Source organism: Tenrec ecaudatus, chromosome 3, assembly GCF_050624435.1.
Source record: "Tenrec ecaudatus isolate mTenEca1 chromosome 3, mTenEca1.hap1, whole genome shotgun sequence".
NCBI lineage: Eukaryota > Metazoa > Chordata > Mammalia > Afrosoricida > Tenrecidae > Tenrec > Tenrec ecaudatus.
The window spans coordinates 23,363,999-23,797,167 of record NC_134532.1 but is presented as its reverse complement, the minus strand read 5'-3'; the positions used below and the strand labels follow the sequence as shown (position 1 = coordinate 23,797,167).

At 42.2% G+C, this 433,169-nt stretch overlaps 3 protein-coding genes and 2 non-coding genes across 6 annotated transcripts; 2 read left to right on the top strand and 3 right to left on the bottom strand.

Moving 5' to 3' along the window:
* Positions 1-166,640: 166,640 nt before the first annotated feature.
* Positions 166,641-166,747, bottom strand: LOC142443987 (U6 spliceosomal RNA). Its single transcript, XR_012783684.1, has one exon. It is a non-coding gene; the product is annotated as a U6 spliceosomal RNA (small nuclear RNA).
* An 8,879-nt stretch (positions 166,748-175,626) lies between these two features.
* On the bottom strand, positions 175,627-421,140 carry LOC142443180 (uncharacterized). Its single transcript, XM_075544709.1, has 5 exons — positions 421,027-421,140; positions 404,585-404,641; positions 378,494-379,694; positions 176,505-177,101; positions 175,627-175,673 (listed from the first exon to the last, which is right to left on the bottom strand). Exons 1-5 carry the CDS (start codon positions 421,138-421,140, stop codon positions 175,627-175,629), a joined length of 2,016 nt encoding a protein of 671 aa, XP_075400824.1.
* LOC142442563 (DET1- and DDB1-associated protein 1-like) lies at positions 192,248-192,640 on the bottom strand. The gene is made up of 2 exons (XM_075543656.1): positions 192,536-192,640; positions 192,248-192,463 (listed from the first exon to the last, which is right to left on the bottom strand). The coding sequence occupies exons 1-2, from the start codon at positions 192,638-192,640 to the stop codon at positions 192,248-192,250; spliced, it is 321 nt and encodes a 106-aa protein (XP_075399771.1).
* Positions 327,279-341,598, top strand: LOC142442562 (uncharacterized). 2 transcript variants are annotated; one of them, XM_075543655.1, is made up of 3 exons: positions 327,279-327,467; positions 330,981-331,107; positions 335,092-337,924. In XM_075543655.1, exons 1-3 carry the CDS (start codon positions 327,453-327,455, stop codon positions 337,146-337,148), a joined length of 2,199 nt encoding a protein of 732 aa, XP_075399770.1. In that variant the 5' UTR covers positions 327,279-327,452; the 3' UTR covers positions 337,149-337,924. The 2 variants fall into 2 exon arrangements, 1 of the variants encoding a protein (XP_075399770.1); XR_012783435.1 differs by lacking the exons at positions 327,279-327,467; positions 335,092-337,924 and adding an exon at positions 341,160-341,598 and having other exon boundaries at positions 330,978-331,107.
* Positions 416,178-416,368, top strand: LOC142443898 (U2 spliceosomal RNA). The gene has a single exon (XR_012783624.1). It is a non-coding gene; the product is annotated as a U2 spliceosomal RNA (small nuclear RNA).
* Positions 421,141-433,169: the final 12,029 nt, after the last annotated feature.

The window sequence follows — 433,169 nt, the reverse complement described above, 5'->3', positions numbered from 1 at the left end:
TGCTACCCTACTACTGAACTTATAAACATATGCATATAAATCTATTGCCCCCATAAACATAAATATATTTACATATGTACATGTCTGTATTTAGGCTTCTCTGTATGCACTTTGCCTCCTACTCCTTTCCTCTATTTCCTTTCGCTTTCCTCCCGACCCATTACCATGTTTGGCCTTCATTCTGGATTCAGTAGTTCCTTTCAGTTACCTTGTTCTTGGTCACTCCCTTCCAGTCCTCCCCTCCCCTCCCTCCTCTGGTTTAGAACCATTCGCTGTTCCCTTGTTTCTGTGTTGGGCGACACCTCCTCCCTTTCCCGACCTCCCACGCTCTCATGTCCCTCCAGGACCGTTGGTCCTGTTGTTTTCTTCTCTCATTATTTGTCCAGCCTATCTTGTCTAGGTGGACCTGCTGACATAGTAATATGTGCATACAAATGGATATGACTTTGACTGTACCCAAGTGGCCCATAAGAACATGGCTTTGACAGAAGCAACATCGACACGCTGATAAGCAGAAAAGCCACTAACATACAAAATTTACAAGGTAAAAAACAAAACAAATTAAAAAAGACTAAGCAAAAAGATAGCAAATATTAAAAGAAAAATTGCTAGTAGTTCAAGGTCCTTTCGTTGGCCTGTAGACCATCCTTTATACTCCCTCGGGCTCCCTGTGCTCTGCTTCCTCCGCTGCTCCATTGCACGCCCCCAGTGTTTGCCTCAGTGTGGCGGGGTCAGCTCAGTCGCCCATCCCCCATTGTGTCTCAGGTGCTGTCCCATGTAGGGCCATGTGTTGGTGCAGGATGTCGTATCTCGTAGTGTGGTCAGCTGAATGGTCCTCTCTGTATGACGGGCCCTTCTAGCTGGTCTATCGACTTTGGGCTTGGTGGACCCAGGTGTACTCCACTACGTCCTTTCTCCTTCTTTTGTTTCAGGTTCCTTCTGGATGTGGTGTGGTGGGTCAGTCCTTTCCCACTCCAGACGATCTATTTTTGTTTTCTGTGGTATTCCCTTCGAGTGTGGGGGTCGGCCTAATTCTGGTTTGGGCCGGCTTGTCGTCCAGCCTCTTTGTGTAGACCTCTGTACTTTGCGTTGCCCTCCTTGTTTGGTGTGTCGTGTTGGGGTCCGTATGCATGTTCCAGATCTGTGGGGACACAACCGATACTCTCCCCGGGTGGGTTAGTACCCTGCCCCCCCCCATCCCATCCATTCAGATTCTCCCCCCGCCGGTTCTCCCTCTCTCTACCCCACTACTCCTTTATGCTGGGCTCTCATGTACCTCCCTAGGTGTGGCCTGTCCTCCCTCCAACTATCTATGCTTCCTCCCGTTTATTGTGGGATGGATGTTTATTCTTCTATTTCTGTCATGCTGATTGTACTTACCTCAGGGGACTCATGTTGTACCTGTCCCTTTGGGTCTGGCTTACCTCGCTTAACATAATTCCTTCCAGCTCTTCCCATGAAATAACGTGTTTCATGTGCTCATCGGTGCTTTTCAGTGCTGCATAATACTCCATTGTGTGTATGTGCAAAAGTTTGCTAATCCACTCGTCTATCGATGGAAACTTAGACTGTTTCCAAGTCTTTGCTATTGTGAATTGTGCCGCAATAAACATTGGAGCGCATATGACTGGTCTTGTTTTATTTGCTGCTTCAACCGGGTATATGCCCAGTAGAGGGATGGCTGGGTCGTAAGGTAGATCAATTTCCATTTTCTTTAGGTATCGCCAGATTGCTTTCCACAGTGTCTGTACAAATCTGCACGACCACCAGCAGTGAAGGAGGGTTCCTACTTCACCACAGCCCCTCCAACATTTGTTGCTCTCTGATTTACTGATCTGGGCTAGCCTCAGGGGTTTTAGGTGGTATCTCATGGTTGTTTTGATTTGCATTTCTCTTATGGCAAGGGACTTCGAGCACTTTCTCATATATTTATTGGCCATATTGATCTCCTCTCTAGTGAAATTTCTTCTCATTTCTTTTGCCCACTTCCTTAGGGGGTTAACTGTTTTCCTCTTTTTGCAGGTCATGATGGTGTTGTAGATTTTAGTAATGAGCCCTTTGTCTGACGTGTCATTACTAAAAATCTTCTCCCAGTCTGTGGGTTGCCTTGTCACCCTCTTGGCAAAGTCTTTCGAGGTGCACAGGTGTTTTATTCTTATTAGATCCCATTTGTCGATTTCCAGATCACCTGTGTGTGTCCCCTTCCCTGTTGCAGTGACCTATGTGGTCCCTGGGCCAGTGCTCTGAGATTAGTCCCGATTCCCTCCTTAATGGTCTTGATGGTTTGGGGTTTGACTTCTAGATCTGTGATCCACCTTGAGTGTATTCTTGTGCATGGAGTGAGGTAGACGTCTTGTTTCAACTTTCTACATGTGGATATCCATTGTTTCCAGCACCACTTATTAAAGAGGGCACCTGCTTCCCACTTGATGTTTTTGGGACCCTTGTCGAAGATTAGTTGTCTATATGCTGATGATTTTACTCCTGGGCTTTCTATTCTTTTCCACTGGTCTGAGTGTCTATCATTGTGCCAGTACCATGCTGTTTTGACCACTGTAGCTGTGTAGTAGGCATTAAAATCAGGTAGGGCGAGTCCTCCAATTGTGTCCTTCTTCTTGAGGAGTTCTCTGCTAATTCTGGGTTTCTTCCCTCTCCATATGAAGTTGGTGGTCAGTTTTTCCAATTCTTTGAAGAAGGTTGATGGTAATTGGATTGGTATAGCATTGAACTTATAGAGTGCTTTAGGAAGAACTGTCATCTTTACTATGTTCAGCCTACCTAACCATGAGCAGGGGAGGGTCATCCATTTGTGAAGGTCACTTTTGGATTCCTGTAATAGGGTTTTATAATTATGCTTATAAAGGTCTTTAGTATTTTTTGTTAAATATATTCCTAGGTATTTCAGTTTGTTCTTGGCTACTGTGAAGGGTACTTCCCTCTTAATCGCCTCTTCCCTGGCCCTGTCCGATGTGTATAGAAACCCTACCGACTTCTGTTTATTGATCTTGTATCCTGCTACTCTTCCGTATTCCTCTGTTGCTGTAAGTATTCCAACTGTGGAGTTTTGGGGGTCTTCAATGTATAGGATCATGTCATCTGCAAATAACGATAGTTTCACCTCCTCCTCTCCCAACTGGATCCCTTTGATGTCCTTCCGCTGTCTTATGTTGTTAGCCAGAACCTCCAAAACGATATTGAATAGAAGAGGGGACAGGGGGCATCCTTGTCTTGTACCCTTTTTCAGTGGTATTGTTCTTGTCTTTTCTCCATTGACTATGATGTTGGCTGTTGGTCTTTCATAGACAGCTTGTATGAGCTTGAGGAACTTACCTTCCAATCCTATCTTCATGAGTGTTTTGATTAGGAATGGATGCTGGATGTTGTCAAATGCTTTTTCTGCATCTATGGATAGTATCATATGGTTTTTATCCTTTTTCTTCTCGATGTGGTGTATGATATTGATGGATTTTCGGATGTTAAACCATCCCTGAATCGCTGGGATTAATCTTACTTGGTCGTGGTGAATGATATGTTTGATGTTCCTTTGTATTCTATTGGCCAATATTTTGTTAAGGATTTTTGCATCTATGTTCATTAGAGATATTGGTCTATAATTCTCTACACCTGTGGGGTCTTTTCCCTGTTTGGGTATCAAAGTAATGCTGGCTTCGTAAAATGAGTTTGGGAGCTTACCGTTCTTTTCTATGTTATGAAATACTTTGTGGAGGATCGCTGTCAGCTCTTCCCTGAATGTTTGGTAAAATTCTGCTGTGTAGCCATCTGGCCCTGGGGCCTTTTTCCTTGGTAGGTTTTTGATGACACTCTCTATTTCTTCCTTCGCTATGTGTTTGTTGAGGTTCTTGATCTCTGTCTCAGATAATCTAGGGATAGATTGTTTTTCTAAATATTTATCCATGTCTTCCATGTTTCTGAATTCATTAGAATACAAACCTTCATAGTACTTTGTGATTATCCTTTTTATCTCATTGGGGTCTGTTGTTATTGCCCCCGATTCATCCCTCATCCTGGCTATTGATGATTGCTCCCTTCTATCTTTGGTAAGCTTTGCCAGGGGAGTGTCAATTTTATTAATTCGTTCATAAAACCAGCTTCTAGTTGCGTTAATCCTTTGCATTGTTCTTTTGTCTTCCCACTGGTTTAACTCCGCCCTGATTTTTATTATTTCTTTTCTCTTGCTATTGGAGGGGTAGTTCTGTTGACTCTGTTCTAGTTGTTGGAGGTTTTGTGTTAAAATATCTGTCATACGCCTTTCTTCTTTTTTCATGTATGCATTCAGTGATATCAAGCTACCTCTGATAACTGCCTTTGCAGTGTCCCATAAGTTTTGATATGTTGTATGCTCGTTCTCATTAGTTTCTAGAAACTTCCTGATATCCTCTCTGATCTGGACCTTAACCCATTCATGTCGCAGGAGATCATTGTTTATTCTCCAATTGGTGGCCCTTGCTTTTCTGGGTGCCCTCCTATTAATCTCCAGCTTTATGGCATGGTGGTCTGAGAAAGACGTCTGGATAATATCTATGTGTTTGAATTTACTCAGGCTGGCCTTGTGTCCCAGCATGTGATCTATTCTTGAGAAAGATCCGTGTGGATTGGAGAAGAATGTGAAACCTTTTGCTTTTGGATGAAAGGCTCTATAGATGTCTATCAGGCCCTGTTGCCTAATTACATTGTTTAGCTCTCTGGCCTCTTTGCTGAGCTTCTTTCCCTGTGACCTGTCTTTCTCTGATAGTGGAGTGTTGAAGTCCCCCACTATTATTGTTGTTTCCGTGATTTCTTCTGTCATTTTTTTAATAGTTTGTTTGACGAAATTTGCCGCGCCATTATTAGGTGCGTAAATATTCAGTATGCTAAGTGCTTCCTGGTTTACCGAGCCTTTGAGCATTATGTTATGTCCCTCTTTGTCTCTTTTTATGTTTTGGATCTTGAGATCCATTTTGTCGGAGATTAAGATAGCCACTCCTGCCTTCTTGGAGTTACCATTTGCTTGGTAAACTTTCTGCCAGCCCTTTATTCTCAGCATATGCTTGTCTGCTCATTTAAGGTGTGTCACTTGCAGGCAGCAGATTGATGGGTTATGTTTTCTAATCCAATCCTCCAGCCTCTTTCTTTTAACATATGAATTGAGCCCATTTGTATTCAGAGTGATTATTACAATCTCTGGCTTCATGGTTGCTATATTCTGTTTTGTGTTTTGGGTCTTTGCCTATCTTCCTTCATATCAGTGTACTGCGTTTGAGTGGAGGGTTTCTATCCTGTCCTCTTTTCCATCTGAGAGCGTGTTGTCCTGGTACGTGTTGCTGGCATGTTGGCTTCTAGATGAAGATGGGCTATATGGTGGTCTCCTGGTGGTTCTAGTTGGAGCTTGATCTTCTGGCCATAGTGAGTCAGCCAGTATGTTCTGCAGGGTCGGGTGACTTGCAGTATATTTTTGAGTTCTTCCTTGTCCTGGAAGACCCTTATCTTACCCTCTATCTTAATGGATAACTTGGCAGGGTATAGGATTCTGGGGGAGGCATTTTTATCTTTCAGTTTTTGGAAGATGTTGCTCCATTCTCTCCTCCTCTTCATGGTTTCTGTTGATAAGTCTGAGCATATTCTTACCTGCGCTCCTTTGTATGTGACTGTCTTCCTTTCTCTTGATGCTCGTAAAATTTTCTCTTTTTCCTCTAAATTGGATAATTTTACAATTATATGTCTTGGCGTGTTCTTCTTGGTGTTTAGCTTAGCCGGCTTCCTCTCTGCTTCCTGTATGAGAGTCGGATTTTCCTTTGTTAGGTTGGGGAAATTTTCTTCCAGAAATTCCTTTGCTATCTTGTCAGTCGATTTGTGTGTTATGTTGTGTTCCGGTAGACCGATTATTCGAATATTATTCCTCTTCATAGCATCTGTCATTGATCTCAGGCTGTCTTCTGTTTCTTTAATTTTCCTATCTGATTGTTTTTCTCGCTTGCTTCGTTTGGTTTGAGCGTCCTCGAGTTCACTGATACGGTTCTCAGCCTCCTCAAGCCTAGATATAGCTTCTGTGACCTTTTGTGTGGCCTCTGCTACCTCCTCTGTTAGTTTCTGCAGTTCCTTTTGGTGGATAGTATTCATCCCCTCTATTGTGCATTTCATCCCCTCTATTGTTGCATCCTTATTTTGGTTTGCTTCTCTAAGCTCCTGTATTACTGCAAGCAGAGTTCTGAAGATTTCCTTTTGTGGCGGATCTATATCTGTTTCTTCTATGAGTGACGTTAGGTCTGTTAAAGTGCCTGGTTTCTCTGAATTTTTTGTTGGGAGTGATGTGGTCTGTTGATTTTTCCTTGATCCTTTCATAGGCCCCATGCTTCTGGGAGACAGGAGTAACCTTATTGTGTGGAGGCTCAGGCCACTGTGCCATCTCCTGGGATGGCTGGGGCGGGCTGCGGCAGGCTTAGGGCTGGCACTGGGGACCCCACAGGGCCCCCAGGTGGTGAGAGCTGGCTGGAGCTCATGACGGCTCCTCAGGGAGTGCAAAGCCGAGTCCCAGGCTCCACTGCAGGTGGAATGTTTGATCTGCCCGGGCTGTGAGCGGGCGCAGGGAGGCCCCTCAGACAGCTGCGCAGACAGCTGCGCGACACTGCAGGGAACAATGGTGTTCGCTCTCCGCCCTGCTCTGAGCTCAGAACCCCGCGGACCTTAGTGGCTTGGCGCGAAACCGCAGGGGGTAATGGCGCCGGCAAAGGACGCTTGGCGCGAAACCGTAGGGGGCAACGGCGCCCTTCCTCCTCTCAGGCTCAGAGTCGCCGCCGCCGGGGTCCCCGCAGCACCCTGGGGAGGGCACCTACTCTTGTGCCTTGCGCAGGGAGGGGCCCTTGGTGGGCAGACTCAGCTGCGCAGGCCGCGGCGCTCCGCGGAAGCTCAGGGTCCGGGACAGGCGCGGGTTGGGCTATGGCTCCCGTCAGCGGGAAGTGCTCAGCGCAGGGTCCCGGCCAGGAATGGAGCTGGCGCTAGGCTGCCAGGGGCGGGCGGGGGCGGGCGGGGGTGGGTGGCCGGCGCACGGAGGGCAGGTGGAGAGGTCCGCGGCAGCAGTGCGGGTGGATGGTCCCCCGTGGGGGTCGCCAGACAACCCGCGGGTCCGCTCCCCGGAGCTTGGATGAATGGAGGGAGGGACGCGGGCCCAAGGGCAGATCGTTGCCCTGCGGGGAGAGGGGAACCGCGGGAGAGTAAACCTTCTCTCCCAGTGGGGATCTGCAAGTGGGCCGCTGGTGCAGGGGAGCATGACCTGCTGCGCCTGTCTAGGCAGGGCAGGCAAGCGGCTCCTGGCTGGGGTCCAGTTTGGGGATGGAGCCTAGGCCAGTCGCCAGTGAGCTCACGGCAGCTTAGTGACCAGAGATGTCCCACGACTCCGGTCCTCTTTCACCTAGACCCCTGCTCAGGACAAATACGTGGGGTGGGACTGGGGTGCTGTCCCTGGGGCATATTTCACTCACCAGACTCTTACTATTCAGCTACCTGGTCGCCAATCCCGCTTTGTTTGGAGGAGCTCTCAGAGTATGCGGGTGTCCATGTCGGCCATCTTCCCGGACTCCCATTTATAGGTATAATATTAAGGTGGCGGAAGGACCTTGGGCCTCTACTCAAGCACTCCCTCAAAGCATGAATACTTTCGTTTATTAAATTGGTACTCTATGATGCTCACTCTCCCGACACAACTGCTGAAGCCAAAGTAGGTGAACAAGTAAATGTGGTGACGAAAACTGATGGTGCCCGGCTATCAAAAGAGAAAGTGACTGGGGTCTTAAAGGCTTGAAGACAAACAAGCGGCCATCTAGCTCAGAAGTAACAAAGCCCACATGGAAGAACACACCAGCCTGAGTGAGCGAGTGATCCCAAAGGGATCAATTATCAGGCATCAGAGACTGTAATTCTTTACAGGCTCAGATAGCACTGTCTTTCACCCTTGGGACAGCAGGCTGTTGGGAACTGTAGACCTCGGGGTACACAGCCCACATGTTAACCACTCTGCCACGAGGGCTACTGTTGGTCTTATGATATTGTAAATCATTCCAGGAGTATATGACCCCATATCTGCCCTGGGTATTGGCTGGTAAATTCAAAGCACTGACCTTGTGATTAATAACCCAATACCTAATCAACTCTGCCTTGACTGTGTATTAAAAGCCCAATACCTAATGAAAAGAGCTCCATCTCTCTATAGTACAGTAACCATTACTGCATCCCAAACCAGATGTGTTTAGATTATTGATCTCTGGAGAAGATTCCAGCACATTTCCTTAGTTATTAAGTGTGTTTATGAAGGAAGCATCATTAACTGTTTTTTTTTCATTCAAAATTAACTTTCTTATAGATTAGGCGGGTCGACTTTCATATCTTTTGTTACATATCCCATCAGTCATAGGATAAGGCTCTCTTATTCTGTTGTGTCTGGGCAAGGTCCTTGTCTGCTTGCAATGTCTGTGGGCTTAATCTGCCCCAGACAGCACCGTAGATGTATGCTTCAGCATTACCTTGAATCTGGGAGGTTCACTGCATAGAGACTGCTAGTCCACAGAGCTCTGATCCAGGTCTCCTTTCTTTCTGTAATCAGATCAGAGATGAAATGTTCTGGAGCCACACCTCAGGAAAATCCCCTTACATCTAGGTCAGAAAAGATTATGAAGCCATAAAGGATTTGCTATCATAGCCTGAATCCTTTTACCACGGAATGTGATCATACATGATCCCATCCCAACTGATCCATTCTCTGAGGCCACATTATACCAGAAATGTAAAATAAACTAAAACCTAGTAATATGGTGTCCATTCTCCCTCACAGCCAACCTATGAACAGATTAGAACCGTTCCCTAGAACTAGTGCTGTCAATCATATGCTCCCAAACTTAGTGGCCCTTTTGCATGCCCCCTAGCAGGAAAATGGAAAAATTACCCACATCCTTGCTGACTATTGAAAACGTTTTTACTATAGCCCATAATCCAGAATAAAGTATTACAAAAAATCTCACTGCCCCTTGTCGGAGCATACTAATAGTGACTATTTAGGACAGGGTAGAACTGCCCTTGAGTTTCTAAGTTTGTAATTCCTTATGGGAACCACATATTTCTCCCATAAAATACACGTGCACCATTCCATTTCCCCTCAAGGGGCAGTATCAGGTCCTTCAGTAAACACTGCACTATGCCTTTGTAGGAGCAGACTTTTTATCTTTCTCAATTAGAGACCTACTCAATTTGAAGCTGTCAACTCTGGATTAATAGACAAACTCTGCCCACTACTCGACCAGACTTCAAAATTGACACAATTACAAAACTTTCACACCACTGAGAATTATGATCCCAGCAAGTTGATACAGTTAATGTATCTCTGTAAATCAGTAAGATATTAAAACACACCGAGGACCCAGAAAAGGTATTGAGATGTGAAAGAGATAGAGGGTGAAAATACATCCGAATCTGCTTGCCCTGTTTATATTGAATAGAGCAATAAATCCATATCTTCAAAATCCAATATAGAACACACTCAATTCACGCAAAAACAGACTTGCATATCTTATGTTACTTATGCTCATTATTCAAGAAATAAATACAACATATATAATGCTTTCACATGCAAAAAATGTCTATTCCAATTTTGGTGGGTAGAAAGATAAAGTTTTAGGTGACTGGCTGTAAGGGATGGCATTATCTGTTTGCTGTCAATGAGACAAGGTCCTTGTCTCTATTGCACATTTAGAGTCTTAGTTTTCATCTTCCTGGTCCCTAAAGAAATGTGTCAAGTCCAAGATATTTCCAGAGAATCTGAGACATCTCAGAGAAACCATCTGGCCCAAATAATGAGAATGCCGTTTGAGGTTGAGCAGATTTCAGCTGAAATCCACCACCACTTCTAGGACATACCCAATTTTTTCAGATATACACATCAGTGGGAGGTTAGGAAACAATAAATTTCAGCTACCTACAACACAGGAGCCATGTGGTTTAGAACAAACTCTGGATGGCCTTGGGAAGAATGGGCATTAGAGAACACTCCATTGCACCCAAGAGGAACCTGTCCGTGGATCAAGAGGCTGCTGTGCAAACAGAACAAGGGAATACAGAATGGTTTAAAATCAGGAAAGTATGTTACAAGAATTTTTTAAAATAATTTTATTGGCAGTTCTTACAGCTTAAAGATAATCCATACATACATCCATTGTGTCAAGCACATTTGTGTATATGTTGCCATCTTCATTTTCAAAATATTTTCTTTCTACTGGAACCCTTGGTATCAGCTTCTCATTTCTCCTTTCCCCGCCCTCCTTCTCTCATGAAACCTTGATTATTTATAAATTATTACTTTTTGCATGACTTGCACCAACCGCTGTCTCCCTTCACCCACTTTTCTGTTGGTCCTCCCCCTGGGAGAGGTTTACATGTACATCACTGTGATCGCTTTCCCCTTTCTACTCCCACCTTCCCCTTCCCCTCCTGGTATAGCTACCATCATTATGGGTCCTAAGGGGTTATCTGTCCTGGATCCCTGTGTTTCGAGCTCTTATCTGTATCGTGTACATGCTTTTGTCTAGCTGGATTTGTAAGGTAGAATTGGGGTCCTGATAATGGGGAGGAGGAGAAGAAGCACTGAATAACTAGAGGAAAGTAGTATGTTTCATTGGTGCTATATTTCACCCTGACTGGCTCATCTCTTACTTGTGACCCTTCTGTGAGGGGGTGTCCAATTGTCTACAGATGGCCTTGGGTTTCACAGTGATATGTTTTTTTTTCTGGGTCTTTGATGCCTGATAGTTGATTCCATTGACACAACATGATCACACAGGCTGGTGTGCTCCTTCCATGTGGGCTTTGTTGCTTCTCAGCTAAATGGACACTTTTAAAATTTTCAAGCCTTCCTGACCCTAGATGCTATATCTTTTGATATCTGGGCAGCATCTGCTTTCTTCATCACATTTTTTAATGTGCCCATTTTGCCTTCAGTGATTGAGTCAGGAAGGTGAGCACCAAAGAATGGCAAGTTATTAGAACAAACTATTTTTGCATTGAGGGAGTACTTGAATAGATCTATTTACTGATCATTATATATAAATACATACCTCTATTTAGACCTCTCTACGTGTCCTTTACCTCATAGTTCTTTTCCCTATTTCCTTTTACTTTCCTCTTGTCCCACTATCATTTTCAACCTTCATTTGGTTTTCAGTAATTCCTCTTGGATACATTGCACTTGATCAAACGCCATCAGGCCTCCTGCGCCTTCCTCACCATCAAGTTTACATCACTTGTTGCTCTCCTATCCTGCTTTTGTTGGCTCCCCCTTTCTTTCCCCTGCCTCCCCATCTCCTGTGTCCCTTCCGGAACCATCAGTCCTGTTGTTTTCTCCTCAGGATTGTTTACCCCGCCTACCTTATCTACAAAGACATGCAAGAACAATATTAAGTACAAAAAGAAAACAACAAAAGAAACCAACAGCAAAAAAGAAAAGTCTATAAACAGTTCCCGGTTTGTTTGTTGACTTTTATGAGTGTTTGCCAGTTGAGTCTCATGGGATGTTACACCCTGGCTCCAAAGTCAATTTTTTGGATTCCTCAGGGACTTCATTGCTTTACTCCCCTTTTTGTTCTGTCGAACACCCTTAGTGTTTCTGCCCGGTATGGTGTGGTCAGATTGGAGACAGTGCTCACACCGTGTCTTCGGTGTTATGCCCTGTAGCGCTATGGGTCAGTGATGGAAATCGTGCCTCGTGCTGAGGCCAGCCCTATGGTCCTCTCTGTGCATTGGCTGCTCCAAGTAGGAATATCATCCTTGGGCTTGGTGGACCAAGGGTGTGTTCTACTCTCTCTTTCACTCATAGTTTGCTCCCATGTGCTCTGTTCAGAAGTGCCCCTCTCCCAGAGCTGTAGCTTCAGTGTTGTCCTTTGTAGTCCATTTTCTTTCAGTGCTCTCCATCAGTCACCCTGGGAACCATCAGACTGATGATTCTTCAGGCAGGGGGGCTGGACATGTAGCTGGGATTGGGGCTTCCCCTGAAGACCTCTCTATTGGATTGCTGCATCATGTTGGTATGTTGAATTCATGTCTTGGCACACCAGGTTGAGGTCTGGTCCCTCTCTCTCACTCCTGTGGAGATTTAAACAATACCCTCCCCATGGATGTATTAGTGTCCTGTTCCCCTACTACCCATGCCTCCCCCACTTTTCTTGCTTTCCCCCTCCTTTTTCATTGACTGTCATATGTATCCCTGGATTGGGTCTGGCCCCTGCCATACTAACCCGGACTTCACCCCAGGAATGTATGCATATAGTAACTTTCCCCCTATATCTCTTTTGCCTTTTAAGCTTACTTAAGTGGACTTATGGTTTACTTCTCCTTTTACCCTATGCTTATTTCACTTCACATAATTTCCTCCAATTTTTCCCATGCGGCAATGTGCTTCATGCATTCATCACTGCTTTTCAGGGACGTGTAGTACTCCAGTGTATGCATGCACCACAGTTTTTAAATCCATTCATCTGTTGATGGAATTTTGGGTTGTTTCCAACTTCTTGCGATTGTGAACTACGCCATGATGAGCATTGGGGCACAGATATCTGACTGTGGTTCATTTATTGCCTCTTCTGAGGATATGCCAAATAGGGGAATTGCTAGGTCCTATGGTAGCTTGATTTCCATCTCTTTTACACTTCACCAAATCTAATTCCATAATGGCTGTACATACATACAAGTCCACCAGCAATGGACCAATGTTCATATCTCACCACAGCCACTCCAATACTTGTTACTCTCTGATTTTGTGAATTGATAGAATTCTGGCTATCTTTGAGGGTGTTAGGTGGTATCTCACAGTTGTTCTAATTGGTATTTCTCTGATGGCTAATGATCAGGAACATTTTCTCATATTTACTGGGTATTCAGATTTCTGCCCTTGTGAAATTTCTGTTCAGGTTCTTTGCCCATCTCCTCAGTGGGTAATTAGGTGTTTGTTTGTTTTTTTTAAGCTAGCAGAGTGTTATATATTTTAATAAGGCATTTGTCTGATGTGTCATTACTAAAGATGTTTTCCCAGTCTGTCAGCACTCTCATTACTCTCTTGCTGAATTCATTAGATGTACACAGGCATTTTATCTTCGGTATACCCCTCTTGCCAATTAGTGACTCAACTGTATTTGTGTCCTTACCTATATCCAATAGCCTAGATATTCCCTGCACCAAAGTTCTCAGGTTGGTCGCAATTCCCTCATTGATTGTCATAATAGTTTGGGCTTTTACCACAAGGTCCATGATCCACCTTGAGTTTAATCTTGTGCGTAGAGTGAGATAAGGGTCTTGATTCATTTTTCTGCAGATAGATATCCATTCTTTCAAGCACCACTTGTTGAAGAGGGCATCTGCTTCTAATTTGATATCTTTTGGTCCTTGTCAAAGATCAGTTGTCTGTATGCTGATGATTTTATTTCTCGGGTTTTAGTTCCTTTCCAATGTGTGTTAGGGTCTCATCCAGCAAGACCCTCACGCGGTGACTTGGAGAGGCAACGAACCTGGATGGCAAAAAGACACAGAGACGTGGGGCAAGACAAGTGCTGATCAAGCCCCTTTATTTTGCCAAAACTCTGGGTATATATTCACAACAGAGAAGGTAGTGGGAGGCACATATTCCAATGAAGCACACTGTGTAACAACCGCACACTGTACAACAACTAATCAGCCACATGTTCCCAAAAAGGTACAAAGGGTGCGCAACAGTACTCAAAGACGTCCATGGTGACGTCCCCATGCAAATCAAGGCTTACCGGGTGAACTTATCATGATCTCCCTAATATGGTATATCTGCAGTTCAATGGGTGCTCAGTACTTTGACTAATGGCAACAAGGTCAGTTATCGCAATTGCTCATGCGACTGAGCACGTAGTTTGGAATGTGGAGGCGAAGTTGGGCAGGAAACAAAGCCTTGCTGTTAGAAAGCGGCCAAGTTTCTGCTGCGTGTCTGAGGCCAGGGTCTCAATGGCTATCGGCACCCAACAAATGTGATAGGATTTTATCCTCTCCCCATACGTATTAAATGTATATTCTGACCAAATGATCTGAGATACTGGAATTTTTTTGAAGGAAAATGTGGCATCAGGTTTGGGAAAAAATCATATTAACAACCTTCCATATGCAAGTGACAAAACCTTGCTTGATTGAAGATTGGCTTGAAACATTTGCTGATAAAGGTCAAATACTGCAGCCTTCAGCATGGACTACAACTCATTATAAAGAAGACCAAATTCCTCATAAGTGGACTAATAAGTAATATAATCTGAAATCAATAATATATTGGTATTGTCAATAATTTCATCTGGCTGGCATGCACAATAAGTGCTCATGGAAGTGAGACATACTAGTGTTAGCCACTGACATGCCATCTTTTGACTGCTGGATGACCTGCTCCGTCCTCCTCTCATCTGGGAAAGTCCCGCTAGAGAATAATTTTGGAATGCACTCATGTTCTCCGGGTCAGAACGTTGTAATTAATAATATTTTTGCTTTTAATGTTGTAACCAGTAGATTCCTATTTTTATGTTATTAAACAAAATGTTATAATCCATGCTATACTGTGTAATGCTCACTAGCTTTAAAGAATAATAACATTAATATTGCTTTCTGCTTCTGTCCATGCTTGCATAAGTCCTAGACAAATGATAAATGAGTTTTTGCCTTTATAGATGGACTGAAATGTCTACTCGGGACTCCAATCAAAGAATCGCTTTTAAATTCTAGCAGTCCGGTTATAACCGAATAAAGCCTCTTTTAAATTATCGTAACATTATAGTGGCTGTCATTCATTTCAAACCACAACAGAAGCAAAAGTCAAGAAATCAAGTGAACCATTGGATTGGATGACTCTGCTGCATAAGACTTCTTGAAAGTGTTGAATAAAAGGATGTTACCTTGAGGATCCTAAGGTACACCTGCCAGAGATTTGTTATTTTCTGTTTCTTGTTTACCCCCTCAAACTCTTTTATTAGGACATAATCCAGACACATCATTCAATAGTTGTCATGTCATGTGACTAACAAAATCAGCTTCAAGCATTTTCTTCCTTCTTTTATTTGATATCAACTCCCCACTAGCTCCCAGATCCCATGTTGTGCCTTCCAGGACCCCTAATGTAGTTATAGTTTCTACAGAGTCACCCACCCTGGGTTCTATATAGCAAAACTACATAGAAAAATATATAAAAGAGTCAAGATGGCTGCTAACTATAACAACAAGGACAAACTGCAATTCAAAAAGCAAAAACAGAAAGTATAGAAAAACAAGATTAAGATCAAAGAGTACTGAAAGGGAGAGCAAATGATGTTTTTAATTATTCAAGTCAGAGTTTTTATTTCAATCTACTATTATCATCTCTGACTGATAGCCAGGTTATTCCTATCCCTTAATTATGGTCAGACAGAAATCACAGAGACTTATTGCATGTATAAATCCTGCAAATGTGTTTTGGTCTTTGACTGTCATCCATAGCCCTCTTAAAATCAGTGTTTAAAACTTGGTAGGGCGTGGTCAAGGGTAGTGCAACCAAGAGGAATTACTGAAACCCAAATGAAGACTGAGCATGATAGTCGGACAAGAGGAAAGTCAAAGGAAATAGAGGAAAGAGCTAGGAGGCAAAGGGCATTTATAGAGGTCTAAATAAAGGCATGTAAATATTTATATATACATTTATATATGATAATGGGGAAATACATCTCTGTGCATATATTTATAGGTTTAGTACTAAGGTAGCAGATGGACATTGGGTCTCCACTCAAATACTCCCTCAATGCAAGAATATTTTGTTCTATTAAACTAACATTCAATGAAACTCACCCTCTTGACACAATCACTGAACACAAAGCGGGTGAATAAGTGAATGTGATGAAGAAAGCTGATGGTGCACAGCTATCAAAAGATACAGTGCCTGGGGTCTTAAAGGCTTGAAGGTAAACAAGCAGCCATCTAGCTCAGAAGCAACAAAGCCCACATAGAAGAAGCACACCAGTCTGCGTGATCATGAGGTGCCGAATGGATCAGTTATCAGGCATCAAAGAATAAAAAATCATATCATTCTGTGCTCACCTCCATGATATGATCGCTGAAGACAAATTGGTGCATAATCATATGTGGTGAAGAAAACTGATGGTGCCTGGCGATCAAAAGATATAGTGTCTGGGGTCTTAAAGCTTGAAGGTAAACAAGCAGCCATCTAGCTCAGAAGCAACAAACCCCACATAGAAGAAGCACACCAACCTGTGTGATCATGAGGTGTTGAAGGGATCAGTTATCAGGCATTATCAGAACAAAAAAAATCATATCACTGTGAATGCCGGGGGGAGGGGAGGAGTGCAGACTGGAGACCCAAAGCCCATTTGTAGGCCACTGGACAACCCCTTACATTGTCTCAGGGAGGAGATGAGCCAGACAGGATGTCGTGCAGCAACAATGGAGCATAGTTCCTAAGTGATCCCCAGACCCCCATACACACTATCATGATCCCAATTCTACCTTACAAATCTGGCTAGAACAGAGGGTGTACACTGGTACAAATAGGAACTGGAAACACAGGGAATCCAGGGAAGATTATTCCCATCAGGACCAGTGGTGTGAGTGGTGATACCGAGAGGGTGGAGGCAGGGTGGTTTGGGAAGGGGGAACCAATTATAAGGATCTACATATAACCTCCTCCTATGGGGACAGACAACAGAAACGTGCGTGAAGACAGACGTTGGACCGTGCAAAATATGACAAAATAGTGATTTCTAAATTATCAAGGGGTCATGAGGGAGTGGTGAGGGAGGGGATAAATAAGGGACTGATGCCAGGGGCTTAGGTGAAGAGTTAATGTTTTGAGAATAATGAGGGCAATGAATGTAGAAATTGCTTTACACAATTGATGCACGTGTGGATTTTGATAAGAGTTGTATGAGCCCCTAATAAAATGATTTTATAAAGAGGCACAGACAATGGTTATTAGAAAAAAAAATTTGAGCTCTGATACCATTCTCTCCTGCAGAATTGGATGTTACTATTGACAATCCTTGGATCAAATATGTTGGTGTTATTCTTCCATGTGGGCTTAGTTGATGGTACACCTAGATCACTGCTTATTTGAAAACAAGACTTAAGATTCCAGACACTATTCTTTCTGATAGATACCATTTAATTTCTTCACCACACTTTGCTGTAGCAACTACATCTTCTGTATTTCCTTCAAAAGGGAATTTTGTAAGAATTAACTGTTCTTAGAATGTAGCTAGGGTTAAGTATGAGCTCCACATCCATCCCTTACTCTGTTTATTCTATTCACCTCTGGTTCACCATAGAGACATCTTGTTATTTTATGGCAGAGAACTTTATCAATCATCTCTTTGAAGCATAAGGTAATTTTGTTTATAGTGTCATTGATTCAGCCCAGGATAATATATTTAAAACACAATTAAGAAAGTGTAATTGAAGAAATGTACAGCCTTAGTATTTTCAATTGCCTTTGAAAAGTAAATGTGAAAGTTGAACATTCTTCAGTGCATACAAAGGAAGACTGAAGAAGAATCAACGTATTAGAATATAGTAAAGGCAAAAGAACATTAAAAGTACCATGGACTGCCAAAAGTTAAAACAAATGTGCCATTGAAGAAACATGGCTACAGTGCTCCTTAAAGGCAAAGATGGCGGTATTTTGCTTTTGTACTTTGGACATGTTATCAGGAGAGACCAGTCCCTAAAGAAAGACATCACATTGGGGAAATTAGGGCAAGTGAATGATAAAGAAATCTCCTCAATGAGATGGACTGATGCAGGAGCTGCAAAAAATGGGCTCAAACATGAGAACATTGTCAGAATGGCAAAGGACTGAGTCATGTCCCTTTTTGTTAGACACAGGTTTGCTATGAGCTAGAACGGACTCAGTGACACCTATGAAAAATCAACTACATTTGTGACAAATTATTGGTTTACAACATAAGCTCTTCCCTGTTGGACCATTATATAAGTGTCAGAGTATATTCATAATCTATAGCAGAAATTAAACACTCATCTTTGTGTTCTTTAATGACTTACATCTACCACACGGGACTAAGAAGACCTCTCTAGGACTTCCAATGCTCTAACTTTTAAAGGGAGGTGAGTTTTATCTTTCTCTGCTAGAGAGATCACATATTCAAACCTATCAGTTGATTGGTGGGGCTTGATGATGTCATCCACTCCTGGAAAGATGGCCAGTCCAAAGAGGTATTTGGAAGTCCTACGTGGGACTTATATTCTTTTTCATAAGTTTGAAGAGGCACAGAGGGTATAAGCTTGAACTCTGGAAAATGAGCTACACAGATAAATATCCACAATGACTGAACCAGATTTCATATATGAGCATCTGGGTGATAAAGTCATTTCTTAACCAATTGCTTAATTCACTCTCACCCTCCAACACATTCCTCACAATTTTTTATATTCTTTGAATCACAGTGGGTAAGGTGTGATGACTGAAACTTTGTGTAACATGGCTGAGTCAGGATTCTAAGGCATTGGTTCATGATGATGGAATCCGCCTGGTTGATAAGAGTTCATAGAATGCCATCTCTTTCATGATGAGACCTACTGTGAGCAGCCAATGAGGAGGAAGATAGCTTCCTTGTGGGTGTGCTTTTATCATTTAAAATGATTCTCTGAATGGTCTTTAGCTTTGTTCTGGACCTGGACACTTCATCTGATCTGAAGGTTTGGGGACTTGAGACAAAATCCTGCAATTATTCTTGTGTTTCTGGAAGTTGTCGGTCTCAAGTTGCTTGAGAAAGAAGTCTGCCATCTTACCTCCCATCTTGCATTCATCAGCCACTGGATATACTTGATCTAGGATAAGAGTCAAGACAGGAATCTGAGCCTTGTCAGCCTCTGCAACTGTGAGCTGAAATATGGAGTAACATGAAAACTGTCTACATTAGTGGGTCTCACCCTGTGGATTGCCACCCCTTTGGGGGTAGAATGACACATTCACAGGAGTCGTCTGATTCATAACAGTAGTAAAATTATAGTTATAATGTACCAATGGAAATAATTGTACGGTTGGAGGAACTGTATTAAATGGTCATGGTATTAAGAAGATTGAGAACCACTGCTCTAAATGGTCCTGAGAAGCTAAGTTTGGAGGGGCCAAGAAGTTGAAGGCCTGGGTCCTTAAACTTGGCTCTCCTTGAGGCCATTGTGAATTGAGGTCACTCTATTTTGCATTATGAACATATGGATATACTTGCTCTACTCATTATAAACAGAGTAACCAGATTAGGGTGTCCTGTTTACCCTCAATCTCTTTAACACCTCAATACCTATTCAGGGACTTGGTGTGTCTTACTATCTTTTCTTTGTGTAATTCTTCATTATGTGTATCAACTTGCTGGGGTTGAGGTTATCTGTAGTGTGGCAGGCATGTAAGTATGTCAGTTTTGGAGCTGTGCTCCAGTGTGGGCTTATTCCTCCATTTATCATGAGCTGGAGGCTTCAAAACCACCAGCTTCTGCAATTCAGAGAAATAACAGTTGGCTCCCCTAGAGACATAGAGCAGTGTTTCCCAAGGTACATGGTACTGCCCACTGAAGCAAAATGGAAATGTCCATTCAGTGTAAAAGTGATACCAATGTTTTTTAGAGGGGAGAAAGATGGGGCTTACTACTCCCATTAAGGATTGCAGTCTTGGATGATTACATAAGACTGGCTAGGTCTGTTGTGGGATACACAATTTCTCTCTGGCTCCATACACTTGAAGAGGTCCTGGAACCCACAATGGTTGGCCAGCTGAAGATGGAGCCCGAAATGGGCAAGGGGAAGGCCATTTTCTGAAACTACACTTGTGGCCTGATGCTGGACCTCGTCTTTGCCAGCTACAGACTCATGCACACACACGAGGCGGTGGACTTCATCAGAGGGAAGCACGCCCACTTCGGAACCTGCTCCTCCAAGGAGATGACAGTCCTGGAGGCCATAGACCTGCTGGACCAGCTGGTGGATGAGTCGGACCCGGATGTGGACGTCCCTACCTCCTCCCATGCCTTCCAGCCTGTGGAGGGCATCCGGAGGGCACATCCCCACAAGGACTGGTTGTACCTGGTGGGGATGCTGCATAACCTGGGGAAGGTGCTGCCCCTGGCCAGGGAGCCCCAGTGGGCCGTAGTTAGAAACAACTATCCTGTGGGCTGCTGGCCCCAGGCCTCTGTGGTCTTCTGCGACTCAACTTTCCAAGACAATCCAGGCCTCAGCGATCCTCTATACAGCTCTGAGCTTGGGATGTACCAGCCTCACTGCAGCCTGGGGAATGTCCTCATGTCCTGGGGCCATGATGAGTATATGTACCAAGTGATGAAGTTCAACAAATTTCCTCTAGTTCCACTCCTTCTATGCGTGGCACACCGGTGGTGACTACCGGCAGTTGTGTAGCCCTGAACATGCCGCCCCGGGTTCAGGAGTTCAACAAGTTTGAACTCTACATCAAATGCCCAGACCTGCCTGATGTGGACATACTGCACCCCTATTACCAGGGGCTCATTGGCAAGTACTTCCCCAGAGTCCTCAGTTGGTGACCATCCTGCATGCCCAAGACAACCTTGTGATCATGGAGACAGGCCTGACCCACCCCACTTCCTTGATAGACCCCACCCACCTGACTGTGCTCAGGTTTGCATCAATAAAGACCTTAAAGTGTCAAAAAAAAGTACAATCTTGGAAACCCATAAGGGCAGTATACTCTGTCCTACATGGTTGCCATTCATCAGCATTGACAGTGACAATAAGCTATTTTTATACATCATTGGGGACTATAGGCTTTATTACAAAAGTTTTCAATTACCAGCAAGGGTGTAAGTTTTCTGTTTTTCTAAGAAGGGGCCTCAATCTAGGGACAAGAAGTGAAGAAACCAATGATATATAACGTTGATTAACTTCGAGAGCAGTTAAAATTTGCTCTACAGGATGGCAATGAGGGGAATAGGACTAAATGAAATGGGGCTTGATTTACTTCATTTTAAATGACACAATGTGGCATCCTTGAATGGATCTAGTATGATGGGTCTCTTTCAACAGTCAAGAGTGCCTGTATTTCTGGAGATCTTCATGAATCTTGGCATCCAAGTTTCACTGGGTCTAGAAGATTCCAAGGGCAGGGACCTTGGTTTCCAAGAACATGCTTTGCTCCTGCCTGTTATTATATGAGGGTACTAGAATCCTATCTGTCTGCTGGCCTCTATTCTCATATTGTGTAGAAGAGAGAAATTAAGCTAGCAAGGTGGATTGGGGTAAAGCTGTTGATGTCAGATGCATCCTGTAATCTTGGCCTCCAAATGGCCACATTATCATACCAAAGATAACTTCATCCTCATGAACCTAATCCAAAACAATCCCATATGCATCACAAACATGAATGTCTTAAAAATGACAGAAACACAGAAGCAGAGGTTATGAGTTAGGAAACATGGTAAAGAAGAAATGACATTAGCTACCTATGTGTGTGATGATTGCATCCCAAGGTCCATTAGGATGGCTGTGAGCAAAATGTACAGTCAGAAATATGGTGGTTGCTTATTGAATCAAATAATCAGATGGCTTACTACGCAGGATAGACGAATACAAGAGGAATGACTGTTCACTCATCAAATGGAAATGTTGAGAACTATATTGAACCACAATGCTCCCTGTGATGGAATATCTGTGCAAATACAAGAAAATCTTGCCAATGCAGTGAAGAGTCAAATTTACCCACCAATCACTAATGAAGAAATTAAAGAATTCTTCCAACCACTTCAGTATGAAATTGACCTACCATGCAGTCAAGTAGCATAGATAATTATTGGTAAGTGGAATGAGAGATTAGGAAACAGAGGAAAGAAAAGCAGTTGGAAAACATGGTCCTTCTGATAGAAATTTGGAAATCACATATACCTTTGTAAAAACCACAAATGGCTGCTATACATATAGACTTATACCAATGTAATTCACTGAAGTAAAATCAAGTACGTCTGTGGAAAATGTTTTAGAGTACAAAAGATACCCCAGTCCCAAATATAAATTAAGGACTACATTTACTCAGCCATAAGGACAAAAAGATGACACAAAACCACAGATACATAATGTAGATGAGGAATGCTATTAGCACAAAGTCATAAGAGCATTAAATATTCACAGTCAGGTTGTTACATCACTAAGACACAGAATACAGGAAACTTTCAAATTCATGAGTAACTGAAAGTTCATTAATCACAATAGAATGGGGGATTATAGAAGCCCAAAGAGGAGCAAAATGTCAACACATGCTTAGAAGATTAGCCCTTCCAAACAAGGCAGTCTGGGAAAGATGGCTAGGTTACAACTTTTGTGTATACAACCTCGAGTACTGTACTATCCGTCAAGGACACACACTCAATCCGCTAAGGGACTGCTCTATAATGCCTTGACTGTATAGAGGGTAGAGGTAATACACTCTCTAATGTACTCTACCTGAGGGCAAGATTATTTACTTCATTGTGACATCATCTCAAGGAATTCATTGATGTGAGTTTGTTTTTTGGTTGTTGACTTTGTATGTTATGTATACCCTGACCAAAGTGAAATTATAAAATGTAAGGCCAAACATAATAGAGATTTTGGAGGAGCTTGTTATCTTCAGTCAAAATCAAGCTGGGACCATGAAGCTGAAGACACGAGTCAAAGACATGAGAGCACAAATATAACCTTTGGTACATCACACATGAATATCAAGACCATCTCGCGTACAGATATGATTAATTGAACGCGAACAACAGGAAACTGGATCAGCTGTAAAATGTCATCAATAGCATTATGTATGAAGAAAGCAACATCATTCCCAAGACAGAAAAGAAAGAATGATCGAGGCGAACATCAAGGAGACTGATACCTACCACTGGTAGAAATGTAGGTAAAGCAAACGGAAGAAATGATGAAGGAAGAGCTGAACAGAATATTTTAAAGAGCAACTTAAGAAGACATTGAAGTATTGAACTGAAACACGTTACTCATGGGGAAAACCATCAAAGTTATCATAGTGAGAACAAGGAGAATTTCATTCAGTATATGTGGTAGAGAAAAGAGAGGTGGGAATAGGCGCACCCCAAATAATCTAAAGAAAAATATTGGCAGAGCCATTTATAAACTGAATTGTTTGTGGCTTTCTTTCACCAGAGAACCTAAACATATAGTCATTTCTGCAAAGCTCTTTATTAATAGCTCTGTAATCAAGAGTGGATATTTTCATCCATCTGGTCAGAATTGAGGACAGGGGACTAAGCTCGCTCTCTTTAAATGTCTACAGGGGAACTCCCTTAAGTCTACCCTCCTTAAAATCTCTTCTTTTGGGGGTTGAGATGAAAGGGTTGGGGACTAAGCCTTAAACTTGCTCTTCAGACATGCGACTTTTGGCAGAAGTGTTGTGGCATCAAATAAATGATGAACACTATAATGCCTTGATAATTTAGAAGAGACTATTTGGTTATCACTGGACTGCTAGAATCTAAAAGTGACTCTTTGATTGCAGTTCTAAGTGGATATTTCAGTCAATCTTTAAAGGCAAAAGCTCATTTATCATTTGTTTAGGGCTTAAGCCAGCATGGACAAAAGCAGAAAGTAAAACTAATGTTATTCTTCTTTAAAATGAGTGAGTCCTACGGGTTACAGGATTGATGATAACATCCTGGTTAATAAAATAAAAATAGCAATATCCTGGTTACAACATCAAATTCAACAATATTATTAGTTACAATTTCCTGATCTCCAGAACATAAGAGTCCATTTTAAAATCAAACACTGGTGAGACTTTCTGAGATGGGAGGGTGAAGGATGAAGATCATTCATTCAAAAAGATGGCGTGATTGTGACTAGTGATAGCCTGTCTCAGAAGAACAGATAATAATTTTAAAATGTTTAAAATTCTGTTGTGAAATAATTCTTTATTGTGACTTATGTGTGGATTTTGTTTGGGCCGAGTCCGAACCAAGGCAGCCACCTGTACCAGCTTCTCGAGAAGACAAATGACCTGGCTGAAATGGAAAGCATCTGCCTCCAGCAGTTCAAAAAGCTTACCTCCTGGGGCAGAACACAGCCTCTTCTCCCCAGTGTTCCAGGAAGCAAGTTTTCTGAGAACAAGATTATTTACTCACAGACCCCATCCTGGCTCAAATCCTGCAGCTACAGCACTAAAACCTCCCTTCCCCTTATCAACGCATATGTCCTTGGCTTGGACCCTATTTAAGTCCCACTGCCTCACTACCAGGTGCTATTTCCCTGACCTAATATGTTTGGTCTCAGAACCTTCCCAGGGGCTCAAGATGCCCCCATCCCTTTCTCTGCTCTCCCTTCCCTCCTGGGAGTTCTTTCCATGCCTCAATAAAATCTTTCTCAACTTCACATTCCTGGCTAAATTCTATCTCTGTTCTGCACCTCTGTTAAACCTCTAATATTTATTCATCAGTTTCATATTCAGTAATTTAAGTTATTTTCCAAATCGGCAATTGCTTGTAACTATCCATAGCCTATAACCCCTCCTGAGATATTAATGTGCTACCATTAGCAGGAACGCAGGATGCTAAGGCAAGGGACTTCAAGGGAGTCAGCAAACACATGAGCAGCTGCATGCATGTATAAGTGTTCTTTCACAGAAATTATCATCGGGGTCCTTTTGGCTGGTTCATTGTAATGTTCCTCAAAGAAAGCAGATAAGGTAGGCCATACGTACATTTTATTTTCAACCAATTATTATTTTTTTTGCCAAAGCTGACATTTCATGTGGAATGATTGTATCTTCTCAGACAATTCGAAGCATGTTACATTTGGTCCTTGCAGGGATCAATTGAACTCATTCATGATGACAAACACATCAACCAAGTAAGCTATATCTGCAGTTCACTTTTATCACTGAAAGGTGCTTCGAACTACGGTCTTGCTATCTGATTGAGAAACACTTTGAGTTCATCATGAAGCTCAAAAACACGTTTTAAAACTCCTCCTCTTGACTACCATCTCACTTCAGTGGGAAATAACAGACCATAACTCGGCATATCTAACTTGTTACACAGTTGGGAAAACAGTCGACTGTTTAAAGTGCTTGTCATTACAAAATTGACAGAAATTATGACGCTTTTCATCACTTCTTGTAACTCTTGTGGCAGCATCTTCATTGCTAATATTTGCCAATGAATCATACAGTGAGTCCTGATGAATTCTGGTGACTCATTCAGTACCAAACGTTGAAATCCAGATTGACATACTAGCATAACTGGAGCCCCATCTGTGAAAACACCACAAACCTTTCCCCAAGAGATCGTATGTTCTTTCAGAAACGAACCAAATGTATCAAATACTTCAAGTGCAGCAGTTGTCATTTCAAGAGGTTTACAAAAAAGAAACGCATCTTTAAAGTTGTCATTCATACACCTCACGTAAAAGAGTAACTTTGAACAGTTTGCAAGGTCTGTAGATTCATCAAGCTGGATACTAAATATTGGAATTGGAGCAGATTTAATTTCTTGGATTATCTGATCAAGAATATCAGCAGACATGTCAGCTATTCTCTGGGGACATTGTCATTAGGTGAGGAAATTTGTAACAAATTCATTTCCGATCAGAACCCAACAATAACTTTGGCCGCTGGCAACAATAAATTCTCAGCAATGGTGTGAGGTTTCATAGCTCTGGCGATTCTGAGTGCCACCAAATATGAAGATTCAACGGCTGCTACTTTTTCTTTGTGGTACTTGCTACCAATATCAAGTCTGGCTTTCTTGAGTCCATCAGCTTTGCTTATAAAATAGTTGGTATCCTTGCTGGCAAAGCTCCAATGCTTGTTATCAAAAAGGCATTTTAGTTTGTTTGGCTTCATGGATTTGGCTGATAGGACTTCACAACAAATACCATATTGCGGTTTCTCAATTCCTGCTGCAATGATTGAGGTAAAAACATACTGCAAAAAATTCCTACTGTATTTTCTTAATGTTCTTTTCTACATGATCCATTGTCATGTAATGGTTTGCTAGCGAAAATAATGTATAACAATAGTTTTAATAATACAAAAGATGATAGATGGCATAGTTCAGTCAATACAGTTCATTAAAGTTTCCTATGATTACGATTCTGTGTTGTTTTCTTTACATACCTGTTACCATCACAAGGGGGCAGTATTCACATCAACCACAGCTGAATATAAAAAGACCGATCAGCATCTAGATTAAGTTCCCATGGTACATATGTATATATATTTGTAGTTGTTGGTGATTTTACATTTACCCAGTAATTATAATTCATGAAATGTTGTTTTACCTTCCATACTGCTGCTTTCAACACAGGCGATGCTTTTAACAGAGTAGCTGCTTTCAACACAGCAGCTGCTTTCTACAGAGTAACTGCTCTCTGCACAGTAGCTGCTCTCTATACATGTATGACTGATCCATATAAGTACATTATGGTGCCAAAACTGTCATATACACCTGTATTTGTACATGATGTATGTAATAGGGTTGGCAAGATGATGTAATCACGCCGGGTACTGGTATGTGGGTGTATCTGCATGTGGGCAGTCCTGCCTGGAGACAGAGGAGCTGTCTCTTGGTTCCTAAGAACATTGGAAATATGTGTTTTCCAATGGTCTTAGACCACAACTGTGAAAGTGTCGTTTGATCCCCAAATAGGTCGTGACCCACAGGTTGAGAACCACAGCTCTAGCATTATATAGGCTTCCTATTATTTATCACAGATGTAGACCAGAAATACATTCATGAATGTGAATTATATCTACAACCAAGTGCCCTATGGAGTTGAAAGCTGAAGCCATCTCCCCTGAGGAAGCATTAAGCAAGGACAGTACCATCTAGGTTGCTCCTAAACCACTGATAACAGAGTGCACTCATGAAGGAGTAACTGTGGGGTTTCATTCTCCTATTGACAGTCACCTTAGGTAAGATAACATATGGGGATGGAGAGACTACTGTGGCAGCTCCAGAGCCCTCACCTTCTGGTTTACTTCCTCACAGGTGTGCATGTGCCTTCTGGTTTACTTCGTCACTGGTGTGCATGCCCAGATGCAGTTAGTGCAGTCTGGGCGTAGGGGGGAAGTTTGGAGATTGGCAAAGTTATCCTGTAAGACTTCTGGAAACACCTTCGCCAGCTACAGTATGAATAGAAATTGACAAGCTCCCATAAAAGAACGCCTTCCGTGGATGGGATGGATCAACACCTACACTGGGGAGTCAATATATGTCCAGGGCTTTACACAGGGCTATGTCTTCTCCTTGAATGCCTATGTCAGCACAGATCATCTATAGATTATCAGCCTGAAGCGTAAGGACACTGCCACCTATTCCTGTGTGAGACACACGCTGTGAAACCCACATCCTGAGAGCGTCAGGAAACCTGGGGATATGGCAGCTGTGCTCACTGAGGCAGTGACTTCGAATATTTCGCTGACTCCTTTATTTACCAGTAATGCACTTAGAAATCACAGACAAAGAAAATTACTTCCTGAGATTGGCCTTACTTTCCTGTGACATTAAATCACCCCTCAAGAGAGGAGTATAAAAGTACCTTGGTATGTAGCCTTTGTTCATATCCCTGTGTAAACACTGCCATTGCAGCACTAAGAACAATGCAGACTCTGTGAAGGGCTGATTCAACATCCCCAGAGACAATGACAAGAACACAGGTCATCTGCAAATGGAAGGTTAGAAAATAGAAGACAAGACCCTCTGTTACTCTGTGAGAACTTGAGAGGAAGTCAGTATGATCCCAGACACAAACTCCCTGCTGGGAGAGAGCTGGGCAACAGGGGGCGCTCAGGACCCACAGATCACAGGACACACTCAGGGGCAGGTGCAGAGGGACCGTTTCAGGGCTGGTTTCCTGTTGTGGTCTGGGGATGCTTCTCCATCTCGCTGTTTCCCCCAAGGGATTTCGCTATTTTTATGACATAGGAATACAATATAAGAAATATGTAAAATCAAACCTATTGCATGTGGGATGTATAATAATGGAATTGAGATCTCAACAGCAGAAAGTGGGGAGGGAGGAGCAAATTAAAATATTTTTTATTCGTATTATACATTACTTATTGATATGCTAAACTTGGCGGCAATTGCATTGTTCAAGTAATGTTTGATAATAGTTGTATTGATTGGATTTCCTTGAAGGCAGATATAATCCTTTCAAAGACTGTACTGTGTTTCGTGATGGGTTTAGTAAGATGCTTTCTGACAATGAATGCCATGCCATTCTCTTGACTGTGCTGTTCCGGCATAGTAAATCCTATGATTTTATGATTCACATTGGCCAATACCAGTCATTCCATTTATGCTCACTAATGCCTAGAATACCAATCAATATCATGCATCTCATTTATTTTTGACCACTTCCAAATTCCCTAAATTTGTAGTATGCAAATTCCAAGTTCTGGTCCTTAGAAGACTTTCTCAGTTGTTTCTCTCTACCTCGAGTCATGCTCCATCAGTAAATGAAGATGCTGAGGGCTCCACTCGCAGAGGATTTACCCAAATCATGTCCTCATGGCCATCTCCACTCCAAGAAATCAGCCTCTCTTCGGTCACATTTTAGGGCCCTCGAACTTGAGTAGTTTAAAAAATTTCCTACTTTCTTTGCTTAGGCTGTCAGTATTCAACAATGCTTCAAAGGTTTGAATAAGATTTTAGCAGCTTCTTCCTCTGAAGAGGGGAGAGGGGTCCTGTATTGTCTGTTCTTAGTCTGGAAGCTTTGTTGAAATCTGCTCCTTTTGGGTGACCCTGCTGGCATTACATATAACACTGACGTATATTCCAGCATGCCAGCAAAGCACAGGCCACCACAGTATGATGAGCTACCAGACAGGTGGAGAGAATATAACATTATTTCTTCAGAATATATAAAATAAGTTCTAGCTAATATTTTAAATACAATAAATAAGTAACAGCATAATGCAACCAAATAGTGGAGTATTTCAATTCACCATTTTCAATTATGGACTTAACATTGAAATAGACAGCCATAGTCTCAGGACTTCCACAAGTCTACCCAACCAGGAAGCCTAGTCTTTTTATTTTTCTTTTCTTTGTGTGTGTGTGTGTGTCCACTTTTTTATCCCGCTCTACCCCAAGACCTTCTAATGCTGTCTTTTCCAAACAAGTGAGTACTAATAGCAAGGAATCATCTATTTCTTCTGGTCTTAGAATTCAGGAGCTTCATATCCACGATTCATTACAGCATTGGATGAATGGTTTCCATGTGTCTTCAATGATCATCACTCTGGAAAGGGAGAGACAATTAGCTGCACCTCATGTGGTTTAAAGTCCCCAGTCACTACACTCAAAAACCAGATGTAGGACATTGTCTTCGTGGGCTGTTATGGCAGCGGTTCTTTGTGTTTCCTGAACTTCAAAGCCTCCTCAGAGAGAGAAAAGTTAACACACTGATGATTTTATTTAGTTTAGATCAGAGCATTTCAGAGAAACATTTAGGGACTAATTATGAAACTGGTGAAGGTGAAATATTCTCTTTATTGGATTTTTAACTTTTTTTCTGAACGGAGCTACAATGTCAGGGAGGCGGTAACAAGGGCCACGTTGACCATGAGTATTCAGAGTGATACACTCATCTTTGGCTTTAATCTGCACAGATTTGTCTGACACTCCGAGTAAAGCTGACATTCCCTGAGATTTTCCTCTCCTCAGGCAGCAGGAAGCGCAGGGCAGACCTGGGCGCTAGGACACACCTGAGAGTCTGTCAAAAGGTGACATTTGGGAGATCAGATTCTTCAAAGTCTTCACTAAGGAGACAGAGGTAATTTCTATCCTGGACATAATTCCCACAGACAATAAGGAGGGACTGTCTGCGAGGGCCCCAGGCTACTTGAGCTGCAGATTCACAATGGGTTTGAAACCATTACTCCCCGGGTGTGCACTGACAGTGGAGAGCCACCGTTCAAAACTCTCTGTGGGTGGCTGCCAGTGTGTGTGTGTGCATGTGCGTGTGTGTGTGTTGTGTTGTGTGTGTGTTGTGTGATGTTAGTAGGATCAGGTTCTGTCCTTCCTAGACGTGCCAAGACCCGCACCTCCCCTGCCTTGGGTTTCCAGGGTTATAAGGCTGGAGGAGTCTGACATGGAGGGCAGGGCAGAAATATGCAAAGTGGAAGACATCCATTTTAGACCCACAGGCTACCTCCACAGGGGAAGCCCCCTCATCACCCAGCTGGGGGCCACCGTGTGATTGCTTTCCATTTTTCTTGAAAGATGGGGTCTTTCACCCTAGATCACCTCACTGCTCTTCTGCCAGGTCAGGATCGCCACAGGGTTTGAATGGAGGGGTGGTAGGTGGTGGTGGTGGTGGTGGTGGTGGTGTGTGTGTGTAATTTCTGATCTCTGAATCCTATCTCCACAGGTGTCTGTGCTCAGGTGCAGCTGGTGCAGTCTGGGGCAGAGGTGAAGAGACCCTGGGAGTCTTTGAGAATCTCCTGTAAGATATATGAGTACAGCTTTACTGGAAGTTGGATCCACTGGATTAGGCAGCCACCTGGAAAGGGCTTGGAATGGATAGGAATGATTTATCCTAATAACGCTGACACCAGGTACAACCCATCTTTCCAAGGAAAAGTTACCATCTCCACAGACAACTCCATCAGCACCATGTCCCTGCAGTGGGGCAGCCTGAAGGACTCAAAACGGCCATGTATTACTGTGCTAGACACACAGTGAGAGAACCCCCTTCCTGAGAGGGGCAGAAATCCTCAGCCTGATGTAGCTGCAGAGCAGGAGTCTCAGAGCATCTCTCAGTCCAGCACCAGAGGACACAGTGTCTGCTGTCTCCTAAAGCGTGAGAACATGAACACAGGCCACTGACACGACAGGGAGACATCTTCCCACGTGGGGCACTGATGCCTCTTACTTGATTTGGTTTCTCTGGAGCAGCCCACTCTGACTTCTGAATAACAGCAGGGCTATAGAGCAGATGAGGTCAGATTTCTTCATAAAATTCTGTGTTCAGCCCTTGCTGCCCTTGAAGAATGAGCGGGTGCGTTGTCGTAATAGGAAAATCCTCAGGTCAAATTTCCTGGCCTTTTTCTTACGAAAGACATTCCCAATATTGCTAGAAAATTTCCCCAATAAGTAGCCATGATATCCGTGTATATTCATTTGCTTCCTTTCTTACTTGACTCACCTGCCTGCATTCAACTTGATTTGGGAAACAGCTTTGTAGAAATCTCCAGGTGGAACCCTGGTGCTTCGACATGAGCAAAGTGCTCATGGGTCCCAACCTTTCACTGGTGAGTTACACTCATGAAAATGCTTGGTATAGTTTCCTGGGTAAAAGTGGCCTTACTAGGAGGAGACTCCGGAGCCTGCTCAGCCAGGGCGACTCAGTTCAGAAATGTCTATCTCCTTCCTTCCCATCTTTCTCCTGAAGGTGCTGGTTGTACCATGTGGTCAGTGTCAGAGAGAGGATAATTGGAATCGGATAAGGCAGCACCCAAGGAGAGCCCATGGTGTATGGAGATCTCCTACTATTGGTTAATGAGGTAGTGACCTTGACTCTTCCAAAAAGCAGTTCTCCCTACCTCTGACCTCTGAGGGCACTGAGGACACATTCGTGTGTTACAGTGCAGGTGGACACAGACAGAGAAGTCAGGGTGGCCCTCACATACACTATCCTGCAGGACAGCCTGGGTGCTGGGACCAGCAGGGGGTGCTCAGCACTAACAGCACAGCTCCAGGAGCAGGAGCAGGAGCAGGAGCAGGAGCAGGAGCAGGTGCAAGGCTGTGCTCAGATGCAGCTTTCTGCTTTGACGTCAGTTGCTTTTGTTCCCAAAGCTCTCAAAGGTTCTGAGGGATCGCTATTTACAACCGCAGGAAGTGTACTAGTGTCTCCTAAATTGTAACAAGAAACTCTCACCGCCATCCAGTTGATTGCGACCCAAAGTGATCTTCTCAGACAGGCTTGAACTACTCCTGTAAAAGGTATTTGCATGGTAGTGGTCGTTCTTACGAAATTCTGTCGTGTGATCTGCAGGGTTTTTTTTCTTAGTTTCAACTTAATTTCTTGAAAATATAGAAAATGTGATGTTCACCATATGAATAAACCGGCAGTTGGATTCCCTGGCCCTTTGTGACACTGCAGTTTTCTGAAATGAGGGAGTCATTCTCTGGCCTGACAGACTCTTGATAGATTTTCATGAAGATAATGTGGTCTTTTTCTTTTCTTAGCATACACATAGATTGTTGGGATATATTTCTTCTATTGGCTACATTGATGGGCATTTCTCAACATAGTGTGATAACTTTTATATTTATCGTACATTTTGCCATGAATGTTGTTTTTTTTTAACTCAGAAGATAACATAAGTATTTTTATTTCTTAATTTATTTTGCAATGTTCAATATAGAATGGACAATTCTGTTTTCCACAGAAAGTGAACACACTTTCTCTTAACAAACACCTTCATAATTACTTGTGTGCTAGTCACACCACTCCTTATCTGTTGAAATCTATAACACCATTACTTTTGCTTGAGAATAAATATAAATGTAAGACAAGTGTATAGTGCACAAAAAAGCTGAAAATAATGAAGTCATTTTTAGGAAAGTCACAGAAAGCATGCTCATCCGTTATTCCTGCTTGTAGCTCAGATGTGAGGTTAAAACTTCTCAGCCCCGATTAGGAGGGTGATGGGGTTGAGAAGGGAAAACAGTTGCTTACAATCAAAAAATACTTACATGTTAATAAAATATTTTTTTAAAAATTTGGGGTTTCCCCTATATTTGCAGGTTATAAAATAGAAATCCCTGTGACTCAAATTTTAAAATCATGTAGGCTATTTGAAAGGTGAGACATTACCACCCTTCACCTGGTCCCTGTGCACACAAAAATTGACCAGCTGTGTCCACACAGATTACAGTCCAGAGAACCATCTGCGTCCAGTTCTAGTCAGTAGTAAAGAGTGACCTTGAGTCAAAATGGTCTCCACACACACAAAAACAATGTGTCACCATCTATATTAAGGTTAACGTTTCCTCCAATTTTGGAAGTAAAGTTAACTATGACAATGGCAACTACCTAATAAGAAGTGTTCTGAATTAATATTGGCGTTGACTTCATTCACACATTACACAGAATGGACTATATGCCAAACAAGTAATTCACAACGTAGGTCTAGAGAGACTGACCTAGGTGTGCCTGGAGGAGTTGGGTCCAGGAGCAAGGAACTTCCCAGCCATGCTCAAGTAGGATGCAGTCTGGATTCTCCCTAAATGATATTACTCTCATGCCTCTTTTCAGATGCTCAGTATTCTGAATTCTAGTCTTAGTCAACTGTTTTGGATAATGACAAATTTGCTCTTTATGATACTGCTTATGTATCATAAGTAATCTTCATTTTGTCTTTAAAACTTGACAGATTGTACTCAGGCATCTCCCTTCAGGTATTTCTTTCATTATATTTTGAAATAAACGAATTGTTCTTTAGGTTTGCTTTATTCACTGCTGCACTGACTTACTTTCTATTAGAATGCGAGCATCTCTTTAGTCTTCTCACTGTTTGCAGACCAGTGTGCTCTGCAGAGCGTTTAGTCCCACGGTCTCCTCTTTGATGATGAAGGAAACTTTCATACATCACTCCATCCAGAACAACGTGTCCTGTACACTTCAGCTGGACAATCTATAGCAATGTGTTAAAAATGTTGATTGCTTGTGTGACTGAAAAAATACTAAATTCAGTTTTCAATATAAAATGACACATGAAAACCTTCAAAAAGTTAAATTAAATTTGAGATGCCACAATGCTACACAGACTAAAAACTAACTGCGCAGAAAGGACATGATCAAATGGGATTGATGTATTCAGATAAATGAGAATTTCATCTTATTTACTCTTTCTGTGAGGTAGAAACATTTACTACCCTTGGTCTCAGAGCTAAGACTTGTGAGGATTTATGCTAACCTGGCAAGAGTTGCACCATATTAATGTTTGCTATTTTTTTTCCTCCTCAGAGGGGCAGATTCTTCCCTTTCTAAATCATAATCCACACTTGTTATGCTGGGAATTTGCATGGTGTTGAAGTGAGAAAACAGGGAGTTTTCTGTGTGATCTTCTGATTGAGTCTGAACATCTTATAGGACCTGGGTGGTGGGGCTCTGACCTTCTCGCCTGTGCTGTAGTTTATATATTCCCTGGTCCATGTTCCTTTCCTTATCAGCAGGATCCACATGCTTTAACTTTGGACTGTTTTTCCCTGTTGACTATGCCTCTCACTCCCCGCCCCCACTTAGTGTCATGGGTAAGATGTGAGATATGGATTTGTGTTTGATAGGGGAAATATTTCACCTCCAGTTATGAAAAGTTAATAAAAAGGACCTTCCTGTGGTGAGAAATCTTTCAGCTTGAGAATGGTCTTCCTCTCCAGGGCCAGAAACAAGAGGACTTGTTTTGAATGTTCACTCAAAAATCTGGAGGGGTTTTACAGTTAATGCCCATAGAACATGGGGCTCCAATAATGGCCGGTCCCAGTGGTTTCTCACAATCTCAGTAATCAATACTCAGCCTCTAGAAATTGATCACATTTTAATCTACATATATATTTTTCAAATACACGGTTTCAGTTGTTTCTGATCGAGGTAAGCAGATTTCTGCTGTGCCTCTCTGAATGTCCCTCTCTCTAGATTTTGGGTGGCATTTTGATATGTCCGTCCATGTCAGTTCTCTGATGCGTGCATGCAGGGACTCCCAGCACCAGTGCATCCAGGTCTCACATTGCAGAATAAGGAGCTTCATGCCTGACTCAGAGGAGGATGAGACAGGCCAAGACAGAGAGCGCAGGGATCCACAGTGGAAATGGAGTTGCAGGGGTTCACAGAGGACACAAAATGGTTACATAGGCACAGAGTTGTGGTAATCTTCATGTAAATAGATGTTATAGGGGGATGTGTGCAAAGGATGCCTCATGGCCCAACATCAAGAAAACCTGATCTATATTTTATCACCCCTCTGCTCTGTAACCAGATTCTTCTTGCTGAAACCGGAGAAACCAATGTCCTGGCCTTTTAAATGAAGAACATTCAAAGGTTAGTGTGTTCTCACGAGCCCTAAGCTCTTGGATAGTTATAGGACCATTCATAAAAGGAAGTATTTTTTATGAACATGTGTGCTCTACTCTTGATATTTTCCCAAATTGGCAGTGATATATCCTGATCTTATGGTTTCTCTCTCTCAATCTTTCTCTCTCTCTCTCTCTCTCTCTCTCTCTCTCTCTCTCTCCCTCTCTCTCTCTTTCTCTCCCTCTCTCTTTTACAGCACTGATATTATTTTTAATTTAAGTCTACAACTTTGGTTAATCCTGTTAACATCACTTTAATATATATTGTAAACTAATTGAATTTATGTATGGACTACGATTAGACTTATGGTGATAAAGATAATATTTTCCTATATTTTAAATATTGTATTCCTTTGATTTGGATGTTTTTTAAGCGTTTACAGACTTTTATATTATAAAATTGGTTGCTTTTCAATTTTTTTTCACTGTGCTTTGTGGACTGGTTTTTATGTGAGTAGTAGAAATTAGCAAAATTTATGCCTTTAAAGTGATATTTTTGTTTCAATTCTTTTAAATGAGTAAGTTTAGGTGGCTATTTATGAAAACACACTCATTAGTGTAAGAGGGAGAATGATACAGTAACATGAGTAAGACAACCCCCCACCCCTCAGTAAATCACTAAACCTCATCACAACCAAGAGGAATGGTCCCGGTGCAGTTACATAATTTCATGTTAACTTGATAAATAAACATAGGGGTGGAGTCTAGCCTGTCAGCCAGGTCATGGTCTGAAGATGCTTGCTTATGGGTGTGACCTTCTCATGAGGCTTCAGGAATTTCCTCTCTTTCTCCTGGGAGGCAGGCCACACACTCTCTCTGCTTCACCTTCCTGTTGAGGAGACACACTTAGAGAGCTGGCAGAACCACAGGGAGACTTGCACCAGGCCTGAGATACTTCAGTACTACTGGATCCACAAGACTTTTCACCAACATGCCTGTGAGCGTCCTACATTTGGCATCTTTGCTGCGTAAGTCTGAAAAGAAATTTATGGACTAGGATCAAATCTATGGGCTAATATGGATTTGATCTGGACTGCACTGGGATGTTTTCTCAATATACAATTGCTCTTTGATATGAAGCTCTTTCTTACACACATATGAGTGTCAGGATTTGTTTCTCTAGTCAACCCAGACTAACACAGCCCCCTTGAATGGTCAAAATTACTTCTTGAATAGTTGATTCTGTCACACCTCACCTATGAAGTCAGTGAAATTATAAGAGTCATGTGTAAGTGGGTACATCTGTACCAGCCATGACTAGCTGTCAGTTCACTTGGTGAGATGCACCTACCATTAGGCATCAGGAGTCCAGAATACACTTGAGATCTGCAGCTGCTCTGTCCTCCGTGTGATTAGAGCAGTGCTTCTCCACCTTTCATTCCATTCCTCATGTCGTGGTGACCCCCCCACCCAACCATAAAATGATTTTCGTTGCTACTGCATAGCTGTAATTTTGCTAGTTATGAATCAGGTGACCCCTGTGAAAGGGTCGTTTGGCCCCCAAAGGGGGCGCAACCCACAGATTGAGAACCCCTGCTCTAGAGTTATCTGGGCTTCCTATTATTTATTCCTAATGTAGAGCAGAACTACGTTCATGAATGTGATACTCATGCACACATAAATGTCTTAGAGAGTTGAAAGCTGAAGCCATCACCCCTCATTCAGCAATAAGCAAGGACATTGCCATATAGGTTGCACCTGACCCACTGACAACAAAGTGCACTCATCAAGGGGTGACTATGCGGCTTCATTTTCCTATTGGCAGCCGCCCTGGGTAAGATCAGACATGGGGCTGGAGAGAACACTGTGGCAGCCCCAGAGCCCTCACCTTCTGGTTTACTTCCTCACAGGTGTGCATGGCCAGATGCAGTTAGTGCAGGCTGAGGCCGAGGTGCAGAAGCCAGGAGAGTAGGTGAAGGTGTCCTGCAGGACTTCCAGATACACCTTCTCCAGCTATGGTACGAATCAGGTGTGACGAGCACCAGGAAAAAGCCTTTAGTGGATGGGCTGGATCAACACCCATGCTGGGAAGTCAACATATGTCCAGGGCTTCACACAGGGCTATGTCTTCTTGGATGGCTCAGTCAGCACAGCTTAGCTACAGATTGGCAGCCTGAAGTCCGAGGACACCGCATTGATTTCTGTGTGCGACACACGCTGTGAAAACTCACATCCTGATACTGTCAGAAAACCTGGGGGGTGGGTGAAAGCTGTGCTCAGAATATTGACCTGAATCCTTATTTACCGGTTTTGCACTTAGTGATGAGAAACCAAGACAATAACTTCCAGTGAAATGAACAAAACTTTCCTGTGAAATGAAATCATCCCCTCAAGAGGGGAGGATAAAATTACCTTGGTATGTAGTCTTTGTGTGTAAGTACTTCCATCATCATCTGCAGAGACAGTGACAAGAACACATTTATCCACAAACGGACAGTTACAAAATAGAAGACATGGCTGTCTATTACTCTGTGAGAAAGAGAGTGAGAGGAAGTCAATGTGATCCCCAACACAAAACTCCCTGCTGGGAAAGAGTTAAGCTGCAGGGGCGCTCAGGTTCCACAGATCACAGGATACGCCCTGAAGCAGGTGCAGATGGACAGTTTCAGGACTGGTTCCGGTTGGGGTCTGGGGATACTTCTCCATGTCACTGTTTTCCCCAAGGAATTTCTCTAATTGTATGGCTCCTGGTCTACCATTGATATCTATGAAGCAAAAAGTTGTAACAGGAGAAACTATTGCCCCATGCAAAGAACCAGTGTTTGATGAACCTTAGGAAATCAGGGATACATTTCCAAACTCATCGAGGGCACCTGGAGGCACTTGATGGTGAAAACAGTGAAGCACTGGAATACTAGTTGAAAGCTAGAAAACTGTTCTGTTGACCTGCTTCGGAAACAGCAGACTCGCTGTAGAGATCTCATTGTTTTACTCCAACTAGCACACTCTTGGCGTTACTGGCGGGAGTCAATAATGTCTAGTTAAGGGTCTGTAAGAGGTCAGAAAAGACTGACATTCACATCTGACCCTCTTCCCTTGAACACAGATGGGTCGTTGCTGGAGTCAACTATGACCTGGCATCCCTTTTTATCCTAGTCGGTTTTCTTTCTAGTTCAGCTGTGTTATCTCGTTTACATTTGTTACACACTTTATGGTTCATGCTCTCAATGTAGACACACTCAAATTATCAAGACATCTGTACACATACACACACACACACACACAAATATTGTATGCTACTCTGGGTTGTTCCAGTTCAAACAGCACGGTATATTGTTTGTTTGTTTCAGTTTGTACTATTGTTGTTAGATGCCATCAAGTGGCGTCTGTGCATCAGAACAATGTACTGCCTGGACCTGGGCCATCTTCACCATCTGTGTTTGAGTCTGTTGTGGCAGCTACTGTGTCAATCCATCCCACTGGGGGCCTTATATTTCTTCACCACCGTATAGTTCACTAGTCATATGACATTCTCCAAGGACTGTTCGCTCTTGATCACATGTCCAAAGTACCGTATATACTTGAGTACCAGCCAAGCTTTACAGCACATTTTCAATGCAGTTTTTGTGGTAAAATTAGGTGCATCCATGAATATTCGGGTCGGATTATACTCGAGTATATACATGGTACATTGGATGATGTCCTGCCATGTTCACCTCTACAGAGAATTCTGGCTGCACTAGTTCCAACACCAGTATGATTGTTTTTTCTAGGAATCTACTAGGTATTAAGTATTCATCACCATAATCATAATTCAAAGGTATCAAATATTTTCAGTTTTAATAATTTAAGGACAAGCAAAGACTTTTGCAGGTGTATATCATTTAAAATACTATGGCTGTGTCAGGTGCACATTATTCCTAAAAGTGACATCTTTATAATTTACACTGTAAAGATATCTTTTACAGTAGATTTACCAAATGCAATGTGCTTTCTAATTAAATTCCTTGTGGGCCACAGTAAAATCAAATCTTGAAGGACTTCATGGTTTGCTATCTAGTGGCTGCATGAGTACACATATAAGTCACTGGAAATTCTAGTGTGGGAGGTGTTCTTTACCCCATTTGTTTTATTCATTCAATCATTTACTTATATGAAAGGCCTCGGAAATATTGATTTTTACACTTTACATTATAAATAAAAACTATGTTGTGTTTTGTTATTCGTTAAAGTTGTCCAACATTTTGTTGTATTGAGAACATTTGATTCCATTTCTCATTTGGCGTTTTCATTTATATAGTTTTCAATTATATTGTACACGTGCAATGATTTCATATTTTGAGCCTTATAGCCATAGAAAAGGAATTTGTAAGGCAGAGAGCATGGTGCTGTGTGCACTTATGTTGGCTTTAGGTTTACAGTCTTTGGTCACCTTAGAGTTATGTATGTTAGCATGGTGTGCCTGCCAACTTCAGAGAGTTGTCTCATACATTTTTAATAATATCATTTTTAATTTGATTTCTATTGTAAGATCCCTAAGCTTTTATTTTTATTTTTCCAAAGCTAAGGCTGACTCATTATGTTGTGAAATTTTCAGTGCTTTTATGAATCAAAATGTCATATTTATGCCATGGTGGTAACAAGTAGAAAGATTTTGGTACTGCAAAAAAGTGCCTATGCCTCCCCGATTGAACACCATATTTCCTAATTACTGACAGTCACTGATCGGTTTGTCATACCTGTATAGGATTCTCTTTTTAACAATTTTATTTCAAAGCCACATGATAAATTCTGTTTTTTAAGGTCTACTTCAAGTTAAGATTTATCTAAACATTTTCATGGGTTGAAAGCTCTTTAAAATAACATTATTTGTATTTATTGTATCACAGACTATTTATTTATATGCTGAAGGCCACGCTGGTCATTTCAAGCTGGGTTCACTGTGTGTAGAGCTGCTATAAATCATTAGTGCATGGTTTCAGGGGGACATGTATTTTCAACTCATCGAGGCAACCACCTGGGAGCATGTTTCAGGATAAAATGGTAACGCAATGAGAGGCTTTGTAAGAAACTGTCTGATTGTCTCTCAAAGTAGCTGAACCACTTTACATTTCAGCAATTGAGTCACGAGAATCCCTTGTCCTGTGCTCACTTGCGAGAAAATGACTTTGTAAGGTTTGGAGATGGAAAACATTTTATTTATTAGGTCAGTAAAATCATCTCCTTGTTTCATTTTGAATTTTCCAAAATGAAATTATTTGAATTTGAGTAATATTCCCATGTATTTATTTTTAGTTAAATTCTTCTTGGTTTGCATATTAGATCAGATATTCTGGATATTTTATTTTTATTTTAAAAACGTATTTACATAAGAATAATTTGCCATATTAAATTAAAGTTAATTGACACAGATTCTGCAAACCTTTACCAAGTATGTTGCATGCTTTTCATTCTCTTTTAAGCGACTTTTTTTGCCACAGTTAGAATTTTTTAAATTTTGATCTACCCTCGTGATCAATCTTTTATTATGTGTCCATGTTCTCATTGTGATGTATCTAAAAAAAACCTCTCATTACCAAGTGTAAACTCATTCATATTTTCTAATTTTATAGTCTTATTTACATTTTGGTCAGTGGTCCATATTAATTTATTAGTATTATTGCTATTGTTATTATAGATGCTGTGAGGTATGTGCAGGACCTCATATTGTTGTTGGACTGGAAAGGGTGTGTGGCAGGCTGTCATAAGCAGAGACCAGGTTGATTTGAGACATTCTAGGTTTATTCCTGCTAGGGCTTACAGAGGGAAACGCCCAGTGGACTGCTTCACATATCCAGTGAGAATCAAACAAGTTATAGACACCAAACTTCCTTTCAGGTTGCAGTGGGGATTAGTTTACACGTTTACAGTCATCAGAGGATAAACAGAGCAAAGTTCACAGAAAGACTTTACATTTCCCCAAGGGATTACGACAGCATCAATTTCTATCTTCATTGCTCCAAGGACTGTCACACCATTACCCCCTAAGGTTTCAGTCTCCTTGCTCCTCTAAATGGTCATGCTTCCCCTTCCTGAATTAGGAATATCTGGAATAATGAACAGGCTTTAACTAAGTTTAAAAGGAATTTAATGGAGGGGAAGGAGCTGTTATGTTCTTGATCCCATTTAACAAACTAAATCTCAACCAATTATGATACATTTTCACTGTTGATTAACAACATGCTACCACTTCCCCTTTCCTATATCAAGAGGGATTTAATTGGTCCAACTGTTCCATTCAGGAGAAAATGTGGAAGAGTGCGTATGCTCATTGTGCCTCATTTTGTACCCAAACCATTATATCACAATTGCATTGAGTTCAGTGTGTATTTAGTGATAATAATGTCAACTCAGGTATTCTGTCATGACCTTACTAAGAAATTAATCCTGCTTTTAAAACACAGAACCTGTAATTCATTTTCTGATAAAGTGATATTATGCCTTTTATTATTCACCTCGATGTCATTTTAATGCTCTCCCTGGTAATTAACATATCTAAAGTGCACAAGTGAATTTGTATAGCTCAATAAATTTTAGCTCTGTATACGCATAAGCTTTCTACTCCTATGAAGAGTTACAGTCTTGGAAACTCACAGGGGTAGTTCCACCTTTTCCCATTGTGTCACTATGAGACAAAATTGACTCGATGACAGAGAGTTATTATTTTTTGTAAGCATGTATACAGTTCAGCACACACGGTCCCCATGCGAGTTTGACCACTCTCCACAACCTTACCCCATCCTGATTATCTTCATCTGATAATGGTATTAATCAAGCTCAGGGTGGAGTTACCTCACCTTACCACCTGTGGCAATGACCAGGTCACAGCCCATGGGTGGATGATCTACATGAGCACCCCTAGCTGGCCACACCAGGGGATCCCTCTTCTTACTTGTGAACTTTTGAGCAGAAGGAAGAACATTAACAAGGGTAGAAAATCTAATTAACCCAGAATTCTATTGAAGTTGAAGATGTTTGCTAATTTTCAAACACAACCTGTGAGTGGAAATCAGAGTGAGCCCAACACAAAGTTCCCATGCAGACAGGGAAAGTCTGGAGGGTGTTTAGGATGCTTGAAGTATAGGAACCCACCTAATCGAGGGTGCAGATGCAAGATCACTATTATTGTTCATTGATACAGGGTTATTCTCACATAGCAAGGATTAACATAGAGCAGTGATTCCATTCCTATTTATTCCTTGAGTTTTCATAATTTGTATCCAATGATACTGCATTCCATTTTATTAATTAAGATACCGTGCTTTCTCAAGCAAAACAATATTCTGGTTGTTAGTTTTCATTAAATCGGTTGTGAATAATAGTCTCTCTGTGCAATACACTGAAACAGCGGTTTGTCCAGCACCATCCTCATAGTCTTTCCCATGTGTGAGAGCATTGTTGTAATCACAGTCAATCCATCTTGATGGCCCCGTCCTTTCCCAATATTAGTGCCTCCTGATAATGTATCCAAAGTTTGTGTGACAAACATGTCATCTTAACTTCCAATGAGAATTCTGGATGTGCTGCTTCTGAGACAGACTTTTTTTTTAAGCAATTTATTGGGGCTCATACAATTCTTATCACAATTCATACATATACATACATCAATTGTACAAAGCACATCTGTACAGACTTTGCCCTAATCATTTTTTTCTCTTTTCTTTTTTTACATTTTATTAGGGACTCATACAACTCTTATCACCATCCATACATATACATACATCAATTGTATAAAGCACATCCATACATTCCCTGCCCCAATCATTCTCAAGGCATTTGCTCTCCACTTAAGCCCCTTGCATCAGGTCCTCTTTTTTTTCCCCTCCCTCACCTTTCCCCCCTCCCTCATGTGCCCTTGGTAATTTAAACATCATTATTTTGTCATATCTTGCCCTATCCGGAGTCTCCCTTCCCCGCTTCTCTGCTGTCCCTCTCCCAGGGAAGAGGTCACATGTGGATCCTTGTAATCAGTTCCCCCTTTCCAACTCACTCACCCTCCACTCTCCCAGCATCGTCCCTCACACCCTTGGTCCTGAAGGTATCATCCACCCTGGATTCCCTGTACCTCCAGCCCTCATATGTACCAGTGTACAGCCTCTGTCCTATCCAGCCCTGCAAGGTAGAATTCGGATCATGGTAGTTGGGGGGAGGAAGCATCCAGGATCTGGGGGAAAGCTGTGTTCTTCATCGGTACTACATCACACCCTAATTAACCCATCTCCTCTCCTAAACCCCTCTATTAGGGGATTTCCAGTGGCTGTCACTTGCGCCTTGGGTCTCCACTCTGCACTTTCCCCTTCATTTAATATGGTATATATATACATATATACATATACATATATATACACATACATACACACACTTATATCTTTTTTTTTTTTTTGCATGATGCCTTATACCTGGTCCCTTGGCACCTCGTGATCGCACTGGCCGGTGTGCTTCTTCCATGTGGGCTTATTTGCTTCTGAGCTAGATGGCCGCTTGTTCACCTTCAAGCCTTTAAGACCCCAGACACTATCTCTTGATAGCCGGGCACCATCAGCTTTCTTCACCACATTTGCTTATGCACCCATTTGTCTTCAGCGATCCTATCATGGAGGTGTGCAGTCAATGGTATGATTTTTTGTTCTTTGATGCCTGATAACTGATCCCTTCGGGACCACTCGATCACACAGGCTGGTGTGTTCTTCCATGTGGACTTTGTTGCTTCTGAGCTAGATGGCCGCTTGTTTATCTTCAAGCCTTTAAGACCCCAGTCACTATCTCTTTTGATAGCCGGGCACCATCAGCTTTCTTCACCACATTTACTTGTTCACCCACTTTGACCCCAGCCGTTGTGTCGGGAGAGTGAGCATCATAGAGTTTCAATTTAATAAAAGAAGGTATTCATGCATTGAGGGAGTGTTTGAGTAGAGGCCCAAGGTCCTTCCGCCACCTTAATACTTGACCTGTAAATATAGACACATAGATCTATTTCCCCATCCTCCTATATATATTTGCATGTACATGTCTTTGTCTAGACCTCCATGAATGCCCTTTGACTCCTAGCTCTTTCCCCCATCTCCCTTGACTTTCCTCCTGCCCTACTACCATGCTTCGTCGCCACCTGGGCTAGAGTATACCTCTTCTCTAAGTAACCTTACCCTTGATCATTTCCCACCAGGCCTGCTACTCCCCCTTCTCTACCATTTGGGGTCCCATGTTTTTCCCTTGTCCCTGGGTTTGTTAACACCACTTCCTTAACCCCCCTACCCCCCCACCCCAAGTCCCCCCGGAACTGTCGGTCCCGTTGTTTTTCCTCCAGATAGTTCATCCAGCCTGTCCTATTCAGACAGACCTGTGGAGACACGAACATGCACGAAAACAAGACAGAGGAAAACAAAGCAACAGTATGCAACCAGACAACAAAACAACAAAAACAAACCACTGACAAAGAACAGAACAAAACAGTTCACAAGAGAAAAGCTTGTAGTTAGTTCAGGGATCGTTTGCTGGCCCTTAGGAGCGTTTTCCAGTCCAGTCTGTTGGAGCACCACGCCCTGGCCCCAAAGTCCACTTTCAGCATTCACTGGGGACGTTGCCACTCCATTCCCTTGCTGTTCCGCTGCACTCCCCCAGTGATTTGCCTCGGTGTGGTGGGATCGGGTCAGGTGCAATTCCCACACTGTGTCTCCGGTGCTGTCCCCTGTATCGCCCTTAGTCACTGATTGGCATCATTTCTCATAGTGGGGCCAGCCATGTTGTTCTCTCTGTGGACTGGCTGCTCTACTCAGGAACATCCTCATCACGGCCTGGTGGGCCAGGCTGTGCTCCACTCTCTCCTCCTGTCCCTTCATCTTCTCCCGTGTGCTCTGATCAGGTATGTTCATCTCCCGGAGCTGCAGAGTCAATGTCATCCTTTGGAACAAATTCTTTTCGGGGGAGGGGCAGGAATCCACTTAATTTATGGTGCTGGGGCCAGCCTCCCAGACCTCTCCACTGGTTCCCTACTCCACGCCGGGATATTGCATTCACACCTTGCGACACTGGGTTGAAGTCTGGTCCCACTTTCCCTGTGGAGATATAAACAATACTCTCCCCTTTGGTGGATTAATGCCCCGTGACCCCACTACCCTTTTCTTCCTTATATTCATCCTTTTGTTTTCCTTTTCCCACCTCCTCCACCATTGTCTACCATGTACATCCCTGGTTTTGGTCTGGTTTCTTCCATACTACACAGTCTTTACCCCTGAGACAGGCTTTTTTTAAATGATAGAAAATGAACTCTGATCATATGAGAAGCCTGCTTTGTAAAAAGAGGGACACACCTTACTCCTTCCCCCACTCTATTCAGGAATATATTATTTAACATGCTCATTGTTGTATGAATCTTACCGATGATGACACTTTTGAAGACATTGGAGTCTATGGTATTCTGTTTAGCATGCTAATCCAGAGACCAGAAATCTGGGTTTATTTACACGTTTAGCCCCTTTGCATGCCTGGGAATACTTAACAGCCTGACTTTAGGCGAACACAAGGGGGTGATGATTCTGCTAGCATATACATAGAACTTATATTCAGTTCGTTTAAATAATAAATTTAAAAACCATGAAAGGAAGGTCTTAAAATGCCCCAATACTCTCAATATATCTTCAATTCTTTTTTTCATTCATCTACATTCCTTGTATGAATATACTGTATTATACTGTGCCAGAACTTTGTATGAATTTTTGTAAGTATAAGTTTTCCAAGACGTTGTCTCCTGGGTATTGTGTGTGTTGCAGTTTTTGTTTTATTGTTAGGTGCTGTTCATTCAGGTCCAACTCATAGCACTGGTTGTGTGTGTGTGTGTGTGTGTGTGTGTGTGTAGGGGGTTCTTACTCACTTTACTGTATCCTCCTCACTATTACTTTTTACAGAATGAATGGGTTTTCATTAATAGTCAGGTATATCTTCCACAAGCTTACATTTTCTTATTCATTTAAAACAATTTAAACAAAAATGTAATTTTAGCAGACATACATTTTGCTCATTTCCTCTCCTCGCATAAAAACCAGCCCACAAAACAAAAAGTAAGAAAAATTGAAAAAAATTAAAAATATGTAAACTCTTCAAAAACCATACAAAGTCAAGCAATACAATCTTTAAAATATAAGAAAATATTATATTTATCACATTATTTGATATTATTTCTCAAATGCATTAAATTAGTTTGCAAGATATATTAAAGATGCATTAACAAGATTAACAATTGTAAGTTGTAATTTCAAAATATAATATCACTGCTGTAAAAAAAAGAAAGCTCATAAATCAGGATAGATCACTACAAACTCAGAATAATTTCAATTGTATAGTACACATTTTCAAAGAAAATACTTCCTTTCATAAATGGTCCTAAAATAACTCAAGTGATTAAGGCTCCTGAGAAGCAACTAACCTTTGGATGTTTTTCATTTAAAGGCCAGGACAATGGTTTCTCAGTTTTCAGCTAGAAGAATTTAGGTACAAAGCAAAAGTGTTGATATACGGTAGGTCACAGTCTCTTGATGCTGGGCCATGAGGCACCCCTATAATATCCATTCACATGGAGATTACCTCAACTCTCTCCAATGTACCCACCCTGAGCCCTCTCTGGACTCCTACCACTCCAGTTCCACTTAGGACCCCTGCTCTGTCTCTCTTGACCTGTCTCCTCCTCTGAGTCAGGCTCCTGTTCCTTATTCTGCAATGTGAGCCATGGTGCACTGATGCTGAGAGTCATGGCATGCACCAAACAGAGAGCTGGAGTGAATTAGCATATAGAAATGCCATCCAAAATCTAAAAACCGGTACATTAAGAGAGACACAGCAGTGTTCTTATCTGATCAGAAGCCACTGAACCCCTGCATTTGACCAAATACATGAATTAAAATGTGATAGATTTCTAGAGACCGAGTATTGATTCCCATGGTAGTGGGAAACTACTGGGACCACTCATTACTGGGGTCCCACAGTCTATGGGCTTTGACTTTAAACCCCTCCGGGTTCTCAAGGGAACATTCAAAACAAGCCCTCGTACTTCTGCCCCTGAAGAGGAGGACCGTTCTCAATTCAAAATGAGCCCCAATAAAAATATTTATTAATAAAAAACACTTAAAAAATTTCTCACCAGAGGAAGGTCAATTTCATTGACTTTTCATAGCTGCAGGTGAAACCTTTCCCCTATCATCCACACACCTCATTTCCTATCTATGACACCTAAGGGGGTGGGGGCCATAGTCAGCAGGTATAAAAATTTCAAGGGTAAAAATGGAGATACTGCAATAAAGGAACAGAACACGAACAGGGGGAAATATAAACTACAGCACAGGCCTGAAGTTCAGAGCCCCACTACCCAAGATTCAGGCTCAATCAGAAGTTCACACAGAACACTCCTGCACTCACTTCATCACCGTCCAGGTTCCCAGCATAATGACCGTGGGTTACAATAGAGAACGGCAGCAATCTGCTCCTCTGAGGAGAAAAAACGAACGAGATACTGCAAACATTCCTACTGTCTCACTCCTGCCAGATTTGCAAAGATCTTCACAACACTTAGCTCTTAGGACAAAGGTGATACATGTTTCTACCTTGAGGAAATAGTAATATCAAATTTTCATTTTCTGAATATGTCAATCTCACTTGGACATTGATTTTCCGTGTAGTTATTACTTAATCTTTATCAAATTGTGACACCCCACATTAACGCATTAGCCTTTTTTTTAATTTGAGGGCTCTTATAGCTCTTATCGCAATCGATCCATACATACACCCATTGTGTCAAACACATCTGTACATCTGATCTTATCATTTTTATCAAAACATTTTCTTTCTACTTGAGGCCCCGACATCAGCTCCTCATTTCCCCCCTCTCCCTCCCCTATGAACGCTTGACAATTTATCAGTTATCCTTTTGTTTATGTCTTACACCAACCGCTGTCTCATTTCACCCACTTTTCTGCTGTCCTGGGAGAGGGGCCAAATGTTGATCATTGTGTTCCCCTCACTCCCCACCCCCGACCCTAACGCTCCTAGTATTGCTGCTCCCCTTATTGGTACTGAGAGGTTTAACTGCTCTGGATTCCTGTGTGTGAGCTCTTATCTGTACCAGTATACATGTTCTGTTCTGGTCAGATTTTTAAGATAGAATTGGGGTCATCAAAGTGGGGGGTGAGGGGAGGGAGGAAGCTTTAAAGAACCAGAGGAAGGTGTTTTTCTCCATCGGTGTTATATTGCACGTTAACCTTATTGAAGGTTTCCAAATTTTATTTTACGTTGAAAAATGGACTAAGTATTATTTTCAGTCTATCAACCAATCAATATATTTTAGCAAATTGCTGTAGATTTTCCAACAGAAGTGTGCAGGATACTTAGTTCTGGAAATGAAGTGCTGTATGAAACAGTCATTCTTCATAGAAGAGGAGACCGTGAGACAAAATGCTCTGCAGAACACATTGAAATCTGCAAACAAAGAATGAGAAGCCTAAGTCAAATGCAGCAGTGAATAAAACAAATAAAAATAGAAATTAATCAATTTAAAAAACATTAAGAAAGTAATTCCTGAAGCCAGATGCCCAGTAAACTTTGTTAAGTTTTAAAGAAAAAATGAAAATTATTTATGTTATATAAGTAGTATCAGAGATAGCAAACTTATCATTATACAAAATGGTTGACTAAGACTAGAATTCAGAATACAGAGCAGCAGGAAGGAGACATGTGGGTGATATATTTAGGGAAAATCCAGACCACATCACACTTGAGAGTGATTGTGAATTGTCCTTCCTCCAAGGCCCAACTCCTCCAGGCACATGTAGACATCATTGTGAATAACTTATATTCAGTTAATAGTACGGACTGGAACTGCCCCCATAGGGCTCCCTAGACTGTGATCTTTGTGGACCCAGATTGTTAGTTTTTTGTTTTTGCACAGGGATAAACTGGTGGGTGGTAACTGCTCCCTTTTCAGATAGCATCCATGGTCTTAAACATGTGGCCCCAGGGATTGCTGTGTCATGGACTAGCAATCCCTGGGGGAAAAGAAAGTTACAAAAATAATTGACATATGTGAGGATTAACATGTTAATAAATATATTATACATAGTATCATAAAATATGGCATAGAAAAAGATGGCATATTAAAACATGATGTAGGAAATTATATGGAGACCAGAATGATGGGGGGGATAGAACAAACCCTGATGATAACATTAAATATGATTAAACAAAATACAGACTAAAACAAACTAATGAAGATAAGGTACCAAATTAAGATACATATTGAGAAATTCAGTTGCCATAACCCAATGGTACCAAGTGAATTGCATCTCATAGGACAGAGTAGAACTGCTCCTTGGGGTTTCAGACACTGTAAATTTTGGGGGGAGCAAGCAGCCTCATCTTTCTCCTTTGGAGTGAATAGTGGTTTCAAACTTCTGACCTTCCACTTAGTATCCATCATGCCACCAGGAATAGTGAATTTATATCTAGTGTTTATTTGTACATATTATTTATTATTTATTTATTACACTTTCTTTTCCTAATTGTTTGATAGTAATACAATTGCACCTTAATTTGGTAATATATATATTAAATAATATATATAAATCATTTTATTGGGGACTCATAGAATGCTTTTCACAATCCATACATGCATACATTGTGTCAAGAACATATGTACATTTGTTGCCATCATCATTCTCAAAGCATTTGTCTTGTACTCGAGCCCTTAATATCTGCTGCTCATTTTCTCCCTCTCTCCCCAATTCCCCATACCTCATGAACCCTTCATCATTAATAAATTATCATTATTTTGTCATATGTTACACTGTCCGATGTCTCCCCCCGCCTTCTTCTCTTCTATCCATCCCCCAGAGAGGAGGCTATACATAGATTCTTGTAATCAGTTCCCCCTTTCTACCCCACATTCTCTCCACCCTCCAGGTATAGTCACTCTCACCACTGGTCCTGAAGGAGTCATCTGTTCTGGATTCCCTGTGTTTCCAGTTGCTATCTGTACCTATATACATCCTCTGGTCTAGCCAGATTTGTAAGGTAAAATTGGGATCATGATAGTGGGGGTGGAGGGGAGGAAGCATTTAAGAACTAGAGGAAAGTTTTATATGTTTCATCATTGCTACCCTGCACCCTGACTGGCTCATCTCCTCCCCACCACCCTTCAGTAGGGACGATATATTTATTGAATTAAAATTGTAAAATGATCTTAACACTTTATGAATTTAGAATAGGGGTACTATATTATTGTTTTAGGTAATTGCATTTGGCTGAAAAAAGTAATTTCAATTTCCTTCACCTCACTTCAGCAGATGTTGTTAGTTGCCTTTGATTCAGTTCTTACTCATAACAATGCCATAGACAAAAGAACCGAAAGAAAAATGGCTCAGTCCTGAACCATCCTTGCACTTACTTCTATGTTTAAGACCATTTTGCCCACCACGCTATCTGAGTATCTAATTGAGCATATTCCTTTTTCTTGCTAACACTCTACCAAACAGGATGTACTTCTCCAGAAACTGGCTCCTGATAACATGTTCAAAATATGTGAAGAGATTTATCATTCTCTATTCCACAGAACACTAGAGATACAAGCCTTGTGGTGCAATTGTTTATTTTAGAATCAAAGTTGTCCTTCCAATGAGTGTGCCCTTCATTGTGACCCAATGAATGATTTCAGAAATGAGCCCTCCAACCAGAGTTGAGTCATTCCAGTTTATGTGTTCCCAGAGTCAGGGCTCTCTCTATGCCTGGAACCCTGTTTCTGCATCAAGGGAGACAATGAATAGAAACATCACTGGGGACATGTCACAAGTTAACCCCTGTAGTCTCCACATTATTTTCTCAGACCTAGAGAACATCAGTCCATTGCTACCTATAATGCCTAGGGAGCATTTCCAGAGAGACACCTCCTGAGAGACCAGACGCTGAGCTGTAATAGATCAATGGCCACTGGACATTTAAAGTCATACATTTAACTCCTGAATCTGTACATGCCTGTATTGCATTGTTAATATATTTTGCATAACAGATAATATTAGAATAATAATCTCTTTCTGATGAAGGAAAATGGGTCATATGGGATGATACTGAAGGGTCAGAGTCACTTTTAATATTTGAACTGCAAACAGAGAATGCTAGTTCTCAAGCTTGAAGAGAAGAGCCCATATTGAGAAAGAAAAACAAAAAGAAAAGAAAACTGACCCTGGGGGTGCTGAGAGCTAAGAGGGGAAGCCCTAATTTTAATAAGAAATCCTCCCTGTGATCCATCTCTGTCTGTCTAGGGTTGGGTGTCTGTACTTGGTGGGTCCTGCGCGCCCCTTGCTGCCCAGCGTCTCCCCTGCAGGGGAGGTTTGTGTCTGAGCTCAAACTGATTTCCCCTCACTGTGCTCCTTGCACAGTAATACATGGCTGTGTCCTCAGCAGTCACGGAGCTCAGCTGCAGGGAGAACTGATTCTTCGATGTGTCTCTGGTGATGGAGAGTCGGCTTTGGAAGGACGGGTTATACCTTGTATCACCATCATACCATATACATCCCATCCACTGCAGTCCCTTTCCTGGGGTCTGGCAGATCCAACTCCAGCAGAAATTAGTGGTGATGGAATAACCAGAAACAGTGCAGGTGAGGGACAGCTTCTGGGAGGGCTTCACCAGTCCTGGACCCGACTCTTGAAACTGCACCTGGGAAAGAATCCCTGCAAACAAAACAGATGGTTCCTGTCAGTCACTTGAAGTCACAACCATCTCCATAGACTCAGGTTAAATATCTAATACTCCAACCTTGGGGAACCGTCACCAGGCACAGGAGAACACACAAAAATAGCATCTTTAGACCACAGTTCTGCTTTCCCAAGGGACCCACAGCCCTGTCTGAAGAGAACTAATAGCTTTCCCAGATCACGGGTGAATTTTACCTTAGTTTCTAAAGACTAATTAGCATATCAGGGAGTCCTATCTTTATAAACAGAGAATGATAGAGACCAGACTCCCTTCTAACTTCTGATCTCATTGTATGGTAACTCTTTGAACTCATGGTCATATTAGTCTATAACGAGGGAACACTTTGCCTAAGATGTGTGTGTGGGAAAGATCAAAGAAAAGCCAAGGATTTCTGAGCTCAGTGTTCTCTCCCTCCAGCCCCTCATTGCCCCTGCTCTTCCTTGGCCTCCTGTATGCCTGTGCCACAGCGCACAGGATTGAGTTTGGGGAAAGCATCAGGTGCACACCAGAGTATCTTCACTACCCCGCACTCTCCAAAACGCCCTTTCTTCTTCACACATTAGCACCAGTAACTGAGCCATGGTGAATGCAGAGACTGGACAAGAGAGCCTGAGAGATGCCCTAGTCGGCCTCAAGTCTCTCCCAGACTCCACTGGTTGCACTTTGCCCTGGCAAACTGTCAACATAAAGATATCCTGGCCAGGAAACTATGACACATATCCATTGTTTATCTATACATCGCACATATCCATTGTTTATACCCGCTCACTGAGTGGGCAGAGCTGGGCATCCCATGGCTGTGCCTTCTATCCTAGAGTGGAATGGTTAGGCGAGGCTGGTTTTCAACAGCAGAGTAATGTGCTTCCGTGTGTCCATGTAGTTTAAAGATATCGAGGGGCATATATGAGTGTCTTGTGAGAAGTAGGTGAGGATTATAATACCTTCAAAATATACTTTATTTCTTATTATACAAGTTTACTCTACTGGTGAAACCCAATCAAGACAACGAGGAACAGATGAAACCATAAGGATTTTTATTAGAATATAACCCCTCTCATCCACAACATATAAATACCTAAGTGTACAAGCTAATGATACCCATACAAGAAGTCATGGTCACACGTGGTGAACTACTGTTTCAGGGGGAAACAGATGAGGGTTAAAAATATAATGAGAGAGAGGAGAAGCTATGTCCCTGGGAGAGTGAGATATTTCACCTGGGTTTATGATTTCCCTGAGGAAGACTAAAGTTGCTTGTAAGGCCATACCCCAGAAATAGGTTCAAAATGCCTGTTTAAGAAGGATGAGCAGTCAGATTAAATTAATCACTCCTCCCTTAACAAAGCCCCACCCCAAAACCAAACAATGATCAAATATAATGACCCCTGCAATACACCTGAGAGTGCTGAAACATAAGGGGATTTATTTTTTGAGGGGTGGGGTGGGGATGAAGTCTGGAGAGTCCAAAGCCAAGAGCAGCAAAGAGAGAATGTCAAAACTGCTATCCGTGGAACTGAACTGCAAATATTATTCCCTCCTGTTATCTTGGCATTACCATTGAAATCCTTGGACCATGCTCTGAAGCCCAAAGCTTTGGCAGAGCAGTCATCTGTGCTTCCCACACAAGGTTGTTTCAGCTCTAAGGTCAAGGGAATAGGTCAGTTCTTTTAATGATGCATTGCAGGATACTATTACATTGGGGTAATCCTGCGTTGTTGCTGAGTGTCAAGACCTAACCGGTCTTTTGCATTACCTGCTAAGTGACAAATTGTACACATTGTCCAAATTATCTTGGGTGTGGTCTCCAATAAGAAAATGTTACTTCTTTTAAGATGTGCAAGTGAGGAAGTGATAAACAGTACATAGGATATCGTACTAAATGATTTCATAATTTCAGAACGGGTGTCAGGCTCTGTCTGTGTTTTAGCTGATAGTGGTGTCACAAAATACATGCCCTTTTGAAATTGAATACTTTCACTCAGTATAAGGTTCTCTAGGTCTATCTATGTCATGACAAGTCTGTTAAACTGGGTATTTTAGAGAAACAAATCCACAGAAACTCATGTATAAGAGAGAGTTTTATGTAAAGGGTAAGATCACATCAAGAAAACATCCCAATCCAGAGCTGTCCAAGCCCACGAGTCCAACATTAAACCCATATGTCTGACACTAATCCACAAAGTCCTCCTTCATCTTACAAAACACACACTATGACATCAACTGCAGGAGGAAAGCCAAATCAGTGAATGTGTAAGCATTTCAGCGCTGTCAGGGGTCTCCACACAGCTGCTCCAGCACCCAGGGCTGCATCGGAGTAGGTTCATATGGCTTCTTCTCAGGGATGTCTTGCAGGAATTGAGCCTTGCCAGCTGAAGCAAGGAACTGACTAAGGCAGATGCACCCTGCTCCGACCATCACAAAGCAACAGACCCAAAAACTAGAAAGTCAAGGCTGGCTGAGCCATTTATCCCTCCACCCTTCAATTAACCCCACATGTGTTTATCAGCCAGGTTGGCACATTAAACAAACTACCTCAACAATCTTTGTGGTTTCTCCAGTGTTTTTAGACATATATATCATACACATAAATGAATGTCCTAGAAGGATTTGATGAGAATTATATTTGGGAATGATTTTTTGTTATGTGATCATGATACGTAGAACATATTCATGTTCATATTATTTCATATGCCATAGTTATTTATATATAAATCACTTAAGACAGTATGTATGTTCAATTTCTTAGCTTATGTCACTCAAATTATATAATTTATGTGATAATAGACCCATAAATTTATAGCTATCCAGCATGAATGTATTTTAATGCTCAACATCTTAGAGCATGAACATGTGTATCCCACAATTTATTTGTCATATTCATCTGTTTTGGGACATTTAGGTTGTTTCTAGTTTCAAGTTGAAAACAAAAAGGGAGGGGGGAGAATCATTTACATTCTTATTTTCACAAATCACCATAACAAACATGGTCATTGTGTAAACTTTTCTTAAACACAATTATAAACTTAAAACATTTAAAAAACAACAAATATTGAATTTTAAGAGAGAGAGCTGCTATTATGAAGGAAAAAGAGAAAATTCTTGCCTTTGCTGGAGAAGATGTCTTGGATGATTACTTAAGTTGTTCAGGTTAGCCTGAAACATTTAATAAATAGTTCAAAGTTTCTTGTGTTAAAGTGAATAGGATCTCCCAGGAGCACAGACTTAAGAAAATAGGCGCTTTATTGCAGAACATTCCCTGAAGATGTAGACCAGGGGTGATCACACTTTTTCAGCCTGCAAGCTACTTATAAAATGATCAAGTCAAAATAATCTACCAACTACAAAAAATGCAAAAGATATATTTATTTTTATTTACTTATTTATTACATTTATTCATAAATGCATTGAGATTTCTTTATATGTACAATGCATATTTATGAACTTTGCATAACTTCATGAGTCCATATTGCACAACAAAACACAATTAACTATATGCATTATTACCTGAGTTTACTCTGATGACTTACACTGAATGGAATGAGCCCAGGGATGCATAGTCCGGACAGTAGCTGCTGACAGTCAGCCTAAAGCACACTTCCAAATTATCATCAGTTATGGTGGATTGGTACTTGGACTTAATGATCTTTATGTGGGAAAAGGCTGACTCGTATAAATAAGTAGAGTTGAATAACACAGTCAAGGGGGTAGCATATTTTCTCATGTTTGGGTACTTCCCCTCTGTGAGTACGTTCCAGAACTGTTCGTGCGCTCTGGACTTCAGCTGAATATCGGCTTGTAGTGTCAAAATCTCCCATTCCATATGAAAGTGATACATTTTTGTCTTCTTACTTGGTTCAGCTACCCCAACTATTTTAATACCCTTTCTTACGTTTAAGAGAAAAAAATAAACAAGTTCTAAAAATTGGCGATCACTTAGCTTGCCCATTTTGCTGCACTTAGTGCAGTTGTTTACACATGCGTTTGACACCTAGTATTGCATCTGATTCCCTACGCTGTGTATCAATTAAGTGATGGGATTGATGATAGGTTTATGCGTACATTTTTAAATGCTATGTCATCTACCCGTACTCCATTGCGATCAACTAGAAGATCGCGATTGATGTATTGAGAACCCCTGATGAAGATAATAAACAATAAACAATTTCCTTCTATTCCCTTGGTAGTGGCTACGGTAGAAGGAGGGTAGTCACTGACCCAAATGACCTCAGACCTACCCCTCCTGACGTAAGCAGAAGAAAAATGACTGCAAGGCCCAGTATAAAGTCATTAAAAATTAATATCTAACAGGACAAGTCTAAGATTTTGTGAAAACCACCTCTCTTTGCTTTTTTGCTTATTTTAGGCATGAAGTCTTCAATCTGAAGAGAAAGAACATTAAAAATTTGTAGCTGAAGGTACTTGTGAAAACCTTTGCAGCAAAGGGGATGAACAACTTGGATGGAAACGTGCTCTGTCCCATGGGAAAGGGCAGGCAGAGCTTCTAGACTAATAGACATTGTGCAGGAGGAAAGGAACAGTTAGAAAGCCATATCTCAGCGCCAGGTTCAGGATGCGTCCCTGGGAATGAGGCTTGGTCAAAACACCAAAGGAATGCCCATGGCCCAATACCTGCCACAATGACCCTCATCAAAAAAAAAAAAAAAAAATAGCACTAGGGTGCATCCGGGAAGTGAAAATCAACATTCTCTTTAGGGAGAGAGCAAATGAAGACAAATCCAAATGAACTTTAAAATGAGTTTTTATAGAGAAATCTGAGATCTTTAGTATTTTAAATAAAAATCAATTTTAACTGTGATGTGTTTTGCTTATAGCTTACTAAAAATGGATCCCTGACTATATTTTCACAAATCTTAACCATAAAAGTCTAGCAGGACCTCAAGAAAACCTTATACATAATACAATGTGCTGATATGTGCAGTCATATTGAACATGCCCAGTTATCCACAAAAATTATGGGTAATACAACACAGTAAGAAATGGGTTGTAACTGATACAAAATCAATATGAGATTGACACTTGTCACAGAGACTGATACCATAAGGTCAAATATGAAACAAACTAAAGTGTGATAGGATAAAAATCTACAGGAAAATGTCAATAAATGTGTTATAAATAGTATCATAAACAAGGTCACAAAGATGATCTAATGAAAAGAAAAACATAAAGTGGGTGTTTATCTTGGTGGGACAGTTATAATAGAAAAATAAAGAACACTTCTAAAAAATCCTGTAAACTATGTTTAAGGAAAACAAAGAATACACTGAAGAGAACATAATGGAGCAGAGTGCAGCTCAGACCCCTTTCTTCACCTGGAGTTCAGAGTCACACTGCCTTCTCCCCGCCTCCTTTCACAATGATGCATGGCAATGGCCTGTGCAGCAATGGAGCTCAGTGTTAACTATATTTAACTACTAAAGCGGTCACTGGGGATGTTTACTCAGGACATCAGAGTAGGAGTGTAATATGTGTTCTCATGACTTCGTAGTATACAGACCCACTGCTGGTTTAAGAGAATCGAGAGACAGAAAGGTGAGGCACAGTGTCTGAGTTCTACAAGACCTTTATCAACCCCTGCAAACTGCACGTGGAGACAGTGAGGCAGGTTCTCAGATAAAACATTATCAAAATTTCACGTTTAATCCCTGAGTTGCTCACCTCTGAGGACTACCCCCAAGAAGAGGAAGAAACTGACATACTCTGGGAATGATGCCCATGATTCCCAGGTGTATTATCCAGAGTGAGTAAGACCTAAATTTAAATAAATACTTTTTGGGACACTGATTGATGATGAGGACACTGGATGTGAGTGGTGCTTTTGTAATACAGTTAAAAAGGGGTTAATCTTGGATGAGAATATTGACTGTCTTCTCTGAAAACACAATCCTGTCCATGACTTCTCCATTCATCAAGACCGAGGTGCAGTTTTCCCAGGCCACATAAAGCGATGAGGAAGATGGTTGAGGAGGTAGACATGGCTTAGGATGTAGAACGACTTCACAAATAAAGGCAGTGATCATGTACTTTCATGGATTTATATATTTATAAGATTCTCACAACAATCCAAGGACATTTAAAATGTCAGACATGCATTTTCTCTTCTGCGTTATATTATGGTGACATTGCATATTCAAAAGTTTGAAGATCAGCTAAATCTAGCAATCTCACTGAATTCAGCCAAAAGTGACTCCAATTCAATGTTTGTTGTAAATTTGAATGGATTTTGTGAGTCAGTAAAAAGGAAGAACTTTTCTTCAACAGCTGTACTGCTATGTCTACTCAAGAGTCATTCCAGTGTGGAAAGAGTATATGTCACACCAAAGCAATTTACCTTTGACACAGAGAGATATTTCTCATCTAGACAGTTGTCAATAATAATGTCATTCACACCCAATCTTAAACCTTATACTGAAATATCTGAAATTCCTCCCCTAAGGTTGTGTGTCCCTAGATACTGGAAATGTTCCCAAGATCGTACAATAAATTAGTAGCAAACCACCAGAAGAAGGTTGGGGTCATCATGACAAATAATCAGGTAAACAGGACAAATTTGGACCCCTAGATTAAATCAGTGGCATAACACCCTATGGGATTGTGAAGGTCAAGATACAACATCTGACATGAATAACTGAATTATCCCATTTGGTCCTAGAGATCTCACTGAATCCTGAATTCCCACAGATAAGTGTGTGTCTGTCTTGTCAATCATGGGCTACCGTTTCTGCAGCATAGACAGATACAACCATGGTCACCATGGTTAAATAAAGCAACAACAGCAAAAAAAAAAAAAAAACAACAACAAAACCAACATCTGTGTCATTTGAAGAAACAATTCAATAAAAAACAGATTGACTGCTTACAAACCTTGAGCCAACAGTAAAAAACTTAATAGTTACGTTTACCCAGCCCTCATTTCCCCCGAGTCTGATTGGGAAGTATTTATCTGAGCGTCATGAGAACTCTGATGCAAGGATACCTGGAAGAATTACCACTTGTCCTTAAGGCACAGTCTGTTGCTGTAACACAGACGATATTCTCCTGTTACAATATAACTTTTGTATTCACAGATATCAAGAGCAGGCTCAGAATAGTTTTCTAAATTAGGGAGAGATTCCTTAGGAAACATATTTAGAAGCATCCTCAGATCATCAAAGGAAACCAGCCTTGAAACTCCAGCTGCACCTGCTCCTGGGGCTGAGTCCTGTGCTCTGTGGGCTTGAGCGCCCTCTGGAGACCAGTCTCCTCTCTGCAGGAAAGGTTTGTGTACAGTAATACACAGCTGTGTCCTCAGGTTTCAGGCAGTTCACTTGAAGATAGAGTCTGTTGTTGGCGTTGTCTTTAGAAATGGTAAATCAGCCCTTTACTGAGCCTGTGTAGTATGCATCATTATCAGGAGTAATAGTTGAGACCCACTACAGGCCCTTCCCTGGAGCCTGGCAGGCCCAGATCATCCAGTAGCCACTGACAGTGAATCCAGAGGCTGTACAGGAGAGTCTCAGAGATCCTCAGGCTTTCTCAGATCACCCCCAGACTCCACCAGCTGCACCTCACACTGGACACCTGCAAACATAGAGGCACCGTGATTAGATGACACATATACAAACACTTGCACTCACAATTATACCCACACACAGGAGGAACTGCAATGATTACCATGTAAAAGGGACAAAATGGAAGCCAAGGTTGTTGCAAATTTCATGATGTGTCCTGTGTACTAACTCCTGAGAACAAATGGACACAGCAGACACCCCAGAGACTGGGACTTTCCTCTGAGATCTCCCACATCATGGGCTGTGGCCAGTTTATCAGCAGGCAGAGAGGTTCATTTGCATGTCCCCTGATACTTAGAAGCAGGTAAGTAGAGAACATGGGCAAGAGTTCTCCCTCAGACTCAGAGAAACACAAGCACTGTCAAAGGAAAACCGAGCTCTTAAACAGGTTATTGTCAAGCATTGCTTTAATTGTTATATACTATCAATATTTTAATGGAGTTTTTAATTTATATACTTATATTATATACACAACAATCTTTGTCATATGAGAGCTCACAGTGCATCCTCTCTCATTCCCTTGAAGATGTAAATACATATGGTGATAGTAGACGACTGTTACCTGTTTCTTATGTGGAGCCATTGTTAGAGTTTGTTGTTGTTTTCCAAGGAATTTCCATATTTCAGGGATATTTTTAAACAGTGTGCATGAAGCTGATCAGAAAACTTGCCCAGAAACCCTGTGGAATGGTGCCTCCTACGGGGTTTCTGTTTGGGGGGATTCTGGTCCTCCTTCTTTGTCATGATCAGGAAACCTGGATATTCACCACCTGATTAAATCTTCAAAAACAATCAATCTTATTTATTTTCTTTTTTAAAAGATAAATTTGTAGTTGTTTAAAATATTCTAAATATTTATAACCTACTCTTCACACTCTTCAAGTGTGTCTCTTTAAGTTCTTTTTAAATATACATTAATCATTTTATTCGGGCCTCTTACAACTCTTTTTTTTTTTTTTTGCTTTACATCCTTTATTCTTTTTTTTTGAGTTTTATTTTATTTTATTTTTTTTTAATTTTAACAATTTATTGGGGCTCATACAGTTCTTTTCACAGTTCATATATATATACATACATCAATTGTATAAAGCACATCTGTACAGTCTTTGCCCTAATCATTTTTTTCTCTTTTCTTCTTTTACATTTTATTAGGGACTCATACAACTCTTACCACAATCCATACATATACATACATCAATTGTGTAAAGCACATCCATACATTCCCTGCCCCAATCATTCTCAAGGCATTTGCTCTCCACTTAAGCCCCTTGCATCAGGTCCTCTTTTTTTTCCCCTCCTCCCTCCCCCTTCCCCCCTCCCTCATATGCCCTTGGTAATTTATACATCGTTGTTTTGTCATATCTTGCCCTATCCGGAGTCTCCCTTCCCCCCTTCTCTGCTGTCCCTCTCCCAGGGAAGAGGTCACATGTGGATCCTTGTAATCAGTTCCCCCTTTCCAACCCACTCACCCTCCACTCTCCCAGCATCGTCCCTCACACCCTTGGTCCTGAAGGTATCATCCACCCTGGATTCCCTGTACCTCCAACCCTCATATGCACCAGTGTACAGCCTCTGTCCTATCCAGCCCTGCAAGGTAGAATTCAGATCATGGTAGTTGGGGGGAGCAAGCATCCAGGATCCGGGGGAAAGCTGTGTTCTTCATCGATACTACCTCACACCCTAATTAACCCATCTCCTCTCCTAAACCCCTCTATGAGGGGATCTCCATTGGTCGACACTTGGGCCTTGGGTCTCCACTCTGCACTTCCCCCTTCATTTAATATGATATATATATACATATATATACATACATATATACATATACACATACATACACACACTTATATCTTTTTTTTTTTTTGCATGATGCCTTATACCTGGTCCCTTGGGCACCTCGTGATCGCACTGGCCGGTGTGCTTCTTCCATGTGGGCTTATTTGCTTCAGAGCTAGATGGCCGCTTGTTCACCTTCAAGCCTTTAAGACCCCAGACACTATCTCTTTTGATAGCCGGGCACCATCAGCTTTCTTCACCACATTTGCTTATGCACCCATTTGTCTTCAGCGATCCTATCATGGAGGTCTGCAGTCAATGATATGATTTTTTGTTCTTTGATGCCTGGTAACTGATCCCTTTGGGACCACTCGCTCACTCAGGCTGGTGTGTTCTTCCATGTGGACTTTGTTGCTTCTGAGCTAGATGGCCGCTTGTTTATCTTCAAGCCTTTAAGACCCCAGTCACTATCTCTTTTGATAGCCGGGCACCATCAGCTTTCTTCACCACATTTACTTGTTCACACACTTTGGCTCCAGCCGTTGTGTCGGGAGAGTGAGCATCATAGAGTTCCAATTTAATAAAAGAAGGTATTCATGCATTGAAGGAGTGTTTGAGTAGAGGCCCAAGGTCCTTCCGCCAACTTAATACTTGACCTATAAATACTTGACCTATAAAATACTTGACCTATAATACTTGTACTTGTCTTTGTCTAGACCTCCATGAATGCCCTTTGACTCCTAGCTCTTTCCTCCATCTCCCTTGACTTTCCTCCTGCCCTACTACCATGCTTCATCGCCACCTGGGCTAGAGTATACCTCTTCTCTGAGCAACCTTACCCTTGATCATTTCCCAGCAGGCCTGCCACTCCCACTTCTCTACCATTTGGGGTCCCATGATTTTCCCTTGTCCCTGGGTTTGTTAACACCACTTCCTTACCCCCCCTACCCCCCCACCCCAAGTCCCCCCAAAACTGTCGGTCCCGTTGTTTTTCCTCCAGATAGTTCATCCAGCCTGTCCTATTCAGACAGACCTGTGGAGTCACTAACATGCACGAAACTAGACAGAGGAAAACAAAGCAACAGTATACAACCAGACAACTCTTATAACAATCCACACATCAATTGTATCAAGCACATTTATATATATGTTGCCATCATCATTTTCAAAAAATTTCTTTCTACAGAAGCCCTTGTTATCAGCTTTTTTAACCATACCTCCTCCAACCTCCCATCCCTATGACCACTTGATAAATTATAAATTATTATTTTCATCTCCTACAATGTCCGCTGTCTCCCTTCACCCACATTTCTGTTTGTGTGTGTGTGTGTGTTATGCAGCAAGCATTGTGATAAGTTCCCCTTTCTCTTCTTTCTCCCCCTACATACCCTCTACCCTTTTGGTATCCCTACTTCGATTATTGTTCCTGAAGGGTTTATCTGTCCTGGATTCTGTGTGTCGAGAGCTCTTATCTGTACCAGTGTACATGCTCCTATCTAAGCAGGATCTGTAAGGTAGAACTAGGGTCATGATAGTGGAGGGGAGGAAGCATTAAAGAACGAGAGGAGTGTTGTATATTTCATTGGTGCTATACTGCACCCTGACTGACTCGTCCCATCCTGTGACCCTTCTCTGAGGGGAGGTCCAATTTTCTACGGATGGGCTTTGGCTCTTCACTCCAACCCCCTCTTGTTTTCATCGGTATGATTGTTTGCGGGTCTTTTGGTGTCTGATATTTGATGCTGTCACCACTTCATAATCACACATGCTTGTGTGCTTCTTCCATGTGGGCCTTGTTTCTTCCCTGTTAGATAGCCACTTGTTTAATTTCAAGCCCTTATGACCCCAGATGCTATATCTTGTAATAGTCACACACCATCAGCTTTCTTCACCACATTAGCTTATGCATCCATTTTGTTTTCAGCGATTGAGTCAGGAAGGTGAGAATCGTAGAATGCCAGGTTATTGGAACAAAGTGTTCTTGCATTGAGAAAGGACTTGAGTAAAGAGCCAATATCTGTCTGCTACCTTAGTACTTAACATATAAATATATGTTGCATATAAATAAATGAATAGACCTATATCCCTATCATTATGTATTAATACATTTATATATCTACCTGCCTATATTTAACCTTTATAATTGTCTTTGACCTCCTATTTCTTTCCTCTACTTCCTTATACTTTACTCCTATCCCACTATCATGCTCAATCTTTACCTGGTTCTCAGTAACTCCTCTTTGGTACATTGCACTTGATCAAACCCCACCAGGCATTCTACACCATCAGTGCCATCAATTTTTTAGATTTCTATTGTTCCCTTGATTTTGGTTTGTTGACTCCTAACCACCCCCCTTTTCGCCCCTACCTCTCCCCTTCCCCCAGGAACTGTCAGTCCCATTGTTTTCTCCTCGGGGTTGTTTGTCTTGCTTATCATATATAGGTAGACAGGAAGTTATGGTTACACGTGGTTAACTACTGCAGCTGAGGGGGAAAGAGATGAGGTTTAAAAATATAAAGAGAGGAAGAGAGAAGCCATATCTTAGAAGAGGGTCAGACATTTCTCGCGGGTCCATGATTTCCTCTTAGGGAGAAACATGGATGCTTTTAAGGCCACACCCCAGAAATAGGTTCAAAATGTCCCCTTAAGAAGGATGCAAAGCCCCATTTCATAACAAACAATAATCAAATTATCATAATCCCTGGATATCACCTGAGAGTGCTCAAAAGTCAGGGGACGGGTTTTTGGGTTTGTGTCTTGAGGGATGTGGGGGAGGTGGTAGAGTGTAGTCCAATGCCAAGAAACTCAAAGAGAGAACTTCAACACTGATAGTCACAGAATTGAACCTCTAATACCATCTCTCCATTGATCTTCGCTTTATCATTTGGAATCCCTGGATCATACTGTGATGAACATGACTTTGGTGTAGTAGTCATCTGTGCCTCCCCTACCAGGGTGTTTCAGCTTTAAGTTAAACAAACTAGTTCAGTTCCTTTAATAATAGCATTGTAGGGGAGTCTATTAAGTTGGGGTAACCTGGAGATGCTGCCAAGTGACAGGAGTTATTTAGTCTTTTCTATTTCCTGCTAAGTGACAAAATGTCCCCATCTGAGGTATATCTCTTTTAAGATGTACAACTGAGCAAGTAATAACCAGTACATTAGCACTAACAAGTCATGTCACAACATTGCCTGTGGTTTCATAATAAATGACTACATAGTCTGAGAACAGCTGTCAGCATATGCCTTTTTGTCTTTGCTGATAGTGATGTCCTACAATATTTGCCCTTTGGAGATTGACTGCTTCACTCAGCATAATGTTTCTAGGTCTATGTCATAATGAGCTTTTTGGTTTCTCCAGTGTTTTTAGATATGTGTAGCATACGCATAGTGAATATCCTAGAAAGACTTGTTGGGAATAATATATGAGAATGATTTCTTGGTATGTGATCATTATATGCAGAACACAGTCCTCTTCATATATTTCATATATCATAAATTCTTTATTATTTAAATGATTTCAGACAGTATGTATGCTCATTTGCTTAGCTTAGGTCACTTAACTAATTTTATTTTTGTGAGGATAGACCCATAAGTTAATATCTAACCAGCATGAATTTATTTTAACGTTCAACATCTTAGAACATGTATACCACAATTTATTTATCTGTTTTTGGATATTCAGAGTGTTATTCTTTTTTAAAAAATTCAGGGTGTTTTATAATGAAACTACTATTCAGATTGAAAAACAAAAAGAGAGAAGAGGAAAGGGCATTCACATTCTTATATTTAATTCACAATAACAAACATGGCCATTCTATAAAATTTTCTTCAAACAATGGTAAACTTAGTAGCATTAAAAACAACAACAACAAACATCATATTCTGAGAAAGAGAATTGCCATTAAGAAGGAAAAAGACCATGGTCTTAACTTTGATTGACATTTAAACTTTATAAAAGTTAGCCTGAAACATTTAATAAATAGTTTGAACTTTCTTGTGTTAAAGAGAATAGGATTTCCCAGGAGCACCGACTTAAAATAATACTTGTTTTATAGCAGAGCATTCCCTTAAGATGCCGATAAAAAAACTAGATTTCCTTCTCTTCCTTGAGTGGCTAGGGTAGGATGAGAGTCATCAGTGCTCAAATGCAAACCGACCTCCCTCTCCTGACTCAAAATGACAAAAAGACTAGGCATAAATTAATCAAAATCTACATATAACAGAACAAGTCTGACATCGTGTCCAGAACCAATGCTCTTTGCTTTGTTTAGGCATACAATCTTCAATTTGAAGAGGAAGAACATAAAACGTTGTAGCTGAAGATACTGTAGAAAACTTCTGTAGCAAGGGAATGAATAACCTGGAAGAAAGGGTGCTCTGTTCCACAGGAAAGGGCAGGCAGAGCTTCTAGTCCAGTACCTTTTCAGATTCCAGTTCAGGATGCCTGCCTCACAAAGAGGCTCAGTCAAAAGACCAGAGAAATGCCCCATGGCCCAAACCCTCCCACAATGTAACCATCATCCAGTAAAAATAACATCAAGTGCATCAGGGAAGTTAAAATCAATATTTAGCTCAAGGGAAGACACACCCAAACATAATTTTTTTAAAAGATGTTTTATAGAGGAATCTGATACCTTTTGGATTTTTAATAAACACTAATTTTATCTGTGATGGAGATTGCATACAGTTAAAATCAAATGGAGCCCTGACTATATATTTATTCACCAATATTGAAAATATGTCTAATGGGAGCCAGGTCATAATCAGTTCATAAATGAAAGCATCATACTTAACATAAGGAAAACAAAGAATACACAGATGAGAACATAATGGAAGATACTGCAGATGAGATTGCTTATTTTTACTGGATTTCTGGAATCACACTGCTTTCTCCCCACCTCCTTTCACAGTGATACGTAGTAAAACAGCCTATGCAGCAATGGAGCTCAGCGTTCAATGAACTTGACTATGAAAGGGGTTAATGGGGATGTGCACTCAGGACATCAGAGTAAGAGCGTAGTCTGTGCTCTCACCACGCCATAGCACACCGACCCACTGCTGATTTAAGAGACTCTAGACACAAAAGAGGTGAAGCACAACATCTGTGGGTTTTACAAGCCTGGTTCAAGTCCTGCAGCTGCACCTGGAGACAGTGAGTCAGGTGCACAAATAAAGCACCCACAAACCTTCATGTTTCAATACCTGAGCTTCTCACCTCTGAGAGCTTTCCCCAAGAAGAGGAAGAACCGAAATCTTCTTGGGAACAAGGTCCATGATTCTGAGGTGTATTATCCAGAGTGATTGAACCCTACATTAAACAATGCATAATGAGACTCTATCTGATGGGCAACGTGGAAATTAGCATGTGAGTGGTCCCTTTGTAATAAAGTTAAAACGGGGTTCATCTGGGATGAGAATGTTGGCTGTTTCTTCAGAGAACTCAGTCATTTCCATGACTTCTCCATTCACCAGGACCAGTGTTTCCAGGCTACAGAAAGGGATGAGGCAGATGAGATGGTTGAGAGGTAGATGTGGCTTAGGATGGAGAATGACTAGGAATACAGGCAGCGATTCTCTCCTTATATATTTATAAGACACTCGTAACATATCCAAGAACATTTAAATGGTCACATATACATTTTCTCTTCTGCATTAGATTACAGTAACATTATTAAATATAAAAAGTTTGAAGGTCAGCTAACTCTAGCAATCTCAGTGAATTCAGTCCAAAGTGGCTCCCATTCAATGTGTGCTGTAAATAGGAATGGTTTTTGTGAGTCACTAAAAAGGAAGAGCTTTTCTTCAACAACTACACCCCGATGTCTTCTCAGGGTCATTCTACTGTGGAAAGAGTACATGTCATGCTAGAGCAATTCACCTAGAGCATAGCTACTGAAGGCGAATCCAGAGGCAGCACAGGAGAGTCTCAGGGACCCCCCAGGCTTGGACACGTGCAAACACAGAGGCACCGTGATTAGACAGACACATGTACAAACAAATGCACTCACAATTATACACACATACACAGTAAGGTCTACATTAATATGCCAACGTTGGTGCAAAATTCATTATGTGTCCTGTGGACTAGCTCCTGGGCACAAAATGGAAATAGCAGAGACTCCAGAGACTGGGACTGTCCTCTAAGAGCTCCTAGGTCAGGGGCTATGGCCAGTTTATCTGCAGGAAAAGAGCTGCATTTGCATGTCCCCTGATGTTTAGAAGCAGATGAGTACAGAATATGGGCAAGAGTTCTCCCTCAGACTCAGACAAACACGAGCACTCTCAAAGTAAAACAGAGCTCTTAAACAAGTTATTTAATTGTTGTGTATTACCAGTTTTTTAAAAGTGGTTTTTAATTTATAAACTTTATATTGTATATGCAAATAACTTTGTGGTATGAGAGCTCATAATGAATCCTCTCTCTCTTAAAAAAAATCATTTTATTGGGAGCTAGTAAAACTCTTATCACAATCCATACATCAATCCATGTCAAGCATATTTGTACATTTTCTCTCTGCTTAGTCCTTGGTGTCTGCTTCTCATTTTTTACCTCCCTAACCCACCCTCCCTCTTTCATGAACCCTTGATCATTTATAAATTATTATTATTATTTTGTCATCTCTTACACTGATCAATGCCTCCCTTCACCCACTTTTCTGTTGTACATCACTCCTGGGAGGGCGTTAGAGATAGATCATTGTTATTGGTTCTCCCATCTTCCCCTTCCCCTCCTGGTATTGCTACTCTCAATATTGATCCTAAGGGGTTTATCTGTCCTGGAGTTCCAGTGTTTCCAGCTCAAATCTGGTCTAGCCGGATTTGTAAGGTAGAATTGGGGGTCTTAATCATGGGATGGAGGAGGAAGCATTAAAGAACTAAAGGAAATTTGTATCTTTCATTGGTACATACTGAACCCTGACTTACTCATCTCCTCCCCACGACCCTCTGTCAGGGGATGTCCAGTTGCCTACAAATGGGCTTTGGATCTCCAACCCGCACTCCCCCTCATTCACAATGTTATGATTCTTCTGTTCTTTGATGCCAGACACCTGATCCCTTCAACACCTCATCATCACAAAGGCTGGTATGCTACTTCCATGTGGGCTTTGTTGCTTCTGAGCTAGATGGCCACTTGTGTATCTTCAACCATTTAAGACCCGAGAAGTTGTATCTTTTGATGGCCAGGCACTATCAGCTTTCTTCATCACATTTTCTTGTGCACTCTCTATGTCTTCGGTGATCATGTTGGGAAGGTAAGCATCATGGAATGCCAGGTTAATAGAACAAATTGTTCTTGTGTTGAGGGAGTACTTGAGTAGAGGGCTCAATGTCCATCAGCTACTTTAATACTAAACCCATAAATGTTTGTATATAGATCTATCACCCCATCCTCATATATAAATGTTTACATATGTACATGCCTGTATTTCCACCTCTATAAATGCCTTTTGCCTCCTAGTTTTTTCCTCTATTTCCTTTTAATTTCCTCTTCTCTCAATATCATGCTCAGTATTCATTTGGGTTTCAATAATTCCTCTCAGCTACATTGCCCTTGATAAAGCCCTGCTAGTGCCCTCCTTGCCACTGATTTTAGATTACTTCTTTTCCCCTTCTCCCTTGATTTGTTAACACTCACTTTCTCCACTGCCTACCCCTCTCCCATTTCCCCTTGAAACCATCAGTCCTGTTTTTTTTCTCCTCCAGATTGTTTATCCCTCCAATCTTGTCTAGATAGACATGCAGAGATAATAATATAATGCATCCTCTCTTGTCCCTTTAAAACTGTGGATACACATAATGATAGTGGACAGCATTATTGTTTGTTTCTTGTGTGGGGACAAGACCAAGGTGGGTTTTTTTGTCTAAAGAATTTTCACATTTAGTAATATTTTGCAACTTTATAGAGGGGAGAAGGGAGACTCCGGATAGGGCAAGATATGACAAAATAACAATCTGTGGATTATCAAGGGCTCATGAGGGAGGTGAGAGCGGGGAGGGAGGGGAAAAAAAAGAGGACCTGATGCGGAGGGCTTAAGTGGAGAGCAAATGCTTTGAGAGTGATTAGGGAAAAGAATGTACGGATGTGCTTTATACAATTGATGTATGTATATGTATGGTTTGTGATAAGAGTTGTATGAGCCCCCCATAAAATGTGTTTTAAAAAAAAGAAAATGATTAGAGCAAGGAATGTACAGATGTGCTTTATACAATTGATGTATGTATATGTATGGATTGTGATGAAAGTTGTATGAGCCCCTAATACAATGTTAAAAAAAAATGTATAGAAAACACATGGAATGGTGTCTACTCTCTGGTTTCTGATCTGGGAGATTCGGGCCTTTCTTGCTTTGTCATGATCAGGAAAAATGGATATTTATCAGTTGAGTTCATCTTCTAAAAGGCCAGTTTTTATAATTACCTTACTAATAGTGTTCCTTCTATTTCATTTATATGATCATATATATATATATATATATATATATATATATATATATATATATATAGTTAAGCACCCACTCTCTGCCCTGCTATCCTGTGATATGGCACACTCATCCTTCTCTAATTCCATTAGATGGAACTGAGGTCGTTAGTTTCAGAGTTTCATTTCTACATTACACAGGTGTTTGTTGCTACAAGTATTCCACTAGGTTCTCTTCAGTGGAATCCAACAGTTTGTTCTATTGTGGCTTCATTTTTATTCAGTTCAATACAGCCATTCAGGATATAAAAATTGTTAAATACATACCATAGCTATAAATGACACAAAATGAATTTTACAAGCGTGACTTTCATTTTGGCCATTTTACATGGTTATAATTGTAGACCCTGATGTGTGTGTGTGTGTATAATTGTGAGTGTATTTCTTTTTATGTGTGTCATGTAATCACGGTATCTCTCTTTGCAGGTGTCCAGTGTGAGGTGCAGGTGGTGGAGTCTAGGGGAGATCTTAGGAAGCCTGAGGGGGGAGGGTCTCTGAGACTCTCTTGTCTCTGAATTCACTATCAGTAGCTATGAAATGAACTGGGTCCACCAGATGCCGTGGGTCACATACATTAGTAGTGCTGGTGGTAGCACATACTACACAAACTCTGTAAATGGCCAATTCACCATCTCCAGAGACAATGCCAAGAACACGCTGTATCTGCAGATGAACAGCCTGAAAGCTGACGACACAGCCATGTATTACTGTGCAAGAGACACAGTGAGTTGAAGTCAGTGAGAGCCCAGACACAAACCTCCCCTTCCAGGAGGAGACTGGTCTCCAGGGCACACAATGTACAGAATCAGACCCAGAGGCAGGTGCAGACAGTTTCAGTTTGGGGATATTGCTCATCTCACAGTGAACTAGGGAATCTCTCTTTTTTTTCTTCATGATTATGTACCCACCCCTGATATCTCATAATTCAAAAGTTTTAATGTAAAAGTAGGAAATATTCTCACATGCCCAAAAAAAGCATCTGTCCTTTATGGAGGGGCGAAGACCATGCCAGGTCTCCCCAGCACCAGAGATCTGATAATGCTCAAGAATAGATTTTTCCAATGAGACTCAGGGCAAATGAAGTCCCTAGAAATGGATAATTGGGAAGTATACACTCATATCTGAAAGGATGGCAGTTTGAACCCACCCAGTCATGCCTTAGGATGCAGGACCCACGATCTGTTTCTTGTTGTCATTAGGTGTCATCAAATTGTCTCCAGCCCATAGTGATCCCATTCACAACTGAAACAAACACTGCCATCGTCACAATTATTCCCATGTCAGAGCCCATTGATGGAGGCATGTGTCAATCAAGCACATCAAGAGCCTTCCTCTTTTTGCCAGTGCTCAATTTTATTCAACACGATGACTTTTTCCAGGGTCTTGTCTCTGCTGACAATATGTCCAGCGTTTGTAAGACAGAGTCTTGCCATCCTTGCCTCTGTGGAGCACTCTGACTATACTTCTTTCAATACAGATCTGTTTTGTCTTTTAAGTAGCCCATGGAACTTACAATATTCTTCTCCAGCACCACAATTGAAATGCATTGATTCATTTTCATTCTTCCTTATTCAGTGTCCAATTTTCACATGCACATGATGCAATGGAGAATATCATTGTTTGGGTCAGGAACACATTAGTCCTCAAGGGAACATCCTTGCTCTTCAATACTTGAGGTCTTGTACAGCAGAATGCAATACATGTCTTGATCTCTTGACTGTTGCTTCCCTGAGCATTGGTTTTGGATCTGAGACAATTTCAACCTTCTCTCCATTTATCATGATGTTTCTTATTGCATCAGTTGTGAACATTTTGGTCTTCCATACATTGAGTTGTAATCCATACTGAAAGCTGAAATCCTTGATCTTCATCAGCAAATGTTTGAATTCCTCACTTTCATCAGGTAAATTTGTGTCATCTGTATACCGCAGGTTATTAATTCGCCTTTCTCCAATTCCAAGGCCCACACTTCTTCATATTAGCCAGCTTCTCTGATGATTTGCTAAGCATAGAGTTTGAACAAGTATGGTGAGAAGATACAACCCTGACATACCCCTTCCCTCACTGTATGCCATGCAGTATCTCCTTGTTCTATTCATACAGCTGCCTCTAGATCCATGTGAAAGTCCTCATGAGCACAGTGAAATGCTCTGAAATTCTCATTCTTCTCAAGGTTATCCGCAGTTTATTATGGTACACTCAGTCAAATTCCTTGACATAGTCAATGAAACATAAGCAAACATCTTTCAAGTATTCTCTGCTTCAAACCAAGATCCATCTGGCATCAGCAATGGTGTCCCTTGTTCCAAATCCTCTTTTGAATCCAGCATGAACGTCTGGCAGTTCTCTGTCAGTACACTGCTGCAACTGGTGTTATTTGATCTTAAGCAAAGTTTTCCTTGTGTATGATATCAATGATATCATTCTATAGTTTGAGCATTCTGTTGGATCCCCTTTCTTTGGAATGGGCACAAAAATGTATCTCTTCCAGTGTGCTGGCCAAAAAGTTGTCTTCGACATTTCCTTGCATAGTTGAGTGGGTGCTTCCAGTGGTTCTTCTGAGACATTTTGATGGGGATTCCGCCAAGACCCGGAGCCTTGTTTTTGGTTAATGCGTGCAGTGCAGTTTCAGCTTCTTCCTCCAGCGTCATTGGTTCCAGCTCATATGCTACCTCCTGAATGGTGGAATATAGACTAGTTATAGTTGGTATAGTGACTCTGTATTCTTTCCCCCTTTCTTTTGATGCTGCATGCATCATTCATTCATTCATTAATGCAAGAATCATGATCTGCTTCGGAAAGGTTAATCGCAAGGATTGACACAGAGTGCAATTCCTTCAATATGATACTCTCTGGGATCCAGTTTAAAACCAAGAGTGTGGGTCCTTCAAGGGCAGTAACATCTAATAGCAGGATGAGGTTGACTTCTCACCCTTTGATTCACATAAGAGTGTATGAGTCAAGTTTAGGTGCCTAAACACTGGATGTTCAATATGTGATGAAGCAATAAGCCTAGGCATGGCTTCAAATTTGAGCCAGACTAACACAGGTGTTTCTTGTAAATCTTGGTTGCCACAGAAAATTTTATTTGGGTCCAGAAGATGATTATACAATTAATTCAAGTCAGGATAGTCTCTGGAAAATTAATACATTGTGTTACTTCCATTTGTCCCAGTGTATATCTTTTCATACTGGAGCTTAGTGGAGTAACCCAAATCCTCAAGATTTCACTGGGAATAGGGACAGGGCAATATTTTATTTGTTTATTTGGTATGATCTCAGCCACACTGTCAGTATTCAGGGACATATAACCATCATTGTTGAATGCTTAGATGATTTTTCAGTATAACCAGCCTCCTGGCTCAGCCCCTAAAATCAACCACTGCCATGGAGCTGATGTTGACTCATGGTGTCTCTATAGAGCAGAGTTGAAACGCCCTTTGGTTTTCCCAGGATTTATATCTTCATAGGAGCAGACAACCACCATAGCTTCTTCCAACTCCCGGTGCAGAGCGTTCATTTCTGCAGTGATCTTACCTCTTCTGACATCATTCAGAAAGGACTCTACTGCCCCAATTTGTTAATTTCCCTTCATGCACTCTTACCCTTTTTACCTCTGTCTGAACAAAATCCATTGAAAAATACCCAAGAAGTCAGGACAATAGTATTAATTTCACAAAATCCATTTGATGAAAATTGTAACTAAATTGTGTATATAAGTTGTCATCATGTGTGTGCCTAGGAGAGTTTATGTTCCTCACATTTTCCTTCAAGGAAAGAGTCTGAAGGTCAAGGATGCTGCTGTAGAAATCCCACTGTGTGGAGAGAAAAAGTAGGAACAGGAGTGAACAGCTATCCCCAAAATTTATTAATGGCAACTTTCTAAATAATTCAATTGCTTTCTAGTATATTAATACTTTATACTCCACGGTACATGTTAAATATCTACAATAAACATGTATAATAAAGCGTATTAGGTGAAGTGATATTTTTCCATGTTAGTGACTCACTCAAAGTCATTCAGCTATACAGCAGACTTGAATTGGACCTAGTTTTAAGTGCAATGTGATTTATAGATTTCAATGATCCTCAAACTATGGAATTCAATGTAGTTTCTGGATTTAAATATCCTCAAATTTTGGAATATATATTCAGTGTACCGTGAGATAACAGAAACATGGAAATGACAGATGTTTTATAAGCTGGAAATCCCTGGGAGTTGAGCATCATGGAACTTATTCCTAACACTATCCTGCCCCTTGGATTTTTCTACCTCTTTGAGCAATTCTTTTAGTACCAAACTTGGCCTAGATGAAGAGGACTCCAGTCTTGGCGAATGGAAAACACAGGTGGAGGATTGTGTTCTCCTGAGGGTACAGTCAACATTCAACACACAGAGGAGCCTCTTCTCACCTCTATTACAAAGGTGCCACAGACACTCACATCTCCACTTACTTCATCAGGTGAAACCTCATGATACATTTATATTTATGCTCTTTATAAGTTGGTGTGATATTTATGGCAATGTTGGACATGTAATGTGTTTTTGTCATTTTGTTCTTGGTGGCAGCACACAGATGCAAGTAGCTCAGGGATTCAGACACAAAGTTCTGGAAATGTCTCACCCTACCCAATGGTTCACTGGATTCTCCCTTGTCCTGAGGTCTCCTGTCCCAGCTGCAGATGCAGGAGTTGACCCAGATTTGATGTGATAGGTAGGTTTATTGTGCCAACCAGGCCAATAGGAACATGTGGGAGTAATAAGATTACATTTTGCTGGGAGGGAAAAGAGATAAATGTCTTAGCACCCCCCACCCTTCTCTCTTGCTTTCTGGTGATTGGACCAGCGTGCAGCTGCTTTAGGTAGTTCTCTGCCTAGCTAAAGGCAGAGAGCTCCACTACTGTTGGGGCAGCAACTTGTGGATCATGTCGCTAGAACTTGCTGTTCCTTCAAGACCTGCTTCTCCATGCTGCTGGTGTACACATCGCTTGATCATGAGGCTGTCAGATCCTGTTGTCTTCCATCGCTTGAGTTCACTATCCCATCTGGGCCTGAGCTGCTGACTAAACTACTGAGCTGCTAACTGTTGATGACATCACTCCACCCAATCTCCCATCTCTGCTGCTGTTTGCTGCTTGTGGCCTGACTACCTGCATTGCTTTAGGGAAGACTCGGTTGTCTGCTTCATTGACCCAGCAGCCCTCATGAGCTGAAGGACTTCCAGTATATTAACTTCCACAGAAGTGAGTTGAACTGAGCCCTCTATACTGCTGTGTGGACTAATTAGTTGTTGTGTTCCTTCGTGCTCGATCATCATTATCTATCTATCTATCTATCTATCTATCTATCTATCTATCTATCTATCTATCTATCTAATCCTAAGTGTCCTGGTTTTGTTTCTCTAGAGAACCCTTTTAACACATCTGGTGAGATTCACAGACCTTGTCCTTCACTTGTGAATTTTTTTTCACTTGTGAATTCTTTAGCGGCTCTTCAATCAGCTTTCCTGTGAGGTGGAATTTTCCAGGCTCCATTAAAGAGATGCAAAGTTGTCATTACAATATGGAGGGGTGTAATTATAATCCCACCCTGATGAGTTGAGTACAGGCCACCAGAGACCCCTTCAACAGTCATGTTTATTTAAAGCTGAGTTCTGTTACTGTTGGTGACATGCCCATGTATTTCAATAGATGCATTTGAATTGTAGTGCTAGAGAAGAATATTGTAATTACCATGCATTGCTAAAAGGTCAAACAGACCTGTATTAGCAGAAGTCCAGATTTCTTCTTAGAAGGAGACAAGACTTTGTCTTACATATTCTGGACATATTGTCAGGAGTGACAAGGTCCTGGAGAAGAAATCATGTTCAAGAAAGTTGTGGGGTGGTGAAAAAGAAGAAGGCTCTCAAAGAGGCTAATTGACCCAGGGGCTCCATCAATGGGCTCAGGCATAGGAATAATTGTGAGGATGGCACGGGACTGTGCACTGTTTGGTGCAGTTGTGCATATGATCTCAATGTGCCTGAGGCAATTTGATGGCAGCCAACAGCAACAAGAAGCAGATCATGAGTCCTGCATGCTAAGGCATCACTGGGTGGGTTCAAACCACCACCCATTCAGACATGAGTGCACACTTCACAATTATCCCTTTCTTGGGACTTCATTTGCATGAGTCTTAATGTAAAATCTGCTCTTGAGCTTCATCAGAAATTTGATGCTTGGGATGCCTGGCAGGGTCTTTTTCCCTGCATAAGGGACAGATGCTTTTTCTGCATGTGAAAATGTTCCCTACTTTTACAATACTATTTTTGAATTATGAAATAGCAGGGATGGATACTTAATCATGAAATAAAAATAGGAGAGATTCCATGGGGGAACTGTGAGATGAAGCAGAGTCGCCAAACTGAGACCATCTGCACCTGTCCCAGCGTCTGTTCCTGCGCTCTGTGGGTCCCAAGCTTCTCCTGGAGACCAGTCTCCTCCCTGCAGGGGAAGGCTGTGTCTGGGCTCTCACTGATGTTCCCTCACTGTGTCACTTGCACAGTAATACATGGCAGCTTCCTCAGCTTTTAGGCTGTTCATCTGAAGACACAGTGTGTTCTTGGACTTGTCTCTGGAGATGGTGAATCAACCCTTCACAGAGTCTGTGTAGCTTGTCTCATTACCACCATAGTTATGTCTGCACCCACTGCAGGCCCTTCCCTGGAGCCTGGCGGGATTCAGTTCATGTAACAGTCACTGAAGGTGAATCCAGAGGCTGCAGAGGAGTCTCAGAGACCCCTAGGCCTTCTCAGATCGCCCCCAGGCTCCACCAGCTTTACCTCACCCTGGACCCCTGAAAACACAGAGGCTGCATGATTACACAACACACATACAAATACACTCACGATTACACACACACACACACACACACACACACACACAGAGTAAGGTCAACTACCATGTAGAATGGCCAAAATGAAAGCCAAGGTTGGTGCAAAGTTCATGATGTGTCCTGTGGACTAGCTCCTGGGCATGAAATGGAAACAGCAGATACCGCAGAGACTGGGACTGTCCTCTGATATCTCTCACATCAGGGGTTGTGGCCGGTTTATCAGCAGGCAGAGAGCTACATTTGCATGTCCCCTGATGTTTAGAAACAGATGAGTAGAGACCATGGGACAGAGTTTTCCCTCAGTCTGACAGAAACACAAGCACCCTCAAAGGCAAACAAGCATTGTTTATCAAACATTTCTTTGTTACATATTATCAATTCTTTCAAAAAGTTGTTTTCAATTTATAAACTTTATATTACATACAAAACAACTTTTATGAGAGCTCACAATGCATCCTCTCTCCTTCCCTCTTAAGAGGTGAATACACATGATGATAGTGGATGACTCTTTACCTGTTTCTTGTGTGCAAACATTACTGGCTTTCTTTCCTACCAAGAAATTTCCCAAGTCCAATGATATTTTAAAACCGTGGGCATGAAGTTCTTCATAAAACATGTCCAGCAAAGCTGAAGAGCAGTGTCTCCTCTGGTTTCTGATCTGGTGGATTCCAGTTCTCCTTCTTTTGTCAGATCAGGAAAATTGGATGTTTATCACTTGTCCTCATCTTCTCAAAGAGTCAGCTTTAGTTTAATTGGCTCACTAATTGTGTTCCTTCTATTTCAATTATTTGAGCATTTATATTTATTCATTCCTGCCTGCCCTACTGCCCTGCTAACCTATGCTATGGCTTAATCACCTTTTTCTGGTTCCATTAGGTGAAAACTGAGGTTATTAGTTTCAGAACTTTATTTCTACATGATACAGATGTTTGTTGCTAGAAATAGCCCACAAAATGCTATTCAGTTAAATCCAACACTTTTTTCCGTGTGGTTTCATTTTCATTCAGTCCTATACACCCATCCAAGATATAAAATGCTTAAACACATGTCTTAGCTATCAATTATACAAATAACATTCATATATGAAAAGGTTATACATGTACACAATTTAGTGTATGAATAGAATATACAAATTAGTGAATATTATAATATCTATGGGGTATTGCAACTATTTTGGAGGGAACAGAAACCCTAGACATTAACAGGATGGTCCTGTGCCTCCCCATTGCTATGGCCCCAGAAGTAATGTCCCTGTGTTCTCTAAAACCCATGTGATCCCGATAGAACACTGTCATTATGGCAGGGACATTGTGTTTGTGATGGCACTGAGTCCTCTCACTGTTCCTCTCACACAGTAATGGACAGCTATGCCCTCAGGGTTATTGTGCTCAGCTGCAGCAAGAACTGCTTGGCGGATGTTCTTCTGGAGCTTGAGCATCAGTTCCTTAGGAATGGGTGGGGTTTCTTCTACTAGAATATATTGCTCACAACTACTCTAACCTCTTCTTCAGGTTTTGGCAGTTCTAGCTCTGGCAATATAGAGTCCTCAGAGACAGAGTGAAGCCTAGGGATAGGATCTATGAAGGGTTCATCACTCCTGGACCCAAATCTTGGACAACTGGGAACAGGAAAAATAATCACTGATGACAAGTAATGGAACTCTAATTATGTCAAACTATTTTTGGAATCGTGACATGACTAGTGAGAAGTACCCACTAGCCAGAAGACTCTCCACAGGAATTTCATGACTTATGTACAAGGTCTGTGGATCCTACAGAACCCTGGCCATGATGTAACATTTTCACTAATTTGAAATTTCACGTGGAAATGAATGAGGTGCTCTGCATATTAGGAGCCTGCGAAATAAAATAGAGATGTTCATAGTTTTCTCAGAAGCTGAAAATGAATTATGACCCCGTCATCTTCTTTGGGATAAGACCAAAGTGAAACTAGTTGCCATTGAGTTGATCCTGACTGATAGTGACTCTAGAAGACAGAGTATAATTTTATGTTGAAAAAACACTCAGCAAAAAGAAATGTGTGGCGTGTTACCAACACGACTCTTGCTGAGAAACAAAGACAGGAGCTGCATGAAAGGGAACGGGGACCGATCTCCTTGGAGCAAACAAGGACTGAGCTGGAAGATTCCCCAAGGGAAGCTCCTGAACAAAATAATGGACCATGTTAACACTTTTAGACAACTATTCCAATAAATTGGCATACCAAAGTATAGGATGATGAATGTTTAACACATTTCATAGGGATGGTCATGATTACAAATTAGAGTGAAGTTGCAATTCTTAACAAGATAAGGCTCATTATAGTTCTTGGTTCCAAATGTTGTCTTATTTGGTCTGGTGACTTATCTATGGTGACTTTTGGTTCTTTGAACAAAGTTATTCTGTTCTACATGATCTGTGACCGGAAGTTGGGGATGTCTTTTGTGGACATGTTAGCCTGTACAGGTTAGTCAAAACTGATACTCATGTGGTCTAATGGGATATTTTTCTGAGGAAAGGGCTCAACAGAGGCAGGGTCTCAGGAAGGAAAATGCAGAATAAGTAGAGGCAATAAATGAGGTATTACAACATCCTGTGGCAACATCCCATATCCAAGGGGAAGTTGGACAAGCTGTGGGATCTGCATTATGACACAGAGTTAAGCAGGTTGGGAAATGGGCTCAAACAGAATGCTCAGTGTTCACAGTTGTTCTTATTCTGTTGTCAGATTCTATCTATTTATTATACTTACAACAAATAGAATCTTGCCACAAAAGATAATTTACTGAAGGCATAAAGATAACGTTTCCCAGAGATGGTAAGTCTATTGTTATTTATTGTTTGTTTTTTCTATCTGTCTTTTTTTAAGGAATTTGGAAGTGATTGGTAGACATCATTTCTCAAGAAATGTATATAGTATTTCATTTTTCTGCTCCTCCTTCCAAAGACCAAACTGAAATTTGAGTTAATAATCAAAGAGTTTATTGATGAACAAGCATTTCTGGAATGGACAATAATAATTGTAAGGATGCACAGAGTACTGCAGTGAAGAAGATTTTCAGATATAAATTCAAAAAGATCTTGGAACATACAAGAAAATTCCACTTAATTGATCTTTATTACTTTTGTCTCAAATAGACAAGGCAATATCGAATTCACTTTGTAAAGACTGAGTAATTTAAAAGTGTCTTATTTGTTTGTTTTTAAATATTGGGGGTGAGAATGAATGCTATTCCTCACAGCTGTTGTGAGAGCAACTGGGAAGAAGGAAGGAGGATGCCTGGAGGTTTCCTGAGCTTTGCTGATTTTAAAATTCAGTTCAAAATAAAGAGCAATCATATACAACTAAAAAAAGTTGGAATCTGGCCTGCATCTTTTGTAGACACCCATTCTTGTGTGAAGAGAGCTCTTTTGTCCTCTTCACGGGGGAAAAAATAAGGTGGGGGTGGGGGCGAGACACAAAATCATGACTGTTGAAAGATTAGTAAACACAGTGTCAGTTCTGACTTCAGGAGGAAGAGAAGGACCAAGATTATGATAAGGACAGCAATGACATTTTAAAACCTTACAAGATTGAATCACAGCCCACTGTTTTCCAGGTGTGGTTCACAAAATATTAGCCTAATACTCCAATACTTGTCAAAGGCAATCCAGGATACGTAAGCTCCTGAGAAAGTGCTAAAATGAGTATGTCTCTTCTCTCCTATACAGAAGAGACTTACCAAAACTCTTCAGAATTCCTTTACATTACCTTTTTTGACATTGCAGGTAAGTGGTCAGAAATAAGCAATTGAGGCTGACAGTATGTGAGATTCAAACTGAATTTGGTGGTCTCATTATGCTCATTTGAATGAAGGTACTAGTAAAGGGTGCTGCTAGGACTATGGATTGCCAGAAGAACAAACCAATCTGCCTTGACAAAAGTACAGCCAGATGCTCTTTGGGTTCAAGGATGGCAAGACTTTGTCTCATGTACCTTGAACATGTTACCAGGAGATAGAATCCCTGGAAAAGGACAACATGGGTGGAAAAGTTGTACAGCAACTCAAAGAGGAAAACGCTCAAGATGATGAATGGACACATTGGCTACAACAATAGGCTCAGACTTAGCCACAATGTTCAGGATGATGCAGGACTTGGCAGTGTTTCAATCTGTGAGCATAAGGTCACTGATTCAGACCTGACAGGAGAGCAGTGTTAGTCTGGGTAGATTAGAGAAACAAATCCACAGAAACGCATATGTATATGAGAGAATTTTATGTGAGAAATAAGTGTACATTAAGAAACCTTCCCAACCCAGGCCAGTCCAAGCCCATAAATCTGACATTAGCCCATATATCCAACACAGATCTACAAAGTCCTCCTCAAACTCACAAAGCACATGCAATAATGCCGAATGCAGGAAGAAAGCCAAATCAGTGAGTGTTTAAGCATCTCAGAGCTGGCAGGAGTCTCCACGCTGTTCTCCAGACCCAGGTTTGCATCTTGGCAGGTCCATGTGGCTTCTCCTCAGGGATGTCTCCCAGGAAGTGAGCTTTGCTAGCTGAGGCAAAGAACTAGCTAAGGCAGCCGCACACTGGTCAGACCATCAGAGAACAAGAAACCAGAGAATAAGAAAGTTGAGGCTCGCCAAGCCATTTCTCTCTCTGTCCTTTATTTAATCCCATGTATTTATTGGCCAGGTTAGCACAATAAACCTTAACTATCACAGCAACTAACAACAACTTGTGCAACCTCAGCCTTACACAAACGTAGGCCTCAGAATTCAATCCCTAAGTTAAACTCAATTTAATAGCAGTTTATTATAAGTTAATGCAAGAATTCAAAGTACAAGTTTCTTAATTTGCTGCCCGCAGTGTGTACTCCTGATGCTGCAACACATCACAGGAACTCACTGGGGCTTCATGTACTTTCCTTTTCTCATTTCAAATGTGAAAAATTGTTCAGAGTCCACAGGGTGTTGATGCACCAGTGCTATTCCTTCTTTGAAATAAAAACTTAAGCCTGCTTTTATTTGAAGGACAGAAGTTGTTAACTTTTTTAGCTGGGGTGTGGATAGACCCCTACGAACAAGAAGAAAACCCTGAAAACAAAAACTCCATTTCAAGTTGTCTTGCTAAAGAGCATCATCATCCTTAAGCACTGTCTATAAACACCCCGGCCATGTTGCTCAGGGAGAGAGATTTTGATGAACAATGTCATCCTGAGTTCTACTATTAAATAAATATTTGTTCTCTGTTTTGTTAACTGTTTTAGATGGGGAAAGGCTGTCCAACTCACCTTGACTGCATAATCTTATTTAAATAGATAAGGCAGATTGTGGAGCGCTTTTGTTTGTGTGTTTGTTTCACACATACTCCCATAGGCTCCCAACCAGTAAATCCTTAAAAGAGCAGGAAGCCTCTTTATCCAAAGAAATGACTGGTTGATGTGGACTGTCAACCCTGTAGTTAGAAACATATATGTAAACCACTAAACAAACAGAATGCAGGAAATAAACTACAGTTTAATTGTGGGCAATGCATGCTGTATATGTAAATTTAAACATGTCTCATATCCTTTGGCTTGGTTCATTGGGCAACATGTGGAATTTACAGGGTTACACAGGAATAACATGTTTGGGGCGTTGAGTGTGGAAATACCCCTTTTAAAGATTTTCTCTATGACTGACCTATTGGCCACTCACATCACACACTGTGAGCCTCGCCCTGCTTTTCCAGTGGCCGCCTCACCACCATGCTGATGGTAAACAAGCCAGGAAACCACCTTCCTGGCTGTGTCCTAGCTTGCCTGCCCTCAGGAGGGCCAGTGAGGCTTGGGGAATAACATCCCAGGGGGACAGGTGTACTCAATGGGATCAGGTAAGGTGTTTCCTTGGTCATATAACCTATTAAAAATACTTTTACCACAGAACTCTGATCACTAGGACTCTGGGAACAGTGCAGTTGTAGGTCTGCAGACAGACAGACATAAGTAGAAGAAACAGAGAAAACATAAATAAATGGAGACGTAGAATTATGGACACTCTATGTCTTTAGCTGTGCTGGGGTACAATGAGACACATCCTTGTGTTCAAAACTTCATCATACATTTGGAATACTGGTTATTCACACCATGACAGGGAGGTTTGGGGGAAATAGGGAGCTAAAAATGAGTACAATAATGGAGAAAGTGTGTATGATATGTGAATTATATGTCAATAAAACAGTTAAAACACAAAGTAAAAGCTCAAGCTATTACCTCTCCTCCATGCATAGATGCATAGTCTTTTGTAGGTGCATCAGTCAGATTCCAACTCACGGTAGAGCCATGTGGCAGGGCAAAGCTGCCCCACAGGATTTCTCAGGCTATTGTCTCTGCAGGAATGAATGGCCAGGTCTTTCTTCCACAGCACTGCTTTCAGTTAGCTGCTGAGAACTGCCTCATGTAGTGCCATCAGGGCGTCCTCCACACATACTCTGGCTTCCCATGATCTACTTCCCACGTTATAACTAGAGCATTCATTTGAAAGAGAAAACCATTTTGTGTCAAAGCCTTCCCTCTCCATGTCAGAATCAAAGCTCCAGTCACAATGATCTCTTAAATTCCCTGAAAATTGCCAGGCTCTCGCCTACCGCATAATCATCCTGAATAGCCTTGGTGGCAGAGTAGCTATGTGTTGTGCTGATAAGTATAGGTCAGCAATTCAAAATCATCAGCTGTTCCTCAGGAGAAAGACGAGGCTTTCTAATCCAGTGAATAGTCACAGTCCCAGAAACCCACGGGGGAAGTTCTATCCTGTCCTAAAGGGTTGCTATGAGTCAGCCTTGAGTCCAGGGCAGTGAGTTTGTTTGAGTTTTGTTCTCATTTGTCTCCTAACTGGAGTCCTTGGATGGAACAGTTAATGCCCGTGACTGATCAAGAGATTGACAGTTTAAATTCACAAGCAACAACACCCTGAAGAAAGTCCTCGCATCGTACTTCAAAAATATAATGACCATTGAAAACCCCAAGAAGGGTATCTTTCCTCTGACACACGTGGATCACTGAGATTTGGAATCCCCTGGACGGGAACTGATTGTTTGACTTTGGGCTAACTAGCTGCTACTTAAGGAACCCTGATGGTGTAGTGTGTTATGTATTGGGCTGATAAACACAAGGTCACCAGTTCAATGCCACCAGCTTCTCTGTGGGATAACAATGAGACTATCTTTTGACAAAAAGAATTTCATAAGTTCCCAAACTCATTTGGCTAACGAGCCCTTAACAGAAAAATAATAATCACTCAGTACTTCTCTGGCAATGGAAAACTTCTGTAGGGTAGCCCATAACCTGGGATAAAGTGTAGGTATCTGCTGTTGCAACCTCCCTGCATTATTCCAGTGATCCCAACCTCCACCTCAGGGGAGTGCTTTTACTCACTTTGGGGAACACTGACTTGCAGGCTCCAGAAACACCAGGAGACACTTCTGTCTTAGAGGGTCCCGATAGTCATAATTGATTTGTTGATTGTGGTGTGGTTTTAACTCCCACTCTTGCAGGTCTCAGCGGCAAGGTTGGTTCATCTGGAGTCACACTGAGGATTAAATCTCAGCCTTGGTACTTATTGACTGTGTAAGTCTGGGCAAGTTCACCGAAGAGTCCTTACTGTTATGATTAAAAGATTCTGTCCCTTTCAAGTTTTCCTAACATGTGGCCAGTTCCCACATATGCTTCATTCTTCTTGTGCAATCCTGTCTTAGGAAAAACATATAGGTTTTGTCTTATTTTATTGATAGTTGTTATAAAAAAAGAATCCCTTCCTGGTGTCCACAATGTATTACCTCACATAAAAATTACTTCTGAAAAATTTCTAGTTGGCATGTGAGATAAAGTTTATTGTGCCAACCTGGCTGACACAAGTGGGGTTAATTGAAGCACGGAGGGATAAATGGCTCGGTGAGCCTCACCATTCTAATTCTTGGGTTTCTTGCTTTCTGATGGATAGACCAGGATGCAGTTGCCTTAGCCAGTTCCCTTCTTCAACTGGCAATTCTCATTCCTGAAAGACATTCCTGAGGAGAAGCCACATGGACCTACCCTGATGCAGCCCTGGGTGCTGGAGAAACCATGTGGAGACCCCTGCCAGCGCTGAGATGCTTACATGCTCACTGATTCCGCTTTCCTCCTGCAGTCAGTGTTATTGGGTGTTTTGTCAGATGGAGGAGGGCTTTATGGATTGGTGTCAGACGTTATGGGCTAATGTTGGACTTATTGGCTTGGGCAGCACTGGGTTGGAATGTTTTCTTGATGTGCCTTTACCTTCTATATAAAACTCTCTTATACATGTTTCTGTGGATTTGTTTATCCAATGTACCCAGACTGACAATTAGATTGTAGTTGTTTATTTTTAATGGAATAATGTCCTGTAGTCTGAAATTGCAGTGCTAAGTGTGTCATTGTGTCCTGAGACACAGTCTTTAAAACATGGGAACACAGGTACAATGTTTCAGTCTTGCCTCTGTGAGAGCTATCTCCAGGAATTGTAACAGAAGTCTTGTGTTTCCTGGATGTCTAACAAATAAGAAGATGAATGATCTTGGTCTCTATTCAAATATAGAGAAATGATCCAACAAAGGTAATTTTGGCAAAGAAGGAGCTTATGAAACACTTTTTTGTGTGTGGGTGGGTCAGGGGGAGTCTGGAAATGAGACCATTTAGCTACCATAGTGGGCTTCTGAGGGAGGTAATGCTGTCTCCTGTTTGAATATTTGGGTGCATGTGATATGTTCTCTTTGCTTTTGGTGAATATTGGGGTTGAGAGGACTGACTCATATTGGAGTGGTTCTCAAGCCTGGCTACACAGCATAATCACTTATAACGGAGCTTTAAAAAAAACCAGTGGATCATACCACAGTCCAAATCAATTAAACCTCTGAGGTGAGAGCTAGCTGATTCCTGAAAGCAGCTCATATGAAGAAGAACTAGGTTGTCCACTTGTGGAGAATTAGTCACTGCAACCTCACGAAGAGCAACAGAACTCTGTCATATATAGTGCCAAAAATAAGACCTCAGTTCAGAACTCAACTCACTGCCAGCGAGCCAATGTCAACTCTTACCGACCCTATAGGACAGGATAGAAATGTTCCTCTGTGTTTCCCAGACTGTAACTCTTTAAGGTAGTAGAAAGCCCTGTCTTTCTCCCAAGAAACATTGGTGGTTTTGAAATGCTAATTAATAGTTCATAGACCAATGCATAACTACTACACCACCAGGGCTCTTTCTCAGGATAGAAGGCACTCAAAATATGGTCAGGGAAGAGCTGCCAGCTCAAAGCAGAGTTGATCATAATGACGTGGATGGAATAAGTCCTTTGAGACCTTCATTTGCTGATAGAGGATGTCTCAATATGATAGAGGATGTCTCAATATGAGAAGAAACAGTGACAATTATCTAATCATTGAAACTCAGAATTTTGAAGTACTAATATAGAAAAACTAGAAGTCATAAAATATTCCATGGAGCCCATAAAGATCAATACGCTAGGTATTAGTGAGCTGAAACTGACTGATATCTGCCATTTTGAATCAGACAGTCAAACAGTTTGCTGTGCTGGGAATGACACATGCAAGAGGAATCACATTCATCGTCCTAAAGAACGTTTCAAGATCTACTTGAAGTACAACGCTATTGTGATCAAATACTATCTATCTGCATACAAGAAAATCCAGTCAATACGGTTATTTAAACTGATGCACCAACCACTACAGCTGATGAAGAAACTGATGAATGTTACCATTGTCTTCAGTCTGAAATTGATCAAACACAATATGAATACATGGATAATTATTGGCAATTGAAATTCAAAAGTTGGAAACAAAGGGGAAGGAACAATAATTGGAAAATATGGTTTTGGTGATAGAAATAAATCTGGAGATCACATGTTAGAATTTTACAAGGCTAACAACTTCATAGAAAATACCTGAGTGGGCATACACAGGAATCAAATTGACTACATCTGTGGGAAGAGAAGATGGAGAAGCTCAATGTCATTAGCTAAAATCAGTCCGGGAGTCAACTGTGGAACATGCCATCAATTTCTCGTAGCTAAATTCAGATTCAAGCTGAAGAAAATTAAAACAAGCCCACAGGAGCCAAATACAACCTTGAGTCTATCTCATCTGAATATTAAGATGTGAGGAGCAGATTTGACTCACTAAGCACTAAGGACAGGACACCTGATGGGCCGTGGGATATCACCAAAAATATGAAGAAAGCAAAAGATCATTGAAGAAACAGGAAAGAAAGGATCAAACTGGATGTCAGAAGAGACTCTGAAACGTGCTTTCAATCATGGAGTAGCTAAGGCACTTCATATGCAATGAAGCTAGAGCTGAACAGAAACTTTCAGAAAGCATCTCGCGAAGTATTATAATGAAATGTGCAAATACCTACAGTGAGAAAACCAAAATGGAAGAACATGTTCACAATATCTTAAATTAACTGAAGAAAAAGAAATCCAAGCTTTAGGGGGCTATATTGAAATATTCTTTGGGGAAAACATAATCAAACAGGAAGCATGAAGTGAAGATGGAAAGAATATACATTATTCTACCAAGAAGAACTAGTTTGGCATTCCACCATTTCAAGAGGAAGGATATAAACAAGAACCAATAGTACTAATGGAAGATATTCAAGCTGCACTGACGGAATTAGCCCAAACCAGTTGCCAAGCGTTGACTGAATTCAATAAAAAAGTTTCAACAAATTGATGAAGCACTAGAAGCATCAGTGGAAAGATGTTTTGGGGTTCTGGGACCCTGCTGGAATAATGCTCTGAGGGATCCATGACCCCGCCTGAATGATGCTATTTGGGGTTCGGACCAAACCAGAATGATGCTCTAGGAGTCCAGGACTGGCTAGAAAAATTTTCAAGTGTATCTGAGACCTCTCCAGAAAGTTGCTCTCCTACCAGAGAGATGCTCTGGGGGATTGAACCCCTCTGAAACCATCATCCACTAAGTGCATGCTTCTATGGTGGTGCTGAAAAGCCCCTTCTCTCAATCATACTTCTTGCGGTATTCCCGCTCCACAAGACTCCATCCGCCCACTCTCAACACAGACTGTTGCTGACAAAAATTAAAAACAATTATTTTTGATAGGCATTGTGTTTGGCCCTACAGAATCTTTATAATAAAAGACTTACTTGAAGCACAAACTCTACCGAGCAAGACAAACTATTTAGACTGTAATTAATGTCAAGTTTCTAAATAATGTACTATAGTGGAGCAGAGGAGTGAACTTTGCATAAGATGTGAGAAGGCTAAACATTTAAACTGAGACCTGAGCAAAAAATGTACAAAGCTGATGTTTTCATGATTCGGTAGACTGATTATTATCCAGAGGCAATATTCTACAACTCATATACAGATTCAACCTAATTCCTCTCAAGGTATGTTTTTCCAGAAAATGATAAGCTGATTCTAAAATTTCTATGGAGATGTGAGTTTTAGTATAGCCAAAATAATCCTGAGAAAGAATAAAATATAGTTGGAGAATGTGTATTGCCTGATATGAAAACTTACTAAAAAGCTACAGTATTTAAGACAGTGTAGTAGTGACATAAAGGTAGACATATTGATGGAATATAATTGAGAGTCTAAATATTCAACCTCATATAACCATAGCTAATTGATTCAAAAAGAGTACACAGAGAAGTCACTGTGATTTCAGCAAATGCTGTCGAAAACAACTAGATACAGGAAAAAAAATGGGTTTTGTCTCCCACCTTGCACCATATGCAAACACTAAATCAAAATAGATTTAAGACCTAAATGTAAGAGCCAAATCTATAAAACCCTTAATAGAAAACATATACATAAATGTTTGTGACCCTGGATTAGGGAATGGCTTCTTAAGATATCTTGAATTTTAAGCAATTAAGACATCTTAAATATAAGTAGCCCAAGTTCAACATAAGTTGAACTTCATCAAAATTAAACTTCATCAAAATTAAAGTCTCTTATAATTGGAAAGACACCATCAAGAATTTGCAAAAGGCAACCTACATCAGTAACTATTCATGAGATACCTAATAATCTTGTATTCAGAATATATAAAGAAATGTTATGTCAACAATTAAAACTCAACAAATTAAAAATTAGTCAAGAAGTTAGTCACTACTCTAAAGATATAAGTATGTTAAACATAAACTATATAACTCTATTATAGAATTAGTCTAAAATTTCTATAAATTGTTTGAAACTGAAAAAATATTAAAACGAGTCAAAAAGAGCTAAAACAATATTTGAGGCTATCCAATCTGAATTTAGGTAACATTTAAAGAAGAGACTTAATGGAATGAACACTAATAACCTGGGGGGGTGATATTAAGAACATCGTATGTGAAGGAAGCAAAAGGTCATTAAAGACAGAAAAGCAAAAAAAAAAATCAAAGTGGATATCCGAGAGACAGTGACATTGCTCATTATTTAGAGTAGCTAAGGCAAATGGAAGAAATGATGGAGTTAAAGAGCTGAACAGCTAATCTCAAAGGGCAGCTCAGGAAGACAAAGTATTAAAGAATTTATCATTATTTCACCTTATATGCTACCAAGTCCTGCCAGCCACCTCCACCCTCATCTGCCCCAACCCAAAATGGCCCTGATATCTCCCATAAGCCCCCACTACAATCCCTATGCCATAGCCACATTCTTGATCTATCCGAACAACCTCCCCAGAGCTCTCCCTGCATCCACACCTGCACCCTTTCTCCAAGTACCTGCACCAGGCTCCACGCTGAAGCCCCAGTGATATACCTCATGCTGCCATGACCATGTCACTGCTCTGCTCAACTCCCTCCAAAGGTTCCCTGCCTTCATCAGGAAGCTGGATGAGTTCTGGGAGGCCGGTTAGCACCAGGGCCTGGCTGACCTGTGCCCAGCTCCTTCTCCTTGTCCTTTCAAATGCCTGTGTCCCTGAGGCATTTGAAAGGGAGGACAGGCCCCAGCAATTTTCCTTGCCCTTCATCCTCAGCTGTAAGTGTCCCATGGCCTCATTTCCACTCGGTCCAGCATCATTAGGATATGTGTGCATGCCCTCTGCAGGAGAGATCACATCAGCAGCCACTCACAGCATGCCAAACCTGCACTCAGTCGCTTAACCCACAAACATCTGGTCCATGTTAGAGACGAAACACTAGGGGCTCTGTGAGGCTCAAAGACTTTCCCAAGGAAATCAGCTAATGAGTAGAAGCACTAAAATTTGATCTCAATTCTGACTGTAGGGCCTATCAGCCTACACAAACATGCTGGAGGGCTTTGGTCTCTACACAGGAGCTGGATCTAGAAAGGACAGTGTGAACCTTCACGGAATGAACAAGAGCAGGTCTCTGCACAGTAATCCCCCTCCACACTCAGGCAGGGACTGGAACAGAACTTCCCCCAAGTGAGATGTCAAAGTTTACTGGTGGTTAACAGGGTCAGTATGCAGAAAGTGGGGGGTGGGGCGGTGGAGGGTAGAGGTGTTGGAAAAACTACAAGTATCATGGAATGTTAGCTTTCAAACAGATTTTTATAATTGCTGTCAATAAGACTTAAACCTGTAAGTAACTGAACAGGCAAAAGTTGTGAGATAGATACAAAGAGGTTTCAAAAAGTTTGTGGGAAACTTCCATTACTTTCAGATTTGTTTTGTGTTTTTTTCTTGCTTCTGGTTCCTTTGATGGTCTGCTCTTGCACCTGCATGACCAGGTCCAGGGCCTTCTTGAAAGCTGGAATGGCATGGTCCACTGGGGTGAGTGGTGTCCCCCAGGTCCCATACTCACTCAAGGCACAGCTGTCAACACCTGTAGTTGGTCAGGAGCCAGCAGAACCCCCGCCCACTCCCCAGCTCCGAAACCCCATACCACCTTGCAACCAGCCCCACCTTGCAGGTAATTGAGAAGCATGTCTACAGTGGGTTCTGCTTTGTTCTCAATTGTCTCCAGGTTGTAGTCTGGCTGCTTGGCCATCTCGGGAGAGCTTAAGTCAGGTTGGCCCTTGCTGCAACACAGAGGAAAAAGACCCGTACAGTTCATTAACCGCCAGTCAATGTAGCAAGTTATTCCTGGGGTCCTGGCTCAGGTAAAGAATGCAAATGCCTGCATAAGATGCCCACATCCTGCCTCCTGATCCTCATCCAGGAAGTTCGCAAGCTTTAGCTATATCACAAAGCTGAGTGTCAGCTTTATTTCTTGACCCAGGATGCTACCAAATCCTGCCAGCCACCCCCTTCTATCATCTGCCCCCAATGCAAAATAGCCCCGGTATTTCCCATCAGCCCCCACTACAATCCCTTATGTCACAGACACACCTTCTTTCTGAACTATTCCAACCTCTGGCCCGCTCTCCCTGTAGCTACACATGCACCCTTTCTCCAAGTACCTGCACCAGGCTCCACACTGAAGCCCCACTGATTCACCTCACGTTGCCATGGCCATGTCACTGTTCTGCTCAACTCCCTCCAAAGGTTCCCTGCCCTCATCAAGAAGTAGGATGAGTTCTGGGAGGCTAGTTAGCACCAGGACCTGGCTGGCCTGTGCCCAGCTCCTTCTCCTTGTCCTTTCAAATGCCTGTGTCCCTGAGGCATTTGAAAGGGAGGACAGGCCCCAGCAATGTTCCTGGATTTTCATCCTCAGCTGTAAGTGTCCCATGGCCTCATTTCCACTCAGTCCAGCATCATTAGGATATGTGTGCATGCCTCTGCAGCACGGATCACATCAGCAGCCACTCACAGCATGCCAGACCTGCACTCAGTCGCTTAACCCACAAACATCTAGCCCACTTTAGAGACGAAACACTAGGGGCTCAGTGAGGCTCAAAGACTTTCCCAAGGAAATCAGCTAATGAATAGAAGCACTAGAATTTGATCTCAATTCTGACTGTAGGGCCTATCAGCCTACACAGGCATGCTAGAGTGCTTTGGTCTCTTCACAGGAGCTGGGATCTAGAAAGTACACTGTGAACCTTCACAGAATGAACAAGGGCTGGTCTCTGCAAATGAATCACCCTCCAAACTCAGGTAGGGACTGGAACAGAACTTCCCCCTGGCCAGGGGACTATAGGAAGTCCCATGTGGCATGGGGATGAGCTTTCCTAGAACCGCTAGTTTGGGAGGTGGAGAATTAAGACTACAGTAGAGACCAGGTGTCTTGGTGTCTGGTGGGTTGCATGCTGGGCTTCTAACCACAAAGCCATCAGCTGGAAACCACTGGCTGGAAAAAGATGAGGCTTTCTATTCCTGTGAGGAGTTACAGTCTGGGAAACCCCCACGGGCAGTTCTATGCTGCCCATAGGGTTGCTGGGTCAGAATCTCTGGCAGTGAGTTTTCAGAGAAGTATGCCCTCTTGTCATGCCAGCACATGTTCAAAGAATGATGTGGAACACCAGGCCAGCCCCTCAGTCCCTCACTGGCAGAGCCACACCCCACCTGGATGATCTCCTTGACCAACTGTACAGCCTCCTTCAACTCCCGGATCTGGCTCATGGCTTCGTTAAAGCTGTAACTTTTCCTAAATTCAAAACCAAAAAGAACCCCCCATACCAAGCAACACACTCAGTAAATTTTCATTAGAATAGGGATAAAATGACTCCATGTGGGAATACACAGTTAAAATGGAGTCGGCATAAGTCTAAACATCGGACAAGCTACTTCTTCAGAAGCAACAGAAACAGAAATTTTCCTTTGGGCAACAAGCAGGAGCAGCTGCCACAGTCCCCCACATTAACAAATTTGCAGAAATATGGATCCAGTTCAAATCCTGGATGTTTTTTACTGGCTACTTTCTCTGCATGAAAAGCAATTCATTATTGATGGCAATTTTCTCCTGTCCCTCTTCAAGAAACCTTCCCTCCAGTTGTCTGTCCTCCACTAAGAAGCTTTCCTCCAGCTTCTTTCTACTGTTAAGCACAAACAGGGCTTTGTAAAAATTAAAGAAATAACATGCTAAATTTTTGAAGAGTGTATATGGGGCTGGGGGATCTTCTGTACTTGAGGGGTCTTGCCCTTCTTTGGAGACTTATACGCTTTCCCAAAGAAAGACTGGCCCTCTCTTTGGCTGAGTTCTTACTCACTGAACGCCATCTTTGTACAGCTGGGCCCCTCCCTTTCTCCTTTCACTTGCCACCTGCCAGACTGTTAACTGATAGCCACCAACCTGGGTCAACTCCCTTGAGGTCCCAGTCCTGGACTTACCCCAGCAACCTGGGAATGCCAATCATGTCTCAATGCGCGGTGGGTGCGCTGGAATATCACTTCAACACCCTCAAGGCTGAGCGTGCTCCCTGCAGCAGCCCTACTGGCTGTCAAGAAAGAGCCAGGGAATTTCCGGACCGGGTTCACCCCTCCCCCTCCCCTTCCCCGCTCCCTAAGAAGATACCGCACAGGTGACAAGACTGGGCAAACCTCCGGAGGAAGCCCTAACGTTTTGTGCTCCAGCTGCAGCCACTCGCGTCCTGAATAGCAGTCACTTCTTCGTGGGGAGAGACACCACAGACGCGGGGCTCACCTGTGAACGGAAGACATTCTAGGAGTCTCAGGGAGGAGGCACCGCTGTGTGAAAGGAAACAGTGGAGTGGGGGAGACAAGCAAAGTTTCCGCAATGAATCTGGAACCCCGACGCCCAAAGCCCCAGTCGGAATCCCCCTTTCTCCAACAGGGATTCTCCCCACGAACCCCAACCAATCCCCAAATGGGGGATGGAACCAGCCCCTGGGACACCCTCCCACATTTCACCAAGAGAGGGGCGCTGACGGAGCAGGGGAGGGGGAAGAAGGACGCTTGCACCCCAGCCAGGCTGCTGTGTGCACCAGGGTCACCCCAAACTGGTCACCACACGACCCCTCACGTGGGCGCGCGGGCTACACAGTGCTCAGGCTGCTGGCACTTCTCTGGCACCACGCCCCAGGCACATCAAGTAGGAACCGCGGTATGAACCTCACTTCCGGCTAGGACACCGCCACTTCCATCCCGTCTCAGCGTGACCCGGAATGGGAGGAGAATAGTAATGGGTGTGATCCGGAAATACGTAAGTGAAAAAAACAGACAGGAATTAAGGCTTCATTAAACTGCATAGACATTCAGGGAAAAAAAATCTTACTTCATATGGCAGAGATTAATATGACATCATTCCCACCAATATTATTTGAAAGTTTGTTCTTCATTACACTGACTGTAGAGGAAGGGATTGCGATGAATTTGAAATAATAAATGTGTAGGTCTTAGTGGGGAAAAAAATCGCAAACACCCAGATTCTTATCCTGACAAACAATTAGATTATTATCGGATGTATGATCAAAGTCACATAGCTCATAGACAGCACTGACTGAGCTAAAGACACCAACTTCCCTATGTTACACTGCATATCCGCATGGTAAAAGGTATGCTCAGGGCCACATAAAAGATAAAGCAATATTCTTCTACCATAGCAACACAATTTTAATGTTATACAAAACAAACTGAATATTTTATTTTTTTTCTTTTTAACATTGTATTAGGGATTCATACAACTCTTATCACAATCCATATATTCATCAATTTTGTAAAGCACATCTATACATTCTTTGCCTTCATCATTTTTAAACCATTTGCTCTCCACTTAAGCCCTTTGCATCAGGTCTTTTTTTTCCCCTTCCTCTCCGCTCCCCCCTCCCTCATGAGCCTTGATAATTGATAAATTATTATTTTGTCATATCTTGCCCTGTCCGTCGTCTCCCTTAACGCCCTTTTCTGTTGTCCAAACTGAATATTTTCTTCATCTCTTGGATATTGAAGTACACTTTAACTTCCCTGTGGTGCTTATGCATGTCTGAGACTGAGAAAATAAATCACTACATCACCTGTCTAGTTTTGGACTGTTGTTTATAAGGACACTACCTGCTATGGTAAAGATGAAACAGTATGTTCTATAAAATGGAAAAAAAAACAAAAGCCTAAGATCTTTTACTGTGCTATCTATGGTTCTGTGAGTCTAGAATTCACATGACAGGTCTGACTTTATTGTTCATTTAAATGTATGTTCTTATTCATATACGTAAAACCTTAGTGTGTTTGTGTATTTGAAAACTGAAGGTAAATACAATAGTAACATCACATTAAAACTGGTGCTTGGTAAAGTAGAGGGGCAGCAAACAAGAAGAAAACTTTTTAGAGTGACAAAGGCTGAAACAATGGGTTCAAATATACGAACAATTATGAAAATGGTATAAGACAGGTCAGTATTTCTTCCTGTGGTACACAGGGTCACTATGATTTAGAACTCACTTAATGACACCAAACAATAACAACTTCCATTGTACACTGGCTCTGAGGACAATAAGTACTGAAATTTTAGACCATTTTTTAAAAATAAGCATTAATGTAATAATCATTCAGAACAGTTCTTGAAAACATATAATCATGGTTTTAAAATATATAACTGCAAGATGAATCAAGAGTCAAGGACAATATGGAACAACTGTAGATTTGCATGAGAACTTTATTTTATTATTTTAATGCATGAGAAACTTTAATACACAATTTTACAACTGCAGAGAATGTGGGGTAAAAGCATTTAAAAATACACTCTACAACGGGATATATTATACAGGTGTTTTAACAACACAGTAACAAATATGATGATTTCATGACTCTAATTAATTGAGGGGAATGATTACATCATACACCCTAACAGTTTATGTACAGATTTGTAGAAATGGGATGGATTGAGTTAGAGAGCGCCTATCCCTGCCTTTGAGTTCATATTTCACCTTGACTGAGTGGGATTATCACCAGGGATGCAAGGATGTTTCAACATTAGAAAAAATATTAATGTAACCGACTACATAAACAGGAGAAAAATAAGAACCCGCTGATCATGTTAATAGATGCAGAAAAGATATATGACAATATCCAACACCCATTCCTGATAAAAACACTCAATAATATGGAAACGGAAGGGAGAGACCTCAACACAACAAATGTATTAAAAGAAACACTGTTGGTGAAGGACAATTAGATGACTGGAACTTGCTGGAAATAAGACACACACACACAGAGAAAAGTTTCATCAAAAGAGTAATACAGAACCCACAGATTGGGAGGAATACCTCTTTAGCAATGAGGAGATGGAGACAGAGGGGGAGGGGAAGAGGAGGAGCAGAAGAAAACTGTGGCATTTTCAGGAACCTCTAATCTAGATGCTCACCTGAGCATGCACCAGGGAACAGGAGGCTGGAGTCTGGGTGGTCTAGCATAGGGAGCAGAGCCTGAAATCAGGGTCTGAGGATGAAGTTTTGTGAAGGATCTTTCCGTTGTGGCTCTTGAGTCCACAAGGCTTAGGCCTCTTCTTTGACTTGCATGATTGGAGGAGTTCATGAGAAAGTCACATGGTGCCAGGAGAGGCATGGTCAAGTGAAACAGATGGCATCAGGTGCTGTCAGGTATGTCTCTGTCGTCCATACAATGGAAGTGTCACCTGGGGATATTCCCAGTTGGGATGCCTGCTCTCTACCCACCACTTTCTGTCAGCTTGTCTTTCTGTCATGGCTTGTGTGTTGTTGTGTTTCAAATGCAGGCAGGGTCACCCAAAATGAACAGGTTTCAGCAGGGCTTCCAGACTATGAAACTAAGAATGAATCAGTTGCCACTCCAGGTGCTGAACCTCACCTCTCGGCCCCTCCCTCCTCATCGATTCCAGGTCAAACCCCTTAGCACAGACTCCACCCCACCCCTACCTAGGTGGTGTAATTTCCTGTTGAACCTACTTCCTCTGCCTGAGAAGGTTCCGAGTGAGCTTCCCACAAGGGTAGGTGAGTCTTATGTTTCTATGTGGATCCCATGTGCGGAGTCCCCTGCAGGGTGACGTCCCCAGCTGTGTCTTGGTTCCTGAGGATATTACAACTCACGCACCCTGTCTGCCCCCGTTCCAGGACGCCATGATTTCCTGGGATTCCATTTAAATTCTTTCTGAGCTGGGTACAGGCGTCAGTGCATTCGCTCATGGGAATACTCTGCCGCCTTTATCCAGCCCAGAACCCCTTATGCACCCTCACCCCTTAAGCCAGAAAGGGTGGGGGAGGGGTTCTTGCCTGGGGCCTGTCCCTTCTGAGTCAGGTGTCAGGCATGAGAGCATGCGGATCCCAGAGAAGCCTTTACCGAAAGGAGAGGCCAGCCTGGCAGTCATCAGGCCACCCCACTGATGACTGCGGTCTGTATTAGAGCTTAACTTCCCAGCACCTTGCTTTGCAAAAGGGTGCCATAGCAGTCACAGCCCCAAACCCCTGCACAGTTTAAGTCCTCGCATAGAGTCAACCTCCACTGAGTGCTTTCTGCCCAGGAACCAAAGCTGTAGGTAATCTGGCCCTCAGGCAGAGGGCTTTGAAGAGTGGATTACTTTAACCTCTCCAGGCAGCCCAGGGAGGGGCAGGCTATCTTGGAGATTTACCTGCATGTGTGTCCCTGATGGAGGTCACAAACCTGGAGACAGTACAGCGGTCTCCTAGACAGGAGCCACGTGCTATCAACCTTTCCCTGACTGCATTGGTCAGGAGGCCCTGGACCCATCTTGTAAACCCCCTATCTAAGGATGGAAGTGTCTGTCATCATTATGTATTCATTGGCCACCAATCCTGCTTTTGTGGCAGTTTCCTTTGCCCTGCCCCACTCCCACAACCTCTTTAATTCACATCTCAATTGTGAACCTGGGAAGCCATTTCCACCTCCTCTTGGTGGCTTCCCTCATCCAGATACATGATTTGTGTTTTCTGCCCATCAGAAACTAGCTTGTGCTGTACCTTTCCATGTGGAGTGTGAAGAGCACCTCAGTTCAGAGATTGGTTGTGTTAATGGTCATCTATCTTTATCACTGCGTTCTTCCACCCGTGCCACCACCCCCCACCTTCTCATCCCTCATGACTCGTAGAGCATTGCTGGCCGAGATTTAATGTCCACTCATTTTGTTAATAGGGAATTTTGGTTTCCTTTATCATCTTTTTGATTTGCAGAATCCAGCAAATATTTTATTTGTTTTCAGGTCCTTTTGTGTATCAATCTGGAGAAAGAATAGCTTTCTTCAACTGTAAAGAGTTTCAGTTTTGAAAATCCAGTGGGCAGTTCTACACTACCCTATAAGGTTACTATGAGTCAGAATTGACTGGATGGCAGTGAGTTTTGGTTTTGTGCATTAATATTATCTTTTAGTGACACATGCCTTCAAGGTAAGCACTTTTTTTGGTTGTTTTGGGTTATTTTCACAGTGACAGAGTATTTAAAGTGTTCTAGTGGATACAGACAATGTTTCATAGAACCCAATTCTAATTATGTAAATTCATTTAATCCTTTTGATTGATTACATTTGTTAACTGTTTCTTCTTCAATTTGATTTGATTTTGTAAGAACTGTGTCCTATTAAGGTTAGCTCCTCATTTAAAAAATCACAATTAACCTGATGCAAGGGGGTTAAGTGGAGAGCAAATGCTTTGAGAATGATTGGGGCAGGGAATGTATGGATGTGCTTTATACAATTGATGTATGTATATGTATGGATTGTGATAAGAGTTGTATGAGTCCCTAATAAAATGTAAAAACAAGAAAAGAGGAGAAAAAAATGATTAGGGCAAAGACTGTACAGATGTGCTTTATACAATTGATGTATGTATATGTATGAACTGTGATAAGAGTTGTATGAGCCCCAATAAATTGTAAAAAAAAATCACAATTATTCCTAATACAAGGTAACATTCAGATATATAATTCTTATATACAGTAAGATATCATCTTATTTAAAATAAAGTTACCATTTTCTATCTCCCACTGCATGGGAATACTTAATTGTTCTAACCTTTTATCCAAATATTCTTGATAAAAGGCTTGTTTTATTCGCTGCTTTATTGTTCTCAGGTGCACTCTGGTGCACTCTGTTTGTGATGTCATAGGACCTTAAACTCTTCCTTGTGGTTTCTAGGCTATAATTAACGTGACCAGATTGCCACATCGTGGGACACATCTGCTTACATTTCGTGGAGCTGCCATACATTAACTGTAGCAGTAGGATTTCTTCACTAACTAATTTAGATATGCCAAAATCTCAGTAGGCTTACATGTTTTTCATTATGGACACATTTATTCTTAATGAAAATTGTTTTTGTGTTTCTGATTTAGTCATATTTTCAACATAAAACCAATGTGTGTCCATAGACATAGATATGCTTTCATCATGTTTAGTTTTCCCTTTGGTTAGGTGTCATGTCATGTTAATTCCATCTCATGGAAACTTCATATGTTATAGAGCAGAACAGTTCCATAGTGTTTCTGGGGTATCATTTATGGAAACAGATCTCCGGTTCTGTCTTCCACAGTTATGCAAGCTGAATTTAACCCAACAGCCCTCAATGGAACATTCTAGTTCAAGCTGTTTTTGCCACCTACAAACCTTCATTATCTTTAACCCCAAAAAGCAAACTCACTGCCACAAAGTCAATTCTCACTCATAGTGTTCCTAGGTAGGTGTCTGAGATTCAAAATCTACACAGGAACCACCAGCCTCGTTTTCTTTTACAGATCTGCAGGTGGAGTTGAACTGCCAGCCTTGAGGGTACAAATGAAGCCAGATTTTTCTTTTTTTCCCCATAGAAATTAACCAGGCCAAACAGATGCCATCAAACCCACACTAACTCCTGTAGACTCCATGTGTGTCATTGTACAGGGATGTTGCAGAGGGCTTTCAGTGACTGGTTTCTCAAAGTGCATCACCCAGGCTTTCTTCCCAGAGACTCTGAGTAGACAGAAACTTCCAATCTCTCCATGAACACCTATCCCTGGTAACAATTATAATGCTCAGGCACATCAAAAACTAAGCCAGGCACACATGCGTGCATGTGCACACATGTCAGAACCTATGTACCCTGGCATTCTCTCAAAGAAGGAAAACTCAAAAGTATACAGTGAGGTTGCTCTCCAACACTCACAACAAGCCTAATAAGATTTACTGATCCAATACAACGTATCTATTGATCTCTTGACTGGTGATAGAATGACTATTACCATTCTGGTTTTGTTGTTGTTGTTGGATTTTTTGCATGAGCTAACAGTTTTCTGGAAGGAGTTAGAACTTTGTCAAGCTTAGATTAAGAATGTTTCTCACTGAGGGGTCTGGAAGGCAACCTTTCTCTGCAACCAACCAAAATAAGACCCCTGAGTTGAAGCCTCTTCTTAAGATTTGGTCGTATGGTGACCCTTATATTTAAATTATGCTTGATGACTGGGCATTAAACAAATTTTGTTTTTCTCTAGTAGCCTTACTTGCTGATTAGTTTAAGAGGAGCACTGATCTGGCCCACACAGAAGAGAAGGTAATGGAGCAGAGTGCAGCTCAGACCCCTTTCTTCACCTGGCGTTTTGGAGTCACGCTGCCTTCTCCCAGCCTCCTTTCACAGTGATGCCTGGCAATGGCCTGCACAGGAATGGAGCTCAGCCTTCAATTAAATTGACTATGAAAGGGGTCACTTGGGTCATGTACTCAAGACATCAGCGGAGGAGAATAGTCTGTTCTCTCACTACTCCATAGCATACCGACCTACAGCTGATTATAGAGAATCTAGAGACAGAAGAGGTGAAGCACAACATCTGTGAGTTTTACAAACCTAGCTCAAGCCCTGCAGCTGCACCTGGAGACAGTGAGCCAAGTGTGCAGGTAAAGCACTCCCAAACCTTCAGGTTTCAATTCCTGAGCTTCTCACCTCGAGAGCTGCCCCCCCCCCAAGAAGAATAAGCCGAAATATTCTTGTGAAAAAAGGTCCAGATTCTCAGGTGTATTATCCAGAGTGAGTCAGTCCTGCATTAAACAATGTATGATGAGACTCTATCTGATGGACTATGTGCAGATTAGCATGTGAGTGGTCCCTTTGTAATAAAGTGAAAAAGGGCTTCATCTGGGATGACAATGTTGGCTGTTTCCTCATGGACAGAACTCTCTCCTGTCCATGACTTCTCCATTCACCAGGACCAGAGTTTCCAGGCCACAGAAAGTGATGAGTAGTATGGCTGAGGAGGTACCTGTGGCTGTAGGATTGAGAATGACTAGGAATAAAGGCTGTGTTCCTCTGTTGTCAGTGGCTTATATATTTATAAGCCACTCATAACAAATCCAAGGACATTTAAATGCTCAGATACTCATTTTCTTTTCTGCATTAGATTATGGTAACACTATTAGATACTCAGAAGTTTGAAGATCAGCTAACTCTAGTAATCTCAGTGAATTCAGCCCAAGGTGGCTCCAATTAAATGTGTGCTGTTAATAGGAATGGCTTTTGTAAGTCACCAAAAAGGAAGAACTTTTCTTCAACAACTACACTCCTATGTCTTTTCAGAGTCATTCTAGTGTGGAAAGAGTACATGTCACCCTAAAGCAGAAGTAGGGTAAGTTGACTAAAAGGACAAATGTGAACCCTCTGCGTGAAACCAGAAATAGTGGGCTGACATTCTGTGGGACTGGGCAGGTGAGCTCTCTGAACCCAGAATTTTCACAGATAAGTTCTTATCTGTCTTGACCCTCCTGGGCTAAACGTTCTGGAGGACAGACAGAAAATACTAGTATCCACAGAATGAAATTAGTGAATTTATTTATTTGCAGATGGGTTTCCAGAAAATACCAAAAAAATAAAATACTGGGCCACCATTGTTAGGAAAACCAATCAAATTAAACCAAACAGTGTAATTGAAGAAACAACCAAATAAAAATAGGCTGACCGCCTAGATTTTTATTAAATGGTTGTCAGAATACCTCAGTAAGTATGAGGGAAGAATATACTGTTACATTTTCAGCCAGTAGTCAAACACCTATTGTTTATAGCTCCCTTTGCCCCAGATCCCAGTTGACTGTGAGTCTGACTCGGAAGTACTTATCTGAGAGACATGAGAACTCTGATGCAGAGACCCCTGGCAGAGTCATTTCCTCTCCTTAAGGTAAACAGGCTGATTGTTGCTATAGAACAGAATATATTTTCCTGTTACAATATAACTTTTGAATTCACAGATAAAAGGTCTAGGCATGGTTTATTTTTCTTTTTTCATTAGAGAGGGATTCTTTAGGGAAACAGATTTAGAAGAATCCACAAATCCCCACAGGAAACCAGACTTGAAGCTCCAGCTGCACCTGCTCCTGAGTCTAAGTCCTGTGCTCTGTGGGTCCTGAGCGCCCCCTAGAGACCATTCTCCTCCCTGACTGGGAGGTTTGTGTCTTGGCTCTCACTGACTTCCCCTTGCTGTGTGTCTTGCACCGTAGTACATGGCCGTGTCCTTGGCTTTCACACTGTCCATTTAAGATGGAGCATGTTCTTGACGTTGTCTCTGGAGATGGTGAATCTCCCCTTTACGGAGTCTGTATAGTATGCACTACCACCAGTATTAATACCTGAGACCCACTGCAGGCCCTTCCCTGGAGCCAGATCATTTCATAGCTACTGAAGGTGAATCCAGAAGCTCAATAGGTGAGTCTGAGACACCTGCCCCCCCCCGGGGCTTTCCCAGATCACCCCAGACTCCAACAGCTGCACCTCATACTTGACACCTACAAACCCAGAGACCCATGATCTGTTGTCACACACATACATACTAAGGAACTCACAATTACACACATACACAGCGGGTCTACAATGATTACCATGTAAAATGGTCAAAATGAAAGCCAAGATTGGTACAAAATTCATTATGTGTCCTGTGTACTAGCTCCTGGGCACAAAATAGAAACAGCAGAGACCCCAGAGACAGGGACTGTACTCTGAGATCTCCCACATCAGGGGCTGTGGCCAGTTTCTCAGCAGGCAGAGAGCTGCATGTGCATGTCCTCTGATATTTAGAAGCAGATGAGAAGAGAATATGGGCAAGAGTTATCTCTCAGTCTCAGAGAAGTACAAGCACTCTCAAGGGAAAACAAAGCTTTTAAACAGGTTGTTTATCAAGCATTCCTTTAGTTGTTGTATATTATCAATATTTTTAAAACATTTTATTGGGGGCTCATACAACTCTTATCACAATACATACAAATACATACATCAATTGTATAAAGCACATCAGTACATCCTTTGCCCTAATCATTCTCAAAGCATTTGCTCTCCACTTAAGCCCTTTGCATCAGGTCCTCTTTTTCCCACCTTTCTGCCCGCTCCTCCCTCCTTCATGAGCCCTTGATAATTTATAGATTATTATTTTGTGCCCTTCTCTTTCTAAGGAGCATTCTGGTTGTACTTTTTCCAAGTCTAACTGTCCTTTCAGAAGTCCAGGTCTAATGCCCTCCTCTTCCCTGAGACGGGTCTTCATTAATTGAGAAATCTAGAGCTTTAAGCTGAAGATCAGAGAAACTGTTGGTCCACAGTGAGCATAGAGAAAATAAAATGTGATTTCATAGAAACCCTGACTGATAGTGGACATTTATTCTACCCTATTTTCACATTTCTCAGCACATTCTCTGGGGAGTTCACTCCTCTTTCCTTATCCTAACATCTCACTAAACATCAGTTGGGACTGAACATGTGGTAGTTTTGAGACTCAAAATGGACAAAGGACAAGAATAGGTACTTCACTAAAGAATACATTCAGTTGCCAACAAACGCATACCAAAATATGGTAAGTCACATTACTCATTGGTGCTGTTCTTCTTAGATGACGTCCATTTGGATTTCGCTTATTTTGACAATACAGAACACGTCCTGATCTATGGCATTCCCCCAACCATTCTGTTTGAACCTGTTCTTATAGAGATCATGTGAATCAATACGGTGGAGGGTTGTTTGTTTCCTTGTTACCTGAATCCCTGTTTCAGAAATCCTAGCAAGAAAGCAAAACATGCTTCTCCAGGGACTGGCCCTCCTGATTACATATGCAAAGTATATGGCAGGCCATCTCCCCATTCTGGCTTCTAAAGAGCATTCTGGCTATACTTCCTTCAAGACAGACAGGTCATTGTCATTCTCACAAGCATGGAATGTTACTCATACTTTTTACTCATTTATTTTTTCTAGTATTGTTTAGATTCTTGTTTCCCAGCTCTCCTGTGGGCTTTATGAGGCCATTGAAAATACCACATGCCCCTGAGTTCTCAAACAGATTTATTTTCTTTTTTAAAAAAAATTTTCCCCGACTATATATCCTTTGTGTCCTTTTATCCTCCATTCTCTTCAAAGGTGTTCATCAATATAAATGGTTCCATTTAAAAGTGTCCCACAGAATTCTTATATTGGGGTTCTTAAAAATAGATGTTTCTTTTAACTTAGTGTTGAGAGATTTGTCTAAGTTCATTGATTCAGGTTTCCATTGTTTCAATTTTACAACTTTTATCTTTCAGACTTATTTATTTCAACTATCTTAGTGTTCTCTTTTGGATTTGTTTAATTATTCCTAAATTTTATTGGTTTTGTTAGATATTTAAAAAAAATTTTTCTCCTATCGCCATTTTTTGTTTTTATGTAGCTTTTTTGGGGAAACAGTCCTATAATTGTTTAAAAGAGCTGACCATCATTCTTCTGAACTCCCTCATGAGGAGCTCTAATTTGGAAAATTGCCCATGTCTGTGACTGTCTCCTTTGCTGGTCATATGTAAATGACCTTGATAGTATTCCATTTCCACTAGTTGTAGTTATGAAAAGTTCAAATGTTGTAGCTGTTGCATGTTCAAAATTATTTAGAGAAAGGATTGATAACAAGCTAAAGATGGTCCCTAACCCCCTTCAGAGCCCCAGTCTCAGGTTGGCTTCTGTAGTTGCCGGAGGTGGAAGTGAATGACACAAATGGTGCCTTCTACAAAATTGTCTTCAAAGAAGGAAGAAAAGAACTTCCGAGACATTCAAACTGCCCACCTAGTATCCATCTCTGTCCCAGTGGAGGGACTGGAGCTTTTATCTTCACCCCAGATGAATGTCACAGCAAGGCCCCAGGTCAATGGAAAGCTTCCCTCTAAAACAGGTAACTACTGTGTGGCTTACCCATTAACAAACTCCAGGGCTATCTTGGAAGCAGTACAGCCAGAATGCTCCTTCGAGACGAGGTTGGCGAGACTTCATGTCCCGTATGTTGGATATGTTGTCAGAAGAGACCAGTCCTTCAAGAAGGACATCATTCCTGTTATAGGAGAAGGGCAGTAAAAAATAAGACCCTTAACAAGATGGATTGACATCGAGGCTGCAACTGTGGAATCAAATATAAGAACAATTAAGAGGATGACACACAAGCAGGCAGCATTTCTTCAGTTGTACATAGAATCTTTGTGAGTGGAAACAGACTGAATGGCCCCAAACAACAGCAACAGAGATGCAGGGATGTAACAAATCAAGCCTTTCTCATGCTATGTTCAGCCAGGTTTGCCCTCTTCCTGAGGGGACTCTCTCTCAGAGAACAGGAGAGGAAGTGGTTCCACTGTCCGTCACAGTGGGTGTGAATGGAGGACAGAGCTCACCTCTATCTTTCAGTCCTGGGAAAAGAGTTCTGGGTGAGGGAGTGTACAGCATGGAATTTTGTTGGACCACCCGGAAATTGTCACTTTCTTGGGCTACTTGAACAAGCTTGCTCCCTCCAACATGTCTGAGATTCAAAACAGAGTTTTTATTCTTCTCTATTTTTTATAGTTTGATTGTTTGTTTGTTTCTTTTTGCAGGGGGTGTTGTTTGTTTGTTGTGAGATCTTTACTTTGAATAGGTGGTTACTAAGTATCTGGCTGTGTTTTCCTAGAAGAATTTTCAACTCTTTCAAGGAATCAATTTTAGCATGTATGCTCAGTGCAATCTGTGGCGTGATTTCTCATTTGTTTCTTAAATGGATGCTAATCATGCATGACAGTAATATGGCATCATCGAAAATTTCAATAGTTTCTCTGTGCAGCATGCTATGCTGAGAACATAATCTAAGAAGTTGTCCTGAACATGGAAGAACACGGAAATAAGATTGGGGCAAGTCTTATTAACACCCTGTAGTACACAGATAACATAATACCACATGCCATCAGGTAGTATGACTTGAAATACTTACTGATTCAGACCAGTGACTGGTGTCTTAACTACAGATTACAGCTCAATGAAAGAAAACCAAAATCCTCACTATGAGCCCAATAAAAATTGCCATGAAAAATGGAGATAAGATTGAGTTGTTAAGGATTTCATCTCACTTGGATCTCCAATCACTATTCACAGAAGCCAGACACGTGATGCATTTCCCTGGGCAAATCTGTTGCCCACGTCCTCTTTAAACATTTATAAAGCAGCATCTATTTGAGGACTAATATGTACCAGGACCAAGCATTCAAGTAAGACTTTATGTCCCTTATTTGAGCATGTCATTAAGAGCACCACAACCCGGAGAATGGTCCTGTGCTTGGTAAAGTAGACTGTCAATGACAAAGAGAGAGTCTTTCCAGGAGATGGATTGTCACAAAGGCTGCAACGATGAGTCCAAACGGAGGAATGATTGTGAGCAGAGTGCACTTCTGGGCAGTATTTCATCCTGTTGTACACGGGATCTCTGGGAGTTGAAGCCAACTCAACGGTACCTAACAATTCAATATATTCAATATTATTTAGGTCATTCTAGGTTACATAAATGTACACTTGTGAGTGTTCGCTGGAATGGAAACATTGAACCTCCATCTGATGGCTTGGAGAAAATGGTAATTTTTTCCTGCATTAATATTTTTATAATGAGATTGGTGGCACAGTGGTTATGTGTTGGCCTGAGATCTGCATGCCAGTGTCCACTCCAAAGAAGAAAGACAGGGCTTTCTACTCCCAGAAGCAGTTAGAATCTCAGAAACCCACAGGGGCATCACTATAAATTGTCATCAACTGGATGGTAGTGAGTCTGGGTTTTGTTTTTGTTTTTTTTTATATTTCTAACCTTGACAACAAACAGTACTAGTCAGTACCCTGAATTGTAAACTGAGATTTCATCGATACCTATTACTTTGAAGTCTGCCTTTGGAGAAATGGTGAAACAGAGAAAACCCATTCCACTGAAAAGAAGGCAGGTTCAGATTCATGAAGGTTCCCTAGAGTCTGTGCTTGGTGGTCCCTAGAGAGGTGCTGACAAGGTGGGGAAACCACAGTTTCTGAGAGGAAAACATTACTGATTGTCTCTTTCATATCTGCTGAACCCATGGCCTGATGTACTAAGGTTTGTGTCTGGGCTCACACTGACTTCCCTTCACTGTGTATCTAGCACAATAATATATGGCTGTGTCCTTAGGATTCACAGAGCTCAGTTTTAAATAAACTTGACTCTTGCATGTGTCCCTGGTGACAGTGACTCGGGACTGGAGAGCTGGATTATAGTATGTGCTTCCACTACTCCATATTCCACCAACCAACTCCAGTCCCTTTCCTGGAGCCTGGCGGATCCAGTGCACACCATAGCTGGTTAAAGAGAATCTAGAGACGGCACAGGTAAGAGACAAGGTCTGTTAGGGCTTCACCAATCCAGGGCCTGACTCTTGCAACTGCACCTGGGCCAGGACACCTGGGGATAAAGAGAAACACAGTGAGTCATGTGCTCAGATGCTGCATCCCCAGACTTCATGTATGAATCGATCCCTGAAGCACTCACCTCCCGGAGTCACCACCAGAAAGAGGAAAACCCACACACAATTCATGTTCACGTGGATAAGATTTGTGTCACACAGAATATGCTCTCCAGGGTGAGAAGTAATATGAATTTAAGTACATGCATGCTGTGGTTTCGTGTGACTGGTATTTACATGTGGGAGGTGCACTTATATGTAAAGTGGAAAGGGCTGAATGGAGCCTGTACCTCTGGATCTCAGGCTAGAAAAGTGATGCTGGTGGAGTCCTTGGGAGAACACAGTTCTCTCTCTGAGGTCTTCACTCTACCTATCATATGAACATCTGTGCAGACTTTATGTTCAATGTAACTTTACGTATATTCCCATCTACTGAAATCAAAGACAATCCCTATGCTCACCATGTTTCAGGCAGTAGAGCTACCATAGTGGTCAGCACAGCAGTTCTAGCTGACCAGACACTGAAGTTCTTACCCAGGCTCCTGTCCTCACTTCTTTCTTCACTTGGTCCAGAGCTGGTGGGTTCTTAGCATCCCTGCAGCTCGGCTTTCTCGCTGAGCTTAGTTTTATGTCTCGACTCCCCCTGACTCTCACTGTGCAAATCTTTGGGGGAAGAGAGTGCTATAAGTTGCAAACATTCTGATTTGATTATAGTAGAAGGAAGTATAGACTGTCGATATTGATATTGAGATATATACCACAATAAAATACTGATTAAGAAAGAAGGAAATCTGCCTGAAAGACAGTGAAGGTATTGAACAGAGCTTATGCTTCATTCTTTCCACAGGAAAAGTAAACATAGGTAAAGCAGCCTTGAAGCAAGAAATTTAAAGTTATTTATTACATGCTAAGGAGGATAGTGGCAAACCAGAATTCTTCTTTCTGAACTTCTGTTATGTGTGTCAGAGGAAAATTTGCAGATGTTGATAATTGTTGAACACATTGATAATCGAATACCACTGAATTATACATGAGAAGAGTGTTGAAAATATTATTTTGTGGCATATGTATTTACCTTGAGTAAAATTAGTTAAAACATGACAGGTTTTTTTTTCTTCACACATAATCAGAAATGACAAATGTCTTGCTGGTACAAAGACATTTCCAAAAAACTAGCTAAACTATTGAACTGGAAAAGAGATTATTATATGAGCCAGAAATTTGAGTTTACAAAAAATTTTAGCAATATAATAGTCTTTATTTAATATTTAATTACTTTATTTTTCCTCCAAAACCATTTTATTTGGATATAATACAGATATCATATCATTCCACAGTTCAAACCAATTGACAGTATTGTATAACTGCTACCACAATCAGCTTGGAAACATCCTTTTCCTTCTTGAGCTCCTTGCTATCAGCTCCCTTTGACCCCACCTCCACCCACTGCTGTACACCCCAGAAGCCCTTATTCTACTTGCTCTCTCTATATGCCCATCAATTCCGAGTTTCATCTCCTGTAAAACAGAACAAAACATTAAAAAATTCAAGTACGTTTCCCCCGATGACAAAATACATGTGAGATAACCCAATAGGGATAGGAAATTGAGGAAACAGGTGGTCCATGTGCAGTCTTTGGCCCCTCTCTGGGGTCCATGGCAGACCCAGATGGGCTTAGGACCAAATGTGTCAGTCGGCTACTGGGATGTGATGACCTCGCTGCCTGATGGCCTCTCCCAGGGCTTCTGGATCCAAACACACCCTTTGGCGGGGTTTCCTACAACTCACCCTATGCCTTTTCTGAACACATGTTAACCTTCCCCCAAACGGATTGCTATGCCTATTACATCAAATGTACAAAACAACAACACGAAAACCAACTCCCTGTCTTCCCGTTGATTTCAGCTCATAGCACAACCCTCTTTATCTTTGCTGTTGAGGAGGGAACACTGTTCTTCCACTGCAGCACCAACAAGGGATGCCTGCACTGGCCGCAGAGTGAAACCTCTGTCTGTGGGGACTGGTACCCACTCCTGATGATGAGACAGCTCTGTCTCTTCCCTGTGTGAGCAAAGTGCTGTTGCATCCAATGCCTGTGTGCAAGCTGTGCTTTTACTGGTGACCTCAGTCATTGGTTTAAGAGAAATAGGCTGCTATGGTTCCTGTACAGTATACAAGAAGGGGAGTAATACATTGCAAACGAGAATAAGTTAATTTTTATTGATCTACATTTTAATTAAAGCGCAACCAGTAAAAATATACTTAAAAGGAAAACTATTAATATGTTAATAAAGATAGTATAAATAGTATCATGAATGATGTCACAAAAAAAGATGGCACAATCAAAATAAAACACCAAGTAGGAAATTCTACGGAGATGGATATGGGGAAAATAGAGCAATTCCTGACAAAGTATTAAATATGTATAAACAAAATTCAGAAAACACAGAGGAGAAAGAAATGGAGATAAGCAACCCAAATAAGATACTAATTGAGAAACTCCTAGCCATAACCCACTGGCACCAAGTGAATAAGTGAATGCAGACTCATAGTGACCCTCCAGAGCAGAGCAGAGCTGCTCCTCAGTGATTCAGACACTGTACACGTTCTTACAATTGGAAATTTGGTCGATTTTATTATGAAATATGTATAGATAAAATTATATCGATATTAGACTTTAATGTGGAACATTATTTTTATAAAGTAATTAAAAATCATTTTATGGGGGCTCATACAACTTTTATCACAATCCATGCATACATCAATTGTGTAAAGCACATTTGTACATTCATTGCCCTCATCATTCTCAAAACATTTGCTCTCCACTTAAGCCCCTGGCATCAGTTGCTGATTTTTTCCCCTCCCTCCCCACTGACCCCTCCCTCATGAATCCTTGGTAATGTATAAATTATTATTTTGTCATATCTTGCCCTGTCCGACGTCTTCTTTCACCCACTTTTTGTTGTCTGTCCCCGAAGGAGGAGGTCACATGTGGATCCTTGTAATCGCTTCCCCCTTTCCAACTCACCTTCCCTCTACCCTCCCAGTAACACCACTCACATCACTGGTCCTGAAGGGATCATCACCCTGGATACTGTGTTTCCAGTTCCTAACTGTACCAGTGTACATCTTCTGGTCTAGCTAGATTTGCATGGCAGAATTGGCATCATGATAGTTGCGGGGGGAGCGGGGCGTGGAGGAAGCATTTAGGAACTAGAGGAAAGTTGTATTTTTCATCATTGCTACATCGCACCCTGACTGGCTATGTCAGAGATGTTGTTCGGAGCTTTTCAGGTAGTTTTACTAATAATGACCCTGTGTACAACAGAACAAATACACAAACTGCTGTGGTAGTTACATTATCGTTTATCATTGAGGATTAAGAGTGTAGGGGTGGAGTCTAGCCTGTGAACCAGATCATAGCCAATGAGGCCTCTGTATGGGCATAGTCTTCTCCTGAGTATTCTGGGAAATCCGGGATTTTCCTCCTTAAAGGCGGTAGACACCTCTCTCTCTCTCTCTCTCTCTCTCTCTCTCTCTCTCTCTCTCTCTCTCTCTCTCTCTCTCTCTCTCTCTCTCTCTCTGCCTCTATCTGCTCATTTCCTGCGAGACATCCCTGAAATGAAGCCACAGGGACCTACCCTGATGCAGCCCTGGGAGTTGGAGAAGCCACGTGGAAACACTGCCAGCACTGAGATCCTTACAACACCACTGGATCCAAAGACTTTCTGCCCACTGGCCTGTAATCTCCTGCATTCGGTGTCATTGCAAGTGTTTCTTGAATCTGAAGAGGACTTTATAGATTGGTATCAGACATATGGGCTAATATTGGATTAATGGGCTTGGATTGGACTGGGTTGGGATACTTTCTTAATGTACAATTACCCTTTAGATAAAACTCTCTCTTATACACATATGCATGTTTATGACTTTGTTTCTCTAGTCTAACCGGGTAAATACAACTGCCATGTCTTGAATCATCCTCACTTCCTCCCGAGTGTGAGAACACTCTTGCAGCCACTCCGTCTGTGCATCTGCCTGAGCGTTTTCCTCTGTTTTGCTGACATTCTGCCAAACAGAATGTCCTTCTCTAGGACCTGGTTCCCCTCATCACAGGTTCAAAATATGTGAGAAATCTCACTGTTCTCAGTTCTAAAGAGCATTCTGAGATATTAGTCTGCAACTTCCTCTTCTGGTGACACATTTGCTATATTTTAAAAATCAAAATTTTCATTCCAATGAGTGCTCCCTTCATTGTGACCCCAATGAATGATCTTACTAATGACCCCGCCCACACAGGGGTCTCTCTATGCCTGGAACACTTGTTTCTGCATACAGGGAGACATTGGGTAGCAAGTATCAGGAGTAAAGCAGAGAGACCAGACCTTGGGCTGTAATAGAGCAATGAGCTCAGGGCACTTAAAATCATGCATTGCACTCACGATCTGTAAATGCCTGTATGTCAATCTCAACAGTTTTGAGAAACGGACAGGGTGAGAATGCCTGTGATAATCTGTTTCTGAAGAAGAAAAATGGGCCATGTAGGATGATAATGAAGGGTCAGAGTCACTTTTAATATTTGTAATGCAAACAGAGAATGCTAGTTCCTACTTTCAAGACTGAAGTGAGGAGAAAATTTCAAGGAAAAACAAACAAAAAACTGCCCAATACTAAGAGCTAAGAGAGGAAGCCCCAATTCCAACAGGAAATCCTCCCTGTCATCCATCTGTGCCTGTCTAGGGTTGGGTCTCTGTGTTCAGTGGCTCCTGTGCGCCCCCTGCTGCCCAGTGTCTTCCCTGCAGGGGAGGTTTGTGTCTGGGCTCACACTGACTTCCCCTCACTGTGTATCTCTTGCACAGTAATACACGGCCGTGTCCTCAGCAGTCATGGAGCTCAGCTGCACGGAGAACTGATTCTTCGCTGTGTCTCTGATGATGGAGAGTCGGCTTTGGAAGGACGGGTTATGATGTGTACCACCCCCATTATTTATGCATCCCATCCACTGCAGCCCTTTCCCTGAGGGCTGGCGGATCCAGTGCCAGTAGTAACCACTGCTTGTGATGGAGAAACCAGAGACAGTGCAGGTGAGGGACAGCTTCTGGGAGGGCTTCACCAGTCCTGGACCTGACTCCTGAAGCTGCACCTGGGACAGGACCCCTGAAAACAAAAACATGGTCCTAGTCAGTCACTTGTATTCACAACCATCCCCACAGGACCAGGTCAGATATCTGAATCTCTCACCTTGGGAAACTGTCACCAGGCACAGGAGAACACACAGCAATAGCATCTATAGACCACAGCTCTGCTTTACCAAGAGAGCCACAGCCCTGTCAGAAGAGAACTGATAGTTTTCCCAGCACAAGGGTGAAATTGTAACCTAGTGGCTGAAGAATAATTTGCATGTGAGGGAGCCCTGTCCTTATAAACAGAACGTGACAGAGTTCAGATCACTTCTTTCTGAGTCCATTGTAATGGAACTGTTTGAACTCATGCATGTTTCTCTTAAAAGAAATGTGGTAGAAAGCCCAGTGTTCTCTTCTTTCAGCCCCTCATTTCCCCTGTCTTGCCTTGGGCTTCTATATGTCCTGTGCCCCAGAGAGTAAACAGGATATAGTTTGTTGAAACTATCAATTGCATCCCATGGTATCTTCAAACCTCACACACTCCAATACCCATTTTTTTCTGTACACCTTGACACCTCTTAATCAACCTCCTCATAGTCCTTATTAGTTTTCCTTGTGTGGAAACAACATCTTTTTTTAAAATAACATCTTTTAGAAGCATTAATACCAGATTAGTCACAAGGAGTTGGGGTTGTTAAGGTCCCAAAGGTCCAACTCTTCCCTGAAGCTATTCATTTCCAATTTCCACACACTCCACCCATGAGGATATCCCCTCATGTTTCTGGGTTCTGTGAATCACTGCAATGTCCAACAGAAATTCATGGAAGTTTGAGGTCATGAATCAAGTAGTGGTGGATTCTACTCCATACAAATTTGGAAAGTCAGTAAAGGGTAAATCAGACGCTGGGTCCAAAGGACACGCTCCACTCCTAGGTTTACATTTTATTTATGCAATATGACCTGAAACCTCTGGCAGAATGTTTCCAGTCAGCATTGTCCCCTATTAATCTTATGCAGCCAGCATTTTTCCTACTTTGGCCCACGTTTTCATCAACCCCACCGCTCTTACGAGCAATACATACACTACCTCCCAGAGCCTGATGACTGAGGCCAATCTCATGGTAAGAAAAGTGATTCAAGTGTCATACTTGCTCAAGGAAGAACATGCCACCTAGAAAATTAGGGCTCTAGTCAAGACAGTATTTTAATTCTGTAGCCTCTAAAAAATGCAAGATTCCGAATAGAGACACAAACACCCTTTGTTTGCTGGAATATCCTAAATGGTGCAAAATCAGCCGCGTCATGATTTCAAGTATAAATATTCCGTAGAGCAGTGGATGGAAAATAATCGTTTAAGAAAAGAACCAAAATAAAAACGAGAGCCAAGAACAGTGTTTTAGCTCTTGAGCCAAAAGACATTTTCTTAAGACCCAGCAGACACTCTCCATTAAATTTAGGTCCATCCATGCAACTGATCCTCAACATTTAGACAATAAGCATAAACACTCTTTTAAACGTCCCTTACTCAGGGGTCTCTGGTTCAATTGAAATGTGAGCATTTCCAACCAAAGACAGCCTCTCTCTTTGTGCTCTGGGCTCAGTTCCAATACAACTGCTCATGGATATCACTTAAATTTATCCCCTAAACTCAAGAATTGTTTAATTTTGGAAAAACTGTTCACATTATTAACTATAGAAGCTGTGACACTATCTCTAAACATGCCATTTTAAAGCTCAATCCCCATTCAGTTTCCTTCCTCCTAACAAAGTTTAAAACATTTTCTCCAGAATTACGGTTGACACCCCTCATTTCCTGGTGAATTGGAATCTATATATTTCCAAATTAATATATATTTTTACAATGGGGAAATCCAAGCACAAAGTGTTGATCACCTGGAGTTCTTTGGACCAGAATTTGCTTAAGGGGATAAACAATTGCTTTAAAATGAAGACGCATCAAATTCACTAAAATCCAGTCGTTCAAGCAAAGGACATTCTAGCATTTTTCATTTGGAGATCATTGAGTAAGTTATCTTTTCATATGCATGCTCAAAGAGCATCACTTGATCATGTTCATTTCACCAAGCCCCATCTCACCATCTACTCTTGGTGCTTGTCTGGCCGACTTAAGCTTGAGACCTTGATGTAGCTGCATACGAGTTCAGGTCACCTCCATCTCTGAGTATGACTGCCATGATCATCTCATAACTTCATAGCTGCCATTGCTAGGGGTCTCCTTAAGTGTCAACTTCATGACATTACCCATCAGCACATCACTTTCCTAACAGGTTTGGTACACATGTTCTCAATGAGCTCCTGAGTGCTCCCTGCACTCTGAAGAAGCAACACACTGAGCTCTTCTAGACTCAGATTCCTGGGTTTGTTTCACAGTCCTCCAGCTCCTGGAGTGAAGCTTGGTCGGTCACTTAATCAAGGTGCACTGCGGCGTCTCTCAAAGGTCTGAAAGGTGGAAATGATAGAACCTACGGCTCCAAGGAAAATGCAATCATATTTGCTCCAGTTGTCTATGGTTGTACACGGAATAGACATACAACACTGCAGCTTAAAATTACAAGAATTTTGTTGTTGTTTTGTTTGTTGCTTGGCTTCCCCTTTTATTCTTTTGTTGCACACATGTATGATTTCTGAAGGTCACTCTCATCTGTATTGTCTTCTTTGTGTGTAGTTCCTTTGCTATGCTTGATTGTGTTCGCACACCCTGCAATGGGGCACATGCAGTCCCTTCTTTCTTATAGCTCTGCAATTTACATTAGGTCCTTAATCATTTTGTGTTCGTTTTTGTACATGATCTGAGGTTTGGTTGTCTTTCATCTTCTGAGGGTGGTGATCCAATTGTGCCAGCACCATTGTTGAAGAGAATGTCACTCTCCCTTATAAATTCCCTTATGAAGATCAGTTGCTTGTATGTGGATGGATTATTTATCAGTTTTCTATTCTGTTCCATTGGTCAACAGACCTGTCATTGTATAAGTGCCAGACTGTTTTGAGTGCTATGGCTGTAATAATTTTACAGTTGGTTTGTGTGAGGCCCCCTACCTTGTTCTTATTTTGGGGGTCTCTTGCTTATTCTGGGACTCTCCGTATGAAGTCAGTAATTGTTTTTTCCCCATTTGTTTAAAGGATTTAGTTGGTACTGCGAGTGGAATAGAATTGTATTTGAATATATCATTGGGTAGTATTGGCATTTTCATGGAATTGAGCATCCTTGCCCATGAACATGGCATAATGAGAATGTGAACACATTTGCATTGGGAAGCATAAACATTCCTCAATCATGTCATCTTGATAACCAAGAGAGACAGAAAATTGATAAATAAAGACATGAAGATATTTCAGACCAGTACTGAGTCTGGCCTGCACACTTCCTACTGAAGGTGATAGGCATATGGGAGCCACATTTTGTTTTGATGTGGTTTGTTCCCTAACAAACTCCCTGCATATCTCTAAACTGGAACTCAACTCTCCCCGCTTCTGTGGAGGGTTAGTCTAATTACTATTTGTGATCACTGCAGGCTGCCCTGTAGGGTGATTGCCACACTTCTTGGGTAGTGTGTTAGTCTGGGTTGACCAGAGAAACAAATCCAGAAACAAATCCATTATATGTGTGTAAGAGATAACTTCACATTAAAGAGCAATTGTACATTATAAAACATGATATCCCAGTCTAGATCAAGTCCATAAGTCTGATATTACCCCACGTGTCAGCACTAGTCCATAAATTCCTCTTTAGACCTACGCAGCCATGCAATGATGCTGAATACAGGAAGATTACATACCAGTGGGTGTAAAGGCTTGTGTATCCAGTGGTGGTGGCAGCCTCTCAGCACTGGCCTGGGTCTCCATGTGGCTTTTCCAGTTCTAGGTCTCTGGCTCCATCAGCAAAGCTCCGTATGTCATGTCAGCAGGAAAACGAAGCAGAGATCATGTGTCTGGCCTCCAGCGAGATATTTATCTCCATGGGACCTCCAAATGAGGTCATCAAGCTTCGACCTGATTGACAGGTTAAACTTGACCCCTTAACCCTTAATAGTGTCAAGTTGACACGAGATTATGTAACTACCAGGTAGGTTGTACTATCTCTGTTATTGGGGAGTTAAGGTTTCTAGAGCATCCGATTGTAGCTCTCTTGACTTGTTCTGAAAGTCAAGTCTAATTGTGCTTATATCAGCCTCATGCTGGTCTTGTAGACCTATGTCCCTGAATCTCAGCAGCTCCAACATGCAAACTAGCTCCTGGAATGGGGAAATTAGGTCTAGAGATTTGGGACTCTCACCCAGCCAGCTAGTGTAGAGGGTTGATATCAATGGGGAGTCTATCAGCAAATGTTGCTGATCTTTTATTCAATTTGTGTCTGCTTAACTTCATGCTGATAATCTTGCATTCTGGAAATATAAGATATCCCTCTCCAGGTTCTTTTCCACTGGTCTTGGTGGAGTCCCTCCCATGTGAGCTACTCGGTCGCCATATTGCTCTGCCTCTGAGATATAGGCAATATATATATACACATACACATATATGTATGTTTACACAATACACACACAAATGTAGACAAAATATGCTTCTCCACAATCTTACACATTTTTACTGAACAAAAAATTAATATGTAAAGCTGTTTTTCTAAACTTTCCCCCAAAGAATTCTATCCTCCTTGATTGACAGTATGTCAGAATGAAAGTTCCACAAGCCTCAAGGATGTTCTCTGACTTATGGGAACATGCAGAAATATGCAGGGAAGGTCAGCTCTTTAGTGGTGATGGTGTAAGGTTTGTCAACAAAATCCTCTATGGACAACCTTTCCTACTCTTAAAGAATGAGCTGCTGGGTAGTCATGATAGATATGGAAAAAATGATCCTTTGTCAACTTTCTACAATGTTTTCTCACTAATGTCATGTTTCATTTTCTTTAAAGTTATCCATAATAATATTCTTTGATTTTCTATGTCCTATGAGAAGTTCACTCCAGACCTGCCCGTTAGAATCCACAAATTTCTGTCATATTCTTTTTTTTTAACAATTTATTAGGGGCTCATACAACTCTTATCACAGTCCAGACATATACATACATCAGTTGTATAAAGCACATCTGTACGTTCTTTGCCCTAATCATTTTCTTTTTTTTTCTCCTCTTTTAGTTTTTTACATTTTATTAGGGCCTCATACAACTCTTATCACAATCCATACATATACATACATCAATTGTATAAAGCACATCCATACATTCCCTGCCCCAATCATTCTCAAGGCATTTGCTCTCCACCTAAGCCCCTTGCATCAGATCCTCTATATTTTTCCCCTCCCTCCCCTCTCCCTCATCCCTCATGTGCCCTTGGTAATTTATACATCGTTATTTTGTCATATCTTGCCCCATCCAGAGTCTCCCTTCCCCCCCTTCTCTGCCGTCCCTCTCCCAGGGAAGAGATCACAAGCGAACCCCTGCAATCATTTCCCCCTTTCAAACCCACTCACCCTCCACTCTCCCAGCACCGCCCCTCACACCCCTGGTCCTGAAGGTATCATCCACCCTGGATTCCCTGTGCCTCCAGCCCTCATATGTACCACGGTAGAGCCTCTGCCCTATCCAGCCCTGCAAGGTAGAATTCGGATCATGGTAGTTGGGGGAAGGAAGCTTCCAGGATCTGGGGGAAAGCTGTGTTCTTCATCGGTACTACCTCGTACCTTAATTAACCCATCTCTTCTCCTAAACCGCTCTATGAGGGGATCTCCATTGGCCGACACTTGGGCCTTGGGTCTCCACTCTGCACTCCCCCCTTCATTCAATAGGGTATACACACACACACACACACACACACACACACACACATACACATATATACACACATATATATATAGATACATACACACACATATATCTTATTTTTTTTGCATGATGCCTTATACCTGGTCCCTTGGCACCTCGTGATCGCACTGACCGGTGTGCTTCTTCCATGTGGGCCTTTTTGCTTCTGAGCTAGATGGCCGCTTGTTCACCTTCAAGCCTTTAAGACCGCAGACACTATCTCTTTTGATAGCCGGGCACCATCAGCTTTCTTCACCACATTTGCTTATGCACCCATTTGTCTTCAGCGATCCTATCATGGAGGTGTGCAGTCAATTATATGATTTTTTGATCTTTGATGCCTGGTAACTGATCCCTTCGGGACCACTCGATCACACAGGCTGGTGTGTTCTTCCATGTGGACTTTGCTGCTTCTGAGCCAGATGGCCGCCTGTTTATCTTCAAGCCTTTAAGACCCCAGTCACTATCTCTTTTGATAGCCGGGCACCATCAGCTTTCTTCACCACATTTACTTGTTCGCCCACTTTGGCTCCAGCCGTTGTGTCGGGAGAGTGAGCATCATAGAGTTTCAATTTAATAAAAGAAGGTATTCATGCATTGAGGTAGTGTTTGAGTAGAGGCCCAAGGTCCTTCCGCCACCTTAATACTTGACCTATAAATATAGACACATAAATATATTTCCCCATCCTCCTATATATATTTGCATGTACATGTCTTTGTCTAGACCTCCATAAGTGCCCTTTGACTCCTAGCTCTTTCCTCCATCTCCCTTGACTTTCCTCCTGCCCTACTACCATGCTTCGTCACCACCTGGGCTAGAGTATACCTCTTCTCTAAGCAACCTTACCCTTGATCATTTCCCACCAGGCCTGCCACTCCCCCTTCTCTACCATTTGGTGTCCCATGTTTTTCCCTTGTCCCTGGGTTTGTTAACACCACTTCCTTGCCCCCCCCCTGCGCCCCCACCCCAAGTCCCCCCGGAACCGTCGGCCCCGTTGTTTTTCCTCCAGAGAGTTCATCCAGCCTGTCCTATTCAGACAGACCTGTGGAGACACTAACATGCACGAAAACAAGACAGAGGAAAACAAAGCAACAGTATGCAACCAGACAACAAAACAACAAAAACAAACCACTGACAAAGAACAGAACAAAACTGTTCACAAGAGAAAAGCTTGTAGTTAGTTCAGCGATCATTTGCTGGCCCTTAGGAGCGTTTTCCATTTCAGCCTGTTGGGGCACCATGCCCTGGCCCCAAAGTCCACTTTCAGCATTCCCTGGGGACCTTGCCACTCCATTCCCTTGCTGTTCCACTGCACTCCCCAGTGATTTGCCTCGGTGTGGTGGGATCAGGTCAGGTGCAATTCCCACACTGTGTCTCCGGTGCTGTCCCCTGTATCGCCCTTAGTCACTGATTGGCATCATTTCTCATAGTGGGGCCAGCCATGTTGTTCTCTCTGTGGACTGGCTGCTCTACTCACGAACATCATCCTCACGGCCTGGTGGGCCAGGCTGTGCTCCACTCTCTCCTCCTGCCCCTTCATCTTCTCCCGTGTGCTCTGATCAGATATGTTCATCTTCCGGAGCTGCAGTGTCCTTTGGAACAAATTCTTTTCAGGGGAGGGGCAGGAATCCACTTAATTTATGGTTCTGTGGCCAGCCTCCTAGACCTCTCCACTGGTTCCCTACTCCACGCCGGAATATTGCATTCACACCTTGCGGCACTGGGTTGAAGTCTGGTCCCACTTTCCCTGTGGAGATATAAACAACACCCTCCCCTTGGGTGGATTAGTGCCCCATGCCCCTACTACCTTTTTCTTCCTTATATTCATCTTTTGTTTTCTTTCTCCCTCCCTCCTGCACCATTATCTACCATGTACATCCCTGGTTTTGGTCTGGTCTCTTCCATACTACACAGTCTTCACCCCTAAAATATTTGTATACCGTAGCTTTTTCCCCCTATGCCACTTTTGCTTTTTTTAAAATTTTTTAATTCTTACCTCAGTGGGCTCACGTTGTACTTGTCCTTTTGTGCCTCAAATACCTCGCTTAGCATGATTTCCTCAAGTTCTTCCCATGCCGCTATGTGCCTCATACGTTCATCACTGCTTTTTAGTGATACGTAGTACTCCATTGTATGTATATACCACAGTTATTTAATCCAATCGTCAGTTGATGGAAATTTGCGTTGCTTCCAACTCCTTGCAATTGTGAACTGTGCCGCAATGAACATTGGAGCACAGATGTCTGGTCTTGGTTTGTTTCTTGCCTCTTCTGGGTATATGCCCAGTAGGGAGATTGCTGAGTCATATGGTAACTCTATTTCCATCTATTTTAAGTATCGCCAGATTGATTTCCATAGTGGCTGTACGTACTTACAGTCCCACCAGCAGTGGATGAGAGTTCCTGTCTCCCCAGAGTCCCTCCAACACTTGTTGCTTTCTGAATTTTTGAATTTGACTACTTTTGAGGGTTTCAGGTGGTACCTCATTGTTGTTATAATTTGCATTTCTCGTATGGCTAAAGATCGGGAACATTTTCTCATATGTTTGTTGGCCGTTCGGATTTCTGTCCCTATAAAATTTCTGTTCAAGTCCTTTGCCCACCGTTCAAGTGGGCTATTGGTTTTTTTCTTTTTGGAAGCTAGCAGAGTATTGTACATTTTAATAATAAGGCCTTTGTCTGATGTGTCATTGCTAAAGATGTTTTCCCAGTCTGTGGACTCTTTTATTACTCTCTTGGTGAATTCTTTAGATGTACACAAGTGTTTTATCTTCAGTATATCCCATTTGTCAATTTGTGCCTCCTCTGTGTTTGTGTCCTTCCTTATTTCTGATAGCCTGTGTATTCCCTGCAGCAAAGTTCTCAAGTTGGTCCCAATTCCCTCATTGATGGCCCTAATAGTTTGGGGTTTAACTTCAAGGTCTGTGATCCACCTTGAGTTTATTCTTGTGCATGGAGTGAGATAAGGGTCTTGCTTCATTTTTCTGCATGTTGATATCCATTTTTTTCTAGCACCACTTGTTCAAGAGGTCATCTGCTTCCCATTTGATATTTTGGGGGCCCTTGTCAAAGATCAGCTGTGTGTATGCTGATGCTTTTATTTCTGGGTTTTCAGTTCTTTTCCATTGGTCTGAGTATCTGTATCTGTCATTGTACCAATACCATGCAGTTTTGAGAACTGTGGCTGCATAGTATGTGCCAGTCAGGTAAAGCAAGCCCTCCCATGGTGTCCTTCTTCTTGAGGAGTTCTCTGCTAATTCTGGGCTTCTTCCCTCTCCATATGAAGTTGGTAATCAGTTTTTCCATTTCTTTGAAGAAAGATGACGGTAATTGTATCGGGATAGCATTAAACTTATATAATGCTTTTGGCAGAACTGACATCTTAACTATATTAAGTCTCCCAATCCAAGAGCATGGAATATTCTTCCATTTGTTGAGGTCGCTCTTGGTTTCTTGTAATAGTGTTCTATAGTTTTCCCTATATAGATCTTTTGTTTTTTCAGTCAGGTGTATCCCTAGATATTTCCATTTGTGTTTGGCTATTGTGAAGGGTACCACCTTTTTTTATCTCTTCTTCTGTGGTCTTATCTGATGTGTATAACAGTCCGATGGACTTCTGTTTGCTGATTTTGTATCCTGCCACTCTGCCAAACTCCTCTATTGCTTCCAGTACTCCCCCTGTGGAACTTTTGGGATTTTTCATATATAAAATCATATCATCTGCAAATAACGATAGTTTCACCTCTTCCTTCCCCAGACGAATACCTTTGATGTCACTTCTTTGCCTTATGCTGTTAGCTAAAACCTCCAGCACGATATTAAATAGGAGTGGGGACAAGGGGCATCCTTGTCTGGTCCCCTTTTTCAGTGGGATTGTGTTAGTCTTTTCTCCATTGACTACGACTTTGGCTGTTGGTTTTGCATATATCGCTTGTATTGTTTTGAGGAACTTTCCTTCCATTCCTATCTTCGCTAGTGTCTTAAACAGGAATTGGTGTTGGATGTTGTCGAATGCTTTTTCTGCGTCTATTGATATTATCATGTGATTCTTATACTTTTTCATGTCAATGTGATGAATAATACTAATGGTCTTTCGTATGTTGAACCATCCCTGCATTCCTGGTATGAATCCCACTTGGTCATGGTGAATTATTTGTTTTATATACTTTGTATTCTGTTGGCTAGTATTTTGTTAAGGATTTTTGTATCGATGTTCATTAGGGATATTGGTCTGTAGTTCTCGATTCTTGTGGGATCCTTGCCCGGTTTGGGTATCAGAGTTATACTAGCTTCATAGAAGGAGTTTGGGAGTTTGCCATCTTTTTCTATGTTCTGGAAAAGTTTGTGTAGGATTGGTATTAGTTCTTCCCTGAATGCTTAGTAGAATTCTCCAGTGTATCCATCTGGTCCAGGGGAATTTTTTGTTGATAATCCCTTGATAACCTTTTCTATTTCTTCTATTGCTATGGGCTTGTGAGATTCTAGATGTCCACCGAGGAGAGTCTAGGGAGGGATTGTTTTACCAGGAATTTGTCCATGTCTTCCAAATTGTTGAATTCATTGGAGTACAATCCTTCATAGTATTGTGTAACTATCCTTTTTATTTCATTAGGGTCTGTTGTAATGACCCCTCTTTCATCCCTTATTCTTGCTTTTGAGATTTGTTCCCTCCTTTCTTTGGTTAGGTTTGCCAATGGTCTATCGATCATGTTTATCCTTTCAAAGAACCAACTTTTAGCGATATTAATTTTTTCCATAGTTTTTTTATTTTCCCTCTCCTGAATCTCAGCCCTAATTTTTATTATTTCTTTTCTTTTGCTATTAGTAGGGTTGTCCTGCTGACTTTGCTCTAGTTTTTGTAAATTTTGTGTCTGCGTCTCCGTCATGAGTCTCTCTTCCTTTCTTAGATGTGCTTGTATTGCTATGAACCTTCCTCTGATGACTGCCTTTGTTGTGTCCCATAAGTTTTGGTACGTCGTTTGCTCATTTTCGTTGGTTTCTAGAAATTTCCTGATTTCTTCTCTCATCTGCACCAGTATGCACTACTTTTGCAATAGAGAGTTATTCATCCTCCAATTATTTGCTCTTATTTTCTTTGTCTTCCTTTTGTTGATTTCCAGTCTTATGGCACAGTGGTCAGACAGAGAGGTCTGTATTATTTCAATGTGCTTAAATTTATGTAGATTTGGAGTATCCTGGAGATTGGGAAGCTGGCCGACAGGGACACCGGCATACTCTGAGAGCTCCTCCAAACAAAGCGGGATTGGCGACCAGGTAGCTGAATAGTAAGAGTCTGGTGAGTGAAAGATCCCCCTGGGACAGCACCCCAGTCCTACCCCACGTATTTGTCCTGAGCAGGGGTCTAGGTGAAAGAGGACCGGACTAGTGGGACATCTCTGGCCACTAAGCTGCCGTGAGCTCACTGGCGACCGGCTTAGGCTCCATCCCCAAACTGGACGCCAGCCCAGAGCCGCTTGCCTTCCCTGCCTAGACAGGCGCAGCAGGTCACACTCCCCTACTCCAGCGGCCCACTCGCAGATCCCCACTGGGAGAGAAGCTTTCCTCTCCCGCAGTTCCCCTCTCCCCGCAGGGCAGCGATCTGCCCTCAGGCCCACATCCCTCCCTCCATTCATCCAAGCTCAGGGGAGCGGACCCGCGGGTTGTCTGGCGACCCCCACGGGGGACCATCCACCCGCACCGCTGCCTCGGACCTCTCCACCTGCCCTCCGTGCACCGGCCTCCCACCCCCGCCCGCCCCCGCCAGCCCCTGGCAGCCTAGCGCCAGCTCCACTCCTGGCGGGGACCCTGCGCTGAGCACTTCCCGCCAACAGGAGCCATAGCCCAACCGGCGCCTGTCCCCGACCCTGAGCTTCCGCGGAGCGCCGCGCCCCGCGCTGCTGAGTCTGCCCACCAAGGGCCCCTCCCTGCGCAAGGCACAAGAGTAGGTGCCCTCCCCAGGGTGCTGTGGGGACCCTGCTGGCGGAGACTCTGAGCCTGAGCGGAGGAAGGGTGCCATTGCCCCCTACGGTTTCACGCCAAGCCTCCTTTGCCGGCGCCATTACCCCCTGCAGTTTCGCGCCAAGCCACTATGGTCCGCGGTGTTCTGAGCTCAGAGCAGGGCGGAGAGCGAACACCATTGTTCCCTGCAGTGTCGCGCCGCTGTCTGCGCAGCTGTCCGAGGGGCCACCCCGCGCCCGCTAACAGCCCGGGCAGATCACACATTCCACCTGTAGTGGAGCCTGGGACTCGGCTTTGCAGTCCCTGAGGAGCCTTCAGTGAGCTCCAGCCAGCTCTCACCACCTGGGGCCCTGTTGGGTCCCCAGTGCCAGCCCTAAGCCTGCCGCAGCCCGCCCCAGCCACCCCAGGAGACGGCACAGTGGCCTGAGCCTCCACAGAATAAGGTTACTCCTGTCTCCCAGAAGCATGGGGCCTATTAAAGGATCGAGGAAAAACCAACAAACCACATCACTCCCAACAAAAAAATCAGAGAAACGAGGCACTTTAACAGACCTAACGTCACTCATAGAAGAAACAGATATAGATCAGCCACAAAAGGAAATCTTCAGAACTCTGCTTGCAGTAATACAGGAGCTAAAAGAAGCAAACCAAAATAAGGATGCAACGATAGAGGGGATGAAATGCACAATAGAGGGGATGAAGTCCACAATAGAGGGGATGAATACTATCCACCAAAAGGAACTGCAGAAACTAACAGAGGAGGTAGCAGATGCCACACAAAAGGTCACAGAAGCTACATCTAGGCTTGAGGAGGCTGAGAACCGTATCAGTGAACTCGAGGACGCTCAAACCAAACGAAGCAAGCGAGAAAAACAATCAGATAGGAAAATTAAAGAAACAGAAGACAGCCTGAGATCAATGACAGATGCTATGAAGAGGAATAATATTCGAATAATCGGTCTACCGGAACACAACATAACACACAAATCGACCGCCAAGATAGCAAAGGAATTCCTGGAAGAAAATTTCCCCAACCTAACAAAGGAGAATCTGACTCTCATACAGGAAGCAGAGAGGACGCCGGCTAAGCTAAACACCAAGAAGAACACGTCAAGGCATATAATTGTAAAATTATCCAACTTAGAGGAAAAAGAGAAAATTCTACGAGCATCAAGAGAAAGGAAGACAGTCACATACAAAGGAGCGCAGGTAAGAATATGCTCAGACTTATCAGCTGAAACCATGAAGAGGAGGAGAGAATGGAGCAACATCTTCCAAAAACTGAAAGATAAAAATGCCTCCCCAGAATCCTATACCCTGCCAAGTTATCCATTAAGATAGAGGGTAAGATAAGGGTCTTCCAGGACAAGGAAGAACTTAAAAAATATACTGCAAGTCACCCGACTCTACAGAACATACTGGCTGACTCACTATGGCCAGAAGATCAAGCTCCAACTAGAACCACCAGGAGACCACCATATAGCCCATCTCCATCTAGAAGCCAACATGCCAGCAACACGTAGCAGGACAACACGGTCTCAGATGGAAAAGAGGCAGGATAGAAACCCTCCACTCAAACGCAGTACACTGCTATGAAGGAAAATAGCCAAAGACCCAAAACACAAAACAGAATATGGCAACCATGAAGCCAGAGATTGTAATAATCACTCTGAATACAAATGGGCTCAATTCATATGTTAAAAGAAAGAGGCTGGAGGATTGGATTAGAAAACATAACCCATCAATCTGCTGCCTGCAAGAGACACACCTTAAGCGAGCAGACAAGCATATGCTGAGAATAAAGGGCTGGCAGAAAGTTTACCAAGCAAATGGTAACTCCAAGAAGGCAGGAGTGGCTATCTTAATCTCCGACAAAATGGATCTCAAGATCCAAAACATAAAAAGAGACAAAGAGGGACATTACATAATGCTCAAAGGCTCAGTAAACCAGGAAGCAATAAGCATACTGAATATTTACGCACCTAATAATGGTGCGGCAAATTTCATCAAACGAACTATTAAAAAAATGACAGAAGAAATCACGGAAACAACAATAATAGTGGGGGACTTCAACACTCCACTATCAGAGAAAGACAGGTCACAGGGAAAGAAGCTCAGCAAAGAGGCCAGAGAGCTAAACAATGTAATTAGGCAACAGGGCCTCATAGGCATTTATAGAGCCTTTCATCCAAAAGCAAAAGGTTTCACATTCTTCTCCAATCCACACGGATCTTTCTCAAGAATAGATCACATGCTGGGGCACAAGGCCAGCCTGAGTAAATTCAAACACATAGATATTATCCAGACGTCTTTCTCAGACCACCTTGCCATAAATCTGGAGAGTAATAGGAGGGCACCCAGAAAAGCAAGGGCCACCAATTGGAGAATAAACAACGATCTCCTGCGACATGAATGGGTTAAGGTCCAGATCAGAGAGGATATCAGGAAATTTCTAGAAACTAATGAGAACGAGCATACAACATATCAAAACTTATGGGACACTGCAAAGGCAGTTATCAGAGGTAGCTTGATATCACTGAATGCATACATGAAAAAAGAAGAAAGGCGTATGACAGATATGTTAACACAAAACCTCCAACAACTAGAACAGAGTCAACAGAACTACCCCTCCAAGAGCAAGAGAAAAGAAATAATAAAAATCAGGGCGGAGTTAAACCAGTGGGAAGACAAAAGAACAATGCAAAGGATTAACGCAACTAGAAGCTGGTTTTATGAACGAATTAATAAAATTGACACTCCCCTGGCAAAGCTTACCAAAGATAGAAAGGAGCAATCATCAATAGCCAGTATGAGGGATGAATCGGGGGCAATAACAACAGACACCAATGAGATAAAAAGGATAATCACAAAGTACTATGAAGGTTTGTATTCTAATGAATTCAGAAACCTGGAAGACATGGATAAATATTTAGAAAAACAATCTCTCCCTAGATTATCTGAGACAGAGATCAAGAACCTCAACAAACCCATAGCGAAGGAAGAAATAGAGAGTGTCATCAAAAACCTACCAAGGAAAAAGGCCCCAGGGCCAGATGGCTACACAGCAGAATTTTACCAAACATTCAGGGAAGAGCTGACACCGATCCTCCACAAAGTATTCCATAACATAGAAAAGAACGGCAAGCTCCCAAACTCATTTTACGAAGCCAGCATTACTTTGATACCCAAACAGGGAAAAGACCCCACAGGTGTAGAGAATTATAGACCAATATCTCTAATGAACATAGATGCAAAAATCCTTAACAAAATATTGGCCAATAGAATACAAAGGAACATCAAACATATCATTCACCACGACAAAGTAGGATTCATCCCAGCGATGCAGGGGTGATTTAACATCCGAAAATCCATCAATATCATACACCACATCGAGAAGAAAAAGGATAAAAACCATATGATGATATCCATAGATGCAGAAAAAGCATTTGACAACATCCAGCACCCATTCCTAATCAAAACACTCATGAAGATAGGATTGGAAGGTAAGTTCCTCAAGCTCATACAAGCTATCTATGAAAGACCAACTGCCAACATCATAGTCAATGGAGAAAAGACAAGAACAATACCACTGAAAAAGGGTACAAGACAAGGATGCCCCCTGTCCCCTCTTCTATTCAATATCATTTTGGAGGTTCTGGCAACAACATAAGACAGCGGAAGGATATCAAAGGGATCCAGTTGGGAGAGGAGGAGGTGAAACTATCGTTATTTGCAGATGACATGATCCTATACATTGAAGACCCCCAAAACTCCACAGTTGGAATACTTACAGCAATAGAGGAATACGGAAGAGTAGCAGGATACAAGATCAATAAACAGAAGTCGGTAGGGTTTCTATACACATCGGACAGGGCCATGGAAGAGGCGATTAAGAGGGAAGTACCCTTCACAGTAGCCAAGAACAAACTGAAATACCTAGGAATATATTTAACAAAAAATACTAAAGACCTTTATAAGCATAATTATAAAACCCTATTACAGGAAACCAAAAGTGACCTTCACAAATGGATGACCCTCCCCTGCTCATGGTTAGGTAGGCTGAACATAGTAAAGATGACAGTTCTTCCTAAAGCACTCTATAAGTTCAATGCTATACCAATCCAATTACCATCAACCTTCTTCAAAGAATTGGAAAAACTGACCACCAACTTCATATGGAGAGGGAAGAAACCCAGAATTAGCAGAGAACTCCTCAAGAAGAAGGACACAATTGGAGGACTCGCCCTACCTGATTTTAATGCCTACTACACAGCTACAGTGGTCAAAACAGCATGGTACTGGCACAATGATAGACACTCAGACCAGTGGAAAAGAATAGAAAGCCCAGGAGTAAAATCATCAGCATATAGACAACTGATCTTCGACAAGGGTCCCAAAAACGTCAAGTGGGAAGCAGATGCCCTCTTTAATAAGTGGTGCTGGAAACAATGGATATCCACATGTAGAAAGTTGAAACAAGACGTCTACCTCACCCCATGCACAAGAATACACTCAAGGTGGATCACAGATCTAGAAGTTAAACCCCAAACCATCAGGACCATTAAGGAGGGAATTGGGACTAATCTCAGAGCACTGGCCCAGGGAGCACATAGGCTCACTGCAACAGGGAAGGGGACACACACAGGTGATCTGGAAATCGACAAATGGGATCTAATAAGAATAAAACACCTGTGCACCTCGAAAGACTTTGCCAAGAGGGTGACAAGGCAACCCACAGACTGGGAGAAGATTTTTAGTAATGACACGTCAGACAAAGGGCTCATTACTAAAATCTACAACACCATCATGACCTGCAATAAGAGGAAAACAGTTAACCCCCTAAGGAAGTGGGCAAAAGAAATGAGAAGAACTTTCACTAGAGAGGAGATCCATAAGGCCAATAAATATATGAGAAAGTGCTCGAAGTCCCTTGCCATAAGAGAAATGCAAATCAAAACAACCATGAGATACCACCTGACAACCCTGAGGCTAGCCCAGATCAGTAAATCAGAGAGCAACAAGTGTTGGAGGGGCTGTGGTGAAGTAGGAACCCTCCTCCACTGCTGGTGGTCGTGCAGATTTGTACAGACACTGTGGAAAGCAATCTGGCGATACCTAAAGAAAATGGAAATTGATCTACCTTACGACCCAGCCATCCCTCTACTGGGCATATACCCGGTTGAAGCAGCAAATAAAACACGACCAGTCATATGCGCTCCAATATTTATTGCGGCACAATTCACAATAGCAAAGACTTGGAAACAGCCTAAGTTTCCATCGATAGACGAGTGGATTAGCAAACTTTGGCATATACACACAATGGAGTATTATGCAGCACTGAAAAGCACCGATGAGCACATGAAACACGTTATTTCATGGGAAGAGCTGGAAGGAATTATGTTAAGCGAGGTAAGCCAGACCCAAAAGGACAGGTACAACATGAGTCCCCTGAGGTAAGTACAGTCAGCATGACAGAAATGGGGCATTAATCCACCCAAGGGGAGGGAATGGTTTATATCTCCACAGAGAAAGTGGGACCAGACTTCAACCCAGTGTCGCAAGGTGTGAATGCAATATCCCGGCGTGGAGGAGGGAACCAGTGGAGAGGTCTGGGAGGCTGGCCCCAGCACCATAAATTAAGTGGATTCTTGCCCCTCCCCCGAAAAGAATTTGTTCCAAAGGACGACATTGACTCTGCAGCTATGGGAGATGGACATATTTTATCAGAGCACACGGGAGCAGATGAAGGGGCAGGAGAAGAGAGTGGAGCACAGCATGGCCCACCAGGCCGTGAGGATGATGTTCCTGAGTAGAGCAGCCAGTCCACAGAGAGAACAACATGGCTGGCCCTACTATGAAACATGATGCCCCTCAGTGACTAAGGGCGATACAGGGGACAGCACCGGAGACACAGTGTGGGAATTGCACCTGACCTGATCCCACCACACCGAGGCAAATCACTGGGGGAGTGCAGAGGAACAGCAAGGGAATGGAGTGGCAAGGTCCCCAGGGAATGCTGAAAGTGGACTTTGGGGCCAGGGCATGGTGCCCCAACAGACTGGACTGGAAAACGCTCCTAAGGGCCAGCAAACGATCCCTGAACGAACTACAAGCTTTTCTCTTGTGAACTGTTTTGTTCTGTTCTTTTTCAGTGGCTTGTTTTGGTTGTTTTGTTGTCTGGTTGTATACTGTTGCTTTGTTTTCCTCTGTCTTGTTTTCGTGCATGTTAGTGACTCCACAGGTCTGTCTGAATAGGACAGGCTGGATGAACTATCTGGATGAAAAAAACGGGACCGACAGTGCCGGGGGGGCTTGGGGTGGGGGGTAGGGGGGGTAAGGAAGTGGTGTTAAGAAACCCAGGGACAAGGGAAAAACATGGGACCCCAAATGGTAGAGAAGGGGGAGTGGCAGGCCTGGTGGGAAGTGATCAAGGGTAAGGTTGCTTAGAGAAGAGGTATACACTAGCCCAGGTGGCGACGAAGCATGGTAGTAGGGCAGGAGGAAAGTCAAGGGAGATGGGGGAAAGAGCTAGGAGTCAAAGGGCATTCATGGAGGTCTAGACAAAGACATGTACATGCAAATATATATAGGGGGATGGGGAAATAGATCTATGTGTCTATATTTATTTGTCAAGTATTAAGGTGGCGGAAGGACCTTGGGCCTCTACTCAAACACTCCCGCAATGCATGAATACCTTCTTTTATTAAATTGGAACTCTATGATGCTCACTCTCCCGACACAACGGCTGGAGCCAAAGTGGGTGAACAAGTAAATGTGGTGAAGAAAGCTGATGGTGCCCGGCTATCAAAAGAGATAGTGACTGGGGTCTTAAAGGCTTGAAGATAAACAAGCGGCCATCTAGCTCAGAAGCAACAAAGTCCACATCGAAGAACACACCAGCCTGTGTGATCGAGTGGTCCCGAAGGGATCAGTTACCAGGCATCAAAGAACAAAAAATCATATCATTGACTGCACACCTCCATGATAGGATTGCTGAAGACAAATGGGTGCATAAGCAAATGTGGTGAAGAAAGCTGATGGTGCCCGGCTATCAAAAGAGATAGTGTCTGCGGTCTTAAAGGCTTGAAGGTGAACAAGCGGCCATCTAGCTCAGAAGCAAATAAGCCCACATGGAAGAAGCACACCGGCCAGTGCGATCACGAGGTGCCCAAGGGACCAGATATAAGGCATGATGCAAAAAAAAAAAAGGATATAAATGTGTGTATGTATGTGTATATATGTGTATATGTATATATGTATGTGTATATGTGTATATGTATATATGTATGTTTATATATGTATATATATATCATATTAAATAAAGGGGGAAGTGCAGAGTGGAGACCCAAGGCCCAAGTGTCGGCCAATGGAGATCCCCTCATAGAGGGGTTTAGGAGAGGAGATGGGTTAATTAGGGTGTGAGGTAGTATCGATGAAGAACACAGCTTTCCCCCAGATCCTGGATGCTTCCTCCCCCCAACTACCATGATCCGAATTCTACCTTGCAGGGCTGGATAGGACAGAGGCTGTACACTGGTACATATGAGGGCTGGAGGTACAGGGAATCCAGGGTGGATGATACCTTCAGGACCAAGGGTGTGAGGGATGATGCTGGGAGAATGGAGGGTGAGTGGGTTGGAAAGGGGGAACTGATTACAAGGATCCACATGTGACCTCTTCCCTGGGAGAGGGACATCAGAGAAGGGGGGAAGGGAGACTCCGGATAGGGCAAGATATGACAAAATAATGAGGTATAAATTACCAAGGGCATATGAGGGAGGGGGGAATGGGGAGGGAGGGGGGAAAAAAAGAGGACCTGATGCAAGGGGCTTAAGTGGAGAGCAAATGCCTTGAGAATGATTGGGGCAGGGAATGTATGGATGTGCTTTATACAATTGATGTATGTATATGTATGGATTGTGGTAAGAGTGTTTGAGTCCCTAATAAAATGTAAAAGAAGAAAAGAGAAAAAAATGATTAGGGCAAAGACTGTACAAATGTGCTTTATACAATTGATGTATGTATATGGATGACCTGTGAAAAGAATTGTATCAGCCCCAATAAATTGTTAAAATAAAAAAATTTTTAAAAAATTATGTAGATTTGCCTTATGCCCCAGCATGTGGTCTATCTTTGAATATGTGCCATGGGGACTTGAATAGAATGTGAAATTTTTTATATTTGGATGAAAAGCTCTGTAAATATATATTAAGTCAAATTGTTTAATTGTGGAGATTAGCTCCCTAGTCTCCTTGTAGAGTTTCTTTCCCTGTGATCTATCTCAGTGAGTGGTGTGTTGAAATCGCCCACTATAGTTGTCGAGTCTGTGATTTCTTTCTTAATCTTTTGGAGTGTTTGGTTGACGTATTGAGCTGGTGTCTCATTCGGGGAATATATGTTTACAATGCTTAGTGGTTCATTGTCTATCATTCCCTTGAGCATAATATAGTGTCCTGCCTTATCTCTTTATTGGTTTGCACTTTGAGGTCAATTTTATCCGAGATAAGGATTGCAACCCCTGCTTTTTTTGTATTGCTGTTTGCTTGGTGGGTCCTTCTCCAGCCTTTGATTCTCAGCCTATTTTTGTCTATAACCTTGAGATGTGTCTCCTGTAGGCAGCAAATTGATGTGTTGTGTTTTCTAAGCCATTCTGCTAGCCTCAGTCTTTTAATGCCTGAGTTCAGGCCATTGATATTCAGGGTTATTATCTCCATGTGCGGACTCTGTGATGCCATTTTATACCTTTTGTGTTGGGAGTTTTCCTACTTTCCTTTCTCATTAGTGTGTGTTTTGTGTGTGTATCATTCTTGACTTCTTTCCATCCTTAAGCCATTGCTATGTTGGGATCTGTTTTCTCTTTGTTGTGCTCTGAGTGAGGTTGTTCTATGTGTTGGTCTCTTATTTGTGCTTGGTGAGTATTGTTCTTCTGCCCATACTGAGTCGGCAAGGATTTTTTGTAAGGCTCGGTTTGTTGTAACGTATTTTTTGAGTTTTTCCTTGTCTGGGAAGACTTTTACTTCTCCATCGATCTTGATCAATAATTTGGCTGGGTAGATTATTCTTGGATTTGCGTTGTTTTCTTTCAATTTTTGGAATATGTTACTCCACTCTCTCCTTTTTTTCATAGTTTCTGCTGATGGGTCTGAGCATATCCTTATGTGGGAACCTTTATATGTGATTGCTTGCTTTTCCCTAGCTGCTCTCATGATTTTCTCCTTTTCCTCAAAATTGGATAGTTTAACTATTATGTGCCTTGTTGATTTCTTCTTGGGGTCCCATCGTGCGGGTGTTCTTTCAGCCTCCTGGATGTTTGCTGGTTTTCATTCATTAGGCTGGGGAAGTTTTCCTCCAAGAATTCTCTCGCTGTTGTTGCAGATGACTTCTTTGTTGTGTCTTCCTCCGGTAGGCCAATAATTCTAATGTTGTTCCGCTTCATAGCATCAGACATAGCTCTTAGGTTTTCTTCGGCTTCTCTGATGCTCTTATTAGATTTTTGTTCACGTTTATTAAAGTCTGCTTGGCTGTCCTCCACGCCACTGATGCGGTTCTCTGATTCCTCCAATCGATTCTCAAGGAACATGATTCTGCTATTGTTTTTCGTTATCTGCTCCTTAAGCTCCTGTATTTCCCTTTGGTGTATGTCTTTTATCTCCTCTGTCGTTTCATCCTTTTCTGTATTGTTTCCCTCATATCCTGCATGGCTCCAAGCAGCATTCTGAGAGTTTCTTTGTATGGCATCTCAATGTCTGCTTCTTCTATGTATGTTGCTATATTCAGGACATCTTCTGCCTTTGTCTTTTGTTTCTCCTGTTTTTTCGTTGAGGTCATTGGGGGTGATGGCTGTTTGCGTTGAGTTGTTTTTGAGGGATCAGGTACCATTTTCTAGTCTCTCTCTGGAAGACTTATAGGAATGCTTCTTCGATCTGCCTACAGCTGATTTTGCTATGGGATTAATCTACCACTTTATCTTCCTGTGGCTTCCCTATCAGGGGAGTGCCCCAGATGGCAGGTCGACTGCCTGCCCCAGTGTTGCAGAGGCTGGGTTAAAGTTCTCGCTATTGGTTTGAATATTGATAAGTGTTGGCTGAGCTGCCTCATGTTCCCAGGTACACAGGCAGGAACTCCCTGGTGAGAAGTCTGAGGAGTATCCCCTGGAGAGCAAGCAGGCATTACCCTAGCCTTGGGCTATCTATGCAAGGTGGAGCTCACCTAGATGGGTGTGACCCAGGTGCAAATGCCCTAGGGCAATGGGTGTGCCCCGTAAGTCTGCAATGGAGTGTGAGAGAACAGGGCAGGAACAAGGGGGGGGGGGGAGAAAAATCAAAAAGTGAGACTAGACTGTTCAGGGGTACAGGGAAGTGAGGGAAGCAAAAGAAACTATGTAGCTGAGTCCCACTCCCTGCCTGTGGACCTGCAAGGGCTTACTCCCTGCCCCAAGCCCCAGCGGTAGTCTGCAGCTGAGCCCCAAGAAGGGTCACAAGAAAGCTGCTGAGCAGCCCCAGAGAAGTGGGGGGACAGAGCAGAGATGTTAACATACGCCGCAGTGTAGCTGAAGCTTGATCCCTGCCTATGGAGCTGGGGGGGGTTGGATCTAGTCCCTGCTCAGACCACGCGGCGCGGCTGCGGCTGTGCCTTGAAAAAGCCCCTTTGCAGCCCTCCAAGGCTGTGTGGGAATATAGAGCAGAGAGGCAAACAGAAGCAAAAATGTAGCTGAACCCCGATCCCTGCCAGTGGAGCCGCAAGCGTCCTGCCCCTGCCTTGAGGCAGGTAGGGGAAAACTGTGGTTGTGCTGAGACCAAGCCCTGCTACAGGCTCCAAATGGTCCCGGCTTGGGCAGATCCGGCAGCTGGGCTAGGGTCGAGCCCCAGCCGGCTTTCACTGAGGTAAGCCAAAAGCCCCCAGCCCCTCAAGACCCCGTGGATCTGTGCCTACTTATCTTTATGATGCACCTCCTGCTATCCAGTGGCATTGAATTTCACTCTGAGCAACTCTCCTGGGCTGGATTCTGCGAAGTCTGGTGTGTGTCACTCCGTCGCCATCTTCCCGGAAGTCCCTCTGTCATATTCTTAATTGACCTTTATGCCTTGAATATCAACCTAAATGATTCCCTCAGAAGTAACTGTGTTCATTGTATCTTTCTCTCTGGACCATAGTGATATATCCAAAAATTATCAATAATTAAGTTTCATTACATAAAGATGGCCTCATCAACTTCAATTTTTTATTAGCCTTATTTTTTATTTTTTGTTAATAAATCATTTTATTGGGGCTCATGAAACTCTTATCATAATCCGTCCATACATCAATTGAGTAAAGCACCCTTATACATTCATTGCCCTCATTATTTTCAAAATTTGCCTTCCACTTGGGTTCCTGGAATCAGTTCATTTTCCTTTTTTCCCTCCCCCTCAATTTTCTTTTAAAAACAGTTGTGTAATATCAAATTTTTTGAACTCTTTGATCTGTGTGCACTGCTTTCTGGCACCAATCAAGAAACCAAAATTATCACATAAATTTAAAATGTGAACCATGTGAGATTCCAACTTCACTAGTTAACTCCACAATGGCAACTCAACAGTCTCTCCCCCCAGTCGTTCAGGTAAGCCACTTTCTTCATTTATACAAGTTGACTTGTTTCCCTTTGACTCATGTGTGAAGTTTCCACTATATTCCTTATAACACTTGATCCATTTTTAAACTGTCTCATGTGCAGAAGACAGAATTTCTGTTGACGTAGTTTCTTTCTTTCTTTCTTTCTTTCTTTCTTTCTTTCTTTCTTTCTTTCTTTCTTTCTTTCTTTCTTTCATGACTTCCACACAACCAGATGTCTTTTAAGTCACCCTAATGAAACCAAGTTCAGTGCATTACGGAGAAAATGTGGCCACAGTCATCCACTGATAAGAGAGGCATAAACACATGAATACAGGATTTATTTTACTAACTCTTATATAAACAATAGCTCGTCTTGGCTAGGCTAACATATGTATGAATGTGTGGATAAATACAACTGTGAATTTATTAATAACATATCTACATATTTATAAAATGTTAAGGGTTCTACTTTGATTTGGTGAAGATTGTCATAAGTATACTTTTCATAAGTTGTAATTTATTCTGCAAATGCACATTTGTATTTATGTGGTAAGTTTTAAAACTTTATCGTACAGTTTTTTAATCTTTGCATAATTGATATTTTGGATTATATAATTATTTGTGATTTAAAAATAAGAATCTCTGGATTCTACCTACTACTTCCAGCAGAACTTCCCTAGGTTTGACAAATTGAGAGAAATTTCAAAACTGCAAGGTGTCTCTGGGAGAACAGATTTCCTCTGAAATGTGTGATTGTTAATATCAATGTGTATAACATTACCCAGGTTATTCAAAAGAAGATAATGCAGTAATGTAGATTGATGAGTATTCCCAGAGATGAGAAGATTGATGATATATGTGAAGGTAGGGCAAATATTTAGATTTTTTATTGTTAAAAGATCATTTTATTGGGGGCTTTTACAACTGTTATTATAATCCATACATCAATTGTATTAGGCATATTTGTACATATATCATTCTTTTCTAGACATTTACTTTCTATAGAGCCCTTGTTATCAGCTCCTCTTTTTCATCTCCATTACACCCTCATCCCAGATGTAGTTTAAACATGGTAAATGTTAGAAACAATTCCACATTGTTTCTAAACTTAGCCATTAATAATGCTTTTTAGTTCCCTGAACTGCAAACCAAAGTCTCACCAAAATATATTGCTTTGAAATATTTTCTGGGATGATCAGTGGAAGACACACAAAATCCATCGCCATGAAAAAGTAATGTTCCCTATCATAAAGCTTCCCTAGAGTTATTGTGCTTGGGAGTCCCTAGAGAGGGGGTGACAAGGTGTGGAAACCACAGCTTCTGAGAAGAATTCCACACCTAACTGCTTTCCAAGGCATCTGCTGAGAAGATAGGGCACTAAGCTAAGTGTGTACTGTGGAGCCCAACACACCAGCACCCTGGTGGGTACTACAGGGCAGTTTGTGTCTGAGCTCACACTGTTTTCCCATCACTGTGCCTGTCTCTTGCACTGCAATCCACTGATGTGTCTTCATAATTTACAGAACTCAGCTTTAAATACACTTGGCTTTTGGGGGTATCCCTGGTAATGCTGACTTGGGACTGGAGAGTGGGAGCCTCGTTTGTGCTCTCCCCCACTCCATATCATATCAACCCACATCAGCTCCTTTTCTTGAGTCTGGCGGACCCAGTGCACATGATTGCTGGTTGAAGAGAATCCAGAGAATGTGCAGGTGAGGGAAAGGGTATGCGAGGGCTTCACCAGTCCCGGATCTGACTCCTGCAGTTGCTCCTGGGACAAGACCCCTGGATTCAGGGAGAATCAACTGAACCATCTGTTCGAGGTGGCATCCCGGAATTCACAGGGAACCCCTGAAGAATGCACCTGTGGGAGTTGCCGCCAGAAAAAGGAAAACCAACACGTTTCATGTCCCTGTTCATGAGGTCCCTGATGCCCAGGAACTGTTCTCCAGGATGAGGAGGACCCGAGTTTAAGTTCACATGTGCAGTGTTCTCATGTGGCTGCCTAAGAGGGGTTTGCATGGGGGAGATGCATTTGCATGTAAAGGTTGAATAGGTGAAGGAATGTCCTTGGCTCAGAGACTCACATTGAGGGGAGAATGATGCTGATTGGACCATTGGGAGAAAACACTTCTCAGTTCTTCAATTCAACTAGCCCAGGTTTACCTTTATCCACATCGGGACATATTCAGGCATCCGGATTTAGTTATGGATCCAGGAAGGCTCTAGGAATAGAGTAAATGAACTTAGACTCCAAGGTGTGGATGGATATGTAGATAGGTAGCTTCAAAAATAAAAGATAGATTGGTGAACAAACCTGCAGATAAATAATTTTTTTGTTAGATATGTGGAGATAATAAATAGATATAAAGAAAGATCTCTCACTGATCGATGTGGTGCTGTCGCGCTCTCCCGAATCGGACCTAAGCCGCGCCAGACGAGGGACGGACATTCATGGCGAATGGGACCGCTCCTCTCACTCTGTCCGCGGGCCCCTCGCCTCTTCCCGCCATTCGCTTGTCGGTGCGTGGGGGAGGCAGGGGTGCGGAATCCGGCTTGCCATCGCACGTGTGCTTTTTAAAGAAATCGTTATTCATCTATCTAGATTTGTCTTGCTTTTGCACGCTAGCTGCTTCTGCATCTGTGTCTGTGTCAATCTGTATTTTGGCTGGTGTGATATGTGTCTGCAGTGAATAAACCGAGCATTCGAAAACGTCAAAAAAAAAAAAAAAAAAAGAATGACAGATAATGATAAATGGAGAAGTAGAACAGTAAACATCAAACAGTCACCAACTCTCCGGGGTTCTCTGAATGGTCACATTTTTAATCATCACAAATATCCATTCACTCTTGTTGAAAATATTAAATATTCCCAAGTATTAATGGAGGAATTAAATGGTCCATGAACATTGACTGATGATGAAAATGGAATCAAGGTGATATTTGTCATACACCTTGAAACATTCATTAACTTGGGCAAATAGTCTGCATCAAAAATATCTTTGGAGTGAAGTGCATTTAAGTGTTATTGTGCAGGGAAATATCTCCATGCCAACATAAATCAGATTTTATTGTCCTCTGCCTCTGTGTCTGTCTGTCTCTCTGCCCTAAGTTTACCTCTCTGCCTAGAAAATATTCCCTTTCCCCTGAAATTGAATTTTTTCAGCATCTGTAGATCATGACCTTGAAGGAGAACTTTGGGAAGCAGAAACCATCAGGACTGCAAACAAAGATAATACATGGTCCTCAGTTCACACCTATGTTGGCAGAGTAACCAGGACTTCATACATTGATCTCTGATTATTATCACCTGCCCTGCAGGGTTAGGATTCACTAGCCCTCATAATCCCTGTTAGCTTAGCAGCCTGACATCCACCTGCCCCTATACTGTTCAAGGTTAGCAGTTTGAAACCACCAGCCACTACATGAAAGAAAGACTGGGATTTATATTCTCCTAAAGAGTTACATTCCCTGAAGCTCACAGAAGCAGATCTACCTGTCCTGTAGGGATGCTGTCAGTCAGAATTGTCTTGATGACAGTGAGGCTTTGTTTTATTTCATTTTGTTTATCACATAAGACATCAGCCTGTCACTTAATCCAAGGATTTGGTACTTGTGAGCCCTCATTTATCATGTGAGCTATTTTTTATATCAATCTCTCTCTATATATATACATCTACTTCACCAGGTTTATTCCTGTGAGTAATCCAGATAAGTATGTTCATGTGTGCGCATATGTGTGTGTTGTTGAGAACATTTTCAATTCAGCTAACCTAACAGAGACTTATAGAATATTTCACTGCTTTGTAATATCACCAAACAAAATTTATATCTATTTTTATTTCAGTTTTCATTGTCTATCAACTATGTCTAAAGTAATTTAGTGGAATGATATCCTAGGTGAATGTCTATATATACCCCAAGTACTTGAAAATGATTTAAATCCAACTAAATCTTCAATTAGAAGTAAATGCCATTATTTTCTAACACAAAATTTTACACAAACTCATATTTACTTCAAGGCTTTTTATTTTCCAATTATATGGTACTGAAGTTTAATATCATTTCAAGTGGTCTCATTGATGTGAAGTTTAAGCACTTGCTTGTTGGAAAAATGTTCACCTTTCTAATCCACCAAGATACTTTGCTTAGAAATATCTGGCATTCTGTTCAACTGAGGCAGGGTGTTGTACACTACCAGATGGTGTTTTGATGAGTGGAATATCAACTCAAGTACACCTACCAACAACCATGGTATCAGTGGCTTATTCATAATTATCAAAATACCAACCTATTTCTCTTCAGTATTATATTTTTTGAGATTTCATGATTAAAATAGTTATGAAACTTATTTCCTATTTCAGAAAACGGCAAAATAAGTGCTCACAATTTTTTAAAAATATCTTTTTTTCATGAAAAAGAAGAACAAAAATAAGCCAGAATCTTTTCATGGACAGAATTCAGGTTACAACATTGAAGAATGTTTTTTGCCATTGAAACTGTAAATATATTAACCAAGAGTCCTACATTGTTTTAGGAGAGACTTATAGTGACTCTTCATGAAAGAGAGCTGCCCCGTATGGTTTTCTAGTGTGTGATCCTGAGGCGAGCAGACCATCAGATCTTTTCCCAACTGAGATACCAAGTGGCTTTGCATTGCCTAACTCTTGGTTAGTGTGTTAATCTGGGTAGACTAGAGAAACAAATTCATGCACTCTCACATGTGTATAAGAGAGAGTGTTATATCAAAGAGTAATTTTACATTAAGGACACATCCCTGCCCAGTCTAGATCAAGTTCATAAGCCCGATATTAGCCCATATGTCCAATACCAATCTATAAAGGCCTCTTCAGACTCATGAAACACGTGCAATGATGCCAAATGCAGGAAGAGCACAGGCCAGTGGGTGGGAAGTCTTGTGGATCTAATGGTGTTGTAAGCATCTCAGCGCTGGCAGATGTCTCCACGTGGCCCCTCCAGTTCCCAGGGCACGGGATCCATCAGTGCAGTGCTATGTGTCTTGTCAGTAGAGCAACTCTCCATGAGTAAGCAGAGAGAGAGTGTCTCCCGCCTCCAAGCAGGAAACACAGGAATTCCCAGAACCCTCAGGGGAAGGCCCTGTCCACACAGAGGCTTTATTTTCCATATCTTGATTGGAAAGCTAGACTCCAGGCCTACACTCTTGATCCTCAAATTGGCACCAGATTATGCAGCTAGCACAGTTAGCAGTTGAGGACTTACCTGTTCTGCCACTAAGGCTCTCTGTTCCAAATTCACCTATGAAGGAATGCAAGGTAGGAAGTATATTAAGTTCCATGGATAACTTTGAGACTGAAGAAAGGAACTCTGTTTCTTTCGACCTTTGTCCCAGTTTTAATTCTTTGGTAGAAACCCTGCCCTCTGTCAACACTCATACAATAATAAATTAATTAATTAATTACAAAATGCCTCTATATTCCCCTGAACTCTCAGTCCACAGAGTTCTTCTGAACATATATGTATTTTTCTCCAGATGTCCTAGACCCTTCACTCTGGACGCACTATGTTTCTCATGCCAGAGATACAACCCATTGCCCTTTATGCCATAGAAAGTTAATGATGTGCATACCTAGGTCCTTTTGATTCTAATTTCTATCCTATCATCTCCTTAAGAAACCAAAGACAATCTGCTCTCAGCTCAACTTTTGATAACCAATCTTCAACGGCTAAGCATCACAGATCCCAGACAATCAAGGTTCACAGAAAGCAACACAAAAGACAGAAAGGAGAGTGGGAATGGGGGTGGGGGGTGATCTCTGCATTAAAGTGGAAACCATACATTCTTAGAGAAATATTGGCCTTTTCTTTCAAAATGGTTCTAGAATTATCCTAGTGCTTACAGGATCATACGCATCCACTACTGTTTGAATGTCCTCTCCATATATAGTGAGAGATACTGATCTCTCAGATTTCAGCAGAAGAAATGGGATGTGGGGTATGCAGGTTGGTGATAACATGGTAGGTATGAAACATGCTGAAGCAGAAGCATCAGGAAGCACCATATCTATGTATTTGTTCACACCTTCATTACACCCAACTCTTGGTGTGTCTTTATCGTGTGGCCTGTTTTGTATTCTCCTGATGCAAATACCTGCTCACAGCTATATATTATTGAGTCCTGAGTGGTTTGTGACAACAATCTTGTCCAGGCAAATAATAACTTGCCTTACTTCTCAAGCAAGTGGGACATTTAGTGGTGTTCCCATGCTCCTCCATTTCTCCCCATCCCACAGTCTTCCTCCGGGAACTCTTGCAGTGAAATCCTGTCCTGGGCTGTCTAACCTCTGAATATGGAGATGCTCTAGAATCTAGAGTCTAGATTCTGTGACGCTCTAGTTCTTGACTTCAGCCCACACTAAGTCTTTACAATTTTGCTAGACGTTTTGCCTGTGAAGGTGCATCCTCCTCTCATAGTGGTCAAACAACAGCTGAATACTATAGTGCTGACATGAAAGGAAGCACTGGAGGAAGATGGTAAGGGGGTCTCATGGCATTTTCACTCATTAAAGTGTTTGGTATACTTATAATCAGGCATCTTATTGTTTCAGTCATGGGTATCATTTTTATTGGACTCAGGGTGACCCATCAGAGTACCCAGGTTCTGAAAAGTTTCAATGATTAAATAGTTGGAAATATTAGCCCCATAGGATTGTGGAACAGTGGTCACTCCAGGGCTGGGCTTCTGTAGTTCTCACCCCTGAGGACATGGGAGACAGTGGTTCCTCTCCTGGTGCATCTGAGAGGCACCTGCTGGAATGGCTCTGGGAGCTCTGCTCTGCAGCTGTGGCTGTCAAGGGTTTTTGGCGCCTCAAGATGTGGTTTCCATCGCTCTGTCCCTCACACAGTAATCCATGGCCATAGCTCAGACCTTCATGCTGTTCCACTGCTGAGGTGTTGTCCGTGGACAAGACATGGCCTTGATATGTGGATCTATAGTGTGTTCTTAAATGTTCAGGATCAATCATCCCATCCCACTGCAGCTCAATCCAGATGATATAATAGCTACTGGAAAATTCATATTCAGATGCTTTACCTGAGATCTTCAAAGCCTCCCCCCACAGTCCCCCAAGACCTCTTCACCTCTAGCTCAGGCTGCAGCAGATGGACCTGGGTTAAGACGCCAGTGGAGACATGAGTGAGATGTTAGAGGCTCCCTCCACTCCAGCTCTTTTGTGATCCCAGACAAAGAGCTACCCCTGACCTGGGAACACAGAGACTAGGAGGGAGAGACAGAGACCGTCTTTCAAGAGAACAGAAAAGACAGCACTCAGGATACCAGAAGGGCACTGTAGGAGACTCTTCTAAGGAAGGGAGTGTGGTTGTAGATGACACATCTCAGATTTGGCATAGTACAGCCTGACATCCAGGTGGAACTCCAAGGCTTGTAACCCAGATATCATTCAGAGCTTGTTTTCAGCTTATGGAGAAGGGCAAAAGAAGGTCTCCATTAACACACACACACACACACACACACACACACACACTGGTATAAGCACTGCAGCAATAGAAAATGCAGAGCAGTGCCTTTCCCAATTGAGTGCATCTCTCAGCTTCCTCTGGCGATGAGAAGGGGAACATCTGTGTGGGGCTGCTCCTGAGGGCCATGGGAAAGAAGGAGAAGGGATTCTCCAACTTCTCTGGGTCACCTTTCATGTGCTTTGGTTAGAATAATTCAGTGTTTCCTTGGAGATGGCGTCAAGGCCTGTGGGTTACAGAAGTTCCTCCCCCAAAATGCTGAGTGGATCATTGCTGTATCGACTAAAAATTAAATAATTTGCAACAAGATAGCAGGCATTTATTTTATTCACATCTTGCCTGTGGCCCTGGGACACTATTCATGTAGAAGAAAAGGTAATCTTTGGTCTAAATTTTATTTTATCTTTCCTAATTCTATTATCTGTTTCAGCAAATTGTAAAAGCACTGGAATTACTCAGTCTCATGTGCAAGGATATTTGGAAGACAGCTATTTGGCCAACTGACTGGACAATATTTGTGCCCATTGCAAGGGAGTTGATCCCATAAAATGGTCAAACTATAGAATGCTATCACTGATATTTCAAGCAAGTAAGACATTCCTTAAGACCATCCAACAAAGTTTCCAGCAGCATATTGACAGGGAACTGCCAGTAGTTCAGACCAGAGCCAAGAGGATGTGGAAAAAGACATAGCATTCCTGATATCAGATGGATCATGGCTCAAAGCAGAGAATAAGATAAAGAAGTTTATGTGTGTTTCATTGACAATGCAAAGACATTCAACTGTGTGGATCATAATAAACTGTGGATACCCTTGACAATGAGGAGAATTCCAGAATATATCATTGTGCTCATGTATCAACCAGGTAATATGTTGTGGTTTAAATTCAGGATGGGTGGACTCACTCACTCACACACTCACTCACTCAGTCTTTCACTCACTCTCTCATTCACTAAGTCACTCATTCACCCTCTCACTCTCACACTCACTCACTAACTCACTCTCATTCACTCATTCACTCACTCACTCACTAACTCTCTCACTCACTCTCACTCTCTCTCACTAACTCACTCTCTCATTCACCCTCTAGCTCACTCACTCTCAAGAAAAATAAAGCATAGTGATGATTCATGAAAACAATATGTAATTTTAGAGTGTGAAATATTTATTTCTAATTAGAAATAAATGGAATTTTGTCTTGAGGCATGGGTAACAGTTTTGATATAACAACAATAAACTACATGGCTATATTTTATGACACTTTGCACAAAAAGCCAACGTCTTGGTTCCTAAGACCATCAGAAATATGTGTTCAACCCCCAAAGGAGTCAGGACCCACAGGTTGAGAATGACTGACATACATGCTGACCTCCTAGAAGCCCACCCCCACCCTCATTTGCTTCTCTCCAAGATCACTGTAATTAAAATGAAAGCCTGTCATCCTCAAGGAGGGCCACAGCCCAGAGAGCAGCCAGCCAGTGGCTGAGCAGGCTGCTTCCCAGGCCCTACTCAGAATAATGCCTTCATTCATGACCACAGCGATCTTATTCAGGGCCGTGATGAACTGAATGGAGAGAAGGAAAAAAATTCAGAACGGGTGTATGTCAAGGTTGTATCTCTTGACTGCACATGTTCAGTCTGTGTGCTGAGCAAGTGATCACAGTAGTTAGAGTAGATGAGGAGGAATGTGGCACCAAGTTCGGAGAAAAGCTTATTAACAACCTCTGATATCCAGATGATACAACCTTCCTTGATGAAAGTGAGCAATTGAGACACCTGGATCATGGATTCTGGCCTTCAGTTTGGATTCAAACTCAATGTAAAGAAGAAAACAATCCTCATAATTGGACCAAAAGCTTACATCATGATAGATGAAGAAAAAGTTGATGTCATATATTTTGTCTTGCTTGTATCCACAACCAAATGCTCATGGGAGCAGCAATCAATAAATCAATAAAACGTATTGCATTAGGTAAATCTGCAGCACTGAAGGGTAAGGTTGCTGCTTTGAGGACAAAAATATGCCTGACCAAAGCCATGGTTTTCTCCATTGTCTCATATGCATATGAAAGTTGGACATTGACTAAGGAAGACCAATAAAGAATCGATGCATTTGAATTATTGTACTGAAGAAAAATATTCAAAGTACCATGGAGTACTATGAAAAAAATATTCAATGGACCATGGATTGCTAAAAGGACAAACCAGTCTGTGTTGGAAAAATGCAGTCAGAATGCTCCTTAGAGGCATGGACGACAATACTTTGTCTTAGATACTTTGGACACATTGCCAGGAGAAACTAATCCCTGAGAAGGACATCATGTTTGGTAAAGTGGAAGGGCATCAAAAAGAGGAAGGCCCTCACTGAGATGGATTGACACAGGCTGTAACAACAGACGCAAACATAGAATGTGAAGGTGGTCAAGGACCAGGCAATGCTTTGTTTTGATATATAGAGGCCACTCAATAGCACCTATTAACATTAAACCAAGAGTTTAAACTAAAAGGAACTTCCTTTATCTTGTAGTTTGCATCTTGAAGCACTCAGACTAGCATGCACTTTTTTTTACAAATGTCTTAATAATATGAATATTTTGCATCATCAATTATGAACCCCATAGCAACCATGAATTAGATGACATTGCTGAACCAGGAGGAAGGAAATAAATGAAAAAACAGTAGGAGGAAAGGAGATGCCAGGTCATAGTTATCTCTGACAGGGACACTTAGGAGATAAAAGAGTCAGATGTGAACGTCATTTTCCACTGACATGTTACTGACGCTGAACCAGTTGCTGTGGACTCCCACCAGAAACCCTGATGGTGTGCTAATTGAGGAAAACTAACGGGATCACTACACTGCCTCTGATATCTTGGAAACAACTCAACAGAACTGTTTCTATCTTTCAGCTACTAGTCTAGTGCTTAACTGTTTTCTTAACCCAGGGACTTGAGATGCCCTGAAGGAGGTTGGAAAAGTCTCCCCGGGTTTCCCTGGGGTTCCTCAAACAATGATCAAGGAAATCTCTGGCAACATTTCCCAGGATGTGAGACAGGCTCCTTTCTCTGCATGCAACAGTACTTTCTCCTGTTCTTTTGACTTTTGACTTCAGAGATATCAGCAGCAGACAAACTGTCACAACAATCGGAGATTCCCTGAGGGAAACTGTGAGATGGAGAAGAATCACTAGGGCACAACAGGAAACCAGTCTGGAAACTATTCCTCTGCACCTGCTCCTGGGTCTGTATCCTATGATTGGTGGGTCCTGGGCGCCCCCTGTAGTCCAGCTCCATCCGGGCAGGGAAGATTTATGTCGGGGACACATGATTTCCTCTCAGGATCTTTCTCACAGAGAAATAGATGGCTTTGTCTTGGAGTTCCAGGCTGTCCATGTGCAGATACAGCGTGTTCTTGGCATTGTGTCTGGAAATGAGGAATCTGCCCTCCATGGAGTCTGCATAGTGTGTATACCATGATAGATGTATTTATACAAGAGAGTTGAGAAAAGGTTACATACTGATGTGTTTTCCTCCTCCCCTTTTTGGGTCACTGGCTTCATTCCACAGGAAATTAAAGTATTTTCCTTTGTTTCTCATGTCTAAGTGCATAACCAGTAAATAAAGAAAGGATTCAGTTGCTATTCTGGGTCACTGCCTCAGTGCAGCACAGCCCCCATCTCCCCAGGTTTTGTGACACTCTCAGGATGTGGACTTCACACTGTGTCTCTTGCACAGTAATAGGTGGCAGTGTCCTCAGACTTCAGGCTGCTCATCTGTAGATACGCTGTGCTGACTGAGGTATCCAAGGAGAAGACATAGCCTTGTGTGAAGCCCTGGGGATATGTTGGTTTCCCAGAGTTAGTGTTGATCCAGCCCATCCACAGAAGGCCTTTTCCTTGCACCTGCCGCACCCAATGAATCCTAAAGCTAGTGAAGGGCTATCCAGAAGTCCTGCAGGACACCTTGCCAGACTCTTCTGGTTTCTTCACCTCGGCTCCAGACTGCACCAGCTGGATCTGGGCATTTGCACCTGTGAAGAAGTGAAACAGAAGATGAGTGCTCTGGAGCTACCGTAGCATCCTCCCCATCCCAGGATCTTGCTAGTTACCTAGGGCAACTGCCAGTGGGAAAAGGAAACTCCATAGCCACTCCATGACGAGTGGACTTTGGTCTTGATGGTTTATGTGTAACCTATATGGCAATGTCCTCGATGAGTGGTGTCTATGGGGAGATGATGTCAGCTTTTAACTCTATAATGCACTTGTATTTGCATATAAGATGAGTCCTGGAATGCCCAGTTCCTGTTCTCCATCAGGTATAAGTAGCACGTTACTGGTGAAGAGTATTGAACACGGCATGGATTGCTAGAAGAACAAACAGATATGTTTTAGAAAGACAACCACACTCATACTTAAAAGCAACATGTTTCCTCTGTACTTTGAACATGATACCATAAGGGACCACTCCCTGGAGATGAGCATCATGACAGGAGGGATGTGAAGAGTCAACCCCTATTATTTTATGATGGAACTGTACCATTTCAGAAGAATCTTAGTTAAGAGAATTGTATAGTTTGTTGAGATATAACTTGACCAGAAATATTCCATTGCTGTGACCAATTTCCCCTAACAAAAACAACCACCACAAAGACAGCTTTTACTATGCTGCTGGTATTGTTTCAGATTAAATCTACCAAAAGTCAAATTATTGAAAATATATTTTAAAAATCTGTTTTATCCACATTTGTGCTTATGATCCGTGTTCATATCGAGATTTGGGGCAGTGTAAACTTTGATCACAATTATCTTTTATGTTGTATGCTTCCATCGCCGTATACGATCATTTCTGGTTAAAGACTGGGTCTTCAGACCACACCTCTATATTTCTTTTACAAATAGTGCGGTTTCATTGTTCTCATTTATATTCTTAGCCCATTTTGAATTGTTCTTGTTTATGCTGTTGCATAGTCTGAAACATGGATCCTGATATATTTTTTTGCATGTGAATGTCAAATGCTTCCACAACCACTTATTGAAGAAACCCTTCATTGGATGAATTTATCACCCTTTTAGAAAATCAGTTTACATTAGATGTATATGTGTATTTTTGTACCTTTATTTTTATTACATTGGTCGCTATGGAATCTCCAAGTAAAGCAAATGAATAAGTACTGCACTGCTAACCAAACAGTTATTGATTCAAACTCTCCCAGCAGTGACATGGAAGTCAGGCTTAGCAAATTAATCCCCAAGGATCTTAAAGGTCTCAGTCTTTAAAACATAAAAAACATTTAAAAAATCAGTTCTACTATGCACACAATGAGTCACAGTGAGTCAGGATCATCTCCATGGAAACTAAATCTACACCTGGTTGTTTTTGTTTGTTTTATAAAAATTACTATGAGCATATAAAAACCGTGGAGGTACTTGTGGTTAGGACATTGGATGTCTATAATCCAGCAACTGGGGAAAACTTAAATCATTTATCCCATGGAGGTTTACATTCCAGAAAACAGTATATCAGATTCCTAGGAGTTGGGATGCATTCGATCATAGAAGATTTATGACTTCATAGTATGACTTGAGTCATGAAGCATATCCCCTCCCATTTTGTGGACTTAGTTTAACAGCCCATAACTGAAATATGTCACATGAAGTGCAAGTTTCCTTTTTCACAAAAATGTAACCAGTGAATTAATTAAAGTCGGCAAACAATTTGTCCTGTCCGTGTCTGGGAGGCTGGCCCCAGCACCATAAATTAAGTGGATTCCTGTCCTTCCCCGAAAAGAATTTGTTCCAAAGGACATTGACTCTGCAGCTCCGGGAGATGAACATATCTGATCAGAGCACATGGGAGAAGATGAAGGGGCAGGAGGAGAAAGTGGAGCACAGCCTGGCCCACCAGGCCATGATGATGATGTTCCTGAGTAGAGCAGCCAGTCCACAGAGAGAACAACATGGCTGGCCCCACTATGAGAAATGATGCCAATCAGTGACTAAGGGCGATACAGGGAACAGCACTGGAGACAGAGTGTGGGAATTGCACCTGACCTGATCCCACCACACCGAGGCAAATCACTGGGGGAGTGCAGAGGAACAGCAAGGGAATGGAGTGGCAAGGTCCCCAGGGGATGCTGAAAGTGGACTTTGGAGCCAGGGCATGGTGCCCCAACAGACTGGACTGGAAAACGCTCCTAAGGGACAGCAAACGATCCCTGAACTAACTACAAGCTTCTGTCTTGTGAACTGTTTTGCTCTGTTCTTTGTCAGTGGTTTGTTTTTGGTGTTTTGTTGTCTGGTTGTATACTGTTGCTTTGTTTTCCTCTGTCTTGTTTTCGTGCATGTTAGTGTCTCCACAGGTCTGTCTGAATAGGACAGGCTGGATGAACTATCTGGAGGAAAAACAACGGGACCGACAGTTCCGGGGGGACTTGGGGTGGGGGGGAAACGGGGGGTAAGGAAGGGGTGTTAACAAACCCAGGGACAAGGAAAAAACATGGGACCCCAAATGGTAGAGAAGGGGGAGTGGCAGGCCTGGTGGGAAGTGATCAAGGGTAAGGTTGCTTAGAGAAGAGGTATACACTAGCCCAGGTGGCGACGAAGCATGGTAGTAGGGCAGGAGGAAAGTCAAGGGAGATGGGGGAAAGAGCTAGGAGTCAAAGGGCATTCATGGAGGTCTAGACAAAGACATGTACATGCAAATATATATAGGGGGATGGGGAAATAGATCTATGTGTCTATATTTATAGGTCAAGTATTAAGGTGGCGGAAGGACCTTGGGCCTCTACTCAAACACTCCCTCAATGCATGAATACCTTCTTTTATTAAATTGGAACTCTATGATGCTCACTCTCCCGACACAACGGCTGGAGCCAAAGTGGGTGAACAAGTAAATGTGGTGAAGAAAGCTGATGGTGCCCGGCTATCAAAAGAGATAGTGACTGGGGTCTTAAAGGCTTGAAGATAAACGGGCGGCCATCTGGCTCAGAAGCAGCAAAGTCCACATGGAAGAACACACCAGCCTGTGTGATCGAGTGGTCCCGAAGGGATCAGTTACCAGGCATCAAAAACAAAAAATCATATCATTGACTGCACACCTCCATGATAGGATCGCTGAAGACAAATGGGTGCATAAGCAAATGTGGTGAAGAAAGCTGATGGTGCCCGGCTATCAAAAGAGAAAGTGTCTGGGGTCTTAAATGCTTTGGGGTGAATGGGCGGCCATCTAGGTCAGAGGCAAAAAGGCCCACATGGAAGAAGCACACCGGCCAGTGCGATCACGACAAGGGACCAGGTATAAGGCATCATGCAAAAAAAAACAACGATATAAGTGTGTGTATGTATGTGTATATATGTGTATATGTATATGTATATATATACCATATTAAATGAAGGGGAAGTACAGAGTGGAGACCCAAGGCCCAAGTGTCGGCCAATGGAGATCCCCTCATAGAGGGGTTTAGGAGAGGAGATGGGTTAATTAGGGTGTGAGGTAGTACCGATGAAGAACACAGCTTTCCCCCAGATCCTGGATACTTGCTCCCCCCAACTACCATGATCTGAATTCTACCTTGCAGGCCTGGATAGGACAGAGGCTGTACACTGGTACATATGAGGGTTGGAGGTACAGGGAATCCAGGGTGGATGATACCTTCAGGACCAAGGGTGTGAGGGACGATGCTGGGAGAGTGGAGGGTGAGTGGGTTGGAAAGGGGGAACTGATTACAAGGATCCACATGTGACCTCTTCCCTGGGAGAGGGACAGCAGAGAAGGGGGGAAGGGAGACTCCGGATAGGGCAAGATATGACAAAATACCGATGTATAAATTACCAAGGGCACATGAGGGGAGGGGGAAAGGGGAGGGAGGGGAAAAAAAGAGGACCTGATGCAAGGGGCTTAAGTGGAGAGCAAATGCCTTGAGAATGATTGGGGCAGGGAATGTATGGATGTGCTTTATACAATTTTTGTATGTATAAGTATGGATTGTGATAAGAGTTGTAGGAGTCCCTAATAAAATGTAAAAAAAAGAAAAGAGGAGAAAAAAATGATTAGGGCAAAGACTGTACAGATGTGCTTTATACAATTGATGTATGTATATGTATGAACTGTGATAAGAGTTTTATGAGCCCCAATAAATTGTTAAAAAAATTTTTTTATTTCTTCTTTAGAATGAGGACGGTAAATAGACTGCACCATGGCAGAAGGGGGAAAACCTGCCTTTCAGGTGGCCCTCTTGTAATGCTGTGAGACAGAATGTTTTCTCCCTTTAATATACAACTTTTGAATTCACAGATATCAGGAATAGGCACAGAATTAATTTTAAAAATAGAGAAAGATTCCCTAGGGAAGCTGTGGATGTAGAAGAATCACTGATTACAAAAGGAAGCCAGCCCTGAAGCACTCAGCACCTGCTCCTGATGTTAATCCTGTGCTCTGTGTGTCCTGCGCGCCCCCTGCTGCCCAATCTCTCCCCTGCAGGGAAGGTTTGTGTCTGGGCTCATACTAACTTCCCCTCCCTCTACTCCTTGCACAGTAATACATGGCCGTGTCTGCAACAGTCATCATGGAGCTCAGCTGCAAGAACTGATTCTTTGTTGTGTCTCTAGTGATGGATAATCGACTTTGGAAGGACAGGATATCTTTTGCATTACCATCAGAGCATTTGAGTCCCACACACCACGTTCCCTTTACCAGCGTCTGGAGGATTTAAGACCATCAGTAACCACTGGTGGTGGAGTAACAAGGGACAGGGCCATTAGGGAGAGCTTTGGGAGGGTTGCACCGGTCCTGGACCTGATTCCTGTAGCTGCACCTCAGACAAGACACCTTGACACAGAGAGAGTTGGCCTTTCTGTCACTATCATCCCCTATAGACCTGGCCTGATATTGAGAGCTTCACTTTGTGGGAACTGTCAGCAGGCACAGGAGAACATCCAGCAATATCATATTTAGACAACTTTATTTGAAGAGAACTGAATGCCTTCACAGCTGGACAGGAGAATTCCACCCTAGGCCTTGAAGCATAATGTGCAATGTGGGGGAACCCTGGACTTATCAATGGAGAAGGACTGATTTCAGGCTCCACTCTTTGTTCTATGGCCACCATGAGGTAATTTTTATTTCAGTCTGTAATGAGAGAGAATTGTTATTAAGATGTGTATGGTAAAGGTCAAAGGAAAACCAACTATTCCTAAGTCCAGGGTTCTTACCATCCTGCCCCCTACGGCTCTTCTCTTGCCTTGGACTCCAATATATCTTGTGCATTTCTGAGTGAACAGGATCTAGTTCTTGAAAGGATCAGGGGATCTTCATTACCTCATACTTTCCCAAACCCATATTCTTTCCTGACACTCGGGGATCTCTTAATCTACTTACTCCAAGTTCTTGGGGGGAATTTTTTGGATCGTGAGCATCACAAACCAACACCATTCCAACAAAAATAAACATAAATACGACACCCAGTTCCTGTTTATGTTAGTCTGGATAGACTAGAGAAACAAATCCACAGAAACCCATATGTACATATACATATATGAGAGTTTTATATAAAGGGTAAGTGTTCATTAAGAACGCATGTCAACCCAGGGCTGTCCAAACCCATAAGTCTGAAACTAGTCCATATTTGACACTGATCAACAAAGTCCTACTCAATCTCACAAAACACACGCAATGATGCCGACTTCAGGAGGAAAGCTGAATCAGTGAGCGTGTAAACAGCTCAGCGCTCGCAGGGGTCTCCACACGGCTGATCCAGCATCCATGGCTGCATCCGGGTAGGTCCATGTGGCTTCTCCTCAGGGATGTCTTGCAGGAAGTGAGCCTTTCCAGCTAAAGCAAGGAACTAGCTAAGGCAGTTGCACCCTGGTCCAACCATAAGAGAGCAAGAGACCTGAGCACAAGAAAGCCAAGGCTCACTGAGCCATTTATCTCTCCGTCCTTCAATTAAGCTCACATATGTTTATGGGCCAGGTTGGTGCAATAAACGTTAAGTATCGCACTGATCTACATCCAGTCTCAGCTTTGTTAAATAAATTAAAGTGAACTACATATGTATCTCACCAGACAAAGCAAGGTCTTAAGTCTATAACCTTTCAGCTATCTCTGAGAAGGGACTATTGGTTTACTCGAGAGCACCCAATATAACACTATTCCAGTCGTATTGATTCTTAAATTGGCCAGGTCTGCCAGAGCAGTGAGCAAGAAGTCAACATTTACCAGAAGGGGCAGAGTAGGAATAAGGGCCAAAACCTGTAAGTCAGATCTTCAATGGAAAGACACCTGCTGAAGACTGAACAGAGACTCTGGATTCAAATGTTGGCCTGTGCTTCCTACAGGCAACAGGGCCTCAGCATTTGGAGAATGACCATGGACACTTTTAAATGCCCTTTACCCAAGTGACGCTGGTACATCTGAAATGTCAGCATCCTCAAATTCAGTCTCTCCATTTATGCTCTGGACACAGCACTCTAATTGCTGCTTACCCAAACTCACAGATTAAGCTTTATGGAAAATTGTTCATATTATTGACAATTAAGAAGTAGTAACTCAAAACAAGCCTTTTAAAGCTAATTTCCAAGTGTTTCCCTTTTCATTTCTCTTTTTAATACCCTAGGTCTCAAAAATGGTCCAGAGTTAGAGTTGGTCTCCCTCACTCATTTTCTGCTTGGCTATAACCACTGTATTATATCACAACTAACCAAATTTAAGCCAAATTCATCTGGACTTCTCTGAGCCAGATGCTGTTGAGGGGAATAAGTAACTGCTTTGACAGAAAGAGCCATGGATTTTTATCAATACCCAGATATTTAAACACAGTCATGTTTGTGTGTGTCATTGAGAAATTGCGGGATTGGTTCCTTTTTACACACAGGCTGGAATGGCATCACTTGATACTGGTCTTTTCAACAAAGTGCCATCTTATGCCATCTGCTGGGGGTTGTCTGACCAACTTAAACACCAGACTGTGTGTATCTGCCAACTAGTCCAGGTCACCTTCATCTCTAAATGTGATGATCATGATTGTCTCAGATAAGTTCATGACAGGGATCATGAAATCTGAAGTGTAAATCTAATGACAGTATCCCTCTGAATTGAATGCTCTTATTAAGCATGCTACAAATACTCTTTTCCCCACTAATTACAGTTAATTTATTTACTTATTTTAGTGGGGGCTAATACAACTCTTAAAGCAACCCATATAGCCATCCATTGTTTCAATCACATTTGTACATATGTTGCCATCATCATTCTCAGAACATTTGCTTTCTGCTTGAGCCCTTGGTATCAGCTCCTCATTTTATTCTCCTCCCTCTCTGCTACTCCCTCCCTCATGAACCTTTACTAATTTTTAAATTATAATTATTTAGTCATATCTTATACTGTCCAATGTCTCTCTTCACCTAATTAGTGCTGTCAGTCTCCAGGGAGGAGGTTACATGTAGATCCTTGTAATCCTTTCCATACCACCTTCCCTCCACCCTCCCAGTATCGCCAATCTCAACACTGATCCTGAAGGGATCATCTGTCCTGGATTCCCTGTGTTTCTAATTCCTATCTGTACCAGTGTATATCCTCTTGTCTAGTCAGATTTGTAAGGTAGAATTGGAATCATGATAGTGGGGATGGGGGTTGGGGAAATGAAGCATTTAGGAACTAGAGGAAAGTTGTATGTTTCATCGTTGCTACACTATGCCCTGACTGGCTCATCTCCCTGTGACCCTTCCATAAGGGGATATCCAATTGCCTGCAGATAGGCTTTTGGTCTCTACTCCTCACTCCCCCTCATTCATAATGATATGATTTTTTGTTCTGATGATGCCTGCTACCTAATCTCTTCGACACCTAGTGATAACACAGGCTGGTGTGCTTCTTGCTTGTTGGCTTTGTTACTTTTGAGTTAGATTGCAGCTTGTTTACTTTCAAGCCTTTAAGAGCCTAGATGCTGTACCTTGTGATAGATGGGCACCATCATCTTTCTTCACCACTTTTGCTTATGCACCCATTTGTCTTCAGCAATCATACTGGGAAGGCAAGCACCCAGTGGTATGATTTTTTTGTTCTTTGATGTCTGATATCTGATCCCTTCACACAGGCTGGGGTGCTTCTTACATGTGGACTTTGTGCTTCTGAGCCTGATGGCTGATTGTTTACCTTCAAGTCGTTAAGATCCTGGATGCTATATCTTTTGATAGCCGTGCTCCATCAGCTTTCTTCACCACATTTGCTTATTCACCTGCTTAGTCTTCAGTCATCAAGTTAAGAAGTTGAGCATCACAGAATGCCAGTTTAACAGAACATAGTATTCGTTCATTGAGGAAGTACTTGAGTGGAGGCCCAATGTCCATCTGCTACTATTAAGTAAACCTATAAATATATGCACATAGATCGATTTCCCCATCCTCATATATAAATATATTTACATACATGTATGCCTTTATTTAGACCTCTACAAATGCCCTTTGACTCCTAGCTCTTTCCTCTATTTTCTTTGACTTTCCTCCTGTCCCACTATCATGCTCACCCTTCATTTGGGTTTCAGTAATTCCTCTCAGTCACATTACCCTTAATCGTGCCCTAACAGGCCTCTGACACCCTCCTCACCACCAATTTGGATCACTATGTTGTTCCCTTGACCCTGGATTTGTTAACCCCACTACTTTTCCCCCCACCTCCTCCTCTTCCATGTCTCCCTGGAACTGTCTGTCCCATTGTTTTCTCCTCCAAATTGTTCATCCAGCCTATCTTATTTAGACAGACCTGTGGAGATAATAACATGCACAAAAACAAGACAGAGCCAAACAAAGCAATACAAGAAAGCAAAACAACAACAATAAAAAGCCAATGACAAAACAACAACAAGGGAAAACCTGTGTTTGTTGGCCTTTAGGAGTGCTTTCTGGTTGATTCTGATGGGGTGCCAAGCGCTGGCCCCAAAGTCTGTTTTTGGTATTCTCTGGGCACTCTGTTGCTCCGTTCCCCTTGCTGTTCTGTTGCACACCCTTAGTGTTTTGCCTCCATGTAGTGGGATCAGATCAGGTGAAATTCCCACTCTGTGTCTCCAGTGTGGCCCCTGTAGGGCTATGAGTCAGTGCGGGATGTCGTGTCTCATAGTGGGGCCAGACATATGGTCTTCTCTATGGATTGGTTGCTCTGAGCGGGAATATCGTCCTCCAGGCCTAGTGGGCCAGGATGTACTCCACTATCTATCTTCCTCCCCCTTCATTTGCTCCTGTGTTCTCTGCAGGGAAATGTCCTTCTCCCTGAGCTGCAGCTTCAGTGCTGTCCACTGAAATAAATTCTTCTGGGGGCTGCAAATATTCTTAATAAGCTGTAAAGTTTTTCCTGGACTATGGAAATCAACACCTTGAGCTTTACACTCAATGCATGGGTTTCATTTCCACTGTCCCAAGCCACAGGGTGATATTTGGTCAGTCAATTATCCAGTTGCCCTTATTACTTTCCCATTTGGAATTTGTAGAGTAATATGGGCCCAATGAAAGGGCAGTCATATTTATTCCACTTTTTTTCGTGGCTGTCCTATTATTTTTAATTTTAAAAATTTATTAGGGGCTCATACAATTCTTATCACAGTTCATACATATACATACATCAATTGTATAAAGCACATCTGTACAGTCTTTGCCCTAATCTTTTTTTCTCTTTTCTTTTTTTACATTTTATTAGGGACTCATACAACTCTTATCACCATCCATACATATACATACATCAATTGTATAAAGCACATCCATACATTCCCTGCCCCAATCATTCTCAAGGCATTTGCTCTCCACTTAAGCCCCTTGCATCAGGTCCTCTTTTTTTCCCCTCCCTCTCCTTTCCCCCCTCCCTCATGTGCCCTTGGTAATTTATACCTCGTTATTTTGTCATATCTTGCCCTATCCGGAGTCTCCCTTCCCCCCTTCTCTGCTGTCCCTCTCCCAGGGAAGAGGTCACATGTGGATCCTTGTAATCAGTTCCCCCTTTCCAACCCACTCACCCTCCACTCTCCCAGCATCATCCCTCACACCCTTGGTCCTGAAGGTATCATCCACCCTGGATTCCCTGTACCTCCAGTCCTCATATCTACCAGTGTACAGCCACTGTCCTATCCAGGCCTGCAAGGTAGAATTCAGATCATGGTAGTTGGGGGGAGCAAGTATCCAGGATCTGGGGGAAAGCTGTGTTCTTCATCGGTACTACCTCGCACCCTAATTAACCCATCTCCACTCTTAAACCCCTCTATGAGTGGATCTCCATTGGCCGACACTTGGGCCTTGGGTCTCCACTCTGCACTTCCCCCTTCATTTAATATGGTATATATATACATATACACATATATACACATACATACACACACTTATATCGTTGTTTTTTTTTTTTTGCATGATGCCTTATACCTGGTCCCTTGTCGTGATCGCACTGGCCGATGTGCTTCTGCCATGTGGGCTTTTTTGCTTCTGAGCTTGATGGCCGCTTGTTCACCTTCAAGCCTTTAAGAAACCCAGACACTATCTCTTTTGATAGCCGGGCACCATCAGGTTTCTTCACCACATTTGCTTATGCACCCATTTGTCTTCAGCGATCCTATCATGGAGGTGTGCAGTCAATGATATGATTTTTTTGTTCTTTGATGCCTGGTAACTGATCCCTTCGGGACCACTCAATCACACAGGCTGGTGTGTTCTTCCATGTGGACTTTGTTGCTTCTGAGCTAGATGGCCGCTTGTTTATCTTCAAGCCTTTAAGACCCCAGTCACTATCTCTTTTGATAGCCGGGCACCATCAGCTTTCTTCACCACATTTACTTGTTCACCCACTTTGGCTCCAGCCATTGTGTCGGGAGAGTGAGCATCATAGAGTTCCAATTTAATAAAAGAAGGTATTCATGCATTGAGGGAGTGTTTGAGTAGAGGCCCAAGGTCCTTCCGCCACCTTAATACTTGACCTATAAATATAGACACATAGATCTATTTCCCCATCCCCCTATATATATTTGCATGTACATGTCTTTGTCTAGACCTCCATGAATGCCCTTTGACTCCTAGCTCTTTCCTCCATCTCCCTTGACTTTCCTCCTGCCCTGCTACCATGCTTCATCGCCACCTGTGCTAGAGTATACCTCTTCTCTAAGCAACATTACCCTTGATCATATCCCACCAGGCCTGCCACTCCCCCTTCTCTACCATTTGGGGTCCCATGTTTTATCCTTGTCCCTGGGTTTGTTAACACCACTTCCTTACCCCCCCTACCCCCCCACCCCAAGTCCCCCAGGAACTGTCGGTCCCGTTGTTTTTCCTCCAGATAGTTCATCCAGCCTGTCCTATTCAGACAGACCTGTGGAGTCACTAACATGCACGAAAACTAGACAGAGGAACACAAAACAACAGTATACAACCAGACAACAAAACAACCAAAACAAGCCACTGAAAAAGAACAGAACAAAACTGTTCACAAGAGAAAAGCTTGTAGTTAGTTCAGGGATCGTTTGCTGGCCCTTAGGAGCGTTTTCCAGTCCAGTCTGTTGGGGCACCACGCCCTGGCCCCAAAGTCCACTTTCAGCATTCCCTGGGGACCTTGCCACTCCATTCCCTTGCTGTTCCTCTGCACTCCCCCAGTGATTTGCCTCGGTGTGGTGGGATCAGGTCAGGTGCAATTCCCACACTGTGTCTCCGGTGCTGTCCCCTGTATCGCCCTTAGTCACTGAGGGGCATCATGTCTCATAGTAGGGCCAGCCATGTTGTTCTCTCTGTGGACTGGCTGCTCTACTCAGGAACATCATCATCATGGCCTGGTGGGCCAGGCTGTGCTCCACTCTCTCCTCCTGCCCCTTCGTCTGCTCCCGTGTGCTCTGATCAGATATGTCCATCTCCCGGAGCTGCAGAGTCAATGTTGTCCTTTGGAACAAATTCATTTCGGAGGAGGGGCAGGAATCCACTTAATTTATGATGCTGGGGCCAGCCTCCCAGACCTCTCCACTTGTTCCCTCCTCCATGCTGGGATATTGCATTCACACCTTGCGACACTGGGTTGAAGTCTGGTCCCACTTTCCCTGTGGAGATATAAACAAAACCCTCCCCTTGGGTGGATTAATGCCCCATGACCCCACTACCCTTTTCTTCCTTATATTCATCCTTTTGTTTTCCTTTCTCCACCTCCTCCACCATTGTCTACCATGTACATCCCTGGTTTTGGTCTGGTCTCTTCCATACTACACCGTCTTCACCCCTAACATGTTTGTACACAGTAGCTTTTTTCCCTATGCCACTTTTGCTTTTTAAAAAAAATTTTTTTAATTCTTACCTCAGCGGACTCATGTTGTACTTGTCCTTTTGTGCCTGACTTACTTCGCTTAGCATGATTTCCTCCAGTTCTTCCCATGCTGCTATGTGCCTCATACGTTCATCACTGCTTTTTAGTGATGCATAGTATTCCATTGTATGTATATACCACAGTTTTTTAATCCAATCGTCAGTTGATGGAAATTTGGGTTGCTTCCAACTCCTTGCAATTGTGAACTGTGCCGCAATGAACATTGGAGCACAGATGTCTGGTCTTGGTTTGTTTCTTGCCTCTTCTGGGTATATGCCCAGTAGGGGGATTGCTGGGTCATATGGTAACTCTATTTCCATCTGTCCATCTGTTTTAGGTATCGCCAGATTGATTTCCATAGTGGCTGTACGTACTTACAGTCCCACCAGCAGTGGATGAGAGTTCCTGTCTCCCCACAGCCCCTCCAACACTTGTTGCTTTCTGATTTTTTGAATTGGGCTACCTTTGAGGGTGTCAGGTGGTACCTCATTGTTGTTTTAATTTGCATTTCTCTTATGGCTAAAGATTGGGAACATTTTCTCATTTGTTTGTTGGCCGTTCGGATTTCTGCCACTGTGAAACTTCTGTTCAAGTCCTTTGCCCACTTTTCAAGTTGGCTATTGGTTTTTTTCTTTTTGGAAGCTAGCAGAGTATTGTAGATTTTAGTAATAAGGCCTTTGTCTGATGTGTCATTGCTAAAGATGTTTTCCCAGTCTGTGGACTCTCTTATTACTCTCTTGGTGAATTCTTTAGATGTACACAAGTGTTTTATCTTCAGTATATCCCATTTGTCGATTTGTGCCTCCTCTGTGTTTGTGTCTTTCCCTATTTCTGATAGCCTGTGTATTCCCTGCGCCAAAGTTCTCAAGTTGGTCCCAATTCCCTCATTGATGGCCCTAATAGTTTGGGGTTTAACTTCAATGTCTGTGATCCACTTTGAGTTTATTCTTGTGCATGGAGTGAGATAAGGGTCCTACTTCATTTTTCTGCATGTGGATATCCATTTATTCCAGCACCACTTGTTAAAGAGGGCATCTGCTTCCCATTTGATATTTTTGGGGCTTTATTCCACTTTTCTACTACTGTAGAGAAATCATGCATAATTCTTCATAGCTTAAAATTAGAACTACTTGGTTATTTCATGACTGTGACTTAAGACATTACGTGAAGAAGAAGGTCTGTTTCTTCCCTGTCCACATGCAGTTTCTCCTTGAGAATCTAATGGGTGAGTGAAGATGGTACTCTCATACATTCACCTCTCTTGCTACTTGAGGCTGTAGGATGAGAGCTATGCCATAGCTAAAGCCAAATTCTTGTTCCATCACTCCTGGACCACCACATTTTCTCCTGAGTGTTCTCCCAATGTAGCTGCTGTGCACCTCGAGAAAGCCAAGGAACAAACTGAAAGTTAGTTTAAAATATATATATATATAGTTTAAATGATATATATTTCATTTAAACTATACTACATGCACAAATTTCAGAGTTTAAATAGTTTCTCAAATTGGCCTCCCTGTTCTCTGACGTGCCAACCTGCAATAGAAGCTGATGAACTATTGAGAAATGCCACGTACCAGAAGATTTCCAAAGAATTAGACTAAGTGTGTGCCTGCGTATATAAACTCTCTAGATATTTATAACCTACATACAATGATAGAACTATTGACATAAGGGTAGAGATTAGTTGTTGAACTATGTGACCTAAATTCACCATCTTGGGCTGTGAATATGGGAGTCATAAGCAGAGAGTTTTATCTCCGCAGGTGTATAAATTCTATAAAAAATTGGGGACCCTATTCCTTGAAAACAAAAGTAAACCAAACAAATTATCTTCATCTTTACTTCTATGGAAATTCTAAGGAGTACAAAACAGATTTGTTAGTTCTTTAAAGCTATGGTGTATTCAGTAATCTTTGCCTATACCATAATTCAAATATACATTAAGTTTTCATTGGTCTCTTAAAAGTCATTGTCAAGATTTCTTATCCCTGATAGGTGATAGAGAATGACATTACTGGGGAAAGCCATAACGTAGTCCCAACCATGACATTAAAATATTCAAAGAGGTTTTTTTTAGAAATTTATTTTACCTTGTAGTAATTACTGACTGCTTCTTGTATTGATATTGATTGTGGATTTAGGTGAAATGAATTCCTTGACTGAAGTAGTTTCTTAGTTTTTGATATTTTTATTGACCCACTTCAGCGGATTAAAGGTTTTATCATGAAATATAAACCACCCTGAAGGCTGTAATCATTGGTATCCATCAGTGAGTGCTAAATATCTCTTCACTTTCAGTCAGCATATTAGTGTCATCTGTGTGTCATAGTCATTGGACTTCTAATGGAAAAACTGTCTATTTTAATTAACCAAGTATTTCTGCTCTCTTCCATAAAGATTTATAGTCACAAAACCTTATACAGCATGGCTGTGTGTCAGAATAGACTTAATGACATTGAGTTATGGGCTGTATGAAAGACACTTCTAAGAAACATAAAGCAAAAATAATGAAAAGGGTATATTTGTAGAAAACTACTGAGATAATGACTTTATATACAAAATATGAACCAAGTTCTTAAAACTCAGTAAATAAAAGTGACAGGAAACTAATTATTTTTAGGTACTATTTTTAATATTGAAGCTATTTGGTTGCTGTGATAATTACCTATCATTTATAATCTTTGTAATGTTCTTGATTCCCCTAATCTCTAACAGTATGGTGCACACTTGTTTTTCTCTGTTAAGGCATAAGGGTAGATAGATGATATATTGACAGATTGACAGAGAGATTGCTTATGTTAGGCCTGGTTGTCTAGAGAATTCAAACCAGTCACTCAAATATGTGTAAGAAATAGCTTTATATGAAGAAGTAATTACATATTGACAAAAACATCCCAGCCCAGTCCAACTCAAGTCCATGAGCCCGATACTATGCCAGAGTTCCTATTTAGACTCATGCACCCACATGCAATGATGCCGAATGCAGGAATATCACATGATGGTAGGTGCAAACTTTTGGGGATCTAATGTCTCTACAGCATAATGATGAAGACACAGAGTTGGGGGTGGCGTGGCATTCCAATGTTGCTCCTTCTGAGAGACCCATGCCCACAAGGAGGTACCATCAGTCTGTGACCTCAGTGACAGGCTAGATTTCATCACATTATATATTTTCAATCTCACATGAAATTATGTAACTACCATACTGATAGTGATAGATAGATGATAGATGATGATAGAGAGATAGATATGACAAATATTTATAGGGATACGTATTTTAACAGTTTTATTAGTACTGCATCCACATGTCATACAATTCAATAATTCAATCATGTCAAGAAGAATTGTGAACTTATCACCACTTTCAATTTTAGAACATTTTCTTTTTCCTTGTACTCATTATTATTCATGAAATTAATTTTTGTAAGTGTAGCAAAAATATACACAAGAAAACACTCTCCAATTACACAATTTCTATATGTAAAATTCAGTGCCATTAATTAAAACATTTCATGTTGTACAAAGATTACTGATATCCTTTTCCAAATTAATCCACAACCATTAACATAAACTCAATGATCCCTAAGCAACAGTGCTTTCTCCTTCAACCATGATAATCATTGGTCAAGTTTGGTTTCTTTCTGCTTGTTTGTTTTAGTAGCAATATTTTTCATACAGTATTCAAATATCACACACTTCTATGTAGAGTTAAATTGCTTTTAAAATGAGTTGCATAGACATCATCACAATCATTTCTAGTGCTTCTTCCCCCCTCCTGCACTTACTGTATGCTCCCCCAATTCCTTCATTGTCCCTGCCTCCCCTTCACACATCCCCAGTAAACCATTGCATTGTCTCTATGCATCTACTTCTGTGCTTCACAATCTGGGAAACCCAACAGAAACCAAAACAAATAGGCAAGAAGAAAATAATACGAATATAAAGATAAAAATAAAGATTAAGAAAGAAAATACCACCAACAATATCTTAAAGGCAAAAAAAAAATCTTAACAGCCAGAGAAGAAATTACTGTAGTGGAAAAAATGAGAAATATTTGAACCTAGAGCAAATTCATGTTGAGTCAAAAGAGGTGACCTGAACAAGTATCATATTATACTATGGTTTGATTTACCATAATCACAATTACAATGATCTCTGGCTGATAGCAAAGCTGTTCTAGACCCTTTCCTGTGTTTAAAGGGGATATGCCAGAGGATTACTCTCACTAGATGGTTTGCAGATGGATTTGGGGTCCCCACTGTCCTACATACTTCTCTATAAATTTTTTGTTTTGTTTTTCATAATTTAAGCTTTGCTGTTTTTCTCTTCATCATATTTTGATTTTGTAATGATCTGTGCATCACACATGCGCTTCTTCCATGTGGACTTAGTTGACATCTCACTTAGATTGATGATCGTTTGAATACAGATAGACCACCTGCTCTGACTTCCCTGCAAGATGCCACTGATCTTCCAGGCAAGACGCTGTTAGAGGACCTGGTCTGACCTGCTCTGATCCTCTTTGCAAGATGTCACTGATCTTCCCTGCAAGATGCTGATATAAGATCAACTCTGATCTTCCTTTCAAAATACTGATAGATGACCTGCTCTGATCTTCCTTGCGAGATGCTGATAGACAATGTCTACCACCCTGGACCAGTGATATTGACTCTTGTGCGGACTGTTCATTTGCTTGATTCTAAGCCCTCACCCTCACTGCTGGCCTCAACCCAGACACAGGGCCACTGGTGGCTGCCAAGTTGGGTAGACAAGCAGTGATTGGGGACTTTGTCATTTTCCTCACGGCCAGTGGGAGGTTGACAAGCAGCCTTATCAGGCACCATTAGCTTTCTTCCTCAAGGTAACATCTTTCCAGTTCTGTAAAGAGGTATTGTTAAAGAAAAAAAAAAGAGGTGTTCTCCTGATACATCCAATGCAATGTAGCTGTTGATCTCTTGACTGTTACTATAACCATTTGGGGTGTTATTTTTGGGGGGCAGGGTTCATAAATTAACCTTTTCTGGAAGGAGTTAAAATTACTCAAACTTAGATTAAGAATGTTGATCAAGGTAGGATTCAGATCATGACAGTGGGGGCAGGGAGAGGAAGCATTTAGGAACTAGAGGAAAGTTGTATTTTTCATCGTTGCTACATCGCACCCTGCCTGGCTCATCTCCTCCCCAAGACTCTTCTGTAAGGGGATGTCCAGTGGCCTACAAAAGGGCTTGCAAGTCTACCTAGACCATGTAGGAAACTGCATATCCCCACACTGGATTAAACCATGTACGACCTTTATGAATTTACTCTCATTTTCCTGCCATACAAACTGCCCTGAGATTTTACTGCCCTTTGTTCCTTTCCCACCAGAGTGTGGCTGCCTTGAACCTTGCTAGGATTGGTGCTCTTTCAGTAGCAGCTGCTATGTTCATTGGTCAATACATGACTGGTGGCATCTCCCACCAGGCGTAAGGTATTCTTCATTAGCATACTTATCTGTTTGATCAGTTGCCCGCCAGTTCTTCCTTATTTAGAGATGCATGAGTATTGGCTACCTCAGCTGTACCTTATTTTACTTGTGATGTAATGGTGCCAGCCCTTCGCTGGCTATTTAAACCTCTGCTCTCAGCTCAATAAATGAGGCTTGATCAGATTCCTGTCTTGCCTCCATCTCTCCGCGCCCTTGCCCATCTTCATTCCCAGTCCCTCTTTCAGGTACCCATGTTGTTGATGTCCCGCGGGACAGGACAAGACCAGAGGATGTACACTGGTACAGGTGGGAACTGGAAACACTGGGAATACAGTGTGGATGATCATCTCAGGACCAGTGGTATGATTGGCAATACTGGGAGGGCCCAGGGAGGGTGGGGTGGAAAGGGCGAACCAATTTCAAGGGTCTACATGTGACCTCTTCCCTCGGGGACAGACAACAGAAAAGTGGGTGAAGGGAGATATGGGACAGAGGAAGATATGACAAAATAATAGTTTGAAAATTATCAAGAGTTCATGAGGGAGCGGGGAGTGGGGAGAAGGGTAAAAATGAGGACCTGATGCCAGGGGCTTGGGTGGAGAGCAATTTTTTTGAGAATGATGAGGGCAATGAATGTACAAATGTGCCTTACACAGTGGATGTATGTACAGATTGTGATAAGAATTTTATGAGCCCCTAATAAAATTATTTTTTAAAAAATGTTGATCAAGTAGGTCCAACCTTGTTCTTTAACCAGCCTGCTTCAGAGCTCTGCGATTGAAACCTGGACTTAAGACTTAGGGGATTGGTGAGCCTTATAGTCCAGATATTTATGATGAGTGTGCATGCCAGAGTCAAAAATAAATTGTGCATTTTTCTAGTAGGCTAACTTGCATGCTAGTTTTATAGGGGCACAAACACACACCCCTGTCAAGTAACTGCCACTTCACAACTCCCTAAGACAATCACTAGGGGTTGAAAAGGGCAATGCCAATGACATCAAACTAGGATATCCGACTAGCCACTTCAGGCTAATGTCTCCCTACTTTATCACAGTTTAGCCTCTTCCCGTCACATTCATTTTGTGTTCCTACCCCAGCAGGCTCCTGGTGGATCAAGTTTCACAAGTGCATGCCAAGATACTAGCTTTCTATCTCTCCCTAGAAGTTCAAACCTATGGGTGAAATGGGGGTGTTATAGTCCGATAATTAGGGAAAAGGGTTACTAAAAATTAAATGTGAAGGGGAAGACATTGTTGCTAGAAAGGTACACAGGTACACAATGCACCAAAAGCATTTATCACACCTCATAATTCTGTAAATTTTTTAAGTAAATTGTAAATGTTTTTATAGCAATGAAACTAGCATAAGAATATTGTAGCATAAAATGTAAAAAAAGAAAAGAGGAGAAAAAATGATTAGGGCAAAGACTGTACAGATGTGCTTTATACAATTGATGTATGTATATGTATGAACTGTGATAAGAATTGTATGAGCCCCTAAGAAATTGTTAAAATTAACAAAAAAAAAAAAAGAATATTGTAGCAAAGAGTTTATTGACTTGGCTTGAAAACATACATTCTTCCTGAAAATTCACCTATTTTGATAACGAATTATGGTGCGCGGGTTCCTCTTCGAAGTCAACCATTCAAAACCTAGGTCAACACTTAACTTAAGCATTGAACTCTCAAGTCTATACAGTAATCCAGGATCATATTTGCCTTTCAGGAACACCTGGAATCCATTCATCCTCTGAGACTAGGAAATACCTGTTTCTATTACACGAAGAAGAGAACCTGACAAAGAGAAGAATGGACTTTATTAATCTAGATTGAGCTCTGTCTTTATTTTATTTTATTTAAATATGGAACGCTTCACGAATTTGTGTGTCATCCTTGCTCAGGGGCCATGCTAATCTTCTCTGTATCATTCCAATTTTAGTATATGTGCTGCCGAAGCGAGCATGAGCTCTGTCTTTAAAACAAATACCTAATCTTCAGCTCAGGGCGCGGGGTGGTCACTCCTAACGGCAAGAAGTGCAAGCCAACACCCTGACATACCTAAGTGATCACTCCTCTTTTGTTTAAGGTTCCAGAAGATTGGCAACACATAACAAAATACAGTCCAGTCTAGGGAGCTAGAAACCTGGGACTGCTGTCTTGTACACTTAAGCATCACAAGGATTTGAACTTCTGAATGGTTGTGAACCAAATCCATTCACCTACCTCCAAATTTCCTGGTGTCTCTGCTGGTTATTTAGAGAGTGCATTGATTTTTATTCCTGAAGCTGGACTACAAAATGGTGAGTACGACAGAAACCTAGGGCATTTGCATTATACAGAGATAAGTCAGATAGGAATCACTGGGAACCTGAGGTTAGATTATAAGGTAAAAGTGTGATGGGCGGGGGACAAGGGATGGAGCTTTCTGAAGCAGTCTATTGCTATCAAGTGCATATGTGGTTCCAAGCACAGGATAACTGTGATGGTCTTCCTTATGTGCCTTGAGGCTTGTTATATAAGGTATCAGCATCCCAGTTTGGACCTTGGTTTTTGAAATGTGCAATAAACTTCCTGAATAGAGTCCGATATAAAGGTCTACCAGAGGACATGAATTCTTAGCTCATCCAGAGTCACCATTGCTTCTTCAGTACACTTTTCTTTATTCCGTCAGGCAGTGACATATTTTCTTTAGATTTTTTTTTTTTGGTTGGTTTTTGTGACCTTTGAGTCTTTTTTTTTTTTTTAATTAGGGAACCCAAGTGGAAGGTGAATTATGAGAGTGACGAGTGCAACGAATGTATAAGAGTGCTTTGCTCATTTGATGTATGCACAGATTGTGATAAGAGCCTTATGAGCCCCAATAAAAAGATTTTTAAAAAAAGAAAGAAAATGATTAGGGCAAAGAATGTACGGATGTGCTTTATACAATTGATGTATGTATATGTATATGTATGGATTGTGATAAGAGTTGTATGAGCCTCTTTAGATTTTTAAAGATGGGAGATTTGGCTCTTACACTGTTGGACGTATCCTCTGACAGCTTCATCAAAAGAATGAGTCTGATTGAAATGTGTCCAGTTGGTCAATAAATTGGAATTCTTATTCCTTATATTTATTTATGTTGATAAAAAGCCCTGCAGAAACATTCCTCACTGGTAATGTCCCTTTGTACAACAGATGAAATCCTTCCTAGGCTTGCAGTTATCTTTACCTTGCCTTTCATAATTACCATAATTATTGTGCTATTATTAAAAACACAGCCACTGAAGGTGGTTTACATCTCTTGAAGTTTTAAAAAAAACAACAATTGTTTCTCTTTCTTCAGAGGATCCCATTCATAACATGTCCCATGTATTGAGGATGATACGTCATCATCTTTGCTTTTTAATAGCATTTGTCCTGTACTTCTTACAAGAGACCAAAAACAAAAGGTACAAACTCACTGCCATAGAAAGGATTCCAACACAGAGTAGCTTTAAAGTTGTGGGTAGAACTTCCCCGGAGGTTTCTTGCACTATAACTATGTATGGACATATAAACTTTGTCTTCCTTCAGGGAAATGACTGATACTTTCAAAGTACTGACCCACCAGTTAGCTCACGGTACTACCATTGTTCCATTATCCATGACAGGTTTGTGATAAGAATTGTACAAGCCCCCTATAAAATGATTTTTTTAAAACCTGTCCTTTAATTTCCAATGAGAATTCTGGATGTCCTGCTTCTGCAACAGGTCTCTTTGAAGATATTATTATTACTTATTTTAAGAAGGAAACCACTAACTTCACTTTCTATCTCTTCATTCAGGAACATATCACTTAGCATGCTCATTGTTTTTTATATCCATCTTTACATACAGCTTTGTGGTACTTTTGAAGACATCACCGAAGACCACATTTTATTTAGTCTCTTAATCCAGAGACCACAAATCTGGGATGATTTCCAAGCTCAGCCCCTTCAAATACCTTGTGAATAACTGCCAGCCTGCCTTTAGGAGAACACAAGTAGGTGATGTTCCTGGTAGTATATACACTGAGCTTGTATTCAGTTAGTGTAACTACTAAAATGCAGAACCATGAAAGGGAGGTCATCATGTGCTTCAATATTCTCAATCTCTCTTCAATTCTTATTTGTCTCATTCATATGCAATCCTTGTATGAATATCCTGTGTGAGAACTTTGTATGAATTTATGTAACCATAAGTTTTCCAGCATATAAGTATCAATAGATATTGGTTTCAGCATATTTGTTAGTCTATGTAGACTAGAGAAACAAATTCATAGACACTCGTGTATAAGAAAAAACTTTATATACAAGAGCAATTGGGTATTAAGAAAACATCCCAGCCCAATCCAGATCAAGTCCATAAGCCCAATATTAGCCCAGATGTGCAATGCTAGTCCATAAATTCCTTGTTACACTCACACAACCAAGTAATGATGGATGCAGGAAGATAACAGGCCAATGGGTGAAACATCTTGTGAATCCAGTGGCAGTAGGAGCGCCTCAGCGCTGGCAGGGGTCTCCACATGGCTCCTACAACTCCCAGGACTCTGGCTCCATCAGCCTTTCTCCATGTGGTGTGTCAAATGCGATGTCTAGCAAGGGCGGGGGAGGTCCCACCCCCAGTGAGCTATTTGTCTCCTTAGCGCCTCCAAAGAGATCATCAAGCTGCTTCCTGATTGACAGGCTAACCTCCACTCCTTTCACTCTTAACTATGTACATTTTATTTTTTGGGGGGGATTAGGTCAGTTCATTCATTTCCAACTCAACAACACTATACACAAAAGAACAAACCAACGTACAATATTGAGTCATCTTCATTATGGTTCATAACTCTGAGCCCATTATTGAAGCTATTGTCATTCCGTCTCCTCATGGGCTTTACTCTATTTGACTGCCCTCTAATTTGCCAAGTATGATACCCTTTTCCAAGTACTGGGCTCTCTTGATATTATGTTCAAAAAATGTGAGATGAAGTACCATCATCCTGGTTTCTAAGGAACATTCTGGATATACTACTTCAAGAAAGATTTGTTTGTTCCTTTGGCCAAACCAAAACAACTAGCATTAAGTCAGTGCTGACTCATAGCGACTGCCCTGTGGGTTTCCAAGACTAACAGTTTACAGGAATAGAAAGTCCAGTCTTTCTCCTGCAGAGCATCAGTTAACCTTTACTCTGCGATCCACATGGTTGTCTCCTTTGAGAGTCCATGGTAATTCCAGTATTCCTCAATAGCACCTCAGTTCATAGGAAATGATTCTTCACTCTTCTTTATTCAATGCTCAACTTTCACAAGCACATGAAGCAATTGAAAATACCATCACATGAGTTAAACTTGGTATGAAGACATATGGCAGTAAATTTGAATTAAGTAAAGATACCCAATTTAGCATTATTTTTGGTGATTTGGATGTTGTCTGATCACACCACAACATTCCATTGTTTAAATATAGACTAACGTAGGTGTCATGAATCAGAAGAGATATGGCCCTGGTGTGTGGTGGATATTTTCATTAGCTATCTATTTACATAGTCATTTATCCTCCTTTCTGTCTGGCTGTTTGTTTCTTTCTCTCTGTTGATATCTGTCTCTACCTATCACTGGGAATAAAAATGGTCTCAGTCTGTGGCTGCATATAGCTCCCAGAACAGAATACACTCTTGTGTGGATTCAGAGAACTCTGCAGCAGATAAAGTGAATACTTCAGAAGAAATCTGGGTTACCCTAAAGGCGCTGCTAGCAGCATTCTTTGAGTGGGAGGAGCAGACCCAGGGGCCTCACTTTATCCTGTTCACCTTGATGTACAAATGCACTTCCAACATGCAAATACCTCTTTGGCACCCACGTGAAGCTACAGCATGCGTATACTTAAATTCAAAATCCTCGTTACTCTGGAGAGCATTTTGAGGTGTCCTAAATCTTATCCACATAAACAAGAAGCATGTGTGGGTTTTTTCTGGTGGCAACTCTGGGAGATGAGTGCTTCAGGGATTCCTACATGAAGTCTGGGGATGCAACATCTGAGCACATGACTCTGTTTCTGTTCATCCCCAGGTGTCCTGGCTCAGGTGTAGCTACAAGAGTCAGGCCCTGGACGGGTGAAGCTCTCACAGACCTTGTCTCTCACCTGTGCTGTCTCTGGATTCTCTTTACCTGTTATGTGCACTGGATTGTCAGTCTCCAGGAAAGGGCCTGGCGTGAGTTGAGGTAATAACATGATGGGAAAATATACTACAATCCATCTCTCCAGTCATGAGTCAGCATCAACAAAGGGCATTTCCAAGAGCCAAGTTATTTAAAACTGAGCTCTGTGAATCCTGAGAACACAGCATGTATTGCTGTGCTAGAGACACAGTGATGGGAAGTCAGTGTGAGCCCAGACACAAACCCCCCTGCAACAGGCCATGGTTCCAGGACATGCACGAGAGAGGAGTCAGGGATGCTTTCCTCTCAGAAGCTGCGGTTTCCCCCACCCTTTCAGCACATCTCTAGGGATTGTCATGTATATACTCTGGGGAATCTTCATGTACCTGAAAGTGCCTTCTTTTCATTGGGATGGGCTTTGTCTATCTTTGAAAATGTATATAACAGAGTTCACACTTATATGTCCTGATATGTCTGCAATTGACTGTACTAACTAGAATTATTTGTTGTCAAAGCCAGAGACATTCCAAAACACCAAACACCACCACAGAGTCTATGCCAACTCACAGTGATGCCATTGTGAGTTTCTGAGACTATACCTGTTTACAGGAGTAAAAAGCCCTCTCTTCCATGGAACATCTGGTTATTTTAAACTGTTTACGTGCAGATCTCTGCCCAAAGCATAACCACTTTACTCAAGAGGGATCCTTAAAGAAACCTTAATGCAGGAAAAATCTCTCTTATGGGTCCCAAATTTTCTTTAAGCAATCAGATATATTCATACATGCTTACACATGTATATTCATATAATAATTTTAACTTACATTGACCTGGATTACATTGCATGTGTTGATATTATTAGGTACGCTTGAGTTGGCTTCAACTCAGAGATCCTATGTAGAACAGATGAAATGCTACCCAGGCGTGCCCTATCCTAACAATCATTCCTCTGTTTGGACTGATCATTGCAGCCTTCTCATTGAAAGTCTCTCATTTTCATTGACATTTTACTTTACCAAGCACAAGACCATTCTTCGGGGACTAGTTCCTCATGATGACATGACCAAATAAGTGCAATGAAGTCTTACTCGAATGCTCCAAGAAATATTCAAGATGTTGGACAACAGAAAAATGGGTGGGGAGGCATTGGACATTGTAAGATATGACAAAATAATAATGTAATAAATTATCAAGGGTTCATGATGGAAGGGGGAGCGGTGATGGAGTGGAAAAATCAGGAGCTGATAATAAGAGCTCAAATAGAAAGCAAATCTTTTGAGGATGGCAACACATGTACAAATGTGCTTCAGACAATGTATGTATGTATGGATTGTGATAAGAGTTGTACGAGCCTCCAATAAAAAGATTTAAAAAAAAAAGAAATATTCAAGATGTGTTTATGTGAAAACAGACTTGCTTGTCCTTCAGACCACCCATGATATATTTAATGGTATTCCCTAACACCATAACCCAAATGCATCAATTCTTCTTTGATATTTCTTACAGGGTTTGGGCCATTATGGGAGTCACTCTTAGTTTTCACAACTGCGGCAGCTGTTTCTGGCACTACAGATAGTGTCTGAGGTGCTTCTAAAATCATACAATGCATAAGGCAGCACCACGCAATAAACACTCGGGAGCAGAAAATACCAATAGTGCTGACATTGAAGAAATCTATGTAATGCCTAAACATGGGCAACAAGAAGATAAACATTCATCTACAGAAATAAAGGTTGATGCATGTAAGTTATACTTAGGTGAACCTGGACCACAAAATTATGTGGCACAATGATTAAATGCTCAACTTTTAGCCAAAAGGGTGGCAGTTCAATTTGTAAAAATTGATTCAATTTGATTCAGTTTGTTAAAGACATGATTACTTTTCCCCATGAGTATTATGGAAAAGAAAATCCTTTTCAGCCAGTTCTTCTCTTTCATGGAGCATCTAACAACCATCCTGCACCCAAACAACCTTAAAATTCTATAAATGTTGACATTTTCAACCACCAATTAGCCAAGACACAGTGAGCTTCAACATATGGGCAATGATCAAGACAGTGTATTCTGTTACAAATTTCCCTTTGTTAGGTGGGTTTCCCACATAAAACATCTCCCCTTTCCCCCGGCATTGTTATACAACCTGAGAAGAATCTTGTGTGCTTTGATTTGTTTTGATGTTGTTAATGCCAAAGTCCATTCCAATTCTAAGTGATTCAATGTGCAACAGAACAAAATAATGCCTCCTGAGCCCATTGTTACACCACCATGTCAATCCATCTCATGATGTAGCTTCTTCATTGATCCCCTACTTTATCATGAGGATGTCTTTCTCAAGGGACTGGGATCTTGATAACGTTGCATGAAACAAAGTCTCACTGTCCTTGATTCTAAGGAACCCTGGCTGCATTTCACTCAAACATATTTCTTTTATTGAAAGGTTGTCCCACGGTATTTTCATCATTATTTTTCAAAACCATAAGTCAAAGGTCATTATTTTTATGGCCTTCCTTATTAATATTCATATAATAATATTAAAAAGTATGACTTGGCTTCTATAAGTGACATTTAGGAAACCCTGTAATATGGGCTTGTTGGTGCAGAGATATAAAGGGCTATGGTGGTGCTGTGGGATAAGATTTGGTTGCTCACCACAAGGTCAGGGATTCATACCAGTCAACGGTTCCCCGAGTAAGATGATGTTTATTCCTGTAAATAACTACAGTCAGAGAAAGCCTAATGAGCAGTTCTCATCAGTCTTCTAAGGTTCCAATGACTCAGAAGAGATGCAATCACAGTGGGTTTGCTTTTGGAGGAAGAGCTTGTTTGTTTTCTAGCTCGGTTGCTTGCTTTATTGGTTTTCCCTCAGTGCAGAAGAATGTTTGGTGTGTTCATAGCTCTCAGATCCCACAAAGAATAAATTAGTGCATGAATTAGTGGATGCATATGTTCAAACCATAATGCTGCACTGGAACTCATAATTTTCTAATTGCAAATAATGGAATCTAAGGAGCTTACTAATTCAAGGCATGCCTGTGGGTCACATCACTCCCATCTCTGTCATCCAACTTGTTTCAACAACCAGCTCTGGAGACACTTTCTTGTGGAGCTTACTAATTCAAGGCATACTTGTGGGTCACATCACTCTGTGATCCAACTTAATCCACTCTGTGATTCAACTTGTTTCAACAACCAGCTCTGGAGAGACTTTGTTGTGGAGCTGTGGTGCCTGTGCATTAGCACACTATTCATAGTCCCCACCTCTTATATCAGCCAGGATCACTCCTCGGCAAATCCCTGTTGTGGTTTCTTACTTAATGACACCATCACCGCCCTGCAATCGGGATTCCAGAGCCTTCTGAGTCAGGGAGCCAATGATACAGAAATATCTGCCTCCCTTCTCTTCCTCCCACTGATGGTGGTGGGTCCCCCATCAGATCAGTGACAGGGAGATGCAGTGGGTCACAGCAGATTCAAAGGCCCATGGGTCCTTTAATGCTTGTTCCAACCTTGTTTATCCTGGGTCTATTTGATTGTTTTTTAAACTTGATGAGTAATTTCCATGTCCTTAAAGAAAGATGCTGGCATCTTGTTCAGAATTGCATTGTAATTATAGATCACTTAGAGCAGTGGTTCTCAACCTGCCTAATGCCGTGAACCTTTAACACAGTTTATGTTGTCTTTCTTGCTACTTCATGACTGTAATTTTGCTACTGTTATGAATCGGGAGAACCCTGTGAAAGGGTCGTTCAAACCTCAAATGGGTTGTGACCCACAAGTTGAGAACCATTGTTGTAGACCATATTAGCCTAAATAATTTTATTTCATAATTTTAATTTAAATGAAAATCAATAACTTTTTATATAGCTTTCCCTTTCTTTATCTCATGAGCTTCAAGAGACACTCGGGGATCAGTCCAAAAAAGAGAAATCCAAGTTTTAGGTCAAGGCCCTGGCCCTCAACCCTGTATGTATTCCTAGCTTACAGCAAGGACAGCATGCCAGACTTAAGGCAAAGCCATCTTGGAAGAAAGGCTCCATTCATCTGTTGAGCTTTTCAATCACGACTAGATAAGATCTGGAAGGGGATCTTCTCCTCCATGCTATCTCTTAGTCATACAGTCAGAAAAACAAAATAAAACAATACCAAAGTATTTAGAATTTTAACCTACAACTTGAACTACATTGGTTAAAATCCTAATGTAATTTACTGACACGCTGAGAGAAACGAAAGAGGGTATATGCAAAGTCACTATATTGCCAGAGCTTTCCTTCTGCATGAGATCACTGGTATGTGGTGCCATATGACTTCCTATGGAGTTTCCCATCTTGACTGAATTTAAGGCTTGTCAATTTTGTGTGTTTATGTCAAGAAAATTTAGAAACACAGGTAAAAGTTTGTTAAACTTTGTTACATTACAGCTACATGGTAACTGTCCTACATGAAATCATTGATGAGGCATGAACTCTTCATTTTTTTATGATTTGAAACATTACAGAGTAAATTGGTTTTCAATTCAACAATTCATACATTGACTGTGTTCCCTGAGATATATCAGCCTTCTTCCCACTTCCGCCCTCTCTTAGTTTTTATATTATTCATCCTTCTTTCCTGTTCCTTCTTATTCCACAGTTTTTATCCATAAGCAACTGCTGTTCTTTTGATTTTGTACAGTTCATCTTCCAGGAAGTGTATGTTATTCTTGGATGTTATTCTTCCCCTCCAAGCCTGTATATTGTTCGGCTGAAAGATGAAGCGGAGGAGTGAGTGCAGGTCCAAGAGCGAATGGCCACTAAAGTCCATAATCTGCGGATTCCAGATCTCCTTCAGACCAGTAAGCCTGATATATTTTATCATTCTGATTTTGTTCCACTTTCTTCTCCCACTCGATTCAGGGACCCTCTTTTGTGATCCCTTTCAGAGTAATTAGTAGTGGAAGCTGAAGACCATCTAGTCCTTCTGGTTTCAGGGTTGTGGAGGCTGAGGTTTGTGGTGGTCCATTCATCCTCTGGATTAATTGTTCCCATACATCAAAGAGCATGCAGGTGGGGAAGGTTCAAGTGGAATCAGGGTGGGCATTCTACTGCTTGGTATAGCTGTGATCCGGAAACACCAGGTTCAGGTCTCTTGCCACTGAAAGCTGGAAGAGCAATGAGGTACCCATGTACCCTGTAGAAGTCTGGAAGATCCTCTCCCCACAAAGGTGGGTCATGTCAGCAGTGCCGTACATGGGTCCCCATAAGTCACAATTGTCTGTTCCTATGCTTGGCCCAGACCAAACTCTAACACCTCTTCCTTGGTTTTGAAAATTTTGTTACACTAACTCCAATGAAAGATTTTCTTGTGGGGAATTTTTTCCTGTTTAACGAACTCAGATTTCCACATATAAGATTTTCCACATTTAATTCATGCAAAGGGTTTTTGTCCTTTGTGAAATCTCTGATGTGCTGTACGGCATCACATCTGGCTGAAAGTTTTAACACACTCATCACATACATAGGGTTTTTCTCTTGTGAATTTGTAGATGAGTTTTGAGGTTTCCTTTATGAATGAAGCATTTGCCACATTCACTACATATATGGGGTTTATCGCCCATATGAGTTCGCTGATGAACAGTAAGAGAAGTCTTCTGGATAAAGCCTTTGCCACATTCACCACATACATGGAGTTTCTCTCCAGTATGAGTTCGCTGGTGAACAGTGAGAGCAGTCTTCTTCAAAAAGGCTTTGCCACAGTCACCACATACATGGGGTTTCTCTCCAGTATGAGTTCCCTGATGCACAGTAAAGTTACTCTTGCTGATAAAAGTTTTCCCACAGTCACCACATACGTAGGGTTTCTCTCCAGTATGAGTTCGCTGATGAACAGTGAAAGCATTCTTCCAGATAAAGGCTTTTCCACATTCACCACATACATGGGGTTTCTCTCCAGTATGAGTTCGCTGATGCACAGTAAGGTTACTCTTGTTGAAAAAAGTTTTCCCACAGTCACCACATACATAGGGTTTCTCTCCAGTATGAATTCGCTGATGAGCAGTGAGATCATCCTTCCTGAGAAAGGCTTTTCCACATTGACCACATACATGGGATTTCTCTCCAGTATGAATTCGCTGATGAGCAGTGAGATAATTCTTCCTGGTGAAGCCTTTCCCACATTCACTGCATACAAAGGACAATCCTGTCACATGAGGTTCCTGATGTCCCTTGAGGTATGATACACTGTGAAAACTTTTCCCACATTGCAAGGATTTCCCTAGCTTTTGTCCTTCATGACTTCTTTGATAATGTGCATTGAGTTTGAACGCTTTCTTGAATTTTTGCCCACATTGACTGCATTCATAGTTTTTATCTAATATATCAATAATCTGCTGCTCATAGAGCACAGAGTCTTCAATGAAGGTTATCCCACTTTTATCGCCTGTGTTTGGTTTCTCAATTTCATCAGACTCCTGATGCTGAATGCATTGTGACTTCATGAGCCTGGGTGGTTCACACTCAGGGAATTTCATTTCAGTACAAAACTGCTCTTGTTCAATGTGGAGAAAAGTTTTCTCATCTTCACTGAGCACACCTGACTTGTGTATTTTGTTGCTTCTGTTCTGATTTGATTCCAGAATGATTAAATCTAATTTTCTGATTTTTTCACGTAAGCCAAACATCTCATAATTTTCCTTTGGAAGAAAATTGTGTTTGTGCTGAGAAACAATACTTTCCAAAGTATTACATTGATAGCACCGTTCCTTTCTGTCCATGCATCTTTCACATTGCAAGTGATCAAGCAAATGATCATTATCTTTCTGGATTTCTATAAAAGGAAAGAACATTGACTCTTTTCAACATCTTTACAATGGACATCTTAAAAGTATGCATTGAAACAAAGTTGATCTTTGGTGATATCCCTGTTATATGAATATAAATAAAACACTATGATTAATGTTTATTGCCCACTGGAAGAAATACAATTTTATAACAATCCAAATGATAAAAAGTTATTGTAGAAATAAGGTTGGATATGAAAGTGATGAATTAACATGGATTTGGCATTTGCTTAAAGAGGTACTCGAAAATGTTCAACAAACATAACACAAGAAAGACACGGAGATCAGTAGACTGCAGGGGTGCTAAGGCTTGATAATTCAAGTTGGTAGAGGTCAGATATATTCACTCCATCAATCTTTACTAAAAGACAACTGAGTACTACATAAAGTTGGGAATGTGAAATATGCAGAATGTTCAATTTGGGAGAAAACAATTTTCACAGGTGTAAGTGAAAGGTATTATGGTACAGAAACATTCTTTATGTTTATGGAGTCTGTATTCTCACTTACAGCACTCATCTTTCAGTGTTATCTTGTGGTGGCTTGCATGTATCTGTGATGCCAGAAGCACTGCCATGCAGTATTTCAAATACAAGCAGGATCACCCATGGTGTGCAGGGATTAGTGGAATCTCCAGAAATAGGGGCTGGGAGGAAGACTTGGTGATTTATCTACTTCTGGAACATGAACCCTTCAGATTTAATGGCAATGGGATAACACTGAAGAAGTACTAAATCCTCAAATTACAGTCAACGGTAATGATGTGGATGGAGGGGAGCTCTGGGGACCCTCAGTGGTTGACATGTCATGACAAAAAATGAGAAAAGAAATAGCTACAAACATCCTCTACTAATTGGAAGTTGGAATATATGAAATTGTATCAAGAAAAAAATTTCAAGTTGTCAAAACAAAATGCAGTGTTTGAAAATTGATAATGTATGAGTTATTCTACTAAATAGACTGGAGTTGGCTATTTTTAATCAGATAATCAAATGGTTTATAAGGCTGAGGCTGACAAATTAAAGAAGACTGGCATCATATTCATCATCAAAAAGTACATTGCAAGATCGTCCCTGAAGTACCATTCCATCAGTGGACGCTTAATACTCATATGCCTGCAAGTAAGACTAGCTACTAAAATTGTTATTACATTTGTGCACCAACTGTTTAAGCAAACATAAAGCATGGGATCCATCCCCACAGTCTAAAGGGCTCGTAGGAGTAGCATGTGCAATTAAGGAAGATAAAGCAGACAGCAAAACAGGGTAGAGAGGCTTCATCTCCGGTGATGGACTAAGATAGCGAGGTCATTTAACAGTGAGTTCATATAGGAAGCAAGTGTGCACGCCTCCAAAAGGCACAGGCACAACAGAACGGACAAGTGGAAATGTGGGCATATGTTGAACTCTTTTAAAACACTTCTTGATAAGTATCTGGCTGTGGGAAACTGAAGACCAAGAAGGGAGTGGATGCAGACCGATTCTTTATTCTCAGAATTAAAGAAGATTGCAAGGCCCGATATCTGGTTGGAGGGAGGCATTCACATAAGTTAGAGAAGAGTCCCAGTTATGTTCTCCTAATTAAAAATCATCCTCACAATATCCTCTCATTATCATGCTTCCTTAATGATGCCTCATACAAGCATCATTACTATCTGCCACCAGCTTTAACTACAAGAACAGAAATGTTGTTTTTATTCTCCCTGATCAGAGGCCTGTTTCTCCCCTTCACCTGCCCTCAGCCTCAGTACTGGTCTTAAGCTGCTCACCCAAATTAGTTCAGGGACCTGCAGGGTAAAGATACTGCCTACCTTATTATATAGGTAGATGTCTGTAGGTGTAGGGGTGTGTGTGTGTGTGTGTGTGCAGGAGGTGGCTGCATGCCCTGAGACTCTATAAATTGATGAAATAATACAAAGCCTTTCTATATCTACGCTTCAATTACACAACCATCCCTTAGAACCCATCCAGAGGGCATTTAAGAGACAAATGAATAGTTGATTCCTTGAGTGATAGCGACAAGGGGAATCTGATTGCTTTTAAAACTAGGCATCTTTTAGCTGAGTAGCAAGAAGAAAGGCGCCTGTAGGTGCTGTATACTAGCATCTTACTGGAGGGCAGTTATAGTGAAAACTCTATCTGGAGATTGTGCATTATCAGCTCTAGCTTTATCCTTGGGGCTGTGGAGGTTTTCTTCTAACATTAGTACTGGTTGTCCAAGCCCTGTGGTCAGGAGTATAGAGATAAGGCTGCTTACACTTTGATCCAGATTCTGTTTTCCACAATAAATAAATTGAGCGTGGGGGAAAGAGGGGATAAAGCGGAGCTAATATCTAAGAATTTAAGAAGAAAATGTTTTGAAACTGTGGTAGCAATTGTACAGCACTGTTGGATGTGACTAAACTGTGGAATGTTGTGATGTCTTTAAGAACTCCCAGTAAAATTTAAATATATATACATATATAAATGTATATGTATATATAGAAAATGTCACATAACTTTTGTAGGCTGACATTGATCAACCATACCATCAAGTACACTGACGATTGTAAAATTTGGAACAGTATTAGTAATTGGAAAATGTGGCCTTACTGACAGAAATGACACATAAGTTTACTGATAAAATTTTGAGACCAATGATGAATTCACAGCAAATTCCTTATTAAACAACAGAAATGGAAACTGATGAAGAAATGATGATGAATATGACACCAGTATTTTGGATTTGTCAATCAATATCAGCCTTATAAACCACTTGATTATCTAATTAAAAATAGCCAATACCAGTCTATTAAAGTTTAATAAGCCATATACCATCAATATTTAAATATTCCATTTTGTTTTGACAACTTGCAATTGTTCTTGATAATACTTCATATATCCCGTCTTCCAATTATTAGAGGATATATGCAGCGATTTTTTTCTCATTTTCAGTCATGACCTGTTAACCACTTAAGGTCCCCAAAGCTCTCCTCCATCCACATCATTACTGTTGATTGTACTTTGAGGATTTAGTACTTGTTCAGTGTTATTTCATTGCCATTAAACCTGAGGGGTTCATGTTCCAGAAGTAGATCACCAGGTCTTCCTCCCAGTCCCTATTTCTGGAGATTCCACTAAGATCTGTGCACCATGGATGGTCCTGCTTGTATTTGAAACACTGGGTGGCAGTGCTTCTGGCATCACAGCCACCTGCACGCCCCCACAGGACAGCACTGTAAGAGGATTGCTGTGAGCTAGAATACAGGCTCCACAAACATAAAGAATATGTAGTTGTACCATAGTACCTTTCATATATACCTGTAAAAATTGTTTTCTCCCAAGTAGAACATTCTGCATTTTTCACATTCCCAGCTTTATCTAGTACTTAGTTGTCTTTCAGTAAAGATTGATGGAATGAATACATCTGTCATCTACCAACTGAAATTAGCAAGCCTTACCACTACTTTGGCCTATTGGTCTAAATGTCTTGTTTGTATTACATTTGTTGTATACTTTCATGGCCTTATTTTTTTTCAGTTTTTTTTCTTTTATTTATTTTAACAATTTATTGGGGCTGATACAATTCTTTTCACAGTTCATACATATACATACATCAATTGTATAAAGCACATCTGTACAGTCTTTGCTCTAATCATTTTTTTCTCTTTTCTTCTTTTACATTTTATTGGGGGCTCATACAACTCTTACCACAATACATACATATACATACATCAATTGTAAAAAGCACATCCATACATTCCCTGCCCCAATCATTCTCAAGGCATTTGCTCTCCACTTAAGCCCCTTAAGCATCAGGTCCTCTTTTTTTTTCCCCCCTTCCTCCCCACTCCCCCCTCCCTCATATGCCCTTGGTAATTTATACATCGTTATTTTGTCATATCTTGCCCTATCCGGAGTCTCCCTTCCCCCCTTCTCTGCTGTCCCTCTCCCAGGGAAGAGGTCACATGTAGATCCTTGTAATCAGTTCCCGCTTTCCAACCCACTCACCCTCCACTCTCCCAGCATCGTCCCTCACACCCTTGGTCCTGAAGGTATCATCCACCCTGGATTCCCTGTACCTCCAACCCTCATATGTACCAATGTACAGCCTCTGTCCTATCCAGGCCTGCAAGGTAGAATTCGGATCATGGTAGTTGGGGGAGGAAGCATCCAGGATCTGGGGGAAAGCTGTGTTCTTCATCGATACTACCTCACATCCTAATTAACCCATCTCCTCTCCTAAACCCCTCTATGAGGGGATCTCCATTGGCCGACACTTTTGCCTTGGGTCTCCACTCTGCACTTCCCCCTTCATTTAATATGATATATATACATATATACACATACATATATACATATACACATATATACACATACATAAACACACTTATATCTTTTTTTTGCATGATGCCTTATACCTGGTCCCTTGGGCACCTCGTGATCGCACTGGCCGGTGTGCTTCTTCCATGTGGACTTATTTGCTTCTGAGCTAGATGGCCGCTTGTTCACCTTCAAGCCTTTAAGACCGCAGACACTATCTCTTTTGATAGCCGGGCACCATCAGCTTTCTTCACCACATTTGCTTATGCACCTATTTGTCTTCAGCGATCCTATCATGGAGGTGTGCAGTCAATGATATGATTTTTTGTTCTTTGATGCCTGGTAACTGATCCCTTCGGGACCACTCTATCACATAGGCTGGTGTGTTCTTCCATGTGGACTTTGTTGCTTCTGAGCTAGATGGCCGCTTGTTTATCTTCAAGCCTTTAAGACCCCAGTCACTATCTCTTTTGATAGCCGGGCACCATCAGCTTTCTTCACCACATTTACTTGTTCACCCACTTTGGCTCCAGCCATTGTGTCGGGAGAGTGAGCATCATAGAGTTCCAATTTAATAAAAGAAGGTATTCATGCATTGAGGGAGTGTTTGAGTAGAGGCCCAAGGTCCTTCCGCCACCTTAATACTTGACCTATAAATATAGACACATAGATCTATTTCCCCATCCTCCTATATATATTTGCATGTACATGTCTTTGTCTAGACCTCCATGAATGCCCTTGGACTCCTAGCTCTTTCCTCCATCTCCCTTGACTTTCCTCCTGCCCTACTACCATGCTTCATCGCCACCTGGGCTAGAGTATACCTCTTCTCTAAGCAACCTTACCCTTGATCATTTCCCACCAGTCCTGCCACTCCCCCTTCTCTACCATTTGGGGTCCCATGTTTTTCCCTTCTCCCTGGGTTTGTTAACACCACTTCCTTACCCCCCGTACCCCCCCACCCCAATCATGGCCTTATTTTTAAAAATACCAAATCTGTGTTCATTCATTAATTTCATATCCAACCTTGTTTCTATAATAACTGTTTTTATCATTTGGATTGCTTACATGATTGTATTTCTTCCAGTGGACAATAAACTTTAAGCATAGTGTTTTATTTATATTCATATAAGAGGGTTGCCACTAAAGATTTACCTTGTATCAATGCTTATTTTAAGAGGTCGATTATAAATCAAGATGATGGAAAGATTCATTGTTCTCTTTTTTTATAGAACTCCAGAAAGATGGTGATCATATGCTCGAATACTTGCAACATGAAAGATATGGGAACAGAAAGGAACAGTGCTATAAATGTAATACAATGGAAAGTATGGTTTCTCAGCACAAAACTAATTTTCCTCTCAAGGAAAATTATGAGATGTTTGGCTTACATGAAGAAATTGTCGAATCAGATTTAATCATTCTGGAATTAAATCAGAACAGGAGCAACAAAGTACAGAAGTCAGCTGTGCTCAGTGGAGATGAGAAAACTTTTCTCCATGTTGAACAGGAGCAATTTTATAGTGAAATGAGATTCTCTGAGTGTGAACAATCCAGGCTCATGAAGTCCCAGTGGATTCAGCATCAGGAATCGTATGAAATTGGCAAACCACACCCAGGTGATAAACGTGGGACGGCCTTCATTGAAGAGTCTTTGCTCTATGAGCACCAGATCATTGATACACTAGATAAGACCTACAGTTGCAGATATTGTGGGCAAAATTTCAATAAAATGTTCAAACTTAATGAACATTATCAGAAAGCTCACGAACTACAAAAGCTATATAAATGCTTAGATTGTGGCAAATGTTATCACAGTAAATCATACCTCAAAAAACATCAGAAAACTCATGCGGCACAGACTCTCTGTGTGTGCAATGAATGTGGGAAAGGCTTCACCAGGAAGAGTCTTCTCACTGTTCATCAGCGAATTCATACTGGGGAGAAACCCCATGTATGTGGTGAATGTGGCAAAGGCTTTATCACGAAGACTACTCTCACTGTTCATCAGTGAACTCATACTGGGGAGAAACTCCATGTATGTGGTGAATGTGGCAAAGGCTTCATTCAGAAAAACCATCTCAAAATGCATCTACGAACTCATACAGGAGAGAAACCCTATGTATGTCGTGAGTGTGGTAAAGCTTTCAGCTGGAAGAAATCCCTTCTAGGACATCAGGCATTTCACACAGGAGAAAAACCCCATGTATATGGTGAATGTGGAAAAGCTTTTATCTGGAAGAATGATCTCACTGATCATCAGCGAACTCATACTGGAGAGAAACCCCATGTATGTGGTGAATGTGGAAAAGCTTTTATTGGGAAGAAGAACCTCACTGATCATCGGCGAACTCATACTGGAAAGAGACCTCATCTATGTGGTGAATGTGGCAAAGCCTTTCTCAGGAAGGCTGCTCTCACTGTTCATCAGCTAATTCATACTGGAGAGAAACCTCATGTATGTAGTGAATGTGGCAAAAGCTTCATTCAGAAAGGAGATCTCAAAACTCATCTATGAATTCACACAGGAACCAAAACCCATGTATGTGGTGAATGTGGAAAAGACTTTCTTAGGAAGAATAAGCCCATTGTTCACCAGGAAACTTATCCTGGAGAGAGAGAAATCCCATGTATGTAGTGAATGTGGCAAAGGCTTCATTCAAAAAGCACATCTCAAAACTCATCTATGAATTCAAACCGGAGAAAAACCTTTCATGTGGTGAATGTGATGCCTTAGTAGGTACATCAGAGATTTCACCAAGGAAAGAAGCCCTTTCCATGAATTATTTGTGGGAAATCTTATATGTGGAAGTTAGGTCTTGTTAAACATGAGAAAAATTCACAAGAAAACCTTTCATTGGAGTTAGTGTGACAAAGCTTTCAAAACAAAGGTAGAGGTTAGGTGGTAGAGTTTGGCCTGGGCCAAGCATGGGAACAGACAATTGTGACTTAGCATATCAAGACCCATGTTCTGCATTGCTGTCTCTCTACTGACATGGCTCACTGTTTCAGAGAGAGGGCCTTCCAGACATCCACAGGGTGCATGGGTATCTCATTGTTCTTCTCTTTCAAAGAGCTGAACCTGGTGTTTCTGGATCAGAGGTGTACCAACTAGTAGAGTATCCACACAGATGACAGTTTTGCGTGCACCACCTGCATGCTCTTTGTTATCCAGCCCCACCCACCAGAGACAGCACAGAAGTACAGTAAAAGAAGAAGAAAGAAAATAGAAGATGTATGGGAACAATTAGTCCAGAGGGTGAATTGACCACAGCGACTCTCATCCTCCACAACCCTGAGACCAGAAAAACTAGATGGATCACAAAAGGGTTCTAAGTCGAGTGGGAGACGAAAGTGGAACAAAACACAAAATCATAAAATAGTTCAGGCTTACTGGTCTGATGGAGACTTGGGATCCGCAAACTATGGGCTTTAGTGACTCTTCACTCCGGGACCTGTACTCACTCCTCTGCTTCAGCTTTCAGCCAAACAATATACTGACTTGGAGGGGAAGGATAACATCTGAGAATAACATACATTCCCTAGAATAATCAACTCTGCACAGCCAAATGGACAGCATTTGCTTAGGGATCAAACTCTTAAAAGCAAGAAGGAACAGGAAAGAAGGATGAAGAGTATAAAAACATAAGGAGGGTGGAAGTGGGAAGAAGGCTGGTATATCTTGGGAATACAATCAATGTATGAATTGTTGAATGGAAAACCATTTTACTCTGTAATGTTTTAAATCATAAAAAGTTAAAAACAAACAAAAACGAAGAGCTCATGTCTCATCAACTATTTCATGTAGGATAGTTACCATGTAGCTGTAATGAATGTGGATAGCAAACTTTTACTTGTGTTTCTAAGTTTTCTTTATATAAAGACACAAAATTGAAAAGTGTTAAGTTCAGTTAAGATGGGAAACTCCACAGGGAGCCATGTGACATCACATACCTGTGATCTCTTGCAGAAGGAGAGATCTGGTCATGTAGTTACTTTGCAAATACTCTTTTGGTTTCTCTCAATGTATCAGTAAACTGCATTAGGATTTTAACCGATGTAGTTCTGATTGGCCTTTGTCTCGAAAGGATTCATCTGCCAAAAGAGGATTTGTAAAGCAGAAAAACCATATGAATACAGGGAATGTGGCAGTGTATATGCATTTAGTGACTGGAAGTGTCTCCAGCATCCAATTACATTTTCTTTGATGTTCCTCAAAGTCCATAAGATAAACTCTGATGCACTAATTGGACAGAAGGGTTGAACAAAATGTCTGCCACATTGTATGACTGCAAATGTAAATCCTGCAGGAAATCATGAATACAGAGACTAGGAAAGCCTGATAGACATCCTGTTTGCTTACGTACATTGATATCAAGACCAATATCTGATTTTACATTTGCTCTCACTCTTGACCCATGTTAACTACGTTAACTGGAGAAATACTGTGACCATAGAGCAGGAATGTGAATGTTCTCATTCTCACGCAGAATTCTTTGGAAGGTGGATAATCACAGATGCAGTTAAGTTAAAATATAACCCTTTATCCTTTGAGTTCCTCTTTGACCCATTTAAAATCTATTGTAGTTTTTAATATTCCTCTTGGATTGAGCTTTATCTCTTTTACTTTCTTGTTGTTTTTTTAAAATATATTTCTCTCTATGAATTCCATGATAACTAATTGCTGGATCATATGGGATTTCAAGTTCTGATTGTTTGTAGTGCCTCATTGTGTTCCACAGTGGCTGTATGTGTTTATAAGTCCACCAGTAGTATATATGAATCCCAATCCCTCCAGATCCTCTCCACCATTTGATTTCCTTCTTTGGTTTGGGCTGGCATTGTAGGGGTTAAGCGCGATCTCATTGTGGTTTGAATTTGCATCTTCCTAAAGGCTAGTGATCGCGAACATTTTTTGTTTGTTATTCACAGGTATTTCATTTTTGGTGAACTGTCCGTTCATATATTTTTCCCATTTTTTCATTGGGTCTCTTGTTATTTTCTTGTTGAGATGATATAGAGTTCTGTATATATATGTTTTTAAAGGATTTTTTTTATTTTATTTTTTAAAATCATTCTATTGAGGCTCATACAACACGTAACACAATCCACGCATTCATCCAACTATCATGACCCCAGTTCTACCTTGCAAGTCCTGATGGACTGGAGGATGTATAATGGTACAGATGGGAACCGGAAACACGCAGGGAATACAGAGTTCTGTATACTTTTGCAATTAGCCCTTTGTCTGATGTGTCATTGGTTAAAAAAAAAAAATTCCCAATCCGTGGGCTCTTATTTCATTTTCTTGTTATTTAAAATCATTTTATTGGGGACTTGGACAACTCATCACAGTCCATATACACATCTATTTTGTCAAATATATTTGTACATTTGTTGCCCTCATTCATTCTCAAAACATTTGCTTTCTACTTAAGCCCTTGGTATCTGGGCCTCGTACACCCCTCCTTCCCCACTCCCCCTCCCTCATGAACCCTGGGTAATTTATAAGTTATTAATATTTTATTTTATCCTACAATGCCCCATGTCTCCCTTGACCCACTTTTCTGTTGTCCACCCCCCAGAGAGGAGGTTATTTGCATATCCTTGTAATCGGTACCCCCTTTGTATCCCACCTTCCCTCCACCCCCCAGTATCACCACACTCAGCACTGGCCCTGAAGAGTTCATTTGTCCTGGATACCCTGTGTTCCCAGTTCCTATCTGCATCAGTGTACATCCTCTGGTTTAGCCAGGTTTGTAAGTTAGAACTGGGATCATGATAGTGCTTAGGGGTTGGGGTGGGGGGTGGTGGCGGGGGAGAAGGAAACATTTAAGAATTAGAAGAAAGTTGTGTGTTTCTTTGATGCTACACTCTACCCTAATGGCTTATCTCCTCCCCGTGACCCCTCTGCACAGGGATGTCCAGTTGCCTACAGATGGGCCTTGGGTCCACACTCCCCCTCATTCACAATAATAGGATTTTTTTTGTTCTTTGGTGCTTGATATCTGATCCCTTAAACACCACTTGATCACACAGGCTGGTGTGCTTCTTCCATGTAGGCTTTGTTGCTTCTGGGCTAGATGGTCACTTGTTTACCTTCAAGCCTTTAAGACCCCAGATGCTGTATCTTGATAGCTGGGCATCATCAGCTTTCTTCACTACACTTGCTTGTGCACACATTTGTCTTCCACACTTGTGTCGTGCAAATGAGAATCACAGTAATAGAACACAGTGTTTTTATGTTGAGGGAATACTTGAGTGGAGGCCCAATGTCCATCTGCTACCTTAATATTAAAACTATAAATATATGCACATGGATCTCTTTCTCCATCATCATATATAAATATATTGACATATATACATGCCTGTGTTTAGGTCTCTATAAATGCCCTTTGCCTCCTTGTTCTTTCTTCTGTTTGCTTTGCTCTTGTCCCACTATCATGCTCAGCCTTCATTTTGGTTTCAGTAATTCCTCTCGGTTCCATTGCCCTTGATCACACCCTCCCAGGCTTCCTACAGCCTCTGTTGCCACTGATTTTGAATCACTCATTCCCTTGTCCCTGGGTTGGTTAACACCACTTCCTTTCCCCACCTTACCATCTCCCATGTCCTCCCAGAACCATCAGTCCTGTTTTCTTCTCCACATTGTTTATCCAGCCTATCTTATCTTGATAGACCTGCAGAGATAATATGCACATAAAAACAGGACAGCGCCAAACAAAGCAATATAGAACAACAGCAGTAACAAAAAAACCAATGACACAAAGAATCAAAAACCATTAAAAAAAAGGAAAGTCTGTAAATGGTCTAAGGTCTGTTTGTTGACCTTTAGGAGTGTTTTCCTGTCAGGTCTGATGGGGTGCCACGCCCTGGCCTCAAAGTGTATTCTTTTTATACCCCCTTGGGATAAGTTTGCTCTGTACACCCTTAGTGTTTTGCTTTGGTGGGGTCAGCTCAAGCACAAATCCTACCCTGTGTCTTCAGTGTTGTCCCATGTAGGGCTATGGGTCCGCACGGGTGTCATGTTTCAGGATGGAGCAGGTCATAAGGTCCTCTCTGTGCAATGGCTCCTCTGAGCAGGGCTATTATCCTCAGGGCTTGGTGGTCCAGGTTGTGCTCCACTCCCTCCCCCATCATTTGCTTCTGCTTCCTTCTGAGCATGGCAGGGTAGTTTATTTCCCCCATCAAAATGTCTATTCATTCTCTGTGGCACACCCTTCCAGGGTGGGGGTCAGGGTGGTTCTGGTTGGGGCAAACCCTATACAACAGTCTTTTTATGGATTTCCCCACCTGTTACATTGCCCCCCTGGTTGGGCGCATCATCTTGGGTTCCGTATGCACATTACGATTCGGTGGGGACACAACCAATACTCTCCCTTCGGGTGGGTTAGTGCCCTGTTCCGCCCATGTCATCATCTCACTTTCTCCCCACCTACATTCTCCTGCCTCCTTTCCCCTTCTTTATGTTGGACTCACATGTACCTTCCTGGGTTTTGTCTGATCTCCCAACTACCTATAATCCCACCCATGTATTGAGAGATAAGTGTCTATTCTATTCCTGCAGTGCTGATTGTACTTACCTCAGGGGCCTCATACCTGTCTTTTTGAGATTGACTTACCTCACTTAACATGATTCCTTCAAACTCTTCCCATGAAATGCCGTGTTTCATGTGATTGTCTGTGCTTTTCAGTGCTGTATCATACTCCATAGTTTGTGCCAGAGTTTACTAATCCCCTCGTCTATCAATGGAAACTTAGGCTGTTTCTATGTCTTTGCGATTGTGAATTGTGCCACAATAAACATTGGAGTGCAGATGACTGGTCGTGTTTTCTTTGTTACCTCCTCTGGGTATATGCCCAGTAGAGGGATGACTGGGTCATAAAGTTGATCAATTTCCATTTTCTTTAAGTATCTCCAGATTGCTTTTCACAGTGGCTGTACATATCTACATGACCACCAGCAATGGAAGAGGGTTCCTGTTTCTCCACAACCCCACCAACACTTGTTGCTCTCAGATTTTGGCTAGGCTTGGGAGTGTCAGGTGCTATCTCATGGTTTTAATTTGCATTTCTCTTACGGCTAATGAATGGGAACACTCTCATATGATTGTTGGCCCTTATGGATTTCTTCCCTAGTGAAAGTTCTTTTCAGTTATTTTGCCCACTTCCATAGGGGGTTAACTGTTTTCCTCTTTTTTCAGGTCATGAAGGTGTTGTAGATTTTAGTAATGAGCTCTTTATCCTATATGTTTTTACTAAATTCCTCTCCCAGTCTGTGGGTTGTTTTGTCACCCTCTTTGTGAAGTCTTTTAAGGAACACAGGGTTTTATTTTTATTAAATCCCATTTGTCAATTTCCAGTTCACCTGTGTGTGTGCCCTTCCCTATTGCAGTGAGCCTAAGCATTCCCAGGGCCAATGATCTTAGGTTTGCCCCGATTCCCTCTTTGATGGTCCTGATGGTTTGGTGTTTTTCTTCTAGGTCCATGATCTACCTTGAGTTTAGTCTTGTGCAGGAGGTGAGGTAAACGTCTTGTTTCGTTTTTCTACATGTGGATGTCTATTTTTTCCAGCATCACTTGTTAAAGAGGCATACACTTCCCACTTGCTGGTTTTGGGACCCTTGTCGAAGATCAATTTTATATATGCTGATGGTTTTATTCCTGGGCTTTTTATTCTTTTCGACTGGTCTGAGTAGCTGCCATTGTACCAGTTCCATGCTGTTTTGACCACTGTAGCTGTGTAATACATATTAAAATCAGGTAAGGTGAGTCCTCTAACTTTGTCCTTCTTGAGGAGTTCTCTACTAATTCTGGGCTTCTTCCCTTTCCATATGAACATAGTGATTGGTTTTTCCAATTCATTGAAGAAGGTTGTTGGTATTTGAATCAAAATAATATTGAGCTTGTAAAGTGCCTTGGGTAAGATTGTCTCTTTACTATGTTGAGCCTTCCAATCCATGAGCTTGGGATGTTCTTCTATTTGTGGAGGTCGCTTTTGGTTTCCTGTAGTGGTATTTTGTAATTTTCCATGTATAGTTCTTTAGGATATTTTGTTACATATAATCCTAGGTATTTCAGTTTGTTCTTGGCTATTGTGAAGGGTACTGCCTTCCTGATTTCCTCTTCCATGGCCCTGTCTGGCGTGTATAGCAATTCTACCAACTTCTCTTTGTCGATCTTGTATCCTGCCACTTTTCCATATTCTTCTATTGCTGCAAGTACTCCCATTGTGGGACTTTTGGGGTTTCAATACAGGATCATGTCATTTGTAAATAGCGGTGGTTTCACCTCCTCTTCTCACATTTGGATCCCTTCTGCTGTCTTATGTTGTTAGCTAGAACCTCCAGTACGATATTGAATAGAAGTGGGGACAAGGAACATCCTCGTCTTGTACCATTTTTCAGTGGGATTGTTTTTGTCTTTTCTCCATTAACTATGATATTAGCTTTTAGCTTTTCTTAGACAGCTTGTATCAGCTTGAGGAATTTATCTTCCATTTCTATCTTCGTGAGTGTCTTAATTAGGAATGGGTGTTGGATGTTGTCAAATGCTTTTTCTGCATCTATGGATATTATATGGTTTTTTTACCTTGTTTTTCTTGATGTGGTATATAATATTGATGGTTTTTCACATGTTAAACCATCCCTGCATCCCTGGGATGAATCTTACCTGTTTGTGGTAGATGATATGTTTATATACTTTTGTATTCTATTGGCCAATATTTTGTTAAGGATTTTTCCATCTATGTTCATTTGAGATATTGGTCTGTAATTCTCTATACCTGTGGGGTCTTTGCCCTGTTTAGGTATCAAAGTTATGCTGGCTTCGTAGAATAAGTTTGGGAGTTTGTCATTCTTTTCTATGCTTTGGAATACTTTATGGGGGATCAGAGTCAACTCTTAGTGGAATTCTTGGTAAAATTCTGTTGTGAAGCCATCTGGCCCAGAGAATTTTTTTTGTTGGTAGCTTCTTTTTTTTTTTTTTTTTTTACAGGGTTTGAAGTCCTCTTTAACCATTGGTGGGAACACTTTACAGCATAAGTAAAAACTCGAGTAAAATAAATACATCAGCTCCTAGGAGAGTGGACGCAGTGTGGATGGCGTGGGGTGGGCTGGCAGGTGGGGCGGGTGCAGATGCACGATGCAGAGCAGACACGACAGGAGACTTGGGGGAGGGCAGTGAGAGTCTTAAGTGTCCTAGTGCATGTCCTGGCTGTCGGTCCAGGCAATCTTGCAGGGGGGAGCTGAGCTCTCGCCCTCCAGGTCCACTTGCTCCTGATCTCGCTCCTTGGCTGCGTTCTTTTTGTCCCATTGCTGGTGCAGGTAGCGCAGGAGGATATTGGTTTTCTCAGTCACAATGATTTGTTCAGATGGGTACTCCCGAGTGGGCAGGTAGACTGAGGGGCGTCTGTTCTATGGGAGACCAAGAAGAGTCGGATAAGAAGCTGGGTCCCCACACTCTGAACACAAGGTAGGCAGCCCAACATGCTCTCCGGAGAGGCTGAGCGAGGCTTTGCACTCAGAGTCAGCATGGAATCGGCTAAAATTGCTTTTGTTGTAGAATGGAAATCCTTTCAGAAAATGGGCCATCTTCTGTAGCCGCTGTTGCTGCTTCTGCCGCCTCCTCTGCTGCTGCCGCCACCACCGCAGGTGCCACCACAGCCGCCTTCTCAGCCGCCGCCTCGCAGTAACTCGTTGGTAGCTTCTTGATGACCCTTTCTGTTTCTCTTGCTATGGGTTTGTTGAGGTTCTTGGCCTCTGTCTGAGATAATCTAGGGCAGGACTCTTTTTCCAAGTAGCTATCCATGTCTTCCACATTTCTGAATTCATTAGAATACAGATCTTCATAGTACTTTGTGATTGTCCTTTTAATCTCATTGGGGTCTATTGTAATTAATCCTGTTTCATCCCTCATCCTGGCTATTGATGTTTGCTCCTTTCTGTCCTTTGTCCGATTCGCCAGTGGTCTGTCAATTCTGTGATCCTTTCATAGAATCAGCTTTTAGCTGCATTTATTTTTTACATTGTTCTCTTCTCTTCCCACTGGTTTAACTCTTCCCTGATTTTTATTATTTCTTTTCTTTTGCTATTGGAGGGGTTGTCCTGCTGACTCTTAGTTGCTGGAGGTTTGGTGATAACATGCCTGTCATAAGTCTCTCTTCTTTTTGTCATATATATGTGGAATGATATCAATCTACCTCTGATAACTGCCTTCATAGAATCCCATAGGTTTTTATATTCTTGTTCTCATACGTTTCTAGAAACTTCCTAATATCCTCTCTTATCTGGGCCTGTACCCATTCATGTCGCAGTAGATTGTTTTTCATCCTCCAATTGATTGCCCTTGCTTTTCTGGACGTCCTTTTATTAATCTCCAGCTTTATATCATGGTGACATGAGAAAGATGTCTAAATAATATCTATGTTTGAATTTACTCAAGATTTACTTGTGTCCCAGCATATGGTCTATTCTTGAAAATGATCCATGTGGGCTTGAGAAGAATCTTTTCTTTCTTTCTTTTTTTTGGCGTTTGGATGGAAAACTCTATAAATGTCTATCAGGCCCAGTTGCGTAATTACATTTTTTTTGGCCTAATTGCATTGTTTAGGTCTATAGCCTCTTTGCTGAGCTTCTTTCCCAGTAATCGGTCTTTCTCTGATAGCGGAGTATTAAAGTCAACTACTATGATTATTGAATCCGTGATTTAGTTTTTCATCTTTTTAGTAGTTTCTTTAAAGCAATTTGCCACTCCACTGTTGGGCGCATAGATATTCAATATGCTAACTCGTTCTTGGTTTAGCATTGTGTGGTGTCCCTTCTTGTCTCTTTTAATGGTTTGAACCTGGAGGTCCATGTTGTCTGAGATTAAGATTGCCACCCCTGCTTTTTTTAAAGTGCCATTATCCTGGTATACATTCCGCGAGCCCTTTGTTCTTAGTTTATTTTTGTCTGTGCACTTAAGATGTGTCTGTTGCAGGCAATAGATTTGATAGATTATGTTCTTTGAGCCAGTTCTCCAGTCTTTTTCTTTTAATGTATGAATCGAGTCCATTGGTTTTCAGAGTTATTATCACAATCTGTGGATTCATTGTTGTCATACCCTGTCTTGTGTTTTGAATTTTCTCCTATCTCCCTTCATATTAGTGTGCTGTGTTTGTGTGGGGAGTTTCTAACTTGTCTTCTTTTTCTCTGAAGTCCTGTTGTCTTGGCAATTGTTCCTGGCACATTGGCTTCTGGGTAGAGATGGGCTATATGGTGGTCTCCTGCTTGTTCTTGGTGGAGGTTGATCCTTTGGCCACAGTGAGTCAGTCAGTATCTTCCACAAGGTTGAGTGCCTTGCAGCATATTCTTTCCTTGTCCTGGAAGACCCTTATCTCCCTTTATATCGAATGGATAATTTGACCATGTGGGGAGAGGGGAACTGCAGGAAAGGGAAGTACAGAAACCTCAGCCAGTTTGGCAATCAGGAGGGCTTGAGGATAGTACACATCTTTCAGTGGATAAGCAGGGAAGGGTTGGGACTCAACTTTCCCTTTCAGAAAGCAGTTTATGGAAGCTAAGATAAGCGTTAATCTTCTTAACTTTGTGAAGTAGGGTGGAATGGAGTATGGGACAAAGGGCACATTCTTAGAACAGGAGGATATTGACATTTGGGTAGTAATACAATGTGAAGGGACAAAACTGGGTGTGGAGAAGAAAGAGGTTACATACTTTAGTGATGAAAGAGACCTGGACAGCATTTTCAAAATTCTAAAACAGGGGCACATGAGTCAAGCTTCAGAGAAGTTCTTAAGCACTGCACGCTCACCAAATGGCTGGTGATTCACCCAGAAGGCCTAGGAAGTCAGGCTTAGTGAATTAGTTCTCAAAGGTCTCAGCCTTTAAAATAGAAATGCATTTCTGCCCTGGGCACAATGGGACACCGTGAATCAAAATCACCCCCATGGATACTAAAACAGTACTAGATTTGTTTTGTTTAATTGCTATGAGCATATAGAAACCCTGGGTGCATGGTGGGTGGGGCATTGACTACCTGAAATCCAGCTTCTTGGAAGAATGATTAAAGGGTCTGCCGCCAAATAATTTACAATCCAGACCCTACAATGCTCCTATGAGTTAGAATTGACTCAGTGACTGCGCTTATGGCCTAAATTGTATGATTTGAGTGAAAGAGAATGCTTCCTCCCATTTTGTGGAGCTGATTAACAGCCCCAAACTGAAAATATTTCACAGGAAATGAAATGTTGTTTTTCCCCCCACAAAACTTTAACCACTGAGTGAAAACAAACAACAAAAAAGGGACAGCAAACAAATTGTCAAAGTCATTCCCTCTGTCCTGGGTTTCTGGCTTTTTCAGGACGTGATTTTTCACTGTTTCTTCCATAGTCATAGGAGGCAGTGTCCTCATACTATAGTCTGATACTCTGAAGATATGATGTGTTTACTGAAATGACCATGGAGGAGACAGTTCCTTCTGAAAGTCCTCAAGGAGGTGCATTGATACAGCGACAGCAACACTAGCCTCTAATATAGCAGATATTGTTTTCATTATGCTGTATAATTGTGAGGTGACTGGTAGTCAGTTTTGATTCACTGTGAACCTATATACAATAGTTATAAATGATGCTTGGAGTTAGATTTGGTCAGTCATACTCAAGGTGTACTAACCCCCCAATATTCTTAAATGTGGAATGATGGTAGAAAATATGATCCCAAGGAAAATACAATCCAATTTGCTGGTGTTGTGTTCTGTTAATCGGTAAACAAGAATAAAAATGTGCAGGTTAAAATTCTAACTACTTTGTTATTTTTTTGTGTGTTTCCCTGACTCTATGACTAAGAGATGGCATGGAGAAGATCCCACTCCAAATCTTATCTAGTGTCCGATTGAAAAGCTCAACAGATAAATGGAGGCTTTTCTTCCAAGATGGCTTTGTCTTAAGTCTGGCATGCTGTCTTGGCTGTAAGCTAGGAATGCATACAGGGCTGAGGGCCTGGACCTCATTCTAGAACCTGGATCTCTCCTTTGGACTGAGAATCCTTCCATCTTGGTTCCTGAGTGTCTCCTGAAAGTCATGAGATAAAGTGAAAGTTATATTAAAAATTGTTGATTTTCATTGATATTTAAATAAAAATTACAAAATAAAAAATTTTAGATTATTATGGTCTACAACAGTGGTTCTCAACCTGTGGGTCTCGACCCCTTTGGGCATTGAATTACCCTTTCACAGGGGTCACTTGATTCATAACAGTAGCAAAATTTCAGTTAGGAAGTAACAATGAAAATAATTTCATGGTTGGTTGTGTCACCCCAACATCAGGAACCGTATTAAAGGGTTGGAGAATTAGCACAGTGGACAACCACTGGTCTGCAAGATCTGATACCTTATAAATACTTTGGGGCACTATACAATCAATACCACAAGGGAAACTATAGACAAGAGTTTTAATGGAGAAAAACACCTGTCTTTGCTTCAAGCACTGGAGCACACTACTCCAGGACTCCCAAATGTGTCCTCAGAAGCCCATCACCTCTTCTGTCCAGACTCACAGTGGCTGAGGATGGCAGCAGGACTTCTGCAAACTAGCTTTGGAGACCCACCTGACAACTGTGATGAGCAGTTGTGACTTGAGGATACAATTGTGCTATTGCTGGTCTATCCAGGACTCAGCAAATTTTAGGGAAATGTTCACCATCCTATATCCTCTCCTCCCAATACCAGTTATTGGGGACAGATTTGCATCAGGGCTGACAGATCCTTCAGCTTTGCCTTGTTCCCGCTGCATGATGTGCCTCCATGTGTGGCCTTCTGCTCTTTGGAAATAGAAGAACATTTACTTATATTACAATGAAATCTTTCAAATTCACTGTTTGATAAAAACTCACACTTCCCGGAAAGTCCTCAAGGAAAATAGTAAGATAGTGTGGAAGCCCCAGTCACTGACAGAAAGCCAGCTTTTAACTCCTCTCTGATCTGTCTGCTGGAACTGAGGCCTGGGGCTGGGAGTCCTGAGCACACACTGAAGCCCACTATCTCCCTGTAGGAAGGTGTGCATATTGAATGATTCCCTTTACTGTGTCTGTTCCTATGATCCAAGGCTGTGTCCTTAAGTTTGAGCCTGACGATTTGAATATGGGGAATGTTCTTGCCATTGTCTCTGGGGACTGCAATTCAGCCATTCATGGAGTGTATGTAGGATTTAGTACTAACATTAATACCAGTAACTGAGAGGAACTGCAGGCCCTTCCTTGGCACTGGACGATGTAGTCCATGCCATACTTGCTGGTGCTGAATGCAGAGGCAGGTCAAGAGAGTCTGAGATAGGCCTTCTTCTGCCTCAAGCCTTCCCCAGACTCTATCAGCTGCACCTTTCCCTGGACATCTGCAAACAAAGACATTCTTCCCAGGAAACTGTAATACATATCCATTGTTTATCTCTCTTTTCATCATCATCTTTTCCTTCTTAAAATTGTAACTGGGAAATCTCAGGCCATCCAACTTCACTGTGACTTGTGTATAATCATACCTCTTTAGTGAATGGGGAGACCTGGGCAGCCCATGGCTGTGACCTCTCCTAGAGTTGAAGGGTTGGCCTAGGTTGGTTTTCATCATCTAAGTAATACATCCTCTTGTCTATCCATGTTATAAGAGAGATAATTGAGGGCCAGATATGACTATTCTGAAGGAAGTAGTAGGCAATTATAATATTTGGAAATATATAAAATTTCCTATTATACAAGCTTACTGGTGAAACCTCATAGAGACTAGGAGAAACATGGGAAACCATAAGGATTTTTACCAGACTATAACCCCTCTCATCCATAAGAAATAAATGCCTATGTGTACAAGCAAATGACACCAAAACAGGAAGTTGTGGTCACATGTGGTAAACTACTGCAGTTGGTGGTGGGGTGGGCAGTGGAGCCTGAGATTAGGGATAAAAAAATAGAAGCTATATCCTAGAAGAGGGTCAGACATGTTTCCTGGGTCCATGATTGCCCCTGAGGGAGAAACATGGATGCTTATAAGACCACACCTCAGAAATAGGTTCAAAATTCCCCCTTAAGAAGAATGCAAAAAAAAGAAGGATGCAAAATCAGAAGATTAGATTAATTATCCCACCCTCAAGCAAAGCTCCATTACATAACAAACATTAATCAAATATAATAACTCCTGGATTTCACCTGAGAACTCCGCAATGTCAGGTGAAGGATTTTTGGTTCTTTTATTTTGAGGGATGTGTGTGTGTGTGTGGGGGGGGGGTACGGGAGAGTCCAAAGTCAAGAACTTCAACATGGATACTCACAGAATTGAACCTCTAATACCATTCTGTCTGATGCTCTTGACTTTACCATTTGAAATCCTTGGGTCATACTCTGAAGTCTGTGACTTTGGGATAGCAGTCACCTACGCCTCCCATACCAAGGAGTTTCAGCTTTAAGTTAAATGGAATAGTTCCATTCCTTTAATAATTGTAGGAGACTATTAAGTAGGGGTAATGCTGAGATGCTTCTGGGTGGCTGAAGCTATTTGGTCTTTCACATTTCCTGTTAAGTGACAAAACGTTCCCATTCAAGTTGGAGTCTCAACTAAAGAAGTATTATTTCTTTAAAGATGTACAACTGAGCAAGTAATAAACAATATATTAGCATTAATAAGCCATGTCACAACAATGCCTCGGGTTTCATAGTAAATAATTACATAATCTGAACAGGTTTCAGGCTCTTCTTTATGTTTTTGCTGATAGTGATATAATATACTATTTGCCCTTTTGAGATTGACTAATTGCACTCAGCATAAGGTTCTGTAGGTCTATATCATGATGATTTTAGACATGTATAGCGCACACATAAAAGAATGTCTTAGAAAGATTTGATGGAAATTATTTCTTGTTATGTGATCATGATACACAGATCACAGCCCTGTCCATATATTTCATATACCATAAGGTATTTATTATACAAATGATTTCAGACCATATTTATGCCCATTTACTTAGCTTAGTTCACTTATTTTTTTATGTGGGCATAAACCCATAAGCTTTTATCTAGCCAGCATAAATTGATTTTAATGCTCAACATCTTAGAACATGAACACATATATACAAACACTTTATCTATTTTTATAAAGAAAGCTATTATTCAGGTTAAAAAACAAAAATAGAGGAGAAAAAAGGCATTCATATTCTTAACATCATGAATCACAATAACAAACATGGCCATTCTGTAAACTTTTCTCCGAAACAATTGTAAACATAGTAACATTAAAAACAGCAACAACAAACATCATATTCTGAGAGAGGGAGAGTTTCCATTAGGAAGAAAAAAGACCAAGGTCTTAATTTCATTGGAGTAGAAGCCTTGGATGACATTTAAACTTTGTAAAGGTTAGCCTGAAACATTTAATAAATAGTTTGACGTTTCTTGTGCTAAAGTGAATAGGATCTCCCAGGATTATAGACTTAAGATAATACTTGTTTATAGCAGAACATTCTTTCAAGATGTAGATAATAAATAGAGATTTCCTTCTCTTCCCTGGATGTGGCTAGAGTAGTCACTGCTCAAATGCAGCCTCTCCTAACTCTAAGCAGAACAAAAGAATTGAAAGTCTAGATATAAATTCATAAAATCCCATACCCACCTGATACAAGCCAGAACAAGTCTGAAATTATGATCAGAACCACCTCTCTCGCTTTGTTTAAGCATGAAGTCTTCAATCTGGAGAATAACATAAAATGTTTAGCTGAAAGTGCTGGTGAAAACCTTCTGCAGCAAGGGAATGAACAACTTGGAAGAAAAGGTACTTTGTCCCATACATAAGGACAGGCATAGCTGCTAGCCCAGTACCTTTTGAGGAGGAAAGGAACCATTAGAAAGCCATAGCTCAGATCCAGGTTCAGGATGCCTGCCTAAGAATGAGCTTCAGTCGAAAGACAAGAGAAATGCCGCTTGGTCCAAACCCTGCCACAAACATGACCACCATCAAGTAAATGTAACAAGAAAGTGCATCGGGAAAGTTAAAATCTAGTTTCTCTCTAGGGAGAGTGCAAGTGAAGACAAAACCAAACTTCAAATTAAAAAATGAAATTTTATAGAGGAATCTGATACCTTTGATATTTTTAGTGAAAACTAATTTTAACTCTGATGGACATTGCATGTAGTTAATTATAAATGGAACATTGCCTATATTTTCACAAATCTTGACAATTAAGGTCTAGCAGGAGTTAGGTTATAATCAGTTTGCAAGGGAAAACATCATACATAACACAATATTCTGATATGTACTGTCTTTGAACGTTCCCCTCTATCCATAAAAAGTAATGGAAAATACAAAAGAATAAGAAAAGGGTCATAATTGATACAACGTCAACATGTTATTCACACTTGGCACAGAGATGGGTACTATAAAGTAAAATATGAATCTCTAAATCTGGTGATTATGTTAAAAATCTAAATATGTTATAATTTTCTTAAATCTAAATTTAAGGAAATGTCATTAAATGTGTTATAAATAGTATGATAAATAAGGTCACAAAGAAGATGCTCTAATAAAAGAAAACATTCCCTGCCCCAATCATTCTCAAGGCATTTGCTCTCCACTTAAGCCCCTTGCATTAGGTCCTCTTTTTTTCCTCCCTCCCCTTTCCCCCCTCCCTCATGCGCCTTTGGTAATTTATACATCGTTATTTTGTCATATCTTGCCCTATCCGGAGTCTCCCTTCCCCCCTTCTCTGCTGTCCCTCTCCCAGGGAAGAGGTCACATGTGGATCCTTGTAATCAGTTCCCCCTTTCCAACCCACTCACCCTCCACTCTCCCAGCATCGTCCCTCACACCCTTGGTCCTGAAGGTATCATCCACCCTGGATTCCCTGTACCTCCAGCCCTCATATGTACCAGTGTACAGCCTCTGTTCTATCCAGCCCTGCAAGGTAGAATTCGGATCATGGTAGTTGGGGCGAGGAAGCATCCAGGATCTGGGGGAAAGCTGTGTTCTTCATCGGTACTACCTCGTACCCTAATTAACCCATCTACTCTCCTAAACCCCTCTATGAGGGGATCCCCATTGGCCGACACTTAGGCCTTGGGTCTCCACTCTGCACTTCCCCCTTCATTTAATATGGTATATATATACATACATACATATACATATATACATATACACATACATACACACACTTATATCTTTTTTTTGTTGCATGATGCCTTATACCTGGTCCCTTGGCACCTCGTGATCGCACTGGCCGGTGTGCTTCTTCCATGTGGACTTATTTGCTTCTGAGCTAGATGACCGCTTGTTCACCTTCAAGCCTTTAAGACCCCAGACACTGTCTCTTTTGATAGCCGGGCACCATCAGCTTTCTTCACCACATTTGCTTATGCACCCATTTGTCTTCAGCGATCCTATCATGGAGGTGTGCAGTCAATGATATGATTTTTTGTTCTTTGATGCCTGGTAACTGATCCCTTCGGGACCACTCGATCACACAGGCTGGTGTGTTCTTCCATGTGGACTTTGTTGCTTCTGAGCTAGATGGCCGCTTGTTTATCTTCAAGCCTTTAAGACCCCAGTCACTATCTCTTTTGATAGCCGGGCACCATCAGCTTTCTTCACCACATTTACTTGTTCACCCACTTTGGCTCCAGCCGTTGTGTCGGGAGAGTGAGCATCATAGAGTTCCAATTTACTAAAAGAAGGTATTCATGCATTGAGGGAGTGTTTGAGTAGAGGCCCAAGGTCTAGGAAGACATTTCTTATCCACAAAGTCATCAATAATGTTATTTACACCTGAGCTCACATTTTATACCAAATCTTTACTGAAATATCTGACATTCCTCACCTAAGGTTGTGTGTCACTAGATAGTGGGAAAGTTACTGATATCATACAACAAATTAGTAACAAACTCACCAGAATTGGGGTTTTAACAGGAGAAATGTGGATCCTCTGTGTGAAACCAAAACAGTGTGCTGATAGTCTGTGGGACTGTGAAAGTTAAGATACAACATCTGACATTAAGAACTGAATAATCCCTTTTGACCCTAGAGATCTCCCTGTATCCTGAATTTTCACAAATAAGTTAGTGTGTTTCTGGACCACCATGGGCTACAGGTTCTGTAGGACAGACCGATACAGATACAAGATATTAGCACACAGATAATAAAATACAATTGGTGAGTTTATGTATTTTTAGATGGGATTCCAGAACACACACACACACACACATGCGTGCAAGTAATAAACCACCACAGTTAGGGAAAAACAGCAAACGCAAAAATCAGCAATAAGAACAAAAATTGTTTCATTTGAAGAAATAACTCAATATAAAATAAACCGACTGCCTAGCTTTTAACTAAATCATTAGCTAGATGATTGCCAGTTACATCACAAATTGTGAGGGAAAAACATACTGTTAGATTTTCAGACAATAGTCAAGCACTTAAGAGATACCTTTACCCAGGCACCATTTTTCCTGGAGTCTGATTGGCCAGCATTTTTTCAGCGTCATGAGAACTCTGATGCAGGGACCCCTGGCAGAGTCATTTCTTCTCCATAGTAGGACAGAATATATTATTCTGATACAATATAGCTTTTGAATTTACAGATATCAGGAGTAGACACAGAAGTAATATTTTTAAATTAGAGAAAGATTTAGAAGAATCCATATATAACCACAGGAAACCAACCCTGAAGCTCCTGCTGCACCTGCTTCTGGATCTGAGTCCTGTGCTCTGTGGGTCCTGAGCGTCCCCTGGAGACCAGTCTCCTCCCACCAGAGGAGGTTTGTGTCTGGGCTCTCACTGACTTCCCTCACAGTGTCTCTTGCACAGTAATACGTGGCCATGTCCTCGGGTTTCAGAATGTCCATTTGGAGATTGAGTGTTGTGGTAGTCACCTAATCTTGTGTCAATTTAAGGATTAAGAATGTAGGGTTGGAGTCTAGGCTGTCAATCTGGAGATAACCAATGAGACTTCTATGGGCATGGCCTTACCCTGAGAATTCTGGGAAATCTGGTACTTCCTCCTTCAGATGGAAGACACTCTCTCTGCCACTCCCTGGGAGACATTGCAGAAGACAAGCCACATGGACGCAATCAGACCTTGGAATCTGGAGAGGCTATAGAGAGACCCCTGTCAGCACTGAGATGCTTACCAGGCCACTGGTCCCAAAGACTTTCTACCCACTGACTTGTGACCGTCCTGCATTTGGCTTCATTGCATGAATTAGTACCCAGGGTGGGTGTTGGGTCAATGTATTCTGAGAGTCCCCTGCTGACAGCATCCCATCACATACAGGAGAGGTGTTTCCTGGGCTTACACTGTCTTCCAACTTCTGTGGGTCGCACATCAACATTTTCTCTGGCCCTAAGCATTCAGACTATTGTCAGGAGTGTTACCTGGAGTTGTCTCTGCAGGTTTCCTGCCATGGGCAGTAGAGCTACCATAGTGGTCAGCACAGCAGTTCTAGCTGACCAGGCACTGCAGTCCTTATCCAGGCTCCTGTCCTCACTTCTTTCTTCACTTGGTCCAGCGCTGATGGGTCCTTAGCATGCCTGCAGGTCAGCTTTCTCCCTGAGGTTCGTTTTATGTTTGACCTCACACTGACTCTCCCTCACTGTGAACAGCTTTGGATGTAGAGAGTGCTACAAGTTTCAAGCACTATGAATTGGTTCCAGTGTCAGGAACTGTGATCTATAGATATATATATATATATATATATACACATACTGAGATTGAAAGATATGCCACAATAAAATACTGATTTTCAAAAATCTGGCTGAAAGACAATCGGGCATTGAACAGAGTTTAGACTGCTTTCTTTCCAGAGGAAGGGGAAAAGTACTTAAATCAGAATTCTATTCAAAAAAATTGAAACAAGAAATCGATAGAGTAATTTATTCCATGGTAAAGTGTGGAAGGGTTAAGTCGGAGTTCTTTCATCAATTTCTGTTAAGTGTGACAGGAAATTAACAGATGTTGTTAATCGTTGAAACAATGATAAATCTCATGCCACTGAATTATGCATGAAAAGAATGTTGAAAATATTTTTGAATATATATGTACCATGAGAAAAACAAATTTAAAATAAATGACAGATATATTTGTTCACACATAGAAACTGATGGGAATCTTGTGGGTACAACAACATTTCAAAATGCACTTTAAAATATTGAAAAGGGGCTTTTGATATAAGTCAGAACCTTGAAATATGAAAAGTATTATCAATGGAATAAGTAAAGTCTATATTCAATATATTATTTGTTTCAGTGCACTAAAATCACTCTTAAAACACGAGCACTAGCCATACATTATTGTATAATTGTAGCACATGAAAAAGTGAAGAGATTCACCAAAGGACAAGGGATGGGAAAGTAAAATTGGAAACTGAGGAAGCAGGTAGTCTAAGTTCTGCACTGTTTTTATCAGAGTTTATAAGAGACCCAGATGTTTTTAGGCCCAGATGTGGGAGCCTGGCTTCTTCAACGTGAGGACCTTGCAGGTTGGCTACTTTTCCCAGGGCTTCTGGACACAAAACCATCCTTTAGCAGCTGGTGACCTACAACACACTCTGCTTCTGCTGAACACACGCTAACATTCCCCAAACAGATTGTCATGCACATTACATGGAATATACAAAACAACAACAAAACTGACTCACTTCCTTCCAGGAGATTTCAGTTCATAGAACAGCCCTGTTTCCTTACGTTTGCTGGTGAGGAGAGTACAGTGTTCCTCAACTGCAGTGCAAAGAAGGGATGTGTGCAAACCACCATCCCTGCCCTGTTCCCAGAGTGAAACCGCTGACTGTGGGGACGGTGCCCACTCCTGATGATGAGCTGGCTCTGTCTCTCCTCCGTGTGAGCAAACTGCTGCTGCATCCAATGCCTGTGTGTAAGCTTTGCTTTTGCTGGTGACCTCAGACACTGGTTTAACGGAAATATGCTGTTGGGATGACCTTACACTACAAAAGAAGGGAAAAATACAACTGGAAGGAATAATAAGTTTATTTTCATAAATCTATTAAATTGAAACATAAACAGTAAATATATGTATATGAAATGAACTGAAATGAAAACCATTAACATGTTAATAAGGATATTATAAATAATATAATAAATTATTCCACAGAATATATGGCATTGTTAAAATGAAAACACCAAATAGGAAATTCTATGGAGACCAGGTTTATAGAAAAAATAGAGCAGTTCCTGATAATAATATTAAAAATGATAAAGCAAAACACAGACTATGCAGAAAACAAACGAATGGAGGTAACAACCAAAATAAGATATATTAAGAAATGTGATAGTCATAATCCACAAAAGCCAAATGAATTCTGAGTCATAGTAATCCTGTGTAACAAAGTATAACTGCTCCTAAGAGTTTGAGACACTGTAAATCTTTTTTAATAAAAAATTAACAAATTTTATTATGAAATATATTTAAGATAATATTATTTAATATTAGATCTCTTTTTCATGTGCAACATTATTTCATAAAAAGTATTTTTAATATTCAAAATTAAAAAATATTTTAAAACATTTGGTCAAGAACTAAGATCCTTTAACATTTTTCCAACATTTTATTAGGACCTAGCCCATTCATCATACCATTCTGTAGTTCATTCATATCAAACAGTTTTGTACAATTGCTACCACAATCAACTTCAAAACACTGCCTTCTTTCTTGAACTCCTTTATATCAACTTCCCTTTACTCCCCACTACCTTGCCATAGCCCCTAGGAGCCCTTATTCTAGTAATTGCCTCCGGAGATTCACCCATCCTGGGTTTCACAAATTGAAAAACAGAAAGAGACATAACAAGGAGTAAAAAAAATGCTACCAACAATGACAAAATGAAACAGAAACCCCTATATAAAAAAGCACAACACAGAAAATATTAAAAACCAGATAAGCACAAAGTGTATCAAAAGGGAGATCAAATGATAAGTTTTAACCATTCAAGTCAGATTTATCATTTTATTCTTCTATGGATGTTTCTCCAATACTCTGTTCACCAGGTTATTTCCATTCCTCAATTACGGTTAGAGGGAAATCACAGGAGGCTTATTCCCTGTGTAGCTCCTGTAAGGGAGTTTTGAGCTTCCACTGTCATCTGCAGCCTTCTGCACACCAGAATCTCACAATTGAAGCTCTGATACTTCCCTCTCCATGGATTTGATTGTATAATTTGCAGTTCTTGTAAATCTTTTTAGAGCCTCAACTTTCTTCCTTGGACTGGCTAGTGGTTTTCAACTGCTAACCTAGCCATTAGCATTCCAAATGTAAAATCCACTACACTACCAGGGAAAGTGGATATGTACATGATCTTTATTTGTATATATCATTTATTACTTACTTATTACATTTTCTCCCCTGATTTTTAATAACCATATAATTGTAAATTAATTAGGAATTATATATTTATTGAATTTTAAATGTTAAAATTTTAACCGTTTCTGAATTGTAAAAAATAGCATAATATATATTTCTTTCGTAATTACACCTGGTTGACCAAAATTAAACTCAATTTTCTGCACCTCACTTCATCAGACATGTTGTTAAGTGCTTTTGAGTCGGTTTTGCTCATAATGGCTCTGTGTACTATAGAACAAATACATAAACTTGCAAGTTTGAACCATCCCCTCTTGATCCGAACTTTGAGACCTCTTTGGCAGCCACTCTGGGTGCGCATCTGATTCAGGGTATTTCTCTATCTTGCTGACACTCTACACAGAGTGGTCCTCCTGAACACATGTGCAAAATGTGCGTGAAATCCTCCCTGTTCTCAATTCTAAAGAGCATTCTGAGCTATTACTCTGTGATTTCGTCCACTTGGAACACAATTGCTGTTTTTTGGAATCAAAGCTGTCCTTCAACTGTGAGTTCCCGTCATCGTGACTCCGGTGAATGACCTGACTAATGACTCCACCGACCAGGCAGGTCATTCAATTCATCTGTCCCAGTGTCAGGGACCCTTCTGCGCCTGGAACCCTTGTTTCTGCATCAAGGGCCAATGGGCAGCAAGCATCACTAAGGACATATCACAAGTTTAGGCCCCAGAGACACCGAAATTATTTTCTCAGAGAAGAATAGTCAATCACAAACCACAGTGCAGAGGGAGCGATGCAGAGAGACACCCTGTAAGACACCTGACCCTGGGCTGTAATAGAGCAATGAGCTCAGGACTGTTAAAACCATGCATTACACGCATGAATCTGTACCTGCCTGTATTTCGTTGTCAACAGATTTTGAGTGACAGAATGAGAATGCCGTGATAATGTGTCTCTCAAGAAGGAAACAGGTCAGATAGGATGATCATGAAGGGTAAGAATCTCTTTAATATTGTTCTGCAAACAGAGAATGATAGTCCCTCCTTTAAAGTCTGCAGCTAGGAGAAAATTTAGAGGAAGAAGAAGAAGAAGAAAAACTGTCCCTGGGGCGACAGACAGGAAAGGAAGCCTTAATTCCAACAGGAAAAACAGGAAATCCTCCCTGTCATCCATCTCTGCCTGTCTAGGGCTGTGTGTCTGTGCTTAGTGGGTCCTGCGCGCCCCCTGCTGCCCAATGTGTTCCCTGCAGGGGAGGTTTATGTCTGGGCTCACACTGACTTCCCCTGACTGTGCTCCTTGCACAGTAATACATGGCCGTGTCCTCAGCAGTCACGGAGCTCAGCTGCAGGGAGAACTGATTCTTCGATGTGTCTCTGGTGATGGAGAGTCGGCTTTGGAAGGACGGGTTATAATATGTACCACCATTGGAATATATCCGTCCCATCCACTTCAGCCCCTTCCCCGAGGTCTGACGGATCCTGCTCCAGTAGTAACCACTGCTGGTGATGGAGAAACCAGAGACAGTGCAGGTGAGGGACAGCTTCTGGGAGGGTTTCACCAGTCCTGGACCCGACTCCTCAAGCTGCACCTGGGACAGGACGCCTGTAAATGAAAATAATTGCTCTCTTTTAGTCATTTGCAGTCACAATCATCCCCATAGATTCCCCATTGATATCTCAGACCCTCACCTTGGGGAACTGTCACCAGGCACAGGAGAATCCATAGCAATAGCATCTTTAGACCGCAGCTGTGCTTTCCCAAGAGACCCACAGCCCTATCAAAAGAGAACTGATAGTCTTCAGTGCTCAGGGGGGGATTTTAACCTAATGCCTGGTGATTGATTTGCATATCAGGGAGCCCTGTCCTTATAAAAAGAGAATGATGGTGAACAAACTCCCATTTTCCTCAGACCCAATTGAAGGTAACTCTGTTTGAATCTTATGCATGTTAGTCTATAATTAGAGATCATTTGGCCTAAGAGGTGTGTGGGAAAAGTCAAAGGAAAGCCCAGGATTTCTGAGCTCACTGTTTCTCCTTCCAGCCCCTCATAGCCCCTGGCCTGCCTTGAACTCCTATAGGTCCTGTGCCCCAGAGAGTAGACAAGATATAGTGTGTTGAAAGCATCAGGTGGACACCAGAGTATCTTCATTACCTCACATTCTGCCAACACCTTTTCTTCTTTACATCCTAGCAGTTTCTTTTCAACCTCCCCAATGTCTTCGGGGGTTTTCTTTGGTCCACTGTCATCACCAACTCCAGCAGTCCTACAAATTACACAGACACCACCTCCCAGTTCCTGATAGCTGAGGTCAATCTTGATATAAATAAAGAGATTCCAGGGTCCATGGAGTCAGTGAGGAGGTTTCCAACTTGAGAATTGGGCTCTATGAAAGAAAAGTTTCAACTCTGTGACTAAAAAGTCTGGGTTTTACTTTAACTCTGGGTTAAAATAAGATCCATCTAGGCAACCAGTCCTCAAAAGTTAGTGGACCCCACAGACACTGTTTTCAATGTCCCTTTCTCAGGGGACTCTGGTGCATCTAAAATGTGAGCATTGCCAACCCAATTCAACCTCTTCACTTTTAACCTGGGTCCAGACTTCTGATAACTGCTCCAGGATCTAAACCTCGAATTGATTCTCTAGATTATAAGATTCACTCATTTTATAACCTGTTATAAAATTGACTCGGGAAGCAGTAGCACTCTTTGTAAACACGCAGTGAAAACACTTGAATCCCATTCAGAGTCCTTCCTCATTTCTCTCCCTCAAAGAAAAATTTATTGCCCCCTAGATTAGGGTTGACCACACTCATTTTTTTCTGATTTGTTATAATATTTTTAATTTATACATAGATATATATATTTAAGCAGCATGAAAATTCAAGAATAAGGTTGCGACCCAGAATTTGCAGAGGGGACTCAGTCACCGCTTTCCAACAAAGAATCATAGGTTTCACCAAAATCCAAGGATACAATCACAGGACACTCACATTGATCACTTAGAGATCATTGAGCTAGTTTCATTCTCCAATGCAGACTGATATGGTATCACTTAATCATGGTCATTTCAGCCAACTCCACACTCACAGCCTCTGTTGCTACTTGTTAGCTGAGCAGTGTAAGTTTCACACTCTGACGTAGCTGCACACGAGTCTAAGTCACCGTCCTGTCTGAATGTGACTGCCATGGTCATTTCATGACGGTGGTTTGTCTGGGACTTATTCTGTGCCATTTGATGGCATTATCCCTTTGTATATAACGTCCCTATCAGGTCTACTAAACTTATCCTGAATGAATTCATGAGTACTCGCTGAACTGTGAAGGACCAACATTTTGAACTCTAAACTCAGTTGAACTGGAATTGTTTTCCAGTGTCCCAACCATGGGATGAGATTTGTCAGTCATTTAATCAAGGTGAATTAAGTACCTCAATATTCTAAATGTGGAAATGATAGAAAATATTGCTCCAGGGAAAAACCAATCCAATTTGCTCAAGTTGTGCTATGTTAATTGGTAAACAAGAATAAAACATTGTTGGTTAAAATTATATCTAGTTTATTACTGTTTGCTTTCTTTTTAAATTTCTGACTCTATGACTAAAAGATGGCATAGAGAAGAAGGTCCCATTCCAGATCTTATCTATTGCCCGACTGAAAATCTCACCAGATGGATGAAGTCTCTTCTTCCAACATGGCTTTGTCTTAAGTCTGACTAGCTTCCCTGGCTTAAACTAGGAATGCATACAGGACTGAGGGCCAGGACCTTGTTCTAGAACCTGGAGCTCTCTTTTGGATGGAACTTCCTCACAACATGGTGCCTGAGTGTCTCCTGAAAATCAATAAAGTTAAAGTTGCATTGAATTTTATTGATTTTCATTTCTATTTAAATTAAAATTAGGAAATAAAGTTATTTAAATGAACATACTATATAAAACCTGACCTATTATAAATACTTTGGTGGGCTATACCATCAACACCACAAGGGAAACCGTACAGAAGAGTTTTACTCAAGAGAAAGCATCTATCCTTGCTTCAAACACAGGAGCACACTACTCCAGGAGCCCCAAATGTGTCCTCTGAAGCCCATCCCCTCTTCTGTCCTGACTCTCAGTCAGTGGCTGAGGATGGCAGCAGGACTTAGGCTGGTTAGTTTTTAGACGCACATGACAACTGTGATGAACAATTGTGGCTTGAGGATAACAATATGCTTTTGCTGGTCTACCCTAGACTGAGTAAATTTTAGACAAATCTTAACCATCTGTATCCTCTCCTCCCACTACCAGTATACCAGTTACTTGGGACAGGTTTGCATCAGGGCTGACAGGTTCTTCAGCTTTGCCTTGTTCCCGCTGCATGATGTGCCTTCATGTGTGGCCTTCTTCTCTTTTGGAAAGTAAAGGACATTTCCTCATGTTACAATGACATATTTCAAATTCAATGTTTGATACAAGCCCACACTTGCAAAGAAGTCCTGAAGGGAAATGGTAAGATAGAGAGGAAGCCCCAGACACTGCAGGAAGCCAGCTTTTAACTCCTCTCTGCTCTGTCTGCTGGAACTGAGCCCTGGGGCTGAGGGTCCTGAGAACTCACTGAAGTCCAGTCTCTCCCTGTAGGGAGGTTTGCATACAGATGCTTAATGATGCCCTTTCCTGCATCTTTGTTACTCTGATCCAAGGGTGTATGCTTAACTTTGAGCCTGACCATTTGAATATGGGGAATGTACTTGTCATTGTCTCTGGGGACTGCAGTTCAGCCATGCATCCAGTGTATGTAGGATTTAGTACCAGCATTAGTACCAGAAACTGAGAAGTAATGCAAGCCCTTCCCTGGCACTGGATGATGCAATTCATGTTGGAATTGTTGGTGTTGACTTCAGAGACAGGTCAACAGAGTCTGAGCGAGGCCCTTATCTGCCTCAAGTCTCTCCCAGGTTCTACCAGCTGCACTTTGCCCTGGACATCTGTAAACACAAAGACATCCTCCCCAGGAAACCATCCACATATCCATTGTTTATTTCTCTTGTTCATCATATTCTTTTCATTTCTAAAATTGAAACTAGAGAATCTGGCCAGCAAACTCCACTGTTAGTTGAGTATAATCATAGCTGTTTGGTGAATGAAGAGACCTGGGCAACCCATGGCTATGACCTCTCTCCTAGAGTTGAGGGTTGGCCTAGGCTGGTTTTCATCAGCAGAGTACTGCACCCTCTTGTGTATCCATCTATTAGAATGATAACTGAGGGGCAGATATTCTGTGGTGAGGAAAGTAGTGGGCATTTATAATATTTGGAAATATAAATGATTTCCTATTATACAAGTTTACTGGTGAAACCTCATAGAGACTAAGAGGAACATGGGGAACCATAAGGATTTTATCAGAATATAATCCCTCTCATCCATAAGATAGATGCCTAAGTATACAAGCAAATGACGCCAAAACAGGATGTTATGGTCACAGGTGGTAGACTACTGCAGCTGGGGGTGGGTGGTGGAGTACAGGGAGACAGAGAGAGACAGAAGGAGAAATAGAGAAAGAGAGAGACAGAGACAGAAGGAGAAAAAGAGAGATGGAGAGAGAGAGGGAGAGAGAAAAAGAGAGACAGAGACAGAAGGAGAAATAGAGAGAGGGAGAGAGAAAGAGAGAGACAGAGACAGAAGGAGAAATAGAAAGAGGGAGAGAGAGGGGGGGGGGGTCAGCCATTTTTCCTGGGTCCATGATTGCCCCTGAGGACATGCTTGCAAGACCACACCTCAGAAATAGGTTCAAAACGCCCCCCTTAAGAAGGATGCCAGTTCCCCCTCAGAGCAGCTAATCCACACAGAAGACCTTATGGCTGGCCCCCCTATGATATACGACATTCCTCACTGACCCAGAGACCTACAGGGGACAACACTGGAGACACAGTGTGGAAATTCCACCCGATCTGATCCCACCACACTGAGGCTAAACACTAAGGGAATTCAACAGAACAGTAAGGGGAACAGAGCAACAAAGTCCCCAGGGAATACCAACTATAGACTTCGGGGACAGGGCTTGGCGCCCCATCAGACTCATCCAGAAAACACTCCTAAAGGCCAACAAACAGTCCTTGAAGTAAGTAAAAGTTTTTCTTTCTTGTAGTTGTGTTTTTTTTTTGTCATTGGCTTGTTGTTGTTTTGTTTTGTTGCTTGCTTTTGCTCTGTCTTGTTTTTGTGCATGTTATTATCTCCGCAGGTCTGTCTAAATAAGATAGGCTGGATAAACAATCTGGAGGAAAAAAACAATGGGACCGACAGATCTGGGGGACATGGGAGAGGAGGAGGTGGGGGGAAAGGTAGGAGTGTTAACAAACTCAGAGACAAGGGAACAACAAGTGATCCAAATTGGTGGTGAGGAGGGTGTAGGGGCCCTGGGGGTGGGGGGCGGGGGGCACAATCAAGGATAATGTAACCAAGAGGAATTACTGAAACCCAAATGAAGAACGAGCATGACACTGGAACAAGAAGAAAGTCAAAAGAAAAAAAGGAAAGAGCTAGGAGGCAAAGGGCATTTATAGAAGTCTAAATAAAGGCATGTACATATGTAAATATATTTATATATGAGGATGGGGAAATGGATCTATGTGCATATATTTATAGGTTTAGTATTAAGGTAGCAGATGGACATTGGGTCTCCATTCAAGTAGTCCCTCAATGGAAGAATACTTTGTTCTATTAAACTGGCATTCTATGATGCTCACCTTCCCAACACAATCACTGAAGACAAAGCTGGTGAATAAGCAAATGTAGTGAAGAAAGCTGATGGTGCCCGGCTATTGAAAGATATAGCATTTATGGTCTTAAAGGCTTGAAAGTAAACAAGTGGCCATCTAGCTCGAAAGCAACAAAGACCATGTGGGAGAAGAACACTAGCCTGTGCAATCAGAGGTTTTGAAGGGATCAGTTAACAGGTTTCAAAGAAAAAAAACCCAACATATCAATGTGTGCCAACCTACCTGCTAGGATCACTGAAGACGAATGGGTGCATAAGGAAATGTGGTGAAGAAAGTTGATGGTGCCCAGTTATCAAAAGATATAGAGTCTGAGGTCTTAAATTCTTAAAGGTAAACAAGTGGCCATCTATCTCAGAAGCAGCAAATCCCACATGGAAGAAGCGCACACCAGCCTGTGTGATCATGAGGTGTCGAAGGGATCAGTTATCAGGCATCATAAGAACAAAAAAAAACATATCATTGTGAATGAGGGGGTGTTCAGAGCGGAGACCCAAAGCCCATCTCTGGTAATTGGACATCCCCTTACAGAAGGGTTGCAGGGAGGACACAAGCCAGTCAGGGTGCAGTGTAGCAAAGATGAAACATACAACTTTCCTCTACTTCCTAAATGCTTCTTCCCCCCACCACTATCATGATCCCAATTCTACCTTACAAATCTGGCTAGACCAGAGGATGTACACTGGTACAGATAGGAACTGAAACACAGGGGATCCAAGGCGGATGATCCCTTTAGGACCAGTAGTGAGAGTGGCAATACCGGGAGGGTGGAGAGAGGGTGTGGTGGAAAGGGGGAACTGATTACAAGGATATACATATAACCTCCTCCCTGGGGGACGACAACCCAAAAGTGGGTGAAGGGAGACGTTGGACAGTGTAATAATAATAATTTATAATTTATCAAGGGTTTATGAGGGAGTGGGGAGCGGTGAGGGAGGGGGAAAATGAGGAGCTGATGCCAAGGGCTTAAGTGGAGAGCAAATGTTTTAAGAATTTTGAGGGCAATGAATGTACAATTGTGCTTTAGATAATTGATATATGTATGGATTGTGATAAAAGTTGCAGGAGCCCCTAAAAATGATTTTTAAAAAGATGGAAAAAAAAGAGTTGTATGAGCCCCTAATAAAGTGATTTAAAAACAAACAAGCAAAAAAACACACTCGTACAAGGAAAGATACAACATGTTACCAAAAGGGCTCTTGCTAAGAAAAAGACAGGGGCTGCATGAAAGTGAAAGGGGTCTGCTTTCCTTGTATCAAGCAAGGACTGAGCCAGAAGATTCCCCAAGGAAAGCTTCTGAAAAATAATGATGAGTCAAGTTTACAGTTTTAGACAAGTATACCAATAAGTAAATGTGCAGCATATGGATATGAAACATTTCACAGGGATTAGCATGCGTCTGGATTAGGATAGGGCTATAATTCTTGACAAGTTATGGCTCCTTGTACTTCTTGATTCCACACATCTACTTATTTAGTCTGGTGATATATCTATGGTGGCTTTTGATTCCTTGACGAAGTCCTTTTGTTCCATGTGACCTGTGACTTGAAGGTTGGGGATGTCTTTTGTGGACATGTTTGCCTGGCCAGATTTAGTCAAAACTGATACTCATTCGGTATAATGGAATATTTTTCTGGTACAAAATCACTTAACAGAAACAGGTTATCAGAAAGGAAAATGCGGAAGTATTATGGACAATAAATGAGGCACTACAACATCTGTAGTGACATCTCATATCCAAGGGGAATTTCCTTGGACAGGATGTGGAATTTACATTGTGACACAACATTAAGCAGGTTTGGCAATAATCTCAAACAGATTGTCCAATGCTCATAATTGTTCTTATACTGTAGTCAGAGTCACCTTAGCTACTATGTTATATTTACAACAAATACAACCTTGCCACAGAAGATATCAAAGATAACTTTTTCCCAGAAATGGTCAATTTATTCTCCTTTATTGTTTGTTTTCTTTCTGACTGTCTTTTTTAAAAGGAATTTAGAAGTAATTGGTTGACGTCAGTGGTCAAGAAATATACATATGATTTCCTTTTCTGTTCCTCCTTCTAAAGACCAAATTAGAGCTTCAGTGAAAAATTAAAGAGTTTACTGAAGGGGAAATAAAACAATGCAGAAATGGACAATAATAATTGAAATGATTCACAAAGAATATTTTGAGAGTTTAAATGCAGAAGGATCATGGAAATTAAAAGAAAATTCCAGTCCCTTGATCTTTAATATATTTGGCTGAAGCAGCCAAGGCAATATCAAGGCCACTATAAAAGACTCAGTCATGTAACATTTTTAGAATGTGTTTTGCTTTGACTTTAGCTATTGGGAGAGAGAGTGAATGATTTTCCTTGCTGTTTGTTGTGAGAGGAGCTGGGAGGAAGGAGGGTGCTTAGAGTCTTCATGAAGTATGCTGACTTTTACGAGTCAGTAAAATAAAGAGTAGAATTTGAACATACATACATACATACATACAACACATACATACATACATATTCATCATATTATTGGAGGCTCATACAACTCTTCTCAAAATCCATACAACCATCCATTGTGTTGAGCGCATTTGTACATTTGTTACCATGATCATTCTCAACATATTTTCTTTCTACTGAAGCCCTTGGTATCAGCTCCTCATTCTTCCCCACCCTCCTTGCTCTCCCCTCCCTCATGAACCCTTGATAATTCATAAATTATTATTATTTTGTCATATCTTATACTGTCTGACATCTCCCTTCACCCATTTTTCAGTTGTCCATCCCCAGGGAGGAGGTTATATGTAGATCCTTGTAATCAGTTCCCCCTTTCCACCACACCCTCCCTCAACCCTCCCGGTATTGCCACTTTCAGCAATTATCCTGAAGCAATCATCTGTCCTGGATTCCCTGTGTTTCTAGTTCCTATCTGTACCAGTGTACATCCTCTGGTCTAGCCAGATTTGTAAGGTAGCATTGGTATCATGATACTGGGGGAGGGGAGGAAGCATTTAGGAACTAGTGGAAAGTTGTATGTTTTATCATTGCTACACTGTACCCTGACTGGCTCGTCTCCTCCCAGAGACCCTTCTATAAGGGCATGTCCAGTCACCAAGATGGGTCTTGGGTCCCCAATCTGCATTCCCCTCATTCAAAATGATTTGATATTTTGTTCTTTGATGCCTGATACCTGATCCCTTTGACACCTCCTGATCCCACAGGCTGGTGTGCGTCTTCCATGTGGGCTTTGTTGCTTCTTAGCCAGATGACTGCCTGTTTACCTTCAAGCCTTTAAGACCCCAAACATTATATCTTTTGTTAGCCAGGCACCATCATCTTTCTTCACCAATTTTGCTTATGCATCCATTTGTCTTCAGTGATAGTATCACGAAGGTGAGCACATAATGGTATGATTTTTTGTTCTTTGATGTCTGACACTTTATCCCTTCAACATCTGATGATCACACAGGCTGGTGTGTTTCTTTATTTTGGACTTTGTTGCTTCTGAGCTAGATAGCTGCTTCTTTATCTTCAAGCCTTTAAGACCCGAAATGCTATAGCTTTTGTTACCCAGGCACCATCAGCTTTCTTCACCACATTTGCTTACATACCCATTTGCCTTCAGTGATCGTATCAGGAAGGTGTGCAACAATAATAAGATTTTTTGTTGTTGTTCTTTGATGCCTGACAACTTATCCCTTCGGCACCTCACTATCACACAAGCTGGTGTGCTACTTCCATGTGGGCTTTGTTGCTTCTGAGCTAAACAGTCGCTTGTTTACCTTCAAGTCTTTAAGGCCCTAAAAGTTTTATTTTTTGAAAGCCATTAACTTTTTTCTCCACATTTGTTTATGCACCTGCGTTGTCTTCAGCAACCGTTCGGGAAGGTGAGCATCATGGAATGCCAGTTTAACAGAACAAAGTATTCTTGCATTGAGAGTGTATTTGAGTGGAGACCCAATGTCCATCTGCTACCTTAATACTAAACCTATAAATATATATAGATAGATCTATTTCCCCATCATCCTATATAAATATATTTATTTATGTGTATGCCTTTATTTAGACCCCTATATATGTCCTTTGCCTCCTATTTCTTTCTTCTATTTCCTTTTACTTTCCTCTTGTCCCACTATCATACTCAGCCTTCATTTGGGTTTCAGTAATTCCTATAGGTTTTACATTACCCGTGATCAAACCCTACCTAGCCTTCTACACCCTCCTCACCACCAATTTTGATCACTTGTTGTTCCCTTGAAAAAAATTTATTCTTAAATATTCTCTACTTGTGATATAAATTTGCACTAACTTTTAGTTAGCATTTGTACGAAAATTCACTTTCTGAGAAATAGTCACACTTCTCGAATTAAATGTCAAGTTAAAAACAAAATAAATTTGTTTTACCTTCATCATAATACTAGCAATTTAGAAAGTCATTCATTTTCAGACTGCAGAGGATGGAAAGTTGCTAATAGACACCATGCTGTGCAGTGAATAACATACAATGACTCTGGTGACAGCAGGAACCCAGTGGGACTGCCTGATCACCCCACACACTCAGCCTCTGGACTCACACATTTTCCACTATCAACTGGGGATAAGCCTGCCCCTTTCATATCACTTATTTTGTGGACTATATTTGTATTTTCCTTTGTGGAAAGTTGTATGTTTCATCATTGCTGCCCTGCAACCTGACCGACTCATCTCCTCCCCGCTACCATTCAGTAAGGGAATGTCCAGTTCCCTACAGATAGGCTTTGGCTCTCCAATTCTGCACTCATCCTCATTTAAAATGATATGATTTTTTTGTTCTTTGATGCCTGGTACCTGATCCTTTCAACAGCTCGTGGTCACGCGGGATGGTGTGCTTCTTCCATGTTGGCTTTGTGCTTCTGAGCTCGATGGCTTCTTATTTATCTTCAAACCTTTAAGAGCCCAGATGCTTTATATTTTGATAGCTGGGCATCGTCAGCTTTCTTCACCACATTTGCATATGCACACATTTGTCTTAAGTGATCGTGTCTGGAAGGTGAGCAGCATGGAATGCCAATTTAGTAGAACAATGTGCTCTTGCATTGAGTAAGTACTTGAGTGGAGGTTCAATGTCCATCTGCTACCTTAAAGGTTATACTATACCTATAAATATATGCACATAGATCTATTTCCCCATCATCATATAAAAATATATTTACACATGTACATGCCTGTATGTAGATCTTTAAGAATACCCCTTGCCTCCTAGTTCTTTCCTCTATTTCCTTTTCCTTTCCTCTTGTCCCACTATCATGCTCAGCCTTCATTCGGGTTTCAGTAATTTCTCTTGGTTACATTCCCCTTACCAGGCCTCTCACACCCTCCTTGCTACTAATTTTGGATCACTTGTTGCTCCCTTGTCCCTGGGTTGGTCAACACTACCTTCTTACCCCCAACCTACCCCTCTCCTATGTCCCCTCAGAAACATAGGTCCCATTGTTTTCTCCTCCAGACTGTTCATCCAGCCTATCTTTTCTAGTTAGATCTGCAGAAATAATAATAATATGCACCCAAAAAACAAGGCAAGACAAAGCGACAAAAGAGAACACAATGATGACAACAAAAAAAGAAAACCAATGACTCCTAAAAGAGTAAATTAATTTTAAAAAGAAATAGAAAAATTTTTAAAGAAAGAAAAACCTGTAAATAGATCAAGGTCTGGTTTTTGACCTGTAGGCGTTTCCTGCAACCAAGTCCAATGGGGCGCCACGCTCTGGCCCCAAGCCTATCCTTTGCACCCCTTGGGAGCTCCCTGCTCTGCTCCCTGCATTGCTCTGTCGCATGCCTTTAGTATTTGGCTTCGGTGTCATGGGGTCAGTCCGGGCCAATCTCAACACTGAGTCTCCAGTGTTGTTCCCCATAGGTCCATGGATCCATGAGGGACGTCGTGTCTCATACTGGGGCCAGCTATATGGTTCACTCTGTGCATTGGCTGTTCAGAGCAGGGGTATTGTCCTCCAGGCCTGGTGTGCCAGGTTGTGCTCCACTCTCCCTTCCTCCCCTTTCATTTGCTCCCGTGTGCTCTGATCAGACATGTCCCTCTCCCCTAGTTGCAGCTTTAGTGCCATCCTCTAAAGTAATTTCTTCTGGGAAGGAGAGGCAGTTGTCCATGTAGCTGGTATTGGGACGGAGCCCTCAGGCCCCTTCACTGGCCCCCCAGTCCATGCCATCAGGGTGCATTCGCATCCCAGAACACTGAATTTGAGTCTGGTCCCTCTTTCCCTGTGGAAACAGAAACAATATTCTCCCCTGGGTGGCGCTGTGCCCTATTGCCCCGCCACACATCTCTTTTTTTCCCCCTTTCCTCACCACCCCTCCTTTTCAGTTTACTACCTTATGTACCCTTGGATGTGAAGACCAGCCACTTCTATGCAAATACCTTTTACAGAGGTATTTCGAGCCTGTCCTATAAGGTCACTTTGGGTAGAAAGTCAACTTGATATCAGCGAGAGGTTCTTGTTACAATTTAGGAGACATTAGTACACTTCTGCAATTGTAAATAGGGTTTCCCCTGGATCTCTTTGTGAACTGTGGGAACAAAACCAACTCAAGACACAGCAGAAAGCCTCACCTGTGCTCAGCAATGTACCTGCTCCTGCATCCTGGGCTCATTTGTCTTGAACTTCCCTTGCTGGTCAGAATGCCACATGCAGTCCATCCCCAGAGCTGTCCTGTGAGGGCCACACTGACTCCCCTGTCTGTGTCCACCTGCAATGTAATACACAGATATGTCCTTGGTGCTCACAGAGGTCATGGGTAGTTAGAACTGTTTCTTGGCAGGGTCAAGGTCAGCACTGCAGTGACGACAAGTAGGAGATCCCTGTACACAATGGCCTCTTTCTGGGTGCTGCCTGAATCTAATCAATCCAAAATATTCTCCCTGACTCTGACCGCATGGTAGGTCCAGCATCTTCAGGAGAAAGAGGAGCAGGAAGGAGGTAAACATTTCTGAACCAAGTACATCCTGGCTCAGCAGGCTCAAGTCTCCTCCTGGGGGGGGGGTCATTTTTAACCAGGAAACTACACCAAGTATGTCCCTATGAGTGTAACTGACTGGTGTAAGGTCTGGGATCCATGAGCAGTTTGCTAATGCCACAGCACCACCGCTCCACCAGGAGAGTTTCCTAAAGCTGTCTCCAAATCAATTTGAATGCAGGCAGATGAATCAAGTTAGAAGGCAAACAAATGAACACACGATTGTGATTGTGATTGTGGCTCCTTATCAGGAAGAAGTTCTAATAATACTGAGAATGGCATTCGTGAGAAAAAGGCCAGGAAATTTGAGCTGAGGTTTTTCTGTCCTATAAGACAATGCACCTGCTCATTCTTCCAGGGCAGCAAGGGCTGAACTCTGAGAATGTCATTATAAAACCATACTTCATATGCTCTACAACACTGCTGTTATTCAGCTGTCACAGACTGGGCTACTCCAGGGGAGTCAAATCCATAAAAGGCATAAGTGACCTGACGTGGGGAGATGCTTCCCTGTCATATCAGTGACCGGTGACATGATCTCATGTTCTCACTCTCTAGGAGACAGCAACAGCTTTTCTCTCTGCTCAGCCTCTGCATTGCCTCAGAGACTCCTGTGCTGCAGCTGCATCAGGCTGAGGATTTCTGCCCCTCTCAGGAAGGGGTTTCTCTCACTGTGTGTCTTGCACAGTAATACATGGCTGTGTCTGAGTCCTTCAGGGTGCTCCACTGCAGGGACATGGTGCTGATGGAGTTGTCTGTGGAGATGGTGACTTTTCCTAGGAAGGATGGGTTGTATGTGGTTTCAGAGTCTCTAGGATAAATACTTCCTGTCCATTCCATGCCTTTTTACAGGTGTCTGCCTAATCCAGTGCAAATAGTAGCTAGTAAAGCTGTACCCAGATGTCTTATGGGAGGTCCTCAAAGATTCTCCAAGTCTCTTCACCTCTGCCCCAGACTGCACCAGCTGCACCTGAGCACACACACCTGTGGAGATAGGATTCAGAGATCAGAGATTCCCTCTACACACACACACACACACACACACACACACACACACACACACACACACATCTCCATTCATCTCAAACCCTGTGGCAAACCTGACGTGGGAGAAAAGAAATGAGGAGATCTAGGATAGCAGACTCCATCTTGCAAGGAGGATGGAGTGTAATCACACTGAGGATCCCACCTGGGTAAGGAGAGTGCTTCCGTGTGGAGGTAGCCTGTGGGTCTAAAATGGAAGTCACCCACTTTGCATATTTCTGCCCTGCCCTATATGTCACACTCCTCCAACTTTATAACCCTGGAAAGCCAAGGCAGGGGGAGATGCGGGTCTTGGGACTGCTGGGAGGGACAGAACCTGATCCTAATAACATCACACAACACACACACACACACACAGGCATTGGCACCTTAACCCCGGACAGTATTGAACTGTGGCTCTCCACTCAGTGCATCTCTCAGTCCACACTCAGGGGAGAGTGGTTTGACACCTGGTGTGAGGCTGCAGCCCGAGGAGCCTGGGCCCTCACATACAGTCCCTCCTTACTGTCTGTGGGGAATTATGTCCAGGATAGAACATACCTCTCTCTCCTTCGTGAAGACTTTGAAGAATCCCATCAACCTAGTGGTCCCTTCTCAGTAGACTCTCAGGTGTGTCCTAGCACCCAGGTCTCCCCTGTGCTTCCTGCTGCCTGAGGAGAGGAAACAAATCTCAGAGACTGTCAGCTTTTCTCGGAGTGTCAGACAAATCCGTGCAGATTAAAGCCAAAGATGAGTGTGTCACTCTGAATACTCATGGTCAACCTGGCCCTTGTCACCATCTCTCTGACAGTGGAGCTCTGTTCACAAGAGAAGTTAAAAGTCCAACATGGGGAACATTTCACCTTCATCAGTTTCATAATCTGCCTAAACATTTCTCTGATCTACTCTGATCTGAACTAAAGAAAACCATCAGTGGGTTAACTTTTCTCTCTCTGAGGAGGAGGCCTTGGGATTCAGAGGACACCAAGACCCGCTGACATAACTGCCCAAAAAGACAATGTCCTACATCTGGGTTTTGAGGGTAGTGACTGGGGACTTTAAAACACATGATGTGCAGCTAAATGTCTCTCTCTTTCCAGAGTGGTGATCATTGTAGACACGTGGAAACCATTCGTCCCATGCTGTAATAAATCATGGATAGAGTCTCCTGAACTCTAAGACCAGAAGAAATAAATGGTGCCTTGCTATCAGTGCCTACTTTTTTGGATAAGGTAGCATTAGAAGGTCTTGGGTACAATGAGACAAAAAGTGAAACAATACACATGCGCGCGCGCATACACACACGCACACAAAAGAAAAGAAAAATAAAAAGCCTAGGCTTACTGGTTGGGTAGACCTGTGCAAGTCCTGAGACTATGGCTGTCAGCATTCCTTCAGGTGTGGGACTGAACTCACCCCTTCAAATAATCCAGTCAAATAATTGGCAAGCCTACCAGGGAGCAATAGTCCTGAGGAGATACAATTACCTTAGAATAATCAAACTTCTGTGATTAAAAGGACAACATTTATCCAAGGGAAAATTAAGAATGTTTGGAAAGAAAAGGTAATTGTAACAGGAGTTAGTGTGTATTACAGTCAATGAAATGAAACAAGAGTGTATGAATAGTTGAATGAGCATTAATCTTCTCGGTAAATTTTCACGCAATCCACAAGAAAGAGTAAAGATAAAAATAGAAAATAATATTAAAATGTTTCCCTTCAGCTCTCCTCTGATGGGGAGAGAGCACCTCAGGTTGTGGTTTGTGCACTCGGGATCTCCCAAGAAAAGAACAAGGACCCAGAGAAGATGTCCTAATTCGATGCTTAGTTCTCCTCCCTCTGTTCTCTGGAGTTGACGGTTATGCTAAAGACATCTAAATCTCAATGCTCAGGGACAGGAAGAGGACTAAAAACCTTGACCCAGGGGAAAATGGAATAGAGGAGCCCCAAATGCTGCTAAGAAACCTGTATCTTGCTCCCCATGCACTGAGTCTTGAATCTGGATGATGTGCCTGTTTTTCCTGAGACCCTGTGCAATACATCCTACTCTGCCCTTCTTGGTGCTTGCAATCTGGTCTCACATAGCTTTCCTGACATGCTTTTATCAGCATCACCACACGCATCAAATAAGTGATATGGTCCTGTTGTGGGGACCCAGTTACTTGCTATAATCTCTTAAAGAGTGAGTCATTGTTTTATAACATCCTTACTCCTTATGACACACCTCACAGAGTAGTCTGTGCATTTAGTCTTCAATTTATCTCAGGATAGACAAGAGTGTTCTCTGAACACCATCTGCCTGGACTCAGCCCAAATCCCTGAACCTGAATGCACAATGACACTGGTGTCTGTTGAATGAGTTTCTCTTTCTCTATGTCATCCATCTATACATATTTCTACCTCTGCTATCTATCTATCTATCTATCTATCTATCTATCTATCTATCTATCTATCTATCTATCTATCATAAATCCATTAATTGGTCTATCAATCTGCTGAACTATCTATTTCGCTGTCAATTTTCTCTATATAGCCTGTCTATATCTTGTATCTCTCATATATCTGTACTTCTATTTTCTATCTATGTTTGTTTCTATTCATTTCATGTTTACCTTTATTTCTGAAATAAAGCCCTGCTTAACGGGAGCACTATGTTTTGTTTTTGGTTCCATATGCTATGTATTGGTCATTGATTCTAGTTTGCTAGACCCATTTGTTTGTTTGTTTACTTATTAAATTCTTGATGTCCTCATGGCTTTTTATTTAAATGTTAAGACCATAATTGAAAATATTGAATTGAATCACTCCACTATTTGGTGGAGTTCTGCTGTTACTTATTTATTGCATTTAAAATATTAGCCAAAATTTGTGTGATATATTTTGAAGAAATAATGTTATATTCTCACCACCTGTCTGTTCGTTCATCATACTGTGGTGGCTTGTGTGTTGCTGTGATGCTGGAAGATATGTCACTGTTATATCAAATGCCAGCAGGGTCACCCAAAGTGAACAGATTTCATCAAAGCTTCCAGTCTAAGACTAGACAATGCAGAAGGACCCCACTACCTTCTTCAGTGAAAGAAGCATTGAAAATCGTATGCATAACTTTGAAGCATTGTTGAATACTGACAGCCTAAGGAAAGGAATTAGGAAATTGTTGAAGCTACTGCCAGAGGATGGGGTCCTCAGGTTTGAGGGCACTCAAAATGTCACTGAAGAGGAGCTGGTTTCTTGGAGAGGAGTCGGCCATGAAGACGTAATTTAGGTAAAGGCTCTGGGAGCGGAGCAGTCAGGATATTCATTTGCTGACGGGGCATGTCTCAAGGTAAAGAGAAAGAGCTGCAAAAGTCTTCTAATGATCAAAACTTATCATTTGCATACTACAAATTTAGGAAAATTGGAAGGGGCCAAGGATGAAATGGGATGCTTGAAGTTTGCTTGTTATCCTAGCCATTAGTGAGCTTAAATGTACTTAAATGGTATTGCAAGTTGATCAGGAAATCATAAGATTTACTATGACGGGAAAAACACAATGAAGAGAAGGGGATGGCATTGTCAGAAAGGATCTTGCTAAACCCACCATGAAATACAGTACTGTCTGTGATAAGATCATATCTGCCTTCAAAGAAATCCAACCCTTCAGGACTAGGGGTGTGAGGGGCGATGCTGGGAGAGTGGAGGGTCAGTGGGTTGAAAAGGGGGAACTGATTACAAGGATCCTTATGTGACCTCCTCCCTGGGAGATGGACGACAGAGAAGAGGGGGGGGGGCGGAGGGAGACTCCGGATAGGGCAAGATATGACAAAATAACAATCTGTGGATTATCAAGGGCTCATGAGGGAGGGGGGAGCGGCAAGGGAGGGGAAAAAAAGAGGACCTGATGCAGAGGGCTTAAATGGAGAGCAAATGCTTTGAGAGTGATTAGGGTAAAGAATGTACGGGTGTGCTTTGTACAATTGATGTATGTATATGTATGGATTGTGATAAGAGTTGTATGAGCCCCTAATAAAATGTTTTTTTTTTAAAGAGGAAATCCAACCAATACAACTATTATCAAACAGTACTTGAAAAATGCATTTTCTGTAAACTTTAACATAAAAATAAGTGAGGCATAACACTAATAAATAAAATTTATATTTTATGTGCTCCTTCCTCCCCACTTTCTACTGTTGAGTTTTCAATTCCATTATAATACATCCTACATGCAATAGGTCTGATTTTACATATTTCTTATACATTGATCTTGCATTCCTTTGTCATAAAAATAGATAAATTCATTGGAGGAAACAGTGTAATGGAGAAGCATCCCCAGACCACAACAAGAATCCATCCCTGAAACCGTGCATCAACATCTGCCCCTGGGGTGTGTCCTGTGATCTGTGGAATCTGAGTGCCCCCTGCAGCACAGGTCTCTCCCAGCAGGGAGTCTGTGTCTGGGATCACACTGACTCCCTCTCCCTCTTTTCTCACAGAGCACTACATGGCCTTGCCTTCCTTTTTCTAAGTTTCTATTTACCAATCAACTGTGTTTTTGTCATTGTGTCTGGAGGTGGTAAATCGAACCTTCATGGAGTCTGCATAGTTCTCAGTACGGAGATGGAAGTATTTACACAGAGAGCTAAGGAAAGGCTACATACCAAGGTATTTCTTATCCTCCCCCCTCGAGGGGCTGATTTAATTTCACAGTATTTTAATGCTAATTTCACAGGAAGTAATGTTCTGTGTTTCTCATCTCTAAAGTCATAACTGGGAAATAAAGAGAAGATTCAACTGAATATTCTGAGTCACTGCCTCAGCGAGTATAGCTGCCCTGCCCTCAGGTGTTCTGACGCTCTCGGGATGTGGATTTCTACAGCGTGTGTCTCACACAGGAAGAGGTGGCAGTGTCCTCGGAGTTCAGGCTGCCAATCTGTAGATAAGCTGTGCTGAATGACGCATCCCAGGAGATGTCTTCCTGCCTTGTGTGAAGCCCTGGGCATATGGTGACTTCCCAGCGTGGTTGTTGATCCAACCCATCCACTAACGGCCTCTTCCTGGTGCTTGTCAGACCCAATCCGTACTGTAGCTGGAGAAGGTGTATCTGGAAGTCCTGCAGGACACCTTCACCTACTCTCCTGGCTTCTGCACCTCGGCCTCAGACTGCACTAACTGCATCTGGGCATGCACACCTGTGAGGAACTAAACCAGAAGGTGAGGGCTCTGGAGCTGCCAGTCTTCTCTCCAGCCCCATGTCTTATCTTACCGAGGGCGGCTGCCAATAGGAAAATAACGCTCCACAGTCACTCCTTGATGGGTGTACTTTGGTGTCAGAGGTTTAGGTGCAACCTATGCAGCAATGTCCTTGCTTAATATTGTATCAAAGAGATGGCTTCAGCTTTTAACTCTATAGGGCACTTGTACATACAATTAATTCACATTCACGAATGCATTTCTGGTCTACATCAGGTATAAATAAGAGGAAACTTGGAGAACTTGACAGAGTCACACACCAGGATAGCTCCGCTGCTCATCTCAAATGTGGTCTGAAATCCTGATGGCTAGTGGGGGGTGTTTCTCATGATCTCATGATGTGGTTTGACAGCTTTTCATGACTTATACTCAACCCCTATAATTTCACTGACTTCATAGATGAGAGCTGACAAAATCAGCTTCTCATGGACTAATACTGACCAATCAAGAAGGCCATTCCTCTGTGTCTGTGCTGAGGTATAGTGATTTTTCACTGATTCACTGGGGTGGGTGTGGGGTAAGTCTTACTCATTTTACTATATTATCCTCAATATTACTATATTTGTAATGAGTGTGTTTTCATAAATAGTCATCTGTATCTTCCATGAACTTTTATTTTTTCTTGTTTAAAATAATGTATACCAAAATGTTATTTTAATAGGCATAAAGTTTTCTTATTTCCTCTCCTCACATAAAAACCAGCCCACAAAATATTGTATAAGAAAATTGAAAAGCAAACAATTAAATAATATAAAATATGTAAAGTGTTCAGAAAACATACAAAGCCAAGCAATACAATCTTTAAAATATAAGGAAATATTGCTCTGTCACCATAAGTCTGATAGAATCCCCCAAATAAATTTAATAATTTTGCAAGATTTATTAAAGGTACATTAACAAAATTAACATAAGTTGTACATTTTAATTTAAAAATGATATCAGTGTGGTGAAAAAGATTAGCAAGAGCCCATAAGATTAGGACATATCTCTACAAACTCACATATTTTTCTAGTGTACAGTACCTATTTTATGGGGGAAAAAAAACCTTCCTTGCCTGAATGGTCCTAAAACAATTCAAGTGCTTAGGGCTCGAGGAAACTCAGTAACCATTGGATGCTCTTCAATTCAAGGGCAGGGGACTGGTTTCTCAGTTTTCAGCTCGAAGAACCGAGGGATAAAGCATAAGGGTTGATCAAATGTAGATCAGTTTCCTGATGCTGGGAGATGAAACACCCTATACTATCTGTCTACTCGTTCCTCTATAATGTATAGTCGTGTGGAGATGACCACAACTCTCTGCCCACGTACAAGCTCTAGGCCCTCTTTGGACACCTGCCACTCCATTTCCACTCTGGACCCCTGCTCTGTCTCTCTTCAGCTGTTTCCTCCTCTCCTGAGTCAGGCACCTGCTCCTTATTCTGCAACATGAGCCGTGGGTGCACTGATGCTGGGCGTCCTGGCATGCACCATCAGAGAACTGAAATGAATTGACATATCAAATGCCATCTGAAATCTAGAGGAGGTCTATTCAGATGGGAACAGCTGTGTTCTGCTTACCTGAATCAGAAGCTACCAAACACATGTAATTGAAAAAAAGAAATCAAAATACAGCAAAAATGTAAATTAAAAATTTATAAATTTCTAGAGACTGAGTACTGTTTACTGTGACAGGGAAAAACTGGGGCCAGTCATTAGTGGAACCCTGCATTTTGTGGGCTTTGACTATAAAACCCCGCCAGATTTTCGCATGAACATTCAAAATAAGCCATGTTTCAGACACTGGAGGGGGAGACTTTTATCAACTCAAAAGATTATTCACCAGAGAAAAGTCAATTCCATTGACATTTCATAGCTGGAGGTGAAATATTTCCCCTATCAACCACATACCCCATATCCTACCCATGAGACCTAACTGGGAGGGTATAGTGAATAGGTATTAAATATTCAAAGATAAAGAAAGGATATACTGAAATGAGGAGAAGGAACATGGACAGGCCAAACTGTAAACTACAACACAGGCATGAAGGTCAGAGCCTTACTGCCCAGGTACTATAAAAAAAATCAGCCTCAATCAGAAGAACACACAGAAAACTCCCTGTTCTCCCACTTCATCACCATGTAGATTCCCAGCATCACAATCCTGCATTACAATTAAGAATGGGAAGAATCTGCTCCTCTGAGGAGAAAAAAACAAAACAAAGCAAATGACATATAGCAAACATTACTATGGTCTAACTCTTGCCAGATTTGCATGAATCCCCACAAAACTTAATTCTGAAAACAGGGTGAAAAATGTTTCTATCTCAAAGAAACACGAAATACTAAGATAAATTTTCATTTATCTGAATACACCCATCTCATTTGTAGACTGGTTTTCTGTGTTGCCATACCTCAAATTTAACTCATTATTTGTATTAAAGGTTTTTAAATTTTATGTTTATTTTACGTTGAAAACTGAACTGAGTATTTTTTCAATTTCTCAACCTATTAATATTCTTTGTTAAATCGCTGTAGCTTGTCCAGTAGAAGTGCGCAGGACACACGGGTCTGGAAATGGAGTGCTGTGGGAAACAGAGCCCTTCTTCCTAGAAGAGGAGACCGTGGGACAAAATGCTCTGCAGAGCACATTGAAATCTGCAAACTAAGAGTGAGAAGACGACCATGGATGTATGTATGGACTGTGATAACAGTTTTACGAGCCCCCAATAAATTGATTTTTAAAAAGAAGAAAAGAAATGTCTAGGGAATAATGATGGGGACATATGTACAAAAGTTCTTGATACAATTGATGTGTGGGTACAAGAATTGTAAGAGCCTCAATAAAATGTTTGTTTTGTTTTTTAAATAGTGAGGAGACTTAAGAGATGATCACATTGTCATAGAGCGTAAGTGAGGTGTACCAGTGAATAAAGAAAACATAAATAACAATTAATTTCAAAATATAATGAAAGTAATACATAAAGCCAGAGGCTTCAGGAAAATCTTCCAAGTTTAAAAGACAAACTGAAAATTATTTATGATACCGCTAAGTAGTATCATAAAGAGCAAATTGCCATTATCCAAAACGGTTGACTGGGACTAGAATTCAGATTAGGAGCCCCAGGAAGAAACATGTGTTTAATATCTTTTAGGAAGAATCCAGACTGCATCGTATTTGAAAATGACGTGTTGTTTTGTATATGTACCGTCCATTTTGACTAAAGGTCACCCTTTATAGAGACTGGAACTGCCCCATAGGGATCTCTAAACGATAATCTTTTTGGACACAGATTGTCAGTTTAATTGTGCAAGGGACCAAATGGTGGGTGGTACCTGCTCACCTTTCAAATAGCATCCACGATCTTGAACTTTGTGTCACCAGGGATTGCTACATCATCACTTACAAATATAGAGAGAAACACAGTTTACAGAAACGTTTAATTGACATGTATAATGTTTAACTCTAAGCAAGGGGTTTTCCATCTCAGTCCTATCCTCCACCTAATCTGGGCTAAGAAGCAGAAACCTCTGTTAACAGTTTCTGAGCTACGACTCAGAAATAAAGGGAGAACAAATTTTCTGTGACCTTCATAAAGATGATTTCATTATTTTCATTTCTTCTTTTTCAGTACTGTTACACCTGTCTTACATTTATTATCACGCTTATGCAAAATGAACCACATAGTAGATTTCAACAGATGAAAATGATTTTTGTCTATCATACTACTAATTATGAAAGTGTTTATTAAGAGAACATGTGTTCACAATGTATTGAAAAAACAGAGTTGTTGGTTCTAGTTTGAATACAAAAAAGAAATTACCTTTGCCATGTTCACACTCAAAATCCAACATACATTACAAAATATGTAATAAATAGAAAATGTAGACAAGAGTCTTGAATGACTACCGGCTATGTAATAAAATCCCCAGAAAAGGATAGAGGCAATGGTCTTAAACAGAATTTGAAGTTGTCTCACATGCGAATGTCGGTAGGTTGAGAAATACCCAACTCCATATAATCAATAGAAGAGATATATCTGAAACATCTATATGTATGGTAAGAGGGAAAATGAAATAAAAAACTAGGGTTTCTACATAAAAATTTATCAAGAGTGTGCCAGGCCTAAGAATGGCTTGCCCTTTTCTCAATCTACAGTGCACACAAAGGACCATGGAACCTATCGCGTATATTATACAGAAATATCAAGCCCGAAGAGGAGCCCCACTTAAAATGAGGAGCACAAGAAATAGTCTGTCATCTCTAGAGGAGAATTTTCCAATTAGAACACCCAATGGCAATGCTGAACCTTCCTTGAAATGAACAAGGTTAGTATAATTTCTGCCCATCATACCCCCCACCCCACTCTCCTTCCCTCAGGATCATAGTCTTCCAAAAGTTGTGGGGGAAAAAAGAAAACTTGTTACTTTTTAATTACATTTCTCAGTGAACGATTTGAAACTCAATTATCTTCTTTTAATAGATTAAAAGTTCTTCTCTCTTCCCTGGCATCCTCGGAATGGTATGATTTACCTTTAAAATAGAGAGCCAAGAGGTCATTTCCTGACGGTATTCAGGAAAAAGATTAAGACTTTCTTTTCTATCATTTTCAGCCAGAATTTAATACACATTTTCCTCCTGTCATCATTTAAATCCAAGGAATATATAGAGATAATAGTATATAAGTTTATTAGCTCAAAAAAAGTATATTGGCTTAATTCTGGACAATTACATGTTACTACTGAAAATATTCTCTGAAGGAGATCAATTTAATAATAAGTCACCATTCCTGGCAGGTATAGGATACCTACGGGTGGGTCTCATTGAATAATAGCTAATATAATTCCAACATTTCTGAAAAATGCCAAGTATAAGAATTTAAAAATAATTACTAAACAATCCTGTTTAATAAGTGTTCTACTTACATCACACTATAAACTAATGTTCACTTTGGATGAGGCAAGGTAAATGATTTCTCACAAAAGCTTTCTCTGCAGTTATTATATTAGAAATAATTAATATGAAAATTATAATATATACCTAGGTCCTAGTAAATGGCAAAATATTTCCAAGACAAAGTTTTATAACAAAAATAAGGGAGGGGTGGGCACATTGAACATAAATACTGAATACATGTTGTGATGGAATTCTAATAGTGCTGGCTTCAGGGAATAACATACTTTATTAAATGAGACTTTATGGAAAATCAGGGGTCAATTCTTCAGTTATTTAAACTGTTCAGTTATTTAAACTTGAAGACCAAAAACGTGTGGTTGAATATACAAAATCGTTATCAACACAGCTCATTTTAAAGAGCAAAACATGCATCAATGAGATTTCTGCAGTTACATTCTCACTTCAGGATCGTGTGCAATATGTACCTTTTTCCAACTTTGGGTTACATATCTACAAGACTGTGGTCTTCGAGGCCTTCTTCCATCTGCCAGTTCTTTCTGATCCGCAGGAGACAGCAGATGATACCGCATTCCACTCATCACCATCTTAAGGCGCTCAGGGTTGTCTTGAATGAATGGCTCAGCTGGGACAGTTTTACATAAGAAATGCTGGGCGATGAGAGGAAATCTGAAGTGAGTGAAGACATCCACCATAAAAGGCTGGCGATGAGGCAAATCGTGTCTCAGCCTCCTGATAGCAGCATCATAAACCTGCTCCTCTGCGCTCAAGGTCCTGGTTGAGGAGACTTGTTACTCGCTGAGCATCAAGTTGGAGAAACTCCTCAGTTTTGGAAACGTCAGTGAAATGCTAGTGAATAAAGGCGTCTGCAGTGGCTTTCAACTCAGGACGGTCTAGATGTGCTGCTAGAATGCTTAGACCAAGACAGTTTGAAGCATCCACTTGCTCGTTCAAAAAATCAACACACATGTTCTTCACAGGTTCCATCTGGCACTGATTTGCGGTATCCAACAGAGACTGCACGTTGTTGCTATTCACAGAGATCCTAGCAGCGGAAGCAAATTCCACCAGGTGTTCAATAATGTCAGGTCGGCGTCCTTGAGTTCTACATCAAAGGACTTTGAATCGAGCTTGTCAGTTGTGGACATGACGTTAAAAAATGGGTTGGCCGCAGCCAGGACCACACGATGAACATGGATCTCTCTTTCCTGGACCACGAGAATCACATCACACAAAGTTCTCCATCTTCACATGTCATTCCTGACGGCCATGGATCCCGCCAACAATTTTGCTTCTTCCCATTGGGCAGGTTTCTTCTCGGTCTTTCTCTTGCTTCTCCGTGCCACCCTGAAGGCTGACATCCGCCCAGAGCTCGCCTCGCTGTGTCCGTGGCTCGCTGGACCTGGTGAGGGCTGAAGGCTGTGGTTGCTTCTGTTGGCGAACGCTGAGGACCAGCTGACTGCTGCTGAAATACCAGGCCTGCTTGTGTGGCCCTGGCAGCAGCTCCAGGGCAGCTCCGCTGCGTCCTGGGCAGAGCAGGAACTAGGCGGCAGATGAGCTTGTGTATCTCAAAACAAGACAATTTTTTTTGGTAGGGAAGAAGAAAGGCTTCCAAAGAGAAGAAATAAAAATTCCTCTAACCATAAAAAAGATGCTTTTATGCATAAATGATTCTAAATATATCATAAATACTATAGCTGATAAACAGAAAAATGTTGTCGGCTACATTTCAGCAGACGATATTAACTTGGTACTTCAATCCCTACGCATTCACTGCTTATTACCATCTCCCAAACCATTAACCCTTATACGTAACCTGCTGAGTATCCTTACAACACACTGATAACTAGCTGAAAAGCCACTCATCCTCCAGAACTTTTACTAACACCCTGAGCATCGCCTGATGCCACAACAAAGTTAACATGTGCTTAACAAATCCAATGATCATGCACCCTAATCTAACCTAATGCATTCATTCCAATTATTTGAATCAGAGTCTATCAACCTAATCCTAACCTTATGACCCTAAACCTCAAATTCAGAAACTACCCTGAAAACTCTAATCCTTAAACAGTAACTCTACATCATTATACCTTAACATGTACGTTCCTAATCAACTCAAAACATAATCTGTTAGGCAGAAATGTTCTAAACATAATGACCTTCAATCTGTCCACTAACACCTGAATCTCAATTCATCACAATGAACTCCTAATTTCATCCCTTGATTCTTATTTTTGAACCAGGAACATTGATTGATCTCAGGAACTTGATTCTGATCTTAAGTACCGACTCTGCCTCTAGCACACTAAAACCCTAAGCTAAGCACCAAACCTAACACACCGAAAAACTCATGCTGCTGATTATGTGTGTGGATCTGTCTCCTCTCCCAGATTTTACCTCAATGTAAGAGACTGTGAGAGGTAGACATGCACAATTAGGAAACACCAACACATCCTCTGTTTTCAGTTAAATTTTACAAATGGTTCATGAAATTTGGCAAATTGCAGGGATATATAAATGTTTAAATATGACAAAAAACATTATGACCAAGATCTATCACAGGACTCTTGTGGTCCTCAGCTCTACTGTGTCCTGCACTCAAGGAGTCTTCTCTGTTATTAGACATATGCAGGGATGTGTTACCCAATAACCAAGGTGACCAAGAGCTCAATTGTACTTACTCATGAATTTGTAGGTCACAATGTATCCTGGTTTCTCCCTCAAGGATGTAGTGAAACCATGTTTAATGAAACAAATAAATGACTGGTTATTCTACCTTTGATCCCCTCCATTCCCTCTTTCCCAGGGACCCTCATGTCACTAGAGATGGAGGTGGTATCAAATTAAAAGTACTTATATTGGAACCATGATATCCATTTTTCACAACATTGGACTTTTTCCTCAGACTTAAGGGCTCTGAGGAAGATGTAGTACACCCTTCTAACCCTAAAATATTTGGGTCAGTGACTGCTTGATTTTCCAGTAAACCAACCACTTAACCTCACAAGACATACTTCAAGTAGGAGCTGCAGCTTCACCCCTTAAGTGTAAAGAATTTATTCCCAGGGACATACTGAGGGTCCAGTGCCAGGAACTCCCTCTCAGCACACACTGGGCTCTCCACTCATGGAGAAGTACGTACTCAAAGAGTCACTCGTGATAACAACAGTAGGCCAACCCCATGCTGACTACATCGGTTAAATCCTGACCAGAAACCCTGGGCGTGTGGATATCTAAATATACCCTGGAATGAAAGTGAGACCTGGATGTGGACAAATCAGCTACTAAGAAGCCATTAGTGGAGGTTTCAGAGTCAGCGTGTTAGCACAGGCTGAATATCTTTGAGCTCAAACCCAGGGACTTCCTCCCTGAACCTGTCTTACATACATACTAGCTGAGGGTACCTGGTGTGGAATAGGTCCCCATGCCCAGGGTCCAGGTACTTTTACCTTCCAGGAAGCACAAAACATCCAAGCAAGGATGATCCACTGTCTTTCCACACGGCACAGCCTAATCTGAATTCCAAATCTGCCCCAATTTCAGCACCTTGAATTATCTGCGTCCAGGCTCACCTGGATCCTGAGCAGGAGCTGGAAATAAAGGAGGGAAGGTGAGAGACTGATTAAAGGGTAATCACCTGTAATTACTTCAGCATCATTATTAAATCGACGTAATTTATACTCCAGGAGCCTTCCTTATAGGAATCTCCATCCTTTGGTGAGTCCAGAAAATCAGGGGTTCTCAACCTTCCTACGGCCAAGACCCTTTAATACAGTGTCTCATATTGTGGTGATGCCCAAACATAAAATTATTTTTCATTGCTACTTCATAACTATCATTTTGCTACTGTTACGAATCAGGTGAACCCTGTAAAAGGGTCGGTCGACCCCTAAAGGGGTCGCGACCCACAGGTTGAGAACCACTGGTCCAGATAAAGGCAGAATAAATCTGGGGTGGATTGGGTGAAGTTGCTGTGGGAGGTGTTCTTAGGAAACACTTGGCAGCTCTAGGAACACCTTGCACACACACACACGCACACAGGGGAACACATGAAAATATTAGCAAACAAGAACCTAAAATGTACACAGAGAGAATTCAAAAGCCAAGTGAGGTAAGAGACCATGTATAATATTTAACATACAATAAAGGCTCACCCAAAACCCAGAGCTTAGCATCGTGATCTGCGTGTTTGTTGCATTTATAAAATGTAATACTTGGTGGCACGTTTTTTTCTGTTAATCTCATTTGTCAAACAAGGTTTTTTTCATCAGTAAATGAACTCTTGTCAAACTTCATTGTGCATCGTTCAACCGGAACCACCCCTTAAATTTTATAAATTCTCTCTCTCTCTCTCTTTCTCCTTTCAGTGTGGACTGCTTAAATTTTTCACGTATGTAATTTTTGAATACTAAGAGGGCACTACACCATCGTCACAGGGCATAATTACCAATGAAAGCAAATTAATTAATTATAAAGATTGTTTAGCTTAATTATGTCTCCTTATTTATGTGTGTGTTATTGGGAGATAAATAGAATGAATGGGATTAACCATGAATGGTAATTTTTTTAATCACCATTATTTGCAAAAATCTGTCCTGGCACACAGACAAGACAGTAAGGCCAACATCAGCTTGAGAAATGATGTCCACTCGCTGGAGAGTACATCGTCAGAGGACCATACTGGGGATACATGGTGTGGAGTGAGCCTGGTCTGACCCCCACCTCCCTCCACAGTGGGGTGAACCAATAAGGGAACAGAACAGGTCAGCAACTGGAGCCAATCCAAGCCACAAACCCCTGAGGAGCCTGAAAGATAGACTTCAGGCTAGGAGGGGAAATTTCCCAACCCCCCCAGGACCAGTGGGGAGAGAGTCATAAAGGTCAGTGGACAGACCTGCGATTATGTATGTTTTTATGTTTGGGTTTTTTTGGGGGGGGGGGTTGCTGCAAAAGGAAGCTTTACTGTTTCCATGTGGTCCCCTGCTTGGGGGAGGGGCTCCAGGGCGGTGGCATTGCATTGCAGCTGACTGGCGCACACGCGCGGACAGGTTCAGGAAGAGGGGCTAGGGCCGGCAGTGGGGAGGCAGAGGGCCCCTGGCAGGTGACTTGGCGCCACAGGTTCCTAGTCTTTGAGAGTGAGCCTCTCGGGCTGGGCCTTGCCCAGCCCGGTCTGGGGGCTGGCCAGCCTGCGGAGGTTGTTCAGGTGGTCACCCATCTTCTTGAGGAGTTTCACCTCCTTGTCTAGGAAGTGGTTCTCCAGAAAGTGACAGAGATGAGGGTCGGTGTGAGTGGACCCCACGGCATGCAGGTCCAGAAGATCCTGGTTGAGTTTTTTCTCCAGGGCTAGGGCAGCTTCCATGGCATCCAGGGTTCGACCCTACTCATCTTGAGACGGCTTCTGCACATCCTGGAAGAGGGCGCGGCCACCGCGCTGGTTCTGCAGCTTCAAGAGATGCTCGGCCCCCTCGCGCTGCTCCTTCGCCAGCTCGCGGAAGAAGTACCCCACGCCTTCCAAGGCCACATCGTTGAGGTCAAAAAAGAAACCCAGAGAGAAGTAGGTGTAAGAGGCCTGCAGGTGCAGGTTGACCAGACGGTTGACATCGGCCTCCATGTCGGCGGAATAATTCTGACCGATCTGAGAGCTCATGATGAGTCAGTTTGGAGGTCACCACACACCAAATAAAAGTGTTCGCTGGTCCCAAGAGGAGGGGCTGGCCGAGAAGAAGGTCCCCAAGTTACTTCCGGAAAGAAACCTGTTGCGTGGCGGAAGGTTGGAGGCAGGGAGTCCCCGGATCTGTTCCGTTCAAACACTGTTGAAACAAGACACAGATCCACGGGACCACGGGGCGAGCTTAGCCTTGGGGGGTTTTTTATCGCTAGTTTTTCCCCCCTTTTAATTCAATCTTTTCTTTTTGTTTTATTTCAGCTTTTGTTGTTTTGCCTACCCATATAGGCATGGGAAGCAACTGGACCAATGGTTCTGGAGGGTTTGGGGGAAGAGGGGGTCGGGGGAGCGGGTGGTGATCAAACAATTCCATAGGTAGGGGAACAAGTAGGGAATTAAATCAATAATGAGGAGGACTTAGAGATCCTGGAGGTGTTGGAATAATAGCAATTTAGCTGAGTGGCATTACTAAGAGGCAGCAAAGGGGTGAGTGTGATGGTAGGACAGGGGGAATGTAAAATGAAATAGAGAAAGGATCTAGGAAGTAAAGCTATGGATACACGTATAAACATAAGGGTGTACATATATAAATACATTAATTCATAAAATAGAGGTATTGACTTATTTACATAGAATTGTATGGCCATACATTGAGGAAGTGGATGGACTTTGGGATTCTTCTCCAGCCCTCCCTCAACACGAGAACACTTTGTTCTAACAACATGGCATTTTACTGTATTATTATTTAAGTTCAAGTTAATTGGGTACAAACATAACGATGGTTGAGAGAGAACAATTAATAACATTCTATGAGTCCAGTAATATTCTGATACCAGTGTCAGATAATGCTACTTCAAGAAAACTGTAGACCAATATTGATAATGGAGCTAAATGAAAAAGGTTTTTTAAAAAATATTAGGAACATGTTGTCTGACTCAGTTCCCAAAAAACTTGAACTTAAATGACAATACAATAAGAATGGTATTTATTCATAACTCCCAGAATCTGCACCTTTAAAAGTCTTACGATTAAGCTAGAAGTGTCTCATGAAATTTTATTTATTTTTTATTAAATATTTTATTGGGGGCCCTGACATCTCTTATCACAGTTCATATATTCATCCATTCTTTCAAGCAGATTTGCACAGGAATTAATAAGAGTAACAATAGCATTGACTGCACATGCTAATACTCCTGAGAAGTGAGGATGGTGACATGTTGTCTCATGTACTTTGAATATGTTATCAGGAGAGATCCATCTTGGGAAAATGATATCATGCCTGGTAAAGTAAAAGGGCAATTGAAAAGAGGAAAACCCTTGTGAAGGACTGGATCATTGACTGTAGCAATGGGCTCAAACATAAAATCCACCCTGAGATGGAGAAGGACTTGGGAGTGTTTCATCTGATTGTACCTAGGTTCTCTGTGAGCTGGAACCTACTTGAGGGCAACTAACAACACACTATCCACTTTGTCCAAGACTCTCCTGTTTCCATCTTCCCCATTAGCTAAATCCTGTCCTTGATCTTACTTACATGACGGTTAGCCTAGCAGGGGCTTAGTTCAGTTCTGGACATAAAATTGACCAAAGGCCATTTCCTGGAGGGTCTCTTTTGTGAGTCTGAGTTTGGGTCCACATTTTTCTCCCAATCTCTCCAGGACTTTCTAATGGGATTCCTTTTGGAGCACTTGGTAGTGGTGGCTGGGCATATCTCGTTCTGCTGATCAATCACTAATTTTAGGTGAACAACCCAATGGAAGTGGCTTGTACAACGTAGAGAACCTTTTGGACTCTAGTTGCATGCTATTGTGGGTGGATCAACAATGAACGAACAAACCCTTGTTTGTGAAGAGGGTATAAGTTGGGCTGCTAACTTTAAGACTAGCACTTTGGAACCACCTATAACACCACAGGAGAACGAATGAGCGTTCTACTCCAGCAAAGATTTTCATTCTTGGAAACTCACCAGGGAAGTTCTCCCCTGTCCTATAGTATCTATGTGAGTCTGCATTGACTCGATGACAATGAGGTTTTTATGGTGGAGGTTGGGGAAAGGGAAATTAATGATTTATCCACAGAAACAGGAAACCTCACATGAAAGCAGGTGTAGTAGCTACATAGTTTCATTTCAACTTGGGAAATAAGTCTAGGGGTAGAGGTTAGCCTGTCAATCAGGTCACAACCTGATGATGCCTCCTGGTGGGCATGACCTTTTCATGTAGATTCTTGGAACTTCCATTCTTTTTCCTTGGAGCTGGGCTCCCTCCCTTTGTGCTTCACCTTCATGCTCTTGAGTCACTTGGAGAGCTGGAAGAGCCACACGGAGACCCACGCCAGCACTAAATGCTTCTACCACCATTGGATACACAAGACTTTTCACCCACTGGCCTGTGGTCTTCCTGCACTCGTCATCATTGCATGTGCCGTGTGAATCTGAAGAGGAAATTGTGGATTACTATCAGATATATGGGCTAGTATCAGACTTTTAGAGTTGATCTGGATTGGGATGAAATGTTTTCTTGTTATCTATTAGTCATTGATGTAAATCTCTTTTTTACACATATTTGAATGACCGTGAATTTGTTTCTCTAGTCTACCCAGCATAACACAGCAAGTATTTCCAGAGAAGTCACCCGTTAGTTGCAAAACCTAGGCTAAGTTTCTCCAGATCTAAGCATAAGGTGGCTCCAGCAGAACTGGGAACATAAATCAGTTTAATTCAGAAAATATTGGCTGATAAGTGACGTTTGTGGATTTCTGATAAAGTCAGGTGACAGTTTTCTGTACAATCTGGGTAACTATCTGACCATATTGGGAAACGTAACCGAGTGTTACAAATCACCTTTCTCTGTTTTCAGCCAGGAACTTTGGAATCTGCATTGAACTTTCATAAAGGAATTCCCAAGTATAACTGGCATGAAAGAAGCACAATCTTTATGGATGCAAGTTAATGGAGAAATAGTTCACTTTGATATTTCCCAAAAACACTTATTCTGAGTGTCTGGCAGCCAAGAGTTACGTGCAGGAAGTAAATTTAAATTTCAGATCACTCAACTTGGAAAAGTGTTCCCCACTGTCCATAACGACCTCTTGGACCGATAGAAACTTGAATGAGTGATACATTAAATTAGCAGAGTGCATGAATCATAAGCATCGTAGAAGAACATAACTCTCATGTTTAGCTGTCCCCAAGCTTCCCGGTGAAATCAAACAAGAAGATAGTATAAATTCCAGCTCTAAGGACAGGCAAGTTTAACAATCATTCTCCCAGCCACGTTCCTCCATTCCCTTTTCACTGCTCCTGCTTGAGGTTTATTTTTAAATTTTGTTAAACCGACATATAAGTTACCTAGACGTGCATGCCAGTAGGTACTTCTCTTTTCCCCAAAATCAGTCATACACGACAGTGCTTTAGGTCAAAGAATGGCCCATCACTGTAAAGGTTAAGCAAGGACCCTAAGTTCTTGCTTCAGACCCATTAACACCTTGGCAGGATTGGATGGTTGGGTGTTTGGAGTTAGTTAAGAGGATGCACATCCGGGGGATCTGATCACAGGCTTCCACCCACAACGTACATTGTTCCATTTCACCCATGTCACCCATACACGCTCTCTGCTATGGGGGAGAGTACTGGAGCCTCGGCCATTGTTAGCTGAGTCTCAGCACAGCTGTGGGCCCTCTGGCGCGGACCGCCTCTCCCTGGCTCCTCCCTGAGCCCCGCCCCAGGCCCACCAGGCCCCGCCCACCCTCACCAGGCACCTGTATTGGTGCAGCAGCAGAAATGGGCGGGGCAAGAGTTGCCTTGAGAGGAGTGAAGGCAGAGACCCTACTCCCCCCTGACCCCGCTAGCTCCTCCCCCTCCGGGTCACGCCCAGAAAGGGCCGGAAGTGGCGGTGTCTTAGCTAGAACTGCCACTCCCAGCAAGGTTGCAGCTGTCCCTTGCTCAGCTCGTGGTGCCAGTGAAGCGCCCACAGCCTAAGCACCCTGTTGCCGGCGCTCTCAGGTGGGCAGCTCTGGGCTCCGGGACATGTATGTGGGCGGAGGCTGTTTTAGTCCACCTGGCTTGGGTGCAAGCGCCCTTTCTCCCCCCGGGAACCCTGCCAGCACTTCTCTTAGTGAGAGGTGGGCGGGTTTCCCCGAGGCCATCCTATTTCCCCGCTTTCGGATTGGTTGGGGTTCATGGTGGGCGTCCCTGTGGGGAAAGGGGATCCCGGCTGGGGTTTGGGGCTTTGTAGTTCCACGATTCTCTCTTTGCGGGTTTCCTAATCCCCCTCGTTTCCTTCCACACAGCAGCGCCTCCTCCGGAGACTCCTTGCGCCTCCTCAGCTCAAAGGTGAGTCCCGGGGTCTTGTTCTGCTGAACTCCCTCTGGACCCGACCAGAGTCTGTTCTAGGCGCAAGATCTCTTGCTGGTCCGTGACAGAAACGTCTTCCCTGGCTCTAAAATATTGGTGGCGGCCCTTTCTTCTTACTCCTTGTTTTGATTTCTATCTATATATTACTAAGGTTTTAAAAATCATTCCCATTTCATTTCCTTTCTATTCTTTATTTTTTCTGTTGGGTTCCGTTTGTGAAGCACAGAAGGAGTGAATGCCTAGAGATGAAATAACATGCAAGAGTCTGCAAGCATGTCTGGGTGGGGTCAGGGTGGGTGGCTGGCGGAGTTGGGGAGGGTGAGGGGACTTGGGGAGTAAGAATGAAGGATTGAGGGGACTGAAGACTAGAACTGAAGGTGACTAAAAAGTCATTTTAAAGGCGATTTAATCATAGTGGGAAAATAGACAGTGTGAAATCGATTGTGGTAATGATTGTGGAATGCTTAAGATGGCTGAATTATGGAATTGTGGTATATGTGGATTAAGTACTCCCCAAAAGTGTTAAAAACAAAAGAAAGAGGATCTCCATCACAAAAGCAATCTAACTAAACTATGCACAGAAGAATAAAAAAAACTGAAACAAAGAAGCCAAAAACAAGGTAATGCTAAAGTGTTTAACCTCTATTTGGGGGATGAAACTGGAAGTGACCCTGAAGTGGTCCCTTGGGTTTTGAACGTTGTGAGGTTGAAGGACAATTTATTTGGGGCTGGTGTAGTGAGCATTAGCCCTGGGGCCCTCGGCCAAGGCGCCTCTGCCAGCTGTCCAGGCAGCAGCAGGTACATGGTCGCTAGGATGTCCCAGACTGTGATGGTGGAGCAGTTTTGAATGTGCCAGTTGAGATGGCTGGTAGGCGATGCGCCCAAAGGTGTCTTTCATCAACGAGTGCACAACGCTCATGGCCCTGAACGATATGCTAGAGTCCGAGTGGACCTACTGGAGCACCTTGCTGCTGCACTGGCATTTCTTGGTGTGCTCCCTCTGAGCCTTAGCTGCAGCCTCTTTATGGCCCCTCCCCGGAGCAGGCAGGGGCTTAGCAGGGTCAGGTGGGTTGTTTGACTGGGACGGTACACCTGGTAAAGGTAATGTAGGTGTCCTAAGGCGAGCTGAGGGAGGACAGAAACCTCCCCTGGAGCAGAAATTGTTAAAGCTCACTGGATCTTGATTTTCAGTAGGAATACAGACCATGAAAGCAGGATGTCTAGATCCCTCTGACCTTTTGGGTTTTCAGCAGGAAGTGTTGGAAAAGTTACCACAGGGATAACTGGCTTGTGGTGACCAAGTGTTCATAGTGATGTCACTTTTTAATCCTTCAGTGTTGGGATGATTTGATCTAATCTTCCTTGTAAGATGGGGGTGGCGGGGTGAGGGGCAGGGGTAGAGGAGAGAGGAGGGAGGACAGAGGAGAGGAAGGAGGAGAGAGGGAGAGATTGGAGCTGCCTCCACACTCCCTGATGGCCCCTAGCCTGGAACCCCGGGCTGCCACCTGCCGGACAAGGTGGGTAGGCCAGCCACTGAGTGGGGACTTGTTTTTCTCGACACTATGTAGGTGGTCAACTAGGAGATCCTGTTACGAAAACGGGTTGGAGATGCTCACATTGTGCACTTGTGTGTCAACTTACCGGTTGGATCCCTGGCCCGCTGTCGGCGCTCTCCCACCCTGGGGTCCCCAGGCTCTCCCTCCTGTTCTCACAAACTTTTAAATATTTGAGTTGGATTCCATTTTACTTTCGTAGATCTTATCATTGTTTCAAATTGTTTCACACACAAAAAATCTATTTTCAATTTCATTATTTTATTTATGTGATTTTAGTGTGTACATAAGTGCATGTGTCTGTACCACACACGTTTTTTTTTAACAATTTATTGGGGCTGATACAATTCTTTTCACAGTTCATACATACACATACATCAATTGTGTAAAGCACATCTGTACAGTCTTTGCCCTAATCATTTTTTTTCTCTTTTCTTCTTTTACATTTTATTAGGGACTCAAACAACTCTTACCACAATCCATACATATACATACATCAATTGTATAAAGCACATCCATACATTCCCTGCCCCAATCATTCTCAAGGCATTTGCTCTCCACTTAAGCCCCTTGCATCAGGTCCTCTTTTTTTTTTCTCCCCCTCCCTCCCCTTTCCCCCCTCCCTCATATGCCCTTGGTAATTTATACCTCGTTATTTTGTCATATCTTGACCTATCCGGGGTCTCCCTTCCCCCCTTCTCTGCTGTCCCTCTCCCAAGGAAGAGGTCACATGTGGATCCTTGTAATCAGTTTCCCCTTTCCAACCCACTCACCCTCCACTCTCCCAGCATCGTCCCTCACGCCCTTGGTCCTGAAGGTATCATCCACCCTGGATTCCTTGTACCTCCAACCCTCATATGTACCAGTGTACAGCCTCTGTCCTATCCAGCCCTGCAAGGTAGAATTCGGATCATGGTAGTTGGGGGGAGGAAGCATCCAGGATCTGGGGGAAAACTGTGTTCTTCATCGATACTACCTCACACCCTAATTAACCCATCTCCTCTCCTAAGCCCTTCTATGAGGGGATCTCCATTGGCCAACACTTGGGCCTTGGGTCTCCACTCTGCACTTCCCCCTTCATTTAATATAATATATATATATACACATACATATATACATATACACATATATACACATACATACACACACTTATATCTTTTTTTTTTTTTGCATGATGCCTTATATCTGGTCCCTTGTGCACCTCGTGATTGCACTGGCCGGTGTGCTTCTTCCATGTGGGCTTATTTGCTTCTGAGCGAGATGGCCGCTTGTTCACCTTCAAGCCTTTAAGACCCCAGACACTATCTCTTTTGATAGCCGGGCACCATCAGCTTTCTTCACCACATTTGCTTGTGCACCCATTTGTCTTCAGAGATCCTATCATGGAGGTGTGCAGTCAATGATATGATTTTTTGTTCTTTGATGCCTGGTAACTGATCCCTTTGGGACCACTCGATCACACAGGCTGGTGTGTTCTTCCATGTGGGCTTTGTTGCTTCTGAGCTAGATGGCCGCTTGTTTATCTTCAAGCCTTTAAGACCCCAGTCACTATCTCTTTTGATAGCCGGGCACCATCAGCTTTCTTCACCACATTTACTTGTTCACCCACTTTGGCTCCAGCCGTTGTGTCGGGAGAGTGAGCATCATAGAGTTCCAATTTAATAAAAGAAGTTATTCATGCATTGAGGGAGTGTTTGAGTAGAGGCCCAAGGTCCTTCCGCCACCTTAATACTTGACCTATAAATATAGACACAAAGATCTATTTCCCCAACCTCCTATATATATTTGCATGTACATGTCTTTGTCTAGACCTCCATGAATGCCCTTTGACTCCTAGCTCTTTCCTCCATCTCCCTTGACCTTCCTCCTGCCCTACTACCATGCTTCATCGCCACCTGGGCTAGAGTATACCTCTTCTCTAAGCAACCTTACCCTTGATCATTTCCCACCAGGCCTGCCACTCCCCCTTCTCTACCATTTGGGGTCCCATGTTTTTCCCTTGTCCCTGGGTTTGTTAACACCATTTCCTTACCCCCCCTACCCCCCCACCCCAAGTCCCCCCGGAACTGTCGGTCCCGTTGTTTTATATCCAGATAGTTCATCCAGCCTGTCCTATTCAGACAGACCTGTGGAGTCACTAACATGCACGAAAACTAGACAGAGGAACACAAAGCAACAGTATACAACCAGACAACAAAACAACCAAAACAAACCACTGAAAAAGAACAGAACAAAACAGTTCACAAGAGAAAAGCTTGTAGTTAGTTCAGGGATCTTTGCTGGCCCTTAGGAGCGTTTTCCAGTCCAGTCTGTTGGGGTACCACGCCCTGGCCCCAAAGTCCACTTTCAGCATTCTCTGGGGACCTTGCCACTCCATTCCCTTGCTGTTCCGCTGCACTCCCCCAGTGATTTGCCTCGGTGTGGTGGGATCAGGTCAGGTGCAATTCCCACACTGTGTCTCCGGTGCTGTCCCCTGTATCGCCCTTAGTCACTGAGGGGCATCATGTCTCATAGTAGGGCCAGCCATGTTGTTCTCTCTGTGGACTGGCTGCTCTACTCAGGAACATCATCATCACGGCCTGGTGGGCCAGGCTGTGCTCCACTCTCTCCTCCTGCCCCTTCATCTGCTCCCATGTGCTCTGATCAAATATGTCCATCTCCCAGAGCTGCAGAGTCAATGTCGTCCTTTGGAACAAGTTCTTTTCGGGGGAGGGGCAGGAATCCACTTAATTTATGGTGCTGGGGCCAGCCTCCCAGACCTCTCCACCGGTTCCCTCCTCCACGCCGGGATATTGCATTCACACCTTGCGACACTGGGTTGAAGTCTGGTCCCTCTTTCCCTGTGGAGATATAAACCATACCCTCCCCTTGGGTGGATTAATGCCCCCATTTGTGTCATGCTGATTGTACTTACCTCAGGGGACTCATGTTGTACCTGTCCCTTTGGGTCTGGCTTACCTCGCTTAACATAATTCCTTCTAGCTCTTCCCATGAAATAACGTGTTTCATGTGCTCATCGGTGCTTTTTAGTGCTGCATAGTACTCCATTGTGTGTATGTGCCAAAGTTTGCTAATCCACTCGTCTATCGATGGAAACTTAGGCTGTTTCCAAGTCTTTGCTATTGTGAATTGTGCCGCAATAAACATTGGAGCACATATGACTGGTCGTGTTTTATTTGCTGCTTCAACCAGGTATATGCCCAGTAGAGGGATGGCTGGGTCGTAAGGTAGATCAATTTCCATTTTCTTTAGGTATCGCCAGATTGCTTTCCACAGTGTCTGTACAAATCTGCACGACCACCAGCAGTGGAGGAGGGTTCCTATTTCACCACAGCCCCTCCAACACTTGTTGCTCTCTGATTTACTGATCTGGGCTAGCCTCAGGGGTGTTAGGTGGTATCTCATGGTTGTTTTGATTTGCATTTCTCTTATGGCAAGGGACTTCGAGCACTTTCTCATATATTTATTGTCCATATTGATCTCCTCTCTAGTGAAAGTTCTTCTCATTTCTTTTGCCCACTTCCTTAGGGGGTTAACTGTTTTCCTCTTTTTGCAGGTCATGATGGTGTTGTAGATTTTAGTAATGAGCCCTTTGTCTGACGTGTCATTACTAAAAATCTTCTCCCAGTCTGTGGGTTGCCTTGTCACCCTCTTGGCAAAGTCTTTCGAGGTGCACAGGTGTTTTATTCTTATTAGATCCCATTTGTCGATTTCCAGATCACCTGTGTGTGTCCCCTTCCCTGTTGCAGTGAGCCTATGTGCTCCCTGGGCCAGTGCTCTGAGATTAGTCCCGATTCCCTCCTTAATGGTCCTGATGGTTTGGAGTTTGACTTCTAGATCTGTGATCCACCTTGAGTGTATTCTTGTGCATGGGGTGAGGTAGACGTCTTGTTTCAACTTTCTACATGTGGATATCCATTGTTTCCAGCACCACTTATTAAAGAGGGCATCTGCTTCCCACTTGACGTTTTTGGGACCCTTGTCGAAGATCAGTTGTCTATATGCTGATGATTTTACTCCTGGGCTTTCTATTCTTTTCCACTGGTCTGAGTGTCTATCATTGTGCCAGTACCATGCTGTTTTGACCACTGTAGCTGTGTAGTAGGCATTAAAATCAGGTAGGGTGAGTCCTCCAATTGTGTCCTTCTTCTTGAGGAGTTCTCTGCTAATTCTGGGTTTCTTCCCTCTGCATATGAAGTTGGTGGTCAGTTTTTCCAATTCTTTGAAGAAGGTTGATGGTAATTGGATTGGTATAGCATTGAACTTGTAGAGTGCTTTAGGAAGAACTGTCATCTTTACTATGTTCAGCCTACCTAACCATGAGCAGGGGAGGGTCATCCATTTGTGAAGGTCACTTTTGGTTTCCTGTAATAGGGTTTTATAATTATGCTTATAAAGGTCTTTAGTATTTTTTGTTAAGTATATTCCTAGGTATTTCAGTTTGTTCTTGGCTACTGTGAAGGGTACTTCCCTCTTAATCGCCTCTTCCATGGCCCAGTCCGATGTGTATAGAAACCCTCTCGACTTCTGTTTATTGATCTTGTATCCTGCTACTCTTCCGTATTCCTCTATTGCTGTAAGTATTCCAACTGTGGAGTTTTGGGGGTCTTCAATGTATAGGATCATGTCACCTGCAAATAACGATAGTTTCACCTCCTCCTATCCCAACTGGATCCCTTTGATGTCCATCCGCTGTCTTATGTTGTTAGCCAGAACCTCCAAAACGATATTGAATAGAAGAGGGGACAGGGGGCATCCTTGTCTTGTACCCTTTTTCAGTGGTATTGTTCTTGTCTTTTCTCCATTGACTATGATGTTGGCTGTTGGTCTTTCATAGATAGCTTGTATGAGCTTGAGGAACTTACCTTTCAATCCTATCTTCATGAGTGTTTTGATTAGGAATGAATGCTGGATGGTGTCAAATGCTTTTTCTGCATCTATGGATATTATCATATGGTTTTTATCCTTTTTCTTCTCGATGAGGTGTATGATATTGATGGATTTTTGGATGTTAAACCATCCCTGCATCGCTGGGATGAATCCTACTTGGTCGTGGTGAATGATATGTTTGATGTTCCTTTGTATTCTATTCGCCAATATTTTGTTAAGGATTTTTGCATCTATGTTCATTAGAGATATTGGTCTATAATTCTCTACACCTGTGGGGTCTTTTCCCTGTTTGGGTATCAAAGTAATGCTGGCTTGGTAAAATGAGTTTGGGAGCTTGCCGTTCTTTTCTATGTTATGGAATACTTTGTGGAGGATCGGTGTCAGCTCTTCCCTGAATGTTTGGTAAAATTCTGCTGTGTAGCCATCTGGCCCTGGGGCCTTTTTCCTTGGTAGGTTTTTGATGACACTCTCTATTTCTTCCTTCGCTATGGGTTTGTTGAGGTTCTTGATCTCTGTCTCAGATAATCTAGGGAGAGATTGTTTTTCTAAATATTTATCCATGTCTTCCAGGTTTCTGAATTCATTAGAATACAAACCTTCATAGTACTTTGTGATTATCCTTTTTATCTCATTGGGGTCTGTTGTTATTGCCCCCGATTCATCCCTCATCCTGGCTATTGATGATTGTTCCTTTCTATCTTTGGTAAGCTTTGCCAGAGGAGTGTCAATTTTATTAATTCGTTCATAAAACCAGCTTCTAGTTGCGTTAATCCTTTGCATTGTTCTTTTGTCTTCCCACTGGTTTAACTCCGCCCTAATTTTTATTATTTCTTTTCTCTTGCTATTGGAGGGGTAGTTCTGTTGACTCTGTTCTAGTTGTTGGAGGTTTTGTGTTAACATATCTGTCATACGCCTTTCTTCTTTTTTCATATATGCATTCAGTGATATCAAGCTACCTCTGATAACTGCCTTTGCAGTGTCCCATAAGTTTTGATATATTGTATGCTCGTTCTCATTAGTTTCTAGAAATTTCCTGATATCCTCTCTGATCTGGACCTTAACCCATTCATGTCGCAGGAGATCATTGTTTATTCTCCAATTGGTGGCCCTTGCTTTTCTGGGTGCCCTCCTATTAATCTCCAGCTTTATGGCATGGTGGTCTGAGAAAGACGTCTGGATAATATCTATGTGTTTGAATTTACTCAGGCTGGCCTTGTGTCCCAGCATGTGATCTATTCTTGAGAAAGATCCGTGTGGATTGGAGAAGAATGTGAAACCTTTTGCTTTTGGATGAAAGGCTCTATAGATGTCTATGAGGCCCTGTTGCCTAATTACATTGTTTAGCTCTCTGGCCTCTTTGCTGAGCTTCTTTCCCTGTGACCTGTCTTTCTCTGATAGTGGAGTGTTGAAGTCCCCCACTATTATTGTTGTTTCCGTGATTTCTTCTGTCATTTTTTTAATAGTTTGTTTGACGACATTTGCAGCACCATTATTAGGTGCGTAAATATTCAGTATGCTTATTGCTTCCTGGTTTACTGAGCCTTTGAGCATTATGTAATGTCCCTCTTTGTCTCTTTTTATGTTTTGGATCTTGAGATCCATTTTGTCGGAGATTAAGATAGCCACTCCTGCCTTCTTGGAGTTACCATTTGCTTGGTAAACTTTCTGCCAGCCCTTTATTCTCAGCATATGCTTGTCTGCTTGCTTAAGGTGTGTCTCTTGCAGGCAGCAGATTGATGGGTTATGTTTTCTAATCCAATCCTCCAGCCTCTGTCTTTTAACATATGAATTGAGCCCATTTGTATTCAAAGTGATTATTACAATCTCTGGCTTCATGGTTGCCATATTCTGTTTTGTGTTTTGGGTCTTTGCCTATCTTCCTTCATATCAGTGTACTGCGTTTGAGTGGAGGGTTTCTATCCTGTCCTCTTTTCCATCTGAGACCGTGTTGTCCTGCTACGTGTTGCTGGCATGTTGGCTTCTAGATGGAGATGGGCTATATGGTGGTCTCCTGGTGGTTCTAGTTGGAGCTTGATCTTCTGGCCATAGTGAGTCAGCCAGTATGTTCTGCAGGGTCGGGTGACTTGCAGTATATTTTTTGAGTTCTTCCTTGTCCTGGAAGACCCTTATCTTACCCTCTATCTTAATGGATAACTTGGCAGGGTATAGGATTCTGGGGGAGGCATTTTTATCTTTCAGTTTTTGGAAGATGTTGCTCCATTCTCTCCTCCTCTTCATGGTTTCAGCTGATAAGTCTGAGCATAATCTTACCTGCGCTCCTTTGTATGTGACTGTCTTCCTTTCTCTTGATGCTCGTAGAATTTTCTCTTTTTCCTCTAAGTTGGATAATTTTACAATTATATGCCTTGGCGTGTTCTTCTTGATGTTTAGCTTAGCCGGCTTCCTCTCTGCTTCCTGTATGAGAGTCGGATTCTCCTTTGTTAGGTTGGGGAAATTTTCTTCCAGGAATTCCTTTGCTATCTTGTCAGTCGATTTGTGTGTTATGTTGTGTTCCGGTAGACCGATTATTCGAATATTATTCCTCTTCATAGCATCTGTCATTGATCTCAGGCTGTCTTCTGTTTCTTTAATTTTCCTATCTGATTGTTTTTCTCGCTTGCTTCGTTTGGTTTGAGCGTCCTCGAGTTCACTGATACGGTTCTCAGCCTCCTCAAGCCTAGATATAGCTTCTGTGACCTTTTGTGTGGCCTCTGCTACCTCCTCTGTTAGTTTCTGCAGTTCCTTTTGGTGGATAGTATTCATCCCCTCTATTGTGGACTTCTTCCCCTCTATTGTGCATTTCATCCCTTCTATCGTTGCATCCTTATTTTGGTTTGCTTCTCTTAGCTCCTGTATTACTGCAAGCAGAGTTCTGAAGATTTCCTTTTGTGGCTGATCTATATCTGTTTCTTCTATGAGTGACGTTAGGTCTGTTAAAGTGCCTCGTTTCTCTGATTTTTTTGTTGGGAGTGATGTGGTCTGTTAATTTTTCCTTGATCCTTTAATAGGCCCCATGCTTCTGGGAGACAGGAGTAACCTTATTGTGTGGAGGCTCAGGCCACTGTGCCGTCTCCTGGGGTGGCTGGGGTGGGCTGCGGCAGGCTTAGGGCTGGCACTGGGGACCCAACAGGGCGCCAGGTGGTGAGAGCTGGCTGGAGCTCACTGACAGCTCCTCAGGGACTGCAAAGCCGAGACCCAGGCTCCACTGCAGGTGGAATGTTTGATCTGCCCGGGCTGTGAGTGGGCGCGGGGAGGCCCCTTGGATAGCTGCGCAGGCAGCTGCGGGACACTGCAGGGAACAATGGTGTTCGCTCTCCGCCCTTTTGGCGCGAAACCGCAGGGCGTAATGGCGCCGGCAAAGGAGGCTTGGCGCGAAACCACATGGGGCAATGGCGCCCTTCCTCCGCTCAGGCTCAGAGTCGCGGCCGCTGGGGTCCCCGCAGCACCCTGGGGAGGGCACCTACTCTTGTGCCTTGTGTAGGGAGGGGCCCTTGGTGGGCAGACTCAGCAGCGCGGTGCGCGGCGCTCCGCGGAAGCTCAGGGTCCGGGACAGGCGCGGGTTGGGCTATGGCTCCTGTTGGTGGGAAGTGCTCAGCGCAGGGTCCCCGCCAGGAGTGGAGCTGGCGCTAGGCTGCCAGGGGCTGGCGGGGGTGGGCGGGGGTGGGAGGCCAGCGCACGGAGGGCAGGTGGAGAGGTCCACGGCAGCGGTGCGGGTGGATGGTCCCCCGTGGGGGTCGCCAGACAACCCGCGGGTCCGCTCCCCTGAGCTTGGATGAATGGAGGGAGGGACGTGGGCCCGAGGGCAGATCGCTGCCCTGCGGGGAGAGGGGAACTGCGGGAGAGGAAAGCTTCTCTCCCAGTGGGGATCCGCGAGTGGGGAGTGGGGAGTGGGCCGCTGGAGTAGGCAGGGCAGGCAAGCGGCTCTGGGCTGGCGTCCGGTTTGGGGATGGAGCCTAAGCCGGTCGCCAGTGAGCTCACGGCTGCTTAGTGGCCAGAGATGTCCCACTAGTCCGGTCCTCTTTCACCTAGACCCCTGCTCAGGACAAATACGTGGGGTAGGACTGGGGTGCTGTCCCAGGGGGATATTTCACTCACCAGACTCTTACTATTCAGCTACCTGGTCGCCAATCCCGCTTTGTTTGGAGGAGCTCTCAGAGTATGCGGGTGTCCCTGTCGGCCATCTTCCCCAGCCTCCACACACGTTTTTGTAGTATCCTTTTGGATCACCACTAAGGAGGTTGACCAGTAGTTTTGTTCGGGTAAAATGTATGCTACCTGCTAAGTGCATATATCAATCTCCTAGTACTGCTTCTGCCCGTTTTAGCCCCGCAGGCAGGCTGGCCGGCTCTCTCTGCTCTCTGGAAAACAGCATCAACTCCTCCTCCTCTTGTGTTTTAGAAGGGTATAGGTGGGTTTGAAAGATGGTCCGCATCTTAATATGTAAGGGTTAATGGTTTGGGAGTTGGAGATTAGCAGTTTATCATTAGGGATTTAAGTACCAAGTATTTTTGTGTGTTGAAATGTTGCCTACAACATTTTTACATTTACTAGCTATAGTATTTATGACCTATTTGGCAACTTTTTGAAAACATAATAAATCTTTTTATTGGGGCTCATACAACTCTTATCACAATCCATAAATACATCAATTGAGTAAAGCACCCTTATACATTCATTGTCTTCGTCATTCTCAAAATTCTCCTTCCACTTGGGTTCCTGGAATCAGCTCGTTTTCCTTTTTATCTATTCCCTTCCCTCCCCACTCTCCCCTCCGCCATGAACCCTTAATAGTTTATAATTGATTATTTTATCTTATACTTTCCGGCCTCTCCCCTCACCCACCTTCCCATTGCCCATTCCCCAGAGATGTGAGGAAGGTGATCACACAATGATGGTTTTTGTTCTTTGTGTCTGCCACCTGGTCTGTTCAACACCTTGTATTCGCTTAAGCTGCACACTTCTCTGTGGGCTTTGTTGCTTCCGAGCTTGATGGCCGCTTGTTTGCCTTCAGTTGGTAATTTAATTTACATGACATCTTCAATTTATGATGATAAGGAATTTTCATTTCTTCTTTTTGGAAGTCATTTTTCTTCTTTTTATTAATTCTTTTTTCTGATAAATCTAGCTAGTACAATTTTTAATATGAGTGGTGAAAATGGACATCTATGTTTATCCTGATTCTGAGATGGGCTGAACTTTTTTCTCTTACATGTGACATTTGCAATGCTTTTTTTTCCAAGAATGTATATTAGCATATTGGATTTGACCTATTTCATGTTAGATTTGTAGTTGTTTTTAACATGAAAAGCTTTTTACTTTATTATTCATTCTTTGTCTTATTTAGATAATTGACTTTTTCCCCATCACTAGGCATATTTGAGTGTTTATGTTCTTGTGTTAAATCAATTCTGGGATGAATTAGAACTAATCTTGATACATACTTATTTTAATAAATTGTCTGACTCCGTTTCCTATTTTAAAAATAACTATTTCATTCACATCCATTATCAACACTGGTCTACAGTTTTCTTAAAGTATCATCATCTGACATTGGTATCAGGTTATTTCTTGTCTCATCGAAAGTGTTACTAAGTGCTCTCTAAAAACTATTGTTATGTTGGAACCCAGTAAGTTGAACTTAAGCAACAAAACAGTAAAAAAGTGCTTATTAATCTTATGTGAATACTCTAGCTGCCAGAATTTTTAGTTTTCATCTATCTTACAGTTAGGCTGGAAGTTTCTCATGAAATTTTATTTTGATTCAATTGATTATAGACCTTCTAAGCATCCTGAAATCCAGTGAGTCCCTTGCTCTGCTGGATCCTCTGAATTTCCAGCTGAACCCTCAGTGTACAGGACTGCATGATTTACAGTTTCCTAGAAAGACAAATAGCTGCTCACCACTTAGTGAGTGTGCTGCCCTTAGACTAGAGCCCATGTTCCTGAAAGTACTCTGCCATCTGGCATGCTGTGAGGCCCTTAGAGAACTGCCTTCAGCTCACCAAAAGAATGGATAATGAGGGGTAGGAATGCCTCAGTGATTTTGTTGGCACCTTGTTTGTTCCAATTTTTTTAACTGAAGAAACCTCTTCCCTTTTTTAATGAGAGAAATAATATCTTTTGTAAACATAACACTAATGTCTTTGTGTTTGTGCTGGGTGTATATTTGTGGTTTCTGAGACTGTCATGTCAGCTGTCATTGAGTCAGTGCCATCTCACTGGGACCCATTGCACAACAGAACAAAACACTGCACTCTCCTGTGCCATCCTCACAATTGAGGATGAACGCATGTTTTTAATAAAGTAATTAATTTATTTATTTTAACTCATTTTATTTGGGGCTTGTATAGCTTGTATTACAATGCATGCATACATCCATTGTGTTAAGCACATTTGTACATATGTTGCTGTCATCATTTTCAAAACATTTTCTTTCTACTTGAGCACTGTATCAGCTCATTTTATTCTTCCCTCATGAAGCCCTGATAATTCATAATTTTTATTGCTTTTTCATGTCTTATACTATCTGATGTCTCCCTTCACCCACTTTTCTGTTGTCCATCCCCCTGAGAAAGGGTTATATGTAGATCATTGTGTTCATTTCACCCCTCACCTACCCCTTACTCTCCTGGTATTGCTACTCAGATTATTGATCCTGATAGGTTTATCTGCCCTTGATTCCCTGTGTTTTTAGCTCTTTTCGGTACCCGTGTGCATTCTCTGGTCTAGCCAGTTTCGTACAGTAGATTTGGGGTCATGATAGTGGGGTTGGGAAGCACTGAAGAACTAGACAAAAGTTGTATGTTTCATAGGTGTTATACTGCACCCTGACTGGCTCGTCTCATCCTTGTGACCCATTCTGATAGGTTGGTTTATTGTGCCAACCTGGCCAATAGAAACATGGTATTAATAATGTTGCAGTTTGATTGGAGGGCAAAGAGATAAATGACTAGGCAAACCCTGCCTCTCTCTCTCTTGCTTTCTTCTCATCAGATCAGGGTGCGCCTGCTAGTTCTCTGCCACAATTTGTGGGCTACATAACTGTTGGACTGCCAACCAGTGGATCATGTCGCTAGAGCTTGAGGTTCCTTTGAGAACTGCTTCATCATGTTGCTAGTGTATGCATCATTTGAGCTTAGGACTGTTGGATCCTATCGTCTAGTTCTCTGTTGATGATCTGCCCTTCTGTTTGCTGCCTGTATCCAGACTGCCTGCATTGCCGTACATAAGACTCACCGGTCTGCTTCCTTGACCTTGGACCCAGTGACCCTCATGAGTTGAAGGACTTCCAGTATATTAAATGTTTCATGGAAGTGAGTTGAACTGAGCACTCTGTACAGCTGTGCGAACAAATTAGCTGCTATATTTTTTGTGCTTTATATGTCTATTATATATAATATATAATGATTATATATTGTACATGTAATAGATATATATGCACATATCTATATATATTCACAAGTGTCCTGGTTTTGTTTCTATATAACACACCCTTCTGTAAGGGAGTGTCCAATTGCCTACAGATGGGCTTTGGGTCTCATTCCACACTACCCCTCTTTCACATTGATAGGATTTTTTGTTCCGTGTCTCTGATGCCAGATACCTGATCCTATTGACACCTCATGATCACATGGACTTGTGTGGTTCTTCCATGTGGGCTTTGTAGCTTCTCAACTAGATGGCTTTTAGGACCCCAGATGCTGTATCTTTTGATAGCCAGGCAGCATCAACTTTCTGCACCATATTTGCTTCTGCACCATTTTTTCTTAATTGATTGTGTCAGGAAGCTGAGCATCACGGAATGCCAGGTTATTAGAACAAAGTCTTCTTTCATTGAGAGAGTACTGGAGTAGAGGTCCAATGTCTATCTGCTACTTTAATACTTAAAATTTAAATATATGTACATAGATCTATTACCCTTTCGTCATGTATATGTGTACATATGTAAATGACTGTATTTAGAACTCTATAAATTCCATTTGTCTCCTAGTTCTTTCCTCTATTTCCTTTTACTTTCCTCTTGTCCCACTATCATGTTTGGCCTTCATCAGTTTTCAGTAATTCCTCTCATTACATTGCCCTTGATCACGCCCTACCAGGCATCCTACACTCTCCTCAACATCGATTTTAGGTCACTTGTTGTGCCCTTGACCCCAGGCAAACACCCACTTCCTTCCCCCCACTTCCCTGTTTCCTTTATCCTCCCAGAACCATCAGCCCCATTGTTGTCTCCTCTGGTGTGTTTATCCTGCCTATCTTATCTAGATAGACATGCAGAGACAAAAATAAGCACAGAAACAAGACAGAGCAAAACAACAACAACAAAACTAAACAACCACTGGAAATAAAGAGAAAAGACTAGGAATCACTCCAGGTTTGTTAGTTGATCATTAGGAGTATTTTACTGTTGGTTGGGTCCGATGTGGTACCATGCCTTGGCCACACAGTCTATTTTTTTGTATTTCCAAGGCACTTCATTGCTTTGCTCCTCTTGCTGCTCTGTTACATGCCCTTAGAGTTTTGCCCCAGTGTGGTGGAGTCAGATCGAGTACATTTCCCACACTGTGCCACTAGTGTTTCCCTCATAGCGCTATGGGTCATTGAGGGATGCCGTGTCTTGTGATTGGAATAGCCCTATGGTCCTCTCTGTGCATTGGCCAATTTGAGCAGGAATATCATTCTTGGGGTTTGGTGGGCCATGATGTGAGGGTGAACAATTTGTCACAGTCAATTTGTTAATCCATTTGGTAGAGGGATTCATGTTTTTCACTGCCCTTCATCTTTACCAAACAAAATATCCTTTTCAATGAATGATTTTTAAGATATATGTCCAAAGTATGTAATATGAACTCTCACCATCCTTACCTCTAAGTTGCACTCTGACATTACTTCTTCCAAAACAGACTTGTTTGTCCTTTGCATGTCCATGGTATGTGGGATATTCTTGTCCAGAACTACAATTCTAATACATTCATTCTTCTTCAGCCTTCCTTTGTCCATCTTTCAAATGCACATGAATCATTTGACAATAGCATGCTTTGGTCAGGTGAAACCAGTCCTCGAGGTAATATCTTTTCCTTTCAGTACTCTAAAGAGGCATTGTTCAGCAGATTTATCTGATGCAATGATTGATCTCTTGACTGTTATACTTTCAGTATTCAGGGTTTTTGTTTGTTTGATCTTTTTTCTATAAGCCAACCTTGTTTTTCTGGAAGGCGTTAAAATTTACTCAAGCTTTAGATTAAGAATTTTGATCAAGGAGGGGCTGTCAGAGCCAGCTCAAGAGTCAAACAGTCCTGAAAGAGGGGAAATGATTATTAGCGTAAAAAGGAGAGACTAAAAGTGTTGGGAGGGCAACAGTGAATACTGAAGCCTCGAGTTTGTTTACATACTCCTTTTATCCATGCAGAAACAACCCGGGGTTTATTATCTCATTGTTAAGCAAGCACATTTGATACACATAGCAATTCTATCTTCTGCCAAGCCAGACATCCCTGAGAAAATTAAACAACCTATCTTCCCAGACTTTGCATACTTTCTTGTTCTTGTTCTTTTTTTGTTGTTGTTCTTGTTCTTAACAGTATGTTCAAAACGTAAAGTCACAGAAGAAATCAGCAAACACTGACACATAGGTCATGAGACTTCTCAGCCATTTCAAAGCTGAGTCTTAATGGCCTTCAACATCCTCCCTTTTTTTATTTACTGAAGACGTCTTTACTCAAAACGTCTGTCTTAGGTTGTCAAGTCCTGAAATCACCCTTACCCGTCATCAGTCACAGTCTGCAGGAAACTATGACCTGTCTTAGGGTCGGAGACTCAGACTCGATCTTACCCGTCTGAATAACCAGCCTCTGCCTTATACTCCCGTTTGGGGAGGGGGTGAAGTACGCAGGTGTACTTAATGTAACTTTGTTCCTAAGGCCAATAATTCAACCATAACCTTGTGCAGTATCATAGGGAGTATGCATAGATAAACAATGCACACACTCCCGCTGTGACTAGAGACAAAAGCATGTGAGGTAGGCCTCTGAGATTTCCTAATGAAGGGCAAGAATCTCGAAAATGCTGGAGCCAATCCTCAGCAACCTTGTGGACATCAAAATCAAGAGACTTAGCATCTTTTATGGCTAATATTTCTTGATGGAGTTGTAATCAATCTAAAGACTCATTAGCATTGTGCCAAGTACCTTGAAGATGATTCTACACTTTAATCCAGCTATACTGACTGTTAGTGTACTATTTAGGTGTAACACAGATCCATGTATGTACAGCATGGCACTGTAGACTAGACCTGGCCTTAAGCCCCTGCACCTCGTCTCCTAAACACATGACCATGTCATAAAGAGCATTTACTTTTTGTTCTAACTTCCTGTCTATATCTTCTTGAGTACCCAACACATTAGTCACATCTTTGGATAATTCATTTACACAGTGGGCAGTTTGTATGATTTGTGAAAGTACAATTGCTGCAGTAGTAGCAGTAGCAACTAAACTTAATATAGCTAAAATATTTGTTATAAGCGAACCTGCAAAACGCTTAAATCTGGTTAATGCTTTTTCAATCTCTTCTAATACCTGTAACCCTCTTTCTGAATACCAAGGCCCAGTAATATTCACTGGCAGCATAACAAAAGGTTGATACAAAATGGCGATGACAATAACATCAGGGGACCAGGTAATACAATTATACAAATTGCATTTATTACAAGACCTGTTAAACTTAGAATCCTCATGATCTATAGTAATATTCCCTGCCAAAAGTACATAAGGCGAAGATACGCAGGCAGTAACATTTCCCTGTGGTCTGGAGGAAGGGCCCATAAGCTTCATGTCCCCCAAAGCAGCCCCTATTTTCCACCACTGAGTTTGTGGAAAACCGAGTCTGACCAACAAAGTCCTGCAGACAGCCCCTTTTCCCATTTGGCAGTATTTTTTTGAGTATTGTCCTGGTTGCCAGAACAATCGATGATACATCTCTCTTTTGTGATGTCATACCAGATGGGCTTGTCCTTGAGACACGATCTCTACAATACGGTTTTATTATTACTTTGAATCTCTATTCTACATGAGGAAAAAGACTGCAGAGTGGTTGAAATAACATTTCCTTCACTTTGTACAGAGAAGGTGTGAGTCATTAACCCACATCTTGATTTCTGGACCTTCCCAGACAGCAGGAAGTAAGAGCGGTGGATCAGAAACTTAACCCTAGTACTGCTTTCTGCGCCATGTCCCCAGAAGCACTCTGAGGCAAATTACCATCTGCATGGTTTGCAAACTGCACCAACCATTCAGGCAGCCCCCATGCTCCATCAGCATCCTGCTTAAAAACCCAAACATGCCCTCCTCCCCATATTAATAGCAGGTTGGGGCCATTCCTCCAGGCAAAATAAGCCAATGATATCTCTTCATAGGCTCTTTGAAGATGGTGGAAGGGACACTAAAAGCAAATCTTTTACAATCATTTGGATCCAAGGGCATGGTATAAAAACAATCTTTTAAATCTAAAATGATCTTATATGTATTGGCTGGAATAGCAGAGGGGGAAGGGAGCCCAGCCTGCAGGGCTCCCATAAGTTCCATAGTATCATTAACCCTCCTTTATTGTTTTTCCTTACAAAGCAGCTGCTATCGCAAGCCCCTGAGTAAAGAAAGGTCCAATGTCCAAGCATAGTCTGATACAATCGGACAGGTTGCCCTTTTTTTCTAAAAGGTCTCAGTGCTCCCTGGCAGGCAGTATTTGCATTTCCAAAAGCCAGTTGTTTCCATTATGCAGGGGGAAGTACCGCGATGGAAAGTGTATCTAATAAAGATTGAGTAAAAGGGGCAGGTGGACCATATTGGGCACAAGCAACCTTGAGTTCTTTTAGCTGTTTGAAAGGAATAGGAGTAAGCCCTCTCCAATAGTTTGTGTTGTTTTTCCTCAGTTAACATTATTTAGAGAGCTTGAACCCCATTCTCTGGGAAAAGATGATGGAAGATAAGTCATCCCTTTCCTTGATCCATCTCATTTACCTTTAAACTTCTGCATTCACGTTGGCTCTTGGTATCACCCATGTACCTACAACTAGGCATTCTTTGAGTGTAGCATGCATTCTTTTACAAAGGCTTTATCATTGCCATTCGTAAACACAAGAGCTGCAGAGAGGAGAAAATAAACATCCCTCTGGGCCTCCTTCCTAGTTAAGGATGTCTCTGCATTGACTAGTTCACCTCTAGGATTTGCTGTTCATGTCCCTCTGTTTCTTATTGTCCACTTCAAAAAGAAGTTTCACTGATTAGTGTACTCTGCTGTGCATATTACTATGGGCCTATAATGGATTCCCCCTAGCTTAGTAATTTCTTAACACTCAATAAATTATTTTATTCAAGGAGATATGAGCTCATAAAGTTTGATGAAGAGCTCACATGGGTTGGAGTGAACACACGCAAGCAGGAATCTCACATAATGACATATGTATTTTAACAGTCATATTAACATACACATGCCTACTATGAACAAATAGGCACATATACTAGAACTAACAAATCTTCATACAGTACCCTCAGGTTAATAAATACACATGCATTTACTTAAGAAAAAACCACAGACACACTAAAATATACTAGAATTATAATAATAAAATCAACGCAGAACAGACTACAAATTCTGTCACATAGTATAACATCTTAAGGCAAAGAGTAGTTCATGTGTACTAGCACTCACAAAAACACAGACAAAGTGCATACAAGAGTGTACACACACTGAGCTACAAGAATGTGGAGATGTGTGGAAGAGACATTTTCCCTGCTGGTAGAGGAAATAGGTACTTTATTTAACTAATCCTTCTTAGGCTCCTCTACATTTCTCCCCTGAGGGTCCCTGTTACCTGTGGGGTTGAGTGACCCCTGAGCCCCGCCCTCTCCCTGTATGGGTGTTTGTGTCTGGGTTCCCATAGCTTTTACCCCTGTGTGTGTGTCTGACTCAGAAATATGTGATCATAACTGCAGCAGTCACAGTACTAATTGACAGAAAATCAGTCCCTGGGCATGTCGCTAGAGAAGGATATTCTGATCACAATAATATGTGGAGGCCTAGCCACTCACAGAACTTGAAGGGAACCTGTGGGTGCCCTTTACAGAATAGGAAGCGTATAGCCCATGCACAAAGAGATATAGCGCATGAAGCGAGGTGAGGGCTGTGGAGGCATGTTGAGACTAAGCATAAAATGTGTCTTGTCTCCCTGTTCCCACTCTTGTGTCAGTATGCACAACTGCTAAATTCAACAGCCTTTGGAGAAAAAAAAACTGACACTCGAATTAGTCTGTGGTGGACAAGGACAGACAGGAGCTGTGAATTAATAAAATGAATGAACTCAGAGAAGAAAGTCTCTGATTGGATGAATGGAGAGAAGTGACTTGATCGAGGATTGGGCTACTGGTGATAATTTCATGTAGTATGTTGTCTGGAAATATATATACACACACACACACACACACACACAGACACACACATACAAAGATAATAAAGTGAGATCCTTTGCACAGCAGGGACTGTTGTCCCGAGGAAGGAGGGAATAAAGGAGGGGTATTGAAAGCACGGGATAAAGTTTTTGATGAAGCCTTTGATTTGAACAGAAATCATCCTAGATGCAGGAATGACCAATTATATGGGAAATTTGAGGCGATTCAAGGGGAAAATGAAACAGAAGCTAAGTTCAAAATCATCCTATCATCAGAGGGAGATTGGGTGAGTGTTTCAGAAAGACGTGAAGAGATGCACCGATTCCCTGAGGGATACTGAGAAGGAGAAGAATCCCCAGACACAACAGGAAGCCAGTAGTGAAGCTCCATTTGGACCTACTCCTGGGTCTGAGTCCTGTGCTCTGCAGATCCTGAGGGGTCCCTGCAGCCTAACCTCTTCCACTAGGGTACATTCATGTCTGGGTTAACTCTGACTTCCCCTCACTGTGTGCGTGAATCTGGGTAGACTGGAGAAACAAATCCATAGACACACGTATATTGTGTATAAGAGATATTTTTATATAAAGGGCAATTGTACATTAAGAAAGCATCTTACTCCAGTCAGGTCCAAGGCCATAAGTCCAGTATTAGCCCATATGTCCAACACCAATGTATAAAGTCCTCTTCAGACTCATGTAATACATGCAAGGATACTGAATGCAAGATGATCACAGGCCAGTGGGCAGACAGTCTTTGGATCCTTTGGCATTGTAAGCTTTTCAGCAGTGAGGGTCGCTACATGGCTTCTCCAGCACCCACGGCTGCATGGGGTAGGTCCATGTGGCTTCTACTCAGGGATGTCTCACAGGGAGTCACCCTTGTCAGTAGGGTGTCTCCCAGGGATTAGAGAGAGTGTCTTCCACCTCCAAGATGGAATATGGGATTTCCCAGAATTCTCGGGAAGGCCATGCCCACACAGAGGCATCATTGGCTATGATCCAAGTGGCAGACTCCAACACTTCCCTCTTTATCCTCTCAAGTCCAACATTTATACCAGATTATATAACTACCATACTGTGCATCTTTTGCACAGAAATACAAAGCTGTGTCCTTGAAGTTCAGGTTGTCCATTTGAAGTTATAGTATGTCCTTACCATTGTCTTTGGAGATGGTGAATTGGCCCTTTGGAGAGTCCTACCAACACTATTAATGTATGAAACCCACTGCCGCCCCTTCTGTGGGACTAAGCAGACCCATTGTATATTATAAATACAGGCAATGAATGCAGAGTCTGCAGGAGAGAGTCTCAGAGAAGCCTCAGGCTGCCTCAAGTCTCCCTCAGATGCCATAGCTCCACTCACACTGGACACCTGCAAACACACAGACATCCTGATCATGAAAATCATAACAATTTACTGCCTCTCACTCATGCCCCCTCATACACAATTTCTCTCCATCAAAGCACCTTTTGAAATTCCAAAAAGGAAAATTGAGCTCAATAGAGATTCCATTGTGACTTGATTTGTTCAGTCTTGAATGGGGGTACCTTGGAATTCCAGAGGTGGAGCAACTGTCCAAGAGCTTCAGAGTTGGGACTTGGATGGTTTTCCTCAGCAGAGAGGGGTCTATTTGCATACCTTCTGCCTATATAGTCATAAGTAATGTTGAATGACTTCTAAGAGAGTCACTCCCAGAGTAGATAAGGATGTTCTGAACATCTTGGAAAGCCCTGCGTGTGGGGTTCATTATGCAGTGTGCTGGTAAATGCAAGGTCAGTCATTCTAAATCGCCAATGTCTCTGCAGGGGAAAGAATGCTCTCCTCACCCATGAAGGTTTACAGACTCAGAAGCCTACAAGGGCAGTCCCATTCTGTACGGTTGTTATGAGAAAGGATTGACTTAATGGAATGTCAACCTACAGTTAGAGACACTGCCTTGAAATGTGCACCCCTCCAAGTGTGGTGTTTATTATATACTTTTCTTGATGCAGTTAAATATTCCCCGTAGAAATATGCATTTAATCTGATACAAGCTTCCCTTGTCTAATTCTGTTTTACATTATCTTTTGGAAAAGGAAATTTCACATGCTAAAAGGAAAACCCTCCCAAGCCCCTTCTGGACCTGCCCTTATTTGTCCCCTAGAGCTGGATATGACAGTGGCTCCTGAGTCTCGCTCATTCCCTGCAGGTTTGTCCTGTCTTGAATCAAACTTGCTGTCTCCTCGCAAGGCTTTTGCACACCAAGAGTTTTAAGGTACTGAGTTAAACTTAGAAGTTCGGTAGATGCTGCAGGTCTCTACTTCTCCCAGAGAAACCAATGCTGTTTGTGAATTTTGATAACACATCGGGACGTTTCCAGGGCATCTTCCAAAAACTCGAGGAAGTCTCCCATGCTCAGGGAGTTGATTGTGCTCTCCAAATCTAGGTATTACGCTTTACAATACCAATGCTTTCTCTTTTATGGGGGGCTCTTATCACAATCCATGCATTCATCCATTGTCAAGCACATTTGTACATATGCTGCCATCATCATTTTCAAAGTGTTTGCTTTGTACTTGAGCCCTTGATATCAGCTCCTCATTTTTCCCCTCCCCCACCCACTCTCCCTCTTTCATGAACTTTGATAAATTATAAATGATTATTTTAATATTTTGCATTGTCCACTGTCTCACTTCACCCACTTTCTGTTTGTCCCACTGGGAGGGAGTTATATGTCAATCCTTGTGATCGATTTCCCCTTTCTAATCCCACTTCCCATTACCTTCTTGCTATCCCTATTCTCATTATTGGCCCTAAGGGGTCCTGGATTTCCTGTGTTGCGAGATCTTATCTGTAGCAATGTACATGTTCTGGTCTACTCAGATTAGTAAGCTAGAATTCAGATCATGATAGTGGGGGGAGAAGCATTAAAGAACTAGAGGAAAGTTGTTTGCTTCATCAGTGCTGTAGTGCACCATGACTGTCTCTTCTCTTTCTCGTGACCTTTCTGTAAGGGGATGTCCAATTGTCTATAGATGGGCTTTGGGTCTCCACTGCACACTCTTCTTCATTCACAAAGATAAGATTTTTTTGTTCTGGGTCTTTGATGCCTGATACATGATCACATGTACACCTCATGATCACACAGGCTGGTGTGCTTCTTCCATGTGGGCTTTTTTGCTTCTCAGCTAGATGTCTGTTTATCTTCAAGTCTTTAAGACCGCAGACACTATATCTTTTGATAGACATGAACCATCAGCTTTCTTCACCACATTTGCTTCTGCACCCATTTTGTCTACCACCATCGTGTTGGGAAAGTGAGCATCACAGAATGCTGGGCTTTAGAACAAAGTATTCTTGCATTTGGGGAGTGCTTGAGTTGAGGCCCACTTTGCATCTTTAACCTTACTACCTAACATAAATATAAGTGCACACATCTATTTCCCTACCATTATATATAAATATATTGACATAGGTACATGCCTATATTTAGACCTCTATAAATGCCCTTTGCCTCCTAGTTTGTTTCTCTATTTCTTTTTACTTTCCTCTTGTCCCACTACCATGTTTGGCCTTCATTTGGGTTTCAGTAATTCCTCGCTCTTACTTTGCCTTTGATTAATCCCCACTAGGCACCCTATGCCTTCTCTTCATCGATTTTAGTTCATTTGTTGTTAACTTGTCCTTGGGTTGGTTGACCCCCCCGTTCTTTTCTTCCACCTCTCCTTCTCCCATGTCCCCCCCGAAACCACTGGTCCTATTTTTTCCATCTCTGAATTGTTTATCCCGTCTTTTATCTAGAAGGAGAAGCAGACAGTAATAAGCACAAAAACAAGGCAAAGCCAAAGAAAACAACAAAGGAAGACAAAACCAACCAAACAAACAGCATTACCAAACAAAAATATAGCCAATGACAAAACAAGAAAAGGCTATGACTCGTTCCAGGTCTATTTTTAGACTTTCAGGAATGTTTTCCAGTCGACTCTGAAGGGGTGGTATACCACACTCTGTTCCAAAGTCTAATTTTTGTATTCCCCAGGGTTTTTATTGCTTTGCTTCCCTTGCTGTTGCATGCCCTTAGTGTTTTGCCCCAATGTGATGGGGTCAGATCTGACAGAAGTCCCACCCTGAGCCTCCAGTGTTGTCCCCCATAGTGATATGGTTCAGTTAGGGACATCATGTCATGTGGTGGGACCGGCCCTATGATCCTATCTGTGCATTGTCTGCTGTGAGCAGGAATATTGTCCTCGGGGATTAGTAGGTCAGGATGTGTTCTTACTCTCCTACCCTCTTCGTTTCTCTGTGTGCTCTAATCAGACATGCCCCTGTCCCCAAGCTTCAGATTCAGTGCTGTCCTCTGAAGTGCCTTCTGTGCGTGGGGGTGGGGGGAAGAGAAGGGGATGAGTCCACATAGTTGGGATTGGGGCCAGCCCCATTATATGATTTGTAATGACTATGAGACACTTTGATGCTTTATTAAGAATCTCAAAATACCAGTTTATCCCAAGTTTCAAAAATACATACAACTGTCAATTATTTCAGAAATGGTAAAATCAGGTTTGGTTTGGTTTTCTCTTCACAGGAGATACTTGGGCTGGGATTCACACACATACAGTTTCAGCCTACAGTAATTTGGAAAAAGAATTAGGATGGAGAGAAACTGATTGTGTTGAGTGAAGCACATGGAGGTCAGAATTTAACGACATAGTGAGACTACCGGTCCTTCTGGGATTGATTTCAACTTGTCCCAAGTGTGACTTCTTTCTCCCCTGTTTTCTCAGGAAGAACATGGGCTTTTAATTTTTAGGATCAGCCCTCTAGTAAAATAAGAGGTATGCGACCTAGTCGCTGAAGTGTCCTTAAAGTGGTTCTCTACATGGGTGAATTGGGAAACTCCAGACGCAGGAGCAAACACTTGGCACCCCCTGCACCTGCTCCTGTGGAAAAGACTGTGTCCCATGTACCCTGAGCTCCCTCTGCTGCCCAATTAGTGTTGTGATGCTTGAGATGTTTGACCACTAAGCCTTCATTGTGTCTCCTGGTACGTTTCCTACATTTTACATGTCAGTGTCCTCAGGTTTCAGATTGTGAAAACACATGCAGCTGGTTGAGCTATAGTGGTTTCATTGCATCAATATGTGAAAACTTAGTTGTTGCTAAGACTCATCACAAGGCTTCTGTGCCACCTAACACAGGTTGTGTTTCCCAGAGCCTTTTAGATATAGAAACTTGATAACTTCAGACCTGGAAGCTAGACATAGCACTTTGAGACATAGCACATAGCTTTCCCAACTCATGACTGGTCTGTAGCAGCTCTACCTGCATGATCATACCTAGGAATAAGGTGGGAAATATAATTTAAAACCATTCTAAGATGAAAAGCACTGCTTTTGACATGAAATTGCTTACAGGGTAGGACATTCATGTCACCAAGAAGAATCCAGAAGGGTGTTACCTCCGCAGGCATCTATAATCAATATGGTAAGGATGAAGGCCTAAGAAGCCTGACTTTAATGTGTGACTTAAAGCTCTGTTACCATATTTTACTGTAGGTGATTCACATGTGCTGTGCTTGTGGAAGCAGAAGGAGGATGGCTCTGAGTAGGAGCAGTAATGGACTCTAGAGGGGATTTTCCTGACCCCTGTTATGCAAGGTCAATCTCTACCCTTCATCGTTTCCACTGACTGTGGACAAACAAGTCCTTCCTGAAAACCATGTGTAGATTTGTAGAAATGCAGGCAGTTGGCCTGAGGTGTGAGCCATAATGAAGGGAATTCCTGGGGATACTATTGTCCTAGGAATGTTCCACTTTCTCTCTGGGCAGCCCAGTCCTACCCTTAGGACAAGGGTAGCCCATGAGATATGCAGGCTGTTGAGTTAAAGTGGAAGGTAAAATGATGAACATTTTTGAGTGTCCACTTCTCTTAAAAATAAAACAAAACACTTTATTTGCACTTTTCCACTTATCATATAATTCAATACTTCAACCATATCAAGAAGAGTTGTATAATCTGTACCACAGTCAATTATAGAACAATTTCTCCCCCTCCGTAATCAGTATTCATGTAACATATTTCACATACTTGCAAAAATGTATACAACAAAACTTTCACCAGTTCAACAACTTCTACATGTGTAATTCAGTGCCATTGAGTATTCTTTTCATGTTGTACAACCATTATTTTTATCCCCCTGCATATTGTTCTGCCGTCATTAAAATTAATTCACTGCCCCCTAAGCAAAAACTCTTCCCCTTCACACATGCTTGCTTTCATTCTTTTCTTTCTTTAGTAATGTTCCTGATATAATGTTCACATTTTCAGACCTAAAACACTTCTAAAAAAGAGTTGTAAGTCCATCATCAAAATAAGCTTAATGCTCCCTCCTGCCTCACAGGTCCACTGATTACTCCCCAATTCCCCTCCCCCTTCCATATAAACCATTGCCTCAGTTATTGTCTCTATGTAGCCACTTCTTTGCTTCCAAACAGGGAGACAATAACAAAAACAATTAAAAACAAAGAAAAAATAATAGCATAAAGATAAAAATAAGGTGCAAAACAAATAGAAAAGGTTCCTACTTCTCTTTTCCTGTCTTCCTCTTCATCTGCCTCCATGGTTGTTGTGGTAGTTGCATAATCTGTTGTCAATTTGAGAGTTAAGGGTGAAGGGGTGGAGTTTAGTCTGTCAGTCCGGGTGCAGTTTGATGACATCACTTGGAGGCGCTGAGGAGATAAACAGCTCGCTGGAGGCAGGACACAGGTTCAGGCCCTGTGAGACATTCCTGTGAATAAGACACATGGAGCTACACTAGAGCCTTGGAGCTGAAATAGCCACGTGGAGACCCCTGAAAGGGTTGAGATGTTTCCATTTCCACTGGATCCAAAAGACTTTCCACCCTCTGGCATGCGGTCTTCCTGCGGTCGGCATTATTGCTCATGTTGCATGAGTGTGAAGAGAAATTTATAGTCTGGCATCGGATATATGGGCTAATATCAGACTTAGGGAGTTGAACTGGACTGGGCTGGTGTGCTTTTTTAATGCACAATTGCTCTTTGATATAAAGTTTTATCTTATACACATGAATGTCTATAAATTTGTTTTTTTAGTCCTCCCAGACTAGTACAATTGTAGAGTTTCACATGTTCACTTTCCAGGAACTCGGTAAAGGTGCCCATGGTTTATGACAAGGTTTAGCTAGATCTCTCCTCTAGTTGATCATATTCTGTATAGAGGATCTTAACATGGCTCTGCTCAATACTTACCTTCATTGAAAAATCAATGAAGATAAGGGCATTACAGCAAAGTGTGGTGAAAAAAGCAGATGGTGCCAGGCTATCAATTATCTGGGGTCTTAAAGAATTGTCTTCAAACAAGCAGCCATCTAAGTGAGGTTTCAAGTAAGTCCAAAATGAAGAAGCACACCAGCATGTGTGATCCAAAAATAGTGACACTTAAATTCAAATATGATGAAAGAAAAAGATTCGCAGCTCAAATTATGAACATCCAATTTGTCGAAGGGTAGGTGAACAGTGAGAACACAAAAAAAAATCCATCTGAAGAATATCTAGTCATAGTAAACCTCTGGCAGATCCCCTTGAAAAACTTTAGTGTCAGAGGTGATTGTTACCTTCATCATGGTGGATTGGACCATGGCATAACATGATAATTTGTCAGTTGACCCATCTCTTGATCCAACCTGATTTTGCTCCAAGGTGAATTATTTCTCACTTATTCCATGACGAATTTTTTTTGACTGAACTTTAAAATATTGATGGTAGTCTTTCCTTTCTTACTCTTTATTTTCATTTTTATCTTAATATTATTATTATTTTCTTCTTGCTGTTTTATTTTGGTTTTGTTTTTTGTTGTTATTGGGTTTCCAAATTTGTAAAGCACAGAAGGTGCAGATCCATAGAGACAATAACTGATGCAATGGTCTGTTGGGCGCTTTGGAAGCAGAGGAGTAGGAAGGGTGAGGACATTTTGGGAGCAAACAATGACTGTGGGAGGGGGAGGGAACATAAGAATTCGTTATGATATATATGCATATGTTATATTTTATAACACTTTAAAAATATTTAACTATGTAAGTGTATGATATGTGAATATTATGTACATCTATTTTTAAAACAGAAAGCTTGACCAGTGATTGCCATGGGTGAAGGAGATAGGGTAGTTGCTTAGGGGGAAGTCAGTTTACATGAATGGTGGCGGGATAATTTTGAAAAGGATATCAATAATGGTTGTAAACATGAAGAGTATAATCAAAGACACTCAATTGTACGTATAATAGTGGTTGAATTGGAGAATGTTATGCTGTGTACGTTTTGCCAAAATAAAAATGTAATGATATGAACAACGAAGAAGAAAAATTTTAATCGATAGTGATGATGATTATATGCCCCCACTTTTTTTTTTTTTAAAGAATCATCTTTATTAATACAGTATTTATTTGTCTTCTCTCTGTCAAACTCTGAGCCAATTATTTTCCCCAGGCCGCCCGGGGAGGTGCAGGGAAAGGAACATATTGGGCAGACAGACGTGGGACAGAGAAATGTGGGGGTTGGTGACAGCTCCTTCACATGGCAAAAAGCACGAGGAAGGCCACCATCAGGCAGAAAAGCCTGAGGGCCTTCGAGAAGGCAAAGCCCAGGTTGGCGTAGAAGAGTGGCTGCTTCAGAGAAGGGTTCTTGGCATAACCAAGGATGAGGCTCACAAACCCAGTCCCAATGCCGGCTCCAGAGATACCACTCCAGCTCTTCTAGTCCCGGTCCCAATAAGCTTGGCTGCTGTGTCAATGTCCCTTGAGATTGTGCTGGTTTGGAAGCTGTGACTAGGGATCAGTGAGGAGGGAATGTGGGGCTGCCAAGATGCACTCCTCTGTCAGTGTCTGTGCTGTTTGTGCACCACAGACCAGGGTCACCTCATCAGCTGGGAGGTGCTTCTCACCAGGGGATGGGTGGAGAAGAATTCGGCGCCCGCGAAAATTTTTAGGGGATGAGGTGTAGTGGCAGGCTAGCTGCTCCTACTGCAGAGAAGTCTGACATGTATGCCTCTTCTTGATAGGATTGAATTGTTGAATTGTATCATATGTGCTTGAAATTCCAATAACTGTTTTTAGAAAAGAAACAGACCACCATCTGTTACATACACAGACCCTCAGTGTAGGGCTTTGGTTAACAGGCTCATGGCCCATTTCCTGTCTTTGTGAATAGCATTCTATTAGCACACATTCTATTAACATTCTATGTCCTTCTCTACTGCTTGCTGTAGTTTTCACAATCAGTAAGGTTGAATAATTGTCTCCAAGACTATATGACCAATGGAATCATAAATTATGGTTTTCAGCGATCTTTTTCAAAAAATAAATTTGTTGACCCCTGATCTAGGGGAAGAGTCTGGAAGAAAAACAGCAAGGCGTCATGAAATACATTATTCTAAACTATGATGATTGTTCGACAGAATATAACATTTTTTTTAATCACTGATAAATAGGTTAGGACTACCAATCCTAGTAGGACAGTGGTGACTTGCCTATCTGTTAAATGAAAATTCAATCATTCAGACCCACCAACTTCTCTGTGGGAGAATTTGTGGTAGAATAATCCCATAAGGAAATACAGGCTAGGAAATCTCATAGGAGCAGTTCTAGTCTGCCCTCTAGGATTACTATGAGTTGGAACTGATCAGTGTCAACAGAATTTTAGTTTGGGTGAAAAGCAACATTTTACACTATATTGTACTTGAATCAATGACACCAAGTTTCAAACCATCAACTTTACAGCCATTAGTTGAGTCCTTAACAGTTAGCACTACCCAGGCAATCCACTGAGTCTGCCTGAAAGATACTTCGACTGGCAGTTACATGATCTCTTGTCAACTTGCAAGGGGTGGAGTCTAGCTTGTCAATCAGGTCCCACCTTAATGACTTCATTTGGAGGTGCGAAGGAGATAAAAAACTCATTGAAGGCTAGATACACTCTCCCTGTGAGGCATTGCTGTTGACAAGCCACATGGAGTTATGCTAATGGCAGCCAGAATCTTGGAGCTGGAGGAGCCACGTAAAGGCCCACGCCAGCACTAAGATGCTTCTAATACCACTGGATCCACAAGACTTTCCACCCACTAGCCTGTGATCTTCTTGCACTCAGTGTTGTATCATCTGTTTCATGAGTTTGAAGAGAAATTTACAGAATGGTATCAGACATATGGGCTAATATTGGACTTATAGGTTTGATCTGGACTGGACTGGTATGTTTCCTCACTGTACCATTGCTTTTTATGTAAAGCTTTTTCCTATACACGTAGGAGTGTCTATGAATTTGTTTCTCCAGTCCACCAGGACTAATACACTGACCTTTTCAAAATACATGCTGATCACGCCTGGAAAATTTCTACTCCCTATGGAACAAGCTCATTTTTGTTGGCTGTTTTTCTCTCTATGAGAATGTTTTCTTTTCTTACAATACAACTTTGAATTCACAGATATTAAGCGTAGGCACTGAATCATTAAAAAAAAAACACCACATAAATTCCTAGTGGGAAACTGAGATGAAGAACCCTGAATCACAATAGAAACCCAGACTAGAAACTCCCTCTCCAGATGCTCATGAGTCACAATCCTTCCTTCTGTTCATGCCCTTACAGAGCCCTGCAACACTGCTCCCTCCCTGCATAGGAGGTTTGTATCTGTACTCACTCTGACTTCTCTCTGTGTGTCTTCCCCACCATTATATATGGACATGTGATTGACTTTTAGACTGTCCTTTCACTGATACAGTGTGTTCTTGGCAATGTCTCTAGAGATGGTAAACCAGCTTTCATGGAATCTGTATACCATGGGATATCAACAGTACTAATAAGACCCACTGCAGGCCTGGAACTTGGCTGACACAGGTCATGGAAGAGCTAAGAAAAGTGAATCCAGAGTTTGCACAGCAGAATCTCAAAGATGTCTTATGCTCCCTCAGGTCTCCTTCAGACTCAACCAGTTGCACATAACAGTTGACATTTGCAAACACTGTATATGACAGGCATGAAAACCATCACACATCTCAAATGCCTGCCACTCATACCCACTCACACACACTTGCTCTCAATAAAATTACTTCTTAAAATAGCTGTCTGAAAAAACCAGCTTAGTACAGACTCCATGATGATTCTGTGTTCATACAAATTGCAGAATAGGGACTCTTGCAGATTATGGTACTGAGAATCTTCTCCAAGAACTGTATTGTTGGGATTGGGGTGCTTTTTATCAGCAGAAGGAGGGCCTCTTTGCAAATACTGCTCCTGGAGAGAATGAGCCATGTGCACAGATAAAGCAGTCGCAAAAACCTCTTGTTTCAATCCCTGAGTGTTTTACCTCTAAGAGTTGCTCCCAAGAAGAGGAAGAAACTGACATATTGGCAGCGAGGCCTATTATCCCAGGTATATTAATCAGAGTGTGTAAGACAAGTTTGAATAAATACATCATGAGACTATATGCGATGGACTATGTGGAGATTTGCATGTGAGTGGTAACTTTGTAATAAAGCTTAAAAGGAGTCAATCTGGGATGAGAAAGTTGGCTTCTCCCTCAGAGAACAAATTCCCTTCCATGATTTTTCCATTCTTCAAGACCAAGCTCCTGTTCTTTCAGGCCACAGAAAGTGATGAAGAAGATGGTTGAGGAAGGAGACATGAGAAGATTGAGGATGACTTTAGGAATAAAGGCAGTGGTCCTCTACTCTCAGGGACTTACATCTTTCTAAGACACTCAGATCAAAACCAAGAATACTTAAATTGTCAGATACACATTTTGTCTTCTGCAATAGATTATGGAAAATTATTAGACATTTAAAAAGTTTGAAGGCCAGTTGAATCCAGCAATCTCATTGAATTCAGCCAAAAGTGACTCCCATTCAATGTGCGCTCTAAATAGGAATGGCTTTTGTGAGTCACTAAGAAGGAAGAGATTGTCTCCTATGAACAACCTCTGCTCTATCCAGACTTGCAAGGTAGAATTCGGATCTTGGTAGTGGGTTGGGGGGTGGGGGGTGGGGGCGTGGTTGGAGGAAGCATTTAGGAACTGGAGGAAAGCTGTATTCTTCATCGGTGCTACATTGCACTCTGACTGACTCATCTCCTCCTGTAGACCCGTCTGGGAGGGGATCTCCATTGGCTGACAAATGGGCTTTTAGCCTCCACTCTGTACTTCCCTCTTCATTCACTGTGATAATATTTTTTTTGGATGATGTCTTATACCTGATCCCTTCGATACCTCATGATCGTACAGGCTGGTGTGCTTCTTCCATGTGGGCTTTGTTGCTTCTGAGCTAGATGGCCGCTTGTTCACCTTCAAGCCTTTAAGACCCCAGACACTATCTCTTTTGATACTCGGGCACCATCAGTAGCTTCGCCACATTTGCTTATGCACCCGTTTGTGAATAAAGAGATTTTCATTGACAACTACACTCCTACATCTACTCCAGAGTCATTCTAGTGAAGAAAAAGTACATGCAACACTGAAAAAAAGTTACCTTTGACACAGAAAGACATGTATTATCCACAAAGTCATCATTTTGAAGTTATTCACACCTAAACTTGCATTTTATACAGGATCTTATCCCAAACTATCTGAAATTCCACAACTAAGCTTGTGTGTCAATGGAAACTGGTAATGTCTATGGGTTTTGCTACATTTATAATTGAATTATTAATTTTTATTGTGGTATTACAGAATTCTCTAGATTTTAGATTTAAGTTGTCCATTGTGTCCGTTGCTTAGGATTGTTTTCTAGTTTATGGATAGCATTTTGTTCTCTTATTGGATATTTTGATTCAAAAATTGTTCTTATTCTTAGTAAGACTGGCCATTTATTTTGTCTTCTATTGTGTGTATTTTCTCTAATATGTGTTATAATATGTGTATACCTCCAACTAGGTCCTTCTGTTTGTACCTATTGATGATTTTTATAGCTCTGGATTTATGTTCAGGTTTTTTAAAAATAATTTTACTGGTGGCTCTTGCATCTCTTATAACAATCCATACATCCTTTATGTCAAGCACATTGGTACATGTCGCCATCATCCTTTCAAAACATTTTCTTTCTATTTGAACTCTTGGTATCAGCTCCTCATTTTATTCCTCCCTGCCCCATCCTCCCACTCTCAGAACTCTTGATAAGTGATGGTTATTATTTTCATATCTTACACTATCCACAGCTTTCTTTAATCCATGTTCTTCTTGTTCATCACCCTGGGTGGGGGGTGTTGTACCTCCATCTTTGCGATAGGTTTCCCATTTCTCCCCCGGGCCTTCCCCCCACCATCATGGTAGAGTTACTCCCATTATGGTACCTGAGGGGCTTATCTGTCCTGAATTCCATGTGTCGAGAGCTATTAGAGATCACTGGTACAGATCTCTGTGTCTAGCCGGTACATGCTGTGGTCTAGCTGGATTTGTAACGTAGAACTGGGGTCAGGAAAATGTGTGTGTGCATGCAAAGCATCAAAGAACTAGAGGAATGAACTGGGAGGGAAAGGACATTTATAGAGTTATAAATACAGGTGCATATATAAAAATATATTTATATATAATGATATGGACATAGATCTATGTGCATATATTTATATTATTAAGGTAGCAGATAGATATTGGTTCTCTACTGAAGTATCCCCTCAATAAAATAGCACTTTGTTATAAAAACATGGCATTTTGTGATGCTCACTTTCCTGACACGATCGCTGAAGACAAAATAAGTGCAAAAACAGTGTGATGAATAAAGCAGAGGGTGCCCGGATGTTGAAAGATAGAGCATCTGGGGTTTTAAAGGTTTAAAGCCCACATGGAAGAAGCACACCAGCCTGTGTGATCATAAATTGTTGAGAGGATCAGGTATCAGGGATATTTAGACCAAAAACCAACATTAATGGGAATGAGGGAGGTTGGAGTGGAGACTCAAAGCCCATCTGTAGACAATTGGACATTTCCTCACAGAAGGTTCACAAGGAAGAAATGAACCATCCAGTGTACAGTATAGCACCGGTGAAACATACAATATTCTTCTGGTTCTTTAATGTTTTCTCCCACCCACTATGTGTAAGTTGTTTTTGTCTGGTGTTTTTTTTTTATTAAAAAACATTTTATTAGGGGCTCATACAACTCTTATCACAATCCATACATATACATACATCAATTGTATAAAACACATCTGTACATTCTTTGCCCTAATCATTTTTTTATCTTTTTTTAAGAATTTTTTTTAAATTTTAACAATTTATTAGGGGCTCATACAATTCTTATCACAGTTCATATATATACATACATCAATTGTATAAAGCACATCTGTACAGTCCCTGCCCTAATCATTTTTTTCTCCTCTTTTCTTTTTTTACATTTTATTAGGGACCCATACAACTCTTATCACCATCCATACATATACATACATCAATTGTATAAAGCACATCCATACATTCCCTGCCCCAATCATTCTCAAAGCATTTGCTCTCCACTTAAGCCCCTTGCATCAGGTCCTCTTTTTTTACCCCTCCCTCCCCTTTCCCCCCTCCCTCATGTGCCCTTGGTAATTTATACCTCGTTATTTTGTCATATCTTGCCCTATCCGGAGTCTCCCTTCCCCCCTTTTCTGCTGTCCCTCTCCCAGGGAAGAGGTCACATGTGGATCCTTGTAATCAGTTCCCCCCTTCCAACCCACTCACCCTCCACTCTCCCAGCATCGCCCCTCACACCCTTGGTTCTGAAGGTATCATCCACCCTGGATTCCCTGTACCTCCAGCCCTCATATGTACCAGTGTACAGCCCCTGCCCTATCCAGTCCTGCAAGGTAGAATTCGGATCATGGTAGTTGGGGGGAGGAAGCATCCAGGATCTGGGGGAAAGCTGTGTTCTTCATCGGTACTACCTCGCACCCTAATTAACCCATCTCCTCTCCTAAACCCCTCTATGAGTGGATCTCCATTGGCCGACACTTGGGCCTTGGGTCTCCACTCTGCACTTCCCCCTTCATTTAATATGGTATATATATATATATATATACATATACATATACACATATATACACACACTTATATCGTTGTTGTTTTTTTTGCATGATGCCTTATACCTGTTCCCTTGGCACCTCGTGATCGCACTGGCCGGAGTGCTTCTTCCATGTGGGCTTTTTTGCTTCTGAGCTTGATGGCCGCTTGTTCACCTTCAAGCCTTTAAGACCCCAGACACTATCTCTTTTGATAGCCAGGCACCATCAGCTTTCTTCACCACATTTGCTTATGCACCCATTTGTCTTCAGCGATCCTATCATGGAGGTGTGCAGTCAATGATATGATTTTTTGTTCTTAGATGCCTGGTAACTGATCCCTTTGGGACCACTCGATCACACAGGCTGGTGTGTTCTTCCATGTGGACTTTGTTGCTTCTGAGCTAGATGGCCGCTTGTTTATCTTCAAGCCTTTAAGACCCCAGTCACTATCTTTTGATAGTCAGGCACCATCAGCTTTCTTCACCACATTTACTTGTTCACCCTGGTGTTTTTTTTAAATCAATCTTGAGTTTGTTGTTGTTTGTGGGATGAGGTATGTGTCCTGCGTAATTCTTCTGTAGATGGTGGAGATGAAATTTGCAATCACCATTTGTTGAATCGAGAAATTCTTTCCCATTCAATATTTTTTGGCCCTTTTTTGAATGTTTTTATATGTTTTCCAAAGTACCATGCAGTTTTGACTACTGTTTTGAGGCTGGGTAGTTGGAGACCTCTTACTTCATTCTTCATTTTTTGCAGTTTATTGCTTATCCTGCATATTTTCCCTGTTCATATGACGGTGATAATTACTTTTAACATTTCTGTATAGACTAAAGTTGCTACTTGGTCATTATTTTGTTATAATTAAGAGATTGTTTTCAGTGACATTTATATTTATATGATACTGATCCTTCTTATCCATGAACATGAGCTATTCTTCTATTTGTGTAGGTCTCTTTTGGTTTCTTGTTGTTCTTAGGTGCCGTGGAATAGGTTTCTGACTTATAGCAACCCCATGCACAACACAAGGAAACACTATGTAGTCCTGCGCTACCCTCATAATTGTTCTATTGTTTGAGCCCATGCATGCAGCTACTGTGTCTCCATTGTGTTGAAGGTATTCCACTTTTTCACTGACCTTCTTATTTACCAAGCATGATGTTCTGCTTCAGCAACTGTTCTCTGCTGATGACATTTCTTATATGTGTCAGATAAAGTCTTGTCATCCTTCACTCTAAGGAGCATTCTGGCTGCATTGTTCTATAGTTTTGTTTGTACACATATTTTATTTCTCTGGATTGTTTTTATCCTGGGTATTTCATTTTTTGTGTGGCTATTGTAAATGACCATTTTCTTTGTTGCTTTTTTTCCCCAGTGCTCTCTTCATTGGTTTACAGTAATATTGCTATTTTTGTGTTAATCTTATATTTTGACATATTGTCACACAAACTGTCTCATCTTTGTTCATTTATGCATTGAATATTATGTCTGTGAATAATGAAAAATTTACCTTTTGTTTGCCCAGTTGTATTGTTATGTAATATTTCTCACTAATATTTCCAGCACAAAGGTGAATGAGAGTGGTGATAGGGGACATATTTGTCTGACTCTTGTTTGCAAGGAGAATGCTATTAATTTTTCCACAATTGAACTCAATGTTTGCAGTAAACCAATGGTACATAACAACGATGAAAATGTTCACAACCAAATGTGTGTGTGTGTGTATATATATATATATATATATATATATATATATATATATATACTGGTATATATGTGAACATAAGTTTCTACAAGGTTACACAGAAAACTTTATTAAATAAATGCTTTTAATCTTATCCTTATTCAAGGCCAATATATATGTGAACTCAGGGTCTCTGTCTTTTAATGTACTGTCACAAAACACAGATTTTAAAGATTAAAGAGCAATATGGTCAAATCCAGGACTAACGTGAACCTGATCCAAGCAACCAGTACTACATGGAAAATCTCATATGCGTGGGAAATCTGTACAATGATTAAAGAAGACTGATACAGAGTTTATCCTTATAATTAGGTGTTGGGGGAATATTGAGGATATCAGTGACTACCAGGATAGTGATAAATTTCTGTGTTGGAAGAAGTACCATAAGAACATTTCTTAGAAATTTGAATGTTGACAGATCAGAAACTGCTCAAGATTTCAGGAGGGGCCAGTCCCTGGAGAATGACATTTTGCTTTCTTATTAGAGGATAAACAAGATGGATTGACACTGTAACAATGTGATAAGACATGCCAAATATGATGAAGATTTAGGATCAGGCAGTGTTTTATTCTGATATACATAGAAACACTATAATTAAAAACAAATTCAATGACACATAACTATTTGGTTTGGATTGAAGAAATGTGATTTCCTAACCAGTATAATGTTACCCAAAAAATTATTGCTAAAGTATGAAAAATGAAGGTTTAAATAATGAACTGAATCACTGTCCTATGATAACTCTCTTTGTCTGAGAATAATCAGGATTTACAAAAGACAAGCACTAATGTTCATGTCTAAGGTTGTTGCTGAGTGTGAACAGTGAAGAGTGAGATTAAAAGGAAAGCTTGGACTTCCTCTGCAGCTGCTCCCTGCAGGCTTCCTTTACTACATGCAAGCTGAGCACCAGCTGCAGGTCCACCCCATTCCTGCTGGGGAGGTTTGTGTCTGGGCTCCCTGTGACTTCCACACACTGTGTCCCTTGTACAGTAATATATGGCTGTATCCTCTGCTTTCAGGTCTGTCATTTTTACAGTGATTGTGTTTGTTGGGTTGTCCCTGGAAATTGTAACTGTTCTTCAACCTGATGGATAGTACCACTGAGTACTCTCCACAGATCATATGCAGAGAGGTAGTTAAAGAATATGGAGGTCAGTGGCTGTGTTAGTCTGGGTACATGTGAGAAACAAATTCACAGAGACTCATGAATAAGAAAACATTCCAACCCAATGCTGCCCAAGCCCACAAGTCCAACATTAGTCCATATGTCTGACACCAATCCACTAAGTCCTCATGATGCCAACTGAATCAGTGAGCGTGTAAGCATCTCAGAGCTGGCAGGGGTCTCCATGTGGCTGCTCCAGCACTCCTCCTTGATGTCTTGCAGGAAGTGAGCCTTGCCAGTTGAAGCAAGGAACTGGTTAAGGCGCTGCTGGTCCAACCATCAGAAAGCAAGAGACCCAAGAACTGGAAAGGCGAGGCTCACAGAGCCATTTACCTCTCCGCCTTTCAATTAAGCTCACATGTGTTTATCAGCCAGGTTGGTGCAATAATTGTTAACTGTCCCAGTGGTAGAGACATTTTCTCTGCAGAAAAGGAAGTAGGTTTTGTTTACAAAAACAAATTCCTCTTAATGCTCCTATGCATTTTCTTCCCTGTGGGTCCCTATTATCTTTGGATCTTGGGTGATCCCTCAAGCCCAGCCCTCTCCCTCTATTGAGGTTTGTGTCTAGGCTCCGACTGTCTTTCCTTCTGTGTGTGTCTGATTCAGAAATATGTGATCATAACTATAGCGGTCGTAGAGCTAGCAGAGGGAATTTCAGTCCCTGGCATGTCTCTAGAGAAGGATAGTCTGATCTGGAGTGATGTTGGAGGTCCTGCCATCCACTGAACATGTAGGGCACCACTGGATGCCCTGAACTGAATAGGACTTGTATAGTCCATGGGAAGGGGACACAGGACTGGAAGGGAGGTGAGTTCTGTGGATGCAAATTGAGATTCAGAATAAAAGTGTCTGTCTTTCCCTTCCCACACCTGTATCAATATTTACAATTACTAAATGAAACCAAAAAAAACAAATTTGAATTCAGAGAAATGATTGACTCTCAAATGAGTCTGTGGTGAACAGGGACAAACAGGTGTTGTGAATTATTATAATGAATGAACTTAGGAAAACTCCTGATTGCATGGATGGAGACAGGATGACATGACTTTGGATAGGTGTACTGGTCTTAAGCTCTTTTAGTGTTCTTTGTCTGAAAATATATAACAATCATAATAAAGTTAGATCCTGCGCAGCACAGGTACAGGAGCAGAATTGATTGTAAGGCATAAAGTGATTGAGGAAGCAGATGAGATGAAGAGAATTCAACCTAGACATAGGAATTACCAATGAATATGGGAAGTTTAGGGGATTAAAGGTGAAAAAAGAACAGAAACTAAGTTGAAAATCATCATATCATTACAGGGAGGTTGGCTCATAGTGCTGACAGAAGTGAGGAGATCCACAATTTCCCTGAGGGATACTGATATGGACAAGAACCCCTAGACAAAACAGGAAGCCAGTAGTGATGGTCCACCAGTGAGTCTTGTGCTGTGTGGGTCCTGAGAGCCCCCTGCAGCCCAGCCCCTCCAACTAGGGGACATTCGTGCCTGGGTTAACCTCTAGTTCCACTCACTGTGCGTCTTTTGCAGTCAGACATGGCTGTATCCTCGAATTTCAGGTTGTCCATTTCATATTGCATGTTCTTGCTGTTGTATCGGGAGATGGTGGATTGGCCCTTGAGTCTGTCTGGGATGTCCTACCAACAGTATAAATATATGAAACCCACAGCAGCCCCTTCTCTGGAGGTACGCAGACCCAGTGCATATGACAGTTATAGATAGTGAATACAGAGACTTCAGAGAGGAATCTCAGAGAAACCTCAAGTCTCCCTCAGATTCCACCAGCTACGCCTCTCCCTGGACACCTGCAAACGCATCCTGGTAATGGAAACCGTAACCCATATTCCGTCTCTCACTCGTGCCCACTTAAACACACACTTGTTATCCATCAAATCATCTTTTAAAATTCCAATAAGTAATGGTGAGCTCAGTGGAAACTCCATGGTTACTCAATGTGCTAAGTCCTGAATGGGGACAACCGGAAATTCCAGTGCTGGGACACCTCTGGAAGACTTTCAGAGTTGGGGCTGGGTGGTTCTCATCAGCAGGAGGGGCTCTATTTGCATACCCTCTCACAATATATCCATAAGTGAAGTTGAATGACTTCTAAGAGGGTCATTCCAAGTGTATATAAGTATATTCTAGATATCTTGCAGGTCCTATGTGTGTGGTTCATTACACTGAGGCTGCTAAGCTCAAAGTCACTAGTAAGTTTTTTTCCAATCGTTTTATTGGGGGCTCATGCAATTCTTATCACAATCCATACATCCATTCATTGTATCATGCACATTTGTACATTTGTTGCCATCATCATTCTCAAAACATTTGTTTTCTACTTGAGCCCTTAATATCAGCTCCTCATTCCCCCCTCCCTCCCCACCTTCCTCTCGCTCATGAACTCTTTGTAGTTCAGAAATTATTATGTCATACCTTACACTGTTCAACTTCTCCCTTCATCCACTTTTCTTTTGTCCATCCCCCAGGGAGGAGGTTATATGTAGATCCTTGTGCTCAGTTCCCCCTTTTTGCCCCACCTCCCCTCCAATGTCCAGGTATCAACACTCTTAACACTGGTCCTGAAGGGGTCATCTATCTATCCTGGTTTCCCTGTGTTTCCATTTCCTATTTTTACCAATGTACATCCTCTGTTCTTGTCAGATTTGTAAGGTAGAATTGGGATCATGATAGTGGGGGGAGGAAACATTTAAGAACGAGAGGAAAGTTGTATGTTTCATCTTTTCTCCACTGCACCCTGACTGGCTCATCCCCTCCCAACAACCCTTCAGTAAGGGTGTGTCCAATTGCCTAGAGATGGGCTTTGGGTCTCCATTCTGCACTCCCCATCATTTACAATGATAAGAATTTTTTTTTCTTTGATGCCTGATAATTGATCCCTTCGAGACCTCGGGGTGACACAGGCTGCTGTGCTTCTTCCATGTCAGCTTTGTTGGTTGTAAGATAGATGGCCGTTTGCTTACCTTCAAGTCTTTAAGACCCTAGATGCTATATCTTCTGATAGCTTGGCACCATCAACTTTCTTCAGCACATTTGCTTATGCACACAATTGTCTTAATTGATCGTGTCGGGAAGGTGACCATCATGGAATGCCAGTTTAATATAGCAAAGTGGTTTTTTTTTTTTTGCATTGAGGGTGTACTTGAGTGGAGAATCTCTGTCTTTTGATGCACTGCTACAAAAGACAGATTTTAAGGATTAAAGCAGATGTCAAATCCAGGACTAAGGTGAATCTGATGCAAGCAATATTAAAGCTACAAATGCTATGAAATAGCTATTCCGGAATAACTTAGGGAAGCAAAAAATCCACATCTGGGCTCACTCCTACACCTGCTCTAGGATCCTGGGCTTGTGCTGTTTATGCTTGATTTCCCTCTTCTGGTCTGAACACCCCCTGCATCTCAGTTCCATCACCTGTTCTTCAGGGAGGTTTGTGTGAGGGCCCACACTGATGTACCCTCACTGTGTCTCTTGCACAGATATACACAACCGCATCCTCTGTGGTCACAGAGCTCAGTTGCAGGGAGAACGGGTTCTCCGATGTGTCTGGGTTGATGACTAGATGATCATTTAGAGATGGTGCATAATCTGTTTCACTTTGTTCTGTACTAAGTCCTTCCCAGCCACTCAAGGCCTCTTCCAGGGTGCTGCCTGATCGAATCCCAAGTAGCACTGGTGCTGGAAACAGAGTCCCCGTGGTGGTTCAGATGAGAGTGAGGGTCTGTGAAGGCCTCACTATCTGAGGACCAGACTCCTGTAGCTGCACCAGGGCCAGGTCCCCTGAAGACATAAGAAATAAATATTAAACACCCATCTGTCAGTTAATCTGCTGGGGAGGATTCCATATCCCCCTGACACTGACCCAATGGGAGACTCAGCACCATGAGGATAAAGAGGAAGGAAGCAGACATTTCAGGAGCAAAGTCACCCTGATTCAGCAGTTGCGTGTGTCCCCTGAGGGAGAGGCAGCATTTAAACAGGAAATCACGTGAGCAATTTGCCTATGAGTGTCAATGGCTGGATAAGGTCTGGAGACTGTGAACAGCTCGTGGGAACATAGGTCCTACCACTCCAAAAGCTATTTTCTCCAAGACTCGCGCCTGTGCATGTGGGACCAAGACAGTGAGCAGAGATGGAGGTATTTGGACGCCTACACATAGGCTCAGTTTAGTGTCTTCCCAGATGGAAGTGTGTGCTATCTTAAGTTAGCCAGGGTCCAGGTTTATCTGTATTGTTTGATGTGAACATATCCAATTTTCATTCACATTTCTTCTTTCATTTTTTTATTGTGAGATCTGAGAGCTATTCACACACCAGGAATCCTCTCCACTGAGGACAAATCATTGAATCAAGCAAGCAAATCAACAAGCAAGCAAATAATATTTGCTCCCAAACCAAACTCAATGTCATCGAGTCTTTTCTGAATCACAGAGACCCTGTATGGTTAATAGAACTGTTCTGTAGGATTTTTGATAGAGTATCACATTGTATAAATATTCTCTGGGTCAGATAACCTCCTATTCCTGACAAGGACTAACTAGTTATTTTAAATCCATGAACTTTAATTCAATAACCAGATACTTAATTCAATGTGTCACTCAGGTATGCATACCTCTTTCCTAGGGGTCTGTATTACATGGGACTATGCTGTCATGTTGAGGATTAAGGAGGCCATGAAAATAACCATGGGTCAGGGCTTTCAATCACATTATATGCATGTCAATGCTAGACCGTTGTGAAGGAGGACTGGAGTAGTGCTTCATGGACCTTGATGATAGTGTGGGTGAAGAATATTGAAAATACCAGGCAATGTCATAAAAATAAGCTGATCTGTCTTAAAGGGGAGCACAACCAGAGAAGTTCTTTGGACCAAGATTGGTGATACTTCACCTCACACACTTTGGTCATGCTATGAGGAGAGAGCAGTACCCGGAAAAGACTCCATGCTCAGTAAAGTCGACGGTCAGTGAAAAAGAGGAAGCTCCTCAGTGGCATGGATTGATACAACAGGTGTAGCCATGAGATCAAGCATAGCAAGTGTGATGATGGCACAACATCAGTCCGTGCTCTGTTCTCTTGGTCACAGTGTTGATATAAATTGGAACAATCCCAAAGGTAACTCAGTAAACAAAAATATGTCAAAACACACAGCAGTACTCCTCACAGGCTCTTGTAGAATAACAGTTCTCAGGGAGTGGGGGAGGCAGGGGTAGATGAATATGTAATGTCATGTTGAATAAACACACAGCAAGAGGAAGTGGGTCCCAAGTTACCAATGGGCTGCATAAAAATGAAATGGGGAAGCTTTACTTGGAATAAGCAAGGAGTGAGCCAGAAGAATCCCAAAAGCAAGCTCCTTAAGGAAAAAAAACAGTGAGGAGTGTGGTTTATAGTTTTAGGTATGTACACAACGAAGGAAATATAGGGGATCGTGGGTATGTACCAATTTCACAGAAACATTCCTGAGTATGCATCAGGGTGGGGTTGTGACTTTTAAAAAGAGATGGGTTTTTCGTAATTCCTCCTTCTAAATGTCTTATGATTTGATGTGGCGATGTTTTTCTGTTCCATGTTAACCTGAACTTGGGACTGTCCTTTATCTGCATGTTTGCCCAATATATTTAGACATAACTGATAGTAGGTTGGTGGAATGGTATACTTTTCTAGAAAGAAATGTGTCAACAGAGTGTCAGGAAGGAAAATACAGAATAAATATCGGCACCATATGAGGTATATATATTTCATTATCGTGCGTCCATATGTCATATCCCAGGGGAGGCTCTTTGGGCAAGTGTGAAATTTACAGTGTTACACAGGGTTAAGCAGGTTGGGCAGTGGACTCATAGAGATTGTCCAATGACTTCATTATTCTTATTTTGGGATCTGATTCTTCTTAACTAATTTATTGGTAGTAAATACATCCTTGTCACCAAAATTTAGCTACTAGATAAATAAAAATAAAATTTCCTTAAGATGGCAACTCTATTTCCATGTATTGTTGCTTCTCTATTCCTCTCGCTCCGTCCATTCCTCAATCCTTCCCTCATCCCCTTCTTTCTTTCCTTCCTTTCTAGATGTAGCAGTGATTGATAAACAGCCTTGAGAAAAATGTACATACTATCTCATCTTCCATCATTCCTGTCAAAGAGCAAAAGGGTTTCTGTTAAAAATTAAAGAGTTTATTTTGGTAACCAAACAATCAAGGATTGGCAATAGTACCTCTAAGGGTTCACAGTGAAGAGCAGAGAGAGATAAATGGCTCCATGAGCCTCGCCTTTTGAGTTCTTGGGTCTCTTGCTCTCTGATGGTTGGACCAGGGTGCAGGTGCCTTAGCCAGTTCCCTGCTTCAGCTGGCAAGATTCACTTCCTGAAAGACATCCCTGAGGAGAAGCCATGTATACCCACCCTGATGCACCCCTGGGTGCTGAAGCAGCTATGTGGAGACCCCTGCCAGCACTGTGATGCTTACACTCTCTCTGATTCGGCTTTCCTCCTGCAGTCAGCATCATTGCGTGTGCTTTGTGAGATGGAGGAGGACTTTGTGGATTAGTGTCCGACATAGGGACAAATGTTGGACTTGTGGGCTTGGACAGCACTGGGTTGGGAAGCTTTCTTAATGTACACTTACCTTTTATATAAAACTCTCTGTTCATATGAGTTTTTGTGAATTTGTTTCTCTAGTTTACCCAGACTTACACAGTATGCTTCCTATATGTCTATGAGGTCAGTAAATTGTGTTATCCAGATTTATTGTCCAATTGATCTTTTGAGTTGTTCTGTAAAACTCAGTGGGGCATATTTAACTCTATTACTGTAAAATTATGTATTTCTCTCTTTAAGTCTATAAGCGTGTGATTAATATATTTTGAGGGTCTGCCATTGAGTGCATATATTTTTTTTCCCTTTGTGCTCTTTTGTACCTTTTATCATATAATGCCCTTGTTTGTTTCCCATTAAGGATTGGGTCTTGAAGTCTATTTTATTTTTTATTTTTATTGCTAGTACTCCATTTTAAAATTGTCACTGGTTAATATTGCTTTTTTATTGCCATTTTCTTGATATATTTTCTTCTATCTTTCATTTTTAGGTTATATTTGTCTTTATGTCTCAAATGTGTTTCTTGTAAGCATAGAATTATGGATCAAGTTTCCTTATCCATTGTGCTTCTCTCTGCCACTTGAGAGGTGCATAGAATCCATTTATATTTCATGTCATTATTGATGTGTCTGCATTTATTGCTGTCATTATGCATTGGGTTATCTTTCTGGTTTTATCCCCCCCTTTGTGGAATTACTGATTTCCCCCTCAATTTTTCTGCCCTCAGTTCATTTTATATGTTTTCTCTTAATTTTTGTTTTTTTATTATTTTGTAAGTCTTTATATTCTGCACTTGTTTTTCTTTTGGATAAACTTTTTTTCATTCTTTCCATTTTCCTTGAGAATCTTAATAATTATATGCTTCCAAACGATAATATTGGCATAGAAAACGTTTTTGAGATCATTCTAAGAGATGTTTGTTGAATAAATACACATTTGTGAGTGAGTATTCGTTAGAATGAAAAGCTTCAAGATACATTAGAGTGTGTGGAGAAAATATCCACTCAACATGAGAATACATTTTTGCATGAAATGTTTCTAATTTTGACTACAAATGCCACTAGTTAGTATCCTGGAGTGTAAACTGAGAGCTCATCAATACTTATTACTCTGAAGCCTGCCTTTGGATAGATGTTGAAAGACAGACAAAGCCCATTACAATGAAGAGAAGGCAGGTTCCAATGCAGGACGTTTCCCAAAAGTTATTACACATGGTGTCTCTAGAGAGATGTGACAAGGTGGAGAAACCACAGCTTCTGAGAGGAAAGCATCACTGACTTCATTCCCTGGCATCTGCCGAAAACAGGACCTAAAGAACATTCTGAGAAAGTAGCTTTCAATTTCCTCCTCTTGTGACACATTTACTATCTTTTGGAATCAAACTTGTCCTTCGAATGAGTGTCCCCTTCATTTTGTCCAATGAATGATCTTACTAATGACTCTGCCCACCAAACAGGTCATTGCAGTTCACCTGTTCCGGGTGTCAGGGGTCTCTCTGTGCCTGGAACACTGTTTCTGCATCTAGGGAGACAATGTGTAACAAGCATCACTAAGGGCACGTCACCAATTTAGCCCTAGAAATCACCACAACTATTTTCTGAGACATAAAAATCATTAGTCATTCACTGCCAAGAGTGCACAGAGAGCTATTCAGAAAGAAACCTTCACAGACCTGACCCTGGGCAGTAGGAGGTCACTGAGCTCAGTATATTTAAAATCGTGCATTGAATGCATGAATCTGGACATGACTGTATTTCATTGTCAACAGGTTTTGAGTAACGGATAGGGTGAGAATTACCATGATAACCTGTTTTGAAGAAGGAAAATGACTTCCCCTGGCTGTGACGCTTGCGCAGTAATACATGGCCGTGTCCTCAGCAGTCATGGAGTTCAGCTGCAGGGAGAACTGGTTCTTCGATGTGTCTCTGGTGATTGAGAGTCGGCTTTGGTATGACGGGTTAAAATATGTATTACCATTAAAGCATCTGTGTACCAACCACTGCAGCCCCTTCCCCGAGGTCTGGCAGATCCAGCTCCAGCAGTAACCACTATTTGTGATAGAGAAAGCAGAGACAGAGCAGGTGAGGGACAGCTTCTGGGAGGGCTTCTCCAGTCCTGGACCCAACTCCTGAAGTTGCAACTGGGACAGGACACCTGCAAACAAAAACGATGGTTCCTGTCATTCACTTGAAGTCACAGCCATCCCCATAGATTCAAGTCAGATATCTGAATCTCCCACCTTGGAGAACTGTCACCAGGCAAAGGAGAACACACAGCAGTAGCATCTGTAGACCACAGCTCTACTTTTCCAAAAGACCTACAGCCGTGTCTAAAGAGAACTGATAGCTTTCCCAGCTAAAGGGTGAAATTTACCCTAGTGCCTGAAGAATGATTTGCATGTGACGGAGTCTAGTCTTTATAAACAGAAAGTGATAGAGAACAGACAACCCTCTACCTTCTGAGCCCATCTTAGGGTAACTCTTTGTTCGAACCATATGCCTGTTAGTCTATAATGAGAGAGCACTTGACCTAAGCGGTGAGCATTAAGGGTCAAAGGAAAACCAAGTATTTCTGAGCTCAGTGTGCTCTCCCTCCAGCCCCTCAAGGTCTCTGCCCTGCCTTGGACTCCTGTATGTCCTGTGTCCCAGAGAGTGGACAGACTATCATTTGTTGAAAACATCAGGTGGACACCAGGGTATCGTCAACACCCACAGTCTCCATACATCTTTTCTTTCCACACCAACACTTCCTTATCAACCTCCTCAAAGTCTTCAGGGGTTTTCTTTGGTCCACTGCCATCACCAACTCCAGCACTCCTACAAACAACATGTCTCAAGTTTTGATAACTAAGGCCAGTCTTAATGTAAATAAAGACATTCAAGTGTCATAAGGTCGCAGGGAGGAGGTTTCCAATTGGAGAATGTTGGCCCCAGAATAGAATAGTTTCAACTCTTTAACTTCTAATTGATGCAAGACTGTGAGATGAGAAACCCCTGGTTTGCCAGAGCACATCCAAAATTCGGGCAAAACCAGTCAGGAGATCAAGTAGAAACATACAGCAGAGCAGTGAGTGGAAAGTCAAAGCTAATGGGAGCGGGGCGGGGGGGGGGGGGAGCAGAATAAGAATAACAATATTTCAGGTTTGGAACAAAAAGACATCTGCTTGAGACCCAGCAGGCACCCTAGATTAAAGTATTGTCTATCTAGAAAACTAATCCCTGAAATTTAGGGGATGACCATAGACACTATTTAAAATGTCCCTTTCCCAGGGGACTCTGCTGCATCTAAAATGTGTGCATTTCCAACCAAAGTCAGCTGTTGGGAACCGGACATAATCAGCCTGACAAAACCAATTCCATATTGCCTGCCCGGCAGCCTCAACCTTATCTTACCCTGACAAACACCAGATGGCCCACCTTTGTTTATTCCAGCACCAGACATTCCAGCCGTAGATTTGTGTCTGTCTGCCCTGTGTGCTCTACACCCCCCGTCCTCCCTTTTTTTATCTTCCCTTGGAATTCCTTTGTTTGCCTCACCCTTTAAAAAGCTTGTGTAGCAATAAACTGAGACGTTGACAAGAATCTGCTTGGTCTCGCTCCTCTCTCGCCCGTTTCTCTTTCAGGCTGGGTCCCCCTCGGAACTCCTCGAATAACTGAGTCCCGCCAGTCGGGGCAAGTGGCGCCCAACGTGGGGCCTGAGGTGTGGACCCTTGCCGGTTGGACCCCCAGCTCCAGAAGAGCTCCCAGAAGAAGACGCCCAGCCGGACCCCGATGAAGAGATGAAGAAGAAGTCGTGGACTGTCTTCGCCGCTCACGAAGACTGATCAGCCTCGGTGAGTAGAACTTCGTCCGTCCCATAGAGATGGGCCCAAAACTAACTAAAGAGATGGTCTTTATAAAGGACCTTAAAGTTTCCCTCAGAGAGAGAGGAGTAAGAGTTAAGAAAAAGGATTTGATAAGATTCTTTCTTTTTGTAGACAAAGTCTGTCCATGGTTTATAGTGAATGGGCCTGAAATACATCGTGGGAAATGGCAAAAGGTCGGGAGGGATTTAAATGACAAACTGCATAAAGAAGGACCCGATGCTGTTCCCGCCGCAGTTTTTTCTTATTGGGGATTGATCAGGGACATTGTTGAGGCCGCTTCTAAGGACCCAGATAAGCAACAACTTCTCTCGGTGGCGGAATATTGCCTCCACCCACTCTCTCGCTCGGCCTCCGTTTCTTCCCTTTGTTCGGATAAAAACCCTTCCAAATCTTCCTCGGTAATCATAGAAGTGCCAGGTTCAGAGAAACCTGACTCAGAAAAGCCCGCTGCGGGGGAGCCTGCCCCCACTACCTCCCATTACCTTCCCCTCCCACAAGAGAAGTATAGCCTCAAAAATTTGCCTGCTACCTACCCTGTGTTTTCCAAAGCCACTAATGACGAGCCCCTAGACCCAGAGGACGTGGCCACTCTGGAGGAAGAAGCGGCACGTTACCATAACCCTGACTGGCCCCCTGTCCTTTTAGCCAGACCTCCACCTTATAACTATCAGATGTGCGCCCCCGCTCTCCCAGTCCCCGCCGCCTTAATGCCCGCCCTCTCTGAGGCAAAGGCAAAACTTTGCTCCCAAGTCGCTGAATTAAAAGAAGTTTTAAACCTCCAAAAGGATTTCGCCCGCCTTTCTGCGGAACTTTCTGTAAGGTTTATTTGGGCGCGAAACAGAACCAGAGATCCAATTAAGAAAGTTTTAGAAGCAGGCTTTATTGAGAAGCTTGCGGGCGGGATCAGCAACTCAGGGCATTGAGTTATTGAAGCCGTGCAGAGGGAAGTGTGAATGGTGTTTTTATACCCCTTTCTGACAGGCACAGGGGGAAAAAGGGGGATAACTATGCTTACGCAAGGGATTGTAAGAAAAGGAAGTAATTGTTAAAATTTTCTGGGAGTTGGGTGGGCATTGGGCAAACTAGCGGAGCAAGCGTCCAAAAGTTGGGCAAGCTGACTGAGCAAGCGTCCTATTAGTAAAAATATGCTGGTTTTATACAAGGGAGGGGGTGTCGCGCGCTCAGTCTCGCCAGCAAGAAGGACGCGCCACAACAGGATTCTTCCACAGGTGTTTAATGCGGGTTCGATTTGCAGATGCGGAAAAAGACCCTGAAGCCCCAAACTACTGCTGCTTATATGCGCTCTATGGGGACGTGCTGTGCATTGATTGGTGCGTTCGCCAGAACCCTTATTAGCATACTCCAGGGTGGAGTTATGACTACGTCATCTAAGCAGTGCGCATACTCTAAGTGGTTGTTTACCACTTAACTGGGCCACCGCCCTGACTGCCCAGCGCCATCTTGTAATGGCGGCGAGAGCTGCGGCTTCCCACATCTCCTCCTTTCTTATTTATTTTAGGCCTAATCCATCGATCCATCCCGGAGCCTCCAGCAGCCCCAGGAGATCAAGATGGATATAAGAACCCAAATCTGGTCACCCTGATGCGTGCAATGAGCAGAGCTCCGCATGGTGCAAGGGCTGGCCAAGATCCAATTTCTGTCACTCTTCCCAGTGCAATGGGGTCTTCCCCTTGGGGTGCGAGAGCTGACAACTTATGGGGGTTAGTTTTCTTTTAACAAAGAAAGCCAAAGATCATGGGAACCACCGCACTCAATCGCTAAGAGCACCTGCGCAATGATGACCTTGGCACGCCTTTGCTGAGCTTTAAGTTTGCAGAGCAACCATAGCAACAACACTCCTCCACAGCACATTATTGCAGCAAATGTAAACACCCCCACCCACTCCTTAAATTAGGAAAATGCAGATGAAAGCCAAGAAGGAAAAATTTCAAGGGTAAGGGGTTCTACGTGTGTTCCATTCAATAGGACAACTTGATTCAGGAGGTCTTCTTGCAGCTGGTTCAACTATTTGGTCCATTGTCCTGTGAGATACTGAGAAATACTAGCACTCAATGCACTAAAATTATCATATAACACTGGAGTGATGCAAAGTGCTGTGGTGGAAGAAACACAGCTTAATTGTACCATAGTGGTAAACTGGTTGATTTGCTGCTGGAGCAAATCTGTTTTTTGATTTAATTAAAAAATGCCAGAGGTCAGATGGGCATCCACACGCTGACATTGCAGTAACGCTTCAGCGGTTTGAGACACAATACTGTTCTTAATTCCCTGTGCTACCAGGGCCCATATCACCATTAGCGTCAATAGTAGCGCTGGATGGATCGCTGTCTTCTTCATTCTTTCTGCTCCCACGATCTTCATCCTCCTTCTTAATTAGTCTCACCAGTCTCTCTGGCACCCAGATGGGGTTTTCTTCTTCCTGTGGAAAAACACAAAATGATTAATATGAGGTCCGGGCCATACCATTTGTTGTCTAGGACATTTTTCCACCGGGCCATTTCCTTTGGTGGCTTTGGCCATTGCCCGTGTCTGTCTGCAGCTGATTGGCCTTTCTCATCCAAATTTTAAAAATTTAGGGTGAAAAGGGTTAGAGATAAAGCCATTCTAGGGGTAGTGACCGTCACGGTCTCTATTCCCCCTTTTTGCTTTGATAAATATTGCTTTAGAGTGCGATGACATCGTTCCACAATTCCTTGCCCTTGGGGATTGTACAGCAAACCCGTGAAGTGCTTCACTTGCATTTGCAAGCAAAACTGTCGGAACTTGGTGGAAGTGTATGCAGGCCCATTATCTGTTTTTAACATGGTGGGCTTGCCCCATGCACTCCAGGCTTCTAAGCAGTGTTGAATTACTTGGCTGGATTTTTCCCCCGTTAGGGGTGTTGCATGTACAATGCCAGAACTGGTGTCCACTGACACATGCACGTACTGCAACTTTCCAAAAGCAGATACATGGGTAACGTCCATTTGCCAGATGTTGAGAGGACGGACGCCTCGAGGGTTTACCCCGACCGAGGGTTTGGAAATAAATTCTGCACACTTGGCGCACTGCAACACAATAGTGTGAGCCTCTGCGCGAGTAATTGGAAACTTAATGCGTAGGGTGGCAGCAGGCACATGATACAGCTCATGAAAGTCTTTAGCAAGTTCAAAGTGGGATTTAGTTAACACAGGGAAAGCTCTTGTAGCTTGATCAGCCAAATCATTACCTTTTACCATGGGTCCCGGGAGCAAGCTATGAACACGTATATGCTGAATATAAAATGGGTGTTTTCGTTGCAAAATACATTTTCTAATTTGAGACACGATGTCTGCTACCTTGCTGGATTGCTTAATGTAGCCAGCAATTTCTAGCTTAGACACCGCGTTGACTACGTAATGGGAGTCAGATATGATGTTAATTGGCTCCGTGAATTTCTTAAAAACTTCTAAGACCACCAAACATTCTACTAATTGGGGTGCATCAGCTAAAAATTGTAATGTAGTCACTTGATCGTTTATTACATAACATCCTTTGCCTGTACTAGAGCCATCTGTATAAATGTCTAAAGCTTCCTTAATGGGGTTGTTAACAGTGACACGGGGAAAAATTACTGGATGAGCAGTCACAAATTGCAACAAGGAATGTTTAGGATAATGGTTTTCTATTAGTCCATTAAAACTGCATTTAAAAATTGCCCACTCATCTGTAGTGGCGCACAGTGTAGAAACTTGCTCACTAGTATATGGGACAATGACGCTGCTAGGCTCTCTTCCAAAATGCATAATAGCTGTCTTAACACCCCTTAGGGCCATTGTGGCTACCATAAAAGGGTAGTGTTCAATAGTTTTGGAAGGTGAGGAGTGGGCATGGATCCACAACAAAGGCCCAGTCTGCCACAAGACCGCAGTTGGCGCACAGGCAGTTTTTAGAATGCACAGCTGAAAAGGAGATTTTATGTCTATTCTACCTAACTGCGCTTCAGAAATGGCCTTTTCAACCTGTTCTAATACTTTCTGGGCTTGAGGAGTGATTTCTCGAGGAGAAGTAACAAGGCTTTCTCCTTCCAAGATATTGAACAATGGCTTAAGGTCAGCAGTGGATACCTTTAAATATGGGCGGAGCCAATTGATATCTCCTAGCAACTTTTGAAAATCATTTAATGTCTTTAACTGATCCTTCCGTATAGTCAATTTTTGAGGTATTATGTGACATGGGCTTATTGTGGCTCCTAAAAACTGTCCAATTGAAGATTGTTGGACCTTATCTGGTGCTATGGCTAACTGATGGGATTCTAATTCCTTAACTACCTCTCTGTATCCCTGCTGCACATCTGGCTCCTCTTCTCCAGTTATTAATATGTCATCCATGTAATGGTAGATTTTTAACTGACCAAATTTTTCTCTGACGGGTGCTAGGGCGTGGTCCACAAATAACTGGCACATAGTAGGACTATTGGCCATTTTCTGTGGCAAAACTCGCCACTGAAAGCGTTTGTCAGGTTCTTCATGATTAATGGAGGGTAGGGTAAAGGCAAATCTTTCCTTATCTTTCTTATGCAAAGGGATGGAGAAAAAACAATCCTTAATGTCTATTATAATGATGGTCCAGCCTTTAGGTATTGCAGATAGCAATGGGAGGCCTTTCTGCACCGGGCCCATGAGTGACATTTGGGCGTTGATGGCTCTTAAATCATGCAACAATCTCCACTTCCCTGATTTTTTCTTAATAACAAATATGGGTGTGTTCCACGGGGACACGGATGGTTCTAAATGTCCTAGTTCTAGCTGTTCCTTAACTAGCCTTTGTGCTGCAATTAATTTTTCTACTGGGAGCGGCCACTGTGGTACCCTAACTGGCTCTGCTGAGAGCCACAGAATGGGTAGCGGCTCCACAGTGGCCCCTAGGAAAAACCCAGACCTGTGCGATCTTTCTTCACTGCTACCTCTATTGGTTCAGGACGACCCTGTAGGTGTTTCCCAACTCCCTTTCCCGGTACATATCCCATTTTTTGCATAAGTTCTTGACTTATAGGTGAGTAATCATTGGTTAGTATTAATCCTAGGTCTGTCAACATGTCCCTTCCCCACAAATTTACAGGTAAGGGGAGGACATATGGTTGTAACTGGCCTGATTGTCCTTCCTCAGCTTTCCAGTGCAACTGTCTGGTGCTTATCATAGGCATGGATGCATACCCGAGTCCTTGTAGAGACTGTGAAGATTGTGTTACCGGCCAGCAGGAAGGCCACCATTTGGTGGATATAATGCTTTTGTCTGCCCCTTTGTCTAATATACCTTCAAAGGTTTTCCCTTCAATGTCCAATGTCAAAGTTGGGGGTTGATCTAACTGCACTGAGAAAAAGGCCCCAGCTTCTCCTGATGATCCAAAGCTCATTTTTTCTCTACTAACTTTAGTACTTGGGAATAGTGCATGCTTGTTAGACAACACCAAGAGCTGCGCGATACGGTCTCCAGGTGAGATGGCATATATTCCTCGTGGGGAGGAGCACATTGCCTTTACTTGTCCTGTAAAATCCTGATCAATGACTCCTGGGTGCACAATTAAGCCTTTTAAGGTGGTGGAGGACCTACCAAGCAGCAAGCTCACGGTGCCTTCTGGAAGGGGACCATAAAAATCCGTAGGGATGGGCTGGCATCCCTGCTGTGGCGTTAGTACTGCTCTGGTGGTGGAACTGAGGTCCACCCCTGCGAATCCCGCAGTGGCCCTTTTGGGAGTGGCCTCCCCAGTGGGGGGAGGCCGTCCTCCTGGATTGCCCCATACATTTGCGGGCCCTGGGGATGAGGGCCCCGCTTCCCGTTTTTTGGCTCCTAGTCATTTTGCTCTAGGGGGCGCCCCTTGCTATCTTTCACAGATCTGCATTCGTTGTCCCAATGTCTACCCTTACCACACCGAGGGCAAACTCCCGGGGTCCTTTTGGTCCCTATCCTAGTTTGACTCGCGGTGCCAGTAGGGCAATGTTTTTTAATGTGTCCTTCCTTACCACACTGAAAGCATTTTAGGGGGCCTCTTTTTAGGGCCGCCAATACTGCAGCAGCCAATCCTGTATTTGTCAAAGGACCACCAACTTCCCTGCAAGCCTTCATCCATGCCTGCAGTCCTTTGGACTTCCAGGGCGTTATAACTGTTCTACATTCTTTAGTACACTGCTCAAAAACTAACTGCTCAATGAGAGGCATGGCTGTTTCCTGATCTCCAAAGATTTTTCCTGCCGCTTCCAACATACGGGCAACAAAATCTGAGAAAGGCTCAGTAGGTCCCTGTATAATTTTATTTAAGTTACCTCTAACCTCTCCTTTATTAGCCAAGGTCCTCCATGCCTTGCTCGCGGCAGTATTTATTTGTTGCTATACCTGTATTGGGAAGGCTGTTTGATTGTTAACCCATCTTCCTTGACCTGTCAGCATTTCAAAATTCCATGCGGGTTGCCCCGCCGCGGCATTTTCCCTAGCCTGAGCCATTAATAGGTCCTGCCACAAGGATTTCCACTCCAAATACTGTCCTGTTGTCAAGACTGCTTTTGTAACAAAAGTCCAATCAGCAGGTGTCATAGCATTGCCTGTAAGTCTCTCAATCAGGGACTGAGTATAATTTGCATTGACACCATAAGATCTTACTGCTTCAGCTAAGTCCTTCACTTGTTTATGCTCTAAAGGCGTATGATAACGAGCATTATTCTGGTCTTCAAATACTGGGTACATTTGTTGTATTGCTCTGCGGGTACCGGGTGGGCAAAAGGGGGTGGTGCGGACAGGCTCACAGCGGTTACTTGAAAAGCATTATACCGTCCCTCCTCGTAGCGAGCGGCTGCCTCCTCTAACTGTTCCTCTTCTTCCTCTGATAACTCAAGAAGCTCTAGTTCTCGCCACGGGTACAAGGGCTCCGAATGGCGGGCACGGCTCTTCTTCTGTTGATCAACTTCCTGTTTTAATTTTAACTGCGCAGCCTCCTCATTTTTAACAGCTTTGTGCTGCTTCCTACGAGCTCCTTGTTCTTCCTCCCGCTCTGTTTCTGACATGCTCTCCTGAACATCTTCTAAAGCCTGCTGCCCTTGGCGCAATGGCTGCTCACACTCTTTGTCCTCAATGCATGCTTTCACTAGCTTCCAAATGGGTCTAATCCCCGGCTTCAGCCGTCCGGCTTCAGCGGCTCGGTCTATGTCTCGCCCTAGCTTATTCCAGCTCGCGGATGTTAGCGAGCCTGTGGAAACAAACCATGGTGCTATCTCATCTATGTTTTTTACAAATTTACACAAAGTCTGTTCTGAAATTTTTAATCCTCTATTTCTCAATAGGGCATCGAGAGCCGTAACCATAGTCTTTATTGCCACGTTCCCCATGTTGCCTGCTTATGTATACAAAGACTTAACACACGGGCGCGCACGGATTTATCTACACCCGATTTATGCGCGATAAAGAAAAGGCAGCTGGCTGTTCGCCGTTAAAACCGAAAGCGGAAGTATTCACACGCCAACACTCAAGCACCAGCAAGCGGCTTAACAATCATTCAGGCTCATGTCTCTCAGAACTTACCATTTCTTCCCACGCCGTGCGGTTCTGAATCCTCCCTGATGACAGGGGGTCTCCGCTCATGCCGGAGGTGGTCGTTCCCGAGTTTCGGCACCACTTGTCGCGCGCTCAGTCTCGCCAGCAAGAAGGACGCGCCACAACAGGATTCTTCCACAGGCATTTAATGCGGGTTCGATTTGCAGATGCGGAAAAAGACCTTGAAGCCCCAAACTACTGCTGCTTATATGCGCTCTATGGGGACGTGCTGTGCATTGATTGGTGCGTTCACCAGAACCCTTATTAGCATACTCCAGGGTGGAGTTATGACTACGTCATCTAAGCAGTGCGCATGCTCTAAGTGGTTGTTTACCACTTAACTGGGCCACCGCCCTGACTGCCCGGCGCCATCTTGTAATGGCGGCGAGAGCTGCGGCTTCCCACAAGGGGGGGTAGGTACAGGGTAAGTTACAAGAACTTAACATAGTTCCAAAATCAAAATGGAGTTACTTGTGCTAAGATCCTACATCCCAGACTCCACCCTATAGGGAAAATGGACGATGTTGTCTTTCCGTAACTGCTTCATGCTGACCATGGACGACGATTTAAGGGGGAGGGGGGCTTTGTAAGGCGGAGTACTGGGATTCTAGGGTCGACGCACGATGGGGGAATTCATATCGAGGCTCCCAGACAGTTTCATATTGGGCTTCATGCAGCTGCAACATCATTTGGTGAACTGCAGCTTGGGTGATGTTGCGGAGCCTGTTTTGGAAAAACTGGATAAAACAAGGAGCAATTAAAAATAAAAGTGTAATTAAAATTATGGGTCCTATTAGGGGGGCTAAAAAGGAGTACAGAGAAGTGCTCCACCAGGGAATAGTTCCATCTGTTGTTGGCCTGGTGCTCTGTAACTCACGGCTTAGTTTGTTAGTGATCTGGATATTGGTTTTCACAATTCCCAACTCATTGATGTAATAACAGCATTCCTCCTGGAGGAAGAGGCAGGTTCCTCCCTTTTCTGCCGTGATGAGGTCTAGAGCGCGACGGTTCTGTAAGGTAACTTGAGCAATAGAGGTTATTTGTTTTTGTAAGGAGTCTAAAGATTCTGCGGAGATATCGAATGTCGATTGGAAGCGTTCAGCTAACTGATTGGTTGTGGTGATGGAGTGTCCCAGGGTGCCACCACTCAGTCCCACCGCGACTGGTGAGTACGCTTAGGGAAAGGCCTACAATAACCGGGAGAAAAACTGCTTTTTTACTGTGGTGACTATGTGTCTGGGTGTATTTGTTCTGGAATTTAGCTGGGGTGTAGACAGTGAGCTGCGGAACTAGAGTGACAGGTAGGCACAAGAAGGCAGACCTGCTACTGATGTTAAGAAGTTTGGTGAGTGTATAATTGCACCAGAAGAAAAATTCTGCTGGTGCTGTTATTGGCTGGGAGGATGGCATTGTGGTGTTGCACAGTTGAGTGGATGCATTGGAGTAGCAAAACGGCACCTGTGCGTACCCTGGTGTGAAGTACAGAGGGACATTGGGGATAATTATGGGTTGCATGGTGGAGACCTTAAGTGCAGATGACCAGCTGGGAACTGGGACTGCTGCTAGAGGAGGGCATTCCAGGGCTGCACACATGAGGCAGGTGGAAAGGTTGCCTAATTTAGCAAGGTTGGTGATGGCCAGTCCCTGTTGTAGCAGGGCGATCCAGGAGAAGAGAGACTTGGAAGGTTTAGAAATTTGGTTAATGAGTTGATGTTTTGGGATCTGAATATTACGGTGGATGGTGGATTGGACCTGGGCTAACAACCTTTATATGAACAGTTTAGCATTAGGATATGTGCTGTGGGAGTTAAAATACCAGCCTCCCTTGACTGGTTTGGTCTATCTGTTGTTGTACGGGTCAGGGATGGTTAAGGGGAATTGTATTCCTGACCAAAAGAACAGGTGGGATTTGGTTACAGGGTAGGGGCGAGCATGGTGAATATTGTAGGACCTTCAGGGCACCCTGTGTTTTGTTTTACCCATTTTTGTGCACAAGCGGGGTTAGAGGTTTGGTCATATAGAAAACAAACGATGGGGGAAGTTGGTTTTGGGAGAAGGTGCGCATTCAGGGAGTTGGAACTGTGTTTGAACAAGGTGAAATTAAGGTAGACTGGGCCAGAATAACTAGTGACCAGGCAATCAGCTGTGGCTAGGAGATAACTTTTTCCAGTGAGTAGGTGATGCTGGTGATATTGGGGGTTAGTTACATTTTCAGTGAGAAAAAAACCTCCAGGCGAAAGGGGAAGTTAATGCTAGGCTTAGCTGGCTGGTTTGGTGAGGCGAGTGAGGCGGAGAGACATAGGACCAGTAGACTGAACAGACCACTGGGGAACATGATTAACTTTGGTTACCGGTTTGACTCTGGAGAGGTATATCCAAGAGTGTAGACCTACTACTTTGACAGCCGAGAGAGTGGTGAGAATGACAGTGTACAGACCTTCCCACTGAGGTGCCAAAGGTTTGGGTGTTAAAGATTTAATATGGTATCTCCAGGATGTACTGACTGGGAGGTTGGGAGTGGCTGGAGAAGATTCAGGGATAACGGAGTTAACGTGTTGTCTAAGGAGGTTGCGGAGTAAAGAAAAATATGGTAAATATGAGGCTAATGGAGGGCTGTCACTGGGAGGGAAAGGGGAGAAAAGGAAGGGTCGCCTATAAAATATTTCAAATGGACTGAGGCTGGACAGCTCCAGAGGGAATGGGGAGGGTGCGTGCAAACGGGTAAGAGCAAAAGGTAATAGCTTGCATAGTGTAATAATAACATCCTGATAAAATTGCTTTACGCACAAACAATTTCTTGGGACTAATCTTATTTTAACACTTTCCTCCCTTCAAACGTCCCTCCGAGAAACTATTTTTTGTTCACCTTGCCAGGCAGCACACCCTTGCGGGTCCGCTAAAGAGCATGTCCCTAAAACAAAGAAGGCCAAACCTGCCCAGCTCTTGCTCCCCGTTCTCACCCGCTCCACCAGGTCCTCCGCAAGGTCCACCCCTGATAACCCTCAGGCAGAGTCCGCCGGCTCCCCGCCCGTGGGCTCTGGTAACGAGGACGGGGAGGCGAAAAACGATAACACGTCGGGGTCTGAGAACGAAAACGAAAGCGGGAGCGAAGATGAGGAGCCGCCTGTACTGGCTCTAAAACTCGGGAATTCCGTAAGATCCACCTTAAAAACTTAAAGGAACTCAACACCGCAGTCCGAACTTACGGAGCCAATGCCCCTTACACCTTAAGTGTTTTGGACGCCGTCTCCCGCGGGGGCCATATGCTTCCCGCCGAGTGGACGCAAGTAGTGCAGGCTGTTTTGACTCGAGTCCAGTTTTTAACTTGGAAAGCCGATTTTTTGGATAGATGTCAGTCTATTGCCGCCACTAACCTCAAATCCCCTCGATCACCTTCGGCTGCTTGGACCTTTAAAAAGCTTAGTGGGCAGGGCAAGTATGCTGCTGAAACACGCCAGCAACGCTTCCCAATCGGTCTCTTAGCCCAAACTGCCAATGCCACCCTTGGCGCGTGGCGAGCGCTTCCCACTTAAGGTTCAGCCATTATCCCCCTCACTAAAATAACTCAAGGGCTGCAGGAGCCATACAATGAGTTCATTAGCCGCCTTTTGGAAGGGGCCGAACGGACCCTCGACCATGAGGCTGCTAGTGATAAGCTCATTAAACAGCTGGCCTATGAAAATGCTAATTTCTCCTGCAGGGCGGTTATGCGCGGCAAGGCTAGAGATAAGACCCTTGATGAAATGTTACACTTGTGCCAGGATGTCGACCCTTTTTCCGCTAAGGTTTCCCAGGCCATTCATCTTGCAGTGGGCGCCGCCTTGCAGGTCAATAATTCTTCGAAAAATTGTTTTAAGTGCGGCCAACCAGGACACTTCGCCCGGCAGTGCCCTGTCGCAGCCCCCTTCTTCACTAAAATTACCTCCCCTGCGGAATCGAGCGCCTGCCCCGCCATCCCCGCTACCCCTTGCCCCCGATGTAAAAAGGGAAAGCATTGGGTTACTGCCTGCCGCTCCATTACCGATATCAACAGGCGTCCCTTGCCTCCGCTCTCGGGAAACGGCCAGCGGGGCCAGCCCCGAGCCCTTGAACCCATTCCCTTTGTTCCGGCCTTGGGGAACAGCCGGCAGCCCGACCCTCCCTGTACCGGGCCACCCCAGGAAATGCAGGAGTGGACCTGTGTACCGCCACCCCCACAATACTAACCCCCGAAGATGGAGTGCGAATTATCGACACTGGAATTTTTGGCCCCCCACCACCAGGCACCTTTTTTTCTGATTTTGGGACACTCTTCAACCACCCTAAATGGTATTACTGTTCACCCCTCATTGGTAGATAGTGATTATGCAGGAGAAATAAAGATTTTGGCAAGTGTTTCTAAAGGTATTGTTTCCATCCTGCGAGGGCAGCGCCTGGCTCCAGGCCCTACCGCTGCCTCTGAACACTTCTCACCCGGCGATCAGCAATACTCGTGGTGCCTCCCGACCGGGCTCCTCTGACCTTTATTGGGTCCAGGCCATTACTAAGGATCGCCCAACACTTACTCTTAAGATCCAGAGAAAGGCCTTTGAGGGCATCTTAGACTCTGGAGCAGACTCCACTGTCCTTTCTCAAAGCTCCTGGCCTTCTCCTTGGCCTTTATAGGCCTCTTTAACTCATCCGCAAGGGATTGGGCAGTCAAAAAATACCCTGCAACGTTCCCAACTTCTAACCTGGGAGGATAGCGAGGGCAATACAGGTACAATTCAGCCTTTTGTTGTTCCCGGCCTGCCCGTCAATCTCTGGGGCAGGGATGTTCTTTCTCAAATGAAGGTTTTTATGTGCAGCCCTAACGAAGTCGTCTCCCAACAAATGCTTTCCCAGGGTTATTTGCCCGGGCAGGGATTAGGCAAACTAAGTCAGGGAGACTCAACGCCCGTCGCAGCTGTCCCAAAAAATGATCGCACGGGCTTAGGATTTTCTAATCATTTTTTGTAAGGGCCATTGCTCCTCCTGCACTCCAGGCAGAAAAGATTACATGGAAGAGTGATGAGCCTGTCTGGATTGACCAATGGCCCCTCCCATCACATAAGTTGTCCGCCGCCACACAGTTGGTGCAGGAACAGCTGGAGGCTGGACACCTCGCCCTGGAATACGCCTGTGTTTGTTATTAAAAAGAAAACAGGGAAGTGGCGGTTGTTGCAAGATTTAAGGGCAATTAATAAAACCATGGTTCCTATGGGCGCCCTACAACCAGGTCTCCCTTCGCCAATAGCTATTCCTAAAAATTTTGTTAAACTAATTATTGATCTTAAAGATTGTTTTTTTTCTATCCCTCTTCACCCTGAGGATTGCAAGCGTTTTGCATTCAGTCTCCCTATAATTAATTGCGTAGGGCCTTCCCCTCGTTTTCAGTGGCGGGTCCTCCCGCAGGGGGGGACCACAAGCCCCACCCTGTGTCAGAAATTTGTGGCTCAAACGGTTGACCCCTTCCGCTTGTCATTTCCTAACTTATATATTATCCATTACATGGACAACATTTTGTTGGCAGGGCCCCGCGAGCAACAGCTCCATCAGGTGGGACAGCAACTCATCATTGCCCTCCAAAATAGCGGTCTCCAAATTTCCCCGGAGAAAATTCAAGTCCACCCCCCACAATTATTTCTGGGGTTTGAATTGTTACCTAATCGAGTTTATTCTCAAAAGATCCAGTTACGTACTGACGCATTGCATACTTTAAATGACTTCCAAAGGTTACTCGGGGACATTAACTGGCTCCGCCCTTACTTGAAGCTCACTACCAAAGAACTTAAGCCTTTATTTGACATTTTGCGGGGAGATGCTGATCCCTCTTCCCCTCGCGCGCTCACCCCTGAGGCCCAACAAGCCTTAGCCCAGGTCTAGCAAGCCATTAACAATCAAAGCATTGGTTATTTTTCCCCAGAATTGCTGTTCAATTTTATTATTTTCCCCACCCCCCATTCTCCCACAGGGTTGCTCTGGCAGCTCGAGCCTTTATTTTGGGTTTATTTGCCCGCTTCCCCTAACCGAGTATTACCTACTTACCCTCATCTGGTTGCCCAACTCTTATGCCTTGGCAGGGAAGCTGCTTTAAAACTGTTTGGTAGAGATCCTGAGACTATAATTGTGCCGTACACCGCCGCCCAGGTCCAGTGGCTCCTCCAAAGTGATGATGATTGGTCTGTTAATTGTACTTCTTTTCAGGGCTCCATAGATATTCATTATCCGGCCGATAAATTAATCCAGTTTTTCCAAAGATCCCCTGTTATTTTCCCCCATTGGACTAAGATGGCTCCAGTTGTGGGGGCCCTGTTGGTTTTCTCTGACGGATCGTCTTCTGGAATGGCCGCCTTAAGCATAAATGGGCAGGTCTCTCAATTTCGGACCAAGTTCTCCTCAGCTCAGTCAGTGGAATTAAGCGCCATCATAAAAATTTTTAAGACCTTGCCAGATAATCCTTTTAATTTGTATACTGACAGTGCTTATGTCGCCGCTTCTGTTCCGCTTTTAGAAACGGTCCCTTATATCCACCCTACAACTAATGCCTCCCCCTTGTTTTCCCAATTACAAAAATTAATTTTTGCCCGTACAGCCCCGTTCTTTATAGGCCACATCCGTGCCCATACTGGATTGCCAGGACCGTTGTCGGAAGGAAACAATCTGCTTGACCAAGCCACGCAATTAATTGCAGCCAACCTCTCTATAACTCCCCTTGAAGCAGCCCAAAAGGCACATGATTTACACCACCTTAATGCCCATACCCTCAGGCTCAAATATTCCATTACACGGGAGCAGGCCAGACAAATTGTACGACAATGCAAAGGCTGCTTGACCCTTTTACCCGAGCCTCACAACGGGGTCAACCCCCGTGGGCTCGTGCCTGGAGAGTTGTGGCAAATGGATGTTACCCACCACCCACCCTTTGGCAAACTTAAATATATCCATGTTTCGGCCGACACGTTTAACGGCTTCATTTGTGCCTCCCTTCAAACTGGGGAGGCCACCAAGCACGTCATTTATCACATCTCTCTTGCTTGGCTGCCACCCCTGAACCCAAGGTACTTAAGACGGACAATGGCCCTGGATATACCAGCTCCACTTTTAAACAATTTTGCGCACAAATGGGCATCCACCATGTTACTGGCATCCCTTACAACCCTCAAGGTCAGGGCATTGTGGAGAGAACGCACCAAACTTTAAAAGACATGCTTTTCAAACTACAGTCAGGGGGGGAGTCTTTATATCCCCGCTCTGGCAACTCCAAAACTCTTTTAAACCACGCACTGTTTGTTTTAAATTTCCTCACTTACGATGCCAGTGGCAAAACGGCTGCTGGTCGCCTTTGGCACCCAGCCATAGCCGGAGGCTACGCACAGGCATTATGGAAGGACCCCCTGCTCAATAAATGGCAGGGACCAGACCCGGTCCTCATTTGGGGAAAATGACACACGTGTGTCTATGACTCCAAAGCACAAAATGCCAGATGGCTACCAGACAGGCTGGTCAAATTAATGGACCAACAGCCGGAAATAATGCCCTCCAGGGAGAAAACAACCCCCTGAGAGATGCTCCTCTTTTTTGTGTGTCTCTACAGGCCTGGAAGTCAGCAGGCACAAGTGTAGGGTTTAAGTGGGGCCTTCGCATATATAAAGCTGGGCCAGACATAGGACTTACCTTTAAAATAAAATTAACTAAATCACTTCCCAACGCCCAACGTCCAGCCGCTGTTGGGCCTAATCTGGAGCTCCACAATGGTCGGGGCCATGGCCAAGCCCCTGTACTAAGGCATAATCCGGCTGCTCCTACAAAAAGCCCCTCTGTCACCCATTCCTCAGCATTGTTTCAACCTACCCTCCCCGTAGGGCCCCCCTCAACCGCGGATCTTTTGTTGGCAGTAGTTAACGCCTCAGTGCATGCCCTTCAAAAATCTAACCTTACTTTTTCAGATAACTGTTGGGTGTGTTATTCCTCCCTTCCCCCTTTTTATGAAGGAGTAGCTCATTTTGGCAACCCAGTATTCACGAACTCAACTACTGAGCTTCGATGGAACCCCGAGGAGCAGCAGGGCCTCACTCTCAGATCTCAGGGGCGGGACTCTGCCTTCTAGGACCACATATGCTACCACCCAAAGAATTAGTTGATATTTGTAACCAAACCCTTGTAGTGAATGCTTCTTTTACATACGTTTCTTCTACAAATCATTCCTATTTTGCTTGCTCCTCAGGATTAACCACCTTCATAATCACCGCCACCTTTTTAAAAAATAAGAAATATTGTGTTCAAGTTTTACTTTTGCCCCATTTAACTGTCCACAGCCCCGCAGATTTTTTGCAGTTTGGGGAACAAAAAACGCCTCCCCCCTCAAGAGTCAAACGTGAGTCCCTCACTGCACTCACCTTAGCTGTGGTCCTCGGCCTCGGAGCCGCTGGGGCAGGTACTGGAATTGCTTCATTGATTACCACCAATCAACAGTACACCCAGTTAAGTGCAGCTATCGACAAAGATCTTCAAGACCTACAGGCGGGGCTTGCCAATCTCAAAGATTCAGTGAGCTCCCTCGCCGAAGTAGTCTTGCAAAATAGAAGAGGGCTAGATTTGCTTTTCTTGCAAGGTGGCCTATGTGCCGTGCTTAAGGAAGAATGTTGTTTTTATGTGGATAAGTTAGGATTGGTGGAAAACAGTTTGCAAAAGGTCAGAGACAGCTTGGAAAAAAGGAAAGCGAACAGCAGGAATCTTGGTATAAAAATTGGTTTTCTACTTCCCCTTGGCTCTCCACTTTACTCCCCAGCTTGTTGGGACCTCTTGTAGGTCCTATTCTACTTTTAACTTTTGGCCCTTGGGCCTTTAGCAAGTTAACCAGTTTTGTTAAGTCACAGATTGACGCCACCTTACGCTCAAAGCCGGTCTCCATTCATTACCATCGAATCGACACCCAAGAGCTTGATGACGTGACATCTCACGAGGACCTGTCCCGGGAAACAGAGTCCCCGGGATTACGACTCTCCACCCTTGTATCTGAGGTCACTCTGCCTCAATTCTGGCCGCTCAGGGCCTGGACTTCGGCTAAAAGCCATTGATAACATTGTCAGTGCATACAAACATCCGTTTTGTTCCCTCCCCTGCGGCACGTGACCGGGCCATGGTTGCCCTCATCGGGGTGGCATATTTGACCAAATTGTAAGACCAAAAGCGGCATATTTGTCAATTGTAAGACACCCCCCCCCCCCGCCTTCAGTGCTGAGTTTGCAGCCAATGACGGATAAGGACTGGGGGCACTCTTTACCAACCTAGGACAGGCGTTGGCCGCCAAGAGGGCCTCCTAGCCGATGACGGGTAAGGACTGAGTTGCGCCCTAGCCACCTAAGACAGGCGGAATTCCCTGAAGGATGGTCACTGCACGCCGTACCCCCCTTTTTTTTTTTAATAATGTAAGGAAGGGGGAGATGTTGGGAACCGGACATAATCAGCCTGACAAAACCAACTCCATATTGCCTGCCCGGCAGCCTCAACCTTATCTTACCCTGACAAATACCAGATGGCCCACCTTTGTTTATTCCAGCACCAGACATTCCAGCCGTAGATTTGTGTCTGTCCGCCCTGTGTGCTCTACACCCCAGTCCTCCCTTTTTTTTAATCTTCCCTTGGAATTCCTTTGTTTGCCTCACCCTTTAAAAAGAAGCTTGTGTAGCAATAAACTGAGACCTTGACAAGAATCTGCTTGGTCTCGCTCCTCTCTCTCGCCCGTTTCTCTTTCAGGCTGGGTCCCCCTCGGAACTCCTCAAATAACTGAGTCCCGCGGGTCGGGGCATTCAGCCTCTCCATTTATTCACTGTACACAGCTCCCTGATAACTGTTCGGGGATGTGATCTTTGAGCTTATTCCCTAGACTCAAGGAAAATAGCTCATCTTACTGACTATGGAATCAGTGAGACTGTCTCTAAACATGCAGTTTACAAAGCCATTCCCCATTCAGATTCCTTCCTCATTTTGCTCCCTCATAACAAATATTATTTTCCCCAGATTAGAGTTGGCCACACTCATTTTCTGGCCAGTTATAATATTTTTAGATATCTGTATAGATGCATATATCAATGGTGTGAGGATATGAGCACAAGCTTGTGGTCACCTGGAATTCTCTGGCCCAGAATTTGCAGATGGGAATCAGCTATTGCTTTGCAAAAAAAGAATCATAAATTTCACCAAAATCCAAGAATTCAAGCACAGGACACTAACATTGATCATTTGGAGGCCATTGAGTTAGTTTACTTTTCAAATGCAGACTAATATGACATCACTTTGTCATTTCAGCAAACTCCCATCTCATAGCATCTGTACTTCTTGTTGGTTGACCAGTTTTAAGTTCCATCCTGTGACGTAGCTGCACATTAGTCCAAGTCACCTTCCTGTCAGACTGTTACTGCCATGCTCATCTCAGTTCATTTCATGACAGTGGTTAGTATGGGAGTGCTTCAGTGTCACCTGATGACATTATCTGCCTGCACATAACTTTCCTGTCAGGTCTACTAAACATGTCCTTAATGAGCTCAGGACTACTCCCTGAACTATCCAGGAACATTTTGGGCCTCTGAACTCAGATGTACTGGGCTTGTTTTCCAGTGCACCAAATATGGGGTTGGATTTGGTCAGTCATTTACTCAGATGCACTAAGTACCTCAATATTCTGGAATGTCAAAATGATCTAAAATATGATCAAAGGAATATACAATCAAATTTACACTGGCTGTGTTCAGTTAAATGGTAAATAAGAATAAAGCTTTGCAGCTAAAAATTCTGATTTTGTTTCTGTTTATCTGACTCTATATCTAAGAAATGGCATGGAGGAGATTGTTCCATTCCAGATCTTATCTAGTGCCCAATTGAAAAGCTCAGCAGATTAATGGAGCCTTTTCTTCCAAGATGGCTTTGTCTTAAGTCTGGCATGCTGGCCTGGTTGTAAGCTAGGAATGCATACAGGGCTGAGGGCCAGGACCTTGTTCTAGCACCTGGATCTCTCCTTTGGACTGAGCTTCCCCCCAACATGGTGCTTAGGTGTCTCCTGTAATTCATGAGTTAAATAAAATGAAAGTTACATGAAAATTTATTGATTTTCACTTATATTTAAATTAAAGTTATGAAATGAAATTATTTAAATTAACATGGTCTCTAAGAGCTGACACATTATGAATACGTTCGGTAATTATATTCACTCAGCCTCACAAGGGAACATGTAGCGTTTTACTCAGGAATAAGCACCTCTCCTTGCTTCAAGCACAGGAGCACACTATTCCAAGGGCTCCAAATGTGTCCTCTGAAACCAATCACTTCTTCTGTCCTGATTCCCAGTCAGTGGCTTAGGATGGTAGCAGGATTTAGGCCACCAGTTTTTTAGACCCACCTGCCAACTCTGATGAGCAATTATGGCTTGAGGATACCATTATGCTCTTGCTGGTCTACCCTGGACTGAGCAAAATTTAGGGAAGTCTTGACCATCCTATATCCTCTCCTCCTGGTATCAGTTACTGGGGACAGGGTTGCATCAGAGCCGACAGGTCCGTCAGCTTTGCCTCGTTCCCTCTGGATGATGTGCCTCCATGTGTGGCTTTTGGTTTTTGATACAAACCCACACATCTAGAGAGATCCTCAAGGGAAATGGTGAGCTAGAGAGGAAGCCCCACACACAGACAGCAAGCCAGCTTTTAACTCCTCTCTGTTTGGTCTGCTGGAACTGAGCCCTGGGTCTTAGGGTCCTCAGCAATCATTCTAGTCCAGTATCCCACTGTAGGGAGATTTATGTATAAACGTTTAATGATTCCCTTTACTGTGTCTGTTTTGGTGATACAGGTTATGTCCTTAACTTTGAGCCTGACTATTTGAATATGGGGAATGTTCTTGTCATTGTCTCTGGGAACTGCCAGTCAGCCACCCACTGAGCTTATGTAGGATGTGTACCAACATTAGTACTAGTAATTGAGACCCACTGCAGGCCCTTCCCTGGAGCTGGCTGATGCAATCCATGTCATAACTGCTGCTGGTAAATGCAGAGACAGGACAAGAGAGACAGGAGAGTCTCAGACATTGTTTAGTCGGCCTTGGGTCTACCCCAGACTCTACAAGCTGCTCTTTACCCTAGACATCTGGAAACACAAAGACATCCTGTCCAGGAAACTATCACACATATCCACTGTTTATCTTGTTCATCATCTTTTCTTCCTTTTTTATAATTGCCACCAGGGAACCTTAGGTCAGCAAACTCCACTGGGACTTGTGCATAATCACACCTGCTCAGTGAATGGGGAGACCTGGGCAGTCCATGGCTGTGCACTCTCGTTCCTCGAATTTAAGGGTTAGGCTAGGCTGCTCTTCATCAGCAGACTAATGCGCTCCTTGGGAGATGCTTTCATTATAAAGATAGCTGAGGAGAAGGTTGTCCTGGGGCAAATAGCTGCGAATTATAGTGTTTGGAAAAACATGATATCTGATTATATGAGTTTACGGCACTGATTAATCCACACAGACACCAAGAGGAACATAGGGAACAAAATTTCCCCCATAACACAACTCCTGTCATCCATAAGATAATTGCCCAAGTGTACAAGCGATTGACACCAAAATAAGGATGTCATCGTCACATGTGGAAAACTAACTGGTGGAAAAGATGGGTGTCGGAGGGAGGATGAGAAAGGGTCAGAAATTTCTCCTGGGCCCATAATTCCCCTGAGGGAGAAACATGGATACTTTCAAGGTCCCAACCCAGACTTTGGTTCATGATGCTCCCTTAAAAATAATGCAAAGTCAGAAGATTAGATTAATCACCACTCCCTTTAGCAAAGCCCCATCACAAAACTAACCATCATTAAATATAATAACCCTGAATGCACCTGAGAGTGCTGGAAAGGCAAGTGAGGTTTGGGGGATTTTTGATGTTTGTTTCTGGAGAGTGCAAAGCCAAGCAAAAGAAGCAAAGAAAGAACTTCAACTCTAATACCCACGGATTGAACCTCTAATAACATTCCCTCCTCTGAATTTGGCTTTACCATGTGAAATCCTTGGGTCATACTCTGAAGCCCATGGCTTTGGGTTAGCAGTAATCTGTGCCTCCCATACCAGGATATCCCAGCTTTAAGTCCAATGGAATATTTCCATTCCTTTAATAACAGCAAAGTAAGTTATACTATTAAATTGAGCTGAGCTAACCCTATGCTGCTGCTGCATTGCAAGAGTTATTTGATCTTTTCCTGCTAAATGCCAAAATGTCCCCGTCCAAGGTGGAGCTTCCATTGAAGCACTATTTTCATTTTATATTTTTGAGATAGAAATGTCATAGAGTAATAAACATTAGAGTCATGTAACAACATTGCCTGGGGCATCATATGAAATGATTACCTAATCTGAGAGCAGGTCTGAGACTCTGTTGTTGTTTATGCTGATAGTGGTCTCATGCAATATTTGCCCTTTTGAGATCGACTGCTTTAACTCAGCATAATGTTGTCTAGGTCTATGTGTGTAGTGATGAGTTTTGTCTGTGTTCCAGTATTTCCTACACATATATAGTATCCCATTGTGTGTAGGTACCAAAGTTGCTTTATCCAATCTTCTATTCATTGGCTTTTGGTTATTGCCAATTTCTTGATATTTTGAAGAGTACTTTGATTAACATGGATGTTCATATTTCTATCTTTAATTTGTGATCTTAGTATACCCACTAAAAGCATTGCTGGAGTGCATGCAATTTATTGTCCCATTTATTTGTGGTATCACCATATCACTTTGCAGAGTAGTTGGACAGAACTACCAGCAGCAGTGTCTGAGAGTTCCAATTTCTCTGCTTCTTCTCTGGTACATATTCTTTGTTTTTCTTTCTTTTCATGAGCTACCATTTTCAGTGTAAAATGATATTTCTACTTTTTTTCGTATCTGCATCTTCTGTATGGCTCATGATCAGGAACATTTTCTATGGTTGCTGCAAGCCGAGCACTCACTTGATCAGGAACATTCTTAATGTGTCTGTTTGACATTTGGATGCCTGTTTTGGTTAACTGTCTAGGTATAATGTTTTACTGCCTTTATTGTTGATTTATTTGGAGTTTTTTCTTATTAAAGTTTTGCATCATTTTATATATTTTAGAGGTATGTAATTGCCCCTATGTCATTGGTCATGATGGTTTTCCAGTCCAGGAGATAAGTATTAATTCTCTTATTGAGTTATTTTTATGTCAGTTCTGTCAAAGGCACCATATAGTTTAATGCAATCCTGATACAATTACCCTCATTTTTCTTCAAAGAAATCGAAAAAATGATTACCAACTTCATATGGAGAAGGAAGAAGCCAAGAATTACCAGAGAACTCCTCAAAAAGGACACAGTGGGAGGACTTGCTTTACCTGACTTTAGCACATTCTATACAGCCACTGTTGTCAAAACCACATGGTACTGGGACAATGACAGATACTCAGACCAATGGAAAAGAACTGAAAACCCAGAAATAAAAGCATCAGCATACAGACAACTGATCTTTGATAAGAGCCCCCAAAATATCAAATGGGAAATAGATGCCCTCTTTAACAAGTGGTGCTGGAAAAAATGGATATTTACCTGCAGAAAAATGAAGTTTGACCCTTATCTCACTCCATGCACAAGAATAAACTCAAGAGGGATCACAGACCTTGAAGTTAAACCCCAAACTATTAGGGCCATCAATTAGGGATTTGGGACCAACTTGAGAACTTTGGCACAGGGAATACATAGGCTATTAGAAATAGGGAAGGACACAAACAAACAGGAGGCACAAATTGACAAATGGGATAGACTGAAGATAAAACACCTGTGTCAAAGAAAGAATTCACCAAGAGAGTAATAAGAGAGTCCACGAACTGGGAAACATCTTTAGCAATGACATATCAGACAAAGGCCTTATTACTAAAATCTACAATACTCTACTAGCCTCCCCACCAAAAACAAAAAAAACCTGATTGCCCACTTGTGAGGTGGGCAAAGGACCTGAACAGAAGTTTCACAGGGGCAGAAATCTGAATGGCCAACAAGCATATGAGAAAATGTTCCGGATCTTTAGTCATAAGAGAAATGCAAATTAAAACAACAATGAGGTACCACCTAAAACCCTGAAAGGTAGCCCAATTAAAAAAATCAGAAAGCAACAAGTGTTGGAGGGGCTGTGGGGAGAAAGAAACTCTCATCCACTGTTGGTGGACCTGTAAGGTTGTACAGCCACTATGGAAATCGATTTGGCGATATCTAAGTAGATGGAAATCAAGCGACCATATGACCCAGCAATCCCCCTACTGGGCATATACCCAGAAGAGGCAAGAAACAAACCAAGGCCAGACATCTGTGCTTCAGTGTTCATTGTGGCACAGTTCACAAATGCTGAGTTGGAAACAACCCAAATTTCCAACAAGTGACGATTGGATTAAAAAGCTGTAGTATATACATACAATGGAGTACTATGCATCGCTAAAAAGCAGTGATGAATGTATAAGCACAACACTGCATGGGAAATACTGGAGGAAATCATGCTAAACAAAGTAAGTCAAGGACAAAAGGACAAGTACCACATGAGTCTGCTGAGGTAAGCTTTAAAAAAAAAATCAAAAGGGGCATAGGGAAAAAGCTAGTATATACAAACATTCCTGGGGTGAGGACCAGGTAATATGGCAGGGACCAGACCAAATACAGGGGTACACATGGTAGACAACTAAAAAATAGCTGGGCAAAAGGAAATAAGTAATAAAAAAAGAAGTGTGTAGCAGGGGCACAGGGCACTAACCCACCCAACGGGAACCAGATTTCAAGATGTGAATGCAACATGTCGGCATTGGAGTAAGGAACCAGTGGAGAAGTCTGGGAGTCCAGCCCCAATTTCAACTATTAAGTGGACACCTGACCCTCTGACCAGAAATTTTTACTTCAAAGGACGGCATTGAATCTGCAGCTTTCAGAAAAGGACATATCTAATCAGCTCACATGGGACAGATGAAAGGGGAGGAGGAGAGAGTGGAGCACATCTGGCCGACCAGGGCGTGAGGATACTGTTCCCAATTAGAACAGCCAGTCCACAGAGAGGACCACATGGCCAGCCCCACTATGAGACATGAAGCCCCTCACTGACTCATAGCCCTACAGGGGACAACACCGGAGACACAGTGTGGAAATTGCACCGTTCTGATCCCACCACACCTAGGCAAAACTCTAAGGGGATGCAACAGAACAGCAAGGGAATGGAGCAACGAGGTCCCCAGGGTATGTTGAAGGTGGACTTTGGGGCCAGGGCATGGTGTCCCAGCAGACTGGACTTGAAAACACTCCTAAAGGCCAACAAACGATCGTTGAACTAACTACAAGCTTTTCTTTCTTGTTGTATTTTGTTGGTTGTTGGTTTTTTTTTTTTTTGTCATCTGTTGTATATTGTTGCTTGGTTTTACTCTGTATTGTTTTTGTGGCATGTTATTATGTCTCAGGTCTGTCTAAATAAGATAGGCTGGATGAACAATCTCGAGGAGAAAACAATGGGACCGACAGTTCCAGGGGACATAGGAGAGGGGGAGGTAGTGGTGCTAACAAAGTCAGGGACAAGGGAACAACAAGTGATCCAAATCAGTAGTGAGGAAGGTGGGGGAGGCCAGGTTGGGCATGATCAAGGGTAATGTAACCAAGAGGAATTGCTGAAACCCTGGTGGGGACTGAGTAGGGTGGTGGGATGGGGAAAGTCAAAGGAAATAGAGGAAAGAGCTGGGAGGCAAAGGGCATTTATAGAGGTCTAGATGAAAACATGTACATATGCAAATATATATATGAGGATGCAGAAATAGATCTATGTGCATATATTTATAGGTTTAGTATTAAGGCAGCAGAAGGACATTGGGCCTCCACTCAAGTACTCCCTTAATGCAAGAATACTTTCTTCTATTGCATTGGCATTCTATGATGCTCACTTTCCCGACACAACCTCTGAAGACAAAGCCGGTGAAACAAACAAATATGGTGAAGAAAGCTAATGGTGCCTGACTATCAAAAGATACAGCATCTGGGGTCTTAAAGGCTTGAAGGTAAACAAGCGGCCGTCTAGTGCAGAAGCAAAAAAAGTTCACACGGAAGAAGCACAGCAGACTGTATGATCACAAGGTGCCAAAGGGATCAGTTATCAGGCATCAATGAACAAAAAGTCATATCATTGTGTGCTCACCTCCATGATACGATTGCTGAAGACAAATAGGTGCATAAGCAAATGTGGCGAAGAAAGCTGATGGTGTCCGGCTATCAAAAGAAATAGCGGCTGGGGTCTTAAAGGCTTGAAGGTGAACAAGCGGCCATCTAGCTCAGAATCAACAAAGACCACATGGAAGAAGTACACCAGCCTATTCGATCATGAGGTGTCGAAGGGATCAGGTATCAGGCATCATCAGAACAAAAAATCTTGCCATAGTGACTGAGGGGGCGGGGAGACCCAAAGCCCATTTGTAGGCCACTGGAGATCCCCTTACAGAAGGGTTTCGGGGAGGAGACTCAGGGTGCGATGTAGCAACGATGAAAAATACAACTTTTGTCTAGTTCCTAAATGCTTCATCCTCACCCCACTATCATGATCCCAATGCTACCTTGCAAGTCTGGCTAGACCAGAGAATGTACCGTGGTACAGATAGGAACCAGAAAGACAGGGAATCTAGGGTGGACGATCCCATCAAGACCAGTGGTGAATGGTGATATTGGGAGTGTAGAGGGAGAGTGGATTGGAAAGGGGGAACTGATTACAAGGATCTACATGCGACCTCCTCCCCAGGGGATGGACAACAGAAAAGTGAATGAAGGGAGAAGTCGGATAGGGAAATACATGACAAAGTAATAATTTATAAATTATCAAAGGTTCATGAGGGAGTGGGGAGGGAGGGGAAAGAATGAGGACCTGATGCCAGGCCCTCAAGTGGAGAGCAAATGTTTTGAGAATGATGAGGACAATGAATGTACAAATGTGCTTTACACAATTGATGTATTAATGGATTGTGATAAGAGTTGTATGAGCCCCTAATCAAATGATTTTTTAAAAAGAATTTGTCAACTTGTTTTTAAGGACCTGTGGCATTTTGTGACCCCATGAGTAGGATTTCAATGTAGATTCTGAGGGAAGAGCAGCGACTCCTTTCAGGAGGAACACTAACTATGTGTGTTGTAAGTGATAGTGAGACAGGGCATTTGGTAGCTGATAACTGTACAAGGAACCCCGTACATATTGAGGTGATTATATTGTCTATAGAAATCTTAACTAGAACTATGTTCTGTGTGCTGTGACTCGTCAATGGCACCACTACCAGCCTGTGCTGAAACAAGGACACATAAGGTTTTCTATGTAAAGGATGTGGCTATTACTCCTTGAAACTGCAATTCCTGAGGGCATTTATATCTGATCCAGTGGGTCTCATAGTACTTAGCCCTGTGGCTCTCAGTTTCCTAATATGTGTGGAGTAGTTTTACTCTCTAGGCACCAGGGTAAGTCTATATGTGGCCATGTAGCATTGGCACTTACCAATAGTGGATAATCAGGGTCAAAGTTTTCAGATACAACAGTGCGTACTCAGAAGCCTTGACCTACAAGATCCTAGTTTTATTTTGTTGGGTCTCAACTTGGCCCAAAATTTTGTTATCAGCACTCCCACTTATCTCTTGAATATGTGCCTTAACTCTGTAAATGAGAAGTGTGGCATTTCATCTACTGCAATCTCCCCATATTAATCCTACGAAATATTTTGGTCCTTTCTCCTGAAGGACAAATCACCCCTCCTTCTTCCCTGCCCCCAGAACTTCCCTCTATTTTATTCAACACAACACATTATTGATATATGACATTCTTGTCTCCTTACTATAGTACATGATCATGTCTGGATTTTTTTATGGTTTTGTTCATTTAAAACTATTTTAATAGTGTTATAGGCATGTAATCCACATATCACACAGTTCATTAGTTCAATCATAACAAGAAGATTTGTACACTCATTACTCAATAAAATTATTTTTGAACATGTACTCCCGACTCCATGGTTAAAGCACTTTTAAAATAAGTTGCATAATCATTATCATTTCTAAAGAGTACTCCCTTCCCCATCCCACATGCATCGTTTGCTCCCTCAATACCTACTCTCCCTAACTCCCACCCTAACCCCTACATCCCTTATAGACCCTTGCATTAGTTCTTATGTCTATGCTTCTACTCCTTCTGTGCTTAGCAACCTGTAAAACAAACAGAAGCAGTATAAAGAGAAAAAAATACGTTGCAAGGATAATACAATAACATGACAGAGATAAAAATACCAATAGTTGGTAAGAAAGAAAAGACCAACGTGAATTGGTATGATTTTTGTAAGAGCTCCCAATAAAATGGTTTCGGGGGGTAATTGTCATACATCTGAGTGTAAGTTCGAGCCCCTGTCCCAACCACCGCTTTTTGAAAAAGAGATAGGAAAGTGTCCATTTTGGATGGTGTCTGGGTTTGAAATGAGTTCACCTCTTTGTGATGTTTGGTTTCAGATGTATTCATAATAGTGACTTTATTAGAGAGAAACCAGGCTACTGCCAACAACAGGTTGCATCAAATTGGGGCCAACTCATCGTTCAAAGTTTACATTTGCAAACCCATAAGGGCTGCAGCCACCTGCCCAGCTCCTGGAACACAGGGAGGAGGATGGTGGGGGATGGAAGAAAGACAGGAGACCTGATACAAGAAGCTGAGGCAGGTGGAGCCTTTTCCCTGATGAGGAAGGAGACTTCCTGGCAACTGCAGCACATTAATTTATACAGGCACGGCATAAGGAATTTCATGGCTAGTCGAGGAGTGTGGGAAGCTGGGAAGAGGAAGCATAGTTGATGGGCAGATCATCGTGCTTCAGCGGTTTTACAGGGAACAAGAGGGGAACTGTCAACTGTCTCTTAGGTGAAGGACACGGCCCTGTCTCCGCCAAAGGAAGTGATGATCCTGCCCTACTAGTCCAAGAAGTAGACAGTTTTGCCCCCAAGAGTTTGCCTCCAGCTTCTCCCAACCTCCACCAGTTGCATCTCACACTGCACACCTGCAAACAGGGACATTCTGGTCAGCAAAACCCTCTGTGTCATCCACTGTGTCTCTCCACCATGCACATTCACACATGCTTGTTCTCTGTAAAACCACTTCTTCACATAGTAACAAGGAAAACCTGGATCATCACTCAAAGGTGACTTGTGTTCAGTCCTGATAATTGAATTTGGACACCTGGGAATTCCAGAGTTGAGGCACTTCTCCCAGGGCTGGTGTGGTTTTATCAGCAGAAGGAAGGGTCGACACCAGTAAGTGAAGTGCATGACTTCTGAGAAGGTCATCACAAGAGCAGATGAATGTCCTAAGTATCATGGGGAGTCTCAGGGGTGTTGTTTATGATGAGTTAGGCTGCTAATTACAAAGTCAGCAGTATGAACCACCAGTGGTTCATTGGGAGGAAGATGAGGCTTTCCACTTCCACTGAGATTTGCACCCAAACACACCTACAGGGGCAGTGCTACTCTGTCTCCTTGTGTCTTTTGAGAGGAAATGACTCAACGACAGTGATGGTTTTTGGATGTGCTTTTGGAAGGACACTGCATTCTGGGTAAAAGAAGGTATGTATAATTTTACTAAACGGAGAGAACAGATCACTTTATTGCATCTTTTAATAAATAGACAAAATATGGGTAGAGGCACTGTTACCATCTCAACTTTATAGGTGTAAAACTACAAATGAATTTCTTAAAATTTCAGCTGTGTATCCCCCAGAGACTCACCTCATGCTCTTTGTCCATGTTCTTTGAGCTTTTAGGGGAAAAAACTAAGATTTTGAGGTAAGCTACTTCAGTGCTATAGGGTGAAATTTGTAAGATTTTCATAGGAAACTATCAGAGGACAACTCTTCATACCTAAAAGAATAGGTGAGCACAATGTCCCAATGGGGAATAAATCCTCAATTCTTCTATCCACACATGTGCCCATCATTGCATGTTTCCATTTTCTTAAAAATTCATAATATGTTCCATGTTCTATTTCCTCAGTTTAAAAAAAATCTTTGAAGATTAATGATTTATAACAAAATTTACTCATCATAAGCTTCTGAGTTAACTTTTATGTCTTTAACTGACCCAATAGATAGATTATACAGCCCCCGTTAGTCTTAATTATTGGTGTTTTTCCCCACACTTGTGCCTCTGGTCTTGGGCCACAAGCCAGGTTTGTGATAAGACAGACTTTAACCTACTTTGTCATTTATGCTTCTTGCTTCTGCTGTCATATGTTTATTTCTCATTAAATAAAACTTTTAAATAATAGTCTTATACTTACTTAAAAATGACTTCATTTTTCATGCTTAGATCTTTGGATATTTTTAGTTGTATGTCTGTGTGTGCCGGGTGGGGGACATGATCTGATACACGGATTCATTTTTCGGCACATGGAAATCTTAATTCTTTTTTTTTATTATTAGGGGCTCATACAACTCCCAACACAATCCATACATATACATACATCAATTGTATAAAGCACATCTGTACATTCATTGCCCTCATCCTTTTCGATGCATTTGCTCTCCACCTAAGCCCCCTGCATCAGGTCCTCGCTTTTCCCCTCCCTCTCTGCTCCCCCCTTCCTCATGAGCCCTTGAGAATCTACAAATTATTATTTTGTCATATTCTTGCCCTATCTGGCGTCTCCCTTCACCCCCTTTTCTGTTGTCCGTCCCCCAGGGAGGAGGTCACATGTAGATCCTTGTAATCGGTTCCCCCTTTCCAACCCACTCACCCTCTACTCTCCTAGTATCACCCCTCACACCCTTGGTCCTGAAGGTATCATCCACCCTGTGCCTCCAGCTCCTATATGCACCAGTGTACAACCTCTGCTCTATCCAGTCTTGCAAGGTAGAATTTGGATCATGGTAGTGGGGGGTCGGGGGAAGGAGTAAGCATTTAGGAACTGGAGGAAAGCTATATTCTTCATCGGTGCTACGTTGCACCCTGACTGACTCATCTTCTCACCTAGACCCCTCTGTGAGGGGATCTCCAGTGACTGACAAATCGCCTTGGATTTCCACTCTGCACCTCCCCCTCCATTCACTATGGTAAGGTTTTTTTTGATGATGCCTTATACCTGATCCTTTTGACATCCCATGGTCGCAATAGGCTGGTGTACTTCTTCCATGTGGGCTTTGTTGCTTCCGAGCCAGATGGCCACCTGTCCCCCCACCCCCAGCCTCCAAGAGCCCAGACACCATTCCCCCTGATAGCCGGGCACCATCAGCCCTCCTCACCACACCTACTTACGCACCCATTTGTCCTCGGCGATCGTATCATGGAGGTGTGCTGCCAATGATAAGATTTTCTTTTCTGTGATGCCTGATAACTGGTCCCTTAGGAACCACGTGATCACACAAGCTGGTGTGTTCTTCCATGTGGGCTCCACTGCCCCCGAGCCAGATGGCCGCCTGTCCATCCCCAAGCCTTCAAGATTCCAGACGCCAAATCCCCTCCACAGCCGGGCACCATCAGCCCTCCTCATCACACCTACCTGTTCACACGCTTTGGCTTCAGCAATTGTATCGGGAGGGCGAGCATCACATAGCGCCAATCCAATAAAAGAAAACATACATGCATTGAGGGAGTGCTTGAGTAGAGGCCCAAGGTCCCTCTGCCACCCCAATACTAAACCTATAAACATAGACACATAGATCTATTTCACCATCCTCATATATATATTTGCATGTACACATCTTTGTCTAGACCTCTATAAATGCCCTTGCCTCGCAGCTCCCTTCTCCACCTCCCTTGACTTTCCTCCTGCCACACTAACATGCTCCGTCCCCACCAGGGCCACCGCTACACCTCTTCTTCACGTTACCTCACCCTTGGTCATTCCCTAACAGGCCTGCCACTCCCCCCTCACCATCAATTTGGATCTCATGTTGTTCCCCTATCCGTGGACCAGTCAACACCACCTCCCCACCCCCCCACCTCCCCCCATCCCAAGTCCCTCCAGAACTGCTGGTCCCGCCGTCCCCCCTCCAGACAGTTCATCCATCCCATCCCATCTGGACAGACTTATCTTTATGATGCACCTCCTGTGATCCCACAGTCTTGAATTTCCCTCTAAGCAACTCTCCTCGGCTGGATTCTGTGGAGTCCCCCTGGTATGTGTCACTCCGTCGCCATCTTCCCGGAAGTCCCGGAAATCTAATTCTTACAGAATCATTTATTTAATGGTTACTTCATGTAAGAGGATTTAATACTCTTATATTAAATAAGTTTACCTCAGTTGTATAAGCATATAATTTTTACTTTAAAAGTTACTCCATTGGTCTATATGGAGTTCCTCTGTGAAGGATTACACTCGATTCTGCTCACCAAATGACAGGTGATTCACACTCACCCAGAGGTGCCTGAGAGTAAGGTCTAGTGAATCACTTCACAAAGATGCCTGGAAAGTAAGAGAAGGGACTGCATTTGTCTAAATGGTGAGATTCTGTTTTGCAGGAAACTGTGGATGACAGTGGAATCCCCAATTATATTCATTGGTATATAGTATTTATTTTGTATTTATTGCACATTATTTTCCTGATTGTTTGATAGCCATACAGCTAAACTGAATAAGGAATGGTATATGTATTGAATGTTAAGCATTAAATAATTTAACACTTTGTGAATGTAAAAATCTATATTACTATTTTAGGTAATTACTTGACTAAACAGCATTAATCTAAACTTTCTGCACCTCACTTCATCAGAGATGTTGTTGAGTGCTTTTGTGTCAACTTTAATCATCATGGTTCTGTGTCCATCAGAAAAAATACATAAACTGCCACATCTTGGACCGTCCCCACTTGTTCCTAGAGAACAATTTTGTAGCCACTCTCTGTGTATCTAATTAACTATTTTCCTCTATTTTGCTGACACTCTGTCAAACAGGATGTCCTTCTCTAGGAACTGGATTCCCTAATCAAGGGTTCAAAATATGTGAAAAGTCCCACTATTCTCAATTCTAAAGAGCATTCTGAGATATTAGTCTGCAATTTCTCCCTCTTGTGACAAATTTGCTATTTTTTTTATCAAAGTTTCCTTCCGTTGAATGTTTGCTTTTTTATGACTCCAAAGAGTAATCTCAACCACAAAGGTCATTCCAGTTCCCCTGTTCCCTATGTTAGAGATCTCTCTCTGCCTGAAACACTTGTGTCTGCATAAACTGAGACCATGAGTAACAAGCATCACTAATGACATGTCACAAGTACAGCCCCAGGTGTCACCACATTAATTATCTCAGACATAGAAAATCAATCAGTCACTACTCACATTGCAGAGGGAGCAAAGCAGTCAGACACCTGACCCTTCAAGTTCTGATTAACAGACAGAATGATAATAACCATGACAATCTGTATGCTAAGAAGGAAAATTGATCATATGGGATACCAATGAAGGGTCAGGGTCACTTTTAATATTTGGACTGCAAACAGAGAATGCTAGTTTCTCCTATCAAGCTTGCAGTGAGGAGAAATTTAGAGAAAAACTGTCCAGGGGATACTGAGAGCTAAGAGGGGAAGCCTTAACTCTAACACGTAATCCTCCCTGTCATTTTCTGTGCCTGTCTATGGCTTTGTGTATGTGCTCAGTGGGTCCTGTGCGCCCCCTGCTGCCCGTGTCTCCCCTTCAGTGGAGTTTTGTGTCTGAACTTACACTGACATCCCCTCACTGTGCTCCTTGCACAGTAATCCATGGCTGTGTCCTGAGCGTTGATGGAGTTCAGCTGCAGGAAGAACTGATTCCTTAGTGTGTCTCTGGTGATGGAGAGTTGGCTTTGGAAGGATGGGTTATAACTTGTACTACCCTCATAGCATATTACTCACATCCACTGCAGTCCCTTTTCTGAGGTCTGGCAGATCCAGTTCCAGCAGGAAATACTGGTGATGGAGAAAACTGAGACAGTGCAGGTGAGGGACTGCTTTTGGGAGGGCTTCACCCATCCTGGTCTCGACTGCTGAGGCTGCACTCCTGTAAATAAAGAGAATTGGTCTCTGTCAATTACTTGCAGTTACAACCATTCCTATAGACCCAGGTCAGATATCTGAATCTCCCACCCTAGGGAACTGTCACCTGGCACAGGAGAACAGAGCAATAGCACACAGAGCAATAGAACACAGCTCTGCTTTGCCAAGAGACCTAGAGTTCTGCTGAAGATAACTGACAACCTTCAGTGCTCGAGAGTGAAATTTTAACCTAGTGCCTGAAGGATGATTTACATGTGTGAGTTTTAAAAGTTTGGCATTGAATAAGGAAGACCCCAAAAAATCTATCCATTTGAATTGTGGTCCTGAAGAAGAAAGTTGAAAGTACTGGCGACTGCTCAAAGGACAAACTGTCTAACTTGGAGTGAAGTGAAGGGGTATGGAAAGAAGAAGGCCTTCAAGGAACTGGACTGACAGTGTCTACAACGATGGGCTGAAGCATGGGAACGATTGTAAAGAAAGCGCAGGAGCGTGCTGTGTTTTGTTCTGTTGCGTACCGTTCGCTATAGGGTTGTAACTAACTGGATGGCAGGTAACAACAACAAATGTGTGATGGTTGTGATTGAGTCATTTGAATGACAGAAAGCATGCTGGCTGGGAAGTAGGTTGACCATAACACAGAGTCGTGTGTAAGCAGAATGGTCACCAATGTGATACCGTGTCTGTAAACATAATTGTTTAGGATCTGATCCCGTGATTGCAGAAAGGTAATGAGTCAAGAGGCAGTACAGTGGAGAGGTCTGACTAGAAGATCTTCCAGGCCAGTTAGTAGCAGAGAATCTGATGGCAGGGATTCTGGCACCTGAGCTACCCAATGTAGATAGCAGGTAAGGGCTGAGAAATCTGCTATCCACTGCCTGTGAGCTAGGTCACATAGCAGTAGAGAGGTTGCTAGTGCAGAGACCAAATGCAGAAATGCTGTACTGACCTGGAGTTAGACCAGTGAGCAGCAGAGAGACCCCACTGGCAGAAAACTGTCCAATGCTCTGATCAAGAATTGTATCAACAGGGAATATTTCTGTTCCAAGGTTTATCTGCTTCGAAAGCTCCCCTGGTTAGCCAACTACATACAATTTGTATCTTGTTACTTTCAAATTATTATTTTTCTTTCAACAAATACCTTTTTGGGGGGCTCTTACATCTCTTATCACAATCCATATGTTCCTCTAATGTGTCAAGCACATTTACACAAAAGCCACCATCATCATTTTCAAAGGATTCTCTTACCACTTGAGCCCCTGATTTCAAATTAATTTTTATCCCAATGTATAACCCGTTTCCAGCCTCCAATTAACTACATACCTGTGAGTGTGGTGTGAGTCTGTACAGCTAGTGGATGGAGTTGTCAAACCCAGCTGAGCAGGGAGTAAAGTACAGGGAACTGTTGGGTTTAGAAATAGTGAAGGAGTTGGAGAACAGTAGTGGTATATCTGACCTCCAGCTTATAATAATCACCTTTATGCTGATTGAAAATCTATTCCACTGTGAATTACTCAAATAATTAAGCTACATCATAAATGCGTATCTCCCCACAGGTTATTACAAATTCCTTAAATTTTTTTCAGTTTTCATTCCTAAATAAATTAGCAATAACTTAATGGCACTACTTTGTGACGATTTAAAAATACAAACCTTAAAATTTACAATCCTGTTTTTTATTTATATTGATCACATTTCATGTGTTACCTAGACATGTGTTACCACCCTACCAAATTGAACATCCTCAGACCAAGACTTCCTGTTTTATAGCTATGACTATATAATGAAAATGTAAAGTATAATGGGAATTGTGTATGTGCGTATATATACATATATATGTTGAAAAAATATATGAAATTCCGTGAAATCAAAATTTAAAGGATCCCAGGCAATAAAATTTCAAAACTAGTTGATATTTCACAGCGGAAAGATTGCATCTATATTTGAAAGTGAGTGACTAACCTCATGAACCAATGTGGAGTGATGGATTGCTTTTATATGGCCTTTCTGTCCACTGCTTTGTCCTTCTCAATAAAAGAATGGGTAAGGCCATGCAAATAAGGTGTATGAAATTAGAACAAGTGGGAGACACACATACACATACACCCACCCACCCTTTCCTCTTTTACGGAAAGTAACGCACACATGCTTTCCTTTTGTACGGATAGTATCTAAGCATGGCGGCTTCCATCAAGTCTGTGAAGGGCGGGGCCGGAAGTGCGTGTATTTCGGCCCTCGGCGGCCGCCATAGTCACGCTCTGCGTTCCGGTCGTCCAGGAGCTGTGGCGGGAGTTTGAGGAGGGTCCTGTGCACCGGCGGGGCGGTGGTGCCTTTGGGAAGTAAGTGTAAGTTGTCGGGACGACGGTGAGAGAGGAGAACAAGTGTGTTTCTGTCTCTGAAACAGGGCGAGCGACGCGCCGACGTGCGGCGTCAGGACCCGGGCTCCTGAGGGCGAGGCGGAGCAGAGAAGCTCGGCGGGCAGCTGGCGGGAGCCATGCTTTCTGGGGTCCGACAGGGAGAGCGCCCACCACAATCGCCGGGCTGTCCTGCGCGTCAGGGCCAGAGGGCTTTGCACCTCTCCCTGAACGACAGAATTCACTGGATGGACAACCGCTTATAATTGTATTAGAGCTTCTTAAATTCTGAGCGCTCCAATTTGCAAAAAGTGGTGGCCTCAGTGGTTACAGATTGGGCTGCTAACTGCAAGGTCAGCAGTTCAGAAATACAAGCCACATCTGGACAGAAAAGCAGGGTTTCTACTCTTGTCAAGAGTTACAGTCTCGGGAACCCACCCGGGGCAGGTCCAACTGCTCCTAAAGGGTCGCTGTAATCGGAATCCACTCGATGGCAGTCAGTGGGGTTTTAGGTTTGGGTTGCTTTTGACAGTGATAACTCAGTGTCCATTTGCTGCGTCCCCACTTTGATTAAGCCGCCATTAAATTCTCTCTGATCATTAACCAAGGATATAGATCATCTCCCCCTCCGGAAGAATGCGTGAGAAAGTAGATTGCCTGCACTCCTCTGCAGCCAGCCCTCTCCGCGGGCCTGCCTCGGTGTATGCCTGATGGAGGTCACCTTACTGAGGACAGAACAAGGGACATTGTCGAGTCTTGCTTGACTGGCTTTGTATAAAGGTCCTGGAGCAGTCTTGTAAGTTCTTCTATTGAATAAGGTACATGTCCTAGTCATGGTCCCTTTCCTGCTTCTGAAGTCCCACCTGTACCTGTGATGTATTGATCTGCCACCAGTCATGATCTGTGACATGCCTTTTGTTCTATGCCCTGTTATCCAGGGTCCAGGCTGTGAATCCTCAGGTGTTATTTTGACCTCGTGCTAGTGGTCTCCCTTATCCATCCGGTTGTGTGTGTGTGTGTGTGTGTGTGTGTGTGTGTGTGTGTGTTTTGTTTTCTCTTAAAGTTCAGTAAATGTTCTCCTTAAATTATATTTGCCATAGGGGTAACTTTTGTTCCCTAACACACAATTTGGATCCTAAATAACTCAAGATACAGTTCTACTTTGGGACAGCATCTTGACAGCCATACCTGCAGCTAAAGTGCGGCCCTGCAGCCCCTTGGCTTCTGTCCTGAATGGGCAAGTGTTACAAAGGTCTTTTAGTTCTGTGTACGTTGGCAGATCTGGTTCCCCAGATAAATACTCAGATGTATGCCACTTCACGTATTAACCTCCTGCCCAGAGGCACTCAGCTCTCTTATTCCGTGGCCTGGCAATTGCACTGCTCTGTCTCAGTCTCTTGGTTCTGCTGCCACCATGTCTCTGTTGCTGCTTCTCCCCATCACTTGCTCTCTTGTGTCACAGCTCTCTGTCTTCTACATTGAAGAGTTTCAATGCAAGAATCTGAGATCCAAAGGCCCCTTCTCCTGGCTCTCTCATTTTTTTTTTTTTTGATGGTAGTGAGATCCCAATTTCTGTCTGAGAAATGCCTCAGTTAAACCTAACAGACGTCCAATGTGACTCATTACCAGGTTGGGTTTTCAGGCAGCTTACTTGCATAGCCCCAAGTCTCAAGGGTTCCAATCTATTGTTTGGCAATTTTCACAATTCTCTTAAACAAAAAAAACCAAACTCACTGCCATCAAGTTAACACTGACTCATAGCGAGCCTGTATGACAGGGTACAACTGCCCCATGAGGGTTTCCAAGACTGTCACTCTTTAGTGGACTAGAAAGCCATGTCACTCGTGAAAGAAGAAATCCCATCTTTCTTTCTAGGAGAAATTGGTGGTTTCCAACTGCTGACCTTGCTATTAGAAGCCCAACAGTAACCACTATGCCACCAGATCTCCTTTTCCTCAATCACATTGACGGATGACACACCCACCTAAATATTTGGAAGGAGTTAAGGGGCCATCACTAGAAAGATTTACAGGCAACTAACTGCATTGAGTTACTGCAAATAATGCTACAATAAAAATGTTCTTTGTCTTGGAGTTCAAAAGTGCACTCACTATGGGGGAATGTATACTTCTACATATATATATATGAATTTCAAACTAATAGGTGATATATGTGTTTAATATGGAGCTGTGGTTTTTGACAAGTGTTAAGTGTAGGACTGCTAACCCATTAGCTGCCTGTAGTGCCTCTATAGTCTCGGGAACACTGTGAACCGTTCTCTTGTGTCCTATCGTTGCTTATATGTGTAACTCTACTTGATGGTGAGTTTTAAAGTGTTTCTAAAGTGATTGTAGAATTTACAGCTCTAGAAAAACAGCATTCAGTTTTAAATAGTTCTTTATATAGCCCATTTCAAATTTTCCAGATTCTTTAATTAACATAATCATCATAAAGGTTCATTGATTTGTCATTCTCCTTGAGAGTCACACAGTAAGGAATTGATATTTCATGTGTTTTGAGGTAGCGGTCCAGGTTGTTTCTTATTTTTGACATGTGTATTTGATTACCCAATCTCTATTTATTATAAAGTCATCTTTTACACATAAGTCTGAAAATTATGAGTTTTAGCTTTTATTGCTCATGGTATTAAGATGTTTTCTGTCACTCAATAAGGAGACCGTTAACAGTATTGGGGACTGTGTTAAGAAGATGGACAGGAACACTTACAGCATCTGGACCTAAACTACTCACATTGTATCCTCCCATCAGCCTGCAGATTTTCACCAACCAGCAGCTTAGAGGAAGAAGGAAGAAATGCCTGGTTTGGGTATTATTATTTCTGGGATGTCCTCCTGAGAGGCTGAAATTCATGAGCATCATTGGAGCTGATACAGATAAGAAAAACATAGAACATCCCAGTTGCTGGCAGTGTTACAAGGACCAAAGAAAATGACCAAGACTCAGGTAATTCTGATGCATTTTTTCCTTTTCTGTATTACTTACTAGAAGTGTAGAAGCCTGTATAATACTGATTCAGTTCACTGGATAGTGGAAATTTGAAGTAGTAGAAGTTAGAGATGAACTTTTACTCTTACTTCAACATTGGGATGGAGAAGATTAGGAATATGTTGATCACAGGAATAACACTAAACTACTGACATTGAACATAATACATCACTAAGGATTCTTTGGATGATATTAGCTTTCAACTGATAATTCATTATTTTATGGCCAACCCATGAGAATCATTCAAATTTAACACTATGCTAAGTTTTTAAAGAGAAATAAGATCACTTCTTTAGGAGAGTCCGTTATTCCACGGGTTTTTTTTTTGTCTGAGTGAGTTTCCGTAATGGTTCTTTCTGAAGGTGGTGTTGAATAATATCCCAAACTGCAGCATTCCCATTAATGCCTCTGAAATGGGCCTTGTAGGAATACTAATTTTAAAATGGTTGATGGCTTCTCACTTCCTCTAATTAGAGATGTAGGAGAGAGAACCATCCATCAGCATCAGCCCTGATTCATGTGAGGCAGAACTTAAACGTAAATCTACCCTCCAATGGGTTTCCAGTTCTGACAGCAGTTATATTTACACAATTCTCTCCTTCGCAGATCATTAATTTTTTGCAGTGGCCACATAGAAATTACAGTCCAGAATCACAGGCACAAGTTTTATTAAGTAACAAAATGTAACTTGCTAACAGAATCAATAGGATAGACATTGGGATTCATGTTAAGGAAACATGTAGGCAGATTTGCGCTCCTTCAGAGCAGGCCTGTTCTCTGTGTCCCTCTCAGACACTGTGCCTTCTGAATATAGGCTCATTTCTTTGTTCCATCTTTATCAGTTCATCTATATCAGCGCGTTATTGAGATTGTCCTCTGGTTTTTGCCGGCCTGTTCCTCGATCTTGGCTGGAAAGCTCTTTTTTGGCTCTGTCACTGTGTCCCATGTGCCCTGGTCATTATCTTCATTGGTATAGCTCTTGATCCATGAGTATTACAGTTCATTTTGCAGGACCAGCAGTAGACCTGTCCCTATGAGATAGAGCTTCAGGATGCTCCATGATTTGCCCTGCTGTATCTCACAAAACTAAATAGCCATCAAGTAAATAAATCCCTCTTCAAGGTGTGGAAGCTGGTGAGTCCCAAATCCATAGGTCAGGTATCACTCTGGAGCAGTGGTTCTCAACCTTCCTACTGCCGCAACCTTTTAGTACAGTTTCTCACGTTATGACCACAAATCATAAAATTATTTTCGTTATTACTTCATAAGTATAATTTTGCTACAGTTATGAATTATAATGTAAGCAGGATGTGTTTTCATTGTTACAAATTGACCATAATTAAAGCATAGTGATTAATCACAAAACAATATGTCATTATGTTGTGAAATAATTCTTTCTAATGACAAAAAAATGAAATTTTGTTTTGAAGCATGTGTAGCATGGGTAATAGTCTTCACACCCGGTACTCATATGTGGGCGTATCTGCATGTGAGTGGACTTGCCTGGATAAAGATAGAGGAGGAGCGGTATCTTGGTTCCTAAGACCATTGGAAATATGTGTGTTCCACTGGTCTTAGGAGACCCCTGTGAAAGTGTCATTAGACCCCCAAAGGGGTTGAGAGCCATAGATTGAGAACCGCTGGTCTGGAAGGTTCTCCTCATTGATGTGTTTGCAAAGGCTGATGAACCAGATCACCAGGACAACAGTACACTGCCTCACAAGGTGAAGTTGTTGAATCTGGTCCGATAATAGGTTGCAGGGGCTGAGGAACCCAAATGGGAAGGTCAGACCAACAAGCTTTTGGCTCATGGAGTGGAGGAAACTTTCAAGTAAGTTCACACAGGCGGCTCGCAGTTGTCATTCAAAGAAATGGCTCATGAATATCTGGAAGCTGCAAATCCCTAATCCATGGATTCCTTCTGAACTGTGTGGCTGCAGCGGCTAACAACCCCAAATCAGCAGCTCAAATGACAGGATAATGCCTCACTGTCTTTCTCAATCCATGCCTGCAGGCAGTTCTCTCTCTCCCTCTTAATATGATGGCTTATTGGGCCAACCAGCACCTTCCCTGCCTAGCCAAGGTTAGGAAGGCTCCAGAGATCCACCCAAAAGAACTAGGAGGACCCCCTTGGGGAGCATGTAGTGAAAGATGGCAGGTTCAAGAGGACCTTGCAATTAAAGTTAAGGTAATTCGCTCCAAAGGTGGCTGAGAGAATTTGTCCTAAGGTTGTCAAGAGGAGCTTGTCCTAAGGTGGCCATTAAGAACTTAGAAAGTTGTTCTGCATTTAGGAAGGGAGATAATGTCTGTGAACATTCTGATCTTGGTTCTGAGTTATGGCTTCTTTTTCCTGATCCCGAGTTGTACCTTGTTCATTAATAGACCACTTTGATCTATTGAGTGTTGTGTGACCACAGCAACAGATTATCAAACCCAGAAGTGAGACAGAGTGGTGTGGAAGGACTGTCTTTTTTTAGTGTTGACAGAAAATGTTGGAGAGTTGAGGTATGTTTGACCGCCCCCATCTGCACTGTTCCCGGTACATGTTGCCACTAAAGGTACCGAGCCTCTTATAATGGTGATGCCGTTAGAAACCCTAATTCCATTTAATAACAAACAGGTGTTTATCTACTTTGAGTGATTATAAAGCTGAGCTATTTCTAGAACATTCAAATAATGTTACTGGACCTCGAAATTCTTATTTTATGAGGGGGTGCATTATTTTCGGACACTGGGGTCCCCAACACTCCAAAAGTTATCCTCGGAGTGACATTGCAGTTGTGGCAAATATTAAAAGACAGAGAGCAGACAGCCGGACACAGGGGCTCTCTTCCCATGTCAGACCTGAGGGAGTGAATATATTTTCCAATGGGTATATATAATGGAGCTTACAGATCTTTCCATAAGGCATTCATGTCATGCAGTTAGCATGTACATAGTTAATGGGTCATATCTCAAGTGGGTAAAATTATAAACAATCAAGATGCTGAGTTACCATCTTAACCTAGTGTTAGTTGACTTCAAACCGGCCCTGTGCCCTCCCAGGTGTTTGCTATATTTATGTTGGGCTGGCTCTAGAACCTCATTGCTCGGACCTCCAGATAACTTTCTTGCATAGTGAAGTAGCCAGGCACAGAAGTGATTCATCTACTATGGGAGCTTCTTTAAATCTGCTCCTTAATGTAGAGCTAGCTATTGTAAGGGGCACATTATTTGACCTGGAGAATATGTATTTGAAAACATTTCTCAGAACACTGGAGATCTTTCTAAAAATAGGCCTAGTTTTCTGGGCCGATGGTCGTGAATGTAGAAACAAGGTGAAATATTGTCTGCCATGTCCTCAGTTAATGACACATTATGGAATGAGCTACCGCAACAGTTTTATTACTGTTTTGCTTTCTTTATTGTAAGATATATTTTTAAAATCTTCAAGTGTAAAATACTCCATTAAATAAACTCCCCTTACTACAGGAACCACTGACATTCAACGATGTGGCTGTAAAGTTCACCCGGGAGGAATGGCAGCTCCTGAACCCTGCTCAGAAAACCCTGTATCAGGATGTGATGTTGGAGAACTATCACAACCTGGTTTCCATTGGTGAGGAGAACTCTCAAGTCATTGACCTCGTCACTGGCTTTTCCTGTCTTATATGTTAAAACTTTGCGGTGTTTGTGGTATTCTCAAAGAGGTAGATTCTCATTGCATTGTCTCATCCTAGGTTAGTGGGTTAGGTCTTCTGCCCTTGAGAGAACACTATTTACTTTGTTCCTTTGAGCATTATTTTCCTAAAAATACAAAATTCTGCAGACTTTACAAGCTTTACATTAATGTTGGTGTCTTAAGATTCAGTAATTTCTCATAAACAGGTTATCGAGTTGTCAACCCAGAACCTTTCGATTGAAACAAGAGAACTGTGTTTGGTATTTGACGCAAGGTATAATGGAATTTCCTCAGAGGCATGGTCAAAATACCTTAAGGGGAATTGGCTGGGGTAGTTGATTCAACAGGGAGAAGGCCTCATATCTATGATAGGGGTCCAAAAATGCATAAAAGTGTGTGCTACTTTGAATGTGAGAGTTCACTTGTCCTAGATGTTGAGAGAAGTACACCTGTAGCTCTTATGAGATTAGATTTCCATTTTCTTGTTTTCCACTATTGTATGTTTGCTTCCATAATTTTCTTTAACATTCTGAAATTTTCCCTTCTTTTATGTTTCCACTTTACTATGAAAATCTGTCTTGCACGCCTCTCTCCAAACAGAGAACTCTGAATTTATAACTCCTCTGAATACAGCACATTCCTCCCCTACTGAGTCAGAATGGATTGCCATTTGCAGTATGCAGCACCGTCTTGCATCTTGAACTCCCATCATAAACGGTCTCCTTTGGGCTTCCTTAGCTTCCCCCCTTGGAGTTTCTCTGAAGGTTTTGGTGTCCATTTTCTCATTCGTTGTCCTGTTCCTTTAAAGTTTTCTTCATGCAGGTGACATCTGTTCTTTCTGTTTTCTTAGAGAGATGGTCAAATTGCCTGCTCTGTTGGAATTCTTTAACAGACATGTTTCTCCATATTTTATTCCTCTTGTTAAAACACATTTATGACTTCTGTTATTTTTAGGTATCTAAAATCATCTTCCTAACAAGAAAATTGTTATCAGCTTAGAACATACTTTAGCACTGTACCTTCAATATTTTTGTACCTGGAAGATTTTTATTTTAAGTTGTCTATTCCTCTAGTAATTTTCTAAGTGGAAAGGGCATTTTTAACATCTTATATTCTTGCTTTTTTCATTAAGCACATGTTTGCTGTAGATTCCTTAGTATACAGTGTGTCTTCTTAGGCCCACCCCTTCTTAACAGGTCCAATACACGAAAGATGACCGTTGCTGCTTGTAAAGAACATTTTTGCAACATATTCCAATAGATTTTATTAGTTATTCAAACAATGCATAGTATATTCAATATTGCTTTCTTTTCTTTTCTGTCTTTTGAGTAGCCTTTTGGTTTCCATATGGAAGTTGGCTTTCATGTCATCCCACATCCCATCTGCTCTCTGTCATTAGTCTTCAGTCAGTCTTTTATTCCTCAAGTTTATTCTTTACATAGTCTCTAAGCTTTGTGCTCTAGCTACTTTGGATAGCTTCTACTTGGATTTGAGCAATTTATGATCTGTTCCACAGTTAACCCATGGGCGTGTTTTGACTAATAAGCGTCACCACCATTTTTTTTTTTTAGATGTGGTTGATTTGATTTTCATTTGTTCCATTCTGAAAGCTCCATATGTATAGTTTCCATTTCTGGTGTTTAGTAAGGAATTTGCTATGAATTCATCATTAGTCTCAAAATTTTATCAGTAAACTTGTGTGTCATTTCTGTGACTAAGATCACATTTTCCAATTACTGATACTTTCCCCAAATTTTACATTCATCAGTGTACATGATTGTATGGTTGATCAATGTCAGGCTGAAAAATTCATGTAAATTTTTCAATATATTTTTAAAAATATTTTATTGCGAGCTCTTATAGATATCATAACTTCCCATAGTTCAATTACATGGCGCAGTACTGTACAATTGCTACCACCATTTGAAAACATTTTCTTCTTGAATTCCTTGATATCAGCTCTCCTTTATCCCTTCTCCCCTTCTCCCCTCAATTTCATTGTTGTGGAAAACAGAACCTGGATGAAAGTGTAAGCAGCCTTATCTCTATACTCCTGAATACAGGACTTGGAAGACCAGTACTAGTGTTGGCAGAAAGCCTCCACAAGCCCCAAAGCTAGAACTGCTAATGCACAATCTCCACATAGAGTTTTCCCCACAACTGCCCTCCAGTAAGTTGTTAGTATACAGCTGCTACAGGCGCCTGACTTCTTCTACTCAGCTGAAAGATGCCTAGCTTTAAAAGCAATCAGGTTCCCTTTGTTGCTGTCACTCAAGGTATCAATTATCACTTTGTCTCTTAAATGCCCTCTGGTTGGGTCCTAAAGGACAGTTGTGTAATTGAAGAGCAGAAATAAAAAGGCCTTGCATTCTTTCACCAGTTTATGTAATCTCAGAGCATGCAGCCCACCCCCCCCCACACACACACACACAGGCAGACACCTACCTGCCTAACAAAGTAGGCAGATCTTTACCCGGGAGATCCTGAAATAATTGGATGAGCAACTTAAGACCAGTGCTGAGAGTAGGTGGAGTGGAGTAACTGTCTCCTGAGTGGGGAGAACAATAACAACAACATGTCTGCTTTTGTACTTTCAGCTGCTGGCAGGTAATAATTAGTCATGTGCATGTATGAAGTATCATTAAGGTAGCACTATAATGAGAGGATATTGTGGCGATATTTAATTAGAGAATTTGACTGGGACTCTTCTCCAACTTAGTGAATGCTTCTATGTTTGCTTTAATTGGTGCACAAAACTAAATAACACTTGGACTAACTGGTCTTGCTGGCAGGCATATGAATATTAGCCTACCACGGACAAAATTATACATCAGGGAAAATATTGAAGTGTTTTTTTGGATAATGAATATGATGACAATCTTCTTGAATTTTGTCAATCTCAGCTTTATAAACTACTTGATTATCTAATTAAAAATAGCCAGTACCAGTCTATTAAAGCTGAATAATGCATACACTATCAAATTTTACCATTCCATTTTGTTTTGACAACTTACAAAATTTTCATGAAAATATTGCATGTGTGCCATTTTCCAATTAGAGGATGTTAGCAGCTATTTTTTTTCTCATTTTCAGTCATGGCATGTCAAGCACTTAAGGTCCCCAAAGCTCATCCTCCATCCACATCAGTACTGTTGAGTGTACTTTAAGGATTTAGTACTTCCTCAGTGTTATTTCATTGCCATTAAACCTGAGGGGTTCATGTTCCAGAAGTCGATCACCAGGTCTTCCTCCCAGTCCCTATTTCTGGAGAATCCACTAAGACCTGTGCACCATGGGTGGTCCTGCTTGTATTTGAAACACTGGGTGGCAGTGCTTCTGGCATCACAGCAACCTGCACGCCACCACAGAACAACACTGTAAGATGAGTGCTGTGAGCTAGAATACAGACTCCATGAACATAAAGAATGTGTTTCTGTGCCATAATCCCTTTCATATATACCTGTAAAAATGGTTTTCTCCCAAGTAGGACATTCGACATGTTTCACATTCCCAACTTTATCTAGTACTTAGTTGTTTTTCATTTAGATTGATGAAATGGATACATCTAACCTCTACCAATTGGAATTAGCAAGTCTTCTCACTCCTGTGGTCTATTGGTCTCAATCTCGTCCTTCCGCTATGTTTGTTGTATGTTTTCATGTACATCTTTAAGCATATATCAAATCTGTGTCCATTCATCACTTTCATATCCAACCTGATTTCTATAATAACTGTTTTTATCATTTGGATTGTTTACATGATGGTATTTTGTCCAATGGGCAATAAACAGTAAGCATAGTGTTTTATTTATATTCATATAAGAGGGTTGTCACTAAAGATCTACTTTAAATCAATGCATTTTTTAAGGGGTCCATTGTAAATCAAGATGTTGAAAAGAGTCAATGTTCTGTTCTTTTATAGAAACCCAGAAAGATGATGATCATTTGCTTGAGCACTTGCAATGTGAAAGATGCATGGACAGAATAGAACAATGCTATAAATTTAATACATATTCTCAGCATAAAAATAATTTTCCTCTAAAGGAAACTTATGAGATGTTTGGATTACATGAAAAAATTATAAAATCAAATTTAATCATTCTAGAATTAAATCAGAACAGAAGCAACAAAATCCACAAGTCAGGTGTGCTCAGTGAAGATGAGAAAACTTTTCTCCACATTGAACAAGAGCAATTTTGTACTGAAATGAAATTCCCTGAGTGTGAACCACCCAGGCTCATGAAGTCACAATGCAGTCAGCATCAGGATTGTGATGAAATTGAGAAACCACACACAGGCGATAAATGTGGAACAGCCTTCATCGAGGACTCTGTGCTCTATGAGCAGCAGATTATTGATGTACTAGATAAGACCTATGAATGTAGTCAGTGTGGGCAAATATTCAAGAAAATGTTCAAACTCAATGAACATTATCAAAAAAGTCATGAAGGACAAAAGCTAGGAAAATGCTTGCAATGTGGGAAAACTTTTCACAGTGTATCATGCCTCAAGGGACATCAGGAACCTCATGTGGCAGCAATGTCCTATGTATGCAGTGAATGTAGGAAAGGCTTCACCAGGAAGAGTGATCTGACTGCTCCTCAGCATATTCATAATGGAGAGAAACCCCACGTATGTGGTGAATGTGGAAAAGCATTTCTCAGGAAGAGTAAGCTTACTGTTCATCAGCTAACTCATACTGGAGAGAAACCCCATGTATGTGGTCAATGTGGAAAAGCCTTTTTCAGGAAAGATGGTCTTACTGTTCACCACCAAACTCATACTGGTGAGAAGCCCCATGTATGTGGTGAATGTGGAAAAGGCTTTCTCAGGAAGACTGTTCTCACTGTTCATCAGCGAACTCATACTGGAGAGAAACCCCACATATGTGGAAAAACTTTTATCAGGAGGAATGATCTCACTGTGCATCAGCAAACTCATACTGGAGAGAAACCCCACGCATGTGGTGAATGTGGAAAAGCGTTTATCAGAAAGAGTATGCTTACTGTTCATCAGCAAACTCATCTTGGAGAGAAACCCTGTGTATGTGCTGAATATGGAAAAGCTTTTATCAGGAAGAGTAAGCGTAGTGTTCATCAGCGAATTCATACTGGAGAGAAATCCCATGTATGTGATCAATGTGGAAAAGCCTTTCTCAGGAAGGATGTTCTCACTAGTCATCAGCGAACTCATACTGGAGGGAAACCCCATGTATGTGGTGAATGTGGCAAAGGCTTTAGCCAGAAGAGTGCTCTCACTGTTCATCAGCGAACTCATACTGGAGAGAAACCCCATGTATGTGGTGAATGTGGCAAAGCCTATATCCAGAAGATTTCTCTCACTTTTCATCAGCGAACTCATAATGGAGAGAAACCCCATGTATGTGATGAATGTGGCAAAGGCTTTATGCACAAGTGTACTCTCACTGTTCATCAGCGAACTCATACTGGAGAGAAATCCCATGTATGTAGTCAATGTGGAAAAGCCTTCCTCAGGAAGGATGGACTCACTGTTCATCAGCGAACTCATACTGGAGAGAAACCTCATGTATGTGGTGAATGTGGCAAAGCCTTTATCCAGAAGATTTCTCTCACTGTTCATCAGAGAACTCATACTGGAGAGAAACCCCATGTATGTGGTGAATGTGGCAAATGCTTTATCCAGAAGACTGCTCTCACTGTTCATCAGCTAATTCATACTGGAGAGAAATCCCATGTATGTAGTCAATGTGGAAAAGCCTTCCTTAGGAAGGATAGACTCACTGTTCATCAGCGAACTCATACTGGAGAGAAACACCATGTATGTGGTCATTGTGGCAAAGGCTTTATGCAGAAGACTGCTCTCAGTGTTCATCAGCGAATTAATACTGGAGAGAAATACCATGTATGTAATCAATGTGGAAAAGCCTTTCTCAGGAAGGATGGACTCACTGTTCATCAGCGAACTCATACTGGAGAGAAATCCCATGTTTGTAGATAATGTGGAAAAGTCTTCATCACAAAGACTGCTCTCACTGTTCATCAGCGAACTCATAAGAGAGAAATCCCATGTATGTAGTCAATGTGGAAAAGCCTTCCTCAGGAAGGATGGACTCACAGTTCATCAGCGAACTCATACTGGAGAGAAACCCCAATGTATGTGGTGAATGTGGCAAAGGCTTCATTCATAAAGGAAATCTCAAAACATCTACAAATTAATAGGAGAAAACCCCTATGTTTGTAGTAAGTGTGGTAAAGAAGATGTGTGGGAATAATTCATCCTGATGATGAATGGACCAGAGTGAACCTCAGCCTCCACAACCCTGAGACAAGAAGAACTAGATGGTGCCCAGCTTCCACTGCTAATTACTCTAAAGGGATCACAAAAGAAGGTCCTGATTCGATTGGGAGAAGAAACTGGAACAAACCAAAATCATAAATTAAATCATGCTTACTGGTCTGATGTAGACTTGGAATCCCGAGATTATGGCTTCTAGTGACTCTTCACTCTTGGACCTGTACTCGCTCCTCTGACTCAGATTTCAGCCCAACAATATACAGGCTTGGAGGGTAAGAATTACATCTGAGAGGTATACACTCCTTAGAAAAATCAATGATACTAAATGAAAAGGACAGCATTTGCTTATGGATAAGAACTTTTGAAAGTAAGAAGGAATAGGAAAGAAGGATGAATAATATAAAAACACAAGGAGGATTGAAGTGGGAAGAATGCTGGTATGTCTTGGGAATTTCAATTAATGTATGAATTGAATGGAATCCAATTTACTCTGTAAAGTTTTAAAATCATAAAAAAGCTTTTAAAAAAATGAAGAGCTCATGTGTCATCAATGATTTCTTGTAGGATAGTTATCAGTAGCTGTAATGGGTTTGGGTAACAAACTTTTACCTGCGTTTCTAAGCTTTCTTGACATAAATCTACAAAATTTAAAAATAAAAATTCAGTTAAGATGGGAAACTCTCCACAGGAAGTCATGTTACATCACACACCAGTGATCTCACGCAGAAGGAAAGCTCTGGCTGTATAGTGACTTTGCAAATACCCTCCTTGGTTTCTCTCAGTGTCAGTAAACTACAGTAGGATTTTAACCACTAAGCCCACTGCACTTGGAAAAAGTAGCAGAAAGGGCACAAGCTCAAGGAAGTATAATCTACAGACATAGCTATTTATATAGATTTTGATATTGAGATATATGCCACAATAAAATACTGGTAAAAAAATCTGGCTCAAAGACAATAAAGATATTTCACAGGATTTAGGTTGCATTCTTTACAAAGGAAAGGGGAAGTATTTAGATCAGGCTATTTGGAGTGCCTGCTCTACCTGAACTTTGCACATACTTTACGGCCACTGTAGTCAAGAGTGGTACTGGCATAATGACAGATAATCAGACCAATGGCAAAGAGCTGAAGACCCAGAAATAAAAACATCAGCATACAGGCAACTGATCTTTGATAAGGGCCTCCCAAATATTAAATGGGAAGCAGATGCCATCTTCAATAAATGATGTCAGAAAAATAGATATGTACCTGCAGAAAAATGAAGCAAGAACCTTACCTTACTTTGTACTTTTTTCTTTTGAATTCGTTTTTTTGAGAATTTTTTAATAATTATTTGTCTCCTAACAACAGTATTGGCATAGACAATATTTTCTAGGGTGTTCTAAGAGGAAATTATTGCACAATGTGCAGTAGTGAGTATACATTAGAATGAAAAAAATGAAGATATATCTGAGGGTATGGACAAAATTTGAGACTCAATGTGATCTTTTTTTACTGCATTAAATATTTCTAACTTTGACAACAAATGACAGTAGGTAGTATCTGAATTGTACACTGAGGTCTGAACAATACATAGTGCTCTGAAATCTGCCTGGTGAAAGATAGACAAAACCTATTCCAGTGAAAAGAAGGCATGGTCAGATGCATGAAGTTTCCCTAGAGTCTATGCAAGGTGGTCCCTGGAGAAGTGCTGACAAGGTGGGGAAACCACAATTTCTGAGAGGAAAGCCTCACTGCCTTCATTCCTTGCCTCGGCTGAAACGGAGTTTGTGTCTGTGTTCACACTGACTTCCCAGCACTGTAACTTGCTCAGTAATACATAGCTGTGCCCTCAGGATTCACAGAGCTCAGTTTTAAATAAATGTGGTTCTGGGAGGTGTCCCTGGTGATGCTGACTCAGTACTGGAGAGCTGGATTATATTTTGTGCCCCCATTATCCCATATTACCCCAATCCACTCCTGACCCTTTACTGGAGCCTTTCCAGGTTACATGTTATCTGGTTAAAGAGAATCTAGAGACAGCACAAGTGAGAGACAGGGTCTGTGAGGGCCTCACTAGTCCAGGGCCTGACTCTTGTAGCTGCACCTGGGCCTATACAGCTGGGCATAGAAACCCAGTTAGTCATGTGCTCGGATACTGCACTCCCAGACTTCATGTTTGACTCCCTGAACCACTCACCACCCTGAGTTACCAGAAAGAGGAAAACCCACACTTGCTTCGTGTTCATGTGGATAAGATTCATGACACCCAGAAAATGCTCTCCGGGTGAGAAGGAATATGAATTTAAGTCCATGCATGCTGTGCTTTCATTTGGGTTCTTGTCAGGCATTTGCGTGTGGGAGGTGCATGGTATGTAAAGGTGGAAAGGACTGAATGGGGCCCCTGCCTCTGGGACTCACACTAGAAAAGTGATGCTGGTGGAGTCCTTGGGAGAACACAGCCCTCTCTTTGAGGTCTTCCCTCTACCAATCATGCGGACAGCTGTGCAGATTTTAAGTTTAATGTAGCTTTACATCCATTACCATCAGAAGTACACAGATGATCTGGTGAAATTAAAGACAGTCTCTATGCTTACCATGCAATGGAATCAAGACCAGGCCTACCTGAATCTTGTCATTCCTTTGACCATGTAGGGAAACAAGTATATGTCATCCCTAAAACTCCTTTCCCCTATAACATTTCAGAATATTTGGGAAAGAATAAAAGATACTTTTATATTCTATATTTAATACTGGAATAAAAGTGTTTCCTAACAACAAGGTTATTTGTGAGGTTACAGGAAACCACAGAAATCATAAGAAGGTCGTTTTTCTTCACATGGATTAGTACCCTATGTAGGTGATGGGTATTCTGATCTCCCTGCTGACAGCAACCCATCACATACAGGAGAGGTGTTTCCTGGGCTTACACTGTCTTCCAACTTCTGTGGGGCACACAGTAACATTTTCTCTGGTCATAAGCATTCAGACTATTGGTCGGGAGTGTTACCTGGAGTTGTCTCTGCAGATTTCAAAACACGGGCAGTGGAGCTCCCATAGTGGTCAGCACAGCAGCTCTAACTGCAGTCTGTATCCAGGCTCCTGTGGGGCCTTAGCACCCCTGCAAGTCAACTTTTTCCCTGAGGTTATTATTATTATTTTTAAACATTTTATTAGGGGCTCATACAATTCTTATCACAATCCATCCATAAAAATGCATCAATTGTATAAAGGACATCTGTACATTCTTTGCCCTAATCATTTTCAAAGCATTTGCTCTCCGCTTAAGTCCTTTGCTTCAGGTCTTTTATTTTTCCCCTCCCTCCCAGCTACCCCCTCCCTCAGGAGCCCTTGATAACTTATAGATTATTATTTTGTCATGCCCTATCCGGCATCTCCCTTCACCCCCTTTTCTGTTGTCCATCCATCAGGGAGGAGGTCACATGTAGATCCTTGTCATCGGTTCCCCTTTTCCAACCCACTCTCCCTCTACTCTCCCAGTATCGCCCCTCACACCCTTGGTCCTAAAGGTATCATCCACCCTGGATTCCCTGTTTCTCCAGCTACTTTATGCACCAGTGTACAACCTCTGCTCTATCCAGACTTGCAAGGTAGAATTCGGTTCATGGTAGTTGGGGGATGGGGGGTGGAGAGAAAGCATTTAGGAACTAGAGGAAAGCTGAATTCTCATCGGTGCTACATCGCACCCTGACTGACTCATCTCCTCCTCTAGACCCCTCTGCAAGGTGATCTCCAGTGGCCGACAAATGGTCTTTGGGTCTCCACTCTGACTTGCCCCTTCATTCACTATGGTATGTATGTGTGTGTGTGTATATATATATTTGGGGGGGGGATGATGCCTTATACCTGGTCCCTTTGGCACCTCATGACTACACAGGCTGGTGTGCTTCTTCCATGTGGGCTTTTTTGCTTCTCAGCTAGATGTCTGTTTATCTTCAAGCCTTTAAGTAGCAGAAAGGGCACAGCTCAAGTTTGCGGCCATCAGGTCTTCTGGGTGGGAACTAGATCGCCTGGGAAAGAGCTGGACCAGTGCCATGAACTGCAAATCCTCTGTTCAAGGTAAGTATAGTGGAGGTCATTTGGCCAGAGGGCACTTCCTGACCTCCTGGTAGCTGGGATCCATTGGTGGGGGCAAAGCGGACAGGATGCTGAGTGGGAGCAATATGGATCTGGGGTGAGGTCCCCTGGAAAGGGTGGTGGCCCTCTCAAAGGGGTGAGGCTTAGTGATGGTAGGGGGTGGGCAGCACTGAAGAGGGGGGATGGAACAGTCAATTTTGGGTGAACTTAAGTGTGTGTCTGTTGGGGTATGGGAAAGGGGAGCTGACAGCCAAGTGAGGGAAGGAGGGACTGCAGGTGCTCTTGGGATCAACAGGTAGGAAGGGTATTTCATGACTTGCACTGGGATAGCAGAGCTGACCTAGGGCTCTGGGGTTACCTGGGAAGCCAGACCAGATGTCACAGAACAGTGGGAAACTGAATCCTGACTCTCAGAGTACAAGTCATGCTGCAGAGCTGCATCTGTGAGATCCCCAAATGGGAACTCCACTGGGGGAACTGGATACTACCCCAGACTCTGTAACCTGAGGATTTAAGCTGGAAAACACATGATGTCTGGGGTTGAAGAAAACAGCTGTACCAAGAGCTCTGTACTATTGGTTGCCAAACAAACAAGTCTTGGTATAGCGAGTGTGCTGTGTGAAGACAAGTATTATCTTGGCAACCCTGTGATGGCTGTCCTGTTGCCGTCTGCTTATACTCATCTACATTAGACTGTGTCTCAGAGGTGTGCCGCCATTGGAGCTCACCGTGTTGAAGCAGTGTGATTTATTTTATTATTTTTCAGAAAATGAAACCTAGGGATGTTGAGCCCGAAGGGAAATAAAGTATAACAAGAGTTTAGGGTGCTCAAAGGGGGGAGGATCAAAAGGGAAAGGATTTCAAGAAGTCTAGGAAGGAGCCCTATCATTTGGAAAACATGTAGGAGTATGCAAGAAATTGCACAATTGGTTTTGACAGAATTGAACTATGGAACAATATGACCTGTGCAGTGGTTCCCAAGTTAAATCATTTTAATTTTATCAAATAAAAGGAAATAAAAGAATAAATCAAGGAATGGGTTTGGAGCTTGCACTAAATCCTATCCCCAGCTTAAGAACAATCCGTTCTTACATCATGGCCCTGCTTGATCCTCCGCTTAATGAAATGATCTCTTGATATAAGGGTGCTACGGAAAAGTGGTGAAGAAACCAGATGGTGCCTGACTATCAATCAAAACAGTGTCTGCGGACTTAAAAGCTTGTATTCAAACAAGCAGCCATCTAAGCAAGGAGTCCTCTAACTCCACACTGAGAAAGCACAGCAGCTCGTGTGACCCAAAGATGGCAATTACAAACCATCAGTACAGTGGGGAGAAGAGCATCAGAGCACACATTGTGAACACCCAATTTGCGGAGGCCTATGGGGATGGTGAGAGCCCCAAACCCATCTGCAGAGCATCTGGTCAGACGGAGCCACTGGCAGATGGCTCTAGTCACAGGCAAGAGTCTCCATCAACCTTACTATCAGACAGAGACCATGGTCATCCTGATTATGCAAGGTTGAATTCAACACTCGGCCAGGGGACCACCAAACAGATGAGACTTGAATTTGTTCTGGGCGCAAGCATTTCTTACCAGTTCTATGACAGAAACCTCTTCCCTGTTTTTTTTAATATTTTTGGTGGTCTTTTCCTTCTTACACATTGTTTGTATGTTTGTCGTTATACTATTATGTTTTTACCCTTACCACCTTAGCGCATTTTTGTTTGTTTGTTTTTGTTGGGTCTCCCAGCAGTGAAGTACAGGTAGAGCGGATGCATGTTGATAATAACGTCTATAAGGGTCTATAGGAATAGGTAGGGGAAGATCGGGAGGGAAGCGGGATTTGGGGAGTAACTAATGAAGATGGGAGGGGGTGGGAGCACTAGGACAGATTGTGATTGCATAAACCATCTTAGAGGCAATTTACCTATGGCGGGGCAGGGGACGATGCTCTAAAATTGATGTGGGGCCGATTGTAAAATTCTCCATGACAGGATTTTTGAGTAAATAAATTATAAACAACGTGAACCATTAACATCTTAATGAAGATATTATAAATGATATCATAAGTGATGTCACAGATGAAAGGGCATAAATAAAATAAGAATGCCATGAAGAAAATTCTGTGGAGACCAAGATAATGGAAAAATAGAACAATTCCTGACAATAATATTAAATATGGTTAAACAAAATACCAAAAACACAGAAAACAAACTACTGGAGAAACGCAACCAAAATAAGATACAAATTGGAAACACAATTCCATAACCCACTGGCAGCAAGTGAACCCACACTCACAGTGACCCTCTAGGACTGAGGAGACTGCTCCTTAGGGTTGTTTCAAGCTGCCAGAAATCTTTTTCTTTCATTCAGAAATTGACACATTTTCCTATGAAATATGTATTATAAAATATATAAATTTTGAACTCCCTTTTGAATGTGCAACTGTATTTTATAAAAGTAATTTTTAAATATTTTCAAAATAAAAATATTCTAAAACATTTGTTTATCTATTAAGATCCTTTAATATTGTCTTAAAAACATTTTATGAGCATTTATTTCAAACATCATACTATTCTATAGTTCAGTCATATTAAGCAGTGTTGTACAATCGTTACCACAATCCGTTTCAAAACACTGTTCATTTTGAAATCTTTTATGTTAACTTCCCTTTACCTGCCACATCCCCTGCCATAGCCCCCACAACCCTTATTCTCATTATTGTCTCTGTAGATTCACCCATCCTGGGGTTCAAAAATTTTTAAATATAAAAAAAGACCTAACCAGGAGTCAAAAAGATTACCAACAATGACAAAATACAGTATCAATAAACCTATCTCTGGAAAAAAACCCACTGAAAATATTAAAAACCAAATCAAGCACAAAGGGTATCAAAAGGGAGATCAAATGATAACGTTTTAATCATTCAAGTCAGATTTGCCATTTTAATTTAGTCCCTTCTCCAGTGTTCTCAGTCTGAGCACCAGGTTGTTCCCATTCCTCAATTATGGTTAGAGGGAAGTTTCTGGAGACTTATAAACCGTGTAAATCCTGTAAGTGTTTTGAGTTTTCACTGTCACCCACAGCTTTCTGCACACCAGAATCTCCCAATTTAAGCCATGATATTCTTCCCCCTTTGGAGTTTAATGATAAAATTTACAATCCTGGGACATCTTTTTAGAGCCTTATAGCTCTCCCTTGGATTGCATGTGATTTTGAACTACTATTCTTGTACTTAGCATTCCAATGTAGCATCCACTATGGTATCAGGGAGAGTATATTTATATATCATCTTTATTTATCATTTTATTACTTATTTATTACACTTTGTTTTCCTAATTTTTGATAGTCATATAGTTAAATTTAATAAGAATGGTATATGTATTGAATTTTATATATTATATATTAAATAATTTATCACTTTCGAATATAAAAAACTATCATATATAGTTATTTTTGTTAATTACTGGGCTAACCAGAATTAGTCTAAATGTTCTGTACCTCACTTCATCAGGGATGTTGCTGGGAGCTTTTGAGTCAGTTTTACTCACCATAACTGTGCACCAGAGAAGAAACACATGAAACTGCCAAGTCTTGAACCATCCTCACTTGCTCCTGAGTTTGAGACCATGTTTGAGACCACTCTGTCTGTGCATCTAACTGAGCATTTTCCTCTGTTTTGCTGACACTCTACTAAACAGGATGTTCTTCTCTCGGGACTGGTTCCCCAATAACATGTTCAAAATATGTGAGAAGTCTCACTATTCTCAATTCTGAAGAGAATTCTTAGATATTAGTCTGGAATTCCCTCCTCTCGTGACACATTTGCTATTATTAAAATCAAAAGTGTCCTTCCAAAGAATGTGGACTCTTTATGACTCCAAAGAGGAGTCTCACAAAGGACTCCGCCAAGCAGTGCACCTGTTCCCGCTGTCAAGGGTCTCCATATGCTTTGTTTCTGCATCAAGGGAGACAATGGGTAGCAAGCATCCCTGAAGACAAGTCACAAGTTTAGGCCCAGAAGTCACCACAATTATTTTCTCAGACCTAGAGATCTTTAGTCAATCACTACCCACAGCCCACAGGGAGCAATGCAGAGAGACATCTCCAGAGACCTGACCCTTCAACAAACTTAGATTAAGAGACAGAATGAGAATGATAATGTTAACCTGCTTGTCAAGAAAGAAAAAGATCGTTGATGACAATGAAGGATCAGAGTCAGGTTTAGTATTTGTACTGCTACAGAAAATGCCAATTCCTTATTTCAAGCCTTCAGTGAGGAGAGAATTTAGAGAAAAAGAAAAGCCATCCTTGGGGATGCTGAGAGCTAAGAGAGGAAATCCAACAGGAAATCCTCCGTGTCATCCATCTGGGCTTGTCTAGGGCTGGGTGTCTGTGCTTTGAGGGTCCTGCATGCCCCCTCCTGCCCACTGTCTTCCCTGCAGGGGTGGTTTGTGTCTGGGCTCACACTGACTCCCCCTCACTGTGCTGCCTGCACAGTAATACATGGCTGTGTCCTCAGCAGTCACGGAGCTCAGCTGCAAGGTGAACTGATTCTTCGATGTGTATCTGGTGATGGAGAGTTGGCTTTGGAAGGACGGCTTATAATATGTGTCACCATCATACCATATGTTTCTCATCCACTGAAGCCCCTTCCCCGAGGTCTTGTGGATCCAGTTCCAGCTGTAACCAATACTTGTGATGGAGAAACCAGAGATAGTGCAGGTGAGGGACCGCTTCTGGGAAGGCTTCACCAATCCTGGACCTGACTCCTGAAGCTGCACTGGGACAGGACCCCTGCAAGCAAACACAGATGGTCCCTGTCAGTCACTTGAGGTCAAAAACATCCCCATAGACCCAGGTCAGATATCTGAATCTCCTGCCTTGGGGGACTGTCACCAGGCACAGAAGAACACACAGCAATAGTATCTTCAGACCGCAGCCGGGCTTTCCCAAGAGACCTACACCCGTGTCTGCAGAAAACTGATAGCTTTCCCAGACCAATGGTGAATTTGACCTTAGTGTCTGAAGAATAATTTGCATATGAGGGAGCCCTGTCCTTATAATCAGAAAGTAATGGAGATCAGACTCCCCTCTTCCTTATGAGCCCATTGTAGGGTAACTGTTTGCTTTAACTCATATGCATGTTAATCTATAATGAAAGAAGGTTTTTCTCAAGAGGTATGTGGGAAAAGTCAAAGAATGCCCAGAATTTCTGAGCCCAGTGTTCTCTCCTTCCAGCCCCTCTTTGCCCCTGCCCTTCCTTGGGTTTCTATATGATGTTTGTTTAAAGCATCTTCGGTCTTCACACTCTCCAAGACCCATTTTTTCCTGTACATCCTGACACCTCTTAATTAACCTCCTCATAGTCCTTAGTAGTTTTCCATGTGTGAGAGTAACATCTTTTAGAAACACGAATACCAAATTTGTTCCAAGGATTGATAATGACCCAAAGGTCCAACTCTTCAATGAAGCCTTTCAGCTCCAATTCCCACCCACTCCACCCTTGAGGAGATCCCCTCAGATTTCTGGGTTCTGAGAATCACTGCAGCGTCCAACAGAAATTCATGCAAGTCTGAGGTAATGAATTGTGGTGGAGGGTTCTGTTCAGTCAAAATTCTGCAGTTCAGAAAAGGGTAAACCAGTTGCTGGGCCTGAAGAACAGTCTCCACTCCTAGCTCTGCATTTTATTTATGCACACATAATCTGAAGACTCTGAAAGAATGTTTCCAGTAGGAGTAGTCCTGCTACTAATCTTATTTAGCCAGGATTTTTCTGACCTTGGGCCATGGTCTTTACCAACCCCACCACTCCTACAAGCAATATCCACACTACATCCCAAAGCCTGATGAATGAGGTCAACCTCAATGTAAGTAAAGAGATTCAAGTGCCATAACGTCTCAGGGAAGAATGTGCCACCAAGAAAAGTTGGTCTTCAGACAAGTTAATATTTTAACTGTGTAGTGTCTAAAAATGTAAGATTCTGAATAGACACCCCCCCCCACACACACACACACCTTTGTTTGCTGGAATATCCAAAATGATGCACAATAAGTCGAGTCTTGATTTCAAGTATAAAGATTCAGTAGAGCAGTAGATGGAATATAATCCTTTCAGAAAATAATCAGAGTAAAACGAAAAGCCAAGTGCAGTATTTTAGATCTTCAACAAAAGGACATTTTCCTGAGACCCAGTAGGCACTTTCCACTAAAGTTAGGTTCATCCATACAACTGATCCTCAAAATTTAGAGAATGAGCTCAGACACGCTTGTAAATGTCCCTTACCCAGGGGGCTCTGGTTCAATCGAAGTGTGAGCATCTCCAACCAAGGACAACCTCTCCATTTGTGTTTTGGACACAGCCCCATCACAAATGCTCATGGATCTCACCTTACATTTATTCCCTAAACTCAAGGATTGTCTAATTTTTGAAAACTGTTCATATTACTGACTCTAGAAGGTGTGGCACTATCTCTAACCATGCAGTTTTAGAACAGAAACCCCTTCACATTCTTTCTACATAATGTTGCAGGTTCAAATAAATGGCAGCCACTATAATGTCTTCATAATTTATGAGTCGTTATTTACTTATAACTGGACTGCTAGAATCTAAAAGTGAGTCCTTGGTTGAAGTCCTAAGTCCACGTTTCAGTCCATCTTTTCAATGCAAAAAACTCCATTGTCATTTGTTTAAGATTTAAGCTAGCATGAATAGAAGCAGAAAGCAAAATCAATGTTACTATTCTTTAGGGTTAAGGAGCCTTACAAGTTACAGCATTGATTATAATATTCTGGTAACTTCAAGAAGACCAAGTATGCATTACACGGTACATTCCTTATCAGAATGAAACAATACCAAAATTGACTATAACATCCTGGTTACCATAACATGATTAACTACACCGTTCAGATTATCACATCACAGGGAGCAATATTGAATCAGAACAAATGATATATTGAAGAATAGTCAAAACTAATTGTAGTGTCCAGAACCTATGGAAGCACATGCTAAAATTAATCACCAGCAGAGAATTTCCCATAAGGGGAGGGAGAACAAGAAGACCAATTAGCAGTCAACTTTCTGAGATAGGAGGGAGGAATGGGCAAGTTACTTAGCAGCTTACAAAAATGGAATTTCTTTTGCTAGTCTGCCTCAATAACAAAGTATAAAATATTGTCCCCAGACTATGTTTTGAGACCACCCATTTACTGAATTAGAATCTCTTTATATCTCCAAATTAATATATGTTTTTCAATGGGGGGAAATCCAAGCATTCAGTATTGGTCACCTGGACTTCTTTGGGCCAGAATTTGCTGAAGGGAATAAGCAAATGCTTTGAAACGAATACACATGATTTTCACCAAAATCCAGGGGTCCAAGCACAGGACACTCTAGCATTTTTCGTTTGGAGATCATTGTGTCAGTTCCCTTTTCATATGCACACTGGCAGAGCATCACTTGATCCTGTTCATTTTACCAAGCCCCCATCTCACCATCTGCTCTTGGTGGTTTTCTAACCGATTTAAGCTTGAGATCGTGATATAGCTGCACAAGAGTTCAAGGAGTTCAAGCCACTTCCATCTCTGAATTTGACTGCCATGATTGTCTCAGATAATTTCATAGCAGTGGTTAGTAGGGGTCTCCTTAAGTGACACCCTCATGACATTATCCATGTGCACATCACTTTCCTAACAGGTTTGGTACACATGTTCTCAATGAGCTCCTGAGTGCTCCCTGCACTCCGAAGAAGCAACACATTGAGCTCTTCTAGACTCAGATTTCTGGGTTTGCTTTGCGGTCCCCCATCTCCTGGTTTAGTTTTGGTCAATCACTTAGTCAAGGTACACTGTATCTCTCAAAATTCTGAAAGGTGGAAATGATAGAAAATATGTCCAAGGAAAATGCAATAATATTTTCCCTGGTAGTCTATTGTACAGTAAATAGACATACAACTCTGCAGCTTAAAATTACAGGAGCTTTTTGCTTTTTATTCATTGCTTGAGTTCCCTTTTTACTCTCTTGATGCACATAAATGTCTGATTTTAGAAGGTCACCCTCATCCATGTTGTCTTCTTTGTGTGTGCTTCCTTTGCTCTGTTTTACAGTGTATGAACGTCCTGCAATGGAGCCACTTAGGTGTGTCCCTACTTCCTTATAAATGGTCTCTATAGCGCAGGGATTGACATTCTGTCTTTGATCATCTTGTGTTTCTATTTTTACATGAGCTGAGGTTTCAGTTGTCTTTCATGCTTCTGAGGGTGACGATCCAATTGTGCCGGCATCATTGTTGAACAGAATGTCACTCTCCCTTATAAAGTCCCTTTGGCCTTTCGTGAAGATCAGTTGTCTGTTGTGTGGATGGATTATTTGTTATTTTTCTATTCTGTTCCATTGGTCAACTTACCTTTCACTGTACGAGTACCAGGCTGTTTTGACTGCTGTGGCTGTGGAATAGTTTTCAGGTTAGTTTGTGTGAGGGCCCCTACCTTGATCTCAATCTTTTGGGGTCCCTTGATTATCCTAGGATTCTCCATATAAAATGAGGAACTATTTCCCATTTCCTTAATGGATTAATTTGTCATTTGGATCACAATTACATGGTATTTAGAGACAGTATTGTGTAGTTTTGATATATCCTTGGTGTTGAGTATCCTTTTCCATGAACATGGCATATTGAGAATGTGAATGTGAACAGACTTGCATTGGGAAGCAAAAACTTTCCTGAATCATATCATCTTGATGAACAAGAGACACAGAAAATAGATAAAGACAGAAAGAGACTTCAGACCAGTGCTGAGTCTGACCTGCACAGTTCCCACTGACGAAAGGAGGCACACTCTGCTTTAATGTGGTTCGTTCCCTACCTAGCCGGCTGCATAACTCTAACCTGGAACTCAATGTCACAAGTGGGGAATTATATGGAAGCCTCTGCTCTCTGTCCTTTCAACAGCACATCACCATCTTTCTCTTCAGGCACTATTTGGAGAGTTTGAATAACCAGTCTTTCTGATCCAATTCAAAGTCTAACCTTTGACAGCACCCAATCGCTCCACTTCTCTAAATCACATTACATTTGGAGCTCTGAGTTTCCTTGATTATCTTCTGGACCCTGATTCTGAGACACACGTGGCTGAGTAATTTTCATCCACACCAAACAGAATGACTTTTGTACAGAACGTTTACTTGTTATAATACAATTATTGTAATGTAGAACATTTCAGGGATAGGCACTGCATGGTATTAAAATAGAGAGATTCTCTGAGGGAAACGAAGAGATGGAGAAGAACACCAATACCACAACAGGAAAGCAGCCCTGAACCTCTCTCTGCACCTGCTCCTGGACCTGAGACCTGTGCTTTGTGGGTCTTGAGCGCCACCTGGGGACCTGTTTTCTCCCTGCAGGGGAGCTTGTATCCTGGTTGAATCTGAATTCTCCTCGCTGTGATGGTAGCACAGTAACACAAAGGCATGTCCTGGAAATTCAGTCTGTTCGTGCGCAGTTGAAACATGTTCTAGGAATTGTCGTTGGAGATAGTGAATTGGCCCTTCACAAAGTCTTTGTGTTATATACCACCACTACCCGCAGATACTGATGATTGAGACCGACTTCAGGTCCTCTTCAGAGTCTGGTGGACCTACATCATGACTTAGCTACTTTAGGGCAAACTAGAGGCAGTGCAGGAGAGTCTCAGAGGCCCCTTAGACTGTCCCAAGGTGCCTCCATACTCCACTAGCTGCACCTCACTCTCAACGTTTGCAAGCACAGATATCCTGGGCAGGAAAACCATCACACATATTCACCGTGTCTCTCACTCACACCCAAGCACACAAACTGGTTCTTGACAAAAAATCATCTCTTAAAATAGCAACAAGGAAAAACCCCTTTCAGCACAGACTCCATGTTGTATGTGTTGTGCTCAGTCATGATCACTGAGTGGGGACTCCTGAGAATCCAGGAGCACTTCCAGAGCTGCAGGGTTGGGATCGCGTTGGCTTTCATCGGCAGAGCAGTGGGGGATTTGCAATGCCCACTTACTATATTGCAATAAATGGAGTTGCATGACTTCTGAGATCTGAGGATTCTGTTCCTAGAACAGATCTGAGTGTTTTAGGTGTGAAGGGCACAATAATAATGTCATTAATATAATGTATTATGTGACATTCTATAGTAAATTGTCATCACACATTAATCCATTTTATTTTTCTATTTACACACAAAATGTGTGTAAATTTATATCTGATTGATAGGAATAATAATATAAACAGAAATGTAATAAGTGTATTTGTTATATCTTTGAGGAACTCTCAGTGTGTGTTTCTTCTTAATAGCCTTTTAAATTTTGGAACAAAAATATTTGGGAAGGTGAATGATCAGGGTTTTAGGGTGGATGAACAAAAGTTTCCAAATTATGTTCCCTTGCTATCCTTGAAAAATAAATAGATACAAAGTCATGAAGGATTTTAAAAATAATAAATACTTGACCCAACTTCTTTTTCTCACAAATGCAGTTTTATATCTTCTTACAACTTTTTCATATGAACCCTGATCATCACCCTGAAACCTATTTGGATTTCTACATGATTACTCTATAAAATAGGTATCCCAACAGAAAGTCGACCAAATTATTGGGCAATTAAAATATCTTCTTCCCACTAAAGCATTGTGTCCTGGATGAAGGCAAGATTGGAGTTCACGGTCATGTTGTGGTGGTTGTTGTGGATAGGTGCTACTGAGTCAGTTCTGACCCACAGTGACCCTGTGAACAGCAACAGAACACTGTCTGATACTGCACCGTCCATATGCAAGTTCCTTTGTCTTGGGGACAGATAATTAAGGACAAATTGGGGAGAAATTTCTTCATAAGCTATAAGAGGAAAAACCAGCACTTTAAAATGCATGGTCTAGGAGAAATGACAGAAAAGGTACCAAAAATATAACGAAGCATTTCAAAATATGCTTATTTGTCTTTTTTAATTGACAGAAGCTCAGGCTTTGCTTCTGATCCTTTGCAAAGCAACATTGAAATGGAGTAGGAACATTCTCTGGTCACCTCCCCTTCATGTCAGAGAAGGCTGAGTTGGGACAAGCAACTGCAGGGTGTATCTCCCAAAGGAAGCACAGAACTGCATGCTGAGATTTTCTTGGTAAAATGTGACTCAGCATGCTCAGTGCAGAGTATAGGGGAGATGCCATATTGTCAAAAAGTGACTTGAAAAATTCTTAAGGATGAGATATGAAAAGGATGACCCAGGAGGGGGAAAAAAGCACATAATGGTGTGGCAGGAGGCAGGGGGCAGGGCTTGTCAGGTTGCTGTGAATCAGAACTGGATTCAGGAAGGTACAGCAATGAGCAGTTTGTTGTTTTCTGTGTCATTCACCTTAGGACCTGCCATCAGGGAAAATGTTCCTGTGATGGAATCTTCCAGTGCCTCTCATGTTGAAAGTCAATGTGGTAAGACTGTGAGGAGGAATAAATGTAGATAGAAGGGAACGTGAATATCCAGGGGTGAGGAGGAATCCGTTCTTCTTGGAGTAGAGCAGAGAGGGAGCAGGATTATGAATGGGAGGTGGGGACAGGAGTGGAGTGCTAGAAACTGTGATAGGGGAGGGAAGTCAGTCTTGGAGAGGTATGCTATCACAACGCTGCTTTGGGGAAACTGCAGTCTGGTTCATGACTCCTGGGGACCAAGTGGTCCTGTGACCAAAAAGATGCACTTCACCCAAGCCAAGCATTTTGTTTATAGTCTCTGAATATAGTCTTTATTCAAATCATTGAGGTTTTTGAAAATCATGTTATGAATTAGGATCTGGTATCTGGGTTTTGAGTTTTTTTTTAAACGTTTTATTAGGGGCTCATTCAACTCTTATCACAATCCATACATATACATACATCAGTTGTATAAAGCACATCCATACATTCCCTGCCCCAATCATTCTCAAAGCATTTGCTCTCCACTTAAGCCCTTTGCATCAGATCCTCTTTTTTTTCCGTCCCTCCCCGCTCCCCCCTCCCTCATGTGCCCTTGGTAATTTATACCTCGTTATTTTGTCATAATCTTGCTCTATCCGGAGTCTCCCTTCCCCCCCTTCTCTGCCGTCCCTCTCCCAGGGAGGAGGTCACATGTGGATCCTTGTAATCATGTTCCCCTTTCCAACCCACTCACCCTCCACTCTCCCAGCATTGCCCCTCACACCCTTGGTCCTGAAGGTATCATCCACCCTGGATTCCCTGTGCGTCTAGCCCTCATATGTACCAGTGTACAACCTCTGCCCTATCCAGCCCTGCAAGGTAGAATTCGGATGATGGTAGTTGGGGGGAGGAAGCATCCAGGATCTGGGGGAAAGCTGTATACTTCATCGGTACTACCTCGCACCCTGACTGACCCATCTCCTCTCCTAAACCCCTCTATGAGGGGATCTCCAGTGGCTGACCCTTGGGCCTTGGGTCTCCACTCTGCACTTCCCCCTTCATTCAATATGGTGTGTGTGTGTATATATATATATATATACACATATATACATATATATACATACATATATTCTTTTTTTTTTTGCATGATGCCTTATACCTGGCCTCTTGGGCACCTCATGATCGCACTGGCTGGTGTGCTTCTTCCATGTGGGCTTTTTTGCTTCTGAGCTAGATGGCTATTTGTTCACCTTCAAGCATTTAAGACCCCAGACACTATCTCTTTTGATAGCCGGGCACCATCAGCTTCCTTCGCCACATTTGCTTATGCACCCATTTGTCTTCAGCGATCCTATCATGGAGGTGTGCAGCCAGTGATATGATTTTTTGTTCTTTGATGCTTGATAACTGATCCCTTTGGGACCACTCGATCACACAGGCTGGTATGTTCTTCCATGTGGGCTTTGTTGCTTCTGAGCTAGATGGCCGCTTGTTTATCTTCAAGACTTTAAGACCCCAGTCACTATCTCTTTTGATAGCCGGGCACCATCAGCTTTCACCACATTTACTTGTTCACCCACTTTGGCTTCAGCAGTTGTGTCGGGAAAGTGAGCATCATAGAGTGCCAATTTAATAAACGAAAGTATTCATGCATTGAGGGAGTGCTTGCGTAGAGGCCCAAGGTCCTTCCGCCACCTTAATATTAAACCTATAAATGTAGACACTTAGATCTATTTCCCCATCCTCCTATATATATTTGCATGTACATGTCTTTGTCTAGACCTCCATAAATGCCCCTTGACTCCCAGCTCCTTCCTCCATCTCCCTTGACTTTCCTCCTGCCCCACTACCATGCTCCGTCCCCACCTAGGCTACAGCTATACCTCTTCTCTACGCAACCTTACCCTTGGTCGTTCCCCATCAGGCCTGCCACTCCCCCCTCACTACCATTTTGGGTCCCATGTTGTTCCCTTGTCCCTGTGTTTATTAACACCACTTCCTTACCCTCCCCCCCTCCCCCACCCGGGACTGTCTGTCCCCCAGGAACTGTCTGTCCCTTTGTTTTTCCTCCAGATAGTTCATCCAGCCTGTCCTATTCAGACGGGCCTGCCTGTGGAGACACTAACATGCATGAAAACAAGACAGAGGAAAACAAAGCAACAGTATGCAACCAGACAATAAAACAACAAAAACAAACGCCAAGCATTTTTAATGGCCCTCCTATGCATGCTAAAGTTGCACATGGAAAATGGAAGACCAGAATGGAATTGACACATTTGAATTTTGATGTTGGTTAAAAATATTTAAAGTACCATGTCCTAACAAAAATATTCATAAACTCATCTTCAAAGAAGTCCAGCCAGAATTCTTTTCAGAGGAAAGCATGGTGAGACTTTGGACATATTATCTGACAGACTTGTCTCTGCAGAAGGCCCTCATGCCTCGTAAAGTAGAGAGGCAGCAAAAGGAGGAAGACTCTTGAGAAGATGATGGACACAGTGGCTCCAACAACAAGAACAATTCTGAGGATGCCACAGGCTCGGGCAGTGTTTCATTCTCCTCTACACAGGGTGGAGAGGAGTCCGAACTGATGGACAACTTCTAACAACAACAGCAATATTGCCATGGGTTCGTGGGTGAAGGTTCTGATCGATTTATGTGCCCAGGAAGAGTGCCTATCATATGAGAACTCTCTCTGTAAAAGGGCCTAATGCCCTTGGGCTGCCCAATTTTCGTGTTCTTCAAGAAGCTGTCTTTTGGCGTATGGGGGTCATGTGGCAATGAACAACCAGGACAGACACCAAGGGCTCTTCCTGCAAACTTATCCTGCAAACTTATCCTGTCTTGAGCCAGAAGATGAACTTGTGGACACTGAGTCAGCCCATGGTACAGAGGGCACACATCTCAACCTAAGGAGCAGCTTTGATGAGGACAGTTCTCTCTAGAAGAAGGCACAAGCCCAGCTGTAGGAGCTGGATGCTGCAGCCTGTGAGAAACCTCTGGGTTGCAGGTGGAGGCAACAGCGACATCTGCCAGCACCTGGTAAGTTACTGGGCTGATGATGGAGAGAGAAATTTATTCAAAAGGATCTAGAAGAACAGATTCCAGAACTTTATTTTCCTGGTTCATTCAAACTTAATGGTGAAATGTATAACCCAATACAATAAAGCACATTTTGAAACTACAATTATTCACTTTTGAAAAATGTACATTTTCCCTGGAGATTTTATGTACAAACATATTGAATGGAGATCATCTTAGTTCATATCAGTTCTTCATAAATTCCTATCAACTGGACAATCATGTAATCAGGATCATTAACTCTGCTTCACTGGATACTTGAAATGTTGGACTTGGAAGCCTTGCAAAAAAGGTTCTGCAAGCTGATAATGTCGCTGAGTCCATGGGAAAGTGCCCTTGGAATGACACTGCCCAGAGTGACTCCAGTTATTTGAAGGGAACTTTATAAATTTGCCTTCAAGGAACCAAACTGTTTATTGGGAAGATGAAGGGATGAGCTCAAATTCACATCAAGGATTGCTGGTGGTGCAACAGGTCAAACATGGGCTTGGTATTATCTATAAGTGTTTGTGGTTCAAATCCGTCAGCTACTCCTAAAGTGAACGGTGCATCACGGTGCTTCTTTTGGAAATGCCCTTTCAGAGAGGCGGGGAAGCACTGCTCTCCCATCCACTGATGTGAGACAGAAATGACTCCAGGGCAGCAGGTCAGTGGGAGGGAATGGACTTCGGACCAGTTTCTGCATAATGTTTAATACAATGGCAGAGATGTAAGCTCATTAAGTTATTTTTAATTTTACCAGTAAATAGAGATACCTATATAATCTCCCCCAAACCACTACCTCCCAGCTGTTCCTGATTTTCCCTTGCATTATAATGGCACATATTCATCATCAAAAACCAATATTGATACATTGTTATGAATTAAAATCTATGATTTGTTTGGATTTCCTTAAATCTTACGTAAGGTACTATCCCTGCCATGGGATCCCATACAAGACATCGTATTCCATTTAGTCATCATGCCCCTTTAGCTTGCTCTCTAATGTGACAAATTCTGAGAAATTCCTTTCTATTTTTAAAATTATCTTGACAACTCTGACAGTGTTTGCCAAGTTTTTATTTTGTTTTTGTTTTTTGTTGGTTTGTTTTGGAGAATAGCCTGATTGGAAACTGTCTATGTTATTGTGACAGGATATACACTGTCACAAACTTAACAGTGTTAATTTGACCTTGATCACCTGGCTGAGGAAGGATTTGTCAGAGTTCTCCATTATGAGAATGCTCAATGCTGCCCCAACTAAGAAGTACACTATTGAAGAAGCCAGGTTTTATTTTATTATATATAATAATAATATGATAGGTATGATATAATTCAATAGTTAAAACATTCAGCAGAGTTGTACAATTGCTATGACGGTTTCCAAACATTCTTTCTCTGCACGGCCTCCTTGACATTGTCTCCACTTTACCCTCCTCCACCATTGTACCCCCCTCCTCCTCCCAAAACCCTCATTCTACTTGTTGTCTCTATACGTTCATCAATCATAGGATGCAAATAACAAAAAATGGAAAATATACAACAAATTCAAGAAGGTGACCTCCAATGACAACACCTCTGAAATATATTCAAATATGGACAAGCACAAACCAAAGCAAATACCACGAACCAAAAATACAGAAAATGTAGGACACCAGATAAGGATCAGCCTCATCAGTAGAGCAGGCGAATCTACTGACAATGTTGTAACTGTTCAAGTAAGATTGACATTTTTGATCCTTTATACTCATCTCTCCAAAGCTCTCTGTTTGGGAACCACATTTCTCCATCCCTCAATTGTAGATAGAGGGACTTCTCTGAAGACTTATTTCCTATGAAGTTCCACAAATGAATCTTGGGCTACCATTCTCAACCATCACAATTTAGCCTTTGATACCAGATCCTCCTGCAACTTCAGATTAAATGGTTTACCATCCTGCAGTGACTGATGATGGTGTGCTTCTTCCATGTAGGCTTAGTTGACATCTCACTTAGAGGGACACTTGTTTGGAAGCAAGCCTTTAAGACTCCATATGTGAAGAAAACAGATTCGAAAGTTTTGTTTTTGTTTGTTAGCTTGTTTGAAATAGAAGTTATGAAGGCAGGATGGGGGCAGAGGGCTATGGGTCACTGTTTGTTCATAGAGGGAAAAAGAAGAGCAGAGCAGTGGGAAAACATAAGAACAGCAAGCAGAGCACAGAGCTGGTGTGATTTTTCTCCTAACACCGGCTCCACACACCTGGGTATGAGCTCTGACACTTGGGTTCTGGGCACAACCTTCAGCCTGAGCCTTCGTCAGCCTGCAGCGTAGGCTTGTGTCTGGGCTCACACTGACTTCCCCTCCCCGTGTTTCTTGCACAATAATGCACAGCTGTGTCCTCAGCAGTTAGTGAATTCACTTGCAGGGAGAATTGGTTCCTGGCTGTGTCCCTAGAGATGGAGCTGCGACTCTTGAAGGAAGAGCTGTAGTAAGTGTTACCACTAGCACAAATCTCCCCAGTCCAGTGCAGCCCCTTCCCTGTGCGCTGGCAGGTCCACTCCCAGCAGTAACCACTGGTGGTGATGGAGAATCACAGACTGTGCAGGTGAGTGACAGGGTCTGTGAGGGCTTCACCAGTCCGGCCCCTGACTCCTGCAGCTGCACCTGGGACAGAACACCTGGGAACAAAGAAAACCACAGTGAGTTCCAGACAGACCTACCGTGCCTTGTTCTGATCTCTGAAATCAGGGACGATCTCACCTGGGACTGCAGCCACCGGGCAGAGAAGGAGACGCAACCACACCGTGTTCTCCTCTCGGAGGATCCTGCCTTGCTCACAGACTCCAGTCCTCACTGAAAGCGGCACTGACCTGCCCAAGCTGAAAACCCTCCTCCCTCCATGGCTGAGTGATTTGCATGTGGGGGTTCAGAAGTGATACAAGAATAGTCTGTAGAGAGAACTCGGTACATCAGCTGCCTTTGAATACAGTTGTTCCTGTGTTTCCCTGAAATTGAAGTGGACCACATGTAAGGAGAGGCGGAAATCCAGGGGAAATGATCACCTCCCAGCACTTCCATTGCTTCTCCTCAGGCGATGCTGGGGGTTGTGTAGAAGATGCAAACACTCAGTTTGGAACCACTACAGATTGTAGCGCACAGCCAATGACATTCTGAATGTCACACATGAGGAAGGAAGCCACGCGCGGGAGAAATGCCCACTCTCCACTCAAGATTCTCCTGCACTCCTGGCTTTGAGAAGTTTCCCCAGTGTGAGAGATAGCTCTGGGTGTCCCAGAGACCTAAGGACAATGTTCTTTCCCTGTATACAGAAGAGACTAACTTCCTATGGATAGGATAATATCTTACTTAGGGTTACCTACTGCACATCTCTAGGTTCTAAGTTCCATTGTAATGGCTACACAGAATTCACAAACAAGTTGTAATGAGGCAGGGACAACTCACTGCTCCAGAGATAAGAGGCCTCAAAGAAATGCAAAAAGCCCCTGCCATGGCTAACACACCTTCCCTCCACCCTCCACTGAGATACGCTTACCTGCCTTTTTTAGCTTCTGTCATCCACTGGCCTGCCAATCCCCAACAACCTCCTGTGAGTAATCCCTTTCTTGTAAAAGTCCGTAAGACCCCAGCTGTGAAGGCTGTTTCTGGATACGCACCCACTGAGACAAGGGTGGCCACACAAACTTCTTCCTTTCTGATATAACCCGATTGCTCTTGGCAACTCCTTCAGCAACTCCAGGAACAGTAGTTCCAGTTAGAAATGTCACTGAGTTCTTTATCAGGACATGTTACAGTTCCGTCGAGTCTGCTGATACCACTCAGTTACAAATATCAGACTGAAGGCATTCCGCTTAAGCTCCTTGAAGCACCCAACTCCAGCAAACCTCATCAGAAGGCACTCAGCGCCAGTTTCTACAGTCAGCGAGCCCAACTTTCTGAAGGAGTCCCCAGAGACAGTCCAGTCAGCAAGCCTCCTGCCCAAGAACAGTCATGTTAATTTACTCTGTGGATTGGGAAGTGCATCAGGGTTCCACGCCCTGTCTCTGATGGGATAGCTGTCATCTGGATTGGGGAGGTCCGCTGTGCAGGGATCACAGAACTGGATAATTCCATCCATCCGAGACTTGTGGGTAATGCCATCCTTCCTCCTGCTTCTCATAGGGCTCATTTTATAGACAGTGGGATCTTCTCCAGGGAATCTTATTCTGAAATTACTCAGGTGAACCCCTTCATTATTGCTCCCCCACATTCCTACTAGACCCAAGCAGGGAAAGGTCATTTTGTGGGACTTAGAAACATGTCTGGAAGAGTCACATTAAAGATGTCATTTCCCCTGAAAATGTAAAGAATTTCAAACATATTTTCCTAATGACAGCATCCAGGAACTCAGCTTTCTGTGTTGCAAAGTGTGGAAAATGTGATTATTTTGAAAGTTAATATGTTTCCAAAGTAGGAGTATTTTGATCCCCTCCTTCCAAATAAATGAATTATTAGTAAACCTCAGTTGCATTCAGAAATACGTTTTAAACAAAGTAATTTTATTAAGAAGAATTACATTGGTGACCGGGATGATGTATTCTCTTGCACCGAGTAAGGCGGTGTGGCTGGCACCTGAGGGTGGAGAATTCTATGAAGTAGGGCAGGGAGTCAAGTAGGCGTCAGAGGGAACTGTGGTCTGAACTGTCACGTGGGAACTTAATCCTGGACCCAGCTAGTTCCACACTCATACTGAGCAAATCGTGATACCCACGTTAAACCATGCTCTGAAATTTAAAAACAGTGACGACGGCTCAAGAAACAGTCCAAAGAAGTCTCCTAGAACCCTACAAGTACTGATTTCAGTTACCAGGTAAGCAAGCAAGAACCAAGCTTTAACAAGCTGTTAATCATTGTTCCAGAAGACAAACTGCAAGTTACCATCGAAGTGACAGAAGAGTGGCATAAAGCCAGTTTGCTCATTGATGAGATCAAAGACAGCTCAGAACTTCCACGTGCTTTGACAGTGGCTCATAGTATCAAAGAAATTCCACTTTGCTAATGATGTATATTTTATTGGTTTGGCAATATACATCATTCTTGTATAAGTCTTGTATAAACTTTTATAAATATACGTGTAAAAAGTCCTGACCTTTGATCAGTGCAACAATTTACCGACGATCCTTTAGACCTCCATCAGGGACAAGGCCTAGACAATTACACTTGGAGGGACAATTGCACTTGTCCCACTGAAGAAAGATATAAACAAAAATATGGTCCCACAAAAGACCGGTGGGCTATTTGGTTTCGCTGTAGGTCTCCTGTAGAGAATGGTTTCGCTGTAGGTCTCCTGCAGTTGTTCTCTACATTCTGCAGATGTAAAGCCTCTACTTGGGCTCTTTTTCCAAATTAGGGATGATTTCCATTAATCTACACTCCAAAAAACACAGTGAAAACAAAAACTTTTTTGAAGACCTAACAAAGAAAACTCATTTTCTACAATTCATGCTATTTTGTCAAGTCTGAGAGCGCCCAGGTGCAGAATATCTTGCACCAGAGAACCTAAAATATAGACGTTAAGAAATACTGTGCTGCAGGTCTATCTAGATAAGGCGGGGCTTGAAAAGCCTTACTTTCAGACAAAAGCTAAACTTGATCATGGTGGATCGGACCACGGCATGATATGATACTTGGCCAGTTGACTTACCTCTTGATCCAACCAAAATTTGCTCCAGGGTCAAATATTTCTCACTTTTTCCACAACAGAAATTTCTTGTCCGAATTTTTAAGTATGGAGGGTGGTCTTTTCTTTCTTACCCTTTATTTTAATTTTATATTATTTTAATTTTATTCTTGCTGGGTTTTTTTTTTTTTGTTTTCTAGTATTCTAATGGGTTTCCAAGTTTGTAAATCACAGAAAGATTGGATGCATAGAGACAGTAACTGATATAATGGTTTATGAGGCGCATGGGGCATGGAGTAGTAGGTAGGATGAAGTGATTTGGGGAGCAAACAATGAATGTGGGAAATGGGAGAGAACATATAGATTGATTATGTTGATATATATGTATGTATTCATATACATACGATTCTTTTAAAAAGTGATTTAACTAAGTAAGTGTATGCTATGTAGATATTATATCAAGAAAACTACTTTAAAAAAGAAACAAAGTTGACCAGTGGTTACAATGGGTGAAGGAGAAAGGGTTGTTCCTTTTTTTTTTAAAGGGGTGTTCCTTATGGGACATTTAATTTATATTAATGGTGGTGAGATAACTTGGAAAAGGATATCAATAATGATTTTAAAACATGAAGCATATAATCAAATACACTGATTTATACATATAATGGTTGTTGAATTGGGGGATTTTTTATTGTGTATATTTTTCCAAATTAAAATTTTAATTACATAAATAGCAATGAATACAAGGAAGAAGAAATTTTTTGAAACTATAGTGATGATGATATAGTATATGATTTTTCTTGATATGATTGAATTGTATTTTAATGTGCATGAAATTACAATAAACCGGTCTTTTTTAAAAAGAACCAGAAGGTCATCTATCACTTACACAGACTTTCAGTTTAGGGTTTTGATTAACAGGCTATGGCTCATGGCCCAGTGCCTGTCTTTGTAAATAACATTTTATTAGCATTTAGATATGCCCACCTCTACTGTCTGCTATTGTTTTCCTATGCACTCAGTAGAGTTGAGTGGTTTTCTCCAACACTATATTAAAAATGGAATGCTAAATTACGTGACCTTAGTAACATTAAAAATAACAAAACCATCATAGTTTGAGAGAGAGAGAGTTGCCCTTAAGAAGAAAAGGGCTTATGAGGGAGGGGGAAGCGGGAAGGGAGGGGAAAAAAGAAGACTTGATGTAAAGGGCTTAAGTGGAAAGCAAATGCTTTGAAAATGATTAGGACAAAGAATGTACAGATTGCTTTATACAATTGATGTGTGTATATGTATGGATTGTGATAAGAGTTGTATGAGTCCCTAATGTTGAAAAAAAAGAAGAAGAAAAAGAAGACGACCAAGGTCTGATCTTCAGATGTCTTGGATGACGTTTAAACCGTATAAAAGTTAGCCTGAAACTTTTAGTTTGAAGTTTCTTGTGTTAAAGTGAATAGTTTCTCCCATGAGCCCAACCTTTAGATAACACTTGTTTGATTGCAGCACATTCCATTAAGATGTAAATAATAAGCAAAATAAATTTTCTTCTCTTCCCTTGATGGTGGCTATGGTAGCACTGCCCAAAAGCATCCAGACCTCCCTCTCCTGAGTCTAAACAGAACAACATAACTGAAAGGCTAGGAATACCTTCATAAAACTCTTCACCTAACTAGCAACAGCCAAACAAGTGTGAAAGCACGTCCAGAACCACTTCTCTTTGCTTTGTTTAAGCGTGAAGTTTTCAATCTGAAGAGGAAGACCTTACACATGTGTAGCTGAAAATACTGATAAAAACCTTTTGCAGGAAGGGAATGAACAACAAGGGAATGTGATGGACATTACATATAGTTAACTGCATATGGGAGCCTGACTATATTTTCACAAACCTTGACAATAATCCACCAGTCTATAGGAGTTAGCTCATTATCAATTCCCTAGGGAAAACACAGTGTATAAAACAATATGCTGATATGTATGGTCATATTGAACATGTCCATCTATCCACAAAAAGTTATGAGTCACACAAAAGAGGAAGAAAAGGGTCATAATGTATGAAACAGCAAAGGTGAGACTCCCACTGGACATAGAGATGGGCACTATAAAGTAAAATATGAAACTCAAACTAAGTAGAATAAGGAAAATGTCATTACATGTGTTATAAATAGTATGATAAGGACACAAAGAAGATGACCTAATTTTAAAAAGTAGGAATTTATTTTTTGGAGACAATTATAATATCAAAATAAAGAACAATTCTAGACAATAATGTAAAATATGTTCAAGGAAAACAAAGGATACACAGACATAAATATAATGGAGCAGAGTGCAGCTCAGACCCCTTTCTTCACCAGGAGTTCTGGAGTCACACTGCCTTTTCCCCGCCTCTTTTCACAGGGATGCATGTCAATGGCCTGGGCAGCAATGGAGCTCAGCATTCAATAATTTTAACTATTAAAGGGGTCTTGTGTACTCAAGACATCAGAGTAGTAACATAGTCTGTACTCTCCACTCCATAGTATATGGACTCATCGCTGATTAAAAGGATCTACAGACCGAACAGGTGAGGCATAACGTCTATGAGTTTTAAAAATCCTGGTCCAACTCCTGTAGTTACACCTGGAGACAGTGAGGCAGGTGCTGAGATAAAGCATTCAAAAAAGCTTCATCTTTCAGTCTTCGAACTATTCACCTATGAGAGCTCCCCCCAAGAAGAGGAAGAAAGCGAAATATTCTCAGGAATGTGGTCCATGATTCCCAGTTGTATTATCCAGAGTGAGTAAGACCTAAATTTAAAGAAATACATTATGAGACTCTATCTGATGGATTATGTGGAGATTGCATGTGAGTGGTACCTTTGTAATAAAGTTAAAAAGGGGTTCATCTGGGGTGGGAATGTTGACTTTCCTCAGAGAACACAGTCCTGTCCATGACTTCTCCATTCATCAAGACCAAAGTCCAGTTTTTCCAGGCCACAGAAAATGATGTGGAAGATGGTTGAGGAGGTAGACAGGTCTTAGGATTGAGGATGACTTTCTTTTTTTTAATTAGGGGCTCATACAGCTCTTATCACAATCTATACATACATCAATTGTATAAAGCACATCCGTACATTCTTTGCCCTAACCACTCTCAAAGCATTTGCTCTCCACTTAAGCCCTCTGCATCTAAAATGTTTCAGACACACATTTTCTGCATTAGATCATGGGAACATTATTAGATATTCAAAAATTGGAAAATCAGCTAACTCTAGCAATCTTACTGATTTCAGCCAAAAGTGGTTCCAATCCAATGTTTTCTGTAAATAGGAATGGCTTTTGTGAGTCGCTAAAAAGGAAGAACGTTTCTTTGACAACTACACTGCTATGTCTCCTCAAGAGCCATTCTAGTGTGGAAAGAGCACCTGCCACCCTAAATCAGTTTACCTTAGACATGGAAGTAGCAGATCAGCCTGTGGGACCACGAGGCGTCAAAGGGATCAGGTATCAAAGAACAAAAAATCATATAATCGTAAATGAGGGTGCATGCAAAGTGGAGACTCAAAGCCCATCTGTAGGCAACTGGACACTCCCTTATTGAAGGGTTGCAGAGAGATGAGCCAGTCACGGTGCAGGGTAGCAACGATGAAACTTATAACTTTCTTCTAGTTCTGAAATGCTTCCTCCCTCCTCTATCATGATACCAATTCTACCTTATAAATCTGGCTAGACCAGAGATGTCCACAGGTACAGATAGGAACCTGAACACAGGGAATCCAGAACAGATGAACCCTTCAGGACCAGTGGTGAGTGTGGTGATACCTGGAGGGTGGAGAGAAGGCAGGGTAGAAAGGGGGAACCAATTACAAGAATCTACATATAACCTCCTCCTTGGGGAATTGACAACAGAAAAGTTGGTGAAGGGAGATGTTGGACAGTGTAAGATATGACAAAGTAACATAAATTATGAAAGGTTCATGAGGGACGAGGGAGTGGGGAGGGAGGGCAAAAATGAGCTGATACCAGGGCCTCAAGTAGAAAGCAAATGTTTTGAGAATCACAATGGTAACTAATGTACAAATGTGCTTGACACACTGGATGGATGTATGGGGGATTGTGATAAGAATTGTACGAGCACCCAACAAAATGATTTTTAAAAAAGCCTTGTCTCTTAACTTCCAATGAGAATTCTGGATGTCCTGCTTCTGCAACAGGTCTTTTTGAAGATATTATTATTATCATTATTTGTTTTAAGAGGGACAACACTAACTTCCCTTCTATCTCTTCATTCAGGAACATATCACTTAACCTGCTCGTTTTTTATCCATCTTAACATACAGCTTGGTGGCACTTTTGAAGACATCACAGAAGACCACATTTTATTTAGTCTACTAATCCAGAGACCAAAAATCTGGGATGATTTCCAAGATCAGCCCCTTCAAATGCCTTGTGAATAACTGCCAGCCTGCCTTTAGGAGAACACAAGTAGGTGATGATACTGGTATTACATACATTGAGTTTGTGTTCAGTTAAACTAGTAAAATTCAGAACCATGAAAGGGAGGAAATCATGTGCTTCAATATTCTCAATCTCTCTTCAATTCTTACTTCTCTGATTCATATGCAATCCTTTTATGAATATCCTGTGTGAGAACTTTGTATGAATTTTTATAACCATAAGTTTTCCAGGATATAAGTATCAATGGTGTTGGTTTCAGCATATTTGTTAGTCTGGGTAGACTAGAGAAACAAATTCATAGACACTCATGTGTATAAGAAAAAAAAAACTTTATATACAAGAACAATTGGGTATTAAGAAAACATCCCCACTCACTCTCTCTCTCCTCACTCACTCACTCACTCTCTCCTCACTCACTCACTCACTCTCTCCTCACTAACTCACTCACTCTCTCCTCACTAACTCACTCACTCTCTCCTCACTCACTCACTCTCTCCTCATTCACTCTCTCCTCACTAACTCACCAATAAATAAATAAATAAATAAATAAAAAGAAAACATCCCAGCCCAGTCCAGATCAAGTCCATAAGCCCAACATTAGTCCAGATGTGCAATACTAGTCCATAAATTCCTGTTACACTCACACAGGCAAACGATGGATGCAGGAAGATCACAGGCCAATGGGTGGAAAGTCTTGTAAATCCAGTGGCAGAAGCACCTCAGTGCTGGCAGGGGTCTCCCCATGGCTCCTACAATTCCCAGGGCTCTGGCTCCATCAGCCTTTCCCCATGTGGCTTGTTAAAAGAGATGTCTAGCGGGGGTGGGAGGGGAATGTCCCACCCCGGCGGGTCGCACCATCCACCCCCAGTGAGCTATATGTCTCCTTAGCGCCTCCAAAGAGGTCATCAAGCTGCTACCTGATTGACAGGCTAACCTCCACCCCTTTCACTCTTAACTATGTGCTTTTTGTTTTTTGTGTTAGGTAAGTTCATTCATTTCCAACTCATAACAACCCTATACGCAAAAGAACAAACCAACGTACAATATTGAGTCATCTTCATTATGGTTCATAACTCTGAGCCCATTATTGAAGCTATTGTCATTCCGTTTCCTCATGGGCCTTACTCTATTTGACTGCCTCTACTTTGCCTAGTATGATACCCTTTTCCAGGGACTGGGCTCTCTTGATATGATGTTCAAAAATGTGAGATGAAGTACCATCATCCTTGTTTCTAAGGAATATTCTGGATATACTACATCATGAAAGATTTGTTCCTTTGGCCAAACCAAAACCACTAGCATTAAGTCAGTACTGAGTCATAGCGACCGCCCTGTGGGTTTCCAAGACTGTAACGGTTTACAGGAATAGAAAGTCCAGTCTTTCTCCTGCGGAGCTTCTGCTGCTGGTGGTTCATCAGTTAACCTTTACTCTGTGATCCACATGGTTGGTTCCTTTGAGAGTCCATGGTAATTCCAGTATTCCTCAATAGCACCTCAGTTCACATGCAATGATTCTTCACTCTTCTTTATTCAATGCCCAACTTTCACAAGCACATGAAGCAATTGAAAATACCATCACATGAGTTAAACTTGGTATGAAGGCGTATGGCAGTAAGTTTCAGTAAAGACATGGTTACCCAATTTAACAATATTTTTGGCGATTTGGATGTTGTCTGACCACCCCACAATATTTCATTGTTTAAATATAGACTAACGTAGGATGTCATGAATCAGAAGAGATATGGCCCTGGTGTGTGGTGGATATTTTCATTAGCTGTTTACATAGTCATTTTATCCTCCTTTCTGTCTGTATGTTTATTTCTCTGTGTGTGTGTTATCTGTGTCTACTTATCACTGGGAATAAAAATGTCCTCAATCTGTGGCTGCATATAGCTCCCAGAACAGACTACACTCTTGTGTGGATTAAGAGAACTCTGCAGCAGATAAAGTGAAGACTTCAGAAGAAATCTGGGTTACCCTAAAGGCACTACTAGCAGCATTCTTTGAGTGGGAGGTGCAGACTCAGGGGCCTCACTTTATTCTGTTCACCTTGATGTACAAATGCACCTCCAACGTGCAAATACCTCTTTGGCAGCCACATGAAGCTACAGCACATGTATATTTAAATTCAAAATCCTCATCATTCTGAAGAGCATTTTGGGGTGTCATCAATCTTATCCATATGAACATGAAGCATGTGTGGGTTTTCCTTTCTGGTGGCAACTCTGGGAGGTGAGTGCTTCAGGAATTCCTACATGAAGTCTGGGATGTAGCATTTGAGCACATGACTCTGTTTCTCTTCTTCGCCAGGTGTCCTGGCTCAGGTGCAGCTACAAGAGTCAGACCCAGGAGTGGTGACGCCCTCACAGACCTTGTATCTCACCTGTGCTGTCTCTGGATTCTCTTTAACTAGCTATTATGTGCACTGGATTGCCAGGCTCCAGGAAAGGGCCTGGGGTAAGTTGAGATAATAACATGATGGGAAAATATACTACAATCCATCTCTCCAGTCACGAGTCAGCATCACCAAGGGCATTTCCAAGAGCCAAGTTATTTAAAACAGGTCTGTGAATCCTGAGAACACAGCATGTATTGCTGTGCTAGAGACACAGTGATGGGAAGTCAGTGTGAGCCCAGACACAAACCTCCCTGCAACGGGCCATGAATATGCACGAGAGAGGAATAAGGGATGCTTTCCTCTCAGAAGCTGTGGGTTCCCCCACATTTTCAGCACATCTCTAGGGATTGTCATGTATACACTCTGGGGAATCTTCATGTATGTGAAAGTGCCTTCTTTTCATTGGGATGGGCTTTGTCTATCTTTGACCATGCATATAACAGAGTTAACACTTAGATGTCTTGATGAGATATGTCTGCAATTGACTGTACTAACTAGAGTTATTTGTTGTCAAAGCCAGAGACATTCCAAAACACCAAACACCATGCCAACTCACAGTGATGCCATTGTGAGTTTCTGAGACTATAACTGTTTACAGGAGTAAAAAGCCCTTTCTTCCAGGGGACATCTGGTTGTTTTAAACTGTTTATGTGCAGATCTCTGCCCAAAGCATAACTACTTTTCACAAGAGGGATCCTTAAAGAAACCTTAATGCAGGAAAAATTTCTGTCTCAAATTTTCTCTAGACAATCAGATGTATTCATACATGCTCCCACATGTATATTTATGTAATAATTTTAACTTACAGTGACCTGGATAATATTGCATGTGTTGATATTATTAGGTAAGCTTGAGTTGGCTTCAACTCAGAGATCCTACGTACAACAGGATGAAATGCTGCCCGGACGTGCACTATCCTAACAATCATTCCTCTGTTTGGACTGATCATTGCAGCCTTTGTGATAGTTGAAAGTCTCTCTCACTTTCATTGACATTTTACTTTACCAAGCACAAGACCGTTCTCTGGGGACTAGTTTCTCTTGATGACATGACCAAATAAGTGCAATGAAGTCTTACTCGAATGCTTCCAAGAAATATTCAAGATGTTGGACAACGGAAAAGTGGGTGAAGGGAGATGTCAGACAGTGTAAGATATGACAAAATAATAATTTATAAATTATCAAGGATTCATGATGGAGGGGCGGCAGGGGATGGAGGGAGAAAATGATGAGCTGATAACAAGGGCCCAAGTAGAAAGCAAATCTTTTGAGGATGATGGCAACAAATGTACAAATGTGCTTCAGACAATGTATGTGTGTACGAGCCTCCAATGAAATGATTTAAAAAATATTCAAGATGTGCCTATTTCAAAACAGACCTTCTTGTCCTTCAGGCCGCCATGATATATTTAACGGTATTCCCTAATACCATAACCCAGATGCATCAATTCTTCTTTGATATTTCTTACAGGGTTTGGGCCATTATGGGAGTCACTCTTAGTTTTCACAACTGCGGCAGTTGTTTCTGGCACGACAGACAGTGTCCGGGGTGCTTCTAAAGTCATACAATGTGTAAGGCAGCCCCACGCAATAAACACTCAGGAGCAGAAAATAGCAATAGTGCTGACATGGAAGAAATCTATGTAATGCCTAAACTTGGGGCAACAAGAAGATAAACATTCATCGACAGAAATAAAGGTCAATGCATGTAAGTTATACTTAAGTGAACCTGAACCACAACATTATGTGGCACAATGATTAAATGCTCAAATTTTAGCCAAAGGGGTGGCAGTTCAACTTGTTAAAATTGATTCAATTTGATTCAGTTTGTTAAAGATATGATTACTTTCTCCCATGAGTATTACGGAAAAGAAAATCCTTTTCAGCCAGTTCTTCTCTTTGATGGAGCGTCTAACCACTATCCTGAACCCAAACAACCTTGGACGCTTAAAGTTGTTCTATAAATGTTGACCAGACATTTTCAACCACCAATTAGTTAAGACACAGTGAGCTTCAACGTATGGGCAATGATCAAGACAGTGTATTCTGTTACATATTTCCCTTTGTTAGGTGTGTTTCCCACATAAAACATCTCCCCGTTCCCCCGGCATTGTTATTCAACCTGAAAGAATCTTGTGTGCTTTGATTTGTTTTGATGTTGCTAATGCCAAAGTCCATTCCAATTCTAAGTGATTCAATGAGCAACAGAACAAAATAATGCCTCCTGAGCCCATTGTTACACCACCGTGCCAATCCGTCTCATGATGTAGCTTCTTCATTGATCCCCTACTTTATCATGGAGGATCTTTCTCAAGGGACTGGGATCATGATAACACTGCATGAAACAGTCTCACTATCCTTGATTCTAAGGAACTCTGGCTGCATTTCACTCAAACATTTCTTTTATTGGAAGGTTGTCCCACAGTATTTTCATCATTATTTTTAAAAACCATAAGTCAAAGTTCATCATTTTATGGCTTTCCTTATTCAAATTCATATAATAATATTAAAAAGTATGACTTGGCTTCTATAAGTGACATTTTAGGAAACCCTGTAATATGGGCTTGTTGGTGCAGAGATATAAAGGGCTATGGTGGTGCTGTGGGATAAGATTTGATTGCTCACCACAAGGTCAGGGATTCATACCAGCTAACGGTTCCCTGAGTAAGATGACGTTTATTCCTGTAAATAATTACAGTCAGAGAAAGCCTAATGAGCAGTTCTAATTAGTCTTCTAAGGTTCCCATGGCTCAGAAGAGATGCAATCACAGTGGGTTTGTTTTTGGTGGAAGAGCTTGTTCGTTTCTTAGCTCGGTTGCTTGCTTTATTGGTTTTCCCTCAGTGCAGAAGAATGTTTGGTGTGTTCATAGTTCTCAGATCCCACAAAGAATAAATTAGTGCATTAATTAGTGGATGCATATGGTCAAATCAAACCATAATGCTGCACTGGAACTCATAATTTTCTAATTGCAAATAATGGAATCTAAGGAGCTTACTAATTCAAGGCATGCCTGTGGGTCACATCACTCCCATCTCTGTCATCCAACTTGTTTCAACAACCAGCTCTGGAGACACTTCTTGTGGAACTTACTAATTCAAGGCATACTTGTGGGTCACATCACTGTGATCCAACTTGATCCACTCTGTGATCCATCTCTGTGATCCAACTTGTTTCAACAACCAGCTCTGGAGAGAGTTTGTTGTGGAGCTGTGGTGCCTGTGCATTAGCACACTATTCATAGTCCCCACCTCTTATATCAGCCAGGATCACTCCTCGGCAAATCCCTGTTGTGGGTTCTTACTTAATGACACCACCACCATCACCGCCCTGCAATCGGGATTCCAGAGCCTTCTGAGTCAGGGAGCCAATGATACAGAAGTATCTGCCTCCCTTCTCTTCCTCCCACTGATGGTGGTGGGTCTCCCATCAGGTCAGTGACAGGGAGATGCAGTGGGTCACAGCAGATTCAAAGGCCCATGGGTCCTTTAATGCTTCTTCCAACCTTGTTTATCCTGGGTCTATTTGATGAGAAATTTCCATGTCCTTAAAGAAAGATGCTGGGATCTTGTTCAGAATTGCATTGTAATTATAGATCGCTTAGAGCAGTGTTTCTCAACCTGCCTAATGCCGTGAACCTTTAACACAGTTTATGTCATCTTTCTTGCTACTTCATAACTGTAATTTTGCTACTGCTATGAATCAGGAGAACCCTGTGAAAGGGTCATTCAAACCCCAAATGGGTTGTGACCCACAAGTTGAGAACCACTGTTGTAGACCATATTAACCTAAATAATTTTATTTCATAATTTTAATTTAAATGAAAATCAATAAAATTTTATATAGCTTTCACTTTGTTTATATCATGACTTTCAGGAGACACTCCCAGGGACCATGTTGGGCAGAATCTCAGTCCAAAAGAGAGATCCAAGTTGTAGGTCAAGGCCCTGGCCCTCAACCCTGTCTGCATTCCTATCTTACAGCCAGGACAGCATGCCAGACTTAAGGCAAAGCCATCTTTGAAGAAAGGCTCCATTCATCTGTTGAGCTTTTCAAGCGGGCACTAGATAAGATCTGGAAGGGGATCTCCTCCTCCATGCCATCTCTTAGTCATAGAGTCAGAAAAACAAAACAATAACAAAGTATTTGGAATTTTAACCTACAAAGTTTTATTCTTGTTTGCCAATTAACAGAACACAACTCCAGCCAATTGGATTGTATTTTCCTTTGAATCATATTTTCTACAATCATTTCCACATTTCAGAATATTGGGAGGTTTAGTGCACCTTGAGGATGACTGACCAAATCTAAGTCCACGCAGTGTTTGTGACTATTGTATGCGGGTTCACAGGGAATCAGAACTGACTACAGGACCCCTAGAAATTACACAGCATCATCAAAACAAGACCTGCTATGTTTGAGGCTAGCACTGCAGTCACTGTATCAATGCATCTCCTTGAGGACTTTACAGAAGGAAAGGTCTTCTCCATGCTTATTTCAGTCAGCACAGGACATCTTCAGATTATCAGACTGCAGTCTGAGGACATTGCCACCTGTGACTATGTAAGAACCAGTGAAAACTCATATCCAGAAAATGCCAGCATCCCAGGACCGAGGGAATGACTTTGACAATTGGTTTGCTGTCCTTCTTTGACTCAAATTACACAATTAGGCCACAAACACAGTCACTGAATGAATTTGAACTCACAGGGGCATTTTAAGGGCTGGATTGTAAATTTTGGGGAAGCAGACATGCCGAGCCCACTTCCAACCATGGGCCTTGACAAAGTCAGCGCATGGAGGAGGAGCATTCAAAGAAGGCTCCACCAAGGAAGTCTCTTCTGTGAACCCTGTGGAATTATTGGCCTGATATTATTGATAATTGTAGCTGCTCTCTGGTTCCTGATAGTTTTGATCACTTCCCCTTTTAGGAAACAACTGATGTTAACTGAGGAATATTCCCCAGAAATTGAGGTTACTCCCCTTCCTATGGCTTTGAAAGATCCACGTCATGATTGCGTGCAAAGTGTATTGTATAATAATACTAGAAGCTGGAAGCCAGTAACCCCCCTTAAGGAATTTATGTTAGATCTGGAGCAGGCTGAGCTATTGCAACCAAAACCCATGGAAATCTCAGAGGCTCATTTTGAAACTTTTGTGCAAGACCCTAAAAAAGTTTATCATCCTTTTCCCATGGATTTCCCCCCTCCTTATATTGGTTACCACATAGGGGGTAGAACATGGTGTTCCCCCACCAGGAAATAACCCAAAGATACATAGAGTTCCTAACCCTGATTTACCTTAAACAAGGGCTTACAATGAAAATGGCATAAGAATGGTTAACAAAGAAGGTGTACAAGTTCCTTTTAGTAGTTTAAGTTTTATGGAAAGGTTAGCAAGAGGAGGGCCCTGTGGTGTTCGAAGTCCACTGAAGCAAAGCTTCCTAATGTAAGGCAATTTGAAGTGCACTCAGGCAAAGCTACCTATTGTGAGGCAAGTCATACGTTGATACAGAAAGAATTTGGGGAACTTAGTGGAAAAGAAAGAAAAAGAAATAAAAGCCCTAGAGGAATAGCCTAAGAAAGAGCAGCCAAAGCCTCTAAAGTAATTTTTTGATAATGAAATGTATTAATGCTTTATTGATTTCATAGTTAGAACAATGTGCCCTAGTTGGATGAAGTGTGCTCAGATATTCTTAGAAGGTTTATATTTATCACACTTGTAGTTGAGAAAGTTTTAGTTTCAAGATGCACTAATTTTTAATCAAGAATCATGATGTGATTTATGTAACTTGTCATCGTCTTTTGGCTTGAGAATGTCCTGATTTATGACCTCAGGCAATAAGCTTTCAGCCAAGAAAAAGAATGTATAAGTTGAAGCTTGATGTCAGGGGAAGCCAGCCCCTAACACATCATTACGAGTCCGGTAGGCGCAATTGTACAGCGATAATAAGTAAAGATCATAGTAAAGTTATTGAGAGCATGAGAGATAGAAATGAAGTATTGAAATAAATGGGAGTCAGACACTTTTCATGGTAGCATGCTCACCTCTGCCCCACTGATGGTCCACGTGGAGGGAGGGAGAGAGATTTAATGCTAGCCCAGGCTATTTATCTTCTCTGGGGACATGCAAGCCCCCTAATTATAAGTGAGGACATACGTCACAGGAAGGGGCTTGTACTATATGTAATACAGTAATCAGAAGGGGTGGTCTAGGGACATACATGCAATAGGAAGAGGGATTCAGGGTATACATGTGAAAAGATGGGCAGACCCTAGATCCAAGATGGAGGCCTAACCTTGGTCATCCTTGGGTGGGTTTGACTTCTCTGGGGTCTCCTACAAGGAAACAGACAACCATTATCCTTATCAGAAGGGAGTGGGCCCTATTTATTGTGGGATAAAGAAGGGTGACTAATTGCTCTAGATGGTTGATAGCTCTCAGGGAGAATAACCCCTGACCTACTTCTGATGACCTCCAAGTGTAGTCATTCCCAAGCAGCTGTCTGGCATATATTTGGGGAAGACAGCTTGGGAGAAATCCTTCTGTATCCCACAGCTTGGCATGCATAAAATTGGAACAGTCACCCGCAACATTTGAGTCGTGTGGTTTCTGTACCCAACTCGCCGACGCCATGGGAGGGACCACTTGAGGGACCCCCAGACCTTGCTGCAGCTGGACTGCGACAGAGACCCTTTTATCATTCTTCCTGGAAGCTGGATTTCAGGCGGTCAATGCCCTACCACTGTGCATCCAGGGTTTCCATATGCTTATAGCTATTAAACAAACCAAAACAACCAAGTACTGTTTTAGATTCCATAGGGGTGATTCTGATTCACTGTGTCACGTTGTGCAAAAAATAGAACTGCATTTCTATTTTAAAGACTGAGACCTTTGAGAACTAATTCACTAAGCCTGACTTACAAGACATCTGAGTGAGTTTGAATCACCAGCCATTTGGTTCGCAGTGCAGTGCTGTAAGAATTTCTCTCGACTCGTGTGCCCCGTTAAAGAATTTTGAAAATGCTGTCCAGGCCTCTTTCCTCACTAAAGTATGTAGCCTCTTTCTCCTCTACACCTACTTTTCCCACTTTGCAGTGTATTATTACCCAAACGTCAATATCCTCCATTTCTCAGTATGTGTCCTGTGTCCCATACCCCATTCCACCCTGCCTCAAAAAGTTAGATTAATGCGTATCTTAGCTTCTGTAAACTGCTTACTGAAAGGAATGTGGGATCCCCAACCCTACCCTGCTTACCCACTGAAAGAAATGTAATATTCTCAACCCCTCCTGATAGCCAAACCTGCGTTGGTTTTTGTCCTTATAAACCCACCTGAATATCATTGGGCCTTGAGTCATTTTGGAGAGAATTGAATCATCCCAGAAGCCACCGGCTAGAATAAAGACTCCAAATTTGGACACAAATGAAATTACACCACTTATTCACATCAGAGGACTGAAATGAGAGCCCATGGATTAGGAAATTATTTTTACCAATGACACATCAGACAAAGGGTTAAATACAAAAATATAAAGAACTCTTTAACACCTCAATAATAAAATAACAAGACCCAATAAAATGGGAAGATATGAACAGACAGTTCACCAAAAATGAAATACAAATGATTAACAAACATAAAAAATGCTCATGTTCAACAGCCTTCAGGAAGATGCAAATTCAAGCAACAATGAGCTAGCACATAACTGCTATAATGTCATCCCAAACCAAAGAATCAAAACAACAAATGCTGGAGAGAATCTGGAGGGATTGGGATTCATACATACTGCTGGTGGATTTTTAAACACATACGGCCACTGAGGAAATCAATGTGGCACTACTTAAAAACAAACAGAATTTGAAATCCCATATGATCCAGTAATATCACGAGTAGGCATCATGGAATTCATAGACAGATAAATATATTTTAAAAAGCAACAACAAAGTTAAACAGAGATAAACCTCAATCCAAAAGAGGAATATTAAAAACTACAACAGATTTAAAATGGTCAAAAAGGATCTCAAAGGATAAAGGGATAGATATTAACTTAACTGCATCTGCAATAATCCACCTTCCAAAGAATTCTGCATGAGAACAAGGCTATTCACATTCCTGCTCTATGGTCACAGTATTTCTCCAGTTAACCTAGTTAACATGGGTCAAAGAGAGATCAAATGTAAAATCAGATATTGGTCTTCATATCAATGTACATATGCACACATGATGAGTCTATCAGGCTTTTCCAGTTTCTGTATTCATGATTTCCTGCAGGATTTACATTGCAGTCATACAATGAAAGTACAGACATTTTGTCCAGTCCTTTTCTGTCCAATTAGTGCATCAGTTTATCCAATGGAATTTGGGGAACATAAAAGAAAATATAATTGGATACTGGAGGCAGTGCCAGTCACTGAATGCCTATAAACTGCCACATTCCCTGTATTCATGATTTATCTGTTGTGCAAATCCTCTATTGTCACATGATTCCTTTTGGGCTAAAGGCCAGCCAACTTGAACTACATTGGTTAAAATCCTAATGTAGTTTACGGACACACTGAGAGAAACCAAAGAGGGTATTTGCAAAGTCAATATATTGTCAGAGCTTTCCTTCTCCATGAGTTCACTGGTATGTGATGCCACATGACTTCCTGTGGAGTTTCCCATCTTGACTTAATTTAAGGCTTGTCAATTTTGTGTATTTATGTCAAGAAAATTTAGAAACACAGGTAAAAGTTTGTTAAAGTTTGTTACATTACAGCTATATGGTAACTGTCCTACATAAAATCACTGATGAGGCTTGAGCTCTTCATTTTTTTAATGATTTAAAACATTACAGAGTAAATTGGATTTCAATTCAATTCATACATTGACTGTATTCCCCGAGATATATCGGCCTTCTTCCCACTTCAGCCCTCCCTTAGTTTTTATATTATTCATCCTTCTTTCCTGTTCCTTCTTGTTCCACAGTTTTAATCCATAAACAACTGCTGTTCTTTTGATTTTGTACAGTTCATCTTCCAGGGAGTGTATGTTATTCGTTGATGTTATTCTTCCCCTCCAAGCCTATATATTGTTTGGCTGAAAGCTGAAGCAGAGGTGTGAGTACAGGTCCAAGAGTGAACGGCCACTAAAGGTCATAATCTGCAGATTCCAAGTCTCCTTCAGACCTGTAAGCCGGATCTATTTTATGATTTTGGTTTTGTTCCACTTTCTTCTCCCACTTGACTCAGGGACCCTCTTTTGTGATCCCTTTCTTAGTAAGCAGTGGAAGCTGAGCACCGTCTAGTTCTGGTTTCAGGGTTGTGGAGGCTGAGGTTTGTTGTGGACTATTAATCTTCTGGATTAATTGTTCACATACATCAAGGAGCATGCAGGTGAGGCAGGATCAAGTGGAATCTGGGTGGGCACTCTACTGCTTGGTATAGCTGTGATCCAGAAACACCAGGTTCAGCTCTCTTGGCACTGAAAGCTGGAAGAGCAATGAGGTACCCATGTACCCTGTGGAAGTGCGGAAGATCCTCTCCCTATACTGGTGGGTCATGTCAGTAGAGGGACAGCAATGCAGAACATGGGTCCTCATAAGATTTGTCACAATTGTCTGTTCCCATGCTTGGCCCAGGCCAAACTCTAACACATCTTCCATGGTTTTGAAAGCTTTGTCACACTAATTCCAGTGAAAGTTTTTCTTTTTTGGGAATTTTGTCACGTTTAACGAGTTCTGACTTTCACATATAAGATTTTCCACATTTAATTCATGCAAAGGACTTTTTTCCTTTGTGAAATCTCTGATGTGGTGTAAGGCATCACATCTGGCTGAAAGCTTTAACACACTCACCACATACATGGGGTTTTTCTCCTGTGAATTTGTAGATGAGTTTTGAGATTTCCTTTATGAATGAAGCTTTTGCCACATTCACTACATACATGGGGTTTCTCTGCAGTATGAGTTCGCTGATGAACAGTGAGAGAAGTCATCCACATAAAAGCTTTTCCACATTGATGACATACATAGAGTTTCTCTTCAGTATGAGTTCGCTGATGAGCAGTGAGAGCACACTTCTGGCTAAAACCTTTGCCACAGTCACCACATACATGGGGTTTCTCTCCAGTATGAGTTCGCTGATGAACAGTGAGAGCACTCTTCTGGCTAAAGCCTTTGCTACATTCACCACATACATGGGGTTTCTCTCCAGTATGAGTTCGCTGGTGAACAGTGAGAGCACCCTTTCTGAGAAAGGCTTTTCCACATTCACCACATACATGGGGTTTCTCTCCAGTATGAGTGCACTGATGAACAGTGAGACCATCCTTCCTGAGAAAGGCTTTTCCACATTCACCACATACATGGGGTTTCTCTCCAGTATGAGTTTTCTGATGAGCAGTGAGACCATCCTTTCTGAGAAAGGCTTTTCCACATTGACCGCACACATGTGCTTTATCTCCAGTATGAGTTTTCTGATGAACAGTGAGAGCACTCTTCTGGCTAAAGCCTTTGCCACAGTCACCACATACATGGGGTTTCTCTCCAGTATGAGTTCGCTGATGAGCAGTGAGAGCACTCTTCTGGCTAAAGCCTTTGCCACAGTCACCACATACATGGGGTTTCTCTCCAGTATGAGTTTGCTGGTGAACAGTGAGAAAAGACTTCGTGATAAAGCCTTTGCCACATTCACCACATACATGGGGTTTCTCTCCAGTGTGAGTTCGCTGATGAACAGTGAGAGCAGTCTTCGTGATGAAGGCTTTTCCACATTCACCACATACATGGGGTTTCTCTCCAGTATGAGTTTTCTGATGAACAGTGAGAGCAGTCTTTGTGATAAAGGCTTTTCCACATTCACCACATACATGGGGTTTCTCTCCAGTATGAGTTCGCTGATGAACAGTAAGTGTACTCTTCCTGATAAAAGCTTTTCCACATTCACCACATACATGGGGTTTCTCTCCAGTATGAGTTTGCTGATGAACAGTGAGATCATTCCTCCTGGTGAAGCCTTTCCCACATTCACTGAATATATAGGACATTCCTGACACATGAGGTTCCTGATGTCCCTTGAGGTATGATACACTGTGAAAAGTTTTCCCACATTGTAAGGATTTTCCTAGCTTTTGTCCTTCATGACTTTTTTGATAATGTTCATTGAGTTGGAACACTTTCTTGAATTTTTGCCCACACTGACTGCATTCATAGGTCTTATCTAATACATCAATAATCTGGTGTTCATAGAGCACAGAGTCCTCGATGAAGGCTGTTCCACATTTATCGCCTGTGTGTGGTTTCTCAATTTCATCAGACTCCTGAAACTGAATGCATTGTGACTTCATGAGCCTGGGTGGTTCACACTCAGGGAATTTCATTTCAGTACAAAACTGCTCTTGTTCAATGTGGAGAAAGGTTATCTCATCTTCACTGAGCACAACTGACTTCCCTGTTATATGAATATAAATAAAACGGTATGATTAATGTTTATTGTCCATTGGAAGAAATACAATTGTGTAAACAATCCAAATGATAAAAAGTTATCGTAGCAATCAGGTAGGATATGAAAGTGATGAATGAACACGGAGTTGGTATTTGCTTAAAGAGGTACATGAAAATATACAACAAACATAATACAAGGAATACACTGAGACCCATAGACTGCAGGGGTGCTAAGGATTGCTAATTCCAGGTGGTAGAGGTCAGATACATTCACTCCATCAATCTTTACTGAAGGACAACTAAATACTACATAAAGTTGGGAGTGTGAAAAATGCAGAATGTTCTACTAGGGAGAAAACAATTTTCACAGGTATATATAAAAGGTATTATCGTACAGAAACATATTCTTTATGTCTATGGAGTCTGTATTCTAACTTATACCACTCATATTTCAGTGTTATCTTGTGGTGGCTTGCATGTTTCTGTGATGCCAGAAGCACTGCCACCCAGTATGTCTAATTCAAGCAGGATCACCCATGGTGCACAGGGATTAGTGAAATCTCCAGAAATAGGGCCTGGGAGGAAGAACTTGTGATGTATCTAATTCTGGAACATGAACCCTTCAGATTTAATGGCAATGGAATAACACTGAAGAAGTACTAAATCCTCAAAGTACAGACAATGGTAATGATGTGGATGGAGGGGAGCTTGGGGACCCTCAGTGGTTGACATGCCACGACTAAAAATGAGAAAAAAATAGCTGCACACATCCTCTAATAATGGGAAGATGGAATATATGAGATTTTATCAAGAAAAAAATTTCAAGTTGTCAAAACAAAATGCAATGTTTAATAATTGATAGTGTATGAGTTATTCAACTAAATAGACTGGAATTGGCTATTTTTAATCAGATATTCAAGTGATTTATAAGGCTGAGGCTGACAAATTAAAGAAGATTGGCATCATATTCATCATCAAAAAGTACACTGCAAGATCTTCCCTGAAGTACCATTCTGTCAGTGGACGCTTAATACTCCTATGCCTGCAAGTAAGACCAGTTACTACAAGCGCTATTACATTTGTGCACCAACTGTTTAAGCAAACATAAAGCATGGGATCCAGCCCCATAGTCGAAAGGACTCGTAGGAATAGCATGTGCAATTAAGGAAAATAAAGCAGACTGCAAAAACAGGGTAGAGTGGCTTCATCTCCGATGATGGAATAAGATAGCAAGGTCATTTAACAGTGAGTTCATATAGTAGCAAGGTGTGCAAGCCTCCAAAAGGCTCAGACACACGTAGTGGACAAGTAGAAATGTGGGCATCTGTTGAACTCTTTTAGAACACTTTTTGATAAGTACCAGGCTGTGGGAAACTGAAGACCAAGGAGGGAATGGATGCAGAGCAATTCTTTATTCTCAGAATTCACGAAGATTGCAAGGCCAGGTATCTGGTTGGAAGGAGGCATTCACATTTTTAAGTTAGAGAAGAATCCCAGTTACATTCGCTTAATTAAAAATCAGCCTCACAATATCCTCTCATGACCATGCTACCTTAATGATGCCTCATACAAGCATCATTACTATCTGCCACCAACTTTAACTACAAGAGCAGAAATGTTGTTATTGTTCTCCCTGCTCAGAGGTCAGTTTATCCCCTTCACCTGCCCTCAGCCTCAGCACTGGTCTTAAGCTGCTCACCCAAATTAGTTCAGGGACCTACAGGGTAAAGATACTGCCTACCTTGTTATATAGGTAGGTATCTGTAGGTGTAGGGTTGTGCGCGCGTGTGTGTGTGTGTGTGTGTGTGTGTGTGTGTGTGTGTGTGTGTAGGAGGTAGCTGCATGCCCTGAGACTATATAAATTGGTGAAATAATACAAAGCTTTCCTACATGTGCCCTTCAATTACAGGACTGTCCTTTAGGACCCATCCAGAGGGCATTTAAAAGACAAAGTGACAGTTGATTCCTTGAATGATAGCAACAAAGGGAACCTGATTGCTTTTAAAGCTAGGCATCTTTTAGTTGAGTAGCAAGAAGTCAGGCACTTGTAGGGGCTGTATACTAACATCTTACTGGAGGGCAGATACAGAGAAAATTCTATCTGGAGATTGTGCATTATCAGCTCTACCTTCATCCTTGGGGCTTATGGAGTTTTTCTTCTAACATTAGCACTGGTTGTCCAAGCCCTGTAGTCAGGAATATAGAGATATGGCTGCTTACACTTTGATCCAGGTTCTGTTTTCCAGAATAAATAAATTGAGGGTGGGGGGAAAGAGGCGATAAATTGGAGCTAATATCAAAGAATTCAAGAAGAAAATGTTTTGAAACTGTGATAGGAATTGTACAGCACTGCTCGATGTGATTGAACTGTGGAATGTAGTAATAGCTTTAAGAGCTCCCCCCAAAATATATTATATATATATATATCACATAACTTTTTCAGGCTGACATTAATCAACCATACAATCATGTGCACCTATCACTGCAAAATTTGGGAACAGTATTAGTAGTTGGAAAATGTGGCCTTACTGACACAAATGACACGTAAGTTTACTGATAAAATTTTGAGACCAATGATGAATTCACAGCAAATTCCTTATTAAACAACAGAAATGGAAACTGAACACATGGATCTTTCTGAATGGAACAAACAAAAATCAAATCAACCACATCTAGTAAATGAACTGATGGAGCTCATTAGTCAAAACAAGGCGAGACTGATATCTGAAGACTAATGACTAAAACAAGGTGAGTTGTTGGAAGACACCAAAGACAGCATCGCACATATGGAAACAGAAACAACTCAAAAGACAGAAAACAAGAGAGAGCAATGTAGAATAGACAAAAAATGAGAGAACACTATTGAATATACTGTGCATTATATGAATAACAACAACAAATATCTGTTGGAACATACAGTCAAACTGCTCTTTAAAAGCAGCAGAGGCATACTGTATAGTAAGGAATATATAGCAGACATGCGTTTAATAAAAAAAACCAAGAAGACCCTTTCCACTTACAAAATTATCGGAGAAACAGACGAATTTTAAAAAATCTTACAAGTAGAAAAAAAAGTGGAGGAACAATGCTAAAGTATATCCTAAGCTGATAAGATTTTTCATGCTAGAAAGTTGATTTTCGATACCTGAAAATAACAGAAGTTATAAATGTGGTTCACCAAAAGGAGTAAAATATGGAGAAATGCGACCATTAAAGAAATCCAACAGAGAAGGCAATTTGACCATCTCTATTAGAAAACAGAAAGAACTTATTTCACCAGAATGAAGAAAACTTTAAAGGGACAAGAGAACAAATGAGAAAATGGACATCAAAACCTTTAGGGAAAGCTAAGGAAGCACAAAGGAAACCCATTTATAGTGGGAGCTCAAGATCCAAGATGGTGCTGCATACTACACAGGGCAATCAATCCATTCTTACTCAGTAGGGGAGGAATGTGGTGTATTCAGAGGACAGTTACAAATTCAGAGTTCTCTGGAGAGAAGTTTGTAAGATGGATTTTCATAGTAAGGTAGAAGCATATAAAAGAGGGGAAGTTTTGAGAATCTTAAAGAAAGAAAATTATGGAAGCAAACATACAATAATATAAATCAAATAACTGGAAATCTAATCTCATGAGAGCTACAGAAGTACTTCTCTCAACTTCTAGGAAAAGAGAGCTCTCACATTCAAAGAAGCACACACTTTTATGCATTTTCCGATACCGACCATGGATGTGAGGCCTTCTGCCAGTTGAATCAACTCGTCCAGCCAATTCCCCTAAAGGTATTTTAACCATACCCCTGAAAAGTTCTGCTGTAGCTTGTTTCTAATACTGACCAAAGTTCTCCTTGTTGGAGTTGAGAGAAACCTTCTCAATGTCAACTAGATAACATGTGTATGAGAAATTACAGAATCTTAGACACACCAAAATTAGCCTAAAGTTTGTAAGGCCTGAAGAATGTTGTAGTTCTAGGAAACTCATGTTCAAAGCAACAAAATAAAGGGTGTTCTCTCAAGGATAGAAGACCTTACCCATTAACTCAGGCCCAGAGAATGCAATGAGAATCTACCTCCTTAGGAACACCACAGACACTGCAAAGATTTTAACACATAAGATAGGAAAAGCCAGGGACGAGGTCAATGACTTGAGAATTCTCCTCACCAATGAAAACCAGGTTACAATAGTTCTCCGACATCACATCCCGATATAGGGTCTTCTGAGCAGGGTTCAGGAGCTCCCATTCCTCCCAGGTGAACTTTACAGCTACGTCACTGAATGTCAGTGATTCCTGTAGTAAAGGGAGTCTATTTAATGATATATTTTTCATTTGAAGATTTTTAAAAATATCTTATAGTAAAGAAAGCAAAACAGTAATGAAAACTGTACATTCCATAATATGTAGTAAACTGAGAACTTGGTAGAAAGTGTATTTGACCTTATTTTGACATTGGCAACCATGGGGATGGAAAACTAGCCCTATTTTCACAAAGATCTCCTTTGTTCTAGAAATTAATGTTTTCATATACACATTTTCCAGATCAAATAATGTGCTCCGCCAACAATAGTTCTCCATTAAGGAGCAGTCTTAAAGGAGCTACCATAGTAGATGAATCATTTCTGTGCCTGGCTACTTCACTGTGCCTGAAGGTTATCTGTAGATCAGAGCAATCAGATTCTGAGTCCAACCCATCATAAATGTAGCAAATACCTGAGGAGGGCTCAGAGGTTTTGAAGTCAACTAACACTAGGTAAAGATGGTGACTCATCATCTTGCTTCTTTATTATGTTACCTGCTTATGACATTACCCATTGACTACGTATACACTAATTCCATTAAGTGCATTCCTTATGGAAAGATCTTTAAGCTCAATTATATAGACCCATTAGAAAATACATTCACTTTCTCAGTCCTGACATGATAAGGAGCCCCTGTTCCCCACTGTCTGCTCTCTGTCTTCACTATTTGCCACAATTGCAATGTCACTCCTGAGGATCACCGTTTGAGTGGTGGGACCACCATGCTCCAAAATAATGCATCCAGTCATAAAATTAGAATGTTGAGTACCAGTGAAATTATCTGAATGAGCTAGATATAGCTCAGATTTATATTCATACAAAGTAGATAAAAATGCCTCAGATTTATTTCACACAACATAGATTTATATTCACACACTTGTTTATATTAACAAACAAGTTTACAGTACATTGTGAAATGGAATGAGGAGTTCTAGCAGTATCACCATTATAAGAGGCTCTGTACCTTCAGTGGCGATAGGTATCAGGAACAGTTCAAATGGGGGAGGTCAAACATACCTCAGCTCTCCCACATATTTGGTCAATACTCAAGTCATTCCTCCCACTCCATTCTTTGTCTGATACCAAATTACATGCTGTTACCAAATAAAACTTTACCAAATAGATCAAGTCGTCTAAAATGAACAAGGTACAACCTGGGATCAGGAACAAGAAGCTATAACTCAGAACCATTATCAGAATAATCATAGGCAATACCTCCCTTCAGGAATGCAGAACAACTTTCTAAATTCTTAAAGGACACCTTAGCAAAATCTACTCTTGACAACATTAGGACAAATTCTTCTCAGCCACCTTTGCCTTAACTTTAATTGCAAGGTGCTCTTGAACCTGTCATCTTTGACCGCATTCTCTCCAAGGGGCCCGTCCTAGCTCTAATGCCATTGGGTAGACCTCTGGAGCCCTCATAATCTTCCCTAAGCAGGGAAGGTGCTAGGTTGGGCCAAGAAGCCATCATCTCAAGAGGGAGCGAGAGAACTTTCTGCAGGCATGCTGTGGTGAGAGAGAGTGAGACACATTTGGTTTTGTTAGCCCCTGCAACCACAGAGTTCAGAATGAACTCATGGATTAGGGATTTGTCAGCTTCCAAAAATTTGTGAGCCATTTTCTTGAATGGAAACTATGAGCTGCCTGTGTGACCTGACTTGAGAGCTTCCTCCACTCCATGAGCCAGCAGCTTGCTGTCCCACCTTCCTATTTGGATTCCTCACTCCCTGCAACCTATTAGCTGACCAGAATCAACAACTTCACTTTGTGAGGCAGTGGACTGTTGTCTGACCTGATGATGTGGTTCATCAGCCTTCGCAAACACATTAATCAGGAGAATTCTACAGACTGATATCTGCTCTGTATATAGATTTGGGACATACCATCTTCCACATCTTGAAGAGGGATTTATTTACTTCATGACTATTTAGGTTTTTGAGATGCTGCAGAGCAAATTATGGACCATCTTGAACCTCTACCTCATAGGGACTGGTCTACTGATGCTCCTGGAAAATGAACTGTACTATTCATGGGTCAAGAGCTGCACCAATGGAGACAATGACCAGGGCAGAAGGGACACAGTGACAGAGCCAATGGTGATAGGTCCAAAAAGGGCTTTTCAGCCAAGATAGTGGGACAGGCAGGCAAGATCAATAAGAGGATATCCAAAAGGAGTTGAGAGGAGCCTATAAAGATAGAACTAAGAAATGAGCCTATGTTTAGAAGGAAAAATGTCTGATAGGGGACAGGGAAAACAGGCCTTCCCTGAAGAAGAACAAATGTGCCTACATGGTTCTTTAATATGAATGCCAATGTGTAGCGTATTAATTCTGATACCAAATTACATTGTTACCAAACAAAACTGGTACCTGTGACTCTGGACTGTAATTAGTCCATGGCCACTGCATTAAAGTAATGAGCTGAGTTAGGAGCGGGCTGTGGCAAAGATACTGGTGTCATAACTGGAAAACTACTGGAGGGTACAAGTATGTTTAAACACTGCCTCATACAGGTATGTTTAAGCTCTGCCTCATTGACGGTTGATGCTGCATCTATAGTTAGAGGAGATGAGATGCTATCAACTATTTTTAAGCCAGTATTGCTACAAGGCCCATTTTAGATGCATTAATGAGAATGTTATTGTTTGGGAGAGTATGTAACATATCACCTCCAGAAAGAAGCATTAAAGAAACTTAATCAGACAAAAGTCCCATGGAATAGTGAACTTTCCTAAAGAAGTGATTTTATTTCTCCTTAAAAACTATGCATAGCGTATCATTTTGATGATTCTCAGGAGCTGGCCATAGAATAATGAATTATGATTTGGAAGATAATGCCATCCAAACCATCACCAATTATGTATTATATTGAATATCAATAGTTCAGTGTTAATCCTATGATCAATATATTCCTAATTTTTCCAGCAAAATGTTGAAGTCAGAGTCAAAGTTTATCTCTAATTTCTAATATTTCAAGTCTCCGCTTTTCCAATGAACTGAATCAGTATTATAAAGGTTCTTCAATTCCAGTAGGAAATACAGAAAAGGATAAAACACATCAGAATCACCTGAGCCTTGGTCATTTTCTTTGGTCCTTAGGGCACTGCAGGCAACTGGGGTGTTCTGTTTGTCTTATCTGGATCAGCTCTAATGCTGCTCACAAATTTCAATCTCTAATGAGGACATCCCCAAAGTAGTAATACCAGGCCCTTCTTCCTCCTTCCTCTAAGCGGCTGATAATGCACCATCTGCAGGCTGATGGGAGAATACAATGTGAGTAACACATAACTTGTAGTTTCAGATGCTGTTACTGTTCTTTCTTTCTTCTTAACACACAAAGTTCTCAATATTTTTAATGGTGCCTTTTTGTGTGATGGTAAGTATGCTTATACCACGAGCAATAAAATTTAAACTCATAATTTTCAGACATGTGAATAAAAGATGACTTTATAACAAATAGAGATTGGGCAATCAAATATAAACGTCAACAAAAGAAAAAAAAAATATCAATTACCTCACAGCATACAAAAATATCAATTCCTTACTGTGTGACTCTCAAGGAAAATGGCAAATTAAGGAACCTTGAAGATGACTGTTAATTAAAGCATCTGGAAACATTTTAAATGGGCTATATAAATAGCTATTATAAACTAAAGATTGACCAGAGGTACTACGCAGAATTCAGCCCACGAGAGTTGCTTAGAGGGAAATTCAACAATGCTGGAGTGCAGGAGGAACATCATAAAGTAAAGTAGGCACAGACTCATGGGGTTTGGAGGGGCTGGGGGATTTTGGCTAAACTCAGTGGAGGCCAGCTGGGGCTTGACCTTGGCCCTACCACTGTTTTTGCTGGAGCCCAGGACCATTTGGATCATGAAGGGCGGATTGTTCTCAACATAGCCAGTTTGCCAACACCCGCCTTGGGACAAGGACTGGACACTTGCGGCTCCTCTCTGTCCCCCCACCCTCGGACTTGGAGGGGTGCAGGGCTGTGCAGGGAGCTTTTCTCAACACAGTCACGGCTTGCCAGCTGCCTCCTAGGAGCAGGAACAAAACCTGTGCAACTCCACTGGAGGGGATTGCAACTCAGATACATTGTTGTTTTGTTTCCATCTCTTCACTATATCCCCCCTCCTCCACCCCACACAGGCCCAGAGGGCTTGCCTTTTAACTCTTTTTCTCTTCCTTGTCTCTTTCTTCATCTCTCACACACTACTGCTAGCCTCCAGACCACTCCCCTTAGTCTATGCTGCAACACACCCAGGTAGGTGAGCTCCATTGCTGTGTAGCTAGCCCGAGTCTGGGAAGGCCCTCCATATTTCCACCAGGGGCTACTCTGCTCAACTCCTTACTGGGAAATTACTGCCTGGGTGCCAGGGGGGCATGAGACAGCTCCGCCAACACTCCTCAACGCTGAGGCAGAAACCTTCCCCAACCTCTGCAACACCAAAGCAGGCAACCCTTCTGGGTCACTCCACTGAGAGAGAAGCCACAGGAGGGTAAAGTGGTAGTTTAATTCCATAGTGAAATAAGCTATAGGCAGTTCAAAGAAGTACTCCTACAAGTCTCCCCGAGAGAGCCAGTGGCCTTCGTCTCCCTGAAAAATGGCACCTGGCTCATCTAAAACAAAACAACGCAAACAGTCATTAGCCCCAACGACCTCAATGAAAAAACAGGAGAAACTAAAGGCAATGCCAGGAGATGTCCTGACCATAATGACATGCATAGAGGAAACAGACATTGAACTGCCACGGAAAGAAATTTTCAGAATGCTACTTGGAGTCATAGAGGATATCAGTGAAACAATACAGAAAAAGGATGAAATGACAGAGGAGATAAAAGCCATAAATCAAAGAGAAATACAGGAGCTTAGGGAGGAGATAACAAAAACGAGTAGCAGACTCACGGATGTCCAGAAGCGACTGGAGGAATCAGAGAACTGCATCAGTGACTTGGAGGATCCCCAAGCAGACTTTAACAAACGCAAACAAAAGTCTAATCAGATCATCAGAAAAGCTGAAGAAAACTGAAGAGCTATATCTGATACTATGAAGCAGAACAACATTAGAATTATTGGCATACCAGAGGAAGACACAACAAAGAAGTCATTTGCAACAATAGAGAATTCATGAAAGAAAGCTTCCTCAGGTTAATGAGTGAAAACCAGGCAACCGTTCAGGAGGCTGAAAGAACACCAGCAAGACTAGATCCCAAGAAGAAGTCACCAAGGCTCATAATAGTTAAATTATCCAACGTTGAGGAAAAGGAGAAAATCATGAGAGCAGCTAGGGAAAAACAAACAATCACATATAAAGCTTCCCAAATAAGAATCTTCTCAGACCTATCAGCAAAAGCTATGAAGAAGAGGAGAGAATGGAGTAACATATTCCAAAGAAGGAAAACAATGCAAACCCAAGAATACTATACCCAGCCAAATTATCGATCAAGATAGATGGAGAAGTAAGTATTCCCAGACAAGGAAAAACCCAAAGAATACATTAGAAGAAACCCATACCTACAAAAGATCCTAGACGACCCAGTATGGGCAGAAAAATAACACTCACCAAGCATAAATAAGAGACCACCACATAGAACAACCTCACCCAGAGGGCAAAAGAGACAAAACAGACCTCAAGATAACATTGACTTAAAGAAAGACTTCAAAGGCTGCTGAGGTAAACTTTAGAAAATAAAAAAAAAGGAAAAAAGGGGCATAGGGAAAAAGCTACAGTATAAAAACATTACCGGGCTGAGGACCAGGTAATATGATAGGGACCAGACCAAATACAGGGATACAAATGGTAGACACATAAAAAGGAGGTGGAGAAAGCAAAAAATAATAATTAAAAGAAAAGGGTAGCCGGGGCACTGGGCACTAACCCACCCAAGGGGAGGGTATTATTTATATCTCCACAGGGAAAGAGGGACCAGACTTCAACCCGGTGCTCCAAGATGTCAATGCAACATGCCGGTGTGGAGTAGGGAACCAGTGGAGAGGTCTGGGTGGGTCAGTCCCAATACCAACTACTAAGTGGACACCTGCCCCTCCCCTCAGAAGCATTTATTTCAAAGGACAGCACTGAATCTACAGCTCCGAAAAAGAGGGACATATCTGATCGGAGCACACGGGAGCAGATGAAGGGGGCGGAGGAGAGAGTGGAGCACATCAGAACTCAACAGACCCGGAGGTCAATGTTCCCAATGAGAGCAGCCAGGCAACAGAGAAGAGCACATGGCCTGTCCCACCATGGGACATGACGTCCCTCAGTGCCCATAGCCCTACAGGGGACAATACTGGAGATACAGTGTGGGAATTGCACCCGATCAAATCCTACCACACCGAGGCAAAATATTAAGGGGGTGCAACATAACCACAAGGGAATGGAGCTACAAGGTCCCCAGGGAATGTGGAAAGTATACTTTGGGGCCAGGACGTGGTGCCCCAACATACTGGACTGCAAAACACTCCTAAAGGCCAACAAACAATCCTTGAACTAACTACAAGCTTTTCTTTCTTGTTGTGTTTTGTTTTGTAGTTTTTGTTATTGGTTTGTTGTTTTTTGTTGTATATAGTTGCTTAGTTGTGCTCTGTCTTGTCTTGTGCATGTTATTATATCCGCAGTTCTGTCTAAATAAGATAGGCTGGATGAACAATTGGAGGAGAAAACAAGGGGACCGAGAGTTGCACGGGGACATGTGAGAGGGGAAGGTGGGGGAAAAGGTAGTGGTGTTAATAAACCCAGGGACAAAGGAACAACAAGCGATCTAAATCGGTGATGAGGAGGGGATGGGAGGCCTGGTTGGGCATGATCAAGGGTAATGTAACTAAGAGGAATTGCTGAGACCCTGGTGGGGATTGAGCATGATAGTGGGACAGGAGGGCAGTCAAAGGAAACAGAGGAAAGAGCTGGGAGGCAAAGGACATTTATAGAGGTCTAGATAAAGGCATGTATATATGCAAATATATACATGAGGATTGGGAACTAGATCTATGTGCATAAATTTATAGGGTTAGCATTAAGGTAGCAGAAGGACATTAGGCCTCCACTCAAAGTACTCCCTCAATGCAAGAATACTTTCTATTAAATTGGCATTCTATGATGCTCACCTTCACAACACAACCACTGAAGACAAAGAGGATGAACAACCAAATGTGGTGAAGAAAGCTGTTGGTGTCCAGCTATCAAAAGATATAGCATCTGGGGTCTTAAAGGCTTGAAGGTAAACAAGCAGCCATCTGGCTCAGAAAGAATAAAGCCCACCCACATGGAAGAATTACACCAACCTGTGTGACAATGAGATGCTCAAGGGATCAGTTATCTAGCAACAAAGAACAAAAAAGTCATATCATTGTGTTCTCACCTCCATGATACGACCTCTGAAGACCAAGTGGGTGCATAAGCAAATGTGGTGAAGAAAGCTGATGGTGCCCGGCTATGAAGAAATATAGCGTCTGGGGTCTTAAAGGCTTGAAGGTAAACAAGCGGCCATCTAGCTCAGAAGCAACAAAGCCCACATGGAAGCAGCACACCAGCCTGTGCAATCACAAGGTGTCAAAGAGATCAGGTATCAGGCATCATCAGAACAAAAAATCTTACCATAGTGAATGAGTGGGGAGTGCGGAATAGAGACACAAAGCCCATTTGTGGGCCACTGGACATCTCCTTACAGAAGGTTCTTGGGTAAGAGATGAGACAGTCAGGGTGCAATATACCAACAATGAAAAATCCAACTTTCATCTAGTTCCTAAATTCCTCCCACCCACCCCTCAACACACACACACTGTCATGATCCGAATCCTACCTTGCAATTGCAAGTCTGACTAGACCAGAGGATGTACACTGGCACAGATGGGAACTGGAAACACAGGGAATCCAGGGTGGATGATCCCCTCAGGACCAGTGGTGTGAGTGGCGATACTGGGAGAGTAGGAGGAGGATGGGGTGGAAAGAGGGAATCGATTTTAAGAATCTACATGTGACCTCCTCCCTGGGGGACAGACAGCAGAAAAGTGGGTGAAGGGAAACGTGGGACCGAGCAAGATATGACAAAATAATAATTTATAAATTATCAAGGGTTCATGAGGGAGGGGGAGCTGGGGAGGGAGGGGAAAAAAATGAGGACCTGATGCCAGAGGCTTGGGTGGAGAGTGGGTGTTTGAGAGGGATGAGGGCAACGAATGTACAGATGTGCTTTACACAATTGATGTATATGTGGATTGTGATAGGAGTTGTATTAGCCTCTAATAAAAAGATTTTTTTAAAAAAGAAAGTAAGTGTCTAGAAAGGAATGAAGGCAACATATGTACAAATATGCCGGATGCAACCGATATATGGATTGTAACAAGAGTTGGAAGTGTCCCGAAAAAAATGATCTTTTAATTTAAAATAAACTAAAGATTATCTTACAGAGGAACTATAAATTGTGCAATCACTTTAGAAACACTTTAAAACTCACCATCAAGTAGAGTTAGACGCATAAGTTGCAGATAGGACACAGGAGAACAGAGCTCCCGAGACCCTAAAGCCATGACCGGAAGCTAATGGGTGTGTACCTCTGATCTTGAGGATAGCAGGCCAACTCTTAACACATGTCAAAACCAAGGCTCCATAATAAACACTTATATGACATCTATGAGATTGAAATATATATATGAAATATTATATATATATAAATGAAGAAGTATACATCCCCCAATAGTGAGTGCACTTTTGAATCCCAATATAGATAATGTTGTTAATGTAGTATTTTTTGTATTACTTAATGCAGTTACATCACGGTTCTCAATCTATGGTTCGAGACCCCTTTGGGGGTCGAATGACCCTTTTACAGGGGTTGCCTGATCCATAACAGTAGCGAAATAACTGTTTTAAAATAGTAACCAAAGTAATTTTATGGTTGGGGGATCACCACAACATGAGGAACTGTATTAAAGGCTCGCGGCATTAGGAAGGTTGATCATCACTGAGTTAAGACAGTTGACCTATACAAGTTTTACAGTCTTTCTAGCTATGTCCCCTTAACTTCTTCCAAATTATTTATGTGGGTTTGTCGCCCACCAATGTGAACGAGGAAAGGAGCCCATCATAGTGGTGACTGTTGAACTGCTAATTGCAAGTTCAGCAGTTTGAAACCACCAATTTGTCCTCGAAAGCAGATGGGGCTTCCTTCTCCCACGAGTGATATGGCTTTCTACTCCGCTACAGTGTGACAGTCTTGGAAACCCACGGGGATTGTTCTACCCGGTCATACAGGCTCGCTATGAGTCAGTGTTAACTTGATGGCAGTGAGTTTGATTTTTTGTTTGTTTGTTTAAGCCTTATAGTTATGTAAATAAACGGTCTGAAACCTAACCTGAGAATTAGTCAGATTGGAAATCATATTAGGACTAATTGAGTCATTTCAGAGAGAGAAATTGGGATCTCACAACCATCAAAAAAATGAGCCAGGAGTAGGGGGCTGTGGATCCTAGATTCTTGCATTGAAACTCTTCAATCCCAAAGACAGAGAGCTGTGACACAAGAGAGAAAGTGATGGGGAGAAGCAGCAACACAGACATGGTGGCAGCAGAACCAAGAGACTGAGACAGAACAGTGGGATTCCCGGGCCACAGGACAAGGGTTGAGTGCCTTTGGGCAGAAGGTTAGTAAGTAAAGTGAGGTACATATGATTACTTATGTGGAGAACTAGATTTGCCACCCTACAAAGAGCTGAGTGTGTTTGGTGTGAGGCTAAGGTACAGAGTGAGCATTTATCCACAGAACTAAAAGACCTTTGTAATGTTTGCACATTTAGGACAGAAGCCAGGGGTTTGAAGGGCCTGACCTCACCTGCAGGGATGGCTGTCAAGATGCTGTCCCAAAGAACTGTACCTTGAGTCATTTCAGATCCCTCCCAAATTGTGTGTTAGAGTAGAAAAGTGACCCTTTTGTCAAATATAAATTCAGGAAAACATTAATTAAACTTTAAGAGACAAAAAAAGACACACACATACCGTATGGAAAAGGGGGGCCATTAGTAGGAGGTGAAAATGCAATTGAGGATTCAGTCGGGACCCTGGATAATAGGGCACAGAACAAAAGGCATGTCGCAGATCACGATTGGTGGCAGATCAATACATCACAGATACAGGTGGGACTGTAGCAGCAGGAATGACATCATAATTAGGACCTGCACATTATTAGATAGAAAAAATTACAAGATTGGCCCAGGGCCTTCAAACTGAGGCAGTCAAGGTCAGACTCATGACAATGACTCCTGTGCTGTCCTCAGTAAGATGAGCTCCATCAAGGATACATCTAGGCAGGCCCTTGGAGGGAGCTGGCTGGAGAGGAGTGCAGGCAATCTATTTTCTAAGGCATTCTCCCCAAGGGGAAGATGATCTACATTCTGGGTTAATGATAAGAAAGAATTCAATGGAGGCTTAATCAAAGTGGGGAAGCAGGAAATGGACAGTTGTCATGTCATCAGCAGTGCAAACCTAAAACCCAACTCACTGCCACCAAATGGATTCTGGTTATAGCGACTTTTAAAAGAAGGTGGAACAACCCTTTGTGCATTTCCGAGGCTGTAACTTTTTATAAGATTAGAAACACTGTCTTTCTCTCCAGGGGTGACTTGTAATTCTGAACCACGGACCTTGCAGTTAGCTGTCCAATCTGTATCCACTATGCCACCAGCTTTTTGAAAATCAGAGTGCTCACAATTTAAGTTCTAATACAATTATTAAACGGTTACGTAACCAGTGCATTCTATCATACAGCGACATGCACAAAGAACTTGGACCCTGACTATTGGGGCAGCCTGGGCCCTTGTACACTGGTGTTTTCCTGGGTTCAGACCCCAGGAAGCCTGGATCCCTCCTGCTTCCCCTCAAGCTCCTCCACCTAGCGACGCCCCTAGGAACTCCAGAGTTGCTCAACCTGTTTGGTGTCAGGTGAATGGATTTGGTTCAGAACCCCATCAGAAGTTGAAATCCTTCCTTGTGATGCTTCAATGTGCAAGACAGATTTCTAGCTCCCTAGACTGGACCATATTTGTCTGTGGCAAATCTTTGTTCTGAAACAGAAGAGGAGGCAATGCTAAGAAAGGCATGTCAGGTTGTTAGCCTGCACTTCCTGTGCTAAATAGTGACCACCCCCAACCCTCGGGATCAAAGTCAAGCTCCAGTGTGAGGGTGTTTACATTAAACAAGCACTCACCCTATCTTTACATTGCAATTTTACTAATTTCTCAAATATCATTATCAATTTTGGATCCACATCCTATATATACAATATTTATTTTTAGAATAAAGTAGAAGTATTTAAGGCCTCAACATTCTCAAATTCCATTGAAGATAAATATCTTCTTTTCACCAGCAATCTAACTGAAGAAGAATATTTTATGAAGAATTTGCTTTACCAGTCACTACTGCACCTCAGACCATAACCCTTGACATATTTGGCTAAAGTGATCAAGCTGAATCATGGTCATGTATGCCACTCCAGCCAAGTGTAACCCAAGTTTGTCCTGCTCCAATCCCCTTGCATCCTGGCTACTCTTTACAACATATCTATTGTGTGTGAAGAGATGCCTATGGTTGGGTAGCCCATTTATGCACAATAGTGAGGTAAGTAGAGAAACTTGCTTTAGAGGTGGACAACAAGAGACAGAGGGACACCAAAGGACATCCTAGAGGTACGTTGGGCAAGACAAAGATATTCTAAACAAAAAAACAAGTCAGGGGAATCCTTATTTACTACTCTCTTAAGCTCTTATGTTTACGGATGTCTAATTTTAAAGCCTTTCGGAAAGTCTGCAGCCTACAGTCAAGGAATGTCAAGGGGTAGGTAAATAGGTGATGCCCAGAGCAAAGGTAAGGGCAGAAGCTTAAAAGAACAAGATGGTGTCACTCAGTGACTAAGGGCGATACAGGGCACAGCACAGGAGACACAGTGTGGGAATTGCACCAGACCTGATCCCACCACACCAAGGCGAAGCACTGGGGGAGAGCAGCAGAACAGCAAGGGAATGGAGTGGCAAGGTCCCCAGGGAATGCTGAAAGTGGACTTTGGGGCCAGGGCGTGGTGCCCCAACAGACTGGACTGGAAAATGCTCCTAAGGGCCAGCAAGCGATCCCTGAACTAACTACAAGCTTTTCTCTTGTGAAGTGTTCTGTTTTGTTCTTTGTCACTGGTTTGTTTTTGTTGTTTTGTTGTCTGGTTGTATACTGTTGCTTTGTTTTCCTCTGTCTTCTTTTTGTGCATGTTAGTGTCTCCACAGGGCTGTCTGAATAGGACAGGCTGGATGAACTATCTGGAGGAAAAACAATGGGACCGACAGTTCAGGGGGGACTTTGGGTGGGGGGTTAGGGGGGGTAAGGAAGTGGGGTTAACAAACACAGGGACAAGTGAACAACATGGGACCCCAAATGGTAGAGAGGGGGGAATGGCAGGCCTGGTGGGGAATGATCAAGGGTAAGGTTGCGTAGAGAAGAGGTATACTCTAGCCCAGGTGGCAACGAAGCATGGTAGTAGGACAGGAGGAAAGTCAAGGGAGATGGAGCAAAGAGCTAGGAGTCAAAGTGCATTTATGAAGGTCTAGACAAAGACATGTACATGCAAATATATATAGGAGGATGGGGAAATAGATCGATGTGTCTATATTTATAGGTTAAGCATTAAGGTGGTGGAAGGACCTTGGGCCTCTACTCAAACACTGCCTCAATGTATGAATACTTTCTTTTATTTAATTGGAACTCTATGATGCTCACTCTCCCGACACAACGGCTGGAGCCAAAGTGGGTGAACAAGTAAATGTGGTGAAGAAAGCTGATGGTGCCCGTCTATCAAAAGAGATAGTGACTGGGGTCTTAAAGGGTTGAAGATAAACAAGCGGCCATCTAGCTCAGAAGCAACAAAGTCCACATGGAAGAACACACCAGCCTGTGTGATCGAGTGGTCCCGAAGGGATCAGTTATCAGGCATCAAAGAACAAAAAAATCATATCATTGACTGCACACCTCCATGATAGGATCGCTGAAGACAAATGGGTGCATAAGCAAATGTGGTGAAAGCTGATGGTGCCCGGCTATCAAAAGAAATAGTGTCTGGGGTCTTAAAGGCTTGAAGGTGAACAAGCGGCCATCTAGCTCAGAAGCAAAAAAGCCCACATGGAAGAAGCACACTGGCCAGTGCGATCACGAGGTGCCAAAGGGACGAGGTATAAGACATCATGCAAAAAAAAAAAGATATATGTGTGTGTGTGTATATATATGTGTGTGTGTATGTATATGTATATATGTGTATATATATATATATATATATATACCATATTGAATGAAGGGGGAAGTGCAGAGTGGAGGAGACCCAAGGCCCAAGTGTCGGCCAATGGAGATCCCCTCATAGAGGGGTTCAGGAGAGGAGATGGGTCAATTAGGGTGCGAGGTAGTACCGATGAAGAACACAGCTTTCCCCCAGATCCTGGATGCTTCCTCCCCCCAACTACCATCATCCGAATTCTACGTTGCAGGGCTGGATAGGGCAGAGGTTGTACACTGGTACATATGAGGGCTAGAGGCACAGGGAATCTAGGGTGGATGATACCTTCAGGACCAAGGGTGTGAGGGGCGATGCTGGGAGAGTGGAGGGCAAGTGGGTTGGAAAGGGGGAACTGATTACAAGGACCCACATGTGACCTCCTTCCTGGGAGAGGGACGGCAGGGAAGGCGGGGAAGGGAGACTCCGGATAGGGCAAGATATGACAAAATAACGAGGTATAAATTACCAAGGGCACATGAGGGAGGGGGGAGCGGGGAGGGAGGGGAAAAAAAAAGAGGACGTGATGCAAAGGGCTTAAGTGGAGAGCAAATGCTTTGAGAATGATTGGGGCAGGGAATTTATGGATGTGCTTTATACAATTGATGTATGTATATGTATGGATTGTGATAAGAGTTGTACGAGCCCCTAATAAAATGTTAATAAAAAAAAGAACAAGTTCAAGTCAAAGATAAGGAAATAAAAGAAACCTGTGAGACCCCCCCCCAAAAAAAAAGAAAAAAGAACAAGATGGATCCAGGAAAGAGATGATTGAGCAATCATTGTGTCATCTTGGCCCAGATTCTGGATTCCAAGCTTTCTAGTTAATGTTGACCAATGGAAAACAACACACATTGTAGAAGAGAGCTTATTGGCTTGGGTTCTAAGATGTCCCATCCATAGTCTCAGGTGTGCGTGACTATTTGTCAAGATTAGTGTAAATCATTTATCACTCTACACCGAGGACGCAGCTGCAGGGATCTAGAGGATCTAGTCAGAGCAAGTGATCTATGAGAGTTGAGTGGGTTTCAGGATGCTCAGAAGGTCTATAAAAAACTGAATCAAAATTAACTTCCAGAGAAATTTCAAGGGTAATGTAAGTCAGATTAAAGTTGAAGACTCTGGCAACTAGACAGCAGAGTATTCACATAGTATGAATAAACACGTTTATGTTTTTTGTCTAAGTTCAAGTTATTGGGTGAAACCTTACAATGGTTATGAGAGTACACTTACATTTTCTATGAGACCAGTAATAACCTGTTAACAAGATGAGATGATACTTCAAGAAAACTGTAGAGCAATAGTGATAATGGATTTTCAAGAACATGAAAAAGTTCATTAAAATATTGGTAATTGAGTCAGGGAACACATTAAAATAATTATATATGATGATTAATTGAAATATGTCCCACAGTAGTTAGTTGACTTACCATAAGAAAATAAGCACTGTAATATACCAATTAATGTAAAAAAAGAATTAATATCTAAACCTGGCCGATAAACACATGTGGGGTTAATTGAAGGGCAGAAGGATAAATGGCCTGGTGAGCCTCGCCTTTCTCGTGTCTCTTTCTTTCTAATGGTGGGACCAGGGTGCAGGTGCCTTAGCCAGTTCCCTGCTTCAGCTAGCAAGGCTCACTTCCTGCAAGTTATCCCTGAGGAGAAGCCAAATGGATCTACCCCGATGCAGCCCTGAGTGCTGGAACACCCGTGTGGAGACCCCTGCTAGCACTGAGATGGTTACACATCCACTGATTCAGCTTTCCTTCTGCAGTTGGCATCACTGTGTCTGTTTTGAGAGAGAGATGGAGGAGAACTTTGTGGATTGGTATGAACACATGGGTTCATATTGGGCTTATTAGCTTGGGCAGCACTAGGTTTGGATGTTTTCTTGATGTGCACTTACCATTTATATAAAACTCTCTTTTATTCATGAGTTTCTGAGGATTTGTTTCTCTAAAGTACCCAGACTATCACACATACTAAACAAATCAAAGGCTTTCCATGCTAAGAAAAAATCTACAAATCTAACATAAAACAGATAATATAGCTCAGTATGTTAATAAGCTAATATACAGTCCTAAAAAAAGGAAAAGTCAAAATGTCACACTTAGAGGAGAGAGAAAAAACATCATGCCACCTCAGAAAAAGGACAAACATAAATGTACACTTTTACCAATGATATTAAAAACTGACTATATGTTCTAACTACAGCAATGAGATTAACATTTGTAAAGGAAGAGACTTCCAAAAAGAAATACAAATTCCTCTAATCATAATTTAGTTGTCATATCCATAAAACATTAACGACATGCCATACATAGCTAATAAATATTAAAATGCTGTAGGCTACATTTCAACACACAGTAATAACTTTTGGTACTTAACTCACTAACCATAATTGCTAATCAGGAGGGTAAAGGGAAAATGGTGGGAGAAAGGAAACTGATCACAATGATCTATATATAACCCCCTCCCAGAGCGATGGAAATCAGAAGCGTGTGAAGGAAGACATCAGTCAGTGTAAGACATGAAAAAATAATAATAATTTACAAATTATCAAGGGTTCATGAGGGATAGAGGGGAATAAAAATGAGAAGCTGATAGCAAGGGCTCAAGTAGAAAGAAAATGTTTTGAGAATGACTATGCCAACAAATGTACAAATGTGCTTGACACAATGGATGGATGTGTGGATTGTGATAAGAGTTTTACAAGGCCCCAATGTTTTAATTTAAGAAATACAGCATGATCAAAATTACAGCATTTATCTTACAGAAAAGGAAGTGCAAAATTATTCAGATCAGAACCCTAAAGCAGGGAACATGCTTCCACCCATTTTGTGATGATGTCATGGATTTAGAGTCCTATAGTTTTCTAGTGTTGAAGGTCCTCATATACTGATGAATTAATGAACTAAAACAAGAAAATTCTATGCACATATTAGAGTGAATATATATGGATTTACATATATAGACACGCATATATGTATATGATACACACATGTATATTAAGCTGGACAGCAAAAAGGATTGATGTTCACCCAAAAACTGAAGTTTGGGGACTTGAACACCCTGAGCCATGGATGCTCCAGCTAGCATTGGACCCATGAGCTTCAGTTGAGCTGGGCTGGGTTCTCTTGATAAAAGTTTACTTCTTGATATGAAGCACTTTGTTATGCACATGTCAGTGTCTATAGTTGTATTTTTCTAGACAACCCAGCCTAACGCAGGTCTCCATCATATTGGTGTCCTATGAGGGCGAAAAGGTGTATCTGACAAGCTGCTCTTGGAGAAAGGCACATCACCAGGAAGTCTGAAAAGATGATCAACAATTCCCTGACACCGAGCCAATCCTATGTTTCTCCAGGGCTGTGGATTTGGGGTGGGTGTAAATCTATTTATAATAAAAGTATCCTGTTAAGCTTGTAAAAAACACAGAACACTTACAAGGCACAACACACACATATTCTCTGCATCAAATGTCAACACTCACATTTATAACATGTAAAGAACTTAGTAGACTCATGGTCACACTTGATGTAAGAAGTTAGTATAACACTAAGAGCTTTATATTCATGGGGGAAGCATGACATGCACACTGCGGAGAGGAAATTACACACTCGTTTATGTAACAAGTATTCCCATTACTCAGCCGACATACTACAGTAGCATCAATGACTATGCCCCCCCCACACACATATATATTTTCCTTTTTAATGAAAATAGTCATACCTAATGCGGCCAGGTTTCTAAAAGATTCCATCATCACATGTCTATGGAGTTTCCTCTGAAAAGGATCCAGCAATGCCCATTCTTCATAGAAGTCCACAGACACCACTTCAACAGCCACAGTGCCTAAAACACCCATAGACTCTGGTTCAGCAAGGTACCATGCATTCCACTATGTGAGAGGATGAAGATGACAGTCCTGGGAAACAGAGGCCTCACATGGGGATTAGACACAGGGGTCTTGTTCTACTAAGGTTGACCATCAGGGTCTAGCTACCAGCCTCATCCCTTCTAGACCAGCGGTTCTCAACCTGTGGGTTGACATCCCTTGGGGGCCGAATGACCTTTTCATAGGTGTCGCCCAATTCCTAACAGTAGCAAAATTACAGTAATGAAGTAGTAATGAAAATAATTTTTTGGTTGGGGGGTGAGTACACATGAGAACTCTATGAAAGGGTCGCAGCATTAGGAAGGTTGAGAACCACTGCACTAGACATACTTCCTCACTAATTACATGCTATCCCAACAACTGCATGCTTCTAGCATTATGCGTTTATCTCTGTACAGTTTGTCTGTGACCAACTGCAACCTTAGTCCTCTCTATATGGTGCAGAATAGAAAACAGTCAGAACACATAATTAAATCAGGCAAATGATTGCACATTCACATCCTCTCTTCTATTGGAGGGAGGATAGAAATTCACCTCCTTGCACAGGACCAACCAGAATATTTATCAAAACATGAAGCACAGGGTGAAAGCAAGATAACAACTAGGAAACACTGCAGAATTTGTTGTTTTTCCCTTTAGCCCCTCCTTACCCACTGGAGAGCTGCAAGTGTGAACTAGCAAAGTAGCAACCAAAGGCCTGGATTCATGGTATCCTCTTGGAAAATTCTACGTCATCAAAAGCTGGCATATTACCTACTGAAAGAGATGATTATTTGGGGAATTATGAAAATTTCTGAAGTGTTTCTATGTTACTCGCCTACTTTTCAGTCACTCTACAGTTGCCCTCTTGTGTATTTTGTACCTTTGTGGAGATAGGCCAAGCTATTGAAAAGGGCAAGAGGGCAAGAGTAAAAGGCAACAATAGAATAGATATCCTTAATAAAAACTTCCTTCTAAAAAAAAAAGATATCCTTAAAATTGTCCCACTCTGAGACACAAAGCTACTGTCATGTAATTATTATGGACTGCTCCCCTCCAAAAATACTGAATACACACATCAATACACACTGAGCTCATAGGATATACTGACAAAAGAGCACAATATGGGCAGTATCATAATAGCATGTCCTTCTTTTTGCTGATTGGGAAAATGTATTTAGGTTCCAATTTTCTTATAAGTCGACTGAACTTCAATGCATTTGCCTGTTAAACTGTGTTAGGATTCTAGGACTTACACACCAGGCCTTGAATGGGCCACTGTTAGATTTTTCACATTTGAAGATCATGGAAGGCAGACTAGCTGAACATGATGACCACTAGCATTCTCTTAGCTGTGGGACTGGCCTCTATGACTTGTCAGACTTTTGTTCCCACATTTTGTCAGGAGACCAGTCCCTGGCGAAGGACATTGGTGGGGGGCAAAGCCAGCCCCCCACAACTAATCATGGGTTCAGTAAGCGCATTGTATGGTTAAGATACATAAGGATTATAATAAAGTCATAGAGAGCATGAGAGATAAGAGATTGACATAATGGAGTTAGACACATTTCATGGTAGCATGCTCACCTCATGGACGACCATGATCTTAGCAGCCAGGTCCACACACAGCATGAGTCGAGGGCAGGAGAGCAAGGTGAAGTGCATCGATTTATCGGTCCCAACACATAGCTAACGGAGGCTTATATCTAGTTAGGGGGCATGATTACAGGTAACCAGACGTCACAGGAAGGGGCTGAACCATAGTCACTACAAGTAATAGGAGGGGGGATATACAATGGCCATAGGAGTAACAGGAAGGGGATGAGCTAGGGGTGAACACATGATGGGAAGGGGAGGGACTAAGGGCATACATGTGACAAGAAGGGCAGCTCCCTAGACTCAATATGGCAGCCAAACCTTGATCACCCGTGAGTGGGCTTGACCTCCCTGGGTTCTCCTTCAGAGAAACAATTTAGTACTCTCCTTATCAGAAGAGAGTGGGCTCTGCTTGTTATGGGATAAACAGTAGTGTCTGCTTATTCTGAATGGCTGATAACCCTTAGGGAAAATATCCCCTCACCTACTTCTGTTGACCCCCAAGTGTAGTCATTTGACGCATGTAACAAGCAGCTAAGTTTGGCATGTATTTGGGGGAGACAACTTGGGAGAAATCCTGTTTCCCCAGACATTGTGCTTGGTAAGGGAGAGAGAGGTAAAGAAGAGAAAGGCCTTCCAACAAAATGGATCGACACAGGGGCTCAAACATGGGACATTTGTGAGGATGGTGCAGGACAGGGCAGTGTGCCATGCTGATATATAGAGGGTTTTAGGGGATTGGAATGGACACAATGACACTTAACAACAACACAGAAAAGGCCGCACTTTGATGCTAATATTTCACGGCATCGCTAACTAGCTATAATATAAAGTCACATGAACTGCATGGTCAATCTACAATTCTGCTACAACAGTGTAACATAATGTCGATCCAATAAGCCTTTCAAAATCTCATCTACAGCAATGCATCAGGTGACATGTTTTAAAGGCTTCCCAAGCCAAAATTTCGTTCCTTTATGATGAACAAAAACAAAATGCAGTGCTGTCAAGTAAATTCTAACTCATTTTGACCTTCTAAGAGGGAATGAAAGTGCTCATTAGTTTTTCCAAGACTGAAGAGCACAAATAGTCTCATTGTCCTCCCTTGATTGGCCTGGTATGCTGGAGAAAAAGAGGGTCTAACCAACAACCAATCGATTAAACCAGTGAACCACTAGGGTCTCTTTCACACAACATGTTCGTGATAAAACCTTGCATTTATTCAGCAACCACGATTCTGAAGCAATTTCCAAAGAGATTTAGACACATTGGCTCATTTAGTCATCTTGTCTCTTTTAAGCAGGTGTTGCTTCTAATGGGATACAGCTGAGGAAAGTCATGAACCATTAAGTCCATGTTCAGCATTGCTCAAATGGTAAGCTGTTGAATCAAGTCAGCATGGAGGTCCATGTGTCTACCTACAACTAAGTGCCTGGCAACTACATTTCTGTTCATATGCCGATAGTCTGTATTCTGTCAGTCATCAGTTACAGAGATGATCTAGACATCTTCTGAATAGCACAAAGAGGAGACAAAGAAAACAATCTATTCAATTCAGTTAACTGGAACTCAATTTCCTGGAAATCCAGGGCTCTCAGACAATACAGCTTACCTCAGGCCCGTAGAGCTGGCTCTTGCATTTATTAGACTGATTGAAGTAATATAACACCTAGGCAAAGCATGGAGGAAATCAAAAGAAAACAAGACCAATCTGCTCAGACAGGGCACACCATTCCCAAACCCACAGAGTTCACCCTGGACACATGAGGTGGCTATGAGTTAAAAATGACTCCACAGCAACTACTAAGAACAGAAGGACAAGGTCAAATGCTAACAACTTGTATGAGAAATGCAACAAAGGTGGAGCCTAAGCATTAACACATGCATATTTACATTTCGTGAGCTAATGTAGGAGAAATAAAATGATCACTTTAGGAAACACTAGCCAGAGAACCCCGGCATGATAAGGAAATTCTAACAACGTGGGAAGGTTCTGTGATGAGTTTGCAAATGCTCAGTTCGATTTCCATTTCTCAAACATACAAGCAAAGAAGTCAGAGAGCATCCAGGTCTTCATGGGCAGGAGAGGGAAACTCCATGGTCACCCACCAAATGAAAAGCTCATTAGCAATAAGCATTCATGGAAAATCCCACACAAGAAAAATAAATGGAGCCTGAAGAAGCACTAGCAAGAAAGTCTAACAAAAGAGGCAATAGTTACAAGAAATGCAAAGGAGGACTTTCAGGTTTATGACCAATATGTGAAGAGCCCAAAGTCACCATTTCAGTCTCAGATCAAAAAAGCTGACCATGTTGAAGTCAGAGTACGGAGGTCACAGGGCATGGTTTTCATGTTTTAATGTTGTACATTAAAAAAAAACAGTCATTGGGTCAATTCTGATTCAAAACATCCCTAAAGAGCAGAGTAGAATAGGCCCTGTGTGTTTCTGAAACCACAACTCTTTAAGGGAGTAGAAAGTCTCATCTTTCTACTGTGGACCAGTTAGTGGCTTTGAATGGCTGAATATGTGGGCACATGTTCAACACATAGCCCACTACATCACCAACTCAACACAGAGCCCACTACATCACCAACTCAACACAGAGCCCACTACATCACCAACTCAACACAGAGCCCACTACCTCACCAACTCAACACATAGCCCACTACTTCACCAACTCAACACATAGCCCACTACCTCACCATGGGTGCACAGTGTTGTTATAAAACAACAGTGAGAAAACTAGAGGGCAACTAACATCAAGAAAGGCATTCTCTTCAATGCCTCTAATTAATTAATCTAATTAGGACACAGCGCAAACATCTGTCCTCAAAACAGAGGGGAGGTGAAAATAGGTACTCTCTCAGCTGATTTCCACTGTGAAATCATTCTCTGTATCTGCCTATGGGGCCCTTTTGTTCAGTGGTGGTTTTAATCATCTGCCCTTAATAGTCTAATCAATTCAATTCATTGACAACAGTGATTTGAAGGACGTGATGGACTTAACTAAGGGATAGCCCAAAAGACTTTACTCCAGGAGGACAAAATACCAGACCACAGGGCATCAGGTGGGGATGTACTTGTTATGTTTTAAGGATAGGCAAACCCCAGGTTGACCAAATAAATTTTAATAAGGATAAATGATGTCAGAAAGTTGTATCACTGCCACTTCAATGAAGAAATACAAAGAAGACTGTAATCTATAAAAAAGTAGCATGTTCCAAAACAACTCTCCACCACAAATAATCACTTCCGAAAACTGTCACAAACATTTTTTTTGCACTTCACAAGATTCCACAAAACATGAATCTAATTGCATTTAGCCTCAAATAGGTAATAAGTGGTCAAGAACAAGGTCTGGCGTTGTCCACAACATAACTCCCTGCCACCACGTTTGGTCCAACTCACAGCAGAGCTATCACACAGAGTAGAACTCCCTATAGTTCTCCCAAACCTGTACATCTTTACTGGAGCAGGCAGACTCATCTTCTCCTGCACATTTTTGGTGAGTATGAACAGCTGCCCTTGCAGTCAGCAACCCAATATTTAACCCACTGTGACAAAAGCGTTCCTTTGTTCATATACCCCATATGCAATAAAGTATCATTTTAGGAACTCATGAAAGACCTACAGAAAAAGAAAGGCAGCCCCAGAAAGGCCCACCAATTTGTAAGGGAAGCTAATTCATGACACATCAGGCCACACAGGGCTCTGCCTGCAAGCACTCACACTTCAAGATGCAGTTCCTTAAATGGAGTCCCTGAGTGGTGAGAGCAACTGAGTGCTCAGCTACCAAACAAAAGATTGGAGACTGAAGGCAACCTTAGAAGAAATCAGCCAACTTCTGAAGTTAGCCAATGAAAATCTTACGGAGTATAATTTTACTCGGAAACCACATATGGTCACCATATAGAATCATATGGTAGGCAAAATGATTGATATTTACCAAACTATTAACTAATTGAGATACAAGGAGCTCATTGGTAGCCAATCATTCATGCCATATTCATGAAAGCACAAGGGGCTTTCAAAAAGGTCATGAAAAATGGAATAAAGATAATGGAATTTATCCATGAAACTTTTGAAGCTACTGCATATCTGTTCCTAATAGATTATGCTAAACAGAATAATGTAATACATTTGTATTCATTCCTCAAATATTGTACATCTTAGAAATCCTTAGGACACCTGTTCAACTTCCATGAAAATTCAGGAAGAATATTAAGCTGTTTACATATAACATCTCTCTTAAAGATCTATTAAAGTTGACATTAATTTTATTCTCTAGCTATGGTAAAGACACCAGTTAGGTTACAGTATATTTGTATGATTCACAACAAACTTGATAGCTGAAAACTAACAGAATGTCTATTGTTCTGGGTCCTGTAATTTTACAAATTCAACTGTGTGGTTTGTCATATTATGGTTAGAAACTCAACCTTATTTTTTACTTTAGAGTTTTCCATCTCTGAAAGATTTCCAACTTACATAGGTTCTGGCTTTCCTGTGTGTGTCCATGCACACATGTGTGCCTTGCTTCATTTTTGATGTCCCTGAGCATTACAGATGGTTAACATGGATAGGTGTTCATGGAGAGACTGGAAGTTTGTGTCTCCTCAAAGTCTCCAGGGATGAAAGCCTGAGTGATGCACTTTGAGAAACCAGTCACTGAAACCCCTATGCAACATCCCTGTGCTCTGACACACCAGGAGTCTCCAGGAGTTGGTGTGGATTTGATGGCATCTGCTTGAATTGATTCATTTCTAGGGGGGGAAATGAATTCTGGCCTCATTTGCTACCCTCAAGGCTGGCAGTTCAACTCTAGCAGCAGATCTAAGAGAGGAATATGAGGCTGATTGCTCCTGTATAGATCTCAGATACCTATAGAGGAACACTATGAGTCAGAATTGACTTAGTGGCAGTGAGTTAGTTTTGGGGGGTTAGGGTCAATGAATATTTCTAGGTGGCACAAACAGATTGAACGGTTCCACTGAGGATTGATGAGGTAAACTCAGCCTGCATTACGGTGGAAGAACAGATCTGCCTCCACTATCATGATGCTCCAGAAACACTATGGAACTGTTCTGCTATATAACACATGACACAGCCATGAGATGGAACTAACTCCATGGCACCTAACCAAATGGGAAATTGATCATGATGAGTGCATATCCTGTCTATGTATGCACATGGATATTGTGTTGAAAATATGACTAAATGAGAAACAAACACAATTCCCATTAAGAATCACCATGTCTATAATGAACAACATGTCAGCATGGCCCATCTAAATTAGTCCGTGAAGAAGCCCTACTCCTCCAGTGGTTAAAGGACTGGGAGGTCCATGAAATGAAAGCAGTTGTGTTCCATGAAGTGGCCATCTGGTAACACATGATTATAGCCTAGAAACCCCAAGGAGGAGTTTAAGGTGCTGCGGCATCACTCACAGAATCCACTGTAGCACAGTGGACAAAACAGGCCTCTGATCAAGAACACGTGGATAAATACTAGACTATTCAAGCATTACCATGCATGGGCACAGAGGAAATGGTATCTTATTTCAAATAAGATCCTATCTTACTATATATAAGAGTTATATATCTGGATGTTGCCTTGTATTAGAAATAATTATGACATAATTTTTGAAATGAAGAGCTAGTAGTAGGACACATTTCTTGAACAGCAAATGCAAACAAATTGAAAAAAGAGCTAACTTATGAAAAAAGTCAATCAAAATTTACATACTTAGAATTTGCTTCCAAGAAACTGTTATGTCCAGGTCTGAAGATTAATCAGGGCCACACAGAAAAGGATCAAATGCAAAGCTTCACTGGAGCTGGCCGCCAGGACACAGCTGGCGCTCAATCCATCGGGCCCCAAGCGCACTACTCGAACTCTGGTTTATACAGCAAGAAACCAGGAACGGGTGGGAATACTTTTCTCCTCCGATCACAACAGTACTCGCTGAGTAAGGGGGATGGAGCAGCTAGGGAACTTCCTGCTGGTATCCAACATGGGCATGGGCAGCAGCCCACTAACATTTTGAATCTGGTGGGTCTGGGGACCAATGCAGAAATAGCAAGCTTAAACAATGGAAAAGTAGAGAGGCAAGTGTCAGCAGGTTAGCAAATGAGACTCAAGGTCCTTCAGTCAAAGTATGCAGCCCCTAGGATGTGGATGAATGTCCAACATTAATGATTTCAAAATAAGTCATGTGGGGAGAGGGGTGGAGTGGGTAATGGGGACCAACTCAGTTAAACATGAGCAAGAAAATACAGAAGCTAAATTCAGCTGGTTAATTAATAAACACCAGGATATTTCAAAACGTTTTCTGTATCCACTAGGATAAATGATAAATGATCGATTTAAATTCTTTGTCACTGTGAAAATAACTCGAATTTTTTAAAAGTGCTGACCTTGAGGGTACGTGCCACGAAAATACACCAATTCTGACTCACAGTGACACTATAGGATAGGGTAGAACTGCCCTGTGGATTTTCAACACTGAAACATTACAGGTGAAGAAAATCTATTATTTCTCCAGATTAATACAGAAAAGGACCTGAAAATAAATAATTGCTGGATTCTGCAAATCAAAAGGATGACAAAGGAAACCAAAATTCGCTATTAAGAAAATTAGTGGATATTAAAGCTGGGTCAGCAATACTCTAAGAGCCAAGAGGGATGGCAAGGGGGTGGTGGCAGGGGTGGAAGAGCACAGTGTTAAAGAGAGATGAGCCATTAACACAACCAATCTCTGAGGTGAGGCTTATTAGGGGACACATCCCCCCCCCCCCCCGTGGGGCTCTTCACACTCCAAGTGGAAAGGTACAGCAGCAGCACACAAATCGCAGGGGCTCTATTAGAGTCTAAATCTTAGCACCCTGAGAGGTGAAAACTGAGATGCAGAGCAGAGATTGACTTCAGCCCGGAATGTGAAGTTAAGAAAGGCTTTATTTAGGCAGGGAAAGAAATTGCAGGCAGATTCCACAACCCAAGGAGCTAGGTCAAGAAAGTCGCGCCTGGCAGTGGGGCAGTGGGACTTGAATAGGGTCCCAGACAAGGAGTATGTGTTGATAAGGGGAAGGCTTTTAGCGCTACAGCTGCAAGGCCTTGAGTCAGGATGTCTCTGTGAATAAATCATGTTGGTTTTCTGCAGACCTGCTTCCCAGAATGCTGGGGGAAGGGGCTGTGTGGGCCCTGCCAGAAGAGAGAAGCTCCTCGGAATGCTGGAGGCAAGGACTGCAAAGTCCAGCAGGTCATTCTTCTGAGAAGCTGGGGCAAGGGGGCTGCAAAGTCCAGCAGGTCATCATTTTCTGAGAGGCTGGGGGAGGGGGCTGCATGGTCTGGACCCATCCCAAATACTAACTGGGGTCAGTTAGTAAAGGGCTATGGATGGCAGTGTAGACTAAGCCCCCAATGAATTCTTTCTGATCATTAAGCAAACAGGTGGATTAAATTTGCCCGGGGGCAGAGGAACTTGGAAAGTAGACACCATCCACCTTTCTCCAGCCAATCTCGGTCATCAGTGGGGTGGCCTGATGACTGCAAGGCTGCCTCTCCTTTCAGTAAAGGCCACTCTGGGGTCCCCTTACTCTCATGCCTGCGACCTGACATGGAAGGGACAGGCCCCAGGCAAGAACCCACCCCCAATCGCGTCTTTCTGGGGTGAGGGGTGAGCAGGAGCAGCTCTGAGCAAGAAAAGAAGCCGGAGCCCGAACGCTGAGGCCTGTAGCCAGCTCAGAAAGGATTTAACTGGAATGTCCCAGGGGTCGCGGTGACCTGGAACACTGGCAGACAATAATTTCCTTGAGAACCCGGACACAGCTATGGAAGCCAGGCCTGTTCCCTGGGAATCCAGACACAGCTGGGGATACCAGGCCTGTGGGGAATTCCGCGCCTGGGATCAGCACAGAAACACAGAAATTCACTCACCCTTGGAAACACGCGCGATGCTCACTCGGATCCTTCTCAGTCAGAGGAAATGGAGTCAGCAGGAAACTGTTATCACCTGGGGAGGGGGTGGGGTGGTGTCTGTGCGAAGGGTCAGGGCCTGGAGATAATAAGGGCGGTCTGAAGGGAGGGGCCTGGAGGTGAGGCTCAGGGCTAAGGATCCATTCTTAGTGGTTTCTTCTTAGTCTGGAAATCCTGCAGAAACCTGTGCCATTTGGGTGGCCTTGCTTGCATTTGAAACGCGTTTGCATTTGAATCACAGCAACACACAAGCCCAGTCAGAAAGACAAACTGTAAAAAAAGTGGTGGGTGGAAGGCATGCTTCCCAAGAGGGAATTTCCCCTGAGAGACTCCAGCACCTAAGGCCACAGAGACACACACTTGACAGCATCTGATGCCATCTGCTCCACTTGACCACCTCTCTCCTGGCTTCTACCTGAACGCCTCTCAACCACCCAACTCAAAGAACAGGCCTAAGCTCTGTAGAATCAAGAGCCACAACGGGGAGACCCTGCACAACCTGCTTCATCCTCAGACAAGGATGTCAGACTCTGCTCCCTGTGCTACAGCACCCAGACCCGAGACTCCTGTCCCTTGATGCATGCCCAGTGAGCAGCAAGATGGGAATTCCTGAAAATGCCACAGTTGTCCAGTTGTCATCTCCTCCTCCCCTGCTCTCTCTCTCCCCTCACTGGTAAAGATCTATTTCCCCATAATCTGTGGGTTCTGTATGACTCTTTTGATGAAACTTTCCGTGTGAATAAGTGTCTTATTTTCAGCAAGTTCCAGTCAACTAATTATCCTTCACGGACTGTGGTTCCTTTAAAACATTTCATGTGTTGAGGTCTCTCCTTTCTATTTCTATGTCATTGAGTGTTTTTATCAGGAATGGTTGTTAGATATTGTCAAATGCCTTTTCTGCACCTATCAATATGATCATATGGTTCTTATTCTTAGTCCTGTTCATATAGTTGGTTAAATAATGGTTTTTCTAATACTGAATCATATTTGCATCCCTGGTAATAATCCCCCTGAGTCCAGTTGAAATATGAACTCAAAGTCAAGGATAGGGGCTCTCAAACTCAATCCATCCCATTTCCACAAATGTAGAGATACACTGCTCTGATATATGATCTAATCACTATTCTAATCCAATAAAATTATGTAATCGTCAAATATGCTACTTTATTGTTAAAACACCAGTATAATGAATCCTGTTGTGATGTGTTTTATAAATAATTTTACCCCATATACTCTGTAGTCTTAAAATTTTCTTTTATAGTTTCTCAGGCATTAAAGTAATAAATAAATAAATAAAGTTTCTCATACCAATCTACTACCCTTGTTCAATTTTGTCCTTGATTATTGCTTCATCTTGCAGGTATTTATATTAAAATCATGATTATATATTTTCAACAATGATTCTGGAATGATTATTACTTTACTGCATATTTTTAAAAGAAACACTAACATTTCAGTACTTATACAAGGGAGGTGATTGTTAGGGGTCACTCAGTGAGTTCCAAATCATAGTGACCCCGTGTACCACAGGGAGAAACACTGTCCTGTCCTGGATCAGCCTCAGAATTGTTCTTGTATTTGAGCCTGTTTTAGGATTTGTCAATCTAAAGTTTTCCTCTTGTTTGCTTCCCCTCTACCAAGCACCATGTTTGAAGTGATTTATCTTTTGTATTTGCCTCTAGTTTGCAAATACACAAACACACTAAGGTTTTACTTATATGGCATAACAGAATGCATTTAAAAGAACAATAAAGTCAGAGCTGCCATGTGAATTCTGACTCATAGAACCATAAGGAGCAGAGTAAAAGCTCCGTAGGCTTTTGTTTTTTGTATTTTATAAACCATAATGTTTCATCTTTACCACAGCAGGTAGTGTCCTTATAAAAATAGTCCAAAACGAGACAGGTGATGTAGTGGTTAATTTTTGTGGTCTCAGACATAGATAAGCTCCACATGGAAGTTAAAGTGTTCTAGTGTACTTGAGTATCCAAGAGCTGAAGAAAATATTCTGTTTATTTTGTATAAAATTAAAATTGTGTTGTGTGGTACGAGGTGGGGGGGGGGGTGCCAGTCCCCCACCAGTAATTACGGGTTCAGTAAGCACAATTGCATGGTTGAGATATATAAGTAGTATATTAAAGTCATCAAGAACATGAGAGCTAGAAGAGAGAGTCAAATAATGGAGTCAGGCACACATTTCATGGTAGCATTGCTCACCTCAGCCCTGCCTGGTGGTTCATGTGGAGAGAGGGGGAAGGGAAGGAGGAGAGGAGGAGCTGAGAGAGAGAGAGAGAGAGAGAGAGAGAGAGAGAGAGAGAGAGAGAGAGAGAGATCTATCATAGCTAACCCAGGCCTAAATACCTTTTGGGGGCATGCAAGCCCACTGATCACAGGTAAAGACATATGTCACAGGAAGAATTGGCACTATAGGTTCTACAGCAGTTAGAAGGGGTGGTCTAGGGACATACACCAATAGGAAGAGGAGGGATTGGGGTATACATGTGACAAGATGGGCGGATCCTAGATTTAGGATGACCTGTTCTCTGGATCTCCATAGGAGCCATTATCAGTAGGGTGTGAACTCCACCTGCAGGAACCAAATCAATGACTGCAGGCCTGTCCATTTTCCTTAACAGCAGGGAGCTGGGCCTACTCCCTAGTGACTGACTCTCTTCAGGGAGGATGTCTGTAAGCATCCGACCTCCCCCCACAGTGTTGATATGGTAGATGTATATTAATTGTCTTTCCTGGCCCTATGCACAGCTGTGAGGATTGTAAGACAAGGATTGTAAGAGACCATTTTTAAGGTGACTGAGGAATTGTTAAGTTTCTCTCTCCGGCCTAAATCTCAGCCTCGGTCCTTAGCTCTACGCGAGAAAGATTTCACGCCGAAGCCGGGCTCGTGATCCAAGTGAATTTAATGAAAGTTCAAGGAAGCATCAGGTTTTACGCGGCACCCATAGGATTCCTTTGACCATGCGGCCTGGCAGAGACTGCTCCGGGACACGCAAGGATCTCTCCCTTCCCACGAAGACGACCAGACCATCCAAGCAAGACAAGACCAAAAGACCAAGAGCCCAAGAGGGCCTCTCCCTTCCGGTCCCTGCCTTTTAAAGGGTTCCTGAGGGAGGTGTGGTGAACGACCCCAGGTCGATTCCATTGGCTGAATTGCAATCACCCAGCCCAGGTGGGCTGCTCCAGGTGTAACGCCCATCCAAGCCCACCAGCGGGAAAATCCAGCTTTTGTCTTTTGCTGGCTCTCCTGGGCATGCGTAAATGGACTTCCCAATTTCCTAGGCTAAGCTACCTAACAGAATCACCTTAAAGCGTCTGGGGTCTTACAGGCTTGAAGATAAACAAGCGGCCATCTAGCTCAAAAGCAACAATGCCCACATGTGCGATCACAAGGTGCCAAAGGGACCAGGTATAAGGCAACATGCAAAAAAAAAAAAAGAATATACACACATACACACACCATGGTGAATGAAGGGGGATGTGCAGAGTGGAGACCCAAGGCCCATTTGTCGGCCACTGGAGATTCCCTCATAGAGGGGGTTAGGAGAGGAGTCAGGGTGTGATGTAGTACCGATGAAGAACACAGCTTTCCCCCAGATCCTGCATGCTTCCTCCCCCCAACTACCATGATCCGAATTCTACCTTGCAGGACTGGATAGGGCAGAGGTAGTACACTGGTGCATATGGGAGCTGGAGGCACAGGGAATCCAGGGTGGAAGATACCTTCAGGACCGGGGTGTGAGGGGCGATGCTGGGAGAGTGGAGGATGAGTGGCTTGGAAAGGGGGAACTGATTACAAGGATCCACATGTGACCTCCTCCCTGGGAGAGGGACAGCTGAGAAGGGGGGGAAGGGAGACTCCGGATAGGGCAAGATATGACAAAATAACAATCTATAAATTATCAAGGGCTCTTGAGGGAGGCGGGAGCAGGGAGGGAGGGGGAAAAAAGAGGACTTGATGCAAAGGGCTTAAGTGGAGAGCAAATGCTTTGAAAGTGATTAGGGCAAAGAATGTATAGATGTGCTTTATAGCTTTATACAATTGATGTATGTATATGTATGGATTGTGATAAGAGTTGTATGAGCCCCTAAAATATGTAAATATATATATATATAATATATTCTTATTGCTATATATACGATGTGCACATTAAAATGCTTAAAGGGTTTTGTGAAACTGCGGAAGTCGAATATCTGAAAATACTTGGATACAGTAAAACGTGCTGGTTAGCTGTTTGGCCCTCTGTCAAAAGAATTTTGAAAATATATGATCCTTTGAAATCTTACTTTCTATCACAGGATAAATGTCCTAGAATTTTAGAAGAATTTTTTAAAAAGGAATCTTCAAACATTTGGCTAGAGTTTTCACACAATCAAGCAGCTCTTTTTCAAAATACTATAAAACTTATTAAAGGTGACAAAATTTTGATAATCGAAGTAGCAAATGAAGTTAATAATTTAGAATTTCAGTGGCAAGAGCAGTTAGAGAATATTTTTCTTCCGTTAACAATCCATAATAGTATAAGCCAGCTAGAAGAGCACGGTGCAATAAATCGTGCAGATATCATGAATCACGCTGAAAAGTTCTATAGTAACTGCATGGATTATTTAGAAGAGTGGACAGTACATTATAATTATATTGAACATTTTCATTGGGTTTCATTAAAACAAGAACTTAAATGGAATTATGTGCAAAAATCATTCGATCATATTACTCAAAATTTCTGAAAATGATCTTTTTAATTAGGTATAATTATTAAAAATATATTGATAAGGAAAAGGTTAAACCTTGGGCATCAGCAAAACTCATAATAGAGAACAAATGGTTAGAAATATTTCATCATTTTGAAACAAACCATGTTCCATACAATAATGCACTAAAAATTGTGAAATACCTGCTGTCCTTACCAGGCACTAATGCTGCGACTGAATGTGTTTTTTCTATGTTAAATAAAGTGTGTACATCAGAAAAATCACAATTAAGTGTTGAGACTTTGAAAGCAATTTCATGTGTGACATAATTTTACAAATTCTTGGGATAAATTTCATGACCTTTTAAACAACGACAGCAATCTACTCAAAAACTTCAATCAAATGAGAAATATGTCCATGAAAAAAATAATACTATACATAATTTTAATGTGTTATATTTGTAAATTGTACTTATGTTGAAATTTGAAAAAATATATTACAATACTGTTTTTGCATTCTATGATCGCTTCTCGGCCTTTTGGCTAAGATCAAGTGCAGTATCTGTTCTTATCAGTTTAATATCTGATACGTTCTCTATCCGAGGACAATATATTAAATGGATTTTTGGAGCAGGGAGTTGGAATAGGAGCTTGCTCCGTCCCCTCCACGCATCGACCTGGTATTGCAGTGCTTCCAGGAACGGTGCACCAAAAAAAAAAAAAAAAGAAAGAAAATTTTTGTTGCTCCATATAGACCAAATTTTTATTCAAGGACCCAAGAACCTCCCCCACCCCCCACCGACCTTCCCCATTGGTCACTTTATCAATTATGCTGGAAACTGAGAGCAGCATAGTAAAACGCTTAGACAAATAGACATAAGTTAAGAAGCAGACTAAGACATGGGACAAGAGAAAAGAGGGAAGAAACTGTTGTTGCTGGTTTTTAAATTGCAATATGATTTCTTCCAGAGTTGATAAGGAACACATTCCCAAGGCAGAGAAATTCATTCTATCTCAGTGTCCAATAGAAATTGTCCTCTGTCAAAAGTCTTTTAAGTTATTTTTTTCCGTGGTTGCCTGATGATCACTGACCACTTTTCATTGTGAGTCCAAATTCTGCTTTTTCACTTGCTGTTTCAATAGCAATGATAAACAATCCTGGCCACACTAAAGATTGGGAAGGTAAAAATCTTGTGGATCATTGACTATCAAGGACAGACCAATGTACATAAGGTATTGAATGGGACATTAGATGAATTCAGATAAAGAAAAGACAACCCATGTGATTATAGGTGAAACAATGAAATAGATCAGAAACCTCCCCAGCTAATTTAATGAGGTGTTCTTTCTCTCTGAATTGCTAATTTCAATCACTCAGTGATGTGTTCTATTGTCACTAAGACAAGGTCCATTTTTATCAGGTTTGTGCTCACTTTATTACCTCTGTCTACTTAGAACTGTTCTTCAAGGAAAGCCTTAGCCCATTCAACTTTTTTTTTGTTTTAATATTATGTACTTTTCCTGAATTGCTAATTAACAAGTCTAAGAAGTTGGGAAGCAAGCCCTCCACCCACCACTTTTCTGTCAGGTTGTCTTTATCTCCAGGCTGTGTGTTATTGTGATTCAAATGCAAGGTGCTTCAAATGCAAGCCGGGTCACCCAGAGTGAAGAGCTTTTAGCAGAACTTCCAGACTAAGAAGATACTAAGAAGGGAATGGTTGCCACTCCAGGCTTTGAGCTTCACTTCCAGGCCCCTCCCTCCAGGAGGCCCTCATTACCTCCAGACCCCGCCCCTTGGGAAACACCCAACCCCTACAAGGTGACACAATTTCCTGCAGAACTCACTTCCTCTGACTGAGAAGGTGCAGCCTGAGCGTCCCCAGAGGGTAAGTGAGTCTCTGTTTCTATGCTCAACCCAGGCTCAGAGTCCCTTACAGACCCTGCATCCCCAGCTGTGCCCAGATCCCCACAGATATTACTATTCCTGCATCCTGTCTGCCTGCGTTCCAGGTCGCCACGACCCCCTGGGATATTTCCAGTTAAATCCTTTCTAAGCTGGTTACAAGCCTCTTTGCCTTAGGTCTTGGGAATATGCCGGTCCCCTTTTCCTGCCCAGAGCCCCTCATTCACCCTCACACCTCAGGCCAGAAAGGCCTGATTGAGGGTGGGTTCTTGCCTAGGTCTGGTTCCCTCCTTGTCAGTTATCGGGCAGGAGAGCAGGGGACCCCAGCATGGCCTTTACTGAAAGGAGAGGCCAGCCTTGCAGTCATCAGGCCACTCCCCTGATCAACAAGGTCTGTATTAGAGCTTAACTTCTCAGCACCTTGCTTTGCAAAAGGGCACAGTAGCAGTGACAGCCCCAGATCCCCGCATAGATTTAGTCCTCACATAGATTGCAGAGCCCACACAGAGTAAGCTTCCATTGAGTGCTTTCTGTCTAGGAAGCAAGGTTGTAGGTAACATGGCCCTCAGGCAGAGGGCTTTGGAGTGAGGATTACCTTCATCTCTCTCCAGGCATCTGGGGAGGGCGGTCTTGCTTATAAGCTTCCAAGTCTGGGTCCTTGATGGAGGTTACCAAATGAGACTGTACAGGGGTCTCAGAGGCCCTGGGTCAGTATCAAACAAGTGTCTGTTATTGTGATGTATTGATTGGCCACCAATCATGCTTTTATGACCATTTCCTTTGCCCTGCCCCTCCCCCACACCCTCTTTAGTTCACATCTCAATTGTGAACCTGGGAAGCCATTTCCACTTGTAGGTGGCTTCCCTCACCCAGATGATGTGTTTGTGTCTTTGTGCTGTCTGTGTTTCTTAAGAGTTAACAAGTGTTCCCTTTAAACTACACTGAAAATGGGTCTCCAGAACAGATCTGTCCTGTGTGTGCCTCCTCACTCATTTCTGCCACCAGAAACTAGCTTGTGCTCTGTTACAAACTGCAAAAGGGACTCCAATCTCAAATATAACTTAAGGAGAACATTTATTAAGTCATAATAGAGACAAAGAGAATACAAAGACACAAACAGAAGTCACCCGGATGAAGGAGATCATTAGTGGAAGTCAAGGTGTTTTACATGAACCGGACAAGAACAACTCAGTCTCTGGTAAGAAGCTAAACAGTTCATTTAAGGGGGACCGAAAAGAGAAAAAACCTGCGCAGGGACCAGCTCCCTGAAGAGAGGGAGAATGGCTGGTCTCCATCGCTCACGGACTTGGGTTTTTATAGGGGGGGTAAACAGTGGGGCCTTTTCAGCTGTGCGAATATGCAAGAACAGAAGCAGATTTTGCAGTTAGCCTTGACATTTTGAAACGTCGTTTTTCCTTTGAGATAGATGTGTGGCCTTATCTTGCAGCTGCTTTTTCTGGCAAATGTTTGCTTGACCTTAACCTGAGGGGAATCCCATAGCTTGACACAAAATGGAGACTGCTACAAGATGGTTCCACTCAGGCTAACTATCACATTCCTGCCTGTGGTTATTCCACCTGTGAATCTTCCAGGTGCAAGCGTTCATAGGGCTGTGGAAAGGGCTCACTCTGGGCTAGTCGGTCATACGATTTACTTAGTACCAACAACTTGACAGATTGCACTCGGTCTTGTACAAACTGCACTAATTTATTGATGATTAGCGGGCCATAAGTTAGTCCTATTAAAAGCAAAAGCAGAGGGCCTGCTAGGCTGGAGATTAGGGTGGTGAGTCATGGAGACCAGCTAAACATTTGCTGGAACCAACTTTCTTGGCTTTTTCTGTTTTCTTCTCGCTTGCTTAATCTTTTTCTGACTAAAGCTAAGGTATTTTGATTATTCCTGAATGCTTGACATAAGAGCAGCAAGTTTCACCCAGAGCCATACAAAGGCCGCCTTGCTTAAGAAATAAAATGTTTAATCCTCGCCTGTTTTGTAATACTACTTTAGCAAGGGAATTGAGGGATTTTTCTAGATAACTGAAAGACTTCTTTAAATCCAGTAAATCATTATCAGTTCGCTGACTTAAAATTTTATAATTTTCATTTCCTTGTATTAAGTCCACCATTCCTACTGTTGCTGACCTGGCTACACCTAGTCCCACAAGTAAAGGAACCAATATGGGGGGCTCTTTTGACTCTGGAATAAGTGTTAAAATGCTGCCACCCGGCTTCCCCTGAATACAGAAACACTTGGGGTAAAATATGAACCAATATACAAAGTCCAGAATGGTTAGAGGTCAGTAAGGTTGTAGAGAACAGGCAGGGAGTGATTCCAGTAGAACAAGCAAACCACATTCCTGGTGGGGCTACTAACAGAATGGGTTCCTTGGAACTGGGTATAACAGAAACACTGGCACAATACCGACTATACCGTTGGGGTTTCCAGCTGGTTTGGTAATAGTGTCCTTTCCCTTGTAACTCTTCCAGAGTTAAGGTGGACATTTCCCAAGCTTCCTTCCACCTGCACACACTGTTATTATCATAGGACAGTGTGATGTTGGCTACTGAGGAGGTATCATTAGATCCAATTCCTACAATGTAGGGTGGTGCCGGGTTAAGACATAGCCAACCATCGCTGGTGAAGTTTGGGTTAGTAGCATTTATAAAAGCCAAAAAGGTTTCTAGGGTTTTAACTTCTAGTAACACAGGGGTGTGGGGGGGTTATTTTGGCTACCTCAGGCTCTGGGCTATGTGTGGAGGTTACTTCGGAGGTATAAGTCCTGGTAACATGAGGCAGGGATGTGGGCCTGGGTTTTACAGGAGGATTTAGAACCTTGTTGAGTCCAATAGGCTGGGCAGGTTTTGTAGGAGCAAGCCAGTTTTGAATCATAACTATAACACCAGGATCTGGTCCACTGACATATAATCTAACTCCCCAGGTTTTTCCAGTTACCCATTCTGGTGATTGGTGGTTTTTAACCTGTCACTTTATGAACTTACAAGCCCCTACATGGCATACAGACCAGTGATAATGTCCTTTTCTCCCCAAAATGGGAAGAAGTAGCCAGGTTGTTGCCAGCCACCATAATTTCACATCCCCTCTTGGCACAATAAAACTCAGTGGTAGGCTGGCATGAAGGGCCACCGTCGGCTGGGCATGCATATATATCTGTTGTTTACAGCGACCATTCTATCCCTGCCTCCCTACACCATAAACTTTTAAAAGACAGCCCCCCGCCTGTCATAGCCATAATGTGAAATGGAGTTAATTGCTATTTTTTGCTTAAACGGGGTACACAAATCAAATTCAACGGTGGGGGAAAGCACGGTGGGGGTGCTGGTGTTTGTGATAGTGCCAGTAGTAAAGTCTGTCAGAGTCCAGATGTATGGATGTGGTCAATGGCGGTTGGCATTGACCCTGATACTACACAGCAGGATTCGTTCAATTAGGGTAGCTTTCACAGCTTTACCGTGAGTGGGTTGTCTGTTTTCTGTATGGTGCATTCCTTGGGAACATGTCCCACCATGGTTTTCTTCACTTGGGTGTACTGGATCCATGGCAACTTGCCTGCAACCTTTACCATGGTCGCAGTGGTAAGGATTACCTGCTATGGCCCAGTCCACCTTGGCTCTAGTGCAGGGGTCTTGTGCCGCTTGACGCAGGCCCAATCACCAGGGGTTAGGTCATGGAAGGGTCCGGATCCATGCGACTGCTCCGATCCGGGATCTCCTGCGGTGTCTGGATGGTGGAGGCGGTGCAACAAGGCGTTGTTAGTGTTGCGGACTCCCTGCACAGCCTGTATAGACTTTAAAGGTTCAATATTAGTGAGGTGAGCCAACTGCTCCATTCCAACCCTAGGTAGGAAAGGAGGGGGTCTACCATATATAATTTTATAAGGCGCAAGGTTTTTAAGGTAAGGGGTGCAATGGATGCGCATTAAAGCAAAAGGCAAAAGTCTTAGGCAGTTTTCGCCAGTATCTGTGCATAATGTAGCGAATACTTTCTTTAAGCTTCCAGTCATTCTCTCCACTTGACCTGAACTTTGAGGCCGATAGGCACAATGGAGCTTTCAGCTATCACATAACATTTTACTGATCATTTTAGAAATTTGGGCCATGTAGGCAGGGTCATTATCACAGCCAGTGCACCAGGGAATGCCAAATCTAGGGAGGATCTCAGTTAACAGCAGTTTGCATACCACGGTGGCCGTTTCTGCCTTGGTTGGGAAAGCCCCTGTCCAACCAGAGAAGGTATCTACAAAGACCAGCAAATATTTATAACCATACAGTCCTGGCTTTCCTCGGCAAAGTCAACTTCCCAGTATTGACCGGGGAATGTCCTCGCTCTCGTGGCTGGGGTGGCTGTTGTGTTCTGTGTGTGTGTGGAGGGGGTGGGGATTGGTGGTGGTGGCAGTGGTTGTTTACTTGGGTTGTTTTCGGCCATTGTCTGTGTCCACTTTTGAAGATTTGGAATTTTGTATCCTTTAGACAGATATGAGTAGAGTTTGTTTCCTCCCAAATGGATGGTCTGATCCAACTGATCCACCAATTCCCTGCCAGTCTCCTCTGGGACCAACTTGCGGGGACCAGGGAGAATCAGCCACCCGTCAGGGTCTTTAATACAAGCTATTTGACCAGCCCCTTTTGCTAACCGGTGTGCCAGTTCCCATTTCTGTTTTGAGTAGCAGGCGAGTAGGCAGGTTTGGCTGTAACAAGGTAAGAGGCTGTTTTCCTTCTGTATTTGCTAGTCCCATTACTGGTCCTGGTGATGCCAATGTTGCCTTCTGGGCTGCCTGGTCAGCCAGGTTGTTGCCTCGGATCACCGTTGAGTGTCCTCGTTGATGGACCTTGCAATGGATTGTAGGGAGACGCTTAGGCTCCCACAAGGCTCGAAGGAGGTCTTGTATTTCAGCCTTGTGCTCACTTTCCTCTCCTTCGGAGGTTAGCAGTCCCCTTTCTTGATAAGGCTCCATGGAAGTGAGCTGAAGTGAAAGAATAACGGCTATCTGCCCACATATCGACGGACTTTCCTTTTCCCAGCTTGAGTGCCTGTGTCACGGCGATACGTTCTGCCTTTTGGGCTGAGGTACCGGGCGCAGGGAGGTGGACCACAGTACCTCAGTTTCCGTGGTGACCTCTGGATACTTTCCCGTTCTTCCGCCATGAAGAGAACCTGTAAAAGTTGCTGACAATCATCCCAAGTGGACTGGTGGGTATGACAAATAGTTTCTAATAAGGAGATTAAGCCTTGGGGCTTATCAGAGATGGACGGGTTTTGTTGCTTCCAGTTGTAGAGGTGACTGGTGGAGAAAGGGACACACACCATGAAGGGGACTGCTTGGTCCACCCCGGGTGGAGGAACAGTTTGTCTCAAGGGAAAAATACTGACCGGGACTTCAGCAGGCTTGCCCTGTTTGCATGCTGCCTCAGCGTATACCTTTACACACACATACACACCCTCCGTGTTGGGAGGACTGAATGAGGCAGCTTCTGCAGTACCAGGTGCTGAGCCCGCCCCAGCAGGCGGGTATGGAGGAGGAAGCAGAGCAGGAGGGCCTGGCTGCCACAAGAGGGGCTCCTGGTGGAGGAAGGGTGTCAAGCTCCCTTCAGCACTCGGAGGACAGGGTAAAGTCGCTGGGGCGTCTTATTTTTACTTGAGTCTCCTATTCCTTGCCACCCGCTTGTGGGGAAGAAACTTCCAAATATGCGGAGGAAGATTAGAGGCTATGTCAATTTACACATTTATGTAGGAGATTTGATCCAGATGACCTGGTTTTCTGTAGACATATTTCTGCACCTGGTATAAAAGAGATAGGGAAAAGGTCCCCACTGAGGTTCAATCAGACACTGCCGCAACCCAATCTCTCTCAGAAAAGGTCCTGAGATGAGACGAATTTTTTTATAAAATCCATAACTTAACATAGACCTTTTAGAAAACTCAGAGAAATTATTCAAAAGGCACTGTACTCGAGTGGACTGTCTGTCCCATGGTTTCACTTCACCTGCTAAAAAAAAAATTAAACAATCATGGAAGACAAGCAGGACTGCGAGCAAGCAACACACAGCGAAAAAAAACAATATACAAGAAACACAGGACTTAAACATATAAAGAAAATAAGAATATGCCATCAATGAGGCATCAGTTTAAAGATACAGGAGGACACAGAGATGTCTCTCTGGCCCTCTGGGAGTGCCCTAAAGTTGCGTCCAACAGAGCCTATCCTCGCAACCCAGAGTGTGCACACCAACCTTGTAGCGCTCTGGACAAGATCCGACAACCGGGACGGAGGAACGTCTTTCTGAGGCCTTCCTCTAGTTGAGGCACATGCGGAGAAGAACACCCATTCCCGGGGTCTCGCTTGTCCCGCTAATGTACATCCTGGTCACCAGATCTTGGTGGAACCTCCAAAATGTTGTACATGAACCAGACAAGAACAACTCATTCTCTGGTAAGAAACAAAACAGTTTATTTAAGGGGGACAGAAAAGAGAAAAAAGAACCTGCGCAGGGACCAGCCTCCTCAAAGAGAGGGAGAATGGCTGGTCTTGATTGCTTTCAGACTTGGGTTTTTATAGGGTGGGATAAACAATGGGGGCTTTTTAGCTGTGCAAACAAGCAAGCAAGAACAGAAGCAGACTTTGCAGTTAGCCTTGACATTTTGAAACGTCTTTTTTCCTTTGAGATAGATGTGTGGCCTTATCTTGCAGCTGCTATTTTCTGGCAAATGTTTGCTTGACCTTAACCTCAGGGGAATTTCCATAGCTTGACACAAAATGGAGACTGCTACAAGATGCTTCCACTCAGGCTATTACACTTTGTTTTTCCCTCCAAATGAATGCGCGAGGCCATGCAAATAAGGTATACGAAACTAGAACAAGTGGGACACACCCACACACCACCACCCCTTTACGGCCATGCGAATAAGGTGTATGAAACTAGAACAATCTAAGCATGGCGCCCTCCACCAAGTCTGTGCAGGGCAGGGCCGGAAGTGCGTGTCACCAGCGACTGGCGTGTATTTTGGCCTTTGGCGGCCGCCTTAGTCACACACACCGTCCCTGGACACTCGGAGCTGCCTCAGGAATTTGAAGAGGGTCCTGAGCACCGCCGGGGCGGTGGAGCCTTTGGGAAGTAAGTATAAGTTGTCGGGACGACGGTGAGTGAGGAGAACAAGTGCGTTTCTGTCTGAAACCTGGTGAGTGACGCGGGGACGGGCAGCGTCAGGACCCTGGCACCTGAGGGCGAGGCTGGGCAGAGGAGCTCGGTGGGCAGCAGGCGGGAGCCATGCTTTCTGGGGTCCAACAGGGAGAGCACCCACCGCAATCGCCTGGCTGTCCTGCGCGTCAGGGCCAGAGGGCTTTGCGCCTCTCCCTGAACGACAGAATTCACTGGATGGACAACCGCTTATAATTGTATGAGAGCTTCTTAAATTCTGAGCGCTCCAATTTGCAAAAAGTGGTGGCCTCAGTGGTTACAGATTGGGCTGCTAACTTCAAGGTCAGCAGTTCAGAATTACGAGCCACACCTGGACAGAAAAGCAGGGTTTCTACTCTTGTCAAGAGTTACAATCTCGGTAACCCACCCGGGGCAGGTCCAACTGCTCCTAAAGGGGTCGCTGTAATCGGAATCCACTCGATGGCAGTCAGTGGGGTTTTAGGTTTGGGTTGCTGGTGACAGTAATAACGCAGTGCCCATTTGCTGCGTTCCCACCTTATTAAGTCGCCATTAAATTCTCTCTGATCATTAACGAAGTATATAGATCATCCCTCCCACTGGGAAAATGCATTAGAAAGTAGATCGTCTTAACTCTGCAGCCAGCCCTCTTTGCGGGCCTGCCTCGGTGTATGCCTGATGGAGGTCACCTTACTGAAGACAGAACAAGGGACATTGTCGTGACTGTTGCCTTGACTGGCTTTGTATGAAAGCCCTGGACCAGTCTTGTAAGTCCTTCTATTGAATGAGGTGCATGTCCTACTCATGGTGCCTTTCCTGCTTCTGAAGTCCCACCTGTACCTGTGATGTATTGATCTGCCACCAGTCATGATCTGTGACATGCCTTTTGTTCTATGCCCTGTTATCCAGGGTCCAGGCTGTGAATCCTCAGGTGTTATTTTGACCTCGTGCTAATGATCTCCCTTATCCATATGGTGTGTGTCTCTTGTTGTCTCTTAAAGTTCAATAAATGTTCTCCTTAAATTATATTTGGCATAGGGGTAACTTTTGTACCCTAATACACAATTTGGATCCTAAATGACTCAAGATACAGTTCTACTTTGGGACAGCATCTTGACAGCCATACCTGCAGCTAAAGTGCGGCCCTGCAGCCCCTTGGCTTCTGTCCTGAATGGGCAAGTGTTACAAAGGTCTTTTAGTTCTGCAGATAAGTGCCCACTCTGTCCCTTAGACTCATGGACCTCTGTATAGGTTGGCAGATCTGGTTCCCCAGATAAATACTCAGATGTACACCACTTCACGTATTAACCTCCTGCCCAGAGGCACTCAGCTCTCTTGTTCTGTGGCCTGGGAATTGCACTGCTCTGTTTCAGTCTCTTGGTTCTGCAGCCACCATGTCTCTGTTGCTGCTTCTCCCCATCACTTCCTCTCTTGTGTCACAGCTGCCTGTCTGCTGGACTGAAGAGTTTCAGTGCAAGGATCTGAGTTTCAAAGGCCCCTACTCCGGGTTCTTTCTCTTTTTTCGATGGTAGTGAGATCCCAATTTCTGTCTGAGAAATGCCTCAGTTAAACCTAACAGACGTCCAATGTGACTCATTACCAGGTTGGGTTTTCAGGCAGCTTACTTGCATAGCCCCAAGTCTCAAGGGTACCAATCTATTGTTTGGCAATTTTCACAATTCTCTTAAACCAAAAAAACCAAACTCACTGCCATCAAGTTAACACTGACTTATAGCGAGCCTGTATGACAGGGTACAACTGCCCCACGTGGGTTTCCAAGACTGTCACTCTTTAGTGGACTAGAAAGCCATGTCACTCGTGAAAGAAGAAATCCCCATCTTTCGTTCTAGGAGAAATTGGTGGTTTCCAACTGCTGACCTTGCTGTGAGAAGCCCAACAGTAACCTATGTGCCACCAGATCTCCTTTTCCTCATTCACATTGTTGGATGACACACCCACCTAAGCATTTGGAAGGAGTTAAGGGACCATCGCTAGAAAGACGTACAGGTCAACTAACTGCATTGGGTTACTGCAAATAATACTACAATTAAAATGTCATTTGTCTTGGAGTTCAAAAGTGCACTCACTATGGGGGAATATTTACTTCTTCATTCTTATATACATACATGTATATAGATTTTAAACTAATAGATGATGTATAAGTGTTTAATTTGGAGCCCTGGTTTTGACATGTGTTAAGTGTTGGATTGCTAACCTCAAGGTTAGAGGTACAAACTCATCAGCTGCCTGCCGTGGCTTTCTAGTCTCAGAAACTATAGAACAGTTCTCCTCTGTCCTATCGGTGCTTATATGTGTAACTCTCCTTGATGGTGACTTTGAAAGTGTTTCTAAAGTGATTGTACAATTTACAGCTCCTGTAGAAAAATAGCATTCCGTTTATAATAGTTCTTTATATAGCCCATTTCAAACTTTCCAGATGCTTTAATTAACACCATCATCATAAAGGTTCATTGATTTGTCATTCTCCTTGACAGTCCCACAGTAAGGAATTGATAGTCCATGTGCTTTGAGGTAGCGGTCCAGGTTTATTGTTTCTTCTTTTTGACATGTGTATTTGGTTGTCCAATCTCTATTTATTATAAAGTCATCTTTTACTCATAGGTCTGAAAATTATGAGTTTTAGCTTTTATTGCTCATGGTGTTAACATGTTTTCCGTCACTCAGTAGGAGACCGTTAACAGTATTGGGGACTGTGTTAAGAAGACGGACAGGAACACTTACAGCATCTGGACCTAAACTACTCACATTGTATCCTCCCATCAGCCTGCAGGAGGAAGAAGTGCCTGGTTTGGGTATTATTATTTCTGGGATGTCCTCATGAGAGACTGAAATTCGTGAGCATCATTGGAGCTGATACAGATAAGACAAACATAGAACATCCCAGTTCCTGGCAATGTTACAAGGACCAAAGAAAATGACCAAGGCTCAGGTAATTCTGATGCGTTTTATCCTTTTCTGTATTTCCTACTGGAAGTGCAGAACCTGTATAATAACTGATTCGGTTCCTTGGAAAGTGGAAATTTGAAATAGTAGAAGTTAGAGATGAACTTTGACTTTGACTTCAACATTGGGATGGAGAAGATTAGGAATATGTTGATCACAGGAATAACACTAAACTACTGACATTGAACATAATACATCACTACGGATTCTTTGGGTGATATGAGCTTTCAACTGATAATTCATTATTCTATGGGCAATCCATGAGAATCATTCAAATTTAACACTATGCTTTGTTTTTAAGGAGAAATAAGATCACTTCTTTAGGAAAGTCCATTATTCCATGGGTTTTTTGTCTGAGTAAGTTTCTTTAATGTTTCTTTCTGAAGGTGGTATTAAATAGTCTCCCAAACTGCAGCATTCTCATTAATGCATCTGAATGGGCCTTGTAGCAATACTAATTTAAAAATGGGTGTCAGCTTTTCACCTCCTCTAATTCTAGATGTAGGAGAGAGAATCAACTATCAGCTTCAGCCCTGATTCATGTGAACTTAAACATACATGTACTCTCCAATGGTTTTCCAGTTCTAACAGCAGTTATCTTTACCACAGTTATCTCCTTCTCAGTTCATTAATTTTTTGCAGTGGCCACATATAAATTACAGTCCAGTCATAGGTACAAGTTTTATTAAGTAACAAAATGTAACTTGCTATCAGAATCAATAGGATAGACATTGGGATTCATATTAAGGAAACATGTAGGCAGATTTGCTCCTCTTCAGAGCAGGCCTGTTCTTTCTGCCCCTCTCAGCCATTGTGCCTTCTCAATATAGGCTCATTTCTTAGTTCCATCTTTACAGTCTCCTCTCAGCTCCTTGGTGATATGGTCCTCTTGATCTTGCCTGCCTGTCCGACAATCTTGGCTGAAAAGTTCTTTGTGGATCTCTCACCATTGGCTCTGTCACTGTGTCCCATCTGCCCTGGTCATTATCTTCATTGGTATATCTCTTGCTCCATGAATATTACAGTTCATTTTGCAGGACCAGCAGTAGACCTGTCCCTATGAGGTAGAGGTTCAGGATGTTCCATGATTTGCCCTGCAGTATCTCGCAAAACTAAATAGCCACCAAGTAAATAACTCTTCAAGATGTGGAAGCTGGTGAGTCCCAAATCCACAGGTCAGTTATCACTCTGGAGCAGTGGTTCTCAACCTTCCTAATACGGCAACCTTTTAATACAGTTCCTTACGTTGTGACCCCCAATCATAAAATTATTTTCCTTCCTTCTTCATAAGAGTAATTTTTCTGCTGTTAGGAAACATAATGTAAACAGGATGTGTTTTCATTGTTACAAATTGACCATAATTAAAGCATAGTGTTTAATCACAAAACAATATGTAATTAGATATTGTGAAATATTTGTTTCTAATGACAAATAAATGAAATTTTGTTTTGAAGCAATGTGTAGTATGGATAATAGTCTTCACACCCAGTACTCATATGTGGGAGTATCTGCACGTGGGTGGACCTGCCTGGATACAGATAGAGGAGCGGTGTTTTGGTTCCTAAGACATTGGAAATATGTGTTTTCTGATGGTCTTAGGTGGCCCCTGTGAACGTGCCATTTGATCCCCAAAGGGGTTGAGACCCATAGATTGAGAACCGCTGGTCTGGTGGATTCACCTCATTGATGTGTTGTTTACAAAGGCTGATGAACCAGATCATCAGGTGAGACCACAGTCCACTGCCTCACAAAGTGAAGTTGTTGAATCTGGTCAGCTAATAGGTTGCAGGCTGAGGAACCCAAATGGGAAGGTCACATAGCAGGCTTTTGGTTCACAGAGTGGTGGAAACTCTGAAATTAGGTCACACAGGTGACTCCCAGTTACAGGGATGTCAAGGAAATGGCTCCTGCATTTCTGGAAGCTGGAAAATTCCCAATTCAAGAGTTCAAGCTGAACCATGTGCCTGCAAGAGCTAACAAAACCAAACCAGCAGGTCAGATGACAGGCCAATATTCCACTGTCTCTTCTCAACCATGCCTGCAGGCAGTTCTCTCTATCCCGCCCCTCACTCTTTCTGTCTCTCCATCTTGACATGATGGCTTCTTGGGCCCATCTAGCACCTTTCCCGCCTAGGCAAGATTAGAATGGCAACAGAACTAGGAGAGGCCCATTGGAGAGCATATAGTGAAAGATGGGAGGTCCAAGAGGACATTGTAATTAAAGTTAAGGCAATACTCTCCAAAGGTGGCTGAGAAGAATTTGTCCGAAGGTAGGCAAGAGGACCTTGTTCTAAAGTGGCCTTTAGGAGTATAGAACGTTGTTCTGCACTCAGGAAGGTAGATATTGCCTATAAACTTTCTGTTCTTGGTCCTGAGTTATAGCATCTTGTTCCTGATCCTGAGTTGTACCTTGTTCATTAATAAATCACTTTTATCTATGAGTTTTGTGTGGCCATAGCAAAGGATTAATAAACCCAGAAGAGAGACAATGCTGTGGGCAGAATGACTTATGTAAGAATTGACAACAAATTTTGGACAACTGAGGTATCTTTGAACTTCCATCATAGGGATCAGTTCTGAATTGAGCCGGATAGCTGTCAGCACTGAAGGTATAGAACATCTCATAATGGAGATGCTGTTAGGACTCCTAATTCCATTTCACATATACTGTTAACATGCTTGTTAATATAAACAGGTCTGTGTTTATCTACTGTGTGTGAGTATAAATCTGAGCTCTTTCTAGATCATTCAGATAATTTCACTTCTGAAAATTCTAGTTTTATGAGTGGGTGCATTATTGTTGGGGCATGGGTGGCCCCAACACTCAAACGGGTCCTCAGGAGCAACTTTGTGATTGTGGAAAATATTAAAGATAAGACAGACAACAGGCACAGGGACTCCTCTTCCCATGTCAAAACTGAGAGGGAATGTATTTTCCAATGGGTATAAATAAAGGGGCTTACAAATCTCTCATAAGTCAAGTACATGTTACAGTTAACTTATATAGTCAATGGGTAATATAAGCAGGTAACAATTAAAAAATGGAGGTGAGTCGCCACTTTGACCTAGTGGTAGCTGACCTCAAACCTTCCACCCCCACTCCCAAACCTTCCCAGGTTTTGCTACAATTACGGATTGTTTACTATAGAACAAGATTGCTCTTATCTACAGACAGCCTTCAGGCATAGCGACTTATCCAGAGACAGAAATGAGGCATCTATTATGGTAGCTCCTTTAAGACTGCTCCGTAATGGAGTGCTTTTGCAGGGGGCACTTTATTCGGCCTGAAGAACGTGTATTGAAACCATTTTTATCTCAGAACAATGAGATCTTTCTCAAAATAGGGCTAGTTTTTTGTGCCCGTGGTTGCGAGTTTAGCGATAAGTTCAAATAGTTTCTCCCAACCTTCAGTTTACCACAAATTATGGAATGCACTATCACAGAATAGTTTTTATTACTCTCTTGCTTTCTTTATTGTAAGATACACTCTCTTAAATCTTCAAATGGAAAATACCTCATTAAATAGTCTCCTCTTTCTATAGGAATCACTGACATTCGATGATGTGGCTGTAAAGTTCACCTGGGAGGAATGGCAGCTCCTGAACTCTGCTCAGAAGACCCTGTATCAGGATGTGATGTTGGACAACTATTGCAAATTGGTTTGCATTGGTGAGGAGAATTCCCACCTTACGTATTAAAATCTTTGCAGTGTCTGTAGTGAACTCAAGAGGTAGATTCTCATTGCATCCTCTGGTCCTAGGTTAGAGGGTGCAGTCTAATACACTTGAACGAACACCCTTTGCTTTGTTGCTTTGAATATTATTTCCCCAGAAATACACCACTACAGGCTTCACAAACCTATGTTTAATTTTTGTGTGTCTAATATTTTGCAATTTCTTATGAATTGGTTATTTTGTTGTCAACCCAGAAGCTTTGTCTCAATTGGAACAAGAACAACTGTGGTCTGTATGAGAAAAAAAGCTGTAGTGGAAGTTTTTCAGGTGTGTGAGCAAAAAACCTTAAGGGGAATTTTCTGGGGGAGTTGATTCAACTGGCATAAGGCCTCGCATCCACGCTAGGTATCAGATCATACACTGAAACTCCGTGCTTCAATGTGAGTCCTCACTTTCCATAGATGTACAGAGAAAAACTCCTCTAGCTCTGTGAGATTAGATTTCCATTGATTTGTATGTTTGCTTCCAAAATTTTCTTTCTTGGAGATTCTCAAACCTTTCCCTTTTTTATGTTCTCCCACCTTACTATGAAAGCCTTAACTTGCAAGCTTCTCTCCAAACAGAGAACTTTTAATTCTTTTTTTTAAAATCTTTTTATTGGGGCTCATAAGGCTCTTATCACAATCTGTACATACATCAATTGAGCAAAGCACCCTTATGCATTCGTTGCACTCGTCACTCTCATAATTCACCTTCCACTTGGGTTCCTGGAATCAGCTCGGTTTCCCTTTTTTTCCCCCCAACCCCCTCCCTCCCCGATCCCACCCCTGGTCCCTTGATAGTTTATAAATAATTATTCTATCTTATCTTACACTCCCCGGCGTCTCCCCTCACCCGCCTCCCCCTTGCCAATCTCCCAGAGAGGAGGTTACACATAGATCTCCGAGATCGGTTCTCCCTTTCTACATGCCCTTCCCTCCTGGTGTCGCCACTCCCACCGCTGGTGTTGAAGGGTTTGTCTGTCCTAGATTCCCTGTTCCTCCAGATCCCCACTGCACCGCTGTACATCCTCTGGTACAACCAGGTCCGCAAGGCAAGGTAGGATTGGGGACATGATGATTGGGAGGGGAGGAAGCGTTCAGGAACTAGAGGAAGGTTTTGAGTTTCATTGTTGTTACACTGAACCCTGAGTGGCCCATCTCCTCCTCACTACCCCTCTGGAAGGGGTGTTCAGCTCTCTACAGGTGGGCATTGGGTCCCCATCATGCACTCCCCCTCTTTCACGGTGATGTGATTCTCACCACCACCCCACCTTTGATGTTGGAGACCTGGTCTCCTCTGTCCTTGATGGTCACCTATGTTGGTGTGCTGCTTCTGTGTGGGCTCGGTTGCTTCTGGGCTAGATGGCCGCTTGTTTGCTTTCAAGCCTTTAAGTCCCCAGACGCTATATCTCTCAGTAGCCGGGCACCATCCGCCTTCTTCACCACACTTGCTTATGCACACTTTCGTCTTCAGCCATTATGTGAAGAAGGTGATCACACAATGATTGTTTTTGTTCCTTTGTATCTGCAACATGGTCCATTCAACACCTTGTGTTCGCTTAGGCCGTGTGCTTCTTCTCTGTGGGCTTTGTTGCTTCTGAGCTAGATGTCCGCTTATTTGCCTTCAAGCCTTTAAGACCCCAGACGCTATATCTTTTTTTGATAGCCGGGCACCATCAGCTTTCTTCACCACATTTGCTTACACACACGGCTGTCTTCAGTGATCATGTCGGGAAGATGGGTATCCTGCAATGGCTGCTT

Excerpts from the sequence above, each read along its gene's own strand:
- LOC142443180 (XM_075544709.1), bottom strand. The coding sequence starts at position 421,140 with ATGGTAAAGGTTGCAGGCAAGTTGCCATGGATCCAGTACACCCAAGTG. Across the intron at positions 379,695-404,584 it reads GCCAGCTCTACGGGCCTGAG|ATTATTGATGTATTAGATAA; the intron begins GTAAGCTGTATT and ends TATGAACACCAG. Across the intron at positions 175,674-176,504 it reads GGGCGATAAACCCCATATAT|CCGAACAATATACAGGCTTG; the intron begins GTAGTGAATGTG and ends TTCATCTTTCAG.
- LOC142442563 (XM_075543656.1), bottom strand. The coding sequence starts at position 192,640 with ATGGCCCATTTTCTGAAAGGATTTCCATTCTACAACAAAAGCAATTTT. Across the intron at positions 192,464-192,535 it reads TCAGCCTCTCCGGAGAGCAT|AACAGACGCCCCTCAGTCTA; the intron begins GTTGGGCTGCCT and ends GGTCTCCCATAG.
- LOC142442562 (XM_075543655.1), top strand. Across the intron at positions 331,108-335,091 it reads TCACAACCTGGTTTCCATTG|AAACCCAGAAAGATGATGAT; the intron begins GTGAGGAGAACT and ends GTTCTTTTATAG.